This window comes from Arvicanthis niloticus, chromosome 6 (assembly GCF_011762505.2).
Source record: "Arvicanthis niloticus isolate mArvNil1 chromosome 6, mArvNil1.pat.X, whole genome shotgun sequence".
Taxonomy (NCBI): Eukaryota; Metazoa; Chordata; class Mammalia; order Rodentia; family Muridae; genus Arvicanthis; species Arvicanthis niloticus.
The window spans coordinates 3541817-4103820 of record NC_047663.1 but is presented as its reverse complement, the minus strand read 5'-3'; the positions used below and the strand labels follow the sequence as shown (position 1 = coordinate 4103820).

The window sequence follows — 562004 nt, the reverse complement described above, 5'->3', positions numbered from 1 at the left end:
AGGACGTGGGTTCAGTTCCCGGCACCTGTATGGTGTGGTGACTATTTGTACCTTACTCTCAGAGCATCGAATGCCCTCTTCTGACCTCTGCAGGCACCAGACATGCATATAATGCAGACCAACCTTGGAGAAAGGGCTGCCACTCCTGGCCCTGGTTCTCCTCTGTGGGGGTGGGGCCAGAGCTGGAGTGAGGTAAGAGCACTGGATCTGGTCACTCCCCACTGTCAACCCCAAACAGCATCCTCCATCTCTCTGATTCTAGAGGGTAGGGAGAAGAAAGAGGCTCTCTGTACTCTGGTACCCCAGGCTAGTCTCAGAAGACGATCTTGAAGTCCTGGTCCTTTTCTGAGTGTCAGGTTTCAGGCGTTTCCCACTCCTCTCCATTTCTTCAGCACTGGAACATGGTGAACGCTAGGCAAACACTAGTAAATGAGCTACACCCCTTGATAGTGTCTCTCCTGACAGATGGGACATGGCAGTGCTTCCCTGTCAACAAGCGGGAGGTCTGTGGAGAGGTCTTCCAGGCCGGTGGGTCACACACTTGGAGCTATCCCAGCCCAGAGTTGGGGCCTGATTCCATGCAGAGCTGTCTGCCTATCTCTCCCACATCTGAACACACCCAGCAAACGTGTGCTGGGTAGACCCAGTAAACACTGTTCTGGCCAGGAGGAAGTGGCAAGGGTACCTCCCTTACGTTTCTTCCAGGTAAACTGAGGCACGGTGTCTTTGAGTGGAACAGGCATCCTAGTACTTAGGATAAGTCTGCCTAGGGGAAGCTCTACCGTCTCCGGGCCCACCCTGCTTGCCCCATCTCCCCCAGCACGTGGTGTTCTCTCCTCAGCGACAGCTTGAGCAGAGCGGAAGCCCCCCTCTCCCCCCCCCCCAACTCTTCCGGCAGGTTCCTGGAGAGCCAGACGCTCTTCTCAGACACGGGCATCAAAACCGGCCACACGTGCCAAGGAAGTAGACCTGAGCCAACAACAGGCAGCTCTAGAAGCAGTTGTGGGGGAGGGGTCTTGGGCAAGACTTAAGGGAGCTGGAAGCAGCCTCTTGCTGGAGAGGTGGGCATGGGTTTAAGGATCTCTGGGAGGAGATTGTACTAGTGTGACCTGGGATTTCGATCAGCACCGTGATGAACCTCCCCACCCAACCGGGGCATCAGAGTCTTGGCTGCATCAGGCAGGTGGAGTCCATCCTTCTGGCGGGGCTGTTTACGCAGGACATTCCAAGGCTGACAAGATGGTGAGTTAACAGAGTCTGGACCTGCAGACAGGGTGCAGCCCTGCCACAGCTTGACAGCCCCGTGGTGGGAGCACTAGAAGGCATCCCATAGAAGTTTCATTTCTTAATCCGCACTCTTCATTTGGAGCCTGGCTTCTAAGTCTTGGCGTGTTGATGGGGCTTCAGGTACACGGCACAGCAGCACGGGAAAGAGGAGACTCGGCCTCCTCCGTAGGGTAGAGGCTCAGAACCTCTGGGCCTCACACAAATGCTGCAACTCATACTCGGTCAGTTGATTGATGGATCGGCTGACCGACTGGTGGATCCCAAGAAAGAAATAGCTACAGATTTTTTGGCTCTGAGCAAAGCGAGCAACAGAATGTTGGAGAGCAGGCTTCCGTCTTGTGGAGCAAATAACACTCCACATAGGAACAAACCAGGGACCTCGAGACCCAGGCGGGAGTAGAGTTCCACACTATCCACCCTGGTCAGAGACATAGGGAAGACAGGAGAAACAGTGATGAACTTACAGAGCCAGGCGTGGTAAGGTAGGGTCATTTCTTTGTGTGACACTGAATGCCTCTGATCCGAACAGATGCTCACCAAGGCATCCGGGTATTAGGAGCTGGGGGCTGAGGTCAGGTGAAGGTGAAGGTGAAGGCTGGCAGTGACAGCACACCTCTCCCCCAGCCTGAGAACTCTTCTCTCTGTGGCCATGGGAAGGCCTTGGCTACGGCTTGTTAGGTTGTCCTGTCCTATCTATCTTTAAAGAGAGGGGGCTTGGCATCTTCCACAACATGGCGCTTCCCTTCTTCCCCCCCCCCCCCCCCGCATGTATCTCAGAAGCCTGTGAGTGCAGCATTCCATAGTCAACCTGCAGGCAGCCTTGGGTAAGGAATAGCTTCACAGCCTCCAGGGACAATCCTGCCCCCATCCATGTTGGTACAGGGACTTTAGACTGGAAGGGAGGAAGGATGGAGGGAGAGAGAAGTAGACAGAGGGAGGAAGGAAGGGAGGGAGAGAGGGAGGGAGGGAGAGAGGGAGGAAGGGAGGGAGGGAGGGAGGGAGGGAAGGAGGGAGGGAGGGAGGGAGGGTGTCCTGGTAGGGAACAGGAAGCCTTGTGATGCTTGGCCCCAAAGAATTGCCACATCTGAACTATGCTGGATGGGCCAGCATTCCAGAGAAAGGCTGACTTGACAGTGACAGCCCAGCTTCAGCCTGTGCAGGCTGGTGTCATAGGAAAGGACCCTCTAAGACCAGGTCCCTCCTCTCTCTTCCTGGGGCTTTATCCTAAGAAGAAGGCAAAGCCAGGGAACCCTGCCCTCTTCCAAGAAAAGAGAGGGGTCTGGAGAGCAGGCTGCTATAACTTTGGAGTCTTAAAATGTCTCTGGCTTCCCCTCCTCTGGCCCCCCTTCAACCTCCTGGCCCCTGTCTGCCCCCTCCTCTGCCCCCACCCTCTCCCCTACCCCCATCCCTCCTCTGGTCCCCCCCCTCCCTGCCCCCACTGGGCTCTACGGGGGGGACCCTCTAGACCAGTTCAGCGAAGCACTCAGGAATGTAGCTGATGCTAGGAGTGGACGCCCCTGGCTGCTCTCACTTCCTCATGCCCAGGCTATTTCCTCTTGGCCCTGGGCATGTGGTCATGTGCTTTTGCTCATGAGCTGGTTGTGATGAGAACCCTTCGCCCCCTCTGGTCCGCCTTTCCCCAGGAAGCAGCTTCAGCTAGCAGGGAGGGGTGAGGGACCCACAGCTTGCTGCCCAGCTCAGCAGGGGTTGCTTGGGGGGGGTGGTTTCAGGTTCCCTAGCCTGCTAGTCCAGGATGGGAGGCTCAAGAGGCTCGGGTTTCCCCACCTCCGCCACCACCATCCTCTGCTTCCTTTGGTATTGGGGAGTGACAGCCTTTGGCCATGATGTCATTACCTAATCCAAACAGAAGGGAGGCTGGGCTCTGTGGCAAGCTGCAGGCCAGCGCGGAGTGCTGCAGTAAATCTCATGGTAAGGCTGTGTAGAAAACCCACCTCTTGCTTCTCCCAGGTCCTCCTTCCCTTTCTGTACTCCTGACTGGCCTCCCCTCCCTTTCTTCTCCTTTCCGGAGGTGATGTAGCATCCCTGTGACACCACCCCTCAGCCAGGAGTGCATAGGGGCTGTCACCTCTAGATGCTAAGCCAGCCCTATTCTTTCCAGAGGTGGAGGGACCAGGCTTGGGGTGGGTCTCATCCTAGCAAAGCAATGGGGTAGAAGAAGGAGAGCGAGGCTTCTTAGAAAAGGAGGCATGGTGTCCTTCATCTCCTCTGCTGTCTAGAGTTTGGATCCAGCCTCTCCATTTTGCTTCTTCAGCTCAGCTCTTCCTCAGCTACAAAGGGCTGTTCGGCATCAAAGGCAAGAGGAACTACTCTGGACAATGGTACCCACTTGTGCCTGGAGCGTCCGGGGTAGAAATGGGCCTGGTGACTGACCCTGTCATCTGGTTCTGTTCTGGTGTCCTGTGACCCGGGAACACAGGTGGTAACTAGTCATCCTGCCTCCTCAGTTCTCTTCTCTGCTTCTCCTGCTACAGAGTGGTGCCATTATGCTCACAGGTAAAGTCAGGGAAACTCAGGGATGCCAGCACAGGTTCCCTGCTGGGTTCCCTGCAGAGGCAGGAGGATGCTGTGGGCTCTGCCTCGGCACCTGGTCATTTGTGCTATAATTCTGGTGCTGTGGAGAGGCAGGCAATGTCTGGGACATGTCCCTCTAGTCACTCTTGGTGGTCACACCCTGCTCCATTAAACATCCCTTCCCTGTGGAACTTGCTCCTCCAGCACACTCCTCCACCTAGAATCCTGGCCATCTGAACATGATAGACTGTCCCAGTCCCAGAGCTGGGACAGCATGGTAACAGACAGTGGTCTTGATGAGGGATAAAAAGGGACACTGTGCCCAGTGGCCTACCACAGTGGCTTTATTTTAGACTGCTGTGGCTTGTCTCACAGCTGACTTGTTCTCAGGTCTGTCTTCCCACTCCACTGAATATTTCTTTTATTTTGTCTTGTTGAGATAGAGTCCCTAGCTGGCTTGGAACTCACTATGCAAACCAGGCTGGCCTTGAACTCACAGAGATCCAGCTGCCTCCAGAGTCCTGGGATTACAAGTGTGCGCCACCGGGCCAGCCTCTGAGTGAATATCTGTTAAGGCTGTGGCTCGTTTGCTCAGAAACATTTCCTGGGCACACAAGCCGTGTGCCACGGCTGTTCACACACGCCGTGTGCCAAGGCTGTTCAGAAGCTGGGGCTATGGATGGAATAAACGGGATCCCTCCTCTTCTGTGGCACAGACCATCGCTCAGTAGGAAATAAAAGGCAAGGGCTTAGCAGATGGCTCAGTAGGCAGTGTTTGGTGTGTGAATTTGATCTCACGTAGGAGCAGAACACGGTGGCCGTGCCTGCAAGCCTTGCACTGGGGAGGCAGAGTCAGGCTTATCTCTGGGTTGTGTGGCCAGCCAGTCTGCCTGAACCAATAGCTCCAGGTTCAGCGAGAGACTCTGCCTCAAAAAGTAAGGGGGAAAAGTATTGAAGAAGACACCCCAATGTTGACCTCTGACTTACACACACACACACACACACACACACACACACACACACACGTGCACACACACGCACGTGCACGCACACACACACACAATACAGAGTATAACAAGCACCATGCAATGGCGGTGCCCAGAACCTCATGGGGGCCCAAGTGAGGGGATAAGGCTGCTGCCTGGGAGAAATAATGGTTCAGAAGTTAGAGGCAGAGTCCTCCAGATAGCGTGGTAGACACACTTGAAGAGCCAGTGTGCTGAATGTGGAAGGCCAGGGCCCAGGAGCCAGGCTGGCTATGAGGAGGGATGGGGTGGAGCCAGCGGTCAGCAGGGTCTAAGATGAGCCGTGGTGGAGGGAGCCGGCAGCAGCTGTTGGTGGTGACTCACTGCTGAGCAGAAAGATTGGAAACACATGTTCCCTCTGAGAGGCAGGAGTATTCATTACTCAGAGCCGAGGGTTCCTGTTGAACCTGGGTGGGGGTTCAGCTGGCAGCAGGCAGTGGTGAAGCCCTGCTCACTGTCATCACCTGAGGGACCATGACCAGACCATAGGAAGCACTGAGGATCCATTTCTAAAATGATCACCGCAGATCATCAGCCAGTCTGGTTCCCCTGTGTCCATCTGATAGGAAGTTCTTTTGTAGTAAATACCAGATATCATAGTTCCTTTAAAAAAAATGTGTATTTGTATGAGTGTGTGTCTGTACTCCCCTTACTGCCTACCTAGCATGGCTCCTCCCATTGCCTGCTGTGGCTTCTCCCACTTCCCAGAATGGCTCTGCCCCACCTGCATTGTCCTTGTGTGCTTTCCCTGCATGCCCATGGCCTGGTACCACTGTCCCTCCAACTCCACCAGCAACCTTAGCTCAACTCCTTCCTTGCAATTCCTCTCCAAGGCCTGTTCTTCACCTGAGCGTAGCTGGGGATCTGACAGGCCAGCTGCCTGCCCCTTGCCTGGTCCCACAGCTGGCCCCGTGGCTGTGGCCACATCTCCAACAGGTATGCAAAGCCTTAGGGTCTGTGGGATGGGTCTGCACGGGTGGGAGAGGAAAAAGAACAGCATTCTAGAGAGATTACAACGTCCCCTCAGGAGGCCTCCAGGTGGGAAGGAAGACAGTTGTGCCATGACACACTGCCTAGGATACAATAGCCCCCTTGGAATCTTCCAGAATGGAAGAAGCTCTCAAAGCCTGACCCCGGGTGTGTGTGGGGGCGGGGGGGACAGTATACTTTCTAACCCGATGGCCCTGTTCCTGAAGTTTGAGAGAGGTCTGTTCCCAGAGTTCTTGTGCAGCCCCACTCCCAAGACCTCTGATCTCCCCTGCCCTGGTTGAGAGGGAATCCACTGTTCAGAATCCAAACATCGGGCAGCTGCTCCGGGCTGGAGGGTCATCTGGAAGGTGTGTCCTGGCTGCTGCTCTCTTGACAGCTGCCAGGAAAAGTACTGCTTTCAGGTTCTCTGTGAGCTGAGAAGGAAAACAAGAGCGGGAGGGGAAGGGGGACCTGGCTCACAGACTCAAGGATGCAACTGTGACCCTTGGCCTGGTTGGCAGAGGGAGAAACACAACAGGTCTACGTCTGAGACAGCTGGCTTTCCTTACCGTCCTCTCTCTCCTCTGGACCCAGGGCGGCAAGAGCTCTGTCTGACGTTCTGAGGGGCCGTGACAAAAGGCAGTTGCTACTGTGAGCATAGTCCTGAGATGTGGAAACACCAGCGGTGGAGTCACCACAGCCCCAAATTTCCCCATCAAAAATGTCCATCACGACCACACCATTACACCCAGTCAGCAATCAGAAGACAGAGGCAGGTGGATCTCTTTGAGTCTGAGGCAAGGGAAGGCTACATAGTGATACCTTGTCTCAAAAAAAACTCCAAACAAACAACATAACCACAAAGTCCTCAGCTGGAGAGTCGGGGGATGAGAGCACTGGCTGCTCTTGCAGAGGACCTGAATTCAGTTCCCTGTTGGAGATTTGGGTTAATTGTTTGTACTATGTTAATTGGGTTCCCAAAATTACACGGGGAATTTGCACATCTGCGTGTAAGATGCTGAGGGCCCCCGCCCCAGTTGGCTTTGATTGGTATAGTTGCTGGTGACCAATGGCTGGGCAGGGAGACAGAGGCAGGACTTTTAGGATTCCTGGGCAAAAAACAAAGGAGGGAGAGAAAGGAGGATGGGCATGCTAGGAAAGGGATACGAGCCAGGCTTGAAAGCGGCAGAAGAGAAAGCTTACAATCATGTAAGACCCAGGGAGGAGCAGCCCCGGTTCCCCCCACCCCCCAAAATGGGTCTAGGGTAGCAAAGATGAAATCTTTTTAGTAAGTAATAACCCAGGAGTATCGGAGAGGAGGAGTCAGCAACGTGGAAGTGAGGGAGTGGCCCAGCCATTGAGCTGATTAAGGCACATTAAATATAAGGCTGTGCGTGTGAGTGTGTGTATGTGTGTGGTGTGTGTGTGCACATGTGTGTGTGTGAGTGTGTGTATGTGTGTGGTGTGTGTGTGCACATGTGTGTGTGTGAGTGTGTGTATGTGTGTGGTGTGTGTGTGCACATGTGTGTGTGTGAGTGTGTGTATGTGTGTGGTGTGTGTGTACAAGTGTGTGCGCGTGTGTGAGTGTGTGTTTCATTAGAGAATGCACAATATTGGGGTGTTATCGAGGAACTTGTACTGTTGCTGCCAGGGAGATTAGAGCGGGTTAATGAACAGCATCCGTTCCCAGCACCACACAGTGACTCGCAATTACATATAACTCCAGTTCCAGAGGATCTGCCCTCCGCTGACACTGTATGCACATGGTAATTAAACATGCGTGCATGCAAAACACCTATACACGTAAAGACGGAAATAAATGAATCTTTAAAAACTGTCCATCAAATGGTGAACGGATTAGCGTATCCATGTGAGAGACCTGTTATTCAATCATGAGAGTGATGTACTTATGTGTCCCATGAATGAATCTCAAAAATACTAGGCCAAGGCAGATATGATGGTTCACAACCATATTTCCAGTACTCAGGAGGTTGAGGCAGGAGGATTATGGTGTTGAGGCCAGTTCGGCTTATTTAGCAAGACTCTGGGTTCCCTCCCCAATACTACATATAGAACATAGAAGAAAAAAACATGGTTCTGAGTAGAAAAATCCACACAAGAAAGACTCACTAAAGTCCACCCCTGTGGCAGTGGCTGTGGAGAGCTGGGGTGGAAGGGACGGGGTTGGGGACACAGGGGTGAGAGCTAAAGAGTGGATAGTTTCTTTATAAATGACAAAAGTATTCTCAAGTTGATTGGCAGTGTGAGCCTCTGTGAATGTGTAAATCCCAGAACCAGGGGTGGCTCAGTGGTCAAGAGCTAGCGTACAAAGGACTACAGTTCTGTTACCAGATCCCACATGGTGCCTTGCAACCGTCTGTAAAAATCGGGAATCCAGCGACCTCTAGTGGCCTCTGTGGGTACTGCATACATGTGGTGTACATACATACCGGAAGGCAAAACACAAATACACATAAAAATAAATATTCTAAGCCTCTCAACAACGCCACCCCCTCAGGATTATATACTTTAAATGGATTTACTATGCATATGTAAATCATACCTCAGTATCACTATTAAAAAAGAAGAGATTAGCCGGGCAGTCTGGTAATGCACGCCTTTAATCAGGAAGGACATTCAGGATGCAGAGGTGGCTGATCTGTGAGTTTGAGGCTAGCCTGGTCTACATAGTGAGTTCCAGGATAGACAGGGCTACACAGAGAAATCTTGTCTCAAACAAAAACCACAAAGAAGGAGAAGAGGATGGGGGGAAGAAGAAGGGAGAAGGAGGGGAGGGGAAGAGGAAGATGACGTCGTGTCTGGGGATGTCACTCACTTGGCAGAGTGCTCACTTAGCGTGCACAGTCCTGGATTCCATCCCCAGCACTACATAAACAGGACATGGTACAAGTCTGTTATCCCAGCTCTTAGGAGGAACAAAAGTCAGGAGGGTCAGAAGCTAAGGTGATCCTTAGCTACATAACAAGTTCAAGGCAAAATAAGGAGGAAAGAAATGTAAATTGGGCCTTGAAAGCTGAGTTGTTTAAAAGCCAGAGACAAACAGCTGTGCTTGGAAGAATGACAGACAGCTTGCCTAAACTAGGGAGGAGTGGAGCACTGGGGGATGGGCAAGCTGATTGGCTCTGGGGGATGGCCAGGCTGATGGACACCGGTGGACGGGCAGGCTGGGCAGGCTGATGTGCAGAGGCCTCTTCTGAGAAACTGGTGGAAGGCAGAGGAGATGGTGTCAGGAGACACGAGAGCTGGTGGACAAGGGTAGATGCCCACTTCTGGCCTCATCCAGCCAGAGAACAGCGGGAGCAGCTGCAGCATTGGTCAGGGGTTGAGGTGGGTGAGGGAAGACAACACAGAAGCTATGAACCAGATGTGGGAAAAGACAATGGTTCAATGCAGTGCCTCGCAGGGGAGCTGCCTGTAGCACCATGAACCCTACCTAAGAAGACCAGTGTGTCCCCTGTCTCAGCCCTGCCCTCATCCTGGCACCTGGACATTTGTGTCCAGTTCTTGTTCTTCTTCTTAAACAAGTTCCTCAAACACAGAACGTCCTTGGTGTCCTAACGAAGAGGGAGTGAAACAGGACAGGCTTTCCAGCCAACACCACTGCTGCCAGCTCCCCTGGGACAAGAAACCACAGGAACTTTCATTGCTGCTTACACTAGTCCGGCCCCCATGCTGTGGGCTGTGAGCTTGGGGGCTATTCTCTGACTGAATCACTGGGGAGGAGGTGTCAGGATGAGGTAAGAGCTGAGTCTCAGTGCAGTGTCCTACGGTGATGATTCTAGCGCTTGGGAGGTTGAGGCAGGAGGATCAGGAGTCTGTGGTCATCTTGAGCCACAAACTATATAGCCAGCCTGGGCTACATGACATCCAGCCTTCAAACAAATACACAGACCTCCCAGCCCTCTGCCACCTCCAGCTTCTTGCACTCAGCTCCAGAAAGGCAAGGGTTTGCTGGAAGACTGAAAGTTGGCAGTGAAGCTGTCGAGGGAGCGGAGGGAGAATGGCAAAAGACTGAAGGAGTTGATTTGGGAGACATCAGGGCCAGAGGTGAAGGCAGTGGGCAGCCTCTGTGGATGCCATGCACAAGGAAAGGAGAAAATGGAAGAGAAAGCCGTGTGGTGGTGGTGGGGCAGTTCTGAGGGCTACAGCTTCAGTAGATGCTCACAACACCTTCCTGTCTGGCTGTCTGGCTGTCTGGCTGTCAGTCTCTCAGTCTGTCTGTCAGTCTGTCAGTCTGTCAGTCTGTCTTTCTGTCTTTCTGTCCTGTCCTGTCTGTCTGTCTTTCTGTCTTGTCCTGTCTGTCCATCCTGTCTGTGTCCCAGGTAGCACAGCCTGGCTTGGAGCTTCTCATCCTCCTGCCTCTACCTCCTGAGTGCTAGGATTACAGTGTATGCCGCCACTACACCGAGCAGCTGAGAACTTTTACTTTATGTGCACGAGTTGGGTTTGCTTTTCGTTTTTGTTTTGCCTGCATGTATGTATAGCACCACATGCATGCCTGGTGTTCATGGAGGTTACACGAGGTCACTGGGTTCAGTTCCCAGCACCCACATGGTGGGCTTACCACCGTGTGTATCTATGATTGCATGTGGGTGCTGGGGACTGAACTCAAGTCCTCTGCAGGAGCAGCAAGTGTTCTTAACCACCGAGCCTTCTCCTCGTCCCACAAGTAGAAAATTCATCTTGGTTTCTTGAGGCAGGGTCTCACCTATCACAGGCTGGCTTCTCACTATATATCCTATGGTGGTCTCAGGAACTTGATCCTCCTGCCTCAGCCTCCCAAAAACTAGATCAAAGCACATTTTAAAGTATTCATTTTCTGACAAGCAGATTAACTTTTTAAAAAACAGAAAATTGATCTGACAGTACACAGTTCCCAACTGTCCCCTTCCCCAGTGGGTTTCCTGTCACCATTTACCTCTCTCCAGAGTAATATATTTAGTACAAGCGATACTGTATTGACATGTTAGAATCCCTCAGTCTTTCCAAGATGTTCTGTGGACTCTGCCAAGTTGGGAGAACATGGAGTCACTTTGCCAGTGTCTCTCAGAGGCCACCACTGTCCTAAATGTCACCTCTTTGTCTCTACCATTGGTGTTCCTACAGGGTGAATGACATTCGCTCAGACAGGCTGATACCGCCTGGTTTCAGCAGCTGCCATGTGCCACCTTGCTCCAGTAGAGTGCCAGGGGTCCCTCACGGGGCTCCTCAGTATTCTTGTGGGCTGTGGGCTAGCAGGCTATCTCTTCCCTCCCTGCTCAGGGCACTGATGGAATAAAGAATCATAAAGGAAGGCAGGCAGGCAGGCCAAGGTAGAGCGTCAGCTATCTGCTAGTGCACACATCTTCTGTCAGCCCATACCTTAGTCTGCAGCTGTGGAGGGGACAGCATGAGGCCAGCAGTTGGCTGCTGCCTGCACGGCTTTGGAAAACTATTCTCTGCTGCCTGATAACTTACTTACAAACTGACTTGCTGCAGAGGCAATGTCCTCTCTGGCAAGTGAGTACCAAGGAGTCCTGGAAGGGGCCCAAGGTAGAGCTGCTCTCACTGTGTAAGACTGGACAGCTGCGTTGTCTCCCCAGGACATCTAAGAAGTATCACAGGCAGAGCCAGAAGCCCCATTCTGCTCACCTGTCTTGGCAGATGTGGCATCTGTGACCCACTTTCTCTCCTGGAAGTTGGACCCCACAGACCTCCTGTCATTTCTTACTGCTGGCTTCAGCTGCTTGGGGGAAGAGTCTGACTACCCCCAAGGGGAGCACCCAGGACCCCCAGTCCTTCCCAGAGATAAAGGGCTGCTTTCCAGTCAAGGCCAGCTTCCACACAGAGATGGCCCAAGTCCCATGCTAGCACAGTGGCTCATCCAGTAAACACCTGCTGTACAGCATCGTTACCGGAAGCCGTATGAAAAATGATGATGTCATGACGTGTTCCATAATCCAGGGCCTGGTGAGTGGAGACAAGTGGGTCCCTGGGGGCTCACTGGTCAGCCCGCCTAGCCTACTTGGTTAAGTTCCAGGCTAGTGAGAAAGTCTATCTCCCAAAATAATGTGGGCCTCAGGCCTCCATGTACATGTGAATTTGTGTGCATTCATAGATATATGTGTATTTGCAAGTGCACATAACTGCATGCAACCACACACATGCACACACACATACACACAGATGTGCACACACACATATGCACATGAACACACATGTATGCACATGCACACACACATACACACACATACACAGAGTACCTGGGTTCTAAGAAAAGAGCCTCGTGCAGCTTGGTAGTAACTGTGCCAGGGACAGTCTCTGAGAACAAGAAAAGCATCATGGGGCTGGGCATCACCTCCCTTAGGCCCCTCCCCAATGCTGTCCCTGCTTAGAGGGGACCCCTCCCTGCTTCTAGGACTATGGACTCCTTTTACACGGCCTACTGTGATATAGCAAGCCTTCTCAAACACACAGCCCGATGAGCCAGACACCTGCTCTGTCACCTTTCTAAAGGTAATTCTTGTTTTTCTTTTGAGACAGGGTCTCCTGTGTAGTCCTGTCTGTCTTGGAACTTACTATGTAAATCTGGCTGGTCTCAAACTCACAAAAATCCTCCTGCCTCTGCCTCCCAAGTGCTGGGATTAAAGGCTTGAGTCTCCATATCTGCCTAAAAGTAATTTGTATGAAGTAGAAACCAGGCACTGCTAGGTTGGGTTAAACTTTCCGTTTCTTACCAACAATGTCTCCAGTTCTGTTTGTCTAGACCAGGGAGACAGGCCAGGGAAAAGCTGACTGCGTGTCTAAAGCTCTCACATCTGGAGCCATTTCCACATCCCATTTGAAAACCCCCATTGCCCATTCCGAGGAGACAGCTCTGACTGGAATTAGAGGGCAGACACAAGCCCTGCTGAGTGGTCCATGAGGCTGATCCCAGCACTCAGGAGCCTGAGGCAAGAGGACCAAGGACCCCACACTGGGAGGAAAGCAGATGAAGTCTTGTTCTCCACCCCAAGCTCTGAGCGCTGTGACCGGGGTAGCCTTCTCTCCCAAGAGCAGGCAACATAGACAGCCACTGTCCTGGGATGTTTCCAGAACACTCTGGTATTTTTTGAGGTTTTCTTTAGTCCTGCTCAGCAAAGAGCTTGGTGCCAGTGCCCATTGAGGGTGGGGTGGGGAGAGTGTATCTTTGAAAGTTAACTTCAAACAAATAAAAAAGATAGCTGGTAAGAAAGCTGTTTCACTGGATCTGCCCTCCTCTGACTGACCCCACACCACAGCCCACCAGCAGCCATGTCTCGTTCCTCCTAGGACCCAGGAGAAACAGTTTGTGCTGCCCAGGATGGCCTCGAACTCTGGTTCAAGCCATCCTTCTGCCTTGGTCTTCCATGTAGCTGGGACCACAGGTGCACACCCCTCCCTATACCTGGCTCATGTTCTTATCTGGAATCTACCTCCTCACACAACTCAGACTCTTTGGATGAGCTGAGCTATCCTGGTTCCAGAAGTGACCCTGTCCCCTCCGCTGACCTTAGCTTTGGGGATTGCATTGCACCTGTCACCAGAGCTGCTCAGCAGAGAGTGAACACTGGCCATGTCCCTCCTCCAGGTCCCCTACCCACTGAATCAGGCTGGCTTTTGTAGCCACCTTGTCCAACAGAGCATGCAAATGGGGCTGTGTCTTACTAAAATAGGGTTTACTGCTGTGAAGAGACACCATGACCAAGACAACTCTTATAAGGGCAACATTTAATTGGGGCTGGCTTATGGGTTCAGAGGTTTGGTTCACTATCATCAAGGCAGGAACATGGCAGTGTCCAGGCAGGCATGGTACAGGAGGAGCTGAGAGTTCTACATCTTCATCTGAAGGCTGCTAGCAGAATACTGACTTCCAGGCAGCTAGAATGAGGCTCTTAAAGCCCACACCCACAGTGACACACTACTCCAACAGGGCCACACCTTCTAATCCTGCCACTCCCTGGGCCAAGCATATACAGGCTGTGACATCAATATCAGGTCATGAGAATTCAAGTTTTTCTTGCCTGTTCTGTCTCTCCCTCCTCTCATCTCTGTGTTCCTGTCCTTCTCACATTTTTCTTCTTCCTCTTCCTCTTCCTCTTCCTCTTCTTCCATCATGGGCTCAGGACCTCTTTCCTGTTGTCTCCACTGCCTGGCAGGGTGAGGATAGGTAGGTGACTCCCAGCAGAATTTCAGAAAAGGCCCTGGCTAATATAAATTTCTAGACTTAGATTCACGGTCTCTCCACTGTTCTGGAAAAGACAGTACCTAGCAGTCTCTGCCCTCTGATATGGTGCTCTAGGGAAGTCTCCACCCAAGCTGACCACAGTCTCCTCCACCATCCAGCAAGCTTCTAGGTGTTCAGCAAAGCCCTTGCCCATCCATGCAGCTCAGAGTCTTAAAGGACCAGGCCGGCCTCCTTCTTCATTAGCCTTAGGGGCTCTTCTCTCTGATCTTCCCAGGGAGCCCTAAGCCCTGCTGACTTCAGGAAAAGCCATTTCTGGGGAGAAAGTGCCAGGATCTCTACACAGCCAGGGCCAGCTGGCTAGGTAACAACCTTAGTATTCAGTTCTGAGAGCCATGGGTTGGCAGAAGCAGGGAGAGATATTGAACCACCTCTTTTCTTCCTGGACTGAGAAGGCGTTTACTCTCCTCCCAGGAAGCTCAGAGTTGGTCCCTAGAGGCTCATTCCTCAGGAACAGATCTGCCCAGTCAGGATTCCTTCCCGGTGCACGAGTCAACAGCCAGCATCCATCATGGCTGAAGACATCTTCACGTGCTGCTTTGTCTGGGACTCACAACAACCTAGGGGGAGTCCTCCAGAGGGGACCAGCCTCTTCTCCCTAATGTCACATTGCTGAGGGGCAGGGCTCTAGATCCTGGGCGTTTGGTCTTAAAGGCACACACGGAAAGCACCATCTGTGATGGTACATCGGAACTCAGTGGTCCCTCGCTGGTCAGGCAGCAGTTGCAAAGTGATCCAGGGGTGTGGGAAAGGGTGGTCCAGGGTACATCAAAGCTCAACACTGGCTTTTGGGTGCAGATAGCCTTTAGGATTCCTGAGACTTGCATCCTGTAGGTGGGAGTGAGAGCTGCCCAAGGCCTCCCCCGGATGAGTCTCACTGCAGGCTTAGTGTTGTTCCCCCACTCCCCAAGAAAGAAGTGAGAATCGATATAACATCAAGGATGGTGTGTCAGGCCAACTCGGTTACAATTGCCACCCCTCCCCAAGTCTGTTGCCATGGCAACACCACTCCTGTGGTACTCACTCTCACAGGCCCAGAGCCTCCTGTGGTGACTCCCTCATTCTACTTTCAGAGGCTTCTTGCTGAGAAGGGCATGGCCGCTCTAACATGAACCAGTTGTCCAGGATGTCCCAGGCCCACAGGGGACCTAGGAACTAGAGGAACTAGCTACACCATGCTGGTTCTGGCTCCTCCCAGTTCCTGGGTACCGTCCTGACCAGATTGTGCTTTCTCCTTATGGAGTGGTTTCCACAGGAGACACTGTCTCGCCTTGGATGCCTTTTGTCTAGCTCACCCTAGTGTCAAGACCAAGGAGTCTCCAGGATAAGAGCCAAGTCATTTAGAACTGGGAGCTGACTCAAAGACAACCTACAGTTTTCTGAGCTCCCAAACAACTTAGCACTAAGCCACACAGTCAGTCTCTAACAGGGGCTCTGGAAGTCCACGTGTCAGCCCTGCCCCCCACCACCACTCCTCCCAGGGAGGTTCTGCACCACCATCCAAACTCACATTGACAGCTTAGAGCCTGGCTGATGAACGCTGCGGACCAGGACCCTGCTCCCTCAGGACCATTTGCTTCAAGCTGACCCACGCAGTTCCTAATGTCACAGCCGGTTCGAGTTTCTCCATTTGTATATAAACTGAAAGCCATGCTCCATCATAGCAATGTTAGAGATGAAGTCACACAGACTAAATAAGTCCAGGAAAACCACTTGATCATTTCAACAGATGCAGGGTCCCCCTGCAGTGGAGCCTTATGCTAAACACAGAACCCTCACTGGCTCAACTCCCAACATAACCTGGGCGGGGTGGGGTCAGGGTGTGGGGGGGGGGTAGATCAACAGCTGGCAAGAGGGCAAGGTCACTGGATGATCGAGGAGGAAACATGAGGGACCAGAGGAACTCTGGCTGAAGGAGCCTGCTGAAGCCTGGGAGCCAGAGGCCACCCAGGGATGGGGGAGGCCAGCAAACCAGTCAAATGTCTAGAGAGCGTTGCTTCTCGCCAAGCCAGTGGAGTGGGCTCTCTTTGCTAAGACCGGAGTTTGCAAGGCTACCTATGGCTTGCAATGGCTTGAGCTTGACTGATCACCTGCTCTTCCCAGACTGTCTCTGCAGGTGGGATGGCCACTCAGATCCCAGGAACAGACACACTTTAGAAGGCTTGGCCTGGAGCCCAGAGTCTCTATGTGGCATCCCCTGTCAGACCTGTTAAACAAATATGCTGACTTTGGCCACCTCACTCTGAGGTAGCAATGTGACTGTCTCTTGGCCTGTCACTACATCATCAGCACCACCACCTGGAGAGGCAGGTGGCTTTCTGGCACCACCACCAGGAGAGACAGGTGTCACAACATCATCAGCACCACCACCTGGAGAGGCAGGTGGCTTTCTGGCACCACCACCAGGAGAGACAGGTGTCACTACATCATCAGCACCACCACCTGGAGAGGCAGGTGGGAGCTTAGGAGATGTCTTGTCTTGGGACCCAGCTTATAGAGGTAGAGCCTGGTTGGGGGAGGGGACCTTGGAGCCCAGTCCCAACCTGTCCATCCCCTAACTAGAGGAAGGTCTTCTCACTAGCCCCAGCAAACAGTAGGTTTCTGTCACTGTCCCATGCCAGCTGTTAGGATCCTCTTCCTGCTTTTCATCTGTCTTGTCTTCCTCTTCTTCATAGAACCTCTTCAGTCTCCCTGCTTTGGCCCCTTAGACTCTTGGATGATGCTATAACCAACCCCCCCCCCCAACTCACTCAGGGGGCTCTAAATTAATTAAATCCATTTTTGTTTCTTTTGGGAGGTATGCAGTGCCTTGGCACACATGTGCAAGTCAGGAGGTAGCCTGCAAGAGTCAAGAGCGTGTTTGTTCTGGGGCTCAAATTCGGATCGTCAAGCTTGGCAGCAAGCGCCTTTACCTGCTGACCCCACCTGGCCCTACTGTCAATTTCTAAGCTGTCCAAGCAGCAGCTTCCAGATGCTTCTCACAAAGACCATCACAGAAATGGCCAAGCACCTCTGCAAATACGAACTAGGTTCTGTCAAGGATCCTGGGGTGCCACAGGAGCCCAGGGAAGATGGCAGTCTTCAGAACCCCGTGGTCATTCGCAGCTAGCGCACAGATGAGGATACAGCCCTGTTGGAGAATGTGCTGCAGGTCCAGTCACTCTGACACTTTAGCACATGGGACGGTCCCCGGGAACAGGACCCTACTCCCTTTACTGCATCCGCACCTACTGCATCAGGATCCATGACACCAGCATCCACCTCTGTCAGCCAGCTTAGATCAGGAATGCCTATGGGTTGAATGGTATCCTCTCCATGCACCAATGATATTACTAAGTCCTAACTCCCCAGAACTTGTGAGTGTGGCTTTTGAACCCAGAGTCTTTATAATTGTGACAAGGAAGTGTCTTAAAGAGATCACTTGTGTTTTGGGAGGTCCTGGGCATGACTGGTTTCCTGGCAGGAGAAAGGAGAGCTGTCAGTGACACAGACAGATGCTGTCCGAAAGTAGCAGCAGGGAGAGGCATGTCCATATACCACGGGTGTCAGGGGACTCTGGAAACACTGTCCCTCAGAGGCTGTTGATGGAACTGGCCCCAAGACAGTTGAATCTCAGGCTCTGGTCTCTGGAGCCATAAAAAAAAAAAAAAAAAAAAAAAAAAAAAGTGTCCCTGTCATTTTATGACCTACCTTATGGTCTTTGTTTTTCCTAAGCATTGGGGTCAAATACATACCTGAATTCCCATTCCTCCCGAGTCAGCTGGAGACTCAGGTGGGGCAAGGGTGGCTAGTAGGTTGCCAGCTGTCACTGCACAGATGGAGCAGTAAACAGGGTCTTTGCTCTTTCACTCACCTGGACAGCATGAAGATGCTCCAGGGTCTTGGGACCACCCTCTGGACCTTTCCAGCCCCAGCTCACACCTCAGCATGTTTGGTTTTACCCAGAGCACCTTAGGACACTTCCTTCCTCTTGTCTTGGTGAGCACGCCCCGAGGTGGTCTTTGGCAGAATCAGAACTATGTTCCTCTGGTTGAAACCAACTCATGCCCCCTTTCTGCTTCAGGACATGCCAGCTGTGTGTGTCTCTGTCTGGCCCCTGTTAGGCTCAAATGAAGTCTGTCTATTACCCCACTCCCCAGGGTCCCCCATGTAAAGTCACTCACCAGGTCCTCCTGACACCAGCTAGCCACCCTCTGATCTAACTACAGAGCCCACATAAAAAATCCCTGGGGTTTGCTCAGGCACACAGGAGTCCCCATCAGATGTCAGTCTCACACGGCAGGGGTGCTGAACACTCTGAGCTTCCGGTGGCCCCTTCCTCAAATGTAGGATTGTCTGTGATGCTCTCTCAGAAGTCAGGAAAACATGTTATGGCCACTGGCACAAAGGAGACTGTGAAGGGTGACAGATAAACAGCCACAGGGACAAGGACACGGGGAGAAGTCAGGAAGACTCCAGAGGACAGAGCCTCTGGTCTGTGCAGTTCTGAGTGTGCAGCCCTCTCAGCACCAAGATGTGCTCACGGGCCTGGAGGGCCTGTCACTTGGGGACAATTGACTCAGTCTTGGTCTGGCTGCAGTGACTCACCCTGGAGGTCAGGGTACAAAAGGGCTTCCAGGTCTCTGCCAGTAACCACAGTCCCATTCCAAAGCTATCTGGAGGCTACTGAGCCCCCCCTTATTTGTATAAGCTCAGGCAAAGTACAAAGGACCTCAATATGAAAAACAAAACAGGCTCCTCCCATCCCTTCTATGCCGGCACTCTGAAGGCCTTGAGAGGTGTTATGGAGGAAGATTTAACTGTGCCAGCCATGTACCATCTGAACCCCTGTAGACAGATGTAGCCCTCCTTCAGGACCACAGCTCTGCCCAGGGCAGAACTGGAAAGGTTTTTTTCAGAACAGCTGGAGGAGGAGCACACAGGTCGGGTGTGCTGATGAGAGAGGCTTCAGTGAAGACACAGTGCTTCCCCTGTGGTCAACTTGCTCAGTTCTGCTCTGGCGCCCTCCAGTGGCTTCCTTCCAGACCTGCGGATGACACGGCAAACGCTACAGAACTCAGAGGTCTGGGAGGTCCTTCCTGTCCCTCCACTTAGGAGAGTAAGGAGCCGGCCAAAGCTAGAGGCAAGGCGGTGTGAAGGGCAAAGAGATGCAGGGGACTTTAAAAATGTTTATTTCATGTGTAGGTATGCATGGCTATACTGGATGGTTTTGTGTGTCAATTTGACACAAGCTGGAGTTATCACAGAGAAAGGAACCTCCCTTGAGGAAATGCCTCCATGAGATCCAGCTGTGAGGCATTTTCTCAGTTAGTTATCAAGAAAGGACCCAGCCCATTGTGGATGGTGCCATCCCTGGGCTGGTGATCCTGGGTTCTATAAGAAAGCAAGTTGAACAAGCCATGGGGAACAAGCCAGTAAGCAGCACCCTCCATGGCCTCTGCATCAGCTCCTGCTTCCAGGTTCCAGCTCTGCCCAGGTTCCTGACTGCCTTTGGTGATGAAGAGCAGTGTGGAAGTATAAGCTGAATAAACCCTTTCCTCCCCAACTTGCTTCTTGGTCATGATATTTGTGCAGCAATAGAAACCCTGATTAAGACAATGACTGTTTGAGTTTCTGTGCACCACATGTGTTCAGAAACCTTTAGAGGCTAAAGGCATTCAGTTCCCCTGGAATTGGAGTTACAGAGTGTTGTGAGCCATCATGTAGCTGCTGAGATTTGAACCAGGGTCTTTGAAATAGTAATATTCACTCTCAAGCACTGAGCTGTGTCTTCAGGCCCAACCTTGAAGAGGAGAGAGAGAGAGAGAGAGAGAGAGAGAGAGAGAGAGAGAGAGAGAGAGAGAGAGAGAGATATTTCATAGCAAGAGGTGCAAGTACATGTTTAAGAAGGTTACCCAATGAGCCAGGCAGTGGTGGCGCACACCTTTAATCCCAGCACTTGGAGGGAGGCAGAGGCAGGAGGATCTCTGTGAGTTTGAGGCCAGCCTGGTCTACAAAGTGAGTTCTAGGATAGCCAGGGCTACACAGAGAGACCTAAAGTGCACATTTCTGGTTTCTTTGGAAACTTAGTTAGGTTATAATGATGTTTTGCTGGGCCAGACAGGTGAAAGAATGCATGATATTTAAAAATATATAAGCATGACCCCGCAGACAGTGGCCGCTGGAACACTGGCTCACTTTGTTCCACCTTGATATTCTCTGCTGACGACACAGGGGTATTGGTTCGCCTTACATTGCATTGCTGAGCTTCGCTTGCGGTGACTTCACAGAGAAAAATTCACTACAGAACTTCTCTGAGATTCCTGTGGCTTCTTGCTGATTCCTCAGCCTTGGGCCAATTGGCGAACCTTGCAGTTTCTTCTGGATTGAACCGCCCTTGCTTATTCGTGTGTGGTGTCTGCTGAGCAAACTGCAGCTGCTGATTTGTGTTTCGTGTTTGCTAGGACTGGACTAAGAACAGTGAAGATTGGAATCACCACAAGGAACTATCTCTAAATAGGTCTACTTCCACCATGTCCTCATCACCTTTCTTTTCCATTACCTCTGGTGGGTGGTGGGCTAGAGGGGAGGTTAAACCCTTATTAAAGTAGGCTGTGAAAATATATGCCTACAGAGACCATGCCTTGAAAATCCACAGGACAAGAAGGAGAAGGAGGAGGAAGAGGAGGAAGAGGAGGAGAAAGAAGAGAAGGAGGAAGAGGAAGAGGAGGAGGAAGAGGAAGAGGAAGAGGAAGAGGAAGAGGAAGAGGAGGAGGTCCCATTCAAACCTCTTCCCCAGGGAAGTCAGCACAGGTCTACCCCAGACTTCCAAATGGCAAAGACAAGGTGTCCTCCATCCCTGTATTTCAGGGCTCTGCCTAGGGAAGGGAAGGTGTCCTGGGAGGGAACTGAGGTCACCTGTGCATGTACAGGACAGGAGGGTCCCAGAGGTTACTTATTTCCATTTTTGTCTTTTAAGATTTGATTCAAGATTATTTATTTATTCATTTATTTATTTATTTTTGGTTTTTCGAGACAGGGTTTCTCTTTATAGCCCAGGCTGTCCTGGAACTCACTCTGTAGATCAGGCTGGCCTCAAACTCAGAAATCTGCCTGCCTCTGCCTCCCAAGTGCTGGGATTAAAGGCATGCACCACCACTACCTGGCGGATTTTTTTTTAATTGCATTTGAACCAGTGGCTCTATAGATCCCAGGCCCTGGAGAAAAACCTACCTAATAGTAATTACTCTGCTAAGTGGACATAAGTATTTTTTTAAAAATTTGAGACAAGGTCTCTCTAGGCAGCCCTGGCTGTCCCGGTTGGCCTTGAACTCACAGAGAACTACTTGTCTATGCCTCTGAGTGCTAGGATTACAGGTGTGTACTTATCTTTATATCCACATATTAACACCTCTCTCAAACCTCATCAGACAAGCTTCCTTTGCAGTAAATGGCATATAACACAGAGACTCACACTGGTCAACATGTGGAGAATAATGGCACTATGGCAACTTATAAAAAATTTGTTTGGAGCTTATAGATTCAGAGGGCAGGGCAGGCAGGCATGGAACTGGAGTGGCAGCTGAGAGTTTACATCTTGAGACACAAGGAGAAGGCACACTGAATAACATAGGCTTCTGAAACTTCAAAGCCTGCTCCCAGTGACACGCCTCCTCCAACAAGGCCACACCTCCTAATCCTTCCCAAACAGGTCCACTAACTGGGGTCCAAGCATTCCAAAATATGTGCTGATGGGGGGCATTTTCACTAAAAGCACTGTTGAAGTTAGGTCTGGTTCTTCCTCCCAGCCCCATGCTCCCAGAAATAAGATTCAGATTTAAAAGGTATTTATAAACACCTTGGCCATACAGCTAGGCTCTTTTCTGACTAGCTCATAACTTTAAATAACACATTTATTCTAATTACACTATGTTACTTGGCTGGTTACCAATGCTCAGGTACTATGTGTCTGTCTCCTTGCATCTTCCCAGGCCAATCTCTCCCACCTCTCATTATTTCCCAGAATCCTCTCTCTTCCTGCCAGTGTCCCACCTCCTATTTCCTGCCTCAGCTCATTGGCCATATATATTCTGGTCTCAGCAGGGTGTCTGCATCAAGGTGCACAAGACCTAAGAGAGCTCAAGTCAGACAAAATCCCTGCATGAGGAGGAGGAGGGCGCAATGTCCCACCTGTGACTAAGGGACTGGTGGCATCTGATAGCTGCTGGAACAGCCGGTGGCAAGTCAGCTTTCTTTAATGATGTGACTCCAGATAGGCCAGCCACAATCCAGAACGGGCTCCACAAGAGTATTTGGGAAACACAATTGGACTTAATGGGAGGGAGGGAGAACAAAGCCATGTGTGTAGCGAGATAGGAATAGATTTGGGAGGGGTCAGGCAGGGGGGATAAATATGATGAACATATATGAAATTATCACAAAGGAAATGAAAACATTTTTTAATTGCATTTGTTTATTTAGCGTATGTGTGTGCCTACCCTCTACCATTTGGGTCCTGGGGAGGGAACTGAACTCAGGTCCTCAGGCTTAGCAGCAAGCCCCTTTATCCACTGAGCCATCTCTCAAGTCTTGCTTGTTTTCTTTTAACTTCTTATCGCCTTTATATTATGTCATTGTCCTAATCAGGGTTTCTATTGCTGTGATAAAAACCCAAGCCAAAGTCCTGTGGGGAGGAAAAGGGTTACTTGGCTTATTCTTCCACATTGTAGTTCATCACTGAGTTAAGTCAGGACAGGCAGGAGCTGATGCAGGGGCCATGGAGGGGCTGCTCACTAGCTTCCTCTCTGAGGCTTGTTCAGTTTGCTATCTTATAGAACCCTGGGCCACCATCCTGGGGGATGGCTCCACCCACAATGGGCTGGACCCTCCCACATCAATCTCTAATTAGGAAAATGTTCTGCCAGCTTGTTTACAGGTCAATCTTACAGGAAGCATTTTCTCAATTGAGGCTCCCTCTTCTCCAAAGAGTCTAGCTTGTATCAAGTTGACATAAAACTAGCCAGGCAAAACTGTGAACACACATGTTCAAAACAGGGTCTGAAAAATCACTGTTTGGCCGGGTAATTTCGATAAATGTCCTGGGAAGACCTGAAAACGTGCGATCTTCCTGCCTCAGCATTCAGAGTGCAAGCGCCAGCATGCCTGGCTTACGAACAAGGATGACAAGACCTTTCTGAGTGGCCGAATAACACTCCACCTTTGTAGCTGTGTGATGAATTTAGAGCCTCTCCCTGCAGCAGGAGCCTACCAAGAGCCTGTGAACTGAGCAGATGGTCTCCAATATCCCAGGTCAGTGCACCTGTGTGTGTGTGGCAGTGAGTGGGTGGGTTCGTCTAACCTAACCATCTGCAGGCTAAAGGCGCTCAGCTTCCGGGTGTCAAGGGAAAACATTGTAACAATTTACTTTAAGCTTCTTCTTCTTGGTTTGGTTTGGTTTGGTTTGGTTTGGTTTGGTTTGGTTTGGTTTGGTTTTCAAGACAGGTTTCTCTGTGTAGTCCTGGCTGTCCTGGAACTCACTCTGTAGACCAGGCTGGCTTCAAACTCAGAAATCCGCCTGCCTCTGCCTCCCAAGTGCTGGGATTAAAGGCATGTGACACCACTGCCCTGGGTTTACTTTAAGCTTCTTAATAAGCTTTAATTTGGAATTCTGGAACCAGAAATGTTTCATTGTATAAAACCCATGGGATATTCCCGTGGGTTGAATGAGGGGGGTTATAGACAAGGAGGGCTGAGGAAGGCTGATTGGTCAGTACAAAGTTACTGTTAACAGTGTGAATCTAGAACTGGGGTGGGGGGTGGGGGCGGGGGAAAGGCCCCATGTTGAAGGCTTTCTCTCTTATGAGGTAGTTGTATACCGAGGTTGCCAATCCATGGATGAGTTTGTAATGAGGCTTTGAGGTCAACTGGGGTCAAGTGAGGGTGGACTGAAGCCTCTGTGTGGGCTAAATCTACCTTCCCTCCTCTCAGTGTCTTGCTCAAGGCATCTGTCACAATGTTGAAGGGATGGCTGATGTGAATGTACCCCGCACCCCGAGAATGGCTGAAGTTTAAAAATGCTGACAACATGAAGTACTGGTGGAGACATGATTGATGGCTCTCATGGGAGGAGAATGTCCATTAGACGATGCTAAGGGAGTGTCTGGCAAACTCTGCACAAGCTGTTCCAGTTCCATTTCTGTTGTTGTGATAAAACACCTTGACAAAAAGACAATTCAGAGGTGAAAGGGTTTATTTAAGTTCCTAGTTCTAAGCTATAGTTCATCACATGGGGGCATCTAGGCAGGAGCATGCAGCTGGTCACATCAGAGAGGAATGAATGCACAGATGCTCGCTTGCTCATTCTCAGATCAGTTTCTTCACTCCTATTTACTGGCAAGGACTCCTTGCCTAGGGAATGGTGCTGCCCACAGTGGGCTGGGTCTGCCCACAACAATAAACTAACAGATATGCACATGAGCCAACCCAGTGCAAGCAATCCATCATTGAGACTCTTTCCTCAATGATTCTAGATTGCGACCAGTGTGGATGACCTCTTGATCTTGAGAAATGATATCTGGGGTAACCTCTGGCCTACATGAGTGGGAACACACACACACACACACACACACACACAATTCTTGTTGGCCATAAAGGAGGTGGAGAGGGGCATCCACTGCTCAGGATTGAAAGGTGACACTCCCAAGGGATGTCCCAGAGCCTCTAAGCCCCACTGGTCACCCAGCACCCAGAATCTCTCTTCTGCCTGATTCTCATTCTCACTTGTCTTCTGCTGTGAGTGACTGAATATCTACTGATGTCTCTAGAGTCTCTCCATGTATCCATTCTTACAGATGCTGGGCTGTTATCTTTGTTCCTCTGCCCTGACACCGGTTCAAGGGCTTCTGGAGGAACAGCTGGTCGCCATGCCTCTTCCTTCTCCTTACACATGCCCTCCACTCTCTCCTGCTGCTCTTTAGCCTCCGAGTCCAAGCCCAGCAGCCCCTCCTCAGAGATGCCTGTTCTCAGTGGGATCGGGCCTGTGCTCACCAGCTCAATATCCATGGTTGCATCCCACTCTGTTCCTCCATGGTGATCCTGGGCCAGGGCTGGATGTTTGCTTGTTACTGTCAGTCTCCCCGATGGACACAATCTCACTCCCTGTCCCCTGGAACCCAGCTCACTTGCCTTCCAAACACTGGAGGGAGTCAGCAACACCCCTCCATCCCACCCCCACACAGATGAACAAACATAATGAGAAGCACATGTGACTTTAATGATTTCATATTAGTGACTGTGACAACAGGCTATTGCAGTAGGCATAGAAAATCCCACAGGACCTCACGGAACCTGCTTGTGCCTGCAATGGGGGCCCTGAGACACTCAGCCCTGGAGTGAGTGCTGGCTGAAACCTTCTAGTAAATTTTAAAGCTCATAGAGACAGTGGAAGCTGAGGGAAATCTGGAGGCAGGCTGCTGGAGGTGCGTACAAAGAGGCCAGAGACCAAGGGGGCGGGAGGGGGGGCACAGGAATGTCTGAGTCCCCACCACTGAGATGTATGTACCATCTACACCATGTCAGTGGAGTTAGTGAGGTAGAAGGGGCGGATGACCACACGGAAGCTGCTGAAGGCCCCTGAGGCACAGGGAAAGAGGGAGGGAGTCTTAGAACTATTGGTCTCCAGGGCACCAGGAATAGGGGCCTTAGAGCCTTCAAAACTGGTGACATCCACCACACTGTAGCCTCCACAGAGGATCAGGGCTTTGTTCTCATAGCCAATAGTAGGATCGGAGTAGCTGGATGTGGTGAGGCCCAGTACAGGGAGCTCTTCAGAGGTACACGAGAAGCCATAGTTCCAGCAGCTCTGGATGGTGGGGAGGTAATTGGCTGACCAGGAGATCAGCTTGTCCTTGAAGAGGAAGCTGGGGTGTCGTGGGGTCTGGAAAGACTCGTAGCCATAGTATTGGGCTTTTGAACGATAGTCATATCTGTAGCGATTATTGTATCCATATCTTTGTGCCCTCCAGGCGCTGGCCGTCACCAAGCTACTCCAGGTGGAGGAAGTATAAAGGCGGGGCATGTAGCCGTCCTCAGTGAGGTTCAGGCCTCGGTACCTGGCCAGCACGTCTACAGGCACTGTGTGGAACTCTAGGGCCTGCATGGTCTTCCTCTGGAACAGGGCCTGGTGATCTTGGTACAAGGACAGGTTGAACTGCAGCTCAAACAGCTCCTGGGGCAGCATCATGGGGAAGCGGACCTGTTCCACCAGGTGCTCCACATCCTCGCGGGAGGCTTGGGTCGCTGTGCTCCACTGGTCCACTGCCTTCAGCAAAACCAGCTCGCTAGACACGGCCAGCTCGCTCTTGGGGAGGAGAGCCTGGATCAAGGTGGTGGGAACGGCCGACCAGGCCTCAGCCCGTGTCAGAGGTTCGAAGTTCCAGGCCAGGAACTGCACGCACAGATCTTCCAGCACAGAGTCCCCTGTGGCCCGCGCATATGCATAAAGATCCAAGGGTGTGCGGAAAGTGGGGTCCTGGGGGAGGAGGGTGGCAAAAAGCTGTCCACAGTAGTCCTGAAGCTGTCTGGCCCCAAAGGCAGAGGCTAGCTTGTGCAAACACTTGACAGAAGACATGCTGACCTCGATTCTTCGGGAGTAAAAGTACCTGAGGGTGGGAGGGAAGTGAGGCATCTGGAGCCAGCGCTGCCGCACAGGCGTGTGCCTGGCTTTCTGCCCCCAGGCATTGGTCATCCTCAGTCTCACTCATACCAACTGGCAACAACTTTGGGGTGTCAGGCAAACACACCCACAGCCACTTTCTTCCTCCTGTGTGAACACCCTCACCTGAGGGGTTCCCACCATTTCCTGGTCTCTCTGCTGTCACTGTGAGCCTTGGTCAGCAGAGGTCTGGGCATGGGTCCCCTGCTGGGTTCTTGTGGTAACCTCTCTGCTCAAGCATCTACTTGTGGCAGAAATTTCTTGCTCTGTCATTGGACAGGGAAGAGGGAGGCAGAGCTAGGAGTTGGGAGGAGGGAAAAGGGCAAGGAGAGGAAGGAGGAAGCAGAGAGGCAAGATGGGGGCAGATCTTACCCTCGTGTCTCTAGCAATCTCAGGTAGTTATTCATATCAAGGTTAAATAGTTGAGATGACAATTCTAATTGTGTGGGCATCTTGTGTATTGAGTATTTGCTGACATGTAAATCTATTTGGTTAATCTTAAGCATTAAGAGTCTTATTTCTACTGGGAACTGTGATATCTACCTTGAGGATGGCGGTTATTGTCTGGTGATAAGCCTAGCACCATGGGGGTGGCAGAGTTGGCCCAGGGAACATGCCTAGATCCATGGAGGCCACGGAGCTGACCGGCAGAGGCAACAGCCACACCAACATCTCACGGGTCCTGGGCTGGCGCCACTGGCCAGCCTGTGCTGTCATTAGTGTGAGAACTTAGAGCCGACAGCCAGGCGGATGCCACCTTTTCAAATATCTTCTACAGCATCCACTCCCAGTCAGGTGATAATGGCTCCTCAGTCACCTTATTTCTGCCTCCCTGTGGCTTGGAGCCATGTGAGGGGTGGAACCTACTGCCTACTGAGGCCACAGTGACATCCTCTCTCTTTGTGCACAAGTGTTCAAACAGGTCTGAGGTCCCTGCCATTGACTCCAAACAGGAGGCAACTCTCTCCTCTGGCCTGACCCACCCTACACAAGTGGCAATAGACTCTTCATGAAATCACCTCATACGGAGGGCATGGGATAGTAGGATGCTGCCGCGACCTCCCACTGCTGCTGAAGGAGGGAGGGCCAGGAAGAAGATGATCCTCATCCCACTCCAGGTGGTCCCTAAGACTCTAAGGGCCAAGGGAGGCTGAAACGAGTCACTCACAGCAACTGCCTCTCTGTCCTCATGCCTTCCCATGCCTCACTCACCCAGTCTTAAGTTTCAGGGATCAGAGTGGGTACACATCCTTTTCAAGTGAAAAACACTTGTGCAGAGCAGGAAAAGGACCAATGCTAGCAGCAACAAGTGGCTGGAGGGACAGCTAGAGGGTGCATGTGTGCATGACTGCAGAGGGAAGCTGACAGATGGGAGAAGGGGAAGGGAGGGAGAGGAGGAGGGAGAGAGAGAGCAGAGCCCAGACCTCAGGTCACAGATCGGGGCAGGGCACAGAGGTGTAGGAAGGCAGGGATGGCATCTGCCCCCCTCTTACTGTGTCTTAGACACTGACTTCACCAGCAGGACACAGGATCCCTGCCTGCTTTGCACACTAGGCTGGAAACGAACGGTTTTGATCTGGGTTTAATTGCCAGTACTATTCTCATAAATGTCATGTTCCATTATATAAAGCTCCACGTCATAAGAGTGAAAGAGAATACTTTTAATAAATGTTCTGCTTTTAAATCATTGCTTTCAAAATGCAAGTCTGAGAAGTTCTGGGTTGGGGAATCAAAAACTTCGTACAACAGTGCGTGGTGATTTGGAGAGGGTATTTAGAGTTGAATAGTGAAAAATGCATGTGTTTGCATGCACTGATGTGGGTAAGAGTGCATGTGTGCATATCACTTTGTTGTGCATGGGACATGTGTGTGCACATCACTTCAGTGTGCATGGGATGAGTGTGTGCACATCACTTCAGTGTACATGGGATGAGTGTATGCACATCACTTCAGTGTACATGGGATGAGTGTATACACATCACTTCAGTGTGCATGGGATGTGTGTGTGCACATCACTTCAGTGTGCATGGGATGCGTGTGTGCACATCACTTCAGTGTGCATGGGATGCATGTGTGCACATCACTTCAGTGTGCATAGAACACATGTGTGCACATCACTTCAGTGTGCATGGGATGTGTGTGTGTATACACATCACTTCAGTGTGCATGGGATGCATGTGTGCACATCACTTCAGTGTGCATGGGATATGTGTGTGTATACATATCACTTCAGTGTGCATGGGATGCATGTGTGTGAGAATAGAGCAGTGGTTGGATTAAGTATGGTCCCTGCAGGCTCAAATATCCGAATGCTTAGTCACCAGGGAGTAGAACTGTTTGAGAGGATTAGAAGGATTAGGAAGTGTGGCCTTGTTGGAGGGTATGTCACTGGGGGTTTCAAAAGCCCCAGTGGATCAGGATGTAAAGCTCTCAGCTACTGCTCCAGGGCCTGCCTGTGTGCTGCCTGGTCTCTGCCATGATGAGAATGGACTAAACCTCTGAAGCTTAAGCAAGCCCTCAATTAAATGCTTTCATTTGAAGAGTTGGCTTGGTCAGGGTGTCACTTCATAGTGATAGAACAGTGACTAGGACAAGTAGACACATAGGCACATGTAAAAAGTAAGGCTCAGATGAATGCACATGTGTATATGCAAGTGCAGGAAGCGTTTGGATGCATAAGTGGGTGTGTGTACATGTATGTGTGCACATGCATGTGTGCATGCAAAGGTAGTGAGTATTCAGATGTCTAAGTGTTCCATGCTTCCATGCAAGTGCAGGGAGCATTTGGACGTGAATGTGTTCACACCAATGCAGCAACCGTTCAGATGTGTGTCCATGTGATTCTGTAGATAGATGTGAGAACTTGAGACTGTTTGTCTGCAAGGGCAGATGTGTGCGGCATGAAGAAGCATGCATGTGGCTGTGTGATATGCGAGTACATATGTGTGGGTGTTGCATTGCACGTGTGCGTGCCTGAGTGTGTGGGACAGCTCCACCCTGGCATGGTGAATGCTCTAGAGGTAAGAAGGAGCCTGTAGCCCAGGCACTACCAGAGCTGAAGACTTGGCTTACCTGAGGAAGTCTCTGACGACAGCCATGCACTCAGCATCCACTCTCATGATGACGCTGCTGCCCACCACTTGCCACAGGGCCTGGGCCTCGGGGTTCGTGCGCAGGATCAGCGTGTGGGCACAGAGGCTCAGGTCCCCATGCCCCTGCCCTGTCACCTGGATGAACAGGTCACAGCCCTGCTGGCTGTCAAAGATCTGACCCAGCGCATCTGGGAGCTCTCCAGAGAGGTCCAGGATGTGAACGTCCCTGGTATCTGGGACGGACAGAAGCAGGTGCTGTGTGAGGATATGGACTTTGTGGATCATTTTCTCTGTGACTTTAAGTTCCATTTGACCCCCAGGAGTCATGATCCTCATCTGAACCAGACATCCTTGGACCTGGCTCTGCTCGGGGGGGCTTGTGGGAAGATGCAGGAAGGGGCAGGCCTGAAAGGGGGGGGGGGGGGCTGCAGCTGCCTTCTGAACCCCTGCTGTACTCAGAGGCTAGCTCCCTGTACCACACACTCAGGCACTTCCTCTAGAGGAGACGCTGACCCTAAGGCTGTGTTCCTTCACAAACCCTCAGTAACTGCAGAGGCCGTCCTCCTCCACCCAGTGAGCAGTCTGGTAAGTTAGGGTCCCATTGCAAGCCTACATTAAAACTTGAGGGTTCCTAGTCCCAAGGGAACAGACAAGTCCTGAAGAGGCTATGGCATGTCTGGGGCCATTCTCTGACTCCCAAAGCCTAATCTAGAACCCCATACCACATCATGTGTTGCTCTTGAGTTTTACATTTGGAGTGTGTGGACTGGCTCCTGCATCTCCTCACACCACAGCCCCCGTCCCTCCTCGCTTTCCCCCTCCAGTCTCACACTCAAAAGGCTCCCCCAGGTATGAGCCCTCCACCTCAGATCTACTTGTACCCAAATCTGTCTGGCCTTGTGGGATTCAATACCCTCAGGCCTCAGTTCTCCGATTCAGGACAAAGGGGTGTGTCCCAGGATCCCCACCCCAGGAAGAAGCCACAGATGGCAGCCAGGAAGGAAAGCTCCCACTGGGCCTCAGGCACTGGAGATGAAGAGTTGCCATCCAGTCGGGGTTTGGGCACCAGTGTCCTTGAACATAGCCATGGAGAATCACTTCAACTTCATCACACACAGCCTGTGCAGAGGGGTGCTATGCAATCTGTCAGAGCAAGTAATAACCCTTAGACAGCCAACCCTCCAGCACAGTGTCATCTGTACATGGGATACAGTCCTTTACCCATAATCCACTGCCCTGCTCGAGAAGCTTCTCTGACATGGGTAACACAGGGGCTCTCTTGGAGGACGTGGGCTCCCAGCCACATCCAGAGTACCACTTTCAACTGTTTACATGGGCTGCTGGTACAGGCAGGGGCATGGCCACCACTTCCCCTAGATGCTGGGAGGACCAGGGCAGCTTACCATTGGAGCAGACCACGCCTGCATCCTTCTCGTGCCCACAGTGGCTCACCATCCAGCCCAGGGAGCTGCAGTTGGCCAGTGAGGACTCGGTCCCTGTACATTCCACCTCATCCAGCATGATCGGTCCCTGTCCTGTGGGCACAAAAAGAAAGCCAGGGGCCACGCTGGAGGAGAAACCGGACCTTGGGCGGGGACCGGGGCTGCTCGCCAGCACAGAGGGGATGCTGGAGGGACCTCAGCCACACCTGACCCGAAGGCAGCTCCGCCCAGTGCTTGGGTGGCGTTCTCATAGCCCAGGGCCCGGCAGACTACATGGGCATCCAAAAGGTTCCAGAGGTTGTCACACACTGTCCCCCACTGGCCTCTGTAGAAGATCTCCACGCGGCCCTCACTGGCTGAGGCCCCGTTAACCAGACGCATGTCTCCATCTTCTGTGCCTGTCGGGAGAGGGGAAGACAGCTGGGAGGAGGGCTAGCCTGGTTTCATGTCCACTCACTCCTCATGAGCTCAATGTTCTGTGCTCTCTTGTGGGGCAAAGACCACCCCAACTGGGGTGGAGTGGCTTTCTGGAGTTCTCTTGAATCACTTCAAGTGCCTTGTGTGTCTCTCTGTGTGTGTATCTGTATGCACATGTGTGCCATGTGTGCATACGTGTGTGTGTGTGTGTGTGTGTGTGTGTGTGTGTGTGTGTGTGTGTGTGTGTGTGTGTAAGGTCACCCATTGAGAAGGGATGAAAGCTCTGATGACCCCACAGAGGCCAAGGTCTTTCTCTCTCAGCTCTGGGTCTTTTGCTCTAAGAGAGCACCTTGGCTCTCAGCCTAGAGTGAACTAGAAGAGGCTCCTTGCTGGCTCTCTGGAACACTGGCCTGAGAGGGAAGGTGGGCCCTGGGTCCCTACACACAGGCAGAGAGCAGATTCACCTTGGCTTATGATGGGTGATGTCCTGACAACCCAATGCCAACCGTCTCATCCTTGGGGCCTCTGGACTGTCCTCACTCAGCAATTGGACATTGCAATGTTGCTTGTTCCCTCCACAGTGTGGGGCCAAGGGAGCTGTGGGTCCCATTGTAAGAGAGAAGCGAGATGTACAGAGTTGGTCCCAACTCGCACGTGCAATTTCCCCCTCATCCCTACAGCGTCTGCCTAAAGCAGACAATCCTGGACCGGAGACAGTCTGCGTTCAGGCACAGGCAGCCAAGGGAGTCCTGCTCCCTGCTCTCTGGGACTCCCGTCTCTGCCCATGCTCATGGGGCCAGCTGGGTGCTTGAATTGGGGTCACCCATGCTAGAGAAGGATACCCAACTGAGGGTCCAGGATGAGCAAGGCTCTCAGACCCACGATGTAGTATGTGAACTGCTCTCCAGTGACTCCCTGCCATCCTAACCTGTGTCCTGAGACCTCTCACTCCAGGACAGCACAGGCTGTGCTCTCCCTCCTTGCCCCACTGATGAGATGGAAAAAAAAAATCCCTTGACCTCTTCTCCAAGGCCTGCATTGGGTGCAGGGGAGCCCCAGGGGAGCCCCAGGGCCCATACACCACCATCATTTAAAATGACTGATGAGCCACACAGGAAAGAATCCTGAGACAAGGAGTTCTGGAGGATGCCACCTGACTTTTCTGCAAGCTAGAGGGGGACGACTCACAGAACAGGGTATGTAAAACCCAAATGAAAAGGACCTCACCGATCCGTGGAGAACTGCAGACGCACCCCAAATCACTCACGAGAAACACAACTTGATGCAAATTGCAAGAGGTTTACTGGCTAGCCAGGGCTGTCTTTCCTTCAAGCCCGCGCAGGGGCAGCGGAATTCAGCAAAAGAACAAAAGAAGTTTACAGCTTTTAAGGGGGCATCTACAAACCAGGTGGGGGTGGAGTTAGGGAAGGGGGAAGGCTGAGAGTGGAGTTAGGGAAGGGGGAAGGAGGGGGAACAGGTCACTAGGTCATCGATACATTTGATCTCAAATTCCTAAGATGGATGGTGTGTCACTTTATAATTGGCTATTTCGAACTAGTTTCACACTATATATCATGAGCTCCAGTTCAAGGGGGTCAGGCTTATCTCAAACTTTTAGCATCCTGGCACCAACTGTCTCAGGGCTGCTAGTTCAAAGCCCGGCCAAGCTAATCTCGGGCCCATAGCATCCTGACACCATGAATCTTAAGATTTGTTTAGTTAGGGCCATCTGTTCAAATGGTCAGCTAATTTCCTGGGACTGAGGCGACACAGTGTTTGACTTACAGGTTTTTATGTCTTTGCTTTTAAGAGTAGGGTTCAGGGGATCAACTTATGATTTTTCTATCTTTCAGGTACAGTGGCCCTGACTTCTGTCTTGGACCTTTCGGTGAGCAGGACTCACCTTGAGTTCCCGGAATCAGCAAGCACACAGAGAGGAACCACAGGAGAGCCATTGCCTGGCCTAGAAGCCCAACCCTACAGCAGAAGGAACAACAAAGTTATACTGGCAACAGCTCTCCGTAGGAGACTGGAAGTCCCACCATCCCCTGTCCTGTTTGTGGAGGACAGGACAGTGATGTGGGTGATCCTGTTGTGTAAAGCCCAGATGGCTATTTGATGGCTCTCTCTCACATATGCTCTGTAGGAAAACCTTCAGGTCAATAAGAGTCCCCAGATGAGGCAGGTGGGTTGAGGGCTCCTGCCAATGAGGACCCAGGAAATAGATAAGAGGCTATCCGTCAACAGTTGGCCTTATCTTCAGGCAGTAGCCCCCTTTGGGGTGTGCCCCAAAGGCACAAGATATGCCAGTCTGGGAGGGCGTTGAGGATGAGTTGGAACATCAAACCCTCATTAGGAAGTGACAGAGACAGTGCAGAAGGGTCTGTGACTTCATGATATGACCTGGGGATAAGTGGGAGGTGGGTCAGAGTCAACCACCAAGATGCAATACTTAGATTCTTGCCTGTCTGTAGGATGTACCCTACCCAGGCACTGTCCCTCAGGCCCTACAAGGAAGAGGGTAACCCACAGGACAAAGTGCAGAGGCCCTGGTGGGCTCATTCTAGTCCAGCAAGCTTGGGACAGGTAGTGGATGTTGCTATAGAGCTATGTCCTAGGCAGAAGCTGATAACCCCAAATTGTTTGTTACTCAGAACAGGGGCCCAGAGACCAGCAGTAGAGGTACCCCAGGACTAGTAGAAACACCAGGATTGACCCCCACCCCAGCCCTCTCTCACCCACCAACCCCTACCCCTGCCCTCTCCCATCCATCAACCCCCACCCCTGCCCTCTCCCATCCACCAACTCCCACCCCTGTCCTCTCCCATCTACCAAACCCCACCCCAGATATTTTGTACCACAGCAGTATGAGCAAGCCCTCAGTGGTCCAGGATACTTGTAACCATCTTGGCAGGGGTGACAATATTCTAAGACAGACTTGTGTCCTTCCCTTTGGCTATCTGACTACTGAAGGAAGGACTGAACTGGAATTCCCCTAGTAGTCTTGAGAAGGATGTCGCCAGGTAACAGCCAGAGGGGAAGCTTGTCTCCAGGAAATGTCAGGCCACTCTGGGATTTACAGCCCAGGCAAAGGGCAAGCCAGTTAGCTATGCATACCTCTATGTAAACTTCATGTTAATAACCCCTAATGGACTATGGGCCATTAATGGGGGAGGCCACTGGACTCTTCTTGGTGTGGCCACATTAAATGAATCTCTTTTTCTGCTTTTCACTGTTGTGTCTTTAATTCGACCATGGAGGACGGGTGGCTGAGTCTGGCTCTCAGGGGAGCCTTCTGGGCATGAGCTCTGACTGCTGAATCCTGTAACAGTGATGGGCGGGAAGCTTGGCTCTTAGTGCTGTGCACCCTTCCCCCACCCTACTGGTTCCCGTCAGCCTTCTGCACCCAGCCACGCACAGACCCAGAGCAATAAACAACTCGTAAAGTTCCCGCATCCCTCGTGAAAGCTAAAGCTAGAGAGACAACTGGCTAGATCACACAGCTAGTGAGCCCAGGTTAGGCTCTGCTCAGGGATGGTCATCTCCTACCACAAGGACCCTGGCAGAGGCTGAGGGGGCCTGGGAGCCCCACATCCATGTGCTGAGACATCATCCCAGTTTTATCCCCAGGAGGCCTGGGTTCCGGGAAACCTGAGTCCTAGGCAAACTACACTGGGTGTCCACCCCCTCCATTTATTATAAGCTGTGGCCATGGGTTTGTCCATGCTGGGTCAGGAACTTTAGGCCTTGGGAACACTGCAGGGTATGTGGATGTTGCTGTCCACTGGATGACAGAGGCTGTTTCTGCCTGACTCCTTTGTGTGGGAAGATGAGACAACTGCCCATGCTGGCTCATTCAGTACCACTGTGTAGGTAGGGTTAGTCCTGGGTGAGAACCCACAGACCTAGGAAGACTCCAGGAGATGAACTGTAACCCACTAGCCCCCTCAGCTGTTCATTCACCAAACATCCTGCCCAACTGTACAGGGGCCTGCAGGTCTAGGTGCTGCTGTGCTCTGGCCGGCCAGAAATCATGCTGTGTAGAGTGGGGACTCACCTGGGAGCAAGAGTCAAGGCAACTGCTGAAAGTGGTCCTGGAGCCTCCTTGCTGGCTGCAACTAGAAGCTTTCTGTAAACTGTTCAGCGGAGAAAGGCTCCACCATGTGGTTTTCTTCAGCCTCTTAGGAAACGCTTTGTAAACCTCGTCTAGTTTCGATTTCCGGAAAACACATGACGAAGGCTGCTTCTGAGGTTGGCTGTCTGTCGACAAGGCTAATAGCTCTTTGCTTGCTGCTCTGTGGGGCAGATGGCAGGCACCCAAGTGAGCTGATAAAACAACAGTGTTGCGGCTGAACAAATACATGTCCAGGCTAGTCAGGCAGGTGGGGGGGTGGGGGTGGGGGGGGGAGGATGTGCAGCTTAGAAGGTGGTGGAACAGATATATTTCCAGGCTGGCCAGGCAGGCCTGGAGGGCAGCTTGGGGATGGTGGAACAGATACATGTCCAGGCAGGCCAGGAGAGCACCCTGGCAGATGGTAGAAAGATGCTGCAGGTGGGCCTAGGAGCAGCTGGCTCAGGTCAGACGGAGTGTCTATGAGTGTGGATGTGGGCTGTACAATCCTTTCCTGGTCCCGGGGAGGCTGGCTGCGCTTATGCACAATCCTACCCTACCGTGCTCAGAGTGAAGCTATGTGGGCCACAGAGTGGTCCTGAGGGACAGGAATAGAGATAGAAAGGCCCAAATCAGGAAACAGGGCTGGGAGCTAGGCTGGCTTGGTGGTTAAGAGCATGGCCTGCTCTTCCAGGGGACATGAGTTCAATTCCCAGCACCCATGTTGGTTGGCTCAGAACAGCCTGTAACTGAGCTCCAAGGGACCAGACTCTGTAGGCACTCATACCCAAGTGTGCTCATGCATGCACACACATAATAAACATATTTTAAAAATTAAATCTTAAAAGGTTTCTATAATTCCTATAAAGCAGGGGCCATGTTTACTACCTCACGACACTCAACTGTCCTCTTGACCACTATTCAAAAGGTCTGACCCAAATGGCTCAGAAGGCAAAGCCAGGTGACTCCGAATTGGTATAAAATCACCCTGTGCCTTTTCATGTGTATGGTTGAGGAATTTACCTGCTGTGTTTCTGTCCTTAGGTATCTACTTTTTTTCTCCTTTTCTTTCTTTCTTTCTTTCTTTCTTTCTTTCTTTCTTTCTTTCTTTCTCTTTCTTTTTTTTTTTTTTTTGTTAAAGGATTCATTTTAGCCAGGTGGTGGTGGCGCACACCTTTAATCCCAGCACTTGGGAGGCAGAGGCAGGTGGATTTCTGAGTTCGAGGCCAGCCTGATCCACAGAGTGAATTACAGCCAGGGCTATACAGAGAAGCCCTGTCTCAAAAAAAAAAAAAAAAAAAAAAAGGATTCATTTTTATGTGTGTGAGCATTTTGCGCCATATACATGATGTGCATATGGCGGCCAGGGCATTAGGTCGTGAGCCATCATATGGGTGCTGGGAATTACACCTGGGTTCTGCACAAGGAGAATTCTTCATCAGCTGAGCCATCTCTCCAGCACCACCTCCCAAGTGTCTGCTCTGTATTAAAACTTTTATGCCAGTTCTGGTCTGGTAAACCCTTTTATCCTGGGCCTTGAGTTCTTTGTCCCAGGTATGACAACGGGGAGGAAGGCTCCGAGGCCCCAGAGAACCAAACCCAGGCAGTAGCTGGTGAGCAGATGCAGTGGGCTCACATACACACCTGACTCAGGAATACAATCTCTCGACGGCCCCAGTGACTGACCCTCTAGGGTTCAGACCACCACAAGCTCTGCCTGGCTTACACCCATTCCTCTTCTCCCACAAGAAACCCAGGTCTTAGTTTCTACTTGGGGAGTTCTCAGTCAGGGCAGCTCAACCTGGGGTGGCCAGGAGAATTACCTTGTGAAGACACCAATGTCCACATCAGCCTGTGGGAGAGGGGCACTGGTGTTTGAAAGCCTCAGGGAGTTCTGGGCTACAGCTCCTTTGGGTTCAGCAAAAAGCTTGGAGCACCAGAGCTCAGGGGTTGAACACTCAAGGACTGGTTCCCTTGGATGTGAAGTTTCCATTGGCTATGGGGTCGTAGTCCTGGGAAACCCATGCAGAGAGCTACAGGCAGGGATAGGTCTGACTCTGCAGAGATTTCCAAGCTTGTTGAACTGTGGCTTCTGTCATCTTTGGAAGAGAATGTGAGAGGGAGGATGGAGGTGTCCCCTGGAGAAGAGGGGTGGGAGGTTAGCACCTGGACTGCCTGGTGGTTCCAGGAATTAGCAAGTCTCTGGTGCCTCCATCCTGGGTCAGCCCCTTAGTCCACCAGAGCCCAGGGCCTAGGCTTCCACTGGAGGACAGGAAGCCAGGTTACAGAGGCAGGGCTATCACAGGGTGTGCAGTCTGCAGCAGGCCCAGTTGCTCTATGGTTCTCAGCATTCCTAATGCTGTGACCCTTTAATACAGTTCTTCATGTGGTGGTGACCCCGACCATAAAATTTTTTCATTGCTACTTAACTATAATTCTGCTACTGTTGTAAATTACAATGCAAATATCTGTTGTGTAATCTCAAAGGAGTCGTGGCCCACAGGTTGAGAACTACTGGTTTATGTCCATTCCAAAACCAACAGATGGGTGGTCAATGGGCCCAGACATTGTGACACAGGGGGACTTTCCAAGAGGTCAGGTCCCGGGAACATTCAGATCCCTCTAGCCACTCGGTGATGCATGTGATGCATCTGGAGACCTCTGAGGGGTCGAGGGCGGGTGACCCTGCTTCCTCTTCTGTTACCCAGAGCAAGGCACGACAGCCTGGTCATCCTGGTCCTCCCAAACTGTGTTTATCTTTAACCACAGGGGTCTGAGGGTCATAAAGGCCTCTCCAGGGTAATGTCCTGAAGAGGCCAGGGCCACAATGACCTAGAGTAGACCTCAAGTCGCATCCCAACACTGTGCTCAGTGCCAAGGCAGCAGTGAACTGCCAAGACCCCAGTAGAATAGCAGCATCGGAGAGAAGTGTCCAGCTGGGCGGTGGTTGCACACACCTTTAATCCCAGCACTTGGGAAGCAGAGGCAGGTAGATCTCTGTGAGTTTGAGGCCAGGATGGTCTAGAGCGAGTTGTAGGACAGCCAGGGCTACATGAGAAACCCTGTCTCAAAACCTAAATAAGTGCCTGATTCCTGGAAGGCCCGGGGCTACCCTCCTGTCAACTCATCTCTTTTACTCTGCACCTGTGGCTTCCTATGCCTAGCCTTGGAAACCAGGCCCATCCTCCATTTCTCTGGCCACAGAATACATCTCCACTGACGCCCTGAGCAGTGGTTTGGGGATGACCTATCTTCTGCATAGAAAATGGACGACAGAGAAGACACAGAGAGAGACACCTGCATCCTTCCCCTCGCCTACAGACAACTGAGGTGATAGATCACAAGAGACTGGAATTTCCCAGGGATTCTCACACCTGAGAAGGGAACAGCTGAGGCCTGGTGCCGGCTGGAAGAGACACTTGTCTCCTGGAAGGATCCCACATGGTCTAACTTATCAGACTACCTGCCTGAACAGCCCGGGAGCCAGGATGAGGCACAGCCCTGGGTCAGTGATGGGCAGGACCCCGAAGTGGCCTTGGGAGTCACTGCACCTCTATGTGTGCACATGTGTGTACATGTCTGTGTGTGTGGTGTGTGTGAATACATGCATGCATGTGGTATATGGGGTGTATGTGTGTGTTGTGTGTGTGCACGCGCATAAGAGCACAGATGTCACAGGGAGCATATGAAGGTTAAGAGACCAGCTTCTGGGTCGTCACTTCCCTCCTTCCACCATGGGTTCTGAGGTCACTCAGTCTGTCAGGCTTGTGTGGCAGGCACTGCCCACACTGAGCCTCCTTGTTAGCCCAGTCTGGACCTTTTCCTTGTCCCACTGCCTGATGTGGCCACAAACCTTCCTCTGCTTGTCACTATTCCTTATCTTGGCCTTCGGAGGCTGGGATTCCAAGCCTGGCCCACTGTGACTCCTGTGGTCTAGGCTCCGGCACTTCAGGCTCTGTCCTGACTCCAGTAATAGCCAGAGTGGGAAGAGATGGCATAGGACAGAGCCTGCAGGGCTGGAGCTCTCCACATGGCCCTTCCCATCACATCCACACCTGGGAAGCCTGGACGGGGCTTTATTTCCTGGGCCTCGCTTGGAGAGCTGAGGTGCCATTTCAACCCCAAGGCTTGTATCCCACCTGTTCAGACACCCTGGGCAGACCCCTTAGCAACAGCAACACAGACAAGACAGCCACACCTCCGACACTTTATTGTTTACAAAACAAACGAAGAGACACAATCACTGCTCACACTAGGGAAAGGAAGGTGTGTGGACAGCTCCTCAGTGAGGGGCCCAGGTCTCTCTCAACCTCTCTCATCTCATCTTTCAGTTCAGAATCACACAACCTCACCGTTGACAGACCTCAAGGAGGCTTGGCTGAGTTCCCAGCACAAGCACACCAAGACCTCAGACCACAAGTCAGTGACAGCCAGCTGGACTGAGGGTAGCCAAGCCCAGTGACAGTGGCTCTCCTAGCTTCCCGTGGAAGGAGTTTGTGATGTCATCCGGGCCTGGTGCCCACAGCAGTTCCCGAGTCCTGCTCTAAGGGTGTTGCAGGCAGCTAAGTGCTGCTCCCTACAGAACTCCCGCTGAGCCCGCCTGCTGCCTCAGCTCTCTTGGACACACAGACAGACCAGGACAGCAGACAACAGTGAGGCTCCCCTGGAGAGAAGGCTGCTAAACTCCCAGCAGGAGCCACTGAGGGCTGGTCTCTAGTCAGGTGCAGTCCCTCCCTCAGCCACTGCTGAGAGGTGAAAGCATGGCAGCTTCTGGAAGTTGCTAGAAGGCAGAGGCCAAGGATCCTGAGGCCCTTCCTGTAAAAGCTAATGTCGACATTGTGGCTGTGGGGACAATTCCCTCACTCCTGGAAGGAAGATGTGGGAACTCTACCTTCACTGTGTGATGAAGTTTGGTGACTCTGTTCTTCAGGAAAAGAAATTGCTTTAATAAAAATAAGTTAATAATTCAGACTTTTAAACAGCACAAAATCCTCCTTAGGGGAGAAATGACATTATGAACAGCTCGCAAATAATCCTGTGCTAAAGTGACTTCAGAGTGTGGGCAGGTGTCGCCCACGGGGTGGGTCCTCACCCTGACATGTAAACATTCACTTTCCAGGGGTCTGCAGAGTATGGAATGCCAAGGTCACATGGGAGGAAGAGGGGGTCTCTGAGTGCCTGTCTGTCAGACTGTCTTGTGCTCCCAGGGTTAAGCTAGGGTTTAACACCTGGCTGCTTCAAAACCACGTACTGGACAGAGAACTCATGGAAAGGCCAGAGACCAAGGATGAAAGGCATGGCTGGACTCTGAAGGTCAGGGGCTCAAAAGGTACCTGCAGCAGTGATCAATCCCTACCACCAGGTGGCAGTGCAGAGGGAACACGGGTGGGTGGCGAACCTGGGGTTCCTGTGCAGGACCCCTTGCTCCCAGTCTGCAACGCACACCCAGATGGGCCGGGTCTCAGCTCCCTATTCTGGAACTCTCTGGCCAGGCACACAGCTCTTAATTTTAAAAAAAGGAAAAAGCAAACGAGTGGAAGCGCTCCCGGTTTTTATGAAACAGTCCTGGGGTAGCACGGCCACTGGCCCTCGCCCTGCTGCGTGAGTGCGTGCAGGCGTGCGTGTGGTGCTTACTCATCTAGATGAACTCGATCCCTTCGTACTTCACAGTGCCGATCTTGGTCTCTGGAAGCAGGAAGCGGCCGTCCAGCGTGAAGGCCATGACATAAGTGGCAATCCTGCCATTGTCCTCTTCCGACTTGAGAGCCACGATGATCTGGTCATCCGTGTTGGGGATGAACTTGAAGGATGAGAAGCCGTGGGTGGGGACCAGCGTCCCCACTTGCCTCACAGAGATGTCCCTGAAGTCCTGGGCTGCGCTCAGCAGGAGGTTGCTGCCCTTGCGTTCATCCTCCTTCTCGCTGTAGCGCTCGTGGCTGGCCCGACGAGGCAGGAAGAACCAACGCTGCAGTGTGTCGCTCCAGCAGGCGGATTCGTGAATGAGGTAGCCTGAGGTGACAGTATAGACCCACAGTCACCACATGCCCTGCTGACTGGCACAGCCTTCCTCTCAAGTGCCTTGCCACCTGAGGGTGCACTCTGGGGCTTTACTCCATCTTCCCTCTAACCTCTAGCTTAGGGCCAACCATGCAGCACCAAGCCCAGCCAGAGAACTACACTGAGTCTGCAGCGCACTGTGTCCCCACAGGACCTGCGGCCTTCACCAGCTGCGTTTGCTCTTGTTCCCTTGGTGTTCATCACAGGACACATAGAAGGCCAACTAGTCAAAAGAGGAACCCTCCCTTTACCACCTCCGTGTCAGCATGGGAGAGCCTCTGGGCCCTGGCTCCCTGCTGCCCTTTGCCCCACACCTACCTGAGCTTCCTTCAAAGGTCAGACTCCTCAGAGCCCAGGGGATGGCAGCTCAGGCCTACTTATCTCCTCCTCTGCTTATGAGGGGCCCAAGCTAGAACGCTTTTTGTGGATGAGGGGTCATCTGGCAAGGCTAGCAGGGACAGGTACAAATGGCCCACGGGATCCGAGTCGTCGGCACACCTGAGCAAGCTGCTAAAGCACTACAATGGGGGCTCGGAGAGAGAAGCTGCTTACCTGGTGGTCGGATCCCAGCAGCAGCTCGAAGGGCGTTGTAGCTGGACACCCAGTTCTCGTGGTCCACACTGCCCCTGTGGCCTACCACCTTCACCCACTCGGGGTTCTCGTTCATCACCTCTCCTGTCGTGGTGGTCCACTCCTTGCCCAGGCCACCCACATACAGGTGCTCGTCCTTCACAGCAAGCCATTCAGCTTTGAAGCCTGGGGCAACAGGGGGCGAGCCTGAGACACCCTACTCCCCACACCCAGCCTATCTCCTGCCTGTGCTGCTGTCAGCTGTGTCCAAAGTGGCACACAGCCACTTGGATGGCAGAAGTTACCAGCCTTGAGCTTCACTGGACGCCTGGCCTAGCCCTGTGCTGGGTCCCGGGATCCATGTCCTCTCTTCCTCGCCCCTTTTCTTCCAAGAGCCCATCATGCGTGTGACAACCCTAGAACCACACTAGACTGTTCCCAGACTTCCTGTGCTACTTCTCCAGCCACCCCTCAGCTTCCGAGAACTAGCAGCCCCCATCCCACTTCTTGTGTGATGCTAGCAGCCTCAGGAGCTGCGTGTGCTACAGCCAGCTTCCAAGTTCAAGCAGGCTGTGTGGAACTGTCTGTGCCACTGAGGGCGACAGCTGACACCTAACCACAGGGCTACCCAATTCCTGCCTCTACTGGCCAGGGTTTTAGACCATCATCATGTGAAGAGGAAGGCAGAATGACAGGGTCTTCAGGACGAGGCAGTGATTGTTTCCACCTTTGTCTTTATTTCATAGCATTTTTACTTCAAAACTACCTTCAACTAATTGACTTTACACAAGCCTCCTGTCGCAGGCCGGCAATGAAGCCTGCACTGTTTGAGCACATTCTCCTTCCTAACATCCCCAAACATGCTATCCCCAACGTTCCTACAAGCTCCCTAGCCCCTGGGAAACTAGGACTGCAGGAGGATAGCAGCTTCTGACAAACCCTCGAGTGGCCTGCCCTAGAGTGGCTCTGGAGGGACTGGTTTGGTTCCAGGTAGCCCCAGTGACCTCACGAGTCTTCTGACCTGGATGGACAACCATAGCTCAGCAGTGAGCGTCCTATTACTTGTATTCTTCCCATTCAAGGGGAAAAACTGCCCCATACAAGTTTACAATTCTGACGGTTACGGTTATGGGCAGGAAATGGGTGAGCAACAGAGCCGAGGTACTAGGTGGAGACAGCCACTCCCAAGAGCCCCAACCTTGGACAAACACGAAGGACTTTTATCACCCAGGCAGGCCGAGCAGACAGCACAGGGGGGCGATTACTGCAGCCCTCCTTCCACAGCAGGACGTCTGCAATGGCCTCCGGCTTCCTGTGAGGCACAGATCAGATCTGCCAAAGGTAAGGCAGCTCTGTCCCTATCCTGTTGAAGCAGTGAGTCCTACCTCTTACACATGAAGCCAATACCAGATTCTGATCCCAGGAGTGCTCAGCACACAGACCCTTGTACTGGGGAGGCTCAGAGCAAGGCTGGGCAGCAGCAGTTGACCTGTGGTCCCAATCAACTGAGATTAGAACCTGGGATCACAGTGAGCCACTAAGCACCAGCCCTGAAGGCAAGCCACCTGATGGGTGTCCTACTGTATTATCTAAGACACCTCTGAAGACATGACAAGGACGGGGGTCCCAGAAGGGGTGAGAGTGATGATGCACACAGCCTTGGCTCATTCTGAAAAGGGCTTCCCCCTCAGCAGCAGCTCCCAGGGATCAGCTCAGAGTTCTAGACACAGCTTCACGTAAGCCCAGTAAGGCTGTACTGCAGGCTGAGCCGAGTTGAGGGTCACTTGGGTGTGCAGGGTCTTTGACAAGCACTTGGATCACTGTCTGTGCCTGATCTTGAGTGTCACCTTCACTTTGGTGGGAGTCATTATCGCCATGGAAACAAACTTCTGGACATGCAGGTGAGGGAGTTTCTAGATTGTGTTAACTAGGACAGGAAGACCCACCCTGACATAGGTGGCCCCAGGGCATGGGCCAGAGTCCTGGACCAAATGAGAACACAGTGAGCTGAGCGGCAGCCCTCATCTCTGCTTCCTGTGGATGCCTCACACGCCTGCCACTGTGACTACCCATCGACCATGACGAGCCACACCCTCAGACTGAGCCAAAGCAAACCCTTCTTCCCTTGAGCTATTTGTGCCAGAGCAGGAAGCAACAGTGTGGCAGCTGAGCTCAGCCCACAGCGAAGGCTCACTTACCCTTCTCCACGGTTCCATCGCCATCGGAAAGGATCACCCAGGGCACTGCTTTGGTGCCTTCGATCTGGTAGATGACCCCTGTGCGGTCATCCACGGAGTAGAGTTTCCCATTGAAGACTATCAGGTCCGAGAGCTCCATGCCCCGCCCCTTTTCTGCCAGGTGGGACTCCAGGACCCCATGGTCTTTATCCCACTCCACGCTGACCCTGTCCCCGCTGTCCGACAGGGTCAGGTAGCCTTTCTTAAGGTAACTAAACCAAGTGTTTTCCTCCTGGGCCCTGGACCCCATGTCCAAGTCGGCAATGACTGCGATTCGGTACCGAATCCCACCTGTAGTCCTCTGTGGCGGGGAAAGGGGGTAGGTGTCATTGTAATGAGAGGCGCGCTGCTGGCTTAGCCTCCAGTTGTGTGCATTGTGGGTGGGGGGCCTGCCCGATACTGGGGCCTGATGGTGGGAGTACAGCAGCCAGAGGAGGGCAGCACCCACAAAGGACGTCAGAATCACCCGCCAGCGGGGGCGGAAGCGAGGGTCCGTGGCCTTGGTCATGGATGCCAGCACAGGAAGGCCCCCTATACTGATGCGGAGGGAGTGCATAGGCTCATTCCATTCCCGCTGGTCAAAGGGCTGGATGGGCATCAGACTGCACGCTGGACAGGACCTAAGTCAGGAAGAGGAGAGCAGTGAGGGAGCTGTGGAAGACATTACTTCTCCAGTCCTGAGTCACAGGCTCAAGTCAGCCTCAGTCAGGAAAGACAGCTCTTCCTGGCTGAACCCTGACCCCAGCAGGCAGTCAGAGCAGAAGCATCAGTGAGGGCCAAGGCCTGCTGGGAGACACAGTTGCAGATCTGACTCACATGTCAAGTCTTCCCCAGCCACCCTGCTCCCAGGTATGTCAACTCTCACTGTCAGTCCCAGAGTCAACAGTGCTTCTCACATAGCAGCCTGGGGGTCTGGTCAGGTTCTGCAATGTTTCAATACAAAGAGACATGAGGCAGTGTGAACTCGCTGCTGCTGGTTTTGAAGCAGTCCCATGACACGTTTCTATTAACACACGGAGGCACAGGGACTGAGTCTTGCGTGCTGCTCACCTTATGAACTTGGGGCACGGTTCTGGCTTCAGGCCCAAGCTGGGCTCTACATTCTGGCACAGCTACAGGTCCAGAGCACTGGTGGAGGCAGGAATCCCACCGCCTCACCACTCACTGCCTGCCCTGCCTGCTCCTAGCAGACCTCAAAAGCTCACTGCCACAAAGCCTCTGAGCCAATGCTGGCTGTGGTGACGGCGTCTAGCTCCAGAGTGACCTCCCATAAGGTAGAGTCGAAGCTGCTCTCAGCCCCTCCACCCTCTATCTGGATGAAGCATGGCATTTCCCTTATGGGTTGCAAGCCACAGCCACTGTCATTGCCTCAACAAATCCGAGAACATCACATCGGGGGACTTGATGGGCAAGGCTGCCAGGCAGCACCTGGGAAAGGCTTGGGGTCCCAGCAGCTTTGGTTTGTGGGGTGCCCATGTGCTCCAACTACAAGGTTCTGGTGTCGGCAGCTACAGAGATGCTCTGTGCCCATGCTGTAGTCACCAGTCCTGGACGTGCTCAGGTTCTAGTGCCCAGGGTCAGGTCTAAGGAGAAAAGTGGGTACAGGGCCTGCTGCTCACAGCAACGGCAGGAGGGGAAGGCTCTGTGCACACTGGGGCTGCTTGCTATGACCAGTTGGCAGGGTAGCCATCTTTTAGCAATGGCTGCAGAACTGGTCACCCCAAAGTGTCCCCACCCCATGCTGGTGAGGCCTCTCTGGGACTCAGGCTCTGCCTCACACACTCTTCTCTATTGCCACGGCTTCAGAGGCTAGACCTAGGCTATCGGTGCTATATCCTCATCCCGGACACGGTGTCAAGCCCTGCCAAGAGTCAAATAGTGCCACGCTCCAATTCCAACTTCACCTTAGACACTATTTCAAAGCATAAGTCCGAGTTCTCCGACATTACGGTGACTAACCCATTCCTCCTCAGGAATACCTGAGGCTACCACAAACACTACCAGCAAGTCAAAATTCCCATGGAAACCGGAGGCAAAAGGCACAGTTTGGGTGTAAATGTTATACTTCAAACTGTCACAACAGTGCCAAGAAGTGGCTTCAATCCTTTCCTTCCCTGATGGCTCCCCCTTGGCAGGTCTGTCCTAGCTGCAGGATCACCGTTCATTCAAACATGGCAGCAGTCCCCCAGCTCCTCTACGGCTGGTCTCCTGAGAGCCCTGTGCCATCACCCCCAGCCAGCACTACTTGCTATGTAATCATCCATGGCCCCATGGTCCTCCCTCTTGGTCCTAACCATGCGGGTCATCACTTCCAGAGCAAGCCTCACACCATTCCGTTGCCCTAGACACCTGCCCTGCTCTGCATGGCTGCTTCACTCATGTCCAAGGAGTCCTGGGAGACTCCCCCATCTGCTCTCCTTCATTTGGGAGCTTCACCAAGTCAGGGCTTCCTGCTCCAGCTCTGGCACCCAGCGAGGAGCGAGGAGCTAAGAGACAATCAGCACGTACCTGCTGAAGGGTTGTCCGATCAACACCATGGTGAGGTTCCTTTAGTCATCTCAAAGTGCACAGCTCTAGATGAAGCCCCGATAAACAAGCCACTCAGCTGCCCAACATGAGCCACAGGCCCAAAACACATGACTGCTGTATAGAGTGGTAAACACCATGACACTCCATCGTCCTTAGTCTCTGGAACCCTCAAACTTCCCCGTTTAACAAACTCTGCATTCCTTTGAACCACCACACACCTTCACTGTTCAAGTCAGTGACCCATCGGCTTCAAGAAGTTCTGTAGCAGCTAAGGTGGGGGTACAGCCCATACCCCCACAACTCTGTTCAGAAAGAGCTCTATGGGCTATCCCAACAGGCTGAGACTGGTTCCTTGGCCCCTCCCTTGGTTTGCAGGCATCTTGCTCACCTGGCTGGCTCATGTGTGTTCCTGGACTGCCCTCTCAGGGACACCAGACACTCAACTTGTTTCCTGAACAGAGGATGTTGGAGTCTGTGCAGGAGCAGCCTCCCTGCTCCAGTGTCCTGCCCACCGCCTCAAGAACATCACTCCTGCCCATTCCTCTTCCTTCTTCCAGCCCTAGGCCCAGGTGTGCAAGCCTGGGTTATCTGTGCCTCTCCAGACACTGTCCTAGAGTCAGGGAAACTTCTCTGCTGGCCCAGAGGCTAGCACATGCCACATTCTTTACTCTAGGTATCTCTGTAGCCTAGGCACCTCCCCACTGCAAGCCAATTGGTATCTAATAGGCTTCTTGGCAGAACTCTCTCTACACTGAGGGCTGCCCAGGCCCCAGCACCGTCTCAGGAGCATCTACACTCTTCTTTCTCCACAGGCAGGCATCAGTGTAGCTGCTCCTGTCCTCCAACCATGCACCTGTTTCACCTGAACTCCAGACCTTCAGAGTCCAAACTGTTGCTCTGCCATCTAGCAGTCAGAGCCATCACACAATGACTTCCCTTACGTGGGTGTCAGCATCCTTCCCAGACCTGCTGACGACTAAGCCAGATGCAGAGGAGGGGCTGCCTGTCTGCCCTTCTCTCCTACAAGCTCTCCTTACCAGTCACAGCCAGCAGAGTACCTCACTTTGCTTTTCAGCCCAGCCTCTCACAAACCGTAACTTCAGACAAGGACAGCTCTGCAATCCAGAGTCCATGACCCAGACCATGGCACGTGGGCTCCCTGCACCTGAATGCACATGTCCTCTGACCACACAGGGCCATCTGGAACCTCCTGAAAGTGCCTTGACAGTCATTTCACTGTGCAGTCCCTCTCTGGCCATGTGTCTTCACCCAGCAAGTCATCCCTCCTGTGGGAGACTGCTACCGTCCCCCGTCCATGCCAGCTCAGACTTTGAAGGAGTGACTGGAGGCCTCAGGGAGGAGGCTGTCCAGGCAGACCCAAGTGCAATGGTGTTGTTTTCTTTCTCAAAACAGTCTAGTCTTGAACTCAAGACAATCCTCCTGCTTCAGCCTCCTGAGTGCTGAGCTTTCCCGTGTGTTTTCTACAAAAAGCAGAGAGGAGTGAGTGAAAGACAAGGTGACATGACCGCATAGGCAGAGGCGGGAATGTTGATATGGCCCCAAGCCACAGAAAGCCTGCGAAGCAGGGAGGACAAAGGCTGAGTTGTCCCTAGAACCTTTAGAAACATCCTAATTTTGGCCCTCTGGCAAGACAATGGAACCAGGAATTCTAGGTCAGTGACTCGACCTGTGGGTGAGGATGCAGCTACCTCAGGCTACAGTACATGTCATTTTCTATAGCACCTAAGAACAATCCCCCCCCCACACACACACACACAGTGACCCAAGGACCACCTGCACTCAGGTCAGCCCATGCCTCAAGGGAAGAGTTTGGCCAAGAAGACTATCCACAAGCAAAGGAACCACAGGAACCACTGGGGCTCAGGCATTTTTGGTTAAAGCGGGGAAGGTACTATTTCCACAATAGCAGGCTTCTAGAAACTTCTGCCTTCCTTCCAGAAGCCTCAATGAACCTGTCAGATACCCCTCCCCTGGTCTTCCTCTTCTTTGCTAAGAAGAGAGTGCCAAGTCAGCTGCCTTTTCACCTATGTCCTCAACGACCCCCCCCCAGCTGCTTTGTGCTTAAGACTGTGTCTTGTGGCTATAGCTATTGCCAAGGCCACAAGACAGGAGCCCGTGGAAGCAAGGGACAAGATGGACAACAGTCCCGTAGAAGGACAGGGTTGGGCTTGCCTCCTCCTAGTCCCCACAGGAACCCTGAGGTCATTTTGGCGTCCGAATGGTTGTGACAGAAGTAGGCCCACCTGGCCTGAGATATGACCTGTTCTGACCTTAGCTGTAAAGTCAGGGCTCCTTTCAGGCCGGCTAAGGGCGCTGGCCCCAAGCCTGCAGACAGGCTCTCCCCCAAGCTCAGAGGCGCCCTGCAACCGCTCTTGTTCCTGAGCCAGCCCTGCCCCAGTGCTACATGGCACCAGGTACCCTTTCCTCTCCACCCCTCGCCCCTCTTACACAGTGGGTGTTGAAGAGCTAATGACTCTCAGGCGTAAAACAGCAAGGCCATACCTCACTTCTTCATGAGACACAGTAATCCATCTGTCCACCCCAAAGGACATTTCTAGATGACCAGAGGGATCAGCAATACAGAGGAAGTGTTTTTCTCTGTGTACCCGAGAGCTGCCAGAGCTGCTGGCCTAACTGTTAGGAAGAACATGAGCAGAGGGCACCTACCTCCATGGGCACCCTTGGATCTGTACAGCACCTGTGGAACTAGAGTCAAGGTGGCCTGTCTCCTTGTTTCTTCACAAGTGGCCTGTGTGACAGGTGGTGGTTCAAACAGGTTCAAGGCAGTTGACTCCTCCCCTCCAGGATCAAGGAAGGGCAGTTCTTAGGGCTACTCTCTTGCCAACACGCCTCACCCCTGCAGAAAGTCCTCCCACTCCATCCACAGCAGGGTGGACAGGCCTCACATGCCTACTCTGCTCAATTTGAAGCTTGCTTCCTTACCACACGGTACAGCACAAAAGCCATGGCCAGCACCGACTGCAGGGGAAGGAGGAGGCAGCCATTGAGGCTTCCCAGCAGCCTCTGACGGCAGGTCCCTAGGAGGCACAGCCCTGTGTACGGCCACAGCTAGGCACTGCGACATAGAATCTGGCTCCTGGTTTTGTGCGTTTGCCAAGCTCAGCACTCTACCTAAGAATTCCACTCCCCACAGAGACTAGGTGGACAGATAGTCCAGGGAAATGAGGAAGAGAGCCAAAGTGTGCTCTAAGGACTACAGAGGACTACAGAGGACTACAGAGGACTACAGAGGCTACTCCTACCCACAGTCAGATCCTTCCCAGAGCCAAGTGTCACTCCGGGATCTCTGACATCTGCACCACACCCCAGGGTCATACATACACTGAGTCAACCTGTGTACTACTGAGACAGTTGAATTTTTCAGCCCGTTTTTAAATCAGCTACTCAGGGGGACTGTGTTAGTGCTCTGGGGCTGTAACTAATTACTGCAGACATGGCAGCTGAAATATCACACACTATTATTTCCCAGGTGCAGAAGCTGGGGAAGCCCTACTCCCCAGCGTTACCTCACTCCCTGCCTGTGGTCCCTTCCTCCCTGTTTAGACAGCAATACTGACAGCACCAGGGGCTCTTCGCAGTGGTTCCCTCTTGCTCTTCTGCCTCCCTCTTGTGGCTTTAAGGGTCCTGAGGTCAAATCTGGGCAAACCTCTCTGTTTCCCATTGAGATTTTCCCAGCCTTAACTCCCTTTTCTATGCAATGTAGCATACTCACCGGCCAGGGGTGCGGTAGACAAAGGTCTGAGGCTCATTACAATTACTCATTACCAGGCCTTTCCCAGAGCAGGCAGAGAGGCTTCACAATCCTCTCCAGTGTGCATCTGTGGCATCACAACGCTCCTGCTGCTGCTTAGTCTGTATCCCCAGTACCCTGGGAGGGACTTAGCAAAGGAGCTGCCCCCCAGGGAAAAGTGACACCCTAAACACTGGATGCTAGCATGCCTGAAAACCCTGGGGTTTGACAATCCTAGTACAACCGAGACCAGAACTCAGTTCCAGGATGCACAGTTGCACCCTACAGTAAAGCTTACACTGTCCTGGCTTGGGACAAGGCAAGACCCTCAGAACCATTCTGACGGTTCTCAGCTCACACTCATCTGCACTTCACTGCTTACAACTGCTCACTCTCAATGCACAGGAGCTGGCTTGGGCTTCTAATTTCCTGTGGCCCTGTCCACACTAGACACAGGTGAAGCACTTAACAGCTGTACTCACTGAAGAGAGAAACAGGGGGATTCGAGAGAAATGCCTGCCAACAGAACCCTAAAGCCTTTCCATGCAGACTTCTCTAGAATCAGCATTATTATTTTTCCTAGCCAATCTACCTTGTGTTGATGAAAAGTCAATATGAAAATTCTTTACAGTCAGTATACAGGGTTTTAATCCCTTCAGTGTTGGCATTTAAGACAAGCTTTCCAGAAATTCTCAACACTCACTGGCTTCTTAATAGGTATCTTTATGCCTCTCAACAGAGAGGGGAAGGAGTGTGGACAACCATCCACTGTCCTCAAAGAGCAGATGCTAGCACACTAGGACACCTACCTGTACAGCCGCCGTGAAGACAGCCACACTGCCAAGGATGTTCTGAGTCTCAGATAACAGGGTCGCATGTATCTGTGGGACTTCATGGGCACACATGCCAGTCAGATGGGTGACAACGGGACACGTGCCTCTACCACTCTCTAAACCAGTCCCCGGCTACTCAGCAGACACAGAAGATGTCATGCATTCCTGGACACACTGAAGGGACTAAAGGACAATATGGTCACACTACATGGTCCATTCGGCTGCAAAGAGCATTTACCTTTTGATAACACGTCAAATGGAACAAAGAAAGAAAGAAAACACCCAGAATTCTGTCTCTAGCCAAGTGAAGATGCTCTGGGCTCTATGTGACAGATCCCTTATCTTATCCAGAAGGAACTAGACTGTGCTCACGGGTCCCAGCAAGACTGCTAGGCTGAGATCTGGGGAGCAGCTCAAAGGAGGGTCTGTGGCCCAGTCCAGAAGGATGGACCTTAGTCAAGCTCCACAGAGGGGCAGGGAGGAGCTCCCAAGGAAGCTCCTGCAGTACGTGTCCTCCAGTCAGCTTTGGGAGCTTGTAAGATCTGGTCAGCCGGGCCCCACTGACACCACGGGACCAGGTTCCAAGGGCTAAGCTTCGTCAAGTATATAGTCCTGAGGTGGAACCGGGAAATAAAGCTGGTTACTGAGGTGCTTCTGATTGACTGCAGGAAGGTGCTTGGGTTTACTGGAGGCGGATGAATGTCATGAGTGCTAGCGGCAGGAAGCACTGTTAGGGATGGGCCAGGGGATACCAGTCTTCGAGGCTGTGAGAATCCAGCCGAGATTGGGGCTGTATGTACAGAAAGGGACTAGGGGGTGTGCAGAAGGGGCAGGGAGTGTGGAAAGTTGGGATAGTGCACCGTGCTGCCCAGGGGAGGGTCCAATCTTGGATGACAGCGAGAAGAGCCCGGACTGAGCAAGGAGATGGGCGGTATAAGTGGGTCTGTTAGAGAGGTGATCAAGAGCCAGACTGGAGAGGTCCTGCCCAGGCCAAGCAGGGAGGAAGGAAAGGGACTGTCGCTAGGGGCATCTGAAGCACGCTAGTCAGAAGAGGAAGAAGTTTCACACTACTTCTCAGGGGTACAGCACAGCACAATCATCAGAGAGGGGAGGTCTCCCACATTAGCCAGAGGGGAAAGATGTCTGTCTGTCTGGCACCAGTCACAGCCTAGCTGCGGGGGGAGTTTGAGGTGCCTGGGGACAGGCCGGAAGAGTGCGGGTGGCGACAGGCCCCAGGACACAGCGAGGGAGGGCACCCGGCCGCGGGCGCGCCGTCACTCACCCACTGAGAGCCTGGCTCCGGAGCCCGCGGGCTGCCGCCTACCTGCGTAGGGCCGGACAGGGAGGGCGGCCACTTCCGCCCCTCCGCGCGCTCCCGGCAGCCTCTGCTCTGCGCCTGCGCCCCACTCTGGCCGCGCGCTCCCGGCAGCCTCTGCTCTGCACCTGCGTCGCACTCTGTCCCACTCAGCCGCCTGCAGCCACGTCTTCCCGGCAGCCTTTGCTCTGTGTCTCCTCCCACCAGTCTCCGCTCTGCGCTTGCGCGCTGCGCGATGGGCTGCTGGGAATCGTAGTTTTTTCGCTTGGGCTTGTGCTCGCAGTTGAAGCGGAAGTGTCTCGTTCGCCAGCAGAAGCTCCAGGGATCTTTACCTAGAGTTCCACCCCACACACCCCTAATCACTCCCATCCCTACCTTCGTCTCAGGAAATTTAAAAGTTAGGACTCCTCTCTGCCGCCCTAGTTCTCAGACCCACTTCTGAGCTGGTCATAGCCGGTTTCCACAGCCAGGACCAGAAGATGGTGGTGTTCCGTCGCCCACTGCAGTCAACAACCCTTACAAACGGAGGACCCGGATTCCTCTTTTCCCGATCTGCCCAGCCCTGAGCTCTGTGCTGTGTGACAGGCATCTTGGTACCAGTTCAGTCCTAAACAGCGAGAGCGTAGCAGGACTCCTAAAAGGTCCTCATCAGCCATGGATCCAGCGTCAGCCTTCCCTCCTACTTCAGCCACATTTTCGGGTCTCCCAAAAGGCTTCTGGGAAGAAACCGATCGTTGCACAGTGGGGACGAATTCAAAATACGGAAACCTCACACGATGAAAAACAGCCCTTTCTTCCACCCCTTCCTGTTCTATGAGACACACTAACGGTAGAACATGTACTAAATTACGTGTTAAAAAATGAAAATGGCCTGTTCCCGCCTCTGTGCTTGGCTTGGCAGGCAGATCTTGCTTGAATTCTCTGATGTTTCCTGTCAGACCAAACCAAGTCCCACCCAGTCAGCCACCTTTTATTTACTACTGCTTCTCTATTCGGAATATCAGATTGCTCTCAGGATTTTTAAAGCACCCTATCAATCCCCTCTCCTTACACCTCCAACGAGAGGCATGGTCCCGAATACTGTGTTCATCTTTCTCTTGCCTTCCTTTGTGGACAGCGCATAGCTGTGCAGCTCTAATAATATACTGCCCAGTTCATCCCAGTTTAACCTTTATGAAATGATGGCAGAGTCAGTGTTCCAGGGGCAGCTTAATTTTACCAGTTTAGTGGTACAAAATGTCCTTTCCTTGCCTGATTACAGAGCTGTGCATGCGTGTGTGTGCGCGCGCACACACACACACACACACACACACACACACACACACTAATATATTAATATGTTTTGTTTTGACTGAGACAGAGTCTCACTGTGTAGCCTTCCTCAGCCTTCTGAGTGAGAGATTTCAGGTGTGTTCCACCATGATGTCGGTACTTTACACACACACACATACACAAATACACAGAGAGAGAGAGAGAGAGAGAGAGAGAGAGAGAGAGAGAGAGAGAGAGAGAGAGAGAGAGAAAATGCATCTGTGTGGGTTTATATATTCACAGGTGTACATGCATTCCCCTAGAGGTCAGAGGACGACTTTGGCTGTTGTTCCTTGGATGTCACCCATCTTGTTTCTGGATGGCCTGGAACTGGCCAAGTAGATTAGCCTGGCTGGCCAGTGAGCCCCAGCGAGCCCCAGTATCCCCATGCTTCTGCCTCCCTTGCACTGGGATTGCAACACTGCACTTAATCATTTTTGTAACATGATTTCCGGGGGTCAGATTCACCTGTGTGCTTGCAAGGCTATTACTTCCGCAGTTGGGTTTTCCTCTCAGCCCTGTCATATCTTTGAAACCACGTGTGATTCTTTTGTGGCTACGGTAATATCTCTTTAAGAAGAAATCCATCCTTTCCCCATTGCTATTGTGCAATGATAATTTTATCCGAAGGGTGTTTCCATAGACACACAGGTCTGTTTGGGGGCTGCAGGGTTGCACTGATAGACTTTTGTTACTGGCTTCAACACTTCTTTGTCATCATCTCTTTGCAAGCTTCATAAGTTGAATGACATACTCCTGCAACTACCCAGCAACCAACCTTTAGGGTTGTTGAATAGAATTGCTTAGAACCTGTAGAATTAGGAGACCATTGGGGTTTTTACTATATACAGTCTTCTACCCAAGACCATAGGGAAGCTATTAATTCCACCCTAAAATATTCTTTTTGGAATACCTAAAATCTCATATTTCAACAATGCTTCAGGGAATAATTTTGTGTTGTTAGACCACAACTATACAATGTATCTAGGATAAATTTCCAGAAGAAAAAACACTGGCCCAAAGTATGTGTTCATGCAGGAGTGAGCATGTCCTCTAGAGCAGCTAGCCTGTGGAGGAGTCCTCCTAAAGGCCTGCAGTGGCTTCATGCTCAAGCCCAACCAGAAGATCTTCATTCCTCTTTGCATCATGGGAGAAGTCGTCACAGCCTCCATAGGATCAGAAAGGTATGCTGAGCTTCCTCACCCTCATGGGGTAGCCTACACTCCAGTAACAAAATGCAGGTAGCAAGAGAATAGCACGTCACATTTATGAAATCTCTGTTTAAGACGAGAACTTTCGGAGTTGAAGACCCCAAAACCCAGAGAACCTGGGAAAACATGTAACCCAGGCTGTCCTCAAACTAGCTATATATCTGAGCATGACCCAAAACTTCTGATACTCCAGCCTCTACCTTCCAAGTCTCTGAGATTACATATGTGCATCACCATACCTGGTCTATGTGGTGAATGGATGGAGGATAGAACCCAGGGCTTTGCACATGTTCACCAAACATTCTATCAATTGAGCTCCAGCTCCAGCCTGGGAACATTATTTTAATGCTTGGATTTGATGAAGAAGGGACTTCATATATAAACATGATTGGCCAAAGGGGATGTGATCTAATGGGATTAGGCTGAGTGGGAGGATCTGGTGGGAGGACTTAGTGGGAGGATCTAGTGGGAGGTCCTACTGGAAGGATCTACTGAGAGGACCTAGTGGGAGGACCTAGTGGGAGGACCTAGTGGGAGGATCTGGGGGAAGGATCTAGTGGGAGGTCCTACTAGGAGGATCTAGTGGGAGTACCTACTGGGAGGACTCAGTGAGAAAACCTGGTGGGAGGAGCTAGTGGGAGGACCTGGTGGGAGGATCTACTGGGAGGATCTGGTGGGAGGACTTAGTGGAAGGATCTAGTGGGAGGTCCTACTGGAAGAATCTACTGGGAGGACCTGGTGGGAGGATCTAGTGGGAGGATCTGGCAGGAATGTTTGCTTGGTGTCTCCTTGGCCTCTTGTTGCAGCACTGACCAGGTGGGGACAAGACTCCTTCTGGCATGAAGTTCATGTGACATATCACCAAACAAGATGGGTCAGAAGACTTTTAAAAATACGTAACCTTTCTCTTTTAAGAAAGACTTCTAGGGGCTGGAGAGATGGCTCAGTAGTTAAGAGCACTGACTGCTCTTCCAGAGGTTCTGAGTTCAATTCCCAGCAACCACGTGGTGGCTCACAACCATCTGTAATAGGATCTGATGCCCTCTTCTGGTGTATCTGAAGACAGCTACAGTGTACTCATATACATAAAATAAATAATTCTTTTTTTTTGAAAAAAGAAAAACTTCTTCCTTTTATTTTGTGTATAATTATTTTCCCACACACATGTTTACTGTGCGCTTGCTTGGTGTTTATAGAAGTTAGAAGAGGGGGTAGGATCCCATGGAACTGGAGCTACAGATGGCTGAGTCTCCATGTGGGTACTGGGAATTCAACCTGAAAGATTAGCAAGTGCTCTTAACTCCTAGGTTATGGGCTATCTCTCCAGTCCTACAGGAAAAAAAAAACTTTAAAAAGAATGTTTTAGGGGCTGGAGAGTTGGCTCAGCAGTTAAGAGCACTGGCTGCTCTTCCCAAGGCCCTAAGTTCAATTCCCAGTAACCACATGACTTACAACCAACCATCTGTAATGGGATCTGATGCCCTCTTCTGGTGTCTGAAGACAACAACGGTGTACTCACATACACTATAATAAATTAATAAATCTTAAAAAAAAACTTTTTATGCATTGCTTGACAATGTCACACATGTGTACAATGTATCTTGATCATATCCACTTCCGGCTCCCTCTCCTAGTTGGTCCTGCCCGCTGGGAGTTTGACTAACCTTCCTGGCTTGATCCTGTAGGTACCTATAACTGTCATGCCTTATCCAGAAGACAGAAGCTTACGGCACTCCTCCCGTCCTCCACCTCTTCTTCTACAGTTCCCGAGCTTTGCGGTTGAGACAGATGTTCCATCTAGAGCCAAGACCCCAACAGCTACTTAGTATCCGTATTTTGTAGGACAGAGAACTTCTTTGACGGCCAGCTTCTACACAGAGAGGTGGAGGAGCTTCTGTGGTGTTTCTGGATTTCGTGTCTGGATTTCTGGGAGAGGGGTTCTACTTCCTATGGGGAAAGAGGAGTAGAGACAGGAGGGCTGAAGGTTAAGAGAAGTTTTGCTTCTGCGTGCCCCTCCATCCTCATTCATCCCGGAGGACTTTACACCGTGCCTTGAGATATCATGGTCTGTGCCCCAGTACCTTTGCCGCGTTCGGAACAGCTTGGTCCTGGACTAGGGGTAGTAAGGACAAGAGAAAAGGGCAGACACGTAGACACACATACAGAAAAGCTCGTGTCAGCTGGGCTGTGTGCACTCGGATGGAATGGAACCAATAACTACATCAACCCTGGACCTCAAGTATGTTTGTATGTCCAACACAGGAGCCCGTTACCTAGACTCTGTGGGAGGAGTCTGTAGCCTAGCAGTTTCTTGGGAGGAGTCTGTGGGCCAGCGGTCTCTGTGGGAGGAGTCTGTGGGCCAGCAGTCTCTGTGGGAGGAGTCTGTGGGCCAGCGGTCTCTGTGGGAGGAGTCTGTGGGCCAGCGGTCTCTGTGGGAGGAGTCTGTGGGCCAGCGGTCTCTGTGGGAGGAGTCTGTGGGCCAGCGGTCTCTGTGGGAGGAGTCTGTGGGCCAGCGGTCTCTGTGGGAGGAGTCTGTGGGCCATCAGTCTCTGTGGGAGGAGTCTGTGGGCCCGCGGTCTCTGCAGGAGGAAGCAGCGGTTGTTAGTTTCTGTTCCACTAGTCAATCACTTGCTCTTGGACGTCAAGATGGGTCTGGGCCTTGGGGTCCTTGACAACCATGCCCATGACAACGGTGCGCCTTCACTCGGGCCTCCACTCAATCACGGCTTTCTCTGCCCCTTATACACCGCCTTTCAACACATTTTAGTTCCTGTGGCTCTGTATAACATTCTTCACGCCCGCCATCCCTTTCCTCCCAGCTCCTCGTAGTTAAGCGCTTAGGACTGTGCCTTCCACCAGGGGGCGATGTCACTTTATTTATCAGGTAAGATATTACATCAGGTTCATTCGGTGCCTCTGTGTTAACTGACATGTTTTACCAAAACGGAGGGAACCAGTAGAGATAGAGAAACTGAGGCACGAGAAAGTTAAATGACTGAATGAGTGTCAGGAGGCATGTGAACGGCCACGGTACGAGTGTGCTGACCTTGCAGAGGGACAGTCCTTACGCGTGTTTTCTTCCAGCTGTGAGGTCCTGTAGCAGCCATTAAGATACCAATCCTGAACTCCACCTGTCTGGGCTCCCAGAAAACAGGAGGCGCCGGACAGGAGCTATGAACACGGGCCAATGGCCAGGACTGGTCTGGATGCCAGGTTTCCTTTCCCATTTCAGCAACTTCTGTGGATCTCTGAGCGGTTCCCCCATCCCCCTCTTGGCAGTGGAACACCACCCATGGAAGCCTGCCTGTCGTACTACCCTTCAGAATGGAATGCAAAAGTTTGCAAAGCCAGCCTTTGCCTGTGGGATAGCCAGGCAGACCGGCCCAGAATAGCTGGCTTGGCAGAATGTTAGGGCCCCAGTGGGAGAAGTCATGGAGCTGCTAATGACATGCTGTGCTTATCGGGGACCCAGTGTCGCCCTACAGCAGCCCAGGCCTCCCAGCCCTTTCCAACAACCAGAGAACAGCAATGAACAGAAAACCAGAGAACAGGAATGAAGTGACCAGGGAGAAGGAAAGAATTGCCAAACAGGGACTAGGGAGATGGCTCAGCAGGGGGCAAGAGCACCTGCTGGACAAGCATGGGGATTGAGATCTCAAAGGTAATCAGGTGAAGAGTGACCAACATCCATCTCCAGCCTCTACCCATCTGGACACACGCGCACACGCGCGCACACACACACACACACACACACACACACCCCAATGCTCACAGACACAGACAAAAACCACCAGATACACCACATACACACTCGTGCACATATATACACAAAAATAAACAAATAAATATAGCACTACAATGTATCAGGCCACAGAGCATGCCCTCCATGGGAGGCTGCAGGGGATGCTCCATTGTCTCTCGTGTTCTTCTCCCAGGAGCTGCTCTGGTCTGAGGAGAGAGGGCCACTTGGGAATATGGAGGAAGCCTTTGATGCTCGGCCCAGACACCCTTGCGTAGGTTCAGAATCTAGGGAATTCAGGGCGGACATGGCTAACGGCTCACTTTGGAACTTGACAGGGAGACCTGGAGGGGTACTTGGTCTTGACATCTGTCCCATGTTCTCAGGATGATGACCTCTGACTCAGCCTGTGCCGACCCAGGCTCCACTGACCCAGGCTCTGCGTCACCTTGGGCTTCATTTGTTGTGTTGTGTTTCATCATGACCCTTGGCTTAGCCCGGAGGGACAGCTTTAGCTAAGTGGGAAGCACTCAGGTTCTGGTTGCTTGGGGTGCTTGTGGCAGGAATGGAGGGAGACTGGGAAGTCTGCAAAGCATTCCCTGTCTTGCTAAATTTCCTGTCTTTCTTACAGTTTCAAAGCAGAAATGAAATTGACAACAAAGGGCTTTAGGGCCCTACAAGCTGTCCAGCTCGGTGACACATGAACTCTGTTACACTGGTGTGCATTAGCCTTTGCCACCTGGCCCTTGTGAGTCCTCTTTGCCTGTTTGCCTGCTAGGTTGGGTTGTGGGTTGTGATGACACCCCTCAGACACACTCCATCACTATTCCCATATCTTAGAATTCCCCATGCTGCCGGGCGGTGGTGGCGCACGCCTTTAATCCCAGCACTCGAGAGGGAGAGGCAGGCGGGTTTCTGAGTTCGAGGCCAGCCTGGTCTACAGAGTGAGTTCCAGGACAGCCAGGGCTACACAGAGAAACCCTGCCTCGAAAAAAACCAAAAAAAAAAAAAAAAAAAAAAATTCCCCATGCCTCCGAGCCTTCTGACTCAGGCACCATGGGAAGCCCGAGGCTCCCTCTGCTGTATTTAGTACCAAGCTGCTCCTCTCCTAGTCTCTACCTCAAAGAAAATAAACACACCCGCTTTTAGTCTCTTGGGAGGTGTGGGGGCTCAGCCTAAGAGTCTGGAAGAAGAGAGGTTGTACTTCCATACTTGTACTTATCATGGGCACTAACTGTCTACTTCAACCTTCTTATTAATCCTGTGAGAAGCTTTGGGTCATGGTTGCTCATCAAAAATTCCCAAAACACACCAGGTATGGTGGTGCACATATCTAATCCCAGCAATTGGGAGGGTGGGTCAGAAGGATTGGTATTAGCTGAGAGCCAGCCTGGGTTACTGAGTGAGGCTCTGCCACAGAGGAAAAACCAGAGAGAAGAATGGGGAGATGTCTTAACTCGTAAAGTGCTTTCCTTGCAAGTATTAGGACTCAACTTCCAACCCAGAATTCTTGTTTCTTAAAAAAGCGTGGTAACAAGTTAGTAATCTAGGTGCTGGGAAGATGGACACAGGCAGAGAGTTAGGACTTGCTGGCCAGCCAGCCTGGTTTATTTGATTGGTCCCAGAACAGTGAGACTCTGTGGACCAAAATCCAAGGTTTTCCTCTGACTTCTGCATCTATGCTTACACACATGTACATGCACATGTACATACCCTGGAACACACGTGTACACGTACACACGCACACAAATAAGTAATTCTGTTTGTTTGATTACTTACTGAGACAGTGTCTCGCTATGTATCTCTGGCTGGCCTTGAACTTGCTATATAGACCAGGATGGCCTCAAACTCACAGGGTTCCATCTACCTCTGCCTCTCAAAGGCTCGAATGAAAGGTGTTCACCAGCATACCTGGCTAACACACGTGACTGGAAAAGGAAACCACAAACTGAAAAACAGAAGCAAACTAACCAACCCCCACCCCAAATCTCCCAAATACAAAACTACCTGAGTCTTGGTCTCTCCTAAGTTTGACATAAACTTGATAGTACAGTGTGACATGGGCTGTCTTACAACTCCATGACCTTCATTTGTTGCCCTGATGAACAGTCAGGGCTGCTCCAGGACCCCTGGGACATCTCCATCTCACTCTGAGTCCATCTGGCCCAGTTGACTCCAGATTAGAGACACCGGATCCAGCTTTGCTTTGTCCACGAGGCACCAAGCCCATGCGCTTGGAAACCAGTTGGGTTGATGCAAAGCCTCCTGTTGGAATGAGCCAGCTGCAGAGTTGAGCATCATCTAACGTATCTCTAAACATTTCTACTGCTTTTGACATCAGAATTCCATTAGAGAGTGCCGCTTTTCCAATTTCCATCACTAAATCCATCTTGGATGTGCATGTCCTTCTCCTGAGCCACACATCCAGCTCTATGAGTCCCGCTGTTCTGCTCTGAGCCAGGTTTTCACTAAGCAGAGTCTTCTGGGTGGGACCATGACACGAAGCGATTCTTCCCTCACAAGACTTCAAAAACTCTTTGCTGCCCCTGCAGCAGCCTGGGGACGGGGTGGGGTGGGGCAGGGTTAAGGGTCCCTTCTGCTTCTGCTCTCCCTGGCATGTGCATTCCCATCCATGTGCTGGGTGGGAAGCCTCAAGTCATTTACAGGAATGAGGAGAATCTTATCCTTGTGTTTTCTTATATAGATAATCAAGAATGTGATTTTGCTCAGTCTTAGATGTGTGCCAGGACACAGGAACTCTCCTCAGGGCTGCTGGGCTGGGGCAGGTCACGTCTCTGGTTGGAATACATCTACAAATTCTTGACAGGCATCCTTAAGTGCTCTGCCAGGGTACCAGAGGGCCAGTAACGTCTTTCCTTCCCATGGGTTGGCACTTGGATTTGGAATTTCTGGAGAAGCCTGTGGGAATTCACAGGCTTCTGCCTGACGTCAAATCTGCCCTCTTCTCTTTCTGTCCTGGCCCATTCTGGGATTTGATCTCTGCCTCTCTATGCTAAGCCTTGGGAGGAGATGATGGGGGCACTGACTTGTACCCCCTCTCTTCCCCCTTAGATTCCATCAGCCCTTCTTTATGCTGGCACAGCAAAGAGTAGAAAAATGCAGCCTGTTTGTTTTGCCTGGGATATCCCAAACCAGCATCTCCTGCCTAGAGAGAGGAGGGAGGAAAGGAGGGGTGGGAGGAGGAGGAATGGTGGGAAGGGGAGTGGGGAGGGGGAAGGGAAGAGGGAGGGGGGAAGGGAGGAAGCAAAGGAGGGGAGAAGAAGGGGTAAAGGGAGAAAAGGGGGGAGAGGGAGAGAGGGGGAAGGGTGAAGGAGGGGGAGAGAGAAAGGGAGGGGGAGAAGGAGGAGAAGGTGCTCTGAGCCTGGTGTCACTAGGGCAGTTTCATTTCTCAGTTCAAATCTCTCTTTTAGTGTTGTGATAAGATTCCAGAGCAAGCTATCTGACTCAGTGTTTGTGGATGAAGAACAGGAGGGGCCGTTCCGAAGAAGCCTGGGACATGATTCCCACAGGAGGAGACTCACATGTGTAAGATTAAGAAACATCCAAGCATCTGGCCCAGCACCACACTCCAGGAGTCACTGGAGGACCTGGACCTTCTGGAAGCTGCCTGCTCGCCTCTGCCTCGCAGTGTTCTCTAGACTGAACCGAGCAATTGAGCCATCCCCTCCTGAGACATACTTGCAGAAACACACAGCCTGCCATTTTGTTACAAAAGGGTTATGAACACCATCAGTCCCTGGAGTACAAATAGCCCCTATGGAAAGTATCTCAGATGGGATGGCTGCTGGGACTGAGGGTTGCCCACACACCTAAGTCAACGCTCCTACCACCAATTAAGATTCTCAGCCCTTTTTGCAGTTCTCAGTCCTGTGTGGAGTATCCTCAACCCGGGCTCACAGCCACCTCTACATCTGGAAAGACCTCTAGATAAACAGAAGTGTCCACCTCCGGCCCCTCCAAGCCTGTGCCAGCACCCCAGGGCATCCAGAAGTAGGGAGAGCCAGTCAGCCAGCCAGCCGGGCACACACACAGTTAATCCTCAGCGGCTGCTGTTTGGATAGAAAGCGCTAGGAGGCTAGGAGCGTTCTAGGCTCCTCTGAAGCTCACATCTGGCTGGGGTTGGCGCTTTGTATTGGTCTCTCTTTCTTCCTCTCTTCCTCTACTTTTGAGAGGAACCACGTTTCCGCTTCTGGTCAAAGAGACCTTGGAGGCAGCTGAGGAGATAAAGGTGTTGGGTCTGCTGTGGCTTGCACCTCCCCCTTCCCTCCTCCTTAAGTGTTTCCCCCTGGAGACTTTTTTCTCCCTCGGGTTCTCTCTCTCTCTCTCTCTCTCTCTCTCTCTCTCTCTCTCTCTCTCTCTCTCTCTCTCTCTGCTTGACACGTCCGTGCTTCCCCTCTGACCTAGCCTAGAAAAGGCTCAGCCCCTGGGCGATGCTCTAAGAGACAGCTCCCGGAGAGCCCTGAGAGGCGGGAGGATTCGATTGACACAGCCGGCTCAGCTAGAAGGAGGTAGGTGGCCTGGTCATCGGACAAACCGGGAAGGACTCGATGCCTCTGCGCTCCGTCTTCGTCTTCGTGGCTTCATCTGGGTGTCCTAGCATGACTGAGTGGACGCTTTCTCTGGAGTGAGATGTGACGTGGAGCTTATGGCAAGGGGGCAGACAGAGCAGAAGTTTGGGGGACAGCATTGAGCTGTTCTTGCTAATTCCCCCCTTGCACAGACTGGCTGTGCAGAGGCAGCCTATTGGGGCTCCCTGGAGCGTGCAGGGGGCGGGCTCTTTGGTGGATAGGATGCTGACAGGATCAACTGCACATTCTTCTACTGTTTTGTGGGGTGTCTCTCTTTCACCTGGATGCTCTTTAGAGGGTGTGGAAGGAGAAAGAGCATCTCTGTTTCCAGCTCGCACCGACCCTTGCCTGTCCGCATCACCTGAGACAGCTAGGATCCAGGTTTGTCCCATCTGTCAGTGGTCAGCTGGAGACCCAATACTGAACAGGAAGTGTGGACTTTGGCCCCTTCTTCTAACAGTCTCGCTGTTCCTGGAGGGCATCCAGCTTGGGCAGGAAAAAACAAATATCCCTTCTCCATGTGGACCTTCCTAGGAAGTAAAAGAGCTGCCTATGGTGCTAGAAGTAGCCCTGAGCTAGGGCTGCAGACTCTACGATGCCCCAGGACCTTTGCTCAGCCTGTGTCCACCTAGACTCACAAGTCTGAGCATCCTGCTGTAGATGTAACTTACCGGTTAACCTGAGTCCCACCTATTTTAGCCTTGCACCCAGCCAGGCTGCTGCTCCCTGTCCTGGGGAGCTAGACTTCTGGGGGAGCCTCCTCCCATCCACAGTTACTTCTGGCTCCGCCCTTGTCTCTCAGAAGGTGGGAGGGAGCTGCCTCTCTGATTCCTTTCTGCTCCCTCCTTCCCTATTTCTTGGAATGGAGACCACGGAACATGCTTCTCCAGCTTTGACAACAGGGTTAGGGATGTGGTTCAGAAGCAGGGTGTGTAGTGTCTAGCGTATGAAAGGCCGGGGTTGCATCTCTAGTAGTGGAAACAGCAACAACCAAATACCCACTTTGAGTATATTGGCTCAAGACTGTGAGGCAGGAAGGCTGCGGCCAGTCTGAGCCATCCTGAGCCAGATGGGGGCTGATGAGTCTTCTGACAGCCAAGGCTATAGAGTGAGACTCAGTTTCAAAGTAACCAAACGAAAGACACGGAGACTAGCTGTTTCAAAGTAACCAAATGAAAAGAAAAAAACAACCACGGAAAAAAGAAAAACTGAGAAATGTCACTGGGATCCCCCTGGGAGTAAGTGAAGTCCTTAGAAACTGCCCGCCTCTGCTTTTTATAGTGCACCAACCGTGGGCTGCTGTGTGGGAGGAGCTGTGTGGTCTCTACCAGCCCCCCCCCCCCCAGTGCTCACTGGAGAGGAGGGGAACCTGCAGAGGGAAGCAGAAGACTGGGAACAGGGGATCCTCGTGCCTCACGGCTCTGCCTAAAGACCTGCCCCAGGCCCTGCAGCCTACCAGGAAGCTTCCCAGCTAAATCTTCCCTTTCCAGGACTCAACTTGGATTCTCTGCCCAGGCAGGGGACACGGCTTTTTAACCGTCTCATTTACTGCCTAGAAACTCATTCATGTACACTCCCTGCTCAGCCCCTGCTGAGAACTCAAAAGAGGTGTTCTGAGGTTCATGAAGGCCCAGGAGCCCCTTCCCCCAGGAGTGGGCAGGCCCCACCGCTGGCCTGTCTTAGAGAGTGAGGCCTGCTCATTCCTGGCTGTAACCTCCCTATTCAGAGCAACGAGCACAGCATTAATTTTTTTTCTGAACACACTCCTTTCTGTTATTTTTCCTGGTGCCCGCCCCTCCGCAACCCCCCCCCCCCGTAATTAGCATGACTCATAAACCAAGCATTCTGGCATTGAGCTTCATCCATCAAAACAAAGATGAAAAGAATTTCGTAGAAACTATGGGTTCACTCGGGACACCCCTCTCTCACTGTTTCTTACCCACAGCTGAGTCAGGGCCTTTGGTGGGTCACAGTTACTAGGGCTGAGGGTGGCTGAGGCTCTAGGGTTTAGGTGACGCTGAGGTGACAGTCTGAAGCCAGAAGGGCAGGTCAATGTCCACTGGAGGCTGCAGCCTCTGACTGACCACCACCCTCTCTGGACTGGGAACAGCCTGGGCTCCAGCCTTGAAGGACCCAGAAATACTGGAATGTGGGTTGTAGCTCCTAGGGACTGGTATTTTCTCCGGTTGTAGTCACTGAAAATCTGCCTTTCACTAATGTCAAGTGACACATAGTGGCTATCTAGACAGGACTTTGCCACCTCTTTGACTCATTCACAAGGTGCAAGAGACATTCTGGCTTCTCTAGAGAGAAGTTTACTGAAAGCCGGTGAGCCCCACAGGCACTCTGGCGCTGGCTCTGGCTCTCAGGGCCCTGCCCTGGGTCCTTGCCCTGACAGGACCTCTGATGGTGACTGCAGTCTTGGAGGCCTTCAGAAGTGGTTTCTCTTTTCCTCCTTCCCAGGCATGGAGGGACATGCTGGATCCCTACAGGCCTTTTTGGTTTGTGGAGGAACTGGCCTGTACGCAGGGTGAGGCCTCTGAACCTGGAAGGGCACTGTGTCTTAGAATCCTGGTTAAATAGCAATGGTGTGATACCAGTGTGGCCAGCAGTAGCTCTTCCTGTACTAGCTGGTACCCATTGTGAGATACCCACCCTGACCTCACTGCCCCCATCACCACTGACCACTGGGCATCCTAGCCTGTTTCGGAGGCCTTTGCGTATCTACAGTCACCTCCTTGGGCACCTGCCCAGGCACACCATTGGTACTGCATTAAGGCCTCTGTGTCTTACCATCTTCCTGGCTGAGGTAGGAATTTTCCTTGAAATGAGACAGTTGACCAGCAGACAGCCTGCAGGCAGCAAGCCCGAAGCCCAGGCATCAAGGATGAGGGAGGAGCCAGGAGAGGAGAGCAGCGTAGAGAAGCCAAGCTCCTGGTGCCCAGGGCTGGGCCAGACATGCTTCTGGCTGCTGTGGCCACATGTGGTGGAGCACCTCCCATCCTGGGGCTGGAGCTCTTCCCCACCATGGGGCATCTGCTTACCAGCTGCCTGTTGCCCTGGGTACCAAGGGAAGGAGAAGATCCTCCTGGGGGACCGTCCGACCATGGGTGGGCCTGAGGCAGATGCAGGCCAGAAGCCAGGCTGGGTCTGCAACTTCCTTCCTTGCATTACCGGGGCTGGTTCTTCCGACATAGCGTTGTTAGCACCAGGGCCTGAGCCCCTGAAAGCTTCAACAAGCTAGACCAATTACAGGACCAATTACAGGAGCAGGCAGGATAATTTAGTATGGCCACATTGGGAAGAACAAATAAAAGAGGCCCAGTGGCCTCCGAGTCTGTCTCTGGGGTCCCAATGTGAGGTTCAGATGTAAACAGAGACAAAGTATGCAGAGCTAAGCTGTCCTGGCCAGGGCATGGCGGTTCTGCGCACCGCTGACCCTTCATTGCTTCCTTCTCCAAGTAGGAGATGGGGTGGGAGTGGAAATCCCAATTTCACAAGGTCCACTGTCCCAAGAGTCAAAGGGAGAGGCCCACGTGTCTGTCTGGAATATCTTCATTTCTACCAGGATACCGAGCTGGGTTCTGATCACTGAGTTCTTGTGGAAGATGGGGAAATCTGGAAGGTTTTTGGTATCATGGAGCTTCTGAGTCTTTTGATATACAAAGCCTCTCCCTCCAGAGCCTGGGGCCTCTTCTAAAGGAGGTACAGGGTCTGAAGCGCCTGCATGAGAGTTGACCAGCCACAGCTGCTGGGGGAGGGGTGGGGGCTGCTGGAGAGGTGACTAGGCTCAAGTCCTAGAGGCTACTCTGTGTGTGTGTGTGTGTGTGACAGAGACAGAGACATAGAGAGACAGAGACACACACAGAGACAGAGAGACAGAGACACAGAGACACAGAGACACAGAGAGACAGAGACACAGAGACACAGAGACACACAGAGACAGAGATACACAGAGACAGAGATACACAGAGACAGACAGAGAGACAGAGAGACAGAGACTAGGCTAGAGCCCTGGAGGCTGCTGGGGGCTGACTAGGTTAGAGCCCAAGCCTCCTCTACCCTGTGGTCTCCTACAGTCTGCACACGTCCAGAGTGGATCCTCTGGTGCTGTCCATTCATAACTGAGCCCTTCCCTCAGGAAGGATTCTTCATGCCCCTCCTTCTGGCCGATCATTGGGATGTGGCTTTGGGGTCTTGAAATTCTGCATGCACATTAGTTTTTCTTGTTGTTGTTGTTATTAACAGGTTCTTTCCATGTTTGTGGGACTTGCCTGGAACCCAGTATGTTCTCCCAGGCTGGCCTTGAACACCACACAGTCCTTCTGGCTTTGATCTTCCCTGATGACTCAAGGGGCTGGCATTTGGTGTCAGCCTGCCACCACCTCAAAGATTTGTGAACATTGAACCAGGAAAGCCAGTGATGGGTCCTTCCTGGTGCCCATATGATACTCAGCAGTCCTCTGCTGGGTAAATGAAGACCAACGGTCTTCTCACGGGTGGCTGCGTGTGTCCCAGCTGTCACTAAGCAAGCCAATCAGGTGGGCACCCCAAACCATAGCCCGATGTGTGGGAGTGGCCAATGCCCGAGGGAAGGTCAGCATCCTCCTGCCCCAGATACTGCTAACATCGGCCCACTGCCTGGCCCGGGGTGTGTTGCAGGCATTCATAAACAAATGTTTATTAAGGAGTAAAAGGATGTGGGCCTTAGGCTTCAGCAGGAGGATGACGTGTTTCTCAGTGGCTCCGTGTGAGCCACAAACGCTTTACAATCCCTCCCTCCCCACTGCCTGTCAACTTTCCTATGCATAGCCAACTTTCCTGGAATAAACAAAAGGCTCTCTTGGTCCCCAGGGCGGGGCTTATTTTGTCCTCTCTAAGTGGAAAATAATGTGTACTTACTGCAAGGGAAGAGATGGGATTGTTACAGGCAGAAAGAGAGAAACCCAGAGAAACCCAGGTAGGAGCATATCTACAGTGTGGTTCCCAGCTCCGCCCCCCTCCCCCCTCCCACCCCGTGGTGGCTGTTGGGAGCAGCTGGGTGAGTGGGCTTCAGGGTCACTGCTGTGGGTGGGGATGCCACACTTAACCTGTGTTTTCCCTCCTTATGGTTCTAGAAACTTCTGAGCCAATAAATAAGGTACCCTTTTGTGCTAATTGCCGCTGCTGGTGGATCTGTGCTCCTGGACCCCCAGCAGGTTCCCCCTTCTCTCCCTCCTTCATCTCTCCTTCCTCCTCCTTTAGACAGAACCAGTCTTTTCTGGTCAGTACAGCCCCGTACTTCCTGAGGGTTGAGTTTGCCTCTAATCAACAAGCATGGTCTTCGTTTTCCACCCAATTGATTACTGTCATTTATCTGATCTGTCTTTCCGGTGGCCTCTGGAGTTCTTAACTTTGGTGCAGAACTGGATGGAGTCTTAGAAACAGGGGGCTTTCTGAGTGCGGAGAAAGGATTTGGGAAAGGGTAGCTCCAGGCTCTAGCGAGATTCAGAACGCAGGCCATCTTTGATTGCATTTGGGTCTCACTGTGCAAGATTGGGATTGACTGCAGTAAAAATGAACATCGTGTGTGTGTGTGTGTGTGTGGGAGGGTGTGGGGGTGTATGTGTGTGTGATGTGTGTGTGTGTGGGTGTGTGTGTGTGTGGTGTGTGTGTGGTGTGTGTGTGTGTGGTGTGTGTGTGTGGTGTGTGTGTGGTGTGTGTGTGTGTGTGTGTGTGTGGTGTGTGTGTGTGGTGTGTGTGTGTGTGTGTGTGTGGGGGTGTGTGTGTGTGTGGTGTGTGTGTGTGGTGTGTGTGTGTGTGTGTGTGTGTGTGGTGTGTGTGTGTGTGGTGTGTGTGTGTGTGTGTGTGTGGTGTGTGTGTGTGGTGTGTGTGTGTGTGGTGTGTGTGTGTGTGTGGTGTGTGTGTGTGGGGGTGTGTGTGTGTGGTGTGTGTGGGGGGGTGTATGTGTGTGTGTGGTGTGTGTGATGCTGCACTGGTGGGGGGGGTGGGGGAGGTGCTGCAATGGCTGAGTGGCTGCTGATTTTGAGGATTCAAGCTCTGCTCCCAGCACCCACACTGGGCGGCTCACAAACAACTATAACTCTAGCCCAAGGGATTTGGTGCCCTTTACATATACAGCGTGCATGCACACACACCAAAAATAAATATTTTTTTGCCAGATGCCAGAGGGCATAGCAATGAAACAGCTCCCATCTCCCAGGAGTTCATAGTTCCTGGGACCGAGATCAGGATTAGATGCTGAGGCAGAGGCAATAGTGTCAGGTAGGAGTCCAGGAGGCTTGCTAGCTAGGTAAGGCTGCTTCTAAAGACATGGCTGTGGGTGGGCGTGGCAGTTAAGAGGGCCATCCATCTAAAGACCCAGAATGGCTGCAGGTGGCTGAGTGATGGGGGAGGGGAAGTCCACGCTGACACTCAGGATTTAAACACCCCGTTTCCTGACACACCAGATACCCTTGAAGTCAAGAGCCATGCTCCCATTTTAAAGCTGCCTCTGGGAGAGCGGCTGGTGGTAGGCAGGGAGTCCGTGGACCAGCTGGGAAAGCCTTGGTGCAAAACACAAGAGGCACAGACCCCTGGAAGCTTGGCTTAGATGTGGAAGATGAATGGAAAGCGTGGATTCTAGCAGCTTCCCCAGTGATGTCTTTCACCCAGCTGCTAGCCGTAGGGGAAGAAAAAAATGTGGATCGTGGAAACAGGAGGAGGGGATGAGTTCATTGGGGGTATGAGGGTCTCCTGGCAGGGCAGACCAGGGTCACCAAGCAGACATTTGGGGACTCAGATGAAAAGCCTCACTGGCTAAAGGCATAGTCAAGAAAAGCCCAGGCAGCCGGGCCGCCCAGTCTGGTGGCCTCTTTGTCTGGTGAGAAGTGAGAAAACATCTGCCATCAGACCTGAAGTTTTATTGTTTAGTCTTAGCTAATTGAAACAGCCCTGTGTGGCTGGCGTGTTGGGGAGCACAGACTTGGACCTCAGCACCACTACTGGGTGAGAATGGGGTTGGGGTGATGTCAGTTGAAGGCACGACAGGCAGGAAGGGTTTGGAGCCGGAGAGGCTAAGAGCTGAGGAGGCAGCCTGGGAAAGCAACTGTTTTGTGGGGAGACCAGAAGGGTCGATCCATGGGAAGACTTCATAAGCCTATAAACTCAGCGTGGGGGAGCCAAAACAGGATGGTGGTGAATTCAAGGCCAACCTGGGCTATATAACAATTCAAGGTTAACCTGGGCAATATCATAAGAGACTATCTTTCTCCCTCCCTCCCTCCTTCCTTCCCTGTCTCTCTCCCTTCTTCCTTCTCTTTGTCTCTTCCTTCCTTCCTTCCTTCTTTCCTTCCTTCTTTCCTTCCTTCTATAAGGAAGGGTGAACCCAATAGACAGAGTAGACAAGAACCTAGTGCAGAAGAAGTGGTCCAAACTGGTATGTCTTTTGAAGACTTATTTTTATTCTTAAATATATATATGCTACATGTGTGTAGGTGCCCTGGGGCCAAAAGAGCGAACCAGATCCTATGAAGCTGAAGTTATAGGGGTTGTACTGGAAACTGACCTTGGATCTCTGGAAGAGCATGAAGTCCTCTTAACGGCTCGGCTAGCCAATCTCTCCAAGTAGACAGTTTAGTAGACAGTTTAAAGACAGTTTAGTAGACAGTTTAAAGAACTCACACCAGGCATGGTCTCTTATGCCTGCAATCCCAGCACTCAGGAGGGCTGAGGCAGGAGGGTCACCGTGAGACTGAGTCTATGTAGTCAGTGGGTTACAGAATGCAAACCTTTTCTCAAAAGGATAACAACAAAATAAGTAACTAAAGCACCTGGGACATCGCAAAGAACTTGGTTCTGCCGGGGGGTGAGTACGGCGTGAACAGCCTGGGCATGGATAGACAGAAGCAGTGAAATTGACAGTTGCTGGGCAAATCGCACTGCTGCCCTAGTAGCTGCTTGGTAGAGGGCAGTGTTCCCTCTTGCAGACAGCCTCAGGCGGCTCCTGTGAAGTGCTGGGGATATCCAGGCTTGGGCTAACCAGACAAAGGCTAGTTTGTGCTGCTTGCAGAGGGCTGGGCATGTTGGAGCCCAGGCACAGAATCTTCAGGTTCTTTCCTTTCTGGGTCTTGGGAGTAGTCAGCCTCCAGGACAGCATCATTCCTGGTGCCAAAGAAATGGGCCATGGGCCAGGCCACCTGCAGAGTGAAGCCCTGGCACAAGCCCCTGGGGCCTCTTTTCTCTCAGATGGTCTTAAAGCTTCCAGTCAGAGGGAGCTCAGCTGGGAGGTGACCTAAGGACACCTGAGATCTTTGTCCCCTGAAGGATGCAGAGTCCTGCAGGCTGGGCTGGTCAGGTACCTCCAGGCTAGAGGCCTGTCTACCACATGGCAGGGTCTGGACAGACTGAGGCCTGCTTTCTGCTGGGTCTCCTTGAACTGGTGCAGGTGGAGTGGGGGTGGGGGATGCTTTAAGATGGGAGAGCTCCTGGTCTTTCTTCTCATGGTTTTGCCCCAAACAAGATCTCACCTTCCATCCAGAGCCAGAGAGACTCCTTTGCTCATAAGCTGGCTGTCCTGAAGGAAGCCACCTTCTCCATCCGTGGGCTTTAGAGAAAACTCCAAACCTTAAAACGTAAGCTTTCTCCAAGACAGGAACAGGAAAGGATATCCAGGCTCTGGAACACATGTGAGCTCATTCCCCAAAAGGAGTCCTGGCTCCCTAGCTGTCTCCCTTAAGCTTAAGTTGGGGGAAGAGATAGAGTCTCAGACCAGCATGGCTGGCAGGGTCACAGCAAGGAAATCATGTTGAAGAGGTTTCTACAACAAGGCATGAACACGGCTCACGGACCAACTGAAAGTCCCTCTACCACCCTCTTGCTCATCCCAAGTTTGGGTGTTTGACGGATAATGATAACATGGAGAAGCAAGGACCTAGGAGCTGATGTATGCCACGTGCTAAGAAAGGACACAGGACTTTGCACCTCGATGCAGCATGCTCTCTTCCTTGGCTGAATCCTGTGCTCTGTGATCTTCGGTGGTTGAAATCGATTCTACCCAGTGTCAAGTGGAGACTGAGAAATCCCTGGGCTCCCAATGTTTGAGAGGACTTTGGAGGCAAAGGTGGACACATGCCTTGGAAGAACAGTAACGGTGGGTGGTGGCCATGCGGTGCTCAAAGAAAGAGAGTTCTGATGCTATGCTTGCTCAATGTGGCCTGGAGCTTGGAGTGTTAGGTGCAATGTGGTGGGATCCAGTCCTAGGGTGCAGGGTGCTGGGACCCAGTGCTCTCTTCTGCCAAGGCTTCCTGAAACCTGAGTGTGAAGCTTTAGGGTAGTGTCCAAGCCCCAGCAAAGCTGGACAAAGATGCTGGCTTTCCTTGTCTGGGAGGCAGCCAGAGCCCCTGGAAAGCATCTGGTGGGGCCAGTGGCAGGAAGGACAAACGACCTTCAAGGCTCCGAAGGAGGCCTGCTGGTGGGTTAGATGTGCCGGATACAAGGGAGGAAGGAATCTAAATGACTCCCAGATTTCAGGTTGTTTGTTCATGGCTCCTGCTTCCTCCCCCGCTGGCCTCGTTTTAATCTAGAACAGAGTTCCCCCTTGGAACTGGCAGCCATGCCAGACATGTAATGTACTTTCCAATATGGCAGCAATACCGCTATGCACGCAATTGTCTAGAGCTTGGGAGGCGACTGACACTTAGGCATGCCTGGGGAGCAGAACTTTGGATTTCATTTTATTATCTTTTCCTTTTTTGCAAACAGAACCCAGTACCTTGCACCTGTTAGCCAAGTGCTCCACCACGGATCTAAATCCCAAGCCACCTTGAAATAGTCTCACCAAGAAAGCCAGACTAGTCTTAGATTTGAGATGTTTAGGTCGAGGCAATAGCCCATTCCATAAAGTCCTTTCATTAAAAGCATAAAGACAAGAGTTTGGTCAGCAGAACCTGTGTAAATGTGAGCGTGGTGGCCTGCTGGAATTATCTCAGTGATAGGAGGGCAGCCCTCAAAGTCCTGACTCTGTCCCCTCCTAGTGCATTCTGGGATAACAGGTATGTGCCCCATGCTTCATGCTTGGCTTGCGTCTTGTTTTCAATACCACAATGGCCACAGCTTGTGAGAGCAAAGGTCTAGAACTATCCCTGCTCACCGTTCAGCCTCAAGCATTGGTTTGTTTCTCTCCCTGGACTGTATGTCGTGTTCCTGAGATACGGACTACGTTAATTTATGGTTGAATCACCCCCACCGCACCCCTAGTTCTTGCACAATGCCAGGCCAATCTCTGAGCATTCCATAAGCCATGCCTGTGCTAAGTTGCCAACTGAGAGGGCGGCTCCGACTCGCCTTCCAAGGCGCCTGGCTACTCCGGGAGATTACAGGCTTCTTGCCTCTCTGAGCAGCTGCTTGCCCTGTGAGGATTACTAAGAAAACAGTGTTTACAAAATGCTTTTGTCAATGGCACTGAGCTGGGTGAGAAAAAAGGATACCAAGGCCAAACCCACTCAGGCAGCCTGACACACCAGGAGGCCTCGGTGTACACACACACACACACACACACACACACACACAGACGGGCCAGAAACAATAGGGCAGACTTTAAAGGAACATAAGGAAACTGACTTGTGGATGAATACTGTTTTCCGTAAAGGACCCACCACATGAGGTCTGGGAAGGGACAAAAAGTCCCAGCCAGGAAGTGCCCTCACGTGGCCGCCCTCCTCCAGGCCCTGTGAGTTACTCCTCTGCTTTCTTCTGCAAAGGGGGATTCCTGCTTTCTGGGGTGAAGGTTGGGTGGAAGTGGGCGGGGTGGGCTGAGGAAGGATGCTGGAACTTGTCTGTGGGACTTGGAGGAAGACGTAAGATAACGGTTTCCCATGCAAGTCAGCTCTCCTCAACAGAGAACAGGGATGGTTCAGGATGGGGTTGCCCTCAGTGATTGTTGCTGCAGCACAACCCAGAGACAGGCCATTCTGAATGGAAGAGAAAAAGGGAAAAGACATGGCTGCTCCTAGGTGTGGTGGAGGAGAGTTTATTGTAGATAAAGGGAGCATAGTCAGAGGCAGAAACATCTGGGAGCATCCAGAGTGGACATGACCCTGAGCCATGTGAGCAGAGGGGGGGGGCGGAGAGCAGCTACAGACCAAGTGGGGCAGCCTGGGCCAAGAGATTGTTCAAGAGAGTAGACATAAAGACCAGGCAACCAGCCGGGCAGTGGTGGCGCACGCCTTTAATCCCAGCACTTGGGAGGCAGAGGCAGGTGGATTTCTGAGTTTGAGGCCAGCCTGGTCTACAGAGTGAGTTCCAGGACAGCCAGGGCGACACAGAGAAACCCTGTCTCGAAAAACCAGAAAAAAAAAAAAAAGACCAGGCAACCAAAACTGTTGGGTTATTTAGGGAAGGGTGTCGGGGGAAGGGGAGCCCAGCCTCTGGGCTACAAGTAGGCACTGAGGGATGCTGGGAGAGCCCACAGGCAGGTCTGCTTTGAAATGTTTAATAGGCAGCCATATGTGTTTGTCCCCAGTTTGAGATCTAACAAGCATGAGTATGGACTGCTGGAGTGGGGTGGGGATGGGGTGGGGGTGTCACCCCTTGATCAGGATGTCCTACCCTTCTCTGGACCTGTCTTCCTGTGTGGAGCTTCACAGCAGGGAAGCTTCATTCTTTGCGGGGGAGACTCCTCTGTGCTAGGAACAGAGCGGTGATCCGTGGCCAGCTTTGGTTAGGTGTTGGGCAATATTGGTTTTTCCAAAAGTGACTGTAAGAATCGTATCATGATGAGGCTGACTTAGCCTTAACTTTAGTTAAATGATTGCTAAGACCGTATGGGGCAGGGGAGTATTTCAGCCTTGACTTGATTTGAAATTGCAAAAGAGGCTGTGTGTACGTGTGTGTGTGTGTGTGTGTGTGTGTGTGTGTGTGTGTACATGTGTGTGTGTGCTCACCTCACTGCCGTCGGCACAAGCCTTAAGGGCTGTTGCCCATCATGTCACATTTCTAGCCCGGCTCTGGGCACCCTATTTTCTGTCAAACATATTTAAAATTTCCTTTTCTGGATCAGAAAGACACATCAACCCTTGCATGGTGGCCGTAGCCCTGGTTCCTGGCTGGGGGTAATTTTGCCCCTGAGTGGACAGACAGGGCAGTTTCTGGAGTCATTGGTTGTTACAAACTGAGGAGGATGTTAACAACATTTGTGGGTAGAGCCTTGGATCCCACAAAGCACCTTCACATAAACCTGAGGGGATTTTCAGCTTCAGATGTCACAAAGTCAAGACCAAGAACCGATGAGGAAGGACAGCCAAAGGCAGCTTTGTGTCTGCTCCCATTCATATGGCCCCGAAACACACGTGGATTTTGATTGATACATATATCATGTATAGATGTATATATACATACATAATATATTCAGATTAATAGAAAATCTAATTTAAACTAGTATGGTGGTTCATACCTATAGCTGCCAGTACTTAGGAACCTGAAGCAGGAGAAGCAAGAGTTTAAAGCCAACCTGGGCTACACAGTGAGGTGGTAAAATGGCAAACCCAGAGCCAAACAGATCCAAGTTTAAAGAAAGGAAACTTTCCTTTTGCCAGATGCAAGCTTAGCACTTACAGGGGCAGGAGGATAATTATGAAGGTACCAGGGGAAAACAGGAAATACAGAAACAGAGAAATAAACAGATCAGGGAACTTAGCTGGATAAATATTTGTTGAGCACTAATGAAGTCCAGGGTACTGCAGGACACTTGGCTGGGCCAGGGACATCCATGTCTGACAGGGAGAGTCTCGAGGGCCAAGCAAAAGTCTCCGTGGCTGGAGACAACCTGATATATAAAACAACCATGGCGAAGGGTTTTTGCAGGTCAGGGTTGAGGAGCGTCTGGGAGAACGTGACAGAGCATAGCATGAAGCGGGTCTTGTTTGGGCCATTTGCACTGGTTCATCTGAGTTTAACTTGTCTGTGCTCCAGTGCAGTCAGACACCTAGGAGTAGGACCTAAGTCAGCAGTTCCCTCCCTCTGTCTTCTCACTGTGTGTGCTGTGCATATGTGTGCATGTGTGTGCTATGCATGCGTGTGTGTGTGCATGTGCATATGTGTGTGTGCAATGCAGGTGCATGCTGTGTTTGTGTGTGCTGTGCATGTGTGTGCTGTGCATGTGCATGTGCATGCTGTGCACATGTGTGTGCATGTGCATGTGTGTGCTGTGCATGTGTGTGTGTGCTGTGCATGTGTGTGCTGTGCATGTGCATGCTGTGCACATGTGTGTGCATGTGCATACGTGTGCTGTGCATGTGTGTGCTGTGCATGATGCGCATGTGTGTGTGTGCTGTGCATGTGTGTGCTGTGCATGTGCATGCTGTGTACATGTGTGTGCATGTGCATACGTGTGCTGTGCATATGTGTGCTGTGCATGTGTGTGCTGTGCATGTGCATATGTGTGCTGTGCATGTGTGTGCTGTGCATGTGTGTGCTGTGCATGTGTGTGCTGTGCATGTGTGTGCTGTGCGTGATGTGCATGTGTGTGCTGTGCATATGTGTGCTGTGCATGATGTGCATGTGTGTGTGTGCCGTGCATGTGTGTGCTGTGCATGTGTGTGCTGTGCATGATGTGCATGTATGTGTGCTGTGCATGTGCGTGCTGTGCATGTGCATGCTGTGCACATGTGTGTGCATGTGCATACGTGTGCTGTGCATGTGTGTGCTGTGCATGTGCATGTGTGTGCTGTGCATGTGCATGTGTGTGCTGTGCATGTGCGTGCTGTGCATGTGTGTTATGCATGTGTGTGCTGTGCATGTGTGTGCTGTGCATGTGTGTGCTGTGCATGTGCGTGCTGTGCATGTGCGTGCTGTGCATATGTGTGTGTGCTGTGCATGTGCGTGCTGTGCATATGTGTGTGTGCTGTGCATGTGTGTGCTGTGCATGTGCGTGCTGTGCATGTGTGTGCTGTGCATGATGTGCATGTATGTGTGCTATGCATATGTGTGTTATGCATATGTGTGTTATGCATGTGTGTGCTGTGCATATGTGTGTGTGCTGTGCATGTGTGTGCTGTGCATGTGTGTGCTGTGCATATGTGTGCTGTGCATGTGTGTGCTGTGCATGTGCGTGCTGTGCATGTGTGTTATGCATGTGTGTGCTGTGCATGTGTGTGCTGTGCATGTGTGTGCTGTGCATGTGCGTGCTGTGCATGTGCGTGCTGTGCATATGTGTGTGTGCTGTGCATGTGCGTGCTGTGCATATGTGTGTGTGCTGTGCATGTGTGTGCTGTGCATGTGCGTGCTGTGCATGTGTGTGCTGTGCATGATGTGCATGTATGTGTGCTATGCATATGTGTGTTATGCATATGTGTGTTATGCATGTGTGTGCTGTGCATATGTGTGTGTGCTGTGCATGTGTGTGCTGTGCATGTGTGTGCTGTGCATATGTGTGCTGTGCATGTGTGTGCTGTGCATGTGCGTGCTGTGCATATGTGTGTGTGCTGTGCATGTGTGTGCTGTGCTGTGCATATGTGTGCTTGCTGTGCATATGTGTGTGTGCTGTGCATGTGTGTGCTGTGCATGTGCGTGCTGTGCATATGTGTGTGTGCTGTGCATGTGCGTGCTGTGCATGTGTGTGCTGTGCATGTGCATGCTGTGCATATGTGTGTGCTGTGCATGTGTGTGCTGTGCATATGTGTGTGTTGTGCATGTGCGTGCTGTGCATATGTGCGTGCTGTGCATGTGCGTGCTGTGCATGTGCGTGCCGTGCATGTGTGTGCCGTGCATGTGCGTGCCGTGCATGTGTGTGCCGTGCATGTGTGTGCCGTGCATGTGTGTGCCGTGCATGTGTGTGCCGTGCATGTGTGTGCTGTGCATGTGTGTGCTGTGCATATGTGTGTGTGCTGTGCATGTGTGTGCTGTGCATGTTTGTGCTGTGCATGTGTGTGTTATGCATGTGTGTGCTGTGCATGTGTGTGCTGTGCATGTGTGTGCTGTGCATGTGTGTGCTGTGCATATGTGTGCGTGCTGTGCATGTGTGTGCTGTGCATGTATGTGCTGTGCATGTGCGTGCTGTGCTGTGCATGTGTGTGCTGTGCATTTGCATGCTGTGCATGTGTGTGCTGTGCATGTGTGTGCTGTGCATGTGTGTGCTGTGCATATGTGTGCGTGCTGTGCATGTGTGTGCTGTGCATGTGTGTGCTGTGCATGTGCGTGCTGTGCTGTGCATGTGTGTGCTGTGCATGTGCGTGCTGTGCATGTGTGTGCTGTGCATGTGTGTGCTGTGCATGTGTGTGCTGTGCATGTGCGTGCTGTGCATGTGCGTGCTGTGCATGTGCGTGCTGTGCATGTGCGTGCTGTGCATGTGTGTGCTGTGCATGTGTGTGCTGTGCATGTGCGTGCTGTGCATGTGTGTGCTGTGCATGTGTGTGCTGTGCATGTGCGTGCTGTGCATGTGTGTGCTGTGCATGTGTGTGCTGTGCATGTGTGTGCTGTGCATGTGTGTGCTGTGCATGTGCGTGCTGTGCATATGTGTGCGTGCTGTGCATGTGTGTGCTGTGCATGTGTGTGCTGTGCATGTGTGTGCCGTGCATGTGTGTGCCGTGCATGTGTGTGCCGTACATGTGTGTGCCGTGCATGTGTGTGCCGTGCATGTGTGTGCCGTGCATGTGCGTGCTGTGCATGTGCGTGCTGTGCATGTGTGTGCTGTGCATATGTGTGTGTGCTGTGCATGTGTGTGCTGTGCATGTGTGTGCTGTGCATGTGTGTGTTATGCATGTGTGTGCTGTGCGTGTGTGTGCTGTGCATGTGTGTGCTGTGCATATGTGTGTGTGCTGTGCATGTGTGTGCTGTGCATGTGCGTGCTGTGCATGTGCGTGCTGTGCATATGTGTGCTGTGCTGTGCATATGTGTGTGTGCTGTGCATGTGTGTGCTGTGCATGTGCGTGCTGTGCATGTGTGTGCTGTGCATGTGTGTGCTGTGCATGTGCGTGCTGTGCATGTGTGTGCTGTGCATATGTGTGTGTGCTGTGCATGTGTGTGCTGTGCATGTGTGTGTTATGCATGTGTGTGCTGTGCATGTGTGTGCTGTGCATATGTGTGTTATGCATGTGTGTGCTGTGCATGTGTGTGCTGTGCATGTGTGTGCTGTGCATGTGTGTGCTGTGCATGTGCGTGCTGTGCATGTGCGTGCTGTGCATGTGCGTGCTGTGCATGTGTGTGCTGTGCATATGTGTGTGCTGTGCATGTGCGTGCTGTGCATATGTGTGCTGTGCATATGTGTGTGCTGTGCATGTGCGTGCTGTGCATATGTGTGCGTGCTGTGCATGTGTGTGCTGTGCATGTGCGTGCTGTGCATGTGTGTGCTGTGCATGTGCGTGCTGTGCATGTGCGTGCTGTGCATATGTGTGTGTGTGCTGTGCATGTGTGTGCTGTGCATATGTGTGTGTGTGCTGTGCATGTGTGTGCTGTGCATGTGTGTGCTGTGCATGTGCGTGCTGTGCATGTGTGTGCTGTGCATGTGCGTGCTGTGCATGTGTGTGCTGTGCATGTGCGTGCTGTGCATGTGTGTGCTGTGCATGTGCGTGCTGTGCATGTGCGTGCTGTGCACATTCAGAGGTGTGCAGGAACACTTCTGTGAGTGGACATGAGAGTGTGTAGAGGCCAAAGGACAAACTCAGTTGTCCCTCAAGTGCCATCTGCCTTGCTTTTTGAGACAGGGCTCCCCATCGGCTTGGGGTTCGCCAACTTAAGCAAGTCTGGCTGGCCAGTGAGCCCCAGGCATCTGTCTGCTTGTCACCGATGTCATGATCCTGGGACTGTAAGCACAGGCCACCGTAGCTGGCTTTTACGTACTTTTATTTAGTGTGTGGTGGATTCTAGGAGTGGGACTCATGCCTTTGTGCCTGCAAGGCGAGCGCTCAACCGCGGAGAGCTCATCCCAAGCCCCCCTGTTCTCATTTACAAACGGCATACTAATGAATGAATATTGTCTCCCAGAAAGATTGGCCCTGGGATCACACGAGGCCTCGGTGGGATAGAAGTGATTAATGAGGACATGTTCTCATATCTACCCCTACCTCATGGGTCCGGAAAATTAATTGGAAGGATGTACGGAATCTCAGCCGGGTGCCTGGTGCCGCTGCAGGGCCTGTTAACTGCTTATCAGCCCAAACAGGACGTGGGTACTCCTGGCTACGGAGCAGGAATGCAGGGCTGCTGACAGGTGCCAAGGCTTGGGGGCGTGGCTAGGAGGTGGCACGCAAAGTGCTATCGGCAGACCCTTGGCAGCACTGGCGTGTGTTGAAAACACAGTGCCCGGAGGCCCTGCTCTGGTCAGCTGAACGAGAAGCTGAAGTTCACGAGGAGTCCTAGGTTTGAGAAGCCAAAGGCTGGACCATAGACTGAGATGTGTAGCCACAGGGAAAGAGAGGCAGGTTCTGCTTGTCCTAGGCCAGGACCTTAGAGATGACAGGTAGATGGGGCAGAGAATTTAAACAAGCACTTAAGCTCACCACACACTTCGTCTGCACTTTCTTTGGCCAGTGGTGGGGAAACACTGGGATCGGGGAGGGGCTTGAATGACGCACAGTCTCCATATTGGAAGAGATGGGGTCTAGCCTAAGCTTTTGCTTGAAAGCTGGGGGCTGTGAATTGGGATTGAGTTGAATGGATGCATGATGGTGCCTAAATTTAGTGCAAATGGATATTCGCTCAGCGCCGCCTGGTGGCAGAAAACAGCCACTGCCAGTTTCTGCCCACCAGCCCTTCTAGGGAGGGTTAGTTGTCCAGTACTCACCTGGAATTGGTTTTGCTCATTGTCAGGGGTCAGCAGGTGATGGGCTCTCTTTCCTGAGAGGCTGGTGCAGGTGATCCTGTGCTCAATGATTCAGCAGCTCTTGTGGAGGGGTGTGTGTGTGTGTGTGTGTGTGTGTGTGTGTGTGTGTGTGAGAGAGAGAGAGAGAGAGAGAGAGAGAGAGAGAGAGAGAGAGAGAGAGAGAGAGGTTGGGGGGGGGGTGGGCCAGGCAACGTTTGGCTGTTTCTCTGTGGTCCCTTCCTGACCCATGCCCTCTCCTTTTGTTTCGGCAGGAAGATGGGCTCTTGTGGACAGGGATTCATGCTGGGATGCTGCCTGCTGCTGGCTGTCACCTGGGGCCCCGCCCTGAGCCTTGTGCCACGAGTTCAGGAGGAACAACAGGAGTGGGAAGAGGCAGAGGAGCTGCCATCTCCTCTGGATCCTGTGACGAGGTGAGGGACTGAGGTAGCACGCTAACAGGGGCTCTCGATCTGATCAGGTCAAACGTGTGAGGTTTGGACTATTCCAGATGTGGGTTTTTTGAGTTACAAAAAGGCAAAGAGGAAGCTGAGAGGTGGTCCTAGGGAGGTGGATCCTGGAAGTCAGTGACTTGAGCATCTTGTCTGGTTCTGAGGATGGTGGTCCAAGGTAGCTGGTCTACAAGAACTTTACATTTCTGTCATGCCTTTAGCTTGGTCTCCCAAGAATAAGTGCTAGGGCTCTGGGAATGCATGTAGGCAGAAGGCAGGGGCAAGCGGCCTCAAGCAACTTCTTTATAAAATGGTGTTGCAGTCTAGAGGACTTGCTCAGGTTCATTTTCTCTGCCAGTTAAAGAACTAAAAAACAAACAAACAAAAACAGGAAAAAAATCAAGCACAAGTGGCCTCAGAGAAGTCTCAAATGCCACAGACAGCAGCAACAGTTGAAGAAAGGCGTTTGTTGGGGGCGAGGAAACACACACATGCAGCAGACACACAAAGAAAAGACCTTATGCAAAGCGGGGGGGGGGGGGTCTAGTCTCTTCCCAATGGCTGGGATGATTGACTGGCCTGTAACTGTAGGGTACCACGTCCTCATCTGGCCTTGAGCTTATTGAGAGAGCCCAACCACAGAAGCCTGCTGGTTGAGATACCAAGCCTACAAAGCTTTTGTTTTAAGCTGCCAGGCTTTTGTCTCAAGTCAGGAGGGCGAGGAGGAAGCTATCTTGGAAATTCAACACCTTTATTGTGGCCCCTCTCCTTATCTGTCTGCCTACCAGGGAGTTTGTCTAACCCCTAGCCTCTCACTAGGAATGCGTGCTGGTGAGGACGGACCCACAGACCCAGGGTCCCTTGAAAGGTTATAAAGGACTTGAGGGTGTCGTCCCTTGCCTTCATGAGTGTGACTTTCAGGGGTATAAAGGCCTAAGACTGTGGGAAATATTTTGTAGGGTCTTCAAACGAGAGGCTTGTACAAGGCTCCATGCCGACTTAGGGTTTCTTGCCCATTGGTTCAGTTTAATATGCAAGCTTCCAGGCAGAATTTGGGACCAAGACCCCAAGTCCTTTGTTTCTTCTTCCTCTCCTCTGTTTTCATTCAGCAAACATGAAGTAGCCGCTGTCAACCAGGCCATCTCCTGGGTTCTAGAAAAGCATATGGAGGACAGGCATTGGTTCCTAGAAATTCCAAGACCACAGGGAGACAGACACACATGATACAGTTGGGGCTCCAGAGTGGCTGCATCCACAGTACTGTACCAGGGTCCCCCTGGGTGTGGGAGAAAAAGGCAGAATGGTGTAGACTGAGGTAGGCGGGTAGTGCAGGATGGGAGGATGGTTTGGGGTGGTGGGAGCTGGGCCCCGGGCTTGCCTTCACGTCTGTACCCTCAGTGGCATACAGACCCAAGGCTATGGAAGATATTTTGTAGGGAGAGGCATGCACAAGGCCTCGTGTATGGGAAGTTTTAAGCCTGAGCCTGAGGCAGCTGAGTGTGAGGGAAACCCTCTTATGCAGCCTTCATTCTGGAGGGAATAGTGAGTCCTTCAGGAGAGGTTTGTATTCAAGGGATTTCTAGAAGGAACTATGGAGGGAAGCATAGAGAATGCATTGCTGGTGGAGAGACAAACTCTAGGACCGCTGTTCACATGGTGCATTAGAGTTGGTAAGGTCCCAGAATGGTCCTAGGGGTGCTTCCGGTAGGGGTTGACTCCCCAGGACTTGCTGGATATGGAGGGGGAGATCAGGGGGCAGAAGGCTCCATTCTGGTCACCAGAATGTATTGTAAAAAACATTTGGAAACAGTAGGTTTCAGAGTCCAGGAGTCGTTATGAGGCCTTCATTTCTGGACACAAGACACCCATGGAGCCTGTAAAATGGGGGTTAGGGGATGGAGACTTCCTGCACGAGGTCTAAACCTTAGGAGAGAGGTGTGAGTGTCTTTCTCCAGGAACTGGGTTTTTATGTAGTTGGAATCAGGGAATGTGTGGGTCCTGTTCCAGATGGTCTGGGGAGAGATTGGATCAGGGTTAGAGAGGGGCTGACTGGTCTGTGTCCCGCGGAGCCTCTGGGAGGAGAGCAAAGGGCAATGTTGCACATGGCCATGAGGTGGCGGTGTAGAGCCATTACCGTCCTGCTGCAGCCCAGAAGCACCTGGAGAGGAATTGAATGGAGACTTTACAAATGTGTTGCTGGTAGATGTGTTCCAGATCCATAGCCCAGTCCTTTACCACCGAAAGGACCTGGTCTTGAGGGCGTAGTTTCACCATCTAAGCCCTGAGGTCATTGGCATCTGTGTTATCTTTGCTTTGGATATATTACAACTAGTAGTGGGATATGTGTGTGTGGGGTGACTGTCTGCAGTTTGAGTCTCAGAATCCTCCCCCATGCCTATGCTAAACAGAGCTTGCATTTCTAGGGGAAGGGGTAGCAAGGTGAGGCAAGCCATGTGTCCACAGCTGCAGGAGAGAGCTCCCAACACAAACACTTCACAATTCTATATTGGTTTATACCCTCAGGCCTGAAGAAACACGGGAGAAGTATAGCCCCAGCCAGGGGGAGGGCCTCCCCACTTCCCGGTGCTACCGCTGCTGTGACCCCGGCACTCCTGTGTACCAGACAATTCCTCCACCCCAGATCAACATCACCATCCTGAAAGGTGAGAGGCTTCAGAAACGGTTTGGGGGCTGCTTCCCCGAGGCTGCTTTATGCACATGGAGAGGGAGATGTTGCTGGTCAGGGCTGGGCAGGAATAGTGAGTCACCACCATAGAGCAGACGTGGGCGACATCTGTAGGGAAGGAAGACATTTTGATTTTTGAGCTGTGATCCTGCTCCATGAACAGAAGAACCTTAGAGGGTGCTGGGGAGATGGCTCAGTGGGTAAGAGCAGAGCAAGAGGACCTGAGTTCAAATCCTCAGCACCCATGGAAAAGCTAGGTATAGCCACTTGTACCTGTAAACCCTGTAACCAGCATGGGGAGGGGCGGGGGAGGGTAGACTCTAGAGCCAGGCTTTCTGAAGCAGTAAGATTCATCGGGAGAGCTTACACTCGCCAAAAGGTGAGGGGAGGGAAAAGAGGGCACACACATCCTCTCTGGCCTCTCCAAGTGCCCATAGGGTGTGTATACACATATGTCACACATGTACACACACACCACACATACATAAAGAGGGGCCTCAGGGATTCTGCCCATCCCTATTTGCACAGGACTTGTAGACCCCTAAGTTCTTAATTTTGACTCAACACCTTAGGCATTTCTCTGAAATGCTGTGCCTGTCTCTCTAGATAACGTCACACAACCCCAGGGAATGCTTGCAACCTGGGCCCCCTTCCCCCCTACACTGAATCCTGACATCTGCGTTTACTCAGAGTGAGCCCAGGCCTGGCCACAGAGCCTGCCGCGTGTGGACAGACTCATATGTTCCTTTATCTCTGCCAGGACTTTCCAGAAAGAAACAGAGAAAGTGTGTCCTCTGGATGTACACAGGCCCAACTCTTGACAGTGAAAAGGTTATCTTTCGTTGATGCTAATGATGTGAGAAGCCAGACGCCCCCTTGCCCAGGAGCTTCCTGCTAAGGGGTGCCAGAGAGGATGCTGGGATATGGAGTCAGACTGCTGCCCGGGAGGCAGCTGCAGGCTGGCCTGCCTTGGGACTTCACATCTTCTTGTTCTCTCTTAGGTGAGAAAGGTGATCGAGGGGATCGAGGTCTCCAGGGGAAGTATGGCAAAATAGGTTCTACGGGTCCCAGGGGCCATGTCGGCCCCAAAGGGCAGAAGGGGTCCATAGGAGCTCCCGGGAACCACTGCAAGAGCCAGTACGCGGCCTTCTCCGTGGGCCGGAAGAAGGCTTTGCACAGTAACGACTACTTCCAGCCTGTGGTCTTCGACACAGAGTTTGTGAACCTCTACAAACACTTCAATATGTTCACCGGGAAGTTCTATTGCTATGTGCCGGGCATTTACTTCTTCAGCCTCAATGTGCACACTTGGAACCAGAAGGAGACGTACCTGCACATCATGAAGAACGAGGAGGAGGTGGTGATCCTGTACGCGCAGGTGAGCGACCGCAGCATCATGCAGAGTCAGAGCCTGATGCTGGAGCTGCGTGAACAGGACGAGGTATGGGTGCGGCTCTTCAAGGGTGAGCGGGAGAACGCTATTTTCAGTGACGAGTTCGACACCTACATCACCTTCAGTGGCTACCTGGTCAAGCCAGCCTCCGAGCCCTAGCGGACACCCCCTGTGGAGCTTCCACGGACTGCTGACCTTCTCGCCTGGCACCCGGCCTATCCCTGCATTCTACGGACACTGGAGTCCTGCCCCAGGCTGATCCCATCGTCTCTTTCCTCCATCCTGGCTTCCTTGGCCTTGGCTTCTTCAGTTTTGGTTTTTGACATGATGCCCTTGGCCACTGGGAAGCCCAAAGGACCGTGCGGTCCCAGATCTGGCTGCTAGTCTAAGCAGAGAGCTGCTGGCGGATGAAATCATTGGGCGGGGAGCCTGTGAGGATATTGGTGGACCTCCAACTCCTTCTGTGTACACAGCCTTAGACGACCCTGTGCTGTGTTGTCCCACAGGGTGCTCCAGAGCACAGCCCCTGTGTGCTCCCATTTCTGGACCCAAGTAAGCAAATGTCACAAGTTTCTTAGGAACGAAGTAAAGCAGAAAAGAGAAAGAAAGGTGGTGTTAGTTTTGGCTTTTCAGCCAGCTGGAGAGAAAGAGAGAGAGAGAGAGAGAGAGAGTGAGAGAGAGAGAGAGAGAGAGAGAGAGAGAGAAGAGAGGTTTATACTGGGGAAACTGAGGCACAGGAAAAGCATAAATGGCAACAGAGGAGTTGCAGTTTGTGGGTTTGGAAACCACGTCTGACTTAACTCTAGGCTATGTATGAGCTCTCCCGGGGACAGCAGGACTGACCTCCGAGCTCTGTTGACATGCTATAGCCTTGCCCAGGAACTTGTCAGTCCTTCTGAGCCACATTAGTGAAAGGGTTGAGGGAGGGCAGCAAGTGTCCTCTATGGTTGACTCTGGGCTGGTGGCAGCATCCTGCTTGCACCAACTCACAGGATCCTGACAGTGGCTGGGGATCTCAGGGACCTGTGCAGCTTTCTTTATAAGAAATAAAGCGCCTACTATGTCCTAGTACCTCTCTGCTCTGCTCTGCTCCACTTCCCCAGCCACTCCAGAACCCAGGGTGGGTGGGCTCTCTTGCCTGTTGGGGCATCAGTTCCCCATTTCTTTTTCCTGGTGGATTAACTATGGAAGGACCAGGGCTCTGATTTAGGTTCCATCAAACTGCCCCTCGCCATCCCCAGTGTCCTGCTTCCTTCCCAGTTCAGCATCCTGTCTGGGTACTTGATGCATTAACCTGCTAGAGCTGATGTGTCTGATAGACCTGTCCAGCCCCGACACAGCCCTAGCCAGCCTATGGCCATGTGAGAGAGAGAAACTTCCTTTGGATCCCAGAGCTGGGGTAGAGCTCTAAAAATCTACCTATTTCCGGGTCAATCACTAAGAGGTAGAAGAGGAAACAGGAAATGATGCATGTCCCACCCCCAGCTCAGACTCAGGGATGGCTGCAGGCCTGATTCTCTGATTGCAGAGAACCTGTGTTCTTTCCCCATCTCGCCCTATGTGGATCCCCAGGGCTTGGGTCACTGGATATCTGCTTTGTGCCAACTAGGCCTTGCTTGCTGCTTCCTGGTGGCCCTTGGTTAGGATCCCTCTCTTCTCTTTCCGGAGCTCAATGTGTGCATATGCCACCTCTGAAGGGGCTTCTGCTGATCACGCTCTCCAAGCCACTTCCCACGGGTGTGCCTACAGCAGAGGCTGCTGCCTCCTGTGCTCTATCCTGCTCTTTCAAGAAAACATTAAACTTGCCATGGCAATCCACAGCAAGCTGGCGTCTTTGTCTGCTCATTGGATAGAGTGCTCCTTCCCTCCTCCCCATCTAGAGTGCTCCTCCTTCCCTCTTCTCCACCTAGAGTGCTCCTCCTTCTCTCCTCCCCACCTAGAGTGCTCCTCCTTCTCTCCTCCCCATCTAGGGTGCTCCTCCTTCCCTCTTCCCCACCTAGAGTGCTCCTCCTTCTCTCCTCCCCACCTAGAGTGCTCCTCCTTCTCTCCTTCCCACCTAGAGTGCTCCTCCTTCTCTCCTCCCCACCTAAAGTGCTCCTCCTTCTCTCCTCCCCACCTAGAATGCTCCTCCTTCCTTCCTCCCCACCTAGAGTGCTCCTCCTTCCCTCCTCCCCATCTAAAGTGCTCCTCCCTATCTAGAGTGCTTCTTCCCTCCTGTCCATCTAGAGTACTCCTTCTTCCCTCCTCCCCATGTAGAGTGCTCCTTCCCTCCTCCACATCTAGCACCCACCCTTCTGCTTATTAATCCGATGGAGTCCTCAGCTTTATACTCAGGGACCTGCTGGGGCCCACATTGTTGTGGGATCCACTAAGATCCACTCAGGAGACGTTGATCTCCTGAGTATGGAGCATCTAGAGCTGCCCAGTGTGTGGACAGGCATGGAGACTCCCAGACGGTAGGAGTTTGTTCTTCTGCACTGGAGCGTGACCAGCAGGTAGCTCCTGGGCTGGCCTGGAGCTTGGACAACTAAATGACCATCCTGGGGCTGTGTCACAAAGACTCAGAAACCAGGAGGCTGCAAACAGACAAATCTCTTCTCATAGTTCTAGGAGTCAGAGTTCAAAATCCAGATGTGAGCAAGGCAGTTGTCATAGCACTGACTGGGGGACCATGCTTCTCGACATCTGTATCTCCAGACACTCCTTGCCATATCACTTCAGCCTTCCTGTCCTGACTCCACATGACCTAGACACAGCGTGTCTTCCTTTCAAAGACACTTGGAACTTCATTCAGGGTCTCCTTAAATCCAGGACTCACTCTCTCCAGATTTAATGCAAGCACATCTGGTAAAGGGTTCAGAAAATGAACACACTGACAGGTGCCAGAGACCAGGGTGTGTATGTCTCTTTTGGGAATCACAGTGAAGCTTGCTGTGGCAACTCATGGGTTTGGACACTTAACAGTCTCTCTTTGTCCCTGTGGTGAAGGGCAGGCGCTACTTCTTTTCACTACTGGCCAACAAGGTCAGTAGCCACCCCTTCCTTTCCAGCTACCAACAGCTGGCTTGGAAGCTGGAGCCAGCAGCTTGGCAAACAGCTGGCCTTCTGCCTTTGCCTGGTGTTAAAAGCCCATGTGGCCATGCTTGGCCTTGGGATGGGGCCAAAACGGAGCAGGTGGGCACAGGACCCTTTCTTATTAAAAAGCAAGCTCCTTTCTCCACAGTATAAAGGCTGTGGGCAGAGAGGGGCCTTGCAGTCACCTGGACGTGGGCTCTGGGGCTTTTCCCAAAGGGGCCTAAGAAGGAAAGCCTCAGCCTCACTCAAGGGACACTGTCTTGTGACCTGTGAATATTTGATCCACAGCTGGTCCAGCCACCATGGGAAAGAAGGTGGCATTTGCTCTGGTGCCCAAGTGATCCCCATGACGGATGTCATGTAGACCAGGCTGATGTTAAACTCACTATATGATAAGCCTGACCTTGAATTCCTGATCCTCCTGACTCCACGTCCTGAATGCTGGGATTACAGGTGTGCCCCATCATGCCTGACCTTTTCAAATGTTAGCATATATTAATTATAGATAATAAAGAGTTTCCTTATGACATTTGCATACACGAGCACGCTGTATTTTAATCATATGCAGTCCACGGAATCTCTCCTTCCCCCTTTACTCCAGCTAGTTGCCCGTGTATGGGTGCGTGTGACTGTGCATGTGTGTATGTATGTATGTGTCTGCATGTGTGTCTCCCAGTGTGTTTCATTAGGTTTTGTTGCAGGAGCATGGACAACCTATCATTGAATAATTTAGGCCTTTCCCTCAGGCAACTGTGTCTAAGTCCTCAGGGTGTGGGTGTGACAGTTCATCCCAGTTCCAGGGCTGCGTGCCGAAGAGCCCAGTTGTGTACAGGCAGTCACAGCTGCTGAATTCCAGTGTGCAACAGTCATGATGTGACCACAAGTCAGTGCTTTTGCCATTTTATTTATTTGTTCGTCTATCTATCTATCTATCTATCTATCTATCTATCTATCTATCTATCTATCTGCTGTATCCTACTGTGCTGAGATTACAGGCGTGTGCCTCAGTGCCTTCTCTGGTGTCCCTCATGCATATTTTATGCATATGGGTGTTTTGCCTACATGCACATAAATCCAGCACATGTGTGAGTTTCTTTGAAGCCAGGAGATGGTGTCAGAACCCCTGGAACTGGAGTTACAGTTGGTTGTGAGCTGCCAGCATGTGGGTGCTGGGAACTGAACCCAGCTCTTCTCCAGTTTCTCTATGAAACTTTGGCTGTCCTGGAACTCAGTCTGTAGATCAGGCTGGTCTCAAACTCAGAGATTCTCTGCCTCCGGACTGCTGGGACTAAAGGCACATGCCATCACTGAGGGGCTCAGAATAGGTAACTCTTTTAAAGTTAATCCAGGGCTGGAGAGGTGGCTCAGTGGTCAAGCACACTAGCTGCCCTTCCAGAGGTTCTGCGTTCAACTCCCAGCACCCATGTGGTGGCTCACAACCATCTATAGAGGGATCTTGATGCCCTCTTCCGGCATGCAGGTGTACATGCAGCAGAGCACTCAGATATTAAATAAATAAAATAAATTAAAAAAAAATGTTGCTCCAACATCTCCAGAAGCTGGGTGGAGAGACAGCCAATATGTGCTAATGCATTTATGGTTTTTTAAATGATGAAAACATTCTAAAATTGCCAATCATGGTTACACAACACTGACTACGAGGACCCTTAGAACTGTACACTTAGCGTTGCTGAGTTGTGTAACAGAGTGGTCACATTCACACTCACACACGTTAACTTACTCTCTCACACAGCCAGGTTGCCCACTCCTCTCAGTTGAGAGCTAGAGAGGCCTGGCTCTTCTGAGTGACACTCCTCAGCATCCATCCATCCATCCATCCATCCATCCATCCAGACTTGGCTAAGGTAGCATCTGAGTCAGAGCCAGTAAGGTAGGGCAGGAGTTCGAGAGTTGCCCTTCCAAGAACATTACTGAACAAGCAGTTTTCAACATCAAGTATGTGAGATCATTCAAGTTTGAGAGGCTGACAACAGGCCAGGGGAACATTCCAGAGGAACAAGTAATGGAGGACCATGCCTTTCTCTCTCAAATCTCTGCTTTGCTGAGTTGGGATCAGAAAGGCAGGGTGACCTCAAGTGCCCTACCTCAAGAGGTCCCAGTGTCCAGCCTCTCCCAGCACAGGATGGAGTCCAACAGCCCATTTTTCCTGGAACAGCTAGCTGGCGCAGACGAGAGGCTGAACTCAGAGAATCCTACAAATGGGACTGGAAACCGTGTGCTCTAGGGAACCGGGGATGCTCCATCTTGCCAGAGAAGATGTCCTTCTGATTGCTCTGTAAAATGGTTTTTAATAAGATCTATTCATTATTAATATGACCAGGCCAGCTCCCCAATAATGGAGTCAGAGTCCTGTGGATTTATTTAATCGGTTCTTGCACAATTACTGGGGGAATTACCCCTAATCTATCTTTCTATATGTTGAACTGTCTACATCCCCAGCTGTGCTCCCCAAATACTTACTGTTTGTGTCTTCTGGGTTATTTCTACTCCACCAGCCTGTCCTCGGGGGTCATTTTGCTTGGACCTGTGCTCCTGGTACATCATATCTAATGGAGACCCCCTGATCTCTCCATCTTCCTCCTACTTCACCCTTCTTTCTCAAGGTCCTTACCTGAGACCTGGTAACCGAAACCTAGCGTCTTCTAATGACCTCAGTAATTGTCTGTAGCCTCCTTCATTTAACCAATCGGGAGCAAAGTTTACATAGCATCACTTAGTGTAGTGAGGACCTGATTTTAGGGGCCAGGATTTAGCATTTGAATACATAGTAGCTGATGTTAGGGACCAGGATTTGGCATTTGAATACATAGTAGCACCAGACCAACCTCCAACAAAGCTCAACAGAGAAATGTTGCTAAGTTAATATCCACACAGCTGGAAGATCTTGTGCCGGCTAACAACAGGCACAAGAAAGCATCCATGCTCTGCAGACAAGGGGGAGGACACAGTTAAAACAACACACTAGGTACTGTCAGAGAGAAGACAAGATTGTGGCAAAGAGCTGGCGATGACAAGAAGCCAGGCGGAAAATGCTACAAGTGGAAAACCAAATGAAACCAAGAAGTCTGTGGATGGATTTAACCACATGCTGAACAAAGCAGATGAGGAAATCTGTAAAGGGGACAGTGAATCAGAGGACAGTGCTCAGGAACAAGCATGGGAAAGATGGAGGTAGAAACAAAAGAAAGTCGAATGTCTGTGGACCCGGTGGAAAGGACTGAGGGGAAAGATGCCATGAACTTAAAGAGACAGAGTCAGGACCACAGGGCAGACAGAGGCCATGTGCCAGAGGCAGGCCTTCACACAGACTGGTTGATATTGACTGTGGACTTGATTGGAATGAGACTGTCCCAGAAGATTATCAAACCTCTCGTGGGGGGGGGGCAGCGCTGGTTGCTCATCAGGGCTTTGACATGCAATCCACAGATGGGTTTACCATTCAAGTAGACTGTAGCAGGTGTAGGGACTGTCAAAGGGGAGACCTAGTTAGAGGAAGTAGGGTCAAAGGGCTTGCATCTTTGGGGATTTATCTTGTCAAGGTCCCTTCCGGTTATCGCTTATCTACATGTTCTGTCTTGCAGCATGTCAACAGTTCTGCGTTGACACAAGGAACACGGATAAATCTTTCTCCATTTACATATTTTGGCCAGGTTGTTGCAGCAACTACCACAAGTGTAAACTAGACATAGGTAAGGCATGGCCAGAGTGTACGCCTATCTCAAGACAACCTGTCCAGTATCTGTCAAACAATAGACTTGGACATCACTGGTTGGCACAGTACCCTCTGCTGACTGTCTCGGGATTCGGTTTGTTCAATGGGGTAGCCATGACCCCAGGGCTATCTGGACAGTTATGATGAAGATTTGGGAGTTGTGTGGTGTCAAGCAACAGAAAGGTCAGTCTGATGGGGCTGGTTAAACTAAACGGCTCACAAAACAAAGGCAAGTGACTGAAAGTAATCTAGGAAGGGTGTGTGTGTGTGTGTGTGTATGTGTGTGTTGGGGGTGGGGTTGGATATTGGTAAGAGGGGGTAGGTGAAGAGGGTAGCCAGAATGCATTACATACTTATGTAAAATTGTCAAAGAACAATCTCTTTTAAAAAGTGGAGACTTGGAAAGATACTTGGTGATGTCCTCTGCTCTCCACAAGCACATAAACAGACATGCACTTGAGGGGGCATGGGTTGAAAGGGGGAGGGAGGGGGTGGAGAGGGAGGGAGGGTGGAGAACTAGAGAGCTAGCCAGAGGGTGTGTGTGTGTGTGTGGAGAGAGAGAGAAAAAGAGAGAGAGAGAGAGAGAGAGAGAGAGAGAGAGAGAACATCTGCAAATTCACAAAACTTTCAAGCACACACCCTTACCCTCCCCCCCCCAACCCCCATGTGAATAGTGCCTTAGGAAAGGGGAGAAAGGCAGGGACCAGCAGTAAGGGCCTGAGGGTGGTGATGATGTTTGGTGCTGATTTTAGGTGATTATCGCTTGCCTAAATAAATAAATAAGATAACAACAACAACAAAAACTACAGCCTTGGAAAACAGCTTAGAAGTTCCTCAAAATGTTAAATATAGAGTTGACGTGACTCAGAAATCCCCCTTGTAAGCACATACCCCAGAGAAACAAATGAACTGCTTCCACGGGAAGCCTCTCGTGCATGTGATCAGGGAGGCACCACACTGGAGCAAAACAGAAGCCGCAGGCAGGCAGGCACGTGGGGTAAGCATGGGAGAGGTGATTACTTAGCAATGGGGGGTGGGGTGAATTGCCAGTGTGTGCTACAGCAATGAAGGAGCCTCAAATATGCTGAGTGGAAGAAGCCATTGTAGAGGGTCACAGTAGGGCTCCACTTCACATGTGGGGAGTGCAGAGGAGGGAGTCCACAGAGGGGATCATAGGCTGCCTGGGGCTGTGTATACTGGAGAACAACTGGCAGAGAACAGCCACTAAAGGGACTTTGTAAATCGTGGTCATAGCTGCACATGCTATCAACATACTAAATGCCACCGAATTGGGTACTTTTCTGTTTGAGACAGAGTTGAACTGGCCTTGAACTTGCAATGTAGCCTAGGCTGGTGCTGAATTCTAAACCTGTTGCCTCCACCATTCAACGGCTGGGATTACAGGTGTGTGCTCCGGTGCCCAGCTGAATTGTTCATCTTAAATGAACATATTAATATATGTCTCCATGATGTCAGAATGAGACTCTGGGGCTGGAGAGACAGGTCAGTCCGTAAAGCATCTGCAGAGCAAGTGTGAAGACCAGAACTCACATACAAAAGCTGGGCACTGCATCATGTTTGTGATAACAGTGCCAGGAGACAGATAGGAGGCTCCTGGGACTCCCTTGTCAGCTGCAAAACCTACAGCAGAGAGGGACAAGCAGTAGGAAATACAGTAGTCAGAGTCAGTGAAGCCAAAAAGTGAGTCTTTGGAAACACCATCAAAAGGAACAAGCATCTAAGAAGCTGCTCTATGGACAAGAGGGAGGGTTTGGCTCACTGGTGACAGCTGTGGGGGACACTATCACCTCCCAGTGAAGGTCGGAGCAACTGAGTCTGGGGGCTCAGTGGATGACATGCTTGCTGACTGTGTACGTCCACGGGAGGACCAGTCAGGATTCCCAGCACCTGTGCCTACAACTGGGTGTGCCTGTGCACTCCTGTACTCCCAGTGCTGGGACTGATGGGGGCTCAGAGGGTAAACACATCTGCAGTCAAGCCTGACAACCCGATTCAGTCCTTGGGATCCACTTGATGGAAGGAGAGAATGGACTCCCGCAAATTGCCCTCTGACCTCTACGTGTGTGCTGCCGCACTCACACCCAAACACCACATACACCATCTATCTATCTATCTATCTATCTATCTATCTATCTATCATCTATCTGTTTCTTTGTATCTATCATCTATTTGTTTAATATCTATCAATCAGTTTAATATCAATCTATCTATATTCTATCTATCTATCTATCTATCTATCTATCTATCTATCTAACCTTTTTTTTTAAAGAAAGGACGGCATCCCTCCCTGGTGCTGGCTGGCTTCCAACCTGCCTACACTACAGAGAACTCAAGTTTCAATGAAAGACTCTGAATAATGTAGACATACCATAAAAGAGGATTCCTACTGTCCCCTCTCCCTCTGGATGACAGACACATTTGTAGACTTGCATATTACACACACACACACACACACACACACACACACACACTCACACACACACATACCACACCCATGCACCACACACACAATACACACACATACCACACATATACACACAGCACACATACCACACACCACACATACACATACCACACACACACACACACAGAGGATTTTTTTTTCTTTTGAGAAGACATCATTTTAGGGCTAACAAGATGGCTCAGAGCTTGTTGCTGCCAAGCTGGACAATCTGAGTTTGATCCCTGAAACTTAACGGATGGGAGATTCAAACAGACTCCTGCATGCCCTCAGATATCCACTTGTGCACTGTGGTGCCCTCCCTGGAAACACACATATCCCCCCAACCCCCACACATATTCACCACACATTCATTCAGTGAAAGAAAAATCCGACACGGACAGTGGTGCGGTACGTGAAGTTACTGTTCTGTGCGTGGGACTGGCTGCACACGATGGCTGTGGGGGCCGGGGGCGCTGAGAGCTGCCACTGTCCCGATGCGTTTTGTGCATTTGCTGCTTCCATAACCATCTGGGGTTCAGAGCTAAGCTATTTGCAGCCCTGTCACGCCTGTCACCTCTGGCCTAGTTCACACTTCCCTTTCCAAGAGGTCGACTGTGAGGTCTGGTCGTTCTCATCCTGCTCACTCTGAACTCCATGGCTGCTGACCACTAGAAACCCAAGGGCAGCACCAGGGGACATCAGGACATCACCATGTTTCCGTGTGTGTGTGTGTGTGTGTGTGTGTGTGTGTGTGTGTGTGTGTGTGTTTGCTGTAAGCCAGCGCTGCATGGCTCCGGGGAAGTTGTGAGGACACCATAGGGACCAAGTGACATCACAGCCCGCAGACCCCCTCCACTCCTGTCTCCATTTTTCCTCCTCCCCTCTCCCCTTCTTTTTCCCTCTCCTCTCCCATCTATGTCCCTCCCCTCCTTTCCCCCCTTTCCGTACTTTCTCCCCCCTTACACTGACTTCCTGTCTCCTCTCTCTCTCTTCCTTCCCTTCTCCTCCCTGCTCATCCCATCTGTTAGTGAGGCAGCATTGTCTACGGTCTCCCCCCAACCCCATCTGCTTCCTTGTCTCAGGGACCCATAACTGGTGTATTGTCCGATTATTCCATGCTTCTCGTATGGTCTCTGGGTCTCACCTGACCACACAGTTGAGTCACCTGTCCATCCAGCCAGGGCTGCCTGCAAGAGTGGCCACCTTGGCAATGACAAACAGAATGCAGAATTAAACGCATAATCTATAAAACAGCAACTTCTTTTTTTATTGAACACACAGATTCTAGGGGTTTGGAGCTTGGAAAGAACACAAGAATGGAGCTGAAAAAAGTATCATTCCGATTCTATCAATATGGAATATAAATGAACAGTAACATCCCTTCACACCAGTGAGCTTGAGAAGCAGAGATCCCTTAAAAACCCACAACTCCTGATATTAGCGTAGGTTAAAAAAAAAATCTGGATAGTTTTAGAAATATCAAGTGCAAACTACAATTTAAAATATTTCACAAAAGAAATCACTCATCATAGTCTGTCTTTTTTTAAAAAAAGATTTATTTTTATCTTATGTGTAAATGTTTTCCATGCAAGTATGTGCACCATGTTGCATGCAGTACCTGTGAATGCCAGAAGAGGGCGCCAGATTCCCTGGAACTGGAGCTACAGTGATTGTGGTTGCCATGTGCATGCTGGGAACAGAACCAGGTCCCCTGCAAGAGCAGCCAGTGTTTTTTAAGCACCAAGCCATTTCTCTGGCTCCAGTGCAGACTGTTATGTGAATTAGCTTTACCAAGAGGTTACAGAAAAAAAATGATGAACAAATCTTGAACAAGCTATTCCAGAAAAGGGAAAAGGTGATCTTCATGTTTTACTGAAGCAATCCTAAAATATCCCGATTTCAAAGCCTGATGAGTTTTCAAGAAAGGAAAACTGCAGAGCAAACTCAGAGCACTCTTGAACAGCACAGTCGCTCAGAGGAGAGGCACATACCTATGAGATTTCAGACCCGGACCCCAACCTTAACCCAGCAAATACATATACAGGCAATCCCACTGGCCGGCTCTCAGAGACCTAGCAACTGTTATTACATCATCATCTGTGGTTCCTAGGTGCACCAGGTGAGTGCTGAGGATAAAAAGACCCACCAGCCATCTCAGCGCTCTCTCTGTCTCTCTGTCTCTGTCTTTCTCTGTATTCCTTCTCTCTACAGATGCACTCTCTCTTTCTCTGTCTCCCTGTCTATATGGTGATTTTCCCGACCTTGTTCTCTGAGACCAGTGAACCCACCTGAGAACTGCCCTCAATAAACCTTTTATGTTCTCAACTTGGCTTGAATTGGCTTATTCCATCTGAGGAGAAAACCTATCAATACCCTCAGTAAACTGTGCTTATTCTGTGCAGGAAGACCCTTCCTAATGGCTCAGCTGATTAGAACTTCAGTGATTGCGCAGGGGTTGGAATGTTGCAAGTCCAGGGCCTAATCGTTATTTGTCTTAATAGCATTTCTCGCCCATATCTGTGCCTGACCTAACAGCCTGTTACTGACAGCTACAGGAGGGGTCCACCTCTGAGCACGAGCCCACGTATGTCTGATGTTGGTTTGGAGGATGGACAGAGATCATTAAGAAGACTCAATGGTGAGGCAAGGATTGGAACGATAAAGATGAAGCAGCCGTTTATAGGAAGCTATCAGTGGGGAGACATGCAATTTATAGGTGAAGTATTGGAGCTGATAGTTAATGAATGCAGGAAATAAAAATCACTATGTCAGGGCTGGCAAGACAGCTCAGTGGGTAACGTGCTTGTAGCTAAGCCTGGTGACCTGAGTTCAATCCCTGTGTTCCCTGTTGTAGAAGGAGATTGATGCTTGCTAGTTATCCTCTGACATTGACAAAAACACTGTGGCACTTGCGGGCTCACACAGACACATATGTACTATAAACAGTTAAATGCAATCTTTTAAATTAAAAAAGAAACAAGCAAACCACTATACTAGTAGCAGGCAGGAAGTGACATTTAAAAATAGATCCTGGGTTGGTTTTAATTGGTAAGAAACAAACAACTTCTAAAACTCAGTAGCTTGAAGGAGAAACAGTAACAGATTGTTACTGTTCACCACCCTCAGGTTGCTGGGCAGTCACTGGTCCGGCTCCTCACAACTTCTGGTAGCTGGCCAGTCTGCTTCTGGGTGGCCATGATGCCCTTAGGCTGTGACATCAGCCTCAAAGGAAGTTGCTGTCCCAGGATGTCTGTGTCTGTGTTTCTCTGTCCACCTTGTCTTTTGTCCCAGACGTCATTTCTTCATAGAGAGACCTCAGCATGGTGCTGAAGCAGGAGGAGCAGAGACTTTGAGGTTTCTTGAGACCCAGACTCAAATATTATACAGTGGCCACCTCAGCCACAATCTTCTGGCCCAAGTAAGTCACAGGGCCAGCCCAGAGGAGGGCTGGGGAGCAGACTTCACCTGTTGGTGGGGAGAGATGCAGGGAACTTATGGCCACGGCCCATCATCCTTCACAGGAACAGTTTACAGTGTCATAGAGGCAATCTGGCCAGTGGGATCTCTATGCTCTATCTAAACTTATGTTTATACGGCTTTTGTCCTCTGAGGAGCAGACATCAAGACAGTACGGGGTGTGCATGAGGTGAATAAGGCTGGGGTGGGAAGATGAAGGGAGGAAGGGAGCCTGGCAGAGGACATTCAGAGAATGTGGGTTGGGCACTCGAGAGAGGGGGAGGAAGGAGATGGGCCAGCACAGCTCCCAAGGATTCGGCCAGTTACATGGAGATCTTTGGGTTCAAGGTGGACTCCCCATGGTCTCAGATTGGCACCAAGGTGAATCCCAGGAGGCAGCAACCAGCACCCTTGGTCAACTGTTTTCTAGATGCGAGGGATTCAAGCCGTGGCCCACCCCCCACCATTCCATGGAATGTAGCACACTTACAGTCTGTGAAATCCAATTGTGCAAAGATGACACGCCTTCCCAACCTGGGGTTTCGATAACATAAAGGCATCTGTAACAGAATCCCAGTAGAAGCCAGCTGCCCATTCTAACCACTGAGTGAATCCCAGAGAGTCTCAAAGAAGGAGGTCTTTCTAAGTACCACTTTCGAAATAAAGTGAGCAGTTTGTTTACTTTAAAGCTATAACAGAAACACCCCTGGGTTTACTCAGGGATAGAGGAGCAGAGGGGACAGAAAAGAGTATCAGACAGAGGCTTGGGCACCATGGACATTTGCCTCACCAAAGGAGGGGCTGCAGGCAAAAGATGGCCTTTCCAAAGATGAAAAGCCATTCCTCTCTCATTGTACTGGGCTGGGATGTGGCTCAGTGGTAAAGCATCTGTTTAATATATGCATCGAGTTCCTTCTCTGTCTCCAGTACACACGGGGAGGGGGAAGAGACGTTAGCTAAGCATAAAGCAGTGATAACTGTAGCAAATGGGGAGGAATTGTAACTCCAGAAAAGGCAAAAGGTGAAATGGAACCTTTAGGGGCTGACAAGATGGCTCAGTGGGTGAAGGTGTTTGCAGCCGAGAGAGACAATCTGAGTTGAATCTCCGAGACCCACACAGTGGAAGGAGAGAACTGACTCCTGCAGGTTGTTTTCTGACCCCCACACACACACCTTAGCACGCATGTCTGAACACACACACACACACACACACACACACACACACACACACACACCACAAATAACTAAATGTGATTGTAGAAAGAGCAGTGGTCCATATGTTCAGGACTGTGGAGTAGGAAGTGCAAGTACAAAAACCATGTAAGTATGAGTTGTACCTGAAGTGGATGACATGTCATATTATAGTAAAATTAAGGATCTGTCTGTCTGTCTATCTATCTATCTATCTATCTATCTATCTATCATCTCTCTATCACCTATCAATCATCCATCTATTTATCTTTCTATCTATCCATTCATCTATCTATCTATCTATCTATCTATCTATCTATCTATCATCCACCTATCCATCTATCATCTATCTCCCTATCATCTATCCATTCATTCGTCTGTCTATCTATCTATCTATCTATCTATTTATCACTCATCTATCATCTATCTCCCCATCCATTCATCCATCTATCCATCCACCCACCCACCCATCCATCCATCTATTTGTCTATCTGGTATGTGCATGTGTGTCACAATATGTATGGAGGTCAGAGGAGAACTTGGGGAGTTGTTTTTCGTTTTCCACCATGCGGTTTTGGGGATCAAACTCAGGTTGTCAGGCTTGGCAGTTGTGAGCCCTGTCACTGTTGAGCCATCTCACCAGCCCTAGTTAAGAAACTGAACAGAGTTGTTTTATGCTTATGTGTCTGAGTGTATGTGTGCGCACCATTTACATCCAAGCCCATGAGTGGGGTTGAATCCCCTGGAACAGTCAGTGGAGGTCAGGGGATGTGGGGTCACATGGTTGTGAGCCACCATGTGGCTGCTGAGAACAGAACCTATGTCCTCTGGAGTTGCTCCCACATGCTGAGTCATCTCTCCAGTCCTGACAACCAGAGCCTTTTTTGATAGGCTAAGTGGTGAGAAAGCTAGGCTGATTCCACGACAGACTTCAGATGGGCAGTTAAGGAGAGACTAGGCCTAAATCTCTGTTTCCAATAATTGGGCAATTCCATGCAAGTCCAGGCCTCAGAAGCTGCCCTACCACCTGGCCTGAAGCAAAGACAATGGGTCAGCAGCAGTTTCCAGACTTCCTTAGCTACTTCCTCAGTAACAGTTTCCAGACCTCCCCAGCAAGTTTCTATCCCCCACACCCTGGTAATTTGTGGCTTCTCTGTCCTGGTAATGGGAGATCCCAGCATGCTGGACTTCAGCAGAGTAAAACACTCTGCGTTTACCTACTATTTGAGTCCAGGGTATCAATCTTTGGCGAATCATGGACCCTTACAGTGAGAACTAGAAGAGATCATGCAGCTCCCAGAACTTAATTAGAATACCGATGGCTAGTGTGGGGGCAGAGCTGGTGGTCACCCTAGCAGTGAGGATTCCAAGATAGGAGGATTTACTCCCAATTCAAGGCCAGCTTGTGTTACACTGTGAGTTCCAGGCCAGTCTGGGCTACAGAGGACCCTTGTCTTTAAATCAAATCAAACCAAACCAAACCCAGCCTTCTCCGCCTCGTTCACCTTAAGTCAGAGTCAATTAGAAACAGGCCAAAAACAAACTTCCCTTAAACAGGGCAAACAAACTTCCCGTTTGAAACCAGAGGAAGAACAACAAAACAAATCCAAAAAAAAAAAAAAAAAAAAAAAACCTGCAGGCAAGACAATAAAGGCAGAAATTAAAGAAATTAAAAACAAACAAAAAGAGTTTTTCTTTCTTTAAGACTCAACAAGGATGAGGAATCTGCCAACAAAAAGCATCAGGAAAGAAAGAGAAGGAAAGAAAGAAAGAAAAAAAAAGACACAGACACGGGGAATAGTGAGTGCACGCAGGGGCTGGGGTGCTTTTTTTCTTTTTAAATCAAGGATTCAAGAGTATGACCAGGAGCAATTTAATACCCTGCACTTGAAAACCTTGATGAAATGGACACTTTTCAAAGAAAACATCTAGTAAGAAAAGTTGGCTGAGTAAGAAAGAGTGAGATCTAATGTCCTTAACCAAAGGGAAGCTGGAGGTCAGATGCATCTGAAGAGGCAGAGCCTGGTAGTGATGACCCTGCCGTAGGGACAGCTGAGCTGAGCAGGAGATAGCAGGATCACACACATCTGCCCACGTGGAAATCTTGAACCCTGCTCTGTGAGTTATGTGAAGAGCTAAGATGGGTAGCACACACATGTGTTCCTTCATGGATGCAGGAGGCATCAGTAGCTACAGTGTGTAGCAGGCGCTTCCCACCAGGAGAGGGGGAAAAACTTCCTGGCAGAGTCATGGGGGAGCTGCTGTGAGGTGCCTGGGCTGTCCTAAAGATTATGCAATGTGCTGTCAAACTAACAGTTGTTCCAATGTTGCGTCTGTCATGGGAGCAGAAAAGAAGCCCAGCACAGTGTCTCGGAGGCTGTGGAGAAGTTCCTATTAATCCAACACTGAGGGAGGCATCCATGGCCGAGCTCCTTTGGTAGTGATGGGCAGCACACACAAATGTGAGCTGGGTGTAGTGATTCATAGCTTTGATTCCAGCTCTCAGTGTTAGAAGAAAACAAATCTCTATGAGGTGAGGGTAGTCTGGTCAACAGAGTAAGTTCCAGGACAGCCAGAGCTATGTAGTGAGAGACTGTCTCAAAACAAACAAACAAACAAACAAACAAACCAAAAACAAGGCAAAAAACCCCAAACAAAACAACAACGAATGTGGGGCCAGGAAGATGTCTCGGTGGGAAAAAAAAAAAAAAGTTTGCTGAGTGTTCTGGTTTCATTTCTGCTGCTGGGATAAAATATCCTGACATAAACAACTAAGGGAGAAAGGGCCTACAGGTCCAGGCTATAGTCTGCCCATGGCAGAAGGTCAAGATAGGATCTTGTCACATCACACCCAGTCAGAAGCAGAAAATGAAGTCATACATGCTCACTTATTCCCTTGTGCTCAGGTCCATTTCTCCGAGAGTAGTTTGGGACCCCTGACTAGGGAATGGTGCTGCCTACAGTGGACTGTTAATTTAACAACGTCAATTAACTTAAGACAGTGTCCTCCAGACAAGCCCATTCACCAATCTAGTGTAGACAATCCTTCAACAAGACTGTCTTCTCAGGTGATTGTAGGTTGTATCAAGTTGGCAATTAAAGCAGATCACCATACTATACAAGCTTGACAATGAGTTTGGATTCCTAGAACCCATAGATGCTACAGCATGTGTCTGTAATCTCAGCCTTCTTATAGTAAGATGGGAGGCGGAGACAGAATAGGCTCATGAGTTAGCTAGCTGAAGAGTAAGAAGCACATAGCAGCAGGCAACAATGTCAACACTGTTGCAACATGGTGGAAAGAAAGCACAGACTCCAAAAGCTGTCCTCTGCATCGTTACAGTGTGTATTACCTGTGTCTGTGTTTATGCATATTTCAAATATTTTAAAACATCTACCAGCAGCAACTGTCCTATGTTTTCACCATAAAAAGAAAAAAGTGTATGTTCCCAGGCACTATTTTTGTAAAGGTATTCATTTTAACATTTTAAAAGTTACAGTGCTTATAGAGGGTGGTCCTGATGTTAAAGTCTTGTTCCCCAATTGGCTCTTAATTGTCAGTAAAGAAGGCTGGAGGCCAATTGCTGGGCTGATGGTACAGGTGGGACTTCTGGGTCCCAGGAGAAAAAGGCAGAAGCAGGACTTTCTGCTGTTTGAGGGGGGAGCTTGGGCCTGTGGCCAAGGGTGTTTGGGAGGGGCTAGGTGGGACTAGCCACTGAAGTTTACGGCAAGTGGAAAGACGGAGATAATAAATTGATAAGGGTATGCTTTTCCAAGTAGGAGATAATAACACCCAGCAACTGTGGCAAGAGGGCAAGTTGTTAAGTAACAAACTGTGTGTGTCTTTTATCCTGGGATTCAGGGAAGCCAGGTGGGGGACTGGTAACTTGGCCCACTTCCCAGAGCAAAGGCGGTAGAACAAAGGGAATGCAGGTCGGGGCTCCAGAGCGTGGCCAATCCTGGAGCAAACGGCGGTGACATAACACTACACGCTATAAGTGCTGGCTCAGGGACACACACCTGGATCCTCAGCTTCTCCAGAGGCTGAGGTGGAAAGATCACTTGAGCCCAGGTGGTCAAGATCAGCTTGTGTCCACATAGGGAGGCTGCCTCAAAACCACACAACCCGGGTTGTCAGCAAGCGAGTGCCATAGCTCACCTCTGCGGAACTTACATAAACGCTGTGTGGGAATGGCTGTCTGCCTGTAATTCTAGTCTTGGAAGACAAAGAAGGGGGAATCCCCAGAGCATGCTGGCTAGCAGGACTGGCCATATTGATGAGCTCTGGGTTTGATTGAGAAGCCCTGCCTTAATGAATAAGTTGGAAAACAATTGAGGATGATTCTTGCCATTAATCTCAGGGTCTCCACATGCCCACCCACACCCACAGTCATATATGTCCACACACATACAAATATGGACATGCACTCAAACACATACATGCACACCAGACACTCACGCAAATGCAAATATGCACATACATGCACACTCTAATCAACACACACACATACCACACACACTCATATATATACACACGTGCACAAACCACACACATGCACACCACACTCACATATACATACATGTAAATATGCACACACATACACCACACACACATGTAAATTTGAACACCCACACTCATATATGTCCACACACATGCAAATATACACACACACGTGTACCATACATACACACAACACACACTCTTATGTGCACACACACTTGAAAATGGAAAAGAAGTTGATGGCTTGTTATTTATACCAATATACAAATTTACCAATAGATTCATAAGTAGAGTATGAGCTTTTAAAATAATAGCAAAGCTGATGGTGGCCCACATCTTTAATCCCAGAACTCAGGGACAGAGGCAGGCAGATCTCTGTGAGTTCAAGGCCAGCCAGATCTGCAGCGTGAGTTCCAGGACAGGACAGGTTTACACAGTGAGACTCTGTCTCAAAAAACAAAGAACAAAAAATAACAGAGAAAAGGAATAAACTTGAGTTACATAAACCAACAGGCTCAGTTTAGATTTTTCTTATTTTATGTGTGTGAGTATGTTGGCTGTTTGTATGTATGTGTGTGCACGGTGTGCATGTCCCATACCCCTAGAGGTCAGAACTGGAGTTACAGATGGTTGTGAGCTATCATGTAGGTGCTGGGAACCAAACCCAAGAGTTCTGCAAGAGCAAGTGCTCAGCTATCTGTCTCTCCAGCTCCCATAAAGCTCAAGTAAAGTAATATTGCTAGCTAAACCACTAAAACACAGAATAATTTTTACAATGTGACACCATTTTGATAAAGCACAGTGTCATACAAGCACACACGAATGTTTTAAATACATATGAGTATCTTGAAGTGTATTCTAGGATGTCTGCAGGATGCAGGTTAGCCTTGCAATATGGATGGAGTGTTGAGGGGTCTGTAGAGGAGAGGCATGAGTGAGGAGACCTGGCAGAACTTCCCTCTTGACTGCAGTGTCATGAAAGAACACACCTCACTAAAGGAGCAGAGTCTGACAAATGGATCTGTCGAGGTGACATGGTTCTTTTGTGATGTTGGAGATAAACCCAAGGCCCTGCCCTGGGCTGACTTTTCTTTCCAACCACAGATGTTAGCTTTGTGGGACACTAGCAGAGCAGGGGTCTGTAAGGTGGGACCAAGGTGACAGAAGTGTGTGTGTGTGTGTGTGTGTGTGTGTGTGTGTGTAAGGGTGGTGCAAATGCGGGGGGGGGACACATTTTCTGTGGGAGTCAAGGCAGAGGGACTTCCTTATTACATTGGCACAGGAGGACTGGCACAGTTTGTGAAACTCTGATCCTTTGAGATATAGCTGTTTCCTTAAAGCTGCAGAGTGCTGATATGGGGTTTAGCTGGAGGTACTCCATTCTGCACTGGTCAGGCCTTCCGTAATGTTCATTATATAACTGTTTGCGGGTTACAAGAAAACAAGGGGCGTGGGACACAAAGACAGGCATCCCAGGCGGCGTTCCTTCACTGTGGAAGACAGAGCAGGTGGGTTAGTTGAAGGCATGTTGGCTGGAGCATGTCAGGAGCCGTCAACCCCTGGCTGGGCAGGCTGCTGAGCAGGTGCGTAGACACAGGCTCCAGTGGGCAGGGAGCCGGGCCAGGCAGCAGGAGCCGGAGGTCAGCCCTGGCATCTCTCCTGCAGTAAGACGGAGCTGAGTGCCTGGAAAACCGCAGGCAGACTAACAGATGGGAGGGTTTGCTTGTGCCTCAGCTGTTCTGAGGCAGACGCCTGAATGGAGGGACAATGGGATTTATTGCTGACCAAACACAGTAAGAAAGAAGGAGATAAAACATTTTGCAAAAGCAAATAAACAAAAAAGAAAAACAGTTCAAACCAGGGAAAAAACAGCCTTGCAAGGCAGGCTGACGTCCCAAGGTTTCTCTAGTCTCTGTACACTAAGTCACTGTAATCGACTTAGTGGCTTTCTGACCTTAGGAGAGGCAAAGCACACACATGGCCTTTCCACTCTCTGAATGTCATTCAGCAGGTTTAAGGAGGTGCTCTACTGTTATCAGATAGGCTTTGTGCTAGATCCTGTAGCCCAGCTGCAGGTGTTCAGAGCAGATTTGTGGGCTAAGTTACTCTATAGCAATAAAGGCAGTTTAAAAAAAAAAGTGTTGCGTGTGTGTTGTGTGTGTGTGCTATGTGTATTGTGTGTGTTGTATGTATGTGTTGTGTGTGTGTTGTGTGTGTTGTGTGTGTATATTGTGTGTTGTGTGTATTATGTGTTGTGTGTGTGTGTTGTGTGTGTGTGTTAGAGGCTAGAAGTTGACACTCAGTGTCTTCTATTGTATTCCACTTTATCATATCACTTTGTTATTGTTTTATTTTCAGCATCTAAAGCTTTTTTTTTTTAAATCTAATAACAGTAAGATCCAGGGTTAGTTTTTATAGCCACAACCAGCCCTTCAAGAAGCCTCCTGCATGTTTGAGCATCTGGCCCTTAGAGCCAACATAGAATTTGGTGAGGCTGTGAGGGGTTTCTGGGGCCTTGGCCAAAATGCCAGTAGACCTCTCAGTTCTTCTGAGTCCCAGACAGGAGCACAGTGCCACAGATCTTGGAGACTCCAGGGCCAGCTGGTTGAAAGTGAGGATCTTACTGGCAGCTTTGAGGACGTGACTTTGGGCCAGACAACTGTCACATGGTCACCCACAGCTCACACACAGGCAGCTTGGACATGTCATCTGTGACCATTCCCATACAACAGCTGTTTTGTTCTCTCGGCTTTGTCTTTTGAATCATCCAGGACAGGGATGGAGGTGGCCAGCTAGTGCCACTCACAAATAACCTTTTCAACGAAACCTGATCGTACAGCTTGACTAGCAGCTGCAGGTGCATGTCCTGGCTCTGGGACTCCTTGGGCCGAACATTTTTGTTCTTGCTGTGGCAAATGTCAACAACCCTGATGGTGCATCTGCTCGGCCAGGTTCAGAAAAAATTATCTTATTTTTAAATAAGTCCTCATGTGTGTAGGTTCCTGTGGAGACCAGAGGAGGGCATTGAATGCCCTGGAACTAGAATTACAAGCAATTGTGAGCTTCTCCAATGTGGGTGCTGGAAATCAAACTCAGGTCCTCTGCAGGAGCAGCAAGTACTTTATAAAAAAAAAAGATTTATTGATTTTGTACAGTGAGTACATTGACATTGTCTTTAGACAGATCAGAAGAGAATATTGGATCCTGGTACAGATGGTTGTGAGCCACCATGTGGTTGCTGGGAATTGAACTCAGGGCCTCCAGAAGAGCAATCAGTCAGTGTTCCTAACCTCTGAGCCATCCCTCCAGCCCCTCCAGTTATATTTTGAGACAAGGTTTCTCACTCACTGTGGCTATGAGAGGGAGTGAGCCCAGGAATGCCCTGCCTCTCCCTCCCAGCGCTGTGATTACAGTCACTAGACACCACTCCTTTCTCATGGGTGTTGGGGATCTAAACCCCTATCTTTCTACTTTCCCAGCAAACTCTTTCCCCACCCATCCCACCCCTCAGCCCCCTAAATGTATACCTGACTTACAATATTTCAGTTGACTGTGTTTGTCAGGATGAGTTAAGAAACAGATACAGTTAGCCCTAACAGATACAGTTAGATTTGATGGAAACAGTCCCTCCAGGACAGTGTCACTCTTCCGGATCGTCCCATCTCCTCCCCGACCTGCCTTTACTTCCTAGATTTCCCACTGTAGCTGAGACTCTTTTTCAAGCTCCACCTTAAGCTGGTTATAACATCTCTGTGAGATATTCACACCATTTAAGTGGCCGAAGAGGACTCCCTTTGGAAACTTTGTATACTTTAGAAACTTTGTAAACTCTCAAGGCAGGAAAGTAAGTGGCCAGCCCCCTCCTGACTCCCCAGAGCCAGCAGCCAGGTTCCTCCGCCAGACCTCCCTAACTGCCATAACTGTCACAAAGCATCTCCAGCCCCTCAACAGGACCCTCCTTAGATTATGCTAATTTTAGGTGAAAAGTTTGAACAAAAGCCACCAGTCCCTCCATAGGAAAACCCACCAATCCCTGAACTTCCCAGAGAAACCCACCAATCCCTGAGCATGAAAAGCCACCAATTCCTGAACAGGAAAACCCACCAATCCCTGAGTTTCCTCAAGCTCAGGACTTGAAATCCCACCAATCCTCACCCTGGAAATCTCCACCCTAGAAAGCTCCACTTCCCAAAACCCCTATATAAACACTGTGCTTCCTCCAATTCCCTGCTGCTGTCTGCTCTGGGAGGAAGGGTAGGCAGCCATTCCTGGGTTTGTCCCTCCACGCCCTGCACTCTCCAATAAACCTCTTTTATGAGACTTGCTTCCTGATGTGGTTATCATCAGAAGAAGACAAGAAGCAATGAAGGGGAGAAGGGAGAAAGGCAAGAGAAGGAAGGTGGGCTGAGGATACCCTCCCCTGCTGAGCTGCACTGCTTCTGCCAAAGAGGCTTCCTCTCAGAGCTGTGTGGTTCCTGAGCTCCTGTGTCTCAGGGTAGCCTTCCATTCGGACATTGTCCTTCCTCAGAGCTGTGCGGCTCCTGGGCTTCCGAGTCCTAGGACACATTCCCATCTAAGCAGAGAAGTCAACAACCTTTTTCCTTCTTTTGCTGATTAATAAGAAGAGATAATGGCCAGCCCTTGTTGATCTATGAATGGGAACCCCAGTTTTATCTGTTATTAACCACAGCCCTCACCTCAGTGGGGAATAAAAATGTTATTTCTGGAGCCAGATAGGAATGATCACGGACTGGGAACAAATTTAGTTCACTCCAAATTCCATGTCTCAGTGTGGTAGCAGTTTCATGGAGTTTTTGCAGTAACAGAACAAAGGCAGTCACAGATCAAGACATCTTTCAAATACACTGTTGGAAACATGAGGTGCGTACGGCACAATAGAAACATCTGTGCTATGGGTCTCCCGTGCTATATGGTGACATTCTTAGCTCTGGGGTTGGTGGAACCTAGGGGGTCTGTTTGTACATTCCAAAAGATTTACCTATTAGGTCATAGGACATTAGGTTGCAGAGAGGAGGACAGTGGCTGTTCTGGGGCCAAGATAGCTCAGATAATCTGTGATTAGACCCTACATCTGACACATTCGAAACTCTCAATAATCAAAGACGTTCTAACCAGTTAATCGGCTTATAAAATGCAGCACCTTTGCAGGAACTATTGTCCACACACCATCTTAGACTCAGCTACTGTCACAGACACAGGATGTGCTGGGTCCAGCCAAGCACCTTAGCTCCTGGGAAAGCCTGTGTGATGTGGTCCAGGTTGAAAGCTGTGTTCACTCTATGGAAGATCCAGGAGGCTGCTTCTGTCCTACCATCCTGTACCATCTCACAGACTCAGGTGGCTGCCACAGTTCCAACCATCAGATCCTCACACTCGCCTGGCAGCCAGCAGGAAGCAAGGCAAGAGACGTGCAGTGTTTGCCCAGAGCAGTAGACCCCTGGCCTCCCACACCGGCCCTCAATTTTGCTGCTTCTCCTTCTTCTGGTGTTTGGAGCATTGTGGGGGGCTGAGAAGGAAGGGGCAAGACAGAGTTAGACCATGTTATAGGATGCTGTCCTCTGGGCATGACACAGCCATTGTCATCTAAATTGATTCCTCACTCACAAAACCTTCACAAGATGGGCCTAGCACGACGCCCTTGTAGAAGGAGTGGGGAGCGCGTGTGTGTGTGTGTGTGTGTGTGTCCAATCATCACATCCCAAACTGAGAATTCAACAGTTCTTCTTTCCTACTTGTGACTCTATCCTAGACACACAGGTCTCGGGGCGGGGAGAGTGTCTACAGTACAGAGCAGGGAGTTGGGAGGTAGAGGGACGGTGCCCACCTACACGGCTTTCAAGAAAGCTGCATTTGCACCACAAGGCTTCACAGTAGATGACCATGTTTGGGCTTGTGGACAGTAGCCCAAGTGACCTGCTACCTTCTCTGTCCCAGCCCCATGCCGAGCTCCCCTCTCCACTCAGGGTCAGTAGGAAGAGGTGTCCTGCCAACTGTGTCCTGTAGATCTGTGTAACCTGCTCCCCAGTGCCTCTTCCCTGGCCCACTGGCTAGCAGGCAGTGTAACCAGGGCCTATACTCAACCACCTTAGTCACCATCCCCGCCCTTGGCGTTTATGGATGCTTGGGGCCTCATAAAGCTCAAAGCCTGTAAACAGTAATAAAGAGGCCCAGAGAACTTGGCTTGGGCAAGCTGCTGTGAGGCCAGAAGCTGAAAGCTGCAGAGGGGGTATTGGGCTCAGTGAGGAGAAGCCATTTCCTCATTGTCCGGCATGTCTTCTCACCACTCTGAAGATAGACCATCAAGGTTACTGTGACTCCCTTCTGTGTCTAAGTACTGCGGAGGTGCCCTCCAGCAGATGCAGCTTCCTGGGCCCTGCATACTTGAGGAGATGAATTTCCTGCAGAACACAGGCTTGGGAGTGAGAAGAACGAGTTCAGGAGAAAACTATCCATGCTCACTGTGCTGACCATCCTACAGGGGTCTCAGTTGTACAGGACAGATGGAAACAGTTCCTCCAGGACAGTGGTACTGTCCCCCATGCCGCCACCCACCTTTACTCCTGGATTTCCCATTGTAGCTGGTGATAGTATCCCATCGAGCCCCATCTTAAGCTGGTTATAACCCCTTTTTCTTTTGTTCATTAATGAGAAAAGACAATCATCAACCTTTGTTGATCTATGAATGGGATACAAGAGATTCAGTATGGACTACAGGCAACTGCAGAATGCTGAGACCGGAGAACAGTCCCGGGAAGAGCCCCTTCCCAGCTGGTCATCCAATTCCAAATGGCCAGCCCTGAAAATATATACATACAAGTATCATTATAGGGATTTAACAGGTTATGTGTATATATAAATATAAAAATCATGTATATATAAAAATCATGTATATATATGTATATATATGTTTCATATATAAAATATATATGAAATAAAAATCATGAATTTGAGAGAGGTCGGATGAGGTACACAGGAATGATTGAAAGGAAGAAAGGGAAACTGTTGTAATTATATTTTAATTAAAAAAAAAAAAAGCAGACTATGGTAGCATGTGCCTGTAATCCCAGCAATTGGAGATGGGCAGTAAATCCCATCCAGGGATCCAGGGAAGCTAGGCCTCCAGTCTCTAGCTCAGTTCCAGGGCTCATTGCTAGTGTGTACCGACCTGGTGGTCGCTGGCAGATTGCTTCATCTGTCTGGGCTACATCTTGATTTTTTGGAAAAAGATCTTCGTGACTAAGTCTAAATGACATTTTTTTGGGGGGTCTCTTAGAACCTTGGGCTCAGGATCCACGTAGTCCCGCCTTTCTCCCAGACCCCGCCTATCAGGTCCCGCCCCATCTCTCCGGTTATTTAACTCCTGCTCTACACTCAAAACCTGCAGAACGCGTTTTCTACCAGCCGGAACTCGGTGTGAGCCAACCGCGGCATTGCACACTCTCCATTGGCTGAGAGCTACGACAGGGGCAGGCCCAAGCTTGCGATTGGCTGTTGGAGCAGGGTGTCTGGAGGGCTTAGCGGTCTCGGCGGGCGCTGACGGTCATGGAGACCTCGTCGGTGCTGACCCGGGGGTCTGCACGGCAGCGGAGCCCCGCGGCCCCGGAGAAGCAGGCGCAGGACCAGCCGGAGCGGAGGCCGGGGCGGCGGAGGCAGGGGCGGAGGTGCGCACGGCTGGGCTGAGCTCCGGGTCTGGGCTGGGGTGGCCATGCTGCCTGTCCCTGTGCGGTGCGACACTGTCCATTGCTCGCGGACAAACCTGCGTCCCTCCATCCCCGGCCGCAGACAGGCCTCCCGAGCAAGCTAGCAGCTCCCTTGTTCCTAACCTATGACGGACCCTGTCCCAGCCCATCGGGATCCCATTCTGGAAGGCTGGCGCCAAGGCTACTGCACCTTTCTTTGGCCCTATCGATTAGTCAATCCCAAACATAGATGGCTTTCTGTTCGGGTGATATTTGAATTGAATCTTTAGGAACGAGAAGGACTGTGCTGGGTGGACCAGAATGGGCAAAGGCACAAAGGCAGGAGTGGACAGACATACCCCTCTGGTCCAGGGATTCTAGTCCAGAGTTGTAACCCGTGGTCGGTAGGATGCTGGGAAAGGTATCAACGCAGACTTGATGTGTCCCGCTCTGTTTTGAAACCCACAGCAATGAGACAGATGGGCCATTCAGACTTTAGGGTGGTTGCTGGCTGATGGGAAAGGTATTCCTGGGTAGAAGCAATCCTAAGAAGGTCTTTTCCTTCTTACTGGAGGGATATTCAGGTAACAAAGGTGGGCAGGGGCAGACCGGATCGTTTGAGTTCTTTTGGATGCAGCTGAAGGATAAAGACATCAGCCAGAGAGAGCCATCTGGAAGAGGAGTATTCGGGAGTGAAATTTGAAAGAGGGGTGTTTTGCATGGCCTATTGACACAGGCCATTAATTCCAACTCCTTGAGGGAGTGAGGCAGGAGGATCACAAGTTTGAGGCCAACCTGGTGTAGTGAGGCCGCATCTCAAAATAAAAATGGAAGGTCTTGGGATAGATTCAGGGCAGAGCACTTGCCTAGGATGTAGGAAGTCCTGGGTTTGAGCCCCTAGCTCCACAATTAAAAGTTGACATCTCCATTTTGGCCTGCTACTGTCTGGCCGTCCCTGCAGTTCCAAAGGCTCCTCAGTCTGATTGTGGAGGGACAGTGTGATTGATGGCAGAACCTATGGAGGGAGTTCAAATCACTCCTGGTGGCCTCAGGCCGTGGGGGCTTTAGAGAATGCCAGCTTGGATAGCGTCTACAAAAATGGCTACTATAGTGTCTTCTCGCTACTCTTAAAATGATACTTTGAAACATATTAACAAATGAACACTTCCTGATTTTGCTGTACTCAGACTTGGTAACTTCATGAAGCCAAAGTAGTTATTCCTTGTATTATTCAGTTGCTGAAGGAGAGGCCGGGGGCAATGAGTGAGAGTCCCTGCCTGTGTGTGGGCAGAAGACAAAGCCTGGTCCTGCCCTCCCGGGGTCTTCAATTTTGCTAGTACTTGAAGACCATATCCCTTGGCCAGAGAAGGCCTGTGGCTCTAGGAAGTGTTTTTTTTTTTTTTTTTTTTTTTTTGGGTTTGGTCTTTGGTTTTTTCGAGACAGGGTTTCTCTGTTTAGTCCTGGCTGTCCTGGAACTCACTCTGTAGACCAGGCTGGCCTCGAACTCAGAAATCCGCCTGCCTCTGCCTCCCAAGTGCTGGGATTAAAGGCATGCGCCACCACTGCCCGGCTAGGAAGTGTTTTAATGTGGGGTTTTCACCTGTTGGGTGGGACTGTCGAAGCAGGAGCAGGCCCTAGTTGCTAATAAGACGAACCCCGGATCCCCTTTTTCTGGTGCCATGCGTGCCTTTGGTGTATATTTTATAAGCCGTGTCCAGTGATATCTAGCTAGCCATTTGTTTCCAGCCGTTATTTACCTGGGGGGTGGGGGCTGAGAATGTGGCTCGTTGGTAGAGTGTTCACCCCACCATGTGCAGATAGATCCCTAGTTGAGTCACCAGTGTAAATGGGGTACAGTAGAACACCCCTGTAATCCCAGCTCTTAGAAGGTGGAAAGACAAAGATCAGAAGTTCAGTGTCACCCTTGACCACACACTTCCAGACTAGCCTGGGCTACATAAGATCCTGCATCAAGAAACAAAAGCAAATCAATCTTTTAAAACCTACCCTTTGCCCAGGATCAGTGAGGATCAGGAAGAGGAAGCAGTCTTTAGAGATGTGGTCAGTTTCACTCCGGATCCTTTACCAGGTGAGGTGACCAAAGTTCCCGCTAATGTCCCTTCCTGGCCATCGCGGTCCCCACTCCCATCCCTGTCAGAGTCGAAGGGTATGCACGACTCCTCTGATCTCCATTATTCCTTACGGTTCCCTCCATGGACCAGCTAGATATTATGACAAGGATACTACCAGACCTATCAGCTTTTACCTATCGACGCTGGAGGAGCTCCTGGCCTGGACCCCCCTCATGGAGGATGGCTTCAATGTGGCCCTGGAACCTCTGGAGTGTCGCCAGCCCCCACTGAGCAGTCCTAGGCCCCGGACCCTGCTGTGCCATGACATGATGGGCGGTTACCTGGAGGACAGGTGAGGCTCTGTCGCGGCGCTGGTCTTATTACTGGCCATCCCGGGATGGAAGAGGGTGGAGAGGAGTCCTAGAGCCCTGGACGGAGTTATGGAAGCAGGTTCTAGTTTGGCCTCTGACACCTCAGGGAGAGAAACTCAGTCCTAAGTTAAGCTTCCTGTGGCAGAAGCAACATGAAATTGGGTGAGCTCTCATCAGTTTGAGCTGCACAGACAGCTAGTTCCTCAGGCTGCCCCTGAAGAGAATCACCTCCTGACCCAGCAGCCTCAGCCTCATCTGATTTCTCTGTTGTGCTTCCCCTAAGCTCTGTCCTGGTTCAGGCTTCTTGCCTTGGCTTCCTGTGCTCTCTCTCCCCTCACTCTCCCAGCTACCCACAGGCAGCTAGACTGACATTTTTAAACAGTCTTTGGACTGTCTTGGACAGGATGATTGATGGGAAGCTGAGTCAGAGCCAGCTGCCCAGCCTGGGGTGTGGTCAACCGGTAGACCCAGGGACACAGCCCTGAGGGCAGCACTGACCCTGTGCAGGGAGCAGAAGCCAGAGACAGGGCCGTACTCGGCCTCCCTGCTTCATCTGCTCACAGAGGCTGAATGCTGTCTGTGCAGTTCCTGTGCTAACTCCCTGGTCAGTGAATGAGCTTCCCTCCCCAAACCACCGTGATTTATTTTTGAGATTGGGTTTTGCTATGTAGTTTAGTCTGGTGGAGAACTCATTATGTAGCCCAGCTGGCTTCCAGCTCCAATCATGCCACCTCAGGTGCCGCCATGCCCAGCAGGCTCCCGACTGGCTCTTTGTGCGTCTGTGAGTGCACGAGCATTTGTGTGTGTGAATAATAGGGGCCAGAGGTCAGCCTTAGCTATTGTTCCTCAGATGCTGTTTACCCTATGTTAGAGACACACTTCCTCACAGGCCTGGAACTCACCAAGTATGCAAGGCTAGCCTGTCCGTGATTCTCCACCTTCCCCTCCCTGAGATTACAAACACGTTCCACCATATATGGATTTCTAACTTTTTAAAAAATTATTTATTTATTTATTTATTTATTTTTACAAATTTTTAAAAGATTTATTTATTTTATATATTTGAGTTACACTGTAACTGTCTTTAGACACACACCAGAAGAAGGCGTCAAGTCCCATCACAGATGGTTGTGAGCCACCATGTAGTTGCTGGGAATTGAACTCAGGACCTCTGGAAGAGCAGTCAGCGCTCTTAACTGTTGAGCCATCTCTCCAGCCATAATTTTTTTTTTTTTTAAATCCATTCTGGGGCTAGAAGTCATCCAAGGCAAGCATTTTATTGACTGACTTTCACCCCAACTCCTGCTCCTGACCACTCTTGACAGAAGAGCCTCAGATTGTTCCTTCCCTCACTCCTCCCCACAAGGTCTCACACAGCAGGCCTCAGTTAGAGCCAGAGACCAGAACTGAAGGACAATACTTGAGTCAAGTCTAAAACACCAGCGATCATTGCATCCTGATTGATTCTGTGTCCCGGGGCCTGATCATTGCATCCTGATTGATTATGTGTCCTGGGGCCTGACCATTCTGTGTCTCTACCAGGTTCATTCAGGGCTCAGGGGTCCAGAATCCCTACTCCTTCTACCACTGGCAGTACATTGACATCTTTGTGTACTTCAGCCATCACACTGTCACCATCCCCCCGGTGTGCTGGACCAACGCGGCACACAGGCACGGGGTCTGCGTGCTGGGTAAGAGACGGGTGGTTGGTGTACCCATCGGGTGGTCCTGCCATTGAGCAGTAGCAGTGTCTGTGGGTTCGGATGGGTGTCTGCATACTTTTCCAGAGAGGACCAGATAGTACCTGTGTTTTTAGCGTGCGGCCATTGGTCAGGGTGATGGTGATCAGCATAGCAGCAGCTCTAGATGACGGGCAGGCAGACGGGCCTGATCTGTCCTAGGAAAGCAGTCCTCACCTGAGTGGTGGCTGGGTCTGGCCCGAGGCCGTACTTTGCCAACAACTGGGTCAGCTTAGGGCCTCCCCAGCTTTGTTCAGAATCCTCTGTGACCACATCCCAAAGGACCATTGACTGAGTGTCTACGTTTTCCTATAGTCCTGATGTTCAGGAAGCACACTCGTCCCAGCCCTGGGTCAGAGGAGAGCCATCTGTGCAGCCGTTTCTACCTCTTGTCTCACAGGGACCTTTATCACAGAGTGGCAAGAGGGAGGCAGGCTCTGCGAAGCCTTCCTGGCCGGGGATGAGCGCTCCTTCCAGGCAGTGGCCGATCGGCTGGTCCAGATTGCTCAGTTTTTTCGTTTTGATGGCTGGCTCATCAACATCGAGAACTCTCTGAGTGTGAGCGTTTCAGTGGGGTCCTAGTGCCGGTCCCCCTCACCCCTTGCTTTGCAAATTCCTCTTTGCTTGTTTCTCCTGACCCCACTCCTTGTTTCACTCTTGTCCTTTTGCTTGGCCCCTCTTGCCCTGGACCCAGCCCCTATCCTATAGCAGCAAGATCCATTTCTCACATCCCAGTGAGGACCAGCTGTGCTGTCTCTGACTGCAGGGAAAGGAGAGCCCAGCTATTTGATGAGCTCCTCTGGTGTGTCCTCTTTGGCTTCTTTCTCAATGTCCCCACACTGTTTTTTCCTATCCCTGCTTCAGGCTTGTGTGGCTTTTCTGTGGTCACTGCATCTCCTTTCCCCTTTTCCTTATCTTTTCCTGAGTTCTGGGCTATGGTCTTTCTTGTCCAGCAAGGATGGCAAGGTCCTCCTTGATGGCTGTGAGACACGGGGCATTTTTGCTGTGGTTGGCTCTTGTGGCCTCCCCTGTCTTCTATATTGGGTTATTCCTCATGACAACTGTGCCCAGCCTCACAAAGGTCTGATCTCCCTCCCTTTCTCGCAGCCAGCTGCCGTGAAGAACACACCTTTATTTCTCCAGTACCTGATGGCACAGCTCCACCAGCAGGTCCCTGGAGGTCTGGTGTTGTGGTACGACAGCGTGGTACAGAGTGGGCAGCTCAAGTGGCAGGACGAACTGAATGAACAGAACAGGTGAGCATAGGGTGACCGTGAAGAAGGATGAGCTGGCCAGGCCACAGGGCATCCTGTGTGGGCATCCTGTGTGGGACTATTCCACACAGGGCGAAATGCGTCAGGCATGGGCAGCCCCGGTCCCTGGGTGATGTGTGCCCATGAGAATCAGGGGTGCTAACAGTAGCTGGGTGCCCCATCTGGCTGGGCCTGGCCTCAGCCAGTCCTTGCCATCTCTCAGGGTCTTCTTCGACTCCTGTGATGGGTTCTTTACCAACTATAACTGGCGAGAGGATCACCTGCAGCGGATGGTGGCACAGGCCGGGGAGCGCCTGGCTGATGTGTACGTGGGCGTGGATGTGTTTGCTCGGAGCAATGTGATCGGAGGTCGTTTTGAAACCGACAAGGTAGGCGGTGGCCTTCACATCAGGGCTGCTGGTCTGCATGCCCTCTGTGGCCTCTGCCTTGGGGATCTTCCATTCTCACTAGTACCTCAAAGGAAACCAGGGCACCCTGGACCCATCCTGTGTCTCTCCCAGCCACTCCTCTAGTCACACGCAAGGATTCTGTCCCCACTCCTGCATCATTTCCCATAGGCTCCAACTTCCTCCTGGGCCAGGTGCACATGCTTTGGAGCATACTGAGTGACCTTTCATGCCACTCAGCAGACATAGGGGACATACGGGGGGCCATAGTGGGCAGCGGTGAAGCAAGTGGTCTTGGGGAGAGGAGGAGTGGGAGAGGGGAGAGCAGGCTCTGCTCCTCTCTGTCAGTCCTGCTTCTCCCCTGGGTGCAGGGCTCTCAGTCATGAGGAAGCTGTAGATGAATCATTCAATCCAGGGTCCAGGTTTCACTTCTATTGTGATAAAATAACCTTGACAAAATGCAGCAGGAGACACGGGGTCTAATCTCAGGTTACAGTGTCGGTATGTAGGGAAGTGAAGGCAGCTATTGTAGCAGTCAGGACCCATGGGAAATGACACAGGTGCTTGCTTGTTCTCAGCTAGCTTTCTTTGCCTTCCCCGTCTCTCTTTATTTTTGAGACAGGGTCTCTCTTTGTAGACATGGCTGTCCTGGAACTTACTGTGTAGACCAGGCTGGCCTTGATCTCTCTGTCTCTGCCTCCTGGGATTAAAGGTCACCATGCCCAGTTTTTCCTCTTTTATACTGTTCAGGACCTCCTAGCCTAGGGAATGGTACTGCCTACAAATGGCTAGGTTTTCCCTATATCAAACAAGACTAGTATCACACGCAGGCATGCCCGAAGGCAGACCCAGTGCAGACCGTCTCTCACTGAGACTCCCTTCCTAGGTAACTCCATGTGTGTCAAGTTGACAGTTCAAACTAAGCAGCACACAGTGACACGACCCAGGGACTGCAGATTCTCCACCCTCTGTGATTCTAGTAAGGTGATGAGAGGTGTCTGCAAAGAGGAGACAGGGCTTAGAGAGTCACAGTGATGAACTCATACTCCCTGCTCATAGTTGAGTCTGCTCTGCTTTCCTTCACCTGCCTCTCTAACCGTCCTCTAGGTGGCTTGTGAGACACCAGGGATGAAGCCCAAGACCCTCTGCCTGGAGCTGTGAGGAAGAGCTTTTCCTCTTTGGCCCTACTTGAGAGCACCTTGCCTGTGGGCTGGCATCCAGGAAGCCTGTCTGGACTCTGCCCCAGTGTTCAGCATCTCCCTGGTTTCTGTCTCCCCAGTCCCTGGAGCTGATCCGCAAGTATGGCTTCTCCGCGGCACTGTTTGCTCCTGGGTGGGTGTATGAGTGTCTGGAGAAGAGCGACTTCTTTCAGAACCAGGACAAGTGAGTCCCCAAGGGCTTTGCATGGGCTGGTAGGAGAGAGCGCGTCTCTGCTCTCCAGTGGGGTGGTGACTGGGGGACAAGGGGTGTCAAATGAGAACAGAGTGGCCACCCTGGCATCTCCCGGGGAGGATTCTAGAGACCAGTCGGGTAGGCGGGAACAGAAGGCGAGAACTGCTTCCTCCAGATGGCCTCTGGCCTGCCCCTAGCTGCAGACTCCCTGAATGGCCCCTCTTAGAGATTCTCCAACTCCATGCAGGGCTGCAGGGGTGTGTGCTAGCCCCTCACCCTGACTCCTTCTTGCTGTCAGGTTCTGGAGACTGCTGGAGCGCTTCCTGCCCACACACAGTATCTGCTCCCTGCCCTTTGTCACCTCTTTCTGCCTGGGCCTGGGTACTCGAAGAATCTGCTATGGCAAGGTAGGCAGGTCAGGGGCTCTGTGTCTGGTCTCTGCCTAGGATGGGCGGGAGGGGGGCCAAAGGGCGTGTGTAGGAGGGCTGTGTATGGTTGTCTCTACCTCCTCCGTGCTCTCCTGCTGTCTGCCTCTGCAGAGGAGGCCACTGCCCCTGTCCCATTTGCCACATTTCCTCTCTCTTCAGGAGCAGGCAGTGGGGCCCTGGTACCACCCTAGCGCCCAGGAGACACAACCCCTCTTTGGTGAACATAAGCTGGCTGGTGACAGTCGGGGCTGGGTGAAGACACACTGCTGCCTGGCCGATGCCTGGCACGGGGGCAGCTCTCTGCTGCTCCGGGGCCTGATCCCGCCTGAGGTTAACAGTGTAACTGTGAGGTGGGTGAGTGACGGGTGAGGTGTGTAGGTCTCTGTCTTCTGCCCTCCGTGTCCGTAGCTAATTAGGCAGAGGGTCTGCAGGAGCTGAGTGAGGACAGGCGTTAGATCTCAGATGACACACTGCACAGCGCCCCTGTAGCTTTCTGAAGTGTTACCCAGCTGTGACAGCTGAGGGCAGTGCCAGGCAGGAGTCTGAGACCACCCACTGAGTAGTACCTCCCAGCATAAGGCCGCCTTAGATGGTGCCCGGGAAGAAATTACAACCAGGACCTTCCAGTCTACAGCAGTCCGGCCATAGAAATGGCCAAGCCCCAGGAGGGCCAGGTATGGGGCTTTCACCCCCTCACTCCCAGCTAGGCAGGGAGCTCGGCAAGGATTTCTCCCACTTCTCATGGAGTTTCCCTCCTCCAGGCTGTTCTCTTTGCACGTCCCCATGCCACCCAAGGTTTTCCTGTCCATGGTGTACAAGTTTGAAGGCTCAACGGATGTCCAGGTGGCTTTGGAGCTCACAACAGGGGATGCCAGCAGCTGCCATGTGGGTGGCATGTTGGTGTTAAATGGTGAGAAGCTGAGTAACTTCGTGGAAGAGAAGGCCCTGGCTCTGGGCTGGGCTTCTGTGGGCGGAGCTGTTGTGGGCGGGACTGCTGTGGGTAGGTTTCTGTGGGCGGGGCTGCTGTGGGCGGGGCAGGGCAGCTTCCACCTTGGGTGGAATCTGGATTGTGATCATTACCATAGAGATTTGCTAAGCCCAAGCTGTCCTCTGTGACCCTGCTAAGCAGCAGTCTCCTGGGCAGGTGGATACAGGTCTCCTCTCTGGGACACTGAGGTGTTCACATTACTAGGTTGTGGAGATGGGAAGCTGGTAGAAGCCAGGATGAGTGAATCTGGCCAGTAACATACCAACACTCCACATGTCCTCCAAAGCTTTTCCTTTGTGCCCAAGCGTCTGTTCCACTAGGGGTCTTACCTAGATACCCCTCCCCCTACATCCTCACCAGGGGTCTTACCTAGACACCCCTCCCCCCACTGCCCCACCAGGGGTCTTACCTAGACACCTGTTCCCAGCCACATCCTGCCCCTCTTGGGTTTTCTTGCGGAATTCTCCTTTCTGAAGCCCATGTCTTCCAGCAGAAACTGGCTCACGGCACAGCCCCAGACCCCTTCGGGTACCCCCCACCAGGCTGGCTAGATGGGCCAGCAGTTGTGGCCAGCAGCTCAGTGGGGGCTGGATTCAACGGTGAGTTCCTCTCCTGGCAAGTCTCATAAGGCAATGAGCACACATGGGAGAACTTAGAGTCCCCCCCTGAGAAATCCCAGAACAAGAGGGAAGGGGCAGCCTGGGTTTGGCCCTCCAGGATTCCGCAGCAGTAAGACAGACAAGGACACCCCTTGGGGGCCCTACTGTAGTCCTGGGCCCCGTGACCCGGAGTACCCTTGGGGTGCTTCTCCTTCATGGCTAGGGCCCTCGCCCAGCTGGCTTGTGAGCAGCTTGTGTGCTCTTTCAGCTGCTATGAGGTAAACCTTCGTGGGTGCCTGCTCCAGGACCTCTTGGTGAGCTTCTCACGGCCACCAGGCAGCCGGGAAGAGGAGAGCTTCAGTTGTCGTCTTGGAGAGATCCAGGTGTGTTTGGGGGAGTTGGGCTTGCAGAGAGAAGAGATGGATGGGGGAAGTGTCTGGACCCCTTGGGAAGAGGACTGGGTGGAGGAGGGAGGGATGGAGCATTGAGGGGTAGGTGTGAGGGGATGTCCTTTATGTCCTCCCTGGGCATCCAGCCAGGCGAACCTTCTCTCTCCTACCAGGTGGTTGATGCCAACAGCCTTCTGTCCCCTCTGCCCCGGGTGCAGAGTGTCACTGTTTCACAGCTACGCTGGCTTCCTCTGATCACTGGGTCTGAGGGCCTCCCTACCCGGCTCCTCCTCAGCTGTACCCTGCACTGGTCCTACCTGCTACTCCGAGCCCGCTGCTTCCGGATTCACTGCTTGAAACGGACAGGAAGCAGCTCTGTGACAGAGGAGTCCCCAGAGACAGAGAAGCCCGTGTTCCTGGGCCTGGCTTTTGCCAACCAGTACCGTGTGGTGGATTTGGCAGTGGAGGCTGCCAGATTTGGCCAGGATGGTCGTGTGGAGTTCCTGGTAGAGCCTGTCCCCAGGGAAGGTTTTCTGGTGCCTCAGGCCGAATGGGGAAGGGCGGTCCTACTCTACTCTGCCCCTCAATGAGCCCACTCCAGAGCACAGTACCTCCTTGCCTCAAGACTTGAAATTTCTTCTTGGCCAGCCGTCCAAGGCTGCGTGGACTGCTGAGGATAGCCAGGTCCCCAGGAGACAGGGTCTCAAGGTTCTGGCTGTGACCTCAGGAAACTCTGCCCCATGGCAGAATTGCCTAGCACCCACACCTTCTGTAATACTCTCCATGGGATGTGGTTCTCAAGGAAGAAGGAGAAAGTTTGAAGTTTCCTCCAGAAAATTCCATAAAGGCTATTTTTCCTAGGCTGGAAATATGCTTCTGTTGAGCATGGCGGCCATTTATCCCTGTAGCTTTGACAATCAGAGGCGAACTGCCCTGGTGGGAGGAAGGCTCTCTGAAGACTGAGGCAACAGTCGGGGAGGAGTGGAAGTCAGGGAGGCTCATGGGATAGCTGGAACGGTGCTCCCCAGGAGCACCATCAGTGGCACCTGGCACCACATCCCCACCTGTACAAGGTGGGCCAGTCACACTTCAGACTGACTAGCTGTGTGGATGGTGGCCCTGGCAGCTGACTGTCCCAGGGAACCCCAAGTCCCTTGCCTGTGCAGTATCTCCCATAGGCCGCCGGCTATGTGACAGCACAGAGGCATGAGGGTGCCAGCCACCATCTTATGTCCCTCAAGAGGCAGCTAACCCTAGCCTGCTTCCAGGTACAGTGGCACCCTTAGCTGTACTGCAGCCCTGTTGACACTAGGCTGCACAGGAACTTCTTGCTATGTGTCTGGGTCTTGGGTAATGGCACCACCACTCCCCCCTACACACCTCACCCCACTTCCAGTGTTTCATGCTCAGGCCCCAGTAGAGCTCTTTTATCCTTTCTGAGTTCAAAATGTGACACAGCTCTGTGGTCTGACCTGTGGCCCTCATGCTGTGGTATGAGGAGAGACCGAAAGATGGCAGAGCAGCCTGTTGCCATCTTCCTCAGATTCCTGAGTGTGACACAAGGAGGGAGTGCCACTCCTGCCTGTATGGGCTGAGAACTGCCCCACCCCATCCATCTTCCCTGATTTCCTGGGCACCTTGTTCCTCGAGGGAAGTATAAGGGTGAGGACCTAGAACCTGAGATCGGGAACATTCTGCCCGATCTGTTTCTTGTGTGGTTCTACCAGGGTCTCTAGTAAAGCCCAGGCTACTCCTGTGCCCTGGAATGGCTGTGCCAGCCTTGCATGGGGTAGGAGTGGGGAGATGGTGAGGAGAGCACCTGGGGCTATGCTGGTCTTTCTCTGGTGTGTCGTCCAGATTCTGCCCCAAAGCCTCAGCTCTCCCATTCCCAGCCAGGCTCCTGTGTGGCTGGAGTGGAGAGTCAGTGGGGAGCAGGGCAGGTGGCTGGCTCTGGGCCAGGGCAGCATTCCTAAATACCCTGCTTCCCTTGTGGTACCGAGTCTGCTTTTAAAAGTGCTGGTTCCTTCAAATATTTTATGCAGAGAAGGAGAGAAAATTTATAGTGGCAATTATTCTCTCGCAGTCTGGTGAGCAAGCAATTAGAAGGAAGGGGGCTTAGCAGAGCCACGGTGTGAGGCAGAGCCGTGCAACCTCACTTCCCAGGAGCACAGTCCCCAGTCCCGGCAACACTGTCTCCTGCGCAGGAAAATTAATCTGCCGGCATTTAAGCCTAGGCCCCTCTGGTGGATATAATCGCTCGGAAATAAATTATCCAATGTGAAAAATGAGACGTTGAGTCTTGTGTGATCCAGCTCGGAAGCTTTTGGGTTAGACTCTGTCTGGCCCCGTGCAGACCTCAGCCGTTTCCTTCCAGATCCCCTCCGTTACCTTCCTGCCTCCATCAGAAGGAGTGTCCCTTGTCTGTCTCACTGTCCTGGGACTCAAGAGGCTGGCGTTGCAGTGGTCACCTTGAAATGAGTGTAGGGCCACATCTCAGGGCACCCACACCACAATGGCCTCACTCCCTGAACACCGTGGCCTTGGAATACCCAGAATGCCTCAGTTTCTTTAGGTGTGACTTGTTGCAGAAGCCATGGGACTGTTCTGTTCCATTATCCTGTCTTAGATCGGGTGCCAACCTGAGGCCAACTTGAATAAGGGGATCGGAATTCCCTCAGTTACTTGCCCTATTTATTTGGTATATAACTTCCCCATTACCACCTGGCAGGATAAAAACCTGCCTATCTAAGATCGGGGCCCCAAATCCCATTCCTTGGTTGCCCCATCCCCCCTCTGTTTTGAGAGCTGCTGAATCGGAAAGAGTCTTCCTGGTTTGAAGAAAGAAATCTTTATTAACCTTAATAATAATACTGTTAATTTGAATGGTCACACCGTGGAGGCATACAGAATGGTAAGAAAGGAAGCCTGGGACTCGGCTGCAGTCCTGGGAGGGGCTGCGGGAAAAGGGTCCGAAACAGCAGAAGGCAAGGGGCTCTGTACAGAGGACAGAGCCGGAGGCAGGCGCGGGGCTATGTACATCAGGAATAGAAAAGGAGGGTTCCGTTTCCATAGCTTCTGTGGCTGATGCTGGATAGAAAGTGAGGTGATTTCTTTTGAGGTGTCATGAGACAGTGGTGCCGCGTCGGGAGCCTTGGTTTCTGTTAATTTTTTTTTTTAATTTTTTTCATTTATTTTTTTGCTGTTAACCCTACTCCACCTATCCCTGCCTTGCCCAGGGGCTTCTTGATACCTCGTCCTTGTTCCATCCACTGGGCCTGCTGCTTTCCCGTGACTCCCGTACTTTACCTGCTCAGGGAACAAACGGGCTGCAACCCAGCCGGCCTTCCCTCTGGCAGGGCCAGCCCAGACCTTCCCCATCCCTTGTCTTTCCCATGGGTCCTGCTCTGACTGTCACCCTCCAGACCCACAGCACCTTGACTCCCAACCTCGAGGTGAAGCCCAGGGCAGGTGAAGCCCAGGGCTGGCCCATCTCATTCGCTACTCCCCAGCAGAACCAAGCCTACAGAAGGGAGTGGTAAGCAGGGATGGGTCCTAGCAGACAGCTGAGGCTGGCCTTTAAGCCCAGCGCCTCCTTCAGGGAGGCTGCCACGACAAACAACCCTGTGCCCGAGGGCCCACCTGTCCGCGTTCACAGCGTGAGGACTGGGTCCTCGCTGGCTGAGCTTTCTTTGTTCTGTGTAGCCGGAAGCTTTCTCACATAGGGGAGCGGAGCATGGGGGTGCCCCAGAGTTCTGGAGCCGTGTCAGCCCTTTGCATTGGGAGTTGGAACCCAGGGCGGCTGGTTGGATAGCTGACGGCACTGGCAGCAACATTCAATGAGGCCAGGCTGGAGACCTGGGATGAGTGATAAGCCGCTGGCCCCTAACTGCTCCAGACCCTTCAGGGCTCAGCAGGCAATAGCCCAAGTCAGCTGGCTGCTCCTTCTCAGGGGCCTGGTCCACCCTAGGAACCCCCTGTCTGGGGAGCAGCGTGGGAAAGGAAGACTGGATAGATACCGGAGCCCCCCGCCCCACACCCACTGGCCACTTTTCTCCTCCAGGTCTTCCCTAGTGCCTGGCCATGTCCCTACTGCACCGCCAGCCAGGCAAAGCCACTCTCCGGCGCCCCCTGGGGGACGAGCTCCCTCGGTGCGGGTGTACGCCAGACGTGGACTTGGACTTGGTTGGATGCCTCTTGGTTTGGTTGGTATTTTTTGTTGTTGTTGCTTGGATCTTAACATCTTTTTTTGTTTTGTTTTTTGTTTTGTGATTTTTTTTGTTTTTTTGTTTTTGCCCTTCATGGTCCGAGAAGGAGACGGTGGAAGGTTTCACTACAACAGAAACAGAAACGAGGGCTTGCGGTTTCTGAGGGGCGGCTGCAGCATGCGGGGCCACCATGCCTGTGGTCTGGGGTCCGACCTGAAGCCACACCTCCTCCTACACTTGCCCTGAAGCCACACCCCCAAAACCTGCCCATACCCCCACCACAGCTTCTGGGACCACACCACAAGCTAGACCTAGAGTGCACCATCTCATAGCGATGGGCAGGGCTGAGAACGGATGATTTCTGGGCTGGGTAAAGGGCAGAGTATGGTGGAGGAGAGAGAGCAAGACTCTATCCACAACGGGGCTTGATGAGACTTACAGCTTTGGTCACCTTGTGGCCCTGAACCCCCAGAGTGGAGGGATTCACATCTGCTAGTTCTCTAGGGTTTCAGTTTGACTTCAGGTACCAACTGTCATCCTTTCTGGGACTCTAGGCAGTGGAACTAGGTAGGCCCCCACAGAGGCACACACATGCTGAGACTTGGGTAGCTGCAGGGAGGCCAGAGGAAGCTGATACTGTGTCCCCGGCCTGACTGCTGGAACCCTTCCCTCTCCCGGAATGGGCTTCGACAAAAGGTATGTTGGGTCTTGGGGATGGGTGGTGTGGCTCTGTAGGCCAAGAACAAATGCTTAGAGCCATCAGCTCCAGGAGCCTGAGGAGGTGGTCAGGCTCAGGAGGGTCTCCAGGTCCATAGGCAATTGGGGTGACCTTGGAGCAGGGGCATTTGCATGTCTGTAAGGAATCCCAGAGCCAGGATGACCACGGCAGTATTGCACACAGAACAGTGTGCTTGCGACTACTTGGACAGGAAGATCATTAGTAAACTTTAATAGAAACGTTAACTTCGGCTGAGTGGAAGTCCAGAGAGAGGATGTAGCTACTCGTAACATTCCTTGTGAAAGGTGGGTGGAAGTCCCTCCCACTGGGGGATCCCACTGACTAGGCCTGGAACTCCTCTGTCAGTCATCAAACCCGGGGTGGCCAGGCCTGCAGGGGCTGGCTGAGATGGCTCTGAGGGAGGCTTGGCCTGGCACTTCTGGAGCCCCAAGGGCCCATGCTGCCCTGAGGCATGAGCATGGCCCTGGTGGGGCACCTTGCTGTCCCCCCGGCCTGGCTCCCACTGTATGCATACCATACCTGAAGTGGCTTGCACAACAACGTCAAGATAGGAAACCAAGGTTCAGACATACAGGAAAACCAGGGTCAGAGACACACACACCAGCATGGGTGGGGTGGGGAGACCAGCTGGCTGGAGGTAAAAATCTATGGACTTTAGAGTCGCAGAGGGTCAGCTCGCTGGTCGCTGACTGGGAGGGGCGCACTGTCCTCCTGGCGGTTGTGCCTGGTGTTGGGACTGTAGGGTTTGGTTTGGAATAAGCTGTGGTGTGAATGCTGTGAGGGGGGTCTCTTGCTAGTAGGGGGTGAAGCGGCTGTACCCTCCTCGGCAGAGGCTAGCCTGCAACATCAAAGATGAAAAACAGCCAATCAGTACCATCTTTTGGCATTGGGAGGAAAAATCAAAAAGAAAAAAAATAAGGAAAAAAGAAAGAAAGAAAAAGAAATAGCTAAATCCCAACTTCTTTCCCCCAACAGTATTTCTTTGGGAAGAATGGGCTTCAGGTTGTCATGGCAACCGGGGGGGCTAGTCTCTCTGTGGTGATAGTGGTCTTGGGGCTGGGAGGGATGTTTCTCTCTTGCAGACTTTTATATGGTCTCTGTGCCACTTCTTGGGGCTTCTGCTGAACCCACTGTGCCCTCTGGTGGAGGGCAACTAAACGTGATCTCTTCATGCCTGCTGGGTAAGTCAGGACAATCCTGACAGGGTTTCTAGGTTGAAGCTCTGGATCCACTCAAGCCTGAGGCTCACACCTGCTGGTCACAGCGCCTGCCCTGCATCCGAGCCTCCCAGGGCTTCCTAGGTTTGATTCTGTGTCCTGCCAGAGAGGTTTCTGTGGAGTCTCCCATCCCCAGCCCCAGCTTTTGTAGGAAATGGGGGGAAAACAGCAAATACCGAAAGAAAAAGCTGGAGAAGGTCTCCAAAGCATTAAAAATGAAATAAATGGGAAACAAGAGGACTCTGGGAGCCAGCGGCAGCTCTCGGCTAGCGGCTGTCTGGAGGCTGAGCTCTGCAGGCAGGGTGGGCTTCAGGGCCCGCTCCCTGCCCTCTTCCTGTATGGCTGTGGCACCCTCCTAGTTAGAGCCCCTACAGGCCCACTTGGGATGTCTGGGCCTTTCAAAAAATCAACAAAGACAAAAATTCGAAGGGAATAATCAAAACCAAGGGAGGTAGGGAAAAAAAAAATCCATGTTGCCTCTCAGCCCTCTCTCTACTGTCCCCCAAATGTTTTCATCTTTGATGCTGGATGCCAAGCTAAAAACATACAACATCCCTGGGGGTGTAGGTGGCACAGGAAGTAGGTGTTCACTGGACACAGACTGTGGGCACAGAGGGGCCGGGCTATGTTGACATCTGGGCACACACACACATACACACATACACACACACAGACACACCAACCATATCCTCGGTGTCCCAGGGCAGGCTGGGAAGAGGGTTTGGTGAGAGAGAGAGTTGTTGTACTTTAGTTCCCTGCCAAGTGAGAATGGAACCTCAAGGGGGTTAACCTCGGGTACACCACCGGGAGGAATGAGTTACATCTGCCCAAACTGCCAGGCCCCTGGAGCCCCCGCATGGAGGAAAGGCCTTGGCTGATTTCTTTTGCTTTCCTGATACTGCGAATGGAGGAACCTTGACAGGACTGTGGTCATTATGCTTCCCAGAGGTGTGGTCATTATGGAGGTTGGTCCTTCCCTCTCAATAGTTTCTTTCCAAGTCTCCAGAATTAGGCATTGCAGCCTTGTCCTACCCATTACAGGATGGACTGCCTCCTCATTACTCTTGTCCCGCCCATTACAGGATGGACCGCCTCCTCTTTACCCTTGTCCCACCCATTACAGGATGGACCGCCTCCTCATTACTCTTGTCCCGCCCATTACAGGATGGACCGCCTCCTCATTACTCTTGTCCCGCCCATTACAGGATGGACCGCCTCCTCTTTACCCTTGTCCCACCCATTACAGGATGGACCGCCTCCTCATTACCCTTGTCCCGCCCATTACAGGATGGACCGCCTCCTTATTAGCCTTGCCCCGCCCATTACAGGATGGACCGCCTCCTCATTACTGGTCGCTCTTCTTACCATGGTTCCGATGCTGTAGGTTGCTGTGGGGCCGATGGTGTGGTGGTAAGGATCAGCAGCTGCATAGACTCTACCATAACTAGGGAAGAGCGGGGTGGGGGGGTGGGGGTGCAGGAGAGGGGCGGCTGAGGCAGGCACCAGCTGACCAGCCTTCCCAGACAGCCTCCTTCCCACAAGCCCTCTCCTTCCCCATGAGACCCTCTCAGCTGCCTGACCTTTCTTCCTGTTTGGAAGGAAGTTTCTGGAACTTAGCAGACTACCCTTTCATTAGGAGGGCAATGTGTTCTGCTTGGTGACCCAAGGAGGGACTGGTGTTCTTAGCAAGTTCATTTGACTTTGCCAAGACCTAGGGCTAAGAGCTGGGGAAAAGGTTTGAAAGGAGAGAGATGGAAGTGGGGACCAGGAATGTTATGACCCAAGAGTTGGCACTCTGTCCCAGGTGACCTTCTGCTCACTTAATCTGTGCTGTGACAAGTTCTTAGAGGACAGGCCTGGGTTATGTATGCCTTCTACATTTTAGAAGGTGGGGTAACAAACCATACGGAGGCCATGGGTTGGAGGGTCCCACCCACTACTGGAGGGCTCTATCAGCTCCCAGGCCACCAGGGCATATGGACAGGTATGACAACTTTCTGTAGGCAGATCTACTATCTGGCCCGAACAGGAACTCTGAACCTACCAGGCCAAGAGTCTAAGGGAGAAGGCACTAGGCTCAGCCTCCGTTGAGGACTGGCCCCTGAACAAAGCAAGCCAGTACAGACACTTATTTCTGGGCACATTCACAGCTGGTTGGAGGAAGGGCTGGGTGCAGAGGCCAAATGGAGGCGTCCAGTTGCTTTCTTTGTAAGAGGCCTTGAGAACTGGTAAACCCCTGTCTTGAGAATCAGGTGTTAGCTGCTACCTGAGCTAGAAGGAAGTGACCAGTCAGGGGGCGGGGCTCACAGGTTCTTGGATCTCTGAGCTCAGTCTAGATTAGTTTCCCTTCCAGACCCTGCCTTTACCAGACACAGGCGCCCATAGATCCTGCATGGTGGGTCTGGCTTCCTGTCTGTCTGGACCCAACCTCCAAAGAGCCCACCACAACCCCGTGCGGCCTGCTGCTCCTAGCCTGACCCCATGCGGCCTGCTGCTCCTAGCCTGACCCCGTGCGGCCTGCTGCTCCTAGCCTTACCTGTCACTGTAGGCTGCGGCGGCGGCGGCTGCTGGCTGAGCATATCTGTAAGCTGCATAGCCTCCCTGCAGGGGAGGTGGGAAGGAGAGATGGCAGATGGATTTAGTGAGGCTTACTGTTGTTGAAGCAAAGCCAGAGAAACTGGAGAACACCCACCTAGCAGGGCCAGGCCCTTAGGAGGGGCTGCAGGCCTCCTCAGGCCTCCTGGGCTGGATCTTGTACTCCCACCCTGGTATGGGATAGCTTAGGTGGTCCTGGCCTGAGAGGGTCTGAGGGGGAAGTCTGGGGACTTCACTATTCAAGATGAGGTAGGGTTGTCCGTCTGTCTGTCCGTCCCTCCCTTCCTTCCTTCCGTCCGTCCTTCCTTCCTTGCAATCACTTGTAATTTCAGTGCATACTAACTGGTACGAATTGTATCTCTGGCTGCATGCTGGTCCTAGCACATACTAAGTGTCCACAGAACAACCGCATCTTGAATGCTGACAGTCATAGGTAGTCCACCGCTGACCCTGGACACTCTGGAATCCCATGAGGGATAAAGGGGCCCTGGAAGGGATTGGTTCAGATAATGCCTTAGCCTTGGACAGTGGATAGTTAGCTACAGATAGCTGCCCAGGGCCCAGGAATGGCCAGGTTCGTTCTGTGGGATGCTCACCGAGGACTCAGAGCCACAGACAGTGATGTGCACAGTTACAAAGGGAAAGCAAGGCACAGTGCCTCACCCGGAGAGAATGGGTACCCAAGGTCTGTCTCTGGTGTCTCTCAGAGCCTCCACATCAGGCAAGAGTGTTCTCGGATGCTGCTCTTAGTATGATTAGGGGTGGGAGAGGGCCACTCGATATCCCTCATATAACCCCCTGCCACATGGAACAGGATGCTGTACGCTTACAGGGCTCTTGGGACAGCCATTAGCAATGGCCGAGGTAAGGACAGATTACTCAGACTGAGCTGTGCTGGCATCTCTAGAGATGCCATGGGTCTATGTGTACTGGTGCACAAGCACCAAGTCCAAAGGGCAGGAGGACAGAAGGGCGGACGGACTTCTCACAGACACAAACAGAATGCTGGACTTGCCCTTTCCCTCCCCAGGGCTACACTTACATAAATCTCAGCACCATAAAATCCATCCTGATACACGACCCTGGAAGCAAACGGACAAGAGAGTGGTGGGAACGCTGGAGAGGTGGGGTAGGCCGGCTCCGGTGTCTGCTGAGGAGGGAGGGGGCACGGTGCCAGCCCCGCCCACGGGACTGGCATTTTAACAAGCGTTTGCTCCAGTGCCCTGTTTGGTATAACAATAGAGTAACACCCTTGCTGGTCAGCTCCTTTCTCCCAGAACCCAGGGGCCCATCAGCCCTCTCCTGCTATCTTCCCTCCTCCCCCAGGCAGCTGTCCCTGTCAGCAGTAGAGGGCAGGACCCCAGGGAAGGGACCAAAGAGGGCTCCCAGAAGGCACTTGCTGGACCCAAGGGCGCATGACCCATTTAACATTCAGATGCCGTGCTGATGGCCCCACAGAGGCCAGCCAGCCCTGAAGGTGTCCCCCATGCTGGGTTACTGATGATGCAGGCAGATGTAGCGCTGGGTTCTGAGGTCCCCACCATCTGTCCTGCCCTACGGTCCTGGAAGGGCTGTTGAGTCCCCTTAACTGCTCAGGGTTGCTTCCCACACCGCAACCCCTCCCACCCCCTACACCCCCCCCCCCCGCTTTCCTTCAGCCTCCCCTTCCAGGTACTCACGCTCCGTAAGTTGGAATGGGGGGTGGAGGTGGTGCAGCTCGAAATGTATTATACACAGCACGGCCCCGGCCCCTCAGGTGCGCACCCCGGTAGGCGACGGCGGTGCCCGTAGTGGGGTAGGGGAAACTGGTCACTGCAGAAAGGGGCACAAGAGAGTGGGAGACGGGAAGCAAAGAGAGGGCTGGGGCTTACAGCCCCACTTGCCCCACCTACCCCCATCCCACCTGCTCCCATCTGCCCCACCCCCACAATTACCTGCATAGAATTCAGGCCCATAGACTGCTCCTACCACAGGGTTTAGCTTCCAGCCTAGAACAAAAAAAGAACACAACCACTGGCTTCCCACACATATTGCCACCTTTCCTTATGCCTAGGACCTCCAAAGGCAGTAGGTAGCTAGGCCTACAGAGATGGGCAGAGAAGGTGGACCACTGACCTAGGCTCCTCTCCCTATACACCTGCTACTGGGGGAATAGCGGGCATCCCCACTCTGGCCCGTCACCGGGGTTCTTAGGTTCCTCCTGCACGGTGACTTCCCCCAGCTTGCTCCTGGGTATCCTTGTCCTGGGGCATCAGAAACTTGGGGTACAATGGAAAGGGGAAACAACTTGAAAACGTCAGTATCCAAAGCTGGGACAAAGGATTCACTGCTATGGGTTGGTCTTCACCTGCTGCCCTGAGGTTCCTGGGGCTCCCCTCCCTGAGGGGTAGCTCCCACCCTCTGCGCTCTCATCCCAAGTCTTTCTGTAGGGTTGCTGGGGAAGAGGGCAGGAGGTCCATTGGATTGAGGAGAAGAATAGTGACAGGGTCAGCAAGATGGCTCAGTGAGTAAAGGAGCTTGCCACTAAACCCGGTGACCAGAGTTCAAGTCCCTGGACCTACATGGTAAAAGGAGAGAGGCAACTCTTGCAAGTTGTACTCTGGTCTCCACACATACTATGATATGCGCGCACACACACACACACACACACACACACACACACACACACTAAGTAAAATGTTAAAAGAATAATAATGGTGGTTGATAGGTCTTGGGTACCATAAATACTGTAGTCACTCCTGAGGGTCTCATCATGCACCGGGGCAGGTGTTACAACCTCCCCCTTTTACACTTGGGGACAGACTGGTAGTGTGTATGTGTGTGTGTGTGTGTGTGATTGGCTTCTCCTTGGGACTCCAGCTGGACTCTGCACCCCTGCCTGTCCCTTCTTGCAGGTGGGCAGTCCTCTTCCCACTGGGACTTGGGAGCAAAGCCCTGATTCCCTGGGGCCTCCAGAGCTAGAAGCCAGCCCGATTCTAGTGGGCGACATACAGGTCAGATGGTAGCTAGCAAAGGATTGGCTCACCCTCATCATTCACTCGGGTCTCCTCATTTGCATGCATGCTGAGGAGGGACAGAGAGGACCTGAGCCATGGCCAGTCAGCGAGAGGGTGGCAATATACTGTAGCAGATTGTACACGGAAACCCCATAGGAGGGCAGGTAACAGGTGTCACCTACCCTCTACCTACCCTCAGTCCACTAGTTTCCCACCTAAACTGTCTAAACTGGAATCTTCCACATAGCTAAGGTTAGCAGGGAAGAAATATGGAGAAATCTATCCTAAGATCACATCTTCCAGGATAGATCTGAGCTTTGGGGCTGGTCTGGGTCCCACCTTCCCTACGGGAGAGGAGAGTCTGGGGGTGCATCCTGTTTCAGAGGCCCTGGGCACCTTGACCTGTCAGTTCTGGCTGTCTGAGAATGTCCACTTTGTCTGCTGGCTCTGCTTCAGTTGACCCCCACAGGTTTACAGAGACAGCCTGAAGACCCACCTGGAAGGCTATTTGTATCTACTGTAGGTCGGGCACCTGGTAAAAGCTGGTGCGCTTGCTTCCTGCAGTGGGACCCCAAGCCCGCCAATGATGAACTAACTTCAGAGTACTCGGTGTTAAAGCTCTCATGAGCTGATACCCCTCCTGGCCATGCCACAGTGAGCCCAGGCCTGTCCCTCTGAAGCCCTGGAATTCTTGCTTGTCAAACGGAGGCACTGAAGCTCGAGACTTCTAAGGCGGGATGAGCAGAGCTTCCTGCCTCTCTCACTTCCTGACAACAGCCAGCATCAGTACCTCGAGGAGCCAGCCAGGAACAAGGCTGTCTGGGGCTCGGTTTATTCTGTACAAGCACACTCTTCGGCCTCCTGTTCTTCCCAGACAGCGGTGTGACTCGAGTATCTTGAGGGAAGAGTGGGAAGGAGGCTGTAGCCGTGGTGCAGAGCTAGGGACCACTCACGTCCCATGGATCCACAGAAGCCAACAGGTCTCTTCCTGCCAGAGCAGGTCTCCTCAGCATGGGTGGCTGGCCTTGGAGACAGACTTTCTAGTGGATCTCATGACTGTCCACTAGACCCCTATGACCTAGTCCAGGGTCCAGAGATTTGTTTGAGATGCCCGTGGTTCTCATGTAGCAGATGTCCACACTGGCTAGATCACTGTGTCCATTTATTTCAGGCTACAGAATCAGGAGCCTATGACATTTATTTCAGGCACACAATGCAGAGGACCAGATTCAAATTCTCAGGCCACTAGAACACCCAGCTCTTAAAGAAGAGGGCTTTATCAGTTTAATGGGGATGACGATGTACTGGTTGATGGGTGCTTCGGGTCAGCCGTGTCCTCCTCGCTCATGAGGGCTTCCCTTGTAGTGACTACTCCTCGGCCACACCACCTACACATCCCACATCTGGTCCACCTCAAGTCTACCATTTTATCTCCTGTGCTAGTCACCAGCTAGCAGAGGTTAGCTGACATGCTCTAGGGACTCTGCTAAATCCAGGGCACCTTCAAGTTCTCAGAATTTTGAGAACCAAGTCCTTGCAAAAGTGGGGAGAGGAAGCCATTGGCACGCAGTTCTAAGCTGGGACTGGCCAGAGTCCCCATCTGTGCTAGTTACCAGGTTCCCCCAACACACACACACCTTGACACAGTCTGGAGTCATCTGGGAAGAGGGAACCTCGAGTGACAAAATGACCCCATCTCATTAGCCTGCAGGCAAGCCTGCGGTCAAGCCTGCGGGCAAGCTTGAGGGCAAGCCTGTGGGCAAGCCTGTGGGGCATCTTGATTAATGATTGATGGGAATGGCCCAGTCCAATGTGAGTGGTGCCACCCAGGCAGGAGACTGTCCTGGATGGTATGAGAAAGCAGGCTGAGTAAGCCAGGTTGAGCAGGCCAGTGAGCAGCCTTCCTCCATGCCCTCTGTTTCAGTTCCTGCCTTGACTTCCTGCCTTGACTTCTCGAAGTGACAGACTGTGACCGGCCAAATAAACCCTTTCTTCCTCAAGTTGCTCTTGGTCATAGGTATTTATCATAGCGACAGAAAACCCAGCTAATACACCAGATCACCTGATCTCTGTCTGACCATGCACCAGCTCTGCCCCCTGTCCTGTCTCAGACTCTCAACACTAGAGACTCACCCAGCTCTGCATACAGCCTATCTGAGGACAAGGGTAGCTGTGATATGGTCCATCCTGTGCTCCATCCTCCCTCCATGCAGAGGTGGGTCACTGTGTTGTCTATGGATGGTACAACCCTCCCATTACAGAAATTGCTCCCCAGTAGGCTCCAAGAGCCAGACATGGTCCCTGTACACAGCCAGCTACCCTCAGGGAAGACTTGCTCCCACTTGGCAGAGCAGACCCTCACTAGATTCTCTAGAAGTCACCACGAAGGCAGCCATCAGCACTGGCAGACTCAGGCTTCCTGCAGCCAGCAGGTGTGCGTACTCCCAACCATATAGTTCACTCATGGTGTGGGCCAGCTGGGAGCCTCATGGCGTAGCTGACCCTTTTAAAGCTGAAAGGACATGCTTCTTCTCACTGTCAGCGTTTCACTTAACACTGACACCCGTGACCCCAGCCCTGAGTGACCCCAGACCCGAGATGCCCTTAGAAATGGTACTCATCATTACCCAGCCGTAAGCAGTGGATCCAGGGTCTTAAGTAGCCCAGGCTAGCCTTAAACTATGAAACTCTACCTCTACTCTCCATGTGCTGGGGTTACAGGTGTGTACCACCACCAGCCACCAGTTTGTGTGCTGCTGGGGGTTGGAGCGCAGGGCTCTACGTGTGACAGGCAAACACTGTATCAGCTGAGCCATACCTTCATCCCCTAATGTTCCTGTTTTCATGTGAAAAGATTGGGATCTAGAGGGGTCTGGAAGTTTGACTGAGGTCACGGTCCCTCTTCGCCTGTCCTGTGTATGTGTATTGTGGACAAGGACAGCACACCAGACCACAGAGCCCTCTAGTGGCGGCTCTAGTCTCCCAGGAACTCTCCACTGCACTTGCTGCCTGTCTAAATGGCCGCTGAGAGCTGTGGACATTTGGAAAAGCTCAGGGGCTCTGACTGGAGACACCAGCTGTTACGTGGGTGGGGAGGGGTGACCCCAGGTGTCCATCTCAGCTGGCCACTCCTCTCTGACAGGATAGAAGTGGGAAATCTGGGATACCAGGCAGGGACAATGGCTGAGTACCCAGGAAGGCTAGCTTTTTGCTGCCTCAGCTTCCCCAGACTTCTACCCCAGCCCCTGAAGCATGCTGGGAAAGCTTCGGTTCTCACCATTGGCATATGGGTTCCCGGGCTTCTTATTGGTCATGACCCGGGCTGTGGCATTATTGACCTGTCCAGAGATAGAGAGGAAGGGTGAGCATGTCAGTCTCATAGTAGGCCCTCAGCCACCCTGGCTTTACCCCTGGAGTGTGGCCTTTGCAAAGGAAGGCCACCAAGGCTCCTGAGCTGTTTCTAGCTGGGTGTAGGATCCTTGCCCACACTAGTGCTTTCCATGAAGCAGGTCCATTCAGGAGAGCCCAACACTGCTGGTGAGCTGAGGTCCTTTGAGATAGCCCCAGTCTGGCTAGCGGGTGGGGTTCCAGGACATTCTCTTCCAGGTAATGGCTAAGGCCCTCCTATGTGTGTGTCAGACAACTACTCCCACCACCTTGAACAAGCATCTTTTTTCCCAGGGAGGGGTCTCTGACCTCTCTCTGCAGCATGGAACTTAAGGGTGGGGGCCACTGAGGGACAAGATGCATGAGGAAAGCATAAGAAAGACAGACCCGGGGGGCTGAGTCATGTTTTCCAGACATGTGAGGCCTGTCCAGGTTGCCTGGGGTGGGGGACAATGACATAGAAGACAGAGGTGGCCCATATAGGAATGGACCAGGCAGTACCTAAGAGGTCTGGGCCACATGCCTTCTCTATACTGTGTGAGCATGTGTGAGCCCAGAGGCCTGGGCAGTGGGTGGGGTCCTTCAGCTCCTAAGGTTCTAGGCCCCTCTTTAGTTGTTGTCCTTTCTGCTTCAGGCATGCCGGGGAGCCCTGTTCTGGACCCCAAAGCCACACTGAGGAATCAACAAGGAGGAAACGGCAGAAGTGGGAGTATCTGGGTGACTCCCTCAGCTCTGCTCACTGCTAGCTGCACCTCTGCCTCGAGATTCCACAAGGCTGCAGCTGAGGCTGCCCGAGGAGTGGACCCTCTCGGTCAGGGACAGGCAAGGCTGCCCATAGCTCTGGAGACCACCCGGAGATCACATGTTTTCTGGGGCCCCTTGTGTGTGGATAGGGATGGGACTCTTCCATGGGAGGGAGGAGGAGGTCAGAGGCAGAGACCTCAGAGGGAGTCTTAAGCCTCCACCGGCCAGGGTGCTAGGCTCAGCCAAAAGATGCCGGTAGAAAGATGCCCTGCTCCAGTCAGAGGCCTCTGTTGGGCACTTTGTAGGGTAGGCAGCAGCCACCAGGCTGGTGGGGGGCCCAGGGGCGGGGCATGCTGTCCAGGACCTCCCTGCCCTGCTACGCCGCACACTTATCTGAGCACCTCAATTTTCCGGCCCTCTACGATCGTCCCATTCAGCTTCTCCCGGGCTCGGTCAGCATCTGAGCTAGTTTCAAAAGTTACAAACCCAAAACCCTGTGAGCAGAGGAGGACAGACAGGAGAAGACAGGATGAGAAAAGGGAAGGAGAGGTGGGGAAGGGGGCAAAGGGAGGGAGAGAGAAGGGGCAAGTCAGGTGAGTGAAGGACAGCCCCCAGTGTCAGAAGTCTGTCTTGGTGCCAGCACTAGGAGATCGTACTGGGGGGGCAGGGGTGGCTCCAGGCAAGGGCAGCTGGTAGCCCCGCCTGAGACCAGCCCGCACTCACCACGTGGGACACCTCCCAGGAAGACCAAAGAGATGCTGACCTGGCCAGGGGCCGTGCCTGCTACTGTAACCCCACCTTGGGGTTTTGGGTGAGAGGCTGAGGCTGGGCTCCATGGGGGAATAATCTTCCCCACGTTTGCTTTAGGAACCCACGGTGTGTATGTGTGTCTTCCTGGAGAGGGGAGCAGAGCTTATCTTTGCTGGGTGCCCTCCCCATCTACAGATTCTGAAGCCCTCCCAGAAGCCTACTGGCTCTAAGGATGAGTGGTTGGATGGGCTTGGGGACCCAGGCCCAGGGTCGGGGTTTGGGGGGCTCTGGGATGCAAGCAGGAGATCCTGGCAGCTCAAAAGAGGAGAAGCAGCCTGGCAGCAACAATAGACAGCTGGGGGCGGGGGCAGAAGAGCAGGGAGTACAAGCACCCGTGTGGCTCAGGGGTCCTCGGGCGGGCGGGCGGGCGAGCGAGCGAGCGGGCGCGAAGCTCTCCAGGAAGGAAACGCACATTTCACACGTTAGCCTGGCGGGACCTACAGCCGGCGCGCTGTAATGGTGGCGGCCTCTGTGCGGCACCCACCTTGGAGCCCCGCTCGTTAAAAATGATCTCCACGTCTAAAATTTTCCCGAATTGCTGCAGAGACAGAGAGAGGAGGGGTGGAAGACAGGAGAAAGGGGTTATGACAGCGTAGCCTTACCCATTCACTCCCAAGATGCCACCAGGCTCTGGTAAAGAGGACCCCAGGGACGCCCTCCCCTTTTCCTCAGGAGGCTTTTGTCTTTCTTAAGGCGCACGAGTCAGAACACCGGAATCCCCCTGGGCCTTGGCCTTGGGATGAAGGCTCGAGGTTTTAGTGCTATCCTCAATCTATGGCCGCCAGGCCTTTTCCAGAATAGGCGTGTGGAGAGGGAGAGGGTCATGAGTTGGAGCTGGGAAATGGCAGTAGAGATGACAGATCAGGACCCTTGATTTGGAGGAACCTTCAGGACTCTCTGAGATGGGGAGAAGAGTGGAAGCTGGGACCCGGGAGACCAGGGATAGGACTAAGTGGGCGGAGCCGGAAGGGGCGGGGAAGGGAAATGGATCCTGATAAACTGGCTCCTGGGACCCAGTACTGTTTGCCTTCGTGCTGTGGAAAAGGCTTGTGTGTTGGCTCCCAGGCTTCCTGCTGGCACAGAATACCCTGCCAGGCAGAATACATTGTTCTGTCTCTGGCCAATACCTTCAGCCCTCCAGCTAGCCTGTAGCCTCCATGATTAGTCTTGTCTCCCTCAGTGGTCTGCGAGACCTTGAACCTGTGACCCATATCTCCAGCAAGGTCCTTAGCCCGCAGCCTCCTGGGCCAGCAACTGATGAGGGCGCCCCTGATCTTACACATTCTTGAGGTGGGGCAAGAGGGCCTGGAGGGCCAGGTCTGCAGGTTCTGTGAGGAGGGGAGCCCTTTACCACGTCCTAGAACCCAGAAACATGACACTTGGGCTTTGTTAGGACGCTGTGAGTTAAGAGCAGGGTGAGAGCTAAGCCAGTGATTACCTATAGTGTCAGCCACAGGGTGAGCCCAGGCCAGTGGTTACCGTAGTGTCAGCCACTTAAGGCACCCAGGCCCAGAGAGGGTGTGATAACCTCATCATCTGAAGGTTCACTGATCCAGTGAAACCCACCCCAAGATTGGGGGTGTGTGCAATTCTAGAGTCACACGGGGCTACTCAGAGGCACGCTGTATATCCCAGCTGTGTGAGAAAGACCGAGAAGAGGGCTGAGGTTTCCTCGGGGCCTTGTGTGGTAGAAAGGGAGCCAGTGCTAGCAGAGAGGGGAGTTGAGGCAAGGATGGAGTCAGAGAAGGAGCAGAGGCAGGCTGCATGGTTCTCTGTAGTCAGAGCAGGGGCTCAGGGAACTGTAACACATTCCCCCACCCCCAGCCTTCTTCTCCATGGCAGTCCCACCTCCCGAGGACACCAGAACTTGACTTGGTGCTCAGGTCTGAAGCAAGCCTCCAGGGCAGCCTAGCGTGGGGTTGCCCTGACTGGAGCCCAGCCGTGCAAAATCTAGGGCAGCATCCAGAGCACCTGGGAAGGGAACCACTGCCTGCTTGGTTCCAATCAATTGGATTTTCGGGGTGCTCCTCCCCTGGGGAGTCAGGACATCTTGTCAGACACAGGCGAGGCTGAGGCTGTGTAAGGCCAGTAGGCTGGGCTGTCCCTCCAGGTACTTTCTGCTGGGAAGCAGTGATCTGGTCCCAGGTAGGCTGTGGGGGCGGGGTGGGGACTCTGTGGCCCCTTGGGAACAGGCGGCAGGGGAGCAGTGTGCAGATTTCGGTCACAGGACCAGGTGATCACTTGAACCTTAAGAGGCAGACTTCACCAAATCCCTGCTCTCAGCTCGGGTACCCCCTCTGTGAGCCGCTAAGGAGGCCTGGCTGGAGGTCCCCCGGGGAGACTCTGCAGTGATAGGGTGGCGTGCGCACACTCACCCCGAACATTTGCCGCAGGTCAGGGTCCCTGAACCTGAAGGGAATGTTGGAGACGTGCAGTCGTTTGGGCTGCTGCTTCTCCGTGGGGTCGGAAGGGTGGAGCTGCTGGCTGTCTGTCTGTGCTGCCTCATCCGCCTGCTGTGGGAAGGAGACTCGTTGTGAGGTAGTCCTGCAGAATGTGTCCACCCACTGCCTGCACACTGTGTGGGCTCACCCACTTCTTGTAGACTGTGTGGGTCCACTCATCTCCTCCCCCCCCCCAGCTTTCCCCACCAGCGACCCCCAGTAAAAGCTGGGTATACAATTCTCAAGGCTCATATGGCAACCTGAGGCCCCACCTTCAAGCCTTTACTGTCCTGATGATGGACCACATCTCTCCTGCCAGACCAGGGTCTGCTGTCCTTGGCCAGGTCTGCTATGAGCTACCTCAGCATAAATCTCTCTACTGAGTTCCACCCTCAGTGACCTCTTAAGTCCAAAACCACTGCTGCTCTCAAAGAAGTTCTGGGAGTTGGGGCCTTCTGGTGTCAGAAGGGGTTCACAGCCAGCTCATACACCACCAGTCTACCTATCTCTCCACTGACCCCTAAAGCCTTAGCGTCCAGAACAGGAGCTCTGAGGTAGCACACACAGGGAGCAGATGCCCCAGCTCCTGTCCTGGAGTTCCTTCTCACTCTGGTTCCAGTTCTCCCAGAGGGACTGAACTCCCCGGCAAAGCAACACCAGGCCAAGAACGCACGCTCTAATGGCTACGTTCCAATCCCAATGCCCCACGGCCCCTCAGGTTTTGGGGATCAGCTCTCAAATACATCCACTGATCTCTGAGTCTTCCTGGGGGTAGAAGTGGAGGCATCACTGAGTGGCACAGAGGTCAGTGTCGGTGGTTGTGGTTTCCACTGTGGCCTACAGAGCAGAGGCAATGAGGGAGACACAGAGGTTTCTTCCCACAGGCTTCCAGGAAACACTGGTATTCTTGGGCTATTTCAGTCGGTGCTATTCCAGGAGTGATGATGGGCATGGATGTCCTGGAGGCAGGATAGTCAGGAAGGCTGTGCCCAAGGCTAATGTGCCTGTGTCTATGCTCTGGCTGAAAAAAATGGAGCCCAAATGGACAGACTCTGCCAGACCACACTGTGGCTAAATAGCAAGGGATGAGCCTTTGGGTTTCAGTTGGAGCGGGTTTCTGGCCTTCCCTGTTTCCTTTGAGTCCCTTACATTGTAGTGTTCAGCCCAGAGGCCTCTGACCTGGCTTCTGTCAGTAAGTATCCCAGGTGACCAGAACAGAAGGCCCCAATGATGGTTCCCAGAGATCAGGCGGCAGAAGCGGAGGAGCTGGGAGACATACAGAGCTGCAGAGTTTACGTCCAAATGTCCTCTAGAGGCAACTCTGCCTTGTTGCACCGGGAGGTGAATACATGGCACAGCTGTGGACATGGGACCCCTTTCCTCTCCCCCATTCATGTGGACAGCCTGTGTCAGCAGATCAGCCACCTGTGTTTGAACAGTTTCAGTAAATGTGTGTCTTCTGAGCTCCCTTTGTGGTGCTGCAGGTATGACCTGGCCTCCCTAAGTGCTCCTGAGAGGCAGTGGGTGGCTAGAAGCCTCAGGCTTGTTAAACTGTAATTTAATAACACTACTCTATGAGGGTAGCTGGGCTTGGGCAGGAAGACATAGGTTGTAGGAACAGCCACAGTGGGCTGGAGTAGTCTGTTTTGCACCAGGATCACCTCCGTGGGGAAACACAGAACAGCAGGTTGTCTTTGCAGGAGCTGACTGGCTCTCCAGGGGCACAGTGGGGCACCTGGAGGAGCTCTGTCCCCCCAGTTCCACAGCTGTTTTCTCTGCTCTCAGTATTATTGCAGAAAGTGAGTGTCAGCTAGACTCCGAAGGAATGGCTGTGCCCATGGACAAAGACAAACCATCCCAAGCAGCCTGTGATTATTGAGGCCCGCAGCAGGTCCCTCCTTTCCTGTGGGAATCCACATAGCAGGCAGCTGCAGGTGTCTCTACTAATTAAGTCGTCTTCATCTTGGATTGCAGGAATGCAGCCTGTTAGGGGCCTGTAATGTTGGCTTCTGACCAGCAGAGGGAACCAACGAGCAATCCCAGGTGGCCACTCTAGCTCAGGGATTCCTAAGAAAGCTGGCCAGAGAGGGGGCCCCAAGACCATACTACTGAAGCTGGGGTGTCGGAACTTCTTCGTTTCCCCCACACTGCTCAGCAGTGTTCAGAAGCAAGGAAACGTGCTCTGTACCTATAAAATTGTAAGATGCGCTGAGAAACCCCTTAGCATAATTGCAAACCTCTGGCCCCGAGCAGGGCAACTTCTTTCTACCATCTACCACCACAGTGGTGCTGGTGGCCTGGCTGACCCCTCAGTCTGAGAAGAGGATATGTGCCCTGCCCCGTCCAGATCTTTGCTTGCAGTCTTCAGATGTAGAGAAGAAACAGCCACCAGGACCCCTTACGTCCCCCAGGATATTTGTGGGTTTTAGTGTCTCTCCTGTATCTTGGCTTGGTCATCACAGATCTTTTGCTTTCCCATCTCTGCATGTCCAAGGCTGGTGCCAGCTCCTGGGGGCTAAGGCAGCATTGAGAAGTCCGACCTCCTTTGCCTGGGCCTGCCAAGCTCTGCACAGAGGAGTGGGAAGTCACCTGGGTAGGATGGGCAGAGGGGTTCTAGGAGGACCATGGGCGGCAGAAGACCCAGGCTACCCCATTCCTGGTCCAGAGGCAAGCTGGGCTGACGTGGCAGAAGCTAAACTGGCTGTTGGAATTTCACTCTGCAGCCTTTCTCTGGTACTTTTGCTCCCTCGGGTACTGAGGGAAGCCGCTCAGGTGGATAGCCAGTGGGCTTGCAGGGAGGGGCTCTCTGCCTGTGGCCCCAGGGATCAATTTTATTTGAGTTTCTTTCAGAACCCTAGGCTCTGTGTTTCCATTGGATGTTGGTGACACACCATACCTCTGCCAGCTGGCCACACATCAACTAACTGCATTGACTTGTCCCCCATAGGCTGGTGAGCCATCACACTGAAGAACAAACATGGCCGGGTTCAAGGGCCGATACCTTCAACCTTCCCTCTTTCCTTCTCATGCCTACTCTGCTCTACTTTGGGCAGCCAAGGAGCCAGGGACCCAAGGCTTTAGTTACTGATGGGAGAAAGAATACACTTTATGCCTCTGCACCCGGCCACACCTCCTGCCCACCCCTCCTTGGCACTTTCCAAGTGTGCAAATGTTGCGGGATATTTGAACGCCTTGTGAACCCCAAGATTATGAACTGGAAAAACCTTGTCGTGGTGTGGCTCAGCCCTCCCACACACCTTTAATCCAAGGACTCAATAAAGTCAACCCTAGGTTAAGAGGTGGAGCAAGCAACCAGCCAACAGGGAGGGACACTGGGTTGAAGGTAGTATTTAAGAGGGCATGGAGAAGGAGGAGAGCCTTTTCCTTCTGGGACATCCGTCGAGTAGGAAGGTAGGCTGGCTGCTAGCTCTTGGATTAAAGATGCATGCTGGGACTGAGCCGCACCACGACAAGGTTCTCCCAGTTCACAATCTTGGGGTTCACAGTGTGTTCAGACATCCTGCAATGCATCAGTCTCTCCAAGAGCATCTGTGTAAGGACGGGGTGTGAGCTCTCTGGGCTTCCAGTGCTGGCACTCACGTGACCTTGAGTGAAGGCGTGAATGCTTGAGGTGTGTTTCCTCTCTGTATGCTGCAGAGCGTTCTAGCCCTATTGCTGATGGCACACAGCATCCTGTATTGCCTTCAGCCCTGGACAGTAAGAGATGTGAAACTCTGAATCCATGCAGGGGAGCTCCCGACTCTCCAGACTTCCTGCCGGGATCACAGAGGGGGGTGGCTCTTTCAAAAGGAACTTCCAGATCATGGGATACAGAATAGAGGTCTCCTGTGTGACAATGAGGAGTGGTCCCAGGAATGACCAGGGCTGAAAGTCACTGGGATTTGTTAGGGACAAAACTGCTGAAATTGGCCTAAGGACCATTCTGAGGACCCTGGTGGCCAAGGCTTCTGGAAGTAACAGATGGTTGGTGGACTGGGTCCCTCAGGGTCAGACATCTCTCTATTGCTCAATCTTTGGGCACCTCGTTTGGGCAGTGTGTCGGAGGAGGAGTCTTGAGCTGTCAGTGGGGAAGCCTGCTGGATACTGAAGGTTCAGGTCCCATAGAGACCCTGTCCCAAAACAAATAAAACCCTTCTGAGCTAAGATCCAGTACATATGTCTCTAAAGGAATAGGGGACAAGAGGATGCCAGGCAGGTATACCAACTACTGGACCACCTGCTCCCTCCTGTGCATCAGCCTCAGGCCAAGGATAAAGCAGACCTCCTGTCTTGGGGTAGGATCAGCCTTTTAGAGCTGACTTAGCGGTTGCTATCAGTGAGGTATGAGTGTGGATCAGGGCTCCTCAGAGGGAGATCTCTCAGGGGAGAGGGGCTGCTGTGGTGTCTGTGTACATGGGATGGTGGGGAGGGGCAGGAAGATATCAGGGCACTTGGTGGCCGTGTCCTGGAAATCAAGGGAGGTTCTGGGCCAGGTGGGAGAAGCTGGTCTAGACTGGAGCTCTGAGCACAGTCACCTGCTGTCCCTCAATCCTCGGCTCAGGCTGCTTAGGGAGAGGCCCAGAGAAGGCCCGAGTGAGTGGAAAGGATCCCCTAAATGTCCACAAGGACAGGCCGGAGACACCTGACCTGGCCAGCAGGTGCTGGCTTTGCTGCCGGTTAGGCAGTTCCTCTGAGAGGCAGCTCCTCCTGGGGCCAAGCAGCTCCCGGAATCTCAGAGCAGAGCACACCTGTCCTCCACTGAGCTTCTTCCAAGGTAGAAAGCTCTGGGTGCACAGATGCACCCACATCAGAGATCAAGGCTGGTGTTTTGGGGGAGGGGCAGCCCTCAGTGTCCTGCATGTTCCCAGGTTAGGCTAACACATCTGCCCTCACTGTGAAATAGACATGGTTAGACAACCTGATACCGTGACCCAAACACTCCAGTCAAAGAGCAGGACGGTCTGAGCTGTGTGCTCCTCAGGGCTCTGACATTCTCTGGCATAGCCACGTCCCTCAGGAGGCATTTGAGTACCAAGCCTCAAAATTCAGCTTGCTCCAGGGCGCTCCTAGGCAACCAATCCTCTCCCCAGCCCTCAGCTTCCTGACATCTCTGCCTTAGACTAGCAGAACCCAAAGGATGGGGCTGGTCACACCCTCTCTGCGCCACAGAACTGCCTTGGTACCTGGCACTCAGCCTGGGTTATGCAGGGCCGAGAAGTTGACTCAGATACTGGTAGTTGTGTCTGTCTGGCAGCCTCAGGGTGGCCAGAGGCTTCAGTGCTGGTTTCTGCTGTTCAGTTATAAAGCTGCATGTCTCCTCCTTATGTCATCTGTGATAGTGACTTGCTTTTGACCAGGTGAAGAAGCCCCCATGGCTCATGAGAGGACTCTCCAACTCCCCACCACCATTTGTTCATAGAGGTTTGGTCAGATGGGGCTTGTCTGCTGAAGTCTATCAGAGAAGACCTGGGCCACATAGCTATGACTTATGTAGGATCTGTCTGGGGTCACCTCTGGGATCACCTCTGTCTCTCCTGAGCACATAGAGACTGTGGACTTGATGACTTAGAGCCAGACCTCCGGTTCTAATCCAGAGGTTGGCCTTTTCAGTCTGTGGCCCACAAATGAAAGAATCCTGGTGACTGAGAGATGGGGGTCAGAAGTCCTGCATCGGAGTTGAGGTTCTGCTGGCTCTCAGCACGTAGTGTTTGTGTAGGGAGGATGAACATTGATTGGACACAGGATTATGTCAGGCGCAGCCCCAGCCCAGGTACAAGTGGAGCAGACTCTCCACACAGGGTTCACAGGATGGTAGATGATGCCCTGCCTGTGCAGAGGACAGTATTTGGATCTATACAGCATCTGTGGAGGCAGGCTTGATGTGGGGGTAAAGCTAAGGGAGCACAGCTGGAGGGCCCCTGGGGAGACGCCAGGGTGGTGCCACTCTGCCTGGGGTGAGCAGAGCGATCTGGCCTCCTGCCCAGGCCCTGCCAGCCAGCAGCCGGCTGTTGGGATGGAGCCAGCAGGGTTGGGTGGATGAACCCAAAGCCCGAGAGCAACGGAGGGGAAGGCCCACAGGGGATGTAATGGGGAAGAGTCAGAGGAGAAGCCTGAACAGCTATGGCCTGGGAGGGGGGGGCTGCAGGACAGAGCCCGGGAGGGGGGCTGCAGGACAGAGCCCACCCAGGTGGCTGGCTCTGTTTCCCACTCCTTTCTCCGTGAAGAAATCTGAGAAGTGCTGCGCTCAGCACTTTCACCTCCGAGCTGCATTACAACCACGTAATTGAAGCTATCTGATTGGAGGGCAGCCAAGCAGGTAGATTACAAATGATTAGAACTGATAGGAGGGCTTGCAACCCGAGACAGCTCCACAGCCGCCCACACCCAGGGCCCACCGGAGACCCTAGGCGGCCCAAGCCTCTGGCTCTTACGGCCCCTTAGCAGGCCACCAGCAGCCACTGCTACACTTCCTACCTCCCAGATGGGGTGAGTGAGGTCACTACCGGACTCTGTGGTCCTTTCATGGCATCTGCTCACAGAGGGGAACCTTGGTGTCCGATGAGGTGCACCTGATGTCTGGGGCTGGACGTAGGCTCACTGGAGTGAGGATCTCTGGGACAAATGCCCGACAAAGAAGCCTGACCCTGTACCTAGAGGCCCTTTCTAGAAAGTTCTACCCAGCCAGCATGTACTGGGGGCACTCTGCCCTCCAGTCCTGGGCTGGCCTGTGTAGGAAGGGTCTCTTACCGGCACTGTCTGGGTCCCAGCGATGGGTTGTGTGCTGGCCTCGGTGCCTGGCTGCTCAGGATGTGTCTGTGCTGGCGTGTAGAGGGTCATGCCGTGCTCTGGGGGGACAGGGGTCTGGCCGGAGTAGTCCTGTGCGGGATGTGGTGGAGGTGGAGCATATTCGGCTGGGATTCCATTCTGAGGTGGAGGAGGGTACTGGGCAGGGGGGTAGGGCTGGGCCATCGCTTCAGGCGGAGCCGTGGCGTCCTGATTGCCCTGTGGGTGGAGAAAGCAAAGAGCTGGTTAGAACCCCTGTCCCTTCCAGAGCCTTCAAGGATGCTGCTCTTATACTTGAGGCTGCGTGGTTTCCACACACTACTTTCTGTGGCATCTCCTAGGTCCTCCCTGAGAAGAGGCCCAAGCTCAGAGCTGCAGGAGGAGCCAAGATAGAGGTACTGGGAGCCCCTGGTCTGAAGTGGGGCACCCTGGCTGTGACCCACTTGTCAGACATGAGCACACAACTTCAGAATTCTGTTTTCTCACCTAGAGTTTAAAACCAATCGTTTATGAAGAGCGTGCTGACTCAGGTGGAGCTGTAAGAATCAACGTGGACGGACTGATCTCCACACCTGTCACCGGTGTGTACGCCAGCAATACACTGAAGTACTAAAATACAATGTCCACTGAAACCCAGCAATTCCTTGGATATGGATACCCATCTATTCAAGGAGCACCCGGATCCCCTGCTGTCGAGCCTCTTCCCCAGCCAGCCTTTCCTCCAAGGTGGTCCAAGCCTTGGTTTCCCAGTAGAAGGGGTAGCTTCACAGACCACCTTGGCAGGTTGATCACTACAGCAGACAGCTTCTGAGATCTCCCAGACTCCTTCCTGCCCCCTTGAAAGTCTGCTGCCCAGAGAAATGATGAACAACCCTTCATTGCTGACCCCTAACCCCAGCAGGGCCTCCGCAGTGACTCTCCAAGCTGGTGCCTGGGTCCTCAGTGTCAGCATCACCAGGAGCCTGGAACCTGAGGATGCAGGTCTGGCCCCACCCCATGCCTTTTGGGTACTTGTGAGGAAAACTCATTATAGGCAGGAATGCAGCTCAGCCAGGGGCCCTTCCTTCAACAGAGGCTTCCTCAGTCCTGCAGAGCCAGATGCAGGCAAAGCCGGAAAGGGAGGAGACTGGTTTACTCTGTCTGTGCTGCAGACACATCTGAGGCAATGTCCCCTCTGGGCTGGCAGTGCTTTCACTCTTAGTTTGTGTGGCCACAGAGGTCCATTATCTGAGAGGATGGGTGGTATCTTACACTGAAGCAGACCCCCAAGGAGACATCAGCAAGAATTCATGTCCTCGTTGAATGACTCTGATAAGATGAGGAAGTGCCAAGGACAGGGCCAGCCTCCACCCACCTGTGTCCCTCCAACATGGTCGCCTCTGTGGCCTGCAGTATCAGACAGATCACTTAGTAAGAACCTACTTAGAAGCAGCCACAAGGAGGCAGAGGTGGGGGTGGGGGTGGGTTTGCACGACCCTTTCCTGTTTCCTTCTATGGCTGCCCAACCTTTTGGCCAGTTGCATTACAGACCTCTCAGCCTGGCTGCATCCACCTCAGCCTTGGGGTAGCAGGAAAGTGTCAGCCAGTGGAATCCTCTCAAGCATGCTCTCTCTGACCCCATGTGCCTCAATGTCCCACCCTCACTGAGAGAGCCTCTTTCCTCAGAATACACACTGGGCCTTATTCATGGCCGCATACATTACTGGGGTTCATTTACTCTCCCTGTAGCTGCCTTTCTGGCATCTGGGGTAAACCAAGCCTAAACTGGGGCTGGGTTACTGTGGGGAGCAAGAATAGGCCTGCTTCACCAGCTTGCTGAAGGCCACCAGCTGTCCAGATGCTAGATCTACTGTGACGGTGCTCAAAGAGCCTGGCTACCTCATGGCCATCCACAGCAAATGCGAAGAATCTACCTGGTCTGCTACCAACCTTGATTACCTGATCACTAACCGTGTCAGCCTTGCCTTGCTTCATCAGGTCCCCTGTGCTAGCCTCCCTGGAACAGACTCACAGAGCCAATAGTCTCTGGTATTCAAGTCCTTTCCCTCTTCCCCACTTCTCTGTTCTCTTCCCCCACCCCCTCTCCTCTCCCTAATCGAAGCTGCCTGGTTCTTTCCCTGTCTATACAGGAGCTCAAAACTGAGACAGTGTCTAAGTGTTGGAGTGGTATGCCTCACATTGTCTCTTCCTCCTCCTCTTCCTCCTCCTCCTCCTCTTCCTCCTCCTCTTCCTCTTTTTCCTTCTCTTCCTCCTTCCCCCCTCCTCCTTCTCTCTCCCGCCCTCACCCTCCCACAGTTGGAGATTCACATCTATCTCTTTCTCCATAACAGCAAGGGCTAGAAGCCACATTACCCATTGTTACCAGACATCCTGGTGTTCAAAACAGGCAAGTGGCTCATAGATGGAGGTGTTGGAGGGCAGGGGAGAGGTGGGTGTGGCGTGCAGGGGTGGAGAGCACACAGCACCCTTGATAGCCAAGGAAGGAGAGCGGAATAAAACAGGAGACCCAAGGGTGTAGAAGGAGAGGGGGGAGGAGGGAGGGGCCTGTCAGTGGCCTGGCAGACGCCAGGGAGATCAATTCCCCCGTAAATATTTGATGAGAAACTTCAGTAACTGACGAGGGTTCACAGTTCCTCTCCCCACCCATCCTGGGGCTTTGGCAGTGAGTCACTTTGGCTGCCGGGGGTGGGGCTCTGACCTGGGCAGCTTCTTAAAGCCTTTGAGTGGTAAGTGTAGGTAGTTGGGTCTGAAGGCCGCGAGGCACCACAACTCTCCTCAGCATGAGGTGAAAATACAGAGCAGGGTGGTCTCACCCAGGACTCATACAGTGCCATCCATTTATTCTGTATCCTCTGGCCTATGGTACCACAGTGACTGGCTGCAGATGCTAAAACCTTATGCTTGGAGGTGACCAGAGCCACCTGGTAGCTTAGAGGTTCAGGTAGGTATTACCACATCTCCCAGGACCTCAACTCTGTCATTACCATCTCTTCAAGGGTCCTTCCTCCTGAGAGGGCAGCAGTCTACCTGGGACACATCCCTCTCCCTTCCCTGGAGAGTTCAGTCTGAACCAAAGATTCAGTGACAGTGACTACTCTTCTGGTCCACGATTCCCCAGCTAATGCTAATGCTGCCACCATGAATCCAGAACCCAATCTCTTAGGCCAACTCAGTGTTCCTATTCTGCCTCGACTCTCCTGACTTCCTGCTTCTGTTCCAACCCCTACAGTCTGTCCTCTGTAGAGTAAAGCCCTAAGTCCTCAGGGCACCCCGAATCCCTGCTGGTGGCCTTTGTCTCCTGTGTCTCTTCTCTGGCTTATTTTATTCAAATGCCTTGTTGCTCCATGTCCACCCATCCATCTCTTGGCTCTTCCTCCTGTGAAGATGCTCTTCCCTCAGATCCCTGGGGTGGCATCCTCAGTCCTGTGGTCTCACTGAGGCCTTTGTAAATCAGGGTCCCTGACTTGTCACTCACCATTCCTGACCCACACTCTCCTCAGTCTGTGAGCCTGCACCCAGATGTTTATTTAGGGCCACCATCTATCTCCTACCCTATTGGATGTGACATGGTCTCAGGGGAACGGGCACACGCCTGCCTGGCTGCGATGACCCCCCCCCCCCCCCCAGTGTCAGAGTCCCATGTGCCAGAGTCTCCAGAGAGACTATGACAAAGAGGTACCAACGAGGAAAGACCAGATGTGTTTGAGGATGAAGAGGGCTGTCTGTGTACACATGCTCACTCACCAACAGCCCTGGGAAGCGCTCTACAAGACAGGAAGCTCTAGCTTAGGGCCATGAAGCTTGTCCTCAAGGGACTCAGGTTTTGGACGAGCTTCATTGGGGGAAGCCCCCACTCCCACTTTGTAGCACCAGCCCAGCCTACCCGTGCCCCCCATGGCAGGTACCACAGCGGACACTTTTACATATGGATCAAAGTGCATGAGAACGGACAGAGCAGGTGAGGCAGAGCAGGGACCAGTCAGAGACCTGTCACCCACATGGTTCTGAAGACTGGACAGAAGGCTGGCAGGAGTCTGTAGATGACCAGTCAGAGACCTGTCACCCACATGGTTCTGAAGACTGGACAGAAGGCTGGCAGGAGTCTGTAGATGACCAGTCAGAGACCTGTCACCCACATGGTTCTGAAGACTGGACAGAAGGCTGGCAGGAGTCTGTAGGTGAAGAGGGGCAGCCTGTTGTGGTGGTCCCAACTCGTTTCAGCCAGCTGGGAGCATCTTGAATAGCTCCAGGCGAGCAGGCTGAAAACTGGCAGCATCATAGGACTCCCATGGGCTGGGGTTGTCCCAGGGGAGAGGATGTCGTCCCAGGTCAGGCATTTAAAAGCATATTAGGACTGGCTCCCTCAGCTCACACCACAGCACATCCCAGTCTTGACCCAGGGCTTGACATTGGGGTAGACAAATGATACCACCCATGGTGTCTACAACACCTGGATTTGATGATGTAATTTTAAATGAAAAGTAAAAAAATTATTATTGTGTGTGCATGACATGTATATGGGTGTGAATACAGCATGTGTACTGAGGAGAGTTAGTTCTCTCCTCCACCTTCATGTGGATTCAGGGATAAAACCTAGGTCATCAGGTAATTAGGACAAGGGCATTTTACTCTCTGAGCCTTCTTGTCCACTCTCAATGTTTTGAAGTGGTGTGATCTCCACAGCATTTGGGGAGTCCTCCTTGAAGCCCCTATTACAGGGGTTGAGGTGAGTCTGTGCCCTTGAGGGGGGCCCTGGCCCAGGGGTATACTGTTCCAGACAGCATGGTGAGGGTTGGATGGTGGGGAGGTCTCTAGGGAGCCTGTTCTACCCCCTGGCAGGAAGAACTTGGGGTGATTCACCGTGAACAGGCTTGGGTGTGGGAAGGAGGCAGAGATATCATCTCTGCTGCTATGAGATGCCACTCCTCGAATCTGCCTACATCCTTTTCTGCCGGTGCTCGGAAAGGCCGACAGGTTCAGGTGGGACAGCTTGCCCTCGGGTTCTCAGGTGGTCGGGGTGGTAGGGCGGTATGTCTGGGTAGGGTGCTTTCTCCCCTGGCTTCCTCTAGGAAGCTGTCTTGGGCTAGCTCTGTCTTTGATCAAGGACCTAGTCTCCTCTCCCAGAAGTCCCTCTCTGAGTCACCCCCTTCCTGGTTCTAGTCACTGCCTCACTGTCCCTGTGGTTCTTCTACTTGCCCTCACCAGGTAGTGGGTGGGCTACCTGCATTCTTGGGTCCCACTGACACACAATGAGTTGAGAAGGCTCTTCTTGCTTTGAGGTGGGCAGACCTTGTGGCTAACTGCTAATCCCAGAAGCTTGGCCTGGGTATTTGCATTTGGATGGCTGAGCCTTTGAATCTGGATCCCAATCATGACCCATTACTTCCATGGCTGAAAGGCCTTAACTTTTTGGTCCGGAGCTGTGGAATGGGACAGTGACTTGTCCCCCATAAGGCCAGATGAGTGAGAAGATCCTTTCACCTGCAGGGCTCTGTAGCTCAGGAGGCCTGTGGGGTCCGTATTGCTGGCCTAGCGTCCTCAGCCTGTGTCCTGCAGTCTGTATGTGGGGTGCCATGCTGGGGAAGGCGTTCTGGGTATATGTAGGCTGATGGGGTGGACAGAAAGTTGGAGGTCTGACAGCAGCTGGAGCCGCTCCCTGAACGGCCTGGCCACTTGCCTTCTACAGTCCATTGCTGGCTCTCTCTGCTCCCAGGCCCTCCAGGACAATTAAGATAATTGCTCTCGGACTCCTCACCCCTGGAGGGAGGGTGCTGCCTGCCCAAGGTCTGGTGGCCATGCTGTTTGGAGGCAGGGCGAGTGGGCACTGGGCCATTTGTCCCCACTCCTGGCAGTGGAGAGGAAGGAGCTACAGCCTCATCACCAAAGGGCTACACAGGCCATGGTCCTGTGTTACCCATGTCCCCGAGATGGGCCCCTACTGTACGTCTGTGCCTGCATAAACATGGAGCCTTGTAGCCACCCGGTACTCAGTTAATCCTCATGGAGCCTTGAAAGAGTGGACACTGGGGCCAGAGACCAAGGGAGCTCCTCACTCCCAGCCCCTCCCTGTCACACTGGCTGTGGAGTCATGTGTATCTGGAAGTCTGATGAGAAGGAGGGTCTGGGTCCTGGGTCTCATGAGGGAAGCCAGCATGGAATGTCAACTTTGAAAACCCCGGAAAGAGGCCAGGGCAGAGCAGCCTCACCCGGGCAGGTGCTGCCTGCTCCATGAAGGGCCTAACTGGAGGCTCCTGCTCTGAACTTCCTACCCAGACCTTTGCAGAATTTAGGGCCTGTGAGGCGGGCTGGCTGCCCTTGAGTCTAACCTCCAGCAGGTAGGTAGTCTGGGTTCTGATGTGGAGTGACCCAGGAGACGCACTGCTGGATATGTCTGTGACGGTGTTTCCAAGGATATTTAACTGAGCACAGAAGACCCTGGATGTGGGTGACACCTTTCCTTAGGCTGGTCCTGAACTGAATCAAGAGAAAGCGGCCTAAGCATCAACCCTCTCCGCTTCCTGACTGTGGATGCCATGTGACCAACTGCCTCATGTTCTTGCCACCGTGCCTTCCCTGATCCATGGCCACCATGTCACCACGGTGAACTGTGCCCTCAACTGGGAGCCAGACCCTTATAGCCTTAGGCTGATTTCTTGTCAAGCATTTTGTCAAATGTATCAGAAAAATTAACTCATACCAGTGATTTCAGCTTTCTGATCTCCCTCCTTGGAAGCAGGGATGACCCTGCCCCCAGCTCCCTGACACCAACTCCACCTAGAAGGTGCACTTATGTGGGGCTGGAACTACCCCTCTGGACATCAGTTGTTTCTGTACCATTGTCTCTGGCTATAGTTGAGCAAGGTAAATATTCCTTTAGTGTCTAAAGGTGACAGCTGGAGACCCAGCCTAGCCTGTCACCACCAGTGAGGTGGCTTGTCACACCACTCAGACAGCTGAAATTCTCTTCCTATGCATAGATCTATGCATAGACCACCAATTTGTCCTCTGTGGGCTAACCCTCTGACGAGCCGAAGAATCCAGTACAGCATTAACCAGCTTAGTTGTTCCTTGCCCAGACCTAGAAGTTGAATATCGCCCCCTAGTGCCCAGGTGAAGAATTGTAGGTAAATGTAGGTAAATGACGGGCAGGCATTTTGTCCGGATCCTGGATCCACACCTAGCATCTCCAGAATGTGGTGGTAGTGCCTACACTGGGCCCCGACTCTTGCTCTGCACTGAGAGCCATTTCTCTTCTTGTTGCCCACCTGTAGAAGGGAAGGCTCACAGATGCAGTCTGTGAGTATTCAGGGGTCCTGGTTAAGAGCAGATGTTGGCCTTTGGGGGCTGCTGGAGATAAATGTGACAAGGGTCAAGAGAAAAACAGATGCCTAAAGAGGCCAGGATGCAGAAGGAGGTGGTGGGGTAAAGCAGTAGCCAGAGTCTTGGGATGTCATCCTTCTTTTTTTCCCTTCTTCCAATGTGCACAATACAGAATGGTATAATTTAAGAGACAATTTTATCACAGAACGATGAATATGTTGATGCCCAGGTAAGGTGCCTGGCAGCCACTGGCCATCATCCCCAGCAAACCCATGTCAGAGAACTTCCTGTGTACCTGCTGCCACACTGTGGGGTAGACATGGCTCTGGAGAAGCCATGTGGCCACAGGGCTCCAGGCAGAATCAGCAAGATGGGTTGGAATACACACACGGGGAGGGGAGGGTAAGCCTGGTTGCCAGGGGACTTGAGTCCCCCTGTCCCAGGGTCCTAGGAAAAGGGTCTGATCTCATCGGTTTACTTCTCCTCGCTGTTGCTGCGTGTTGCAGGGCTGGCAGTCTTTGGAGCTGGGCACATGCTCAGGAAACATGAAGTAACTGGAGTTATACCACCCAATGGTGGGCCTTCCTGAGGTGGAGGCTGAAGGAAGTGGTAGATTCCTAAACACTGGGACTTCCTGTGTGGCTCTGTGACAGCCGGGTGCTCCTGCATCAGCACCGAGCATCCCTGTGGTGACTCATGCAAGGGTTCGCTGTAAGACAGATGGGGGGTGCTTTCCTACGGATGTGGACGTGAGCCTCATTTAAATAACTGGAAGACTGCAGAGGAGCCAGCAGTGGGTGCCAGGGGTCCTGTGCATCCAGCGCCCAGCTCTGCCTTCAGCTGGAGGTGTCTGATAGAAGGGGATGCAGGAGACCTATCAGGCCACAGCCTGATCTCTCTCTTAGGTTCTTGCCTTCTGCCTCAGTTGCTTCCTCTGCACAGATAAAGGTCACCTCCATGGTTCACAGTCTGTGCCAGTTACTTTTCCAATGGATTACTTCCATCAGACTGCCTGGTGGGCATGTACGGCATGTATGTGAGGTGAGGTGGTTTCTTCTTGTTTTGCATCTTCCGAATTGCTGAAATGTAGGAGGGCCTAGCCTCTCCTGAGCAGGTGGTCCTGGACTGTACAAGGAAGCAGACTGAGGAAGCCAGGAGGGGCATGCTGGTAAGTGGCCTTCCACTTGGTCACTGCTTCAGATTCCCTCAGTGACGGCCAAAGCAATAGGACATGGGTCTTGACTCCATGTTCCAAGTCTCAGGTGGCACTGAATGAGAGGAGGGTCCCACCAGATAGGAGAAGAGGCTCATGAGTTGGGGGAGGGGCACTTGCCCTTCCTTTCCCATCCAGCTCCTCCCAGATGTCCTTTTTTTTAAGGTAAACAAGCCATTAGACCCTCCACAGGCTTCCTTTTCTGGTCTGCAGGTGGCACCTTAAGTTGGGTGTGCAGATGTCCTGCAGGCGGCCATGCCAAAGTGAAGAACTGTTAGCAACAGCCCTGTTTAGTCCCAAGGTACTAGAATTAAAATTTCAGAGTACTGCAAAGTTTCCATCAGAGGTCAAGGACTTTTTCCGGTCTAAGCCCCCAGAATGTTTCAGAACCTCAGCTGTGGAGGATAGAGCTCTGAACCAGGGGAACATGAGCTCAAGGCTTTGTGCTCCCATTAGACTCAGGCACATAGTAGGCGCTCAGGCCCTGCTGAGGATGGCAATGGTCTGTGGTGGCAGCCAGAGGATATAATCCCATGGCTGCCTTTAACCACAGAACAATACTTCGACCTGGCGTTTTCCCATATTAGTAAAGAAACTCAGAGTAGGCAGGGTTGCTTGCCTATACACAGCCAATATCTGGCCAATGTAGGATTTTATTTTATTTATTTATTTATTTTGGTTTACAAGACAGAATTTCTCTGTGTAGCCCTGGCTGTCTTGGAACTCTGTAGACCAGGATGGCCTCGAACTCAGAGATCCGCCTGCCTCTGACTTCTCCAGTGCTGGGATTAAAGGTGTATGTCATCACCACCCAACTCAATTTAGGATTTTAAACCAGGCTTGCTTGACTCTGCCATCTGACTCTACCTGCTAGGTATGGACTCCTGTTCAGATGAGAGTAGGAGGGTGTACCCTCTGCCCTAGTGGCCTCAGGGTTTCTGCTAGGTGGATGTCCTGGTCCAGAATCACTACCGGGATTCTGTGTACCAGGAAGGTAATGTGCTGAGAAACACTTGAGGTGACCTCAGGGGATTGTCACTATAGTGCAGGTCTGTCCACTTCCCTGGTGGGAATGCTTTGGTAGGATTGCCAGTCTATGTCACTCGAGATGCAGCTGGGCACAGATGCCCAGTAGGAGTTTGCCCCTAGGGTAGAGGACCTGCCTCAGGGAACTTTGTGCACCCCTTTTGTTCAGCAGGAGTACAGGGAAGCCAGAGATGAGGTGGTAACACAGTGGGGGGCCTGGGAGCAGGCGTGCAAGGGGTTCATGCAGGAAAAGCCCCAGTGCCACGGCAAGAGTCTCCCCGAATCACATGCTCTTCCTACCTCTCCAGTCTACCCTGTCCCAACAACCCTCTTAGTACTGCGGTCACTAAGTATGCTGGACCCACTGTGAGCCTACTGCTCCACCCAGGGCCCCTTAGGCTTTCTTGCTGGTGTCCCACCCACTAATCTTCTCCTCAAAGACTTTGGAGCCCTGACTCTCAGAGGAGCCCAGTGCAATGAGAGTCTTCCTCTGTCCCTGGAACCGAGGTGGACCTCATGAAGATGACCAGGCCCTAAGCCCAGAGTCTCTCAGCAGATTAATTTGCCAAATGCCCCAGGTCCTGCCACTTGCCACCAGCAAGGAGTCCTGGAGGCTGGGTTCCAAGGTCCCTGCCATCCTCAGTCTGCTAGTGTTCATGTCTGACTCTTCTCTCTTTCTGATTCACAGCCTCTAGGTTTTCCAGGAGGCTGCAGGGCTCTCAGTGCTACGGAGGACACACTGGGTGGGTAATGGGCTGAGACACTCACTGGGTGGGTGGTGGGCTGAGTCACTCACTGGAGGGTGGGTAATGGGCTGAGTACTCTCACTGGGTGGGTGATGGGCTGAATACTCTCACTGGGTGGGTAATGGGCTGAGTTACTCACTGGAGGGTGGGTAATGGGCTGAGTACTCTTACTGGGTGGGTGATGGGCTGAGTACTCTTACTGGGTGGGTGATGGGCTGAGTACTCTCACTGGGTGGGTGATGGGCTGAGGATTCTCACTGGGAGGGTGATGAGTTGAGTACTCTCATCGGGTAGGTGATGGGCTGAGTCACTCACTGGAGGGTGGGTGATGGGCTGAGTATTCTCACTGGGTGGGTAATGAGATGAGTCACTCACTAGGTAGGTGGTGGGCTGAGTACTCTCACTGGGTGGGTGATGGGCTGAGTACTCTCACTGAGTGGGTGATGGGCTGAGTATTCTCACTAGGAGGGTGATGAGCTGAGTACTCTCACTGGGTAGGTGATGGGCTGAGTACTCTCACTCACTGGGTGGATAATGGATCTTCTAGCATATGGAGGCCACAACCTCGCCTCCGTGGAGCCTGGATTCCCACAGTGCCCACTCACACTCACACTTGTCTCCTGACAGTTCCCTGCAGCATGCTGAGTGCTCTGCCTTAGCCTAGGCTTGGCCCTTCTAGCCTTTGCCTCCCTGCTGAGGCTGGCCCTGTGGTGAGCCTTTGTGCCCTGGTTCATTTCCATGTCTGCACGACTTGAGGTCACGGCAGAGTAGGGTATGTGTGCACAGCAGAGAACCCGTGGGGCAGCTTGTTCTATGTGTGCCGCCTGTCATGGTTCTATGTGCACTGTGTATTCCATGTGTGCGGTCCATTGGCCTTGGTGTGCTGCCTGCTGTGTAGGCTCGTGTGTATTGTGAGTTCCCAGGGCTGTGTGTCCTTCGGGCTTGCTGTATTCCTTAGGTTCTGTATGCACTGGGTTTCATGTGGACCTCATGCTCACTGCCAATGCCCTGAACCTGTGTGTCCTGTGCTCCACAGAATAAGTGTGCACCGTCTCTCTGATGCGTGCATCTTCCCTGGCCCTGTGTACCCTTGGGTGCAGAGCACAGGAGGTCTGCTCTGTTTGGGAAACGTCGTCGTTTCTTCTGTTCCCGGCTGCGTCTCGCTCACGAGTATGACCACGAGCATCATGGGTGAGTGTGATCTCAGACCTCAGGGCCTTCCCACCATGCTGCAGTCACCCTGGCTCCCATCTGTCTTCACATTCCCTGGGCTGTAAACCAGGTGTGCCCCCGACCATCCAGGCATTTTACAAATTGGTCCAGAAGCCACAACCTCGCCTCAGTGTCTCATAGACCCGCTTTCTCTCTCCTAACTGTATCTCAGTCTGATTGTTTCTCTTTATAATCTCATGAATTTAATTCTGTAATTTAAGGCCATTCCCAGAGTGGACTGGCATGCTTCATCAGGTGCGAAGGGGGTTCCAGGCATTAAGACACAGTAGGAACTGTTGGCCCTGTCAGAGCCCTTTGCCCAGCTACTGACAGATACCCTGGACGAAGGCTGGCCCCAGAAGAATCCTACCCCAGTACCCACAGCTCCCCAGCCCAGCCTCTTTCTGCTTAGGGCTGGCACAGATCTCAAGCTGAAAAGCCCCGGGCCGAGGGAAGGATTTTCGCACGATTAGGCGGTAATTCCTTCCAAGCTCACGGCATACCAATCACACGGAACGGAGCGCCATAAATCTCTCCCCCAGCCTCACTGTCTTGCCTGGGGAAATGAGCCAGGAGCCAGGAGCCATCCCACTGATGGCTTCTGGGAAAGCGGTGGCTGGAACACACAGGGACAAGGTTTACCCTTGACTGCCAACCAAACCAATGGGGATAAACTGTGCCCCTCCTCTGGGGCCCTGTGGAGCGTGAGGCCACTGGGCTGGGTTGAGAATTGAGGCCTGGGGGGTGGGGTGGGATCTTAGTGGGGGCAGATGGTGGGTGGAGAAATGCTTGGGGTTAGCGAGGGAACCCGGCGACCTGGGCCAGTCCCTAGCGTGGTAAGTAGACTCTGGCACCATTTGCTGTACTTTTAGTAGCACTGCAGGCTTCTGGCCTATAGCTCTTCATGCGTGCATGCCCACAGGTACTGCCGCATGAAGGGGTGCCAGACACTGAGGGGCTTCTCTGGGGACAGGCAAGGCTATGGCCTGCAGGAAATGGTGTCTGTGGCTGGTGTGACAGGCAAAGCTGCCAGCAATACCAGAGCTAGTGGGCAAAGAATTGGGAGCGGGGAGGACGACTGGGCACTCTGTTCCTGTCCCCCAAGAGCGCGCTTGGGGCAGTGGCTGTCCACTCACCTCCAGGAGGTACCAGATTTAGTCAGCACCCACTGGCTTTTCTGCTGGAAGTTAAAAGACTCAAGAGGGGCAACAAAGAAGAAGGAGGGGGGGGGGCAGGAGGTAGCCAAGAAGGTCCCAGCCTTAGTGACAGAGCACTCCTGCTTCCAAGACCTAAGAGAGGTCCTGGGGAGGGCACGGCCCCTTCCCAGACATGATGCCTTCTTCATTGCTGTAGACCAGCGTGCTGGTTCCACAGGAGCCCTGTGCCCTGTTCCCAGTAACTTCCCACTGCTGCTCAAGATGGGGCTTTGTTCCAATTCACATACAGTTTCAGTGATGCTCTGAGGGGCTCCACACCTGGCCTGAGTCACACAGCCGCATGGCAAAGTGGCCAAGGCTAGTGCCCGGGGCCCAAAGGCTGTGCCACACCCACAGGGCTCCTCTTCCTTCAGGACCTACCAATGAGCTAGGGCATGACAGCAGCCAAGGGAAGCAGGGCCCTGCTATGCTCAGAGTGGAGAGGGCCAAGGTTGGGAGATACCTGTGGCCTGCCAGCTGGGGCTGGCGCAGGAAGCAGCAGAGTTTGCAGACATATTGGAGAGGTAGAAAAATGAAAAACCGGAAGGGAGGCATCTCCAAGGAGGCCACAGCCCAGCAGGCCCCCATCCCCACACTGCAGCTCCCACAGGTCACCCTATCCCCATCTGCACTTCAGCTCACTCAGCCAAGCATGGCTTGCTGAGGCCAGCCCTGTCACAGTGACACAGACTGCACAGATTCTCCGCTGAAGTCCCAGGCCTCCTCTTTTCCTCCCCAACATTCTGGAGGCCACCCGGCACCTCCGCTAGGAAGCCCTCCAAGCTCTCACTCCCCACTTTTCATCTCCACCTTGCCTGTTTTCTTCCTTACTCCAGGCTTGCCAGGAAGGTACAGACAGAAGTGAATGTTGGTAGACTGACTAGGGACATCAAACCTGACTCAGGTTGGGAGTGACAAGAATGTCACTGAGCCAAAGCTCCCTCCCTGGAGGGGCGAGTTAGAGGACGAAGTGAAGGTTCAGTTGCTGAGAGGGTTTACTCCACGTGAAAGGGCACAGAAACCACCATGCCTCTGGGTCATGTTCTCCCAAGGTCCCCTGGCAGCTTGCTCTACGCAAGAGATGAGGTCTCTTCCAGGCACAGAGGCACCTCATAGCTGTCCCCTGTGCATCCGTTAGAGAATATTAGCATTATTAATTACCCGTGGTCTCCATTTAGCAAACGGAGCAGGCTGTTCAGCAAGGTGTCCAGGACATGACGTTGGCTAGCGGAGGCACTGCAGGGTACCAGCAGGAGGCGGAGCAAGCAGGACCTACCTAGGAAGCAGCCCACAGTCTGCACCACAGCGCCAGGTCCCTCCCACGGTGCCCTCGGGCTGCCAGCATCCCCCTTCTAGCTACTGTGGGCCGCAGAAGGACACAGAAACAACAATTTGCAAAATGTAATTAGGAAGGGAAATCTCCCTGCAATGAAAATTATGTAATGCATCCCACAGTCAAACACCCACCCGCTGGATTCTGGTGTGAGAAGCTGGGGTCTGTCTGTCCTTTGGGATAATACCCTTAACAGGCTCTTCTTCCCGGGATGAGCAGAGTTGGGGCAGTGTCTCTGGGATGGGAGATGGGCGGAGAGGAGAGGGCACTTATGTACTTAGAAATGTCTACATGTTTTAGCCACACACGTGGGACACTGCTGGGAGACAGAAAGTTCTCCCTTATGCGAGGAGTTCAGATTCTGCTCCCCCAAATCAAGCCTGAAGAACAGTTGCACCTCTTGAGAAGCTCCCAGAAATGCAGACATTCAAGGGCCAGAGCAACACACCCCACCAGACCCATGACCACAGACTGGATGCCGTGGTTGCAAGCCACACGCACTCGAGGTAGGACCTGGACTTTGGGCCCCAGACCCAGCTGAGACTACTCTGAGCTGACAGGGAGGCACTTCCGTGTGGGGCTGAAGGGAAGAAGGGGTATGCTCCCTTCAGCCTGAGAACATTTCTGAACACCAGGTGATAGTGGCTATGAGTGGACGCTCGCATTTCCAGAGCAGAGCGCCAGCCACCTCCACCAAGGCTCACAGAAATGCAGGACCTGCTTTTGAGTCCACTGGGGAGTCCCGGGCACCCCAGCTATCAGGCAGAGCTGGTGGGTCGTGATAGGAAGTTGATTCCCAACTGGTCACGTGGACAGTGAGGGTCTGGATGAGAGATGAGCCGCGAGTAGGCAATTGGCCTCCTGGTCTATCAGTTGGATCGCTGGAGAAGAACCGATTCCTCCCCCAGCCTGTTTCCCATAGGCCTTCTCTGCCTACTCCACTTGGGGAGACTGAGGCAGCATGTGGCCACAGCAGTGTTCACCTTGGGGCTGAATGAGATAAGGATGGGGCAGGTAGGGAAGGAGCCAGGGCCTTCCTAGGTGCTCCGAGCCATAGCTGCCTGTCTTGAGCTGGATGCCCTGCTTTGAGTCCCCAAGACCAAGGGCTCAGAGGCACCTACCCGGTGGGCCTGAGTTCCTCCTCAATAGGTCAGGGTTTCCAGTAGGTGTCTGGGCAGAAAGCTTTCTCCAGGTAACTCTCCCCAACTGGACAGCAGGAACCCAGGGTGCACGCCAGGGTCCCAGCTCCCTTTCAACTCCACCCTGGTGCCCTGCAGGGCTCTTCTCTGCCGGATTCCTTAGTTGTCGGGAAATTATCCTCACACACCTACTTCTGACTCCCTCTCTCCCTTCTCCCGCATCCAGTGTTCCTGTTCTTCTCCCCATGACCAAGGCAGAAGAACTGATACATAGCTAGAGATGCTGCGGCTAGGGTGTGCAGGGGCTGGAGGCCACCCAACTTCCAGGTGGGACAGTGTTACAACCTGCTTGGACCTGGCAGCTTCCAGACAGGGACGCGCTTCTGTTCTTGGTGTCAAACTCAGTCCCTCTGTGGTCTGGGCCCCTTTGCCCCTGCTTTGAATGGCTACCAGCCGAAGTGGAGGCTGTCTCTGCGTCCAGCAAACTCAGATGGGGTCTATATGATGAGTGGCCCATTCCCTGGGATCTGCCTGCTGTCCAGAGCCAAGGCTGAGTCTTTGCCCATCTTGTCCTTCTCAGCATGGGCCTGGCAGTCCTGCAGCATATGGACAGTTGGCAATGCTACCCTCCGCTGGCTCCCTGTGAACTTCTGCAGCTGAGAGCCGTCCAGGCCCAGGAGAGGGTCACGGGGTCACCTCATCCCAGGTTGAGAGCTGACTGAAACCTCGATGGAAAGGAGACTGCAAACCAGTCATGACAACTTTGTGGGCAGTGGCTGGCACATGAGAAGGTAGAGGACAGGGTCTAGTGAGGGCAGGACGAGGCCCCAGGCTGAGAAGACATAATCTCTCCTCTGTCAGGGCGGGACCTGTGCCGAGGACACAGTGCTGCTTTATGTTATGAACCTCCCAGACACTCGAGACCTGGCCCGTCTTGTCTAAGCTTTGCTCACAGGGAGGCAGCCTGGCTGGGTAAAGGGGGAAGAGAAGGTACCTGGAGAACACTGGGACCCTGCTTCACCTCCCATGGGGCAGTACTGTAGGCCAGGAACCCCACAGATTCTGCAAGGGTAACCCACCCTAACCTCAAATAGTCCCCAAGCAGGCAGGTAGAGCAGAGACCCTGGGGAGCCGGGACCTGGCTCTGTCAGGTCTCATCTAGACCAGCTCTGTCCCAGTGAATTGGGCCAGTGGTTCCCATGAGACAGGAGACAACTGCCGTAGGGAAGGTCTGAGCCTTTATGGCCTGGAACCAAGGGGATGAAGCTCTGAATGGCATAGTCGGAGTCTGCAACGACCCTCTGCGTCCATGGCCACGCACTGAGGGCTTATGGTGCTAAGGTGGTAGAAAGGAGGCACCTAGTCAGAGGGAGGAAGGGTGGGATGGGGCTTATTCCCCCTGCCTTTCCTACCTGGATGCCATGCCTGAGCACCTCTACCCTGACCTACTCTCCACCATGACATTCTGCTTCATGACAAGACCCCCCTAGACAACCAGAAACCAAGAGCAAAAATAAACACGAACCTCTTAAAGCTGTTTGTCTTAGGTGTTTGTCAGAGCGACAGGAAGCAGACGAACACACACACTGATAAACAAGGGCCTTCCCTGGAGACTCAGGGTAGCATCTCAGCCACGCGCCTCCGAGCTCTGCAACACCAGACCTCCCTGGGGGTAACAGCCTCTTTCTGTTCTCAGAGGTGCCTGTGCTCTGCTCTGAAGCCCAGTGAGGGCCCACACAAGTTAGACACGCACTTGGGCTCCCACTTGGTCCTCAGGGGAGGGGGAGGGTGGGGCAATCCCCTCAGAAGTACTGACCCCAGTAGTCCTCACATTACACACACACACACACACACACACACACACACACACACACACACCCCACATGCATGCGTGCTCACACACACATACACACAGAGAAACACACACACAACACCCATACATGCATATACAAACACACAAACACATTCACTCACACACAGAGACACATATACACACAACACACATGCACACATACACTCACACACATATGCAGGCACATACGCACGCATGCACACACATGCACACACACTTCCTTGTCTGCACACACTTCAGTGCACCCACACACAGGCCCCTTGCCTGCCCACTATCCAGCAACTTCTAGGTCACGGCCGGCCTGGGCACCTCCTTCCTTCATAGACAAGTCGCAGGCGTCTGGGCCCCCAGCTCAGGAGGCGTGGAGGGAGGCGACAGTTCCTTCCCCGTAGGCGCCTGGCTTGTGGAAGAGGCAAGTGTGGATCTAATCTTCAGCTGATTAAATGTCCCTCATTAATGAGTTTCTTTAATTAATGAAGTTTTGGGGCCTGCTCCACTTGCTTTATCCCAGTCACAGTGCCTCCTCAGCACAAAGCGGGGCCATTTCCTCCCGGGTAATTGAGGGAGCCGCAGCTGTTCCTGCCGACGCTGCACTTTGCTGACTGCGCCTGTCAACTCAGGGCTGACAACTCCATTTTTAAACATTTTCTCTCCAGAAGCCATGCACACATGCGTGCTGGCACACACCGATGAGGGCACACCCCAGACATCCTCACACATGCTCGCCTCAGTCACGCACCAGGTACATGTGTGCTCTTGCCCAAGGGCAGATTATACTAAGAGCCTGTCTTCTCATGGTGAGCAGGCTCCATTCCCGTCTGAGGGCACACACAGGCACAGGCCTCTCTGCAGTACCAACAACAAGTAGTAACAAGAGGTTTACACACCTGTGGTAACTGACATGTCACACTCATAGGATGCATGAATCTACACACATGTAGTCTCTATGTACACTGACTCCTGAGCACAGGTGTGTGCACCACATGTACACACAATGTGAATCTCTTAACGGTCAGCATCATCCCTGAACCCCTGTGCATTCCCACCACGTCAGCCCAACTTGTGCACCCCACTGCAGCCACACATGTGCACGCCACGCGTGTACACCCCTGAGGCTCACGGACATGCATGTACCAGCTCACACCCATTCCCACATGCATATTAACACATATTAACAGTCTTATGTTAATCCTAGGTTAAGACACCAACCATGGTACACACACAGGTCTATATTCAGTTCCCCGGGGCAGTTCAGATACACCACGTGATGTCCCGACCCAGATACACAGCATTGCTTCAAGATAGGGGACCACAAATTAGTGACATTAGCAGGCAGTCCGATCCCAGTAGGAACAGAGCATCCTGTAGAACCCCAACATTCTGGTGATTGGGACCCCAAATGGCCCTGCTTGGTGGCTCCGTATCTCTAGTGGGTGCCACCCTGCTGTGACTGAGAGCTCACTCTCAGCTCTAGGGCCTGGAAGGATGTGTAGTCCTTTTGGTTGGTCACAAGGGACTTTCTGAATGGAAAGCATGCCTTTCCTCCTGGTGACAAGGTGGGTACCAGGAGTCACAGCTGTGAGGTCAAGGAGGAGCACAAGCTGCTGTCCAGAGCTGTCCTGCAAGTGGGCACATGGCAGGGAATCAGACTCTTTAGGACAGGGATGGGCTCAACAGGACCAACAGGAAATAGAGCCCTCAGACAGAGCTGAAATAGGACCCGATGCTACAAGTCAACCATGAGAAGATGCAGCAGTCCGAAGACATCCCTGTCACAATGACAAGAGACAGGCAGCCAGCTAGTGTCTATGTGGACTTCTCACAGACTTTAACTAGGTAAGGTGGGTCTCAGTATCTCCATAGTCCACTGAGGAAACTGAGACCAAGAGCAGACAATCATGTCTCCAAGCTCCGCCCACCCCAACCAAGTGGTGGGTGGTTCTAAGCTCAGCTTGGCCTGCTTCCCAGGCCGCACCCCTCATTCCATGCCCCTTTCAGACTGCTCCTAATAAGAGATCTGCCTCAGGGTCCTGACACCCATCAGCTCCACCTTGTCGGAATCTTCCTGCTTAGCGCCTTCACAGACCCCTGCCTGCCCCCGAGTGGCACATGCAGCTGAAGCCCTCACTTCACAGTTGAGGGAACTCAGCCCGTGAAGAGTCCTGGATCTCCCCCACAGACATACAGCTCGACAGGGCGGACAGAAGCTCATCTCTGTGACTATGGCAAGTCCCTTTCTCTACTCTGAACCAACAGGGGGACCATGGTCAACAGAAGACAAGGCCAGGCCCTGGTGGGCTCAGCAATGACTTGTGGTATCCCTGGACACTCAAAATTTTTAGCCCGAAGGGGCCCATCTATGTCTCCAGATGCTGCCTGGGGACCAGACACACATAGTTAAGTACTGAGTAGCTACTGCATGGGGTGAGCGCCTCCGGCATGCAGGAGCTCTCAGTGATGTTACCTGCAAGCTCAGGCAACATTATAGTCTTTGCTTTTGCAGACCAGGAAACTGGGGCTCAGAGAGATGAACCCGAATTTCACAGGCCTTTCCCCAGACCAGCACTTCTTAAATCATGTGCCACGGAATTCCAGGCTTCTTGGGAGGATTTTTGAGTATTCTAGAAAAGTATCTATGGCCTGGCTGGGGATAATAACCTGGGTTCGGATCCTCAAAACCCACATAAAAGTTGCATGTAGCAGTACAACACGCCTATAATGTTGACACAGGGGAGTGGTGGACACAGGAGGGTCCTGAGGACTTGCTACACAGCCTACTTAGACAAAAAAGTGAGATTCAGATTCAGCAAGGGTCTGGTGGAGTGCAGGGAAAAGACAGCATGCACAGGTGCCTGCATGCGTGAACACACCCTCATGTATATGTACACACACGTACAAAGCAGCAATAAGCCCCCCTCCCCACATGTGTGCACACAAGCATCATGTTCACAGCCAAACTCCCTGCAGAATTGCCTTGTGCTGTCACTATAAACTCTAGATGTATTCTCTTGCTGTACAGAAGTGGGATTACTTTCCTTTTGGCCAAAGGCACGGCAGACATCACCTTGGGACAAGGGATGCCATGCTGGCGAGTAGGCTGGTCCCTTAAAGGGTACCTGGCTGTGGTTGCAAATGGTCCCTATTCAATTATGCTGAAGGCCTTTGCTGGGTGACAAAAAAGCCCAGGCCTTGACTGGCAGTGACTCCTACAAAGAGCTGAGGGCCACAGGACACAGCTGGGGACCAACGTGGATAAAGCTCTGTGCTAGAGGGAAGTCAGCAGAGTAGTGGGTGCAGGTAATGAGGGGTACACTGTGGCTCTCAGCTGTTGTGGATGCAGGCAGACGGGAGGTCATGAGTCCCGGGGGGGGGGGTGGTAGTGCACCTAAGTGGGTGCCCCAAAGTGGGTCAGTATTGCGGACAGTGGACAAGACTGAGTCTTTCTAGAATATTCCAGGAGAATTTTATTCCTTTAGTAAGTATAGTCAGTGGAAACCAGACAAAGCAGAGTGTTGGGCCTGGAAGCTGAGTTGAGGTGAGTTCAGCTGGGTACCAGATGGGGAACTTCATCTACTCTGAAGAAGAAAGAGAGCCACAGGACAGTGAGCAGCAGAGCTGTGATCTGCAGGGAGCTAACTCTGAAACTAACTACATCACAAGAAACCAGGGCAAGATTTCTCTTTTCACGGGCTCAGTGAGGGTGAACAGGGTGCCTGATATCACATAGCAAATCAGCAGTGAGAGGCAGGTGTTTGGGATAGCGCTGGACATTCAGGTGCCCCAAAGTCACAGCCAGAGTCAGGAGGCTCTGAGCCCCAGTCCTAAGTGGCTGAGAATTCCCTAGACAGATGCTGGGGACGAGGTGGTTTCTGAACAGGTAAATTACCCCCAACCCCAGGCAGCTTGCAGACTGGATGTGGCCAGACAGCAGGTATCTAGAAAGGATGTTTTGATACCCATTCTGTATCCGGACACTCCAGAGGGCTCTGGAGAACCAGTCTGGGCTCCCAGACCTCAAAGGAGAAGGAGAAGGACTGGAGAGACCTTGGTGAGAACAGAGTGTTGACCTCCTGGGGCTTCCCAATACCTCTGAGTTTGTGGGATTAAGGAAGGAAAGTCGGGCTGACCTCACCCTATGATGCTCTTTGAAATATAATACAATCTGGATCAAGGGAAATTAAACACTGCCGCTTTTAACTGGGGCCACGCTAAAAAAAAACGCACCCTCGCCATAAATAAAAATACGATTTGCCACCTTGACACTTTGATTTAACAAACACCCCGTGTGTGCCTCATTTGTAATTACTCCATTCCCCGACCGGGCCAGCTTCAGGGCCTCACTATATCATCCATCCCCGGTTGGGCAGTTGGCCCAGGAGCACACAGGGGCCAGCTGTATGGAGAAGGCAGGCCTGTCCAGAGAGGCATATGGGGCTTGAATGTGGCTCATTATGATTGAGATTAAACTGAAAAATCAATTTTTAATTGAATGTATTCTTTGAACAGGCCCCGCTGCCCATCGCTGCACACTAATGGAAGTTTCTACTCTGAGCTGCCCTGCCTTGCATGACAGACCCTCCCCCGCCACTGAGCCCAACAGGGCTGGCTTGCCTAGTAGAGCGCCACCTCCTGGCCTGTAGTGGAACTGCAAGCACTGGTGTTGAATACCAGTCTTGATCTGTGGGTGGAAGGAGCTCGTCAAATGGATGGCCTGACTCGGAAGGAGTAGAAGGGATTCCTCTACTCTGCAAGCCAAGTTCCTACACATCTGCACGTGTTCCCTTCTGTGTTCCACACTGTCCAGACCTTAGACTGAATGTTAATGAGGGAAGCCTGGGGCATTGTGGAGACACTGGGGAAGAAAAGCCTGACCCCTCTGCACTACCCATTTAAGGTAAATGACATTCACCTCCTGGGGCTGGATTCACAGCTGGAATAACAAGAACCTTGATCTCTGTCTCTTACTTACTTTTGTGGTTTGGGGACTTGGACTGAGGGTAAATGCTCTGCCGTTGTTAAGACCAACCCTTTGTCTTCTAACAGAAATAGCATGAGGAGAGGTTCAGTACCCAGGGAGGGGCACCTATAGCCACAAGGTTCCCAGAGACACGATGTCACTTTCATTGCCTGATGGCGGCTGGGCTTCGGACTGCAGAGGCAGGGCTCCTTCCTAGCAGAGGTACCTTTGCTGTGGCCACAGATGACCCATTTAATTCTAAACCGGTGGGACACTGTGCACTGAGCCTCCTCAGGGGTCTGGATTTATGGGATGTTGTCTCCCAGACCTAAGACTCCTGTTAGGACAATGCTGTGCACCTGAGGTACAGGCAGACACTTGGTGGAAAGGTGGCAGGCTTTCCAGAGTCCCCTAGCAAGAGATGCCAACTCACCAAATGCTCCCTCCCACTCTCAGTCTTTGGGGACCCCAACACGATTGTCTTGGTTATGTTGACAGTCACAGAAACAAGACCAGGGCTCGGAGGCCTAAGGCTGTCTCTGCTGGGCAAATCCTATTCTGGGGTCACTGAGTTCCCATGGAGCCATGGTATAAGGCCTGTTATGTGCCCCACACCCATATGGTCCACCCATGGAGGCTCATGGGAGCTTGGATTCAGTGGTGTGGGGTCAGCTACCCATCTGCTATCCCACACAGGCGTCTATGGAGCTGGTACCCTTCCCTCTCTGGGGGGTCTCAAATGTGCCCGTATATTTTTAATCTTCACCCTCTTGAAGATAAAAAATAAATGCCTGGTTCTCATCTTCAGAGTGTCTGCTATCATTGGCTAGAGGGTTGTGTGTGGATGGAGCTCAGAACAGTTCCTCTCTTTTATGTAGGCTCTCACTACATAGCTCTGGCTGTCCTGCAGCTCACTCAGTAGACCACACTGGTCTTGAACTTACAGAGACCCACTTGTTTCTCCTCCTGTGTGCTGGGATTAAAGTGTGCAATGCCACCATGCCCAGAACAGGGGCTCTGAGGAGCTGCATAGGTGACTCAGCTGAGCCAAAGGGAGGAGGAGCTCCTGGTGGGGAATGCCTGCTGCTGCTAGCCCTGGCCTTCTTCCTGCTTCACACTGGTCCTGGATGCCATGAAATGGGGGAGGGTGTCCTATGCTCAGTCTGTTGGTGCCCTCATCAGCTGCTTAGGCTAGCTCTGGCCACCAGATGTCTGTTTAGGTCCCTATAGCTAAGGCCAGCCCTCTCTGGGTCAGCTCTCTTGGTACTTTGCTTAGTGAGCAAACGGCAGTCGTGGCGGATTGATGGCTGTAGCGGTGCCAGCTTGGGCTCCCGGAGGAAGCCGGGTAGCATGCCAGCATCTCCAAGCTAGACACCTATGGGTATCCTATGTCCAAATCTCCAAATGTCCTCTGGGGGGCAATTGCCTGCTGCTAGGCTGAGCGTGCACTTCCCCAGTCCCTGGCCTACTTCCTGTGGACCCAGGCTCATTCTGAGCTGTATGGATTACGCTGGGTTGGTCCGCTACCAACCACAGGCAAGGCATGCTCAGTAAAGGCGAGCTCTCTTTTTCAGAGAGGAACAGTGATTGGCAGCCCCGTAACCAGGCTGGGACAGTTCGAGTCCTCTTGTTCTAGTTAGTGGCATGGATCTAGACCTTCTATGGTGCACTGCCTCCAAGAAAAGCCATTTGGTTTCTAGGGTAGCTGACATGACTTGTGTCTAGCTCAGGAGAAGTTGAGGGGCTGATTTGTCTGGGGTATGAGCTACACAGTGATGGGTGCATCTGCATGAGGACCCTCAAGCCTCAGTCCTACTTGGGGAGACATGCAGCCTCCTGACTCCAGAGCAGAGCCAAGGCCCACCCATGAGCAGGTCCGTCCCTGTGGCGCACATCTAATCTGGCTGCAGGCTGGGATCACTGCATCCACAGTACCTTTGGGAAGAGAGTGTGGCCCTTGGCTTCAGACGTGACACACGGGAATGGAGTGGGTGGGCAGATGCCATAAGCAGAGCTGGGGGGGGAACCTGTCCCTGACACTACGCATGGTGTCCCCTCTGGCTTTAGTGAATCAGTCAGCCTGGGCTGTTCCTGAGTACAGCAGAGGTGGATCCTTCACTCCTGATGTTAACACAAAGACAGGCCTCAGCTGTCCTAGGATCAAGTGTGGCCCAGGTTCCAGGCCCACCGCACTCCCTTGTCTCCAAGGACAGCGTCTGTGTCCAGTGGACACGGGGACACTGATGTCGGCACTGCGCAAGCCAAAGCTGCTCATTCATGTATTGTCTTTATTGATCTCAGAAACACAATGGCTTAAGCCAGTGGCCACAGACAGGCTGCCTTTCACCTATGGGGTGGGTAGAAAGGAGGAGATATTGGGTCTGGGCTACAGGGTGGTATAAGACCTTCCAGAAAGGAAGCAAATTACTTTGTCTTCCTCTGCAGAGGCCTTGGGTACGTTCATGCTTCGCACCAGACTCAAAACATCCCATCTTACAGAAGGGGAAACTAAGGCATACAGAACATGGGCAACTGTCACCCTCCAAGCCTGCAAGTGGCCGCTCATTCTCTCACCTGGCATTCTGACCCTTCAGGGGACACCTGGGTAGGTCTCTGTCATCCCAGGGGAATAAGGAAGCGTGTCCCAGAGAAGGTGGAACCCTCACGTGGAAACTTTGTGGGGGCCTTTCAGCGTAGTCCAGGCAGACAGAGCAAGACCAGGAGGACACCAGCTGTCCACACCCTCCCTCTGGGCCTGCCGCCCTCACACATGTGCGTCCATGTCCCACACCCCAACCCCACCGGCTGTGACAAGACGCCAGCTCGTCCCCGACTCTGACAAGCGCCTTCGATCCAGTCTCTCTCTCAATGCTAATGGCTGTCAACATGAAACAGAGGCTGTGAAGGGGAAGAAAATTACTCCCTGAAAAGGAATTGACTGATCCCCGTCATTTCTCAAGGAATCACTGACCTGTGAATATTTCATTACCCAAAATGCCGCACCATCCATACAAAGCAGCCACCGCCGTGGTGCAGCCCCGTGAGTGCCGTATGAGGTCGCGGTGGGGAGTGGACGTGGTGGGAGAGCGGCTGTGGGGGCAGGTGTGTCCTGTATGGCCAGGGCTCTGGGCTTGCCCAAGATGTGACATGGCCAATATGCCCAACCAGAGCATAGGGAGCCATACTGCTCTGTGTTCCTTGGCCTCTCCTTCCTCCAGGCTGTGCCCAGACTTGCTTCCTCATCCACAGAAGCCCTGGAGAACCAAGAGACAGGTGCCCGGCAGGTGCCAACAGGCATTCGGGGAGCTTCTGGAGTTTGGGGGTGGTGCTGGCTAACACCCCCTGCTGCGTCATGGTTGGAGTTGCCATGTATCTCCTGGGCTCCCTGTGATTCTCCCCGAGTCCTGCTGCCTATACCCAGGATCTCTTGTCCTTGGGTGGGTCCACATCTAGCTGATCCTAGGAGCTCATGCTGTCCTGCCTCCTGCTGCTGTGGTACAGATGACAGCAGAAAAGAGGGTATAATTGACCACCATTGGTCCCACAGCAAAGAGGAGGGTTCAGATCCTGACTCAGCCCTGTCAGGCCCGTCAGCCCTCATGCCCCTATAGCCTGCAGGCCGAGGCATCATCTCTCTGACTTTGACCTTTTGACCCTAAGCCAAAGCTAATGGCGTCTCCCTGCAGGAGACTGAGTATGACACAGAATGGGGTCCAACCTCAGGGGGATCTTGAAGAGTTCACTAAGTAGACGAGCCAGTCAGAAGGATCTATCCCCAGTTCAGATTGCAGAGACAGCAGAGGCAAGAGACAGTCTTCTTCACCAGGCTTCCTCAGGCTCCAGGGGCCCAGGAAGTCCTGAGAATAGAAAGGCTGAGACCAGCCTTCTGGGCTTAGTGGTCTCCTGAAAGCGTCAGGGGGAAAATCTGGGCCTTCTATAGAGACTTCAAAGGGCTGGGCAAGAAATCCATTCAGAAAAACCTAACAATAAAACCGCCTTGCCCTGTGGGGCTTCAGTTGGGTAGATCCAAACCCTGGCTCTGGGGATGTCACCATACAATGCCAGGGCACCCTGAAGCTCAAGACCCCCACCCCACCCCCAGGAAGCCACACCAACCAGCTGCCGGGGAAACATGTGGGCTGCCTTATTGCCTGGTTACATTGGAGCTGGTGTTTCCAAATTAGCCAGCTTTCTGGAAGGTGCTGGGCATTCATCTGGGGATTAGTAGAGCATGGGAGTCGCTGTCTCATGACCCTTCTCTGGCACGGTGCAGCTGCAGGGATCTGGGATGCGTGACCCTGCAGGGTGAAGGAGAGAAAGCCCCCTCCCTGTGCCAGCCCCCATCGACTCCTCATGGTTTTCCTTGTCCAGGAAAGACAAGAAGGCCAGGGCAAGGACTTAGTTAACAGCAGGAGAGACTCGGGTTAGCTTCATGGAAGTGCTTTGAGCAGTGAGGCATACCACTGGGAAACATGGCTTGGGGACATCTGTGGAAAATTCCTCCCTTAGGCTGGCTCCAGAGCTGACAGTTGGAGGAGGGGAGCTAGGTACTCTGAAAGACTAGGGGTGACCTGTGTAGTCACCCAATTCTATTCAAACCTTCTTCTACTGCACCAGACCCTGATCTCTGACTTGGATTGAGATCTACAGCCCCTGGAGACTGGGGCAGGATGGTAGCCACACCTCAGGTGTGGCACACAAGCAGGGGGCAGGAGAGAGGTGGGTTCAGCTTTCTCTCTGGGGACCAGGGGCAGGTATCACAAACTCTCTGTGCCTATCTGGACTCAGATTAAGTGCTAGGATATATGAGGTAGATTTAGTGGAGAAATCCAGAAGGGTCTCCTGGAATAGGAGTCCTTGGGAGAAGGGTAGTCAGGTTGGCACTTCTGGTCACAATAAAGGCAGATGTCTGGTAGTGGTGGCAGGTTGCTGGTCACAGTGGAATATAGCTGCCCCAAATTGTCTTCCCATAGGCATGAGGTACTGGCTGGTGTTTGAGGTGGGCCTACCAGGGTAGGCCAGACCCCATATCAAGGGGTAGAGGGGATGGCTGTATCCTCTAGGCATCAGAGACTCTGACTGAGCCTTGGGGCAGGATATGAAGAAACCTAAGAAGAAATCCAAGAAGAGAGAGAGGACTGAGTTCCTCCCAGGCCAGGGTGGTCAGATGAAGGCCTTGAGCAGGTGAGTGGGGGCCAGCTGGTGTGGCCCAGGCAATAGAAACAATACAGCTATACCCCATCCCCTGACTCCCAAGGTAGGCAAGCTTCAGATCAGTTGTGTCTGCACCCTTTCTGCTGGTGGGCTGCTCCAGCCCCAATGACTATCCTTCTGTACCCCTGCAGCACCCTGGTACCTGTGTTCCCATTTCTCAGAACAAGAGATTGTCAAGTAACTGTCCCTTCCAAGTGGCCCGGCCAGCCTGGCCAGCTCTGAAGACCAGGGATATTAACAGTGCTGCCAGGGATGATGATGATGACTTAGCCATTTCTGGCAAGACTGACAGAGTGAGGTGGCCAGGCTCATCTCTCTGCATCCCTATTTCCCTGGCAATCCACCTTGTCCTGCATCAGCAGTCAGCCCCCAGTCTCGGAGTGGAGATGGGTAGAACCCAGCAGCTCTGAGAAAGAGGAGGGCACCAGAAAAAGCAGCACCTATGGTCTTCCAGGCACCTCCAAGAACAACGCATTTCTAGTAGAATCTTGGTATCTGCCCCTGCACGCGGCAGGGAAAGCAGGGTTGCTCCTAGCTCACAGCAGGAGTCTGTCCTAGCTGCCATCCGGTGCTGAATGACTCTTGGCAGGGCAGGCTACCTGGACACTCAGAACAATGACCACAGTTCTTGGTATGGATTCTAGATTTGACCTCCAGACTGCATTTACACTGGGCATCTGACTCTGGCTGCTACTCGGCCTCCACACTGGGACGGGGAACTGTACAGGCTGCAGGTGGATCAGACAGACTCCCGGGAGAACAACAAAGCCCAATGTCTCCTGGAATAGACACCTAGTGTGCAGGGTTCAAAAAAGCTCTGGGAAGAGGCTGAGGTGAGATGCACAGGCAAGAAGGATTCATCATCCACCGGGCTCAGAGGGGCTGTGGAAGGGGAGCTGAAAAGAAGAGTTGGGGGGGGGTCCTCATAGCCTCCCCTCCATTCCATAGGGAGACAGAGATGGGAAGTCAGGAGAGACAGGAACAATGGGGACCCAAAGACCATGGCCCAAATATAGGGTAGCCCACCTCAGATTGCCTGATGGACAAGAGTCCAGAGAAGAAGGGTTGGAGGAGGGGGTGGACTCCAGAGGGTGCCATCTCTGCAGGCGGGAAGCCAGGTCCAGCTTGCTACAGTGTGACACTCAGAAACACTGATACAGTTCAGCAAACATGGTGCCGCCTTTCAGATAAATCAAAGTGTTGCACCAGGCAGCCACTGAGGAGAAAGAAGCAGCAGGAGCTGCAAAAGCAGGCTGGCTGGCCAAGGGAGCAGGAAGTAGCTTTGTTAGGGAGGCCGCTGTCAGGAGCACCTCTACCCTGCCTGTGGCATCAGCCGCTGAGGGTGTGTATCCTCTGCACTCTGCACAGCAGGACAGACACCGGAGAGCTGGGAGAAGCTGAAGGACCAAAGAGGCAGAGAGGGCACACAGAAGGATGGACAGGCTGCTTGAGAGCGTGGTGGCAGATGCTGCAGAGGGTGTGGCAGCAACAGCACCAAGTGATGACGGGAGCCAGGGATGGAGATGGGGGCACAGTCTGCAGCCGCCACTCGCCACCCGGAGGCTTGGACTGCTCCCACACCAGGGCCTCTCTTCTTTTTCTTCACCGTGGGTGGGCTGGCACCGCTGCAGTACTTTCCTGGAGCTGGGTCAGGAGAGGCCTGCAGGTGTCTGGGGTCCTACACTGTGACTTTCCTTCTGCAGAGCGGAGAGCAGCTCTGTCCACTGCTGCCATCTTGCCTTGCCTTTTACATGACTGGGTCTGGCCCTGCCTCTCTCTGTCATGGGCCTTCCATTATGCAGACTGTTGACCCAAATCCTAGGTTGTCGGGGGTGGGGTGGGGAGGGCAATTAGAGCCAGAGAGGTGAGCATCCAGGTTGGGGTCTTCAGGACAATGGTTGTGTCTAAATTACACGGGTCCTTGGGAAATGACTTTACTTCAAAGCCCAGAGAAGCCAGAAGAGCTGCCTCAGATGCCCAGCAGCCAGAACATCTGGCTCTCATATTTTCTACCCAGTGTGTGCCCTGCAAACTCTTCTTCCTTCCACACTCCTGCCTTCCCCCTTCCAGCTGTCTGTCCTGGGGATTGAACTCCCAGCCTTGCACTTACCAGCACTGTGCCTCTGAGTCCTGTCTCCATACCCGCCTTTCCCGGACGTTTACGTTTTTATTTTGAGACAGGCTCTCGGTGAGTTGCCCATTCTGGTCTTGAATTTGGGACCCTTCTGCCTCAGCCACCCTGGGAGCTAGGATGACAGGTCTGTGGCATCGGGCCTACTCCAACTCTCTGCTTTCCCTTCACCCCCAATCCTGACCTGCTACACACAGTATCACAGTAACACAGGAGAATCAACCAGAAAAGAAAAAGAAGCCCATGCAATTCCATAGCCCAGACTTCAGCACCCAGGCTCCACCTTCACACCGTGGTTCAGACATTTTTACCTGCCTGGGGGACAGGGTGTTACCTGTTGATGCAGGCTAACTCCCCTCTGGCTACACCCCTGCCCAGGCCTGATCCCAGGTTGCATGTCTGCACACAACAGCCACTTCATGTTTCAATGACAGCAGCTGACCTCAGCTGTCCTGGAAAGTCCAGGTTGGCCATGGCTCGTCAGCAGCCAGGAAGATGGGTTAATACACATGTAGACAGGATCTCTTCCACCTGAGCTTCCTTATGATCATTCTGACCCTGAGGGAAAGAAACCTCCAGGCCCCGTCCTGCTCAGCCCTGCTGGTCACATCCCTCCCTCTGTCCTCAGTGCCACCCAGATCACTTGGCCCCAGTTCTGTCTGCCTTAAGCCAGTTAGATGTGCTGTTCCCCATGCCTGCTGCATGGTTCCCTCAGTCTTTCCTTGATCAGCTCCTCACGATCAGCTCCTCAGGGTCCTGCCTAAGAGTCACCCAGGGAGACAGCTCAGTTGGGAAGAATGCTTGCTGTGCAGGCATGAGTACCTGAAAACCACGTGAGAGGCAGACATGGGTCTGTGCTACAGTGCTGGGACAGACAGAGACAGCAGGATTGCGAGGACTCGAGGGCTCGCTGGCTTCTAGCATAGCTGGAGATTCAGGTGAGAGCCTATCTCAGGGAATAAGGTGGAGAGTGATAGAACCCAAACACAGGGGCACATTCCTGTGTGTATAACACACACACACACACACACACACACACACACACACACACACACACACCCCATACACACCCCATACACACACATACCACACACTCATACACACCCCATACTTACACCCCCATTCATACACATATCCCCCATAAACATGCACACATACACCACACACATGCATACCATACACACACCGGTACACACACACCCATACACATACACTATATACACATACACACCCCCACACCTCCCACACATTCCATATACACACATAAACCACACACAGACCACACACACATACACACACCCTATATATATACATACACCATACATATACACCCCATACACACACATGGGCACCACACACACATATCATACACATACATCTCTTTCACACACACTTATACATATGCACATGTACCACACAAATATACATATACACACATATCACACACACACACCACACACACATATTTCACACACATATATCACACACATGCATGCATACGACACACACATACCACACATGCACACACACACCATACCCCCTTCTCTCTCTCACACATACACGCACACATACACACACACACACACACACACACATGCACACACTCACACTGTCCCTTCAGAGGTGTCCTCCCAGACCCCTGTCTGAAGCCAGCATTATCTGCAGCCCCTGTATCTTTATGCTGAAGCTTAACCAGTAAACATCTTAGTTTACTTATCCCTGTGTCCCAGGAGGGGGTGGACATGTTTCTCTTCTTCCTTGCACACCACGATGCCTGGAATGTAGCAGATATTCAATTAACAGGAGGGTAGAGAGGCGGATGGATAGTCAACGGCCTGCATCGAAGGGCTCAAGACTCACTGCGGAGGTCTAGTCTACAGTTCAGCAGAGGAGGCTGCTGCCTCACCGCGGGGCTCCCACTGAGGCTAACTCTGTGTCTCTCAAGCTTGAGCGCACCCTGCCCAACCCCATGTGGCTGGGAGACTGCTGTGGCATAAGCAGGCTGCACCAGGGTCCTAAAAATCCCTGGCACTTGCCGACCTGTTTTAGCTGCTGCGTCCTCCCAGACAGTGGTCAGAGGGGTTCCACAAAGGAGAGGTCTTCCCCTGAGCAAGCATGAGCACTGTGTTGGTGCACACAGAAGCACGTGTAGATGGGCCACCATCTCTATCACGTTCCCAGCTCTCTTGAATATACCCAGTGTCCCTCTGGCTCTAGGATTCCTCCACCTTTAGAGGCCTTAAGTCCAGGGAAAGATGCTGGTGCCATGTCAGGCATCTGAAGGGCTCACAAGGCAGGTGCCAATGGATACCTCTACTTAGAGATACAATACACAGGAGCAGTTCCTGCTTGGGATTTATGGGAAGCAGCTAGCTAGGTATCTGTGTTCCCTACCCTTGTTCTCTACCAGAAAGATAATTTTCTGATCACCCTGTCCATCAAGTGATCCTAAAGGTAGCCCAGAGGCCACCTCACACCTGCCCCTAACCTCAAAGGGCCCTTAAACCTCTCAACACGTGTCTCCTTCCCCCTCTCCTTGGACAGCCTTAGCCAGCAAAAGGTCTAGGCACTGCCAGCTGTTGGGCAGGAAGCCAGTGGGCAGGGAGGGCCAGGGCAGCAGTCTCCACTCCATCAGACGGATACCTCGGAGCGAAGCCAGCATGAAATATTCATGCAGTAAATGGTGCAATTTTGTCTGCATTCAGCCAAGTCCATGTATATTTCAGAGTATTATGGAATGATAATGTTGTACCACAGAGGCAGAGAGACCAGGAGGGCCAGAGCTCAGGGCAGGGGGACACTCGGGATGAAGATGGGAAAGATAGAAAGGAGGGTCATGACCCTCAGGAGGAAGGATAAAGGACAGCCAACAGTCTGAACAGAGTGGGCACAACATGAGGAGACATGGCCAGCTTCAGGATAGGGGACTCCTGGTAGCAGATGGGTCATAGGACCCCTGAAGGCTCCAGAACTGGACAGAAGGCTACCCACCCCATTGTCCCTGGGCACAGGCTTCCTGGATACCTCCTGTCAGCCCAGAAGAGAAGATAGAGATGTCCCTGCCTCTTGCCTGCTTGCTTCTCTTCAGGGGCAGCCACAGCACTTGGGTTTCGGGCCAGTCTTGGTGCGGATTCAGCAGCTTCAGGGACAGAGCAGCAGAGCCCCAGGGGGATTTCCAGCAGGGGCTGTCTAGAGGCCTCAAAGGTGGCTCTGCCCTGGACTTCCTGGGCTCTTATCACTCAGAGGGTGAGCCCTCCACTCAGAGCTAGCGTTGGCCTCTGACCTGATGGCTGAGAATATGGGGAATTATGAGAAATTTCATAGGAGGCTCCTTTGTTAGGCTCTTTCCTGGGGGAGGGGGGACAGAGCCACTTGTGGTACAGAGGTCATCAGTGAAGTAAATTGTATTTTAGTCACTGGCATTGGTGTCAGGCCAGGGCTTCCATTTGGGGGCATCACTGAAGAACCCTAATTATTAGTCACTTCATTTGCTAAGTTGGTGAACGACTTGCTACAGCTCCCCATTCTCAGAGACATTGTCCCTTGAGTATCCATGTGCCAGGAGCCACCAAGAACAGGGGAGCCTTCCCCTGAGCTGCTGGGCTGGTAACCAGATTCCCATGGCAACCCAGGATCCTTCATTTCTACAGCTGGGCAGGTTTAAGTACCATGGTCAGTTCCACCAGCAGAGCAATCTCAGCGGAGGCCAGACTTATTTGTGTAAATAAAGTTTTATGGGAAGGCAGTAGCATGTACATCCTCACGTGTGCTCTAGACTGTCTTGTCTCCTGCGGCAGCAACCTTGCTGAGGAGGTGCGTCAGAGTGGATGGCTTTGAAGTTACACACTGTGCACTGTGGAGCCAGTAGGGAACTGTCTTGTTACCCCAGGGCTAGGCACCAGGGCCTCACCCTGCTTACTGAGATCCTCCGGCTTCTGCCTTCTCTCTGGAGTCCTGAGAACGCAAGGCACTTTGGAGGGAGCAGGGACTCCGTGCCTTTGGCTGGCTGCATCTGCTCCACTGTGGCCACTGGGTGAAAATGAACTTCATCCCTGACAAACCACAGAGCCACAGTGTTGGGTTTGCAGTCTCCTTGGCAGGGATAGAGGCCCCTCTCTCTTCTTCCCATGTGGGTCAGGGAGGGGAAAGAGGGGGCAGGAGGGCGGCTGCATCTTGGAGGGTCCCCAGGAGCCTTGTACAAACTTCCTGGCTTTCTGTTCTTGCTCTGTCCCTCTCAGCCTGTTCTGTCTGTCCCCACACTTTGTGCCTTCTTGGTCTGGCAAACCCGGCACCATCAGCACCTGGGCACTGTCCAGTCTGCAGCTGCCCCCTGCGGTACAGACGCCAAGTGGCTCCTGGCTGATGGCCTTCCTGCTGATGCTTGCCCAACTGACGTCCATCCCTCTGTTGCCAACCCTACTTCTCTAGGCAGAGAGGCCACCAGCGCTTACTGCTCTCTGTTCACCCTTCCCACAAACACTGACTGTAACAGGCCTCTCATGGGGCCAAGTAGGATGTCTCAGGCTTCTGTGGATAGAGGATTCAGAATCTGACCCAGACAGTGAGACTTGGCAGCACACAGGGGCTTGGCATAGAGAGGGTTGGAGTGAGGCTGTGCGGGGCCAGGATGCCTAAGCACCTTTGAGCTGAGCCCTCTGAGCCCAAGCTGGCCCATCTCCCAGCCCAAGGAAGTAACTCTGCAGGAGACTGTCACCCAGAGAATGGTACAGTGTGGCCCTTCCTAGGTCTGTATTGTGCTCAGCTCACTGCTATCCCTGAAAGTCAGAGGCAGCTGGGTGTGACTGGCTCAGCACCTCACACAGCGGTACAATGACATGAAGTAGCCAGACAATTGTTACACTTATTGTTGTCTGTGAAAACTGGAGATGCTGGAGTGGGGGTGGTTTCAACCAGATGGGATGGGAGAGCTGCCTCTGCTGAGCTGGGCCCCGCAAAGGTGCATGCTGAGGCCCCAAACTCAGGCCACTCTGGTGACCCTCATCTCATCTGTCTGTCCTACGAGAGGACAAAAGAAAGAGGCTGGGGTGGTGGTGGTAGTGGTGGGCAGCTCAGTGGGTAACACTGTTTTCTCTGCAAGCATGAGGATCTGAGTTTGAATCCTCAGCATTCATGTAAAAAGCCTGAACACACTTGTGCATGCTCGCGACCCCTGAGCACACTTGCGCATGCTTGCAATCCCAGCAATTGGGTGGGGGGATCAGACATCCCGAGAGCTTGCTGCTGGTTAGCGTGGCTGAAATAGTGAGCATCTGGTTCAGTGAGAGACCCTGTGCTGAAGGGATGAGGCAGAGACATGAGGGCACCTAAAGTCTTCCTCTGGCTTCCACATCTATCCACTGTGTGTACCCGTATAAATCACATATAGAACAGAAAAGTAGGAGGTGCTGATGCTCACAGACAACCTTCCAGGGAACAAGGAGGAGAAGCCTCAGGATGCTGCCTGCGCCATGGCCTCCCACCCCAAGGACATGGACCTTAAACTCCAGTATGTGGCTGTCCAGGATAGATGACACTTGTCTCCTGACCTAGGCAGACCTACATCCTGCATCTCCATCCCCCCACTGTGAAATGAGGATGTCCCTGTGTCCCCTCCCAGTCTGCATGGAGGACAGGTGAAGCACACAGCACGGGAAGTGTGGACAAGGCTGGCCCTCCACTCTTCTCATTACCTTTCCTCACACAGCAGAAGCCTTCAGACCCTGCAGGAGCTCAGCTCTCACACGTATCCAAGCACACCCAGCTGGAGTCACATTGAGATGAAGGAAGAGATAGCCTGGTGTAAATGTCTGAGTGAGGTCAGCAGAGGCGGGCAGCCAAGCTCAGGGCCACTGTTTTCTGGCAGGAAAAATTAGCTATAAATGAATAAAAAGCCCTTAGGCTGGGCAGGGGCAGCGACTTTCAGGGTAGACATACTGTTTGTGGATCCACTTAGGAACTTCTGGGGACCTGGCAGCCACTGGCAAGCCCTACTGCTGCCATGGGGCCTCCGTTAGGCCCCTGAGGTGGGCAGCCAGGCACCAGAGGCAAACACTCTGTAAACAGTACTGACAATGCGAGAGAGAGAGAGAGAGAGAGAGAGAGAGAGAGAGAGAGAGAGAGAGAGAGAGAGAGAGACTCTCCATTTTCCTATTTACAGAGCCTGTAAATAGGCTCTGGGACTCTTGGGCCTACTGAGTTCGCATGGAACCTCTGTAGAGAGAGACATCCCAGGGTGAAGGCTCCTAGGGAGAGTGTAGGCCTGAGCTCACAGAAGCAAGCGGTATCCCAGCGGGAGGCTGTCTGGGAGGCCGGCAGGAGAAGTAAGACTTGGCAGCAGCAGCTGGGGTTTTTGGCGATGAACCTCATAGTCCAGGGTCCCACACGCTGATGTAGACCAACAGGACAGCCAGCATTTCTCAGAGAGCAGGAGCAGCCTCCATGCCCCATGGGTGAGCCTGTTTTGGGCAAATGGAACCCATGCTGAGCTAGCTCAGGCAAAGGCCCTGGCTCTTCACTTCTCTAACATTAAGGCTGACAGCAATTCCACCTGACAAGCTCAGATTCCAAAGCTCTGTATATCCACTCCCTGTTACCCATAGGATGCTGGAAGTCACGGCACGCAGATTAAGGGCACTGGCTTGGAGACCGTGGGCCATTATGTGCCAGGCTGATACATGACTGGAGGGGGTGAAAGAAGGGTAGCAGTGTGGGGTGTGCAGTGAGCTCTCTCTCTCTCTCTCTCTCTCTCTCTCTCTCTCTCTCTCTCTCTCTCTCTCTGTGTGTGTGTGTGTGTGTGTGTGTGTGCAGCTACACGCTAAGGTGCTCACCACACACTCATGCCAAGCTAGCGGCCATTTGCAGCTCAAGGCCACACAACCGAGGTCAATTGAGCATCTCTCTTGAAGGTGGGAGTCTGGGAGGGTTTAGAAGGCTAGGATGCAGATGGCTTTGCTAGACAGCTTGACAGAAAGCAGAGAACACAGAACAGGGCAAGCCAAGATGGGGTGCCTGAACTTCTGCTGATCAAGAGGCAGAGGCAGGTGGGATGAAGCATCACCAGGCCAGCTCTCCTCCTGACTCCCCGAGGACGAACAGGAAGATGGACATGGTGGTCAGGAGCGACAGAAGAGAGGTGGGGTGGGCTACACTGGGGCTGGTCTGCTCGCTGTCAGACCCTCAACTTTGCTCATGGGTGTACGTTTTGACATCGCTACTTGATCCTAAGATTGCTCATGTGTTCATGTGGAGACATGAAGAGGACAGATGGACCAGGAGCGGGTAGAATGAGACCTTTGCTGCCTCCATATGTTTGAAGCGTGGCTGGGGTTACAGGGATACAGATGTGGAGACAGCGGCTGTGCCCAGGCCACCAGGTACTCCTTAGGGGCACACTCATGTCCATGCAGGTAGCGTATGGATTGGCTATTCACATTCACCCCACACATGAGCTGCCTGTCATCCACATGTGCTCATGTCTACACACTCCCAGCCACCACCACACCCCGTCACACCCAAAGAAGAGCTGGCATGATGCCCCAGGGCATGATGGATAAAAAAGCTTCACCCGTGAGGTTTCGAAGATGGAGAAGGCATCTGTCTCCTCATGCTCCATCCCCCCAAACATCCCGGCTAGTGCTTGGGTGATGGTGCCTTTCCTTGAAGCCCAGGGAATTCTCCAGAGACCCACAGCCAGGAAGCAGCCGTGGTTTTCTGGGTGGCTCTCGTGGTGCTCAGGCGTAAAGGGCAGTACATAGAGGCTTCAGCTGTCTTACCTGTCTTGGGTCCACCTCCTGTGCTGAGTCTGAGGCCAGGCCAGGGCAACCAAGGACCCCACACCTATCCAGCCCACCTGTCAATTTTCCAGCAGACACTTGGGTCAGAAAAGTCTCTGAGGAAGAAAGAAGATTCCAGAACAATTGGGAGGGCACCTCCCATTCTTTGTATAGTATCCTGTGGGCAGGGCATACTAGACCAGTAAGCTGTCTCTCTTGGAGTCTACAGGTTAGAGGCACAAGGCCCTCTGCATCGAGCTGAGGCTGTGGTGAGACAGAGAACACACTTACACTGAGGTCACCCTAGCTGGGGGTTTAGGACAGTTCCCAGAATGCTTAGGAGCTACCCAAGGAATGAGAAGGAAAGTGGCCAGCAAAAGTTAGACCACAGAGGCAAGAAGCACAGGAGTCCACAGAACAGGTTGAGAGAGAGAGAGAGAGAGAGAGAGAGAGAGAGAGAGAGAGAGAGAGAGAGAGAGAGAGAGAGGTAACAGAGGGGAAGCCTGTACCTGACTGCCAGCACCCTGTTCGGGAAACCCCAAGCCTGGAGAGACCTCATGGCTTCAGTATGACATCCATCCCATCAGACCCTCCTGGGGAACTGCATCAGGGCTTGAAGGGACCTCACACAGTGTTTCCTCCTACAACCATGGGGGAGGGGTGGTGCCTGAAGGCCCCTTTCTTGCAGCTGATAGCTGAAGTCCTCCTTGCTCTCCCCATTGGCAGCCCTCTCTATGCCACTTCCATTCTTGGGGGGTGGGGGTGGGGGGGACCAGGGTTGCCTGCAACATCAAACCCTGCAGCTGTGGAAGATACCTGTAGGGCCACAGAAGGATTCGAAGGAATCCTTAAAAAACCGTAGATCGGAACACTTACGCCCTCCTACCCCTGTCCCTGCTGGGATCCAGGAACCACGAAGGGGGCAGATCTGCGGCTTAAGCGCTCCCTGTGACCTCTCCTCCCACCAAAGGGGCTGTGCAGCCCAAGCTTTACCTTGCCGAGCCAGACATAATGGGGCATTAGAAGGGAATTGAATTTCCCCTTAATTACAATGGCCCACAGATATTGTTTAATTTGTAATCTGGAGTTAATGTGGTTTTCCTCTCCTGCAATCATGGGCTGCCTGCGCAGGCAGGGTCCCTTCCACATAGACGGGCACCTCATCCTGATCTCCACGTGTCTGTCCCGGCTGGGGTCACACTGAGCTCCGGCCTGCCTCTAGCCCAGCCCACCTCACGGTGACTCTCACGTGTCACATGCACACATGCGTGAACCAGCCTAATAGGCAGGCAGGAGCATAATTTTTTCTCTAATTACATATTCAGCACTTCTGAGAAAATGAGATTTTAGTAATTCAATTGGACTGAGAAGCGGGCTATAATAAAATGAAATTTGTAACAATCGTGCAGTTAAATTAGTTAAATGGAGAGGAAGGAGCTATAGAAAATTGACCCTGCGATCTCCTAAGGACTAATCAGACATTTGAACCGAGTTGTGCTAACAAAGCCCTTGGGTATTGCTGGGTGGTGAGGGTGTATGTGTGTGTGTGTGGGGGGGGAGAGTAGGGCTGGGGGCGGGGCTGGGGGCAGCAGGTGGAGGAGGAGGGAACAGGCTGGCTGGGGCCTGGCAGGAAAGTTGAACCCAGGCCTGTTGGGGAAATGCAGGTGACTGGATAGAAAAAGCCAACCGCCTACTTTACTCTCCAATGGAGTTATTCTTCACAGCATCCCTGGGGTGCCACCTTGAGAGGGACGTCACCTTGAGAGCTCCCTGGCGATGCCAAAGTTGCAGGTTTCCCAGACACAGAGGCTTCCAAGGAAGAGGAGTGAGGTAAATCCTTCCCAGCATGCTCAGGGTGTCTTTTTTTTCTCATCTCACCTGGAGTATCTCCATCTGCACCATGCACCGCTAACCTTGAAATCCCACTGGGAGACCCTGTCCTGCCCTGTTACTGGCATAGTGAACCATCGAGGCTAGCTGACTCTGACCTTGGTGTCAGGGTGGGGAGTTGGAGGGTCAACATAGAAAGATATGTGAATATCTTTCTATTCATAGATATGTGAATGTCTAACCTGGGGGAACTGTGAATCCAGTAAGTGAGGCTCAAGGGATATGCTTCTAGACCAAGCAGGTCCCAGGCTAAAAAATGGAGCTGTTAGGCCCCTTTAAGCCTTTGTTTTGTCTTGCAGAAATGCCACCATTTTGATTTGAATGCTAAAGTGGAGCTCTGAGAAGACAAGGAGGTGATTGAGACCCAGATATTCAATCCCCATGTAGGACCGGGATCCACACTGCCTCAGTGGGGAGAACTCTAAGAAAGACCCCCTGGCCAGGCCCCTGCCTGCCAGCTCCCTGTCCATTTCAGAGTGCTTGCCTCTGTCAAGAGGACCAGATGCAGAACAGGACCCTTGTTGAGCTCCTGCCTGCCAGGTGCCCTGGGCATCTCTGGGCCAGATGGTGTCCAGACAAGGCCGATGGGATCCACTCTTCCTGGGCCTTCCCCCGCCCTTCTGCTGAGCCATGCAAACTAAATGGCTAGCTCCTAGGTGAGCAAGTGGGGGCCCCCTGTCCTGAGGCCTAAGCATTCCGGAAAGTCAGCAAAGCGGCTTCCTGCTCTCCTTGGCGGTAGGGCTGCCTCCATTCGGCAGCTTCAACTGAGACAGTGGGAAGATCAATACAGAAGCTGCAGGTAGGTGTTGGCATCAGGACTCATTCTGTGTCAAGGTTCTGGAAAGAGTGAGATGGGGGCCTGCAGCTAGGGGTAGAGAGAGGGACAGAACAGTCCAGGAAGTTTCTGGACGCTTTAAGAGATCGAAGCAAATCAGGGCAGTGAGAAGGGATCCAGCTGGATCTTGGGGGACTTCAGTCTAGCTTTCAAACACCCCCAGACAGTTGTCAAGGATCAAGACCAAGGCTGTAGGGCCTGTGCACCAGGCTTTTGAGGCTCCTGCACTTTGCCTCTGTGGTCTTAGTAGGAGGTCCTGCAGAATGGGGGGCCTTGGGCACAGGTGGGGAGAGCTAACTTGGTCAACAAAAACAGTACTACAGGCTCTCTTGGGTACAAGGTAGATGTGTGTGTGTGTGTGTGTAAGAGAAAGAGGGAGAAAGAGAGGGAGAGGGAGAGAGAGAGGAAGAGAGAGAGAGAGAGAGAGAGAGAGAGAGAGAGAGAGGAAGGCAAGGGACAGCAGTTAACCCTTGGCAGACTGAGGTTCTAGGAGGCCCCTTCTGAACCGTATGAACCCTACCCAGCAGACTCCGCAGCTGTTTTCTGGTGTTCTTGAATGATTTTTGGGGAGAGCCTCAAAGGGCTAGCATCAGAAAGCACAGGGAACAGATACTGGGGAAGGGAGATTAGGAGGTTCACCCAAAACTTCTCTATGCATCAGGGACCCAGCATCACACACACACACACACACCCCTCTACCCTTAGTGCCAGGAATGAAAGGAACCCCAGAACAGAGTATGCAGAACGAAGACAGGACCACACCCTCATTCCAGGAAAGAAGTGCCCAGAGCCAACCAGCAGAAATGGAGCAGATCAGAGAGGCCAGCGGGGAGGGGCCCAGTCCACCCTCTCTCCCACCAGCTTCTTCCGCCCAGGCTGGAGCGAGCCATTTAAACATTTATTCCTGTTTCATTTTCCAAAAGGGGAGTAGAGAGACAGCAATGGAAAGAGAGAGAGAGAGAGAGGAGGAAAACTCTAAGTTTCTCATTTAAAAGTTAATTAGTCTAATTAGGTCTAATTAAGAGCCCCCACACAAAGCAACTCAGGAACGAATGGCCTGTCTCCTGTCTCCTTCAGTTTTCACTTTAGACTGAACTCCAGGGAAGGGTGGAAAAGACCTGGTAAAGGTGGGTGGGCGATGGGATGTCCTCCCTCGTCAGGGAGATGGCAGGGGCCCCATTGAAACATGGTGGAGGGATGTCCTCTCTCGTGAACCGTTCTGTATTCATTTTCAAACTACCCCCATCTTCTGCCTTCCTGCCCACTGTCCGTCTCCCGGAGGGGTTCTGGCTTCCAGAGTGGGATCCTGGTTCCTTGGGTTCAGGGCTGCTGAACCCTGCTCAAGGGACTGGAGGCTTGTGTACAGGGTCTGTCCTGTCCTTAGATCCTGCGGGATTCCAGAGTTATGTTGATACAGATTATAGGAGGCTAAGTTCCTCTTTGGAGTCCCAGTGCCCACCTGGAATATCTCTAGGGAGGCTGTCTGCATTGGTTGGCAACTTCTATGGGATTTCGTGTGTGTGTGTGTGTGTGTGTGTGTGTGTGTGTGTGTGTGTGTGTGTGTGTCTCCTAGTTGGCCCCATGGGTTCCTTCTGTTTCCCACATAAGTCCCCCTCTCTTAAGCGGAACAAGAGGAATGGGCTTTGTTGAGACAGCTTGCTTTTCCAGCTAACCCACCACTATAAGTTGGGGTGAGGTCAGGAGGTCCTCACAGGGTACCCTGTGTAATCAGTTACCATCTTGGCTGATAACTTAAGGGCTGCTTGTCCAAGAGAGGAGTTTTTGTTCTTTTGCCTGCTGTGGGACTGGTAATGGGGCAGGGATCAGACCTGCTATGGACCACCATGTGTTAGGCTTTCTGATGGGCTCTCCTCTCTCACACTGGCAGAGGGCTGCAGCACACCCTAGGTTTTCAGACAGGGAAACTGAGGCTCCAAGAAGAGGAATGAAATGAACCCAGATGTGCCAGATGCATGCCAAACCGAAGCTTTGCTCTCTCCTGGGTTTCTAGTTTCTCACCGGACATGGGCATGGTAAGCCTTGGCCCCAGGCAGGATGCAGAAGACTCAGCTCTAAGAAGATATTAGGGAAAGAGTATCTCTTCTGAATTCTTGGGGTTCCTGCCTCAGCCATGCCTCCCCTGGGAGTACCCAGGCAGGCCCACGGAACGGTCAGCACTCAGGAAAGGAGGTCAGAGCAGGTGCCAGGGGAGCCCATAACAGCTGCGGGCAGCCCAGGGGTTCTGACTCAGGCAGGCAGAGCCCAACAGAGCAGCAACAGGAATGGCTGGAGGCTTGGTTTCTAAACCAAGATCAAAAGAATTAAGTAGGCTTAGCTCTGAGCCAGGGATGAAGGGCGGCCACCCACAGGGAGCCAGCTGGGGAAAGGGGCAAGAAGGAATCAGGGGATCCCCAGGGAGGGCAGAAGCTTGGGCCAGATAAAGGCTGAGTACCCCAGCATTGAAGTCTGGGAAAGCATGCCACACTCATGTGTGCAAGGGGCATGAGGAAGAGAGGGCTGAACGCTTACTGCCGGCCTGTTCGAGGGGAGCCAGGGCTACCCCAGACCAGAGCTGGTGAATGAATGTTATGCTAGACTTGGGAGACCCAAGAAAAGGGAAGTAGCGAGAAACTTTTGGGGTGAAAATCGTTCTACAAACAGGTTTGCAGAGGCAGAGGTTCAACTCTACTAATTTCTTGTCAATGGATTTGACACCCTCCAGTGGGTAAACTTTAAAACACGAGAGTTACATCTCAATATAGCTGCTGCAGAGAGAAAAGGGAAGAGCCAGAATCCATCGATTCCTCAAGCTCAGACAGCCTCAGGGACTGGCCACACTTGAGTGCAGACTTAGGGCATAAATGCAGTCTTAAGAGAGGTGGGTTTCCTGTATCTCCTTCTTTCCAAGGTCTGCATCTATCTCTGTGGTCCCGTTCTATAACCCCTCAGGTTTGTGGCCACAGAACTGTGTGGCCAGCCTGTGCATAGGAAAGACTCTGTCCAGTTTACAGATGAGAAAGGACTACAGAATTCTCCAGAATCTCTCACCTCTCCTCTTTACCACTTCCTCTAAGTGCTCACAGCCCAGATCAGGGTCTGCCTGAGAGGGAGGGGGCTCTATAGTGTCATCAGATCCTCTCGGTTTCTAAGCCTAGTCCTCTACATTAGTTCTGCAGCTTCTTCAGGCCCAGCTCCACCAGGGCCCAGGCTTCCCTGGGAACCTAGATGACTGAGGGACCACAGGAAGCTGTTCAGGGCAGCGGTAGCTTCCCAGGAGAATATACAGACCCCACTAAGGACTCCAGGGACTTCCAAGGAAGACAGAGGGACAGCATGAGACCCTCTTGCCAAGCAAAAGTTCTTCCTTCTGCTTTATCTGAAGGAGGGCAGGGTCCTGGGAATAGGAGCTGTCCAAGGTAGGGGCATGTGGCCCAGGCCTGCCAGTGCCTGCTTCTACTCTCAAATTAAATCCATTGCTTTTGCCTGAGCGTGAGTCTCAACTGTTAATTTGCCAAATGGAAAAAGTTAAGACAAATCACACATCCCAGAGCCGATATTTTTTTGTGATTTATTTCTCTTCATTTGACAAACTTGGAGCTTAAGATGAGTTCTGTCCAGTGTGACCTGTTTCTGGCTTGGGGGTGGCAGCTCTACCCTTCATCCCCATACTACCAACAAGGAGGTGGTTTTGCTCCCGGAAAGAAACACAAATACATGGTGAAGGCTTGGGGCTGCTGAGCAGGCGTGGGGCCTACAGGACCAGGGTGCTGGGTCTTGCTCTTTCTACCTGGCCACAGTGTCCAGGGAACTGACGACACTCACTGGGGTCCTGGTTGTGGACAGAGGTCACTTTATGTAAGGAGACTCTGCCCTGTGATCTAGGACAGGAACAGGAAACATGGCCTGGCAGACTCTAAGCCAATGGCCTCCTAAGCCAGCTATAGATCACCATCAGCTAGCTTACCTCTCAGCTTGCTCTGTCCTCCTGTGAGGCTTACACATCCTGAGGCGCAGAGCCTAGATGGGCTATGCAAACACCCCTGGGCTGAAATCATGGCAGCTTGAGGCTTGTTTCGATTCTCTCTTTTCAGACAGCTTTGTGGCCATGGTTCAAACACAACCACTGCCGGTACACACCCATTCATCAGTCCACCAGGCCAAGGTACCTTCCTAAAGGCCACAGGGGCCTGGCCCTGCACCTGGAACATAGTTCTGTTTATGGGTCTGGGAGCAACAGGGCTCTACCAAAGGACAGAGGCAACAGTCACTGGCCTGGACTGCAGATGTCAGGGTGAGTGCCCTCTTCCGCTTGGACCCAGGACATATGTTTGATGGCCAGCCACAATAGCCACAATCAGCTTGCCATCTGGGTTTTTCCTTTCTCACGCTCCAAGCAGGGGTAAGGACCGAAAACAGCCTAGCAATAAAGATACCAGGTTGGGGAAAGGTCTTCATAAAGCCAGACTCATTCCCTCTCCAGCCTCACTTGGCCATTGAATACAAGACGGGCCAGCAAATGTCTCCTCAACACCCATCAAAATCAAGAGATCACACCCAGGCCAGGATGGAGAAGCCCTGCTGGCTCCCTGGTCTGCAGTCTCTCTGAGGGAGGGGTCACCCACTGCAGCATTCCAAACGGCATAAGAAAGAGGCCCCCAACAGATGACTTGATTTATAAGAACCACAAAGGATGGGTGCAGCTACTGGGTAGAGTAGTGGGTAGGGGCTGCAGGGTGGGAACTGTGGTTACTGGCACACACGCTTTAGAAGACGTTTAACAATCAGACAGTAAGGATGGCTGCACAGCTGAACGCTACCGAATTGCATGCTGAATATGGGTGCGTTTTATAATATGTGAGTTATTTCCCAATAAAAAAAAAACCACAGATATAAATTATCAAAAGGGAAGGAGAGGAGGATGGGGAGAGAACTAAGCTTGCTGTTTGCCCTCTAGGATACTCTATCCACTGAGCCTGGAGTCTCAACGGGGCTGTGAAAGAAAAACCTGTCCTGACCTTTTGCCCATGCCGACCAGCTGCTTCCAGTATCCTTAGATGTGCAATGGTGGCTTCAGGTACACAGCTATCACACACATGTGCACACACACACAGACCCCCGCACTACACACACACCCCATACACACACCCACCACCCCACAGCATCCAGGCACCCATGTATGGCTGCATAGGTCTTTAGCCATGCAATAGTAGCTTCAGGTACACAGCTATCACACACATGTGCACACACACACAGACCCCCACATTACAAACACACACACACACACACACACACACACACACACACACACACCATCCTATAGTTTTCTGCCCACTCTGGGGTTTCTGTCCTGCTTCCTGGCTTGTGTAAAAGAACTCAGATTCCCCTGTGTATGTGGAGGGGGTACTAGGAAATCTCTCTCTCTCTCTCTCTCTCTCTCTCTCTCTCTCTCTCTCTCTCTCTCTCCATATATTGATGGAGGATGGGGCCCAACTATGTAGTTACTGCTGCCCCACTAACCACACAGCCAGGCACCATTAGAGGCCCTGTGAAAAGAGCAGTAAGCAAAACAGACACACAGTCCCTCCCGTTCAAACGAGGCCTGGGCTAAGCCAGTGAGTTAACCGTACAGTTGGATATCAATAAACTCAATGATGAACCTACAAAGCCTAAGCAAGATAACAGAGGAAAGCCTCGCAGGAGTCAGTCAAGTGTGGGCATCCCCACAGAGCAGCGGACACAGCCACAAGGAGGTAGACGAGATGGTTCATCGAGAACTCTATTTTCTTCTGCAAAGCAGGTCATGCCCCTGCCTTACCACAGACAGCCTGCCCAGCACCCTACCAGTCTCCCTTGATCCACCTTGGAGCTGTCTGCTGTTTTGTTTCCCAGGGGTGCGGGGCTCTACCTGTGACTTCTCTGTACCCAGGAGGTATCACTGGGAGGCTACCTGGCCCCTGGCCTGAGCTCCTGTCCATGTACCTCCCAGACAGGAGCTAGTGAGAGTGAGTTGGGGCACTGGGGCTGGGGTGTAGGAGGCATCACTAAATCCCTAAGAGCAAGAGAGCTGAGCGCTGGTTTTCTTTGCCTGGCTTCCTCACTCACTGGAGCACACTGGTCTTAGAGGAATGATGGATGGAGGCCCAGGAGGGTCACACAGGTCCAAGATGGATGTCTATAGAGATTAGTAGCTAAAGACTTGAAGCTTCTTCCAGAAGGGCTTGTTCACAAGCTGACCAGGCCCTTGCTCTGTTCTAGCCAAATAGGCCAAAGAAGGTGGAGAACGTGTTTGGGGAAAGAGGCCATGACTTGTGAGTGCTCCACTAGGGATGCATGGCCCAGCTTGGACCATGATGGAGCACCCATGCACCATGTGTCAGCACCATCATGAGGGACTGACCATTCCACATCCTCTTCCTCACATGCTACCCGCTAGACATTCCAAGTACACCCGTCCTGTCCCCTTCTGCCCTGTCTACTGGATCAAGCCTTAAGACTCTAAGCCTTTGTCCTGCTGACCCCCAGTTTAGCTTTCCAGCCCCTTTCTAATATGGCTCCCTTAGCTGTGGTTCTGATCCTGGCATCCCTGTCTCAAGGCTCTCTGTGCCTCCCTACGGTGCAAGCTCTCAGCCTAGACTCCAAACACACTCTCGTCAGCAGCGGCTCCTTCCATGACCTCAGGGTTCCCGGCATTCCAGGATCACTCACTGAACTGGGTGGGTTTTATTTCTACAGAAGTTACTCCCTCTGTCTGGGACAGAGCAGCCACAGACTGCGCCCCTTCATCAGCCAGGGCAGCGCACATTCTCAGATGTCTCCTTGGATCCCTGTGGACGGTAAAGCTCATCCTGCTCGTCTGAACCATCCTTGGTGCAGCCACTAGCCTCATGAGGCTGCTGAGGAGTACTGGATATGTGGTTGGTTGGATCTGAGACAGGCAGTGAGTGAAGAATACACCGTGGATTTGAAAGGCTGAGAGTGGAAGGAGAATGCTAAATGTTTCAACCATGTTTATATTGACTCTGCTGCAGCATCAGGACCAGGATCCAGCTGAAGGAAATACATCAGGAGAACACACGTCATTGCGCTCTCTCTCTCTCTCTCTGCTTTTGTGGATATAGCTCTTAGAGAAACCATCAAGCCAGGATTGCCAGGGGTTGGCAGACTTTTTTTTTTTTCTCTATAGCCAGAAGTTGGTCTCAAACTCACAGTGATTCCCCTGCCTCAGCTTCCCAAGTGCTGAGACTGCAGGTGTGAGGCACTATGCCCAGCTGAGATTTTTTTTTTTCTATGAAGGGCTTGGCTACTCGTGATCATTGCAGTGGCTCTGGGGCAGCTCCAGGAGGCTCTGCAGACAGTGTGGAAGCCAACACAGGGCCCGTTACAGACAGTAGCTTGGTCCGTGACCACAGACAAGAAAAGAGTTGACCCTTGGAGCCCATTGTTAGAGCACATGTCCAGATCTTGAAGTGTATTAATTAGCAAAATTTATTTTTTAAAAGGGTGGGAGCTGGGCGGTGGTGGCGCACGCTTTTAGTCCCAGCACGTGGGAGGCAGAGGCAGGCGGATTTCTGAGTTCGAGGCCAGCCTGGTCTACAGAGTGAGTTCCAGGACAGCCAGGGCTATACACAGAAACCCTGTCTCGAAAAACAAGCAACCCGTCCCCCCAAAACAGCAAAACAAAACAAAAGGGTGGGGTATAGGCCAAGTGGAGTAGCCAACCTTTTGTTTACCAAATACAGACATTAAGGAGATAATTAAGCAGCATTTCTCTGTCACTTAACTCAATGGGTATTTCCCTACAAGCCATCATGCAATGCCTTTTGGGGAAAAAAGACTTTACCTATTTCCTTATTTCCCCACAGTGGAAACACAGCTACAGGCTGTCACAGGGAGCTGTCAGCAAAACTAGCTCAGACCAGTCTGAGACAGATGGCCACAGGAGAATCTCAGAGCCCCAGGCTCCTTAGCAGCCGGTCCACTAGGACCCTACTGCATGGTAATTCTGGCACGAAATGTCTGGGGCCCCCAAGGGTCCGCCTAGCCCATAGAACACACTCTATTTCAGCTCCGAGAGTCTCACTATCCAGAAGGCTCTGGGTTTGCCTCGTGGGTTAACCACGAGACCACGGAATAGCTGCACTCTCAAAGAGTGGCCCATTCAAGTGGAAATGTTCTCTGTGTAAAGCTGATGCCAGGTTTCAACAGCTAAATACAAGCACAAGGGTGGAAACTCTCATGGGGAGCGACCGCGAGGAGCCCTGTCTCCTCGTGCTGGGTCACAAAAGCTGGGAGATGTTGGGTTAGGCCTGGCACTGGAAGTCATCTCACCTGCCTTTTCTGTACATGGGTGCTAGATAAGGGAAAGTTCCCAATTGCTTGGCGCTATATTTCTGTGGGCTAGCCTCTGCTAGATTCTTTACCTATCACGGGCAACCAGATACATGGACTGTCTAGGTGGAAGGGCCTATTTCATTTGACATACTTGTGTGTGTATGTCCACACTTGTTCTTGTTTGCGAGTGTGCATATACCACGGCACGGGTGTGCAGAGGTCAGAGGGCAACAACCATCAAGCATTGGTCCTTGCCCTTCTACCGTCTCCTCCCTCATGTCAGCCATACTTGTGGGTCCTGGGAGTTTCCATAGGCTCCTTAGGAATACATTGAGATTACGGATGCACATGGTACTCGACCAGCTTTTGGGAGGGTTCTGGGGATCTGAACTCAAGTTGCAGTGCTTCGCATGGCAAGCACTTTTTACTTACTGAGCCATCTTCCCAGCCCTGACACTGAGACTCCCATTAACCGCCTCCCCCCCCCCCCCCCCCCCCCCCCGGCAATACTTATAGCTGGTCTTCTTAGTCTCCTTCTTCTCGCATGCTGTGCCTTGGTGGAACATTCTCTCCCTGCTGGCTGGACTTACCCAGGTGGGTGGCACTGACCTAACCCCTTCATTTAGGGATGAGGGGGAAGGCCCAAGAAACCCAAGCGGCAGGGTCTTGATTGGCAATATGGACCTATTCCACTACGCTTCGTCTTGCTGCTAGAGATGGGACGAGCCTCCTCCCATGCTCCTTTTAGGTAGTGGTTTCCGAGTGCTGTCCTCAGGGCTCCTTTAAACATGGGCACGGAGCTTTGCACATACCACGTGCCAGTGCACAGTATCCCACTAAGATGAAGGAAGTCACAGAAACGGTACATCAGTCACCCTCAACTCCAAAGTGTCACTGGCTCGGCCACTGACTCCTCACTCAGCTCTTCACATCGGCTTCTGCTGCTTATTTTTCTGGGGGTCCCCTTAGTACAATAGCTGAGAAGTCCCACATCCCAGGTGATAAGGGGAATGCAGAAGAGCACACACACACACACACACACACACACACTTATGTACTTATGCACACACACACTCATGTACTCATGAACACACACTCTCACACACACTAACACACACTCACGTACTTATACACACACACACTTATATACTCATACACACAATCACACCCACTCATGTACTCACACTCATGTACTCATGCATACACACACTCTCTCTCACAATCATATACTTATGCACACATACTCACACACACTCATGCACACACTCATACACACTTATGCCCCCCCCCCCCACCTCTCTCTGGCACAGGGCTTGGCTCAATAAGGCACAGGTAATATTTGGGCATATGAAAGTGTATCTTGGGACAACAGACTCCATTGCCCACCTGTAGCAATGAGGCTGTGTACCCCAGTGACATGCTTCCCTTCCTCACGGCTGCCTCTGAAGGCTCTGGGCCTCAGCTCTGAGCTTCCTGAACCCATAGAGCCTCCCTGTAGCACCATGCTCCACCATGCCACAGAGATCCCACTCTTCCTTCAGCTACTCCTCAGCCTTCCAGCTGCTCCTGGCACACCTGTACCTCTCTGGTCATTTAGTTTTCCTCCCCATCAGCCCGAGAGCTCCTTGCAGGCCGGGATGATCACTGACCTAAGTTCAACTCCACTGGCTTTGCTGAATGGACAGACAGATGTCTGGATGCATATGGGCAAAGGCGACATCACTGGACCTGGAGTACCTGCCCTTCATGGGTCAGCATCCTTGCTTTCCAGAGCAAGGCCTGACACCCTGTTACTAATGGTTTAGGAAAGACACTGTGGGGCCTGGTAAGTCCTAGGAATCCACTATGGTGCCAGCTCTTGGGGGGATGCTATGGGTCCTTCTTCTAGGGTACTCTGGATGTAGGTACCTAGTGAGGCAGCCCTTGTCCCTTCTCAAGTTGTCCCAGAGACTGGCAGAAACCATACCAAGTCTACTCCCTCCTGCTCATCTACCTGTATCCCCACTGCTAGCTTGGATAAGTGTGCTGGGCTCAGATTCATTGTAACTCATTAGCCATGCTTGCCACTGCCACACTAGGTGACACCCTGATAGCATTGCAGGTCTGGACGGGAAGAGAGACCTGAGTTGAGCGCAGGCGTGGGCTAAGGTGTCAGACGGTAAATCTGAGCTTCACAGCTCTCTGGGAAGAGGATGTAACATTCTACCTCAGAGGCTAGAGACACACAGATGCCCCAGCAGGCAAGGGACCATTGGCTGTCTCTCTTTCTCATCTAACCAGGTCTTCACAGTCAAGATGGAGCAGGGAGGTGCATGTTGCCATGGGGACTAGTTTGTGGTGTTGTGCTGTGTCTGTGACTCCAGGAAGGGCAGCTGAGCACTGCTTACTCCAAACTAGACCTGCAGACCTCGAATGGATACAATTCGACGTAGAATGCTGCCCACTGCAATGGCATCTCTTGGCACTTGTCTACCTTTTCTTTGGTCTATTCTTTGAGCTATCCGGAGACTCAAGAGCTGTGGGGATGTAAAGGCCCACCCAGGGACCAGGAGGTGCTCTCAATGGTTACAGGCTTCAGCTCTGCCGCACCTGGAGGGTATATCACTGTCCACAGGTAGATTGAGTCCTACTGTAATCGCAGTTCAGTCTCCTGTTCAAGATTCATCTCCACCCGCCTTTCCTTCCAGAGCTGGACTCGCTCCTCTGGCAGGGTGCAGATGCCAAAGACCACGACCCAGTCGCAGAGATGACAAAACACATCAGATCTGGTCTTGTCAGGTTTGGCCACAGCCTTCTCCCAACAGAAGCTGGTAATCACCTGGTAGCTGTATGGGCCAGACGTAGAGAGGCTGGCTACCGCAGGACGAGGAGGAGGCAGGATGGGAATCTTCTAGGAGCAGAGGAGGAGAGTGTAGAGAAGAAGCAGAGGGAAAATGAGCATAGAAGAGGGGAGAAAGAGAACAGAGAAAGTGGGTGTCGGGAGTGGCCAGAGAGGCTCAGAATCAAGAAAAGCAAAGAGCAAGAGGCGGGGGGGGGGGGGGGCAGGGGGAAGGTACATCAGTCAGGGCTCCAAAACAGGTGCACGGAAAAGGAAGAGGGCAGAAAAAGAGGAAAAGAAGAGTGAAAAGAAGGAGAAGAAGAAGAGGAAGAGGAGGAAGAGGAGGAGGAGGAAGAGAAGAAGAGGAGGAGGAGGAAGAGAAGAAGAGGAGGAGGAGGAAGAGGAGGAGGGAGAGAGGAAGAGGAAGAAGAGGAGGAGGAGAAGGAGGAGAAGGAGGAGGACTCTGTATTCCCTCTAGCCAATGTCCCAGACTTGCTCATGGGACCAGCTGCCCAGATGACAAGGGCTATCTGGATCCCACACTGCCAGGAACTACAGTTGCCTCGCCTGAGGGGCCATCTGCCTCAGGCCTGGTGCTGTCTGACCAGGCCCAGTTGGGCACTAAGGGTTGCAGGCACCTCATTAGAGCTGGACAGAGGCCACTGCCAGTCTCCTTCAAGAGCCACATCCCTGCCCTCTCCCCGGGAACCTGATCGTCCACCTAGAGTCTTTTTCAGCTTGCTGTCCCCAGGATTAGAAGACAGGGTCAGAAAAGCACCTGGACTGGAATCTCATCCTTCACCTCCTCTAAGAATGGTGGCCTGGCCATTTCTGTGTCTCAGTGCCTCGGGGTAGGCAGACTGCTACCCTGACTCATTGTTGGTGCAGCAGTGGGTGTTAATGGAGGGACAAGCTTTCAACCAATGACTGGGACTGTCGTCTTAACGGTGGAATCAGAAAATCCTACAGACTCCATTTAAAGCTAGAAGCCACTTTCCACCCCCTCACTGGCCCATGAGGCCAACCAAGGTGAGCCCCATCCATATAGGACATGGTATAGGAAATGAATTCAAGAGATGCTTTGTGGAACGAGACGTTGTCTCTCACCTCCGGGAAGACGCCCGCCCCGTGGGCACATGGAGGCCCGAGCCTACTCGGATCTGCAGTTTAAATCTTAAACCCTGATCTATTATCAATTTCTCCTTCATTATTGCTTCCAGCTGAGGCAGATCCTATGTCTACTGTGATATTTATCCTAGTCCAGCCAGCCAGAGCCCCCTGCTTTACACCCAGGAAACCCCATGCACCCCACAAAATGAACAGTTACATTCAGGATGCTAAGAGCCTTAGGGAGGCTACTTCCATTTCCCCCAGCTTTGTGCCTCTTTAAGGATCCAGTTGGGGGCAGAGCCTGCCTAGAGACCACAGGAAATTCAAGAAAGAGTTCAGACCACTAGAAGCTCTGGCTGATGTGTCTTCTATGCTGTGCACAGCTGAGAAAGCAGCTGGGAAGGGAGGAAACTTCCTAAATTCTGGTGTTCCTCAGAATGTCAGACAGACTCATCCATGGCTCTGCAGTTTAGGTGCTGGGCCAGCTCTGCTGCTTAACGTGCTACCTACCTGCTCCTTGCCTAAGTTCCACCAGATAGTTAAATGTGTCCATAATGCATGCATACGGTTAGCCTTCAGCAGATTCTGGAACAAGCATGAGCCTATAAGCCATGAAAACCAAGGAAAGACCAACAGAGCTGGTGTGGCCATTGCAGTTACCAGAGGCACTGGGGTAAAGCACCATCGTGATTCTGGATGGCTGTGTCGAGGCCAGGCAGCTAAGACACAGTGCTTCATTCCTATGGATCCCAGGGTTCGAGGATACAGGATCTGGTTAATTTATTTAGGTTATTTAAGTCACAGTATAATTTGGGGGTGTGGCTTCATCAACATGCCAGATCTGAACATCAATGTTTTCTTGAAGGTGTCTTCTCTGTGCCTTCTTTCTCATCCTTTGCTGCAGGGGCCTCACCAGGGACCCACGCTGTATCACTATGAGTGAGCGTGTATCTGGTGGGGTTCCCAGAGTCACACCAAGTCTATGGGTGATATGCTAACACCCCGAGAGCAGAGACTAAACGCCAGGCATGTGTGCAAGGTGTAAAAAGCAGTGTTGTGTTTGCTACGGTAATTAATCCTTATTAAAAATGGCTGTGATTAGCAGTGTTCTTACCTCAGAGCAAAGAGAAGTGGTTATAAGTAAGAACACAGCTGTCTAATGAATCTCAAAACAGGCCCTAGGATCCCCAAGTCCCTCTGTGCAACTTTGGGCTCCGCTCCTGGGGGAACATGCTGTTATCAACAACTCCAGGAAGCTGTCAACCACATACCCCAGGCTGGAAGGAAGCTTCTGGGGGCTGGCAGCATTTGCTGTGGCAATGGAAACTCTCTGGGGTTTCACCTTGACTGAGTATGTACATGCAGTTACGTCAACAGAACTCAGAACCCATCCTTCAGGGTGGTTGGGCCTTCACCTCTCCCTGGATCTCCCAGGCACCCCCTGGCTCCTTCCCCAAACACCTCTCAACCTTTCTGCTGTTTTTCCCCTACCTGAAAAATACACCTTTCTCCCCATGAACAACTTAGCATCTTGGTAATAATTATCGGGTGGCTCGATAAGATTCTCTTTTATAGGACACTGTAGTTTAATAATAAGGCAGTGACTGACAAGATCCCATTTTGTGAGCCTGTTTTTTTTTTTTTTTTTTTTTTTTTTTTCACCTTGTTTCTGGTTTTGCTGGAGGCCATATGGGACCCCATGAGAGGCTGGCTGTTGTTTTGGAGTTTTTCCATCAGATACCCCTTGCCCTCAAAGGTCACTATGATCAACCCAATCGCCTACTGGGGACAATACACCAGGGACCAGAGACTCAGGGTTACTAAGAGGGAACAGCCCCACCCGGGGGGCCATATGCCCAGGACCTTACAGGCAGAGAGAGTCCTGTGGTTATCCTTTATGGGGCTCCTGGTGCAGACTGACAAACAGGGGTGGAAGTCCACTTCCCATGAGCTCCTACCAGAACCAGAACCCAACCCACAGGGAACTACCCTAGTGCTGGGTGAGCCCAAGTCATCCTGGTTAGAATCTAAGTGTCATCACCACTGCGGAGAGGAGACAGACATACGGTAACAGAACCTTGTGGCAGATTACAGAATCGTGTGTCTCTGAGGGGATACGGCCTCCTCATCCTTCCCGCAGCAGGGTCTAGCGGCTCAGAACGCAAGGGTTAATGGTTCTTTAAAGGAACCACCGTTTAAGGTTTTATTCCTAAATTTCCAAGTCGAAAGACTATAGGTTTTGAGAGCTGGCCTGTTTAAAAAAGCTGCATCTTAATGCACCTCCAACTACCTCTCTTGTCTTGCTTGATTTCATGTCTCCTGCTTCTGATGGTAAATGTGCCTGTTTGACTGAACACACCGCTGGCATGTGGCACCCGCGTTCACGTGCAATTGGACCTGCAGCCCCCACAAGGGGGCTGGAGGAGGGGCCTGCTCTCATCTCTAGAAGTCTCGACAGGTGCAATCCAAGGTCCCTCCCTCCTCCTCCCTTCAGGGAAGGCCATCTCACCCCAAAGGTGGTCTGGGACAAACTGGGTCCCAAGCTGAACATCACTATTTGTTTTGTAATGGCCCCGAACCACCAGAACTGTGTGTTCCTAGAAAATGGTGCACCCACAGCAGTCAGGAATGGCAGACAGGTCTAGACCCGTGCCCAGGCACGGGGCTGTCTGTCCCTGCAGAATAACTGCGGATGGGCTAAGGAAATGGGGCTGGGTACAAGCCTGGTGCAGTGGGCATGCAATAGCTGTCCCAAGAGGGATTCTGCTCACACTGACAGCACCTGTAACCGGGGGGGGGGGGGAAGCTCATCTCAAGTCCCCTCGCCTTCCCGATGCTCCCACAGAAAGCCGCAATGACCAGTCAGGGTGTGTTACCAAGCCTTAGAGGACTCTGGCTAGCTATGCTGCAAGCCTTACTGGTGGATTAACCTCCACCCAAAGGGCACGTCTGACCCATTGAGACAACCCTCAAGCTCCAGGCCTTTCTTCATCTCACCTCAGTTCCTGTGTCCTGAGGTGGGGGAATAATGTCTCAAGGAAGACACAGGTGAGTTCTGTGAGGCCTCTTGCCCAAGACAGCACAACCACTAAGCAAGCCATGGAATGGCCTCTAGGCCCTCACTTCAAACCTTTCACATGTCCCCCCTCCCCCATCCTGGGGTCCTGATGCCAGGGGGTGTCCAGGTTATCCGTGCCCACGACAGCTGCTTGTGAGGGGGAGGGGTGATCCTTGCACCTCCAAGTGGTCTCATCTGGCCGACAGAAACACAGGTTGTCTGGCCCCATTACAGAGTCTCCAAAAGGGTGTTCCTGGGAACTCAGAAAGGTTGGAAAGCTGCCCGCCAAGGACCCTCACTGAGCTCTGAATGGTGTAGGGAACTGACCTGTGGGTCTGAGGTTCCCAGAGGCTCTTGTGTTACATCAAGGAAGCCTCAAATGTCACAGGTGGTCCTAGGAAGGTAAGCCCCAGAGCCTAAGGCTCTGGCCATAGGCCACCTTCTGTTCCTAATCACTGTCTAGGCTCCCGTCTCTCCCTCTGCATCGGCCAAGGCGTTTGGTAATCTTTAGCGCAGACAAGGGACCCTGGTACACGGGTGGCCCAAATGCCCAGCAAGCCCAGGGCTGGTTGCCCTGGGTCAGGTTCTGGGGGCCTATCTTTGTCATATCCGTGTTCTCTCTTACACAGCCTTCTGTGGTTCCCTGGAAAGTTCATGGAGGGGCATGACAGATAAGAGTCTTTCCTACCCCCAATGACTAGCCCGAGTCTCTACAAAACCTCCAGTGGAGGCCGAGACATACACCTCTTCATTTCCAGTCGGCTCCGCACCCAGCTGCTGTTTCTTGGTAGCCTGATCCTGACTCTGACCCCAGCCAGCTTCTCCTGTGGGCCCTCTGTCCCCCTGACTCTCTCCTTCATACTACCCCACTTCAGAAGGGGGTCCTATGGGAACCCCCTAACTGGGCTGAGCAAAGGAACAGAGACAGACAACCGGAAGTTCTTAGGATCCCAGGCCTTCCCACCCCCCCACCCCCGCCCCAGAGGCTACCATCCATGTGGGTATACCAGAGGGCTGAGGTGTGAATTCACAACAGGGTAACCCCAAGAGCATGGGAGACTGGCCAGAGGTGTGGGCAGCCGGGGTGGGTGAGATCCGAGTACTGCAGACTCAGGACAGCTGTGGCCAAGCTGGCGCCCAGAACCTTAACCTGGAGGGCCTGGGGGAGCCCAGGGAATCCCCTTTTCCTCCCTAGTGCAGGTCTGGAGCCCCCCCCAATCCTGCACTGATTCCGCATTGGGTGGGATCGCAGGACCCCGCCCCCTGCGCCTCTGGCCAGCTGGCAAGCGGAAGCTGAGACTCTGTGCGCACCTCCCTAGGGGGCATCCTGGGGATGTAGGGGCTCCTAACCGCATGGTTTACTGTCCCCCACAGCCTGCCAGCTTGAGATTCCTGTTCAGCCCAATAGACTGAAAAAGTCCAGCACAAGCCCCCTCCTGAGCCCGAGCTTTAAGGCCTAGCTTCTCTGTCCCACCAGGCAGGTGGCCTGCCTCCCCAGAGGCCCGGCGCGAGGTCCGCGCTGCAGCACAGCCGTGCTCCCTAGCCGCCACCTCCCCGCGGCCCCTGGGCTTGCGCGACGCGGCCGAGGAAGGAGCTTGGCTATCCGTCTCCGAGTCCTCCGCGTCTCGGCACGAAGTTCCCCAAAGTAAGCGGGTGTCCAGATCCCCTACATCCTCCCTTTGGGCTTCCCCCGAGACTCCGCCCGCCGCCCCCTCCCGCGCCTTTGAAAAAGTTGCGAGCGAAGCCCCAAACTACAGCCGGCCCCCCGACCCGGCACCGCGCGCTCCCCGGGAGCCCCCACGCTCCTCTGCCACTCAGGGGCGCAGTTCCCCCAACCCTAGCCCGGGCGCCATGACGTGAGGAGAGCCGCGGGGCCACCAGCGGCGGCGCGGAGGCGGCCAAGTGCGGGGCGTGGGCGGCGGCGCGGGGCGCACGTGCGCGGGACCGGGGGGCGCTCGGGCCGGGGGCGCTTACCTGTTGGAGGTAGAGGAAAGCGGGCGGGCAGGGCACGGAGTGCGGGAGCATGCTGCCGGAGTTGGACAGCAGGAGGCAGCCCGAGTTCGCCATGGAGCACAGCATGGGGCGTCAGGGGGGCGCCCGGCGGCCGAGGCGGCTCTGCGCTCGCTGCGTCCCTCGGTGTGTGCGCGCGCCCTGCCTCCCGGGCGCCCTCCCGGTCTCTCCTCCTCCGGGCCTCCCCTCCCCCGCGTGGCGCTCGTTAGGAGGGAGGCATGGAAAGGGGAGCGGCGCGCCTCTGCCGGGGGCTGCCCCTGTCCGGGGCGGGGAGGCTGGAGAGCGCGCGCGAGAAGATGGAAAGAGGATGGATGCGCTGCGCGAGAGGATGGATGTGGGGAGAGGGGAGCCAGTCACTTTGGAGCCACCGGAGCCCTGTCTGCAAAGAGTGGTGCGTGTGCGTGTGTGAGTGTGCGCGTGTGCGCGCGTGTGTAGCGGTGGGAGGGGGAGTCCCTGGCGTACTCCAACATCAAACGGAGCCCCGCGCTAGGGGGAGAGAACCCGGCCTACAGCACCACCGCGGGTCCGGCACTTAACCCCTCGCCCGCCGTCCTGCGCAGGGCCGCTAGCCCTAGCCCCCTCCCGCAGGCCCTGCGCTCCCCTCCTCGCGCAGCCTCTGCTCCCGGCGGCGGTAGGGTCTGGGACCTGCGTTGGCCCCCGATGGTCTAGGCTGCGGTGGAGAGGACAATCTCTGCGGCCCACCGACCGGAAGACGCTCGTTCTGCCTGCTTCAGAGAAGCGCCTCTCCTGAGGGAGGCCGGCTCCGCGGCGGGGAAGTCGGTGATGTAATGAGGGCATCTACGCAGAGGCTTCCGTGCTGGGAAGGCTTTTCCAGCTGCTCAGTGCCCAGAAGCCCAGCCAGAGACCCCCGCGAGTCTCTCTTGCCCCTCTGCTGGCCTCTAGGCCCCATGAGACACCTCAACTGCCTGCCGCAGGTTTAGGATCCCGTGAATACTTAGTATGGGGGTGGGCGACAGGGAACAGTGGCCATCGGGTACCCTTCCTGCCCCATCGTCAAATGTGCTGAATTTGGTTTGCACAATCCAAGCCTCAGGGATCACAGCACCCACTTCTCGGCTTCAGGCAGTGCTGGGCAGAGGCCTTCATTTGCTCACACTCCTCACACTCCCCACAGCAAGCAGCACTGCAGCCTGCCCGCATACGTCCGCAGCTTTACAGTCGCACATCCGGGCCTGCTCGTCTCACACTCAGTTTTACCAAGACAAGCCACAGGTGAGCCTGGCAGCGAGTGAACTGTCTCCCACTGCCACTGTGAGACGCAGCCCCAGGGGACACGTGCACAGCCTCACAGCCTACTGACACATCCCACCTCCAAGTAGGGGCACAGCCAGGTACCAAGTACAGCGGCTGTGGAATTCAACGGCCTTACCCAGGCTCGCCACTTGGCCTGGTAGTTTCTGTGGGGTCCACCTACATGCTGTGTGATCTCACTGAAGTTGCTTGTTGCCCCTGGGCTTTTCTTTCCACTTGCAGACTTAGAGGTCGGTTGATTATAGCCCCTACTGTGTAACACGTGGAGGACCATACAGAGTGTCAGAAGAGGCACGGATGACTGTGGCATTGCAAAGGAACAGGCAGACAGGATGGCCTCTTGTCAGGCATCTCTGATCCCCCACACTCATAGCTACACACCTTGCAATTGACCTTCTCCTGAGAAGGAAGTGGGCAGTGCAGACTGGGAGGAGGGTAGCCGGGCGGAGGAGAGACTGGAGACAGGCAGCTGGTGCCTCACACTGGTCTCTCCCTTTCTTGCACTTCTCTGGGATGCTTTTGGGGTGACTCAGGCAGAATGTGGGTTATGGACGTTCTGAGGCCACCCTTCCCTTCCGCAGGGGATAGGTCACTGTTTAGGTCTCCCAGGCCTGGATAGTGGCAGTATATTCCCAGCACAAAGCACTTCTGGGTCATGATGCTTCCGGCCACGTCTGTGAGCTGAGACCCTGGCCGGTGCAGTGCCCAGAGTGGGTTTGGCTATTTCAGTGCAATATATACCAGGCCACCTCCTGTTCCCACAGCCTGCTGTTTTACTGTCCTGTTGTACACCTGTCTGTCCTCTCAGGACGCTGACTGAAGTCAGCACTCCCTGCCCAGTTGCTTTCTATAGAGGGAACTTGGGTAGGGCTCACCCAGCGCTCCAGACAGACCACCATTCAGCCAATGTCTGGGGGCTAAGAGCTATTGAGACTAAATCATCTTTCCTGGAGTGAGCACATGGTCTACTGTGGGAACCAAATCGGCAGCCCGACAGCCAAGAACATCAGGCCAGGGAGCCTGTCAGTCTAGATACTGGCCTCCCCCAGCCAGCTCACTAGGTGCAGGCTCACTGGGAGATGTGAAAACAAATTAAAGGAAATCTCCAGAAAGAGTTTGAACAGTGTGATGGTCTGGCTTATTTCTTGGGATGAGGGCTCTGTCTGCTACCTGTCATACGCTCTGCAAGTGTCATGTCACCTCCAAAGCAAGCCAGTTACTGAATTCTACCCATACCATTCTAAAGGGGGGTTGTTGCTGAGTCTCTTGGCCTGCCTGTGCAGGCTGGAATCATTCTCGCATGTATCCAGGGCCCAGCAGTGAGTCACTGCATCAGCCTAGGCCATTCAACCATCTCCATGTCCCCAAGATTTCTGACCACTCTCCCATACTCTAGGGGCCTCATGGACCAGGGTGTGCAGCCCTGAGTAGTGCGTGGGGAAATCCAATCACCACAGCCACTTTCGAGGCTAAGCTGCCCCCACGTTCTCTTGGGTTGAAGGCAGGCTGCGAGCTGGGATGAGCTGTCAATCTAGCGAGAATATTCACTACTTAAAAAAAGATACAGGAAAAAAAATATCCCATTCGCCCTGAATCTGAGAAGAGCCTTGTTAGGGAGGCATGAACTGAGCTGCAATTACTTCTACGCTCCTGGGCACCGCTATAAATATCAGGCAAGGGAGGCACCTCAAAAGGCTTGGGTGGCTCGGCCCTGAGCTCTCCTGGCTCCTTCCTGCCCCCATCCTGTACCAGCTTCCCAAGCAGGGCCTTGCTGACTTCATGTGCTCCTTCTTTCTGCAGTGGGTGACGCATGTGTGTCCCCCTAGCTCTGGACACGTTGTGTCTCTTAGGTGTCTACTTTTGTGAAGTGCCTTTGCCAGTTAGTGTCTGGTGGCATTTTTTTCTCTCTCTCAAGATGGTCTGTGATTTTTAGCAAAAAGGTAGGCCAAGGAGTTCTGTGGCTAAGTGATGGAGAGCCGAGTGTTGCTTGCTGACTCCCCAGTCTTTAAGAATTTCCAAGGATTCCTGTGGTGCCCTGAGGTGGAAAGAGAAAGCCCTGATACACCTGAGACAAGTACTGGGGTTCTAGCTTCTCACTGCCCTGCCTTTTCCTGGTCCCTTCTGAATGCCCAGTCTGACCATCCCAGGCCCTCCTTATACAAAGAGGACAGCATGGAGTTTGGCAGAAGTGTCCCAGTGAGAGGGGTGAGCTCACAATCTCAGGTTGCAACCGTGCTCCGTCTCGCCAAGCCGAGCCGTCATCTAGAAGTAGACTGAGCTCTCATGCACTCTGCAGAGCCAGGTCTTCCTGCCCCAATCCTGGGCTTCCTGGCACAGGCGTGGACATGAGCAGTGAGGAGCAAGGCAGAGTGGCTGGATCTGTCATGGGTCCCCGTGGGGTAGGACAGGATGCTGTAGCTCCGAGCAGGGTGTACAATGAGTTATGGAGCCACCCAAGAAGCCTTTAGTTATGAGACTTCACCTGAGTCCTGAATCACCAGTGGGATGCTTGTCCAGGGAAAATTAACATCCTGATTCTTCACTGAATGGAAAGAGGTTAGAGCCAGGGGAAAGCCGTGAGTTTGGGGCTATCCTTGGCTCCTGGGAGCAGACACCCCAGGGATGTGCCAGGTTGAGAAGTTCCTGAGCTCTTTTTAAAACATAAAAAAATGTCTCTGGTTCCTGAAGTAGGCATTCCCCATAGTGTGGGAGTGCATGTGTGGGTTATATGTGTTTTATTCTGGTAGGTGACTTCCAAGAAGGGCAGAGGAGGCTCTGCAAGGAGAAGAAAGGCATGAGAAGCAAATGCCCTGAGCTGTCCAGCCCAGCCTGGCTGAAGAGGCCACACCGAAGGCATCCAGCAGAGGGCCCACTCACACCAGCTGGAGGTTCCTTTCCCAGAAGGCTTGTGAGGAGGGGCTTCTGGGGGCTCCTCCTTATCTCAGGGCTTCTCTATCTACCTCTGTCAAGGAGTTCAAAGCATTCAGAGGGAAAAGGCTAGGTCCAGTACAGCCTGCTGTGGTCAGCACACACCTATCAGCTCAGTAAGGGGTCCCCTACCTAGAAGACACCATCCCCCTGCCTCAGCAGAGACTGCAGCAAAAGTAAAAACCCGCGTGCAAAGGGAGTTTATTTATCTGTTTAATTAAGAGGCGTTTGCCAGCCACACTGGGCTCCATCCGTCTCACTTACAACCACGTCCCAGCAAAATTAAACATAATAAATACTGGGAGACTGAAAGCAAAGGGCACACTCGAGATATACGGGGAAAGCCAGAAGCTGCACAGGGTTGCAGTTATATGGACATCTTTCTTTTGCAAGTGTCCCTCCCCTCAGGGGCCCAGGAGCCAGAGGACTGTTCCCAGAGAGAGGGCTGCGGGTGCCTCTGTTTTCCAACTCAGCATAGTTACCAAGTTTTCTTTATTGTAAGTGAGCCCCAGGCCTCCTCCCTCCCCTCCCCTGCAGGAGGAGAGTGAGCTCAGCACAGACTATAGAAGTAGCAACCACGTGGCTCAGCACCTCATAGCTTGGTGGGCAAGAGGCCTTGGCAGCGGTAGCTTTGAGCAACTCCTTGAGGCTTCCTGTGGCATCTGGGCCCCAAATGCCTGGATGGGTGGTTGGCAGAACCTGAGCTGAGGTTTGGAAAAAACATAACCCCAAACCTTTGGTCTTGTGTGCTAGCTGTGGTCAAGCCGCCATTCAGAAACTGGCCCCAGGATCTCACAGGAAGAGGAAGAGGAAGAGGAAGCTGGTATGTGGACACATCTTTAGTTCCATTTCGGATCAGAAAGATAGAGCATGCTGTCGGCCAAAACTTCCCCAAGGGCGGCAGCTACAGAAGAGGAGATGGATACCCATCGCTACCGGTGTAGCAAATGGAAACAATACCGTGCTCACACCTGCTTCTGCTCCTTCTCAACTTTTCAGAGTGTCTCACCCCAACCCACCTCCCTTCATTGTCCCAAGTTACATAGGGAAGATGTAAAAAGGCCTTGCTGTATGACACTCTTAGGGGTGGCCCAAGGTCCACACGGCCAGTAAGAGGCAGAGTCCTGCCTGGAAAACCAGACTTCAGGCTCTGGGAATTCACAGAAGCCCTCGGCTCTCCCTTTGACTGAACTATTTGGCATGCGCCCTTCTGCAAATATCTTCATCATTAGCCCTTGGCTCTCTCTCCTTACAGGATCAACCCTCAACCAAATCTGTTAATGGAACAGTCATTTGCAATAGCCCAGGCATCTACTAATTGTGCTGCAGCTCAGGCCGGGCGGTAATTATCTCCAATCTCTGCTTTCTCGTTAGGCGGGAGGTCACAGGAACCCAGTGGGCTGCTGAACCCCACGATGAAGCCGAGAGAAACTGCCATTGGACTGGGTGCCCTTTTGCATCCAGAGCTTCTGGCCTAGCAACTGGGCATCCTTACCCTACTCTGAGCCGTACCCACCACCCTAGACCCTACCTTGCACATGCATGACCTTGGTGTCTTGATGTTAAGACCACAAGTGACCCAAGGAAAAAAAAATCCTGTGGATCATGAAAAACCACATGTCTGCTTGGGCACGAAGACGCCAGCTCAGTGATATGAAATGCCCTGGGATGGCCAGGTTCCTGGTGCAGCTGGGGCTGAGGGCAACTGTGCTAACATCACAACAGGGTCTCTTTTTGCAGGCCGCTGATGTCCAGGACACTGGTGTGAATTGCAGGACCTGGGAAAACCTGTACAATTTATTGACCCCAGAGCTCAGCCTGGGTCAGTCGGGTTGTCCATGGTAACCCCACTGCAGCAAGGATGCTCCAGAGAGCATCTATCTTCTCTGGGATTCTTTATCCCCTCCTCCAGCCTGGAATTGGAGGTGATAGCCAGAGGCACGGGAGACAGAGCTACAAGGGAATTTGGGCCATTACTCAGTCTCTTGCCTTGGCCGGAAGGCGCTGAAGCCTTTCTGGACAGGTGGTGTCTCCTGACTGTTTGCTTGGCATGTTCTGTGGAAGGAGCCCCTGATGCCTCCCTGGGGAGCCCATCCAGGATTTTATCACCATGACTGTCAGGGAAGTATGCCTTGTATCTGAATTTTATTCAGAGGCTGAAGGCCTTGAGGGAGTAATGAGGGGGAGCTGAAGCCACTGCCACCTCCTCTAACTCCCAGAAGAGGGTGGGGGTCAGCCCCCAGGACTTGTAGAGCAAGGCTCTGTGTGGAAGGAAGACCTGAGCAAATGCAACATTAGCAGCACCAAGCAGTGGGCAGGCTTCCTGCCAGGCTGAACACCAAGCACAAGGCTGCAGTTTCGGTTGCTCCAAGGCAGGGGCTGGTGTGAACCATCATCGAGACTGGTGCGAAACTGCCATCGAGTCCCATCGGAATTGCATCAAAGAAGCAAAGCATTTGTGGAGAGGCAGTGAGCAGGTGGGAACGGGTCAGGGCTTCCTCTTTTGCAAGGGTCTGGTGCAGCTCCGCAGAGAGGCGGCCAGGGTCCTCTATGTATTCTGACTCTCTACAAAGCTGACATGGGAGGTCAATGGACTTTCTACCTTGCTGTCAATTAAAAAAGTCTTACTCCATGGAGAAACCAGTGGCTCTCTCTTCACTGTTGAGGGATGGGGAGGCAAAGATGACAGACCTGACCACCATCTCCTAGGCTCCTTGTGCCAAGGATCATGGAGCCTACGTCCCTCCACTGAGCAGATAACAATAAAATAGATGAGGCTTCTTCCTTCAGGCCCAGAACCAGCACTCATTGAGTTCAGAAGCCATACTGTGGCTTCCAGAAGCAGAATGGATGAGACTTGGCACCATGTTCTTCCCTTGCCATCCGTGCCCCCTAAAGCTGGAGCAGCCGCTCATTAAAAGCTCATTAGGAGCCCACGGCACACAAAGGTCCTGGGAGGCAGCAGTGTCCTGCCAAAGCGTGTGGCCCTGGAGAGGCCAGTGCACCGTGTCAGGCAGGCCAAGCCAAGCTGCAGACAGGAGCTGGGTGACGGAGCAGTAACAGGCTAGGTATGAATAGAAGGCTCATAGGAGCTGAGCTTGCCCCGGGACTCAGGGGTAGGTACCATCTCTGCTGGCAGACAGCAAAGAAACAGACAGATACTAACCCACAGACCCACAGACTGTCCTTCCTCCCCTGTAAGGTAACAGGACTTAAATGTGAGCTCCTTCCTGAGGGCCTCAGGGAGAAAGGGCAAGGAGTGTCAGGGTTGGGGCAGGAATAGACAGGACCTGGCCAGCATCAGCCTTGTCAGGCAGCTGAAAACACACACCATGGAAGCTCCGAGGATAGCCACCTGCTCTGTGAGCATGAGATTAGTAGAAAAGGGAACCACAAGTCCAGAAACAACCCTTTGGAGGCCTAATGCCTGCCAGGGAACAGGGCAACTGTCGTGTGCATGGTGGGGTTGTGGGACAGCACTATGTCTTTTGGTTCCCCCTCCATCCTGGGGAAAGGCACCCCTTTTCGGATCTGTGCTAGCCCTGGGGTCCAGTGTTGTTTCGGCACTAACACAATTCCCCAGTGCCAAGGCACGGGGTTTCTGAGAATTCGCTGGCAAGGAGGTTTAGGGAAAGTTGGAACCGGCTTCGAGCCCTGGGCTGCTCTGTGCAGCTCCCCTCCGCAGCTCCAGGCTTTTCCTCTCGCATTAGGTTGGGGGAGCCGTCTGTTCCTTTTCTGACTTCCCCGGGATACTGTGACTTTTGATTTCTGCTTGGTTAATATACAGCCAACAGACACTGTATTTAAGGAGGTTCTAATTCTCTCAGGTCACCAAAGCCGTGAGGAGCCAGCCCCGCAATAGATCAAACACTGGGACCTTCAAATCGCTCCTTGGCCCAATTTTTCATCGCTGCTGCCGTCTGATAACCCAGAAGCCAATCTCCTTCCTTCTCTGGGGCTGGGCTCAGGGGCTGGATGCACATGTCTGTGGCTGAAGCCTTCCTGGCAGCCACATGGCAAGGTGGAAGGACACAGTATTCCAGCCTTGCAAGAGTGAGTCTTCCATCACCAAAGACAGACAGACAGATCCTAGGGTGCCTGGACAGACAGACAGATCCTAGGGTGCCTGCACCCTAGGCTTCCTGGGCCAGGAATGTGCAAAGGAACCTCTCTGGTTGTCAGGAGCTGGGCAGGGGCTGGGCCTAGCGATTGCCACAGTTTACCAGCCACTCAGGAGCTGGCACCATGTGTCTGCTCTTCCTTTCTCTAGAGCCAAGTGGCTTCTTCTCTGACCCACCCTGAGGCCTTCTCTGCCCATCTTTGGTACCCTGGCTGTGCACACCACCACTCCCATTCTTTTGTTTCCAGTTGTCTTCCAGCACCTCCTGGAAGGCTAATAATTGCTCTGCCCAGAACCTGGGGTTTCACTTGGGTGGTGAAGAGCAGGGGCGAAAATGCCCCATGTGAACACTGTTTCTTCGGAAGCATCTTTTACAGACCCAGCCCATATTGCAATTTTGGGAGAGATCACAGAGAAGCACAATGTGGGAAGATTATACTCAGCTTGTAAATTACATCCCAGCTCAGGGTGGGGAATGTGGAAGTTAACCAAGAACCTGGTGCAAAGCAACTCTCTCGAAGAGCAGTCTCCTCAAGGATCAGGCTCTGATCAATTCTCCCTGCCACTGGCTGACCACAGAAATGTCCGCACATAAGCTGAGAGGAGCCTGGCTCTTCTTTCCCAGGTCCAATCCTGACTTCTGTTGTGTACTTGTTTTCTCTCCACCAAGCCACACTGGACTTTCTTCCTTCATCCACTTAAAATATCATCTATAGATTTTCAAATTATTGCTACACTTTCCAAGAGAAGGCCACAGTGGTTAAAAATTAGCAGCAAATTTATAGGAATTCCATATGGCAATTACAGAATTATAATGAAGTGGCTGCCACTTGGCCAAGTGTGGGTAATTGGAAATCCACGCTGGGAGACTAGAATCTTTACAGCATCGGGATTGTATTTTTTGAGAGTAAATGCTGTGGAGGGTCAATGGACCCTTGAGCTGGCCAAGTTCTTCTTCATACAAAAGGATAGCCAGTTCCTTGCCCACTTGGAAGCAATTTAGTGGATGGAGGCCTCATTTCACTGGCACACAGACAGTAGCTTGATGCCCCGGGGGTAGGTGGGTGTTTGGGCCACAGGGATCTTGGGGCTGGCCAGATTTCTCTGGAGAAAGAAGGAAGATGGAAGAAAGAAGGACCATTATCAGCAGAGGAACAAGGCATGTTGCTTGTGACATCAGACCGAAAGCCAAGAAGAGGTGAAGCCCACGTTTCCCCACCCCATGGGCAATAGCATCCTTGAAAAAAAAGCAGAGATTTTTTTTTTAAAGGTGAAGATGTCACAGGCCACCTCTCCATGTTCTTATGATAGCAGCCACGGGCTTCGGGTGCATCTCTGTGTGTCCTCAGGGTTTCAGTGGCTGAGATGGTTTACAAAGAGAAATCTTGGGAGCTGGAGAGATGCCTCAGTACTTAAGATCACCAGCTCCTTTTTTCAGACGACCTGGTTTTGGTTTTCAGAATCTCCACAGTGGCTCACAGCTGCATTTAACTCCAGTCCCAGGCGATCCGATGCCCTCTTCTGACTTCTGTGGGTACTAGGCATGCATGTGGCACACATACACATGCATGCACCCACCCAAGCACATAAGATAAACAATAAATATTTTAAAATGAGAAGTCTTGTTTGGAGAAAAGAGGATTTTCCTGGAAGTCAGGGACAAGCGGCAGACTTCAAGAATGTTCTCTAGGCCCAATGCAGTTCGACACAGGAGCCATTGGCTACTCTAGAAACAGCTCTCAGGGAGGGGTTGGGAGATGTTTCAGCAGGTAATAGGGCTTACTGGGAAAGCCTGAGGTCATGAGTTCAAATCTCCAGACCCCATGTAAAAACCTGGGTTTGGTTGCCTACATGTTTATAACTCTAATGGTGTGGAGGCAGAGACAGGAGGTTCACTGGAGCTATCTGGATGCCAGCCTAGCTCCAGGCTCAGCGAGGGACCCTGTCACAAGGGGGTCAAGTACAGGATGTTAGAGCAGGGCATCAGCATCTTCCTCTGGAATCTGTGAGCATGTATGAGTGTGTGCACTCACACACTCATATGTGCACTCATTCCACACACAACAACAACAACAATCACCACCACCACCACCAAGGGCCATGGTCCATGTGTGGGAAACAGATGCTTTTGTTTGAAGGACTGTCACAAGAAGAGTAAGAACAATGTTTGCATCAGCCACACAAGGCGGCAATAGCATGGAGGCTCTGGGCTGCATCAAGTGCACAACAGAAATGGTTTAAGCACTTTCTTTCTTTCTTTCTTTTTTTCTTTCTTTCCTTCCTTCCTTCCTTCCTTCCTTCCTTCCTTCCTTCCTTCCTTCCTTTCTTTCTTTCTTTCTTTCTTTCTTTCTTTCTTTCTTTCTGCAGTTACTGACAAGTTAAGATGTACCCAGGCTGTTTGTATTGTGCCTCAACAGAGTGACACAGGGCCTCAGTGTGGCCACAGTGCTTCCTTCTCACGCTGTCCCCCTTCGCCAACTCATCTCACCATTACCAATCTCAGTCCGATCCCTGGCTACTTCCACAAGAACTGAGCAGCTGACTGAGTACCTTCTCATAGTGGTGCCTGTGCTGGCAGTGTGCGCCCCAACTCTTTTGACCTCAAATTGCCCAGCCACAGAAGTCTCACTATCTAGATCCATCTCCATCGCTTGGGTTCTGCTTGCTTCTCTCAGTTCTGGTCTTTATGTCTTATCATGATCATGGCAGGGGGACGTGTGTTTGCTAGGGAGGTGTGGCTTTCTGTGAGCATTATCTGTTCCTTCCCAGGACTTCACTGGGATCTAGCACTTGCAAACGGCTGTGCTTTGGGGCTGAGGTTGTGGCGATGTCCCTACCTCTCAGCATTCCAGCAAACAGTGCCCATGTGTGGGTAAGTTCCTCTACATACAGCTCCCAGAGGGGCTTATTGAGTCTCCCTGAGTAGAGTGCGAGGCCCTGCAAACTCTATTCCAGTGCCACAGAGCATGGAATAATTGCCACAATAACAATGCTTTGGGTAAAGAGGATTCCAGGCACCAAGAGCATCTACAGTCTCATTCTATATCCAAGATCCCTCTGGAGGCGAGCGGCATGGTGTGTGTGTGTGTGTGTGTGTGTGTGTGTGTGTGTGTGTGTGTGTGAGAGAGAGAGAGAGAGAGAGAGAGAGAGAGAGAGAGAGATTGATCTTACCATTTTCTTAGTAAAGAATCTTAAATCCTGATCACCTAGGAGCCCCAAGACTTGAGGTTTGGGTTAGCCCAACTCCTACCTGAAGGATAAAGGCAGAGCTGAGCCTAGCCTGTTGGGAAGGCTTAAATGAGGAGCATACACATTCATGCACCCCTGCCTTCCACCACACGCCCACGAGCTCCTCCCAGCATCTTTCATCAGCCAGAAGGGGAGCCACTTCAGCATGGATTCACACCTCTCTCTTTCTAGGACCAGTGTACCTCTGGGCAGGGGTTCTACGCTGATCTCTCCCTCCTGCCTCTGTAAATCAGGACCGCAACACCTCCCTTCATAGCAAGTGCTCATCCACAGACAAAGGCGCTGGCATGCAGTAATGTTCAGTTACTCATGTTAATTAATTCAGCAAATATATATTGAGTGCCTCTCTGTGCCAGGCTTTGTTCTGGGTCCCTCCTCTCTGCAGAGGGCAAATGACACAGCCAATGGACCCTCCTTTTCTTCCACCTGGCCAGACTGAATTCACTCTGTTCATCTTCCAGACCTTGGTATAGATAGTACAGTTAACTCTCAATTATCTATGCAAATGGAGTGGAACATTCCACTGATAATTCGGAAAGAGCAGCGAGTCCACAAATAATTCTTATTTGAATTTGGAATGCACTGTGCTTATTTTTGTGTTGGATTTACCTTCCTAATTACTGTTTGTTCTGGCTTTTGCTCAAACCAGTTTGCACTCTCGGAACCCAGGCTGCTAGGTGGGGAGGGGTGTATCCTAAACACATGCCAGGAAGAATCCAGTCTCAAATCCTATGTCCTACCCAACTCCAGAGCACATGGACAGGAGTGGGCACTGGGGACCTTCATGACAGTCACTCTCATGATTGCTTCAAGCCTTTGCCCAAGTGGGTGGCTGGATATGGGCGGCCAAAGCAGAGGAGAGATGCTGGATTCTAGGGTAAAGGGCAGCATCAGGGCTGGTGTGTAGCCCTGCCTTGGGGCTATTTGATCTCTGTAATTTTGCTTCTTTCCCCATGTCCTTCTGTTTTCCTGTGAGGCTGTGTGGCCGTCATTCTCTGCCCTCTTCTCTCTTGAGTACACCTTCCTGAACCAAACCAGCAAGCAGCTATTTCTTTCCCCAGATATATGGTCTATGAATCAGGGGGTTGGGAGCCCTTGTCTCTCCTCTAGAGCAATGAGCTTCTATGGCCAGAGGCTTGTATCCAGACAGGTCATTCCTTTTATGGAGTGACACCTGATTTTTCCTTGCAGAGCAGAGAGAGACAACAGAGAGAAAATGCCACCCGGCTGGCCTTCCATGTTTGTCAGGATAGGACCTGAAATGCACTAAAACCCCGAGGCCTATGTTCTTCCCCAGCCTGCTCATGCAGGGATCTTCAGGCATGGGAGGGATCCTGCCTTTAGACCAAACAATTGGGGAAACAGCTATTCATGACTGGGCGTATGCTTCTGAAATTCTAAGCACCATGGGGGTACCTCCCCCTGGGTCAGCAGGTGCTAAGGCTGCCATCCTGGAAATGACACTTAGTCATTCTCTACATGGTCCCAGATCATGGTTGCTTCTGAGGAAATCCCTCTACTCTCATGGAAGCTGATGCTTCAGGCCCATGTGCAGACAGCAAGTCATGCCTAGGGAGGGATGCACTGAGGAAAGACTCCCTCCAGCACTTAGCTTCAGTGATGCCAGGCTATGGGGGTAGGTTTACACTCATGACCTTGGTATATGGTTCACACAACCCCGTGAGACAGACATGTATTGGGAAACTCATGTCTCAGAGAAGTAGAAGAACTTTCCAGAACTGGCTGGCTACTATGGCATAATTTTTGGGAGTTTTGGAGACTATCCTGATTTTGAGGTTTCCACTGCCTAATCTACCACTTCCCAGTGGCAGATGACAAAACCTTGTAAAGATGCTGAGCATGCAATGTCACCATCAGCCCACAACAGAGCAGTGAGTCTTTGAACTGAGCTTGTTGTCAGGCAGGGAGGAAGAGGCCTCCAAGACACTGGAGTAGATGTCACATAGAGAAGGAGGCACCACAGTCATAGAATAGGGGACAGGCACACAGAGGGATCTGGCATCTCAGGAGAGGAAACTGGTATCCATGCTGCAACTGAGCCATGGCCACTCTGGGGCCCCAATCTTCCCTAGATCTCCCTCATCCCAGGGCCTTGGCAGAAGGTGGAGAGGTTGACTTAGAAAAGTAAGGATGTCTGGGACCCCTTAGTTCCCCTGCACGTCACCACATAGTGTAAACTTCAGGTCAGAGTGCTCTCTCCAGGCAGGGGAATGAGTTTAACTATGATTTGCGGAAGAGGGAAGGCCAGCCATCTGGATGGCCGGGACCCAACAGTAGCCTTAGAGAATCTAGTGACCAACCTCTGTGGTGGGAACAGATGACCTTCAACAGACTGGGTTTGGTTGAAGTTCAGGAAGTAATTACATGTGCTCATAAATAAGTCTCTAAAGCTTTAATTAAACTGAAATAAAAGTGAAGCTTCAATCTCTCGATCTCATGAGCCACATTTCCGAGGGCCTGATCATCACGTGCAGCTGTGGCTAGTGAGCTGGCTGATGAGAGAAACATTGCCAGGGTTCTAGTATGCAACCCTGCTCCAGAGCTTAGCAAGGAGGCACACACCCTTCCCAGCTGCTGTCCAAGGCCCAACAAAATGACAGATGGACAGAGCAGAGTGCACGAGCCATAAACAAAGTAGCCTCAAGGTTTTGTCCAAGCTGCCAGGATGCAGAGAAGGGGAAGGAAGAATACAATCCCCTGGGAGAACTGTGTGCTCGAAGGTCTACACTCTGACATAGTCACTCCCAGTAAGCAGAACAGTCTTCTGGGAACTCCCAAAGCCCCTGCTCCATTGACTGGCACTGTCCTCATCAGCCATGCCATGTGGCTGCCACATATAACATAAAAAGCAAGAGAAGAAAGGACACAAGACCCACAGACAGAGACAAATTAGAAGCCACCCCAAAACAGAGGGAAGGGCAGGGGTACAAATGAGAGATGGCATTTGGCCAGAAAAAGCTGGGTACTCCATACCAGCTAGCTTCTTGTAGGCTAGGGCAGGGCTGTGGGGGTGGACCTTGGCAGGCTAGGTCTCAAGGTTTTGCAGACCACATCCATGGGGAATCACTGAAGCCAAGAGAGCTTTGCTAGGCTGGCAGAAGCCCATGTCTGAACTCAATCATAAAAACAAAAGAGAACACTGCACACTGGGCAAATCCTTGCTGGGGAAGGAGACAAAACCTAGTGGGAAGAATGACCTAATGGGTGACATCTCCAACCCCTCCTTAGTCTGCAGCCCACTCTGCTAGGTCACATGGAGAGACCAGGGTGAGAGGAAAAACCCTGCCTTCCACCTCCTGCAGCCTGGAGTTTGCTAGGTTAGTGGAACTGGTCATATCATTTCACTCAGGATGAGATCATCCTATCCTGACTCTTCATTGGTTTCAACACACCCTATATTATCCTAATGTTCCCAAGTCCCCCTCCTCTCATCAGCTCCTGACGCATTTACCTTTTAAGCATGACCCCCCCCATCCCCTACAAAAGCAAAAGTGATGTGTAAGATTGGTTTACCCAATTAAATTGCAAACTGAGCTGTGTGGAGGTGTAGAGACAATCTATGCCAACCCATGCTCCTTAGAGTACTTGAAACTGCCAAATGAGACAAGATGAGCCCTTCTTGGCTTTAGATGGGATTCTGGTCACCTTTAACGGGGGATGTGAGGGAGATGCTGCAGGTAGGTGGGTGGAATGGGGACAAGAGAAATAATACGAAGATTCCTACAAAGTACAGAAGTTCTGTGTGTGCACTGTGTGTGCATTTAACACTCCCCACACTGATAATGATCTCAGTGCAGATAGATCTAAGTGGTAAAACACCTACTTGAAAGACAGGTTATTGTTGCTGAACCCACCACCCAAGAAGGCGTGGTTTTTTTTTTTTTTGCTTGCTGTCCATGGTACTGAAACGGCTCAAGGCCGCAGATCCCCAGGGCAGAACGTGCCGGGAAGCTAATGGCGCTGTTCCCGCTGCTGACCAACGCCCCCCCTTGCTGCTGTCCTCGGTTCTGAAAGTGTTTGCCCAGTGGGGCTCACACCCCGACTTTAAGGTGTCCCTTAATCTACTCTCCTTAGAGGGGCACTCTCATAATTTCTGTCCCTATCTCCCTCCACCCTCCCACTCGCCGAGCCCTATGCCATTTTTTATAATTACTATAAACTCTCCTGTCCCCCGGTGTTGGAGGTGGCCTGCCCACCCTCTACACTCTGTTCCAGCTAAGTGTTCTCTGTCCTTCCCACATGCCTCTTTTTTCCATACTCTTATGACACCACTGGGACTGTGGGGGAAAATGATGGGGAGCCTGGGGCAGGCTCAACAAACTTCACTCAAAGTTGCCTCCACCTCTCAGGCTCCTCTCTGCGTCTCCTCCCCTGCAGTAGACAGCCCGAATGCTCCACTTCAAACTGACACCACCACTTCTCCTCTCCCTGCCTCATTCAGAGCTGTCACAGACCCTGGGTGATGACACATGTCTCTAGAAGATCAGTACTCAGTCAGTCCCAGGGGAATGCTCTTGGTCTTCTGGCTGCTCCCTGAAGTAACGACAAGGATTTCCTGGTGTGGGGGTGGAGTGGAGCAGGATCTAGACTGGTAAGGTTCTGGATAAAGAAACTCACACACAGAGGCGGGTGGCTCTTAAGAATTGCTATATTACTCGAAAGGCAGGTTGTTGTTACTGTCCCTGGTGCTGAACCCGCCACCAGGCGGGGCTTTTGACCGCTGTCCATTGTACTAAAACGACTCAAGGCTGCAGATCCCTAGGGCAGAACGTGCTGGGACGCTAATACTATTCAAGAGCCTCTTGTTTCCTGAAACAGGGGAGACACCCGGGAACCAGACTAGGAATGCAGATCCGAGACCACTGTAGAACTGTGTCCAGTAGTCTTCTCTGGTTTTAGGATAAAGGAATCTGTTTATAAGGCCCGCAAAGGCCAGTGTGGTCTACTGACCTGACACTGTCATCCTTCTTCAGGCTTCTAAATCCATTAACAAAAGCTATCCAGCAGTGTGGTCCTTGTCATCACTGCGTCTGTAACTGTTGTCTTAGCTGCAACCTCACAAATTGCTTGGTACCCCAATTTGCCCCTCTTCCCATTCATTGGCCAACCACGATGCCCTCACCTTTCAGGGCTTGTCATGCCCATATCTGTCACTAGTAATGGGCCCTTAGCTGTTCACGTCCTTAAACCTGCAAGAGAAATGTTGGAATTGGGACATAGCCCAGGCTCAGGGGTCCCTAGCTCCAGGGAGACACCAGCCACACCAGAAAAGAAAACCACAAGGAATCTATGATGCATATTCCCAGGGACCAGGGGTCAGAAGGTGAGTGAACCTTGGAGCTGAGGTGGGGAGTCACAGAGGAAGTCTTCACAACTCAGATCGAACATTCTGTGTTACAGAGGAAGCAGTGCATATGGGTCCCTGGGGGCACACCCAGTGGTGGGAAAAACTAGAGATACGGAAGCCACTTCGTGTATTAAAAGCCACCTGGAGTATTAGAGGACGGTTAGGCAAGATGTTTGCCAGGGGACAGAGTCTTGCTTTCAAAAACTTACCTGAGATAGCCCAATTTGAACTCACATGCCCGACACCACCAACATCTGACTCCATGCCAACCTGCCCCTCCACCCCCAGCGTTTGCTGAGGCAGTTGGAGCACACAGGCTAACGGGTCCTCATCTGAACACGTTGTCCCTCACTTTCCATCCTGGAGCTTCAGGACAGGCTACTGAACCTGGGCCAGTGGGTGGTGGTCAGAGTGTATTAAGAACTAATTACTGGTGACACATATAGTTGTCACACCTCCTGGAAGGTAAGAGTATTGTGGCTTTCTGGGCTGTAGCTGGTGGGGCACTGGAAAGGGCAGGTGTGGCACCAACCATTTGGTGGAATTGTGTCAATGGTTTAGAGACACTGTGATGATAAAGATGGTGGAGATGGCTGACTTTGGTTAATGGATTTAGAAATCTGGAGAAAACTAATGACAGTCTCTAGTCAGTGGACCATCCCTGGCAGCCCCAGCTACATTCCCAAAGAAAACCACAAGGCTTACATGATACATACCAGCAAGGACCAGGGACCTTGGGGCTGGGGTGGGAAGAGAGAAGATACAGGTAGAAGAGAGAAATGATTGACATGGGGGAGGGTCTCCCATGACTACGGTCTAGTACTCTGCATCACAAAGGAGCCAGACCACACAGTTGCCTGGAGCAGACTCTGTGAGAGTCCTCTGGGGAGAAGAGATAGAGATGCTGGAGCTGACTTGTGAGAGCATTAAGAGGTCAGGCGGCTTAGATTGGAACAAGAGACCCCCACCCGTGACCACATCCCAGGAGGGTCAGAAGATGTGTCTTTCCTAAGGTGATAAGAAGCACACTGGTGAGGTGCCAAGGCATTAGGTCAGCTCAGCAGTAGATGCTTTCTGAGGGCCAAGGCCTTGCCGCCAGCTGGAGAGCAGCTGCCAGCCAGGGAGAGCAGATCCAGGGCCAGACACCAGGTGGCTTTGTGCAACTCTGAAGGACAGGTGGGGGGGGGGAATAGCTCTGGAGGCAGCAGGAGCCTGAGGTCAGGTCTGTGGCTAACAGAGTGTGCTCTTGCGGAGAACAAGATGCATACGCTGAGGGCAGGGGTTGCCTGATCTGTATAAGGATGGAGGTACCAAGAGCTAGCAAGTTGAGTGTCTGACGCTGCCATCCCAGGGCAAAGATGCAGGGCCTGACTCAGTCCCTGGACAGCCCATTTCTCAGAGACACAGACAGAAGGATAGGTAGATCTCTGCAATGGCTATGTGGTTTTAATGGTAGCTCCTGTCTCTCTCTCTGCAGGACCTGGGTTTATGCCTTCCAGAGAACTGTGTCCAGGGAGAAGAGAGATAAGGTATCAGAGTTTTTGCAGACATTGGGATATGTGACCCAAACTGAAAAACATTCTGGAAAAACTGACAGATCACCACTGCCATTGGCATAGTGGGAGATGGCCACACAGAGGACCCAGGACTCTGATCCAAGTTCATCTGGAGCAGTTCCGGCAGGCTCGTGGACCTACATGAAGGTAGGTAACTGAAGCACTGGGGAGACGCATGGCTTGCCATATCTGAAGTATGAAGAACCAGATGCTTTCTAGAACATTCCTAACGCTGTGACCCCCCAACCATAAAATTATTCCATGACTACCTCATAGCTGTATTTTGCTACTATTATGGATTGTAATGCAAATATCTGCCGTATGACTCCAAAGGGGCTGCAACCTACAGTGTGAGATCCTCTGTCCCAGAACACCTCCTTGACATTGTAAAGGCTGAAACCTCTACTGAGGATGGAACACAAAACTCAGTAACCTCTTTAGATATTGGAGGCAACACACACAAACACAGGGGATACTGCTTTGCCCCGAGATCCATAAAGGCCACCAGTTCTGAGTAGGTCCTAGGGCAAGAGAAGTCTCTTGTGTCAGGTCCCAGACTCAGCGTGCAATGGGAGTTTCCCAGCATGCAATGGGAGTGTCCCAGTGGTGCGGGAGATGATGACATGTCTCAGGCACGTCTTCACAAGACATGGTGAATTTCGGTGGGGACTGAGATGGGCTGACTCCTTACAGGCTCTGATATGCTGGACATGATACATGGGTCCTTTCCTCCTCCTCCTTTCTCCCTTCTTCCTCCCCTTTCCCCTCCCTTCTCTTTATGACTGCAGGAAGAAACTGACAGAGCCTGTCCTCTCTCAGCCCTATGAGGCTGTGGCCATTTTAGTTCAGGAGCAGAGCTGGACCTGCGGCAGGCCCAGCAATGCGTTCTCACGCAGCGGGATAAACAGCCGCTCTCCCACTCTTCCATCATAAGCGTGTCCCCACAGTCCTTCCCAGGGCTCCTGATGCCCTATGTCTTTGACCATACACTAACTCATCCACACTTGACTTGGGTTTCCTCTTTTCCACATCCCCCAGTACCTCTTCCCTTCCAGCCCTCATTTTCCTCTTTGGGGGAAATTCCAGACCACGCATCCAAGACTTAAAACTGGATTTCCTATGCCAAGGGAGAAAAATAGGCCTCCCATGAGCTCACTCTTGTCTGCCTCTCTACTCATATTTATTAACCATCTTGAACATTTCTTGGGTTAAAGGTACTTCTGCTTAATAGCATAATTAGCAGGTACTTCTGAATTTACAAAACAGGCAGAGCTGAGGCTCATCACATGAGCTCCAACCATTTTGTTGGACTTGACGGTCTGCAGTTAACAGGAGCACATACTCCTTCCCACATGGCACTCACTGCTGGTTCTCGGGCCTCAGGTGTCCCTGTATTTAGCATCTGCTCAATGGCCTGGGGTTGGATTTAGGAGCTCAGGCAGATCGATGGTCTGAGTACAGATCTCATTCACTAGTCTAGGGCTGTTCCACCTCCACTCAGGCCTGAGCCTGCATAGAGCATATTTCCTCTCCCAAGTACAACTTGGGTACTTCCTAGGTCATTTCCTGTGGCCAGGGTAGAGCTGAGTCCTCGGGCTGACTGGCTGTAATGTCACCACACTGGTCAGGATCTGAGACAGGACACTGAAACAAAAAGGCTTTCTTCTCAGAATCCCCTGCTCCCTCCCAGACACAGGTGCTGAGCCAGGTTGTCCCTGCTAGAGGGACATCTTCTCAGGTCAGAATTGCCCCATGGGAACTCTTTCCTCAGATTTCCTTTGACTGCCAGGAAGCTCCAAGGAATGCTCCGCCTCCATCCTTGCACCATGTCTGTCCTTGCTCATCCCAATGCCCTCCTGTGTATCCAGCTCAGCTCCTTCCACTGCATCAAGGCTTACCCAAGATGGATAACCACTTCCTGACTTAGTCATATGAAAGGTGATCATTTACCTGATCACACTATGGATCAGCATCATGATCTTGTTTGAAGACATCATAGGCTACAAAGCTGGGGCTGTAAGACCCTCAGCCTTCCCGGGATGGGAGGAAAGTGACTCATCTTTGGATAGGTCTTGGTGTAGCCTCTCTCTCCTTATTCTCCTCTGACTCCATGTTCCATCCCATCTCTCCAGGGACACCTTTGTTTACAGTTGAAAAAACTGCCCAAGACCTCAGTCAGATAACCTTAGCCAGGTGGACGTCACTTGACATAGGCTTTCTAGTTTCTTGCTCTACCACATGAGCCTCCAGCATAGAATGGAGATGCTCTTCCCTTGTGTCCAGATCGCCTTTGGTAAACACATCAAGGTGAACCATCCCAGTCAAGGACCCTGAGGCCCTGACAACCTGGAAGCCGAGTGGATGAGAAAGGAGGTGATGCTGGGTGACCGGCTGGTTTTTCTCCTCTCTCAGGACAATTCCCAGCCTCCAGCTGGTTCCTTCAGGAAATATATTTGAATATTTATTATGCTGTTGGCCTCCTTGTGGAAATGTGGGTACTAATTAGGCAGACCTCAGTAGTCTTAGGTGCAAGCACCTGCCTGGCTGGAGCATGCCCTTCCCTAGCAGAGTGGACACCCTGGGGAGGTGGTAACACCGGAGCCAGGAATATCCCAATGAGTTTCCTCAAGGTCAGGGGCTCTCGGACCCGTGACCCTGACCCCTTCTGGAAGCATCATTGCTTGGCTCCGCTCTCTCCAGCCCTTTATCCTGTCTTGTTTCCTAGTATGACTCAGAGATTGTCCATCTTCAGGGTCCCTTGTGATTTTACTCTAAGGCATGGGCGGGTCTCTCTGTGATCCAGCCCTGTCCAGTCCCTGACGACTGTTTGCACATTGTTGTAACAATTTATGTATCCCTCTTCCTATCGGTCTGTAACCTCCTGCGGACAGGGCTAGACTTTCACTGTGGTCATATCTCCAAGGAGATGCCTGCTGAATCAAACTGAACCCCACTGGAATGTCCAAACTACTCCAGAATGCAATGCCACCTCACTACAGGCTGGCCCCTCTGATTTCCCCACCTGAGGACTTTCTGCTTTCCTCTGCCTCTACCTCCTATTTCTCTTCCTTCAACACTTTCCCCCTCTTACTCCTTTCCCTCCTCCTTCTTTTTCTCTTCCTTACCTCCACCCATCTCTGCCTCCCATGCAAAACTCTTTCATAGTCTCAGTGCCCCACGCAAATCTTTGCATACAGAAAATGTTCAATAAAAACAAGTGGAGACAGAGTCAAGGAGAAGTGCAAAGCTCATACCTGCCACCAAAGATGACAGCCTCCTATCTGTGGGGGGCACCTCAGTGTAGAGACTGGGACAGACTAAGGTGTGTGTGCCTGGCTAAGGGGCCCAGAACACATGAAAAGAGAGTAAGTCTGGGCTCCTCTCAGGGTAACTGAACGGACAGCAACAGGCAAAATTGTGGGATTTAAGAGACTCTCCTCCTCCTCTCCTGTCTGAGGGCTTGTCCCATCTCCTTCTTTTACTCCCCCCTCCTTCTTTGCACAAGTGCTACACCAGTGAGCTATACCCCAGCCCTTATTTAGTGTTTGACAAAGAATCTTATGATATAACTCGGGTTAGCCTTGAATTCTTGATCATCCCACAGCCTCAGCCTCTGGGATGACAGGTGTGCTCCACCACACCCAGCCAGACGATTCTTGTACTAATTAGACACCATTTCTCCAACTTTTCCTAGATAGACCCCTGGCCTCCTCATGCTCACGATACAGTCTCTGCTTTTTTTCTTTCCCCATAGCATGTGTAATTATAAAGTCCTCCTAGCTGTAATCAGCTGTCCTACTTTTGTCTTAATGGTATTCCAGGTACCTTCAGCAGTGTGGTCTCCCACCCTCAGGTCCAGGCCACTGTGTAAGTAGCTTAACTGTTACCTGGCCGCAGGGTGGGTGGCAGATTGCCAGTGTGGTTTCTTCTCCTGCCTTAAATATCTTGATACTTTAAGCGTTCTTCTTCTGAATTAGCTTTTGAACTAACTGTCCCAGGAGTGGGATTATGGAGTCAAAGGGTCGTGATGGTTACAGTTACATTCTGCCAGCATGTCCTTCAAAAAGGTGGGGCTCTGTAGGTACACAGAAGGGTCCACGTGCCTGTCGATTCTATACCTAGTACCTGGGTTGGTGGCATGTTGTGGGCACAGACTGGGACTCAGTCACAGCTTCCCAACACTGTCAGGGTGCCAGTGTCAGAGGCTGCCTCTCCCTTCCCAGAACCCCCATGGTTCAGTCCTGGCCAGCACACAGAGGGTTGTAGAGAGAAGATGGGAAAACAGGGCTCTGGGTAGGCAGAGATCCCTACCATGGGCAGGAGAGGAACAGGGGGTTGAGACCTGGTAGGATGGAGGGGTGGTTCCTCTGTCCTGGGGCGAAACAAAGCCTAAACCACGGTGCTCCTCCCTGCTCTTCTGACCCTGCAAACAAACGCTGGCCCTCCAGAACATCAGCAGGATGTGCCAAGCTGGAACTGCTGACAAGCAAAGGCGGCAGCGGCAGCGATGGAGGCCGGAAGGTAAACAAAACACTCCTTAACCCCAGCTTCCTCCCATAAGAACTTTCCAGATCATAACAAGCTGACCCTTGCTTCGGCGGAGTATCTGGGGCTGGCTACTGGTTCAGCCCAGGGCATGGCGTGTACTTGTTTTGCCTACGGCTCTTAGAGACCTGTCTACCACCTAGCCAACAGCATTGCCTTCCCAGAGTCAGGTCCAAGGGAAGTGGCTGTAAGAGCTCTGACCTAACACAGCCAGGCTCTGGCCTGTTCCTTATTGCCTTTGGCACCTTTGTTGGCCACTCACCTTGTCCCTGGCCTCCAGTAGGGGGGTAGGGGTGGGAGACCTGGTCTCAGGGAGTCTCCCTTTAGGCCCAGGAAGGTCTGAATGGTCCAGGTTTCTACAAGCTGGGCCTCAAAAGACACCTGCCCCCGTTCCCTGATACCCCTTTCTCCGCCAGTCAGGCTGCCTCCGAGGGGACTGACCAACACCAAAGCAATGGGCCCTGCCTCTGCATCCTCACCATGCCAGAGACAAGACTGCAAAGATACCCAGAATGAAGGAACAGGACTCTCTCCAGGACCCAGAGCCCTTTGTGGGATACTTATGCCCATCCCTCCACCTACCAAACCCTGGCATTCCCTTCCCTCCTGCACCTGGCTCCTTGCTCTGTCCTAGCTAAGTCCCCTTCCTGTGGGACCCATGGCCTCTGGCTTTGGGAGTCAAGCCTCACCCCTAGCTAGCTGCTCTGTGATTTTCTGGTCCAATTCCCTCTCCGGACTTGCTCAGTTCCTTCCGTTTGTCCTTAGGTCCAAAGACTGGTTTTCAAAGCCATCTGTTTGTTTTTTTTTTTTTTTTTTTTTTTTTTTTTTTTTTTTTTTTTTTTTTTTTTTTTCATGAGAACCACAGCTCTTCCTTCCCTCCGGGTGTCAGCCATCTTGCCATGGTGGCTTGGGTGGTACAAATCACCAGTTGGAATTACCAGTTGTTTCCCAACTCCAGGTTGTTTCCCTTTGGGGCAGAATGAGAAAAGGAGGTGGTGGGGAGAGGCGGGGTCTGTGAAGATTTCAAAGCAACCAGCTAGAGGCAGCCCCCAGGTGTCCCTGCCACTGTCCTGGGATTCAGAAATGGTGTCACCTCAGCTGGACGGGGCAGGTCTATACTGGTATTTCTTGTAGCTAGGTTCCAGTCGTTCGAACAATGGGTTCTTGCACCCCTGAAATGCCTCATGGGAACTGTCAGGTCCCATCATTGGTGATGTACCTTTAGTCTCCAGAGGTGTCAACCTGCCCCCCCCCAAAAAAAAACCTGTCGCCCTGTTACTCCTGCCAGAGGCTGACAACCAAGAGGCCCCAACCCCTGTGACTAACTGGGCTTTGTGCCTCCCAGGGCCAAACATGGCCACTGGCCTCTCTTTAATCACATGAATGCCAGTCTTGGTTTCCTTTCTACATGCTACTATCTGCCAGAGAGTGCCCACCTCTCCAGAAGTGATCAGGAGGAAAACAGAAACCGTGATGATTTATTGCCGGTGCATGTGAACACTTTTGCTTCAGATTCTAAGCCAATCTCAGCCTTAGTTGTGGAGACCACATGGGAGATCTGGTCCCTTGTTGGACTGACAGGTCCTTGCTTTGGCTGGCGAGAAGGCTGGAGACCAGGGTGGTGGGGAACAAGACTGGCTCTCTCCTGAGAGATGCCAACAGTGAGGGGTGAGACCAGAAGATGCTGCTACTGGCTCCGGTCAGGAGAGGCAGGGCCACATGGGATAGGGTAAGCAGAGGAAGCAAGATGGGGCTGTGTAGCTACCGGAGAAGAGGGGAGGGAGGGGAAATCTAGACCCATGAGGTAGGATTTCCTGATCTCTGTGGGCGGCTGTCAGAGAAGCCCAGGAGATCTGGAGTCAGAGGGAGAAGAAGGGCCCCCGGTACAGTGGCCCCAGGAAACAGCTGCTAAATCTTCATTATCAGGCTTTTAAAATGCAGACAGGATGCTCACATTTAAACGGCTTCCATTACTCCAGGGCAAACTTTTAAAACATAATATTTATAGAGAACCTCGTTCAGGTACCCTGTTTGTTCTTTATCTCTCCCGCAATTACTGCTAATTTGGAGGTGCTTTTATCTGGCATCTCTACCCATTGCCAGCCACTTCTGAAGCTACCTCCTGTCTGCCACCAGAAGAGGGTAGAGGTTATCCATTCCATTCTCTGTCCACAGACAGGACAGGAATGTTGTTCTCTCATGCCAGGGGGTCCACTCGCTATGCCTGGACACATGCTCTCTCACACCTTATGCCAAGTCCTTTCAGTCCCGGGTCTTAGTTCTACAGGGCTCCCTGGCTGTCTGAAATCCCAAGTTCCAGCCTTACCAGAGGCTGAGCAATGTGAAGGCTGGGAGGAGAAGCCTCTGTCTGCTCCAGGCTTCAGCCCCACCAACAGCAAAGCTATCCTGATCCTTGTATGACCATGCCTGGCAGGACGTGACTCTAGGAGGTATCCTGGTCACACAGCAGGCTCAACTACCCTGCCTAACAAAAGGCCACCACCAATACCCAACTTCTTTCTTTCTCCCTACATTTTACAGGCTGCTGCCAAGCCCCACCTCCTTTCTAAACCAATGCTGAAAAGACTAAACCTCCTGCCCTCACAGGTATCCCAGTCGAGTGGTACCCCATATCCACACACCAGAGGCACGTATGGAGACACATAGAACTCGGAAGATGATTGGTTGTGGGCACCAGACACGCTGGAGGTGAGGTGGGAGGGGCGAATGCTCTGGACACAGACTCCTGATACGCATGTCCCACTGCCCTGAGCGGTTATGTGGGTGCTAGAGCTGGAAGTGCTGGCTCTTTTCAGCCTTGCCTTCGCTATTGCCCAATGGTGAAATCAAGCAGGCCCAGACAGACGTAAAGCAGCAGAGCTGACCAGCACAGTGCTCTGCTGTTATCCCTAGGGAGCCAGACGGGAGCCAAGCAAGTACTGGAGACTCAGGATTGAGCCATTGGACCTCACCCTAGAGTGATGGAGGAGGCAGGGGCCATTGGATCTCATCCTAGAGTGATGGAGGAGGCTGGGGCCATTGGATCTCATCCTAGAGTGATGGAGGAGGCTGGGGCCATTGGATATCATCCTAGAGTGTGGAGGAGGCTGGGGCGGCACTTTGAGCAGGTGTAACATCATAGGTACTTGAGCAGGATGGAGCTAGTAGTGTGGGGTCTCCCAGGAGTCCCCTAGTCACTAAGGACTTCAACTTAGCCAGAGGACAATGTGGCTGCCTGGGTGTCTTAGGCATGTGGTCCACTTGAGGACAGGATTTCTACCCCAAGGAATAAAGAGAGGCCACAGAGACTAGAGAACATGTGGTGTCGGTGGGCTGTGGACACCTAGAGAACCTAGGGTGGAGGCGGATTGGTGGAAGGAGAGACAAGGGACAGGGAGAACTCACGGGCACTTAGGCCTGGGCTGAGCCCAGCAAAGTTCCCCCAAGGAGGAAGGCTGGTGTCTCTAGTGGATGAGAGCACAGGTCTCCCAGCTGAATCCGTGTGAGCCAGAAGGCAGAGTGCTACCTCATTGCCAGTCCAGATGTGTTGGTGGAAGCCGTCGTTCCCATTGCACTGAGCATGTCACATGCAGAACATCCTGAGTCCCTGCCTAGGCTTCATGTTGGCACTAATGTCATTTAACAGATGAGCAACCCAAGGCTCAGAGAGGCCTGGTGACTCACTTAATGTCACACAGCTACTGACTGGCAGAGAAAGACCCTTGTTCAACCCCGAGATAAAAGGCAATGACTCACTATCTATACCTAGGCAGCATCACCACTCCAATCTTCTGTCTCTCCTCCTTGGTGGGAGCCTTCCTGCAGGAGACTCCAGGTCTCCAAAGATGGGGATGCTCCCAAAACACGCAGAAGACTCCAATGGAAGACCTTCCTCACAAAGCACCAGGGAGTTTCTGCACCCTCCTGTACCAGGGAACTACCACCGCCATGCTGAGTGAGGTACCACATGCCAGGCACCCTCCAGACATCCATGCCTAGCTATTCAGAGCCTTCACTCATCTTTGCACATGTCACACATAGGGTAGGAATTGTCACATTGTTAACTTTGAAATGGAAACAGCAATGTTTCCCCTGATACTCTTGAAATTTTGCTTCCATTGGGTAGGAAGACATGGTCACCAGGTGACCTGAGCCACAGGGAAGCTAGGGATGGAAGAGCTGGACAGGTGTGGCTGTTATATGCAGCAGCACGTCACGAATACTCTGCTTGGGCTCCATCCTGATTCATTTCATCCATCCATCCATCTATTCATCTGTCCATCCATCCATTCATCCATCTGTCTATCCATCCATCCATCCATCCATCTGTTCATCCATCCATCTGTCCATCCATCTGTCCATTCGTCTGTCTGTCTGTCCAGTCATTCACCCATTCATTCATCCATCCATCTGTCTGTCCACCCATCCATCTGTTCACCCATCATCCATCTTTTTCAGTGTTTGAGTTTCCGGGAGCCCTATCCAAGCAGAGACACAATACGGCACCAGGAATAAAACCTAGTCAAGGTTGTTCAGAGCCCTTGGTGGAGGGAATGGAGGAGTGGTAGTCAGGGGAACTTCCTGAAGGTAGGGAACACCTATGCCAAAGGCCCTATGTCTCCCTGCCTGAGAGCTCTCCCTGAAGGAAGATGGGAGCTGTTAGGATAGAGATGAGAGAGAGAGAGAGAGAGAGAGAGAGAGAGAGAGAGAGAGAGAGAGAGAGAATGAATGAGAATGAATCAGCCTTAATCCTGGAACAGCTCAGACCTTGGGATCTATTGGGTGGGACAAGATCCCTGAGTTGAACAGGGAGGAATCTGGCTCTCATTCACAGTTAGACTGCAGTCAGGTAGACAGAGCTGGGGCAGGAGGGGAGGGAGGGGAGGGGACGAGAGAGGCAGCAGTGGGGAGAAGGAGGGAGCTCCAGCCTGTATGTAGTACAGCATGGGCCAGAGCTGAAGAGCTGGGCTCAGCAAGTCACGGCGACTCCCCAAGAGCTTGTGTCCTGTGAACCTCAGGATAAGGAAAGACTGGTCTTTGGGGACATGGACAACATCTAGGGAGCCAGGTGGGAGAGGTCTGGGAGGTCAGCTGGATAACATGAAGTTGGGGTCCCTAAGGGGTCTGATGGGGAGCAGCAGCACTGGGTGACCTTTCCTACATTGGGTTTGGCTGAGGTTGCCTAGGGAGAGAGGGAAGTGACCGGGTCTTCTACTTTGCAAGGCTCCCAGTGCCAGACTGAGGGTGGAGCCACGTGCAGCAGGAAGCTGAGGAGGGAGACTTTTCCGATCAGGATCCACCCCTTCCTAAAATAGCCTGGACATTTCAGTGAAGGAACACTTAGCATGTTCCCCACCGCCAGGCAGAGGGTATGCAAGGACAGAGAACCCTGGCTGGGGGTGGAGGGTCCTCGTAGTAGCATCCAGTTAAGCCAGACCAGCCTATGAGTCTAAGAGTTAAGGCAACATAGAGCCCTTCTCAGGGTTTCCCCGGCAGCCTGGAGCAGCATCCTGCAAGTGGACCCCAGCCTGAGGGAGATGTGCCCTGTCCCTTCCTCCAAAGCCATGGGAAGGACCTGCCTACTGTCCAGGCACGCTCAGGGCAGGCAGAGGGGAATAGGTCCGTCCTGTCTGCTTGGCTATCGGGTGTCTGAGAATGGCCTTGAAGTGGATAAAGGCTCCCCCCACAAGGGACGTTCTCAGCAGAATTATTGAACTTCATAAGGGTGGGATAACTCCAAGGCCACGGGCACACCCACTGGTGGTGATCCTGCCCCAAGTGAAATGCAGCCGGTGAGGCTTGGTGGAGGGCGGTCCTGGTGTCACCATCTGTGAGGCTGACCACAGCCACAGACTCCTGGGGGAGTCTCAATGGGGGAGCCATTGCTAGGTCCCTCCTGCAGCTGCCATAGCCTCTGCTGATTTGCCACCCCATAATCCTCTCCTTGGCCAAAAGGCACGGGGCCAACCAAGAGAGGAGGAGAGGGTGTATGCTGAGTGAGGTCTCTTCCCTCTCCAGGGCTGACCTCCCAGGTCTCTGGGCTCAGAGAGCTGAGGTGCTGGAGTAGGGCTCAGGAGGCCCCCGTGATTCCTTCTGGATCCCGTTTCCCTACCTGTTTCTGCCGTTCAAAGACAGGAGCAGTACACAGAGTAGAAACGGCTGGCTGGGGTAATGTGAGTGTTCCATCCGAAGCTTAGGATGGGGGTTTGCCCTAGGTCTTCCTTAAGGCCAGGCAAGGGAGGCACCCAGAGATCGGTAGGGTACTGCAACCTACCTCTGTGGGGCACTTCCAGACACTGACCCCGTCAGAGACGCTGGGCTCTGAGGCAGCCAGTGCTTTCTGTCTGGGGATCCTCTGACCCTGGCACCCCTTGCCTGCACTGGGCTTGGTGAGGCTGGAACAGATTATAGGAAGCTTAGCTGGAGAGGCATATAGGACTATACACTCTGTTCTCCCTTATTTCAACCCCAGACCTGCCCTGGAATGGAGAAAGCAACTCAGCCATTCACGCTTGGTACATACCCAAAAATACATCATCATTTTGGAACCCTGGCTCCTGGGGAGGCAGGGAGAAGACCCAACCAGAGGAAGGGTGGTGAGGTAGGTTAGTGGTGGGGGCTCCATCCCTCTCTGGTGCACAGTTTCACTGTCCCCCTGCAGCTGTTTTAGGAAGTCCAGGTCCTGGTCTGTCTTTCTGGTCCCCTCTTCCCTCTCTGCAGCTCAGCCTCATTCTCTGTCCCCAGGCTGTGCAGCTCAGCGTCTGCTCTGGGCTGATTATCAAGTCATTGAAGGTCCTGCCTGGCTTTGCCTATGCTGGTTACTCCTGCCGTCTGGCCCTCTGCTGAGGGCCAGTATGGATCAGCTCCAAGCTTGACACATGGCAGACCCGGGGAAGGGGGCTGGGGTGCTCCCACACCCCACACTCTTGAGGATCTTGAGGATTCTGGGGTGGGGAATATCCAGGAGAAGACTTGTTTGAGGATAGGATGTGTGGGTAAAGGACTGGCTGCTTGTGTTCTGGAGAGCTCTCCTGGTGGAGGCCGTCTGCATGCAGAAGTTACTCCAAACTCTGGGATAAGCTTACCATCACCCTCTAAAAACTGTCTCATGGACGAGCATCTGTGAAGGTGACCAGCACAAGTGTTGCTTTTAAAGGTCTGCACCTTGCACGCACACTGGGAAGACCCAGAGACATGGCTATACATAGCTTGCTCACATGTGCATTAACACAGCCCTTGCATGTGATTCCACGCACACCTTACACACAGTCCCTGCATGTGACTCCATGCACATCAGCATACATGCAGTCTCTTGCATGTGACTCCATATACACCTGCACACACACACGCTCCCTGAACATGGCACCATGCACACCTGTGTACACACAGAACCTGCTGGTGGCTCCATGCATATCATCACAATGTAGTCTTTGCATGGGACTCCATGCATACCTACAAATACACACAGTCCCAGCATGTGGCTTAATGCACATCTTCATACACACAGCACCTGCATATAGTGTCACACACATCTGTACACACACAGTCCCTGCACACGGCTCCATGCACACTGGCATTTGCACAGCATATGCCTGCATATACACATCTGTACAGAGGCATTGATCCCTCCCTCCTGTACTCAGCTGCATACCCGCCCCCCCCCGCCACATTCAGTCTCATAAGCCTTTACATACTTACACTCCACCCCAAACACAAACTAAGATAGGACATACATTGGAGTTAATCCCTAGGGACAGACTACTCCCCCACCAGCCATGGCCAGTGGCAGCGGGACCCTGCACCAGAGCCCTAATATGTGGGCCAGGCAATGCCATTTGCCACAAATTCAATCCACAGCCTTCCAGAATGGTGGTGTCAGAGTGGGGGAGGGTACGTAGCCTTGATCAGAAGGCCAGCGGCTATGAATAAATAATGTTAGGGAGGAGAGATCGGAGGATGCTCCCCTCACTGGGGTCTAGAGAGGAAAGCTCAGGCCTGCCATGACCCCCCTGGACCACAGACACACTCCAAACTCAGCTGCTATGCCGCAGTGCCCCTCCAGCACAGCAATAAAGCACACAGCGTTCTCAATAATTCAGCAGCCAGAGAGGAACGTGGGCAGGAGGATGCACCTCAGCAGAGGGTGGGGTGGGGACACAGCCCTGTGCCCTGCCAGTGCTGTCTGACTCCTGATTTAAAGTGGCAGGCAGATTCTTCCTTTCCCAGCAAGTACCATATGGCAGCCACCGAGGTGTGACCTGCTCTCACAAGCCTGTATCCACCCTGCCCCTCCCCTCCCCTCTCCTCATCTCCCCTTCCCTCCCTTTCCCTCCCCTCCACTCCCCTCCTCTCCCTTCACCTCCCCTCTCCTCCCAGGACAATAGAATTCCTGTGTAGCTCCCACCCTCAGCTGAGGCCTGAGGATGGGAGAGATCTCCTCCTCCCTGTAGTCTGAGCCCTGTACCCACCCTGTACAGCCCTGTTGATTATACCCGAGGCTGAAGGTACTATCCTTTCTCTCCCCAGCCTGCCTGCAGTGTCCCAGGGAAAGTCTCTGGTTTGCTAAGTCCTGTTCTGCTCTGAGAAGCTTTTCTACTCTTAGTCATTCTCCTTGTTGTGAACGGGAGCGTCCACTTCATTTGTATTCTGGGCTGTGAGGCACCCCCACCCCCACCCAGCCCTCAGATATATACTCTAAGTGAGCCCACCGCTCGGCTGATGAGTCTGAACACACCCTATGCACGTCATGTCTTGTCAAAGAAAGCCTGTGTCAGGGTCAGCTACCTGTGCTCACGTGATCATATATGGTGCTTATCTGCACGAAGATGCCCAGAACTGTCAACCATACCCAGGTTGGGGGGGGGGGAATGGTATCTGGTGACACCGACTGGGCTGACTTTCTCACAGTGAGTCTCAGATCTCCCTACAGTATTCACCCAAGCAGGTTTTTTTTTTTTTTTTTTTTTTTTTGACCTGAGAACCAGATTTTACATCTATTCTTATCACGTTTGGCAAAATTTCATCTCTGCTCCTGTAATGCCTACGGAATGTTTACACAATCACTGACATGCATTGAGTCCAGGATGGGGCGGAGAGCAAAGCCCTGCCTCACATGATCAAAGGTACCCCAGGAACCAGGCTGCTGCCACTCAAGCCGCTCAGATCACATCCAGTCTCAGCTCCACGCAGTGCGGTTAAAAGCGGCCATCGGCGAGCCGCTCCAGGCTCTGTGGGATCGACCTGGACTCTCTGAAGTCAGCATCCCTCTCAGACAGCTCTGACGCATGGTGCTTGTCGGGATCCCTTGACACTGATGGCGCTGTGTGTGCTTGGTCAGTCACCTATGCTGCACGCTGCCCCTGTGCCCCAAATCTGCCACGAGAAAGACGGGTATGCTCATGAACTCCAGCCTCTCCCCCGACATTGCAGTGTGGACGGCTTTGCTGTGCCGGTCCAGATGGAACCGGGGTCCTCTGCGGCCAGTGAGTCTGTCTAAGAGACAAAGATCTTCTGTAGTGTTACCAAGGGCAGGAGCTCAGATTCACTGGGTCCTTTTCACAGACTGGCCAGTAGGTATCATAGCACAAGCGCTAATCCTGACTGGGAACCAGTACCACCCAAGCACCCAGGCAGATTAAACTTCCTCTTGGGAGTCATCCTGTACTGGGAGCAGAAGTCAGCAAAGCAGGTGCGAGCTCAGAGACAGGAGGGGGGTCTTTGAGAGGTCAGAGGTTAAGCCCTAGAGGACAGACCAGGTGAATGGAGGGACAGAGAAGGGGAGGGGAGGGTGGGTGAGGAGAGGGGCCATAGGACAATGACAGGGCTTAGGAAGACAGGGAGGGGTGGAAGAATAAGGACAGAGCTGAGTAGACAGGAGAGTGGGTGAGAGGACAGGGGAGGGGGTGAGGGGGCAGGGGAGGGGTGAGGAAACAGGAGGGGTGAGGCCTATGGTGCTTTTGGGACTCGGGCCCTAACTGCGCGCAGCGGCTAGGGTGTGCCTTTTAATGGGTTCTACTTTAGCCCTTCCCAGGCTCTCCTTGGGCACGGTAAGGTGGGAGTCTTCTCCATGACCAGCCTAGGTTGTAGGTACAGATGCCCAAAGCAGAAAGTGGGGGTACTCAGGCAGTCCTCGAACATGCCCTTTGATGTCCCGGTGAGAGAGGAAGCACCCAAGGTGGGGCAGGCTGAGCTCAGTTTGATATCCCTCAACGATGCATGGAGCATGGAGAGCCTGGTACCACAGCACTGACTGGTGAGTGAACACTTTGGCCTCAATCACCGGTCGAGTGACAATGCCCACTATGCAGACCTCCGAGGAACCCAGACAAGACAGTAGACATCTCATAGAAGGCTGCCTGAGCGGGAGGCACAGGGGAGGGGTAGCCTGGCTGGTAGGGGCTCACAACTTCCTGCCTTTCTCTCCTTGGAGCAGGCGGGCAGCTCTGAGAGTGATGTCCTGGTATCCTGCTCTTGCACCATGACCCACCCACAGCTCGACCGGTATCAATTACTCTGCCTGAGCAGAGCGCGCCCTGACAAGCCTAGACTCCAACTGTAATTAATACTCCGGGGAGAACACAGGCTGGTTTTGCAGCCCTCCACACATCTGCACAGCCTTGTCCTGTCCCGCCCCAAATCCTGCCTCTCATGTTACAGCTCCTTCCATGGATGGCACAAACCTTTCAGCTGGGGACCCGCAGGAAGTGTGTGTGTGTGTGTGTGTGTGTCACACACAAGGGACTCTCTCCATGTTCTGTGGTGCAGAACTGTGAAGCGGGAGCTGATTTTCCAACCAGAAGTACCCAAAGTGTATTGCTGATATGGCAGAATGTTGGGTGCTGGGGTCAGGCGCAATCAGAGTTGGAGTTAACCCTTTGCCACCTACTCACCTATTTGGAGATCATTCACTAGAAAAAATTATCTCTGTCTTTGTATGTCTCTGTCTGTCTGTCTTTCTCTTACACACACACACACACACACACACACACACACACACACACACACCACATCTGATATGACTTCCATCAGCAGAAGTCTGGGTAGTGGAGATATCTCTCAAAGGGGCATCGGCCAGAATGCACAGGAAGCCTGAGCCTCCGAATCCTTCTGATCTACCAGCTCCTTCTACATGGCAGGGTGCAGAAACTGCAGCCAAGAAGTCCACAATCACCACTGCTCAGGGACATGCTTGGCATGGAAGAAAGTGTAGCTGAAGGGAGCTGGGCTGACTCCAAGCCCCTAGTTGGCTGGCAATGTTGTGTCCAGAGAAAGAGTCAAGAGGGAAGCTTCAGCTTTACCCACTCAGATGAGGCCAGTGTGGGGGCTGCCTTTGGAGGCTTGGATGCCTAGCCTCCAGTGCATCCTACTCAACCATGTTTATGGGGGAGGGGTGGCTGGGGGTTCGCTGACTGTGGTATTCACTCATTCCCTCTCCTCTCCTCCCCTCTTCCATCTCCTCTCCCCTCCCCTCTCTTCCCTCCTCTCCCCTCCCTTCTCTCCTCTCCTCTGCTCTCCTCTCCCCTCCTAACCCTTCCCCTCCCCTCCCCTCTCCTCTCTTATTCTTCACAGACAAGATTCTCCCATAGAAGACGGTATATGACATGCCTCTTGTGAGGTTATGCATCCCAAGGCTGCAGTGTTCCATTGCTGTCCTCATAGCGAAGAAAGCAGAGGTGTTGGCTTCCACTCTGGGGCCTCAAGCCTCAAGCCCCAAGTGCTCTGAAAGCAACATGGTCTGTCTTTTCAGACAACCCCATTCTTCCTATCCTAGGGGACGTGGAGACCAGGACAGGCATGTGCCTGGCACTCCTGGGTCTGTGCATGTTCACATGCACATGTATGCACCCTCCAAAGGGCCATGTAGTCACGTCACAAGTAGATCCAAGTGTGAGAAGGAAATCTTCCCTTTATAGGCAGAGTAGAGAGACAAGGATGCCTGTCGCCTCCTGCATGAAGTGATACCAACTAACCGTCTCCAGCTATGCAGAGTAAGGAATGGGAGATTCGGGATCCTCACTGTCCTGAGAGAGTTTTAAAACATAGTACAGGGGTCCTGAGTAGAGATTAGCACTTGCACTAGGTTGAGGAAGCAGAGCTGCCTGAAGCTGCAGGACAGGACACTGGCAAAGACAGTACTGGCCAGAGGAGAAGTCCTAGAGACTGGCTTCATCCAGCACCCAACGAAGACTCCCCACGACCACCTGAGAGAGCCCAGCACTCATGTGGGGCAAGAACAGTCGGCTGAGAGGTAAGGCGCTTTATAGTTCCCGAGGCCCTAGTAGCAGGAATGATTAGAACCAGAATCATCTCTGAGCCACAGACAATCTGAGAATAGGAACTGCCGGGTCAAAGGTCAAGGACCAAGGGTCAAGTCATTTTTTAGTCACTTAACTGTACCCAGAACAAGGCTTAGGGATACGTACAGGAATATGCCGCTGGACTCTGATGGTAGTACCCACCTCCCGTTGAGGTAAAACGGACAGCATCCAACGTCTAATTAAAAATTACCAGGTTTGGCGGTAGACAGATGGTTCAGCAGTTATGGGCACAGGCTGCTCTCCCAGAGGTCTTAGGTTTGTCTTGTAGCACCCACATAACAACCTCCAACTGTCTGTAACCCCAGCTCTAGGGGATCTGATCCCCTCTTCTGTCCTTCATGGACACCAGGCACATACATAGTGCATAGACATATGTGCAGGCAAAACACCTATATACAAAAAATAAAATTTATTAAAATAATTGTCAGGTATGAAAAGAGGCAGTGAGTAGCCCCTGAGATGAGGAAAGGTTGGGACTGAGACAAAGATATTAAAACAGGTATTATATACTGTATTCCGTTAGATAATCAGGTAGAGAAGTTATTATAATTTTTTTTAAACAACCCACAGTAACTTCAGTCCTAAAAGCTGTAATACCTGAAAGGTAACAAATATCCTGGATGGACTAGTGACATCAGCAACACCGTGGGGAGAAGGAAGAACAATGTCTCAGAGCCAGATAGGATGGAACGAGCTAAGAGCGTGTTCTTGTGCAGCAAGCAGGTGGAGACCATCGCAGAAATCCAAACTGGCCCATATGCAGAGGAATGCTGATGGTGACCTGCTCAGCTCTAGTCGATACATCTACAACACAACCCTTACATCTAAGGCTCAGGGGACAGAAAGTCTGTTAGAGTCAGAGGACCAGGATGCCGGCTGCCAGACACGAGGCAGGAAATCTGCAGGCATGAAATCGCAACAATGTGGCTAACTAGACAAGACCTGACAACAACCGTGGGCTGGCAAGCCAGCAAGCATGGATGGACCTCTCACAGCACCCCACCCCTAGAAGAAGAGCTACACTCAATTAGTGGAGAGGGAGAGAGGGGGGAGGGAGGAATGGAAGGAGGGAGGGAAGGAGGGGAGGAAGAGAATGAATTAGTCTTCCCCAGGGACAGGCTCCCTAATTGTTTATCCAATATCATGTGGGCAGCCCTAAACACACCGACATACAAGCAACTGTAACTCAGTGGGTCTCCGAAAGGGACAGAGGATAGAAAGGATGAATATTTGAGAGGAAATGGTGAATATGTTTTCAGATTTAACAAGAAATGCAAATGCAGGGCTGGAGGGAGGCCCAGAGGACAAACTGCTTGCTATAGTTACCGATCAACCTCAGGTCACTGCCCAGGACCAAGGTCAAAGGAGAGAGGAGATGCCTCTGCACAGGTGTTGTAGTTTTTACGCCCCCTACCACCATCTCCACACACAATAACAACAAGCAGAATAAAAAAAAAAAATTCAAACCCACAAGCCCAAGAAGCTTTACAAACCAAAGTCCAGGACACCAGGAGAAAAAAGACACTTAAGTAAGTCACAGTAAAAATCACTCTGAACTAGTCATATTGAATATCTTCAAAGCAGCCAGGGAGGGGCAGCAAGATGGCTCAGTGGGTGAAGGTGCTTGATGCTAATCTGATTACCTGAGTTCAACCCCCAGAACCTACATGGCAGAAGGAGGAAGCCAGTTCCCCACAGGTGTTCTCTGATCTCCACATCCAAGCTATGGCATGTGTGCCACCTCACTCCGAAAAAAACAAATAAAAGTAATTAAGGTATTTTAGGGTTGGAGGGATGGCTCAGTGGGTTAGAGAACTTGGTGTTCTTACAGAAGGAAGGACAGTTCAGTTGCCAGCACCTATATTGAGCAGCTCACAGCCACCTGTAACTCTAGCCCCCGGGGATCTGACACCCTCTTCTGGCATCTGAAAGCACCTGAATGCACCTGGCATACACTCTGCATATACATATACACGAAAATAGTATTTTTAAAAGTTATTCAGAGAAGAAAGATACACTATAAGCCGAGGGAATGGTATGGTCGTGGCTCACGGGAACACCCCTCCTCCCCAAGCAGAAGGCCCTGTGGCAGTGAGGAGCAGCAGCCTCGAGTCTGTACTTAGGTACAACAGATGAAACGAAGACTTTTTCAGACACTCAATGGACTTTCTCATAGAGAGTCCCAGAAGAGGAACGGCGGCTGAGGTCTACACTGAGACCATGCAGAATCTGAATACACGACGGTCTTAGTCAGTTTCTATCGCTGTGAAGAGATACCGTGACCACAGCAACTCTTATAAGGAAAATATTCAGATGGGGTTCAGAGGTTTAATCCATTAAGCTCGTGGTGAGAAGCATGGCAGCATGCAGGCAGATGTGGAGAGGCAGGCACGGAGAGGTAGCTGAGAGTTCCACATCTGGATTAGCAGGCAGCAAGAAGAGAAAGACTCTGGGCCTGGTTTGAGCATCTGAAGTCTCAAAGCCCGCCTCCAGTGACACACTTCCTCCAATAAGGCCACGCCTCCTAAGAGTGCCACTTCTTATGAGTCTATAGGGATCATTTTCTTTCCTACCACCCCAGAGTCTCTTCTGTTCACCAAAACCCTGACCACTTAAGCAAAAGCTAACACAGTGAGCATAGAGCTCACTGCAGAGTCTACGGTTACAGAGGCATGGAGGTCCCCGGAAGCCAGAAAGCATCCTGGCGTAAGGTGCTTAGGCTGCTGAGCGATTTGGGTTTAAACTCTGGAAAGCAGACTGCAGAGCACACAGACACACACAATAGACTCCGGAGTGGAAATGCTTGCCGAAAGGGAGGAGCAAGGAGCTTCGTGGAGGAAGCCTAAGCCGAGGTAAGAACGGATCACTGAAGCAACACAAAGGGACACAGCAATGACAAGGAAACGAAGAATAAGCATGAAAATAAAGACAATAGAATAATGGTTTCAAATAAAGTCACACAGATGTTTGAAAGTCAGCCGATGGAACACACTGAGTTAACAAGCCGAGAGAGAAGCCACACTGGGTTACCGCTGTAGGCACGGGGAAGAATGTACAGTATTCCACAATGACAAATCTGGGGCTGGGGGGCTGGAGAGATTCAGAGATTAAGAGCACTGACTGTTCCTGCAGGAGACTCAGGTTCGATTCTCAGCACCTATAGGGTAGCTCTGAGTCCAGTCAGTCCTGGGGGATCTGACCCCTCTTCTGGCTTTCATGGGCACCAGGCACACATACTGTTGCTGCACAGATATATGTGTAGGATATATATAACCTTAAAATCAATTGGCTTAAACAGGTGGTTCAGAGGTCAAAGGGTAAAGGGCATTTTGCTATCAAGCCTCATGACCTGAGTTTAATTCCTGGGATTCACATACTTCAGGGAGAGAAGTGACTCAGTGAGTGGTCAGTCCTCTGAGCTCCATTCACCTGTGTGTCCTAGAATGTACATGCATGCCCTCCACTAGACAAACAAACAACACCACCACCAATAATAAACCTCCAGCAAGTCTGTACGAGGCAGGAAGTAGGAGCGGATATCGAACACTCTGACTAACAGGAGGTTTTAAGACCCAAAGTGACGCAAGCCCGTCAGCTCTCCTTCTGTTCAGACCTACACTGCATCCAGTGTTAAGGACCTCAGACCAGAAAGTGCCATCACTTTCAAATCACAGACCACACCTCCTCCTATATAGAAAGTTACACAGAACCTGTGAGAGGTGACAGGAGCCAGCAGCGAGAGAGTCCAGCAAGGCTGCAGGACACAAGATCAATACATGAAGCACAGAAGAATCTGATCTCTGTGCCGCCACTGCAGCTGCCAGAGCTGAAATGGAAAAAGCCACTGAGGTAGCAAAGAGAAGTAAGACTTGTGGGAGTGGGTCTGCGGGACACACATGGGCGCCAAGGACTGCACTGCTGGGGAGAGACGGAGGACCAGCGTTCCACCTGTGGGGACAGACCCTTGGGTCAGACACAGGGAACTCACTGATGTCAGTGATCCAGGGCGAGCCTGCTTGAAATCCTAGCAGGGTGGGTTTGTTTTTTTTTTTTTAAACAGAATTTACATACTAGCTCTAAAATTCACATGGAAATGTGAAGTGTCTACAATAGTCAATACAACTTTAAAAGTTGTTAGATAGGCTCACACAAGGCCATATTTTTTGCAAATACACAATATCCTTTAAACATAATCCACCCCCCCCCCCATTCCCTGCTACCCTACCACTACATCCCAGTAGGCCACTTTATCTTCTTAATTTACATTTATTTATTATTTATTTACTGCTGGACATGGTGAGGCCAGCTTGGTCTACACAGAGAGTTCTAGGACAACCAAGGCTACATAGTGAGACCCTATCTCAAAAAGTTTTATTTTTGTGTGTGTGTGTGTGTGAATGTGCACGCACAAGTGTGCGTACGTGTGAATGCGTTTGCACGTAGGAGCTCCCGTGGAGGTCAGAGGACAACTTACAGGAGTTGCTTCTCCTAGCACACGGGTCCTGGGGATAGAACACAAGGAGTCAGGCTTGGTGGCAGTGCCTGAGTCCACCGAGCCATCTGACAGGCTCTTCCTTTTGCTTTTCTGGCACCTGAAAACGTATGATTTAATTTCTGTACAAAACCCAGGACTCATGAATAAAAGAAAAAAAGAAAAGAAAAAAAACCATAGCGTATTTACCTTTCAGAGCCTCACTTAATTTACTCAAAGTGATTATTTCCACAACTTTTTTGTTCATTTGCTGAGACAGGGTCTCACTCTATAACTCAGTCTGGATTTGAATATGTTATCCTCCTGCCTCAGCCTCATAGGCACTGAGATTGCAGGGCTGTGCCACCAGGCCTGGTGCCAATACAACTTTGACCAAGATCAAAGAACAGGAACATGACTTGAACTTAGGACATCTTATAAAGCACTGTCCAGCCTGAGAAGCCGGAGCCACAGGAGGAAGGCTCCCTGACTCCATTCTGACTAAAAGCTGATGAGCAGAACTCAGAGTCCACTCCACAGACAACCTGTGTGGCCTGGTGAAGGCCAGCTTCCACAGGGGACTTTTCCTCCTTTGGTAGGATTGACGTAGGAACCAGGGGGATCTTGGGCCAAAATGCAGCCCAGAAGACATTACAAGTTCACCTTAGGAACACATGATGTCCCTGAATCTGATTCAACTGTTTTTGATTCTGACATGCAGACAACATTTAAGGCCTTTGCCACATGCCATCTGCTGAGCTTGAATGCCTGTCGCCTCATGTGGAAATTAATTACTATAGTAACAGTGTCAAGATGTGATTAAACCATAAGGGCTCCACCCTCCTGGGTGGGAGAGAATTAGTAGAATTCTGTAAGGGGGAAGTTGGGGGACTGGGGAGCTGGCTCAGTGGGTGGTATAGTAACTTACAAACAAGAGGACCCAAGTTTGATCCCCTCAGCACCCACATAAAAGCAGGGTGTGGTGGCAACCGACTCTATTCCCTATGTTGGGGAGGCACAGACTTCTGGAGCAAGATGGACAGCCAGACTAGCCAATCACTGAGCACCAGGTTTAATGAGGGACTATCTTAAGAAACAAAGTCAAGAAAGACAGTCCAAGACACTAATGCTGACCTCTGGCCTCCACATGTGCGTTTAGGAATGTGTGTGTCTGAATGTACACATACATACATATGTATAACACACAAACACATCACCAACCCCAAATACAGGGTCAAGTTTCTTCCTTTTCTCTCTTGCCTTTTACATGTTAACACAGCAGTAATTTCCTCACGGGTGTAAGCACCCCAACACTGGATGGTAACCATAACTGTGAACTGCTAAATTTGTCCTTTAAAAAATTTATTTTTATTTTATGTGTCTAAATGTTTGTCTGAAGGTATATATGCATAGCTTGCCTGGTGCCTACAGAGGCCAGCAGAGGGCGCTGGATCTCCTTGAACGGGAGTTGTAAACAATTAGAATTCACCATGTGCATGCTGGGAACTGAACCTGGGTCTTGGGCAAGAACAAGTGCTCTTAACTACTAAGCCATCTCTTCAGCCCCCTCCTCTTTTATGAGACAGGACTTCATGTACCCCAGTTTAGCTTCAAACTCAACAAGCAGCAGAGGATGACCCTGAATTTCTAATTCTCTTGGCTCCATCCCCAAGTCCTAGGACTACGGGTGTGGATCACCATGTGTGGTGTAAGTGCCAGGGATAGACCCCACAGCCACATGCATTGCAGGCAAGTGCTTTGCCTACTGAGCCTCATCCGGGCTTTATCTGTTTTCCTTTTGCATTGTCCAGCACTAGGTATTCTGTGACTGCGGCACCACTGGCTCAGACTCAACCTCAGACCCAAGAGTTCAACAACAGGAAGCCCCGCCCCAGACCCAGGAGCTCGCAAGCAGGAAGCCCCGGCCCCAGGCGCACTAGTGTGTGGTAGAGGGTGGCGTGGGCTGAAAAAAATCACACCTTCTAATTTTGTTCACAACCAATCTTCATCCTTTGGACAGCACCCCTCCCACACTTCCAAGTAAAACTTTTTTTGTAACTCCATGAAGAAGAGGAGTTGCTGGTGGAGGGCGAGCCAAGAAGAGCATCAGGTGATTTAGCCTCTCACAAGGTCCAGTCTCCTAGTGAGGCTTAGCACCTCAAACTGAGCTGGTTTCCATAGTTCCCAGCTCCCTGAGACTAGCTCAGGGAGAGAGTTACAGTGGGATCTAGACTGTGCTGCCCCGGGGATGGGTGGGCACATGCTGAATAACTGGGAGGGGCGGGATGGGGAGTGAATGAGGGGTGGGGCCAGGAAGGACCGGGCATCGGTCTTTGGGCAGGTCGGAGTTGCTTAAGAACAGGCTCCTTGGACCATTGTCCAGCTCTTTTAGGCTTCTCTGCCTTTGAGCCTCCTTCCTCACAAAATTCAAACCTATCTCCCGGGGGACGAGACAGGAGATATCAAAATTTCTCTGCCATCCCCCAATCGTTTCCTCCCTCTAGCCAGTGGGAAACCCCAGCAATTCCTGGCGCTCACCAACCAGCAGTTCCTGAGATGTTCAACATGCTCATATCTGTCAAAAACCATTCAGGAAGAAAAGAGAAAGTCTTTATACCTTTTATTCAGCCAATTTTCCCGGAGGCGCTCTGGGCTCTCTAAGAAAAGAGAAAGAGAAAGCAGAGAGAATTACAATCAGCCTGGCCCTTGTGCATCTGGAAGCTGGTGCTGCTGGCTCCCGGGGGGAGGGGGAGGGAAGGGAGGAAGGGATTGGGGAGGCGGGCGCATCCTCTCCCGGGAGGAGGAAGCCTGCCCAGGTGAGAAGGGTTTCCGCAGCATTTCAAGCTTGGCCGGAAGTCAAGGCATCATTTAACATGCAAAGGGAAACAAGCAGGGGCGTCACCCGCCCTTCCTAAACTTCTGTCTCCCGGGACTCTGGGATGTTTCTGTTTTTCCTTTTCTTTCGTTGCACCCCCGCCCCGCCTCTGCCCTAAGCGATGCTGAGTTTATCCACCAATGCCCACTCTGTGGATGATTAAACAGGATATTGATTCCCAACTTGGGCTTCTATTGCTACAAGGCAACTAGTATGCGTGGTATGAGGAGTATGCCGGTCACTGTCCCTGTGTGAGCGTCTTATGCAAATTAATTCTAATACCTACGAAAGGAAACACAGCTAATACCGCCGCATCCGTGATGTACAAGCAACTATTGCGGGCTTTTTGGAGTTAGGTACAGTTTCTGATAACTTCCATCTGCAGGAATGATTTGGAACTAAAGTCGTGGACTGCACTCATTCACATTACCATCCACGGACCTGTAGCCAAACATTCACAGAGGGAATTTATGGGCTGAGGGGTTCACACCTGTTCTGGTCCCCAACCTTAGCATCTCAGGAGGACACTTGGGAGCTTAGAAACAAGCTGTGTGTGTGTGTGTGCACGCGCCTATATGTGCATGCCTTTATTTATCTGCAAGTGTACACACTGCGAGTTCTTTGCTGCTACGTGTATTTTCCTTGTGTGTTTTTATGAAGACTCAGAATTACCCGTGCACATAGTTTTGGAACACTCGTGATCACAGTCAGGTACACTCATAGCAGTTGGCACCTCGGCTGTTTTCCAAAGCACAATTCAGAGTGCCCACAGTGTCACACTGCCATCTCTACTTCCTGCTTCCAGAATGTTCTCACCTCTTCCAAAAGCCTATTTGTGTGTGTTTTGTTTCTGTTTTAATTTCTATTTATGTGTTTTGGTGTTTTGCCTGCTTGTTTGTATGTACACATGTGTGCAGAGCCCTTGGAGGCCAGAAGAGGGCGTTACGGAACTGGCGTTATGGGTTGTTGTGGGCCACTTGCTCTTCTGCAAACGAAGGAAGTGCTTGGGGCTGAAGAGGAGCCTCTGCTTGTCCAGGGGCCCAGGTCAGTTCCCAGCACCCATCTGTAACTCCAGTTCCAGGGGATCTGGTGTTCTTCTGACCTTCTGAGATATGAGGCATGTGGTGGCTTGGATAGGTTTGCCCCCACAGACTCATGTGTTTGAATGCTTGGCCATAGGGAGTGGCACTATTAGGAGGTGTGGCCTTGTTGGAGGGAGTGTGTCACTGTGTAAGTGGGAGTTGAGGCCTCCTATGCTCAGGTTCCACAGAGCATGGAGGAGAGCCTTCTCCTGGCTGCCTTTGAATCGAAGTGTAGAACTCTCAGCTCCTCCAGCGCCATGCCTGCCTGGATGCTGCCATGCTTCCTGCCTTGATGATAATGGATTGAACCTCTGGAATTGTAAGCCAGCCTCAGTTAAATGATTGCCTTTATAAGAGTTGCCTTGGTTATGGTGTCTCCTCACAACAATGAAACCCTAACTAAAATAAGGCACATATGTGATTGTGTACGTATATGTATAATATGTATATGATGTATATGTATATATTATATATGCAGTCAGACTTCTCATACACACATAATAAAATAAATAATAAAACATTAAAAGGCAGCATGTGTTCTTGTCTACGGAGCCAGCTCTCCAGCCCCTTTAATGTGGATTTTTTTTTTAACTTAGCAGAAATAAGATGAAGTGAAGCACCCCTGGGCTGAAAGGTAGTTGGAATGAGCATCTTTCTTGAGCTCTAGAAAAATCGCCATCATTATCTCTATCCACATTACCATAAAGAGAAGGTGACTGCGGGCATTTATTTTGCATGGGCATGCCTTATCCAGCCCTCTCCACAACCACAGACCGAGGGCCTTTTCTTCCTCTTCCTACTTTTCAAAAGAAAAAACTGAGGTCCAAATCGATATTACACCAGCCCTGTCCTCCACTGTGACCCCACTCCCGCCATGGCCCCGCCCCAAGCACTGTGGCCCCACCCTCAAACACTGTGATCCCACCCCCAAGCACTGTGATCCCACCCCCACTATGGCCCCACCCCCAAGCACTGTGATCCCACCTCCAAGCACTGTGACTCCACCCCAAGCACTGTGGCCCCACCCCAAGCACTGTGACCCCACCCTCAAACACTGTGATCCCACCCCCAAGCACTGTGATCCCACCCCCACTATGGCCCCACCCCCAAGCACTGTGGCTCTATCCCCCAAGCATTGTGACTCCACCCCCAAGCACTGTGGCTCTATCCCCCAAGCATTGTGACTCCACCCCCAAGCACTGTGGCTCTATCCCCCAAACATTGTGACTCCACCCCCAAGCACTGTGGCTCTATCCCCCAAGCATTGTGACTCCACCCCCAAGCACTGTGGCTCTATCCCCCAAGCATTGTGACTCCACCCCCAAGCACTGTGGCCCCACCACAAGCACTGTAACTCTACCCCCACTATGACCTCACCCCCAAACACTGTGGACCTATTCCCCAAGCACTGTGACTCCACCCCAAGCACTGTGACCCCACCCCACTATAGCCCCATCCCCAGGCACTGTGGTTTCACCCCAAAGCCACAGTGGTGTCCACAACCACAAGCACTGCGGCCCCACCTCCAAGCACTGTGACTTCACTCCTAATACTGTGGGGCCCCGCCCCCAAATACTGTGGCCTCTCTTTAGAATGTTGGAAGGAGCACCCTTTTCCATGGGAATCAAGAATGAAAACGGGCTTGGCTGACTCTCTACTGGAGTCTGTAAATCTCCATGGTAACACCTGGCTGTTTCATAAGCAACCCACCTCAGAGTCACAGGCGGGAGGGCTGTGGGCCAAGGGACGGTTGGATTTGAACTAGGCACTGGGAAGGCCATAGCAGAGGAGGTCCACCCAGGTGCCATGGCAAAGGCTGTTTTGGTTCTTGAAGTGTTTTCTGGTTTAAGTGACTCTGTGGAGTAGGTGTGTTAGAAGGCACTTGAAAGACAGCCATCCATGAGATGAATGGATTGAATGGCTCCCACCGATAACGATAGCTGCGTTTTTCAAGTCCCAAGCTAGTCTCAGTGCTGACTGATTTAATTCATAAGGGGACTTGTCCTCCCAACCCAGTATGATTTCCCTCTGTTCACACCAGCCCTGAAGCACAAACATGGCCAGGGAGCTGGGTCTGCAGCCACATCTTGAGAAAAGAAAGGGCCCAGTGCCCCTGCTGGGGCTGTGTGAAGTTAGGACTGACAGGCGAGCTAGGGGTGACAGCCTCCTCTTCCCTGTACCCCCTTCCCTCAGCCAGCATTCCCCCTATACCTGTGCTGATCCCTGGGAGCTCCCCTGACCCTGGGATTGCCCAGAGGGGCAGCATGGTAGAGATGAGCAAGGCAAAGTGGCCGCTGTCCCGGGCCTGACCGTCCAGCTCCCCGCTGTCCCGGGCCTGACCGTCCAGCTCCCCGCTGTCCCGGGCCTGACCGTCCAGCTCCCCGCTGTCCCGGGCCTGACCGTCCAGCTCCCCGCTGTCCTGGGCCTGACCGTCCAGCTCCCTGATGTCCCGGGCCTGACTGCAGAACTGCTAAACATGTCTCATGGCTCTTGCTTAGTCAAAGTAAAATATTTCAAAGCCAACTATTTGGCATATGCATATGGACCCAGGACACCCTGAGAGGCCTGGGCAGGGACCCTTCTGTCTCCCAAAAGCCTCTGCATTTGGAGAGTGGCAGGACTAGAGGGGTAACAGGGAGTCCTGCTGAGCCTAATGCTTGCACCAAATACAGCAGCTGGGTTCATTTTCCTCGTTCCTAGAGATAGCCTGTTTATCTTCTGTCCTTTTGCCAAATCTCCAGAGTCGCAGAATTTCCCATTCTCTCTGGATGCCATGCTGCACAGGCAGGAAGTTGGTCCCTTATAGATCTAGTTTCTGAGTCACACGAGGACACGTCACCCTGGGCTGGGGTCTTGCTGTGTTAGACTGAACGTGGGTTCCACCCTTTCACCACCCTGCTTAGCATATTCCACTTTCTAGCAGGGTTGTATCACTTCAGCCTGCTTGTCTGTCCCACCTGCCTGTTCCTGGGAAGGGAGAGACCAGGATGTAGCCCCATGCACCTCCTTGATCATGTTCCGATGTGTGGACACTAATAAATGACTCAGCCATCCACAAGACTGACAGTTATGGTCATTTTTGCCTCAGTGAATCGGGTCCAAGGGCAGCTGTGAACCCACTGTCCACCAAGTCCCAACAGAGCGAGTCGGAGTCAGCAGGCTTTAGGGTTATACTGACAGACTGTCCCCTGCCAGTGTCTCCAGGTAAATCTGAGGGCTACAGACTTCCAGCTCCCCCTGGGGGAGCCTGGCCAGACAGGAGGCTCCCTGGTGGGCTACCTCTTCAATGAGCTCCGAGTCTTTCCTCTGACCTTTTATCTGCCTCCCCTGCTCATGAGCATGTCCCTCACTGTAGAGGTCACCTCTTAGATGCTCTGGTACAGAGGCTGCTATAGATAGGAGGCAGGAAGTGGATATCTGCTGAGTGAATTACGATGCCTGGGCGGGCAGATGAGTATTTGCCTCTGGAGCCAGAGCCTGTCTCCTATGTTGAATGTGGGATCAGCTACATTCAGAGGAGTGTGCTTTGCCAGTGAGCAGATGCTTCCATAACCTCCCTCTCCACCCAGTCTCCAGTGAGTGCATGCTTCCAGCTCCCCCAACCTCTATCCAGTCTCCAGTGACTATATTCTTCCACCCCCCCCCACATCCATTCAGTCTCCAGTAAGTCCACACTTCCAGCCCCATCCTCCCCATCCAGTCTCCAGGGAACAGATACTTCCAGCTGCCCCCCTTCCAATCCAGTCTCCAGCTTCTGCTTTTTCCCTCCTCTAGGGCTTTTCCTGGAAATAGCCCTGGACACCTGCCCTTTTCTCTATGTCTAACGCCACCTGCAGCACAGAGGCCCCTGGCCAACCAGAGTATTCTTTACCCATAGAGCATTTTGGCTTTTAGAAATGAACCTGGGAGCTGGGCGGTGGTGGCACACGCCTTTAATCCCAGCACTCGGGAGGCAGAGGCAGGCAGATTTCTGAGTTCAAGGCCAGCCTGGTCTACAGAGTGAGTTCCAGGACAGCCAGGGCTACACAGAGAAACCCTGTCTCGAAAAACAAACAAACAAACAAAAAACAGAAAAAGAAAAAGAAAAAAGAAAAAAAAAATAGAAATGAACCTGGGACCTGCTTGCACAACCATCGGAATCAAAGAACATGTCTCTATCAGCAGAACCCGTTTCAGTGTGATCACACGAAGTGACCCACCAGATAAAGGCCCCTGCAAGTTGCAATGTGAAGGATGCCCCCCCAGGCAACTACTTGGCATCTCTGGCACCCTCCTTCCTCCCCAGCTAGGTAGCCACTTGGTGGGTAGAGGGTGGGAGTGTGAAGACCTAGGAGCAGACTAGGTTTGGTATGTCTCCATATCTCCATTGTTTTTCCTGTTAGAATTTCCACATGTGAATTCGAGGGTCATCATTTGACCCACAGGCATGGCTCCCCAGCAAACCCCCCATCAACCTTTGCTTTCAGTTTCTACATGGCCTTAGAGGAACAGCTTGGGCGCCAGCCCCCTTGTTGCACTGGAGCAGAGATACCTGGTACCCTTGGGTGCTGTCCCCTTTGCTGCTCCGAAGTAGATTTACGTGGTACCCTGTGAGTTATTGCAGTTGGCAAGGAGACCCTCCTGCTGGGATGGACCCAGGAGCCTCTACCTTGACTGTCACCAGCTGTTCAACAGGCTTCTCCCTAGTGATCCCAAGCCCTTCTATGTGGACGAGCTGCCTGGAGGCTATAGAAGGCACTTACAACCCTTCTTGTGTGATGCTCTGGATTTTATTAAACGATCCATTTCTGCTTGCTCCCTGAGGGGAACTGGGAGGTGAAGGGAGAAATTTTATAAATAAGAAATTAACCAGGGGTGGCTTAACTACAACTTTGGATGACGGTGATGGGGGACCACGTTGACCCACGGGCCATTTTCTTTTTCTTCCGAGGAGAAATTCACCTGTAGATAGCTGGAAGCAGGTTTGGAGGGGGAAGGGGAGTGGGGAAAGGAGAAATGGGAGGGATGGGAGGGGAAGGAGAGAGAAGAGAGGAGGGGAGGGAGACAGACAGAGTGGGAGGGCATGGGAGGTCCCTCACTTGCGGCCCCGTGCCACTGCTAGGGGGATTGGGAGTCCTTGAAGTTTCTGGCCACCAGAGGCCACCTGGCCACATTGAGCTTCGAGCACCCAGTTGTATATGGGTCTATATAGGAAACTCCTTAGGAGTATCATCCGAGCAGCAGGGGTTTGGGGATCCCAGCCTCCTCTCTCAGGAAGCCTGGTAGGATTCAACAATCCAGTGGTCCCCTAACTCCACATCCATCTCCCTCCAGGTTCCTCCAGGTCCCCGGCTCTCCTAGTGCCGTAAAACTTGAATGGACACTACTATGGAGCTTGTAATAATGGGACGCACAACAGCACTGGCTGATGCCACTCAACACACCCAGGGGCTGTGCCCTTCTGAGACTACACTGTTAATGAAATCATTATGTGGTGGGTACTAGAATCATTTCCAGTTTCTAAGTGACAAATCTGATGCTCAGTCAGGTGAGGCAGCTCGCCCAAGCCCCACAGGCAGTGTAGGCTATGGCTTGGTTTCCTCTTGTCCAGCAGCTCACTCCCTCCGGGCTGTTTGCCCTGTGTGGGTCTTGCCAATATGGAGCCCGCAGCATCAGTTCATATGTGGAGAGAGGCCTACCTTCTCCTGGGACAGATTGTGCATTCGACCTGATCATTACCGACTCCATCTCTGATCACTGCAGGCCTAGGATGTGTATGGTCTCGGTACCCAACACTGCCCACAGCCTTCTTTCTGTTTGCCACAACCTGGGTTGTCTTTACTCTGAGCATCTGAAGACAGCTGGTTCTTCTGCTAGCTTGGACTCTGCAAGGCTTGAGTACTTTAACCAGCAGCTGTTGTATAGGCCGGAGGCTGTCAACTGCTCCTGATGCATATGAGGTTCTATTGGAGGGATGAGGCCAGCTGGCACCTTGTACCCCCATTTCTCTTTTGTATCCACTGAGCCAAACACAAACCTGTGGATGGAAGAGAGCTCGCTGATCCCAGCGGCAGGTGGGTAGCAGCAGAGGGGAGATAACAGTTTCTAAGCTAGACTGTGGATGCTACTGTGGACTGTATCCAGCCCTCACCACCAAGGTCCAGCACTGGGCCATTTCAAGTCTGCAGATGTCCCTTCATCCTTCCACACATGGATGAGATGGATGCCAGCCAGCTATTCTGGACAGGAGAGTGTCTCTTTTACATTTGTGTCTACCCAGAACCCCAGAGTATGACCTTATTTGGAACTGTGGTCTTCGTAGATGTATCTGCCTAGGTTGACATTGACTTGGGGTGAGCTCCACTCTAATGACCGGTGTATTTACAAGACGAGGAGATGGCACAGAAACACTTACACAGACAGGAAGGTGGAGGCAGAGGATTGAGCCATGTGCCTGTGAATGGAGGAAGGGAAGCCAATGCCATCCAGAGAGGCTGGCAGAGTCTAGGAAGGCTCTTCCCCTAGAGCCCTCAAATAAAGCCAGTCTTGCCCAGTCTCGGCTCTAGAATCTGCCTTTCTTTGCAGCTTCTGGGTCTACACCCGAGAAGGAACCCATTTCTGCTATTCAGGCCATCCTGTTTCTGCTCATGCGTCATGGGCAGACACCCCGCCACTCTTCCCTGCAAACTTCCAGGCAACTCCTTTAATGGAAAGCTACATAGGAGCTGTGTCTGATGGAGCAGGGGCTGGGCACCACGGTCGCCATGCCAGCCCAACCCGAGAGCCCCAGGACAATTCCCTCAAGGAGTATTTTGTGGATTTCTTTTCTATTATGGGATAACTCGTGTAATGTTTAGTGTCTTACCCATTTCCGGGTATTTGAAGCCTTGTGCAAGCATTATTATCTATGACTCTTCATCCTTTTAACCTGCTCCACATTAGAGGTTGAATTCCGTTCTCCTCTCCTGGGTCCTGGTAACTTCATTTCTACTTTATAATTACACTTATTTGTTGTGCTGGTAGGTATACACACACACACACACACACACACACACACACACACACACCACACACACGCCTGGGCACACACATAAGAATCAGAAGATAACTTGTCAACTCTTTCCATTTAGCGTGTGCGTCCTGGGATCAAACTCCACAGCCTGAATCCGCCCTCTGATCCTTCTCACGCCCCTCTACTTTCTGTCTGTGCATTTGATAACTCTAGGTCAAAAATTGTATTTTGAATGCAACATGTTCCCTGCATGTTCATATGTTTGAGCGTGTGGTCCAAGCTAGAGGAGTGGTTTTGGGAGTCATGAGATCTTTGGAATACAGGGTCCAGATAACCCTCCCTTCCTTATTTTCTCTAGCCAGTGAACACAGACCACTGGGGCAGGGCTTGCGGGTTATACCCCAGTCCCGCTTCTCATCCCGACTCTGCCCCCTATGTACTAATGTGTGCAGACCTGGAATGGACACTCGATCTGCCACGATGATTGTATCCCCCAGACCAGGAGCCCACATCCCCCGAGGCTGCTTCCATCAGTATTTTGTCCCATGAGAAAAATAACCAGTGCAATCCTGTGTCCAGGGTCATGGAGTAAGCAGTGTGCTCCTGTAACTGGGGTCATAGAGAAACCAGTGCACTCCTGTAACCGGGGTCATAGAGAATTTGTCCTTTTGCATCTGGTGTGTGTCACTACTGATGATCTCCTCAGGGTTCATCATGAGGTAGCAGGTGTCAGGCAGAGTGTCTTCCCTTCTATGGTCAGACAATCTTCCCCACAGTAACAGTGCACTTGGTGAACCCATTCTTCTCTCTAGGACCATCGGGATTTTCAGTTAGTTTTAAGACAATGAGTCTGATAACTGGCCACACTCCCCATTTTGCTTTTCAGATTAATAACTTCAGAAGAGAGGTGAGAGGCTCAAATTTGCTATTCAAAGCCCACTTTAGCCTGATTTTAGAGCCCACTCTTCCAACACTCTGACACTGGTGTCAAGAACTGACTTCACAAGGATACAACAACATGCCACACACAAACAGAAAGAAGGGCATACGAGTTAAAAGCCACCCACAGGGTCAGTGGGTATCACCTTAGGAGAGACGTACTCAGCCCTGCCACCATGCTGTCTAGGCATGCACACAGCTACAATGTGTGTGAGGGATGCAGTCCCCACTCCCAGGGAGTTCACACTGGATCTACAGACACCGCCCTGTCCGCCCTGCAGTTTCTTGGTTCATCTCCTTGTTGGTGTCCGACTGTGCAGAGAACTGATTTCTTTAATGCAGATGGAGGGCTGTGGGGCTGTCTGAGCTTCCTTCCATGGAGCTGGGCTCTGCACACCCAGTGTTCTTTCCCACACTCAGATAAAATAGCTCAACATTGGCCACATCTGGGCAGCTGTCCAGTCTCTACTTGGCAGGCATATCTTGCCTCCTGTCTCTCTTGTTTCTTTTGAAAACACGCCTTTCTTCAAGGTGGAGGACTAGCCAGGACAGTGTCCCCAGCTGATGTTAGGATGTGTGTGTTATGCCACATGCCCTTTGAGTCCCAGATGGCATGCCCTGGGAAGTGCCTTTTTGGTAAGTGGGCTCTACTCATCTCTCATCTTGGGATGGGCACTGTTTAGACCCTGAGCATCTTCACTGGGGAAGATGGAGGAAGGGTTTTATTAATACTAAGGGGAGGGTTTGAAATATAGTCTGGTGGTAGAATGCTTGTTTAGCTTGCCTGAGGTCCTAGGTTGAATTTTTAGCACTACAGACAGACACAGACAGACAGACAGACAGACAGACAAACAAACAAAAAAACCCTAACATAAGACAGACAGCACCTTGCAGCATGCACACCACCAGGGCGTACAAGCTTCTTTGATAAGCATGTTTTGGTATCAATAATTTAGATGTGGCCTTTCTCCTTTGGGAGATTGGGAAAATCTCATTTCCTAAGCAAATCCCCCAATAAACCACCCTATTAACTCCTCTGAGGTGTCTGAAAATCTGTCTCAATTGATGAGCCTATGCAATGAAAGTTGAGAATGGGGCTGGGTGGGGAGAAAGCTGTAGCTACTCTAGAGACTAGGGGAATGGGTGTCAGCCCAGGACTGGGGATGATTCTCAGCTTACTTTGTGTGGGTGCTAAAGGGTGGTCAAGGGAACATGCCCAAGATGTTTGAATTTAAACAACTAGCTCCCCACTGTGGCTGTAGATGAAACTTCCCAGGTATAAAGTTGGGAAGAGACGGAGACTTGGAGTCTGCAACTCCTCCAGCCCTGAGGAAAGGAGGGAGGAGGGGTATCACAGGGCTGGCATGCTGGGCCCATCTCCCTTTAGGTGAAGACTCCATACTGGTCCAGCAGTTCCTTTACCTCCAGGGCTCTTGGGTTATTCATTTGTACAATGGTGTGAGCATGTATGCCTGTGTGTGACTGTGTGTGTGTATGTGTGTGTGTGTGTGTGTGTGCCTATGTGTGTGCCTCTGGGTGTGTGTGTATGAGTGTGAGGCTTGACCACTGGGGAGAGATCAGAGACCTGCTCCTGGATAGAGGATGTACTTTTGATTAGGTTCATCTTGACTAAGGTGTTCACCTAGAGAAGGCAGCCAGGGTCGGCTTTCCATGGCTCTGGGGCCCAGGACAGGAAGCCTGGAGCAAGCCAAAACCTTCTACACTTTCTTCCCTGGCAGTTCCTTATAGTGAGCGCTTCTCTCTCTCTCTCTCTCTCTCTCTCTCTCTCTCTCTCTCTCTCTCTCTCTCTCTGTTAGGAGGAGGTCAGTCTTTAGAGATCACATTTGCATTGAACTTGTTTGCACCATGAGCCCTGTCTTCCAGGAGTGTGACACAAAACTGAGTGGAGGCAACGTCACTTCCATAAGATAGACTACAGCCCGGCCTTAGCTAGTGTCAGTGGATGCTAGGAATCGTGACAGAACCAACAGCAACTGCTGGGCACCAGCCCTGCCCAGGTTTGCATGGCCACTACAGGGCACTTTGCAAATCTTATCCAATTCTGGCGATGCATCAGGCTTTAAGCTCCTGTGAGGAGGGACCAAGTCCCTCCGTGGACATTGGTCTTGAGCACCTGTCTTATGGGGGGATTTTATCAGTAACTTTTCTTGTAGTTGTGACAAAATACAAAGGTGACTTAAAGAAGTCGCAGTTCGAGGGTGTAGTCTGTCGTAACGGGGAGGCCTGAAAGCATGAGCTTGAGGGCGGCTCACATGGCACCCACAGCAGGAAGTGGGTAGGGATGATTCCTGGGGCTTAGCTCATTTCTTATCCAGTTTGGGGTTTCAACCCATGGGGTGGTGCTCACATACTCAGGGTGAGACTTTCTGCCTCATCAACCCCATCTTGTCCCTCATAGACTTGCCGAGACATTTTTCTTCTAGGCTATTCTAGATCCTTGGATGACCATCAACATTAATCACCACAGAGACAGAGGCTGGAGGAGTAGTGTAAGTGACCTGCAAAACAAGCCAGTGTCCAATCTTTAAGCAGGCACACACCTCCGTGCCTTCCTTTCCAGTCTCAGAGCCCAGCAGGCCCAGTGGACAGCCCAAGGCCATTTGGCTACTGCCCATCTTCTACTAGAGGTTTTGTATGTTTCCATAGCCCAAGGAGGGTCTTTGCCAGTGTGGACAGGGCTGCTCCAGTGCGGCTGCCCCCATCAGATCAGCAACACGCTTGCCTCCTCCTGCTGCTGACACAGTACTCCAGAGACACACTCTCCCCCCAAAACCTACCCAGCCCTGCAAATCCATCTCTGAAACTACAGAGGAGCCTGGGGACCAGGGCAGTTTCTGCTGCGGTTGGGTTGCTGGCAGCTACAGCGCTCTCAGATCTCAGAGCTATTGTTTGTGCTTGGGCTGCAGTTTGAGTCATGTGGAGTTGCTGAGCTGCCAGCAAAGTCAGGACCTGCTGTTAACCACTCCTTCTGGTCAGTGCATCCTGGACACTGGGCTCCAGCTCTGCCGCTCCAGCTGCCTTTGCTTTGATGTGTGAGCCTGGCTGCCCCAGAGGGTAGCCCTCCCTGAGCTAGCTTATTCGTAGAGACTCCTAACAGCTAGTCTGGGAGTGTCCTTAACTCTAGTCCAGGATTCCAATATTCCAGGCTGCTGTTCTGTCCTTCCAGGGCCAGGTACTAGATACTTTGAGATAACTGCTGAAGTCAAGAGCCTATGGTTAATATTCAATCTGGCCAATCAAGCTTGTGGTGGTTCACCTGTCCTATCCTTACAAACATAAGGTAGGCTTTCACCTGTGTCTGCCTGTTCCATCTGTCCTCTACACCAACTAGCCTAGTACCTTCCGGTGTAGCTCGTGTTATACTGTGACTATTGAACTCTTCCCACGGTCTATACATCTTACCACATAGAGAAAAACAAAACCCCGACACTCAATCTCCGCCCCACCCCCAACAAGCCTGGAACTGAGGAGAAAACTCAGTCAATAAAGTGCTTGTCTCACAGGCATGAAGGCTGAGGCTGACCCTCAGAATACACATACCTACATGCCATACTCTAAGAGCAAACTTGCTAAAGCAGGGTATGGTGATCTGTGCTTGTAACTTCAGCACTAGGGAGACAGAGACGGGAAGATTCCTGGGGCTTGTTGGCTGTTCAGCTTAGCCTAACTGGTGAGCTCCCGGACAAAAAAACCGGGAGGGGGGGGTTGTTGTATGTATGACATCTTTGAAAATGACATGAGATTAAAAGTGGCCTTCATAAGCTTGCACACACACATGCACATGCACTTAGAGCTGTACTTACAAATATCAACACACATACATACACACACACACAACACACGCACAGTTTTTAAAAGCCTGGTTAGTCTCCCCATAGCTCCCTGCCCCTGCCACCATACCTGCTAGTGTGTCTCCAAGATCATGGCTCCTATAAGACTGTCAGCTTTAAGGGATAGCATTCAGAGCCTCCCTGGGGGCTGAGAACAAGTGAGCTCTTAGTTTAGCTTGGAGCCACTGCAGAGCCACCTTTGAAAAAAAAAACCTAATTCACTTTCAGGATTAACACCTCTGTGCTCATCAATTTCGGGTCTTCTGCAAAGGGTGTCAGAAGTTAGAGGCAAACATGGATTTTTTATCAGACTCAGATCCTGGTGCCCGTCTGCCTGCAACTAACCCACATGGACAAGCAGCTAATTTGCAGACGGTGCCTGGATTGACAGTTCCGTTTATTTAATAACAGATAGCTCCTGTCTCTCAGGCTTCTGCTCATATACAAAGTCTTTGCTGAGACGGAAAACATGATAAATTGTGGATGTGTTTACTCTTACAGCCCAGAGGCCCCGGGGCTAATGGTCAGAACTTCAGATAATAATAACGGAAACAACCTTTTGGGTTGTTCTTTTGGAAAAGTCTCTAATGAGGACAGTTAAGTAAGCAGATAGCGGAGTGTGGGTGGGCAGATTTGCTTTGGTGGCTGTTCAACACTGCATGGGTATTCGCTTCACTGGAAAAGTGTGGGGTGGGATTCATACATCTTGCCTCTTGGTTTTGAAAAAAACCAATAGGGTGGGTACATCCCAGGAAAGGATCCCATACAGGGCTCCCTTAGATTCAGGGTTTAACCCCAGCCCAGCCTCCTTAGCCAGCATCCCTGACTCAGCTCTTCATGGGGGTACATCCTTTGGGTTTGGACAATCAGCTGTGTGCCTAGGTGTCTTAGTGAGGGTTTTACTGCTGTGAACGGACACCATGACCAAGGCAGCTCTTATAAGGACAACATTTAATTGGGCTGGCTTACAGGTTCAGAGGTTCAGTCTATTATCTTTAAGGTGGGAGCATGGCAGCATCCAAACAGGCATGGCACAGGAGCTGAGAGATCTACATCTTCATCTGAAGACTGCTAGAAAAAGACTGGCTTCATGCAGCTAGGATGAGGGTCCTAAAGACCATGCCCACCATGACACACGTACTCCAACAAGGCCACACCTCCTAATAGTGCCACTCCCTGGGGTCAAGCATATACAAACCATCACACTAGGCTTCACTCTGCTCCAAATGTACTTTTTAAGAGCACCTACAGATGAATGTTCAGCTCAGTATTTGGGGACCTCATACCATCTCTAGTCACTGTAGGTCAGTGTGGGGGGCTTTAGCCCCAGCTTTAGTCATTGATTGACTTAGTCACTAGTAATTAAGAACCCCAAGTTCAGAGTCTCTAGTCATACCCACTTCCCACCCCAGTCTCCAGGCCAGGCCACCTACATTGTCCCCCAGGTTCTATCTACCCTCACTTCTTAGCATCTTCTGTGCCTGCCAGCTCCCATCTCTTGCTAGAGTAACAGCATCGGTGGTCTTGATTCTACCTCAGATCCTTGTCTGTCCCCTGCTCAGCAACCATCCATTCCCAGCTCCATACAAACATCTGATAATTCCCATTTGGTCATGTTTCAGATCTTTCTTCTCCCAGCCCCTAGTACCCAACACACCCTCATCACAGAATGATCAGGTGGCCTGAGGGGTGCCCTTGTCTCTCTCTCAGTGCAACCCAAGCCTGGAGCTGTGCTGGCTCCCAGGCACAGCCCTCTGTTTTTGGCTGTCCCACAGCCCACAAACATCACTCTTCCTTCAGTGGCTCTGGCTATCCTTGCCCAAACCCCACAGTCTCTCCTCCAGTGGGCATTTGAGGGATCTGTCCAAAGCCCTCTCTTCATTCCTGTAACTCTCTCCCATGAGATATCTTCAACATGCTGGCATGGATTCCACCCAGCTAGCCATAATGTCTGACTTGGCAGTCCCAACTGGGATTCTCAGGGCCAGGCCCAACTCTCAGATGACTCCAGCTCAATTATGTTCACCTGGGTGCCACAGTCCCAACAGACAAGGTCACAGTTCTGGACTATCACCAAGAATATCGAGTGGATCCGTTTGTCAGCCCACAGAGCCGTCTCTGACCAGACGAGCAGATTGCCAGGATGTTCTTGATCCCTTTGCCCATCATCACCATCGCCCAATCCTGGTTCTTTCAGCCCGACCTCTAGGGTCCATCTGTCAGTGCTCCTGGCCACGGTCTTTCCCTCCAACCTCAGCTGTATCACCTCTTAAGAGCGCCCCCGTGAGATCAGACACCAGCATTGACACATCTGGCCTGTCTTTGCAAGCTAGCAACTATTTGTTCCTTTGGTTGGTGTCTTCCTTCTTCAGTGTCAGGACTCAGAAGCAGCCAGCTGAACTTTCTGAGCCCCCTTTTCCCCCAACAGCATCCATCGTGGAATGACAGAGCTGCATGCACCTGCTGGGCCAGCTACAGGGATCTGTTGGAAGCCCCTCTGTGACAGCAAGGCCTTCTCTCCTCGCCTTTGTTCCTATGACTGAGAGAACACTGATGTGATAGGTGACACTAAGCTGTTTGCCAAGTGCCCTTCGTGTGGCTAGGGACTGGGGTGAACCATGCTGACTGGCTTAGCACAGCCTAAGGAACAACTCATGCCAGAGGGAGCAAAGGCCACCATGTCAGGGACCTCCTAGCCTCAGGTCAGGGCTGGCTTTCCCTCCATGGCTCCCCACGAAGCATGCTTCCCAGTCTGTATTCCTCCCAACCCCCCTTCCCAGGGCCTCAGAGTACAAGGCGTTTGACCCAGCTTCTTGATGACTGTCAGCTGCTCTGCCAGGTCCCTTTGCCCCAGCTCTAACTCCATATGGAGCCTTCGATGTCTACTTTCAAGCCTTTGGAGCTCCCAACTCCTGGATACCCTTTGCTCCCAGTTGGGATGTGGGAGGAGAACCCTTTCTTCTCAGGACTCAGCAACTCTGTCCCCTGTGATTGAAGAGGCATCCCAAGTTTACATGTATGTGGAGAGGGCCATGGCTGCTGGAAAAAAAAAAAAGGGAGTAAGAAAGGGCAGCTTCCATGTCCAGGAAGAGAAAATCCTTTGCTAGCCCTGGAAGCGACAGCCATGTTAGTCTCAGTGCCAACAGGATTAAATGTGGGTGGAATAAAGGCTGCTGGGTATTTGGCCTTATATTGGGGTGTCAAGTCTGTGGTGTCCTGTGGTATGTGGGTGATCAAGTCCCACAGATAGCAGGAGATAATACTGTCCTGGGGTATGAGACAGGGTCAATCTTATCAGTCACCACTGGCTTTGAAGATGAAAAGGGGGGTCCAAACCCAAGGGGCTTGTAGAAGTTGGAGATATCAGGAAGCCACTGTCCCCTAGGATTAGTAGAAGGATAAAGTCTGGCCAGCACCTTGAATAAAGTCCAGTGAGACCCATTACTTCTCTGACTTCTATTGCTGTACACTGTCATAGACCCACTGTGTGTTTGTTATAGCAGCAAGAGGAACCAACCTAGTGCAGTCCTCTCAGAGGACCAGTTGGACCACACAGTCCCATATCTCCCTAGCCCCCTCCCTGCTCCAGGTTTTCATGCTCTGAGAGGTGGAAGTTTGTACCACAGCAGACGGAGCAGAACAGCACCAACCTTTCCCAGCACAAATCCTCCCTATCAGTCCTGGGGTCCCTGTGCACAGAGCCTTGTTCCCTCCCTGCTGAAGTACCCATTCCCGAGCCTGCCCACCATCTATATGTTCTCTTCAGAGCCCTGAAGTTCTGCCAAGTCATCTTTGAGAGGCACTGGTTTTGGGGACACCCTGCCTCTCTCCAGGACTGTCGCCTGAGCAGAGGGTAAGGGCTGAGGACAATCAAGCCTTAACAGTACTCTCTCAGAATACTGACCCAGTAGAAACAGTTAGCCAGAGGTGTCATGTCTGTTCCTGCCCAGAATGCACTGTATCTCACAGACAGGCAAAGCTGGAAGAGCCACCCCCCCCCCCACACACACACACCTCCACCCACCCATGCAGACACACACTGAAAAGCTATGGATTAATTTAACTTTGAATTATAATCACTTACTAAGATTATCCAGAAAGCCTGTGTCCCCACACCTCCCCAGTGAAAAGAGCTTTCTCTTTATCTATTTATACCCAGTATATACATAAGCAGAAACGGAGATTTCTTTATGGACCATTAAAGATTTAATGTTTAATTTATAGCCACTTTCTCTGGCGGGGTGTCCAGGCACAATGTCAACATTTTTAATTAAATGAAGTTTTTTTTTTTTAAATCACACAAAGATATATATATATATATTAAAAGCCACATTTGAACCAGTTAGCGGCAGCCCAAGCTTGCTGGGAAGAGAGGTGCCCCTGGATTCTCAGTCACAGGTCTCCTCAGATTCATGCATACATCGGAGACGATGGCGCAGTAGCGTGATGTGGTGCAGAGGCTTACGGGTGTCACATGTTAAAAACTGTCCTCTGCTCTCTTAACTCTAGAAGGGGTTGGGGTGGGACCATGCACGTGAGGATCAGGGAGAACCTTTGGACAGACAAGCCCATACCGGAGCCTGTCTAAGTGACATGGGTCAGAGTTGGAGCTTCAGAGACCTGTGCCCCTGAATTCTCAGCTGGTGACAATGGCTGCCACTCAGAGATCCCCACCTGCTTCCAAGTCGTCTCAGCATTCCAAAGACTCATTCCCAGACAGGCACTGACAGTCCAGCTGTGAGCAAAAGCTAGCCAGGCTGGTGAGTACCGAGCCAGCCATGGCTGTGTGGGTTACTTCTGCTAGGCCCGAGAGCAATCTGGGATGTCCCAGGGGCTGTCTGGTGCTACCTCTGCTCAATTTCTGTGAATGTGGTGGGCTTGCAAGGTGACAAGCAGTGGTGTTGGTGGCTATGCTCCAACTCCACGCGGCACCAGTAGAAAGCGTGTGTATCCAGAGCTGAGAACAGACTGCCCTTTCTTTGGGACTTGGTGGAGAGGTGTTTTGCTGACTTGCTGTGCCCAGGGCCACCTCTTTGTGACTGTCCCTCAAGCTGACCCTATAGCACCTGACCTCTGACTGACCTTTCCTACTTGTCACCCCCAGCCAGTCTAGTCCTGTTCCAGGACAGGGATTGGGTAGCTGGGTTGCAGTGTAATCCCATGTGAGAGTGAGACAAAGAAAACAGAGCCACTGAGGGAAGAGTCTAGGGGCGATTTTGCCTTGAAGCCATCTCAGTGAGGCCTCCCCCAGCTATCTCACTCTTCAAAGCAGCTTCATGGGACACAGTCCCTGCGGGCCCCATTTTCATTCTGACTTTGTCCCTATCATCTGTACCTAGAGCAGAGCAAGGCCATATTCATTTGAACCCAGAGAAGAAATTAGAATCTGCCCAAAGCCAAGGCCAGCACAAGCCAGTGGCCTTTAATGGGGCACTTCATCTTTCGGGGTGATGGCATTTCCTGGGAAGATGCTGACTCAGCAGCACGTGTCCAGGGCAGTGGGTGGTCAGTAGCCAGTGTCCTCTGCAGCCTCTCCTGCTGACACTTGAGATTCGGGGGCAGCCCCCCTACCCTGCTCCCCCTGCCCCCTGCCCACATATACTGCAGTCTTTCCCAGAGAGGCAGAAGCAGGCGCGGCCCAAGGTGAGGCCCTTCATTCTCCTCAGACACACAAGGACTAGGATTCTGGATCTGGAGATTAGGACCAGCCCAGCTCCTCAGCCAGCAGCATCTCTCCACCATCTTCTGCCTCTTCCAGTCACTTTGCAATCACCTGGTCAGATTCTCTCAGCTGCTTCCAAGATCATGAGCTTCATCTTGCTTTATCTGCCCATCCCCAGCCCTCTGGAGTACCTCCCCCACAACCTTCATTCTTTGTTGAGGTCAGGATACTTCCCCCCTCCCCCCCTCCCTCCCTCCCACCCCAAACCCCTGCCCCCAGCTCCGAGCTCCCCCACAGGGAGGTAAGCACACAGTCTCTGGGGCTTTGATTCCCATAAACCGGCCCTTCATTTCTCATGTGAAGCCACTTTAATTACGAAGCTAAATAACAAGAAGGAAATATTAAAATTAAAAAAAAATCTCTACACAAAGCAAGTTTGCTTGTGCTGGCCACTGCTCTGAGCGCCAAGGCAGAGTGGGGAAGGCACCATGCCACTCACTAAAAGCATGTGTCACTAAATCAATAATTCATTTACTTTAATGAGATAAGTACTTTGAAAACTAATTGTGAACCTGCTCCATTTACTCCGGCCCTTAATGTGAATCGCAGCCGCTGCTTTGGGAAGGAGAGAGTTGAGACGGAAGACATCGACGTTTCTCCTGCTTCGTCTAAGAAACAGAAGGAAGCCCTTCACTCTGGGGCAGGTATCTGGGGGAATGTGGGAGGCCAGTCACTCATCCTCACAGGCAGGATGCAACATGGGGGTCCTTATACCTCACATCACAGCTGGGAGAGTGGGGAGTCAGAAGGAAGCAGAAAACACTGATCATGGACCACTGGCCCTAGGAAATGACTGTCCTGGGGCCTCCAGAGACTCTGATGGTTTGGGGTTGAGCTCCTGCTCAGTGATGCTCCAAGCGGCTCCTCCCCACAGCCCCGAGGCTCAGCAAGAATGCACAACTCTAGAACCAGGAGGCAGAGATGGGTGGCTTAGCTTGGGGAAGTCCTGAAGGTTCTCAGTGTTCTAGTAACTTCCCAGACATATGAAACAGAGCAGGAAGATGCTACACTTAGCATGTGCTCTGGGCATCAGTGACTGTGTGGCTTCTTCACATCTGAGCACGTGTCTCAGTAGAGGCCTGAATTCATCATCTTATCCAGGACTGACTGAAGAGCTGTCAAACCTGAGGCTGAGGGAGAGACATCCAAGGTCTCCTCACAGTCCCTCACTTTGGTTTGGGAGGGACACCTATTGTTTCTGGGATTGAGACAGGATACTTTCTTTCTCTCCCCTTACCTTGCCTCAGACACTAACATGGAGATGAAACTAGAATTGCTTCTTGGCATCTTGGAAGGTACACACAGTTTAGAGACCTTGTCCCTAACATTTCTGGAAATGTAGAAGAAACCACTTTTGCTCCACTGTTCAATGCTGGCCTGGCCCTCTTTGAATCACGGTCCAAGGAAACAGTCCTCAGAGATGGCCCAGTATGAGGAGTGGCATTGAAGTTGAAGCACCAGAAAGCAGCCCGAGAGCTGCAGTCAAGAGTCTGGTAGTCACCTGACACTGACTAGCCCTGGGTCTCATTCACTGCTCCCTGCTGGCTGAGACAGACACCCAGAAGCCACCAGGCTGGTTGCTAAGGACTAGCATTAAGGATCCTGTTGTGTGAGTCAGTGGTTGCCTGCCCTTCTCCCTGGGGTCACCCTCTAAGTGAAACATACTTTCCACAAGCTGGATGGGATCAGGGATAAAAACGACATCTGGGTCAGACCCTTGGACTAAAAGATGTGGCACTCAGCTCAGCGGGGTGAAGTGCTCAGCTGTACCCAGCATGAGATGGGGGCGTGGTACCCAGAGCCACCACACAGTTCAGGAGAGGCTGGCTTCCATCAGAGGTCCCATCTTCTCCTCCACAACTTCCTACCCTGGAGACTCTACCTCAGGACTCTTTTTCCTCTGTGGGAAGGCAGCCCAGCATGGACCAGAATCAAGGTTGCCCTGCTGGGCTTGCCGCCTGAGCTGTGTGAGGGTGTGTTCTGAGGTACCATGTGTGCAGGGACAGCTGCCCAGAGGAGACATTTGCCCATCATGAAGAGCCTCTCCCACTTTCCTGGGAAGTTGACATGGTACAGATTCACCCTCCTGGGAGCCCCAGGGCTGGGGAGAGGCTGGAGGGGTGGGTGTACAGCTGATGACAGATGAGGTGTGATGGGCCAAGGCCGAGGGAGCACCTACACACTCAAAGCCATAAGACACAGGGACACAGCCTGTCTGGGAGCCTGGCAGCCGGCTGTCCTGACTGCACAGATTCAGAATGTTCCTGAGAGACGAGCAACCCTGAGTTTGGATGACTCTGGCAGACATCAGTTACCCAGCTTGGAAGGCTCCAAGCATGTCAGTTCGAGTTCCCCAGGTCTGCCAGGCTGGGGTCAAGGGTTAGTAGGGCTGGTGGCCCAAATAGTCACTTGCTTTAGGAGGAGGGAATGAACCTTCTCAGCTGAGCAGCCCTGAGCCAACCTACAAGAGCTCCAAGGGGCTCATTATTGGGATGAAGGCTGCCAAGCATAGAAGAGGCAGCTTGGAGTGGGAGGAAGTCACAAGATAATCTAGGACCTCAGCTCAACCTGGACCATGGCATCGGAGAGCACAGGTTCTCAGGTGCTGCAGGTGGTACAGCTCCTCACCTATCCATCTCTTGTTATCCCAGAAACAGCAGCCTGAGTGCAGTGCTGGCCCCGGGGAGGATGGAGCTCCACAGCTGGGCTGCAGTAGTGGGAACTGAAGGCAAATCTCCGCCCCGCTCCCAAGATGTGGGGCTCTGAGCCCATGCCTGAGGCTGGCTGCATCTGGGGCTAGCTCCACGGGCAGGGTCCCCTGTAATCACAGGGCACTGTGCCGAGCACATCACTGTGTTCTTGAACATTCAAGCCTCAGGTAGCTTCCAAATGTTAATCTGGGCACTATTCCCATTTTACAAAGGAGGGAACTGAGACCCAGAAGTGTCAACAGTACAAGGGGGGCGTGGACACCAGTGTGTGACCTTGGCACCAGACTCCTAGCTTCTCACTGCCTGGTTGCAGTGGGCAGTGAGGTCTCCAGGGATATGAGGTGTGCAGGTCTCCCAGACACAGTTGAACACTGTTGTGGCTCAGGGAACTTATAGACCATGCATTGCATGTGAGCCACCTGGTCTTACCATCACTGGAGGAAGTGATGGAGCTGGGTTAGGAACCTGCTTTGTTTAGCTCCAATGCCCTTCATACAACCCCCTCCAGTCAATTGTGGGGTTCCCTGCCCTGCTTAAGCTCACTTGCCACTATCTCACCAGATACAAGGTCTAATGTACCTGGCCAACTGTAACTCCTACTTTGGTGGACTTGGTATAGTCTATGGCTTCAGTCTTCACACGCCTGTCTGTCTGTCTGTCTGTCTGTCTGTCTGTCTGTCTGCCTATCTGTCTGTATTTAGTCAACTTGCATCTTGACCACAGTCTCCCCCCACACCTGTTTTTTTTCAGATGGAACCCCAGATGGGACTCTGCTGTTTCCCTAGCAACTTAGAGCTGAGACCCAGGAGAAGGGAGTGTATGTCCTCAGAAGGGCCAAGAGACAGCTGCCAGTGTCCTCAGCTCACTTCTCAGAGGTCCTGACTCTGGTCCTGGCTCTCAGGGTCCTGCTACCTGCTAAGACCAAAGAGAGAATCCTGGGGGCTGGTTCTCTTGTTCAGAGATGCCGGTCATGTGACCATGTGGCTGAAGATACAGCCAGCCTGCCAGGGTGAAGTGGCCAGTGGGAGGCCTGTCCACTTTGTTCACCAATGTGGACGCTCATGTGTGTGTGGAGCCCAAGACAGAATCTGGCACAAAGCAGTCACTCAATAAATATGTTAGAGTCAATAATGACTAAGTAAACACCCATGAAGCCACACCCTCTGGGTTTTTCCTTCTCCTCCTTCCTCCCTCCTTTTCTAGTATCTCTTCCCTTTAATACCTTCCTCTCATTTTTCTTCCCAAGCCCCAGAATCTGGGATTCTCTAATAGAGCATACTACCACTGTGGGTGGGAGTGGCCCTAGAGGCAGAGTTGCTGTTGACCTGTGTATGTGGTCCCCACATATAGATATGTGCACCACAGGCTAGGGGTGGGATAATGGCCAAGCCTGTACCTCCCACGTGCTCCCCAGTGATGAGACTTCTCTGAGCAGAAGCCTCAGTCTATCAAGGAACCTGGATACAAACACTGGGTAGGCAGGAGCCGCTCCCTCTTCTGCTGGCTGCCACAGGGACTTTGAAGAGGAGGATGAAGACCTCCAGTTCCAGACTCCTGCCCCTCTCATGGTCATCAGAGAGGACCTTGTGTTTCTTGGAAAATTTGAAGGGAGCCTGAATGGGGTGGGGAGAACCTCTGGGTCTCAGACAGAGCCAGGCAGTTCTGAGCTGAGGGGTCTTTCTGGTCTAGAAGTGAGATACCTGAACATCCTCAGTGTGCACCCGGCTCTGTCTGTGGTGCCAGCCCTGTCAGAGGCTCAGTGCATCACCAGACCTTGCTTCTGCATGGGCTGCACTGTAAACCAACCAACTATTGGAAGGCTAATGGGGTGAGCGTAATTGTGTGTGTGTATGTGTGTGTGTGTGTGTATGTGAAAATGTGTATGTGCACCTTTGTGTGCATGTGCGCTTGTGTGTATATGTGCACACATGAGTCTGTATGTGAATATGAGTGGGTGTATGCATGGGTGTGTGAGTGAGTATATGAGAATGTGTATGTGCACATGTGAGTGCATGTATGTTTGTGTGTGCACACGTGTGTGTAGGAGTGTACGCCTCTGTGTGTGTGTGTGTGATCTTTGAAGCATCATGATCACTAGGCTAAAGCAGCAGTCAGGCTGAGTCAAACGTACCTCCTTGAAGATTCGGTCCCTTGTGTCCCCTGTGTCTCCCTAGGAACCCAAGACACTTAGGGTAGATTCCCCAGAGTTCTGTAAGTCAAATTAGCCACAGGCAGTCTCAGATGGAGGCTGCAATCGGTAATCAAAAAGATGGAGAGAAAGGGGTTCACCCAGATTCTCTGAGGGACATGGCTGCTTGTCTTGGCTTCTCTGCCCCAGAGCCTGGCAAACTAACACACATTTCTCAGCGACTCCTATCAAGCTGTTCCCTGAAGAACAATTCATGTGAAGATTCTCATCCATCACACTGGGGCAAACTTATTAGGGTCCTGAATTAGGTCAGGCCTCTTTCACTGAGGGCTGTAGGGAAGGTGGGTAGAAGGTGCGGGCTGCAGGGCTTCCCCATGGGGTTACATGGCAGCCTCTGGCTACTATCCCCAACCCTAGAGTCATGCCTTGGGTAGAACACAGGAATAGCCAAGCCCAAACTGACCCTGCTGGACTAATTTCCCCCACTGTATAGACACCACGTACAAGTTTCCTTTACTCCTTTGGGTGTTCTCAGACCAGAGAAGCCCTGTCTTGTTCCTTGGCTACCATCCTCCCCCAGGCCTGGAGTGCCTGCGTCTTTATAGTTAAGAGACCCTAGAAAACTGCATACTCTGCTCCCCTTCTGTCTGTCTGCCAGTGCTATCGGGTCTGCCAGCAGGACTAAGGACCTCCACAGGTGACATGGGGATGCAACCTGAAGAACCCAGGCTGGACCATTCTGGAGGGATGCAGCTGGACTGAGCGGGCTTAGGGCTAACACAGCATTAGATCTCCATGGTCCTATAGCTTGCTGGGAAACCTCTACTCTGTGACTCAGTGGACAATGGCCTGTCCCCTGGCTCTGCCTTATTCTATTATGACCTGCCTGGCTTGGGAAGGCTCATGTCTCCAGAACTCAGGCTGTGAGTGGCTCGCAAAGATTTCTTTCTCATGCCATCACCTGCCTCCTCTTTCCAAGCCTGCCATCTGGAGGGGTGGCACTTGTGAAGAGTCATGTAGATACACACTGGTATTTTGTATGCTTCCTGAGGGTGGGAGTGTTTTTGGGTTGACGCTGTTTGTTCAGGATACTGGACAGGTGCACAGTTTCTGCTGCTGTCGGCACATTCTGTCTGGCTCAGACTTCTACTAGCAGGACGGTGCTCTGCAGGCTGGCCAGCCGCTGTGAGCAGCTGTTGGAAGGGGCAGGAGGTGGAAGGCCACTAACCTGTCACAAGCTGCCTCCTCTGCCCCCTGGGGTGGCCGAGTGAAGTTCACCTAGAAGGCAGACCAAAGCCATCCAATGGCCACACACACTCTGCTCAGACCCAGGGCACCATGAGGCCCAGGGCACTGCTGGTGGTTCTGGGTACTGACCTGCAGAATGGGGCATTGCATAGCAGGGCATGGTGACTGCACCACATTAAGTGTGGAGCTGTATCCCCAAACCACGTGTTCCCAGAACCTGTGCATGGGACCTTCGGGGAAGCAAGGGATTTTGCAGATATGATTAAAATAATGTTCTTAAAAGGAGAACCTCTTGGGTCTCGAGTGAGCCCCAAGTCCGAGGTAGTCATTGTAGGTGATTTCTTCAAGAGAAAGGAGAGATTTGAGACAGAAACAGAGGGAAGAAGGTCGGTGAAGACAAGAACAAGCATGAAGCAAGAGACCACAAGCTATGGACACCTGGAGGCCTGGCCCCACGGACACCTTGACTTCAGACTCTGGGCTTCTAAGACTGTAACTTAAAGTCCTTCTGCTGTAAGCTACCAGCCTCGTGGCTGTCTGTCATGCCCTCTGAGCTGAGGCTCAGTTCTGGACAGATCACTTTCTCTGGGTGCTGTCTGTAGCTCACCACACTGGGTGTCCTAGCAGAGATGGGCCTGGGGTATGAACTGGTGGGTGAGAGCTCCACCACAGTACCAAAGCAGGCTGATGCTGATGACAGGCAGGTCATCCTCAACAGCTGTGCTCAGTGATTGCTAGGTAGTTGCCGGCCTGTTTGGAAGATTCCATCCAGAAGGAGGCGGCACTGAGCTGATTATGAATCAGTGCCCAGCATCTGTGGGCCACTGGTCACCATTGCTCTGGCAACCTCCAGTCTAGGGAAGACAAATCCGAGGCCATTATACAAACAGCACTGACTCCATCCAGAAGATTACCCACGCAGCCCCCGTTTTAAGCTGACTTGTGACCACCACCTGCCAGATGTGGCACTCAGCACTGGGATGTTGTGTAGACACACACAGGCCAAGTCCTAAGGTCACAGTTCAAAGGACAAAGAGACAGAAAAATTAACAACTCCTGTGTACAGATCCCCTCACTGCCCCTCTGCCCACAGCAGAGCAGCCTGTTAAGTTTTTAAACAAAGTAGTTGCTTCCTCCCTGCAGGTGGCTCTGGGTGTCCACAATTATCACTTGCCCTTAGGCAACTGGACAGGAAGGACTTGTTCCTGCAGTGGCACCTGCTGTGTGGGGTGTTGTCCTCCGTCTTCTCTCCCTCCTAGCATCCCTGAGAGGACCCGCTTTCTAGCTTTTGAGAATGCAGGTAGATTATGTCCATGGCCGGCTGGGAGGCTGTCACTTTATTAACTTTTTAGAGTACTCTGGTGGTTAGCGAGCCCGATTTCCTTTTAGACACCGGAGCGGTTTGACCTTATTACCTCCGGGCACAGGCCTGTAATTTCCAGGGTCTCCCCGGCTGATGTAGGCGATTTTCCAATTTCCAGAAAGAGCTTAGTCTCCCAGTGCTCTCGCGATCACCGTCATTTTATACTTTCTAATTCCATTAGGCGAATCCGCTCCCATCCTAGAGATTTACTGGGCTGGGATTTCGCAGGTAAGCTTATGAACTGCGTCCCAAGAGCCGGCGGTCAGGAAAGCTGGCCAAGGCAGGCAGGCTGTGTCCGTCTGAGCTCCAGGTGACTTTGTATGGATGACTTAGGACTGGCTTGGGATGAGGGTCTCTCATAGCTCAAGTCAAGAAGGCTCGTGGCTCAGCATCCAAATGGCTTAGGTAGCAAGAATTTAAACTGGAGTGTCACCAAACACTGCATAAAATCTGTTCCCGCTGTAACCAGCATAGATAGCTAGCTCTCCATGAGGATTGCTTGCCCAATGTCACAGGAGAGCCTGTCTTCTCTGCTCTCCCACGCTCACACCCCAGTGCCCTGAACTAGGTTTCTCTGCCGTCTCCCTAGAGTTCCGACTTCCATTTCAATGTGAGAGGCGTCCAGGTCAGGCCTTTCTTGGCCCTAAGCAGAACCATGATGATAAAGTTATAAGCTTCTTGTATATCCTCTGTCCCAGTTGATGTAAACGGTTAGGATGTGTCTGGTTACCTGCACTATGGATGTTCCAGTCCTTCAGAAGGAAGCATCTTTATCCTCAGGATCTAGCCAGCATCCTGTCTTGCTTTTTCTAGTTTCTGGTTCACTTGCTAGCACCCATCTCCTTTGTCCCTCCAGGTGGGGTCTCTGGTGGGACTTAAGCTCTCAGGGATTTCCTGGGGTGGTCTTACTGGCTTTTGCCATCCCAGAGTGCTGGTTGTGGGCCTGGCATTTGGGCTGGCTGTACTGGTTTGCAGATGCTGGCCCCAGCATGGAGCAGTGAGGCTCTTGATGAATCTCCGAGCACAGAAGAGTTCTTACAAGGCTGCCATCCCATCCGTCTCGACTGCTGCAAGATGGGGCTGGACATGAAGATACGTAGACAGTGTAGGATCAGCTCAGCCTCTGGATTAGGAAGCAACTTCACAACGGATGATTCATCCAACTATGTGTGTATGTATGTATGTATGTATGCATGCATGCATGTATGTATGTATGCTCCTGCCTTGAAGGCATAAGAAGCACAGGACAGAGACTCAGCAGGATGTCCTGCTCAGTGACAGTATGGATGTGGGCTGGTTCTGATGCCCCCTGTAGGGGCAGCCACTGATGCACTACTCAGTCTCCTAGACCGTGACCATGTCTGCCCGGTCTCGCAGAAGAGTGAAGAGAGGTGTCCTCAGGTTCTGTGAGATGTCCCACCAAGCACTTTAACACCAAGGGACATGGGAACCCCTAACAGGTAGACAGTCGATCAGCAGCTATGTGCAGGGTGTCCAACACTGGGAAGTTATGTTCTTCCTCTGTGCCTGCAGAGTCTGCCATCGATGCAGGACAGCTCAGGGCATTAACCAGTTACTTGGGCACAGGCTGCAATCCTGCCCTCTCTGGGCTCGATTTTCCTTCGCTCAGCTTTGTTCAGAGGGTTCTGTTCTTTGCTCAGTCACACCAGCTTCTGGGGCTTGGCCACCTCACTTTTACACGGAGCGGATGTAACCCTTTGCCGTCTCCCTTCCTGTGCATGAGGAGATCATGCGGGCTCATGGCTTCCCTCCTTGAAACTCCATTTGCACCATTTTCTCAGGGGAGGAGACCCTGAGCCACACAGGGATCTGACAGGAGTCTTAGAGTGGAAATCTGCAAGGGCTACCTGGCAGGTGACACTTGGCATCTGACAGGCCCCATCAGGAAAAGGATCTCTCACAGCCAGGCTTCTCCAGGGGTTGGTGCATATCCACTCCTTACACCCTACAAGGCAAGGAATGCCTGTTTCCACCTTCATCTATAGAATTCTACCTGCACACATCGGAAACACCCGCAGCCTCGCTGCAGATCCCCCTTCTCTGGGAAGTTTTAAAGTCACCCCATTTCTCTCCCCTCTGCTTTATCCGTATCTACCTCTTTTCTAGAAAGACTAATAAGTACTTTTTTTTTTTTTTTTTTTTTTGCTTGCTGCCCATTAGTTACTAACAGACTTGAGATCCATCTGTCACAGGTGTGTTGGTGCTCAGGGTTGGCAGGGGTTACAGGTCACCCAGCCAGACCTTGGCCGACACCCAAATTGCCTCTGCAGTGACCTCCGGGATTCTCAGTCCACTTCACCTCACCTCTTATTTCGTGACTGAAAGCTTCCCTTATTAAAAAGTTCTTTGGACCAAACGACTGACTCGGCTCATGACAACCTCCCCGTTGCTCTGAGCGTGGGCTGTGAACCGCAAAGGTCAAGTCCAGCCATGGCGAAAGTCCAGGCAGGGCTGGCTGCCATCTCCACTGCAGCACAGGAGCTTCACTGTCTTCCGCGGCCTCCGTGAAGGCCAGACCTCACTGCCCCCTCTTCATGGGAGCTAAAATCAACCTTCTCTTCGTCATGCAGGCATCTGGCCTTCTGTACCTCCCCACGCTTGAGCCAAGTGACACACGTGTCCTGCACGTGTCTGCATGCTTCTCCCCACAGTCCTTACCACAAGCCCCTGGATGCTGCTGTCCTCTCCCTGTTACACTCTTCTGTTTTTAGCAACTCTCTCCTGTCCCTTCATCTCATGAGGACAGCATGGCTTTAGCTCCGAGTCATCTCCTTGTCCCCTCCTGGCTTCACTCCCTTCCGTCCCCAGTTTTGACTTCACATTGAGTTGAACAGTGATAAGCACCTACGTAAGAAATCATGAAGAGGAAAGTGTTGCTCCAGGCCGCTGTTTCGGAGGCGGGGAGGCTCCGGTGGAGTGGTGGACGTCACAGCAGGTAGGAAGCAGACAGAAAGGCCAAGGCAAGATGGAGCCCCAAGGACACACACCCAGGCATCTGCCTCTTCCAACTCAGCTTTGCCTTTACTGTCCCCACCTTTCAACACGCCACCATGTTATAACTCCATCACGTGATGAGCACACGAGCGAGGCGAGACTCTCGGGGTCTATCAGATGACAATCCCCCAACAAAGGAGACAGTGGGCGGGGCACCTCAGGAACCCCAGCAAGGCTCTTTGTCCTGCTAGGAAGGGAAGTTCAAATGCAGAGATAGATACGCGCGGGCGCGCGCGCGCGCACACACACACACACTACACACACACACTACACACTAACACACATACACACATAATCACAAACCCATACACAGACACTCACACTCTCACCTCCCACATACTCTCTCACACACACTCACACATACACTTACACACTCACATACCCCCACTCACATACTCACATTCTCACACATACTCATACACACTTACACACTCACACACATTCACATGCACACTCTCACTCTCTCACACTCACATACCTACATTCACACATACTCTCACACACTTACAACCACTTTCATGCACACTTACACTCTCACACACTCACACACACTCTCTCACACACACTTACCTACATTCACACACTTAAACACTCATATACCTACATTCACACACACTCACACACACAAATTCACACATTCACACTCACACACATACTCATACACACTCACACTCTCTCATACACACTCATACACACATTTACATATCCATACTCACACACTCATACTCTCACCCCATACTCATTTGCACACTCACCCCCACATTCACAAACACACTCATTCACACATTCACTCACACGCTCATTCACATATACTCATTCACTCACACTCTCACATACACACTCTTACATAATCACACATACTTACACACACTCCCACTCTGACACCCACATTCACACACTCACACACCCACACTCACACACTCATTCATACACTTACACTCTCTCACCCACATTCACTCTCACACACTCACACACACTTGTATGCACTCATTCACACACTCACATGCTCTCACCCTCACATACTCATACACATCCTCACTCACACTCATACACACACTCACACCCATGTGTGATGATAAAGACTGAGACTACAGCAGTGACCAACCATAGGAAGTGAGAAAGCTCCAGGACTCAGCATTGGAACACGGTGGCCTGAGCAAGCACACAGAGAGAAACACAGCAGGACTGTGCCAGGTGCCAATCAAGGCGTGTTTGAGAGACTGCTCTACTGGGCCTCAGGAGGTGGCAGCGCTTAGACACATGAATGCACGCAGAGGTGAACAACAAGTCCATCAAACACACAGCGAGGATGGCCTTGTTCACACTGTCATGACATGCGTGCCCCAAGGTCCCACCCCAGACTCTCTGTGTCCATTCTGTAGACTGTCCAGTGTCAAATGCCAAGATGTCAGGGCTGAGTTCCATTCCTCCCAGACTCCAGAGCGTGGTGCTAACTAGCTTCTAGGTCCCATACAGAATAAAGATCTGCACCTCAACACTCTTCCTGCAACCAGACTCTCCTAAAGGACTCGCTAAGGATGGAGGGTGTCTGGGCTACAATTCCAGAGCTCATATTATCTTAGACCATCCTCCTTCCATCCATTCTATTTGACGTTCTGTCCCTATGGCCAACTCTGGGTAACACTGTGAACCCCTGGATCCTGCCTCCTCACTGAGAATAACGACAACACAAGCCATACGAGTGTGTAGAGCCACTTCAGAAAATGTCAGCTTCAGAGAGGAAGCCTGGGGATGTAAGATTCCCGCCTCCTTCCCAAGAATACTTCTATGAGGGGAGAAAAACCAGCTTCAGCCTCTAGCCGTGAGGGGCGCCTGTGTCAGGTGCTATGCTGGCCTGCTGACTCCAAAACAGCCCCAGGGCCTGGGTAGACAGAACACTTTGTCATGAGAACATGAAGGTTCATAGCTCATAGGACTTGCTGGCGTCACTAGACCAGTAAGGGGAAGGATTCAGAGTGGGCTCGCAGTCTACAATCAGTATCGGCCTTCTGGGTGTGAGCGGCTTCCTTCCTGTTGGAGAGCCACAGCCCAAACATAGGCTCCAAGAATAAGCCAGAAGTGTCCTGGATTGGCAACCACTGCTTAAACCAACTTCACTGTTGGCAGTGGGACCAATGGATGAGAGTGGCACCAGGAAAGGGCCACATGCCACATTTGAGGATGCTCGGGGCCTGGTTATCCTATCTCCAGTGACAGCCTGTTTCTTGGGTAGGTTCAGTCTTGGGTCCCACTGGACGCATGCTCCATTTACGTGGAATCGTATGATAGCAGAAGTAAATCAGACGGTAGCCTTGAGTTCCAGGACTTCCTGTGGACACCAGGGTCGGCAGATGCCCTGGCCCTTTGTATAAGCTGATGTGAGGTTTGTATGGAGTCTGTGCATGACTCCTGTACACTTTAAATCATTTTCTGATTGTATAGGTTGCCAAATGCCATGTAAATGTCACGTCAAAAGGATGTAGGGCCTGTAGGGCTCAGTGGGGAAGGGAACTTTATGTGCAAGTATGAGGGAGGACCTGAGTTCAAATCTACATCTCCTATGCAAAAGGATAGCAGTGGGGGCTGGAGAGACTGCTCAGCAGTAAGGGATGCAGACTGCTTTTGCAGAGGACCTGAGAACTCAGTTCCCAGCTCACAGAGGCCCGTGAGTGATTCCAACTCTAGGAGACCCGATGCCCTCTTCTGGCCTCTGTGGGCACTGCACTGGATACACACACCACCACCACCACTCATACACGCACAGTTAAATGTAAAAATAACATCTTTAAAGAGGGGTTTGGGGGAGGGTCCGTGTGAGGGGAGACTAAGAGGAGGGTGGGGACTGTGATCTGGATGTAACTTGAATAAATAAATTAATGGGAAAATAACATCTCTTTAAAAAACATATCCAGTGTACCTTGTTCATTCCTGTAGCCCTAGCACTGTGTGTGTGTGTGTGTGTGTGTGTGTGTGTGTGTGTGTGTGTGTGTACCACAGACAGGAAGATCCTGAGGGCTTTCTAGTCAAACAACATAGCAGAAATGGCTGGCTTCTAATTCACTGAGAGATGTGCGTCAAGGTAATAAGGCAGATGCGCTAGAGAAAGACACCTGACGTCCAGCTCCTGCTTCCTCATGTGGGTAGAAGGGCTTGCACACTTACACACTCACATGCACAACCTCCACATGTCTGTAGATGCTCAGCCTGTATGCAGTTCCCCAGTCCAAAGTCTCTGTTTGGGTATATTATAGACACATATTGGGGTACACGTTTTCCTCTACCTAGTGTTGTACCCAGCTGCTGGCCTGAGGCCTCATTGCCCTACCCCACGGCTCCCAGGTATCTTTGCCCCAGCCCTCTTCACAGGAAACAGACTTTGCAGTCCTTGGACTGATGGCTTGGGTCACCTCCAGAAAGGTGAAATGGATTCCGGTGGCTGTTTCTTCGTTCAGCTCGCTCTGCTGGCTGCTGCTGACTGCCAGCTTAGAGTCACCCCTGAACTAGGGGAAGAGACAGAAGGAGCCCTGGGCTGAAGGAAACAGGGGTTCACATCCTGCCTCATGCTCTCTTCTCCTGCTGTGCACCCTGCCAACTTCCTTCTCTAGAAGCCTGTCCTCACAGGCAGGGTCTCCTCATTGGCTCGCCTGTTCTTTTCTTTGGTCATACCTCAACACTAGGAACCCCTAGGTGAGTTCTTGCCTTCCGTCTTCAGCCTGCTAAGCCCCAAGGAGTGACACTACCAAGGTCTGAGGTCAACCTGCACTTTGTCACCTTCCATTGCTTGTGAGGGGGAGGGTGGAGTCTGGGAGTCTGTATATACACCACTCTGCCTGAGCCCTGGAGTGGGTAAAGTCTTCCTGAGGGGTGCTTAGCACAAACATGCCCCAGATCAGCCTGCAGCAGCACTAGAGACACCTCCAGGGAAGGTCAGGTGTCACAGGGCCCCCCCAGGGGTTGTTGACCCTGTGCACAAACCTGGTGTCTACCTGACTGGGCACTATATATTCTCAGTGTGTGATGTTTTCCAGATGGAGACTGGAGAGTCCTGGCTGTCAGCTTGCCACTGGTGTGACCTGACCCAAGCCTCTAGGCTGTGTTGCCTCAGTTTCCCCATCTGAGGCATAGGGATAATAGCATCCACTTGACTGAGTAGTTGCAGCCATGATGACAGAATGAGCAATCCCTGTGTGTGCTTGTGTATACATGCCATATATGTATGGGTACACACGTATGTGTGTGTGTCATACATGTGATACATGAAGGCCAGATGACATGTACACATTTTATCATTAAGCACTGTCTACCTTACTTTGACACAGGGTTTTCCCATTGGCCAGCATCTTTGGCTAGGCTGGCAAGTCAGTGAGCCCCAGGGAGCCTCCTGTCCCGCCCTCCCACCCCAGTATAGCAACCATAGGCACCATACCCAGACTTGTATGTGGGTTTGGGGGATCAAACATTTTGCCTTATTAACCTGAGCTCAGCAGGGTGCAAGTGCTTTATCCACCTCCCTACTCTGTGAAAATTTAATTACACAAGAGACCTGTCACTCAGTGAGCACTCCACGAATGAGGATGTTGGGGCTCCCCTCTCCTTACAGCACCCTGGAGGGCCTCCTCTGCAGGTTGAACATGGCGGGTGGTGCCTCTATACATTAAAATGTTAATCTCTCTCCTACCTTTCTCCGGTCCAGACTTTTCCTGATGCTCAGGGAGCCACCATGAGTGGCTAAGTGATATCTGGACACGCCCCCTTCAGGGGACTGGGGACACTGCGGTACAGGTAATTAACAAGGACCTCCCATGTCCTGCTCCTGGTCTGCCTGCCCATCTGCAGATTTACTGCCAACCAGGCCAGAGCCCAAGTCATCTCCTTTTTGTCCTCCCTCTCACCTGAGCCTTCACACCTGTCCTCGTCATCCAGCAGAATGGGGGTGTGGAAGGGGAACCTCTTCTTGCCCTTATCAGCTGTGCCCGGATATCCCTGGGTGCTCCCACCCCACTCTTTTCTTCTCTGATTCTTTCTTTTCCTCCTCTTTCTCCCTGGTCTCTGGCCATGTTTCTTCTCAGTGTGTCAGCTCCCATCTCTGACTTTTTCTGTATTTCCCAAACTCTCTCCTGCCTCCTCGTCTCTGTGTCTGTCTCTGTCTCCCTCCTTACCTCCTTCCCTCTCTCTGTCTCTCCCCATTTTCTCCTAGAGATTCTATTCATCTTGTTCCTGCTGTCCCTGGGCCTTTGTACCAGCTGTCCCTTCATCTGGCAAACTCTGCCCTATGACCTCTCCAGGTCATGTAGCTCCCAGCAAGGCCTTGCAGTCAGATTTGAGGCCTTCCCCATCCCCGAACTATCTTCCACTCAGCCCTCATGCCATCCTGGGACTTCCTCTCTAGGGTCTTACTTGTAAACCAGTTCTCCCTCTACCCCAGATCATCAGTGCCTTGAGCTCAGCGACTGGGCTGAACCCATGTTTCTTCCTCACGCTGCTACGTCCTCATCACATTGACGGAGCAGAAGCTCACTGAGGGTGCCAACTGTCCCCGTGGATCCCCGGGTGTGCTCCTGTGGTGCCCAGCAGTGTTGGCCAAGTGTTGGACTGTGTGTACTTGATTCTGCCAGGCGACTCTCTGTCTTACAATAGAGGCCTGGACTACACCCTCGTCAACACCAGGACATAAATGGTACCTATTTGTGTTTGCTCTAGAAGACAGACAGCACTGTGAGTCAGGCAGGAGCTGCTGTTAACTGAGCCTGGATCAAGACAATAAGAGCTGATTCCTCCACCACAGAACTGTCTCACAGCTCAACTGTTCTACACCTTAACTGAAGGCCAAGATGAACAGGGTGTGGTCCTTTGTGTGCTCAACCACAAGATGCACATTGCCACATGGAAGGCCTTTAAACACAGGACAGTGGGTGAAAGTGCCACAGCCTGAAGTGGATACACACATTGCTCGCCAGTGCCAGGAGTAGAATTTGGGAGATAGGCAGCAATGGTTAAGGTTTCCTTAAGGATGGCAATGGGACTCTAGACCTTCTGCAGTAATGGCTGTGTACCTGGGAGTTCACTGGAGATCACTGCCCTGGGATAATGGTGATAGAGGGCATCTGTCTTAAATGTCTATTCCCATTGCTGTGATAAGACACCCTGAGAAAACCAACTTAAGAAAGAAAGGGGTTAAAGTCAAGTGGGCAGGAACATGAGGTATCTGGTCACATTGCTAGGAAAATGTGTGTTGGGGAGCAGTTTCCTGTGAGATTAAAACCTTCCATTTTGGAAAAAAGTTATCAAGACACAGGATGAATGCTGAAAGGGGAGGTGGTTAAACATTCCATCCTACAGGGAATCTCCTAAAGCTCAGGAAATAAACAACTCAATAGTTTCAGGAAGTCCCTGAAACTAACCAGATTCAATATGCTCCTTTTCTCTAAAAACTTAGAAGCAATAAAGACTACTGAGAGACATCCTCAGAGCAGCTAAGTTGTCTGGTAGAGGCAGAGACCAGCCAAGATTCCTAAGAGGGAGGTGAGTCACCTAGAAGGGAAACTCTCCAATCTGTTTAACTGCCTGCAGGTTGTGAAGTCTGCTCAAAGTTTTCAGGTCTTGTAAATTGTCACCTATGCTAGTGGAGCTTTGGTAATGCAGCTACCTTTAAGTAATTTCTTCTCCTGTAAGTGGCCCAATAAAACTCAATTGTTTATCAAGTTGGACTTTGGTGATATTCACACTTTGGTCTATTGCCAATTCCCTATCTGAGATAAATAGGCATTTCTTCACATCTGTCTAGGAATAATGCTGCATAAGAACATGATAGCCACGACACCATGGAAGCCGACAAGGCTGGTCCGTAAGTCAGAAAGTGGGGAGGGGTATGTCACATAACAAGAAGATAGCCACTACACCATGGAAGCCTGCAAGGCTGGTTACACTGTATCCACAGTCAGGAAGTGGGGAGAGATGAACCCTCACTGCTGTTTTCCACTCACACAGTGTAGGATCCCAGCCAGGGAATGGTGCCACCCACAATATGGGTCTTACTGCCTCAGTTAAAACAATCAAGACAACCCCTCACAGACATGCTCAGGGACTCTAGGGTCTTGTAAGTGGCAGTTAGCGCCAACCACCATGACATGCAGATTAAATTGCCATAACATTATTTTCAAATATTTTGAGATGCTGTGTACCCTGCTTGCCTGTGTGGTCTGTATGTCTTAACACTGGCAGCTTCCATGGGTGTAATGACTTCTGCTTTCTTCCAGAAATGAGGTTGATGTCAGGAAAACTTCCTACCCAGACGTGGACTAATGAGAACAGAGCATCTGCCCATCTAGCTCCTGTGCCTGGAATCTGCATACCTGCCTACCCCACCTAGGCCAGGCTGACGGGACACCACCTTGGTCTCCTATGGGCTCTAGGCATCAAGCCTCATGGCTAGTTGGTAATAAGGATGGCAGGGCTGTTTTTCTTTCTCTCTGAGGCTGTGTGGGCAGCAGGAAGACACAGAGCAGGTTGGGTATCTTGTTTCATCACGGCTGGTGCAGCCACTGGGCCTGTTACTTCTTTGCTCCACCTGATATAGCACACACCTCTCCCTTGCCCATCGCTGGGTCTGGGCTCTGGGTTCTCTCCGCCCTCTATAAGCGCAGCTTGCTTCTGCCCTGTCTGCTTGGTTCTGCCAGAAGCTTTCTGAGAATTCTGTGGTAGGGGGGTTGCCCTGTATCTCCCACTGTAAATACAGATGTGAGTACTACAATTGAGTTTAATATTTAATATAATCGGGTTAATGCACATTCCAAACACCATAAATAATCATTAGCTGAGGGTTCTAATTGTGCTGGTGGGATCTGGCCTCATGACTAATTTAAAGACCAGAAGACATTCCTATACACGGCTCCCTGAAACAGTGTAAATCAGCCCACGGCCCTGTCCTTGCCTCACAGCTGCGGCTCCGCAAGCCAAGAGCCTCCCCAACCCTGGGCTTCTACCCACCTTCTCAGCCAGCTGGCCAAGTGGGGGCTCACGTGCCATGGGGGGCTTGAAGAGACAACCAGGCCAAGGGTCGAGAGCAGACAATGAGGAGGGTGCTTGGAGAGGGCTCTCTACGTGTGAAGGATGCTGGCCTCTGGGATAAGAGCTATCTGTGGATGTCACAGACTTGAGGACTCAGGACATGGCATATGCAGGTCTCAAAGCCACTGATTTCTTGGGGTCTCTGGATGGTGAGGGAAGAGGGCTGTTCAGCAGAGTTGTAGGAGTACACCCCTGAGGGACCTGAGCTTCCTGGGCAGGCGTGGGGACAGTGCTATAATTTCAAATTAGGACACAGTCTGCCAGGATTGTGACATAGGTGAGGAGGAAGCCTGAGGCCACAGCCTAGACTGTGGCTGTACACAGAACCTTAAGCTTCTATGAGTGTGATGAGGTGCCTGGGATGGGAACCCTTGCAGAAAACCTAGGAACTGAATAGGTTGCAGCCAGGGCCTTTCTGCTCTGGTCTTAGAACAACAAGACTCTGTACTTATGTTCTAAGACCCAATGTGCTCCCCAAGATCTGATGTGTTTCCAGGCCCTCAAATCTGACAAGATCCATAGGCTCTGATGTGTTCAAGGCTTGATATATTTGCTCTAAACCAAAACTTTTCTTTCAAAGCCCCGGCACAGAGCTAGCCCCTCTTGGAGGAAGTGTGAAGCAGGAGACTCAGGAAACTAAGACTGTGGGCTGCCCATCCCCAGCAGACACACCCATAGTACAGAAGAGGGGTGGGAAGATTGTAAGGACCAGAAGACCAGGAATCTGCCGTGAACATTGTTATGGAAACTGTACCCATGAACTCTCAGTGAAATGCTTGAACAAGCCTGGCATAATGTCACCACCAGCAGTGGACAGGGAAGCTTCATGTGGCCCCACCCCTAGATGAAGAGCTATAGGTGGTTAGTGGGTAGAGAAAGGGAAAACCAGTCTCCTCCAGGGTTGAAGCTCAACACAGGTTGTCCAATCTCAAATGGTCAGCCCTGGACACATATACATATGAGCAAAGCAAAATGGACTCAGTGGGTTTTTGTTTGTTTGTTTTTGGTTTTCCAGGCAGGGTTTCTCTGTGTAGCCCTGGCTGTCCTGGAACTCATTCTGTAGACTAGGCTGGCCTCGACCTCAGAAATCTGCCTGCCTCTGCCTCTCAAGTGCCGGGATTAAAGGCGTGCGCCACCACTGCCTGGCGACTCAGTGGGTTTTATATATGTGTTTATACATATGTGTTGTGCATGTGTGTTTATACGGATAGCAACAATAATTGAAGAAGAGATTGCTAATTTGGGAGGGGAGATGGGAGGAGTTGGAGGGAAAGAGGGAGGAGTAGGGGTGATACAGAAGCAAAACTCTACACTAAGTCCTCAGAAATAAAACTCTTAAATTAGAGAGAGAGAGAGAGAGAGAGAGAGAGAGAGAGAGAGAGAGAGAGAGCAATGTAGAAAAGTTCTAGGCTCCCGAGAGGTCCCCTCTTGTCACAGAAGCAGTACCAGCTGCCCGTGAGAGAGAACTCTTCCTTGGAGCTGACTGCAAAGTGTGCAGGAAGCTTCAAGGGTGCAGCCTCCTGGGTTGGCCTTTTTGGTGACTGCAGCTATCTTTGAGTCCCTGTGCTCCTATAAGTGACCACAATCGTGAGTTCACACAGCCAGGCGGGTGGAATCATTTTTTTTTTTTTAAAGGCGTGTCCTTAGTTTCTGTGTGGGGTGAATAGAAAACTCACACAATACCCTAAAAGATCCCAGTGCTCCTACGCAAGTTGGCAGACCAAGATAGCAGACTCTCCGGGAGCTCATGGGCCAGCTGGTCTGGTACAGACAATGACTACACGTCAGAGACCCTGCCTCAACAAGGTGGAAAGTGAATAACACCCAGGGTTAACCTCTGACCTCTGCATGTGTGCCCTGACACATGCAGGCAGCCCTGAACTCAGGAACACTCTCTCTCTCTCTCTCTCTCTCTCTCTCTCTCTCTCTCTCTCTCTCTCTCTCTCTCTCTCTCTCCAGAAACAACACCACAAGAAAGAGAAGCTTTCCTCCTGAGCTCAGAGCAGAGGAGTCCTTGCCCCCGATACCTCACTGGAGAGCCAAGGCCCCTGGTACCAAGCTGCTAGCCTTGCCCTGTGTAATGGGATGGCTCAGAAACCCACCATGAGTCACTTACCCCTAGAAGGTAAATTTGAAGCTAGAACCTTCTGCCTGGCTGCTTTATGCAGGTGCCCAGCCCAGCTGGAGTCTGCGGGAACTGGCCTGCCCAGGAGGTGGCGCTAGAGAACAGATAGGCAGCATCCTGCTTGCCTGCTACTGGCCTTTGCTGTTTATTCCACCTGGAGCTCTGCCACCTGCAGCCCTCAGGGCTTGGTGTCACTGGCCTGGTGTGTGGACTCCAGCAGACCTTAGGACAGAGCTGCTGACTCAGCACTCTTTCTTCACCAGACCTGCAGGCTGTGGCCACTTGCCATGATTGGCTCAGCGTCTGCTCAGCTGGAGTGGCTGGGGCAGGTGATGACAGAACAGGACCCGATGGCCATTGGACCTTAGTCATAGAGGAAGAAATGGAAGCCAGGATGGAGGGGCCAACAGACACATGTCCTACAGGTGCAGGGTCACCATCTGTTCCCTTGCTGGGTCCCAGGGAAGGGGAAGGAGTGTTGACAGCCATCCTGGCCAAGGCTCAGACAGTGAGTGGTAGAATGTGTCTACGATCCTGGCTTGCTGAACTTAGCATCATGAGAAAAAGGCTTAATGCACGGGAGACAGGATGGGGCCAATAGGAGGAGCAGACAGACTTGGACAGCAGGGCAGGTACCTCTTCTTCTATAAGGTTGAGTATGTGAGGATAAGAGTCCTAGCACCTAGTGGGTGCTCAGCATGTGAGGCCATAAGTCCTAGCACCTACTGGGTACTCAGCATGTGAGAACATAAGTCCCAGCACCTAGTGGGTGCTCAGCATGTGAGGACATAAGTCCTAGCACCTAGTGGGTGCTCAGCATGTGAGGACATAAGTCCTAGCACCTACTGGGTGTTCAGTATGTGAGGACATAAGTCCTAGCACCTAGTGGGTGCTCAGCATGTGAGGACATAAGTCCTAGCACCTAGTGGGTGTTCAGCATGTGAGGATATAAGTCCCAGCACCTAGTGGGTGTTCAGTATGTGAGGACATAAGTCCTAGCATCTAGTGGGTGTTCAGTATGTGAGGACATAAGTCCTAGCATCTAGTGGGTGTTCAGCATGTGAGGATATAAGTCCTAGTACCTAGTGGGTGTTCAGCATGTGGGGACATGAGTCATAGCCCCTAGTAGGTTCTTAGCATTTACTACCAGAGCTCTGCAGCATGTAGCATAACCTCTCAACCCTCCACACTCACTGTGTCCTAGGACATCTAAGTTGATGCCGTGGTTCCTGTGGGTGGCAGGAACCTCTTTGTTACTGTAGTCAGTGGGTGACAAGTGACCAAGTGTAGGAGGTCATCTACTCTTCAGTCCTAATGATTCATTTGCACCAGTTCCAGCCAGGTTTCCCCTCACTACCCTGCTCTGTCCAGCTAGTCCATGATTAGCAAATGCAGATTCACCACAGCCATTGTCTGGCCCACTCTCTGCAGCCAGCAAGGCACAGACACCATGAAGAGTTTATTCTCTGTCAGCCTAGGGATACAGGGATGACCCTGGCCCTGCCAGCCTACTCCAGCAGAGGACACTCTGCCAGGAAAGAGTGCAGGGCAGTCACCATTGAGAAGTTAGCAAAACAGGCTGGTATCATTCAGGGTTAGCTTCAGAGAGTTTCTGCACCACAGACATCAGTGATGCAGAATGCTGGCTGTGTGTGTGTGTGTCCACATGCGTGTGTGGGAGTGTATGAACATGTGAGTGTGTGTAAGAGTATGTGTGTGCATGTGTGAACATGTGAGTGTATGTATGTGAGAGTGTGTATGTGTGTGTGCCCACGTGCATGTGTGTGCATGTTTATGACTGTGTTTGTGCCCATGTGCAAGTGTGTGCATGTATGAGAGTGTATGTGAACATGTGTGTGTGCATGTGTGTGTAGGGTGGCAGTGGACAGTCCAGCGGAAAGAGCACCATTACCAGGTTCATATGGAAAGATGGAAGCAATGTCTACAATTGTGCACATGCTCTAAGGAAGTCATTGCTTCATACAAACGAAAACACGACAGTTCTATTGGGGTATCTGTGTGAAAAGACTGGGAGATGATACCCGGAAGGTCACAGAGACTGCATGATCATGACACTTGTATGAACAACATGATACCTTACTCTCAGTAGACATCTGTCTTGCTTTAGATACCTCACAAGGCAACTCTGTGTCCATTGCAGGGAGACACACTATGCCTGCCCTGGGCAGCAGAAAGCCTGTGGAATGAGCCTGTCATTGGAGTTACCTCAGCGGGGGGGGGGGGGGGGGGGACAACTGGGCTCAGGTGGATATACATTCACCTGGAGAGCTGCTACATTTTAGTCAGAGCTGTGTTAAAGTTTTCAGGAACATGATGTAGGCTGGGACCAGATGGCGAGGCATGTATCCATTTTCTCTCAGAGGAGCAAGCAAGAAAAAATAGAGTCCACTGGCACCTGGTCCCATGTCAGGGACTACGCAGGAAACTGGGTGGGCTGCCTTGGGGACAAGTCTCCCATGTAGACTGGGACACCGTTTTGTTCTCTCTAATATTTTACTCAGTGCACTCTGGACAGAACCTCCCATAGTTCTGGAGAGGACAACTGCCTCTCAGTGAGTGTGCACAGGATCGAGGGAAAGGACTGCGAGGGAGAGGAAGTCCTCCAGTCTTCGTGCCTCACAGGTTACCTCTGTGGGCAGGTGCCCGCACCATACTTCCTCAGAGCTTTGGAGACAGGCAGATGTGAGTCCAACCCTCGGGCAGACCATCACTGAAGCTGCAGGAACTTTCAAGCCCAAGTCTCTTTGTCCAAAAAACCTTGCAGAAAGGAGGTAGAACCTGGAGTCCCAGTACCCTAAGAGTCACCAGGTACTGGAGTCCCAGTACCTCAGGAGTCACCAGGTACTGGAGTCCCAGTACCCAGCAGTCACCAGGTACTGGTCCTGGGAAACGTCAGTGGGAGCTGGTGAGTGGTTGTCTTGGGCTGGTCTCACGGGCCTCTGGATACTTTGTCAGCGCTCTTCTGGAATGGCTAGGGTGCCTAGCTCAGCTTAAGAACCCATTCAGTGGTGAAATTGGTAGATCCGGCTGGAATTTGTCCCCAACTGTGTGGACACTCAACTGCCTTCCTCAAGGGCTTTTCATGCATCAAAAGGTGTTAAAATCAATACACGGCCTGGAGGCTGATTGTGCTTTTAAGTAAATCTATGCACTTGGGCAGGCTTTCTGTGCGCCAGGCAGTATGGCTTTGGGTGCTCAGAGACCCTAATGAAGGGGGCCGTCACCAGGGAGATAAACACGCTGCCAGGCTGCAAACAGACGTGTCAACACAGGCTCGGCCCATTAATTTGATCATCATTGAGCTGACCCACAGACTTTGCTGAGACAAATATATCTGGAGAGAGAATGCAGAGGGGAGGGGACGCAGGAGAGTTACAGTAGCTCAGTGGTTGCAGGAGATGTGACTGATAATGCTGACCAAATGCCTCGCAGGCTATTACCGACCCCAGAAGCTCTGGAAGGGTTAGCAGAGAAGAGCTTGGAATCCAGGCAGAGGGATGACATATGTAGGCTCCTTTCTGCACATTCAAGCAGAAGGCATATAGAGAATCTACCATGAGGACAGGGGAAGCCAGGGAAGAGGGCGCCTCTCTGTGTCGCCTGAATGAAGCTCAAGGAAACGTCTGTGTCAGAATGTTTCCCCTTCAGGGATTCGCTGATGCGTTTTCTTTTTAGGAAAGTGTTCTTGTCTGTTCCCGGGAAACTTAATTTCATTCAGAATGAAAAATGATGAAGAGAGTGGTTTGGACCTGCAGCTAGTACCCAGCCTGGCTTGGTGAGCTTCACTGATTTAGCTGAAAGCCCAGTGAGGAAGTGACTATCTTCACCAAGGCGGCGGGAAGGTACCATGAGGCAGCCATGGAAGGCTGTTGTGGGACAGAGTGGGCGCAAAGTGGGTTGCTGACTTAAAGGATGTTTGAGGGTCTTGGAGACAGGTCTGAGCAGGTAAGGCCTCTCTGTTCTGATTCAGATTGGATCCCATAGAACCCAAGAATACAGAGCAACCTGCTATCATTCCCTGAGTATCCCGAGAGAACTGGGTCCAACCTGGCACAGTGCCTCTTCCAAGTCTAGCGTGAGTGTCCAGTATTGGTTTAAAATACTGTAGCAGCAGCCAGTGGGCATGCTCGCATGGCCGGCCTGCAGGGACTCACCCAGCCTCTCAGTTCTGCTGGGTGTGAGCATCCACCTCTAAAGTGGTTCATGTTGGAGCCACCTGCCAGGGGATTTTTCTGCACTTGAATTTACATGGAGACCAACACCAGTGGAAAGGAATGAAACAACCAGCTCCATAGGCCAAGAGCCAAAGTGGTTTTGTTTTCCAAGCAGGCCTGATGAGCTTACACTTTCAGAAGTAAAACAAGCCGCAGTCTGGAGAAAACCTGCTAAAATCGTCGGCCTTTTGTTCCACGTGACAGGCACAGCCTCAGTCGGAAGCTTGTCTCCTTCACAGCTCCCTGCTTTGCTTCCAGAACAGATAGAATATATATAAGTTCTCCATGTTGAGATAAATCTACCTCACTTTTGGAATATGGGTTTTGATGTCTAGAGAACAAGTAAAGTTGGTAGCATTACCGATGACAAACTTTCAGAGTCCAGGGCATTGTGGAGGTGGCAGGCAGCCCAGGACTATGGTTCTAAATCTGCTGTCCTGAGAGTCCCTCCCAACAGTGGCCCATGTCCCTGCTGATGGAGCAGTGTGGCTAGAAGCAGTCATGGCTGTAGGCATCCAACTGATTCTCACTGGGGCCACATTTTCACAGCACTGGTCAGAAATGGACAATCTATCAAACACGGGGTTGCCATGGAGACTCGTTTGTAGTGTCTGCGTGCTGTTCGGGGTTTAGGAACTATTTTGGAAGAGTGGGGGAAAACCCCTGGGTTTGTAGTATTTTGTAACTTTCTTAAAAATTATGCTGTGCTGAACACTGTGTCTTTATTTGGGATATAAAAGCATCAAAAAGAAAGCCACTAAAGATGGGTATAGTACATCCCGTGATGGGACAAGAGCCCCTCAGAGGAGCCGAGCCTCCCAGTGGTCCCCAGCAAATGGCCAGAAGTAGGTGTGGAGGTGGGGACTTGCCACTTCCATGATGGCTATCCTCTTGGACTTTGGGCTGGAGAGATGGCCTGTTTTGGGACCCTTGATCTTCTTTCTGCTTTGTCACTGGAAGGCAAGGAAGTCACAGGACATTCTGGAGCTTTGTAAAGCCAGATGTAGTTTCAAACCCCCACATGGGGTTTGTCCAATAAACGTATGCTATTGGACAAGCCTAGACTACTCATCTGTAGACCTGCTTGGGCACTGCTACCCTGCAGAGCTAGGGAGGACAGGGAAGGGAATGTCTGAGGATCCATAGGTTATAAGGTTGGCCAAGAGCAGCCATGTCTTCCTCTGACTCAGCACCTAGCTCTTGAACAGAGACACAGCCAGCCTTGGCATGCATCTCTTCTGTCCCAGCCAAGTGAATGGCTCGAACATCATGAGCAGGCCCCCAGAATCTCCACAGCCCTGTCCTGGCTCCAGACCTTGGTCAGCAGTAAAGCTGACGTGCTGATGCACAGTTCTATATGGATGGTGACAGTGGCACTGGCTGCCATCGTATATTGCCACTAATTTCTGTGACAATCCCAGACTTTGTCTTCATTTCTCACCGTCCTCAGTTAGCAGCGTCTCCACACACTGCCATACATCTTTTTCTGCCCTAAAGCCTCTCCACCAACTAGGTAATACTGTGTAAACAATACTCAAATGCACTGGGGAGGCTGGGTTCTAAAGGCACCTCTCTGGGAGTCTGTGTGGTTTTGTGAAGATCTAGCAATATGCCCAACCAGTCAGTCGCTCCTATGTCTGCTTGGAGAACCGTGCATTCTTATGTAGTGACTTCTGTTTGCATTTGTGAGTACTGGGTTCTGTTCTGTGTAGGACAGACACGCTCCGTGTTTACCCTGCAGAGCTAGGTGCTGAGTCAGAGGAAGACACGGCTGCTCTTGGGCAACCTTATAACCTATGGATCCTCAGACATTCCCTTCCCTGTCATCCCTAGCTCTGTAGGGTAGACACAGGGCGTGTCTGTCCTACACAGAAAACCAATGGGCGAGACAGCTGCTATCGGGAGGTAGTTCCCCTGGAGCTGAGCACCTTAGGGAAACAGCCTCATCTTACCTCTCTGAGCCTTAAGATATCATTAGTGGCTTTGTGGATTGGACTGGATCCAGGGCTATAGTAGTTACCCAGACTGGTAGTAGTAACCTCTTGCTTCTCACCATCAGAGCTTAGATCCCCTGTGTCCTTTTAAGACCAGACCCTCAACAGTCATCCACAGTGCTGTCTGAACAGGAGAGAAACTACGCTTCTGCCCGTGTTTGAGGGGGACCTGTGCTTACTGTTTTCAGGAAGGGTGTGTCTTCACACCCTGTGATGGTTGCTGCTAATGTGCCAGAGTCCACAAATGGCTTCCTGAGAGGGCCGTAGCCCACATGCTTGGCGTTAGCCTTCCTCTGGGAAGATTCCTGGTTTCTAGTTCTTTCTCCCTTGGTCAGAGACAATGAAAGGGTAGGGCTGGAGAGATCAAGCTAGGTAGTCTACAGCATTGGAGAGGAAGATCCAGCAAGGCTGATGGTTGACTGAGGACAAGCAGACTAACCAGCATGACATAAGCACCAGACACCTAAGTCCTCTTCAGTCACCAGCAGAGAGCCAGCTGGACTATGCTATCCATTCTACAGGTACACATCTGACCCCACCCTCTTCTGAGTTCTTCGAGGAGTGTGCAATGCTAGGAACTGCCACCAGGTGGCACCTTTCTTGATCCTAGGAGCCTTGGGGCCACCATGGTGGTGCTGGGATGACTGGGGCAGGCAGAGAGAGTCACATGGATGAAGTCTCCTGTTTGGCAGGCCAATGGCACCTGGGAGGACCAGGCATGTTCTCCATAGGTGCCTCATGGCCTGGAAGCCCTGCCTACTGGAGACAGAGGAACACTTGCGTTTCAGTAGGTTTCTTCTCCCAAAATTTGTCCATCAGACAAATCCTGTGGAGAGGGAAAAGGGTTGGGCCTCCGCATAACCTCTTCCCTCTAGGTTTGCAAAAGAGGGAGGAGGAAAGACGAAGAGGAGGGGAGAAAAGGAGGAGGGAATAACAGTAAGGTGTTGGAGATCCTTGCATTTCAGTATCTTGGCTCAAAAAATGCTGACTGATCTCACAATGTGGATGTTCAGAATCCAGAACATAGGGCAAGCATGTTGGTGAAGTCTCCCAGGATTCCTCTCTATCAGCAAGATTAGCAATGAGAGATGGGTTGGGGAGTGGGGACATATCCCAATGACTATGGAAGGACAGACTCCCTATCTTGGACTTTCTGGCAGACCTCGGCTCATGCTCACTACTCAGGGCCTTCTGGTAGACCTCGGCACATGCTCACTACTCACTGTTGATCAGAATAACTGACTTTTGGGATGCATCCTATGACTTTCTTTTCTTCCTCAGAATCGCCACATTGCAAAAACTGTGAGTCATTTGCACTGGGTGTGGTCTGTGACCAGAATTTAGCTTGAGTATTTAGTCAGATTAGGGTTGGGTGCTGATGGGCCCATAGGGCTTCACTCTCCCCCACTCCAAATAGAACCAGGCAGCCACCAGGCCCCACTTGATTTGCCCTGGTGACCTTGTCCCAGGTGCCTGGTGTCTTTCCTAATATCACTATCACAGCAGACCTTCATGAGCTTTTAATTTAGCTTTGAAGCCCTTTCTCTCCTGTCCTGCCCAACATCTGGCAAATTACCCTCCTTGTTCACAGCCTGTCCCATTTTTGCAAATGTTCATGGAGCATGGCTTGTGTCTACTTTGACACAGGTGTTCCCTGTTCACCAGGTGCCAGGGCCACCAGGAGAGTTGATGGGTAATTATGTCCTGGAAGAGGCAGCAAGCATGTCTGTCTGTCTGTCTGTCTGTCTGTCTGTCTGTCTGTCTGCCTGTGTTTAAAGAAAGCTCTTCCTATACTCCAGCTGTCTTAGACACTCTCCCATCTCTAGATTCAGCTCTTTGCTGGCATGGTGGCACCATAACCTTTCCCCATTCTTTGCCAGGCCCCAGTAGCTGCCTCTAATCCCCCATTCTGGGCACAGTGCTGTCCTGAGTCCCCAGCTCAGAGACATGTTGGACGGCTTCAGTTCCAGCCTCTAGCATGAAGGAGGTTGTTCCCTCCTTCCTGAAGCTCCTGATTCCTTTTCCTGAGGCTCAATACTGTCTCACTAGGGCAGAAATTCCCTTCAGGGGTTCGAAGGTTTTAATGATTGCTTTCCAGCTAGTAGAGCTGTTCTGGGACTTGGGGAGCAGCTGGCAGAAGTAGAGCCACTAGAGTATGCCCTTGGAGGTTTTATAGTTTCTGTTTCTGGTCTGTGCTCTCTGCTTTCTGACAGGAATGACATGAAGCAATGGCCTCACATGGCTGTTGTGAAGGCTGTCACGCCTTTCTCACCATAATGGGTTAAAGTTTCTCTGAAATGGTAAGCCACAGTAAACCTTCCTCCTCTAAGTAGCTTCTGTCAGGTTTTTGTCCAGTAACTGATGCTTTTTCCTGCAGAAGGACTATGGGGAGCCAAAAGTGAGGAGGGGTGAGCATCACAGGTGCTGGGGACTGCTGTGGGATGCCACACCTAGGGTGGGGGAGGGCACACATGAGAGGGGGTTGAAGAAACCCAGACACACTCATCTTCCTAGAACTTCTGTCTCTGAAAAATTATCACAGAATCTGGAACCAACAGCCACCTGCTTTCTTCACGTCCTTTCTTCTACAGGCACAAAGGGCACCTGGCCTCCATCAGGTCCTGTCCAGCCAGCCTCTGCCTGCTCGGGAGTCTCACAAGTTGGTTGTGTTCACATCCCACCAGGGCTGTCCTTAGTGCCCTGACCACCCCTGGCTTAGTTCTCTAAACGGTGCGGACCTGAGGCTAAGACTAGGCACAGGTAGTGTCTCCCAAACCAGACCTTGTTCCCTCCCTGGAGCTGTGTGGATAGCCAGGGCCACTTTTATGAGCAGCAGGCACTGGGACCTTGTCAGCTCTCGGCCTCTGTCAAGAGCTGGCTCTGCCCATGAGAACTGAGGTGAGGTCTTCAAGGAACATCTGTGTATTTTCTGTTTCTTTCAGTCCCCCTAACTTCTCCATGTCCATGTTGGGACATCCCAGAGTCACCCCTTCCTAGGTGTGATTTCAGCCATAGACCAGCCTCCTGGTTCACACCCTACCCCTTCCAGAGTCATCCTTAATGCTGCTTTGAGGGCTCAAAGCCACCTCCAGCTCTTGGCCTCTGGTTCAGAACTTCCCTCAGAAAGTGGTGTATTTTATCTTTATGTGTCAAGATTTATATAAAAGGGGGGATAGTTCAACTCTCAATGTAATGAGTTGGAAGAACAGCTCTCTGGTGGCTTCCTTGGCGATCACGGCATCAATAACATTGATTGCTAAAAATAACTAATGACCCCAGGCAAGGAATAGCCGTGGACTGTTCCAGCTCTGCCTGTGGTGGGGAGGCAGGTACTGAGCTCAATTCACACCAGCTAGCAGGTGGGCTCCCAGAGGAGCTGCGACAGAAGGTGGAGCCAAGCCAAAGTGCCCTTCAGGGTGCCAACAAAAGGAAAAGTGGCTAAGAGAGTGGTCACAAACCAATGTGGCCTGCATCATGTGGGAAGTGAAAGGCCACTAGGGAAGCCTTTTGAAGGAAGCTGGGAGTGTCACATGGTTGACAACAGGCTTGGAAAGGAGAATTCACATGAGCCCAAGGGAGCTTTGGTTGTCCTCATCTGAGAAGTGGGGGTTCATGGTTTATCATATGTTCAGAGAAGCGGAGCATGGTCCCCGTGCAGGCCTGAGCCTCACAGTGTGGGGAAGGAGAGGCTGTTCAGTCAGTCCTGCTTGTATCCAGAATGCATTCTGTGTAGCCAAGGCAGGAACTCCCCAGGCAACCAGCTAGCAGATGGAAGTGGAGGCAGACACAAAGGAGCCTTGCTAAAGACCTTCTGAGGTCAGGCCTGAGAGATAAAATGCAATTTAGAACAAAGGAAGAAGAAAAGGCATGGGCCATATGCATTTCACAGTGATGCTGACAGTTGCCTCTCTGGTCTGATGACAGGTGGGTGGGAATCTGTCTCCATATTTGCAAAACTAATTCTTCCTCTCATGACCTTGGCCCTGGCCACGGTGCCCTGCATGGTGGTGGTCTTCTTCTACCAATAACATAGTAGTATATCTAGGGATTTTCGCTGGCCAGAGGAGCTGGAGGGCTAGCTGCAGGACATCTCAGCTCTCCTGCCTTTCTGAAAAAATTCTCTCATAGCCTCCCTCAGTTCTTCCTATACCTCTTCTGGGATTTCAGGAGCGGGTCAGAGGCTGGGAAGTGAAGGTCCATGAAGAAGCCTGTATTAAGACTAAACAAGAGTCCAGGGGAGATAGCTTAGTCAGCGAGGTGCTACAACTTCAGCTTGGTCCCACAATCAATATAAAAGAGTTGTGTGAAGTGGCACACACTTCAAATCCTAGTGCTGGAGAGACTAGACAAGAGGATCCCTGAAGCTAACTGGAGAGCCAGTCTAACCTACTTGGTTGTCTAGTGAGAGAGACCCTATCTCAAAAAAGGAAAAGCACCAGATGAAATAGAGCTTTGGTCTTCATAAGCCTGAACACACACACACACACACACACACACACACACACACACACACCTGCACATACCTGTACACTGGCACATATGCACACACAGGTGCACACACAGATGCACATACACAATGTCTAAGTACATGGAGAAAAAAATAGCACATTTCACAACTGACTATAAATGCCATCTCTGAGGGCCAGACTGTGACACCTGGAGGCTAAAGCCTCCCCTGTGAAGTCAGTTCTCTCCCTCTCATGTGCCCCAGGGAGGAAGGAGGTTCACACTTATCAGCAGGGTGAAGTGTGGGAGATAAGGAAGTTTCTGAGGCCACCAAGCAGCTGCCCAAGTGGATTTATAATTAAACGGAGCAGGTATTTGTCGTGCTCAGCTTCCGGGGTGGGAATTCACTGACACACCTCACATGTGCTTTTGGTTGGAGATGCTGTCCACCAGGCGAGCTGAGTGGGCCTGATGACCTACTCATGACCCTGTGCCTTTAGTTGACTTTCTGTGCCACACACTCTAGTCTCTTGTGCCATCATTTACAGGATCCATAGAGTGGGAAGCATCCCTTCCCTGGGGACAAAGGACCAGACGAGGGCTTCTCTGAAGACCCTGCTGCTCTTAGGGACTGGAAGCAGGGCGTGAGAGTCATTGTGTTCACAGATCACAGAAAGAACACAGGCCCTGCCACTTTCTCAGGGGCTTCATGGGCTCCTCTGTGCTCAGGAGAAAGAAAGGGAACCCTGCTGGCCCGATATAAGAAACTGGGCCACCATGTGACAATTCCGACACAGAGTTGAACCTTGAATTTCACAATGCCTAGATTGCAGATGTGCTCAGCCTGTACCCTAATGGGATTCTGCAGCTGAGCGCTGGGCCAGCCCACGGGGCTCTGTCTTCATCTCCCCGGCTTCCTCTCCCTCAGATTCTCATGGGTGTTCAATGTGTGAGGGTTGCTGTAAACTCTTGTGAGTCTTTCAATGACTATATATAGCAAGGGTAATTAATACAGGGCTTGCTGAGCCCCAGTGACGACGAGGAGAGCGGGAGGGGAGAGTGGTCTGCCCATCTGCAGCATGGCCCCAGCGTACAGAAAGCACTCCACACACACCACCTGAAAGCAGAAGTAACGGTTTGTAATGCGTCATGTACACTCCACGCCCATGCTTCCACGCCCCACACTGCCCCTGGAAGTGCCCAATGCTGCAGAGGACGCTCGCTGTTCCCTCCTTATAATGAGAGAACAGCAGGATGCCAGCCGCTTAGCAAGATCTTTCTGCCTGCTCCCCTCTGTTCAGTTCTGCCACCAGAGACCTCTGCCCGCTGTATTCTGGTTCCACCAATGCAAAACTACATTTGGGGGAAAATCACCCGCTTCCTTCATGTCAGGGAAAGTAAGGCGCAAGCAGACTTCATTTGGGAGTGTGGCCTTTCTTCAGGGAGTTGGCATTGAATACAGCTCTCCCTAGAGTCTGTGCCCCAGCTTCCCATGCATCCTCTGTCTCCATTAAAATAATCTTCCGTGGCAGGAACGCTAGAGTTTGGGGTCCAGGAAGCACCTCATCATTTAGAATGTCACGCTGTTGATGCTCTGTTCTTCTATTATATATTTCACATTTTTTTCAAAGCCGCTTCAAGTTACTTCTTTTGGGAAAGTTGGCCAGACAAGCTTCGTTATTTAAACTGAGCAGGGGATCAACTGAGGACTCAGAATGGGGGGGGGTTTCAAGTTCACATAGGGGGTCAAGTTCAATGAGAAGGTCAAGTTCCTTTTCTGGGGCTTAGACCAAGTCACTCTTTTTATTTTAGCTAGTCTATTGCTTTGGGGATGTGACAGATGAAGGAAGCTACCTCATAGCGACAGAATGTTGCAGGTCATTAAAGAACCAGAGGTGGGGGGGGGGGGTTACGAGGCCGTCCTAGTTTCAGTCTCAGCACAGCTGTGGCTGCAGAGGGAAAAGATGGGTCTCGAGAGACTCTTTGGCTGTCATGGGGCCCACAGGAACTTGGGAGGCAAGGGCCAGTCTCATACAGTCTTATGCAGCCATTTTCCCATCAGAAGCACATATAGACCACATGCACTGAAGCTCTACATCTGTGGGCAGAGGAGACAGGCTGACCTAACATGCTTTCTAGTCCTTTCCAGTAAATGATTGCCTTTTCCTCAGTTTACCCACCCTCAAAACCATCAGAAGAATGCAAGTCTGGGGCCAGTTTATCAGATTAAACTAGTCATCACTATCTGTATCCAGTTAAGCCTCCGAATAGGTTGTGGCAGCTCCAGGAGACACCTGGCTTCTGAGAGAAGTATCAGAAGAGCAAGGGTTCAGGACCCCGGACAGCACCATGCATCCTGAGATACCTGTTGCAGCCTCACCTACTTCTGTCTCAAGGGGGGCAAACACCCTGGAAAACCAGCTAATGACTAGGAAGGCTCACAGTACTGAGTAGACATCTTCACTCTATCCCAAACCTGACTTTTTGTCCCTTTTTGCTACCCTCTCAATAACTTCCTCAAGTCTGTTTACCAAGGGATGTGCTTAGATTTGGGGACCTTCCCAGAGGCTGCCTGTGGCTTTATCTGGTGGCAGTAGCCAGAGACCATGAACCATGCAGTAGGCAGCTGAGTCCTGACACGCATGTCCTCGCTAAATCCACCACCCTGGAGATGCATCTGGAGTCCATCCTGCCTGCCCACAGCAGATTTTGCAGATCCTGGCAATTGGAGCATGTTAAGGACCAGATATAGCTGTCAGGTCTGATTTCTTAAATCAAGATTTGTTGGGTGGGGATGGCAGGATGGAAATGGGAAAGCTTCGCCCGGAGAGGAGAGGGAGGAAAGACACGGGGTCTGGAGAGGGAGGGAAAACACAGGGCCCGGAGAGGGAGGGGGACACTGGGGCCTGGAGAGGGAGGAGAGACACAGGGCCCTGGACTGTGCATTTTGGGTGAGGGCCAGTTTCTACTCTGTGGGTCCCAGCTCAGGGGAGGGAGGGCCTGTTGGGTGGGCAGCTGAGGAGAGGCAGAGCCAGGCAGCAAACTGCACACTGTAGGGTCCTGATTCAAACAGAATGTGTTGCTTGTGTTTTGTTTAGTTTTCCTCCACCCCAAGTGTTCAGCTGTCTTACACATCACATACGGTTCCTACCCTGTTGAGTCTCGTGCAGCACACTGTCTATTCTACAGAGATCTCCCCTGCCCACAGCACACTGTCCATCCTATAGTGATTCCCCCACCCCTGGAACACACCATCTACCCTATAGAGATTCTCCCAGAGCACGCTGTGCATCTTACAGAGATCTGCCCCCAGTAGCATGCCGTCCATCCTACAGAGATGTGGCAGCAAGTTTCTGTCTGGACACAACACTAGGGTCATCTGTTACCTCCCTGTAGTCTGCTAAGTTTGAGGACAACCCTAGTGTTCATGCATGACATGTGACCTGCGACGTGGCAGTGCTGAGTGCCTTGGCACAGTACAGCAGAGAGGTTACTTGTAAATAGTACATAATTAATGAGATATACTTAATAGATCGCTGTGCAGTCTTTAGCAGTGCAAGACCCTTGACAACAATTTTCTACTTTCAATTACAGTTTTGGGGCATGGGGGGGTCTGAGCAGGGGCTGGAGGAGGGCAGAGGGCAGAGGCAGAATCAGGGCGAATTAGAGATTTTTGTTTCCTGTAAGATCAGTTCATTCCACAGACTGCTGACACCGCAAATCTCACAGTTCAGAATTTATGGTGTTCTCGAGCCCACAGACTCAAAAACACAAAAGAAGTTTCTAGAAAAATAACCTACCATCAGAAAAAATATTGAAATTTTAACCACTCCCCCTCAACACACAGATTCTGATTTTAGTGTTTTCTGGTTTAGAGACAGTATTATTATGTAATAATCACACCGTATGCCCCAGTGCGGTACTTTGGGGAAGACTTTATGTGGTACGTATATGACTTGCATGAGTGTACCAGGAAAGTGCAAGGGCACTGCTGACTTCAGAGGAGGGGTCTTCTGTCTGCCTGCACCCCCTTTTCCACAAGGAGAACCATGCTGGCTCCTTAGGAAACAGCCCAGTGGAAGATTCCAGCCCCAGACAGGGCATGTGCACCTCCTCTCTCCCTCTCTCCCTCCTCCTTTTTTCCCTCCTCCCTCCCTCCTCTTTCTCTGCTCCCTCCACCTCTTCCTCTTTTTCCCTCTTTCTTTTTGCCCTCCGCCTCTTTCCTCCCCTGCAGCTGTTTTTGTTTTTCTCCTTTCCTTGGCCAGTGTCTTGCTTTGTTTGTCTGTCTGCTTAGGGTTCCCAGAACTATGGCCTCCATCCCCAGAGCAGAGGCCTCTCTTCCCCAAGCAGCTAGAAGCAGAGGAGTGGAGTTGCAGGAAGTTCCAAAGGTGAGGGTGATCTCTGTGGGGGGATCGTTCCTTGGTGGATTGAGCCACTAGAGCCATCTTTATAGCATCCCTGGGATCCTTCCTCATCACCCCAGAAATCCCAGGGCCCTGAGGCCAAGCTGAAAGTAGTCACAGAGCAGGGTAGCTGCAGGACAGGATAGAAATTATCCACAGAGGGGATATGAAGCCAGGTCCGAGTCTCTTTTAATTTACAGTTAAGCAAGCAGCCTATAGAACATTGGGGGTTGCCTAGAAGTCAAGCCACTGTAGGAGCAGACAGGAGCAGATAGGGTGACTCCTACCCCTGGAGTAGGAAATGAAGCCTGTGCCTGAAGGAGGTGGGGTGTAGGGGGGTATCTGTGCTCAGCTGTGCTTGCTCTTGAGGCTTTGGAGGTGGGGTACAGGGAGAGGTTGTCACAGGGTAGTTACATAGAAAGTTAGGGTCTGGTGGCCTGATACCCAGTGTGTGCATGCATGCGCACGCACACGCATGCGCGCGCGCGCGTGCGCGCGCACACACACACACACACACACACACACACACACACACACAAGCATGTGCAGAAGCTCACCCTGTGCAATGCAGGAAGGAGCCAGCTCTGTATAAAGGGCAAGAATGCTGGGGACCAACTGTAAGCAAAGATGGGCTTGAGTCGCCTCTCCTAACTGCTCTTTCAAGTGAAGAGAGGCCAGGACTGCTGCATTGCTAGCGTGTCCCTAGGCAAAGGAGCAGGAGGTGGGATTTGGGAGTTGGTTCTTGGGGTAAGGACTTGTGGCTTGAATATCTGAGGGCGGAACCCTTTGTGATGACAAGGGTTTGCACATAGGACACAGAGCAGGCGGGACTCAGTGGTCAATGCCAGCTTTCCCTCAGCACTGAGAAAGCTCGACTGTCACTCAATAGTCATGTCAACCCTCCCCAGAATGAGGTGCATTGGTAGAACAGACCCACACTACCATCCTGTTGAAGAAACCATCTCAGACCTATGCTATCAGAAGTTACCAACTCAGAGCCCAAGGTGCTCATTCATTGCTGATTCCTCTCTTCCTGGCTGCTCCTAAATCCATCACTGTGTGTGCTAAGCATTCAGGGTCAGCCAGGCCATCTCCCCATCCCACTGTCCGTACTCAAGTGCCCTGGGGTAGAGGGAGGGCTGGGAGGATGAGTGGTTCTCCTCAAAGTGGGATCAACTGGAGGCCTGTGGTATGCACACTCACCAAACTCACACCACTGTGATTTGGAGTCAATGGCGGGGACAAACAGAAGTAAGCATGCTGTCCCCATACTGGTAAACAGTATGTCCCCATACTGGTGGCCATATCTATGGGACACATGGTTCAGGCTTACTAGGGGCTCTGGGTGAGGGAGAGACAGACACCTATAACTTGAGACCTATTTTTGGAAGCAGTTACTGTTCATCTCTAGGGCAGCAGAGGCTGCAGAACTCAGGAGCACAGGCTGATGTGTGAGAAGAACCCAGACATAAAAAGCAGTATGTGTTTCAGGGGACCTTCTACAAGGCAGACCTCCAAGGAGGCTCAGCTCTGTGTGCACAGGCTCTGACAGAACTGCCATAGCTGTGGGCCAGTCCTAATGTCAGCACTCTTCCAGGGAGAACTATATTTGGAGCAAATGGTCTTTAAATAGGAGACTGAGTTAAAATGAGGTCAGATGGAGTAGGCTTGACCCAGTGCCATGAGAAGCCATCAAAGCCTGGACACACACTGACACAAGTCACACAAGCACACAAGCAGATGACCAAGGAGAGAGACTTCCGCTCACTCTCAATATCTGCTTAGCAGCCACTTCAAGACTGCACACAGATTTTTATTTATCCAGCCTCAGAGGGAGCCAACCCTGCTGACACCTAGATCTTGGGCTTCTAGCCTGCAAAATGGAGAAAAATAAATGTCTGTCGCTTGAGCCACCCAGGTGGAGAACTCTGTTAAGGCGGCATAAGATATGGATGCAGTCCCCATTCTGCTCAGTGCTGCTGGGGGCAGGGGATAGCTCTGAGATCCAGCAGGGCTGGGAAGAATGAGAAAGGAAACCTCGTTCCAAGGAGAGGACATAAGTCACTGTGCTGATCCGCAGGCCTGGTTTCTAACAAATGTGGCTTTCCTTTCTTTGTAGCAATGAGATAAATGCAGACATCCTGGCGGAAGGGGAGTCTCTGCTCCTATGATAATCTGAAGACAGGGAGAGATGTGAGCCCATAGAACCCACCATGGAAGGAGCAGACAGCAACTGGGCTCTGCCTAAGCTAATAAGGAGATGAAGTCTCTCTCCAAGACCTCAGTGATGACTGTGCTATGGTCAGTTCTCTAGGTGTCTTTCTGGTCGCCAGGCCACCATTACTAGGCTCTGGGAAAAGATACCAAGACTGACAGCCACCAGGATGTACTTAAACAGGCAGATGCTCAGAGACACCGTAAGGCTCTGGCCTTGTTCATCACAAGGCACCCACAAACCAGTTGGTGAGGACAGGCTTGATACAAGGGGGGGAGAGCAGCAATGTGTCTCCCCAGAGAACAAGTTTCCAGATCAGCTGCTTTCAGCAAGTCCAGGTGGATGAATAAAACAAGATTTATGTCTGGCAGCCTTTCTTTTCACAGTTGGGGGCCAGGCAGTTCACATTTATTAGCCGGAGAAGGGATGAAGCAGGGGGGTCCAACCTGCGGCCCACAGACTGTGATAGCGTACATGTTTGTTTTGTGTGGTGCTGTGGTGTGATGTCAGTTATAAACTTCATACCAAAGAATCTCTAGCTGAGGGTGTGGCTCTTCATAAAGCACTTGCCACACAAGTAGGAGGACTGGAGTTCAGATCCTCAGAGCCCACCTAAGTGCTGGGTGGATGTGGTGGTCTAGGTGTAATTTAATTGCTTGGAGGACAGAGTTAGGGTCAGACCTCTGGAGCAAGCTGGCTAGTTAAATTAGCCCTGTTGGTGAACTCTCTCTTCAAAGAGAGACTCTGCCTAAAAGAGTGAGGAGTGACCAAGTGTTGGACCTCCACACACATACTACACATAAATACACACAATACATATAATAAACACAATACACACAGTACACACAATACACATAATACACATAATATACACATAATATACACAATACACACAATAAACAATACATACAATACATACAATACACAGTACACATAATATATACAATATACATAATACACACAATACACATAATACATACAACACACATAGTACACACCATATATAATATATATAATACACACAATACACATACATAATACACATAATCACATAATACACACAATACACATTGCACTTGCACTCACATACTCATGCTGCTACACACACATGCTAAAAGATCTTAATGCTTTAAGTAAGTTTATGATGCTGCATTGATTGGCCGCTGGGCTTCAGATTGACACCACTATTATGGCGGAATATTATCTACCACTAAAAGGGAGAAATCTGACATGCTGCTCACACCACCTGATCTGCTTCCAGAGGATTCTGGAGAAACTGGGCTCTTGGAGGCAGAACATAGGTGATTGCCAGGGCTGGGATGAGGGTAAGACAGGAGTTGGTATAGGGAAAGTTTCACGTCTGTGGAACACAAAGGTTCTGGAGGTGAACCGTGGAGGTTTCCACATGACTGTGGAGGTGACCACATGACAGCGTGAGTTTGTCAACGCTGAAAAAGTCAACTGCCCAGGTTGCTGTGTGGAGAAGGCCACAGGTAAAATAATAATTAAAAAGCCTGTGTCTCCACTGGGTTGCCCTGGACTAAGTAGCTAACGGCAGCCTTCTGGAAAGGTGCCAATGTTTGGTGCTACACATGAGAAACCAAGGCCAGGCGACTAAATAAACTGTCGGGCCAGCATCAAGTCACAAGTTCGCCTTGGTGGTCTCGGCATCCCTCAGGTGCTGGTATGTGGAACAAGAAAGAAAGGCTTCCTGCTGAATTCCGGGCTCCCTGTGCCACAGAGTCACTCTGACTTGCAAAGTACACAGTGACAAGTGGAAAGGGCTGGCGACAGTGGGGGCCACCTTTAAAACAAGCTTGCGCTAAAGATCAATTTGCATTACACCTGAACTGGAGGCTCCACTGGTGTCTATGTGTCAGCTGTAGTGACCTTCACTGAATGGGAGGTTCACGCCTACGCCGCAGGAATTTCAATTCAGCAAATCATGCATAAAACACATATACCCACAACTGAATGTAAACACAGCAGAAACCTGGCGGCTGCCAGCTACAGAGAATGGGGCTCCACAAACGTGCACAGAGACTTCACATGGAGAGAGTCCTCTAGAGATGGGGGTTTCCGTTCTTCTCTGTTTCTACCCTGAGGGCTTTCAGCTGGACTTGGGATTAGATGCTGTTACTGAGATGGTAACATAGTTAAGCACCACCAAATGCAAAGCCCACAGACACTAAGATGTGCATTTGGGATTGGGTGTTTTAGTCAATGGTCTCGTCTGAGGGTTTCCTGTCTTTCTCATTAGATAAGAAGTCACATGGGCTGGGGCCACTGACCTGTCCAGCCACCTCATCAACATCTATTTCCCTTTATCTCTGAGAAAGAAATGACTGCTCCTTCCCTGGGAATAGTTGCCAGGAGCAGACTTCCCGATACACAGATGTGATTAAGAAAGAATTCAATTAACATCCCCTTCAGCTGACTGTGGGGACATGTTGCTAAACACTGGGTTTGAGCACCAGTGTACACATATGTTTGGCCATGTCTACATGCATGTGGTTGTATGTAGCTGTATGTATAGGCCTATGTTTGTACATGTGTATCTGAGAGTGTAAGTATGTGGGCACACATGTAGGCAAGTGAGTGCATGTGTACCTATGTATGCACTTCATGCTTGCACATGCATGTGTGCATGTCAGTGTGTGTGAACACACCCTGCACAAGCATCTTGTGCACTGTGGAAAGACCTCCATGGAGGAAGGAGCAGGCTCTGGAGATGGGTAAAACCACTCTGCGGTGTGCATGAAAGTGGAGTTTACAATGCTTTGTAAGCGTTAATACCCAGAAGTCCAAAGATTTTGAAATGTATACATATTCTCAGACTGCTCCTAATGAGAACAGTCATCTACTAATTTCCTATTTGGAAAAAAAAAGCATCATTTAGTCTTTTAAAATGTGGCACAGAGCTTGGCATTGGTGACACACACCTTTAATCCCAGCACCTGGGAGGCAGAAGCAGGCAGATCTCTGAATTTGAGGCCATCTTGGTCTACAGAGCAAGATCCAGAACAGCCAGGGGTACTCAGAGAAACACTGTCTGGAAAAACAAAGCAAAATATGGCATAGAATTTGGACACTGTTAGTGTCGAACACCTGTCTCTGCACTTCAAAACAGGCTTGGAAGCATTGTCTACAAGATGACACTTCTGGGCAACAAAATAACAGAAGAGACCACCAAGGAGCAGTGAAGTAAAGACAAGATAGAGGGCAGGAATATGTTATCAGGAGATGTCTCAAGAGCTTGGAAAGGGAGAAAGTGCCTAGCCCGGACAGCCGGATAACAGCCTGTGTCGCTTGTCTACATTTTCTAAGAAGAACCTCAGTTATTTCTTTTCTTGCATTGTAGTGAAGACATGTGAAGGGTTAACTTTCTTTTTTTTTTTTTTTTGGATGCAATCACTTTCACTTAAAGAGATGACAGTCCTCAGGGCTGAAGAGATGGCGGCTCAGCAGCTAAAAGCATGGTCTGCTCTTGCAGAAGACGCAGCTTTGGTTCTCATTGCCCATGTAGGCTCATGACCACCGATAACTGCAGCTCAAGGGAAGCTGACTCTTCTGCTCTCTGTAGGCACCTGCACTCATGTGCAAGCACTTAACTACACACACACACACACACACACACACACACACACACACACACTTTAAAAAATTAAAATTAAAAAAGGTTGGGGATGGTCACAATGCCTTTAAATCTAGCACTCAGGAGGCAGAGGCATAGTTAAAGAGGCATAACAAAAAGAAAAGCAATAATTAGGAAAAAAAAGGTCGCAATCGTGTCAGAGGTCTCCAGATTTCTGAACTCAGGGAGGGCTGGTTTAAGGTCATTGTAAGGAGAGAACGAGGGATGTGCATTGGATGCTGACTCTTGGTCACACTCTATAGTTCCTGGGGGTGTGATGTTACTCGGTGACAACCAGGAGTTGCCTACAGTGGAAACCATGTTCTAGAACAAGGTCCTGCCAGCACTCCTACCCACATCTATATGAGAGTTAAATTCCTTACCATGCCTGTGTTTGGGGCAGAGAGTCACTCCACTGCACTGTCCAGAGCCCTTGGTCTCAGGGGGCAGGGGACAGCCCAGCACAGTTCTGCTCTCAGACACTTGTCTGGGGAAGGCGGTAGCTCTGCCAGGACAGGAAGCATCACTCCAGCTGCTTCCCATCAATCAGCTGTCAACTCTTCCCCACTGTTGATTCTGATGGTTCAGACACGTGAGGCAGGAACTAGTATTAGGATCCTGTCAGTGTGTGCTGGGGTCGGGGAAGCTAGACCAGCCCAAGCCCTGCCATTCCAGCCATCATGGGTAGTAGAACCCAGGGAACAGTCTGAGCTTGCCTTTGATTTACTGTTCTTTTTGTTCCCTTGTCGCCCACTGAACTCCACAGAACAGAGACAGATAGGAATCATGAAGACTATCCTGACAATGGAATGAGAAAAGCTGGTTCCTCAGTGCTGCCGTAGGGGTTTGGTTTGGGTTTCAGGAAGCCGAGTTCCTCAGCTGCTCTCTAGGGAATGGCTAGGGTCGATCCTCCTAAGAGGTGTGATCCAGATAGACCCTAGCTAAGGTGGGCATGGTGGCCGGGAGGCATGATTCTTAACACAGGAAGAGGTGTTCAAAATGCCTCCCACGACTGCTTCCTCCTTTCTCTGGCCCTGCTTCCCACCCACTCAGTTCGTGTGGGCCAGGCAAGGCCCAGGGCAGACTGCAAAGCTCTGAGCAAAACAAACTCTTCAAAGGGCAGGGAAGCCCCAGTGAGTCATTTTTCAGACTTTAATTCTACTGAGTGGATCTTAAAAGGCCCTTCTATTTGCTCAGCTTGCATTCCCTCTGCCTGGGGCAAACAGCCTCCCCCCAAGGAGGCAAGACCAATCAGCAGAGAGTGCCAATCTGCCACAGAAGCTGGGGTACAGCCCCATGTAGTGGCTGCATAGGCCAGCAACCGGAAGACACCTGGATCTTACCATCAAGAGTTACCCTCCGAGAGCTCAGCCAGGGCCCCACTTCTTCAAAGTAATCATCTCCACAGCCTGACTTCATTTTCAGGAGCATAGTCTAGAAAGGCTCCAAGTGACACAGCTTCATGCTCTGCCTGTCACTCTCTGACATGGTGCCTTCAGAAGAGGGACTCTGGGATCAGGTATCCCAGGTGTGAGCTCTGCTCTGTCAGTCACGAGCTGGGTGACTGTGACCTTGCTGACCACAGGGAGAGAATCTATGCACACCACAACATGAACAAGACATGGCAAGACACAGATGCAAGACATTCCCTTGACTGGACCACAGGCATGAAGAGATGATACCTCGCTGGGGTAGCCTGTGCTCTATGTACAACACGTTTGACAGGCACACATTCCCAGCTCTTGATGCTCAGCTGGTCACGAGAACTGTTGCAAACAGCACAGCCTTGGGCATGCCTAAATTCAAAGAGTATCTCCCTGGCCCCTGCCCAGCTCCTGGCCCTCTGTTCTCTCCTCACTATTAATTCCAGACCCTCAACCCAACCCAAATTACCCTGACCATAGGAGCAGATAGGACCAGAGCAAGACCTTGCTGAGGCCACCCTATGCAACTTCCTGCATGCCAACACTACTGAACTAGCTAGATGGAAAAAGTGCACCGGGAAGGTTCCCAAGGAAAGATTCCCCTCCTCACAACATCATCCCACGTGAGCTAGCCTCCCCCGGACCCCCAGCACCTGACTCCAAGTTCCATAGACACCTGACACATGTTTGCCACTGTGGGTCCCAAGAGCCACCAACCAGGGCTGGGGTATCAGGGTGGAGAAGGAGGAATGGCCTGGTTTCCCAGGCATCCTCAACTTCCTGGGCCACCACCAGCCATGCCTCTTTGACAGCCTGGGAGAGTCCGTGCCTAGCCCTCTATGGGAACTTTTCTTTGTATTTATTAACCCGCTTTCTCTCCTGGCAATCAGAGCATCGAGGAAACCTGAGCCAGGACTATTCATAGGCCAAGGGCATCCCTGGGGAAAAGAATGAGTTCATAGCCACAGCACAGGTGCCAAGTGTGAGCAGGGTTCCCTGCTGGCCCAAGCCACACTGGGGAGTGCGGCTGGGAACTCCCAGGCTGGGCTGCGTCCATCCTCTGTCCTGTTGTCCAGGCTGGACACTCGGGCAAAGCGTTCTACCACCTGTGCCTGAGACCCAGGCCCTGCTAGGAGCAGAACTGGGGTCACATATTGTGATTCCACCCTAGGTCAGACCTGGTGGGAGCTGGGGAGGAGGAGGGGGAGGGTTTGGCACAGTGACATGGAATATAAATGAGTCTTGTAAACAGAGTTTAATAAAAAGGCAGTGAGGGAATTTATGAGCAACCCAAGGATAATTAAAATTATTTATCTACTTACCTCCCTTGCTGGCTGATCAGTCTATTAATTATCTATTATGCACATGCTGATTTGCATTTCAGTGAGAGGAGGGGTAAGGGCAGGTGAGCAACACAGGGGAGGAGTGGTTTGGATCCATGTGGTGGGGACAGTAGGGACACCACTTTGGGCAGAGTGTGGCTTCCCTCTGTTGACCCCTATTCTCACATTACTTGCTCTCTCCTCATCCACATGGGCTACCCTTGGCTACTGAGAACCAGCTGTGGCAAGGTAGAAAGTGACACATACCTGTGTGCAGAATGGGCTACTCCTTGGACAGGTTCCCGCCAAGGAGGCCTGTGGGCCAGCTCTGGGGAGGCTGGCAGAATGTCCCCTGTTCCTTCTGATGTCACACTGCAATTAAAAAGAAAAACAAGAGAAAGGTATAATTTCCAATCTCCTCCAATACCTGGGAGACATCAGATGCATATAGTAGTCCTGTGTTCTTAGTTTCAGATATCACAGTGCAGTGGGAATTGTGTCTTCTGAATGCTGTGAATGAGGAAAGTGTGTGTGTGTGTCTGTGTGTAACCAGGTGCTTGATGGTCAGCCATGACTCTGGAAGTCGAAGGTGACACCTGCAAGGTGAGAAGATGTTATGGATTGGGAGGGTGCCAGTGGGTCACAACAGGACAGACTGACAAAGAGGACCATCCATGGATGGCCACTCTGACCTGTCTCCCACCAGGGATCCATTCTCCTTCCCAACCTGCACAGTTCTTCTGAGCCTGTGCCTTCAGTGTCCTCCCCGCTGCCGGCCTTTGTTCCCAAGCACTGGGCTCAACCTCAGTGGTAACATCACACCTCAAGGGACTAAGAGACCTATAGCGATGCCTAGCCTAGCCAGGCTACCCTTTCATCTAAACCTGCTAGAACCCCCTCCAGCTAGCCACAGACCCCTCTCACAGTTTACAATGTGGTGCCTCTTGCAATGGCTCTCAGCCAGACATTAAAGTATAGGGAGACAGAGGCCCTGTCTCTCTGTTGGACTGTGTCTGCAGTGGGTAGATACAGGCCTTCTCTGGTCTGTACTTGGTGAATTCTCAATGCCCAACTCAACAGCATTCGGAGAAGGTTCTCATAGATGACTAGCTGTGAGGGCGGCCCCTTTGTGTGGGGTTAGTACCCTTAAGCAGCCTTCTCTCTCCTGCATGTTGTGATCAACTTGATGCAAGGTCTTCCCGTACCTTGAACTTGGATTTCCAGTCTCTGTAGCTTTGGATTTCTATCTATGTAACCATCTGCATCTGCATCAGTGTAACCATCTGCATCTGCATCAGTGTAACCATCTGTAACCATCTGCATCTCACTAGAGCAGTCAAGACCGACATTCCTAAGGTAGCTGCGTATGAGTCAGACACTTGTAAGTGGATTCTGCATAACAAACAACCTCACCCAAATTGTGGACTCTTTTTTGCTCCACCTCTCCTGAGCATTTCTTACCTGGCCTGACAGGGCAGTCTGACCTCAGGGTCCTTAATACTGTCCCTCCTCTAGAGGCTCTTCCCTGAGATCTCAAAATGTTTGACAGGGTCTCCATCCTCATTCAGGTGTCTACTTAGAGAGCCTCTCCGAAGTCTGCCTCTGTCTTGTTTGTCCTCTCATCTCATGACCCATGTCATTAGGTTAGCATCGTCTGTGGAATCATTAGCAAGGACACCGGAAGCTGACAGCTTCCTAACTCACACCAGGTGACCCCAAGTGTTCAGAGCCTAGAATAACACCCACATGCAGCAGCACTCAACACATGGTGAATACATACATGTATACTCATGGACGAACAGCACGGTTGTCTTCAGACTCTGAATGTCCACCTTTAACCTTCACACGCGTGATCACGCATGTGCATATGCATTCCCACAAATGTACCACATACACACACAAAAAGAGGAGTGGGTTGCTTGGCATCTTTGTGCTGCCTTCAAGGCTTCTAATTAAGTTCCTATCCCCAAGGATCCAGGTTCTTCAAAGTCGCCTCATCTCTCCTTCATGATTTCCAGCATCCCACCTCCTTCATACAAGAATCCATGCAAACCTCCATATCCTGGTGCCTGCCAGCCTGCACAGAACCCCTGCTGTGTTCCTGGAGTGGGCTGTCACCAGATCAAGTCTGAAGCCTCTGTGGAGGGATTGTGCTCTGCCATCCTAGACAGAGTGATGAGCCAGCCTCGTGCGGCCTCAGCTTCCACAACCTCATGAAAATTAACAGTCCACATTCATAAAACACAGTGGGGCAGTGTCCTGTCACAGGCACTCACCACCAGGCTCATCTGGTCAGATCTTGGGTCTGTGGAACATTTGATGGTCAGCTTTTCTGTCCACCTGGCAAGTTCCCCACCATGTGCCCCAACATAATTTAGATTTTCTGGACGGATTTGGTCCAGAAAACTGATCTATGATCGGTTTCCTTCATGGGAGATGAACCTCAGGTCTACACCCTGAGGTGGGCATCTGAGAGTGAAGAGGGAGGTGGGTTTGACTTGAGGCTGGGCTGGTAACTCCCACTGAGTCAGACTGCCCTTCTGCACCTTCTCCTGAGAGCTGTCAGATCTATAATCGGTCTGTCTGTCCATCTGGCTGGCTAGTGGCTCCCACTGCTCCTGTTCTGTGCTGAAGCCTCTTCCCGACTGGACTCTCAGATAGGCTGTGTCTGTCAAGAGACTAGAAAAGCCTCTTGCCTGCGTTCCTGCAGGAGTCAGGGGTAGGCTTCAGCAGTGGAAAAAGGAGACTGAAAAAAAAAAAAAACCCACCAAATGTGCTCGATGCTTGGGGATATGGCTTTGCAGTTGTAAGTCTGGAACCCACTGGCCATCCTGACTTTGTGACCTCGGGCAAGGCTGCAATAAGGACATTCAGCCTGAGCTTCCTGACTCCCAAGCCCATCCCCTCAGGACTGGGTGCCCTATGCTGTCTCCAGTCCCTGCTCTGGCCCCAACCCTAATTGCTTCTCAATTGGCAACGCTAATCATTGCAATACAGAGAAGTCACTTCGAATACTCTGTACTGGGGCTCAGATTCTCAGGGCTGTGGGTACCAAGGTGAGGCGGAGCCTCTGGGAATTAGGCATTCCAGGGAAGACCGAAGAGCCAAAGAGGAGGGCCAGGCTGCAAAGGAGGTGGGAAGATTTTTCAAAAAGAAAGCAAGAGGTTGTATGGAACAGAAGGAGAATAGAGTGCATCCTCTTCACGGTAGGCACATGAGTATGCGAGGCACAGTTAGACCCTGCAAAAAAGAGGCACACTCTCTCTGTGTCTAAGTCAGGATTCCAGAACAGCACAGAACACTGTCCCAAGGTGTGTACAGATAGCACACAGCCTGCTCTCAAGTGGCAGGCACCTTCCTGAGATGGGGACACTGGGAGGTGGCAGGTTATCTTAACCCATCTTTCCTACAGAGCACTTTCGGTCAGTCTGGGAAAGCCTTGGCCCCTGTAGGAAGGAGACAAACCCCAGAAGTATCTTAAACTTGTGTACTTGAGATTTTATTGCCCCAATAAACCGTCCTTGCACCCTGGAGGCTTCCCTGGGCAGAGTGTAGGTGAAGACAGGGGAAAGGGGACACTGTTCCATAGCCTCCACCGTGTGACTTGATGACAGCCATCACAGTGGTCCCAGGGGGACATCTCAGCCCAGAACACTGGTGGGTACACCCCAAAACACACAACCTGCACTTTGGTAGAACTTGAGAGTCCACTTGGATGACTTCGTCATCACCTTCCTCTTGCGGGCACTGGCCAGTTGGCTGCAGCCAACTCCCAAGACCCTTTTTCTCCTACTTCTAAAACTCACAGGGTTCTCACATGGCCATAATGGCTGTCACAGGGGTAGGACAGCAGGGTGAGGGAAGGCTGGTGCTGTCCCCAAGGGCCCGCTCAGCATAGTATCAGGCCAGGTGTGTCCAGGAACAGAAACTTCCTGGCCCTGCCGCTGAGCATTAGAGTTTAGTGTGCGGGGTTCCATGTAGGAAGCTTCACTCAGTTATATATCTCCCATCAGCTCAAGACCCATCACTGGATTCTCACCCCAAGACTCCTTGCAGGCCCCTGGAGCTATCCTGTGCTACAGCCCATGTGCTGTCTTGTTTGGATGGAGGGGAATGGATAGAGACCTTCTATAGTTCTCAGAGAGTCGAGGAGGAGGAGGAGGAGGTGGGAGGCAGGTGGGGGTTCTGTCTCTTCCTACTAGAAAGGCAGGACAAGGATTCTGAACATTGGCCACCATGAACCACCAGGAAGCCAGGCCTGCAGTTCTGCAGTTTGTGTCACTTGTCCAGAGCTCTGGCTCCTTCATGGATGTGTGTGTGTTGGGGTGGGCACACAGTGTCTTAGCCTCCTAGCAAGGTCGCTTGTGGCAGTGGCACTTCTGAAACCTGGAGAACAGAGCTTGCTCTCAACTTCCTGAGACCATCACACATGCCTTGACAACAGACCCTGCCCATCCTCCCATACACTGGAGCCATCAGATGCAAAGCTAGGTAACCCTGGACTCTTGGTGTGGGAGTGACTCCAGGTCCCTCAGGGATCTCAGAATCTGGAGATGCTCAGGACCCTAAGATATAGCAGTATCATGTTTGCATAAAACCTATGCACGCTCTCATATGCATACCTGCGTTAATCTTCATTACATTTTATTTATTCTGTGTGGTTGTGGGTATGGATGCGTGTATCACAGCATTTATGTGGAGGTCAGAGGACAACTTTCGGGGGTCAGTTCTCTCCTCCCACAGCGTGGGGCTTGGGAAGCAGACTCAGGTTACTGGGCTTCCGGCAAGCCCCTCACTCACCGAGTCATCTGTTCATCTTCTTCCATACACTTCATATATTTACTTAAAATAGGGTTTCATTTATGCATTTATTTACCCATTTGGTGTATAAGGAGGTGATTCAGTTTCCTGAGAGTGCACAGTAGGGCCAAAGGTGGCCCGAGTGTCTTTGTCTATTGCTCTCTTATACTGAACCTGGAGCTTCTTGGTATTTGGCTAGACTGAATGAAGAGTGGATCCCCGGAATCTTCTTGTCTGCCTCTTCTAGCACTGGGATTACAGGCATGTACCCCCATGTCCAGCTTTTTATGTGGGTGCTGGAGATCTGAATCTGGGTCTTCATTCAGCATAGGCACAACTTTCCCCACTGGGATCTCCTTAGCCCCAACAGACAGACTGTGAGCCCTCACCAGGCTACTTATGGGCAGATGTAATGCTTGTGCATAGCTGAGCTCTGTATTGTTTGGGGACTGGAGGCAAGAAAAAATAAAACAGGCCTGTGCACACTTGGGGTAGACTTTTCCTGACTACTTGAATCTGTGGTTGGTTGAATCCGCAGATGTGAATTTACAGATGGAAAAGCCTGACTCCTCTCCTGGGATTGTTCCTAGAGTCTGTGGTCCTGATTGAACTGGGGTTCAGGGGGTCAGGCCATCATGGAAGGCAGTGAGAAGGTACACCCCTGGGCAACATCTTAGCCATAGATGCTGAGATTTGCAAGGGTGCCACAGGTAACCCGGCCTAAAAGGAAATCCCCAAATGTGTGGTTTGTTCTTTTTCTTTTTTAAAGCCAGGGCCTCGTGTGTCCCAGGTTGGCCTTGAACTTGTTATGCAGCCAACAATGACTCTGAACTTCTGATCCTCCTGCCTCCACCTTCCATGTGCCGAGATCAGTGACGTTATCTTAAATATTACTGTAAATGTTTTCCTAGGACAGTCTGCTTTCTGGAGCGACAGGGAGGCAGATAGGGTAACAGAGTCCCCAGGAGCAGGTAGGACCCCAGAACCTCCCCAAACAGAGGAAACAGCAGAAGGCAGGCAATAGCCCCACTCAGCGAGCTTCTGTCCCTGCTCCTGACTGCACAAATGTGGGCATGGCTGACAGCAGGCAAGTGTCAGTGAGGGCAGAGCAAGCCAGGGCTGTGTACTGGCTGGTTCACATGTTCTGGGCAGTAGTGGCCGGACCTGGCACATTCTGAGACTAGCCACTCACTGCCCGGTGCACAGGGAACCAAGCACCTCGAGTCTCACCGAGCCACATTTTAAAAGAGTAACACATTACAAGAACTGAACAGCTTGTCAGTGAAAGGGTGGGTGGACGACTGCTGCCGGCTTCCAAGGTGGTTTCTGCTGAGCAGCAGGCTGAGACACATCCTCTGGGCTCCCCCCATCCCACTTCACCCAGGACACTAGAGAGTGCTGGGGTGGAGTCTTGGTTGCTTTTCCTTGTCAGACAGAGGTCTTCAAGTTCATGAGAAACCCCAACACTCTTGCAAAGTGACTCTCTACCCTGTGAGAATGGGGTACATGGGTGTGGGTAGAAACATCCTGAGGTTCTTTGCAGAGTGACCTGCCACAGGAGGCTCCCTAGAGGGCCCTGGACCTCCCATCCTTTCTGCAGAACTCCAAGTCTAGGACAACAGGCAGCTGCTGGAAACTCAGTAGTGCCCCCACAGGCAGCAGCCCCAAACCTGCTGGGTCCTTTATGGCTACGTTCAGCATGGGCCACGGCCTGATGTCCATGCGGTCAGCTCTTGCTCTGATCTCACGCAGTTACACTTCCAGTCTTACAAACTCACACACACACACACACACACACACACACACACACACACACACACACACAAAACCCTCGTGATCAGATTCCAGGTCATTACTCAAGGAAAGGGACCCCTCTGTGGTCGACAGCCGCAGTTTCATACCAATTAAAATCAGCCCCGCGTTTCTGCAGGCCGCCGCTGTGCCGCCACCCTGGAGGTCTCCCAGGGCCCATGCTTGCAATGAGCAAGACGCAGGAAATGTTAATGGAGATACTTAAATGGCACGCCGAGGGGATTCTGGTAAATAAGGCCACTCTACGAGGCTGGGGGAGACGTCTCTCGAGCTTACCCTGGAGGGAACTTCAATAAACTGAGATTGGATTGGAAACAATTCACGCCGCAAGGGGCGGGGCTACCGGCAGAGCAGGGAGGGGTCTTCGGAGGAGAAAAGCTATTTCATTTTCTATTAGTTCCTCTTTGCGAGTGTCTTTGCCCCCTGCTGCTGGCTCCTGAACCTGCCAGGGCCTGACAGCACCCACTGAGCAGGCAGGGAGGACCAGGGTGTAATTTGCCAAGTAAAAATGGGAGGGAGTGGAAAGGGACAGGATAGATAAGGGGAGGGGGCTGGAAAAGAGCTGTAGTGGATCCTGGGGGTAGAGCAGGCGAGGAACTTCTCTGAGGATGTCTGGAAGCGGTGAGTAGACACTGTGGGGTACTGTTTAGGGAAGATCAAATGTTTGCTTGTTTCAAATGCTTTTACGGCATTTATTAGTGGGGCAACATATACATGCCATAGCTATATACATGTGGGGGTCAGAGGGCAACTTGCAGGAGCCAGTTCTCTCCTTCTGACAGGTAGGTCAGGTAGGTCCTAGGAATCGAACTCAAGAAATCAGGATGGCGGCAGATGCCTTTCTGGCCCACTTATTTATTTGTTTGTTTTTGTTTGTTTGTTTATAGACATGGCTTGCCACCATGGCCCACGTGTCCTGCCTCAGCTTCCCAGGGGTTGGTATCACAGGTGTGTGTCACCGCACCCAGCTTAGGGAAAGATCAAATGCGACCCAGGAGTCAAACTTGGAGTAAGAGCTCCAAGTTTGCCAGGAGTGTCAGGACCAAGGCTGGTGCAGTTGCAAGTTCTCACTTAGCTCCAAGCACAGATTCTCCAGAGAGACAACATTTCTTCAAGGTTCAAACAGTCTCAGAACAATTTCTCAGCCTCTACTGACTGACCCAAACATAGCAAAGACTTTGCTGAAACATTTCACTTATAGCCAGACATAAAGGCTTTTCTATACATTTCATTTACAGCCAGACATAAGGCTTTACCCTGCATATCACAGCATCACTGATTCTCCTCACAGCCCCCAGGTCATCACTCAGACAAGAACACTCCAAACTGCCACTGGTTCAAGGCCACACAGTCAGCATGAGGCCCAGCTTAAACTGCAGACCCAGGCCATTCATAATCCAAAGTCTGTATGCTTCCCCAACCAGGCCCACATTTGAGATTTGATGCACTTTGCAAGTGGGCAGGCCTGTAAGGAAGCCACGATCAACTCAGCCCTCTGCTTGGTGCACTTGGCTCTGCCCTTTGAACCTCGGAATAAAGATGCTGCCATGCCGTATCAGGCAAAGGCCTCCTCATCAGGTTTGCTGGGATGGCTTTGCCGGGATGAATACACCGGCCTCCGTGACTGTACCAAGTCCTGAGCGGCACCACTACCACGGCACAGAGAGGCACTCGGAGCACCCCTAAACTTCAGCTCCCCTTAATTAAGTAGCTGCTCTCCGGGAACCAGTAGATGCAGAAGGTGCTTGCCACACAGTTAGAACAACCTCTCTTTGATGAAGCCAAGCAACTCTCCTTACCCCTGGGGCCAGCTTCTTGGCAGCAAGGAGCTTATAACTGTGGGCAGACCCTGCTCTGGCTGTGAGCAAGTCCACAAGCATGTCGTCACACATCACCTCTCTCATCTTCCACCGTTAGCTCTGTGGAGACTTTCCTATGAATACAAGTTAAGCTTCGCACTTTGCCTTTTTCGAGAAACGTCTTTTTTTTTTTTTTTTTTTTTTTTTTTTAAAAAAAAACCTCTCTTTCTAAAACAATTGTCACAGGGATTGGGACAAAGTCTTCAGCAGGTCCTTAGCCAGCCCACTTCTAGAGTTGCCTGCCTGCCGCTGGTAAGTTTATGAGTTCTCCTTGCTCCATCTCTGCGCTGTCAGCTGGAGCCCTTTCTGCGACTGAGTCCAATTCCTACCCCTAGTGAAATAAATGCCTTCCAAGCGCGACCGATCCTGAGGCCCCAGGTGCTATTTGCTTAACCAGCGGCCAAGAAGGAACTTGGGACATGGCGGTGAGAAGCGGGCCAGCATGGATCATCAAAACTCCGACACAGAGGAGGCTGCTAATCAACCATTAAAATCCAGGACACAGAACTGCTGAGGGCATGAGCCAGGGAGCCCCACTAAACAAAAACAGCAAACGCTCCATTCTGGGTTTGCAATCAGGGCCTCTGCACTCGGCCTCCGCTCTCCATGAGAACTGAGACGCGGCATGCACCCCAGTGTGGGATGTTTTTGTTGTTTGCCTAATGAGGTTTCATTGGGAGGTTTCATATGAGGAGTCGCTTTGGAACCTGGCCCTGTAAGGAGGGGAGGGTAGGAGTGGGAGCAAGGGAGGGAAGCCACCCACTGGATTTTGGCTTTTCCAGGGAGAATGCAGATTTAATTACAGGCAGGTTGTTGATTTCCAGGTGACCTACTTCCCACATGGCTTCCCCTGCATTTCTTCCCTAACACGAAGTTTTGACATATATGAGGCAGAAAGGAGGAAAAGTCACACAATGTCACCAAAACAGAAAGGGGCTTGCGCTTTGCAGTCCTTGGAGGGGGGAGGGGGAGCAGAAGGCTGAGATGCTGGCTGTGTAGAGAGGCAGAGGCAGCAGGAGAGGATGAACATGGGAAGCCAGTGGCTGAGCTGAGACCCTGCTCAGCTAGGTCCTCTTAGCCGGCCTAGGTGGGGATGGCCCAGGACACACACATGCATACACACACACAGATATACATATATAGTCATACATGTATATACATACCCCCAAATACACTCATGCATACACACACATGCATAATATACTACATGCATGCAGTACATGATACACACATGCACATACCTGTACCTACACATATGCACATGCATGCACACATATATACACACACACACACACATATTCACATGCCTATACACATACACCTCTTGGATCTACTGCTTCTGCTTAGCATGAAGGTCCATCATCAGACCTAGTCAGAGGGCCGCCAGGTAGGCTGGGGTGGCTGGTGATGTCCTGTGTCCAGACAGACCATCTGAGGGGCTTATGGCCCCTGGGCAGTAATGGGCTTTTCAGTGCGGTGGTGGTGGATCACTGGTTATGGGGTGGAGTTGGTTTTGAACTATAGGACTCTGAGGACAGGAAAGGCCCATTCTGCCCTGGGCACTCATGGCCAGAGGCTGGGGTTTAATAGGACCTCGGCTCTGCTTTCAGGACAGAGGGAAGGCATCCCATCCTTGCTTTCTCCTGTTCTCTTGCTTCTATCAGGAGTCTGATATTGCTAACACTTCCCAGCTCCCCATGTTTTTCTTCTCTTGGCAGACCTTCTCTATGTTTGAACAACCTCCCTGCCAAAAAAGTCCTTCCTTGGATCTCTTCAAAGTCCTCCTCAGTGTATATAGTTCTTACCACATCCTGTCCGTGGGCTGAAGCTCAGCTGCTCGCCAGCCTTGGCAGGGTGACCAGGAGAGCCCTGGTCTATTGTAGCATGGCCCATGGCTGCAGCCTTTGCTGCCTGCTCTCCATCCATGCACCTGCCCCTCAAAGCCTCAGAGCAGAAGTCTACCGCACACAGCAAACCTCGACTCAGGGAGCCAGCCAAGGTCTCTCTACTGCAGCCTAAGTCTCACCATCTCTGGGAAGTGGACAGTAATGTCTTCCACCTTCCCGGGAGCCACCAACTCCACACAAGTGACTCAAGCGCATCCTGCTAGGAGCCACATAGGACACTGTGGCAACTGTGCCACAATTGTGGGAAGACTATCAATAGGTGTTCAAAGGTCCCAGGAGAGCAGACCCTGGGGCCAGCACCTACTGCCAAACACTGCCCAAGAACTCGATGCATAGCCTCCGAGAGCTGGAAATTCAAGTTCTATTGTGCTCCAGGACATGATGGAGCCTGGAGGCATGGGTGCCTTGGAACTGTAAGCCCGAGTAAACATTTATTTCATAAGTTGTCTTGGTCACAGTGTTTTATCACAGCCACAGAAAAGTAACTAAGACATGAGGTGAGGCTTGCTCAGGGCAGCGACTTAAGAGCTGAGGATTTGACTGGAGAATCTTGTGTCCTCTATGTACGGCACATGGCATCCTTCAGCGAGAAGGACTCTCGGGGTTAAAATGAGTAAGATGTAAGACGTGAGACTCAACCACCAAGACGGATTCTCAAGAAAGGGCCTGAGAGTCGAGTGGTTTCCCTGGCTCTGGGCTGGGAACCTCTGTGTGTCCACACATGGTTGTTCAGCAGAGAGAAAAACATGGGATCTCTACAGGGTCTGTGATACTCTGGGAACCAGTCACCAGCGCTGTTCCCTCCAGAGTCCTTCGTTAGAAGCCATCTCCCAGCTCCAGTGCTGACTGTGTACCAGGCCAGAGGACTGTATGGGATTGGCAAATCAGCGCTCAGGAGCTGGCCCTCAATGACCATAGCAAAGTACATATGGGTATCAGGTGGAGGAAGGGAGGGAGGAATGCCCACTATGCCCTCTCAAGCTGAGTGCTTCTTCTATAGAGCGCACAGCTGCTGTCAGCCTCACCCTCTGGGCTGTCACTGAGGTCACTACTCCCATCATCACTGTTATGGATGGCAATGCCATTGAAAAACACAGTGGATGCACACAGTAGACTTGCTGCCGCCCCCCGGACATCGAGATGTACTGGGACCATAAAAGTGGACCAGTGGACCTGGAGAGTTCACTTCCTGGGGCTGCAGATGCTGTGTGGAGAGCCCAGGTACATTATAGGTTGGTGTTCTAGGAAGGACCAGGCACTGAGACTCAGCTCCGTGGTGGACTGGGTTTTGAAGCCCATGTTACATCATGGGACAGGTCCAGTGCAGTGTATGTGGGGCAGCGAGAGAGACACAGTTTGCTGACCTTACAGATGCCTTCTTCCCTGGCTTCTCCTAAGTGAAGGCTCCAGACCTCCTTCATGCTCAGTGCTGCCTGGGTTATAGAGGAAGTGGTGGCCCTGCTCCAGAATGGGTACCTCACACTGCTCATTGGTAAGAGACATTCTAGCCACAACTGGTAGCACTCGGAGTGGCGTACCGGTGCAAGCTCAAAGCATAGGTTCATTGCCAGCAGAAACAGGTGGGGCAATCTGAGATCCACTGAACTTACACATTGTAGGGATCAACTCTAGGAGGGAGCTGAATCATCCTAGGGCTTCTGTGGTTTGGGGATGCAGCCTGTGTACAGTGCTGGTGGAGGACACTCACCTGGCTGAGACCTATCCGAAGCCGCATGGCAGGCATACAGCCATTATGTATCTATGTCAGGAGGGATTGCCACCTCTCCCTTTTCTCCAGGAGAAAGTGGCATGAGAAGGAGGAGGAGGGAAGGGGAGGAGGAGAAGGGGGAAGAGGAAAAGAAGGGGGAGGAGGGAAAGGAGCAGGAGGAAGTGGAAGAAGGGGAGTAGGAGGAGAAGGGGGAGGGAAAAGGGAGAGGAGGGGGAGAAGAAAACCATTCACCCATCTGTGGGAGGCCTAGAGGGAGGTGCACTGGGGACTCTGGTCACTTCAGGGAGCAACATCCCTTGCTCTAGGCTCTCAGAAGAACCCACCACACACCTGTGCCACCATGCAGCAGCTGGTGCACTGCAAGTGGGTGCAAGAATTCAGCTGGGTCGCATGCATGTGTATATGTGCGCTCTGCTTGGAGATGTCCCAGGAAGATGCTGGGTTGAATTTTATTTTCAAGGGCTAGTGAATGGCCATGGTGGGTACTGGATCTCCTCCTGGCAATGCTTCTTCTATGAGGGAGGGCATGGGGCTAGCCTCTGGCGTCTTCTAGGCAGTCCCTCTGGTATGCACACAGATAGCTAGGGTTGACAAGTTCTCTTGCAGATGGATCTGCAGGTGCCTAGTCTGTTACCTGCCCCCCAGGCTCTGCTGATTTGGAAACACCCTGCCCCCCAGCTTGGAGTTCACTTGTATGGAAAGAGGTGACAGGAGGAGCAGGAGCCCAAGGAGAGAGAGCTGTAGCCTCCCCCTGCAATGCAGCTACAAGGTACCACCTGGCAGGGCGAATAGCACCTGTAGGAGGCAGATGCTCATTCATCACCCTCAGCCTTCACTCCCTCTGCCCCAGGGCAGGAGGCAGGGGGCTGGAGAGCCATGAAAGCCTGCCCTGAGTCCAGGGCACTGCCACCATCTGATGACTGTCCTCTACCAATGGTCAGTTATAGACCTGTCTCATCAAAGAGCTGCAGGGAGCTTGGCAACTGAGCCCCAACTACACCGAAGCCTTTGGGGATCCTGAAGCAGGAGCCCAGCCCTGGACAGATCCCTCTGTTCCTGTTCCAGGGGCTGGTTCTGATTAGGAGACAGTGGGATGAACAAGAAATAGCTATATGTGAACTCTCCTGTCCCTGTGTCCAGCTTCCCCTGGGAAGCTGACAAGATAGGGAGCGGGTGGGCCAGGCAACCACGAGTACAGAGTCAACAGCTCTATGAGTTAACAGCTCTATGTCTCATCTAGTGGATGAGGACAGCCATCCCTTCAAAAAGAAATGGCTTTAAATGTGGTGGGATTTTACCCTATGACCAGCCAAATGACCCCTTGACCTCTGTATGGAAGAGAAAGGCACTTGGGGAGAAGGGCTTCCTGAAAAAAAAAATCCCCTGAGAGATACCTCTTCCTGTGACATAGCCTTGTTCTCTTACAAAATAAATAAATAAAAAGCACTCTATAATGTAAGTACACGGGGGTAGCTCCTCCCTCTCCTCAGGACTGCGCCCTCCTCCGCTGCCTGTTGGCTTCGAGCGCCAACCTCTTGGATATTTATCGTTCGTCCCCTCTTAAATCATTCCCGACGGCTGATCTGCTCACACTCCATTACAGGGAGAGGCTGCGTGGAGTCGCAGTTCCGTTTAGCTTGCAGAAAAAGATCCTCAGAGGAAAAACCCGCCCGGGAGCTGTCCGGTGCTGAACTCCACATGATGGACGATTATGGACCATCTGCACTTTCAGAGGGGGATAGATTTATGAGCAGGAGAGACAGCTAGGAGAGTGTCCGTTGCCATAACTCACTGCCCTCTTCAGAGATATTCTAATCAGGCACCTTCCCTACGACCCAGAAGCCTATGTTGGGAACTAGCAAGAAGGGAAATCAATTATGTATTTCTAGGCTGTTGTTTCTTATTTCTTTTTTTTTTTTTTTCTCTCCAGAATGCCTGCTGCCTCTCTGGTGCTGAGGGTGAGGCTGGGGTGGGAGCGGTTGGTGGAGGGACCCTTGACCTGGCAAAGCAGATTCCCATCAGCATTTCCTCCTGTCTCTGCTTGCACTGTGACTCTTGATTTCTTACAACTGGTGTGTTGAGAAAAATAAGGGGTGCCGGGATGCTGCAGGATCTCGCTGAGATTTACTGACAGCCTGGGGTGAGGAAAAGAATGCAGTGACATCTGGGGCTTCCTGGCCGCCCTTCACTTAGATTTTTATGTGCCCAGGGGTGGAGAGGGAGCAAATCCCAGGTCAGGAGCTGAGCTAGTGCTCTGCATGCTGGTCCTATGATATGGATGAAACAGAGAGCCCATGGAGCTGCAAGTGAGCCCATGAAGTTGCAAGTGAGCCCATGAAGTTGCAAGTGAAGCGGCAAGTGAGCCCATGAAGCTGCAAGTGAGCCCATGGAGCTGCAGGTGAGCCCATGGAGCTGCAGGTGAGCCCATGGAGCTGCAGGTGAGCCCATGGAGCTGCAGGTGGGCTCATGAAGCTGTAAGAGGGCCCACAGAGCTTCAGGCGTGCAGCCAGGTCTATCTATACCATTTGGCCTGACTGTTGCCCATCAGCTCAGGTAGCCATGCAGACACAGCAGTACCTGCTCTCCACAGAAACACCCACTCCAGCCATCAGACCTCTACACCTCATGACATTACTTCTTCGTGTGTGTGTGTGTGTGTGTGTGTGTGTGTGTGTGTGTGTATGTGTGTATATGTGTATGTATGTATGTATGCTGAAGAGGGTGCCTCGTTCTGCCTAGAACTCATTGATTGGCTAACTATCCAGTGGTCTCCATCCTTAGCAGTCTCTTTCCACAGCTCTAAGGTTACTAATGTGCTCCACCACACCTAACTTTTTATGTGGGTGCTGGAGATCCAAATGCCGGTCTTCAGATTCACACGGAAGAACTTTACTTACTGACTCTCATCTCCCTAACCCTCCTGACATTGCTTCTGGCTTCCCACTCTCAGACATGGCCACAGCATGCAAATGTGAGCGGGGAGGTGGTGGTGGTGGGTCCCCAGGCTCTGTTCCCTAGAAAAAAATCCCTATCGACAAACAGATCTTCCTAGTTTCATAGCATGTCAAGATTTCCAGGTGTTCAGCACTGGCTGCTCTGGACAGAGCCCACTGCAGAGGGCAAAGAGTTTTTAGCTCCACTTTAGAGGTAAGGGCACCAAGACGTACAGAGGTCAAACTGGGATCAAGGCCACACCTTCCAGCTCCTCACTCAGGCCCCTTCTGACCTCAGTGCTTGTTCACCATGTGCTATGCTGTCAGCCTGGAGCTCTTTTCTCCTTAGGGACCAGCTTGGGCTTTCCCTATGCTCTGAGATTCCTTTCTCCCAGCCCCCACTCAGCCCTGTGAACAGACACCCTGCTTAGCCAGAGCAGAGAGGCTCATAATTTATGTCAAAGAAAGCAGAGAACATTCTCTGAAGGGCTTCTTGGCTCCACACTCCTCCATGGGAAGGAATTCACCCAGTTCTTGTAAGCGATTGGACTGATCTAGCTCAAGTTCCAAGACTCCAGTCAAAAATCTTGATATAAGGAAATCCCCCCCCCATTATAGTCTTGGAGGGGGTGTCTCACACTGCCTGACATTAGTGGGATTAGTGCTTGAGAGGACTCTGGGGTTCCAGAGCTTGGAGACCCAGGAAAGCTATTGGCACCAAGCAAGCAGAGTGCAGAAGAGTATCCTGAGACGCTCGCCTTCAGCTTGATGAACGGCCAGTTCTTGCACTTTGAGAAATTAAAACCCTCATGGCTGCCTAGGGATTGAGACTGGGCAGCCAAGGGTTTTAGCTTAGGTCCTGGCAGCCACCTCCCACTGGGAGGGACAAGTGAGCAGAAAACTGCATCCACAGGCTGCCTGAGCAGGCAAGGACTGAGTGGGAGCTGCCAAGGTGAGAAGGGACAGGGAGGAAAGGTGCTTGCCTGCAGGGAGGAGGGGGCAGGATACCCATTTCCCATTTCAGCCTCCCAGCCTGACCCTCCACAGCAGGGCTTCATGTGCATAGTCTCTCTAGAGTTGTGCCCATCAGCTCTGATCTTCCCAGGAGTTTCTCCGGCTCGGGCACAGGAGAATTTCAGGTCTCTATTATTTCCAAGCCAACGCTGCTCTCTGCAGGCAAATTACCCTCCTATCTTCTTAGTATTATTACTTTCATTAGCGTGTGATCTAAAGTGGAGCCCATTACGACCCTTCCCAGGGCTCCCCAGCACAACCCTCTACCATAGCTGAACTCAGACCACAGAGTGGGGGGAGGTGACAAGTGTCTCACCTGAGGCCACTTCTCCAAAAATTGTGGTGACAATTTTTGCTGACAATGTTTGGCAGTCACACCATCAACCCAAATTCCCTCCAAACTTCTTCCACTAAAGCACTGCTAGATAGGTAGCAGCCATCCCAACCTCGCATCCCCTCTTGCTTCTCTGGAGTTTCTCTCCACAACTTGTCACCCATCACATCCATCCTGGATGGACACTGGCCTCTTGTTGTACCATGGAGGATAGAGACTGGAAGGACTGAAGAAACTCCCACCCCCAGATCAGCCAGGAACTGGGCTCCCTACAGTTCTCCCCACATAACAGGCAGCTCCCCCTCTGACAAGCTGCTCTTTTGTCTCAGGTGCTCTCAGAGGCTCTTCCAGGAGCCCAGCTCCTTCTGATACCATTCCAGATCCTGCAGGCCTGATCCCTCCAGCAGACATCACCAGTGTGGAAGGAAAAACCTCAGGATCCAGAAGTATCTCTGTACACACCCAAATCAGAGACAACAAACAGCCCTCTACCCACCAGGGTGAGAGAGACTGCATCTGTCTGTCTGTCTGTCTGTCTGTCTGTCTGTCTTTCATCTCCCTCTATATGGATAAGTTGTTTCCCAAACTCACTGGCACACAAACACCAGAACTCTTGTATGTGAGAAAGCTCATGAATAAATGTGATTGTGTGTGCATACATGTGTCTATGTGTGCAGGCGTGAGTGTGTGCTTGTGTGCACAGCTCTGTGCATGCACACACATGTGTGCCTGTATATGCATGTGAATCTATGAGAGTTCACTGTGACCCCTCCATCTGAGGCCAACCCCACTTTGAGACAGGAACAGCCCTTCTCCTTCTTGCAAGACTCTAACTCACAACAGAGTCTAGCAGCTGACCTCATTGAAGTAAAAAATAAGATAACTTTAGGCAAGGGCTTTTCCCTGGGTTTTTCCCAGGAGCACCCAGAAGCCACTGGGCCCTGCCTGGTTTCTCCTGTTTAGATCCCAGCTGTCTGCCAATCATGTCATCTATCTGGGTTCCCTTTTCACGGTGCATAATCTTTCATGGCTCCATAGGTTCTGTATGTACAAGAACAAGCAGATTTCGTGAACTCCTCACTCATCCTGAGCAGGGTTGGCCAGAACAGTGTCCAACTCCAACTTGCCTTTCTCCTCTCTCTCATTGGTTGGAAAATGAGCCATGAGCCAAGTGGCCACCATGCCGACTGTAGAGCCATGAGGTCATGCGTCAGGTTGTGCCTGTGGGGTCTTCTTAGGCCTGCCGCCCTGCAGCAGCTACTCTCAGCCCTGGCCTCTGAAGTCAGCCTGCACTTTTGCTCCGAGCTCAGCGCCTGACAGCCTGGGTGCACCGTTCACGTCCTCTGACTTTGACTCTTGCTGTCCTGTGGGTCTCTTTGCTGCCGTGCTTTAACCTTGACCTTTGTTTTTCCACTAATATGTGTCACTATCTGACCTGCACACCCACGTCAGCAAACACCAGCTCCACCTCAGCATGGGGTTCCAAGCTAGCCCTGAACAGTGGATGTTCAGTGGATATTTGGATGGGATCCCTGTCTGACATTCCTGGTGGCCCGGCTCACACTTGGAGAGACGCAAGAGCTGTTTCTTGTGTCTGTTTGCTAGAGCACCAAGCCCTGGGCTCCCTGTCTGGCAGGATGCCTACTGCCATTTCTGCCTCCCCTCCCACATTCAGACAGGAAGTCATTTCTAGCTACTTCTACTCTTTTCTTCAGCCCCACCCTCTTCCTTACAGACACTGGCTCTACTGGGGTCTTTCTCTGTCCTTTCTTGTCTCATTGTTCCTTGATCGGACCACGCCATCTACTCTACCCAACATCAAGCCATTTCCTGTTTCCACAGCCTCTGGTAGGTGTTACACTCAAGGTGAGCTTGAGTCTATCTGGCTACGGACTCGGAGACTTCCAGGCTGCGGGGACACCTGGAGCTCCCCATGCCAAGCTCTGTTCAAAGTCATGTGATACATGTCGGCACAGCAGGTCCCAGGCCTCCAAAGAGAGTAGAGTTTCCCAGAAGACATGTACCATGTCAACATCCTGTCCCTTATCATGTCTTTCCATAGGCTGGCCCATAATTGATATGGGTAGCTACTCTCTAGGGTAAGTTTTCTCTGTGTCCTGGCCACCATGGCCGACCTTCAATAACCTGTCTGTCATGGCCAATCTTCAATGGTCTGACCATGACCATTGAATCTTCAACGGCTTGGTAGCCACACGTACTACTTCTCAGTGCGCAGGAAACAACAGTCCCCTGTACCAGTTAAGGTCCCTGGCAGGTATGTCAGGTCAAAGGGTGGGTACCTGCTCACTTGGACCAGTTTTCCTGATGCTCATGAAACCACCAAGGTCCACTGCAGGCTCAGGTGAGACTGAACTGTCAACACAGGACCATTTTCATCTGCCCTGTCTTGCTCTGTGTTCCAGTTCCCACTCAAGTCTAGGTAGGGATGGGAGACTATTTAATGTCTCCACACCTAACCAGTTATCACCCATAGAGCCACACAAAGGCCAGAGAAGCTGCCTCCAGCGCCCTCCCGGTGGTCATTCCTCACCCTCATCTGCTGTCCTGCAGGTGCAATTCTGTCTCCCATTAGAAGTCTCTCCAGGCTCCTAGGCCAGGGGTTGCAGCCTGCAGGGTGGAGTGGGGGCAAGGAGCCATGTGCTGCTGCCGCTTCTTTTCTTTATGCCGCTGAGCAAGGCAGGGAGCAAGCTGAGCACAGCTGGCAAGGAGGTGTTCTGTGATAAATCAATACACTGCCCAGGGTGGGAGACTGAAAGGATAGATAGGGAGCCCCGGGGTGCTGGCAAGATGGCAGCCATGGAACCCACCTGAGCTCCTGAGTCAATAAGGCAGAATGGGGAGAAAGGTGGAGGAGAGGAGGAGTTAGGGAGACACACATGGTGGGGGTGGGAGAAGGGAGGGGGAGAGAGAGGGGGGAGTGAGCCAGAGCAAGGGAGGCGGTGTGCTGTGAACCTTCTCTATGGAAGGCACGGCCCTCAAACACAGCATTACACGCAGAAGATTACCCCCACGGCCTCAGTATGGGCTGCACCCGTCAGAGTTTGGGATATGTTTTCTCCTACAGCATTTTCATCAAAGAACGGGAGGCTGCCCACACTGACTCTGGTGCTGCAGCCTCCCGGGCATCATGCATGGCGAGCGCTTCACTTTCTTTTGTTCCAGAGACACAGAACTGTTTAATTCTCATCCTTAAATCAATACCTGGTGTCATGTCATCTGAAGCCATTATCTTCACTCCAGAAAAAGGGAGAGAGAGAGAGAGAGAGAGAGAGAGAGAGAGAGAGAGAGAGAGAGATTGAGGACAGTCCGAGTAAGAGAGATGCAGCAGAAAGCCTCCTCACTTAGGAGGCTGAAAGAAAACCCTTGCGCTGTTCAGAGCCATTTGACCCTGGCATTGTGCCATTGGTTCAGCAGGTCCCTGCATCTACAGAAGGACTTTGAGGTGAACTACAGGAAGAGGGGGAAGGTCCCCAGGAAACGATATGCCATGATCCCAGAGGGTTGATCTGACAGTAAGCACTCCCCCAAAACCATACAACCCAGCTCATGGATGAGCAGCTGCAAGGATTCCAGTCTACGCACGCATGCATGCATGCATGCACGCACGCATGCACGCACACACATGCACATGCGCACACAGCCTCTCTGGCCCCCAACCCTGGCCCTTTCCTTCCCTCCAGGTGCTTCATGCCCGGCCACCCTCATTCTCCTGACTCCATGTTCCCTCTCTCCTCCAGACACCAAAGCATCCTTTCCTGTGAACCCGAGTCCCTCTCTTCCTGGAGGTTCCCCTCCTGATCACCAGTGGCTCCCGATGGACCATGCATCCTGCCACCCTTTCCTGTTGCTCTCTGCCTGCAGAAATGGTCTTTCCCACTGGCTCCTCTTCTGGGATCCTTACACACACACACACACACACACACACACACACACACACACACACACCACACACACACACACACACACACACACACACACACACACCCCACCACCACCACCACCACCTCCTAAATCACAGTCTAGCTCAGTCCTCTGCCCAGCTGGGGTTTCCATGCTCGGCTGCCCAGCAGGTGCACATGGAGAATGGCTGGGCGGCCTCATGCCTGCCCGATGCTGCTCCTGCTTTACCGTATCCATCCATCACGGCCCTGCCAGGTTCCTGGCATTGCTACACTCCTGAGCTACTTTAGCAGGTTTTTGAGGCCCTCATTACCCTCTGCCTCTTCAAGGCACCTGTGCTGTATCCTTGTGCCTGGAATCTTGAAATAGTGACATCATTGCTCAGCTCTGTGCCTCCTATTAATCTCCTCAGGTTCTACATATAAGCTCTTAACTTAGGAAGAACCTAAGAAGCTCCCCTTGAAGGCACAGTTGTACATGGATGCTACAGTTTGTACCTATTTCTGGAGGCTCTCTGACAGACCAGATGCATCTGTAGAGCCCAGGTCTGCAGAGTCTCCAAAGACGCACCCGGGCTGTTCTGAGATCCCCATGTCTTCTGAATCTCAGCTTCCACATTCTACAAAGTGGGAGCAGTAACAGGCTCTCTCACAGGCGTCTGTGATGATGGATACAGATGGATGTAAAAGCACATGGAGCCTCTCCTAGCCTGGTACACAGCAAACGTGTTTCCTTCCCTACAAGTCCACTCCACGTAGATGCACACAGTGGGCTCTTTTGCCCAACACCAGGACTTGAGCTATCCATCCTGTCAATATAGAATTTCTGCATGGTGACTCTCATTTGTCTTTACAATGTTACCTTCTCACCCACGGCTCGCTGAATTTCAAGGTTCTTGTTCTATCCCTCGGAGGGCTTCTGGGATTATTGACATCACCATAGCTGACCTACTATGGGGCCTCTCCCTGAGTGCATAGGCTCCTAGAGGACAGGGAAGATGGCCCCAGCTCTAAAGCTCTGAAGCTCAGAGACTGCACATTGTGAGTATTCTCTATGGATGACCAAGGGAGTGTCTAGGATGGAGCCAGGGACACGGCTTGTCAATTATTTCACGGTGAGGCAGGGCATTGGGTAGAAGCCATCCTGTGTGTTGGCAGAAGCATGTATCTTCAGGCATGTGCACGTGTGTCTGTATTTCAGGACCATGCCCATGCACCTGCATACTTGAGGTATATGTATTTTTAGCTAGGCATATGTATGTCCACATGTTTTGGATGTATATATGTATAACCATGTATTTTGGTATGCATGCATGTGCCCACATTTTTAAGTGTATGCATATGTTCACATGTTTCAGAGCATTTGTGCATATGTCCACGTGCTTGGGGGGTGCAAATATGTGCACGTATCCACATGTTTTCACCTGTGTCCATGTATCTTTGTGTGTGTGTGTGTCCATGTGTTTCCATATGTGTTTTAGTCCTTTTTATCATGTGTCCATGTGTGTTTCAGGTATGTTTGCATGTTTTCAGGTCTGTGGCTTGCTGCTGTTATTACCATCTTGGGTGGCCCTGATCAAGCCCTGTTCCTGTGCTGCTGTTTCCCTCCTTCCTCCATGCCAAACCCCACGCCCAGGGCACAGAGAGCTGAGCGGTGCGCCTTCACAAGTCAGGACCACATCTAATCCTCCGCCCTGTGTTCCAGGCCCTTCAATAAGCTTCTCCAGGTGCTTCCAGCCTCTGCAGGGAACCTCTGCGCTGTGTCCTTGCCTTGTCTCCTTGCCCACCTTCCCTGTGCTCACCTTCACAGGTCGGGCAGCTCTCAGCCTCAGGCCGCTTGCTAGAGCAAACCCTAGCATCACACAGCCTGTGGCCCATTTCTGCAACTTAGATGTCTCGGTCCGGTGTTGGGTTCCCAGAATTCCCTCCTTTCAGCTTCTCATCCTTATCTTGATCTTTTCTTATAAACAGTAGCTTGCTGTTTCCCACCACTATGGCTCCCCCTGCCTGGTGTTCTGATGACATCTCCTCTACCAGTCTCTCCTAGAGTCCAGATGTCTCACCCGCAGTCTTGCTCTGTGACGACTCCACTTCTTAAACCCCAGAAATGGACTGTGGCAAAGTTCAGGTCTAGTATGTGAGACCAAGCAGGGCAACATGTTCTTGAAGTAGAATCTCCATATGACTCCAGGGCCTGCATCATCCAGTGCCACCTTGGGCTCCCCATTGCATTAGGACTGTCCCCTGTAGCGGGCTGGCAGAGGAGGTGCCCCCCCCCCCAGGTGGCTCCCCGAGGACAAGGGGTGCCTTTGAAGGAGGAGACACACACAGTGAATAACAATGGAGATCCCTCCAGAGTGTAGGGTCTTTTATTGGTGGCTGACAGCCTTCAGGAGGCAATTAAAAGGCGTAATAAAAAAGTGAAGTGCTCATATTTCAAGACTCTTGCACCTTAGGCCTGAGAGCTGCACCCTCCTGCTTCTCCCCAGACCTGCTCCAGGCTAGAACTTCTCCAAGGAAAGACTATGCTTACTTGACAAAGAAGCTGGGACAGAGACAAATCCCTAGGAGCTTCTCTCACATCCCTGGCCCCATGCTCACCCTCAGAACCCTGGCCCCATGCTCACCCTCAGAACCCTGGCAACAGTGCCAACATGTTTCTGCTCTCTCAGGAGTTCACAGTGGAGTGCAAATTTTGTACTCCTTTGTGCATGTTCAAGGATAGCATGCACGGAACAAATAACCAAGATTATGTACACCCCCCCCCCACCACACACACACCTCATTCAGAAAAATAGCCTACCCAGTATGTGTCCCGCACGTTTTTTCCCCATAGACATCTTCCAGTGCCCCAAAGAAATGGGGCTTCTTTCTGATACCCTAGTTACAGCCTACAGTGGTAGTACAAGGGATGCACTGGCCCAGCCTTGTGTGTGGCTGTTGTCTGAGGTTCTGCAGCCCACAGGGGCTCTGTTACAGAGGGAGACAGCCAAGACTCCTCTCTATTTCCAGAGTTTGTGAGGCCCCTACACAACAAAGGCTCCAAGAGGTTATGGTCCTTCCTTACTCCGCTCACTGGAGTCCCTGGATTCCATGTGGCTGCCTGAGAATTTAATGTATGGGAGACTCTTGCTCCATCCACCCTAGTTTCCCATGACCGCCCCTCACGTGGGAAGATGAAATGTATCACCCAGAGCAGAATTGATGAGTTCTTTTCTACCACTGCCTCTGAAGCTAAGGTTGCTAAGTCCCTGACTGGATGAACTTCGGGAGCACGGGAGGAAGAAGGATGAGAAGCTCTTCTCCCTGCACTGGGAAGAAGAGTTCCGACGGCTGCCACTCTCCCTCTCTGCCCTGAAGAGGAATAAGGAGCCAGCATGAGCTGGCTTCCATCCATGCTTCCTACTATAGCTCTTGGGATATTCCAGCTCGGGATGGTACGGTTAGAGTTGGCAGCAGAACTGCTGGTTTAGAGGAAATAGAGTTCTCGTCCCATGAACCCTCGAGCTTCTGGGAACGTACACTCTTTTTCATACCGAGGCTGGACAATCTGTTTGCATGAAAGCTTTCGAAGTGGCTGGGCTGGGGTTGCGGTTTTGAGTGAGCACTGCCTACAGCTGGAGCCCACAGGCCTCTGCGGGGAAGAAGAACATGTGCTGACCTCAAGCCCCTGCGGGAGTTCTGGGAGGCCCCTTAGATCACAGCCTCTGGGCTGCACCTGGAGCTGCCTACTCCTAGGTCTGAGGTTGGGATTGGAGATTTGTTTTTTTTTTTTGAACAAACTTCCGGATGAGCCTGATGCTGCCACTGTAGAAGCCAGGGTTTGAGAAGGAAAGCTCGGCTGGAGGATTCCTCCTACTTCAGCACACCCCGCCCCTGGGCTTTCCGGTGGATCCACCACTTCTTGCATGCTGGGCAAGCACTCCGTCTCGGACCCATGTCCTCAGGCCTCCCTTAACTCTTGTGTGAGCTTAAACAAATCAGCCTTCTGTGGCTCATGTCTTCTGTGTCTGTGAGGTTGGTCTGAACAGGCACGTGAGTCCTTCCCAGGTGCTGCTTCCTCTGGGTCCCAGAGGGCTGAAAAGAGGGAGGAGCTAACACCAGGGATAGGCAGCCAGCCTATTCCAAGTAGAGCCCCATTTGCAGTCCTGGCTCCTGTTGCTGCTAAACTTCTCAGCACTCTGGAATGTTCTAAAGAGCTGGGCAGCCAGTGCCGTCCACAAGCCCTGTTTCCTGGAAACCAATCTGACACATGCTCCTTCCTGGGTAGGGTAGCTTCCCCAGGGCCATGCCCTCAGCATCTGTGTGAGGCCTCAGTGCCACTCCCTCCATTGGAAAATATGACCTCAGTGCATCCTTGTGTGGGGGAAAACTGACAGGTGCTGGGTGACTAAAGGCAAGCCCAGTGTCTGATGCAGACATGACTATCTGCTGCCTCCTGATACAGGCCCGGCACTCAACAACCCTGAGACACAAGCTCTTGCAGTTTTCTGTGACAGCCTGACTTGATTTGATGAATGGAATCCCCCAAAAGAGAAAAAGATGAAAACATCTGTAAGGAACATCTGGATTCTGCTGTGAATCACAACAGCTAATTCCTCAGAGTCAGCATGCTGGGGAGGGCTGGGGAAGGGGCATCCATAAACAACTGCAGAATTCAAATGGGAAGATGCCCCTGGCATCTCTGCTTCCTGCAACACAGTCACTCACAACAGCGAACCCCTGGCTTCAGCTGGGAGGCTGAGCAGCAGGGGACAGCCCCACCTGCCACTAGAGTAATTATAGCCTCTGGGCTTTGTCTAGTGGTTCCCAGAAACGTTATTTGGAGAAAGTGGTCAAGTGTGGGGGTGTGAGGCACATCCACAGAAGCACAGGCAGCACAGGGGTGCAACATGTGTACAGCCATGTTGTGTATGCAACCTGGTTCCTTATACAGGGGTGTGGATGCATATTCATAGTCACACATGTCTGTGGAAGGCATAGTACACAGACATGTGTGTGAACAGTCATACATGCACAGGCACACAGGCATGAACTTACATATATGCAAACATCCACACACGCACATACACACATACAGGCATGGGCTCATGTGTGTGTGAACATATACACATGCCCACACATACAGCCATGGGCTCACATTTGTGTGAACATTCACACATGCACACACAGCCATGGGCTCTTGTGTGTGTGTGTGTGTGTGTGTGTGTGTGTGTGAACATATACACATGCCCACACATACAGCCATGGGACCATGCGTATGTGAACATTCACACATGTACACACAGCCATGGGCTCACATGTGTGCAAAGTCACACATGCATGCATACACAGCTATGGGCTCACATGTCACACATGCAGGTACACATAGCCAGGTTCACGTGTGTGAACACTCACATATGCACCACACTTTCCCACCATTAACAGATCTACCTCACCTCTGCTTGTTCTGTGTAAACTTAGTGACTGGTGCTGTGTGTGCCAAGGGATCAAATTATAAGGACGAGGCAGTAGACTGTACTGTTGGGAGCTGAATTTGGGGGTCTGAAACTTTGCTGAGGCCCAGCTGGCTATCTTATGCCCCATATTAACTGTGTCCTCCGTTAGAGCAAGTTGAGGATCCATCTCTATGCTCAGGAATGCCCCCAGCACGATTCCCATTAATGTATGCAAGGTGCAGGGCCCAGGGTACCTCTCCCTCCATCTCCTGAGTTCTGGGTTCTTTGTGGGAAGGACTGAAGGCCTTTCTGTGCTCACAAATGATAACCCTTAGACTCTACCCCAGGGCATAACCCCAGACATGACCCCCAGGACACAGGAAAACTCTGCTGCTGGCTGCTCCCAGCGCACAGTATCTGTACCCGCTGACCTAGTCTGAGGCAGGTGACATCTTTCCGACCATTTCATTTTATTTTCTATGTGTTTGCAGCACTTTTCTCTCTCACTCCTCTCTCCGGCAGGAAAGTTAAAAATAAAATGTACAAGGAAAATAACTTATCAGATGCTCTCCTAGCCACAGGCCATCAGTTGCACTGTTTAGTTGGGACTTTGGGGGGCTCTATTCTCCACGGGAAGGGGAGTCAGTGGCCCCTCACGATGACTTAATTCTTGCTAGTGTGTGGCAGGCAGATCGTGCTTCTGGGCTGGGCAGGCCTGGAGGACAGATGAGAAAATTACAGATAAAAACCCTGAAGTCTTGAGGCCAATTGGCTGCTTCAGCACTCTGCCTCGCTGCCTCTCCCAGGCTGGTCTCCAGAAGCAGGGCTGTGAAGAGTCTGGACTCCGCCCCACAGAAGGAAAGTGGAAGAGATGTGAGACCTAGTGAGACCTCATAGGACTTTGGGAGATCTCGAGAGACCTCCTGAGACCTTGGAAGGCTTTGGAAGACCTCAGGAGACCTGGCGGTGGCGGGGGAGGTGCGGGCTTCTGGAGATCTTGAGACAGAGGAGGGCTATCCCAGCAGATTTCCTAAGAGGGCTTCCCCCCTCGGTAGGCAGCGCCCCACCCCTCTGAGGTATCCCTCGAAGCTGTCAGCCGCCATCACAGACTGCCAGGAACATGCATCTCCCTAACCTCATTGTGCAGCTCGTGTTTAGGGCTTTTGCTTTATCAGTTTTCATTGTGTGTAATATTCATCACACCAGTTTATTTATGGGGCCCTCTTCAGGAAGTTATTTTTCAGGCCTGGTGAATAAAACATCAGACTTTGCGTCTTGACGGGGTGAGTGTGGAGCCTCTAATGTCAGCCCGGCAAACCACCCTTTACTTTTTCCCAACGACTGCATTTTTAGAGAAATTTATTTGTATTTTGTAGGGCATTTATTGTTGGCTTTTTTTTCTCTCTCCCTCTCTCCTCTGGCTGTTGGGTATTGGTCTGAGGCAAAATTGTTTCTTTCTGATTGAATGAGGAGCCTCCACTCACTGAGAAGTGTGACCTGTTAATCGGGAGACAGAGGACTGGAGTTCTGGGACCTAGAAGAGGAGGTGGGAGCTCCAGGGTGGACAGCATAGGACTCTCTCTCAGGTCTGGGGTCTGACATGTGAGTACATATGTGCCAGAGAAAGGGGCACTCCATCCTGTGAGGAAAGAGAGACCCAGACAAGCCACAGGTGCTGGTGGCTTGTGGGTAAATGTGGGGGGCAGGTTTGCGTCTCAGGGAGATGGCTCAGGGGATAAATGAGCGTGTCTCAACAAAATAAAACAAAACATCACAGGTGTCGGCTTCAAGCAAACTTCAGATGATCAGAGAATCCCTGTCCAGAAAAATGCCTCAGTTTACATAGGCTGCTGTGTCTCAGTCGTCCTGGGGTACATCTGAATGTGGAGTCCTGTATGTGACCCTAAGACTTTTATTGAATAAATAAAAAGGAGGAGAGAGAGAGAGAGGGGGGGGGGAGAGGAGAGGAGAGAGGAGAGAGGAGAAGGAAGGAGGAAGGAGGGGAGGAGGGAGGGATGCTAGTCCTACTACAAGGTACACATCCAGTAGTCACAGAATGAGTGTGCTAAGGTGGCAGCAGCCCATGCCTGTTGCAGCTAAGACATGGAAATCAACTAAGAAGTAGATAAAAAGTCAACTAAGGTTAAATATTTATAAAACAGAGTGCTAGCAGCCACGGGGAACAACAAAGTCCTATGATGTTCAGCAACATGGGTGGACAGGATGCAAGGCCATTTTGCCCACTGAGACGGCTGAGTCCCAGAAGGATAAAGCCACATGTTCTCAGGTACTAAATCTTCACCACGAAGAAGCAGAGTTTAGAATAGAGATGACCAGAGCTTGGGAAGGGCATAGCAAAGAGGGAAAGATGGAGAGAGGGTGGGTGATGGAGACAGTGGAGCCTTGGAGAGGCGAAATAACGAATGCTTCCCATACAATGGGATAACGAGATGTCACACCATTAGTTGTACATTTCAAAATGGCCAGTAGAAAAATCTTGAACTTTTCCAACACCAAGAGATGCTAATGTCTGGGGTGATGGATATGCTGGCTTCTCAAATGATTACTGCGACACTGTGTGTGTGTGTGTTGAAATGCCACACTATCCCATAAACGCATACACTTGTCAATTAAAAGTAAAAATAAATAAACAAACAAGTAGGGGAGGGGAGGGCTGGCAGGGGGGTGCTGGTTGCCTGGATAGCTGAGAACCAGCTCCAAATTTATTACCAGACCTGTCTCAAGGGAATGAAGATGAGATAGAGAGAGGCAGAAATTCAATGTCCTCCTTCGGTCTCCTGATCTCCATACTTAAGCTAATAGGTGTGTGCGTCAGCATTGCATGTGTGTACACATGTATACAACACACACATGCATACTTGCATGCTCTTGTGTGTACACACGCATGCACACACACACACTTTCTGCTTCTTTTTCTTTTCTAGAAATCAAGAAATGATCTTCAAGAACCATTTTTTAGTAGTATTCCCTCTAGAGAGATGGCTCAGCAGTTAAGAACACTGGCTGTTCCTGAGAGAACCCAGGTTCACGTCCCAGAACCAACATGGAGGCTCCCAACCAGTCATCAATCCAGTTCTAGAACGTCTAATGTCTTCTCCTGAGCTCTGAGAACACTGGGGAAGCACACAGTATAGACATGTGCAGTGAGACACCCAGGATCCAGCACTCTGAGCTAAGTGGTGACCCTAGTCACCACAGTGGTCACTCCCTGTGGCTTGGTAAAAGGGCTGAGTGCAAAACCATCTCTTCCCCATGGGAACCCCTGAGGTGCATCCTTACCAACAGCAGGGATGCCTGGCAGTCCCTCCAAAGGGTGGAAAGCGTGCTGTCTAGCTTTCTAGGCACAATCACTACCTGTCCAAGGGCACCTGCCTCTCTCCTTGGATTCTCCAAAAGACCCAGTGCCACTTGGGTTTGCTATACATAAACAAGACAATGACCTCATTACTCCCTATAGTGGTTTGAATAGGTTTGACCCCTATAGACTGTTTGAATGCTTGCCCCACAGGGAGTGATACTAGTATGAGGTGTGTCTTGTTGGAATAGGTGTGGCCTTGGTGGAGGAAGTGTGTCGCTATGGGGGTGGGCTTTGCAAGTCTTCTCCTGACTTTCTTCTGATCGAGATGGAGAACTCTCAGCTCCTCCAGGCCTTGCCTGCCTGTATTCTACTCTGCCTTGCTGATACTGGACTGAACCTCAGAATCTGTAAGCCAGCCACAATTAAATGTTGTCCTTTATAAGGGTTGCCTTGGTCATGGTGTGTCTTCACAGCAATGGAAACCCTAACTGAGCCAATCCCCAAACCCCATCAGGCAAGTGCCACCTGTCCATCTCATATTGAAGAGGAACTTTGGAACACTTGTCCCCCTGGATGGGAGAGGTTAATTAACATTCTTCCATCAGAGGACACTTGCCGGATTAACAGTCAGGGGAGGAAGGGAGAGGCTGATTAACACTCCTCAGACCACATGGAAGGGAGCCCACCTACAGGTGGGGAAGGCCCAGAGCATGTAGACACATTCCGCAGGACGGGCCAACCCTTGCCATCTACATACAGACAAGGGAAGTCCTTGCCACCTCATTTCCTAAAGACCAATCAGTTTAAAAAGTCACATCGTTCTGCCAATCACATTGTGCCTAATGGCTGCTGCCCTAAGGACTGTATTAAAGCTCGCTGAATGAGCAGCATGGGGTTGCCTCTCCTTTTGGGATGCAGGATGGCCCCAGAATGCTGGAACATTAAAATTCCTCTTGTTTTTTGCAGCGATCTCACATGTCCATGTGGTTCTCTTGGCATGGGGGGGGGGGGGCGGCTGTCTCTGGTAAACTAAGACTCTGCTTGCTAGAGTCTTACAGTATCCAACATTAAGAGGTTGAAGACAAACAGATGCTGACCCTGGGAACCTGGACACTGTGGCGTTCTGAGCCACTCCGCAAGGCTTCCACTCAAGGGCTGCTTGGGCAGGGCCATGCATCTAAGCACTGTCCCTCCATGGCTGTGTGGAGGAGTGCAAGGGGTGCTGCAAGGTACCCCAGTTCATCAGCCTGTGCAGCAAAAACACTTGTGTAAGCAGCATTACATTTCTTCTCCAAGACAGTTGGGAGGTTAGTCTAGATTCCGTGGTGAGCCTAGTCAGAGGAAGGCAAGGGTAGGAGCCAGTGCTTGAGTACCAGGACTTTCATACGACCAGGTGAATGCACCCAGAAATCTGGCCTTGACAACTTTCCCTCCATACTTCTGGGACCAGAACCTAATATAGGAATGCAAATATATTGCTAATTTAAAAATATCTCCTTGAATTTAGTTTTCTTTAGCCACCTAACTTGAATCTAGAGTGTCAGGAAGGCCATCAGAGGGCCCTTTATCCCAACATCTTTTGCACAACCTCCAGCCACACGTGAAGTGCAGCAATACCCAGAACAACTGAGTGTCTCTCCGGACACCCACACCTGACCGATGACTACTCTCTTTATGTGCCCTCTTCTTTGTCTAGCCCATAGTCTTTTCCCCACACAAAATGTCCCACACTGTCATCTGTCATTTGTCCTCAAACCCAATCCCATCTTCCAAGCCACGCCACCAAAGCTCTTCCAGAGGTAACCTTTGACACCCCCCTCCCCACTGGACTGCTGAGATCACAGAACCACTGGTCTGTCCCTGTACTTCACTGAGCCCTTCGACTTCTGCCAGAAGGAGTCTCTTATCTTCTGGGACACAGCTCTGATAACGGCCTTTTGGGGCTGACTCCTCTCTGCCTGCCTGACCCTAAAGGCTGGAGTCCCTGGAGGCCACCTCTGGAGGAGGTCAGCTTAGTTGCCCATGTGAGTCGGGTTGGCAGCTGCGCTCTGGTGTAGATGCTGCAGAAACCCTGGATCTTAGGAGTCTCTCCTTAGGTTAAAGGTCACTTTCCTCTCAGAGAGAAGCTGTACTCAGAGAGGACTCCCGGCACACACAGTGATGCCCAGTCATCTGCAGAGAAAGGTTCAAAAACTCTCCTAATGCTAGGGTCTCCATGCCTTCCTTGATTGGCTCCCATGAGCAAGAAGCTTGGTGCTGCCTTAGTGGTAGATAGAATGTGTGTTCATGGCTCCCCATGGGCACTGTAGGAGACATGGCCACCAGTTAGGTATGTATTGAGACTACAAGGTGTGATGTGGCCATGGCACATGGTCTTAGGTGCAAGAAAGGGTTACAGGTGTAGCCTCGGGTGTGAAAATCAGCTGTGGGTGTGTCCAGAGGTGTGGCATGTGGCTACAGGCACTGCGTGTCTCAAAGTCAGTGGTGGCGGCAGCTGGAAAAAGCCACGGCAACCTGACATCCCCTTTCATAATCGTTCTTGGCTGTGCTTGGCCACCTCTGGCCCAACCCAAGCTGTGACCTGTCACTTGATCTGACAGCTCACTCCCTTGGATGGCTTTAGAAGCCCAGGTTAAGCATTGGAACAATCATGGTTCTTCAAACCCAACTTGTCCAGAGCCTGCACCTTTGCCTCTACTTCTTCTTGGAGTCCCAGCTGCTCCTTCTGTTCCTTCATCCAGGAGACGGGATCCTCTAGGAACCTGGCTGCCAACTTCTGGCATGAAGGTCTCCTCTGCTTTGTTTCTCCTGTGTCCAGTTCACAAACAAAGCCAGCAGGTACACCCTGGCTTCCTGTCATCACAGCATCTACAGCTGGCATCCCCTGCCCTGGTGACAACAGGCTTCCAGTCCCTCCCTACCTCTATCACATGGCCACCGACCAGCAGCTAACTCCCACGTGGTCCCTGCATGCTCCCCACTGTGGTACTGTGGCTAATGAAATAAATCGAGGAAACAGAAACCAGTGCCTGCCGTCACCCCATCTCCCCGTTTTCAGGGGCGGGGGGGGGGCATTCGATAAACAACTGCTCACTACAGATACCACCACCACGATGTTCTGTGCAAACACATGGAAGCAAGTGACCAGGGACTGAAACCTCTGAAACATCAGCCCCACCCTCCCTCCAAATCATCCCTCCCTTCAGAGGTTCCGAGAAGAGTTTAGTCACAGAAAAGAGGAACCTAGCTGGCAGAGCAACAGACTTCACACAGGTTGTGTCTGGTGGCACGCAAAGACCATCACCCTATCATAGAGAGCAGTTACGTCTCCACACAGATCTATGTGCTGCCTGTCACACACCCCTCCCCCACCCTGAACACCTCTGTGCTGCTATCACACACCCCTCCCCCACCCCGTCACCACAGGTCCCTCTGCTGGCTCTGTATTTCAGTCGTTTATATTTGGTGTGTTCCATGTTTTGAGAGCTGCTTGGCAGATCGATCCCCTGAGTCCTGGAGTGGGCTCCTCTATGCTACAGGATGATGGTAGAGGGGCTTAGGGACGGATCAGAAGTGAAGACAGGAAGGACCATTCCTGGACAGTGCCTGGCACATTCCTAAGTCTGCTCAGTGACATGGGTAGCCCCAAGACACCTGCTATCCTCACTATTCCCAGATGTGCAGTACCCCCCCCCACGGTGGGGTTAATGTCTGCGTGTCATTACTAATCATCAGTATAATTATTTTTAGTTCTGCAGACGTGCCCCGTGTTTCTGCAAGGTATCCTTGATCCTCTGAAAGTAAAATTAAAGGATGTAATTATCTCATTTCAGAGAGAACTGGGCTTGGTTCATCATCACCTAATGGTCCTCTCCCTCCCCTACATCAGGATTATTAATGGGTGCTCTTGCTAATAGACCACCCCTTTAATGAGGGCTCTTCTCTTCCCACGTCACCCCTTGTGTCTCCAAATGGGATCATTCTGACTCAGGGATTCCATGTCTCTGTCATCTGGAACATTACCCATGATCCACTTCACTTTTTTTTTTTTTTTTTTAAGAGGAAATATTCCAATGATGGGCACAAGGTACCGTCGGGAAAGGAGACGTGATACTCAACCTTCTTGGTCAACTTAATAGGATTTTGGAATCGCCAGGGAAACGCACCAGCCTGTGTGTCTATGAGTTTTGGCTGAGGACGGAAGACTCATTCCAAATGTGAGCAGCAGCATTTCGCCAGCCAGGCTCACAAACAGAATAAAATGAGAAGGTGGGCTGAAAGCCGGTTCAAATAGAAAGCAAAGAGAGGGCTGGAGCACGGCTCAGTTAGCAGAAGGTCTGCCTGGTACACACAAGTTCGAGCCGTCTCCAGGACAGCAGCAAAATGAACCCAAATTACACTGAATTCGGCCGTAGGATTGAGTAAGTGCTTGGAAAACTCGGGTTTCTTCCTGAAATGTTACAGAAGATAAGATTATAATAAACGAACAACACAAGGTGAGAGGACGTGTTGGGAACAATAGCAAAAAGATAGTTTTCACAGCCCCGCACAAAGCATTCAAGGGTCCTCACTGAAGTCTCCATCCCACCCTGCCACTCCTGCCTGAGAGATGCCCAGCCACATCAAAAGAGGCCTTGGCAACTGGCTTGTTGCCTGAGAAGCTCGTGTCTAAAGTGCCCACCCAGAATTCATGATGGAGACATGATAATGATGTCTGGGAAGGGTATGCCTACCCCAGTCATGGCATTGCACTCTGGCCCAGCGCCATGTTGGCTGCAGACCCTCCACAGTTGCTGGTCACAAGTGTCCTGCACAGGTGCAGTGGACACTGCACTACAAATGTACACTTACATTTCCTAAAACTCAAAGACAAGCCAGCTCTCATGTATGTCCTGTGTGTGTGTGTGTGTGTGCATATAAATGTGTGTATGTGTGTATACGTGAGTATATGTAAAGGTGTGTGTTTGTGTGTGTTTATGTGTATAGGTGTGTATGTAGGCATGTGTGTGTATGAGTGTGAAGCGGATGTGTGCATGTAAAGGTGTGTGTTTGCGTGTGTTTATGTGCACATGCTCATGTGTATATGTGTGTTTATAGGTGTATGTATGTGAATATATGTGTGTGAAGGTGTGTATGTCAATGTGTGGTTCAATGTGTGTGTGTGTGTGTGTGTGTGTGTGTGTGTGTGCGTGTGTGCATTAAGATTTGCAGGCAACCCACGCTCACTGTCACAGAAAGAGAATCATGTGAAATTGCTCCAAGTGAGACAAAACACAAATACTAGGTAGGAAAGAAATTGATCCTAGTGTTTAAATAACTAAAAAATTTGTAATTCCACAGGAGCAAAAAGAGAAAAGCTGGAAGGGGAAGTGGTTGATCTCCACTGCTAACCTGATGAAATCACGAATCCTGGAGACACAGGGGCATGCGTGTGTCTGTGAGAGGGATTTTAGATTGCAGGGAAGAGCCATCCTGAGTGTGGGCAGTACCATCCCATCAAGGGGAGTCTCCAACTGAGATGTGAGCTGAGCGCTGGCATTCATGTCTCTGTTTCCTGATGATAGATGCCATGTGAATGGCTGCTTCAGGCTTCTGCTGCTGTGATTTCCCCACCATGATGGACTGCATCCCTGAACTGTGAGCAGAGGAAATCCTTCCTTTTCTAGGTTGCATTTGTCAAGCATTTATCACAACAGCAAAAATACAACAGCTTGCCATCTTCAGAGACTCATGCCTTTAATTTCAGTGCTCAGGAGGGGAGGCAGAGGCAGAAGGGACAGATGCGGGGGAGGGGAATGATGGGGGAGGGGGAGGGATGGGGCAGAGGAATCTCTGTGAGTTGGAGTAGGCAGTTCCAGGCCATAGACCCCCTCTTTCTTTCTTTCTTTCTTTCTTTCTTTCTTTCTTTCTTTCTCTCTTTCTTTCTCTCTTTCTAAGATTTATTTATTTATTTTATGTATACAAGTACACTGTGTCTTCAGACACACTAAAAGAGGTCATCAGATTCCATTAAAGATGATTGTGAGCCACCATGTGGTTACTGGGAATTGAACTCAGGACCTCTGGAAGAGCAGTCAGTGCTCTTAACCACTGAGCCATCTCTCCAGCCCGACCCTGTCTTAAAAGAGAGAAAGAAAACAACAAATACCAAGCCTTTGTTGTGAATTTTAAAACACACAGAGGGAAACACTAAATGCAGCCGGTTCTTTGGCTTTCTTAATTGTTTGTTTTGTTAACTCTCAACTTTCCAAATCAGTAAAAATGTGATCAAGGAATTTTATTTTCATACTGTTGGGTTCCTCTATTTTCTATCTGTATTTTGTTTCACTTATTATTTTTCTTTGTAATGTCCACAGGCTATATCTTAAGCAAGACAGAATTTCATGAGAATGGATGGTCAGGGTGTGTGTGTGTGGGGGGGGGGGTGAGCTAGACACACTCCTCCTAGTGCCTCCCTAAGCAGCCTGCCCACCCCACTTTTACCTTTACCTCTCCCCTACTCCCACAGCCAGGGAGATGCTGCTTCCACCACACACCCCTTTCCCTCACTCCCAGCCCCTCCCCTGTTGCTTCTCTGTGCCCCAGCTCTAGCTACACAACTGTGATCCTTTGAATAGGTTTGGTCCCCATAGACTCCAGTGTTTGAATGCTTGGTTCATGGGGAGTAGCACTGTTAGCTGGAGCATTATTGGAGGAGGTGTGGCCTTGTTGAAGGATGTGCTTCACTCTTCACTGTGTAGCAGGCTTTGAGGTCTCTAAACTCAGGCTCCACCCAATGTGGAATTAGAGCCTCCTCTTAGCTGCCTGGCTTTAGATGAAGATGTAGAACTCTCAGCTCCTTCTCCAGCACCATGCCTGCCTGGATGCCACCATGCTTCCCGACATGATGATAATAGACTGAACCTCTGAAACTGTAAGCCAGCCCTAATTAAATGTTGTCTTTTATAAGAGTTGCCTTAGCCAGGTTGTCTCTTCACAGCAATGAGTGATTAAACCCTAAGATAACAATGTTCCCACCACCCCTTTGGCCATTCAATTATACTTCAGGCTCCCAAGATTCTCATGTGACTCTACTGAACTGTCCACCATTATCAAGGACAAGCTGGGGACCAGGGGAAAAGACTGTCCTTGGCTCTTGTCCCTAGGTATCCCAAAGTGGATACATCAGGTGGCCGGAAGGTAGCACATAGCCTGTGGCCTTGAGCATCTTCCCTCAGCCTGGGAGGGGTGGACACAGCAGTTGCTGTGGCCAGGCTTGCTACTTACTTTCCCAGTTGCTTATCTTGTTGCAACAAAGTAACTGACCAAAGGCAGCTTACGGAACCTGTTCAAATTTACTCCAAAAACATCCCCAGAGGCTGGGCAGGAAGAAGTGACCTGGCTAAATGCCCAAGGCCACACTGCACACCTGAGGCTACCTGAGTTAGCAAATAAAAATGTAAGATGTTGAATTAAATTGTAATTAAAAATTCAAACAAACAATTCAATTCAAGTATATCTTGTAGGCGGCATACTTATGCTAAAACCTACTGATGGCTCTTCTGAATTTCATGGTTATTAGGGTATGTATATTTTATGTAGCAATCCAGTCTTCTGGGAGTCCCCAAATCCCAAAGGACATACTTGGTTGCAGGCCAGGAGCCAACACTGAGGACAGGATGGTGTGTGTTGTGAGAATTTTTTCTCTGAAACACACACACACACACACACACACACACACACACACACACACACACACACACACACACACGTATACTGTATGCAGATAGTCTGGGCCTGACATGAGCTTTTGAAATCTCAAAGCTCACCCCCCCCCATGACATACCTCTTCCAATAATGTCAAACCTACTAATTCTTCACAAACAGTTCCACTCCCTGGTGACTAAGCATGTAAATATGGGAACCTGTGGGGATCATTCCCATTGGAACTGCCACACTGTTGACATTTCCTCATAGAAGAAGGGGGTAGGTATATATACACAATGTCTACCTCATAAGGTCCCAAACCAGAGTTCACTCTAGGGAATTGATGAGGTGTTGGGTTTCTTTACTGAGCACAGGTTGGGGGGGGTCAATGCCAGGAGCATGGGTGTCTCCTGTGTTCTCCTTCCCCAGCCTATACATTCCAGCCTTCTTGAGACACAGAAGTCATGTGCTATTAGGCAGAAGTATATACACATGGCAGGGGAAGCCAGTTGGAAACTCAGATGAGGCTACAATGACCCTCCCCTTCCCCTTCTTCTACGAAAACCGTCAGCAGTGTGGTGGTATGAATGGTCCCCATAGGCTTACAGTTGCTCGCTTAGTCACCAGGGAGTAGAACTGAATGCGAAGATTAGTAGGCTTGACCTTAATGGGAGAGGTATGTCTCTCTCTCTCTCTCTCTCTCTCTCTCTCTCTCTCTCTCTCTCTCTTTCTCTCCGCCCCCCCCGTGTGTGTGTGTGTGTGTGTGTGTGTGTGTCTGTCTGTCTGTCTGTCTGTCTGTCTGTCTGTCTGTCTGTGTCTGTGTGTCTGTCTCCTCTGTCTCCCCCTTCCCATGGGAGATTAGGATGTAAAGCTCTCAGGTACTGCTCCAGCATCACGCCTACCTGCATGCTGCTACGGCCCCTGCCCTGATGATCAAGGACTGATCTTCTGAATATGTAAGCTGGCTCCCAGTCGAATGTTTTCTTTTGTAAGCACCTCTTCACAGCAATAAACAGGGACTAAGATAACAGTTGACAAGCCCCGTGGTAAGTGACTCTTCTAAGGAGGCAGAACTGATCTGATAAGCACGGTGGCTATTTTACCACAGCATATGGGCTCATCCCACTTGCTGGCTTCAGTTATGCACACTGCAGGTGAGTTACATCTTCCCAGCCTAGCCAGCACCTGACGGGGAAAGCAGCACCATAATCCTCAACCTGGATCAAGGCAGGCCACAGCTAGGCTCCTGGCTCCAACAGCTGGCATCTGATCCATCCATCCTTTTTTTTTTTTTTTAGGTTGGTACTCAGTGCTTTCAGTGACTGTGCCCTTCTGATGCCTGCCTGGCCTGGGCGCACCTTAGCTAAGAAGACATTTCAAACACAAAGGGTCTAGTGGGATATAACTTCACTGGGGAATCAAGAGACAGGTTCGAGGACTTGGGAGCTCTAGAGCTCTGAGGATGTGTGGCTTCATTCTTTCTGATAGTGTGTTTATAATTAACTACCCATCCTTCCTGTGAATTTTAAATCAATGCAGACACTGTGGAGAGTAACATCTGGGGAGTAACAGGTTGTGGTTGGTTACACAGTTTCATTTTCTATCATTGAGGCCATGTCAACTTGGTCTGCCATGGTCTTGAGGGTTCCTGCCAGCCTTGGCCAGAATGGAGCCCAATGCCAGCTAATACACTTGTCCTACCTGTCATTTGTATCCCAGGCTCTGGGTGGGCACTGGCTGCATGCTCCCTTCCAGCCCACTCCAGCACCAATTCCCATTGATCTTAAGGTCGGGATCTAGACTAGGGACATGGCTCAGCTAGTGCCTGCTGTGAAGTGTGAGGATCTGATTTTGATTAGCGTACACAATAAAAAATAATCCCAGACTTCAGTTGTCATTTGTAATCCAAGTACTAAAAGAAGTGGAAACAGATGGACCCTAGGCTCACTGGCCAGCTAGCCTGGCCTAAAGGTCAAGCCTCATGTCTCAGTAAGAGACTTGTTGTGATGCTGGATGGATCCTGAAGATCAACACCTAAAAATGAACTCTCGCTCTCTCGCTCTCTCTCTCTCTCTCTCTCTCTCTCTCTCTCTCGCTCTCTCGCTCTCTCTCTCTCTCTCTCCACATGCACACACATGCACAGACACACACACACACACACCAGCCTCTCTCTCTCTCTCTCTCTCTCTCTCTCTCTCTCTCTCTCTCCACATGCACACACATGCACAGACACACACAGAGACACACAAACACACACACACACACACACACACACACACACACACACACACCAGCCTAAGATTAGAATCTGCAAAAGTGTGTGATTACACCGAGTAGTGACTAGATCATTGTTCTTGAGTCTCTGGCCTCACTGGGTGGAAATCCACACGGTCAGTTTCAGGAACAGTAAAATGAGAATGAGCTCTCATGCTGTTGGTGGAGGGGCTCCTGGCTTGGACTCAGAACTCCTATTATAAAATCAAACCTTTAAAACATAGCAAGGAGGAAGCCAGGAGATCTCTCTGCACCATCTGTTAATTTATAGGGCGACTGGTGTCAGCCATTTAGGAAGAGTTCAATTATATGCCAGGCCCCACTCAGGGCTCAGCCTCGGAAGCACAGAAATGTAATCACAAATTTTAATTGAGAAAAATGGCCCTGGATCAGATTCCTTGATTTTTTTTTTTTCCAAAGAAGAAGATTAAATCATGTGGGGGGAGGGGAGAGGCGATATGAGTTTTAAATTAGTTGTAATAAAGTGGAGGTGTGATTGTAAACCGATTTGTGCATTGCTTATCAGGAGTCGTTACTGGGAACGCGTGCGGTGGGTCCGGCGGGTCCTGCTGAATACTGCACTGTTCATGGGAGAATGTCAGCTCACTTTCCCCCAAATGGAAAGAAACTCCAGGGGTCAGCAATGCGTACATCTGGGCTGGGATGTGGCTCGGTTGGTAGAGCACTTTACTAGTGTTCACAAAGCCCCAAGTTCAGTGCCCAGCAGGACATAATACCAGGTACAGTGCTGTACCTTTGGAATTCCAGCCCTCGGAGGCACAGGCAGAAGGATCAGACATTCAGTCATGCGTGGCTACACAGAAAATCTGAGGCCAGCCTGGGCTACATAAGACCCTGTCTCAAACACAAACAAACAAACAAACAAAAACAGACAACCAGAACCCCATCAGAACCCAACGATGACCGACAGCTGTCTGCCCTCTGACCCCTCTCCTTGAGATCTTCAGTGTACACTGGTGTCAGTTTATGGCAGCCTCACCAGTCCTCTGTGTCCTCATGGATGCTTCTTGTTGGTCTGCACAAACCCTCCTGTCAAGCGGGCTGGGCTCAATTAAGCATTGTGCTTACCCACACATGCTGAGGTCTATGTCCCTGGCATGGACCCATGTCCCCGCCATCCTCCCTGTGTCCCCAGATGTCTCTCTGTGTCTCTGAGAGGAGGTCTGAGTGCTCTCAGCAGCTCCCTTGGCCCCGAGCACAGGTAACTCCTGGAGCCTCTGCATAAACACCTGGCTTCTTACCAGCCAAAACTGGCACTGTCTGTGGCTGCTCTGGGGACTTTGCAAGTGGTCTGTGATGGCTCTGTCTCCCCCTCCATCTCACCATATTCTAGAAAGACTTTTCACATCTTCCTCCACCCCTCTCCCTCTGAGTTAAGAGTGTGTGTGTCTGTGGGCCCAACAGCCTGCACTTAGTAATTTGGAAGAACATGGAAGTTGAGGTGTTGCTGGTTCCTGCATTTCATCTTGATTTAGTCATTTTTATATGGCTCGCAAGGCGTATGCAGATTTCCCTGTTTCTTTATTTGTTCATTAAAACTTCAATAAAAGCGTTATAAAAATGTCTTATTTTGGTAGTTAATTGCCATCTCCGTTTTAATATGCAAGTGGTGTCGGCCCTCCCTGAGCTGCTCTGAAGCTCCCTGTAAATAATCCAGCAGCTTTGGATGGATGTTCCCGCCTCCTTTGTGTGTCCTCAGCCATCCAAGCAAAGAACAGCAGGGAACCAGGGCCCCTGCCAGAGGACAGGCTCCATCCTCCTCAGGACTGAGGTTCTTCGCCCATGTTGAGTACTCAGAGAGCTTTCTCTGGCTCTCAGATATTTTCCTATAGTCTGGAAAATGAATCCCCTTCTCCCCGAAGTCAGCACTATCTGCTCACCATCCGTTGAAGAGAGGCCAGGTAGGGCTTTGCTGGGATCCCTGCCCGTGGTCTGACTAGCTCCTGCAGCCTAGAGCAGTGGTCCCAGGAGCCAACCAGGGCCCTGGACTACCAGGCATGGGGAGCGATGGCAGCCAGAAAGCCAGGTATAAGGAGGCTGGATGTGGACAGCCACCTGTGCTGGCCCTGAAGCTGGGCTTGGAGATACTGCCTGCTGACTCAGCTGCTGTGCACAGCAGGCTGAGGAGCCTTTTATGATCTGCATGTGGTGATGTCCAGAGGCTTCTTGGAATGGCTTGAAATACCTGGCACATGAGAGTGGGCCCACTGGCAACCACATCCTATGACTGAAACCTTCTCGGCAGGTCACCTTCCAGGTTCTCAGCAGCACAGCTCTGTGGCTCTCAGAAATAACCAGTAATGGGGTATCACTCATACCCTGGGTAGAACATGGAGTCTCCAGCACAGCTGTGACCCAGGAAGTGATTCCCAGACTATTAGATGCCTGGTGAACTCCCCAAAGATTGACATGCCTTATCTCCTGCTAGAATCCACTAAGGATGGACCCCAGGTGGCCCTAGGGCATTAGAGTTACCTCCGAAGCAAGAGCACCAGTGTCAGACACAGAATAACATGTTGCAGACAGGGTCTCCAGGACTAGGAAGCCAGGGGAGATTGTGAGGAGGGGCATCCACTTGATAGTAAGTAATACAAGAAACACCACCTAGTCTCCTACCAGGAGTCTCTAGAGGATGAACAGCCCCTTCTGAGGTTGGCATATGCAGAAGGAGCCAACCCTTGGCTGACATTTTAGGTGCATATGCAAAAGACCCAGGGAATTCCCACAAGGGCAGACCATGTTGTGACCAGAGAAGTAGCTATTGCCGTATCCAGGGGGCAGGCTGGAGTTTGCCAGATTTTTTCAGAAGATACTGACTGTATATATAGTAATGGAGATATGGTCACTATCTCATCTCACCTGGGCTTGACTTAACTCCTCTCCAGACACCAATGGAATAAGAAGTTGTACCAGGCTACCTCTTCTTCACCCCACCCCCAGCTCATACTCCAGACCCAGGCTCTCCTGGGCTTTTCCTAAAAACCCATGTGTACAGCATGCCCAAGCAAGACTCAGTCACCCTTTCCTGTCCCCTGCTCTCACCTCTGGGGGGCGGGGGGGAGCTCTGCAAACAGCATTCTTTCTCCTAGTCATTCAGCTAAAGATCTGCAAGTCACTAATCGATTTCCCGTTACCAGCAATTCAAACACCAGCAGGGTCACAGGGTCTCCACCGCACCCTGGCACTTCTGAGCTGGAACCCAGAGCAGAAGGGACAGTAGGAAACAGGAGAATGAAATGTTAAGTAAAACCAACAGGACTTGGTACACTGAAGTTTACTGACCTGGGGAGGCTTGTCTTGTGTTTTCCGTGGAGGACCTTAACCACACCCCTCTTTCCCTGAGCACACTTATTCCTTTTTTGGACACATGCATACTCATCTTATCTCTGAAGGAATTTTTAGTCCCTGGGTCCTTTTAACCCCCTTCAAAGCAATCGCACTGGCTCCTGTTACTCTCATTCTGATAGGAACAAACTCATAGCTCCAGCAGAGGTTCAAGGCCACTGTCGCTCCCGGGAAGCAGGCAGAACAACATCCACTTCGAAGGTACGTAAGAGGACAAACTGCATGGGGCTCTACCAGGAGAAGATGAAATAGAGAGCTGCCTGGGCATCGGGAAGCATCAAGAATCGCAAAACGAAACCGTTAAAGAATGAAACTCATTAAATGCTTGTGATAACACTTTATTTTAATGGTACATTTAATTCATACTTAATTCCAGCGGTGCTCTGGCGCGGCCTGGTGCTCCCACACGCACACCATCCCACACGCACGCCAGATAAATGGATTATAGCAAAGCGGGCAGACAATGAGTACCCACCGAAGCCAGCTCAGCAGCAGGTGAAAATGTCTTAACAGAATGTATTTCCCATGTATGAACCAGCGGCACATTTGACAACACCGTCTGCAGAAATAAAGCTAAGAAACAGATCTTCCCCACCCCTGACAACACGGATTAAACAGTTTTACCCTACAGTCTGCTTACGGCTCAGAGCTGAGTTAGAATTCCTTAGATTGTCTGTAAAGGGAGCAGAAGCACTGGGCTGCAGTGCCTGCCAAAGTAAACACACGGAGCTAGGATGAGGGCTGTAGCCTCACCTCCAGGAGCCCTGTCACCATGGAGACGGAAACCTTCTGGGTACCACCTTCTTGCACCAGAGAGTCTCAGCATCTCTGAATGCCACAGTTCTGCACAGCATAACCCTGATCAGGAACAATGTGAGGATGGCAGCATGCAAGGCACTCCCATCTCTCAGTAATACCCCAGAGAGGTTTGGTTGAGCTGCAGGCGGTCCTGCTTGGTTTGAAAAGGAGACAGGCTGAACTATGCTCCTGTGCCATCTTGGTGTGGAAAGCACTGAGGGACAGCTTGAAAGCCCAACAACCCAAGAACTACCCACAAGGCTGATGGACAGGAAGCCTTGTAATGAGTCTGCTGTCCAAGCTGGGACCAGGTACAGCACTTGTCCATCACTCCAGTGGATGTGTCACCCAGCTCAGGTGAGTATGAAGTGCACTGCTCAGCCAGTGCTTCCCTGTTAATAGTGAGAGATCATGGCTCTTCTTTTCCTAAGACCCCTCTCCTCCACTGTTAGAGTATTTATTTGATTTCAGAGGACTGGGTGGGCTCTGGTGGCTAACACCTGCTCTGAAAGGGAGCCATGCTTGTGAAGCATAGAGTGCCAACGTCACAACCCAATCTTTCAAAGTCAGGGTCCCTAGAGCCAGAGAAATCAAAGCATCATGAATAGAGTACCACTCTGCAGCCTGAGCCGTCTGCAGGGGGCAGAGCCTGGCCCTAACATTACAAAGCTTTATTGATGTCTCCCTTGCAAGTAGTCGATACCGGCCTGCCGCACCACCGCCTGGTATCTGCTCAAGTAAAAGAGGACAGATGCAGGGATCCAGCATGACAGAGGAGCTGGCCTGGGCCACCACCCCAGGGACAGCCATGCTCTAGTGGACAGCATGGCTACCCACCCAGATCCATCATGGAGAGGAACTCCACCAAAGCAGTGGAAACTGGACTTGGCTGGATTTCCGTCTGAGCCCTTTCCCTGGGCATTGTGCTTGCAAAAACCATTTGCTTACAAAGTTTAGGGTAAGTTTACTTTAGGGTAAACTTCCCATGACAGGTGAGTGAGAGGGTGTGTAGGCTACACCCTCTGCCTTCTGCCTCCAGAGCTCCCCACAGGCCATCTGAAGTGTCTGATGTTGTGACAACATTACGGCATAACCCTTCCTTTCTTCCTGATTCTGCTGCCTGACAGGCGTAGGCCCAGGCCACCTCTTGTGAAGCAGCTTCCATTAGGAGCTGAACCCTTACAGGGCCCCTTCCTATAACTCTTCCCCTTCTTCTCTCTTCCTCTTCTCCCCCTGTTCCTCTCCTATCTCCTGAGTTTCACCTCCTGCTTAAGCCCTGTTCCTCATTCCTGCGTGTACTTGTCGGCTAGCATGGAAAGAGTTCCACACGAGGGCTCTAGACTGGACAGAGAAGGTTCACACCAAACAGAAGGCAGCACTTTCCCCTGGCGCAGGGCCTAGGCTGTGTTGGTAAAATTTACCCAGCATGCAAAACTCACGTTTCTGCCTTGTGATCTGAGGGAAACGGGTGTTCTTATCTTCCTTGCTCCCCCCACGGAGGGGAAGCAGGACAAATGCTCACGTGGTCGGGTGGGACAAGACACTCACTCTCCTAGGATTTCAGCAGCACCCTAGACTGTTGTGTGCAGCACACGGTGCAGGACTGGCCCACCCAGGGAGACACTCGGCTGTCAGCCATCCCTGTGAAATCAGGCCCTGGTGAGTTGCCAGGGAATATCCGCTGCAGGTGGCTTCCTGCTGCCCGTTGCTGGTACTTACAGACCTGGCTTTCATACAGGGGGAGGAAGAATTACCCACAGTCTCTCTCACACACAGCGCAGGTGTGGAGGCGCCTGGAATTCCTGCAGGAGCGGCTCGGCTCAGCGAGATTAGTCCCCGGTGCAATCTCAGCTCATTTCCTATGAATGAGAAGCGTGGGACAAAGCACACTCTGCCTGTCCTCTGAGGTTCTAGCGATGCTTGCTTTCGGTTTGTTGTTTTTAACTCTTTATTTTTTAGGTTTGTGTTTATGAGCGTTTTGCTCGCTTGTATCTAAGTACCCCGTGGAGGCCGGAAGAGTGTGTCCAGTCCTTGGAATTGGACTCACAGAGAGCTGTGAGGTATCACGTGTGTGCTAGAAACCACTCAGGGCCTCTGCAAGAGCAGCAAGTGTTCTTAACCACTAGGCCATCTCTAATCCTGTATCAGCGCTCTTGAGTAGCATCCCTTTCCCATGCCTGCCTTGGTCTCCAGAACTGTTGGCTCTTCCATAATCAAGGGAAACCACAGAGACGGGAGAGCTCCAGCCTGGCACATCGGAAGAGGGGATTACCCTGCCTGGACTTCACGAAGCACAGCCCCACTGTCCAGTATTCGGACCAGGAAGCAAGCTTTTGGAGTCACACTGCTGTGCCCTGCGTTTCTTTTAGGCTTCTATGTACATCTGCATTGCTGGTGTTTCCTAGTCAACCCCACCTGTGTTTAAAGATGGGAAACAGAGGATGCCAGGATGCTGTGTTTGGGGCGTTTGGGTTCATTTGTACGTGATGTCTGATTCTTGAATTCTGGCTTCATCTCTTATGCAGGATGACCTAGGAGCCCACACACAGGTCACGGAATGAATGGTGCCACTCTGCAGGGATACTTCTGCCTAAGAGACTGCTGGACTGGTCTGACGTGGTTGTGAGCAGCAGCTCACGTGAGCTCTCACATTTCAGCCCAGCTGGTGGCTTCTCAGCCCTGTGCTCAGCAGTCCCCTGCTGGAGTGCTGCCCTTTAAAGTCACAAGGGAATAATAAAATCCTTAGGGTCAAACATGCTCCCATGTATTTCCGAAGTCATCAGATAAACTTCAGCTAAGTAGTTTAAAGGAGCACAGGGCCCATGGAAGTTGGGATACAGCAGTGTCCTGACCGCAGTAGCAACGGCAAGGTGTGCCTTCCTGGTGGTCCAGCTGCACACATGCATGTTCACTTGCATGCTTTCTGTGCATGCTGTCTCACACATACAATGCTTACACTGACATCCATGCACAGCCTCTCCCTGTGAATGCAGAAGTCACATGTTTGGGATAGTGACCCACGGGATGGAAGGAACTAATGCAAGAAAGGAAGATACACCAAAGAGACTGTGCCCCTGATCTGTGTACTAGATAGTTTTATGTCAACTTGACACAAGCTCGAGTTATCAGAAAAGAGCTATCCTCAGTTGAGAAAATTCTTCCGTAAGTCTGGGCTGCGGGTAAGCTGGTGGGGCATTTTTCTTAATTCGTGCTTGAAGGAGGAGGACTCAGCCCATGTGGGTGGTGCTGTCCCTGGACTAGTGGTCCTGGGTTCTATAAGAAAGCAGGCTGAGCAGGACATGGGGAGCAAGTCAGTAAGCAGCACTCCTCCATGGCCTCTGCATCAGCTCCTGCCTCCAGGTTCCTGCCCTGAGTGAGTTCCTGCCCTGACCTCCTTCAGTGACGAGCAGTGCTGTGGAAATGTAAGCCAAATGGACCTTTGCTTTCCCGACTTGCTTTGGTCATGGTGTTTCGTCACCAGCAGAAACCCTAGCTAAGACAATCCTGTCAGACTATTGAAACAATAAACCCCAAGACATTGGAACCCTCAAAGAATCTCATGCTAAGAGAAGGAAAAGGCTGAAGCCTGCTGCCTTTTAGAGCGCTTGCCTCCCTCAGAGAAATTCTGTTCACACAGTGCTGGTCATTTACCAACCATTTATGTAAGCCTTGCCCTCCTGTGAGGACCCTGACTCGAGGACCCTGATGATGGACTTGAGGAATGGCCATTGTCTTCATCCCTCTTCCCAATCCCAATGTGGGGCCACATTGAATACATTTTCTTTTCCTTCTTTAAAAAAAAAAAAACCTATTAATTTGGGCATTTAACTGCTTCTTGTGGATGGATGGCTGAGTTTGGCTTCTTGAGGTACAGACTGTGACCTCAAATTCAGTAACAATGGAACTCAAGATATCGATGGGGAAAAAAACCAGCTGAAATAAGTTACTTAAACAGAGATTTGTCCTGGGTCATTTAAGGGGTACAATCCACCATGGCTGCCGTCATTTAAGGGGTACAATCCACTATGGCTGTCTCCCTTGGATAGGCACCATGGCAGGTTGTATGAGTATGTCCCCAGTAGGCTCCAATGTTTAGATATTGGTCTGCAGTTGGTGACCCTGTTTGGGTAGGTTTAGGAGGTGTGGCCTTGCTGGAGGAGGTATGTCACTGGGGGCAGGCTTTTAAAAAGCTTTACTCCGTTCCCAGTGTGCTCTGTTTCCTAATTTCAGTAAGATGTAAGCTCTCAGCTGCTGCTCCAGGCACCACGTTTCCCTCCACCACCACGGATGCGAAGCCTCTAGTACCATAAGACCAAATAAACTCTCCCTTCTATAAATTGCTTGGTCATGGTGTTTTATCGCAAGCGATGCAGGCCCAGTAGTACTCATGGCAGCTGTGGTAGCAGGGATGTCGGGCTAGTCACCAAGATCTCACTAGATGAGGAAGCAGAGACACTGGGCTGGGAGCAGGGTGGGGCTATGAACCATAAGATCCTTTCCTCCAGCTAGACCCCATTGCTTGAAGGTTCCACAGCCTCCCAAGACAGTGCCATCAGCTGGGAATCGAGTGACCAAACATGGAGTCTGTGGGGAACATGTCCGTTCACCCCTTAAGAAGAGGCTGTCCTGTGAACATGTGGCGAGCAGCACACACACTGGTACTGTGGATTTGGGAGGGTGGCCATCCCAGCATTTCCCTTAGTTAATAGTGGGAAGATGGTGCCACCAAGAATTCTGAGAGTCCCATAAAAGGCAAGATTGACCAGAGGCACCGTAGACCATGTGGATACACCTAGTCCATAGCACATAGCACATGTGTGCAAGACACCATTACTACTGTACTACTGCCCAACCAATGTCCCTCCCCCAGCTCATAAAAGGCTGCCCCTGGGTCCCACAGCTTCCCCATGTCTGATGGCTTCACCTCAGTACCTGTCCCTACAGATGGAAGCTATTTCCTATATATTGAGCCTTCTGTCACCTGAAGCCAGGGGGATGGACATCCCATCCAGCCTAGCCCATCCCCCACCCAAGGAAGCTCCTGGACTTAAGTCCAGCCATACCTTCTTGGTGACTTGCTCCAACCCACAGAGGCAGGGAAGGATGGAAGTGTCCAGATATGTCAGTCCATACCATCTCCTGCCCCAGAGAAAGGAGGCACTTGAGAGGCCTCCCCTCCTCTCTCATGGCCATCACAAAGAACGGAGCAGCCCCGAGCCAGCATGGATGCCCAAGGCCATGGGTGTGGGAGCTGTGTGGTAGATACAGACTGGAGTCTGTTCCTTAGTTGAATGTTTCTAGAACCAATAATGCTGGTAGATGCTGTGTGGGGATGGTTGGGGTATCAGCTCGCAGGCATGAAGATTGACAAGTGTCTTGGTTAGGCTTTTACTGCTGTGAACAGACACCATGACCAAGGTAACTCTTATAAGGACAACATTTAATTGGGGCTGGTTTATAGGTTCAGAAATTCAGTCCAGTATCATCAAGGCGGTAACATGGCAGCATCCAGGCAGGCATGGTACAGGAGGAGCTGAGAGTTCTACATCTTCATATGGAGGTCTCTAAGAGAAGACTGACTTCCAGATAGCTAGAACAAGGGTCTTAAAGCCCATGCCCACAGTGACACACCTACTCCAACAAGGCCACACCTCCTAATAGTGCCACTCCTTGGCCCAAGCATATTCAAACACACTGTGAAGATGTAGTGACAGCTGGGCCAGGAGTCCCACAGGCCAGATCCATTCCCTGGTGCTAGATGACTGCAGTCAGTATTTAGGGACTAGCTTTCATCTGGGACAGGCACTGAGGTGAAACCATCAGACCTGGGGAAGCTGTGGGACCCAGGGGCATCCTTTTATGAGATAGGTGAGAGACATTGGCTAGAGGGGTGGGATAGTGGTAATAGTGCCTTGCACATGGGGAGCCCCTTAATGCCTTTCTCCTTCCAACCAAGCCGTACCTGCTACAGTTCTCCTGCTGCTCAACCGTCTCTTTGACATTGGAATCCATCAACCGATTAAGCCATTGATTAGGTCAGAGTGTTCACGATCTAATGGGCTTTGAACACACCCTGGTTGATGCACCCAGGGGTGCACTTTGACAATCTCCTGGGGAGCCCTCAGTCCTGTCAGGTTGGGAGTCAAGATGGATCACTGTGACAGGCATCTGGCTTGGATTTTGTTGCTTATTTAAAAGAGGAGTTGAGAGTCGGTCACCAGTCAGTCAGAGACAAAGCTTCCAGAGACTCCAGTCACACGGGAAAGGGATTCTCAGTTCGTTTCTGTGTAAATGCACTGGGTGTGGCACTGTAGGCCCTGAACCTCAAGGCTCCTCTCTCATCTCCACAGCCTGTGCACACTCTCACACAGTGACCCAGTCAGCATCTCCCTTAGAAGAGAGGAAGCCAACAGCCCAGCACCCCACCCAACCTACCACAGACTCCAGACTATCCATGTGAGTGGCCACCTGCCTATAACCTCAGATGAAGGCCAGGTTTGTTGGCACCATGCCTTGACTTTATCTCTCCTGATGGTTTGTTTATTCAGTGTTACCAACGGGTCAGGTCAGAGACTCCTGAGGGCCAGTGTCTGAAACTACGAAGCTCTCCCTTCACAAGGCTCCATGTGAGGCCTCTACAACCTGACCCCTGAATCTGCCTGGGTCTCTTAGGTGAGGAAGTTCCATAGGGCATGCCACCTCCTGGTCAAGATTCCCCAAGGGGAGCAGAGCCACTCCTGCCGAGCACGTCGAATGCATGTTTGGGGGGGGCACCCCCCCTACCCTCCAGGCATCTATCTCATTGCCACCTGCCACCTTCCTGGGTCTCCCTACAAATATGTGTTTTGGTTGTGGTAGAGTTGCAAGGTTTGAGTTTGGGGGTGCAGGATGCTCCATGCCCGCACCCCAGTCCTCTGGAAAGAGCCAGCTTTCCTGCAGAAGCAGGGGTTTCTAATAGCTGAGAATTAAGAAAACTCATTAAGTTAATTGCTTGCTGCTGAAGACATGGGCCAGCAAACACAACATGGTCTGAATTGGAGCAAGGAGAAGCGTGCATGCGGCTTCGCCCAGGTGCTCAAGGGAGGGCGAGGGCTCGCACAGCACGTATGTACACGGTGGCGCGCACACACGTGCAGGATTGATTGTCACTGTTGACTGTTTTAACTGTTTCAGTGCACTGCCTGGAGAAACTTCCATACACAGACAGAGGTGTTAGAGAGGTTTACACTGTGTGTAACGGCTGGGGTTCTCCACAGACTTAGTCTTCCACAGCTCACTTAAAACATGGTTTGATTTGAAGAAGCTTTGTTTACTTATGCCATCCTGAGGCTCTCCTGCCTCCTCAGCCCACTGAGCGCACCAGTCCCTTAGTGCCCCACCTTGTATGTCCCTGATCAGCTGGCTCCTTCAATCCATCCCAGCCTCAACACTTCCGCTTACATCACCCCCTCTCCTCACCAGCTCCCAATGACCCTACCCAGGGTCCCCTAGGTTCAGCACTCCATCTCTGGGTCACCAAGGAGCACTTAGAGCAAGATGTCACCCTGGATAACCGGAGTATGGTTCTCTCATTCCTAGGCATTTGGTCTTTTCCCCAGAACACTCAAGAAAGAGTGGAGGGAAGTCGTTTCCCAGACAGTCGGTCAACAAGCATCGATTAAGGATTGACCTGCTGCAGGGCATCGTGGGAGACTGAGGGGGAGGAGAGGAAGCCGATGATAGCTGATGATACCTGACTAAGACCAGCCCTGAGTTCAAGCAGAGCATGGTAACTGTGTACCCCAATAGCTGGTCCAGAGGAACTCTTATGTTGGGGCACAGAGTGCCTTTGGGGGTGTAAAGGAGGCTAACTGGGGACAATCAGAGGTCAAGACACCAGGCTGGGGGAGAGTGACAACCCCAACCCTTTCGCTGCTGTCTGCACCCAGAGTGTAACAGCAGGCTGTGGAAGCCTCCAGTGGTCACCCCAATTTGTGCAGGTAGATGTGGGGACATGGTGTCGTGGCAGAGGCTAAGGGGACTGTAAGAGACACAGAAGACTCCAAGTTGAACTTACTTCTCAGGGTACCCCTCATTAGACTGCAGGGACACCCCTCCATCCTGCCCCATGACAGCTTCCACACTGTCTGAGGTCCCTGTCCCCACCGCTGTATGATATCATGCAAGTTGTTTAACCTTTGTGAAGCCTTTCTCAGCTATGAGTCACGTGAGCTTATCTCTCAGCGTAAAGGTCTACTTACAACAAACAGACCTGGGTCCAGGCCTTGGGACCACCAGCTGACGGTGGCTGAATGAAAAGTGGCTCAGCCTCTGCTCTTTGTCCCAACACTGAGGTGCACACCTCACCTTCCTAAGCGCCTTCTCTGTCCCCTAATCCTGAAGTATTCCTCCGGGGACCAGCCCAGCCCAGCACTGTTTTGGTGGCACACGGCCAGCAGGACACCACTTTCAGTTTCTGGTGTAAGAAATAATAAAACAACAAACAAACAAACAAACAAACAAGAAAGGTCTAGTTTCAAAATGCTGTGAGCCAGCCTAGGTCTGGGTCCAGGTGAACAAAAAACACTGGACTCCTGCTGGGGTCTCCTCGCTTCCCCACCCACTTCCAAGCCGCTAGCCACCTCTACCCACACTAGAAGTTTCAAGTAGGAAATTATTAACAGCCAAGCCTGCCTGTAGATTCGACAAGGTCACGGGCCTGATAAACTCTAAGACGATGTAAAACACGGAGGTGAACCTGAGCACGGTCCTTGTTGAGACATAGACAAACAGAAGCCTCAGGAGGAAAGATAAGACCTGGATGACACGCAAGATTGAATCTCCCGATTACTCAGCCAATGGGGGCGGGGAGGGAGGAAACACATCCTGTGCTCCATTAGTGTGCCCACCATTCTGGGCTGGTGTCTGCTTTCACTACTGTGTCCCTAGTGCTTGTACTAATGAGTGGGGTCACTGTGGTCCCCATGGAGCTCAGGTAGGAAGTGAGAGAGGTTCCTGGGACCCTAGCAGCATGGAGTCTCAGAGTGGCCAGCCAGCAGACCCCAGGTAGGAAAGCATTACCATCAGACACAAGGGTGACTTGAGTGTCCCAGCAGGGCGTTAAATCAAGGGAGCTGCATCCTGGACACTGGGCTTGTACAAGTCTTGCAAGGTGGGAGAGGAACACTTGGCCTCAGCAGGAGGCTCAGATGGTGACAGAAAGCTTCTCTCCTGTCCTTCCATCATGAGACTAGCCGAGCACAGGAAAGTGAGGTAGCCACAGGCTCATTTGACATCCTGGTACCCAATGGCAGCGGGGGGGGGGTGGTCTTTCGGAGCCCCTAAATCATCTTTCCCTCAGTGCCTTCCTCTGAGCTACAGCCCAGGGTTCCTCTTCACACCATTCAGGTAGATGTGTGAGTCTCAAGCCTCTCAGCTGAGCTGCCAACTGAGGCCAGAGGCTCCCGAGGTCTGACTGTCTGAGGAGGCTGCAGGCAGAGTTCTTGACTGACTGCAAGAACTTCATCCAACATTTGCTCTTTCAGAGACTTCACTCAGGACCTAAACCCTGGCTGAGTTTATGTGCATGTGCGTCCAGGCATGTGAATATACACATGGGTGTGCATACAGATATGCCCACTTTCACGCAGACAGACATGGACATGTGCAGACACATGTATGCTGAAATAGAACACACACAGACACACATGCACACAGACCCACAAGTCCACTCCCATGCTCCCCCACGCACATATGTGCTCAGCAAACATTCTCTGCTGACATCCTCTTCGGTGCAGCGATGCCCAGGTCGCAGATGAGACCGTGACTCCCATAGGAGATGGAGCTGGGCTTTGGAAGAACACTGACTTCAGTCTCGGGTGGGTCAACTTTGCTCGTCCAATCAGGATGCTTGGATCAGGCTAAACGGCAATCACACAGAAGGGAAGGGCTGCCACTGCTTAGAGTTGGCTTGATGGAGTATGGGTGTGTGTAGTTCCTCTTGTCTCCCTTCTGCTCCCTCAAAACACCTCAGGAGAAGCAAACACTTCCTTGGGTTCACATCACATATGGATTCCACCTTCCATGCCCTCCCACAAGACGGCAGGATGTATCTCCACCAGGCCCAGGCCTATGAAAAAACTGTGTGTGGAAGGAAGTAAATGCATGTGTATGCATGTATGTATGTGTGCATGTGTGCTTGCTCGTGCATGCGCTTGTGAACGCCAGAGGGCAAAGTCTCTCTTTGAGACAAGGTCGCTTGCTGAACCTAGAGCTCACTGATTGGCTGGGCTAGCTGGCCCGGCTGGCCCGTGAGTTACAGAGATCACTGATTGGCTAGGCTGGCTGCCAGTGAGTCTCATAGCTCACTAATTGGCTGGGCTGACTGCCAGCATCTCTGGAATCTGGATCTCCCCTCTCAGCGTTGAGATTACACGCAGACGCGAAGGTTGATTTCTATGAAAGTGTTAGAGACGTGGGCCCTCAGGCTTCTGCAGTACACACTGTGTCCACAGAATCATCTCTCTAGCCCCATTAAAAAAAATGGAGACCAGAATAAGTTCATAAACTTCTAAGTGGAGGAAAAGTGTTGATATATAATATTAAATTGCTCTATACAAATGTCTGGTAACACCAAGGTGTCAAAAATGACCCCGATTCACAGGTCTACACTCCCAGCCTCCATGAACACAAGAACTTTGAAAGTATCTCTTCCTCAGAAAGCGAGCGTCCCCCTATAGGACTGCAGATCCAGTTCACAGGTCTAAGTGGTTGGGAAGGCAGTGGTGGGGGGGGGGGTCACCCCTTGTGAGTGCTCCAGGAAGAGGGAAGCCCTAAGGGATCCCTCAATGGGGGGGGTCATTGTTAAGTCAGGGGGTCTCCAGGACTGCCCATGCCTATAACCTCTCTCCTCAGAACAAGCAGGTGGAGAGCGTCCTGGCACGGAGCATTAGGAATCTGGTGGTGGCTAGCGGGAGTTCTCAGGGGACTGTGCCTACTCCTTTCGGGGCAGGCAGCGTGGGGCTGGGGGTCCACCAGAAGCTATGTGGGGCCTGGGAGGCTGCTCCTCCTCCGAACCCTCTGTCTTCAGGCCCTTCCGGTCCAGGCTGGGTTGTGGAGCTAGTGTAGCTGTTTGCACAATGACCCCGACTTCTAGGTTGGGTCTAGAAAACATTTACTAATTACTAATTACAGAACATCGATCTCTGCCTTGCCGGGCATAACCCTTGCCCTGCTGGAGCACTGGCAGTAATCTGGAACCTTCCTTGCCATAGCACAGCCTAGGAGGAAAGTGTGAAGGGGTTGAAAAGCGTGTGATGGGGCTCAGGGGGCTTTGTCCAGGCTGCCTGCGCCTCAGAAGGAGCCCTGAAGTCCATGGGGAAGGGGGTGAAGGCTGAGTTGGAGGTGGGGTGGGGGTGGAGGTGAGGGCTGGGGTGGGGGTGGGGCTTGGGATGGGGGCAGGGTGAGGGCTGGGGTGGGGCTTGGGATAGGGACAGGGGTGGGGGCTATGGGGTGGGGGCTATGGGGTGGGGGTTATTTTTAACCTGAGGGAAGCGTTTCAAGGTAACCGATGTCCCCTCTCCGTCTACTTTAGACTGCCACCGTCTCTAGCACAGAATGGCCCTGCCTACTTCCTGGAGCTGTGTCTCTTCCGCCCCTCTGCCATGCAGCTCACTTGCAAAGGTTTTCTGTGGCCTATCTATCTGCACTCCTGTCCCAGTGGTCAACAGTTCTATAGCCTTTCTACTTATCCCCATTCTCATCAGGCTAGCCTCAGGCCAGCAACCTGCCACTCTGCCCTCAGCCCTTCAGGTTTAGCCCCCACAATGTGACCTGGTTCCATGTTCCCAGAAAGCCACCCCATGTCACAAAACCAGATGCCCCCAGATTTAACCTCTTGGAGTCTTTAAGGCCACAGGAATCTGTATCCTTCCAGATTCTTGAAGTGACTTCCCTCTTCTTGGAAAGCCTCTCTGGCCTGCATCTCCCCTGGCAGTCAGCTTCTGTATTCAAATCCTGTCAGTTTGAGGCTCTCTGCTCTCTCACTCTCTCTTACAACCTGTGATAACCCCTTCCTCGGCCATGCCCTGACCTCATTTGTCATAATTTCCATTGATTCTCCAATCCGCACACCTCTCCCCTTCTCAGCCCCACCCCCACCCGACAGTTCCGAACACCGCACCCCGCCCCAGGCTGCCAAGCCCTTCCCCAGCACGAGGGGCAGATCTTATAACAGAAGGGTTTAATTGCATGTCAAAATTAAATCTCTTTTGATGAAGAACAATTCAACTACGGCTCTGCCTAATCAAATTAACAAAGTCTTTTTTGATTTTCAATTATCTTCTTCATAGGAACACTTTATCCGAGGCTCCTGCGATGGCGCCCGACAGGCCACGCATTCTCAATGAGAGTTTCCTCCGGATGCTCTGGACAGGGCTCAATTGGGCTGCTCTCGACCGGCCGGAGGTCTGCACAGAGCCTAGGCCTCCCCAAACTGGAAATGTTAGGGCTCTGAGGAGGGGTGGCTGATGGGGGTAGTAGATTTATCAATGGGAACTTAGAGAGAACCCAGTTGAGACCTGCGGAGCCCCACCACGGCTTTCAACAGGACCAATATCTCCAGCTCTGTCCACGTGCCAGGTACCTGCCTCCCACCCCTGCCACGTTTTAACACCCTTACTGAACATCTGTCTTTCACATCAGCCGCTTAGGCTTCTGACTATGACTATCAACGGGAGTCTCTGCCTTGAGACCAGCAATATCCAACCAGAGCATCATGCAAGACACACATACAATCTGCATTTCCAGAAGCCACATGGAAAGGAAAAAAGGAGCCCTGGCATATGACTGTGAGATCAGCACTCAGGAAGCTGAGACTGGGAGACTGAGAGTTCAAGGTTGGCGTGAGACCCTCCCCAAAATAAAACAAAACAAGACAAAACCAAACAAACACAACTAGTTCAAAACAACTCAACGGTCAGTAAGGGCACTGTGGCTCATCTCAGCGGAGTCTGGGGAAGCAGTGTGCATTTCCTGTGCACAGCCCACTTACTGTAAGGGAGTCTCAGTACCTGTGGGGCTGGTGGCTGCCATTGTGAGGGGACAGGCTAGTGTGTGCTGGAGGTTCAGAGGGGACGGTGTCCGGCTTCCAGTCCCTTCAGCTGTCACAGGCTTGGGGTGCTTGTGACCTGGGTAAACAGGAGGCATTATGTGGATGTGGTCCAACCCGGAAACGGACGCCAGGAGCAGGTGTGGAAGATGGGACCAGGACTAGAGCTGCTCTTCTTTCCTGGCTTCTAACCTCTTAGGTCTTCTGGCAATCAGAAGTCTCTCCCAGGTAGGTCTCGCTCACTTCCTGTCCAGATTTCTCCGGATTTTACTTCTCCCTTCTGAGACTCCAAGGATCCCTTGCCTCTTCTTTTTTCTTCTCTTTCTTTTTGCAGAGCTGAGGGTTGAACCCAGGACACTAGGCATGCTGGGAAAGCACCCCACCTCTGAGCTTTACCTCCTCCCCAGGTTAGCAGGTCATCGTTCCTCTATGTGTCCTGTTTGGACTTTGTCAGTTTGTAAGGCTGTGGCATGGCCAGCAACGCATGCTCCCAAAGAGACCCAGCAAGATCCCAGAAGGGTTCCAGTCACACACAATAGGGATCAACAAAACCAGAGACCTACCTGAGTTTTTAAATATAGATCACTGGATCATCTGGCCACACCTGGCCACATCTGGCTGCACAGACATGGTTCTTTTGAGGCTGTGTGCTATATGCTACCACGAGTGGGTGCAAATGCTGAACAGCAGGCCCACAGTTACCCACTGTAGATAGAAACAGTCACCTAGGTGATAGGCTTTCTCTTGGATCCTGGGAACAGACACCAAGAAAACTCGGCCTTCTGTGTGTATTAGATGTTGTTCTATTGCTGTGACAAAACACCACGACCAAGGACACGTATAAAAGAATGCTTATTTGGGCCTACCATTTCACAGGGTTAAAATTCATGACAGCAAAGCCAAGGCCTGGATGGCAGCAGGAACAGCCAGCCTCAGCGGAAGGCAGAGAGCATGCTGGGAATGATGTGAGTTTTTTGACACCTCGAACGAAGCCCCGACCCAGTGACACACCCAGGGCCACACCTCCTAACCCTTCCCAAACAGTTCCACCAACTGGAGATCGACTATTCAAACATGATTCTCTGGAGGCCGTTATCGTTCACACTCACACACTGTGTCTTGCTGATGTCACCAAGAAATATGACACTGCAAAAAGAGTTGGTCTCTCCCAAGAACACACACAGGTCGGCTGGCACATGTATCTTTCACTACCCTGCTTCCTGGATCCCTCCTTCCTGGGAGCCTGGGCTAGGCCAGCGTGAGCAGAGGCTTCTGTTATGCCACCTTCACACCTGCTGACCTTGGCACGGCACGTGCAAACTCCTGTCAGAAGCCTTGTCCTGGTGGTCTCTGGCAACACCCATTGTATCCGAGTCTTCCCCAGACTACAGGAACCCCCATGTTGCTGGGACACTCCCCTGTAAGCACTGAGTTGGGAGTATTAGAAGCCCAGGGGCAAGTCTTCAGCAGGGGGCTAAGTGTGACTGATCCGAGTGTTTGGAGAAGCCATGTTGGTAGAGACGCTTTACCATCAGGGCTGTGGTGCACATTTCTCTGAGTAACTCAATTACTTTTCATGTGCACACAGGGTTGCACTCTGTGTGGGCTCCATGTCTTGGTCCTCAGCAGATCCCAGGCTACCCTGTCTGCTTACTGTCTGCCATGGAGCAGATGTGTCTTACAGTGGTGGCCCTGGGTCATGGAGTCCCTGACCGTCCATTTCCTTTCCCACCCATCTTCTCGCCAAAGCCCTGGTTGCCCAATTGAGAGAGAGCTGTTGCCTAAGGCAGTCACCTCAAAGGAAGGTGTAGAGACACCATTCCCTGCCCCCTCAGCCACCGCCACAGTGCCAGGTGAAAGGAGCCCTTGGCATACACACTGTTTGATCAAAGGTTGAGGCAGGTTACCAAATCTCGGGTTTTCTTAACCAAGAATTAATTGCTGTTGGTTAAATTTCATTGGTGAGAGGGGTCAGCAGGTAAAGGCTCTGTCACCAAGCCTAACGACCTACGTTTGAGCCTCAAAGCCCACATGGAGGAAGAAGAGAGCTGTCCCCTGACTTCCTACCACAGGTGTGCTCCAGCATGTGCACCCATCAATGGGACACAGTTGCCTGGGGCACCCCTTTCCAGGTGGCTAGCTCCTTCCCAGTCCTGAAAGGTGTTTCTTGGGGTGGGGGAGGGCTAGCATAGCAGCCCAGAGTTTATGGGGGCTTTTTGCACACATCCAGCAAGAAAACACAACCTGTGGTTAGAACATCTGCTTGAAGGTCAGCAAAAGTGAAGATCGGTCACCCAGGGGTGCTGCAGACCCAGGGACTCCGCCCCTCCCTAATCTCCATCCTCAAGGGACACTCAGGTTGCTCTGGGCCTCGCCCTGAGTCCCAGCAGACAGAGACTGGCTTATGAGTCAACTGTGGATGCTGGCCTCCTTGCCTCCTGTTCAGAGGTGTGACATCCTTCTTGTGTGGAGAGTTGGGGGGAATGAGGAGGTCACACAAGGAAGGTGGGGTGAACACCTCCTGTCCAGCAGCTTGGATGACCCCTCTCTATACCCAGAGCAGGACACAGGGATTAAAGTGAGCCTGCTCAGAGTCACACTGAACTCCCATGGCAAAGCAGGGCTTGTCAAGTTCTCCATAGCAACAAGGACAGGCCACCTTGAGAGCAGCTCTTGGGGGGGGGTGTGGTCAAGTCCTGATGGTCCAGGGAGAGGAAGCATTACTTGCAGGGACAATGGGGAGCAGAGAGAGTCTTTGAGCCTCAGGAAATTTTTGCTTGGACTCCAGGTAGGGGGAGAAATGAAAGAGGAGCTCCCAGGGGGTGGCTTTAGCAGGACTGGCTGTGGGTCTGTGGATGGGGGGCATCCACTCACGGGCCATGCAGACACACCCAGCTCTAAGCAGGCTTCTCTGCTTGAAGCGGTGTGGTCCACCTGCCAGGAGTGTTTGTAGCTCCAAAGAGTGTTCATAGAGGAATACCACATAGAGTGCCAGCAGCTGAGACTGTGTGACTCCAAGGTTTGTGTCTGCCCTCAGCTTCACTCCCTCTGTGGAATCTGAAGTCTGGTTTCTGAGCTTGTACAAAAGAATGGAAGGGCAGGGACTCTGCACACTTCCTCCTCAGGCTCACCCTGGGCCTGCCAGTCCCAGGACCAAAAGGACAGCAGCTGGTCAGGCAGGGGACTGGGCCCAGGATGGCTGCAGCCGCACATTCTACACTCTGCTGGCTGCACTGTCAACCACAACCACTAACAGCACGTGGTAGCTTCAAATACTGAGTGTCAGGGTGTCACTTTTCTCTTCTCACCGAGGATGGTGGCAGACGGCCATTCTGGACACATTTTGAGACAGAATAGGAGCTGGCTATGCCCAGTAGCTCCTCAGCTACATCACCAGCATCTCAAGGGAACAAAGCAAGGCCATAGCATGTTCCAGAAACCTATAGCTGATTCACCTTCCCTGGCCCGGAAGCTTTGTACTGGATGAATGCCTTCAGGCCCTTGAATACTCCCCAAGGGCCAGGGATGCCTGCTACACTGGTGCCTGTGCTTCAGACATTAGTTGCTTGCCCCAAATGGAAAAACACGTGGGTAGGTAATGAGACAGGGCTGAGCCTGAGAGCGGAGCTACCCTGAGCCCCGATGGCAGGGGTGGGGGTGGGATTAAGGCCAGTGCCAGGTACAGTGGGCCATACCACAGCATGCAGAAATAATGAAGCGTACAAAGCCCGTGCCAAGTTCTGTATCTACAACCAGCCCCTCAGCAGCTGGGAATGACATGTAAGGTCATTGCAGGAAGAAAGAGAGGGGCTCAAGACACCTGGAAGTAAAGGAAGGATGTCAACAAAACCTCACAGAGACTGCGACCTTGTCCAGTCAGGGCAGGTAGGGCCGTGGTGAACAGGCCTGCTAGCCGTGACACCCGTCTGGAACACAGGTGAGCCACACCATGTCCCTCATCGTGCTGAGTCGTCCCCAGGGAGCTCTCTGCTTATTCCCCCAGGTACACTTTATCATTCCTTGTCACTGACAAAACCCAAAGCGATTCACCTGGCCAGCAGCCAGAGAGAGGCTGAGCTGGGGTCCACACAAGGATCTGTACAAAGTCAGAGCCTGCGATGTTCCCTTGATGAGTGGCAGCCGCCATACCTGGGAGTTGGTGGAGAGAGGACCTGGGGTGTGTCTTCCTCACAAGATCCCTAGAGAGGAGCCCCTCCCCTTCTCCAGGGTCCATCCTCAGTCTGTACCTATCCTGAGGCTTCACTGCTTGCTGCTGCTCTGGGTCCAGCCCTTCCCCCTGACCCAGAACCCCATTTCTCTCCTTAAAAGATGGCCGAGTTCTCTCTACCAATCCTGGCAGGTGAGAGCGCTGCGTTCATCAGCGACATGGCAGAAGCCCACGCTTGACTGTCATCTGCTTGGAAAGAAAGGACATTAGAGCCAGAAGGTGGGCAGGGAGAAGGGAGGGTGGGTGGAAGGGTGGGCAGGCAGGTGGAGGGATGGCTTGGCAGAAGAGAGGGTAGAAGAGAATCCTGATTCTCAAGATTCTTTTTATTATTTTTTGAACTTTCTCTCTCCCCATTCTCAGGCTGAGACCTCTAGTCATTGGGCCACTTCAGTAATAAACTCTGTCCCCATATAAGTTGACACAGTCCACAAAAGTGTCCTGTGTGAACTGTCAGTACTCTCAGCCAGGAACCCACAGGCATAAGTCAGAACACAAGGCAGCAAGCACAATCCAGACACACCGTTAGAACCCCGGAACGCCACCCTGCTCTCCACCAACCACAAGCTTGCCCATACCCTCTGTGCCTCCGACTCAGCTGCAGGGTCACAGCATGACTTCAGGGTCTGGGTGGCAAAGCCAAGGCCTAGAGGGGACGGGCATCTGGGTCCAGTTAGATACAAGTGAGGGGTCGCCAGCCTTCTCATCTGTGGCTGGCATAGCTACCTTTATGCTATGCACTCAGTCAGGTACTGGCCAAGGGTGCCCAGACACTTGAGGGGTAACAGCAGCCACTTGTTAACTTTTACTCCACTGACACACATGCATGCATGTGTATGTGTGTGTGGCTCTATGTGTTTGCAAATATGCACTGTGCCACAAGTCTATGCGTGTATAGTGTGTGTTCATAGGCATGTATATGCATCCCACATGTGTATTGCTATACAGTGTATACACACACATGTGCACCATATGGACAGCTGTGCAGCGTGTGTATTTTGTTCACATACTTTCCTCCATATCGGTGTTCTATGCAATTATGTACACATATGTGTGTGTATACGCCACGTTGTACGTTAAGTGCAGTGTGCATACACACGTACATACATATTCAATGTGCTCTATGCAGTGTGTGTGCACATGTATGCGTATAGACTCAATGTGTGTGTTCTATACAGTAAGCACATATTTGTGTACGTTCTGTACAAGTGTGTGCATACAATACACTGTGTGGTAAGTACGTATACATACTCTTACACACACTGCATACATGACACAATGTGAGCGCAGACATTCATGCATACATACATGTTTGTAAGTGTGTGTGCTTGTGTGTATGTGTTAGTAGGCATCCTGACCACACAGGCTTCTCAGACCCAAGGCTCTCATATAGGTGACAACCAGGGCCTCTGCCATCAGCCGGGCTTAGAATGTCATACTGAGTTCTGACAGGATCCCTCCAGAATCTCCAAAGCATTCAGGTGCAGCCATGGCCAAGTCAGGTTCAAGGTATCAGAGAGTTTCCTAGGTACCTCTTTGGGGATCAGATGGCTCCTAGCTCAGGTGGTAATGCCTCACGCCACAGTGAACCAGTTTCAGCTAGATCCAGCTCTGCCTGTAATCCTTCCTTAGCCACCAAAGCAGAGCACTTTTTAAAAGAGATTTATTTCAGACATTCTTCCCTTCAGACCTGCAGGAATTATGCTGACTGTAAGTACCCTGCCCCTGCTGGCCCGGCAGGTAGGTGAATGCACTCATTCTTGCCTGCAGCTCTGCTGCCCCAGCATGGCCACATGAGGACTGGGATGGCCAGTGTCCTCAGACAAGCCTCATGGCAAATACACAGTGGTAGGTGACCAGCAGCCCCCTCTGGATGGCATCTCCTGCCAGGCGCGCTGCAGCTGCCAGAGCCTCTGCCCAAGCATAGCCTCCAGTGGTCCCCGAACCCTGTTCATAATTTCTCTTCCCACTTATCTGACAGCTGCTGTCACCTGACCTACCTTAATCTCCTTCCAGGCCTCAGGGAGAGCCTTCTCCTGGCTCTTCCCAGCAGCCAGACCCTTTAATCCTTTTAGTTGTGAACCTGTTTGCCTCGCTTCTTGAATTTCAAAGAAGGCCCTGGCCTGGAGTGTGTTGTCCATCTGTGTCTGTACATGGCCCCGTGTCCACACAGACCTGAGGAGACATGGCACCCAGTATCCCCGGCCACCTCTCAAGTAGGCTGGCGTGAAGTTCTGGCAAGGGTTTGCAACCTTGCAAACAGGATGCTTCCCTGGACAGTAAGTGATTTCGCTCCAGTCTGAGAGCCACCATGAGCCTCTCACACGTCCAGTTAGCCTAACTTCCTGCTCCGAGGACGTGTCACCCTGAGGGAGAGACCAGTCTGCCCTTCATTTTGTTCTCAGAGCTGATCCTTGCCTCCTGCTGCCACTGTTTCTACAGCAGCTGGCCCCCCGCCAGCTGACATCCCAATTCCTTCTTGCCTTCTTGAGGTACACAGAACTGGGTTCCTGACCAAGCCTCAGGCTGGTGTTGGGAGAAGAGAGAGGAAGGATTGGGCTCCATGAGCAGAATAATATCCACCCAGAGTGAGGTCAAGAAAGATGCGACAGAGCCAGGGCCACCACCCACGTGGTTGTCACCTGCACTTAGGGCTCCCTGTGCCCTGTCAGCCACATTCCAACTGCCCCTCAGCCCCATGTCTCTCTCAGCTCTTCAACATTGGTTTCACCAGCCACCAGCTGCCTCCTCCAACTCAGGGACCTGCCTCTGGATTCAACTCAAGAACGACACAGGTATCAGCTCACCTAATCTAGAAGTTACCCAGACCCTCACTTTGCATGGAGATCAAAAGACTTCTGCTCGAAATGGAGATGGGCCATGGCTCCAGCCCCTGCTGCTGCTGACCTTTGGGGAAAGAACCAGTCAACCACACAGACAGACGGACAGACAGACAAACAGACACAAGTGGCTGAGAGTGGGTGTGAGAGTCTCTGAAGAGTGTCTGGCTCTCTCCCCTCCTTCCTGTTCCTCCCAGGCAGTGTTAACAACACCACGAGCCTCCGCTCCCCTGACATCCCTCAGCCCCTAGGAAGAACAATGTGAATAAATGTTTTGCAAGAAAATGGAAGAATTGAAATTGGAGATATGGTGGTTTGGGGACCCCAGAGATAAGAAGCCCACACTCACCTACACCAAGCCTGGATTTGTTTCTAATACAGCCCCCGCCCCCTCGGTCCTGTAGGCCCTGCGGTCCCCATTTCGAACTTGAGGTTTCATTGTCGGCTGTGTGTAGATTTTGATCTCCAGCCTATGGCACTGGGTGGGGGTGGGGGGACTCTACACCCTGGGAATCGGCGGATACACACAGCAGCGGATGCGCTCATTAGAGCGTTTAAGAGAGGCCCTGTTAATAAGCATGTCATCGCTCCCTGCTTGCTTCTGAGGGCTCCATCCCAAGGGAGTTGTTGAGACATCCAAGCCACTGGCCTCGGTCCCAGGGTGTCAATCTCGCTGGTATATGTGGTTCACATTTCTGTGGTAGACAGTTTTAGGCTTGGGACCAGGCTTGGGAGCTTCTCGCCTGCATTGCACTCGCTGGTTGGCTCAAGGGTGGGATAGAGCAGCTTCAAAGGAGAGAGAGCAGTGGGGCAGGAGGCCAGCTTTGATCCCGAAGGGCTGAGAACTCATTTCTCTGCGTTACCAGGACACAGCCACATGTAGCCCAGGGGAAAGTGGTTGGTGGTCATTAACGCCTGTGGTAGGGGGAGCTGGTGGCGGCAGGGTGGGATCAGTGAGGGGAGACGTTCATCCAGAGAGTGGCGTGGCCCGTGGACTTCAGGGTTCTATGCCCAGCGGCCTCATCAGTAACATATCCCTCAATCCCTCAGCCTTGGGCTGGTCTCCATTCTGGTAAACTACAGCATTGCATGAGTGATTTTTTAAAGTTCAATTAAAAATAATTTATTATTATTATTTTTTGAGACAGGATCTTACTATGTAGCTTTGTCCCAGAACTCACTTTGTAGCCCAGGTTGACCCCAGACTCAGAGATCTGTTTGTGTCTACCTCCTGAGTGGTAGAATTATAAAGATGTTTGTCTCCACACCAGGCTGCAGGTGGGATTCTTCAAACATCCTTGCCTGGGTTTGTGTGGTCGGGTGGTCTTCCTGTTGTTACTTTCATTGGTCTGTCCTCTCAGCCCCACCTTCCTCCATGCTGGAGGTAGGGACCTACAGAGGCTCTGCAGGGCGCACTTCTCACTCAGCCCACTAGGGGGCAATACTTCCATCATTGCCCTCTTTAACTTGCAAGGGCTAGCTTGGGGTGCACCCAGGCGGTGGGGAGCTACAGGGTGTGTGTGTGTGTGTGTGTGTGTGTGGTGTTAAGAACCCCTTTCCGGGGTTCTCACAGGGAGGCATCTTCCAACTCAGATGCCAGGGTGAGACACCCCTTTTCGAGCATGGAGAGGCATTTTCAGACCTCAGAGTCTCCAGCTAATTCCACTACCTGCTCCCCCTCCCCCTCCTGCTCCGGGTAGGCTCTTCCATGTCCCTTTGGTGATCAGTGGGGTTGTGTGGCCTGTGACTCTTCCACCAGTTTCCACCTTCGTCTCTCAGACTGACTCTGGTTGGTTTCCTGGGACATCAATCTTCAAATCTCCAGCCTCAGTCTTTTACACTGCCTCCAGCCTGACATTCACATTCCCCAGCAAAGCCACTGGGTGGCGCCACAGCGTCCTCCTCTCATTCCCTTACCTCCCGACCCTGAGTAACAAGCTGCCTGGAAGAAATGCCAGAGGGGAAGAACGGAAGCAATTTAGACTTAGCACACCTGGAGTAGGGCTCCAGCTCCTGTGACTGAGGAAACCCTGGAGGTGATTTAACTTCCTCGGGTCTAGTTTCCTCTTATTAATTATGGTGTCACACGTAGACCCCTTGTATCATGTTAAGCTTCAAGTTGATAACCAGACTGCCAAAAAGATAGCCATGCATGGTGCTGCTTTTAATCTGATTCTAATTGACCACACAGTGTGGGCTGACATAGACAGACATGAGTCTATACACATGCCAGTATACCATGCTTAGACACCAGACCCCACGTGACAATCATTATGCAAGTATTTGAGGTGTCACACCGTGCTGTGCATCTCAGATTTCGTGATCTCCAACAGGAACCTGGCCTGACCAGCTAGCTCTAGGCCTTGGATTCCTGAATCAATCGCAGCGCGTTTGCAGCAGTTTGTAGAGGATGACTGCTGCCCCCTGGTGGAAGAACGTTTGCATAGCAGTGCTCCCATCAAGATTGCTGAGGCGCCGGCTTCCCGCTTACTGCCTCTGATTTTCACCTCAGTCCACAGCAGCAGTTGCTGTGCGTTGTGGCAACCCTTGTCAGGACAGGACGGGAATTTGGCCGAGATAAATGGGACGTGAAAACTCCTAGCCTGTCATTTCTCCCAGCCCTGTTAAGAGCAGCTGTCAGCCAGTCAGTGCCCAGTGGGTAGTGGTAGCCGAAGCTTGGCTCAGCAGCTGAAGAAGTTGCAATTCCCACTCTGCACCTTGGTCTTGATCCTGGGCGCGGCATTTAACCCTCAGATCAAATCAAGGCTGCGACCGCTTTTGAAGCAACCGCTGTTCATATTCTTAGCTGAGCCCAGGACCACACTGCTTGAGGGTACCTGGACCCATGAACCAGCTGGTGTTTTGTGGCTAGCAGCCAGGCTAATCTTCCTGTCACTTCTCCTGCTGGGACATAGCGGGACTAACCTTCCCATCCATTTCAGGGCAGGCGCTGTCATGTGACTTGCTTTGGCCAATGACTAGGCAGTGGGCGTGTTCTATTAATGACGGAAGTTTGCAGAACCAGAATGGGGTAAACATTTTCTTCTGACTATCAACTGCCAGGCATTTGCTTTGTGAGCTTGGGCACTGGAGTATGGTCACAGCGGGCCAGACTGAGTCCAGCAATCCACAGTGCAATGAGCCAGATATGAACTTATGCTTATGGTCCTTTGACTTGGAGTTGTTAGTGAGCACAACAGGGAACCTGCTGACGGGCAGGAAGCTTCTCTGAGCAAACCCCAATTCCTCCTCACTAACATAAACTAGTTATATAATGTGAGCCATATCTGATGTGAGCAGCAGAAAAAAATAACAAGTTCAAGGTACTTTCCTGAACACTTAGAATCTCTAAGGAGATGGAATCGTAATCACATGGTAACTGCAAAGGGGACAAGACTGGGGTCACCCCTTTTTCACTCACAATGCCCCCACTTCTACTTCTGTCCAACTTGTTTCTTAGAAGAACAGAGGTGAGTCACGTCCAGAAGGGAAGGAAGCTGAGCCAGCAGTGGGGCTTAGTGAGGCTTGAAGCCTGCGGCTGCGCGGTCCACAGCGCCACCTGGTGGTACTAAGTGGCACAGCCCAGTGCCCAGGCTGTCTGCTGGCGGATGGCAGGGTCAGAACAGCCTCCACGTAGATTATGTGCAGACAGACTCTTCTGCTGGGGCCTGAACACCCGAGAAGAGGACAGAAGGCACTGGGTGGAGGGCCAGCAGGTGGGCAGAGTCAGCATCACTCAGAACTGTAGAACCAGCCTACAGAGCCAGTCTCACTATTACTGAGACAGGAGGTCAGTGCAGAAGGTATCCTCGGACCAAACCTGATTCCATCCCTGGGACAGTGGGTCCCCAAAGCACAAGTGGGAGTCACTGTTTGGAAATCAGATCTTCACTCCTCTTGCTCTACAGGTCCGAACCTTGGTGCTAGGCTGTGGAGGAGGAAGCTGGGGGAAGCACTGCCTGTTTCTGGGCGCACTCCAGGCCTGTGAGGTGGTACACAGACCTCCCAGTGGAAAGAGTAAAAAAAGGAGAAGCACAGGACATATGTCCACAGTACAAGGGTGGCCTGGTCCAAGAGGCCTGGTCAGAGCTTTGGACACACTTGCGATGGTCACTCTTCAAGTCACTTAGCATACATCCAAATGAAACAACCACCCACATGTGCTTTCACTTTCTGCCAGCTCCTCAAAGTGAGCCACACCCCCACCGCTGGGCTGTTCAGAGCACCGTGTCACCACCCACTAAGGCAGTGTGAAGTCAAGGAAGACAAATCAGAGAAAAGCAAGGAGCCAGGAGCTCCATGCTGGTGTTCAGATGAGAGCCTGGGAAGGAACATGGACCACACAGTGCCACACAGGAGTTTGAGGAAGGAGGTAAGATCTTAGCAGGTGCTACAGAGAGAAGACAAAGCTCCAGGGCTGAGAAGGACTTCCTAGAACATCCTCAAGAATCAACATAAGAAATGTTATGGCCACAGACATTCCCTGGGCTGATTGACAGACGAGGCTGTCACGGCAGACCCACGTCTGAGCCTCACACAGGCTCCCTGAACCACACCTTTCCAAAAATTGGAGGATGAGGTTGGCCATTGTCCCTCAAGGGTTGTCACCAGATGTCACATGGCCTTCACCTCAAAGGTGACAATCCTGATCCTGCTCAATGAGTGGAGTCCAAAGTGCCAACCCCTGCCAGCTCAATGACACAGCAACGGTAAATCCCTTGGAAAGTTCCAGAACCAGGCTCTGTGCCCATCCCCAGCTAGTGACTGACAGGAACCAGCTCTGAGAAGCCCTGAGAGAAGCTGAGTCTTGAGTGAACACTGCCAGGCACCCCCTCCCAGAGGGACACTGCTTGGATCTTATTCTTCTTGGAGTGGCTGGATCTGATTGTAGGGTCTGCACATCTGGAGTTGCTGAGCCAAGTGGGGGCAGCAGAGAGCTACTAAGAGCATAGCTGGGGGGAGGGGAGAACAGGGAACTGGAGGTATCCTGGTTAGGTTTTTGTCAACTTGACACAAGCTAAAGTTGTCTAAGAGAACATCAACTGAGGAAATGCCTTATCAGATTAGCATTTTGGGGAATTGGGGAAAACCAAATTAGCATTGGTTGATTTGCAGGGAGGGCCCCGCCCACAGTGGGTGGACCTGTCCCGGGCAGGTGGTCCTGGGGTGTATGAAAATGCAGGCTGAACAAGGCAGTAAGCTGCACCCCTCCACTGGCTCCTGCCTCAGCCCCTGCCTTAAGCTCCTGCCCTGATGTGTCTTCATGATTCTGTAAGAAGAAAGCTGAAATAAACCCTTCCCTCCCCTAGCTGCTTTTGGTCATGGTGTTTATCATGACAACAGAGAACACTTGGGACCATCTGAGGTTAAAGATGGGGAAGAGAAATGAGGAGAGGAGAGGAGAGGAGAGGAGAGGAGAGGAGAGGAGAGGAGAGGAGAGGAGAGGAAGGGAGGGGAGGGGAAAAGAGGAGGAGAGATGAGGGGAGGAGAAGAAGAGAAAGGAGAGGAGATGGGAAAGGAGGGAGAGTGGAGAGGGAACAGGAGGGAAAGAAGGGAGGGGAACAGGAAGGGGTGGACAGGAGGAAGTGAGAGGATGGGAGGAGAGGGGATAAGGGGAGGAGAGGAAGGGAGATGAGGGCGGAGGGAGGAAGGAGGTAGAGTAGAAAGGAAAGAGGAAGGGAAGAAGAGAAGGGGAAGAGGGGAGGAGAGGAGAGGAGAGGAGAGGAGAGGAGAGGAGAGGAGAGGAGAGGAGAGGAGAGGGGATGCTGCCTCTCCGTTCTGGCTCCCCTGGCAACAGCAGGGTACCAATGTATGTAGAACCAAATGGCTAGAGGAGCTGGATTCTGCAGGTGGAAAATATCCCAAGTCTGTGCACTCTGCTTCCCCAGGATGGGATGTGGTGGTGGGCAGAGATCTGGGATACAGAGAGTCCTAGGAAAACATGGGGCCTCCGCCAGGAATGTGGAGAGGCTCTGGCTTGAGAAGATGTCTTGATCCCTAGGAACCACACCTAAGGGACTGGCCAGTTTCTGCTGGAAGAAGCAGCATGTGCCCATGTGCCCACACTTCTTCAGTGCTTCTAGGAACGGCACTTGCTAGAAGCCGGCTGTGTGTCAACCACACGTGTAACTGACCCTGACCAGTAGCTTTATGGAGATGGAGAGGTGTTCTGAGGGCTGTACCCTGTTCCAGGCTCAGTGCCCACACCACAGAGGCCATGGCTTATGGTGGAGGGTAAGGCTCAGCCCTGGCAGGCAGTGAGTACCAGGCACAGCCCTCCCGAGGCTCATTGCTTTCCCATTCCACGAAGGGAGACAGGGAGACAAATGTCCAAAGTCAAAGTAACGACCAATGAACACGCAAAGCCGCAACACCAGACACACAGGAGAACAGACAAAACTTGAGTTCTTGAAAGAGACGTAAGGGCATACTCAAGTTTGAAATCACCGGCCAGAGCCCCCTAAAGGGAAGCTACACACAGCGGCAGTCCCTGAACCCTCTTTTAGGATGACGGTGGGTGACAGGGGGTAACTTCTGAAGTGACAGAGCAAGCAGAAAGGTAAGCACATTTTCTATGGCTGGAGGGTTCGGCAGTATCCCAATCACACCCAACATTTTGGTACCCAGCCCTTGCACATTGGCTGCTTGTGGGCGCCACCAAGTGGTGAGAGATTGGTAATACAGTCTTCAAAGAGGCCAACTCCTACCCCAAGAGGGACAGCAGAGTCAACCTAAAGGAGCGACTCCTTCACACACCATGGGCTCAAACATCAGTCAATCAATCAGTCAATCAATCAATCGATCGACCAATCGATCCATCGACCAACCAGTCAGCCAGTCAGTGAATCAATAATACGACCTTGAGAAGATCCTCAAATGCAAACACCTGATTTCACATTCTGGTGAGTCCCAGCTGAGACTCCGTGTTTGAATGGGAGGTGAGATCACAATTCCCTTGTGTCCTTTAAAGGGGGGCACCCCAACAGACTATTTATTCTAGCTCCCCCATCACAATACCATGCTGAGCCCGCTCCAAGATGGTCTGTGCATTACTCCAAGAGCCCCCACAGGATCCTAGACCACCCCCAGCACACCCCAACAGCTGACCCATGGCAGACAGCATTACAGATGAAGCCAGGCCTGGGTGCTATGGCTTCATACAGCAGACACAGACACAGTCTGCTGACCTCTCCATTATGGACCCCTCCCACTACACTCTGGAACTCCGGGCAGGCTGTGGGAGAAGGGGGACCTAAAGGTGCCTGGATGAGGGGCACACAGCCCAAAGGGCAAACTGCCTATGATGGGTTCTAATGTGTTCCCCTGATGGCCAGACCTTATCTAGAAAGACTTCACAGATGTGTGGTCATTGCCTTATCCATGGGGACATGACCCACAGTGCCCATCAGATGGGGTCATATCCAGGACCCATGGTGGATGACTGAGATACAGTGTAACACTGAACTTGCTACATAGTCGCAAGGTTCTCCTGTTCACGCCTGTGATGACGTTTGATCTACAAATTAATCTCAGTAAGAGATAGTAACCAACAATAAGTAGCTAATAAAAGGGAGCGATTCTAATGGCACATCATAATAAGAATTACTTGGAAATTATGGATGGTTTATTTCTGAAATTTTCCGCTTCATAGTTTCAGACCCGCCATAACCGGAAGTGCGGGAGGGAAGCAGAGGTGGTAAGAGGTGGAAGCAGGTGTGGGAAGCAGAAGCGCTGTTGCCATGAAGCTGAGGCAAGGCTGTGGGATACCCCAGACAGACGCTGGAGCGATGTGTCCACGAGTCAAAGAACACCAAGGAAGGCTGGGAGCCACAGAACCAAAAGGAGCTAGAGGGTTCTCCGGCGGGGGAGGGGCTGCGGATATCGGATATCTCCTTCCTGGCTTTCTGGTTCCAGGCTGTGAGAGAAGCTGAGGGAAGCTACTGCTGTAAGCCTGGAGCTGAGGTCACGGGTGGAAGGGCCACAGGACCCTACAACAGCTCCCCTATGTGTCACACTTACTATGGACTCCAGAAAGCAGTTTGGGGAGCAGAAGCAAATGACCTCTGTGGCTGGGCACCAGGAACCAAAGTGAGACTTCAGGTCCTCAGTGCCTGCTGCCCCGACCCCACCCCAGCCAAGAGGGGGAGGGGCGCCCCAGAGAAGGATGAAGGTGTTCGGGAAGGGCGTCTGCTGGAAGTTGGTTCGCACCTCCTTTGCCAGTATGGAGGGATACAAATGACCTGCTAGCAAACGGAAAACACAGATTCATTACCCCCGATGTGTGATGATGGGTTAATTATTTTTCTAACTGAGGAGAGCCGCCTTCTGACAGCAGCTGGAAATGAATCCTCCACTGTTTTAAGGACTGATTGGCCCAGGACAGGCGAAAAACTGGAAAACCTAATTAAATCGGGAGGCTCGTGAAATAAATGGAGCGGGGAGTTTGTTTGCTTGCAGCTGACAGGGATTAACGAGGAGCGCACTGAGAAAGAAGTGGGAGGGCTTCTGTGATGGGCGTGGCCGGGGAGGTGGAGAAAGGAGGAGCCACATGGCGGTGAGGGTTCCAATGAACAGAAACAGCACTAGGAGGCCCGGGAGCTGCTTAATGGGTTAGGCTTCATCTGGTGCATCATCAACTAAATACCAGAAGCGTGAATCAGGGCAATCAGATGGCAGGTGTTGGCTCCACCAGGCTATGCGGTCTGGCCGTGGAGCACATGTTTAGAGTTAACCACAGGTCAGCAGACACCTGGCCCTGCGATGGTTGGCGTGTGAAAGTCAAAATCGTAACATTGCTCCAGGATGTTTGACCCTGCCACATTCTCAGTAAGAGCTGTTCTCACTGGCCATGCACAGCAGAGAGAGGATAAGGTGGACCTGCTGACCTGGCTGTGGTCCTAAAGGTCTCTCATTTGCTCTGTAGTCTAAAGAACTATCCACCACCAGGATGTCCTCTGGTCCTCCTGCATCACAGAGGGTGCTCATTACTTGCTGAGAGTGATTGCAGCTGGGCCCTCTCCCCTCGGAGCCTGACCACATTCCTCCCTGGAGCTTGGCACAGGCAGTCTGTCTATTACCCATCAGGAAGCAAGATCTCATTCCCCATCTCTGAGAGTAGGCCCTCTGCTCTGGGTTTGCAGGCCCAATTGCTGCCTAGAATTGATGGTTGGCTTACAGCTTGGCAGACCTTCCCAGGACGCTCTCAGCTGGGAAGGCTGCCTCCCTCCTTTAGCAAACTCGAGGATGCCCCAGTGGTGTGTCTATGTTGCACCGCCTGGCTTCTCCTCTGGTCCTGAAACCTAGCCTGGACTCTAGGATGCCCTGCTGGTGGAAACTGAGGTTTTCCCCAACTGACAGAGCAGGGCACAAAGTAGCCAGTCCACACCAGCCTGCTTGCCCACTGCATGTTTCTGGAAAGAGCCCACTGAGGTTTTTTTGTGACTGGTTTCTCACCAGTGCTTTGTGGCAAATGTTTCCTGAGACACAGAGAAGTCACCAGGGTGGATGCCGTATCCCCAGCAGTCCCAGTGGGATACCCTTTCTCTGCTTGCCTGGTCACAGTCAGCTCATCTTCTCTCAAGAGCATTTATCAACTTTGTTTATTATCTTTGATACATGCAAAAGTCAGCTACAGGCACCACACTCTCTGGGGTGCATCAGGCTGCTATTTAGTAACCAGAACTCTGCATTTATTTTCAAACCTTTTATTTTTCTTTTAAGGTAAAAAGTCTACATACTCCCCCACACACACACACACACTCAAACTGACAAGCCCATGCCCCCATGCAGCCTGCACCCCACTGGATGCAGACCTTAACTCCAATCCAGAAGCCCCTTCATTCACTTCCTGGTCTCTATACACCCGACCCCTGCTTTCTGAGTATCCTGTTCTGCATCCCTCTAGAAGTGGAATCATGCCCTCTACATCTGGTTGTGTGTACACAGAGGGTCAGGTCTCAGCTCCCTCTCACATACACTCTTTGCCCATTTGTCATTGTCTTGCACCTCCCCTTAAGAGATAATTCCATGGTTCACTTCTCTGCTGGACATTGGGTGGTTTTCCTCTCTGGGCTTGTACCTATCCATCCACACAAACATCGTTTGGGTTGGATCCACATTAGAAGCGATGTTTTTTTTAACTCCTTTATGGATAGAGCTGGGAAAGAAACCCAGACTCGTGCCTTCTCCCCAGCTGTGCCTACCTCAGGAATGGAGTCAGAGTCAGCACAGGAGCGAAAGCTCCAGGTCCTACCTGCAGCTCTGACTGGGTGTTCCCATTCTGCCCAGGAGAGTCAGCCTCTGAGGTCTGCTACAGCACCCGTACCTGTCTATAGTGGCATCACCCTCCTCCTGGAGCACTGAGGACAGGCCTCTCATCTTCCTCTCATCCTGTCTGTCTGTCTATCTATCTATCTATCTATCTATCCATCATCTATCTAGAATGTATGGTGTGTGTGTGTGTGTGTGTGTGTGTGTGTGTGTGTGTAGGTTCCAGGCATTCGATGCAAGACATCAAGCTTGGCAGTGGCACCTTTTATCCCACTGAGCTATCTTACTAGCTTCCATTCTATCTTCTGATGGTCACTGGACAAACTTCATGGAAGTGTGACTAAGGTCCCACTTACCACATCAGGAACCCACTATTCACTTAAGGAGCTTGCCCTCAAGGGGGAAAGACTGGCATCATGCAGCCATCACTACTATATCCGGGCATAGATGGATACAAAGAGATATAAGCTACTACATGCTCTATGTGTTGGGTGTAAGGAGGGATGTGGGTTTTATGAACTTCCAGGAGGTGGGGCACAGGCCACTCCCCTTCCCTGAGTCAGAGTAGAGTGTATTTATTTGTTTTTAGTAAAAGCAGCTGCAAACCACACAGATGCTGAGTGAACAAGTCAGTCACCCCACTATTGGACAGAGTCTTGAAGATTTGTCCCATTGGTAAATGAAGGTTTCGTTGACGGACCAGGAGGGATGACTGGGGCATGTGCTTCCAGGTGATGAACTCTGGGCCAGCCACATGCTCCCAAAGTCAGTGTTGCCTTCTTCTGCAGAAGCAAGCAATTTGATTGGGGATCCGGGAAGAGACATGATAACTCAGTCAAAATCCCACACTGGGGTTTGTATTCACTGTGGGGAGGAGAGTAGCAAGGGGATCTCTCGGGGAAAATGAACACGGGGGTGGGGGACTTCTTAAAAATTACAGAGGCAGGAGGAGGGAGGAGGAAAAGAGAAGAAAAGAGGGGAAAGGGAAGAGGGAAAGGGAGAGGTCACTCAACATAAACTGGATGCTGATGCCATTCTAGAATTTGGGGGAGAGGGAGGAGAACCTCCCCAGAGCTTGTGAGAGGACCCTGCACTCAGAGGCTTCCCTGGTAAGAAAGGGACAGGGTTCATTCGTTTATGTAACATGACCCAGGCCTGGGCTAGAGGTCAGGATGCAAAGACGAAGCCACACCTTTCCTCCTGGACTCTGGTGGCTCAGGTGACAAGGCACTGCCTGGGTTTGTCACAATGAGGATGCTGTCAGTGTAATGCGTTCCATCCTGTCTCCTTGGAGACCTCAGCAACAGCTGTTTCTGTCTGAGTCCCATTTCCTCACCTATAAGATGAGGGTCCCAGGGCACCACCCCCTAGCCCATGCTAGGATTCACAGAAATGCCTGCTGGGACAGTAGTGGCACACCTGGCCATGACCTACAACACAGCTGTGACTACATAGTCTCTGGCCATAGGAGACCTACCTTGACAGAGGGGGATAGATGACATCACTAGCAATGCAGACACAGAGCCCCATGTGGTTCTGAGATGCGCAGTTGGAGAGGCTGGTCTGTGAAGTCAAAGCATCAGGAAGCTTTTTACACAGAAAATGTTAAGAGCCTCTCAGTCCGGGCAGGCAGTAAGTGGTTGAGGTAACCTGGGCTCAGGTCAAGCTCCAGGGCCACCCAGGGACCCGAGACCCCCACAGATTCAAAGATATCCAGATCATAGGATCTTATGTGGCTCTCCAGGAGGCACTACATCACAGAAGGCATCTATGATAGTCTATTAGTTAGAAGTATGTACCAGCGAGATTCCCAGAGCTTGGTTGAATCAATACCAAATGTATAATAATAATAATAATAATAATAATAATAATAATAATAATAATAATATCACAATTATAAAAACAGGTAAGCCCAAAGCTAATAGAAATATCATAATTTTCCTTGAGTTAGTGGCCTCTCTCAGTAATGAATTCTTCTGTTATTAATGGTTTCATTACTTTTATTTACTGAGGTGAAGTTTGTCTAACACAAAATTAGCCCTTTTCACAGTCCTAAACCCCAGCAGCTATGTAAGAGGGCTCCATTTTTTTTTTTACCACCACAACTTGTTATTTTCTTTTGCTTTTTTTTTTTTAAAAAAAGGGTCTAGTGTATAAATAAATAGACGACCAGCTACTTGTTGGTAGATTTGACCTTCTAGGACCCATTGGCAGTACACAGAAGGAAACTGGCACCATTCCTTTTGTCCACATGGAACATTCTAGGTCAGAGGTAGATTAGGCAACTAGTTATGGGTGTGTCTGAAAACTCAGAGCAGGTGTGATGAGCCTTAGAATTGGCAGTGGGTTTCTAACATGCCAGTAAGGTGGCCAAGTGCCAGGAGCCGTGGTATCAGATAAGGGATGCACACTGGTGACATCAGCATATGGCCTGCTGTGAGGATGTTGTCTGGCTCCTGAGGCCCCCTCACCCCAGCATCTCTGGAATCTGCTGATGGAGCCACACAGCATCATGGGACAGCTGCTGACTATTAATGCCACTAGACAGCCTCCTGGTAATGTCTACAGGAAGTGTAGCTCTTCTCTTTTTCCCTACCTGCCCCTCTCCCCCACTCATTGTCTGTGTCTCTCTGGTTGCCTGCAGGGCCTGACATGCCGCATTCATTCATTCGTTCATTCATCCCTTCATTCATTCATGCAGCCAACAGTCACACGGTTTCCACATGCAAGCCAAGAGGAAGCCCAGCCCTGGGGCCAGTGAAATGTGACATATGGAAATCCGTGTGTATGTGATATGTGTGATATAGATGCATGTGTTTCGTGTATGTGTCCATGTGTGTGAATGTGTGGTGTGCACATGGGTGACTGTACATGCATGTAATTGTGTATAGTGAGATGTATAGGTTTATATGTATGTGTGTGTATATATAAATGATTGCATGGATTATGAATGTGTGTGGCATGTGGCATGTATCTTTTTCATGAATGTCTATGGTAAGCAGGCTGAATGTTTACATATCTCTGAATATGCATGTGTGTGTATGTTAAAGTGCATGTGTGTGAAGGTATGTGCTGCATAGATGTATATGCATATGAAGGCATGCAGTATGTTAAATGTGCATTTGTATGGACACGTGTGGTGCATGTACATGGCTTGACTGTTTACACATATTTCTAGTTCAATCTCTCTACTTCATGCTCATGGTTGAGATGTGAGCTCTCAGCTTCCAGCTCTTCCTACCATGTTGCCAGGTGCTGCCAAGATGGACTCCCATCCCTCTGGAACCATGAGCCAAAATAAATGGTTCTATAAGTCACACTGCTTTATCACAGCAATAGAAGGTAACGAATACAGAAGTGAACATATATGTACATGTATGTTGATGTGTATCTGTGCATGCTGTAAGGATATATGCATTATGAATGTATGTGGCATGTTGCATGTATATTTTGTTTGAACATGTGTTGTGTATTCCTGGCCCAAATGCTTAGACATATGAGAACATGTATGTATGTATGTATAATAATAACAACAACAACAACAATAAAAATAAGCACAATTATAAAAACAGGTAAGCCCAACGCTGATAGAAATATCATAATTTTCCTTGTATTTATGTATTTATATTAATATATATGTGTGACGGTTGTGATGTATGGGACATGTGTATGTGAATATGTGTGTTACATGTGGTTATTTTGTATGGCTGTGTGTGGTCTGTATGCATGGGTTGAATGCAAGCAAATATGTGACTATGTGTGCATAAGCATGTAATGTGCATGAAGGTGCGTGCTGCACTGCTGCATGTTTGTGGGTAGCATGTTTAATACGAACATGTGTTGTATATATTTTGCATAAATTTGTGTGCATCTGGGTGCTTGTCCAAATGCTTACATATATGTGAACATGTACACATGAATTTTAGTGTGATTACGTGTGTGAATGAACTGCCACATGGAGCTATGAGTACATGTGTATAAATATATGTGGTAGATATCTGAGTGTATACTTTGTATGAGTGTGTGTGATATCTATGACAGGCTGAATACATGATATTCATGTGAGCACTAATATAAACATGTATGGGCATGTTACATGGATGTATGAGTGAAGATATACATGCATGTGGAGCATATGCACATGTTGCATGTTTGTGTGTATGTGTATATATGTTATGTGTGTATAAATTTCTGTGGCAAATATATACAGCTTGAACATATGTGTGTACATGGGGCTGTGATAGGTACATATTTGTATGTGCACATGAATATATGTATGTGGTATGTAAGCATATATGAACATGTGGTGTATATACACTCAGATATGTACCACATGTATTTATACATATGGCTATGCAAGTTCACATGTGTAGATGTGTTTTTAATGTGTTATAGGTGCACATGTGATGTTCATGTGTGTGCACACTTGTTGATAAGTATGTGTATGTTACATGTGTGTGCATATATGTGATATGATCCCTGTGACAGTACAGGAGGCCCCATCAGCCCCTCTGTGTATGCACACACATCAGGATCCCATGAGCATTTGAGAACTACCAAAGAGTACAGTGTCTCCCTCAGTCTCTCCTACAAACAAGGAGAGCTAGCCTTTCCCAGAGGCTATGCATGTTTGAAAGGTATGAAGGGAGGCTCGAGTGTGTCGCTGGCACCATGTGAAAGACGTAGACAGAGAACCTAACTGACATGGTGGCCTCCCCACTGAGGAAAGCCACTCTGACCTCCTGGGCAGTCCTGTGTCTGTGAGGGAAGCTGCGTGTGGTTCCGAAGGCTGCACAAGTTCATCTCCTCACAGCGTCCTGAAGGAAGGATGCAGAGCAGATGGCAGACGCTGCAGGCACCCTTACTGGGTGCTGTAGCCAGAGGCTTTCCAGATTCTTGCCTCTTATATGTCTTGATATAATGGGACACAGGGAGGCCTCTGGGTGTAGAGGGACACGGGGAGGTGTGGACATTCAGGCTGTTGCCTGAGTGGCAGGCATGGCTGCTTCAGAACTGTGGGAAGCTACCCAATGCACCTGCTGTCAGGTAGAGGCATCTGGCCAGCAGGCTTTCTTCCAAGTGTGGTTAGTTCAGAGCCAAGGCCAGTGGGAACAAGCACCCCAGTGATGGCTGAGATGCAGTTACAGTGAGAGACACTTTGGTGGGTCCACACCTAGATGAGGGCAGGAATGGATACCAGAAGGCAGCCTGTTAGGCATGGAGGCCTGAGGGCAGGGAGCATGCACACCTGCCCGTCTGGTCTGCACCATCCTTCCGGGACCTGGCCAGCATCCACTCACATTGGCTTCCTCAGGGTGGACTGCTGGTGTCCATCTGCCCCTCTGCCTGTGGCCTGGGCTCTGTGCCCAGACACCCCCACCTGCCTGGCACAGCAGGAGGAAGAGACAATGGGAACTGACCCATGCAGGTGGTATGTGTTTCTATAGAGCAGGTCAATGGGCATGGGGGGCATGGCAGTGAGATTGAAGTCCTAATAAGTCAATATAAAAGACACACAAACCAGATATTTTATTTACAAGGTGTATGCCTAGATCGGGCAGATGTTGGGCTATTCTAACTTATTCCCCAGCTATAAAGCCCCATGTTACTTGCTGCTTCTCCTGGCCATGTAGTTCTGGCTCATCATGGCTTCCTCCTCTTCGTCCATCTTCTCCCCACCTCTCCCTGCCACCTCCTCTCAAACCTACAGTCCCACCTTACTCTCTCACCCCCCAATCACAGACTCTAGCCTTTTATTGACCAGTTACTTTGAGGAGAAGGTTCACAAGGCACCACTTGAGTATGTGAGCATCTGCTCGTTGTCAGAGGCAACCACACCTTGAGGAACCAGTGTTAGCTGTAGGATGCAAGCAGCATCCACCACAGGCTAGGGCTGGACAAGGAGAATGAGGCGGTCCAGGCTGCAGGAAGGAAGCATCCCACAGGTGCATCGGTCTCAGCTTTACAGTTCCCTCAGGTCCTGAAGCCTCACAGAAGGCTTCAGAAGCATCCTGGGGTAGGGACTGAGGCTCTCCAGACGCTAGGGTCCCTTGCCCACCTCAGGGACTTGCAGGCTACATTTTCCAATAAAATGCAAATCAGCAATTGCCTTGCTGAAGAACTAGGGGGAAAAAATCAGTGTAAACAAAATCTCTGTTGCCATGGAGACCATTAAAAATAGACTGCCTGCCCTCCCCCCTTCTTTCTGGGTAACGTGCTGCCGAGTTCCTTCACAACACATTATTATTACTTTTTAATTATGAATAATTCCCCCCTTTCCTTGCAAAGATGGATTAACGTACAGAATCCCCAATGCACGGCCCTGGGAATGGACCCCATTCCTACACGGGCACACGGGTAGGCGCCATGTTTATGCACAGGGTGAAGGGAGATCCATCCGTGCTCATCCCACCTGCTGCCTTCTTTCTCTTGGCCTCATGCCTGTGTGTCAGTTGGTCTGCTGTCTGCCTGTCTGTCTGCCAGCTGCTCCAGTTCAGGTTACAGTCTGGGGAGTGCCAGAGCAAGCCAGGAGAGGGCCTCCAGGGTGACATCATGTGAAAAGATGCAAACCCAGAGCAGAGTGCCCCACCCCAGGGAAATCCCCTAGCATGTCTGCGCAGAGTGGGGTCTTGTGACATGATGCTCAGGCTGGGGACTCATTATCAGCACCTGTGATTTCAGCTCAGGCACCTGCTTTAGCCTGTGGCTAGGAGGAGCCATTTAGCCACAGTCTGACAGTGGGCTGAAGACGGCCAAAGTGGCCCTCAGCTCCTCAAAGGCATGAGTGACGGCCATAGGAGAGGTCACTGTGGTCTAGCCCTTTGTCCCCAGAGGGTTTCCAACCACTGATCTGCCAGCTGCCTTCACACAGGCCTGTGACCCAGCAGACGAACAATGGCTACCAAGCTCAGAAACAGTGACTCCCCCTGCACACATGAGACAACCTCATCCTACCCTTCCAGGGTGTAATTTCATCTCTGAATTCGGAGTCTTCAGGGTTCAAGCGGCTGCCCAGAGACAGACCAACCACCCTCTCTACCGCCTCCACAACAGACATCAGAGCATCATTGTCCCTGAGGCTCCAGCAAAGGCTTCAGACTCCAAGGTGGCCAGCTGAAGTCTAACAAATTGGGGCAAGATCTCCATTGTTTTATACGCAGATATAGTTCTAAAGAACCAAAGCCTGGCACAGACATGCTTGTCAGGGCCTAGAGATATACAAACTGTAGGCTGGGGTCTGAACAGCCCAAGGTCTTCTTGCATTCTTGTGGGGTATCTGGGTCATTGTTGAGTGGAGGGGACCTGTGTGGCCTTGAGGCTGACCCCACCTGTTGTTGACAGGTTCTGTGAGTCCTGGAGCCTGGAACATCTCAGTTCATCATATGTCACCACAAACAACACTAAGGGAAGAAGAGCCTCCGGGTACCACAGTCCCATGTACAAAGTAGTTCTGTTATGACATCAGGCCCCAACACACATGTGAACATGCATATAAGCACACACACAAGAGAAGGGAAGAGAAAGGGGAGGCATTCTGACTATGACGGCATACATACGTCTTAAAGATGTGATGGGTGGAATGACTCCCAGAGATGCCTGAAGGATCTCTCTACAGGGCTCCTAGCTCACAGAAACAGAAAGGAGGAGGAGGAAGGCGGAGGAGGAAGGTAGGGATGGGGGTGGAAGCCAGAGAATCATTTGTTCTGGAACTGGATGGTGACAGTTGGCACTCTAACCCTGGGCACATATGGTACCTTGAACTGAAGACATAACACTAAGCTTTATTATTAAATGTGTTTTACCACAGTTATGAAAAAAAACCCCACATTTGTGTGTGCATGCATGTGGAGGCCAGAGGACAATCTCACGTGTTGCTTCTCAGGACCACCTCCTTGTTTCTGGAGACAGGGTCTCTTACTGGGATCTGGGGCTTGCCTACTAGGGCATGTTGTCTGGCCAGTGAGCCTCTGGGAGCAGTCTGTCTCTGCCTCCCAGGTGCTAGGATTATAAACAGGCACCAGTCACACTCGGCTCTTCACTTGGGCACTCGTGATTAAACTTAGCTCCTCGTGTTTGTGTGTGCAAGCACTGTACAAGCTGAGCCATCTTCTCAACCCCCAAAACATGTTTATAAAAGTGACTGGGACATTGCTGGCCTCATTCAGAGGATATCAGCTGCCAGCTCCTGCCTCCTACACACACACACACACACACACACACACACACACCACCACCACCACCACCACCACCACCACCACCATGCCATGCTATGCCAGACACTGGCCAAGGTCTTTCTGCACTACCGGAAGGCCCCCATCCCCCATATCTCCTCCATCAGAGTCTCCATCAGCAACTTGACAAAGAAAGGCACCTAGGTGATTGTCTCACAGAAGGTGTTCAGATGTTAACACATCAGGCCACCAGGGGTCCACTTCGCACTCTGGTGTGTCCACAGCATCAGCCAACTCAGGCTACCAGGAGGAGTAAGCTACAAGAGGAACCCAGAGACAAGCTGGCCACGGCAGGAAGAGGTGGACAGGGCTGGGCCAATGGCAAACAATGTTTCCCAAGTCTGAGAGGCAAACACCACTCAGCTCAGACCTGCTGTTTAAGGAGGCATTCCTGTCCTAGATACAGAAGAGGGCAGTGCTGTGTGGGGCAAGCAGGGAGGTACAGCTGACTCACTGGGATACGGGCAGCAGCAAATCTGGGACCTCGGCAGGGCTTCGGTGGGGCAGGTTCAAAGGGACCTGCACCCTCCTTCCCTTGCTAACTTGGATCAGGTCATGGCCCAACCACAGATGCATCTTTATTTAATTTACAGCAATTATACTCACTTCCTTCTAGACAAATAGATTTTACAAGCTCTCTGTTAAATGTGGGTAATTATGGCTGCTGGTGTCTTGGGACCGTATGTCCAAGCACCGGAGGAGGAATCTCATCCCAAGTTCTCCTCACGCCGTAAATTAGCAGGGAAACATCCTCATGGCAGCTAAGCAATTACCCACAGTTTCGTTTCCTCTCACGCTGCCTCCCTGCCTGTGTGCTGCCCTCCACGCATGTGCATGTGTGCGTGCAAGTGCATGCGTGCGTGCATGTGCGTGCCCGCCATATGCTGATGTCTGTGGCTCTTCCTCAGAATCGCTTATCTCATCCTTCCCCAACCCCTTAGGCTCGTCCCTGCGTTGAGCTGTCATTCTGCCTATACCTGGAACCGTCCATGGTGATGGCGGCTGTGTATACACCCCACAAAGTGCAAATAGAGCCCTGATCGCCCCCACCACCACAACCCTCCTCCCACAAATAACCACCATCAGAGAGGTTTAAAGAAGGCAGAGAACAGACTGAGAGCTGACAAGACCCATACATGTGCATGTTTTGTGTGGGTGTACGTCAAATAGAAACTTCAAGAAGTGGTTACTGCAGGGCAGGTAACAGCAGACGACCCCCTGCATGTATGCAGCTATGAATGGTGTGTGTGCAAGCATGCATGTATGCATGTATGCATGTGTGTGTACACATGCATCTATGAAGTCCAGAGGCAGTCCACGGGTGGGAGTCCCTGAGGTTCACAAATACAGAAGCAGGGTAGTCTTGGAATGGCTCCTTAACTGCCAGAGCTCAGCGTTGCCTCTCTGTGTGGAGAAAAGACACATTCCGCTGGAGAGCTTTCAGAGCTGCTCAGTGTGAGCCCTGGCTGCCAGGCATCCCGTGTCCCTCCCTCTCAGAGGATCAGGGGAAATCCGAGATGCTTAGCAGGTGTGCCTCCTTTCAGGCAAATCTGATATTTAAAACCCAGAAATTAGCTGGTGAGTCACTTCCCGAAAGGTCCCCTTCATACGGAAGCAGAAGGTTATCTGAGTCCATTTTAAAGACTGTTGTTAAGGAGGTGTGGTGTCTACAAGTCTCTCAGAACATATGGGTAGCACTCAGCCAGCCAGGGACACCCATGAAAACTCTTCCCCACAGGGAGACCCAGAAAGAGACATGAGGGTGGGTCTCTCGGGGAAGGTGCTGGCAGATGATGTCCTAACACAGTGTCAAGGGTCTTCTTAGGCTTTCACTGGGCACGACCATGTCTCGTCTCTCTCTAGCATTCCAAGGGTGTCTCTGTTTGGTGAGTCCCAGGCAAGGCAGACCAGCCCAGGGAACAGAACAGCACTGGGCTCCTCTTTGTCTCCTAGGTTCTGCTCTGTAGGCCAAGGTCATGCTGACTTAGAAGGCAGGGGCTACACATGGAGGAGTTTTTCCTGCATGGAGGGAGAGAGATCAGGCTTCTGCTCTTGCCATGTGGCAGGTCGATGGTCTGCCTGTCTTCATGGGCCTGGAGTCTTGGGCCAGCCACGGAGAGACAACATGATGGGATGGGAACTTTGAGACATATACACAAGGTAACGTGAGGTGGGATTTAAACATGGCTGAAGACTGAGTTTAAGCACGTGAGCTTCCCTGTGTCTTTGTACAGGACCCCAGTAGACCACGGATCCTGCGGCTGGTAGTATCCATGACTGATGTCATCACAAAACGAGAGTCCCAACTCCACGTGGCAGGGGCCTGGGAGCCTCCTCTCTACACTTTGCTGCCATCTCTCGTGTCTTTCCTTTTGGTGAGATCAAATCTGTGCTGTTTCATAAAGGTGACATAACCATGGACAAGATGACTTGCTGAATGTGTGCATATGTGAATGTGTGCATGTGTGAATGTGTGCATGTGTGCATGTGTGAATGTGTGCATGTGTGTATGTGTACATGTGTGCATGTGTGCATGTGTGAATGTGTACATGTGTGAATGTGTACATGTGTGCATGTGTGCATGTGTGAATGTGTGCATGTGTGCATGTGTGAATGTGTGCATGTGTGCATGTGTGCATGTGTGAATGTGTGCATGTGTGCATGTGTGAATGTGTGCATGTGTGTATGTGTACATGTGTACATGTGTGCATGTGTACATGTGTGAATGTGTGCATGTGTGAATGTGTACATGTGTGCATGTGTGAATGTGTGCATGTGTGCATGTGTGAATGTGTGCATGTGTGCATGTGTGCATGTGTGAATGTGTACATGTGTGCATGTGTGCATGTGTACATGTGTGCATGTGTGCATGTGTGAATGTGTGCATGTGTGTATGTGTGCATATATGCATCTGTGCATGTGTGCACAGTCACCTGCCTAGGCTGCTTTCCGGCTACATAGCAATCACCATTTGCTTATGACATCAATAGACCCACCTCGATGACAACCAAGAATTAAGACATGCAATCCCCATACAGGGCCCCTCCATCCTGACCCTGTAGTACATGCTCTCTATCCTAACTACCCGGGGAAGCTTTCCTGGCGAGCCTGCAGAGGCCACCTCATATTCATGTCACTGCCTCCAGGAAGCTCAAGATGCCTCCTGACCATGCCAGCTATACACGGCTCTGTGTAGCAAGCCTGGCCGGACTCCTGCCCCAGGTTTCTTGGCCTGGGCTGTATCCTCTCCATCTGTCCCCTTGCCTCCTTCTGTGGCTGGGGGAGGAACCTCAGGGTAGAGTAGATGTAGGTCTGAACCAGCCTAAGAATCATTATTTATTTCTGAACCACCTATTGTCAAGGTCTGTGTGCACCCCTTACCTGCCTGGGTGCCTGAGTTGGGAACATGGGGTGTAGTGAAGCCCTTATCCCCTCTCTAGTGAGACCATTTGGGGAGGAGCCTCCACATAGGCTAAATGAGGTCTTGAGGCAGGGCCCTCTTCTGAGTGAGAGCCCCTCTCTCCAGTTATTCACAGAAGCAAGGTTATGTGGGGACACAGGGAAGACAGCCATCTGCCACCAGGACTTGACATACGTGCTGCTAATTCCCTTCTTTCTACCTCCAACACGGATCCCGTGCCCACACCTCCGGAACCAGAGATCCAGCTGCCAAGAGGTCAGTCATCCATTGTCGCAAGGCTCCAAGGCACCCGGATCTCACACATTCAAAGTCAAACTTCACCAGCTTCAGTCTTTCCCACAGAAGTGGCGTCTTGCTATCTCTCTGTTTCTCAGGCGTAAGTGCTCGGCTTGGTTCTCGAAGTGAGCGTTCCCACCCACACGCCGTCACCAGGACAGCCTGTCAATCTTACCAGAGTATGTGTCCCGAGTTCCCACACAGTGATCCATCTCGACACCACACCCATCATCATCTCCACCGCAGTGCCCCCTCTGTGTGTGTGTGTGTGTGTGTGTGTGTGTGTGTGTGTCTGCCTCCTGTGCTGCCCTTAACACAGCGGTCTTGAGAGTTCCTTTAAAATGGAAGCTACCCTGTCCATGTCGTCTGATGCTCAAGATCAGGATCCACCCCCTCCCCTACAGTGCTCGCACCTAGCATCTACTCAGTGGGCTGAGATCACCTGCTGAAGTGCAGCCCTTCACTTTACCCAGCCTGATTCGCCCCCATAACACGCACCGCCCTCTAACCCAGCAATGCAGACCTAGTGTTACATAAGGCGCAGAAGTGTCCCACACAGAGGCTCTTACACTCAAGGCTTGGTCTCCAGATGGTGAAGCCATTCTGAGGCAACTGCATCATGAGGAGACTGACTGTGGACAAGCAGATACATAAGTCCATTGTAGAGTGGGCCCTTTGTGGACAAGACCTGGCTGAGGGAAGTGGTCACTGAGGTGAGTATTTTTGGCCCTCCCTTTCCCCTGAGGCAAACCACTCTGCCACGCCTAAGGCAAAGAAAGACAAGAAGCCTGTGGAGTCTTCAAAGACGCTGAAAGCTAAAGTCGGTTTCAAGGAGGGCACCGGCCTGCTGTTTGGTGACTGAAGACATCTTCGGCTTAATTTGCACCTGTTCATCAAGAAAGCCAAGAACAAATCCAGCCTCGGCCAATCTTCTCCTCAGCCTCCCTGACAGACTGCTATTTGGTTTGCCAGAAGCCCATGGGCTCTCGCTGACCCCAGCCTGACAGCTCTCTTGCCTTAACCCTCTGTCACACTGAGCCAGAGTGGCTCCCCACAGCTCCTAGTCCTCAGCACCCGCCCTGTCCTTCTGGCCAGTGCTGACAGCCCTGTGACTTCATCTAAGGGGACTCACATGGGCAGGGTTAGAAGCCCACCTCCCGCCCTTTATACGCTCCCCCATTCTTGGCACAAACCACTGCATGGTTTGCTGGCCTGCCTGCCTCCCCTGCAAAGCAGCCTTCTGCAGAGTTGGGTCTTATTCCTCACTTTCCTGGGGAAATGTCAAGACAGAATCTTCCATTGTGTATCCTTGTGACAGATGGATGGATGAATGAATGAATGACTGGATGAATGGATGGATGAATGAATGAATAAAAATGAGCCTCCCCAGGAAAGGCACAGGGGAAGTCAGAGCCCATCTAAGCTTCCAGAAAGCAGGAGAGGCTCCTCTTCTGTGTACAGATGGACAGAGAGCAATGAGGAGGTCATAGCCAGGAAGCCCCTGCATCCCTCAGCCAAGGCAAGCACTGAGAAGCAGGGACCACCTCCAGGGCCCAACCAGCCCAGCACAGGGCATTCAGCTGCCACCAGCAGGCACCATGCTCCTACTGTGCGTCCTTAAACCCATGTTTGCTGTGTTTGACTACAAAGCCCCCAGCACAACCCATCAAAGGCTACCTTCAGAACTCCAAAGAGGACACCCACTCACGTTAACACACCCATGCATACTCCAACACCTCACGCACACACATGTGTGCATATATGTATACACATACACACCACACACACATAACATACACGACACACACACACACAAACCATTGCTTGTCTCCAACTGTTCCTGCTGCACAGGCAGCTGGCAGGAGGGAGGCCCTGACAGATGGTGCTCAGCCTGAGGTTCTGGCCAACAACTCACCCTGATGTGGCTGCCATGAAATCAGTGTGCCAGGCAAGGTCTCCAGCAGCCGGTGTCTCCCCACCCTCTCCTTCTATTAGGCCAGGTGTCTCAGTCATTTCTGCTCAGTCCTAAGCAAGGTCTTGCTGGGGGACTGGGGCCACGCAGACATGGCCGCCTGCAGGAATATCCCCCGGGTTCCCACTATCCAGCCTCTGTGTTTCTCCTGCCTCCATCATTTCTGCAATCACCCATCACACATGCCTTCTCCTTCCTTTACACTCCTTTCTCCACAGACAAGCTCAGGAGTCAAGTTCCATCTGGGGCCCTGCCAACAGTCAGGAAGACAATAGCATCATCTGAGGTGAGGGCAGAGAGGGGTCTCTACTTACAGCCTCATACACAGAATGAAGCCATAGGGCACAGGCTAACTCTACCACCAGCATCCAGAAGGTTGGTTTCGACTGTGCCATTTGTCTTTGTGTGATGACCACAGTCATACAGCTATTGAGTCACCCACGGGCCTCTTTACTTTTCCACTGTGGTGTTTTAAATGAGAATGGTCCTCATAGGCTTATTTACATATCTGAATGTTTGGTTCCCAGTTGGTGCGCTGTCAAGGAAGGGTTAGGAGGCGTGGCCTTGTTGGAGGAGGTGTGGCCTTGTTGGAGGAGGTGTGGCCTTGTTGGAGGAGGTGTGGCCTTGTTGGAGGAGGTGTGGCCTTGTTGGAGGAAGTGTGCCCCTGGGTGTGGGCTTGGAGATTTCAGAAGCCCACACTAGACCCAATCTCTCTCTCTCTCTCTCTCTCTCTCTCTCTCTCTCATCCCTCAACTTGTGAATCAGATGTAAGCTCACAGCTACCGCGTCAGCGTATGCCTGCCTGCTCACTGCAGGCATAACTGCTCCCCCACTCCCCCCACCATGATGGCCATTGTACTGGCTGGTTTTGTGTGTCAACTTGACACAAGCTGGAGTTATCACAGAGAAAAGCGCTTCCCTTAAGAAAATGCCTCCATGAGATCCAGCTGCAAGGCATTTTCTCAATTAGTGATCAAGGGTGGGAGGGCCCAGCCCATTGTGGGTGGTACCACCCTGGGCTGGTGTCTTGGGTTCTATAAGAAAGCAAGCTGAGCAAGCCAGGGGAAACAAGCCAGTAAGTAGCATCCCTCCATGGCCTCTGCATCAGCTCCTGCTTCCTGACCTGCTTTGAGTTCCAGTCCTGACTTCCTTTGATGATGAACAGCAATGTGGATGTGTAAGCTGAATAAACCCTTCCCTCCCCAACTTGCTTCTTGGTCCTGATGTTTGTGCAAGAATAGAAACTCCAACTAATACAGTCATGGACTTTGAAGCTATAAGGAAGCCTTCAATTAAATGCTTTAGTTTACAAGTTTTCTTGTTCATGGTGTTTCTTCACGGCAATAGAAAAGTAGCTAAGACACTCACCATGGCCGGATCCTGTCTGATAGAGGGTCTCCCTCCTCATCCCTCCTCCTCCATCACCACAGACTCTTACTTAATCAACACAGTTGTGCCACTCATATACCTCTCTGTCTGGCGTGACACACAAGGAAGACAGTATCTGAGATATAATGTATCTTCACCAAAAAGAGGCTTTGTCCCTCCTCCCCAGGCCAGGTAAGAAAATAGGGCAGGTGACATCTTCCATCCTTTCTAGCCCACTCCTAAAACTAAGATGGTGCCTGCTCTTGACCATCCAGAGCTCCCAGCCAGTGCTCACCCTCCACTTCTGTCCCCTCCTGTGCCACCTGCTTCTCAGCTGCTCCCTCACCCCACCACTCATGGTGTCCCTGACATTCCCCCTGACAAGCTGTGTGACCACTGGGCCCTCTCTGTCTGGCGTGACACACAAGGAAGACAGTATCTGAGATATAATGTATCTTCACCAAAAAGAGGCTTTGTCCCTCCTCCCCAGGCCAGGTAAGAAAATAGGGCAGGTGACATCTTCCATCCTTTCTAGCCCACTCCTAAAACTAAGATGGTGCCTGCTCTTGACCATCCAGAGCTCCCAGCCAGTGCTCACCCTCCACTTCTGTCCCCTCCTGTGCCACCTGCTTCTCAGCTGCTCCCTCACCCCACCACTCATGGTGTCCCTGACATTCCCCCTGACAAGCTGTGTGACCACTGGGCACAAGGTCCCAGCACCTTGTCATGGGTGGCTTGTCCGGGATACATACACCATGACCCCAGCCAGGACTTGACACAGCTCTGTTGGGTGGCTGAGAGTCTGGCAGATTTATCCTGTTCTGGGAGGAAGCAAAGGATGTAACTATTCCAGACTGTTCTATAGACCCAGGTCTGGTTAGCTCATACTCTGTCCATAAACCTTCCCTGGGAGCCTGGATCAGGTGACTCCAGAAAGGAAAGTGACACAGTACATGAGCCTGAAGCAGACTGACAGGCCCCCCCAGGAGGCTGCCAGGCCTGGTTTCTCAGCACATACAGCCCACCTGGCTTTAACACCAGGATTTCCACAGCACCACACCCCTGTTAAGAAAGACATCTTGGAGAGACTGGCCGTATGTCAGCTACAGCCAGGCACTGGGAGGCCACAGCATATACCAGAGGAGAGATGGATCTTTTGCAGAAAGCCTTTGGAAACATCTTCCAAGAGAAAAGCCCAGAAGTGAGGTGTGTGTGGAAAATGAAGATTGAAGCCGATCTTGCCTGGAAACCGTGCAACACACCAGGAAACGTGGTCTGTGTCTACACAGGAGTCTTCCCAGCCTGAAGTTTATTTAACTGTTCTTCTGGTGGGGGGAGGGGGGCTGTTTCCATCAGAAAGGTGATTTCTAAACCAAATATACTTTCAAAAATGCCTTTGCTCCTGGAGGGACGTACAGACTCAGAGACCCCACAGCGGGCTCGGCAAATATTGTTTTTCATCTGCCGGCAGACTCTCTCATAAGATCATCGGGCAGGAGGTCAGCCTCTGCCAACAAGCCAACACACGCACTGGGCACTAAACTCAGACTGCCATCTACAGACATCATGAGCTTGTCAATACCCTTCTCCGGACGCATGCCTGCTAGGCACTAAAGACGGGAAACATGTTGATCTGCAGGGCCAGAAAACCGCTTGCTATTTCCTAGGTTTGGTCAGAGGCTCTTTGTCTGGTGCTGAAGGAGCCCAATCCTCAAGCATGCTAGGCAGACAGTCAAAGTGTGGGAACCTAAGTTAGGTCAAGGTTGAGAAGTCAGTGACTGTACACGTTGGCACGTGATTAGAAAATCAGGGTCCAGCTGACCAACTTGAGGAAAACATGCTGGCATCAGGCCTGCATCGTGACTTTGGTCACTGAAGCCATTGCAAAGGCTACATACATCCATGCAGTGTGAACTAGGGTGCTCCTACAGGAGAAGCAGGGTGGATTCTGGGAGCTTCTGGTCACTACACATTTGCCATCCATCCACACCATCCATCGCCCTTGCCTGCTACGCAACTGGCTTTAACCAGTCAAGTTCAGTCCACCACACGTAATCCATTTCACAGGGCTGTGCAGCCATTGCCACCAGCCATCCACAGAACTCTTCCCAGCACCCTGACGTGAAACCCTGTGGCCACTGAACAATCATACTTCCCTCCCCTCCTTGCCCTTCATTCTAGTGTCTGATTCTTAGGGACCACATTTGTGCAGAATCACATAGCATTTGTGGTTTTGTGATTGGCATAATGCCCTCAAGGTTCATCCACACTGTAGAGCATGTCAGGGTTTCCTCCCTTTTAAAGGCAGAGTAATATTCCATTGTGTGGGCATGCCACACTGTCCACTCGTTCAGCTGGGCCTTGATACTTGAGTCACGGATAATGTTGCTATGATGTCACAGATGAAGTTGCTATGAATTTGGGTGTGCAGATATCTTCCCGAGAGCCTTCTCTCACTTCTGCATGGGTACCCAGTCATGGATTACTGGCATAGTAAGTATCCTGTCCTCCCTTCAGGAAACAGGCATCCACATAGGGTTGTATCTGTAAACCAGGCTACAAGGTGCTCAGCTCTCGGAGGAGTTAACGTGTTCATGAGATGCCTGGGGGGTTGGGTAGTCCCTGAATGTCCACTTGCCAATTGGAGGCCTGGGCTCGTTTTTTAATGGTCATTAATGGCCTTTTTATTCGTGTCTAACATGTTCCATTAAAAATTACCTTATTTGTTTGAAGTGGAAATAAAGGACAATTAATTAATTTGTTAATTATTCCCTTCTCCTTCCAGCACACAGGGATATCAAAGGCCCTAGGAAGGGATGTGAAGGAGACAGGCTCCTTTGCTGTCGAGACACCAGGGAGATGCCCTAAGGCAAAGTAGAGCAGCTGGGGTTTGGCTTTCAAAGGAGATGGTCTAATTGGAGCGAGCCTGGAACCTGCATCCCCCCCCCTTCTTAGTCAGGCAGAAGATGCGCCAGAGTGGGAGCCAGGCCCTTAGGCCCCCAGTGGTGGTCAACAAGTACGGAACAAGAGCTGTGCCCAAGACAAGTGCTCGGAGCGGGCTAGCTTTGCTTCTCCCCCGCCCCCACCCCTAGTGCCGACTGCCCACCTCACTCACTCCATCAGCACAATGTCTCCTCCTTCCCTCCTTTGCCAGCCTGGGACCCCAACCTGTCTGAGGGAGCTCCACACACTTAGGGTGGTTCTTTCTGCCTCATTTAATCCTCCCTGGAGACACACCCAGAGGTGTTTCTTTACTTTTTGAGACAGGGGTTCCAGGTCTCAGTGAATTCGAGGCTGGCTTTGAACTCGCTTCATAACAGAGGACGGGCTTGAACTGTCTGTATTCCTGTCTCCACTTCCCAAGTGTCTGAATGGCAAGTATACTCCATTTTAGGAGGTGTTAGGGATTAAACCCAAGGCTCTATACATGCTAAGCAAATGCTTTCCCACAATGAGCTATACCCCGGCCCACCCTAGGTGTTTCTTAATTCAAAAAGATTAGGGTGGAGGAGACCACCAACTTAGCCTGTGTCACCAATGCCAGAAAGACAAGTTGTCTCTGCAGAAAGCACCTTTGGACACTGTTAGTTGGCTTTTTATCACCAAGACATTGCCTGGGGTGATCCACTTACAAGGATGAATGAAGGTTTATCTGGGTACCTCCAGCCCCTTAGCCCTGTGGCAGCAGAGCGTGTCACAGCAGGAGCCCCATGGTGGCTAGGAAGCAAAGAAAGAGACAGAAAGGGGATGAGGTGCTATGTCTGCTTCAGGGGCATGCCTCCTATAACCTAACTTCCTCTCATGAGGCCCCGCCTCCTAAGGGCTCCACCACATCCCAACAGCAGAACAGGCGTGTTACCAGGCCTTTCACATTTCAGACTGTATGCTACAGCAGGCACTCAGGCCTGCTGGGATCAGGGTGTCCAGGTACAAGCACGAAAGCTGTAGGACTGCCCTACTCCCACCTTCTAGGTCTTCCTCCTAGGTCAAAACCCTTGCTTCAGTAACCCGAGTTTAGCTCTTTCCTCAGAAGCAACCATTGTCCCCTCATCCCCAGCACTGGTTTGGTAGGAAACTGAGATGCTATGCTAAGGAGGCATGGTGAGTCCCCCAGTGTCAGCCCCTCATGCCTCTGTGAAGCTGAGAGAAGGATGTCCCCAGGGCATTCTCTTTCCTGGACTCACAAGCCCTTAAACGCAGGTCCAACCAGGCTCCAGTGAGGAGCTATCCCACCAGACGCACAGCTCAAAGCAGTGGGTCCAGCCAGATCAGCTGCCACCCTGATGGCCAGCAGACCTGGATTCAAGATATGGCTGCTCTTGGGCTGGTGAGATGGTTCTGCGTGTGAAGGAGCTTACCATCGAGCCTGACAACCTGAGTTCAGTCCTCAGGACCCGCATGATAAAAGGAGTGGACTGACCTCCAACCTCTGACATCCGACCTCTGACCTCCACAAGTTGTCCTCTGACTTTCACATCCACACTGTGGCCTGCATGTCACTGCCCCTTGCTACATTACACTAAATAAATAAACATGTACAAACAGGACCCAACTGCTCTTGTTAGCCCCTTACTTCCATTACAGTCCCAGTGAGTAATGAGTTAACCGACCCTGAACTGACACTCGTGAGGAGATACATAGTTATGATCCTGGGAGCCACTGACTACACTGTTCCATCCCTTCACCCATTCCTGGCTTATCCTAATGGATTACTTTCACAGACACCTTATCCAGTGTAATTGCTGAAACCTTAGCATTAAACCGAGCCCCAGACATCATACACATATGTCTAAGACACAGACTTTCTCTGTAAGGCATCTTGAATTCTCTTTGTGCTTTGAAACATGAGATGGCCCTTCAGCATTGGGGGCATTGGAAACAGTAAAGCCATCCCCAAAGGGGGGCATAAATTATAAAACGTGTAACAAAAAAAAAAAAAAAAAAAAAAAAACAACCCAGGTTACTTCTCTACAATGCTGTGGAGACAGAAACAGGTAGAGAGAGAGGTAGACTTTACCTAGAAACATACATGTCATGTGACTTACATTCTGTGCTGCTCTGCACATGGGCGTGAATTACCACAAAGATGGATGGTGTTGGCACTGACGTTGGAGCTGAGAAACTTTAACGAGAGAGGCAATTAAAGACAGGACTCGTGGATGAGGAGAGGACGGGAACATTTTAACTCATTAGCCAATAGACTTGTTTGTCACATAGCAAGAACTCTAACTGTTACAAATAACAAGGCCCCTCCAGACCCAGAGCCCCTTAACTTCTGAGCGGGAAAAGTCTATAGCTGTGGAAACCCCAGCGTAGGCTGAACAGTGTGGGAGAAGTTTCAGTCCTCCGTATCCTACAACAACCAAACAACCATCCTTTAGGTCCCAGTATGAAAGAAGGCCCTGGAACCCTCCACAGCCATCTCCTTGCCTGGTGTATTCCAGCAGAATTCCATCTGTGGCTTAGAGCCCAGATGCAAATATATGAAGATGTGTGGCCCCGCCCCCCATCCTCAGGGTGTTACCTTGACAACTACAGGGGACTCCACAGCTGCTCTTCCTGCTTCAGTTCAGACACTGTAAGTGGTGAGTTTAGAACTTGAAAGCAGAGAGCAGGGCCATACCAGGTCTCTGCCAGATCCTCTGTAAGGAAGCAGGGCTGGGCTCCCCCTCAATGCCCCATGACTACAAAACATGGGTACCTCCTACTGAAAGAGAATCCATCGGGGGAAGGCTCTGGGCATAGGACACTCGATAGATAGTAAAGCTCTGTTGATTGGCTAATAGCATGGGCTCAGAAATGGGCACTGACACATTTCCAAGCCCCTATCCATAGGGAGGTGACAGACCTTCCCAGAGCTGGGAGACTGAGGGTGGTGAAGGCTGCAGCCAATCAGACAAACCTTCCTGAAATTGACAGTGACAACACTGTGAGCCTGAGCTCTCGGGACCCATGTGGCTGACCCCAGCTGCCTTTGGTACCATGGTTCTGGCTGAATGACTCTGTACAGGGCCTTGGCCCAGATACGGCTGCCATGCTCAGGGCAGCAGTAAGCCGACTCTCGATGCTCAGACCTCTTGGATGTGCATTTAAGGAAGCTGCATCTGACTAAGGTGCGCTTGCTGGTGATCGAAGTTTCCTTCGCAGAAGTGTGCTAGAGCTGAAGGTGGGGGGGGGGGCGGGCTGGGTATCAGCTGAGCACAGCTAGACTTCTGAGAAACAGGCCAGCATCAGGGAATGGCTGTCACTGCCAATGTTCCAGGCACACTCTTGTAGTACATGAGGTGTACGCGGTCTATCTCAGTCAAAGGGGAGAGCAAAATTGAAATGTCAGGGGCCTAGGTAGTGGGCGTTGGGGGATGAGTGTGCATGGGGAACTGGTCACGCCAGGAAATGCAATGCTAGGGGTTTAATATCTTACAAAATGAAAAGGCATACACACACAAACCCTCAAGGGCCTGCCAGAGGCCATTCTTCCTGGACTCCAGTCACTGGTCCTATGGGTATCTTGTGGGTACCAGTGTATTCTCCAAAAGCTGGACAAGGATTTGTCCTGGTGGTTTTGTCTAGTGGCAGCCCGGGATTGGGATTCTCAAGCCCAAACATACTAGGTTCGTTCCTTCCTTCCTTCCTTCCTTCCTTCCTTCCTTCCTTCCTTCCTTCCTTCCTTCCTTTGTCTGTTTCTATGAGACATGGCCTTGTGTAACCAATGCTGGCCTCATCCTTACTATCTTGCCAAGAATGACTTTGAACTCCTGATCCTCTTGCCTCTACCTCCCACGTTGCTGGGATGAAAGGCAGGAGTCATCATGCCTGACTTTAGGCAGCTGGAATTGTAACTCAGGCCTCACGCCCCAGGGAGTGGTCTCCCCACATCCTCCACCCCATCAGTTCAGAACTGTCCTCACCTCAGTGGCTGTGCTGCCAAAGGTCTCTAAGAAGAGCTCTGAAACCAGGGTCCCAGGTCTCCTCGTAGTTTATCTTTGTGACCCCAGGCTAGTCGCTTCTCTCTTTCTGCCTCAGTTTACCTCTCTATAAAAAGATAGCAATAACTGTATCTGCTTCTGTGGGGGTGTGACAGGCATGAAAGGATCAACAGTGGGAAGGGATAGTTCTCAGCTCCCAGGATGCACCAAGCACGGCCTGGGGGCTCGGCTGGGAGCAAGCACTGCCTGGGGGCTCGGCTGGGAGCTTGCCTGGACCTTTAGCCCCTGACCCTCCTTCCAGTTCTCTCCCACACATGGTGTGTGAGGCCCACCTCACCTCTCCCCTGTTTGTTTACAGGACTCTGCACAGGCAATTCTTGATTACCAGTATGTGGTTTATCTGTGACAGCCTTTAAAGCCCAGCGTCTTCTCTGCCACCTTGCACATCCCCAACCACCTCCTCCCAGGCCCCGGCTCTGTGTACTCAGAGAACGCAAAAAAAACAATTTTAACATTGTTCTAAGCCAAACATAATTAGGAAGGTAAACCACCTCAGCAGCAGCTAAATGGCATAATTCACTCCGCAGCTGAGGTGTGTGCTCATGGGGGGCAGCAGGGGGTCCTGGGAGCTAGAAGCACACAGGAGAATCTGTGCTTCCCCTAGATACCTCATCTGCCCACCCCTTTCTGCAAGCCTGCTATCTGCAGGAGAGCTCGTGCCTTCAAGACATGGCAGAATAGATGCTTCTAGAAACACCAGCAACTAAACAAATATAAAGAGTCAGAAGGGGCAAGGGCTGCCTGAAGGACACCCAGCCCCGTGGGACAGGCAGACTCATTTGGGCTCTTCTGTGGCATATAATGACAGAATGGGGAGCCGGGTTATGCTAAAGCACCCATGTGCAAATGGATAGGTGCATGCAGCTGGGAGAGGGGCATATGACAGAAGAGAGAGAGAGAGCCAGGCAAGAGCACACAGGCCTGGCAGCCGAGGTTAGCATGGGAGTCCAGCCATGTGGCAGGATCCAGGGACACAGGTAACAAAACAGAGCTGGATGCCAGCTGCCGGCTTGACACTGGTGAGCAAGACTCCTACAAAGGGGTTGGGCCTGTGGGCCAGAGAGCAAATGGCGCTGGGACAGGTGGGTTTATGTTAAGAAGGAACCCAGGCTATATCTGAGATACTCTGAGATACTCTAGGGCGAGGATGCGGTAAGCTAGACACACAGAGGGAGCTGACTGTCCAGTCCAAGGAGTAAAATATCCATGTTGAAGTCAGGTACACAAATAGCTTCCTATTGCAAGGGAACAGAGGCTGGGGAGATGGCTCGGTGGATAAAATGCTGGCATTAGGACTAGAGTCCTGATCCCCAGCCTCCACAGAAAATCCCATCGTAGAGCTGTGTGCTGCTACATAACCAACTTGGGGGAAGGTGGGAGATGGAGAAGGCAGATCCCCGGAGCTCACTGGCCAGCTAGACCAACTGTCAGGGTGAGCTCCAGGTTCTTAGAAAGGTGGAGCGAGATGGAGGAAGATGTTTGCTATGAAGCTCCGGTCTCCACACGTCTGTGCATGTGTGCATGTGCAGAATGAGGAAGGAAGGAAAGGGGGATAGAGAGAGAGAGACAGAGAGAGAGAGAGAGACAGAGAGAGAGACACAGAGAGAGAGAGAGACCCAGGGACAGACAGACAGGCAGGCACAGAGACAGACAGAGATAGGCAGAGACAGACAGGCAGACAGAGACAGACAGACACAGAGACAGACAGGCACACAAACAGACGGAGACAGACAGACAGACAGACAGACAGACAGACAGGCACAGAGACAGACAGACAGGCTGACAGACACAGAGACAGACAGGCAGACAGCCAGAGAGAAAGCAGAAAAGCCAATGTGACCTCTGTCCCCATGAGTGGCCTTCCATGATGCCAGTGCCAAGACCTGCCTCAAAGCTGCAGGTTCGTTTTTAAACAAGAGGACCCTTCCCTTACCTAGCCTGTCTCTATTCACTTTGCCCTTAAAAGGAGAGGGCAAAGTTTCCCCTTCTTGCTGTTTCTCCTCTAGGGGAAGTTCTGTCAGAGACCAAGGACCCAAGGGTTGAGTATACACTGAAAACACATAGCATACATTTCCACTGTGCCTCTTGTGTGTATCCAGGCCATCCAGACCCATCTCAATCCCTTGCAGGGGCATTGGCAGCTTGGGGACCCTTCCTTTCCTCAGGAGTCCCCATGGGCAGGCCTACAGAGCGGGGCTGCCTCCTAAACTGAGCTCTCTCTGGACCATGAGTCATCTGCCCTGGGCTCTGGAGGTATCCCAGACGCCCCTTCTAGTCCAGTAGAGGCTAGCTGTGACTGACAGCCACTCATTTCCACGGAAGCTCTTGGCTGCCCTCACGTCCATGACACTTCCAGAGTCACAGAGAGATGACTCCATCAGTCATGATGGAGGGACAGCAGACTGGCTGCCAGCATTGACAGCCAGCCTGCTGTCCCACTGTCTAACACTGACTGGGTTTTTAGGGTGAGGCCTTGGCTTCCTTCTTAGGGGAAGGAAACCCTATTCCTGCCTCCCAGATCCAGAACACCCAGCACAGCGGGTGCCAGGCTTTGCACACACACGCACATGCACACACTGAACACCATGCTAAAAAGTGAAAGGACTCTCTTCCCTGCAAGTAGAAGGCAGGTCTCTGTTCACAGCCACAGCTTGGCTCCATGGCCTACAGACCTGCAGTTTTCTGGCTTTTCTCCCCAGGTGGCTCTCCCACAATACCCTGCTGTTCATGGAAAGATCTAGAAGTTTCTCATCCCCTCTACTTCAGAGTCAGCCGAGGGGCTGCAGCCGGTGTCTCATCCTGGCTCAGACAGGCTCACAGGCATCCGGAACACTCACCCTGAGGTAGTGAGCTGAGCATCTGTGGTCTTCTGACTCCCAGGACATGTGGGTATGGAGGAAAGGAGGCAGAGACAGGGGGTCTCATTTGAGATCCCTTCCTGCTGCCTGGGGCCCCCACTTCCTGCTTTTCTCTTAATGTCGGTGCTCACTGTGCCATCAGTGTGTCCTCCAGAAGGAAGGCCTCCAGCGTGGGAGCAGGGCCTCAGCCTCAGAACTATCTGGGCTCAGCAGCAGTGTGTTCGAGGTGTGACGTCCCAGGCACTCGGGTCTCACTCTGTCCACACGTGGGGCAGGGAGTGAGGGAAATCTTCTTCACCAGCCCCAGCTTCTTTGCCAACTCCCTGGTTCCCATGGTTTTAATTTTACGGTTCACATTTTCCCCCAGCAGAATCCAGGGATGACAAGGTAGAGAGTCTGCCTTGATTAACTGTCCCTCTGGTGCTGAGGCAGGGACCAGCGTGATAAATGGCAGGAATAAAACCGGGAGAGGCGCGTGGCAGGCAATCGGCAGGCCGGGCTGTAAATCCCAGCTCTGATGGGGCCGAGAGGAGCTGGTTATTTCTTGGAGGGGGAGTGGGGATGGGGGCAGAGGCAGCTCACAGGGCTGGGGCCCCAATCCTTTGCGCTGGATATTGTTTAAGTAAGACAGAGCAGAACCGCTCTATCGTGCCATTGATTTTTAATAAAAACAGGTAACACACTGCAAATCTCCCAGCTCTTTCATTTCTCCTCTCCTTCACCCAGATGTCCAGTAACTTCCCCCAAGGGTTCCATCCAATGGGCAGCAGTCATGACTGCTGTGCCTGGCAGGGTCTTGAGAGATTTCCAGAAGGTGTGGGCTGTTTCCTTCCTGTGCACCTACACACATGCACATGTACAAGTGTAGCACGGATACATGTGCACAACAGTGCACACAAATACAGTGCAGACCCACTGAGATGTTGGGACTCACAGTGCATGTGTGTGTGGGTAGGATCGCCTATGTATACACATGTGTTACACATGCTCTGCATGTGTGTGTATGCTTACATGCATGTGCGTACTTATATGTGTGTACATGCACAGACACGCGGTCCCCTGCGTGTGTGAGAGCATGATCACCTATGCACACTCATGTACCACACATGCTCTGCATGTGTGTGCATGCTTACATATGTGTGCACACACAGACACACATGTTCCCCCCTCTGTCAGCCTGGCCAATGGGAGGGACATGCCAGGCCCTGTTCTTGATCCACAACTCCTCTCTGCTGACCTTGACTCTGACACGAATAAGCCTGAACATTGCAGAAGTAACAAAAGGCACGTAGGTGAGGGCAGAAAAACAGGTATGGCATCAGAAGAACGTGAGCAAAAGAGAGAGCTGTGCCCACTTTAGATTCAGAGGCAGCCTGAGCCCCACGCAGCCGAGACGGTGACTCAGGATGAGTAGGGCTGAACGACACCAATGACACCAGTCACCAGAAAGCCAGGCTATCTCAGGCAGGTGCCCATCAGTTCCCCCAGAATTACTGGACCAAGGTGACACTCTGCTAATTCCCGGCTGCAGCGGCCTGCTGCGTGCCTCTTATCACCAGCTAATAACATCCATCTGAACTGAGGAAACAGCCGTGTCCTGTGGTTGTGCCCGGCATCTCCATGGTGCTTGTTTGCGCTTTTGGAAACAGTGCTGCCTACCTTCACATGACTATCCCCATGATGGTAGAGAAGGCTCTGCTCTCATTCCTTGTCTGCAGGGCTCCATCTGCTGTACCTGAGCCTCTGTACCCATGTGGGGGCAGGGCAGATAGCACCATCACCCCTCTACTCCCTCCACCCACCAATGCCCTCTCCAGGTGGCCATTGTTGGCCTTCCCATCAGGCTTTGTCTTAACCAAGGAAACTGTAGCCAAATTTCATAGGGAACTTGAAACATGGCCCCATAACTATTGACCCTGACCATTGAGATAGCAGGATTCTTGCTGATTGAGAGGGGCAACCTAGGTTTGCCTCTGCACTGTTGCTCTGGTTCCCCAATATAACGCTGGGTAAAGCCACTTCACCCTAAACCCCACCCTATGCACACAGCTCTCTACTCTACTCTCAAGCCCATCAGCATAGTGTCAACCCAAACAAGCCACATTGGTCCCCATTACAACACCCAAATCCCTATCTCTGTTCACTGCCCACTGTACACATGGCTCCTGGCAGCCCCAGTCCTCAAGGGGGCTTATACATTCCCTTTAGATTCAGCAGTCCCTGGAGGAAGCAACTGAGACCAAATCAAGACATCACCACTATGCCTTGGTTGGCTGTAGGCTCAGACAGATTGAGTACCCCTCAGGAACCCAGGGGGATAGTACCTCCAGGAACACAGGGAATAGTACCCCCAGGAACACAGGGAATAGTACCCCCAGGAACACAGGGAAATCAACGCCAAAATGAACAATGAAGTAGGGGAGCTTCTGGAAAGAGAAGTCAAGGGGACAAGCTACCAGGAAAGGGAAGCAGAGAGAGCCCAGGCATGGGAGGAGCTGAGCATGTGCTAGGCTGAAAGCCCAGTCCTGTGTGCAGTTCTCACGCAAAGGTCCGGTAGCCTTGAGGTGAATCATTTCCATCTCAGAGCTTTAAGTCTTGTGGTGGCTAGAATCTTCCCTGAGTAAAATAGTCATAAAGGGCAGATGAAGGGGGGAACTGGGTGGGAGACTGTATGGAGAGGGGTTGGGGGTTCAGAATCAGGTGTGGGGAGGGACAGGAGAGATGGCCAGATGGCCATGAGAATGAATGGAAATCTGCAGCTGAAAGGGATGGGAAGGTTGGGGGGGCATCTCCAGGACAGGACAGAGACCTGGGATAAGGGAGGTGCCCAAGAATCAATGAGGGTGACCTTAGCTGTGACTCACAGCACTGGGGATATGGAACCTGAAGAGGCCACTTCCTGTAGCCAGACAGGAACCCCAGAGGAGCAATAGAGACACCAACTCACCCACAAAACTTTCAACCCAAAATTTTCCTGTCTACAAGAAATACAGGGATGGGGGATGGAGCAGAGACTGAGGGAATGGCCAGACGATAACTGGTCCAACTTGAGACTCATCCCATGGGCACGCACCAACCCCTGACAGTATTAATGATACTGTTATGCTTGCAGACAGGAGCCTAGCATGGCTGTGCTACAGAGGCTCCGCCCAGCAGCTGGCTCAGACAGACGCAGAGACTCACAGGCAAACAGTGGATGGAGCTTGGGGACTCTTATGAAAGAATAGGGGAAGGACTGTGGACTCCAAAGGGGGTAGGAACTCCACAGGAAGACCAACAGAGGCAACTAACCTGGACCCTTGGGGGGGGTCTCAGAGACTGAACCACCAACCAAAGAGCCTACATAGGCAGGACTAGGCCTCCTTGTACATATGCAGCAGGTGTGCAGCTTGGTCTTCATATGGGTCCCCAACAATTGGAGCAGGGGCTATCTCAAAACCTGTTGCCTATACAAGGGATATGTTCTAGCTGGGGTGCCTTGTCTGGCCTCAGTAGGAGAGAATGCCCCTAGCCCTGCAGAGATTTGATGTGTCAGGGTGGGAGGGTACCTAGGGGGCCCCCACCTCTCAGAGGAGAAGGGGAGGCAGTGGGGGAAGGATTGTGGGAGGGAGCATCAGGGAGAGGGGCATGGAGCGGGATGTAAATTAAATAAGTAAAAATTTTAAAATGGAAAGAAACAAAAATAATAATAAAATAAGGAATCTTGCATATTCAAAAATAAAAATAAAGAAATAAAATCCTACTCCCCAACAGTACAGCCCACCTCAGGGACATTCATGAAACGTTTAGAGCCCAATCAGGATAACAACGGCTATGCACACATCACCCACCCACTCATCCTTCCTTCACCTGTGACAAGAAATCTAAGCTAACAACCTAAGCTAACCACATCCTGACGTGGAGTCAGTCTACACTGTCAGTTCTGAGCCACATAGTCACAGCCTTCTGCACCTGTGCCTTGGCTCCCCAGATCCCCAAGGCTCTAGGGATGGTGAATCTTGATTGTCATTTTGATTGGATCTGGAATCAACTAAGAGACAAACCTTTGGCATGAGTGAGTGTGAGAATTTCCAGGAAGAAGTCTCCAAGGAGAAACCATCCCCACCTTGGGCAGCGCCACCTGGTGGCAGCCCAGGTATGAAGCGGTCCAATGAAGCAGAGGGGCTGGCTTGCCTGCCTTTGCTCCTCGCCAGCAAGTGTGTTTATCCTGGCTGACATCAGAACTTACTTTCTTCAACCTTCCAATGTGGACTGAAGACCAGCCGTCCTCCAGGAAGCCTCCAGGGCTTCAGCTGAAGCCAGACAGGGGCTGCTGAGGCATGCAGGTTTGGGGGCTGAGCAGCCACCAGGCTGGAGGCTCCAAGACTCCCCCTTTTAACACACAGCACCAGCTCCATCCTTCTAGAAGGTTCTGACTAACATAGAGGCCAAGGCAGCATGCCGCTGCCTACGTGTATTCCTGAACCTTCTTAGCACACCACGGAGGCCCAGCCTCTCCTGGGCCTGGATCTGAGCAGCAGGTTACAAGCCTTTCCAACACACATGTGCACAGCAAGCTCGTCGTGGCACAGCCTCCAGACATACAAACTACACTTTGAGTTCTGATTCCGTAATGCTATTGCTGCCTCCTCTGCCTGCCACTACCCTGGCAGCCTCGGATTCGTAGGTTCAAGATATCTTATATAGAAAGAATCATACATATGGCCCAGGTATCTGGATTCTTCCACTGACATGGAGTCTCCAAGGCCATCCATTCTGTATGGCATCCTGGAGCTTCACTCCCATCTCTAACGATACAATAATCCCACACCTGGTGTGCACAGCTGGCTTATCGGTTGGCAGAGGTTACCTCCACTCTGGGGCTATTGCTACTGGTGATCGTGACTGGATATGTTTTTGTCTGGATGCATCTGCTGGTCTTAGTATGTCAGGGAGAGCATTTTCCTGCCAGGCAGGCTCGCTGCTTGTTCAGTGGACACAAAATGTGTTTCTAAATGACAGTGGCCTCGGGGAGGGATTGATGGGCCTCTGATGTTCAGGGGCCTACAGAGCCCCAGATTCCTGGGATAAAAAGCCTGTTTTTCTCCTGGCACATCAACATATCCTGGAGTGAGGCCCCTTTTTTGGGTTGGGGGGGGGGCAGACGGCCTCTCCAAAGCTGAGAGACTCAGCTCCAGAGCTGCTGACCAGTCTATTAATATAATGATTAGAGCCTCCAGATCCATGTGGCCAGCTGCCCCTATTCTGTCTCTTCACAGGACCTTCCTTCACAGCACCCAGCTGGAACCCACCAAGAGCACACCTGGCCAAGCTCAGCTTATTTCAGCAAACCCAGAGGAGAACATATAGGTGTGAGGTTTGAAGGTGTGTATAAGGGAGCTTTCCAAGGCCCGACTGGACTCTGAGCACGAGGTCAGACTAGCAGGAGAGTGCTTGGCTGGGTGTTGTCTTATTTTTTGCTGAGACCTTCCAACCTTTCTGGGTCTGCATGACAAGTCCCCAAACCACTTGACTTTGTTAGGAAGGGAGGGGGCAAAGGCCAGGATGGGAGGGGCTTAGATGCCCCTGCTGCCATGGCTCTTCCTTCTGGGACACCTGGAGGTGCCTCCTTATTTGGCTATCCCACTGGAGACTCCTAAAGTGGCACTGGATATTGCTAAAGAGCAAATGAACAATCTTCCTGATGGCCTAGCCCTGAGAGGAGCTGGAGAAGAAAACTCCTCAGAGGCCTCTTCGCCTGGACCACCATGGCCATCGGAGCTGGCAGGCACAGTTGATGCTAGCCCGGCTCTCATTTCCAGAAAGCTGTAGAGCCCTCTCCACCCAGGTCAAAGCCAGGACTCTGCTTGATGACTGGGAAGTGGCGACACAATCAGATGGTCCCCTTTAGGGCCACAGTGTTGGGCAGAGCAGAGCAGCGTGCTGTGCCCAGGGCCCCCCACACACCCCTTATCCTCACACTAAGCACAGCTGGGCCCACGTAGTGAGGACTGGGTACCGCCAAATCTAGCCACCCTTCTGGTCTCCGCTCATCCCTCCACGTGGCCTCTGATGTGTGTCCAGCAAACGTGAGTTAGTCAACATTTTAAAACGGTTTGCAGTCTGTAACCCACCTTCAGCTTGGCTCATTTTCTCAGTCTAACTGCAACCTCTGCAAGTGGAAAGACACAAGTTCTCTGTGGACTTCTGAGAGGCCAGTGAGCCATGAGGAGATCAAAATGGTGGCTTTGTTATGGTGGAAAGCTGCACAGACTTCCCACAATGCTCTCACCCCCATGTGTCTCACAAGTCTCCCTTCTCCCTTCCAGCCACCTCCCTGAACTTTGCGTATTACCATTCTTTTGTATTGGAACAAAGTGGGTACCAGGACATATTCCCATTTTACAGAAGAGCCAACTGAGGAATAGAGATCAAGTATGTCTGCAGGTGGAGGACAGAAAACATCAAACTGAAAGCTTTGGACACGTAGGATAAATGAAATCTCTTACAAAGACATGTCCAAGACCTGGTTCTTGGCTGTATTTGGGATAAGGGTCTTGGCAGGTGTTACTTTATTCTTCTATTTTCATGTGTGTACACAGTGTATACTTGAATGTATGTGTGTGTGTGTGTGTGTGTCTGTGTGTCTGTGTGTCTGTGTGTCTGTGTGTCTGTGTTTAGGAGCACATGTATGGAGGTGCACATGGACACATATACATATTGATGCCCAAGGTTGATGTTGGGGATCATCTACTGTTCTCTCTCCTTATTATCTGACACAGGGTCTGTCCATCAAACTCAGAGCTCACCCGTGCCAAACAGTTTTCTTCTTAGTCAGTTTGTTTTGGAGATCTTCTGTCTCCACCTTCCCAGGCTGGAATTACAGGAGGGAGGTCCCATCCACACCCAGGATTTCTGTGGGTCCTGAGGACCCAAACTCCAGTCCTCACGCTTGCTTGTACAACAAGCACTGAGCCATTTGCCCAGCAGCTGTATCTCAGGCAAAAAGATCTCAGAAGATAAAATTGTCCTGTATTAGAGCAGATTCCAAATGAACAATTAGCACTCGAGTAAGAAGCTAGATGTGAGCCGGGCAGTGCTGGTGCACGCCTTTAATCCCAGCACTTGGGAGGCAGAGGCAGGCGGATTTCTGAGTTCGAGGCCAGCCTGGTCTACAGAGTGAGTTCCAGGACAGCCAGGGCTACACAGAGAAACCCTGTCTCGAAAAACAAAAAACAAAACAACAAAAAAAAGAAGATAGAGGTGCCCAGTAAGATGGCTCTGTAAAGGCGGTGGCCACACAAGTCTGACGACCTGAATTCAGTCTCTGGATCAAATCATAGAAAGATAACCAACTCCAAAATTGTGTCCTATGACCTCCACATGTATGTGTTTGCAGTCACACACACTCACACGCAGACACACAACACTCACATGCATACACACATGCATATGCACACACATAATACTCTCACATACACACAAAAATACACACACTCATGTGCACACATAAACATACACACATACTATACACACATGCACACACACATACTCACGCACACGTATGCAGTAGTCTCACACACAATCATATACACACACATTTTGCACACACATATACTATACTCACATACTACACTCTCTCACACACAAAAATATACACACACACTCATGTGCACACACACATACACAACACTCACACACACACTCACAAATACTTTGAATGTGAGCGCCTACAGAAACTCAGCATATGTCCCTCAGCAGATATTGTGTACTGGATGCTTGGTGGGCACAGGGCTCCAGGATACCCTGCACCAGTGTGCACATGTGCGCAGGTGTCACCTAAGCAGTTCTACACAGAGAACAGTGAATGTGACTCATTAAGAGAAGATGCAAGGCTTAAAGTCACATGAGCTGCACCCTTGGGCATTGCTGGCCAGGTCCCCCCAGCCATCTTTCAGTAGGGTCAGCATAGTCCCATTATCTAGCCAGCCTGCTTGTTAATTAATCACTCATTAGACTAATCACAGCTATCTTGCTTCCCACTAGGGGGGAAGATGTTAGCATAGTGGAACGCAGGGCCCAAAAGCAACTGATGGGTCTGTGTGGAGGCAAAAGAATTGTTGCAAAGTGTCTGCTGTTTTTGACAGTGTGGATGCACACACACATGCATGCACCCACACATGCACACATGCACCCACACGTGCACACACATATCCACACACACCCACATCCACACATGCACACACGCATCCACACATGCATGCATCTAAACATGCACACACATCCACATATGCATGCATGCATCTACACATGCACACACACATCCACATGTGCACACACATATCCACACACACATCCACATCCACACATGTATGCATGCATCCACACATCCACATATGCATGCATGCATCCACACGTGCACACACACATTCACACATGTATGCATGCACCCACACATGCACACACACACATCCACACAGGTACACACGCAATGCCACAGAGAGTACGAAAACCAGCCGAATATAACTGCTCAGACCTCAGGGCCTCAGACCTGCCCATGGGTGACCAGGTACTGGGACTCAGCCTCCAACTCCCTCCTGGATGAGAGGCAGGCAGGAAAAGGAAGAGGCAGATCTTTTTCATTTCCAAAGAATTCCTGCTCAGGCTGGGAATCAGGCTTGGCTCAGCCCAGGAGCAACTGTGAACATGGGAAATCTAACAGAGAAAGAGAGGAATCCTGCAAAGGCCATAGAGAACAAAGTTCAACTCCAAGACATTGACCTGATGTCACCATTGGATAGATGCTGGGTTGGTAAATGCAAGATGAATGACTCTCTCTCTCTCTCTCTCTCTCTCTCTCTCTCTCTCACACACACACACACACACACACACACACAAATAAAAAAGTGTGTAAAAGATAAAAAAAAAATCAGAACAGGACCTGGAAAGGTAGCTCAGTCATTAAAGTGCCTACCTAGCAAGTACAACACCCCAGTTCAATCCCAAACACTGCATAAACAGAGGGGTGGGGCCCAAGTTCCCGGCGAGTGTAGGCTTAAGACCCTATAGCATTAAAAAAAATCAGAGGTGAAATAATTGCACTTATTTGCTTGCCTGTTTGTGACAAGGTAGCCTGAACTCGCTATGTAATCATTGGTCTTTGGCGGCAGCACTTGGGAAACAGAAACCAAAGGATCAGAGTTCAAAGTCATCTTTGGCTACACATGGAGTCAGAGGCCAGCCTGGGCCACATGAGACATGAGATTCAACAAAACAGCTGGAATCTAAGGAGATGAGTCTGTGGACTATGAGGCTTGTTTAGCACATGAGATGCTGAGTTCAGATTCTTAGTGCTCCTGTAAAATCTTGGAACCCCCTGGTAACCTGTGATCCCAGCATTAGGAAGTGGTGACAGACAAATACTCAATAGTTATAAGGCCCAAACAGCCAGCTTCATGTTCAGTGAGAGACCCTGCTTCAGGAGAGTAAGGTGGGGGAGGAGAAAGGGGAATAAGGAGAGGGGCAGGGAGTGGAGGGGCATTGACATCTTCCTTGGCTTCTACATGGGTACACACAGAGACACTTGCACACACACACTTACATGTGCGCGCACACACACATACACACACTTACATGCACATACACATGCATGCATGTATGCACACAGAAGCAAACACACATGTACATGCGCACATGCAAACACACACAAAGGAGACCTCAGAGCAGTAACAGATGGAATATTCAAGACCCGCCCACTTCCGGAAACAGCGTGGTACATGCATAGTGTTTTTATGTGTAACAAAGGCTCATTCTAAGTGACCATGTCCAAAAAGACTGACCCTCAGGAGGCAGGGCAGACAGATCCCTGGCTGAAGAGACAAAGGAGGAGGGAAAACCTACTTTTAGAGAAGCGTGTAACAGATTTCGCTAAATCGGGCCAGCAGCCTTCAATTAGAAGCTGGTGGGATGGCGACATCTCTTGAGAACACCAGCTCCCCGTCACCGCCTCCTCAAGGGCCCCACGGCTCACCCAAGGCCGCAGTTTCTCCACAGAAGTTTCGACTTGCCTGCCTCGATTCATTAGGGCTGTTTGCCATCAAAACGCACAATTATTAGGACATAATGATATTTAGGGATATCATTTGGAAGAAATTAAATCTAAACACCTGGGTAGTAATGAGAAAGAAACTACATTAGGAAATTGGGTTTTACATGTTTTATGCTAATTTATTCGGCTCACTCAAGTGTAGTCAACCCTGAACCCCAGGGACTGTCAGTGTGGGTAACAATCTCAGAGGATGATGCTCTGCAAAAAAAAGTTATCACTTTCAGCATGCTCTGAGCCTGGCAGACAAGCACATCAATGTCACAGAGGCATCAAGCCGGGGACAGAAAGAAAGCTGGGGACTTGTGTTCAAACCCTCCCCAGAGACAGGTCTTTTCACCTTGACGGCAATTCAATCCTTCAGCCTGAATCTCGGGGCTCAGCACAACCTGAATCAAAACTGGCAAGAAGGAAAAACACCGTTTACCCGTTGGGGAGGGCCCATGAGCCGTCATGTCATCCTCGTAAGACACGCTCAACTGGGGTATCTGGGAGCACTGCGGCCCCTAGGGTCGTCTCAGCTGTCACTCCTGGATCGTGAGATCTGGGCAGGCTGACTGATCTCCCAAGCTTCTCACTGAATCCTTTGAACAGGGGTGATGATAATGGTACCCACGCCAACAGAAAGTCCATGACAATGACAGCGTCAACATGTGAAGTCTGAGCGTCAGTCTCAGCAGGTAGAAGACATTCACGTGGTACCTCCTTCCTGTGGTCATCTGGCATCAGGACACTGTCCTGAAAACCCCCAGGACACCAAACATCAGCTCTCCCGGGATCTTCTTGGATCCACAGAACAAAGAGGCTGCATATGAGTCCCTTGAGGATAGAGGCCCATTTTAGGGTAAAACCCATCTGGGCACTGAACAGGGTATGATCTAACTGAAATGAAGGCAGGCTTGGTGATGCGGGGCCCTTGGTGAGAGAGGTAGGTCTGGAAGGGAGGAAGGAATTCAGGCATACAAGTGCTTTGTGTGATCCTCTTGGAGACAAGGCTCAGAGTCCTAACACCTAGAAAACTGGGAGCTCAGGTGGACTTGTGGGGTGGGACCATGCTGCCAGCTGCCTTTGCTGGGGGGAGGGGGGGTAAGGCTGCAGCCAAGGCATGTGCCAGGCTGGCTTGGTCGTCTTCTTGGTTGCATGCATCCTTGGAACAGCCACAGCAGCCACTGCCCTGCCCCCAAATCACTCAGGGGGGACAGGTGGTCACTCAGAAGCAGCTGGGGGTTCAACACTGCCCAAGCCAAGGTTGTGGACTCTGTCTTCTCATGGGAGACATCACCTGTCCCCCTTGGTGTCTAGCGCTGAGGTCCTTATCAAGAAGATGAACATGGGGTGGAGAAATGGCTCAGTGGTTAAAAGCACTGATTACTCTTGCAGATCTACGTTTTTATTATCAGCAACCACATAGTGGTTTATAGTCACCTGTAATTCTACTTCCGGTGGATCTGATGCCCTCTTCTGACCTCTATGGGCACCAGACATGCAAGCGAGACATACATACATGCACATAAAATACCAATACACGCGCATTTTTTTTTAAGATGGAAAAGAGCCCTTGAGATCAGCTTGAGGTAAGTACTCTAAAAGAAGCCAGAGATGCCTGGAAACACAGGGAGGAGTGGCTGGAGTCTGGGGGCGGGGATCTGTGGTGAGATAAACTACACAGGGGAGCATGGGACACATTCAGTCAGTCATCAGCTTCTGGCTGGAGGACCTGCCTAGGTAAAGGGGAAAGCCAGTACAGGGAGCAGGGTTGGGTACAGCAGGCTTCCTGTTCCCTGGAGGAGGGACTGCTGCAGCACAGAGCATGTGCCGAGGGTTTAAAGGCCTTTAGATCAAGAAGCCACAGAGGGAACCAGCATGACTTAGCTACCTCATGATCCTGTCACCTGTAGAAGCAATGTGTAACTATGAACCATGCCATGGCTTCATGTCTCTGGATCCCAGGTTTCTTAATGTGCACAGAAAACAAAGCATTTCCATGTGACTCCAGGAAGTAGCTCCACCTCAGGAGGAATACCCAGCATGCTTAACTGGCTTGAGGTCAATGGCTGGATGCTCCAGCAGTCCCACACCCCAGGGCTCAACCCAGAGGCTTGGCTTTCTCCTCACCGCCTCTCTCCCTGGCCTTTCTACATAACCTGGTGTCTCACCTCCAGATGTTTCTTCAGGGGACTCCACTGTTGTTTACAACCTCCAACCCTATTCACACCAGCATTATTGGGATTGGGCCATTCCCTATGGAGGGGTCATCCACCTATTGAATGCTCAGGAGCTGTCAGCCCTCTGATCCAATCCCAGACATTGCATGAGCTTTTAGGGTGTAAGGCAGGCCACAGCTGAGCCTAGCACCAATTCACCCAGGCCTCCCATGGCTTCCTCACTGACTGATGACATGGTTGCTTCTGAGTATTTACCATGAGCTTCAGAGATGCCATTGTTTTAAAGAATCTTCGATGTATACCAAATCAGAGCCTGTGACCACCAGAAAGTTCTCACAGTAACTTGATGCAAGCTCCCCCAGTGTCCTCCTTGCCCATCACAACCTGGCTTTGCCCACACCTGGCCAGTCCCTCTTCAGCCCCTCAGGCCTCACATACAAGCTCTGGAATTCAAAGTCTGGGGATAGGTACTGCTGTGGAAACACAAGCTTGTACTCCACCAGCACAGAGCAGCCTCCAGTGTCCTGTTATTCTTTATCATAGCCCTTGCCTGTCTCCTTAGAGCCTTCCTAACAGCTCACGGAACTGCGTTTTAGACACGGGTCTAAATGTAGCTGTAGATGGTGTAGGTCTGGGCAGTACACAGCCTTCCCTGGCATCCACTGTGGCTCAATTCCCAAGATGCTCAGATATTCAAGTCCCATGTATCAACTGACTCAGTGTTTACAATAGAACTTTCCCAAAACCTACCGTGTCCTTTCTTTAAAAAAAATGACCTGTATGTGTCGTGTGTGTGTGTGTGTGTGTGTGTGTGTGTGTGTGCATGCGTGCATGCAGTTGCACACATGGTCTTGTGTGTTTTCATGCATGTTCATATATGCGTGTACATATATGTATGCATGCAGTTGCACACATGGTCTTGTGTGTTTTCATGCATGTTCATATATGCGTGTACATATATGTATGCATGCAGGTTCACACATGGAGTTTGTGTGTTTGCATGTGTGTTCATGTGTGTGTATATGCATGCAAGTGCACACAAGGTGTTTGTGTGTTTACATGTATGTTCATGAGTGTGTGTATGCATGCAGGTGCACACAAGGGGTATGTATGCTCATGAGTGTGTGTGTGTGTATGAATGCAAGGGCACACGTGAGGTTTGTGTGTTTGCATGTATGTATGTATGTTTGTGTGTGTGTGTGTGTGTGTGTGTGTGTGTGTAACGTCGATATGTCTTTATGTGTAAGAGTAGATCCCTGCCTATAGAATGCTCACAGGTAGGGAGCAGAGACAACCTCAGGTGTTGGTCCTTATCTCCCACCATGCTTTGAGGCAGGGTCTCTTGTTTTCTGCTGTCTTCCAGGCAAGGTGGCCCATGATCTTCCAGGAATTCTCTTGTCTCTCCATCCCATCTCAAAACATGAGCAATGGGATTAAAGTCCACACGTCTCTGGCAAGTGATCTACCTGCTGAGCCACCTCTCTAGACCTTGTACCCTTTGAGTCATTGCTAGGACACTGGTAAGTTCTGGTACAAGGTTGACACTGCACAGAGAGCTGCAGTATCTGTGTGTGTGTGTGTGTGTGTGTGTGTGTGTGTGTGTGTGTGTGTGTGTGTGTGTGAAAAATGTGCTTGTGCTGGACAGTTTTATGTCAACCTGACACAAGCTAAAGTTATCTGAGAAGAGGGAACCTCAACTGAGGAAACGCCTCTGTCAGATTGGGCTTCAGGCAAACCTGTGGAGCATTATCTTAATTAGCGATTGATGAGGGAGGTCCTAGCCCATTATGGGCAGCACCATCCCTAGGCTGGTGGTCCTGGGTCCTATTAGAAAGCAGGCTGAGCAAGCTATGAGGAGCAAACCTGTAAGCAGCACCCTCCATGGCCTCTACATCAGCTCCTGCCTCCAGGTTCCTGCCCTGCTGGAATTCCAGTCCTGACTTCCTTCCATGATGAACAGTGATCTAGAAGTGTAAGCCAACTAAACTATTTCTTTCCCCCCGCCAAGTTGCTTTTGGTCACAGTGTCTCATCACAGCAATAGTAACCCTAACCAACACAACACTTTTCATGGAGTAAGAATGGTGTCATCATTGCACTGTGTTCCATCTTTTCTATCTGTGGTTGGTTGAATTCACTGACATGGGACACAGTACATAACACACTATAGATGGACATAGAGAGATCGCTCAATGTTGTGTGGCCACTGTGTCTCCAGGTGATCTGCCTCCTATGGGTGGGGTCAGACTTACTTCCTGAGTTGGACCCTTGCCATGTTTCTATAATGAGTGGAAGGAGGTAGTCCTCAGCTTCTCAGTGATGGGGGCTACATCACCAGAGTCTACCACACAAAATAAATAGCTGTCCCCTATGTGAGCACTGTGTCTCCTTACTGGGGTATCTGCAGGCAGGAGGGTTTGATATGGCTTAGGACAGCAGGCTGGTCTTTCTAATCTCCACAAATGTCACCAACTTCCAGAGAACTTGTCCAACCAAGACACAAAACCGCTAACTTGCCCAACATCCTGCCCAGCATTTCAGTGGCCCTTCCCACCAAAGTTGCTGCTGGGCCTCTCCACAAAGTTCCCTCTTGCCCCTGGGCAGCAGCAGTATCTACACATGGGCAGCTCCAAAACAAGAGGCATTAAACAGATGCACTGGATCCCAAGGCCAAGAATGATATGGCCACTGGCTTATAGGCAGTGCCGTCCAGAGTGCAGAGACAGTTGGAGCATAGTGAACAGAATGTCATTCTGAAAGCTACGACCACCTAGAGATGTCTGCATGGGATGACACACCCAGAGCCCTCTGGAAGGGAAAGACTGGCTATGGCTACCACAGGACCCTCCAGACACTTGAAAGTGTAGAACATAGTAGGACCTACATTGTCCAGAACAGCATAAGTATCTGAGAACATGTGTCATGGGATGACATCCAGCCATTTCTGCATGGCACCCCAGTGCTGTGCTTTCTGGGTATACTATAGCAGGACACAGGAGGAAGGGCACTACCTTCTCTCTAGGACAGTCAGGGGGCACTTTCACCATTGTCCCTTCCTGAATCTTCCCACCTAGCTCCAACACCCTGAATCCAAAGTCCTACTGTTTTAAAAAAATTCATTATATATGTAAATAAGAGGATCTCCCAGCTGATCTCAGCTATATGGGACATACCAGGAAGCTGGAAGCCTTGAGTGGCAACTCTGGGTGCTTACTACACTTCCCTTCACTCACCCCTCAATGACAGACTTTGTGCTTCTTGGGCAAGCAGTGGTCCTGGGGATCCCAGTGTAGCCAGATGGCACAGATGGGATGGTGGCACATGACAGTGCCCTTCTCTGAATAAGAAATGAATGCTGAGGGGATAAGGTGCCTGACTGAAGGACACCAAGTGAGGACAGGCAACCAGAAAGCTGCTCTGTGTTCCCATGGAGTTTGCATCCACTGGTTCTAGCACCAGAACTTGCCAAGTCCTGCCATGTAGAAGAGACAGGATGACACAGTTCCTGCCCTGGGAGCAAAACAGTGAGTGAGCCTCCACAAGTGTTGACAGTTGTTAGGTGTGAGGCTTGTTTGCATAGTAATGTACATAATTTACTTTATGTGGTTCCTTCTTTGGGAATGCTCTCCCTGCCAAGGTTAATAACTCCATGATAATTAGAAGCAGCATGAGTCTGGGAGGTGAGGGTGTATCTAATATCCTCAGCAAAAATGGTAAATGCTGTGACCATCACAACAACCCTTAAGGCTGTGGGAAAGAACTCTGAAACCATGAATACAAGAATGTATAATTTCTCAATTATGCAAGTATAAGGATGCAATATAAATTATCTGAGGGGCTTCATGGACCTAAAAGAACAGAGGCAGCTGCACTATGAGCCAGCATGTCAGAAAGATATGAAGGAAGATGATTAAGAGATTTAGGGAATGGGGATAGCAAGATGCCACCTGGCTATACTTATTGTTTGTGCTTACAAAAGCAGGCAGATTCCTGAGTTCAAGGTCAGCCTGAAACAGAACTAGTTTAGGCCCAGACTTGGTGGGAATAGTGACCTCAGAGCTGTATCCCACTCAGCTAGCTTATTGTCTGTACTTACAAAGGCAGTTAGAGCTCTGAATTCATTTGCTATGTTAAGAAAATTTACCTGCTGTCTTTTCTAAGAATCAAGGGACTACAGTCATAAAATGCTGATTACTGGGATAATCAAAAGGGAACCTGGGGTGGATGATTGAATTGATATGCAAATAAAAGACTGGGCTTTGGTCTGTAAGAGATAAGCTGTCTGGAGATCTCTGTAGAGCTGTCTGGAGAGCTACCTCAAGCAGAACACAAAGCTCTCAGCTTGTACCCATGACTGACTTCGAGTCATTTCTTTCACCACTTCCAAACACCCCTTCTTCAGGAAGCCCTCTCCAAGCTAAAGCTGCTCCTTGGCAAAAACTCATAGCCTTCTAGACTGCTTTCGACAGAAGCTATATTCACTAAGGCCAAAAATTAAGTCCCTCCACACAGTATTGGATATTGAGATACTTGGTTTTTCAAAGTGATCATCGAGATAATTCTAACAGAGTTGGAAGACAGGAGGATATTTGAGGCTAAAGGTGATAGGATTTATGGTTGTAATCGAATTTCTACACCCCATAACTATATTAGTGGAAGCAGAAATATCCCTAAAAAGACTGGCCTTTTGTAATAGTCAAATGCACATTAAGAAACTGCATGGGTATATTGAATGTGGTATATCCACATAATGGAATATTACTCAGGGTTGAAAAGGGAGGTTATGATACATGTTATAATGTGTTTTTAAAGGCCAGATTAGACTTCATACACGTAAAATGAACAGATGAGGCCAATATACCCAGAGAGAAGGTAGATTGGATCCTGTAGGAGGAGAAAGGGGAAGCTGGAAGGGTAAGGGCAGCTTCTAGAGGTGAATTTGTCTTTTAGGGTAATAAAAATGTTCTGGAACTATAGATAATGGTTATCCAAATGGCACTGTGTCACATACTTTGAATAATTGATGGCTGATTTTTGTCATGTAAAGTTTATCAGGGTTTGATCTTTGGTTTGGTTTTAATTTATTTTTTTTTTTTGAGACTGAGTTTCTCTGTGTAGCCCTGGCTATCCTGGAACTCACTCTGTAGTCCAGGCTGGCCTCAAACTCTGAAATTCACCTGCCTCTGCTGGGACTAAAGGTGTGCACCGCTACTACCTGGCTAGTTTAGCAGTTATTATAAAAAAAAAAAAAAAAAAAAAAAAAAAAAAAAAAAAAAAAAAAAAAAAAACTTGGTCCCTTTACTACCTGAGTTCAGAGACTCATCCATCCACCTTGATTTACAACAAACAACTTCCTAAAGGGTATTTGGTCTGAGGCCTACTCAGCACTCAGCATCAACTCCCTGAATCAGCTTCCTCAGCTGCCCAGAGCCAATCACTGTGCCTGACACTGGCTGAAAGATAGAATCAATGAAGAAAGGAGAAAGAGCGCTAAGTGTTTTACAGTGAAGGCCTCCCACTGCTGCCACACAGTGTGGGCCCTGGTAGATCAATCTCTAGATGGGATGGCCCCACACCCAAGAGTATATGAGCAGTTCACACCCAAGAGTATATGAGCAGCTCACACCCATGTGTATATGGGTAGCTCACACACATGTGTATGTCGACAGCTCACACCTATGTGTATATGGGCAGCCCAAACAAGACTTGATGGGTTATTAAAATGGAAAGGAGGGATTAAAATTAGGAGAGGTGGGGAATGGGGGCAATTTGAGAGGAGTTAGAGAGAGCAGTAGGGTTGTCTGTGATAAAATAAATTGCATGCATGTGATATTGTCAAAAGATTAATAAAAAAATATGTGAAAGAAAGGACTACCTTCCAAGGCATCAGTTCTTCCTGAACCCAGATCAGAGGGGGAAAGGAAGGTGAAGAGGCCATCCCATACAGCCCCTCCTCCACTGAATTTTAAGGGCACATCTGGGTGGGGCCAGACAGTGTCACCTGGACAGTAGTGTCAACTGGACACTGTCTGTATCTACACCCCCAGAATATGTGACTTCTTCCAACTCTACCCCAGAGGCCTCAGAGGGTGAGGATAAAACCTGGAGCCTCCTGGAAGAAGGACATTGGGAATGTTTTCGAGGGCTTATCTTAATTGCATTAATTCACGTGGGAAGATCATGTAGGCAGTGCCATTCCCTGAGTTTGGTGTCCTAGACTGGATGACAGGAGTGAGCAGGCTGAGCCCAACCGTGCATGCTCTAGGTCATTGATTGCTCTCTGCTCGTGACTATAGATGACTAAGCTGCTTCAGGTTTCTGCCTTGACTTCCCCACAGTGATGGCTGTAGCCTGGAACTGTGAGGCAAAGAACCCTTCTTCTTTAAGCTGCCTTTGTCAGGAAACAAAGCTATGACAGACTCGGAATGCAATGGCTGGTTGGTGTCTGTGTAAGAGAAAGAAAGGAGCTGGAACTGTCGGCACACGCCTGGAACTGTGGCCTCAGTTTGCTGGGACAGGCAAGGAGGCCAGTCTTGGCTACAAGGCAATGACCTGTCTCAAAATCCACTGAGAAAAAGCTGGGAGTGGGAGTCTGGGGGATAGGCACAGCCCATCAGGTTGTGTAAGGACAATGCAGACACACTAAGGAAGGAGGCAGCTGCAAGCCAAGGAACACATGGCTGCACTGGGCGGAAGGGCACCCCTCCTTCAAGCCTGCAAAAGAGCCACCCTCACTCTGCTCTTCAGAACTGCAAGACAAGACAGGCCACTGTTTGCAGCCACCAGCATGGTGGAACTTCTGTGGCGGCCCTGGGGTGTAATCCACCTATCTGACACACACCCTGTCTCTCTGCTCTCTAGAAGGTAAGGCCACCAGCCCTCAGCTTCCAGACAGCACACAGTGGGCGATCTATAAATAGCTGTCAGCTGGAATATGATGCCATGGTGAAGCACAGAGGCTGCTGGGAGGAGACTAGGTAGGGCTGCTTCCAAGATTAAAAGCTCTCGTGTGGATACTGAGACTAGGACAGTCAGCACCGAAAGCACTGGGACCCCAGATGTCAGGAGTGGGGTCACCAGGGATAGATCAGTAGGGGTTCACCATTTGAGCAGCATGCCCTTGCTTGGAGACACCCTTGGGTATCATAGCCCGTAGGGTGGGCTGGGTACTGGACCCTCCTACACAGAACCCATGAGAACATAGTTCAGTGTCCTACAGAGCCTAAGACAGCACCAGACAGCAGCAGGACATCCAAGCCTAGATGCGGACAGTGCTGGGGCGGAGAAGAAGAAAGGCAGCTACAAAAGCAAGGCATGAACAAAAGTCGGCGACGACGACGGCATAACAGGAAAGCGGCCCGTGCCTGTGCTCATTTCTGTGTTCCCAAAGGCAAAGGCCAACCCAAGCCACTGGCTTCCGTGTTGACAGCTCACAAAGGTTCTCTTCTATCCAGACATTGGGATATCCGATATCTGCTTCTTTGGGCACTATTTGGGCCTATGTCCAACTCTAGGTAGAGAGGGGGCAGGGACAAGTCCTTCATACCGTGATGCCATTGCCCTGTGCATGGTACCACTACCCCTCCTCCTCCTCCTCCTCCTCCAGCAGCAGCAGCAGCAGCAGCAGCAGCAGCAGCAGCAGCAGCAGCAGCAGCGTCTCCTTGCTGAGCCCTGAGCCCCTGGCAGAGCCTCCAATAGGGAACTTGGTAGCGGCTTTGTTTGACTTGGATCAAAAAATCCAGGTGGGAGGACATAGGGGCCAGGGACTCCAGACATGGGGTCATGTAAGGAGACCTTCTTCCCCCTTCCCACTAAGGGGCTCCAGTCATGTCCTTTCTCTAAGCCACTTCTAACACAGGACAGCAGACAAGCAGCCAGGAAGACACAGGGGGAAAGTGATCAGTGTCCTGGAAGAGGGGGAAAGTGTGTCATGGAAGTCTCCTTCCCTCATTCCAGCACAGAGAGCACAGGTGTAGGGTACGACGATGCCCTGATCCGCTGAGCCAGGAAGTCCGGCACCGTGGAGCATGTCTGAGCTCCGAAGAGGTTGAGGACTGTGTCTCAAAAACAGCAACAACCAAGGACATAGCACAGGCTCACAAGTGTCCCGTAAGCCTGGGGCGGGGTGCTGTGCCTCAGCCCACAGAGGAAGGGTGTCCCTGATAGAAAGATGGGACATCTGTCCCCATGCCTGGAGGATGGGTGACAGGCTCCCCCGCAGACATCTGCCTGTGGAGGAAGGGGCTGCCGGCTAGTTGCTGCCTGCAGACAGTAATGGGGGGGGGGGATAACTATTTTTATAGCAAGCAAACAAACTGTTTTGTTCTAAGAAGCCAAAAAAGAAAGAAAGAAAGAAAGAAAGGAAGGAAGGAAGGAAGGAAGAAAGAAAGAAAGAAAGAAAGAAAGAAAGAAAGAAAGAAAGAAAGAAAAGAAGGAAGGAAGGAAGGAAGAAGGAAGGAAGGAAAGAAAGAAAACACATGAGAAACTGCTTGTGCTGGCTACCGGGAGGGTAATAAAAACTCACCCAGTGGCAACGTGTCAGGCACGCTACAACCAGGCTTTTACCCATTACCCAAGACAGCTGGGAGCAAGGCTGGCCCTGCCCCCGGCCACCAGCCTGGCTGGGCACAGCGATGCCCTGTGCACAAATAATCCCTTCCTCTTTGCAGAAGCCTGGTGAAATCAGATGGCCATGGTCCTGGACCAAGAGCTGGAGAACCTGCCAGTGGCTGAGTAGGACCCAGGGCGTGGCTCCAGCTCTGAGCCCATTCCCACCTGCCATGGGCTTGAGAGGTGGGGTGATCATGAATTCTGGCCTCCTGGGATTAGAAGTCAAGGACTAAAAGCCCTGGCTTGCTTCCCAACCCCACCCCCGATTTCTCTCTCCATCTCCCCCAGCCCTTCCGAGGTCTCGGCCCCTCAACCCTGGCTTCCTAGGCAGCCTCCCTTGCCCTGCATGGGGCTGGCATTTTGCATTCTGTTCAGCTCTCCCTTTGTTCACGGCACACAGAAACCCAGCCTGCTAGTCAGAGCGGAGCTCCATCCCATAATAAACAGCATGAACTATTTATAACCCTGAAAACATCTTTATTATTATTTTTCTTCCCTCCAGAAACAATCTCACACAATCCTGTTAAGTATACACCACCAAGGAATGGCGGGCCTCGGGACGGGGCTGCTTCCCTCCCGGCCCTGCCCAGCCGAGCAGATGGCGGCGTGGGCGGTAGGTACCAGCCTCCTGGCAATCCGAACATCTGTTCCCGTTAGAAAATGCTAATTGCCATCAATCAGGACAGCACCTACCCACATTTACATGCAAGCGCACATGCAAAAAAAAAAAAAATCTAAATTTCTCCCAGCGATGTACTGCATGTTAACTAACCAGAGTAGCCTGAAGGCAGCTGGGCCAAAGGCTGCCACCATGGCTGCCAGAGTTACAGTCCCTACCCAGACTCCAACCATGGCAACGATAATGGAGTCGCTGTGTAGGTAGTCTGGTTACAGGCCCCGTGGATTCTCATCTGCCTGGTCCAGGATGGACACAGAATCATTGATTCATTGCAGTACAGTCCCACCTGTGCAAGGGAGCCTCCCTGGCCTGGTTGTTGCTCTGAGCGCCCACTCCGGGTAGCTTTCCAATTGGATCCAGCTTCTGCCCCATAGGGAAGTGAAGGTCCTGGGGCTCTCTGCCATAACTCCCAGGACTAACCTGACCTGGTGTTTCCACCCAGAGGCCTGGTCTGGAGACACATTGGTGTTCAAGAGACATCAACTGTTCCCGTGGTTGCTGAGACTCTACGCAGTGGGGTCACAGCTCGGGGCCAGCCTTTCCTGGCTAGTGTTTTCTACCTGGTCCTTGTGGCTATCCTTATCCTCTGGTCTCCAGCCAGAGCTTGGACAATCTATCTCATTCTTCCCTGGACACTGTTTGGTAATCACGAGGCTTTCCTAGCCCCTGGTGATGTGAGTTTGTCCTGAAAGCCAGGAACAGCCGTGGGGCTACGTAATCAATCAATCCAGCCCCTCACAGACTGTGGTGGAGAGAAGAGGTGGTAGCCATTCACACTCACCCCTGGGGAGAGGGGATCAGAGCCTCTCACTCCACCCTCAGCTCTCCACAGGACCTCATGCCTCCCAACAACATATGCAGACCAGCTGTTCCACAGCACCCGGAGGGTCACCTCAGCTCCCCATCAACCCTCGGCCTGAGGATGTCATCTGAACCTCAGAGATTGTTCTATTACATAACGAGAAGCCACAAGCCTCCTCACCCCATCTCTCCAAAGGAAAGTGATTTTGTTAATTTTTCTCACAGGTGCCAGGCGCTGTTGCCAACCTGGGTTGCTATGTGGCCTGGTGACTGGCTGTAGGGTAAACTCTTGGGATTGGAAAAAAGGTTTCAGTGGAGAAGCACAGGGTTCCCCTCACCTGACATGAGGGCCACAGTCAGTGAGGAGGGTCTCCTAGGATCACACCTGGCAGGTGATGCCATAGTGGAAGCCAGATGCCCCAGTGGCTCACAGGGAATTTCAGTGGTGGCCTTGCTGTGAACAGCACACTGCTGTCCTTGTGCACACATGGGCCACACATGGGCCACACATGGGCCACACATGGGCCACACATGGGCCACGTGGTGCACAGGATGGTAAGAATCTGTGTAAACAGACTGATGGGCCAGGCTAGGAGGAGGGGAAGGGTGGGAAAGCCCACTCATCTTTGCCAGCTCTCTTTTAAACTGACATCTCTTCTAAGAAGAGATCATTCTTGTAGCAACAAAGTGCACATGGATGTTGGGCATGTGAGAGCTCTAACCATGTACCTACTATCTGTCTCTCTCTGCCATCTTCCCACCGCTGCCTATCATTTACCCGGGACTGTGCCGTGCATCCCAGTGGCAGTGTGTTGTCTGTGGTCAGCAAGCCTGTCCCATCCCCCACTCAGCCTCAGGCCCTATCCCAAGGAGGCGTCCACACTCAGTGGGATGTGGTCCACTGGTTTCTTGCCAGATTCTGGCAGCCAAGGCCTGTTTCCCATGATCCACTTTTAACAATGCTTCTTGTGACTGTAGTTCAGAAGTCAATGCTTTTCTCTAGCAAGGGTAGAGACTTTGAGCAGGGTCTCTGGGACGCTGTCTTTCTCCTTTCCTCTCCTTCCCTCCCCTCCTCTTCTTTCTTTCCTTCCTCTTCTTCCTCTTCCACTCATGTCTCAGCCTCAGTTTCCCTGCCTATCCCCAGCATGGTCATCTTCCCCACCCAGGTTCCTGATGTGAGGACCTGGAGGTTGGTCTATCCTGCAACATCAGGATAGAATGATGGCCCTCCTCCCGGGCTTTCATTTCCCTCTCTGCCATCCCACCTTCGCCGTCTTGTTGTCTGAGTCTGTAGAACTGAAGGAGGACCCAGTGAAGCAGGAGAGACTCCAGCACTAGGAAGCATGAACCTGATCCTTTGGCCTCCTCAGCCTGAGCCCCATAAGAGCTAAGATGAAGAGGGGGTGAAGTTTTAAATATAAGCTCTACAATAGTGATACAAATCAATGGCTTCCAGGCAGATAGATAGAAGGATAGACAAATAGATGCATGTTTGCAGTCACCGGTAAATGATGGATGGATGAGAAAATAGTGGGGAGACAGATAATAGGTATGTGGTTAGATGCAGGGGTAAACAGAGGGGATGATGGATAAATAAATAGATGCATCATCATGGAAAACAGACACATAGCTAAATAGACAGACAGAAAGATAACAGATACATGGACAGATCAATAGTATATATATATACTTGTAATATATATGTATATATACATGCATATTACAAGTGGATGGATATATAGTCAGACAGTCAGATAATGGGTAGGTAGTTGGGTGGATGGATAAATGGGTGAGTGGATAGATGGATAGATAGAAAGATGGATGGATGGATGGATGGGTGAATGGATGGATTGGTAGGTGGGTGGGTGAATGGATGGATGGATGGGTGGATGGATGGATTGGTAGGTAGGTGGGTGAATGGATGGATGGATGGGTGGATGGGTGAATGGATGGATTGGTAGGTGGATGGATGGGTGGATGGGTGGATGGATTGGTAGGTAGGTGGGTGAATGGATGGGTAGATGGGTGGATGGGTGTGTTGATGGATGGGTGGATGGATGGATGGGTGGGTGGGTGGGTAGGAAAGTGAGTAGATATGTAGATGTATGGATGATAGTTAAATGATTGGATGAAGCAGAGGCAGAAAGATAGAGATGGATGAAGATCCGTAAGAGAAAAGGCTCCCTTTCCTCATGTCTGCTTTATCGTTCACTTTAGAGGAAGTGGCCTGGAACTTAGGGCCAACATGGCTGGTGAGCCAAAGGTTCCAGCTCAGATTAACCTCATTAGGCACAAGGCACCTGACACTTGTGCTAGGTTGGCCCTAGTCCAGGATGGCGCCCCTCCTGTTTCTGCAGCACCAGGGACAGTCTCTAACCTGAGGGCTGATGTGCTTCCCTCACCATGCAAGTCACCTCATCCTGCTCAGTGTCTGGCCAGGACTGCTGCACCCCAGCCAGGCCTCACTCTCCTCCCCGCTGTCCTATAACAGACTCCTGGCCTTGCTCTTGGAGCTTCTCACAGGAAAAGGATTAGGGTGGGGGTGGGGCTAGGATCAGAATTAGGATGATTTAGGGTTAAATTAGTGTTGTGATCAGGTTAGGGTTAAGGTCATGTTTAGGTGAAGATTGAGTTAAGATTAGGCTTATGGTTAGGTTAGCACTAGTAGCTCATAGTTAGGGCTAGTTTATTGGTTTAGGCTAGGGTTGGATTAGGGTTAAAGCTATGGGTAGGACTAGGATCTTGTTAGGATCACATTAGGGTTAGAGTTAAGGTTCAGGGTTATAGTTGATCTCCAGTTAGGTTAATCCTAGGTTAAAGTTGGATTGTGTTTGCTATTCAGATTAGGTTCCATTACAGTTAGAATTAGAGTTTGGGTTACTGTGCTAGGTTAGGGTTAGCAAGTAGGGTTAGGGTTAAGGTAGGATTAGATCAGGATTTGAGCTAAATTAATGTTAGGGTTAGGATTAATTCTAGGTTATGGTTAGAGTTTGGTGGTATGGTTAGGTTTGGGCTAGTTTTGGTGTTAGAGTTATGTCAGGGTTGTTTTAGGACTATTTTATGTATAGAACTAGGTGAGGTTACAATTCTGGTTAGGATAGGGTTTTCTATGGTGTTAGTGTTTTGCATAGAAATAGGTTCTGCTCTCATTTAGAGCGATGTTAGAATAGAATTTCCATAGGACTGGGGTCTGGATATGGTAAGGCTATGCTAGCGTTAGAACCATACAGACATCTAGGCTCTGGTTATGGTTAGAGTTAGGTTAAGATTATGGCTATGGGTTGACTATGGCTTGGAGAGACTTAGTGCTAGTTATATTGACCTAGGGTTAGTTTCAGTGTTGCTGTTTGTGTATGTTTAGCTTCTCTCTCTCTCTCTCTCTCTCTCTCTCTCTCTCTCTCTCTCTCTGTCCATCCCTCCCCTCTTTCTGACTCTCTTTCTCTCCTCCCTCTCACCTCTTCCTTCCCCTACACTTCCTCTCTCTCTCCCTCTCCTTCCCCCTCCCCTCTCTCCATCTCTGTCTGTCTCTCTCCCCCTCTTCCCCTCTCCCTTCTCCTCTGGCTCCTCTCTCTGTCTCTCACTCTCCCTTTCCCTCCCTCTTCCCTCCCCCTCTCCCTCCTCATGTCCCTCTTTCTCTCCCTCTCTGTGTCTCCCTTTCCCTCCCCTTCCCCTCCTCTTTGTCTCTCCCTCCCCTTTCACTCTCCCATCTCCTCCCTCCCTCTCCCCCCTCCTCTCCCTCTCTCTCTCTCTCTCTCTCTCTCTCTCTCTCTCTCTCTCTCTCTCTCTTATCCTTAGTCATTGTCTGACTGCTCACTGCTCTCTTGATGCCCTGTAGGCTGTGCTGATCTTACTGCCCAGGTCTCTCTCAACTTCTCTCCACTTCTTCTTCTGTAGGTAGCTGAATCTCATCTCTGAAACATTGTCTCCATGTCCGAGTGTTTCCTGATGGACCCTTCTCCACTTGGAGCAGGTGTTCTGAGCCAGTGCTAGTGTATTCAGGACCCATGATTAAATATGAATGGAGTCTGGTGTGGCCTGGTGTGGGGAGGAAACAGGTCTCCCTTCCTCCTCCAGATTCCATAGGCCCTTGCCCCTGCATGACCTCATGCTTTCTGCGTCCTTGGAGTACTGAGCCCAGCATGGGGGTTCCCACATATCTATGCTCTACAGACCATAGACTTCACAGAAAAGTGTACTTGGCCCACCCTGCATCACCCTAACACTTAGCCCACACTCACAGGAAAATCCCCCTCTTGAGCTGAAAGTCTCCATGAAACTGCAAGCGGCAAGCTCTGTTTTCATCTCACCCGGTTCCCATGGACTCCTTCCTCATCAGTGCACCTCAGTGGATTCCAAGCTGTATCCTTGCCCTACTGGGTATGGAGTGAGCGATGGGACTCATACCAGCAGATACCACAGCTGGTGGGTGAGGTAGGCTTGGAGTGCCTGTGTTCACGTGACTGCTATTCTCTATGGGACTTCTGTAAAATGTCACAGTATCATATATATCCTGGTAAAATGTCATGTGGAGATAGTATTTACATTCTTCCAGTCCAGGCAAGCCTTCGACACATAACTCACATAGTAACTCTCCCATGCAGCCTTACCAAGGGCTTCTCAAACGGAGGTCCCATTTCTCCTCCCATCCTTGGCCCTCGAGGACTGAGGGTGAGGAGGCAGATCACCCACAGGCTAAGAACTGCATTGGTCTAGAGCATTGACTCTAGTTGAATATTTTGTGAGAGAATGCTGTAACATTACAGCCAGCAAAGGCACGCCGTGGGTTCCATGTAAGATGTGCCTGTGTCTTTAAGATAACAAATAAAACATCAAGGAAATGCCATGCTTCCCTTGGCCCCCTTCTGGAAGCAGATGCCCACTTCCCCAGGGGTAGGGCTTTAATATCCCCCCTCTTTGGGAGCCTTCAGTGGGAAAATGCACACCTCCAGCATGGTGCCACGTGCCTCTCCATCATCCAAGACAAGCCATTTAATCTCCTCTCCCCTGTGCACAGCCCATCACGTGCAGTGTGTTTCAGCTCTGAGAGGCACCTACGTGCTCACCACAAAATCACATCACCCGCTTCCGTTATACTCCGTAAAGGGGGAAAACGCAGCAGAACTGAGATCTCAGCCTGTGCCAGCAAAAGTTCTAGGCATCGATGCAAACAAAGTGAAGAGAGCCGAGAGTCCAAGGATGCCTCCGTGATACATGTCAGGAAGGAGGAAGTGCCACCTGGGAACAGGGGCTCCCCGGGACAGCTCAAAGAATAAAGCCAGGATGGTGGCAGATGCCTGCAAACCCAGCACTCAGGAGACTGAGACCCAAGGATTGCCAGGAGTGCAAGTCCAGCCTGGGCTACATAGTGAGAGCCTTCCTCAAGGATAACAAGGTACAAAACAATATAACTACAGAGGCACAGTAGCATCCTTTCAAAGATGATCTTTAGAAGGGCCTTCACGGAGACCTACCATACACACGCAGCTACATTCAGAGAAGCAGAAGCCAGCACCATGACAGACCAAAGGACTGAGGCGGAGGAGGAGGGAGTCAGGACCAGGCAGCTCGATCACACTAAAAGGTCACCGAGTGCCAGCTGTGGCCACCTTCCCACTCCCATGGGCAGCAGAAGACAAAGAGTCAAGAGAACTTGTCATCTATCCCAGGTGCCTAAGCCCAAAGCACACATGTGTGGGGCAAGTGGACCATGCCACCAGACAGAAGATCTGGTAAGGATGAGTGAGCCCAAACCCTGCGAAACTCAGAATTGAGTACGGTAGGCATGAGGCTAGCTTCCTGCCAACCTCTACCTGCTCTGGAACACATAACCACGACACCTCACTGCGAGCATCATGACAGTCAAGTAGGGAAAACACCTGAAGCCCTTTCCCATGCAAACAGCAGCACTACCATCCCAAACTGAGCCAATAGGAAGTGGCTACCCCTGGATCCCACCCTACTCCTCAATGTCTATAAAGTCCCTATACACACGAAATAAAGTAGACAAGTTACTTCACTGAGTATCATCCCAGAGCAACTGTCTTACTGAGCTGTAACACTTCAGGGAAGAGTTTTCTCTTCCAAAGCATTCATTGCTGGACCTTGGACCGGGCTCACACCCTTGCTGTGGTGCCACCATCACTGGCAGCCACCACCCCTGTTGCTGACATTGGTGCTGCCACGGCAGTAGGCAAGACCTGGGATCCTGGCTACCTGCCTATATGAGCTTCCCTTCTGAGAGCTGTAACATTTTGTCTATTTCCGACCAGACCAGAGACCCACAGAATCCTTGGTTCCATGGAGGATTGGCACACATGAGCCTGCTGGGGCTTACCCACACATGCAGCAGTAGCAGTGTGGAAAAGGGATCTCTTTTAAGGCCAGGTGTGGTGATACACACCTATAACCCCTGTCTAGGTGTGGTGGTGCATTCCTATAAACCTTGTACTTGGGGTTGGGCAAGCTGTAGCCAGCCTGGGCTACAGGGCAAAACCTTGACAAAAATGAACCCTGCATGTTAAATATTGAAATAATAGGAGACTCATTATTAGTTGTAAAAAAAAAAAAATACAGCAGCGAATTCTCATGCACCTTCCTGGGATAAACTAAATTATGTTTGAAATTCATACTCTAAGCCAAGTGTGGTGGTGCATGTCTTTAGTGTCAGCACTGAGGAGCTAAAAGCAGGCTATCTTTGAATGTTTGAGGCCAGCTTATAGAGTGAGTTCCAGGCCAGCCAGGGCTATGCACTGAGACTATATCTCAAAAAATGTTAATCTACTAAAGTCCTCAGCCTCAATGTTTAGCTGGTGTATTTGGAAACAGCCTGTGAGAGCTGAAGAGGGTGAGGTTCAGCACCGTGTGGGTCCTGCTCCAATCTGACCACAATTCCCAAGAGATGAGAACAGACAGAACCAGGAGGAAGAACCTGTGAAGTCAGAGAACATGGCTTCCACAGCCTGGGGGGAGACAGAGAACATGGCTTCCACAGTCTGGGGGGAGACAGAGAACATGGCTTCCACAGCCTGAGGGGAGACAGAGAACATGGCTTCCACAGCCTGAGGGGAGGTGGAGAACATGGCTTCCACAGCCTGAGGGGAGGTGGAGAACATGGCTTCCACAGCCTGAGGGGAGGTGGAGAACATGGCTTCCACAGCCTGAGGGGAGGTGGAGAACATGGCTTCCACAGCCTGAGGGGAGACGGAGAACATGGCTTCCACAGCCTGAGGGGAGGTGGAGAACATGGCTTCCACAGCCTGAGGGGAGACAGAGAACATGGCTTCCACAGCCTGAGGGGAGACGGAGAACATGGCTTCCACAGCCTGGGGGGAGGTGGAGAACATGGCTTCCACAGCCCGAGGAAGCTGGGAGCCCAACCCTACCAACACCTTAGTCTCAAGCTCTAAACTGCAAGGAAGTGAATTTGTGGGGCCTGTGTAGGCTGCTTGGCTCAAGGCCTTCCCATAATGCTAAGCACTCGACGACCCCCAACCAGACCTCTATTCGGGACACACCGGTAGCAGCCAAACTTAGGCAAACACCAGCTTTGTGAGCCCTTTCAGATTCTCTGCAGTTGAGGTTTTAGTTCCTGCAGGCAAGGCTAATTTCTTATTAGATTCCACAGAGTTAAGATTCCACTTTTGGTATGTTGTAAAAGAATATAGATGTTGACTGTTATGTTAGTTACAATGTGTGACCTTACCACCACCACCACCACCGCCACCGCCACCACCGCCACCACCGCCACCGCCACCACCGCCACCGCCGCCGCCGCCACCGCCGCCGCCGCCGCCGCCGCCGCCGCCGCCGCCGCCGCCGCCGCCGCCGCCGCCGCCGCCGCCGCCGCCACCACCACCACCACCACCACCGCCACCACCACCATCACAAACACCATAGATCATGTGTTGGGAGCTTTGTCCCCAGTGAGGCAATGTGAGGTGGTGAGCTCTTTAAGAGGTGGATCCTTGTGGGAAATTCTTAGGTCATTGGGGTCCTGACCTTAGAAAAAATTGTGGGCAGCTCTCATAGGAACCTGATTGACATCTTGTAAGTGTGATCTATTGTACAAGATTCCTCTCCCCTCTGACTTCCTGTCTGGACATGTGACCTGTCCCTCCTGTGCACACATCTGCCGCTGTGATATCCGCCAGGTCTTCTTCAGAGCTGGGCTGGTGCCAGTACCATACCCTTAAGCCTCTAGTACTAGATGAATTTCTTGGCTTCATAAAGTCATCCAGTCTCGGGTATTCATCTACAGAAATAGCAAATGCATTAGTGCAGTTTTCTCAAGTGAAGTGTTCAATCTCGGGGCGAGTAGCCATGGCTCACGGGGCCTGTGTGCAGACCTCGCTTTAAGTAGTGTTGATCTGAGCCATCCAGCATTGCACACGATCTGAGTGTCCGTGCTGGAGATCTGAGGTGGAGTTTGACTCTGAATGTTCCAGTGCTCACATTGGCCCGTGGTTCTGTTTTCTCAGAGTCGTGATGTCTAACAAGGCAATGACACCCGCAACCCTCGGAATGACAAACATTCCAGACAAGATGACTGCACTTCACCAGCAGGTAACCTTGAGGAAACCCCAAGCCTTCTGTACTGTTTGAGGGGCTCTGGGCACAGGAGTTCCCCTTGTGGCATGTCAGGGGCATCCTATTTGAATTTTGCTGAACTTGGGTTCAGCTTTGATTGCTCTCAGGTCCTGGCAGGATGGTTACATCATGATTGACACCCAGTGATAACTGCAGGAGGCCATGTCTTGCAAGCTTCCAGCCATAACTCAGCAGCATCGAATGGTGTAAGGTCAAGGATGGAGCTGCTGTCTCAGCAGAGGACAGGGTGACTGTCCCTCTCTTTTGTTTCCTTTTCTACGACACACATGCAGGAGCAAACACATACATGTATGTGTACACATACATATACACACAACATATGCATTTGCACACACAACACATACAAACACACACCCACAACATATTGTCATTACACACACACACACTCAAGCCAAGCTTGTGTTGTCCCTTCCTCTGTGTTCTTTCTTCCTTGGGCATGTGCCAGTCCCTCCTCTTTTAAACACAGGTGCCTTTGCAAGCTCCAGCCCTGAAACACTTGCAAACCATAACAAACCACTTCTTCCCAATTGGTACAAGCCCCACTGATGCTCACTCTCGGAGTGGAATCATGGCTGTCCCTCTAATGCTATGCTATGTCTGTGCAAAAAGACAGGATGGAGGAGATTCTACGCAGCCAGACACAGGGACCTCAGTTGGGTTCCCGTCTGAGAGTCACATCAGTGAGCCTCATGTCTGACTCTCAGATGACATCAATAGGAGAGCCTCAAGACTTCCCATCATGAGCCATCTGACCCTGGAATCATGGGATGTAGACAGACCCACAAAGAACCACTCCTGTCTCTCTGTGCAGGGTGTACCTTTTAGGTCAACAACTTCTGCCCATAAGTGCTGTGTCAGGGCTGTCCAGACCCAGAGTGCTATTCTGTGTTGACTCTATCCTGATAGACCAAGATAGTTGCTCCCGCCTTCTGTAGACAGTGGCTCTCCCTGAAGATGGCTCTTGTCCTAAGGTAGTTCATCATCTCAAGAGAAATTGGGACACATAGGCACAGAGAGGACTGAGACCAGTGTCACTAAGAATGCTTGACTCCCTGTGACTCCAACATGTAAACCTGGCTGCAGCTCGAGGCTCCTACTCCTCCGATCGCCTTTGTCCCCTCTCCCAGTGACATTTATTCTGTCTCCTAGAGCCTTCATGGGCCATCCATGGATTCCTCTGCTATCTACCTCTTAGTCCCAGAGTTTCCACTTCTCCCAGCCCCTACCTCTGACCTCCGTGTCTGCTGGGCCTGCTGTACCCGTAACTCCCAGCACTTATCTGTTCACTCAGAGACTAAAGTCCACTTCCTCCCCCTCCAAGGACCCTTCCTCCCTCTCTTGCTCAGAACCCCTCCCCAACCCCCTCCAAGATGCTCTATTCAGTCCTTTGTGAGGCCTTGCCTGACAGGACCCCTGTTTCTCTCGCCTTGTATGTGCTTGGAATCATGTTATGAACAGGATACTGTGAGAGTTAGATTAAGGTCCAGCTACTTCACTCTTAACTGGCTCTCAAGATGGTTTCAGGCTTAAGCAGACAACTCACTGGATAAAGCCCTTCTTGTGAAGGTATGAGGGTTGGAGTCTGCATCCATAGACTCCACTTAAAGCCAGGCTGATGTGGCAGTCTCCCAGAATTCCATCCCTCAGGAGGCAGAGACAGGGGATCCCTGGAGCAAACTGGCTAGCCCACATGCATGCAAACACACAGATATGCATACATACAACTAGCGACCATGAAGGATACTGGATTGAGAATTATGTTCCCCACAGGCATATTCACATCCTAGCCCCCAATCCTTGTGATAGAACACACATAAAGACAGGAACTTCATAGACACCGTCCGGTTAGGAGGAGTCTGTGCTAGAGAAGGGTCTAAGACATGACAGAGTCCTTAAAGGGTGAAGCAATCGGGCACACAGACAGCACACATGGGGGGAACACAACCATGTCATAGAGAGGCCAGGACGGGAGAGATGCAGACACAAGCCATAAGCACTGTGGCCACCACTACGGGAGCTCAGAAGGGCCCTGGGCATTGATTGCCTCTGCAACTCCTACTCTGGGGTTTCAGAACTCCCGGACAGATCAAGAATAAACATCTCCTGTTTTAAACTGCCCGTGCATGGGTGTGCGCTTGTATGTATGTGTATTTGTATGTTTGCCTGCATATGGGTTAGCCAGCTTGCTCCAGGAATCCCGTCTCTGCCTCCTGAGAGCCAGGATTCTGGGAGACTGATGCAGCCGGAGGACAGTAAGACATGGCCTGGACACAGCCAGCCAACCTTCAGTTTGTGTGGCCACCCTGATGCTCTGGGCCCCACCATAGGACTTACTGTAATCCTGTCCCACCCCTCATAAGGGTTAGCAACAGCCCAGAGACGCCTTCTCCCTCCAGGGTGGGAGTCACACAAGGAGCAGCCTAATAGTTACTAATGCTCTAACACCCTGGCGACTAATGTGCTCTAATTGGGCAACTTCACCCGGGAGTCAAGACCTGGGGAACTCTCTGGGATCCTCTGTGACCTCTGTGACCCTTTCAGCCCCTTCCTAGCTCCACCAAGGGCTCAAAGCCACCAAGGAAAAAGTATTGACCTGGCTTTCTCCTTTTTAAGAAATTTCACAGCAACTCCAACGAGTGGTTTTTATCCTTCAACTAACAAATGCAAGGCCAAGAAAAGGACAAAGGAGATGCTGCAGCCAGGTGGGAGACGATATCATGAGTGCCACCAAGGCCTGTGACATCTGTCTAGAGGCTGGCCTGGCAGCTCCTGGAGCGGACCCAGTACCACTTGCTTAGGAAACATCCTAGAGCCTAGAAGGTTCCAGATGAAGGTTCTCATGGAAAAGACAGCATCTCTGGAGCCCTCTTACCTCCCCTGACATGCCTTGGATGTCAACTGACTGTGAGCTTCCCAGAACTACAGGGAAAGGAAGAGGGCAGTGAGACCAAGCATGGAGCTGGGCTAGCAGGCCTGGGAAGGAGGCATAGGGAAACCTAACTTGAAGGAAGTGGAAGGGAAGAGAAGGGGGAGGAGGGGAAGAGGGAGAAGAGGAAGGAGAAGAAGGGGAAGAGGGAGAGGAGGGGAAAGAGAGGGAGGAGGGAGAGGAGGCAAAAAGAAAGGGAGGAATTGGGAAGACAGAGGAGGAATGGGGAAGATGGAGAAGAAGAGGAGGGAAAGTCGGGAGGAGGCGGCAGGTTGGGAGAAGTGGGTACAAAACCATGGGTGAGCACAGTGCATCCTCAGAGCTCATTCCAGTGAAGTCCCCTAATTAAACCATCTGGTACTGGGCACTAGAGGGGGCCCAGATGAGTGTGTGAGTCCTGCCCAGGAAGCCCTGTGTAGGCCTAATGGGCTCCAAGCCCTCTGCCCAGCAGCAACACACAGTAGGGCAGCAGCACAAAAGGGCAGACTCTGGACAGACAGATAGAAAGGTCTACGTCTAAGTGGCTTCTGATATGGCTGGGTAAAGCCATGATCACACTCCTCCCCACACTCCTCCCCACACTCCTCCCCACACTCCTCCCCACAGTCCTCCCCACACTCCCCCCACACACCAGGAGACCTCAGTAATCGGGGCTGGGGGACAGTCTAACCACTGGAGATTCAGGCAGTCTGTGTACAGCTCAGCCCAAGGTGTCGGCGGCATCCCCTGTGATGGATTCTGGTTTAACAGCTTTTAAAAACAAGCAGAGGAGAGCCAGGCATGATGGATGAGTGCAGGAAGCACGCTCATTCGGAGATGATTTATGGGATGTTGCCTGTCGCGCTCATGGGACGCGGCTCGAGGGTGGGGGCCTTGGAGATGGATGACTTCCAACGTTGAGCACTTGTAGGGTGTCAGCAGCTCAACCACAGACATGCATGCTCCTCCCCAGCCTGCGGGGCCCCAGACTTAGTTGCCTACTGTTCCATATGAGGGGCACAGAAGGCAGGTAGAAGACTTGACTTTCCCTCGGCCCCTGAACGTGAGCAGCTCTCCCCTCTCAAAAAAACATCTGGAGAAGGAACAGCTGGCCATAACCTCTGGTTCCTCCGAGTAACACCCACAATGGATACAAATATGGATGGGAGGACCTAGGAGCTTGGGGATGGCAGAAGGGACGAGGTGAGATGGCACGTCCCCTGTACTGGTGGGTGACAGACGGCTCCTTCCAGCATGTCTGATGGATCGCTGCCCACAGACCAGCCGCTACAACACTTCATTTTGCAGCAGATTAATGCCCACCCGTGTTTTTCATGAAAGGTTGGAATTGGCTGCACAGTAAGATCCAAATTGGCTCCGTATTGAAAGGGGTGAGCTTTTAAGTAAGACCTAAGGACAAGGTCCTGCCCAGAGACAGGAAATGCAGAGGGCAGGGTCCAAGGCAGGAGAAAATCACTTCTTCCCCCATCGTCCCTTGAGCAAGGGCATGGTGACAGTGGTAAAGATCACGCTAAGTGAGCTGCGTGTCAAAGCCATTCCCAGAACGGTGACACAGCTCTGTCCAGGCTGTAGGCTGCAGCAGACTCCTCTGCCCTCAAAACCGCTTAGGAGAATCTCTTCTCCAAAGCGTCAGAGCAGGGGATTCTCACATCCTAGAGGTGGGTTTGACATCACTAGGCATCTAGGCATCGTTCTGCTTTCTCTCTCTCTCTCTCTCTCTCTCTCTCTCTCTCTCTCTCTCTCTCTCTCTCTCTCTCTCTCCAGGAGTCAGCAGCCTGACACGCCTGGCCACTCATCCATGTGCCTGACCTCGTCCTTCAGAGATCTGCCATCTCAGAGCTGCTGAAAAGACCTGCAGATCCTCCCGGCCACATACAGATGGCTGGGACACACCTCTGTGCTATCTTCACCTTGAAGCGTGAAGTTCACACTTCCCTTGCCTTCACCCCATGGGAAGGACAAGACTTAGATATACAGCTGTTAGAGCAACCTTCTAAACTCACCGGGGTCAGAATGAGAGTGTGCTAGACAAAGTACCATGTAAAGGCACGTGGGCCCTGGACATCCCAGGTCTATCCTGGGGACCTGCTGGGCTTTGTGCTTTCAGCTTTAATGACCCCCAAAAGCACCTTGCTGGGGACACTGGTTCTCTGAAGCCCAGGAAGGTGAATCTGGACCAGATGTCAGGAGCTGGGTAGAGTCAACATCCAGCAGTAGGACACGAGAGCTTGCCTGAGGTCAGCTGCAAGACCCAGCCCCTCTGAGGCTCTCAGGAGCCACGAGCCATGATCTCTGAATAACAAGGGGCCACTGAGGGTCTATCCGCATGACTTGGGCTCACTGAGCAGGGCCACCTCAGTCAGCATAGGACAAGAGTCAGCTCAAGCTTGGCCCGACATCTCCAGTCCTAGCCCAGATTGCTCGTCAAGAACATTAATGGCCCTATAGCAGCTCTTGGCTGACCCCAGCATCAGCTTGGACCTCCCTGCCTTGATCTTCACAGAAGGCAGCATTGTCTTCATCTCATCAGGTTTGAGTCACCGTGGAGGAAGGCCCTGACTCAGAACCCTTTAGTGGATTCTGCTGGCTTTAACAGATCCCAACACCCCATCCCCCAAGACCTATGACCACAGCCCAGGGCACTGGGTCCATCTGCACCCTTCCCACTTCCCACTCAGCCATCCAACCGTGACCCTAGCCCACCACACCCATTTTCTACATGCTTTGTCACATCTCTACTTTGGGGCATCAGCATCACAACCCATCTGGAAGGTTCTCTCTCACTTGCTTTCCACACCACCCTGCATGAGCACCAGGTGCCTCTGTTCCCCAGCACTGGTCAGCTCACCATACAGCATCTGTCCACCGAGGCCTTTACACCCTGGACATCACTTATAACACACAGCGGCTTGTTCCCCAGCCCAGCCCACCCCCATTAACTTACAAACTCCCTAAAGACTTTTTCCTGGGCTCACCCGAGCAGCTCGGATGCAGGCAATCCTCCATTTACAATGGGCTGCATCCAATAATCTGACCACCCACTGAGAAATGTGAGGACACATTGACTGTGCCTGACCTGGCAAGTGACATCGCTCACCTACACAGCATGCTGCCTCTCTTTCCCCTCATGACCACGTGGCCAGTCAGAACTGCAACTATCCAATGTCGGCTCATTGCAGACTCGGGAAAAGATCCAAACTCAAAAACCCAAACACAGTGTCTACTGAGGGCTCATCCCTTTCATGCACACTGAAGAGATGGTCATGTGATCAAAGGATGGGCAGCATTGCTGAGTGATATATGGGGAAGTCCATGGACCAGTGAGCCTGGTGTAAGAAGAAAACCCCAGGGGAAGAGAGCTTCTGCCCGTCATGAGGGGATGGTGACCATGCCCCTGGAGAGACATTGACATCATGCAGAATTCTTTCCTACAGACTCTGCAAAGGGCTCTGGAGAAGCCACTCACCTGTGTCCAGTTTTTACTACATGCTTGGCCCTGCAAAAGTTATCACTGGGGAACAGAGAAATTGTTCCTCAAGAAAAGGCACTTGCCACCAAGCTCTGTCCTGAGCTCCCTCCTCAGAACCCACATGATGGGGTTGTTCTAGAAGTTGTCCTCTGACCTCCACACAGCTTAAAGTATTTCCTAGCTGGAAGATGGGGCTCCCCAACTTCCCAGGAAGAAAGCATGAAAGCACAGTCCCCAGGGTCCTCACAATCCTCTATGTGTCACATATCATCAAACTGAGATCACATGTGTTACATTTTCTGGGGGTCTACAAACAGGCCTAGGGAATTATCAAAACTCAGGAGGCCCTGAGCCCTGTAGCTAGTATGGAAAATGAATGAAGTCTTGTATCTGAAACCTCTAAGTATGACACTGACACTGTCAGAACCTGTTGCTCAGTCTGAGGGACAGGGAATCACTCCATCACCTCAGGAGCAAGATGGAAGCTTACTGCTACGTCCTGGCTTGAAGGCAACCTGGACATAAGCTGGAGGATCAGATCCCAGCCTTGGCCACAGATAATTTCATACTGACAACCTGACAGGAACAGGCAACTCAGTCTGCCTACTCTCCTTTCCAGAATAGGTTCCCCAAACCGTGCTGATGAGTGTCAGGACACAGAGAACAAAGTCAACAGCCATGCTTTCCTGGGAGCCTGGGGACTCTCTGTGACTTAATCAACTCATGGAAGCCATGAAGATGCAATGAACTGCAAACATAGGCAGAGTGCACCCTGCCACTGCCCCACAACACCTTCCAGAAGCAGAAGTGGCCTTATTAGAATGATTGTCACCGCAAATTCAGATGCCAAGGAAAGACCAGGGGAGTCTCATGGCCTTACCTGTTGGAGCGCTGTCTGCTTTCCTGTAGCCAGGGGCCCGTGGAGGACCTGTGAGGCTTCCTCAGTATGGAGTATGTGTGCCCAGGCAGAATGGGGTCACAAAAGAGCTCTAGGTTCTCACAGGCAGCTTTTCAACCTGAAGGGAAGGAAAATAAATAAATAAATAAATAAATAAATAAATAAATGCCGTGCCTTGGAAATAATCCCTCCCCTTAATATAAAACAGACACTGGTATGAAGCCAAAGAGAAAGGAGCAGCCACTAGGGTTCAGTCATGTGGTCCCCTCCCCCATCCACTGAGCACTAGGCTCTGCCTGACACCCACCCATCTGCCTGGGCTATTGCCCTTTCCACAGCCCCCCTCCTCTAGCTCCCCAATCCCATAAAGCTGTCCCCCACCTTCTCCCATGGCCCCTTTTAGCCTCAGTCCCTGTCTCCTCCTGCTTAGACTCTAACCTGACATACACAGACACACCCCACAGACACCTTCTCTCTCTCTTTTAGTGGGAGTGGTCAGATCGTGTCCCTATTCTAGCCACAGGGTCAGTCAGCTGGAAGAGACACCCAACACTGCTTTGAAGACCATGGTGAACTCGGCCTTTGAGAGCTCACACTTCACAGGATTTGAGGTCTAAGAAAGTAAGACCAGATGATAGGCACAGAGAGAGCTAAGGTATTCACAGGTGGTCTTTTGGTAAATCTGCCACTGCCTATAGGACTCTTGAGATCTGGAACCTCTCCCCTGTGGCACCCCCTTATCCCTGTACCCAGGGTCTCCAGAATATCACTGTATACACAGGGTAACTCTTCCTGACGCCCATAACCCACCTCTCGCATCCACTGTCACATAGGGTGTGTGCCCTCTGTAATTGCATAGTTTTCTCTCCACTCCAACCTCAGAAATTCTGCACATAGCACTTTTCCAGTAAAACCATCCAAGCTCAGAACACTCAACTAAAATCTTCACCATCCCACACTCGCCCTGGCCCTGCCCCCACCAAAAGCCTCCGTCCATTTTGGTTTCTATGACCAGGTTGGGTGGGAGATAACTCAGCAACCTGTTCTCCACCATGGGGGCTTGTTTCCTTCACTTTGTAGTGTGAAGCACCATCCATCCATCATCCACCACACAGAATATCACAGAACACAGGCTGGAGGCCTGAGGCCCCAGCAACACCCGCTACACCCCACGTAGCCATGCAGCTCCAGCTTTTGTAGACTCGTGGGATTATTACTCTCATATTCCACTCAGGCCATCTCCCCACAATGTCAGAGTGTGGCAGGAGAGGAGCCAGGCCAGGGCTGGCTGAGAGATGGAAAAGAGGAGGTGGGTGCCTACTCTCCGCAGGGTCCCAGGGTCAAGGCCACAGTCTGCTATTCCTGTTGTCTCATATGTGGGGGTAGGAACTGAGTTTTCCTCACCCTCAGAAGCATAGTTATTGTGCCCCACTATGTGCTGAGTGTGCCCCCACTGTGTGCTGTGTGTGCAGACTGTAGTACCATGTCCCCAAATTTGAGCTGGGCAAGCTCATGGTCCAGCTGAGGAATACACACGGCATGGCTAACCCTGACCACTACCTAAAGACGGGTCTGCAAGCATCCTCAGGCCCCTCCTCTCTGCAGCTGCAGGGAGGGCAAGTGGGGAAGTCTGTGTCCCCATGATGTCCCCTATACACGTATGTGCATGTACAAACACACACACACACGCATGTGAACACAGGCTGGCTGTACCTTTTACTCCAGGAACCTGAGGTCACTGAAGTGTGAAGGGTTATAGCTGTCCACTGTTGGCAAAGAACATGACCCCCTCACACACACATTCTACATGGTAAGCAAAAGCCATCATATCGCAAGACTTTGTGCCACTCTCAGCAACTCCTGTGAAGAAAGCCCTGCAGCAAAGCCTACGCCAGACTTTTCCCAAATCTTCCAAAGCTCTACGTGGCTGGGCGGGCTGGGGACACCACTGACGCTTTATAAATTAAATATCACCTGAGAAAGTGGCTTTATTTATAAGATTCCAGATGAGAACCAGAAAGGGTCTGTGTGTGTGTGTGTGTGTTCGTAGTACCAGGGAGGAGTTCTTCATTCTGGATATGGAGGCAGGAGGATCAACACACACACACACACACACACACACACTCACATGCACACACACTCACATGCGCACATGCATGCACATGCTCACACATGTGTGCTTGCACAAACATACGTGTACATTCTCGCAATGCATATACACAGGCACACAGGCGCGCACACACACACACACACACACACACACAGAGGATATGGCACACAGACTAAGGGCCAACAGGAGCGTTTAAGATGCTTGAACACAGAAAGCACAACTCACTGAGCCTCTAACCCAGAGGAAAGCACGACACAGCACGCCATATTTCAGTAGTAAAGATACAGGGATATGCAATATTCCAAGAAAATGAGCCTCCCACCTCCTCCTCCCGTTTTTAAATGGCTCTTGTGAAACTGGCTTCACCCTTCACTCCCCTCGTGCCTTATAGATCCTGTCTCTGGGTTCATTATTCTGATGTGTGGTGGGAGTCTGACAGTGTTACCGCGGCTCCACTTCTTCTAATGCCAGCCTGTTTTAATAATACAGTGTACCTTTTGGTTTGGTGAAATGTGACATTATTCTAGGCACCCAGCGGCAATGGGAAGGGCCTTATGTAATTTATGTGTTCTCTGCGCTGTGTTTAACACTCCCAAAGCGGAGGGCTATAATTTGGGAAGCGATTCTCCCCAAGGTCAGGGGAACAGTTTGTGGAGGGAAGGCTGGGGGCTGTCTGACCTGAGCTCAGTCCGGGAGCTCAGGAGCCTGGGCTATGAGGCTGGACCCAGCAGCAGGAGAACTCTGCACCTTAAATCATAAATGGCCCCGAAAAGAAAAAACAAAAAAGACCCCAGCCCAGCTATGGCCGAGTCACCAAGCTTCTGGGGTTTTAGCAATTTTTAACAAAGTACAGATGTTTGGGTCATGTTTCCTTCCCATTGCCAAAGCCGCCCAGATGTTCACCTTTCAAATTTATCTTTTTTACTTTGTGGGTGGGTGGGAGGGAACTGTGGGTGTACACATGTGTAAAGGTGTGAGCACACATGTGTGTGGCTGGCAGAAGTTGGCAGCAGCTGTCTACCTCACCCATACTCTGGTCACTTATCAAGCAGGCTCTCTTGATGAACCCAGAGCCTGCCAGGTAGGATAAATTGGCTGGTCAGTGAGCCCTGGGAATCTGTCTCCCTAACCAGCCAGGGCTGAGGTTACAGGCAATTACCACGGTGCCCAAGGATGCTGGGTATCTAAAACCAGCTCCTTATGCTTCTATGGTAACATATCGCCTAATGAACTGCCTCTCTGGTCCCCCAGGTCCCTATTTTACAATGACAGGGAGCCTGACATGTCAGTCTGGGTCTACCCTAGGCACACCAAGGAAATGCTGATCCCACATGCTGACCCTTAAAGAAAGCACCACTGTGAGTCTCTCCTATCCTGGGGACAAAGAAACGCCACAGGGACATGTCCCCAAGAAGCTTACAGTAGAGACATAACAGCCAGCCGACTACCACAGTGGAGGTGGACAAGCCTTGAAATGAAGGGATCTTCCTTTGCACCATGTCACACCTAGGGCCTGGCATAAGACAAGTGCTATATCAAGACATTTGAGCAACTGACAGAATAAAATGTCAATGAGAGAGACAGGGAAACCACCACATGCATGGGGGAGGGTGTTCTGGCTTCCCAGATGGAACTGGTGACAGACCCCAGAGGGGGATGGGGGAGAAGGAGGAGGAAAGGAGAAAGGAGAAAGAGAAGGAGGGGGAGTAAAAGGAAGAGAGGAGGAGGAAGAAGAAGAGAAGAAGGAGAAGGAGAGGAGAGGCAGGGCAGAGGAAGAGACAGCAGGTATCAAATGAGAAAGCCACAGGGAAGTGTCTTTCTGGGAATACAGAGATGGGACATCATTGGTATTGGACAAAGCAAAGATGGGGCTTCCATGTGAAATCAGGAATCAGATCATAGCACCTTGAAAGCTACGCCAAGGACTTTATGAAGCCACTTGGAGAATTTTTAAGTGAGAAGCTATGCAGATTCATGTCTTAGGAGTGCATCCTGGTATCTGAGAGGACCCTGTGGACATGTGAAAACAAGCCAGGAATCTCAATCAACTGCTCCAGGCGATCAGATGTGACATGCAGACTTGCTGAAGGGCAAGGTGGAAACCAGGGGACATGGCCAACAGTGTCCAGAAACCAGTAGACATGGGAGTGATACAAAGGGCAGTTTAAGCCACTCCATAGCCTCTCAGTAGAGTTGGGGGGGGGGTGGTTAGGGTGTCAGGGAAGGTTATCTTTGGAAGGGCTCATTGTGTTCTAGAAATGTCTTCCAAATAAAACCTTCCATTTTAGTGTTTTATGGATATGAAATGAAACTCATCCCACAGAGAAGTTCCTTAAGCTCACAAAACAAATAATTCAAGAGCTTCAGGAAGTCCCTGAAACTGAGCAGATTCACCGAATTCCTTCCCTCCCAAGCAGATATAAGCAGTGTATGTCTGACAGACACTCTCACACTAGCTGAACCACACAGAAGAAACAGAGTTCGGCCGATTTACCTGTACCATCTAAACAGCCTGAGAGAGATACTCTCCAACCTGCTGGGGTGCCTTCTGCTTATGCAGTGTACTTCAGGTCTCCAGCTTTCCTGAGCTGTCACCCATGCTATGGGTGGGCTTTGATGTCTCAGCTGTCTTTGATTCAATCCTGTTCCTGTAAGTAACCCCTTACCCATAGTTCTGTAAGCAATAGAATACAATTCACTGCTTTATCAAGTTGGTCTTGATGATAGCCAGATTTTAGTCTGTCGTTGGTTCCCTGTCTAGGGTGAGCAGACAAATGTTCAGGTCTCCCTAGGAATGGTGTACAACAACAGGGCCAAAGTGGGGCCATTGTTGTCTTTATCCCCTTTCCAATGTTAAAAATAACATGTATCCAGCAGGTAGGTAGACAGTGTGCTCCAGGTCAACCTAGTTGCATAGAGACTTTTGCTTTTATTTGCTTGTTTAAATGTTAATATGTTTCAAGGCTGTGAGACTGTTAAGACTGAACAGCCCTGAAGTGACACAGAAGTAGCTGGAAGCAGTTGGGTGCTAAGACTTAAGGTTTAAGGAAGAGACCTCCCTGCTTTGGGGAACATGGTAACCAGCCTCCAGGATGGCTCTGTGACCCCAACTCTCTACCCTCTTTGTCCCCCACCTCCCAGCTGGGTCATCTATGTGTACAAAGGATACATCAGATAAGGCAGCCACGTGTAAGCTCAGGTCGCCACTCTCTCCAGTTCACCAGGCCCTTTGGCAGCTCTTCCAAGAGTCCACATGGGCAGGAGGAGGCTGAGCCACTGCCTTTGTCACAAGCTGTCTTCAGATGCCTCCATCCCAGACACAGTCAGTAAGAAATCTTTGAGATACCTTGAGCTTTTTTTTTTTTTTAAAGCATAAGCTAAGCTGTTTGCAGGTTCTGGAACCCCAAAAACTGAGAGTCAGTAAACGACTGTTGTCTTAAGCTGTTGTGTCTGCAGGTAACCCGCTGTGGGGTGAGAGTTGGCTAAGAGTTTATAGAAAACATGAATGCTGGCTGAAGCTGCAGATGTGCACAGAGCAGCCAGCAAGAAGGTGGGGAATGGAGACGGCAGAGACGATGTACGGTCACAGCTGAGACTCTCTAGGAGCTAGTGGGTGGGGATGTCTTGCACAGAGGAGCAAGGTGCCTCAAAGAGAGGAGAAGACAGAGAAACTCAGAATCCCAGGACAAGGGCATTTCCAAAGAAGGGCACCAGCTGTTGCAAAGGTTAGAGCAACAGCCAGGTACCCTCTCACCCAACAGTGATCTTGTGCCTCTATCAGCTGTGGCCCATTCTCCTTGCTCAGACTTTTTTATAGAGCTCTCCTCTGACAGCTAAGGCAAAGCTATCACCCCCAGGTTTCTTGCTCACTTCTATTGTATTTTGATGTTCTGCATCACTCCACTTGGGCCCGCGAAGGCTGGGGAATTTGGCACTGCAAACACAGTGCCTGATATGGTCTAGGTTCTCAGTGCTTCGGGATGGATCGATGGGTCAGTGGACTGATGGATCAAAGGATGGGTGGGTGTGTGGGTGGGTGGATGTGTGAATAAATCAAAGGTGAGTACATCAATGGTTAGGTGGATAGACCAATGAATGGGTGGGTGAATCAATCATCCTCTCAGTGGATCAAAGGATAGATAGATAGACCAATGTTTCGATGTATAGAGATGGACAGACAGATTGATGGCTAGATGGGTAACTGGAGCAGCAGATCTATGGATTGATAGAAAGACAACAAGCTTAAACTTTACCTAATAGCCCAGGTCAACTGGTGGGCAAGCCATTTCCCTCCTGGAGCTTCACTGCTCTCTCACTCTCTCGCTCTCTCTCTCTCTCTCTCTCTCTCTCTCTCTCTCTCTCTCTCTCTCTCACACACACACACACACACACACACACACACACACACACCACAAACACACACAATGTACACACACTCACATACACACATACATTCACACACTCTCACACAAACTCTCATACACATACTTATACACATACTTATACATACTCACACACATATACACACACTCACACACATACATATACACATAGACTCTCTCACACATGTACACACACTCACATACATTCAGACTCACACACTCATTCTCATATACACATGTATACACACATTTACACATATACCCAAACTCTCATGCACATACATGGACTCACACACATACATATTCACACACATACACAGGCATTTACTCTCATACACACATATACACTCATACACATACACACACTCACATACATGCACATTCACTCACACACACACACACACACACACACACACACACTCTTTTGCTGTAAAGAGAAGCTCAGCTTGGATAGATGAGGATGTGGGGAGGGGGAGAAAACCATGAAGTTGATCCTGACAGGCTCTCACTGTGCTAAAAACAGGCAAGAGTCTGTGGGAAACCCAGGCAACTCCCTACTTCCTTTAGGAATTCAACAGACAGCCTGTGTCCAAATGTACCAGGCAGTGGGAACTAAGAGTGTATCCTGTATGGCACCATGGCAGTGCAGGCTCAGGTGGGGATATGGACAGCCAATGGACATGATAGAACATACAGTCTACATATATACATGCAGTAAGGCCAACCTTACATACAGTAAGGCTGGAAGGCCAACCAGGCTCTACCTGTCCCTGCCTGCAAGGCCCCAGGCACAATGCATAGCTAAGAGATGGGCCTTCCCACCACACAGCTGTCCAGCATCACTCTCTGCTCTCACGTGGGCCAGGCTGGTGAGTGCAGCTCAGAGTACATGCACGCCTTTTGTAGACACATGAGGAAGGGGCTGGGTGCAGTGAACAGCTTTCTGAATGAAGGAGTACCAGAGCTGTGAGCCTACTCATCCATGTGGCCTGCCTGAGCCAAGGAGAGGTCAGGCCCATACAGCTAACCACCTCACTACAGAGCCCCAGCCGGAAGGCCCAATAGGCCCAGAGGAAGCAAACCCTACCTTGCCTTGGAAAGCCATCTTGGCCAGAAGCAGGATCAAGAACTAGCTACGGGCACTTACAGAACTATCATGGACAGGCCAGATAGAAATAGACAGGGGCCAAGGTACCTAGTGAGCAGGAAGTATGTGACTAGGTGGGGTCAGGGAGAGGCTGGAAATGGGGAGGCCCACCCTATTTCTGTGCAGTCGCTGCCTCTGAGCCTTCTTATTCTGAAAATTGAAGGTTAGCATGTTCCTAATATTAACCCCATGCGTGCTTGGTTCCCAGCACCACCATATTCTCTGTGCTTACCAGGGGCTGGCGATGAGGGACTTAGTTGGTCTTATTCTTGGGGGCACAAGTGGGATATGGGACATGGGGGTGGCAGTTCCAGGCCAAGGAAGAGGCACAGAGAATCTGGGTATAGCAACAGAAGAGAGAAGGAAATGGCAGGGGACTCTGGGGTAATAGGGAGGGGTACTTTGTCCTTGGCAAGCTTGAGGGTGGGAGAATAAGAGGGACAAGAAGATGGGGGGGGCAGATGCAAGAGGGTATAGCAAGAGTGGAATTTGGGGTGCAGAAAGGTGCGAGGGGAGGAAGGAGTGGGGGTACCCAGTAGTGAAGACACAAAAAGGTCCTAGGGTGTGGAGAGTGGAGGAGGTGGGGAGAGAGATGTGGCATGAGGGTGGGAGAGGGATATGCTGGAATGTGTGGAGAGCTGGGCTTGAAGACATGGAGCAGGGAGGTGCTCAATCTATAGCGCCTCCCCCCAGAGGTGGATTGTGGGGACCTCATAGGCAGGGCAAAAGTTTGTTTCCACTGTGAGTAGAAGATAGCAGCCTAGGACACTAAGTAGCCTCTTTTGAGACATTGTAACTAGAAGAGATAGTTTCCACAGGGGTTAGAAGATAAGCATGCGCCGGGCGGTGGTGGCGCACGCCTTTAATCCCAGCACTTGGGAGGCAGAGGCAGGAGGATTTCTGTGTTCGAGGCCAGCCTGGTCTACAGAGTGAGTTCCAGGACAGCCAAGGCCATACAGAGAAACCCTGTCTCGAAAAACAAAAAAAAAAAAACAAAAAAAAAAAAAAAAAAAAAAAAAAAAAAAAGAAGAAGAAGATAAGCATGCCAAGACACTAAGTAGCCTCATTGAGATATTGTAACAAGAAGAGATCACCACCTTAACAGATTCTGAACTTTTGAAAACCAAACAGAAATGAGAGTGTGTTCAAGGGAGTCCCCATGGCTGATGACTGATGAGAAGGGTCCCAGGGAGCTCAAAGGAGGAGTTGAAAGCCATCAGACTAGCCACAAACTCTCGAGATGGATAGGCATGAAACTTTCCCCTTGCCCCTCTTTTGGGCCTGGAGTCCCCCAGCTGCCCTGGATCCTCCCCTCAGCTTCTGCCTACAGCCTGACTGTGCTCCCTGGAGGAATTTCTCAACTGCTCCCAACCCAGAGCCTGCTGTCTCTCTATACATAGCCCATTTTTCCAGCATGCACATTAGGGAGCTAGCTTAAGACAGCAGTGTGTTTCAAGAATCATTGCAAGAGACACAGTGACATTTGTAGTGCACACGTGTTCAGAAGAATTCCCAGGCAGGCCTGCTCTGTCCTGCCCTGGAAGAATTCTAGCCAACAGAAGGAAACTCCCAGGTCCCTGAGTAGACATATCTCAGACCCTCTGGGAGGGGAAGGGAATACGACATCTGTCAAGGGAGGAAAAAGGAGAAGCAGCATGTATGAAGATCTTGGGGTAGCATTTGTCATTAAACCCTCTCAGTTAATGACCCTTTTCTTGACACCTGTGCACAGTGGTGCCACAACTGAGCAACACAAGCATCCTCTTGGGTGGCATAAGGTTGTCAAAAAGTGTCAAATGCTTGACTGTCTCCCATGGGACGTTTGAAGACAGTGTTCTCCACATAGAAAGACAAGGACATCTTCCAGGTGACTTGGTTACACCTATACTTGGGGGGGGGGGGGCAATAAACGTCAACACCCTGAGACTGCTGAACCTTCTAATGAAAGAGCCAACCTAGAACTTAATCAGTTCCTCCAGGGAAAGTGGTCATCGACAGCCATATGCAGCATTGAATGTTTGGGTTGAGAGGCATGCCCCAGTGGGTTTTCAAACTGGCACTAGTGGGAAGGCCCCACCAGGCCACCATGAGGCCGGTATCTCTGCTTATCAGCTCCTGAACTGAGGAGATAGGGAAGCAGCATGCATATTTAGGGCAGCACACGCATCCCTGTTTGCCTTGTCTGTGAGTCCAACGCTGGCCTCTCTCTGGTTAGCATCAGCAACAGACAAAGAGCTAAAGGCAAAACATACATAGGATGGGGGTGTTGATAGGATCTCTCTGGTGCGCTCATAGGACACAGCTGTCCCTCTTTCTGGTGGAGCACAAGAGTCTCACCAGAAGCCACCAAGAAACACCTGGACTCTGTCCAAGACCTCCCTAGGTTTGGGGAGATGAGCACAGATCTCCAGAGAACTTTCTCTGGCAGTGACGAGGCCCTGTTCTTATCGTGGCTTTCATGGCACCAACAGCCATTTGGCAGGAGGCTGAAACAGCTGGGTTATAGAGCAGGTAGGGTGGAGATCTGTCGGCTGCATTCCTATCCATTGGATGCCAGGCATGGGTCACAGCCCAGCAGAGAGGATGTCCAAGTCCAGATTGAGTCCGGGTCTGTGTGGTCCTCCACTCTGTCACCTGGAAAGTCCTGTCCTGCTATCTGTCATCCTAGGAACTTTTTCTCTTTCTAGGAACCTTCTGATGTCATTTTAGAACCCAGTATATGAATTTGGGGCCATGGAATTTTCAACGGCATAACGAAGGTCTCGGAAGGTCAACACAGCTCAGTGAGGCTGGCAGCACACATTAAGGTGAGGTGGGGGCAGGGCGTCCTGCAGAGATGACTGATTACGCATTTCTTTTATAGGGTTCAGTTCCTAGTACCCACATCACCTGTCTCACAGCTGCCTGGAACTCCAGCTCCAGGGGATCTGATATGCTTTGACCTCTGGGTACCTGCACTCATGTGCACATACCCACACATAGATACACATGCATATACAATTAAAAATAAAATAAATCTTTTGTGGTGATTTAAATAAAAATGGTCCTGTAGATCCATAGGGAATGGCACTATTAGGAGGTGTGGCCTTGTTGGGGTTGGTGTGGCTTTGTTAGAGGAAGTGTGTTATTGGGGTTGGGGGGGTGTAGGGCTTTGAGAACAAGATACTCAAACCACGCCTAGTGTGGCATTCACTTCTGTTGCCTGTGGGTCAGGATGAATTCTCAACTCTTTTTCCAGCACCATGCCTGCCTGCATGCCACCATGCTTCCCACCATGATGACAATGTACTAAACCTCTGAAACTATAGGCCAACCCCAATGAAATGTTTTCCTGTGTACAAGATGCCTTGGTCATGGTGTCTCTTCACATCAATAAAACCCTAAAACATCCTTACAAAAGATGAGGGTGGAGCTACCAGAGATACTGGTCAACTATCCATATACTCATCTATCCGTGTGCCCATTCATTTACCTGTCCATCCACTGACTACATAGGTGCCCATACATTCATTCAACTACAATCTGTATATCCATTCATCCATTCATCTATCTACTTAGCCACACTATCCAACCACCCACCCATTCACTTACCTGTTCATCCACTCACCAATCTATTAAGCTATGTATCTATTCATCCATGCATGCATGCACCCATCCATCCAAGCATCCATCTACCCATGCATATATCCATGAATGCATCCATGCATACATACATACATACATACATACATACATACATCTATCTATTGGTGCATCCACCCATGCATGCATGCATGCATCCATCCATCCATTCATTCATCCATGAAAACACCCATGCATCCATTCATGTAAACATGCATCTATGCATTCATCCATGTATCCATTCATATATCCATGCATCCATCCATCCATCCATCCATTCATATATCTATCCATGCATCCATTCATATATCTATCCATGCATCCATCCATTCATATATCTATCCATGCACCCATCCATTCATATATCTATTCATGTATCCATCCATTCATGCATCCATCTATTCATGCATCCATCCATGAATCCATTCATTCATGCATCCATCCATTCATGTATCCATCCATCCATCCATGCATCCATCCATCCATCCATCCATCCATCCATCCATCCATCCATCTATCCATCCATGCACTTACCTATTCACTCACTTACCTGTTTGACCATCTACCCATACCTCCAACTACATATCTATCACCCACCTCTCTATTTGTCCATTCATCCACTAACCCATCCTTCCACCTACACGTTTGCCCAACCATATATCCATCCATCTATTTATCTAGTCACATGCCCTCAGTCTACTCATACCTCCATCTACTGATCCCACACACCCTTTCATCTACCCACTAGCCATCTAGCCACCTATACATTCATCTATGAAGTAACCCAAATAAGTGTAATAGATTCTCAGAACCTGGATGGGGACGAGCGGCAAGTGCCACTAAGACTGAACGACAGAGCATCCATACATCTTGGCTTTTGTTAGACAAACTTGGACCAAAGTCTTAGCTCCGCTTTCACTGTACCTGGTTGCTTACTTGTCTCTCAGCATCAGATAGCTTGCCTATAAATTAGGATCACAGTTTTATCGCCGGGTGACTAAGAGAAACACGATCATGTAAATGGAATACTTGGTTTAGTCTCTCATCCATGGTGAACACTCAGTATGAAATGGTCTCTGTGTCTAGATGTTCCCAGCACCATCACCACTGTGGTCACCATCAAGATTCTCCTATGCTCCACCTCACTGTGGAGACAATGGAAACAGACCCTGATTCTCCCTAGTGTCGTGTTCTTTCTGGTGCTATTTTGCAGTATTTCCCCCCAAAGAGCCAAGTCTCTTTGTCTACCCTGTGTGAATCTGGGTTCAGCTGTATAATGTTTTTGGCTAATGAGGCCCCAAACCTGGGCAGAAGCAGCTTTACATGTTTCTGGTTGTTTGTTGCCATGTGGTATAGTGGACGATGACACCGTGCCTGGTACAGAGCCACTAAACTGACTTATAGACCTATAGAGATTTGCCACGGCCTTCTTACCCCAAGTGGCCCACAGACCTGTGAGTGCTCTGTGAGTACCAATCTTGTAGGGAATTTCTATCTAGGATCTACAAAGAACTCAAAGTATCAAACACCAAAATAAATCATCCAGTCAACAAATGAACAGATGTACTGGACAACCATCTCAGAAGAAGTACAAATGGCCAACAAATATATGAAAAACTTTTTCAGCATCCTCAGTCATCGGGGAAATGCAAATTAAAGCTACACTGAGAGTTGTCTCAGCTCAGTCAGATGGTTATCATCAGTAAATCAAAGAGCAGGCACTGGTGAGAATGTTGGGACGGGACTCTTCCATGCAGCAGGTAGGAATGTCCACGAGGCTGCATGGGGCTGCACCAGGCTGCATAAGACTGAATAAGGCTGCACCAGGCTGCATGAGGCTGCATGGGGCTGCACCAGGCTGCATGAGGCTGCATGAGTCTACACCAGGCTGCACCAGGCTGCATGAGGCTGCACCAGGCTGCATGAGGCTACACCAGGCTGCACCAGGCTGCATGAGGCTACACCAGGCTGCATGAGGCTGCATGAGGCTGCATGAGGCTGCATGGGAAAACAGCATGGAACTCACTAGAAGCAAATGAAGAAATGAAAAACTTAAACAGAGAGCCACCGTGTGACATAGCTATACTGCTCCCAGGTGCATGCCCAAAGACTCAACTCAACATTTCCACAGCTACCTGCACACTTGTGTTCCTGGAGGCCAAGACAAGCAAACAGCCTGGATGCCCACCATAGATGAATGGATAAAGAAAACAGTTTGTGTGTGTGTGTGTGTGTGTGTGTGTATACACACACACAAGTATTTCATTGTGTCATGGGGAAAGCAATTACATCCTTTTCAGGAAAATGGGTGGAAACGGAGACCACCACTTAAGCCAAATAAACCAGATTCAGAAAGACAAATAGCGCATGTTTACTTTCATATTCAGAATCCAGGTATTAAAATTAATAGGAATACAAACGTACAAAGAGGGAGGGGACTAGCAGGAGGGGCCCGAGGGACAGGAGCGTGTAATCTGAACAAAGTACATGCTAAACGTTTATGAAAATGCGGCAATTTCATATTACCTATTCTTTTCTACACTATAAAAAAATTCTAAAACAAAATCCATTAAAATGTCCTATTCATATCTTACCAGATTACACATTGCAATAATAGTTTAAACGTGTTGGGTTGAACAGACTACGTCAGCTCTGCAGCACTAACTGTCCTGTAACTCGGAGCTCTGCCTCCCTTAGAAAGCTTTGACGGCAGATCCTGCCAAGCTCCATGCCCCTGCCCTTCAGCCCTGCCTGCTCACAGAAACACCAAGAGGCGTCGTCCCGGTTGGAAAGAGCAACAGCCCTGGCGGGTAGAGTGGTGAGGCTGGGGAATGCAGTGCTTCCGGTGCGGAAACTCTGGTGCTTCCGGTGCCAGCAGAGCTCCTAGCGCCGGTTCGAGAGTGCACCTACACATTTCCTTCTAATTCTAGGGCACGCGCTTGTCAACAGCTCCGGGGAGGGGCTGTTGGGTGAAGCTCTGTGTGGATTGCTGTTAAAAGGAGATTAGGCCTCTGAGGAGGGCGCTGCAGCGGTGCCCCACGGGCACATTAAGGATTCTGAGCAGTGGCTTGCCGTAAATCATTTCCCATTCAGCCCTGCTGCTGAGGGGCTCGAAGGTCGATTTTCCATGGTTATGACAACAAAAACGAAAATTGGGTCAAACTTGAAAGGTATTATCTTCCTCCGAGCTGCTAAATGCACGAGAGTAATGAGGTTGGTTAAGCGATCCACCCTGGCAGCTCCTGAACTACTCTGCCCAGATGCGCTAGGTGAGTGGGTGGGCAAAGGTTGCTCTGCCACGCCTCCGCCTGCCCAGCGGAAGGACCTGCGCTCTTGGCCTTCTGCCACCAGAAACCTCTCTGGCTGCAGAGACAGCGCATCTGCACTCTTAGTCCCTCCTGCCTCTGGGGTTCTCTCAGCTGTGAGAAAACATCTGGATCAGGGCTCTCAGAGACCAGTCACTAGCAGGGCCAGTCTCGCTCTGGGTCCCTCCCAGTTGTCACAAGCTGGATCCTGGAGGAGCTGGGGTGTTGTGTGTGTGGTCTGCTGACAGCCCCACCTACAAAGGGATGCCAGCCTTCGACGGGGCGGGCCCTATGCAAATATCATGGATCTGCCAAGTTCTCCCATCTCCTGACCAATCATCAACTATGTGTGCACAAAGCCTGCCTGGAGTCTCCCAAGCCCAGCTATCGTCAGGCTTTGAGTGGGAAGAAGGTCACACAGTGCTTACAGAATGACCTGTCCTGGCCCTCAGAGTTAGTCTTAGGAACTATGCGGCCTTTGTCACTAGAAAAAGAGACTAGAGAGATTGGAGAGGGGTAGAGAGAAGAGAGGGCGTTCTCCCAGAGCATGTTCCATTTGGAAATTGTATGCGTGTGCCCCGGTGCTCCTTAGACAGGGTCTCGTGCATCCTCAGCTAGCCTTGAACTCACCGCATCAGGAAGGGTCCTTGACCTCATCCTCATGAAAGCTGGGATTGCAGGTGTGTCACCATGCCTGGCCTGTAAATTATGTGACATTCATTAAAAATGGCTGACCTCTGTAGACAGGACACACCTACATCACCCAGCTGTGGGGAAGGAAGGTGTGGGCATAGCCTGGGGCAATTGCCTGTTTCTCCATATGGCCTGAGATGACCCTCACTGTTCACTTCCCAAGCTGAGCTTGATGTGAGGTCAAATGAGAGCCCAGCAGCTCTGCCAGCATGCTCCAACACTGCACTGTGGCTGACCTCTGAACCCCAGGATACTTGCTGAGTCACAAACACCACATACTACATGAGTCTGCTTACACGAGAAACCTAAAGTGGTCTAAAGCCATGGAGAGTCAAAGCTGAGTGGAGGCTCCAGGAGCTGGGGAAGGAGACAGAGCACCTGTGTTTAATGGGGACAATGTTTCAGTTGGGGGGTTGGGGGAGTGAGAATGTTCTCAAGATCAGTTGTAATGGCCACACCACCATGTGTATGAGCTTTTAATGCCACTTCAAACCATCAAGAAGGTCTGTTTAACGGAACAGATTTTACTCCTTTTGTGTTAGGTAGATGCAAAGCGCTGTATAAATGCATGGCCTGTGAGCCCACTAAGAAGGCCGCCTTCCCTGAACACTTCCTTCACAGCCCCTCTGTTCCATACCTTCTGAGTGGTGGAGCAACATAGGCCTTGCTTGTGAGCTGTCCCTTGCGGTTACCCTCATCCCCAGCCTCACCACCCCCATGCCCATCTGTGTGGTCCAGGTCTGCCTTTGTGGAAGGCGTCTGCATTGGTTCCTTTAAAGTTCTGTGTGTCGGCTCAGTCCAGCAGAGCAAAGGCAGAGCCACATCTCAAACATCAACTTCTCAGAGAGCCGCAAATTGGGATTCCAAGATCTGGAGGACAGGCACGCTGGGCTGTGGTGCGGGTTCCTGGCCTGGCTAGCAGCTGACTACCTTCTTGCTGCATGTTCCCAGTGGGGAGCAAGAAAGAGGATGACTCTTCTCATCTGGACGCTAATCCCTTCGGAAGGGCCCTGCCTTCATGGCTTTATCTGACACAAATATCCTCCCAAACACCATCCCACTGGGGGCTGGGCTTCAGTTCACAGCAGAGCCCTGGTCCCTACAGATAGAGCAAGGTGGCAGCCCATGTGCTAGTGGCCAAAGCCTATATAAGTATCTATCCACGGAGCTGCTTAGCAGGTGGAGCCTGGGAACATGGGAGTGACTTTAAATTTTCTGGTGGCCTCACTAGAAACGTTAAAATCTAACAGGGACCATCAATCCTTATGAGCTTTTTTATTGAACACAACGCATTCAAGATGTTTTCCTTCCAACGCGCAATCAATATGAAGACTCTGATGTGAGACTTTATACCCTGCATCCTGCGCTCAGCTCAGTCTCTGGAATCTGGGGTTCCACACGTCAGTCCCGGCTCACCACATTCCTGACACTGTGGTCATCGCCACCATGTTTGACATGCAGGTGAGAGCTGTATCCCGCAGTCCTCACGATGGAGCACACAACCAGGGGGTGACGAGAAGAAGCAGGGAGTAGGAAGGACAGTCCTCTCCCTGGTCGCCTCCCTCAAGCACTGCACACCAAGCCCCTCCACAGGTCAGGAGCTCAGCAGTAGCTCTTGGACCACACAGAACACAAAATCCTCCTTCCATCCAGACTTGAAGTCCAGCAGACCTGACACCGGGGACATCCCATCTGTGACATAGTCAAGGAAAAAGAAGGGTTGGGGGAAAGGAAAGTGGGCCTCTCCCCTTGAGTTCTTATGAATGGAGCACAAGAGAACGTTCCCCAACCCCACACCCCTCCTGCAGCCACCGCAGTTTCGGCTGCCCACACATCTAACTGCTGGTCACTGAAGACAATATAGCACCAACATGTCTGTCAAAATGCAGACAGAGGTTAAGGAAAGAGTGTGAATGGCGGTCATTTGCAGTGCATCCCCCCTCTCTCTGTGGGTATGTGTGTTGGGGTGGGGTGCATGTGTGGAAGTCAGAGGTCACTCTCAGACCTCCTTCCACAAGAGCCACTATTTGTTCACAAAGACAGGGTCTCTTGCTGATTTTGAGCTCATGGCTAGTCTGGCTGGGGGCAGGGGGGTGGAGAGCCCCAGGGATCCTCCTGCCTCTGTCTTCCCTGAGGTTAAAGTGCAAACCACCAGGTCCAGCTGTTTATGTGGGTCTTAAGATCAGGTTCTTATGATGCTGTCAAGCACTTTACAGAGGGAGCCATCGCCCCAGCCTCCATCCCCAGCACATTCTTAGAGGACTCCTCTTCTCCCCTGTCAGGGAGCTGCCGGAAGGACTCTCTTGTGTCAGTAGAGGTCATCTCTGTCCATGAGGGACCCTTCCTTATGACACAGACTATTGTCTATTGTGCAACAAATGACCACAGCTGAGAAGCTGAAGACAGCAGAAACATACTCTGGCACAGCAGGAGGCCACAAGGCCAAAGTCAGTTTCACTGGACCTGCAAGGAGTTGACAGAGCCATGCTCCTTCAGCAGGCTGGAAAGAGGGATTTTCCTACTTCCTCCCACCTCTGGAGGCCTTGGGCATCTCTCAGCCTGTGACTATATCCCTTCAACTTCTGTCTCTGGGGTCACAACAGCTTCTCTTCTGTCAGTCAAATGTCCCTCTGCTTCCCCCTAAATAACACTTGTACTGACTTGCCCAGCGTTCGCGCATCTGGATGGTTCAGGAAGTCTCCATCCAGAGATCCTCACTCACACATGGTAATGTGCACTCTTTCTAGGGACTTAGGTGCAGGTCTCTTCTGGGGCCCACTATTTAACCAGCCACAGCTACGCATCAGAACTGCACACCGGGGCTGAGGAGGTACCTCAGTTTTTAGCGTGCTTGTCCAGCATGCACAAAGCACCAAGTTAGACCTCAGCATAAACTGCACACAGTGGGGCAGGCCTACATAATCCCAGCACCTGACAAGTGGAGGCAGGGGAATCAGAAGTCCAAGATCAACTTTAGCTCCATACTGAATCAAGGCCAGACTGGACAAAACCGAGATCCTGTTTTAAAACGATAAACAAACAATAACAGTAACAACAACAAACTCAAGATGCCTTTGGGTGTGAGATAGGGTAAGGGAGGAAGTGTCAGTAAGTCAGATTTTTTTTTCCCCTCGGGATAATTATGGCCATTTTTCATGAGAAAATTGTTCTTTGGAAGGTATCAACATGACCCTGTGAGGGCCAACCATCTTCAAATGTAAAGAAAGACCCATAGACCACTACCTGAAACCCAGGGGTAGCAGAGAGGCTTGTGGGAAACCTCCAAGTAGGGTGGTGGGGAGAGTAAGACAGGCTTGGTCATCAGGTCCCAGCACCCTGCTCATCAGGGTTGCTGTCATCAACAGGTGAGGGACCGCAGAAGACATTGGCCAGGCCACCTCACCCTTCCCCACAACGTCCCTGTACACACCAGCCCCATCACGGCTGCCAGCACTGGGCGGGTCTCTCTGCCTTCAAGGGCTACAAACCAGAAGTTCCTGAGCATTCAACTCTCAAAGCAACCCTGGCCAACAGGTGCAAGGCCCCAGTCCTCTCTGGAGAAGCCCAGGGTGTGGGTTCCACATTTTCCCTCGGGGACCCCAGTGGGCTCCACTCCATCTGCCCACTACTGTCACCGGGATTCTCCCTCCCCATTTTCCCACCTCCCTTCTTCTCCACTTGTCAAAACTGCCTGCCTGAACAAGAGAGATGACTTGGTTGGTAAAGGGCTTGCTTCACAAGCTGACAACCTGAGTTGGATACCCAGGCCCCAAGGGGAAACAAGGGGCCTTGGGAGGCAGAAACAAACACATCCCTGAGGCTCTCCTACCGATGAGAATTCTGACCAATGAGTAACTGGCAAACCCTAGGCCAGTGAAAGACCCAGTCTCAAAGAAGGTGGACTTGTTCCTGAAGCTGACAAGCAAGGTTGTCTTCTGGCCTTTAAACACATGTACACCTGCACACATGTGTGGCATGCACTCAGGCATGCATATGAACACACATACAGGCATACACACACCCCCCCACACACCACAGGCACACACACACACAGGCACAAATGGGTGCACCTCAGTGAATGCCTGAACTCAGAGAGTACCAAACCCTATATATACTGTTTTATCCTGTACATACAGACCTATGCTAAGATTTAAAAATTAAACGCACTAAGAAATTTGATTTAGGTGGATGGCTGAGCAGGTAAAGGGCTCTTTGTGAACTTTTCAGTCCCCACCTATAAAGCTACACGTGATGGCATCCATTTGTAACCCCAATAGTGGGAGGCAGAGAGTCAGGTCCCAGGGGTTTGCCAACCACCCAGTCTAGCTGAATCAACCACAGACAGCATGCTACACAATCGGTGAGAGGGCCTACTTTAAAACACACGGGGGAGGGGAGATTAAGGAAAATTAAGACATCCAATGTTGACATCTGGGTGTGTGTGTGGGTGCGTGTATACACACACACACACACGCACATGCATATGTGTGCACACAAAGGACAGCAAGGGGAAGATTAACAGTCATAACTAATAGTGAAATAGAACAGTTATAAACATATATTATAAAATTGCTGGTGCTCTATCTTCTCTTGTGATACCGGCAGCCACATCTATCCCGTGATAGTCAGTCTGATCAATCTGATGGCTACTAAATGGCTACTAAGTAAACAACAGTGACTACTAAGTACACAACAATGGCTACTAAGTAGACAACAGGAAGGTAGCACCTACAATGTGGATACTTTAGAAGGGGTTGACTTACACCTTGGGTAGGACAGAGCAGGAGATTTCACCCTATCAAGAGCTCTGTGAAACTTAAAACTTAGGAATTTTCATTTCTGGAATATTCCACTACAGCCACGAGTAGACTCCTGGGTATTGCTGCCATCTGTTAAGTGGTTGAACTCTGTATGGTACCAAGCTCAATGTTTTACCCTCATTCAGTCTATGCCAGAGAGTTGTGTCATTGCTTTGTTTACAGTTTGGGACAGGAAGGCTGAGAGGGAATCATCCAGGTCACACATACTGGGATGTGGTGGAGGGAGGGTACTTGCTGATTCTCACCACCATGCACACCATACCTATAAATTCCAACTTTGAAAGTTCCCAATTTAGCATGGAGATTAAACAAGGAAACACAGATACCTGGGGAAAAGAAGAGAAACTAGAAAAGGAAAAAAAAAAAAAAAAAAAGAAACAGAACCTGCAGGAGCGCTGGCAGAAAAAGAAAAGGCCTGAACATTACTGGGTGGGGCTGCATAGGAGCATAAAGAAAGGTGGCGGCAGAGGCTGAGGTAAGAGGAACCGCAAGGCTGAGGCCAGGGCCCGTTTCCTGCCTGGCTAGATTGAGCACCTTCAGAGGAGGGACGGAGGGTGCAAAGACTCTGCAACTGTCACTTGGCTCCCGTGATCCCCAAATCACGAGCCAGAGGAACACCCAGGAAGATGTGGAGTGGCCATCTGCTTGGGATGCTGGGAAAGCAGATGCTGCTGGGCAGAAAGCTGAGCATGTGACCTCTTCCTTCCAAGCCTGTCCTCAGGTTCCTCACAATTCCCCTCCAAGGATGGGCCACCAAGTAGCCCAAGATCTAGGACCCAAGTGGGGAGAGAAAAGGAGATAGGAGTAAGGTCACACAGAGCCTGGTGAGGAATAAGCTGGGCCGGCCCCTCCTCATGCACTCCACCCTGTGTGTTACGGAGGTTGCAGGGCTCAGTACTTCATCACTTAAGAGAAGGGGAGCACTGAGGTTCAGCCTTCTCCCTATGGACGCTGTCTCTGGGTGACACAGAAGAGGGAGTAGGGGGCAAGAACCTGTTCCTGTGCTGCTAACCCAGAAGCCTAAAAGGGTCTAGAGACCAGTCTTCTACTGATGGCATCGCATCCACAAAGACGTCTGCCTAGGGGTAGCTACGGCTGATGTCATCACTGCCAGACAATCTAAGGGATCCATCCAGGAAATGGCAAAGCTCCGGCATGGACTCTGACACACTTGGGACCACTGTGGGTGGAGTCAGAGGAACCTGGCCAGAGATGAGGCCCTCCTATCTACTGACAGAGGTGACTGCCTCCCCTACAGACCATTAGTGAATACCCACAGTCCATGGATATCCACCTGATCCTGCTGGATTCTTATATTCAGCACCCTCATCTCCTACTTCAGATGGTGGTCCTAGGCCCACTTACATCTTTCATTCTGCATGGATGACCCTAGGTAACCCTGCTAGGATGTACCAGGGACATTAGCACTGGTGTTCCAGCTTCATGGCATCCTTTCGACCTGCCATTTGAAGGAGTTCAGACTGGAAAATCCAGGCTCCCAGCAGCACAATCCTGAGTCAGATACAAGGAAACCATCATGCACTTCAGTCTTGTGGAGCCATCAAGTATAACTTCATCTTCTGGGATGGACTGGAACATTAGGGCTCCATATCTCAGCCTTGGGGGAGGACAGGGGAGGAGGGATAGTCCTACTGGCTGCTTCCCAGCCATCCTGTCCACCTCAGTGGTCAATGTGGACTTGGGACAAACAGAAGGCTTCCCTTCCCAGAGCCAGGAGGCATGCCCCCACCACCGTGCCTCCCATGGCTCTACCGTCTGCACAGGGGAGCTGCAATCATAGTGTTCTCTGAGTAACAGCTTTGAGGCAGCAGCATGACATCACATGACCCAAGACAAGCTACTCACTCCACACCCAACCACAGACCTCACCCATTCTTCAAGGCAGGGAACATGGGGCCTGGCTCTCAGGAGAAACTGGCTATAGTCTACAGCCCCAGGATATCATCAGTGAAATCTTGTCAGAGGTCCAGAGACTCACCAGAGAGGATTGAATACCATTGAATACATAGGGAAAGCCTGGTTCAGTGGACACTGCTCTCTCTGGCCTGGGAATCCCACAGTGTTAACAGGGCCACTGAGCAAAGAGAGGTCCAGTGTCAAGGACACAGGGAGGGATGTGGGTCTCAGAGTCCAAGTTTTCATGGCAGAAGCTCTGTCAGAGGCCTGCAAATGTCCTGACAGGACGAGAAGCATCAGTGGACCCCAGCAACCATTCAAAGGAACAGGGTAGGGGCTGGGAAGGTCCAAGGAAGAAGAAAACAGTGCTACCCATGAGACCCTGTGGGGACTGAGAGGACCTGCCAGGGCACACCCAACAGGAGCAGCTGCTTCGGGCTAGCCTTTTTCTTCAAGGGAACCCCTATGGTACATAGGGGCCTTTGGAGTTCTCAAGTTTTACATGCATTTTATTAATCAATCTCGTGAGACAGCATGGATGCCCTTCCTGCAGGATCTACAAGAGACCCGACCTTTGACCCTTGGGCTTGAAGACAGGGTGTATGCTGCTGAAGGACCTTCATAGGACAGATGCTCAGCCAGGGCAGAGAAGGAACCAGAATGGGTGGCAATACCACCAGCTCCTTCACTGGAGATTTGCCTACAGGAGGCCACTTGGGCCTCACCTCAGGGATGCCTTCCTCTCTCTGTCTACCTTCTTCATCTGTCCTCTGGGGTAGGGAGCCCACTAATCTCAGCTCACTCCCTCCCATTTGAATGAGAATGGCTCCCATAGGCTCACATGTTTGAATACCTAGTTCCCAGTTGGTGGAACTATTTGGAAAGGATTAGGAGGTGTGACCTTATTGGAGGAGGTGTGTCACTTGTGTCTTTGAGGTTTAAAAGACTCCCAGTGTGCCCCTCTCATTCTCTGCCTCATGGTTGGGGATAAAAATGTGAGCCCTCAGCTGTTCCTTTCTTGGCTAGCATAGACTCTAACCCTCTGAAAGTATAAGTTCAATTAAATGCTGCCTTAGTTAGGGTCTTACTGCTGTGAACAGACACCATGACCAAGGCAACTCTTATAAAGGACAACATTTAATTGGGGCTGGCTTACAGGTTCAGAGGTTTAGTCCATTATCATCAAGATGGGAGCATGGCAGCATCCAGGCAGGCAGGGTGCAGGAGGAGCTGAGAGTTCAACATCTTCATCTGAAGGCTACTAGCAGAATACAGGTTTCCAGGCAGCTAGGATGAAGGTCTTAAAGTCCACACAGTAACACACCAACTCCAACAAGGCCACGCCCACTCCAACAAGGCCACACCCTCTATAGTGCCACTCCCTGGGCCAAGCATACACAAACACTTTATTTTGTAAGTCACCCTAATCATGGTGTTCTATCACAATAGAAAAATAAGTACCACACATGGCCATTGCCATTTTAAGTCAGAGCTTAAAAAAATCTTCTGTTCACAAGATCAAGCCCATTAACATGACCTTGTAGGAGCTGGGGAGTCATCAGATCCATCCTTGAAAGTCTAGCCACTGACAAGCTCTTCTGTACCTTTAGCTGTATATAATCCTGTCCCAGCTGTGTGTGGTCCTGGGAGGTCCAAAAGTATACAGGAGGTGACCTGTATACCCTGACCCTCAAGTGGGGTCTGGAAAAGCATCCTGCAGAGTCAGGATGACAGGGGACAGCCCGGGGGTCGGTTAGCAGTGATACACGGCTAACACATGGAAGACTGAACTGAAGAAATGCATTTCAGAATAGGTGGTTCTTAGGGTTATCACTGCTGTGATGACTTGATTTACACGTCCACAAAGGAAGTCAATCAAGACAGGAAACTAGAGACAGGAGCTGACGCAGAGGCCATGGAGGACTCCTGCTTACTGGTTTGCTCCCCAAGGCTTCCTTGGCTTGCTTCCTTATAGTACCCAGGACCTCTGGCCTAGAAATGGCCCTACCCACGGTGGACTGGGCCTTCCCACATCAATCACTAACCACGAAAACGCCCTACATTTGCTTGTCTGCAGCCTGATCCCATGGAGAAATTTTCTGGATTGAGGTTTCCTCTTCTCGGACGACTTTAGCTTGTGTAAAGTTCACATACACTAGCTGCTCAGTGGTGCTCGCTGGGACAAAGAGACGAGTCCTTCCCAAGTCCCCTGTAGGAGAACACAGCTCAGAAAAGCCAAAGACCTCCTCAGGCTCCCAACATGATGATGCCTTCCTTCTCACACAACGATGGGTTTCCATGCTGCACCCCTGCCTGGTGAGCCAGAAACGTCAGGAAACTTCACGAACCTTTCCCTCCATCCTCCATGCAGACATTACATCCTCAAGCGGCTTGCTCATTTTCAGAGCCCGTACCCCACAACCTTGCCATTTGCGGACTGTAGCAGGAGGGGCACTATGCATGTGCGGCCCCTCCGTCTGAGGCATCCATTAACATTCCCCGAGTAAGTTGGGGCTGTAATTACAGCAAGTGATTAACAGGCCTGAGGTAGTCTGTCTCAGAGGGAACAGATTAACAGCCCAGCTTGGGGATGCCTGCTCTCACCTCAGAACCACCCGTGCATCTTAAACAGGGCCCTGTGCCCCTGCTAGCTGGTGATTAATGGGAGGGATGTGGACAGAGGACGTTTCTCTGGCACCTGGCACCGGACTGAGTGCTACCCTTGCTGGTCAGGTACAGAGAAGGGGTAGGGAGGGCAGCCAAGAATTGAGATGTGAACCTAGAAGCCCCAGGTGGGACGCCCATCTGCCTCCCCCCAGGCCAGTATGGACTCCTGATCTCTTACAGCTGCCCAGGAAAAGACGCAGAGGGAGTCGAAATCCCACTCAGTAGCCAAGTGTGCCCCAGGAGTGGGCACTCAGCCTCTGTTCCCCAAATGGTGTGCAAGCCATAGCTAACCCCCTCCGGCCTCCACACTCCGAGATAACACTCAGTATTGTGCTAACAGGCAGAGACTCCTGCCAGGATTGTCATCTCCCAAGATCGGGTGCCAAAGTCAAGAACACTTGCCCAGCTGGCAGAGGGAATGCAGGAGTCTCCAGCTGGGCAGTGACCTCCTGAGATGGGAAGAAGGAGAAAGGAGCGAAGGAGGCATTTGCAAGCAGGCCCACATGCACGCATGGGTATGCGCAGGAGTAGGGGGTGTCAGTGTGAGACGTTACCCATTGATCTACTTTATGGAGAGTCTACTGCATCAATGACTAAGGACACAAAAGCCATTCACGGGAGCCATGGTCCTTCCCACCAGGCTCTCGTCCTTGCAGACACATGCCATCATGAATGCTCACAGGCTCTGTGACAGGGGATACAGGGAAGTCACACCAGTGAGTGTCCACTTAGCCAGTATGGGTTGGGAACAGGGACATGGAGAGTGTCGCAGAGGAGGTGACATCAGACAAACCCCAAAGTCAGGTGCTGACCTGCTAGGCAACAGATGCATGACATCATTAGCTGTGGTCATGGGCACACATCAGGTCATGCCCCATCCTTAGTGGGAACTTGTAATGGCAAAACAGGGCTTGGGATTCCAATCCAGCCCATGCTTCCCCCACCCCCACCCCCACCCCCACTGTGTGGCCCTGTCAGGCTGCTGCTCTCTGGCTAGCTGTAGACCCCTGTGCTCAAATAGTGAGGCATCCTGGAACACGCCCCACAGGCACACACACTTAAGCAGCAGCAGTGTCTGCACCCACAGCTCTTTCTTTTAGATGTGTGTTTCATCTGTGGCTGTCTGCACACTTGTGTCCTAGTGGGGATACCTGGGCTTTTCCAGACCATTTGGTGACTGGCCTTAGGATTTTAGGACTTCCAGTCAAAATGTCAAGCCCAACATGGGCATGTGACCAGTCCCACCAGCCTTCACAGAACATTAAGACTGGTCCATGGTCAGATCTGTAATCTCAGCCGACCTGTCAGTTGTTTTTTCCTAGTATTTCACTTACTGAGAGGGTGACAGGGATGAACCTCTGCCCCTCTGGGTTTGCTTTTAGGGAGTGCTGGTGTGTAAAGTGGGGACCTGGACAGCCAAGCTGTCTGACCTCCAGCCTGAACCAGACCAAGGAATCCATGGGATACAGCGAGAATGAAACCCACATGCCAAAAGCTGCTCACTCTGCTTGGGTCCCCACATCCAGTGCTTCACTCCAGTCTTCCCACTCATGAGTGGGCTGCATCCAGACTCTGCCATAGGACTGTGGACTCCTGCATGTACAAACTCAGATGTTGCTTGTGTGAGCTCACTGAAGGCTTCTGTTGGCCCATCGAGTCCTCGCACAGCCCGATAAGCAGATTCTAGAACCTTCTATTTCAGCCCACACTCTCCAGGAGTGCAAGTGGAAAGGCTGTGTTCGGGCACTGCTGTCTCCCTAATTTCTTGGCTCTCAGGAAGTCCCAGGAAGAGCTGTGTAGCAGCAGTATGGCCCATGTGGCTCTTTTCCTGTGACATGGTTCTTTCAGAAGAACAGAAGACAGACTTTTCAGAGAGTCAGGACACTGCCCCCATTTCTGGTCACACAGCCAATTCCTCTCTTCTCTACCCAGGTGAGGGAGTTCTCTGGACTCTCTAACACAGTCTCAAGGATCCTGAAGTAGGTGCTGGGTCCCACCTATGCCTCTTCAATAGAGAAAGAACTCAACAATGGACCAAGGGATTAAAGATTAAAGAGTGGCTAATGGGGATGCAGAGGTGGCTCAGCAGTTAAAAGCACTGACTGCTCTCCCAGAGGACCCAGGTTCAATTCCTAGCACCCACACGACAGCTTACAACCACCCTAACTCTAGTTCCAGGGGATCAATGTCTTCTTCTGTCCTCTGGTAGCACCAAACACACATGTGGTATATAAACATACATACATACACATATATACATATATACATATATACATACATACATACATACATACACATACATACATATATGCATACATACACATATACATACATACATACTTATATAAATATATAAATACATATATACATACACATACATGCACACACATACATATATACATATATAAATACATATATACATACATATACATACATACACATGCGTATACATACATACTGCACACACATACATATATACATATATAAATACATACATATATACATACATGCATACACATACATACATATACATACACATACATACATGCATACATACATACACACACATACATACTGGCAAAATACCCATATAAATAAAACCATTTTTTGTAAGAAGGGTGACATCTACTCTAGACAAAGGGCAGTGTTTTTTGTCTGTATCAGACAGAATATTTGCCTCACAAAACTCACTGTGAGCCACCATCCTTTCCCCTCAGCTCCCTGCATAGCTGGGATTCTTTGGAATGTGACATGTATAGCCATGATCCAGGGTGCATGGTCCAGGGCCCAGAAAGCCACATGCATCCTCTAAGATGCCCATGAGACCTGTCTAGTGTGAGGTCCCTCCCACTCCATGTCAGGCATCTTCCCTGACTCTGGACCTTCACAGGGGTTATCACCAGAGTCGCAAAGCCCTGCCTGCACAATCGAGTTCCTGCACACAGAGAACATGTGACCAGTGTCCACAGTCATCATTGACCTTATCACACCTTCTCAGTGTCTCTGTTCTGCGTTTCCCCATTCTAGAATATTCTCCGCAAAAAAAAAAAGAAAGAAAGAAAGAAAGAAAAAAAAACCTAACCCCAATTTATTCTTCATTTTCAACTCAATGTCACTGTCATATGGCCACAAAGTCCGAGCTACTCTCCAAAAAGAAGCTGCTGTTCTTGGGGTCTTCCTGCAACACCCAAGGGCTGCTATCTGAGTGTGGCAGACAGGATAGGGAGTTCATGGTCACTGCAGAGGCAGACACTGTCCTTTCTCTCTGCACAGGGCCCAGCACGCTGCCCGGCACACTGAAGGCTTTAGTCCCTGCAGGATGGCATGGCTGAGTCTGTCACTGGTGAGGTCCCTTTATCTTCACCCTTCCAGAAAGCTGCTTCAAGGAGGACTCTCACCTCCAGGACTTAAGTCAAGGTCTCCTCCATTCAACCCACCTGGAGCTGGAGGCTCTATGTGCCCAGAGCCAGGAACATTTCCCCGGGATGTCAGATAAGGAGGAGAAAGGGAGAGGGTAGCCAGCAGAGAGGAGGGCCAGCTGCTGCCCTATCAGACAGCATTCTCTGGGGATGACAGACGTTCAACACCACAAATGAAGAAAAATGGAGTGTCCCCACTGCCTTGAATACTCCCGTTACCTCAGGGCTTAAATAAAAAGCGAGAAGAGACAAGAAGAGTCAGGAAGATGCCTGCAGACTGAGCTCGTGACAAGTCCAAGAACCAGGCCTACTCCTCCATCCTTCCACATCCTTTGCAGGCACCACTCAGCCAGCTGCCCACTCCCAGACACACACACACACACACACACACACACACACACACACACACACACCTGGGAACCTCTGCCCTGGACATAGAGGCTGCACTTTGCTCTCTGGAAAGATCACAGAATCTGGCTGGAGCAAAGCACTGCTTTCCAGAACAGCCTGTTTTAAGACACGGGAAAGATCCAGACTACTGCCAAAGGTCAGAGGCCAGAGGTCATTTGCAGGGGCAGCAAGAAGCCCTCCTCTCATGGTACCCCCAATATCAAAGCTCAGAAACTTGGGTGAAAAGTTACAAGTTATTCAGGAATTCAGACCAGGGGCTTCCTAGGTAGTACTCAGACACACTGAAAGGGTTGTGGGTGAGAAGAGCATCTTTCAGGGGCCACAGAACACTATTCAGACCTGAGGAGAACCAAGTCCTTAACCCAGCACAGCATGAGGGACAGGGGAAGCTGTTCAGTTGGAGAAGCTCAGACACGTGTGAGAGTCTGAAGCCACAGTCCCTGAGGTAGGTCAGATTAGAGAGACAGAGTGGCAGACAGGACCCAAGAAAGGGAGGGAGGATGAGGTCCTGGAACAGGGCCAGGGTTTCAGTCAGGGATGGCAAGGGGGCACTGCAGATGCACAGGGCTGACGGCCGCCATGACAAACCTTAATGCCACTGATTGCACATGATGGTAAATTCCATATGTCTTTTCTGAAGTACTTTGTCTCACAGTCATGAGGACCCCAGTTCAGTCCCCAGTTACCCCATAAAGAGCCAGATGTGGTAATGCATGCCTGTAGTACCTGGAACACCCTGATGAGCCAGTCCAGACTAGTCCGTGAGCCAGCTCCCAGGGAGAGAACCTGTCTCAAAAATCAAGTGGGTGGCTTCTGAGGTTTGATTTCTGAGCTACACACACACCTGCACACACAAAAATGTACACACATGCACATGCATACACATATACACACCACACACACATATACACACCACACACATACACACACACATACTTACACATGCATATACACACACACACCACACACATACATACACACCTCACATACACACACACCACATACACATATACATACACACACACCTCACATACACACACACACACATATATATATATATACATACACACCACACCAAAGAGAAAGAGGGAGAGGCAAGGAAGAAGTGGGAAGGACAGAAGGACAGGACTCAAGGACAGAGAGGTGCTGGGCCTGATCCCACTAGCCGAGCCCCTAAACTTGTCTGTCCCTCAGTGGGAGAAGTTGTATAATACACAGCTCTAAAAATGCCAACAGCAAGGTGCAGAAACCCACCCAGCTACCGAGGCCTCACCCTCAACTTTAGAGAGCGAGGGGGGCTGGAATACCACCAGAGATTTCCACTTCTGAAGATGTGTCCCTTCCACTCTCCTTCCCACACGGGCTTCAGGAGCACTCGACTACATGTGGTTCCCGGCGGCTCACACAGCTTCCTGAAAGCAGCTGGCCCCAGGTCTGACCCAGCATTGATCCTCTGAGAGTAGGCGAGGCTGCCCAGAGCCCCAGACTCCATAATTACATGGAGATAAGACTATCAGGTATAATTAAACAGCGTCCATGGCAGACCACTGGCTGTAGCCAGACCTTGCTCCCCGCTCCCCCCACCCTGCCCCCCGCAATCCTGTCCCCAGGACTACAAAATAAATTATCCTGTGAAGTCTTCAGAGGTTGAACTATGGAAACAATTAAACAGAAATTAAATCTAATTCATTTATACTCTAAGCACAAAGTGGATAATGTGGGTTTTCCCCCTCTCTCTCCTCTTCGCGCCCTGGTGTTGGAGGACTATTACCGGGGATTAATCATGAGGTAACGCAATGAAAGTGATCTATCATGCATTAACGTCCGTGGCCGACTCTACGCCACCGATAACAGCAGCTAGAAAACTTAGAGGTGATTCTGCGCTGGGGAAGTCAGAGAAGGAGGGGTCTGACTGACATCTGTGCAGTACAAAAACCTCTGCTCTCCAGATGTGGCCATGCTGGAAGAAGACGCCCCAGAGGCCAGGCGAGCTGAATGCGGGACTTGCAGGGCTCTGCTTGTCTCCTCCCCGGGGAACGTTAGGCTCGGAGGAAATGCTGCTGGGCAGATGGCCTGGGTGAATAAGCCAGGCCTCAGTGTTCCCAGCTGTAAATTGGGTGGATCCAATACCTGGTTCAAACACCCAAGAGGACCAGATGAGCACACAAACAAGAAAGTGCTTAGGAAGTGACAGCTGGGAGGAGCAGGTTTTTGGTGCACAATTCAGCGAGGCTCGGACCTGCTTTCAAGAGAAACTATCTGAAAGATTGTCTTCCTAGCTAAGAGAGGACATTTCCTCTGAATAAAGGGAGGAGAAGGCTGCCTGACACAAGCGGTGTGTTTTCAGAACACCGTGCTTGGGAAGTACCAAGAGAGGCCTAGGGTTAGTGCCCCCCCACCCAAGTGCCTGAAAAATGCAAAGTCCTCCAAACAGATGCTCTGCAGTTCAACCAAGGTGCCCGGGTGCCAGGAAGCTCAGCTTTGAGTTTGTCATAAAAATAGGGAGGAGCAAAGGCCAGCTCCTGCCAAGCTCTCGGGTGGCAGATGGGACTTGCCAGGAGCCCACAACCCGCACTGCTCCCCAAGGGCCCACACACTGAGCATGGGCCTCCTGTCACCTTTCCAACAGGTGCTCCGGGACAGGGGAAGGCAAAGCCAAGCAAAGCCGTGAGCCAGCAATGTTCTAAGGTCCTCTGATCCCAGAAAGATGCCGACCCCACAGTCCACATGGCTGGGATCCAGCTCACCTTCCTCCACCTGTGCTCAGGGGACACAGACCCAGGGTAAGGAGGGAGAGACAGAGCCAGCCAGCCCCACAGGGAGAGGCCGTCTCAGTCTGCTGGTCCACATTTTTCTCTTCTGTCCGCACTGCGAGGATCCCTAAGGTCATGTGTGGTATCAGGTCAGTTGACTGTGTCCTAGAAGAACACCTCAAGGCCCTTGGAATGTCCTGCCTGGTCGGAGAATCTGCATGTCTGGTACCTCAGGCCACCCCGGTTAATCTGTGCTTCTGTGTGGCCCACAGTCCGGCCCTCCAGCTGGAGGGAAAATCAATGTCAACCCTGGCCATATGACCAATTCCCCCATGCCAAGGCTCATGCAGGGTCCGTGTTGGAGTGCTGAATATATTTTGTCCCACATCACAGGGCAAGTCAGTGCTGCCCACAGGACTCCACATTGACTCCTCATCCCTTCTTTCTCCTTTGCACTAATTTCTAAGGAAGGATCCAAATTTATGTGAGTCCTTTTCCCAGGGCAGACTGTTCTTGTGGGAGTACAATGGCCTCCTAGCAGGTCATCAGAAATGGGTATGGCCGGGACAACTGCTGAAACTCAGTAGTCCATAAAGCACCTCAGATGCCAGCAACTGCAAGAGTTACCTGTGCAATCAAGGAGAGGCGGGTGAAGTCAGCACAGTTTGAAAGCAGGTGGGAAGGCGGGGCGGATGACAGACAGCAAGGGCGGGGGGGGGGGGGGGGAGATGTGCCTGTCAGAGGCAAGAGTTGCAGAGCGTTCACCAAGACCTTCTGTTTCCAGGGGTGACAGGCAGAGTGGGGAGGAGACTACTTCACTAAGGGAGGAGCCTGGAGCCTCAGCCAAGTGCATGCATATGGCAGGTAATAGTTAACAGAGCAAGCATCAGAGGCCCAGCACCATTCCCACATCAGGATGCCCTTGTTACCACACCCTTCCTGCACCACACCCAGCCAACCTCTCTCTACTCTGCCTCGGGCTCAGGGACACAGGCCTGGAATGGCTATCAACCCTGCACTTCAGCCCAGCAACACCGCAGCTTGTACAGCCCGAGCTAAGGCGTACACGCTTCTACTTTGACATTGCCATACACACTCATAAATGTTCACACCCTCACTCACACCCGTGAACACCGTGCATACATTCACACATGTGTACAGACACTTCCACACATGTACACCCACACACATGTTCACACACATCATCAGAAACAATTCCATACACACTCATATAGCCACATAGATAAGCACACACAGACATAGACATGTGTGAACATAAACTTCCTGGAGCTGACAGGCACAGACCGAAGAGTATTCCTTTGACATTCATAGGAGACATGATCCCTGATTGGGAGCAGCTAAAGGCTGCCCAGGGAACACTTGTCCTGAGTGGAGGCCAGAACAATGTCCCAAGAGAGAGGGACCAACTCAGCTCTGCTCTTCTACCCACAGACCAAACCAAGTGTCCAAGCTAGACAGTGCCAGAGAGCAGTGTCCAGTTGCCTCAGTTTATAGGTGGCAGTTATACTGTGAGACTGGAGGAGGCCAGGGATGGGAGGAGATGAAGGGGCTGAAGAAGGTACCCACAAGGTCATGGGTCCTTCAGGGAAGGAGTGTATCTTTGTCCTTGATGTCATATCTGCTCACCGGGTACTGAGACAGATCAGCTGCCTTCACCAGTACCTGACTGAGCAGAGAGTTCTGGGGCCCAAATACCACCCTTTGCACTGCTTTGATGGGAGCCTGTTTATATCAATGGTATTTTGTTCAATATTATTTCAAAAGACAGTCCTCTGTATACACAGAAGTAGCAGCTTGGTATTCTTAGTGGCAGCTCAGCACAGAGACCTTGTTTTTAACTAAGTACGACTTAGGTGGCTAAGAGGTCCAGATAAAGCTGCCTGCAGTTGATACGGGCCTTGGACTTTGTTTCCAGTCTCCATTTGTCTTCGTCCCACCATGGCACCAGCAGAGGGGCTTAGGAACGGTACCCAGGAACCATCTGAACAGGATGATGCAAAGGGACAAGGGAAGCATTCTACCCTCACTGCTCTCTTAGCCTGTGCCCCTCCACCTCCTAGCTCAGGAAAGTACCTGTGTCTCAACCAGGCATGCTCCCAGCTGTGAGTGTCTCAGGAGCAGAGACAGGATCTAAGTATTTAGACAGGAAGAAAGATGGCTGCCTGAGCATCCTGTGGTGGAGAAGGACTCATAGGTCAACAACTCCTGGCCGAGCTGCCTCTGGTCTGTCTCTCCCATGAGGCAGTAGCCAAACGCCATACACAGAAGCAAAAGATAATAAGAAGCCTGATATACAGGCTCAGGGATATACAGCATGAATTCGGTTTGTGCAAGGCCCTGGCTTCTTACCCCACACCAAAGAAAAGCAAGTGGCCCCTCCAGCAAGGACACTTCTGGGCGTACACTTGAAACACCAGGAAACGGGTCTCTGATAGGTATACAGCCTGTTCCTAGCAGCGTCACACACAACAGTCTAACAGCTGGGAACCCGTGCTGATCGGCAAGGGGTGGGGGTTGGGGGGAGATACCTGGATCTGGGTCACTCCAAATGACGAGACATCATTTGACTTTGAAATTTGGAGCTGGGAAATGGTCGGTTGGGTATTAAAAGTCACACAAACCAAGGCATACTACCCCCCAGGGGGAGAGACAAGGCTAGTGACCATCCAGCCTTCTGAGTCCACCAGCATTCCCTAAGCAGAAAGCAGCCCTCACTTGGGAAAGTTTCCTGAAAAGTCCAGCATCCTAACTGACCCCCCAAGTCTTCCTCCCCCCACCCCCCATAACCCCTTTCCAGCCTCAATGCCACAACATGGCTGCCAGGTCTGCTCTGAGGGGCTCAGAGCTTTCCAGGCCTCACGAGAGTCTGAGGCTTGGATCAGGTCCTCCTTCCATGAATTCTTTGTGTTTCCCTTCCAGGTCTCAATATCTCCATTGATAAAAATCAAGAGTTGGGTTAAATGATCACTAAGACCTTTCTGTGATCGCGGCCCAGGATTCCAGAGATTTCTGAATTAATGATCAAGTCTGCCTGTGGATAAGAAATGAGCCGGACAATAGCTCTGCAGCCAGAAATGCCTGGAGAGGTTTGCTGAAGGCACTCAGCCGACCTCAGCCTTTTCCCTAGAGCAGATACACAAAAGCTCTCCCCCAGACCTTGACACAGGCAACCAGTTTTAAGAGCTTTTTACAGATGCCTCTTAATGCAGCCAGCCAAACCTGCTCTCCAGAAACCTGCCATGCTTTTAAGGGGGGAAACTAAGACACACTTGGGCCCCGGCTTTTGGCTACCCTATCAGATGACTTGTCTGAGATTAGCAACAGAGTGGCCATGCCCACCTCCCCGTGCCCATGAACACAGCTGTGAACACTGATCTTCTTCCCCAGCCCTGCCTACAAAAGGCAGGGGGTGCTTGCATTTCCCAGACAAGCCCTAGAACCAGAACAAACCCAAGGATGGGGGAACCTTGTACCCAAAGCAAGCATCTTCACTTAAAGAGAAGGTATTAAAGGACCACGGTCTTCTGCTCCAGGAAAACCAGGCAGATCACTGTGGCCTCATAGCACCTGGACAGCTGACATCTCCAGGTCAGTGCCAAGTGCTTATTAAAGAACAAAGTTTGTTTGTCTGCTGGTTTGAGACAGGGCCTCAAGTAACCTAAGCTTCCTTTGAAATCACTATGTAGCCAAGGATGGCCTTGAACTTTCGATTGTTCTGACTTCACCTCTTGAGTGTTGGGATCACAGGTGTGCACCACCACACACCTGGGTTATAAGATGCTGGGGATGGAACTCAGGGATACTGGCATGCTAGGCAAACACTCTACCAACTGCACCAGATCCCTAGGCCACATGACCGAGATCCTTACACGTGACTCGCCATCAGACCCAGGTGCTCAGCCATGGACACTAAAGGAGACATCCAAGCTTTCTGAGTGTTCTCTTTGGCACTGTGAACTGTGGGATGGATCACTGGGCAAGTGGGGGGCGGGTGACTGAATGGCCCTGTGTACTTCAGGCACCAGGGACAAAACTACCTGTTGATAGCACTGTCATAAACTCATGTTGAGTGTATGAGTTCATTAGAAAGCAACAACCATGAGTCTGCCAAAGTCAGCCAGCAGGAGAGACGTCCTCTCCACCCAGAAGTCCCTTCCCAAGTCACTGCCTAGCCTCCCCAAGTCTCACATGAGTTTTCCAAAAGTGGACAACATTGCCATCCTCACTGCCAAAAAAAAAAAGAAAATCCCCACCTCCAAGAGGGGCTGGGCCCTGGTGACATCAGCTGGCTCCTGCACACTGCTCTCTCTGTCTCTGTCTCACACTCAGGACTCTTCCAGAAGAGCCCATGCCTCTGAAAGGTTTTCTGCAGCCACACTGTGTAAATGGAACTGACACACCCCTCAGGATCCCAGTGTCTGAGAGAACACCTCTGCTACCCCTTGAAAAGCATATCAGAATTCCAGTGGGCCCCGTTATGGCTGGAATGACTTTCCCCGGTTGTTGATCTAACTCCACCTCTTGAAATAACCAGTCAAATGGCAGGGATGTCCCCTCCCTAGGGTGGAAATGGTTGACCAACAGTGTAGAAGAACCACCCCAGGAAAGTGCTTGGACCCACAGGACAGGATCTTCTAGCCTTTTGCATCCTGCTCAGCCTGCCTCTGCTCAAAGCTTGCCTCCATATAGGAACTCTGAGACTCAGGGGGCTTCCGTGTAAGTTCTACCACTACTCCGATTTCCAGTGGTCATTGTGTCCCTCAGCAATGATCCAGAGGACAAAGGTGTTACCACATCCACTCTTGGTATGCTGGACACACCTTCCTAGAGCTTACCCCGCCTGGCAGCCACTTCCTGTTGGCATGAACGCACTTACCGAAGCACAACTTCAGGCAGGCAACAGCCAGTGAGACTTACGAAGGCAGGATAGAAACAGCACCCAGGGATCACAGTTAGTGGACAGCAGCCATGGAGGCAGTCCAGGACTGCCACCCATATATCCTATTACCTTTCCTGTGACGTTAGATCCTACAGAGCTGCCACAGGGCTCTGTCAGCCCCACTGTCGGCCACGAAGAAAGACTGATGGATGTACAGTGGCCTATATAGGGGCCCAGCCCTGTGCATAAGTCTGGTCATAAAACAAAATAGCCCTGACCTCCAGAGAGGTTGGAGCCAAGATTACTGAAGTCAACAGATTGGGGGAGGGGACACAGTTGCCTCGAATAAGCCAGTCCCAGAGGTCAGTTGTGGACAGAACACTCGACTCCATTGTGCTGCCCTGGATGGCCATATAAAGCAGAGTACCCACCCCTGGCTTATCCTGTGCAGAGGAGGCTGTGCAGTCTAGGGTTCACCTTCCGCCTCACCCTGACACTCTACACTGGGGTAGTCAGACTGAGGCCAGGGTGTGGAACAAGGAAGTCCGAGATGCAGGCCAGTCCCTCCCTTCTGTCAGCTCTGCCACCAAGCTGTCTGGTGACCTCAAGACAGAAGACACAGAGGAGATGAAAAACTGACCAACGACCATCCCCGAGATTCCTGGGCTCTACCACTCCTACTGGACCTCACATCTTCTGCCCACACAGCACAAGGCCTAACTTCTCCCCCAGATCCCTGTCTGTACCTGTGTGTGCTGAGACCTCACACTTCCCTCTCTGCCTTTGTCAATTGCCCTTCTGGAAGAGAGGAAAGTGGGGCCTTTGGAAAACACCCAGACTGCGGCTGTCTCCAACAGAAGGTAAACCCTACACACACACACACACACACACACACACAAACACACATACACACACATACACACATACACACATATACACAAATACACACACACACAAAGAGAACAGGATGGGGCTGGCTTCTGCAGCTGTGCACACAGGCATCTCTGTGTGCAGAAAGGCTGCGCTGTAAGCCCCCCCATGCAGCCAGCTCCCCTCTGAGCCCATCCACACAAGCCTGCTTTCTCATTTCTAACCCAGCAGCCAAAAGCAGGCTTCTGTTACCTAACCGCGGCTCAGGTATGTATGTCTTTCTATACCTCGTTCCCTCCACAGAGCTTTCTGAGCCATGGAAACGGCACCTTATGCAGATCAAGGGCTCCTCCATCTGCCTCTGAGAGTCCCCACTTCCCCTTAATAACCTGTTTTAGGGGATGCAGAACATGCAGCAGATGACATGACTTTATTTTTATAAACCCAGTTGGTCCTGGAGCTCTAGCAGACACAATAATAGAAGAACGTGCCTGTTACCGCCTTGCTGAGTCTGCCGACTGCACTACTGAAGTAGCAAGGGAGACGTTCCCTGGTCTCGGAGGGTGACCAGGGTCCCAGCAGATAGGCACACCAGGTCCAACAACTCTCCTTAGTCCCTCCCTGCTTCTGCCTGCGCAGCTCTTGCTATGGGTAAAAGTGTCCCCTAAAAGGCTTAGTCTGAAATCCTAACCCCAAGTCTCTCTGAATGTTACCTTATTTGGCAATGGGGTCTTCAGAGATGGAATTAAGATGTGGTTGCATTAGTGTGTGCTTAATCCAACACAAATGGTGTCCTTACAAGGAGAGGACACAGAGTCTTGCTCAGGATTGAAGGCTGACTTGACTCAAGCAGAGGCTAGGGATATGCTTCAGTGAGACAGGCTGGGCTAAGGGGTGTTGAAGGAGAGTGGGGAAAGGTCTGCTGCACCCTCCCCACTGGCCTGCCCATCTGCAAAGGGCTAAGTAGCAGCCCTGCCCCCACCCCAGCCTCGGGAGCTGTTATGGCTGCCCCACGGCCCAGCAACCATGCCCAGGCAACAGACAAGTAAACAGACAGAAGCACCAGGTGTCTGCCCTGCTACCCCTCCTGGTGTCCTCCAGTGCCCCAAGGACACTTTGATTCTTAAAAGGTCATTTCAGGGGCTGAGGAGATGGCTTATCTGTTAAGAGCTCTGGCTGTTCTTCTAAAGGACCCCGGTTTGATTTCCAGCATCCCCGAGGCTGCTCACCACCAACTGGAACCTCAGTCCCAGGGATCTGACATCTTCTTCAAACACTGTACACACATGATGCATGGACATGCATGCAGGCAGAATACCAATAAACATAAAATAAAATGGTTTTTTAAGCTTCCTTCACCCCCAAACACATCCAGAGCTCTGAACACCATCCATTCAATGTCCCTGGGGCAGCTGTGGTTGTTTATAATTAAAAGGGGGGGAAAAAGCAGGTAGGAGACTAGCTTTCCTTTTGTCTTGACAGGTTGCCACAGTGCGAGCAAGTTTGTTCACCTTCCATCCCTGTGCCCCTCATTACCACTTGAATTTAGGTGGACTTGAGAGCCCAGAGCAAGGTCTGGCATCCTCAGGTGGAATCAAAAGCACAGAGGCAGGAGAATTCCCACTATCATTCCCACCTTTGCAAATGTCCATGGGGGCAGCTGGAGGGCTCACAGGAGAGAATATGGGAGTGGGCCAGAGGAGGAGCCGAAGCTTAAGTAGGCAGCGAGCAGTTCCTCACCAGCGTGGCGCCCAAGGTGAAGGTCCTAAACCAAGGAGGATCTTGGGTCCACCACAGCCTGTCAGAAAGAAAAGAGGCTTCTATGGGGTCCATATGGCCACTTGGTCCAGAACCAGGAAGATAAAACTTCCTACAGGGCAGTGAAGGGAGCCCCAAGGAAGAGTCGATAGTGTCTGAGGTACCCCAAAGAGAATGCTAAGAACATGTTTGTTACATGAGAGGATAAGAGAACAGATATGCACATGGCACGTCACTGAGAGGGTCCCCGAAGGTTCTAACACCCGGGTGAGTGGCTTGCAACCAGAGCCCACTTGAAGCCCTTCTCTCAATAACAAACTCTGGCTCACAGTCAGCCTTGCTCTGGGATTTGGAGCTCTAGGTTGGTGGCCATGTCCCAGGGGAGGGTGGGAATCCTGAGAAGTAACTGGCAGTCCTCCTCTTAGGCACTGTGGCCTGACTATCCATGCTGCCACCTTTGACCGGTGCCACATTACACGCAGGAAACCTGGGTGATGGGACAGGAGATGCCAGATTAGAAGGCAGGCATGATCAGCTCAGAAGACATGCATGGCCTGTGAGCTTGGGCCTCAAGTGTCCCAGCCCAAGATCCCTGAACGCCAACCTTAAATTCATATCTGTAGGGTCAACTGTCTTCCTGCCACCAGAAAACTGAGACCAGCCATGGCTTCCTGTGTGCCCTTAGGGAGCAAAGTGACCACCCAAAAGGCACTCGGCCATCATGGCCGCTGGCTCTCTCACACACCCCTCTGCTCTCTGAGAATAAAAGCACAAAGGTACTCGTCCATCTAAGTGATTGATTTAGTCCATCCCTGCTGGGTCCTAACATACATGAGGGCTAAGTTCCCTGTCAGTGGGCCCGGTCACTGTTCCCAGGTGGCTGGTTGGCAACATTGTAACATTGTAAGCTGTGCTGAGGTCTATCTGTGAAATTCTTTATGAGGGAGCAACTAGCCCTGACAGCCAATGGCCTGCCGGTCAGGTCTTTCAGTCTTTGGTGGCCTATGTAAGCCACAGAGACACATGGATGTCTGTGATGCATTTCAGTGAATTGACCAGAGACTGCAACCTCCACAGGTGTAGGTTTGGGAGCCAGCAGGAGTAAAGGGACTCTTCTACATTGGCCCTGCGTTCTCTAGGCTCGAGACTTGCCACCTAAACTTTTGAGACTACTGCTGGATCCTCAGGAAAGAGCTGGATCCCCTAGTAGCCCCTTCCTGGAAGATATTGCAGAAGCACCTGGCATTTTCATGGCCCTGGGAATCCTACACAGACTGTCTGAGGCCTCCAGCATGGGTGCTCCATCCCTGCCAGCCTCTGCTGGCTGTCTTCAGGTCTTGAGGAAGTGGGTAGCCTAGGAAACAAGTGGAGGCTGTGAAGGTTCCACTGCCATGCTCAGAACCCCAGGCAGCTTGACTCTGAAGCCATCACTTCAGAACGGGCACCCTGTAAATTTAGAATGCGTGATGGCTGACTGCTGTCAGCATTTGAATGAGAAGAGAGACAGAGACAGAGACCACCATACATCACCGTGGCCTACCAACATACTCACAGGAGACAATGACTTTTCCCAAAATAACAAGACACATGGGAGTCTGGGGCCTTGGACCAGCACCAGTCTAGGATTCTTCCCACAAGGACCTTCCCCTTCTCACATCTGCCTAAAAATAACGTCCCTCTCAACACAAACCTATTCCTTCTTCCCAGAACAGAAGCTTCCCAGGAAGCTAGCAGAGACCGGTTCTGTTCCTCCCCAGTCTGGATACATCCTCAAAATCTATGTCCACATAGCTTCTGTAGATCCAATCCTGTTGTCAAGGCTCACCCCTGAGTCAGCACACAGAGGGGCGCCAGGTGAGGTCAAGCCAGCTCACCATACAAGAAGGAACAAAATCCCGCCTACCTAGGGATCTGATGACTCAGCCCTGATCTGCAGTGTTGGCCACAGAGTCCCAGGAAGCCTTCAATACAAATAACCTGGGCAAGGTCTGGAGCTTCCTGGAGCCCTCTATTTAATTGCTTTGAGGCAGGATGCACCAGAGCTGCCCTGATTCCTCTCACAGACCTGCACGGTACCCACAGCATGCAGAGTGGATGAGACAACAGGGATAGATCCTAGCCTGCAATTGCTTGGGAGGAGGTAGAGGCAGAAGCCAAACCTAGCACTTCTGGAGGGAACACCTGAATGTGCAGCCTGTGTCTGTCTACAGTGAGCAGGGCCCTGACAGCAGAGTCAGGGTGGTCCTCAGAAGAGCCACATTTGTAACCGGGACTCTATGTAGAGCCTTGGGTGGCTCTGCCCTGAGGCTAGGGCAGAACTGGAACCAGAATCATGCTATACAAAGGTGTATTCGGTGGTTCGGTACATACAAGAGGGAGGAAGAAGTCTACAAGAAGGGAAGCCAGGCTGGTGGTCTGCAAGGGAGCTGGAAGCTATAGGGATGGAGAGGAGAAAGCAGGGGGCTACAACCAGGAGAGTGGAGAAAAAGGTGACATAAGTCAGTGATGGAGACCCAGGCCTTCAGGGTAAAAAGTGCTAGTGTCATGATAGAGATTGCTGTGGAGACAGGTCAGCCAGGAGCTCTTATGTGTGGCCCCTCTGATAATGTTGGCAAGGGATCATCGGACTGTCACCAGCACAGAACCGTGGGACATAGGCTGTGACTTTTCAAAATGTATGTGTCTGCTGGGGCAATAATTCAGTCAGGGAAGTGTTAACAACATACATGAGATCCTTGCTCCTGTCCACAGAACCATGTTAAAAAAAACAGAACAAGCAAAAAAAGCAAACAAAAAGTCAGGCATGTTGGCCCATCCTTGCAATCCTAGCACTGGGGAGGGAGAGACAGGAGGAGAACTGGGACCCAATGGCCTATCAGACTAACTTAACCGGCGAGTTTCAGGTCTGTCAGAGTCCTTGTTTCAAAATAAAATTGTGTGTGTGTGTGTGTGTGTGTGTGTGTGTGTGTGTGTGCGTGTCTGTGTGTCTGTGTGTGTGTCTGTGTGTGTATATGTATCTGTGTGTGTGTGCATGTGTGTGTCTGTGTGTATGTGTATCTGTGTGTGTGTGCGTGTGCGTGTGCGTGTGCGTGTGTGTGTGTGTGTGTGTGTGTTGAACCGTAATCTAGAAAACAATACCTAAGGTTGACTCTGGTCCCCCACACACTCGTGCAATGCATGCCTGTACACACACACACACACACACACAAGAGGACATGAGCTGTGAGCATTCTGGGGAAGGGTCAGTTCCTACTGAAATGGCTTTGAGCTGAACGGTGTTGGGCGTCTGCCAACACAGCAAGGTCCTGCAGGTGGCCTTTGCTGGTTCAGATGAGTGGATAACACAGTGTTCGCATAGAAGGCGGACAAAGCATGTTTGGCACCAGCTCTCCTTCCCGGCACAGACAAGACACCTCCATGAAATTAGGCATAGTCCTGTGTTCCAGAGACAGAAGTGGGGCTGGAGGCTACTACGCACTCACAGGTGGACAGCTGGCTTTGAACATACCATGCCAGCCCCTCTCTGCCGCACAGCCTCTGTTCGTTATAGGATAAGCCCAGGGTCCCACAGACCAAACTGCCCACCATTCATACCCAGAGATGGATGCTACACCTATGTCATCCTCCTGGGCAGCCTGGTCCAGCCCTCAGAAATCCTCCCCAGGCAACACACAACCCCAGACACACCCAGAAAACCCCAGCCACAATGTACCACACCCAGCCCTATCCTGGCTACGCCCCATCATGCCCATTGGCTGATGACTGAACAAGGGAGAGGTACGGTTCAGGTTGGAGATGAGCACACCTGGACACCTCACCTGTGAGGGAGGGCCCCTATGCTTCCGAGAGCCTCCTTTCTTTTGTCAGATAGGGATGTCTTCAAAAAAAATTATCCTGAATCGTCAACACTAACTCAGTCTGGCACATATCCGGCCCATCCCAGGACACCCAGACCTGAGAAGAAAAAAATAAGAGATCCAGGTGGGCCCCCTAGAGCCCAGAGACCAAACAAGAGGGAGTTTTGTGGCCCAAGAGAGGTAGCCTGGGCCATCTCTGGTCAGGGGTTACAAGCAGCCTTTGGCAAAATCTGGTTCTAATTTTACCCTTATTATAATAGTTATACATATTCACTGCAGAAAGATTTAGAAACTACACATATGCAAAAAGAAGAAAATAAAAATATCCCATAATCCCACTAACCCGAAATAACTTGTGCTAACATTTTGCGCATATATATGCTCCCAGACTTCCCTAGGCATAGGATATGTATTTTTGGTGCCAAGTGGGAGCATACTGTACAACCTATGCTGTAACTTCTCTCCAGTTAACTCCATGTCATTATCAGATCACTAAGTCATCTACAATGTCATCTTGTAACGGCCAAATTAGCCCAAAGACAGCAGAGCACAGTGTGTGTGAGTGTGAGTGTGTGTGAGTGTGTGTGTGTGTTATAAAATTGCCTCCAATTTTATAACACACACACACACACACACACACACTCACACACACACACACACACACAATTGTCTGTAGGCATTAAATATGAGAGTGGGCTTTGTTAAAAACAAACAAACAAACAAACAAAAAACCTTCTCTGTCTTAAGCCCAAACTCTGCAGTGTCACAAAAAAAAAAAAAAAATGTATCTGATTTGAGGACAAAGCTTCCTAAAGCGATTGTCACCCTGAGGTGCTGATCCCACAGCAAGGATGATGTCATCCAAGGTATTTCTGAGGCTTTAAGACTGTGGTGGGTCTCAGCATCAGGGTAGTTCCTGGTGAGAGGCCATGAGTGACAGTCACAGAGAGGTCCCACAAATTAAACATCAGCTCTGCCCAGAGTGAGCTGCACCCCTCAAGTATGGGACAGCTGCTCAGGAGTGGTCTGCAGAACAAGCCCAAAGGCCTAGTCCAGACAGGGACTGAAGCGCACCCAGAGGCTGGCTGGAAATCCAGAAAGGGAATCCTGGACAGAGACAAGTACCGGGAGCCATCACTGGGCCAGGCCCTGATCCACTGGGACTTCACACCAGTGTGTCCAAGAGAAGAATTATGTGCTATATGACATCCCTACCACTGGGAAGCTGTCATTTTCTGCCTTGTTTGACTTTATGTCCCTCTGCGCTTTGGGGAAGGACCCTTAGGAAAATAACAACCTTCGATGGATGTAGCAGAGTGGGGAGCATCTGACCACGCAGACATCAGCCTGTCAAGTGCTCCTGAGGCTGACCAGGGCAGCAGGCCTTGGGGTACAGAAGAACTCCTGGTTTTAGGGGACTGCCACAGGTATATATGACATCCAGATCGACGCCTCTGGACTCACCGTGATGCTTTCTGCCTCAGCCAGTTGAAACAGACACCACGACTGACGAAGCAAACAAAAGCCCCGTGACAGCCATCCAGCTGGCCCATCGATTGAGAATGTCTCTTGGGCATCAGGACCCAGGCTATGCCCCGCCCACTCCAGGGCACAGAGGACTTCAGTAGACCCAGAGCCCCATGCTGTGATGCTCTCTGGATCCAGGGACTTTGACCCAAGCTGACTCCCATCCTCTGCTCCCACTGAGATTCTATTATCTCCTTGGACTCTGTCCAACATGGCAAGACCGAGAAGAAGAGGTCCTGTGTTTCTGGGAATTGGTCCCCATGCAATTCTCTGAAGGGTGTCACACGGAGGCTGCGGCCTTTGGTCTCCCAGCCCCTTCACATTGCCTCCTGTCAGACCAAATAAATCATTCCTCTGCCACCTCCTAGCCTCTCACCTGAATGTCTGCTGCTGTGTCTTCTGAGATAAACTGGGTTCAAGTCCACCTTCATTCAATATAAACTCACGTTAACCTGACTACTTCTGAAAAGACCGTTTCTGAATAATACCCCTCCGTGGGGAGGCTGGGCAGAGACACATAGAGACAAAAGGTGGCCCACAACATCAGGTCTTTCCTGAAAGGATGTTTGGGAAGGATGGCACCCCCCTCTTCTCTTGAACAATGCTGGCCAGCATCAGACTCTGTTTCTGCCCATTCCCTGGGAGACATGTGTCTACTTTCTGCTCTGCAACTTTCCCTCTATCCATGTCTCCTCCCACCTCAAAGTCACAGCCAGGATAGGGAAACCTGAGGACCACAACCCTCACAGGGCATGGCTCCTTGCCCTAGACCAGAACATTCCACGGGCACTTGGGGAAGGTGGGCAAGTGTGGAGGCTATTCTTAGAACAGCATTAGCACCGCCACAAAACACAGGTTCCTGGGTCACATGTTGTTTCTTCAGGTCCAGAAACTTCAGGGTAAGATCAGCAAGCAAAGATAGGCCTGGAGGATCTCGGGCTGTGATTCTGACAAGGTTCCAAAAGCCACTCTCGTGAGCTCAGATCTACGCCCCAAGAGCATCCTATGGCCTTGATCACACTGGCCTGTGACCAACTCCTACCCTGTGTTGAATAAAATAAAATATGACAATTCCCTATGTGTGAAGAGCACCCTGAAATAAATAAGACTCCATAGAAACAGATTATGTGAATAACCACTTCTACAAAAATCCAAGTGGAAAAAAAATGCAAAAGACCCTGAGCGTTCTGAGCATCCCCAGAGCTGGGCGTGTGCAAGTTAAAGGGCGAGGCAGTTTCTATGCTTTGCCTGAGAAATATCCTGCAAAAGTATAATACCTGATGTCAGTAGCTATAGATAGAGGATCCCCCGAAGTGCAGAGACTTCTAAAAATATTCTTGACTTTTTCTAAATAATCCAGGTGTCATTTTAAATTAAATCTTAAGAAATGCAGATATCTTGCCCTGGCAATCTACTTTGGGGATTTTCTCTAAGAAAGCTAAAAGTGCCAGAGAACGCACACACAGAGAAAGCACCGTATATGCGCTGGTTATAAAGAGGGTGCTTCCCACCGGGATGCGGACAGAGGGCCTCACAGTTGGGAAGTTGGATTTGTGGCAGGAGGAAGAGAGACTCTTGATTACAGTCCTGTTATTAAGACTCAGTAAGGCGCACGCGTGACGACGACAAATTCCCGTGATTGAACTTGGTGATGATTAAGGAGTTGTGCCATAACTTGGCCAGTAAAGAGTTTGCTATGCAAGCCCAAAGGCCTGAGTTCAGATCCCTGGCACCACGTGAAAAGCTTGGGTGTAAGCCTAGTGTTGGGGAAGCAGAGACAGAGCCCTAGGGCTTGCTAGCCAGTCAGGCTAGCTGACTTGGCAAGTTCCATGTTCTCTAGTGAGAGGCTCTGACTTGGGGGGTTAGGGTGGAGGATGGAGGGTGGAGGGGTTGAACAGACGGCTCATGGGTCAGGGGCTGCTCTTGTAAAGGACTTGAGTTTGGATCCCCGTGCTACTGAGATCAGGCAACTTTTAACTACCTGTAACTCTGGGGATCTGACATCCGTTTCTAGCCTTCCTGGGCACTTGAGTTCATAGACACAGAGAGAGAGACAGAGACAGAGACAGACACAGACACACACAGAGTAAGCAACTGATGAAAAATGAGCTCTCTCTCTCCCTCTCTCTTTCTCTCTCTCAGACACAGCTGTTTCGGCAAATGGATACACTGATTCCTTTACACTTGAACCTTAGAAAAAAATAACAAAGGTGGTGTTTGTTGTTTTGTTTATGTCCCACGACGTCTGTCAGCTATTGATCAACAACAACAACAAAATCTCTTCATCGCTCATCTGAAGTTTAAGTAGCTCTCTCCCCACTCCCCATACACTCACCCCTAGTCATCCAGTCCCAGGGAAAAGGGCCATGTGGTCCCCACAGCTCTGGTTCCCGCCTGTCTTGTCCTGCTTCTCATGGGTACCCAGTGTGCCCACTGTAACTAGCCTTCTCCTAGCAGGTCAGTTACATCTGTCCTAGAATGTCTAAGCAAATTCTTGTGGGCCTGGTCTGCACACTCCACAGCATTCATGTCCAGCATGGTTATGGTTTAAGCTTTGGGTCTTTCTCATGCTCCGACCCTAGGAATTGACTAAGGAAAGCTCAGGGGCATATACGAGCAAAATGGCTCCTCGTTTCTAAGTGTAGCACTGGCTTGCCTCTTGGGGCTGGGTGGAGTCCCCCACTTCCTTAGCTCGGGTTGTTATCTCATAGCCTTTCCCAGCTGGTGGATGTCCCATCCTCTTCCCCCAGCTCACAGGATGCTGCTCCATCCAGCTCTTGATACCTCACTATTCATCTATAGTTGCTGTGCTTGGACATAGGCCAAGACTGGGGGAAACTGGACTCCAGCGGTGACCTGATGATCTCGGCCAGGGTGAGGCCATCAACCCCTCCAGGTTGTGGTAGGTCAGGTGATGTGTTTCCAGAGGGATGTCTAAGTATTTCTGAGAGTTTCAGGGCTGAGGTGAGCTTACCCTTCCAGCATGTGCCATTGGATGAAATTCGGAACGTCCATGCTCTACACTGCACAGGACACTGTTCTCTCAGGCCCCTCCTCTGGAGGTCCTTGGGACTCCACAGACACGAGAGCCTCCCCTGGAACCGCTGCTTAGCCCACATGCTTGTAGAGTTGGGAAGCCACCTGATGTTAGCTTTTCAGCCCACACTGATCTTTGTCAATTATGCGCCAATATTTGAGCCCTAACCAGCTTTAAATTGAATCAGGACAAAATCATCAGAATAAAAAGAGCCCAAGCCACAGCCTTTCAATTCCAGCACTGGGAAAAAAAGTTATACATTTCATAATGGCCTTCTACCCCATAATGAACAGGAAGAATAAATTAGATTCCAAGCTAAGGGTATATTTATGCAATTTCATTATGTGCCCATGAGCAAGCCTGGTTTTCACCAAGATAAAAATGAATACTCAGAAACACTCACGCTAAATAAATGGAGTGATTTAACAGCTTAACAGGGAGCGTGGAAGAGGAACTGAAGGACAATGTCAAAAATGGAAAAATAAAAATAAGAGACTGGATATACCACCCTGCACCGAGCGCAGAGTGCCTGTGGCGATTAGAGCCAACTGCCTGCGGGTGAGCGGGCGAGCGGGCAGCAGCGAGGCCTGTCCCTTGAGGCAGCTCATCCCTAGTGCTCAGGTAACCCCAGGAACACAGAGGAAATGTGGACTCCCCCTGACAGGAGTCCTGGCATTGGCTCTCTGTGCCCCAGAGGGCGGGCACGAGCCCAGACTCCCCGCCCCAAGCCAGCTGTCCTCTCAAAGACCATGCTGGCAGTCAGGATGTCACTCCTCAGGAGAATGCTTCCAGAAGCTCTTCTCCATTCTGTTTTGCTTCCATTTCTGGGCTTCTGGATGTTGGATGACATTAGCCTTGGAGGTGAAAGTGGACCTTCCTCCCTGGTGTGTCCAGGCGGGCCGGGGTCATGGGGTTTCCTGCGAAGTTTCCCCAGCACCAATTTCAAGAGGCTTCACCTTAGTGTTTCTTTTCATGGAAACAAAACCGTATTCTCTGCTGCCTTCAAACTCAACAGCATCAGCCTTTTCAAGATTTTTATCTTAATTATGTGTACGTGTGTATGGGGGTGGGGTGTGCACAGGTATGTACATATGTGTCAGTACAAGTGCCTATGAGGGCCAGAGGCATCAGATTCCCCCCAACTGCCCCTGCCCCCCGGAAGCTGGAGTTACAGCAGTTGAAAGATGCCCAAAATGGGTGCTGGGGACCAAACCCAGGCCCCCTGCAACAGCAGTACCTGAATTGGAAACTTCTAGTTTCTTTGGAAAGTCAGGTGTATCAAATGATGTTTTGCTGGGGCATACAGGTGAAAAGATATCTTGTTAAAGCAGACACGTGAAAGACTGTTTTCCTGAAGCAGATAGGTAAAAGAATGCTTTGCTACAGCAGACACTGGAAAGGACACTTGATGAAGTAGTATAAATGACCCCACAGACAGTAGGGGACAAGCACTGAGCATTGGCTTGGCTTGCTCCGCTTCGATATTCTTCCCTAACGACACACATGTATTGCTTCACCTTACATATCGTTGTTGAGCTCAACTTGTGACTGAGAGACGCTCACCCAAGAACTGCTCCTGAGGTTCCTATGGCAGCTTGCTGCTTCCGAGGCCTAACCGCAGGTCAGTTGGCTAGCCTGACGGTTCCCTCAGGATTGAACTACAGCTGCTGGCTGGTGCCTGGTGTCTGCCTGCCTAGAGGACTGGTCTGCAGGTGAGTCCTATTTGCTGTTTGCTATGGGACTGAACTGCTGCCCAAGAAGATCGAGCTCACCCCCAAAGAACTATTGCTGAACAGATCCACTTCCCCCATATCTTAATAACTTTTCTCTTCCACTACCTCTGCTGGGTGGTGGGCTAGAGAAGTTGAATGTTTATTAAAAGTAGGCTGCAAAAAATGTACGCCTACAAATACCTGCTCTTAATCCCCGAGCCGTCTCTCCAGCCCCTCTTGGTTTCAAAGCGCCATTTACTGTGCTGTGCTCCAAGCTACAAAGCTGTGAAGGTTGATAAAATAATAGGCCTATTTTTTTTAACAGATGTTTACAAAATGAGTATAATTCTCAAAACCTCCAGTGGTGTCTAACAGGGACGAACTCAAGAGATAAGCGGCCCAGGGAACCCTTGGCAGCTGCTGCCTCACTTCCAGGACACCAGTGCCAGAAATACCAAGGGCTCCATGATATAAGCAGGAGCCACAAAATGGCCACCCGTGGTTGTTTCCCCACCTCCTGGGTGTGGAAACTGAGGCACAAGGGAACCCAGCTTCATGGCAGAAAGTGAGGCTTAGACCAATCTGACCAGGAGAGATTCTGTAATAGCAACACATTTTAGTAATCATTTCTAGTTTCTTTCTTTGTTTCTTTGTTTCTTTCATTATTGGTGTGGAGTTTTTTTAGGGGTGTGGGATGTTATTTTGTTTTGAGATAGAGTCTCATATATCTAGTCTGGCCTTGAACACATCATGAAGCTGAGGACCAATCACACTGAACATCTGAACCCCTGGTCCTCCTGCCTCAGCCTCCCCCCCCCCCATTCCCTATCCCCCCTCAGGCTAATATTACAGGCAAGCGCCACCATGCCTGGCTCTGGCAGCCATCTTTTAAAACATAAAACTTAGATAATGTTCAAAGCAGGGCCAGCAGGAAAAGCCACCAAGTATGATGACCGGAGTTCCACCCTAGAAACAGGTGGACAGAACCAAACCCGAGAACTGTCTGCAGATCTCCACGCATATACCAGGACATGCACATACCCGTTTGCAGACACACACAGTAAATAAACAAAAATGTCAACATTTTTAAATTTTAAATTAAAAAAAAACTTTTAAATGTTTTTTTTAATTAGGTAAAAATAAATAAAATGGGTGAAATTAATCTTAATAATAAACCTCATTTAACCTCATCTGCTTGAACTGTGACTGAGGCAACATAGGTGTAATGTAGCCGATGAACCACTCCTGACCGGTGTGCTCTTCAGCTGAGTGACAACGCTGCTCAGACCAGCCTAGTGCTTCCATGTGCCAATGGCCTCTACCCTGGTCTACAAGGCACAGACGCCTTCAGACCACCCTGCTTCATACGCGTGCCCCAGGAGGCCAGTATGCAACGGCCTGCTGGCAACCACACTGACCGCCAAGATCTTCCTCACTTTCAAGGTTAGAGATTCTCCAAAACCACCCTGCAGCCATTTTGAGCCCACACCCTCTACTCCCCGCTGAACACTTTCTCTGGGAGAGTTCAGGATCAGTCCAGGGGCTTCGAGTTAGACCCAAAAGCCAGTCACCCTCTGAGGACAAAATTCTCCATTAACAGAGAAGCGAAGAGCACAGCAAGGTGCTGGGGTTTCCACAGCTGGTGATGGAGAACCTCTAACCACTAACACAAAAGAATCAAGAACTTCCAGTCAGCTCTACCCTCCCTGCTTACTAAGCAGAGGAGACAAACAAGCCGATGACTACACATCAGGCAGAAAAGAGCAGGTACCGAGAGGACTGCACACTCTGGGCCTGTGCCAGCATCATGGGTGCAGAGCCCATGAAGTCATTAGCACAGATGGCGCTGGCCAGGTATTGGCTACTGCCCAGAAAGTATTCGGAACAACTGGTCAACCTGAAGAGCCACTATCAATGTGGCTGAACAGGGCAAGGAAGGACGTGGGGTGAGCCGGGACAGATGCGACATGCCCCAAGCCACCTGAAGAAGTGGACATCAAGCAGATGACAGGCAGCTGGAGGTCACCAAGAGACTGAGAGACTCAAGAAGCACTACTCTGCTGAGGCACTGCAGGGCAGCCCTCCTGAGTGGTGGGGTGAACATGTGGCCCACGGAGCTCTGCCTATCACACTCTTGGTGACTTGAGTAGCTACAGTGGCTCAAAGCACAGACAGTCACTGTTTCTGTATCACCTGTTCAGGTCTCTCAGTGACCTTGTGGACGAAGCCTCCATATTCATTCGATGGAAAAGTACCAGAAGCTTCTCTGCTTCGGGCACCATGAGGCTCTGACAGCTGGCGCCTCGGCCCCCTCACCGTGTGCCGGCTCCACGGTCATGTGATCACAGTGCCTGTGGAGGGAGGCATCGAGGAAATGCCTCCCCAGTTGGTTGCTGGAGAACTGGTTTGCACAATCAATTCACAAACAGGAGGGAAGCGAAAGGGAAGCAGAGGGTAACCACTCCTCTCATGAGCTTCACCGTGTCTTAGAAGACACCTCCACTGAATACCTGCCCCGCCAGTCCCAGAATCCCACCGCAGCCACTTCCAGACTCCACAGGCTGCACCTGACTGGCATCCTCTCAGCTGGACTGAGGCCAAGACTGCACCCTCGGACTCTGCCGCGGCTCCTCCTCCTCCACCCCTTACATAACCAGGCCTGTCCTCACCCCCACCTTCTAGACATGGGGGTGTAACATCTGCTCGTACTGTTCCTCCAGGAGAGGGCCTTCCCCCACACACCCGCACCCCAAACTCACACACTGCCATCTCCCCCAGAGTGGTGAGGGACAAAAAAATACCATAAAATAAAAACACACTACACCCACGACCTCGTTAATGGGGGGTGGGGGTGGGAAGCTCCTACAAGTGAATCTCTCTCTCTCTCTCTCTCTCTCTCTCTCTCTCTCTCTCTCTCTCTCTCTCCAGTGATGGATCCTAGGAAGCAGGAACACAGAGGGCCGGCACTGCCCGGCCTCTTCATCTCTCAGCCTGGAAGCATCTTTGATATTCTTATTGTTAAATCAGAAGGAAAGGGAGAAGTCTGCTGGAGCACCACGCTGGGGCTCACAAGAGATGAGAAATCAGAACTCAGCTCCAAGAGCCCCTGTCAGGAGAAGCCCCTGCCCCTGCCCCTGCCAATGCCCCTGCCCCTGCCCCTGCCCCTGCCCCTGCCCCTGCCCCTGCCCCTGCCCCTGCCCCTGCCCCTGCCCCTGCCCCTGCCCCTGCCCCTGCCCCTGCCCCTGCCCCTGCCCCTGCCCCTGCCCCTGCCCCTGCCCCTGCCTCCCAACCTCCAAGAGACAACTTTGAGAAAAAGGAAGGCCCCTGCTGGAATTGATTAGCCACACAATAAGTTCCCTGACAGCAGACTACAACCACTCCAGGCACACTCAGCCTCCTGAAGGCCCAGCAAGGTCTGCTGGTGGCCTCACCTAGGGGCAGACACCTGCCACCTTGCTTCTTCCGAGCTGGCCCCATGCTGCCTTTCTTTCTAAATACCTTTCAAAGCCCAGGGGAAAGCCTTTCATCCTTTCCCTAGGGAATGTCTATTGGCTCTGTTATCCAACCCAGCCTCTGGGCAGCACTACTATTCCCCTGAGCCCCTCACCTTACTATGTCCCTTAGCAGATATCTCTCTCTCTCTCTCTCTCTCTCTCTCTCTCTCTCTCTCTCCTTCTCCTCCTCTTCCTCCTCCTCCTTCTTCTTCTCCTTACTACCCTTCTCTCTCCCCCAGCGTGTGTGTGTGTGTGTTGTGTACAAAAGCCATCTTGTCAAACCCATGGACACACCTTACAGGCATGAACAATGAATTGAAAATAAATCCTTTTGGAATGAGCGGGTTTCTTAGGACTGAGATGGGGGTCCAATGAGTGGAAGGCAAAGGCTGTCACCTTGGATCTCCATCTGTCACCACTGCACCCAATACAGCCAATACCATTACTGCCTAGTTTTCTATGCTAACTCTGCTGACCCTGAGAGTTTGAGGAAGACCTGGGCTGGGACCCTTTCCCCAGGAGCCAAGTCCCCAGATGTGTCTTCTTGTCCCTTCTCTTCTTGGAATCAGGACTGAATTCTCTCACCAAGATAATCAGGCACCTGAGCCCAGATGAATGTGTAGCATATTCCAGAGAACTCTGGGGCAGAAAGGAGAGTGATGCTTACTCGGCTCAGTCTGTCTGTCTGCTGTTCACTGCACATAACCAACAGAGGAAGGCCAGAGAGAGAACCAGACGGGATAGAGCAGGCAGGACCACTGCTGCCCCTCTTCCCAGAATATACTCAATGTATGGACTACACACACACATATATATACACTTGCATATATACACATCATGCATACATACACACACACATACATACAGCCCCCCACACACATACACACCACACACAGAGACACATACACACATAGGCACACACACACATACATCATGCATGCATACACATGCATATACACACATCATGCATGCATATACACACACATATGCACATACAGCCCACACACAGACACATACACACATAGGCACAGACACACACACATACACCACACATGTGCATGCATGCATGCATGCATGCATGCCCCCATACACAAACACACAGAGAGACACAGATACATATACACACAGGGATACATATGCACACATACACACAAACACAGAGAGACACAGACACACACACAGGTACAGACACACATACATATACACACAGGCACGCACACTCATATACCACACACACATATACCACACACACAGAGAGAAAGGCACACATGCATACACACACAGGCACAGACACACACACACATATATACACGGGCATACCACACACATACACACACCAGCCTCTGTTCCCCATGGCTCTGTCTGATCCTTCTGAAGTCACACTAATGTCATCTGCCATCCTCCTCCATTAGACCTAGCTATGTCCTGCTTTCTCTGCTCAGAATCCCTGGAAGCCCTACTCTCCCCAAGAACAGCAGAACAGAGCTGCTGCTGCCGCTCTGAGTTCCAGCTCCCTGCAAGCAGGTGACCCTCGGAGCTGCTGTGCTATCTTTACGAAAAAAGGAAGGGGTTGTGCCGCTCTGGGTGCCCCAGATGCCCTCCCTGTAAGAAACCCAGTTCACAGATTTTGTTTCAAAGGCCTCTGACACACACACAGTTCTGAAACAGAGTCCAGTGACTCGATGGCCACAAGGGTGCCCTGTCATCTTCAGCTCTCTCCCTTGCCCATGCAGCCTCAGGGTGGAAGGATCAGCTTGTATGTGTGGCTCCTGAGACTCATCTCCAGAGAGAGGAGAGACCACAACTCTCTCTTGTTCTCCAAAGGGCTCATGTACTTATGATGAGGCCCCCTCTGCACCCCTCAAACCTGCCCACGTTCCCTCTTCAGGAACCCTAGGTACCTGGGATGGTGGACCAAGCCAAGAAGGCTGCCTTGGGAGACCAGAGGGAAACCACACTCATGAAGCACTTATACTCAGGGGCTAGGGAGATGCTCAGTCAGTGAAGCACCTATTACACTGACATAAGACTCAAGTCCAGAGCCCAGTGCACCCCCAACCCAGGGCAAGGATTGCAAGCAAGCTCCACAGCACCCGAGCCACAAGTCTTATTTAAATGCTGATGTTTAAGTCCGTAGATTGTGAGAAGGATGCTGGCACTTAAGTTTCTACCAAGCCCTGTGTGCTGCTGCTGCTGCTGCCTGTCTGGGAGCCATGGATTTCCCATTACAGAAAGAAAAACCAAGGCTTTGTGGATAGCAGAGTAGATGACTCTGTTAAGATGGAGAATGTGATGTTCTGAAAGATCCAGATCCTCACAGACTTGATAATTTGAAGAGGTTAACGCATCGAGCTCTTTAAACAGGAAAGAGTGGGATGTAGGCAGCTGGGGGGTCATTTAGGAAATACACAAGCCAGGAAACGTTGAATAGCAAGCAACTGAATTAACATCTCACGTACCACATGGTGGCCCAGCCTTCTTGACCCCTGCCACGGAGCACTGGAACCCTCACCCCCAGCGCACCCCAGATGTCTACTCTCCGTAAGAACAGCCACATCTATGTATCATTTCCCCAGTTTGACTTCCCAGCTAGGACCCCAGCTCGGTGTGGGTTGGATTTTCTGTCTGATTTGTTTGGTTGTTGCTTTCTTTTCTCTCGCCACTGTGGCTCCAGGGCCAGAACAAGCCCTGAGACTTAGAAAGCAGTCAAGAAATATTTATTGAATGAATGGCTTTAATCTGTGCTTCATCGGGAGTCTCTGCAGGTGGATGAAGCATTCTTCAGGAATGCAGTTGGTTGTCTGTGCCCAATTTACACCGGTCTTCTTGAATTTGATTCTAGGTGTTCCACTTAATTACTGTTGTTACAAACAGGTAGATACATAGATAATAAGTAGATATATATGATGTGATATAGCTAAACAGACATATATATATACATATATGTTACATATAAACAAAGAATAGATACACACATATATATACATACATATCTGATATGTTACATATAAATAGAGAATAGATACATAGAGATATATATAAATGATATGTCATAGATGATATATAGATATAAAGATAGATAATAGATACCTAAATACATAGATATATATATTCATACATGCTAAATTATAGACAAAAAGATAAAAGGATGCATGATGATTACAGGCAGACACACATATATACACACAATAAATTATAGGTAGATGATAGATACAAACTTACATAGTGGGTTACAGATAAAATATATAGATATATATATACACATGCATGGTAATACATACATAGATGCAGAGATACATCTATGTTATGTAAAGGATGTTAGATAGGTACATACATACATACATACATACATACATACATACATAATTAGATTTCTTGGTTTTCTTTTTAGTTTCTCACATTCTCTGGAATTTTCCAACTTCACAGCTGTATCAGGTACCAGAGACTATCACCTCCTCTTTCTCCCCATAGTTCCTCTCACCACTTCTTCCTGGCTGCACTTGCTAGGGTTTCAGGATCCAGGTGAGGCAGTGGTGACAGCCACCATCCTTGATTCAGACTTAATTTTAATGGTTGCACACCCAAGAAAGAGCAAGAGGGCTGGAGAGATGGCTCGGTGGTTAGAGCACTGGCTGCCTTCACAGAGGACCTGGATTCAGTTCCTGGCACCCACATGGCACCTCACAACCATCCCTAACTCCAGTTGCAGAGGATCTGACCCCCTCTTCTGACCTCTGTGGGCACAGATAGTAACATGCTGCACATGCCATACAGACATCCGTGCAGGCAGAAGACTCGGACAAGGGATACGTATAAGCGGACCACGCACAGAGCATTCCTTATTCCTGGAATAAACTCGGCGTGGCCGCGATGGTGATAGAAGGGGCTTTGATGAGAACTATTATCTTAACGCACTGTTTGGATCCCATTTTACAATATTTTATTTAAAATGTTGCATCAATATTCATAAGTGAAGCTGGCCTGTCATTTTATTTTTGCACAGTCTTCAAATTAAAAAAAAATAAAATTATATCTTCTCATTTCTCAAAAATGCCGCGGTCGCTTTTTTTTTTTTTTTTTTTTAGTTAATTAGCAGAAGGGGGACCGGTCTGAGGGGGATGCGTCCGCTGCAGGACTCTCGACCCTCATCCTTTGCCTAAGAAGAACAGTTTAAAGATGTTTCCTCCCACGGGGGCCGGCGTTCCAGTCAGTGGCATGTGACCCCTCAGTTCCCATTCTGTGTCACAGACCGGCGACTCCATCAGACTAGTAACCCCAGCGACACCGTTGCCTTTGGGTGGAGCTGCCTGGAACCCCAAGGATGCAGCCTCACTGACTGAGTAAAAACCCAGCCTAGCAACAGCATTCGTTCTCCTCTGCTTCCTGACCTCGGTGTGGACGCCGCCATGGGCTGGACCATTGACTGTGAGGAGAAACCTCCCTCCCTTTGGTTGCTTCTGTCAAGCACCACGTCCAGCAGGGGGCAAGAAAGCAAAGCTCTCAATCATGATCAATCGATCAATCAATCAATCAATCGGATCTGCCATCCGTTGTTCACCTGCCAACACTCAGAGAGCAACTTTTTAGGCACAGGCTTCTTTCCGTGAGTCATGAACTCCAGCGATGGCTTCTGTTTGTCTGTTTGCTTTGTGTCTTTTCCTAACTTTCTAACCCTGAGCTCATTTGTTTCTATCCTCCCACTCACTGGCCACACCCACCCTCGCCAAGTCCTCCATTAGGGCTTCGTGCCACCGGGAGCTTGGCAAAGGAGGCTTATGCTCGAGGAGGGAGCAGCTGAAGACTCACATCCAGGCGCACACCACGTCTGTCCCCAAACAGCCTATAGCTGCACCGTGCTCCCCTCGCTGACAGTAGAGGCTCAGAGCAAGCTTGGGAGGGAAGCCAAGAATTCACACAGGTCACAGGAGAACGAGTGCTGCTGGCAGCAGTGGGAGGAGAAAGTGGCAGCGGTAAGGATGCTGAAAATAAAGGGGGTGATGGCGACAACAGTGGGGGAGAGTAGAGCAACTGCTGCTGGTGGTGGTGGTCGTCATGGCGGCGGTGGTAGTGATGATGATTATAACAATGGTGATGTATGGTAGTCATGACTGTGATGAGCGATTTCAGCGGTGATTGCGATGGTGACTGTAACGACGTTGGTGGTGGTAGTGACCGTGATAGTGATCGAGATGATTCTGCTGCTGATGTGGTGGTGGAGCTGATGGTGATAGAGGTCGTTTGGACGGAGGTCATGGTGATGATGGAGGTGGATTTGATGGTTCAGGTGATACTGGTGGTGATGGATGCAGGTTGTGATCATGGTAGAGGTAGTTTTGATGGCAATGGTGACATAACGATGATGATGATTGTGCTGGTGATAACAGTAGCAGTGATGAAAGTCATGGGGTGATCGTGGTGGTAATAACACCATGGTTTTGGTAGAGGTGGTAACAGGACAACAGCAGCAGCCTTGCTGCTGACAATGATATCAATGATGACAATGATATCATGTCAGAACACCAACTAGTGTGCCATCACCGGAATCCAATGTCATAGAAGATGAACAAATGTCCCCCGGATGAAAGGAACCGAAACTATGCTCCAACAAAGACCACAAGATGACCAGGAAGCAAAAAAGCCAAGAAGAGTGGGAACAGCCATATGTTGTTCCTCTTACATACACAGCAAGCCAGGGGGCAGCAAGGCCAGCTGACCCCACTGCAGATCCTCTGACCCCATCTGAACACCCGCTCCACACAGGGCGCTGCCTTGGGGACTCTTGAGGCACAAGGAGCAACTTCCCCCCACAGCTCAGCAGCTACTTGACCACACAGAGAGGAGACCCAGGATGGGGTAGATGCTGGTAGCCATTCACGGAGAGACAAGAGGAAATCTACAGCTCAAATTAGCGCCATGAAGTTAACGGCTACTTGAAAGACACATTAATTCAACGTCTTTGCAATTAATGATGAAATAGGAGTTATAAAAAAAAAGACCAGCACAATATTTACTTACAAATGGCTTAGTAAGAAAATATTTAAAAAGAAAGCAACAAAGCAATCAGTCAGGCCTTGGGTATGAGGTGACACCTCCCCGGGAATTGAAGGCAGGAGAGAGTCACTTGGTGAAAATGGAAAGGGGGGCAGGAAGAACCCTCTCAGTGGCTGCTATTCAGTGAGGGCCTCTAGATGCCACAGCAGACACTACAGACTGTTTATACCTGTCCCCAACATTCCTAACAGCCACCAAGGCAAACTGATACCAGCTAGCAAGCATAGGGCCTAGTACTCAAACCCAGGTATACTTCATGCTGGGTCTTCTCCTACGTCACCCAGAAGAGAGAGGGTGGGGGGAGAGAACCATTTCAAACACAAACAAACAGGAATCTAACTGCAACACACCTCCATCTTACAACTACAGCCTATAGAGTGAAGGAACACCCCAGAAGAGTCAACCTCTGAGGGCTCTGGTAACCTAGGTAAAGGTAGACTGGACCAGGTCAGAGCTGCTGATCACCCCGCACTGAAGAGTGCTGCCTAATTAGCACTTGGTGAAGAAGAGTCTGAGGGGCTCTGGAGAGATTTCCCTTGTGAGACTGGACCAGATTGCCCCTGCCATGCCATCACAGGTTGATGGCTGTCACGGTCAAGAGCAGTGTATTAGGCATGATGGGACATCCAGTCCCTCCACGAGAGGCCTCGATCTCTTTATAACCTGAGCTAATGATCCAGAAGGTGATGAATGGGTCTTGGGCAGAACCTGCCTATGACAGGACCCCAACCAGCTGGCAGGCAGGTGCCACAGTCCTGTGCTGGGACAAGGGAGGGACAAGAAACGCTCCAAGTATGTTAAGATTCAGCTTGAAGACAATTTCCAGGTGCTCAAATCTGAGAGAAGCCAGTCTGGAGCAGATATTTCCTGCGTTAAGGTGACCCAAGGAAGCAGATGCAGGATTCATGGGTCATCTGTGAGATCACCCAGCAGAACAGCATGTTCTCCCTAGATGGAACATTTGCTTGGCTGTCTGGGGGCAGGAGAAATACCCCCGAGGAGGTGGGTGTTATATCGACCTGACACGCATCCACCTGAGTGTCCACTTACATGCTGAGAGGCCCTAAAGATGACATCTGGGACATCTGGGCTCACTGAAGGGTTTGGAGAAGAACTGAGAACCCAAGCATAGGAGAAACCGTGTACATGTGACTTCAGCAGAACAGGGTCAACATGGAGCAAGATGCAGGGAAGGACTGAAAAACAGACAGCATGGGTGGTTAAAGACGGGATGGGAGGGCGTTCTAAAGCCAAGCACAAGAGCTTCCAACTGCCCTTGTCAGAGGTAGGACGTTGCCTCCAGCTCCACAGTGCACGATGAGGCTTCCCTGCATGGGTACAGTGCTTGCTGCTCCAGATGAGGAGAAGCACCGGCCCTACACATTTGGAAATTTACTGGAATGGCAGTAGCCACTCACAGCACTAGGGACTAGGTCAGCTGCTTCTTAGCCACATTCCCAACCCCCATGGAATAATGCTGAGGCGCCTTGAGCTTGCTGGGAGAGGGCACACAGTGTATGAGGCAGGGGGCTGAGTCCAGGGCTGCATGGTAAGGAAGATGGCAGAGGGCAGCAGAGAACAGGGATGGGCTATAGAAACCTAGAGGCAGATCCTGCCTCAGGGATGGCAAAGTTCACACAGTAGCCACTCACTGGGTATCATCCGCAAAGAAGTTCTTGGAGCCCCTCACCTTTAGATCCTTAGAAACTGGCTATCTTCTCCTGAGTGTGTAGCCCTTAAATCGGCAGTAACATTCAGATGGCCCTTACTCCCTTCTGGACCAGCTCAGTTGTTATTACTAGAAGAGAGTCCATTGGAGAAGGGGGGGGGGGGGGCCTGTTGTTTGTTTGTTTAGGTGGTTTGTTGATGTTTGTTTTGTCTTGTCTTACTGCTGTCTCTGGAGCCTAAAATAATACTTATCATAAACTATGTACTACTTGATTCATTCAGGATAGATGGGTTTATGAGCAGATGGATGGATAGATGGGTGCGTGGGTGGATGGATGGGTGGATGGGTGGATGGGTGGATGGGTGGATGGGTGGGTGGGTGGGTGGATGGGTGGATGGGTGGGTGGGTGGATGGATGGATGGATGGATGGATGGATGGATGAATGGATGGATGGATGGATAGATGGGTGGGTGGGTGGGTGGGTGGGTGGGTGGGTGGGTGGGTGGGTGGATGGATGGATGGATGAATAGATGAGTGGATGGATAGATGAGTGGATGGATAGATGAGTGGATGGATGGGTAGATGGATGAGTGGATGGATGGGTGGATGGATGGATGGATGGATGGATGGACAGACAAATAGCTGAGTGGGTGGATGGTAGGTAAGTAGATAAATTGATTATAAATGGAAAGCAGGTGGGTGGTTAAAGGTAGATGATCAGATAGATTGGTGGACAGACACATGGACAGATAGATAGGTGAACAGATGGACAGATTGTTGATAGGGAGAGGGATGAAAGGCTGGTGTGTGTGTGTGTGAATGGACAGAGTATGAGTGAGTACATAGAGGGCAGATGAGTGGGTAGGTGAATGGGTTGATGGGTAATGGGTGGATAGGCAGATAAGGGAGTGAGCTGATGGCTGGGTGGTAAATGGTGGATGGGTGATCTAGTGGGTGAGAAAATGGGTAGATAGATGGATGGATAGGTATGGTGATGGGTTGGATGGATGGTAGATAGAAAGATAGATTAATAATAGAGATAGATAGTTGTGAAGATAGATTAATGATAGAAACAGAGAGATTGATAATAGATCGATAGATTAACAATAGATACATAGGTAGTTGGGTTGATACGAAGATAGATTAATAATGATAGATAGATGATAGAAGGGTAGGTAGAAAGATAGATTAGATTAGCAATAGAGAGATAGATGATAGATAGATAATAGATAGATAGATAGATAGATAGATAGATAGATAGATAGATAGATAGATAGGCAGGCAGGCACCCTACTTCTGATGATGGCCCAAGAACTGCCTGGAATGAATACTCTGGTACTTAATCACTGTATTCATGAGGAACAGCGGGTGGCCAATGAGTGGCAGCTATCCATTTGGTCCTGCTACGTCCAGTAATATCAGAGAATGAACACGCCAGTGACTACAGGATGCAGCTCATGCCTCAGAACCAGTTTCTCATCTAACTCAGGTACCAGAAGCCATCACTGCAGCCCAGCCTCACTGGGAAGGGGACACTTGTCAGATACCGTAATTCACATGACCCTGCCATCCAGTGGCACTGCCAGCTCAGCAGGCTGCAGATGTTGACCTGGCTCAGGGCCTAGCACTGCACACACTGCCTGAGAATGTCTCACCCCAGCTATTCATCATCTCAAAAGCCTTGGGTAGTGCAATCAACCCACTTTACAGATCCAGAACTGAGGCTCAGGGGGACGAAATGATTTCCAAGGCCATTCTTGAGATGAATGGGTCCCTGAGGTCCAGCTGACTCTGAACAGACAGGTCTTCCTACAAGACAGGGACAAGTGGTACATCACTATCCCCCCAAAACAAAATCTGTCACCAAAGAGAGATGCCAATAATACCTTAAGCTGTGACAATAATTCTAAGAGAGTAGTCCCCAAATGCTTTAGGGGACTAGAGCATAGGTCAAGATTCCCCTAAGACACAAAGTCTTCTTAGGCCTTCCACCATTAATATATATATATATATATATATATATATATATATATATATATATATATATAATTTCCCTGTGCCTCACCAGGACTTGGTCACATTTCCCCAACACCTCAAAGTGGCCTTGAGGCTGTGATCCAGAGCCAGAAGGGGACACTAGAAAGAAAAAGAGGCCTGAGATGTACAAGAAACTGGTTGGTCAGCCTTGCCCTGTGGCCCCCACATGTATCAGGCCCCTGTCTGTATCAGACACTTCCAGAGGGCAGAGGCAAGCAGAGAATACCAGTATGGATTCAGTGACAGGCAGACAGGGAAGGTCCCCAAAGTCAGGAGTGAGAGGTCAGCCTTAGACCCCACCTAAAAAGGCACTGGACATTCAACTGATCCACCTTAATGATGTCACCATTGCAGCTGATGGCTGGGTGTGTCTATGACAAGCGTCCTATGGTACAGAGTCCCGGAAGCAAACACTTGCCAGCCTGCCGGCTCATCCCTGCTCCTCCCAGGAGAAGGAGACTCATTCCTATCAGACCCTGTGTCCTGGCCACACCTGTACGAGGCAAGGCAGAAGGTGAGGCAAGCATTGATCTGTCTCTGGTCCTGGAGGGAGGAGTCCAGTTCCATGAGTCCTGGGTTAGACATGCAACAGAGTGAATTAATGCATTCCCAGATGCAAACTGGCAGCCACTCGGCAGCCACCAAGTGCTACTGTGGGACCTTACACAAAGACTCGGTCACATAGGTTAGCAAGATTATTAGCGAGATCAACCCCACCCTACCCCCCCCCCCCCCGAAACAGCCAAGATCCTGTCAAATAGACCAGTCCAGTGGCTTAGCAATTCTTTACGTTTTCATGCTATCTTCAAGTAATGGTACAGAGGCCAAGGCTTCCGGAACCCCAGAGTGGGAGGCCTGAGATGGCTGTGCCCTCAGCTTCCTCTCTGTCAGGGTCCACGGAGGAGCCAGGCTTCTGGCTCTTCCTCCTTCACGACCTCCCCCTGAGTACTTGACTCCACTCCTTTTATTCTCCCCCCCCCCTTGAAATTCCAAGTGGGAGGCATGCTGGGCCAAGCTGGATGCTGCAGATTAGATTGCATCTGTCTGGATATAAATAATTTACTGCTGGATGGTCAGGGGGAATTTAATTAGCTCTTGTTCTCCTGTAGAATCAGCCCACCACTGCTAAAACATTTCACTCTGAATTAGCCTGAAAGGGGCCAACAAGGCAAGGCTAATTTTATACACATGACGTCCCCCACAACTTCTGAAAATACACATTGAGCAAGAGACACCACAGGGCCATGACTGGCCACCCCAGTGTCAGGGGCTCTGGGCAAAGTCCAGGGAGAGCCTCAGGGTGCTCTTCTCCTGGCAGCCCCCCTCAGAGGAACAGGATGCCAAATGAAGTGAGTCATGGATGGAGGGAGTGGAGGTGAGGGGGCAGATGAGGAATGTAGGAGGGATCCAGAACAGAGCCCAGGTAAGGATGGAAATTAGAGTTTGGGTGGGGGCCTGGTGAGGACCAGGTGAGGGGCCAGGTGAGGGGCCAGGTGAAAGGGCAGGTGAGGACCAGGTGAGGGGCCAGGTGAAAGGGCAGGTGAGGACCAGGTGAGGGGCCAGGTGAAAGGGCAGGTGAGGACCAGGTGAGGGGCCAGGTGAAAGGGCAGGTGAGGACCAGGTGAGGGGCCAGGTGAAAGGGCAGGTGAGGACCAGGTGAGGGGCCAGGTGAAAGATCAGGCGAGGACCAGGTGAGGGGCCAGGTGAAAGATCAGGTAAGGACCAGGTAAAGGGCCAAGTGAAAGGTCAGATGAGGACCAGGTAAGGGGCCAGGTGAAAGGTCAGGTGAGGGACAAGTGAGGGGCCAGGTGAAAGGTCAGGTGAGGGACAGGTGAGAGCCAAGTAAGGGTCCAGGTAAGAGTCCAGGTGAGGAGCTAAGTAAGGAGCCAGGTAAGGGCCAGGTTAGGATCCAGTGATCCCTCCCAGCATCCAACAGGAGCTTGCCGAGTCCCATGGCTCTTGGCCCTGAGCCGTGTGGCTCTGCTCCATGTCGGCCTCCCACCTGCCTGGTGAAGTCACAGCCAGACTGGGACCTGCAGCCCGCTCACCATCTCTGCTGGCCCCTGTGCAACAGCAGAGGGCAGTGGTGGCGTGGGCAGCCCTTCAGGAACACTGAAGCATGTCTGAGAACAAGCCAACCGGATCAATAGCCCTTAGAAACCACCACAACAGAAAGACATTTAAAATGTGGGCAACGTAGTCAATGGGTCCTTGAAAAAAGATCAAAAACCTCCAAGGAATGTTCAATGAGAAGGGAAAGGGGGACAGGCCTGTGGCTGGGCTTTGAGCAGACTGGCCCTGGGAGACAGCAACCCATGGAGCAGAAGGAGGAACACCACACTTCGGGCTGCAAAGAAAGGGCACTGTGCCAGCACCCACTGCCTACGCCCCTGTTTACACCAGTTCTTCTCTGCTCCTGACCCCCACTCCCAGCCCTCAGCTGTTCCTGACCCTCACTGCCCCAACTCCTGATGCTCTAGATGCCCACTGTCCCGAGCCCCTGGTATCCAGACCCCCATTTCCTCAGCACCTCATTGATCTACATCCCCAATGTAGATCATCCCTTGCTCCTCCTACAAGCTCCAGCCCCCACTACCTCCTGCTGCCCCAGCCCCCACTACCTCCTGCTGCCCCAGCCCCCACTACCCTGACTCCCAGCTGTCCCCACTGTCTTGATTTCCCCCCAACCCCACCCGCCTACCTTTAGTCTGGAAACCTGGGCAGCTACCACTGAGACTATTCAATTGATAGTCTGAGTGGTATAGGACGTCTGAGTCCCTAGAGGGTGCCTGGAAGCCCCTCTGTTGGCATTTCTTGCTGGCAATTTGGGAAAGTGGGTGTGCCATTGTTTAAATTGCTAAGGGTTTGATTACCGGTGAGATCAGCTGCCTTTCCGTGCACAGAGGAGGGCATGCCATGTGCTGTTCTGTATTCTTCCTCCTGGGTTCTGAGGTCAGTTTCCTTTGGAGTCAAGCTGCTCCATTGTTCTGTGGGCTCCTGCTCCAGGCTCATGCCTCTCCAGGCAGCAACCGTGTCTTTCAGTATTGGATTGTCCATCACAGACTGTCACTCACACACTTGTTGGGCAGAGCAGACGACAGAATTGAAGCTGTGTTCTCCCTAGATTCCTGAAACCATTTGCACAGAGAAGGGGGAAACCTGGAATCCTAGGTCTAAGAAAACCACATACCATCAAATAAACATGAACGGACAACCCTGCACCTGTATGCCTAAATTTGTCTCAGTCTCCCATCGTGGTGCTCAGCCCCTGAGCAGAAGGGGAGCCAGGACCCCCTCAAGGTGTGCACGCCAGGGACAGGGGCCTGCATTCAACTGGGCACACTGGTTTCAGGATGCCATCTGACGCAAGAAGCCGACTTCTACCTTCTGCATGGTACATTAGTGGGCTGGTAAAGGACACAGGGCAAACCCAGCCCCAAGGGGGCAAGCCCAGAAGCCATTCTGGTGGACACCAACTAAAGGAAAGGACAACCAAGGAATTCACAACATTTTGTGACAATCGAAGTAATGAAAGAGCCGCCGGGCCTTTCCATCTTCAGAGTCAGCAAAGATAGAGCCTGAGAACAGAAAGCATCCACCAGCCTCAGAGATGATGTGGGTGAGCAGGAAGCCTCCTCGCCTGACAGATAACTCAGTGAAGTGTCCAGAAGCCTTGGGTTGGTGCTCCTGACCCTCAGAGGGCTAGGTCCAGGAACTGACCCTACAGTTCAATCAGGTACAGAACAACTGTCATGAACCGGGAAGCTGACCACCGGCCAGGAAGAACACTGCCACGTGCAACACACAGGATTATGAATTTTCTCAACATCGGCAGGGACTGGCCAGTCTGCAGTTTCTGAAGACAGGGGCTTGGGTGGGTGCTTAATGCTGAGCTGAGGGATGCTCACACACAATACTGAGTGAAGAGAAGACAGCACGCAGACTATATATAAAGATCGTCCTGATTTTATTTTAAAATATGGATTCTTTTTTAAAGACTGGTAGGAAATGTACCAAAATGTTGTCTCCTGGTGGGAAGATTAAGGTTACGGCTGACTCGGGCTCCTGCCTTCATCCTTTTCTGTGCTTTCTCTACTTCTCAGGGAAAAAAAAGAAAATATTTACTATAATCATAAATTCTATAACTGGCAGAGGATAGATCTAGCAGTATTTCTGGCTGGAGAACTCACTTTGGAATCTTGCTTGGCTACTCAAAAGGCCTTTTGAAAGTGGGGCACACAGATCTGAACACAGGACCCTGGTGCAGTCCTTCATGGGGAAGTCCTGTCTTGACTGCTGAGTGATTCCCCTCGTGCAGTGAGGCCACTTCGGCTTGGTGACGGCACTGCCATGTTGCTACCCCAAGCTCGGCTCGCTAATCTACATCCCATCTCTGACATAGGCTTGAAAAGCTCAGCTTACTGCAATGCAAACAAAGCCACCTCTACTCTATTCCCCAAGCTGCACCTTGCTCCATTTAGCCTCACTCTCTGACTGCTGGGATCTATTCAGATCCCAGATGTGATGGTTTGAATATGCTTGACCCAGGGAGTGGCACTCTTAGGAGGTGTGTCCTTGTTGGAAGAAGTGTGTCACTGTTAAGGTGGGCTTTGAGACACACTTCTTCCAACAAGGACAAGAGAAGATTGAATCTCTCAGGCAGCTTCTCTTGTTTGCCTTCAGAACGAGAACTTTCAGTTCCTCCTGCGCTATGCCTGCCTGGAAGCTGCCATGCTTCCCACCATGGTGACAAAGGACTGAACCTCAGAACCTGTAAGCCCCCCTCCCCCCAGTTAAATGTTGTCCTTTATAAGAGTTGCCATGGTCATGGTGTCTCTTCACAGCAATGGAACTGCTAAGACACTGTATCTGAACAACCCCCACTTCTCCAAGCTTTGTGTTACTCCACTAACTCTGCCAACTGTGTCTCTATCCAGTCAGCAGCAGCCACGACGATCAGGAGAGAGATGACAGCCCTGTGGCCCTGTCTCTAGAGACTCCTAATCTGCTTGCTCACCAGCTTCTGTGTTGTGGATGATGAACAGACTCCTATTTGGAATGGTCCCATGCTAAACTCTCTCTGCTGTACCTGGCATGGTCTCCCATCCACTGACAGTGACCAAACCATGTTAGCAACTCCGGCAGGACCCACAGGGGTGGATAAGAAGCTTCAAGGACTCTGGCACCCAAGTGATTGCTATGACAAGCACTGTGGGCCAGAGGAAGAGCTAGGGTTACAGCATACCGAAGCCAAACAGATTCCCAGACCTCACTGTCATGGTGGCACCAAGAATATTGTTCCCCTGTTCCCCCAACGCTGACAGGCAAAGCATTTCTCCTGAGTGGAAGGAAGTAGCCACTGAGGAAGCAGACGAAAGGACCTCAGGGAACCAAGTACCTGAGCCAAGATGCCAGCTAGCCCGTGGTCACACAGGACACCAAAAACAGAGCCCACACTCTTGGCTCTGATGGCCCAGTGCTCATCACCTGCCTGGAGCCCCCTTTCCTTCTGGGAATCCTTGAGAGTCACACCCACAGTGGCAGGTGTTAGAGGTTCTTGTTGTTCCCAGGCTGAATGTATCCTACTGCGTGGAACCACATCCTCCTTCTCCAGTAATCTTTGTGGACACATGGGTCATATCCACTGCTTAGCTCTAGACCAGAACAATCGCTCACAGACAAGGGACATTAGCCCTGGCTTGCACCTCTGCTGCATACTATGGCAGTATAGTTCATTCCACAGTCCACTTGGGGCCGGTTCACTGCTACCAAGGGAGGCTTGTTGCAAGTATCACACATGCACAACACGCTCTGGCAGCCGAGGTCAGCTTAGGATGGAGCTTGGATAGAGAGGCAGACAGATGGACAGTGCATAGATCATGGGTGCGTGGGTGAAGAAATACCCAGTCTGCCTTCTCCTTTCTCCTCACACTGACTGCTGCACATCAGGGCCTTCAAAGCAAGCAAGCCTTCAGTGGCCTCAATGTAGCTCTGTGTCGATGATATGCCCCCAACACTAATGACTGCCACTGGTCCCTAAGCTCTCCTATACCTGCCATCATATCCTTCAGGACACCTAAAGGTCCCATTCCTGAAGCATCTGGCCCCCGTGCACCAAGACGGACCTCTGGTCAGCCTGGCCCTCACCCTCTCTGCCAATGTCTCCACTTGTTTGTCCCTAAGGTTGCCAGCTACTCTCTATCCTATGTCATTTATTTATGTATTGCTGGGACCAAATACCTGACAGCAGTAACTAAAAAGGAAGTAGGCCTCATTTTGGCTCATGGTTTCAGAAGGATGTCCATGAATGGAAGCAGAGGCAATCACCATGGCAGGAAGCAGAAGGGGCAAAACCTTCACAGGTTCTACATTAGTGCCCTCTTTCTGGCAGCTACTCCTTGTGTCTCAAAGGTTCCACAGTGCCACCAACTGGAGACCAAGCATTCATGCACATGAGCCTGCCTGTGGGGGACACTTCACATCCCAACCCTAACGGTGTTGATCAGGCTCTTCCCAGGCCAGGGATGATCAATTGATTGCAGATCCTACCAGAGGCCGTGTTTGTGTCTTCTCTGGCGGTCTGTGCTCCCCTCCTTCTCTCCTCTCTTCTCCTCTGCCTGTCTCTCTCTCTCTCTCTCTCTCTCTCTCTCTCTCTCTCTCTCTCTCTCTCTCTCAGCTTCTCTCTGCTGCCTCAGAATCCAAGATTGAAATTGAAGTGTATCCGAATAATTTTATCAGATCGCATTAAGCCTGGAGCCTTACGTTTGTGATGTAGAGCTTTAATTAAGTTCTCAGGCCCTGATCAGTATCTCGCTGATTCTCACTGGGTCATGTCAAACAAGAGTCGGGCATCAGGGTGCAGCAAATGTGTCCAGGGATAACATATGTGGGAACTTGGCTGCGTGGCATCCAGGCCTCCCTTTCTAGTTCTCAGAACAGAGAAACCCTTGCGATAGGCCCTTCTCCGCTCTCCTCCCAAGCCACCGGTCTCATCCTGCCATCCTGGCTGCCCCAGGAGAAACCCACACATGGAAGTCAAAAGAGTAGGAGCCCCCACCCTGACCGTCAATGAAAGGAGCAAGCCTGGATACCAACAAGGGACATCCTCTGCTCAAGTAGTGCACCCTGCAACCATGGTGCCTGTGTGCAAAGACTCCAACAGGCAGAGGCCATGTACCCACTCTCCAGAGACATCTTGTCATGAAAGCAGCTTGCACAGAGCATCCCTGCCAGAGCCCTTTGTAAGTCTTGTCCATCCATCACATCTGAACACTAACTAAAGGACAAGCTCCATGCCCCATCACTGAGGTACAAAAGAGCCACACGGTCATCCGATCACTGGCAGGGTCAGAAAAATGAGTGTCTACCAAGAGATACTGTGTGAGCTCTACAAGTCTTAGCACAGGAAAAGCTATAATGGGGGAAGGGAAGTGGGGATGGAGGATGAAGAGAAACTGGAAGGGAAGGAGAGACTTTGGGGTTCCTCCCACTGCCTCATGCCAAAGCCTTTGGGCTTTTGTCCTGACGACCAGGTTTGTGCGTGGTCCCTGAGTGTGGTCCTTGGCCAAGTCTTAAGTATCACTCTACTGAAACCCTTGACAAGCCTAGCAACTGCCATCATCATCTTCATTCCACATGTAAGGAAACTAAGGCACTGAGAGGTTATTTGATTATCCCAAAGCCACACAGACACTGGGGGCTACACCACTCAGACTCTGGCCCACTACAGCAGCCTGAGTATGGAAAGCCTCCCTCCCAGCATGCCCATGCCTCGGACTCTGACTGATCATTCTTCCTCCAGCATGACAATAGACATGTCTCTTCCAGTCCTGACTGACCGTGGCCCGGCTGGTTTTATGTCAGCTTGACCCAAGCTAAAGTCATTGGAGAGGAGGGGGCCTCAGTTTGGAAAATGCTGTAAGATCAGGCTGAGTAGACAAGCCTGTAATTAGTGATTATTGTGGGAGGACCCAGCCGTTGTGGCTGAGGTCATCATCCCTGGGCTGCTGGTCCTGGGTTCTGTAACACAACAGGCTGAGTAGGTCACTAGGAACAAGCCAGTGAGCAGCACCCTCCATGGCCCCCGCATCAGCTCCTGCCTCCATGTTCCTGTTCAGTTTGAGTTCCTGCCCTGACTTTCCTTCCTTGGTGGACTACAGTGTAGAAGTATAAACTGAATAAACCCTTTCCTCCCCAACTTGCTCTGGTTATAGTGTTCCATCATACCAATAGTAACCCTGCCAAGGACACACACACACACACACACACACACACACACACACACACACAAGTCCTCAAAGGCACTCTCCCCTGAAGTGGCTCTGCTGTCTGGATGCTCTTTAGGGTTAGGTGCCAGGTCCCCAGCCCAGCCCCTCCTTGTGATATAATCACATCCCCTGTAATATTCCTGAAGCATCTCTAGTTTTAATGGGCATCACGAGTTTTATACACAGCCCCTACATGCCAGGCCACCTAGCTGTGTTCTCATAACTTGTCACCTCCTCGTTCCTTCTATACCTTGGACTGTGGACTTTTGGAGGAGCATGGGCCCACAGGCCACTGATGTCAGCAGACCCCATGACGTCAGGAAAAAGGAGAGACAAAGGCTACTGAAAAGGAGACCTTCCGAGCCCGGCTCAGTAAAGGTAGTTCCCTGCCCAGCCCAGGCAGCATGTCTGGGGTAGGGAGTGCAAGGGCTTTGGATACCATTTGGGGGTTGGGGGGCTCTCTAGCCAAGCACAGGAAGCTAGAGCTCCAAGCATCTCTCTGGGCTGCTGAGAAGAGAGGCCCTTTAAGGCACCTCCCTGGTGGGCTGCCCAGGCACCTGTCTCTTTAACAGGCCTCTCCATCTATCCACAGCTATGGCCACTTGATATGGACGGCCCAAGAACCACATCTGGGCTTCCTTGCATTGACTCAGGCCTTGAGCCTGTATTTGCACTCCTTCCTGTTGAGACGAGTGGTTACTTCCACCCTCCCCTCCTCCTCCAAAATGGCCCTTTCCTCCCCTCCCTTGCATAACCTGCCTCCCTCCCTTTCTGCCCTCCTCTGAGTTTTTTCCTAGTGGATTTGCTGGGCCCAAGCCCTGGGAAATGCCCACTCACAGGAAGTGAGTGTCCCTTTCTTCTCTCTGCCTCAAGAGGCCAGAGGTGGGAAGCAGGGCAGGGAAGAGAGAGTGAGACCCACCCCTCAAGGATGCTGCTTCAACAGAAAGTATAAATCACACAGGAGAATGGTAATGAAAGGGTTAAAAGGAGAAGTGGGAGGGAGTAAGTCTGTGCAGCAGTCCCCTGCAGGTACTCAAGAGCAACATAGAGGGTCCCTGTCTCTTGGGCAGGTCTGCTGAGCTCCCAGATTGTTCTATTGTCCAGGTTCAGGGATCTCACTGAAGGGCCAGAACCTCATTTCACTTTCTGTGTCGATGCTGAGGTCTGGAGGACTGGCCAGTAATTAGCACAGCTAGTGTCTGCTGGAATCCCTGCAGTCTCACAAAACCCCTGCTGCCTGGAGCCACCCCAGTGGGCTAAAGCCCAGGGGATGACAATGTCCACCTGGCATAGAGGGCTTCTGGCTCCTCTAATCCTCCCCCACCTTGCTGGGGCATGACACATGGTGGCGTTGATGGGGGGCTCCTAAGAGTTCCAAACTTAGACCCTGGGGGCCTGATGAGGGCGGAAGGAATTATCCAAGCCTGTCCAACCTAAGCACAATTCGACTGTCAACTTAACAGGATCTCAAATCACCTAGGAGACAAATCTCTGCCTTGATTGAGGAGGGAAGAGCCACCCTCAATGTGGGCGGTACCATCCCTCGAGCTGGGGTAGCACTCTGAATAAAAAACAGAAAGCAAACTGCACATCAGTATCCCTCCCCTTCCCCTTCTCCCTCCCTCCTGACAGTGGGCTTAGTGTGGTGAGTAACCTCTAACTTCTGCAGCCATGACTACCCAGATGACAGACTGCTCCCAAGCCATAAGCCAGAGCAAACCAGCATCCCCTTAACTTGCTTTTTTCAGGGTCTTTTGTAACAGCAACATCTCAATGCACCGAGCCACAGAGCAGTGCTACCCCATGCCACAGAGCAGTGCCACCCCATGCCACGGAGCAGTGCCACCCCATGCCACAGAGCAGTGCCACCCCATGCCATGGAGCAGTGCCACACACTGTGCTCCCTATTCCAGCCATCTCTGTCACTGATTCCACCTCAAAACCTAGGAGTCATTTGGGCAAAAGTAGACATCCAGCTTCCCACGGTTACACCTGAACTCCTAAGAATTAAGCTTCTGGACCTAACTGAGAGCAACATATACACTAGGAACTGTGGGCCTGGGAGGTGGTCCCTAAAATCTAAGGCAGGTCACTGGGCCTCTGCAGACAGGTTAACTGCAGGACCAGGTACCACAAGTGGACCCCAGTATCATCCATGAGGAAGCTGTACTTCCCAGAGGGGAAAGGCAAGAAGCAAGTTCTTCATTTCCACAGACGGGGAGGGCAAGTCATGCAAGAAGTGGAAACCACACCCACAAGGTCCTTGATGTGGATTGTATATGTAAAAATACATTGCCAGACAGAAGACTCAAATTCAAAAGCCACCGAAATTCCACCTGTGGTGGAGGAAGGCTTGTGTTTACAACATCATTCTCTGTACCTTTCCTGAGCCAGTAGACTTAAAGGTGACAATGTATGTTGACAGCTAAGGTCCTACACACGTCTCATAGTTTATCAGTTCTGCCTTGTGACAGAGCTGGCCCCAGATCCCAGAACAGGCTGGCAACCCATGTCCTTCTCTTTAGACCTGGAGAGACGGGAGGAGCTGGGGCAAGACCAGCATCCGTGAGGACTGGGGTGGCATCCATCTGTAGCCCTGACCAATGCCAAGCTACGTTCCCTTGGCACAAGGACGACTCAGGGGTCCCTGTCCACCCGGCGTGGGTAGCAGTACCCACAAGCTCCTAAAAATAAACACCCGGTACCCTGCTGTCCTTCCACCTGGCCCCAGAGCACCCTCGCTTCCTCAGACTACAAGCTGGCTGTCTTCCCAGACGGGCAGGAGGCAGAGCGGGGCCAGCCTGGAATAGATGCAACCCAGACTTGTCCAACAGAAGAAACACTAATCATCCAGGGTTTTGGTGTTCTCTGGAGCAACCACAGAGTCCAGAGACCTGAGGTCTTGTGACAGTCCCAGATATGGGTATTCAAAGGCACCCAAATCTTTAAATAACTCGTGGTCAAGCAGAAATGTGAGGCTGATTTGAGCTCAACACTGAAGAAAATTGTAAGAGAGACAGAGCTTCCATAGTGCCCAGGGCCCTTGAACAGGTAGCCACAAACTGGCTTCTGAGGGCAGGCAAATGAAGGGTGTGTGCACAGGACTCACCCACACACACACACACAGGCTGGTCCCTCCCTCTGGAGACAGGTGCACAGATGAGAACCAGGACATAAAGCCATCGTAGCCATCCTGGGAGCCCCCACTGCCTCAGACCTCCTACAAAGGCACCTTCGACTGAGGTGCACCAAGGGTCCACGGGGTGGGGTAGTGACAAAGTAAAAATAAAAACTTTCTGTTATATACAGCTTTCTCCAGAAAGGCAGGGGCACACAGGGCCACCTCTGTGGTAAAGTATGTTTAGTATGTGAATCATTCCAGAATTCTGCATTCCTTTGAACTCCTTCCTGAGCCCTTCAGTCAAGTACATGTGGGCAGTTACGTAGACTTCAGACTCCATGATCATTTTCTCTTGGACTTGGGTGGACTGAAGTCAGGCTCTATTCCAGACCCAGCCTTCAGCCCTGTGCCTTCTCCATAGCCCTCCTCCAGCTCCCGCCATTTGTTTCTTGCCAACCATCCTGACTTCTGTACAGGTTTCCAGATTTGTATCTTCTTTTTCCTCGGTGGGTTAGGATGATTCTCTGTGCAGCCTTAGATTCTGACAAGGGCAGGGCAGGGGGTTCCCGAGCAACCAGGAACAACAGTCCCTAATCGAGAAAGGGGACAAGAGTAGGCAGCTCTGGGCCAGACCCCAGTGAAGCTGACCATGCAACTGGACACAAAGCTTGGCTCAGTCCTCTTTGAACTACACTGCTTGTGGCTCTGATCCCTAGCCAAGCCCAGGAGCCCACCCACCAGCCTCAAATCCAGGCCACCCTAGGCTGTATGTCAGGACTGACTCCCAGCATGGACTCTCCCTTCCCCCTGTGTATCTCGCGCTCTGTGCGACTTCACAGGTCTTCTCACAAAGAGATGGGGCCTATTTTCTCACTCCTGGTATCAGAGCCACTTCCAAAGTCATAGCTTTAACAGACATGGCTTCCTTCTGCTTTGTGGCGAGGGATCCAGCCACTGAGACATGAACAAACCTGAGTTAGCCTGCTGGAGAAGAAGCCACATGAAGCCAATACCCACTGCCAGTTCAGCCAGCATCAGCCCACCCACACAACTACTCCCAGGTGTGTGAGGAGCTCCACGAAATACTGCCCGCCCGAGTCATCAGAAGTATCAGAAGTCAGGCCTGAAGCAAAAGTAAGGGATCATCACGAGCTACAGTGGTTTGGGGCTTGCTTGTTATACAGCAGTAGCTAACTGGTACACCCTCTCCTACAATGAACAGAGACCTGAAACTTCATCCTGCTCATGGTATTAGCAAAATCCCATGGGGATGTGTGGCGGGACTTCATTCTCTAGGGTTTATAATTGAGTCTCTCAGTGAGGTCTTTGGTTTAATTTTTTTTTCTTTTAACATATTTTCAATCAGAATGAGCAGATGCAGTTCAGAGCACTCCCGCTGAGTTCTCAGAAGCATCCATCCCTGGCTTTCTCCACAGAGGCCCATCCTGTCTGTTGGAGGCCGTGTCCTCACGTAGCTTTTTCAGATGTGAAAAACGGGACATTTTCCCTTCCCCAGCAGCCGGGGCACCCGAGTGTGGGAGAGACACGACGTGGCGGTGGCAGCCGTGGCCATGCCTTTCACGGCTTGGGCTTCGCATCTGTGAGAGGCTGGTGGTTCTTATCTGAATTCTAAGCACAAATAAATGGGACTTATTTAAAAATAACTGGGAAAATTCCATGCTGGAGGGGGAAAAAAAAGCCTTCGCTGCAGCAGATGCAGAAACAGAACAAGATTTTTCCAGACAAGCACAGGGGTGGTCCACCCAAAAACTCCCAAGGTGGGACTCACTGGTGCCTGAAGGCCAAAAGGTAGAAGGCAGAGGCTCAGAACCTCCAGCCCCTTAGACTATCTACTCTCCAGGACAAAAACAAGATACAAAGTGAAGGGACGGGAGCCCAGCTGGCAAGCGCCTGGCCCCGTGGAGCTATTTGGGGCCTTGTGTTTCGGTGAGGCACCCAGGGCCAGCGTGTCCTTCTGATGAGGCACACAGGGCCAGTGCTGCATCTGTGTTCCAGGGGAAACTCCAGGGAGCCACAGACAAGTGAAAATTCACCCTCGCCCGTGTCAGGCTGACCCTGGCTGTGTCCTTGCAGCTGGGGCTCTCTTTAGGAGGAATAGAGCTACAGGGGGACACTCTTGCTTCCTCAAGAGAAGTCCAGACCTTTGAATGTATGACCAAGCCAGTCCAGCTCCAGAGACAGTGGCATTACATCATCCACACTTGACAGAGGCTGTTCAGCAATGCCCCTGGCCCAGCACTACAGAAGTCACCCAGTCAAACAAGGTCCCCACCTGAAGCAGAGGCTCACCCAAAGCTTCCCCTATGCTCAGTGACAGCTGAGGGGGATCACAGGACCCTGCCCAGGTCCACATGGAGGCCAGAGGAGACTGCGTAAGAATACAGGAAGGATCTATGGGAAGAATTTGGCAAATTCACTCGTGAGAACGTTTGAGTCGGGCCTTGAGTCATTTGTAGAAGTTCCCAGGTGGGAGGTGGTCTTGGCCTTTTGAGCATCCAAACCTAGCTCTTAGCTCGCGGTATTGTTCATAAACAAATGATTTTGAACCTTACCGTGGGCAATATCCTGTCACTAAGCTGCAGGCCTCCTGAGGGCATTCTTGGCATCAAATCCCTCCTAACCATGTGAGGAACCCAAACTTGCCTTTGCCTCAGCCAGAAAAATAAATAAATAAACAAATAAACTGATCCTCCCTTGTGCACAGCTCCACTGTGGTTTGAGTCATCCAGGCCAGTGATGGATCAACAAGGCTAAATGGAAAATTCCAGAAGTAACTAATCTGAGTACTGTGAAGAGGATCCCGTCCTGCTCAGTTCTATCCCACCCAGTCCTGGACCCCTTCCTATGTGCAGACCGCCCCTGCTGCGTGAACTGCCCACTCGTTACATCACCACCACCTAGGCTGTGAGATTCATAATGTTTATGTTCAGAAACCCTTCACTTCACTAAAACCTCAAAGCAGGTGAGGGAGATGGCTCAATCCGCAACAGGCGTGTCCCACAAAGTGAAGACCTGGGTTGATCCTAATCACCCATGTAAAAAGACCAGTGTGGTGGCTCACATTTGTAATCCCAGCTCTGGGGATGCAGAGACAGATGGATCCCTCAGAGACGCATGCCAGCCAGTTCAGCTGCCTGAGTTCCAGGTTCAGAAACAGACTTGTCTCGAAAAACAAGATGGATGGTTCCTGAGGATACCTAAGGCTGCACGTGCATGCACACAGGCACACAGGCACACAGGCACACAGGTACACAGGTACACAGGCACACAGGCACACAGGTACACAGGTACAGACACACAGACACACAGGCACACAGACACACAAGCACACAGACACACAGGCACACAGACACACAGGTACACAGGCACACAGGCACACAGGCACACAGGTACAGGCACACAGGCACACAGGCACACAGGCACACAGGTACACAGGCACACAGGTACACAGGCACACAGGCACACAGGCACACAGGCACACAGGCACACAGGCACACAGGTACACAGGTACACAGGCACACAGGCACACAGGTACACAGGTACAGACACACAGACACACAGGCACACAGACACACAGGCACACAAACACACAGGCACACAGACACACAGGTACACAGGCACACAGGCACACAGGCACACAGGTACAGGCACACAGGCACACAGGCACACAGGCACACAGGTACACAGGCACACAGGTACACAGGCACACAGGCACACAGGCACACAGGCACACAGGCACACAGGTACACAGGTACACAGGCACACAGGCACACAGGTACACAGGTACAGACACACAGACACACAGGCACACAGACACACAGGCACACAGGTACACAGGCACACAGGCACACAGGCACACAGGCACACAGACACACAGGTACACAGGCACACAGGCACACAGGCACACAGGTACAGGCACACAGGCACACAGGCACACAGGCACACAGGTACACAGGCACACAGGTACACAGGCACACAGGCACACAGGCACACAGGCACACAGGCACACAGGTACACAGGCACACAGGTACACAGGCACACAGGCACACAGGCACACAGGTACAGGTACACAGGCACACAGGTACACAGGTACAGGTACACAGGTACACAGGTACACAGGCACACAGGTACAGGCACACAGGTACAGACACACAGGCACACAGGCACACAGGCACACAGGCACACAGGCACACAGGCACACAGGCACACAGGCACACAGGCACACAGGTACAGGCACACAGGTACACAGGCACACAGGTACAGGCACACAGGTACACAGGCACACAGGCACACAGGTACACAGGTACAGGCACACAGGCACACAGACACACAGGCACACAGGTACAGGCACACAGGTACACAGGCACACAGGTACAGGCACACAGGTACACAGACACACAGGCACACAGGTACACAGGCACACAGGCACACAGGCACACAGGTACAGGCACACAGGTACACAGGCACACAGGCACACAGGTACACAGGTACAGGCACACAGGCACACAGGCACACAGGCACACAGGTACAGGCACACAGGTACACAGGCACACAGGTACAGGCACACAGGTACACAGACACACAGGCACACAGGTACACAGGCACACAGGCACACAGGCACACAGGTACAGGCACACAGGTACACAGGCACACAGGTACAGGCACACAGGTCCACAGGCACACAGGCACACAGGTACAGGCACACAGGCACACAGGCACACAGGCACACAGGCACACAGGCACACAGGCACACAGGCACACAGGCACACAGGCACACAGGTACAGGCACACAGGCACACAGGCACACAGGTACAGGCACACAGGTACACAGGCAAACAGGCACACAGGTACAGGCACACAGGCACACAGATACACAGGCACACAGGCACACAGGCACACAGGCACACAGGTACACAGGTACAGGCACACAGGTACACAGGCACACAGGCACACAGGCACACAGGCACACAGGCACACAGGTACACAGGCACACAGGCACACAGGCACACAGGTACACAGGTACAGGTACACAGGCACACAGGCACACAGGCACACAGGTACAGGCACACAGGCACACAGGCACACAGGCACACAGGTACACAGGTACAGGCACACAGGTACACAGGCACACAGGCACACAGGCACACAGGCACACAGGTACAGGCACACAGGCACACAGGCACACAGGCACACAGGCACACAGGTACACAGGTACAGGCACACAGGCACACAGGCACACAGGCACACAGGCACACAGGTACACAGGTACAGGCACACAGGCACACAGATACACAGGCACACAGGCACACAGGCACACAGGCACACAGGCACACAGGTACACAGGCACACAGGTACACAGGTACAGGTACACAGGCACACAGGCACACAGGTACAGGCACACAGGCACACAGGCACACAGGCACACAGGTACACAGGTACAGGCACACAGGTACACAGGCACACAGGCACACAGGCACACAGGCACACAGGTACAGGCACACAGGCACACAGGCACACAGGCACACAGGCACACAGGTACACAGGTACAGGCACACAGGCACACAGGCACACAGGCACACAGGCACACAGGTACACAGGTACAGGCACACAGGCACACAGATACACAGGCACACAGGCACACAGGCACACAGGCACACAGGCACACAGGTACACAGGCACACAGGTACACAGGTACAGGCACACAGGCACACAGATACACAGGCACACAGGCACACAGGCACACAGGCACACAGGCACACAGGCACACAGGCACACAGGTACACAGGTACAGGCACACAGGTACACAGGCACACAGGCACACAGGCACACAGGCACACAGGCACACAGGCACACAGGTACAGGCACACAGGTACACAGGCACACAGGCACACAGGCACACAGGCACACAGGTACACAGGTACAGGCACACAGGCACACAGGTCAGGCACACAGGTACACAGGCACACAGGTACACAGGTACAGGCACACAGGTACACAGGCACACAGGCACACAGGCACACAGGCACACAGGCACACAGGCACACAGGCACACAGGCACACAGGTACACAGGTACAGGCACACAGGTACAGGCACACAGGCACACAGGCACACAGGCACACAGGCACACAGGTACACAGGTACAGGCACACAGGTACAGGCACACAGGCACACAGGCACACAGGTACAGGCACACAGGCACACAGGCACACAGGTACAGGCACACAGGCACACAGGCACACAGGCACACAAGTACAGGCACACAGGTACAGGTACACAGGCACACAGGTACACAGGTACAGGCACACAGGCACACAGGCACACAGGTACAGGCACACAGGTACAGGTACACAGGCACACAGGTACACAGGTACAGGCACACAGGTACACAGGCACACAGGCACACAGGCACACAGGCACACAGGCACACAGGTACAGGCACACAGGTACAGGCACACAGGCACACAGGCACACAGGCACACAGGCACACAGGCACACAGGTACACAGGTACAGGCACACAGGTACAGGCACACAGGCACACAGGCACACAGGTACAGGCACACAGGCACACAGGCACACAGGTACAGGCACACAGGCACACAGGCACACAGGCACACAGGTACAGGCACACAGGCACACAGGCACACAGGCACACAGGCACACAGGCACACAGGCACACAGGCACACAGGTACACAGGCACACAGCCACACAGGCACAGAGGCACACAGGCACACAGGTACACAGGCACACAGGCACACAGGCACACAGGCACACAGGCACACAGGCACACAGGCACACAGGTACAAGCACACAGGCACACAGGCACACAGGCACACAGGCACACAGGCACACAGGCACACAGGCACACAGGTACACAGGTACAGGCACACAGGCACACAGGCACACAGGCACACAGGTACACAGGCACACAGGTACACAGACACACAGTCACACAGGCACACAGGTACACAGGTACACAGGTACAGGCACACAGGTACAGGCACACAGGCACACAGGAACACAGGCACACAGGCACACAGGTACACAGGTACAGGCACACAGGTACAGGCACACAGGCACACAGACACACAGGCACACAGGCACACAGGTACACAGGTACACAGGTACAGGCACACAGGTACAGGCACACAGACACACAGGCACACAGGCACACAGGCACACAGGTACACAGGTACACAGGTACACAGGTACAGGCACACAGGTACAGGCACACAGGCACACAGGCACACAGGCACACAGGCACACAGGTACACAGGTACACAGGTACAGGCACACAGGTACACAGGCACACAGGCACACAGGCACACAGGTACACAGGCACACAGGTACACAGGCACACAGGTACAGGCACACAGGCACACAGGTACAGGCACACAGGCACACAGGTACAGGCACACAGGCACACAGGCACACAGGCACACAGGCACACAGGCACACAGGTACACAGGCACACAGGTACAGGCACACAGGCACACAGGTACAGGCACACAGGTACACAGGCACACAGGCACACAGGCACACAGGCACACAGGCACACAGGCACACAGGCACACAGGCACACAGGCACACAGGCACACAGGTACAGGCACACAGGCACACAGGTACAGGCACACAGGCACACAGGCACACAAGTACAGGCACACAGGCACACAGGCACACAGGCACACAGGTACACAGGCACACAGGTACAGGCACACAGGCACACAGGTACAGGCACACAGGTACACATGTACAGGCACACAGGCACACAGGCACACAGGCACACAGGTACACAGGCACACAGGTACACAAGTATAGGCACACAGGCACACAGGCACACAGGCACACAGGTACACAGGCACACAGGCACACAGGTACAGGTACACAGGCACACAGGTACAGGCACACAGGCACACAGGTACAGGCACACAGGTACACAGGTACACAGGCACACAGGCACACAGGTACACAGGTACACAGGTACAGGCACACAGGCACACAGGCACACAGGCACACAGGCACACAGGTACAGGAACACAGGCACACAGGTACAGGCACACATGTACAGGCACACAGGCACACAGGCAAACAGGCACACAGGTACACAGGTACACAGGTACAGGTACACAGGTACAGGCACACAGGCACACAGGTACACAGGCACACAGGCACACAGGCACACAGGCACACAGGCACACAGGCACACAGGCACACAGGCACACAGGTACACAGGTACAGGTACACAGGTACAGGCACACAGGCACACAGGCACACAGGCACACAGGTACACAGGCACACAGGTACACAGGCACACAGGTACAGGCACACAGGTACACAGGCACACAGGCACACAGGCACACAGGCACACAGGCACACAGGCACACAGGTACACAGGTACACAGGTACAGGCACACAGGCACACAGGCACACAGGCACACAGGCACACAGACACACAGGTACACAGGCACACAGGTACAGGTACACAGGTACAGGCACACAGGCACACAGGCACACAGGCACACAGGCACACAGGCACACAGGTACAGGCACACAGGTACACAGGCACACAGGCACACAGGCACACAGGCACACAGGCACACAGGCACACAGGCACACAGGTACACAGGTACACAGGTACAGGCACACAGGCACACAGGCACACAGGCACACAGGCACACAGGCACACAGGCACACAGGCACACAGGCACACAGGTACAGGCACACAGGTACAGGCACACAGGTACACAGGCACACAGGCACACAGGCACACAGGCACACAGGTACACAGGTACACAGGCACACAGGCACACAGGCACACAGGCACACAGGCACACAGGTACAGGCACACAGGTACACAGGCACACAGGCACACAGGCACACAGGCACACAGGCACACAGGCACACAGGTACACAGGCACACAGGTACACAGGTACAGGCACACAGGCACACAGGCACACAGACACACAGACACACAGACACACAGGCCCACAGGCACACAGGTACACAGGCACACAGGCACAGGCACACAGGCACACAGGCACACAGGCACACAGGCACACAGGCACACAGGCACACAGGCACACAGGCACAAGCACCAAAGTCCCAGAGTAGAGATTCCAGCAGTTAGATTATGGTTAGTGTCAAAGTTTTGCCCTTTTTTGACATTGTTCTTCTGACTGTGCCTCACTGAAGTGTCAGGCTGAAAGCTATGTCTGGTAGTGCACATCTGTAACCTGATCTTTAACCCCACCTGTAACCACATTTGTAACCCCACCTATAATCCCATTTATAATACCACCTGTAACCCCACTTATAATCTCACCTGTCATCACATTTATAATACCACCTATAATCCCACTTGTAATCACACTGTAACCCCACCTGTAACCCTACTTACAATCTCACCTGTAACCCTACTCATAATCCCACCTGTTACCCCATATATAATCCCACCTGTAATCCTACCTATACCCACATTTATAACCCCATTTCTAACATCACCTGTAACCCCACCTATAACCCCACTTGTAATCCCACTATAACTCTACCTGTAACCCTACTTATAATCCCACCTGTAACCCCATTTATAATCCCATCTGTAATCGAACCTATACCCCCATTTATAACTCCGTTTGAAACACCTGTAATCCCACCTGTAACTCCACCAGTAATCCCATCTGTAATTCCACCTGTTACTCCACCTGAAATCCTACCTGTAACCCCATCAATAACCCCACCCATAAACCTGCCTGTAATCTGCCTGTAACCCCACCAATAAATCTAGCATTTAGGAGGTGAGGACAGGAAGATTAGAATTTAAGACAAGCCTTGGTTATATAGAAAGTTTGATACCAGCCTGGACTAAATGAGATCCTGTATCAAAAACTCAAAATAATTAAATAAATCAGACTGCATTGTAGGTAGACACACACACAAGTAAAAAAGATATATAGGTTATATCTAGGCCTGTCTGAGACACCCAGACACCTAAGACCCCACCCCACCCCATGACTGAGCGTGGACTATTTGCTCTAGCTGTCAGTTTCTTGCCTACTCCTTCCCTGGCGTTAGACAGGCACCTCGCGACCACTGTGGCTGGCACCCCAAGAAATGAGCTTCAGCTTGTGGAACCTCATGCTGAGCCCCACCTCCTACCACCCTGTCCTGAGCTCTGACCCGTAGCCACCAGCTCAACACCGAAAACCATGGGTCCCAAGGCTCATTCCACAGGGCTGCTCCAGCTCAGAGAAGCTGCTCCTCAACCTTGAGCAGCCTTTACTCTCTCTCCTCTATGTATCTCTGGGTCCCGGGGCGCCCCCTTTTGATAAGGACACATCACACCAACAGCCTCTTTGACTTTTGACACATGCCTCCAAATAAGCTCACACTCGAAGCAACTGGGGTTAGGGCCCCAACCCATCTTTCGGGGAACACTTCAAGTGATTGCCACCCTCTCCTCCTGCCCCAGTGTTCCCCGGCCCCAGTGCCCCAAAGTGCCAGCTCTTCCTGTGTTTCTCGGGGAACCATGGAAGGGAGCTGAGCCCCTAATGTCCCTACACAGAGTCTCCCATTTTCTCTCTTCTCCCTGTCTCCTCTTCCTCCTTCCATCCCCTAATCATTCTGCCCAGCTCTGCTCATCCAGGTTACAGTGCAGAGAAGGAAGGGGAGGAGAGGGAGAGGAGAAGAAGAGGGAAGAAAGAAGGGAGTGGGGGGGGGGAGGCAGGAGGAAGGGACCACATGGACAAGGGGGGAGGGCACACGGTTCCTGGAGGAACAAAGGGCTGGGGCTATGGGAAGCCAAGGGAGATGTGTGGGCTCGGAAGTGCTTTCTGGTCACTTCAGTTTGTCTGGCCCTGGTCCCTCCCCCAAGGCCATGCCTATTCCTGATCCTCAGGACAAGGGCCTTCAGAAAAGGGACCCAGGACAGACACACCCAGGCTCATCACAGACTGTTTAAAAGCAGTGGCAGGGTGAAGGGGGAGGTGAGCTGCCCCCTGGGGGACCGAAGGAGCCTGGAAGTTTGGGAGAACTTAGGTTTGCCCAGGAGGCAAACGAACACCTGCACCAGACTCGCATTTCACACACACAAAATAAGCTTCCAAAATCAGTCATTGCCCCTCAGCTGGAAAAGCACACAGCCGTACCTGACAGACAGCTATGGTCCAGGGTTGTCTACCTCACCGGACCTCCCAGCTAGGATGGGACAGGAGGCCATTCCTTCAGGAAAGAGGGCTGGAGGTCAACGATCCTGGTGAAGGTCACTCTTAACGAGACGCACTGCAGGTGGAGCAGGTATGGGGTTGTCCACCTGTCTCACCAGATGCTCTGTGTCAGGCCCTTAGAGTCCACAGATCCTTTCTAACTAGAAGAGACATAAAGCACCAGGAATATGGGCACAGCCCTAGGAGAAAACGTCTCTCTGCAGACCAGCTCTATCAGAGAGGACGTCAGGGACATGGCCCCCAAACCTCGGGGCCATCTTTAAAAAGCCTCTGGGAGCTCAAGAGAGTAAGTGCCTTGCTAGACCCAGCTAGGCATCCACCCTTCTACAGCACAAACATTCAGTGAGCAGCTTGCATGTGGACCCCCTTCCCTCACAGAAACACATCCCTTCTGATACCTAGGATGGCATCCCTCAAGTGTACCATGCTGCTGGGGCCTGTGGGAACAGGAAGTTGTCCTCTGTCTTTCTTGTTCCAGAAGCAAGGCACCCAGGAAAGATCCCCATGAGTGAAAATCTGGGAGACAACCATAGGCCCTGGGGAGTGAATATCCAGTGACACATACCCCAGAAGCTCAGGTATATCTAGGAACCAGGGCTCGGGAAGTCATTGCTGGAGTGAGCCCATCTTCTCAGAGGCTTCCTCTGGCTTGCCTGGGTACCACAACCAATCTGTCATTGCAGTACCCTTAAGGACAGAAGCATACCAGCTCCAGGACAGTTTCACACTAGACAGAAGCTGTCTGTCGCTACTTTTCACTAGTCTATGTACAACTCACCCAGAGGGCAGAAAAGACCATAGCAGGAAAGACCGTTGCTCCGAGGTTCTGTGGAGGAAAGCGGGTAGCTGTCCTGCATCTCCATGCCTGCCCCTGTCTTCCTGTTTCTCACTGAGGAGTACCTGGAGAGAAGCAGCCACCGCCATGGCACATCTAGAATGTTCTCACAGGTAGGAGCCTAGATGGACTCAAACAGCCAACCTGTCTACCCTTACCCCCTCCTACCCTCAATGCTTCCTGACTCTCACCTACTCTTGCCCACCTCATCTCATTACACCGCTGGTCCCATATTCCACCCCCAAACCCCCCCAACCCCTGCTTACCCTCAGAGTCCCACCCACAGCCGGCTTTGCAAGAGCCACTGCTGGCTAAGTAGGACATGTTGAGATGTGGACCAGTTACAGACACTGGACCTTGGGGTGGCTCTCAGACAACCCACGTGGAGAGTAACAGGAGGTGGGCAGTGCTCAGCGGAGGGGCACAAGGTCCTGAATCAGGGACACTTGAGGAGGACCTTGTGTGTTGGCAGTACAGCTTGACAGGCCCCACACACTGCTGCCCCGCTCCTGGATTAACCAGACTGCACTGCTCCTACCTAAGTGTAGGATGACCCCTGCCTCCCCTGCTAACTGAAGCTTGCTTTCTGCTTCCCCCTCGGCTCTTTTGTTCACACCAGGTCTCCATTGTTTCTGAACACCGGCTTCTTCACGCGTGCGTGTTCGCACATGCGTGTCAAGTTTTATTCCGATCCTTAAATGAGGTCTTGGCTGAGAATCTACCATTCCCCAGTGGCCTCAATCTTGCAAAGATTGCTTTTTTAACGCTGTTAGGCCTTAATTCCAACAGGCTTCTTCTCCATTACCAAACCGGGTCAGTTTGCCCTGACACGGCCAGAAAATCTCCCATCTAGCGGGGAGACGGCCTGGGAGGGAAGGCGCAGGAGCTGGGAAAGCCAAGCTTGGAACCCTCCCTTAATTCGATGAAATTCTGGAATGATCTAATTTCTGGGAGCAAGTGTGTCCTGATTACTGCAGATAACTTCATGATGTGATTCAGTCTCCAGCAAACACTCGTTTTCTTTTCTGTGTCTGGGTTTTCGAGCTTCGGGATGGGGATGACTGGTACACAGACTCTCCCATTGCACCTGGCTGGAGTTCAGATCCCGGACGTGAACAGAAGGTCATCTGTCCTGGCCCGGTGCCTATCCCCCCATGGCAGGTCCGGTCTTGAGGGCCAGGAAAGGAAATTGAGGGAGGACGGCAGTAGCAAGCTCCGGGACATAAACCAGCTCCCTGCGGAACCCCAGGGCTCCAAAGCAGAGCATCTCAGAATGTATCCGTCAACCTTCCTCCTTAGTCAGCAGCTTTGAGTTTCAGGGGACAGAGAGGAAGTATGTGGTGGAGAGAAAAATCTCTGTTCACGTCCCCAGGACCAAAGTCCCCTCTCACACCCCTGCAACACAAAACAATATATACACCACAGAGGTTAGGGGTCATGGCCCTCCAGCCACTGCTTGCCGTTGGGAATAGAAGGGATGGCAGAGCCTAAGCACGGAGACCATGACATCGTAAGAAGATTGCTTAGCCAGTAAAATCTGACTCAAAAGCATGAGGTCCAGAGTTCAAGCCCCATATCCAGTGTAAAATGGCAGGCCTGCTGGCAGGCACCTGTAATCTCAGAACTAGAGAGGTAGAGATCAGAGGATCCCTGGCACTTGATAGCCAGACACTCTAGTCTGACCAGAGAGACCGGGACCAATGACAGATGTTGTATCAAAGGGTGTAGATGGTATCCTATGAGAATGACACCAGAGGTCACCCTCTGACCTCCACATGCATGTGCACACATGTGTACACACATGCACAGACACCACCACACGGTTTTAAAACTGTGAGCACATTAAAGACTAAAAGAAGAGACCTAGAAGCCAAACCATCATTCTAGAAGGTTCTGAGTAGAGCTGTGTAAAGAGCATGATGCGGGCAGCAGGGTCCTAGGGAGGACAGATAGGGAGACAGCCTGTGGGGCCAGCATTTAGTGGGTGAGCCAGTAAATGTTAACTGGGTTTCAGTCAGGTGTCAACCAGGGGCCAACCAGGTCCTCTCATTTACCTGGGGGAGGGGGGGCGAGCTAGTAAATGCTAGCCAGGTGTCGGCCAGGTGTCAAGCAGGTGTCAAGCAGGTGTCAAGCAGGTGTCAAGCAGGTGTTCACCAGGTGCCAGCCAGGCCTTCTCCCACAGGCCAACCTAACAAGCATCTGTGTTAAGCCTCTGACTTGCATCCGTGCTGCTTATCAGCCCCCAGCTTAGAAACCTGCTCAAAGGGCACCTGGAGGGCTTCCTTCCATGTCAATGAGTCTGTGAGGCCTGACAGAGCCTGTCTAGGAGAGCAGTGTGACAGAAGTCAGTGACTTAAATATAAAATGTAAATGAATATGATATCTAGTGTTGGGGCTCTAGAGACCAAAGGCCATGCTTTAAGCTTTCCCCCAAGGAACACTGCGTCCAGTCTCAGGTTCTGATATCTAGAGACCAGAGGGGCAGGCAGTACCAGGTCTTCCCGGGTGACATGAGGAAGGTCTCACATTGCCATCTTCAGTCCACCTTGACAGCCCTCAGAACCACACCAGCACCTCCAGGGTTTCCACAAGCCATTCCCTCTAAGTGTTGATGGTCTGTGAGTTTCACATTTGCCAGAGGGTTTTGCTCACTGTGTCCCTGAAGAGGATGCCAGGCTCTGTAACATCAGCACATGCAATGATATGTCCCACTCCCTCCAGAATAACAACCCCTACTGCTGTCTGGAGGCATCACTCTGGAAGACAGAAACAGCTTCCCCCAAAACAAACAAACAAAATAAACAGATAAACAAAAGATAGCCCAGTGCAACAACCAAGAGGTAAATTCAACTAGACCATACAAATCAATCACAGAGACATGCGGCCTTCCAGAGCCGACCCATCCTGCAGGCCTGGAGATCATCTCCCTCACCTAGGCTCCGAGTGTCCCCAGCTTTCTCACTTGGCATTCGCAGAGCACTATCAGGCCCAAATACAAGATGAATGCAGGACTACACACATTAATCCAAGGTCTGAATGCTAAAGCACAGAGACCATGAAGTCTTCGCTTTCACAGTTGTCTTTCCACAGCTCCCTGTAGAAGCTTCGCTAAGCCCACTGTACAGACAAAGCCAGCATTCTGCCATGCTTTGAACCCCACCCTATGGTGAGCATAATCAAGTGGGCAGACCGTTATGGGAGATGGTGTGCCAACCAAACAGTGGAGGCATGGGCTGGTCCCTCGGTGCACGTAGACTGTGCATCCCAGAAACCTTCTCAGAGGAAGCGCAAAGCCACAGACCCTGGCCTGTGGGTCAGCATCAGCAGCATCTCGAGTCCTGCAAAAGCATAATGGTGAAGACCGACCCGGTAACGGAGACATCAGTAGTACATGTGTAGGCTAAATATAAATATCATTGATGTGTCTGCCATCTTGAATTAGTCATTCAAGTCTTGCACTTCATCACCATCAATAATCATAAGCAAGTCCCTGAAAAAAGGATGGTTGCAGTCAGTCCCAGGGGTGCGTACCTAGAAATTCTGGAAACCTCCCAGAACATTCTCAGCATCATCTTGAGCAATCCAGAGCCCTCTAGAGCAATCTGGAACCCTCCAGAGCAACCCGGAACCCTCCTAGCTCCTCCCTCTCCACCTGCTCCTCATTCTAAACCCAGGAAGGAAAGCCAGCTCACAAACAGACCCGAGAGGCCCTCCTCCTTGTAAGTGTTCCGCTGTTTGGCAACTGACCGTGGCTCCAGGATAATTTATTTAGCCACTCCCAAATTCTTGTGCAGGGATGGCAGTAAAGAAGCTTATATGGAGGGCTGCTCCTGCAGGTCACCTGCCACCTTGCCGCATCTGGCCCCATGGGTAGACTTGAGACCTACTTCCTCTCCAGATCAAAAATCCTAGGAGCTTCCCTACAGACCAGCAGGTGCCATGTCCTTATGGTGGCTTCATCTCCAGGCTCCATGATTCTTATCAGAAGGTCGTAGGGTGCTGTAGCACCAGGCAGGGATCTGGAGTTCACACACACACACACACACACACACACACACACACACACACTCACCCCAGTAGATCCCCCATGAGCCACTGAAATGGGAAGACCAGGGACAAGACATCCCACAGGGCCACTTGCCAGAAAGCCAGATAGGACAGAGTTCAAAGGCCACAAGTGGCCTCATTCAGTCCACAGAATCCCACGAATACTGGCTGTAGACCTTTGAGGGGCTCTGAAGATCCGCCATGGTTCCTGCCTGCTGCTTGCTAACAAGCTAAAGAGACAGGTGCACAAACACCCACCCAATCTGTCGCCTTCCATTTTTCCTCACCAGTGCTGAATTCGGCTCCCAGAAAAGAGTGCTGAGGACAGTCACCCATAAGGAAGGCCCTGTGTGTCCTTCCTACAGATGTCCTACATGGCTACTGCTGTGCACAGCCACAAGTCACTGTAACAAGCGCCTGCCACACACAAGTCCAGACTTTCCCGTTGCTATTGTCATTTGCATAGCGTAATGAACAACTCCCAGGATGCTCCAGGAGAGGCACACAAGACAGCTTGGGCCTCAGTCTCCTACCTGCCAACCATAGAACCAATAAAACCAACTGATTCCATCATAAAATGCTGCCCAATGTCATGGGTGTATAGATTTGCCAAAATGGCGACACAAGAGAGTGCATTTGCCCACCCAGCTTGCTGCTGATGTGTCCCTGCTGAGGAGAAGCAAGGCTGTACCAAGCGGTAACAGGAGCCTGTTGGACCAGTGGCAGCCAAAAGAGCCTCAGGTGTGTGGTAGGAATGAGTGAGGGCTAGCCATTGAGCAGACAAGAGAGATATGATCTTCAGCAAACTTGGGAAAGGCTTTCGGCACCTAGCCCTGCTCAAGGGTCAGAAACAAGAGTTACACCCCAAACCCCTCTGCAGTCCCCCTTGTTATTGTGTGGCCTCAAAGCTCAGCACCAGCCCATAGGGATGGATGAGATGTCCCAGAGTTAATGTGAGTAGGAAGACTAGAAGATGCTTTGCACAGGAGACCCAGGTAAGGCCCTCATTTGTCACCTAAGTCCCCCTACCTGGAATGTGTCCCCTGGCTCCACCTGGTGCGCCCACTATTACATCACCCTGATGAGTGTCCCACACTGGCTGCAACTAAAATGAGCCTTACCCTGTGGTCAACAGGAAACATACTACCCCACCATCACCAAGAAACTCCTGGGCTACAGAGTCCCCAATTCAAAAGTGGCCAGCCACCCAGCCCCTGCAGGGGAGTGGGCAGCCTGACCCCGTGACATGGCACATGGGTGAATACTACCTGTAGCTGGCCTCTTGTCCATTGTGTGTGATATATGATCGTACATAGGAATATGCTCACACAATATAAGTACCCTGGGCTCCCCCACTGAACTTCAGCAGAGAGAACCATAGTAAGATCTCATGCAGGAAGAAGCCAACCCAAAGGGGTCCTGGTTGGCTTCCTGTTCTGCCACAGAAAGGCCTTGTCAGAGAGCACTGTCTCAGCACAGCCACGTAGCAGGCCTGCTGGAGCGAACCAACAGGTGTGGGGTGCCTCGGGTACTACTTCCCCAGCAGGTACAACTGGGCAGAAGCAAGCAGAGCACTGGGGTACAAAGCCAACAGAGACAGCCTCACACAGGCAGGCACGTCCTCCTCCTGTTAAAGGCCTTAACTTAGTTCTCCCGGCTATAATTATTTTAGCGTGGGAGATCACTTCTGTCTCCAGAATCACACACTCCGAGGTCCTGGAAAATCCCCATTCTCTAGTTCCTTCCCTCCGTGCAAGAGCTGCTCAGGAACAGATGAAGGGGGCCTGGATGAAGGGCTTAATTCCCACCCGATGGCTTCCCTCAGAACAAGAGAGACCCGGCCACTGCACAGGCCTTGGAAGTAACCATGGTAACTCAGGGGAGCTTAAAACAGCAAGTTTGTGAGTTTGGGGTTATCCAGTGCTTCAGTGGCTAGGTACCAGCCTTCCTTAAGATAACAGAGCCCCCGAATAACACGTTCGGGAGAACCGAGGGGAAGGTATCCAAGGAACCGCCTCTACCTGCTCCCCACCATGCCTTCAGCAGTGTCTTACCTTGAGCCCAGACACACACACCAAAATAAAAGCAAACAAACAAAACGACAACAGATTCCTGGGCTGGAGATGACGGTCGAGTGTCCGCCCATCGTGCATGAAGCCTTAGGTTCAATACTTAGCAACACATCAACCAGGTTTGGTGGCACATGCTTGTAAGGCTAGGACCTTGAAGGCAGAGGCAGGAGGATCAGAAGTTCAAGGTCATCCTCAGCTACAACTCCAGTTGGAGAGTCGCCTGGTATATCAAACTGTAAAAATAAACAAACAAATAAATAAATAAATCTACATTCATACATACATATATACATATTAAGAGATTCAAGAGGTCACTGAAAGGGTTCAAGTAGGCTGATTGAGGTCAATGTGAGCCTCTGTCCCAGGACCACCCTTCTTTGAGCAGGGGACAACAGTAAGAAGGACACCGTCCCGCCTGTGGCTGGCTATACCTCCCAAGCACACATACATGCAAGCGTGCACACTGCCATCTGTCACCAAGAGAGACTGCCATAACAGGCAGCACTGAAGTAAGACCTTCTCAGTGGCTGCGGTGTCCATGGCTCGGCAATGGCAGGGCCCAGCCCACCCCGTCTGCGCCCTGCACGTTTAGTTTATTACACACTGACTCTGAGGGGACAGAACAGCCTGTGTCATGGCTGCTTTGGTGGCCAAGGCTGGGGCTGTGAAAGAGGAAGGATTTTTTTTTTCTTTCAGGGAAGAAAAATCCTACATGGCCCTCTCAGCCTTTCGGCGCACATAATTGTAGTATCCAAGCTAATGAAAGGCCTGGCCTGCTGGCTGGCTGAATAACCACTAATGCCACAGCCCGGGCCTCACGGGGAGCAGCTCCATCCCCGTGTGGAAATCAGACCACAGTGGGGTGGTGGCGGGAGGGGCGGCAGAGGAGGAGGGAAACACACAGAATAAAGAGCTCTTCCAGGAACGACAAGTCTCCCACGCGGGATCATATTGGTAATTAGCCGGTGGGAGGCCCTCGGAGCGCTGGCATCTCCTCACCACAAAGACAAAGTTTCCTTGAGGAACCTGCCAGCATCTTCAAGGTACTGAAATAACACAGAGAACAAATGAAGAAGAATGGACTGTGGTTTTTGGTGGCTGCTTTAGAAGTCTGGCGGCTGGCGGGCTCTTGGGGGGCCAGACATGCAGAGAGAGGTCAAGGGGGCCCAAGAGGTGAACTCACACATAGACACGCACAATATGATATATGCGCACGTATGTGAGGGCAGAAACACACGAATGATCGTAAACATGCGCGTGTGCCATGCCCCCCCCCACAAGCAGGATGCATGTTCTCACATCTGCACGCACACGCATGTGTGTCCCTTTACACACCTAGCCGTGCATGTACACCCTGGAGTTGTGGCTTCCGCATTGGCCAGATGCAGACAATAAACAGCCTGTAAAGGTGATGCTGGAAATCTCCCCTAAGTCCGCCAGTGTGAACCACATTAGCAAGAAGACACGGGACCTCCAGGCCCCGACTCTGGTAGAGTTCAGAGCACGACAGCTTCCCTCACAGTCTCTTCTGGAATCTTCCATCCCATGCCAAAGGAGGATCCTGCTTAAAGGCCCTGAGGTGCAGTCTGGCAGGGCTGTCTGAGTGGAGGTGACAGATTTATCTCAACCATCCTGCCTCTTAACAGCCTCTCTCTCCTCTGAGCCTGCACAGCTTTAATTGTCCATCAGGCCGGTCAGGGTGGAGTCATAAATCTTTCCTCCCTGCTGCTTGACCTCCAATGGCTGCCCCTCACCAGATCCTACCTGGAGAGCTGGCTTGGAAGCACAGAGAAAAAAAATGGGGATGAGGCATCAGAGGTCACAGACGGGGAGGTCACAGACCAGGGGTTGGGGGGGAACTTAAGGCTGAGTTCTGCTGCTGTGACTTAAGATGCTACAGCGTAACACTGTGGCTGGAGTCTGTCAGGACCTCTGCTTCCAAGGCACTGGCTGGATATGGCTGGTACAATGAACGCCCTTTGAACGCTCCAGGAAAGAACACTGGACCTTGGGACATCCCAGAGTTCCCTTGGCTAGCTGCAAAGCTAAACAGTCTAGAAGGAAAATACTGGCAAAGAAGGTTTCCCTGCGCTCCTCCTGGTATGGTGGGGCCTAACATGATCCAAGGACTTTGCGGTGAGTCTGGAGAGCCATGCTCCTGGAAGCTCAGCTCGCCTCTTTCCCCTCCAACAGCATAGATATCTTCTGTAATTCCAATATACGTTAATGTGTCTCAAAGTGCTGAGCCGTGGATGATTACCCAGACTCCGTTCTCGACTTGATTTCCTAGCACTGATTTAGTTTACAGAAAACCATCCTTGGGGCCTGCGGCTTTCCAAGGTAGGTCTTGTGTGTCCTCTTCGTGGGATTTGAGGGAAACATACCAAGGAATGAGGAGAGATTTGTTCTCTGGAAAACAGGCAGACTGATAAAAGAATGAAAATCAGTCTAAAGGAGGGGCACCTTCAACGTATAAAATCCAATCCCACCGCTTAGTCCTGTCTGTTCTGTGGAGATCTCGATTTCAAAACGGAAGCTCGTCCTAAGGCGTCCCGTGACATCATTGCTCCTGAGGTATGGATGGGGCAGAAAAGCCAAGGCCAACCGTCACACGGCTGTAACTAAACCCGCATTTTCTAATTTAATGCAAACTAGTCTGGAGTCCCTGCCAGGGGATGGAACACAGTCAGAAGAATGCAGAATACATGTTTGTTCTTCTTGACTTAAAAAATAAATTTATCTGTGTATCTGTGCACATGCCTGAGTACGTAAAATCCAAGACACAACTTGAGGCATCCTCCTCTGCAGTGCTGCCCATCGCCTTTGAAGGGGGGTCTTTCATTGCCCTGGACTTCACCAGTTAGGCTAAAATGACTGGCCAGTAAGCCTGAGGGTCCTCCTGTCTCACCTCCCCACTGCTGGGCTTACAGCCACCTGCCATGTAAGATGTCCAGCCTCTTACATGCATCTCAGGGATTTGATCTTGGTACCCCATGCCACACAGCAAGTGCCTTACGAGCTGAGCCACCTCTCCCGCCTCTATTCGTCTTTCCTAAGTGGCCTAGGATGAGGTGCAGCATGAGAAAGAGAAATAGACACTCTGACAGACAGCCCTCTGACGGTCATCTCAGACCCTGTAACCAGAGCTTTAGAGATCAGGGAAAGAACAGTGCCCCACCAACAAACACATCGTCACCGTCCGGCTTTCGTCCCTCTCTTCCGAGCACCACTGAAGGCATGCAGGTGTCTCGGTATCAAGCGAGCTGCCTTGTGGGCTGTCAAGGAGTGTTGATTGCAACACTGTGCCGCTGACAACCATAATTCTCACCTTAAGTTCCTCTGGCTCTTCTCTTTCCTGCTAAGATTCCAAAGTACTTGACTAATGTACCCTCGGCTAGCACCGCCTCGAGGCCCCATTACAGGCCTTTAGAGGGAATGCAAGAGGAAGCTTGAGAGCCCGTGCCCACCCGCAGTGCGCCAACAGCCTGTGTGGGCAACCCCTGTGGGCCTGCTTCCCCCTCGCCTGTCCCTGCATTAGCCACCACCACCCCCCCGACTGAGCTTAATGGTATCTCCTCAGTGAGGGAGAGTCAATATCTCAGAGAAGTAGGCAGGTTCTCTTGTTTATTTCTAATGGGTCTCTCAGAGCTACGCTTTGCTTTTTCATGTGCTGTGTCCCGAGACCCTGAAAACATCTCCATGCTGTGGGTGGGGTGAAGTGGATTCACTCGGCTTGGGAGGAAATGTTTTAGCAGCATCTCACGGGCTCAGGAGTCCAGGATGATGGGGATGGTGGCCATGATATTATCTTTCTCCCAGCTCGCCATGACCAGCGCCCCATCTCAGTAAAAAGCCAAGGCACCTACTTCCTTACCAGCTTCAGATGTGGTTTTCTTGATTCCCGCCAGGAGAGGAGGCATGAGGCACAACCAGAGGACATACTAGGGGACAGGCAGAAGCCTAACCTCTTGGGCATGGTGTCCAGAGTGACCCCTAATGCACAGGCCTTCAGATGGGACCTCATATGACCTGTTCAGCCACAGGGTGCTCTGGAATTGAGCTGCTAGGCTGTAACCTGGAGACACCCACACCCTTAAGTCACCAGAAGAAGGAAGGGTCATCTGGCACCTCCACCTTACCTATACTGTAATGCTGAGCATCCTGTGTGGTCACCTGTGAGGTCACCTGTGAGGTCACCTGTGAGATCACCTGTGCTGTCACCTGTGAGGTCACCTGTGCTGTCACCTGTGAGGTCACCTGTGAGATCACCTGTGCTGTCACCTGTGAGGTCACCTGTGCTGTCACCTGTGAGGTCACCTGTGAGATCACCTGTGAGGTCACCCAGAGCTACTTTAAAACAGCATTATCTTATAATCAGGGAAAATTCTGAAGCTTCTCCTTCATCCCTCATGTGGCCTGGCACATGCTTGTTCCTCTTCCGCCTTCACACAAGCAGGTGCCTCCAGCACAGAGGAAGGTGGGAAAGTCAGTCTACACCAATGGCCCTGCTGCAGGCCAAGTCTCAGCTGAGCACCGCTGGCCTCGGTGATTACCATGAGCGATGTGGTCAGTAATCTTGTGTCCCAGGCTCATGCCAACCAGTCAGGGCCAGATGACTGTCCCTGCACAGACCACAGCACCACCATGCTAGGCTGTGCAAGCCATCTCCCACAGGCTCTGAGGTCTTGAAAAATGTATGTAGTTCATGCCCAACTTTGCTTATTTCAGGGACTGTGTTCTGTTTTTCATGTGTATATGGTGCTCTCATGTGTGCATGTGTGTGTGTGTGTGTGTGTGTGTGTGTGTGTGTGTGTGTGCATGTGTGTAGGGGCACGTGGGGGGGGTGGGGATGCAAATCATGTGTAGGCTGATATCTAGATCATTCTTCCACTTTATTCACTGAGCCAGGGTCTCTCAATCAAACCCAGAGCTCACCAATATGGCTGGTCTCCATAGTCAGTTTGTTCTGAAGATCATCTACCTCGGCCTTCCAAGGCTGGAATTACAGCAGGCTACCATATTCACTCAGAATCTCACATGTGCTCTGGGGGTCTAAACCCTGCTCCTCACACTTGCATAGCGAGTACTTTAACCACTGAGCCATCTCCTCAGCCCAACAGGAGATTCTTTGAGCTGCCTCACCATTCAATCTCAAGGGAAGGGCCATTGGTCAACAGTTCATTATTAAAAGCGAACAGAAAAAAGGGCCAGACTAAGCCTTCAGGAAGGTGGCAGTGGTGGCATGTGGGTTGGGATACTAGAGGAGCCCATCAGGGGCCTCATAGGGGCCTCACGGGGGCCTCACAGGGGCCTCACGGGAACCTCATACACACTGAGATGAAAGCACCATCCTCAGTTTCCTCTCTCACCTTCGATCTCATAGTGATGGCAATTCAGGGTCTGCACGGTGTGTGGCAACCTCCTCTGAACTATGAAGAGGTCACCCTGAGCAACTGGAGGTGTGGTTCCCTGACAGAGGACTTGTCTGGCATATGTAAGGCCATAGCTCCATCCCCAGCACAGCAAATAAGAAGAAGAAGGAAAAGGAGGAGGAAGAGGAGGAGGAGGAAGAGGAGGAGGAGGAAGAGAAGGAGAAAGAGAAGAAGAATAAGGAGGAGGAGGGGGAGAAGGAAGAAGAAGAGGAAGAGGAAGAAGAGGGAGAAGAGGAAGAAGAGGAAGAAGAAGAGGAAGAAGAAGAGGAAGAAGAAGAGGAAGAAGAAGAAGAAGAAGAAGAAGAAGAAGAAGAAGAAGAAGAAGAAGAAGAAGAAGAAGAAGAAGAAGAAGAAGAAGAATGTTTTTTAAGTCATTCTGATGCTTCTCTGATGGGAACAATGTGCACAACCCCTCTCGCTGCTGCAACCATCAACAACAAAATGGGATGAAAGGCAGGCGTCACCTCAATCTAGACCCTGGGGTGTTCCCTGGCACCTAATTCCAAAAAAAAAAAAAAATAGAATTTTTATCAGGTGGTGGTGGTGCACACCTTTAATCCCAGCACTCTGGAGGCAGAGGCACGTGGGTCTGTGGGTTCAAAGCCAGCTTGTTCTACAGAGTGAGTTCCAGCAAACCCAGGACTACACAAAAACATGTCTTGAAAAACAAACAAACAAACAAACAAACAAAAAAGATAGAATTTTCTCTTCTCCCTCTTATCTGAACTTAATAAGGATTTTAAATTATTAAAGTTTAGTGAGAAATTGTTTATTTTTATTATTTTTAACTATATATATGTGTGGGGAGGGCATATGTATATGTCTATGAGTGCCCATGAAGCACAGAAGTGTCTGATATCCCTGGAAATGGAAGTTTAGGCAGGTGTGGGCTGTCTGATGTGAGTTTTGGGAGTTGAACCCAGGTCACCTGCGAGAGCAGAGTCCATTCTTAACTGCTGAGGTATTTCACCAGCCCTAAGAAATCATTTCTAACTGTAAATCTTGTCTCAAACTGAATCCAGCTTTTTTAAATTATTATTTTATGTACATGGATGTTTTTGCCTGTATATGTTTGTGCACCGTATGTATACAGTGCCCTTCGAGGCCAGAAGAGGGCATTGGATCCCCTGGGACTGGAGTTACAGATGGAATGAGCCACCATGTAGGTTCTGGGAATCAAACTCTGGTCCTCTAGAAGATTGGCCAGTGTTCTCTACTGCTGAACCACCCCCATGAATCTGTCCTTTTTAAAAACACATGTAAAGTTTATGACTTTGGGTTTCAGTGAACTTTATAGAGTCTCACCTGAAGAGCAGCCAGGTTGTCTGCCCTCATTCCCCTGCCTAAGAGAAAATGCTTGTGGTTCAAGGCCCATTGCATGAACTTCTGCTTTCCTGGTACCTAAGACTTGCATTTTGAAGACAGTAGGAACAGACACACCTGCTGCCTTCATTTTTTAAGTTGAGACTGGTTACAGGGACAAGGGGACATCAGTGAGCAGAGCCACGGCCCTTGGTGTCTGAACTGCTCACAGACAGAAACCTGAATGGATCTTGGGTCTGCACTCAGCTCTCTCAGGTGCCCAGCAGCAAAGGACCTCGTGTGAGGTCACACATTCGGGTTTGTTGGTTTAGGTGAAGAGAGATTTTAAATCGAGACCAGGTGCCTTAGAGAAAAAGGCACCCAGGGTCCACCTCTGGTACAGAAGGCCTCTGCATAACCTCAATTCCCCATCTCCCACCATATCAAGGGGAACCACAGAGAGATGGAGGTAGCTCCTGTCTGGAAGAAGGCAGTTTCTTTACCTGTAAACAGGACTGGTTTCTTTAAAAAGGTATGTGGTGGCCTTCAATGTGTCATTCCCCATCTGACCACTCGGTCCCCAGTTGGTGGCACTGTTTGGGAAAGTTTAGGAGGTGTACCCTTGTTGGAGGAAGTGTGCCACTGAAGGTAGGTTTCGAGAGTCTAATGACTCCTCTGCTTCCCACTTACATACAGGCCACGATGAACGCCCTCAGCTTCCTGCTCCCCCTCCAGACCTTTGCTCCATCTTCCTGGATCCAGTAATTCCAAATAAACTCATCTTTCTACAAGTTGCCTTTGGCATGTTTGCAGCAGAGATGGCCTACCAGCATGTGAGGTGGTGGCATTCCTGCCTAGGTGTCAAACTAACAGCCAATGGAGACCACACACAGAGAGGAACATGTAGCAAGGAGAGCGGCTCTCCACCGTGCTCCTGTCCCTGAGACCCTGGTGAAAGGTCCCAATCTGTACAATGAGCAAAGCTGTAAGTGGGCAAAACAGCTCTAGAAGTGTGCCTTGGATCCTTCTGCTAGGAATGTGTCCTGGCCTTAGATAAAGGGAACTTGAAGAACTGGGAATGACTCTTCTGTTTCAGGGCCTAACAGAAAACTGAAGACCCCCTCAGTGGGAGTTAGCAGGAGCCTCTCTCTCAGCCAGGGGAGGTAGGAGTTGGCTGTGTATGGTGCAGGAATGGAGACTGGATGCAAGAGAAGGATTTTTTTTCCCATTTCTACCTATAAAGAGGTTTCTGGAGTCCACAGCTCACTTCCAAGAGAGAGAGAGAGAGAGAGAGAGAGAGAGAGAGAGAGAGAGAGAGAGAGAGACTGATGGGGAAACAGCCCAGTTCATTCTTGTTTTCTGCCACCCTCTCTTGTTTGGCCTCTGTGTCAGAGCCTCCCTGCCAAGCAACCAAGAGAGATGGTCAATGGAGGCAGGAGGGTACAGAGAGCCTGCACCTCAGACCTAGAACCAGCAGCAGCCAGATGACATACAGCCAGGGCAGCCAAGAAGCACAAGAGCCTAGGCTCTTCCCATAGAGCCCTGTTTGGCTTTTGCAAAACACAGAGATGAATGCCTCGAGTCTGAAGACTCCATGGACTCGGATCCCGTGAAGACCTTGGCTTTCTTAACACCAGCTGTCAACTTGACATGAACCTAGGGACCCTCGACTGAAAACTGCCCAGATCAGCTTACCCTGTAGGTGTGTGTACAGGACTTTTTCTTACTTGCTAATTGACACAGGAATACCCACAGCCCCACTGTCGGGGTTGCCCCTCAGCGGGCCGTTCTGAGCTTTATAAGAAAGGTAGCTGAGCAAACCAGAGGAAGCAAGCAGCATCCCTCTATGGTCTCTTCTGAGTTCCTGCCTCAACTTGCCTCGATGGTAGACATAATAAATGTAAGATGTAATAACCTCTTCTTCAGACCTCATTGGATCCAAGTTCCATTCCCACAACAGAGAAGTGGACTAGAGAAAAAAAAAAAAAAAAACTCAAAAGCAAATGCCATAGTCCTTTCCCAAGCCTCTTGCTGCCCATCCTGCACAAAGGACCCTTCACCATGGCTCTGAGTTAGTTCAGCCTCCCCCTTTCTCCCTCCCCCTTTCTCTCTCCACATTGCAACCTCTGTGCAGATACAATGTGTGTGTGCACCTGAGCCTGCCCTGGGCTGCCAGAGGCAACATTGTCACATGCAGTAACAGATCTTAATGCTCTTCATTATCGCAAGGCACCTTCTGAGGCATGTTTTGGTGTCAAGTGAGTGTTGGGGAAGCTGTGATAACACAGTAATTTACTAAGAGCACCGCTCTGAAGAGCGTGATTATCGGGTGCATCGGATGGGTCCCCAGGCACCCATGCCAGAGCACTGGTCCTCTAGCGTGGAGCAGGCCCTGCAGCGCACCTAAAAATCACCTCCCTTCCGACACTGGCAGCTAGCTACCCTGACTCTCAGGGGTAGCACGGTGGGGAAACCCCAAAAGCATCCATCCAGCCCAGAAAGCACAAGTTGCTCAGAGAAGAAGACGAAGCAGAACATAAAAATTAAACAAGAGACCCCGCTGCCTCAAATGGCAGCTGACTTCAGAAAGGCAGCAGAAAACAAGATGTTTAGGCTGCCCTGAATGTTTCATGAACCTGTGAAAATGCTGGGCTGCTTCAGGAGAGAATAAGGGGAGGCAGGCAGCTAATCAAAAAGATGTTGATACAAATGGGAGGTGTCTGCGAAGCTGGGGCCCACGCAGGCAGGAAGGCCTGCTGCAGGCGAGGACGTAGGGAGAGGCGGGCTCCCCAGCAGAAACAGCTCCATGAAAGGGGGAAACTTTCTAGATGGTTTCTCCCCCTCACTTGTTCAAAAATAAAAAATTCCTCACCGCACGCACGTCAGCTGCGTGCCAGGCTCCATTTGTCTTTATAACAGAGTATCAGGCAGGAGTGGAGGAGATAAATAAACAGAGAGAGACAACCGACCAAACCTCACGAGCTCACGGACAGACTGGGGGGAGGGAGGGTAAGGGGGAGTTTGAGGTGAGCCTTGTGCCGCAGTCACTCAGAAATAACATTTCAATCTTGACCCATGGACAGATTCACCTCTCCTCACTGCCCCAGATGATCCCCCCCACCCCCAATGGAATCGACACTTCTGGGTATGACAGATGCTCTGCTGGTCCAAGCCTTCCTGTTTAACTCTACAGCTCATCCAGGTCCAAAAGACGGTCTGCACTGTGGGGGAGGGGAGGGCAAATCAACCAGACTCTTGCCCTAAGGAGCAGACAAGTACCAGGATGCCAGATAGAAGGTGGCACAATGGAGGCCAGACCCTGTTGAGCCAGCTTAGCTAAGACCAGGCGCTAAGAATGGCATCTTCTCTGCCTGCCTAGTCCATCCCCACGCATCAAATAGCCCTTCCATCTCTCTTCCGTGGCTGCCACAGGACCACACACTGGGGAATGATGCCCAGGAGACCTCCTTGCGGTAAATACCTCTGCTCTGGCCTGGACCACCCTGACCCTGGTGGCATGGAGACTCCTCCTGTCCCTCCAAGCAGGATGAGGACTAATAACCCCGGGTCTCAGTGTCCATAGGACACAGACAGGCAGAGGTGGCAGAAGAGTGGAACGCAGCAGCTCGGCCCTAGCTCTGTCCTTGGTGCTGCCGCCCTCTGTGCGGCTGCGTGGCGGCCTTTGCTCCTGACCAGCGTCTGGTCCCTGCTGAAGGGCAGTAAATTCACCCAGGCCCGCTGCGACTCTGCCTACCTAAGGTCCTGGGGCCTTTGCAGCGAAGGTGGGGGCGCAGCATTGCTAGAGGCCCGATCTATGGGGACTTTCCTGGACTCTGGGCTCTTCCTATAGACCCAAGACAATCTGATTGCTTGGGCCCCAGGCCTCCAGGAATGATGGTACAGGGTAATTGTCAGGGTTCTCTTTCATTTGCGGGGGGGGGGGGGGGGGGGGCGGTGACGGGAGGGGAGGAAAGGTTGGAAACGTTGATCTGTACCAGAAATCCTCAGGGCTCAGGGCAAACAGCCTGTACGACCTGACCAACCCTCCCCCGGCACGCAGCTGCCTCCCTAGGAGCATCTAATGGGGTCTGATGCGCCCCCTTCAGCTATGCCTCTTCTCCTTAGCCTCCTATGGATTCCCCATCTCCCCCTCTACAGCCCAGCGTCCCCAGAGCTCCAAGCCAGGAAAGGAGGGGTTAAGCGCTGCTTCCCCGAGTGTGCAGTGCGCTTAGCTCCCACGCAGGGAGGCCTCTGGTCCCTGGGGAGGGCGGAGGCGGTAGCTCGATCCTCCCTCCGGGCCCAGGGGAGCTCCCCGCCCTCGGGAGACAGAGGGGCTGGCCCTGAGAAGGCGCCCCCTGCCCCCACGCACCCACCCTACAGCGGCCCTGACCACCTCGCAGCCTCCAGCTCCTCTCTTCTACCAGCAGGCTCCTTCTCTACAACTTTCTCCCTTCCCAGTAGTCGCTCACCTGGAGGGTCTGGTTTTAATTAGTGTAATATCCCCGTTACCAGCGCAGCCTGATTAAGACATCCGCCCCGATCCGCGATGCGCACATAATGAGCTCTTTCTGTCGTAATGTTTGTACTTTTTTTTTCATTATTTTTTTTTTGCAGACCAGTAAAACCAAAGCTGATTTCTGCTGAAAGACCTCATTACCTGAGACCCTACTCCACCAGCCCCGTACCTGCTCTGGACCCCAGACTCCCTGATGCGCACCCGAGGCGTCCCCAGCTTAGCCGGCGTTTGTGACAGAAAATTAACGACCCTGAGCGCACCAGAAGGTACTTCACCTCCAGCTGGAGGGAGGAAGGGACTTGCCCAGAAGAAGAAAGGATCCCTTAGTCCCTGTCCCTTCCACTGTGCGTGTCTCGCACTACAGGCGCCACCGGCATCCTTTTTAAAAGTGACCATTAAATAATTATAGTGCGTCTGAAAAGCAGAATCCAAAGGGGGGAGCGGGGATGTGACTCTGCCATCCTGGACTGTCCTCACCTCGCTGCCCCCACACACACTAGCCGACGTCAGTGGGCTTCGTCAACAGCACACCAACCCCCAACCTCATGTGAGACCCAAGATCCTGGGTCTGTTCCAGCTGTCTGATAGGGTCTCGATGCCCCTCCGTGCTGGTCGCTGCGCCTTGCTCCGGGTACAGACTGGGTGCAGGACCTGGGTGGCCAGGACACTGAAGGGCTGCATGCCAATGGATAGAGGCGAAGCTTCATCAGGGAGCTCCCAAAGGACCGCCGGCCTGAAGCCACCCCTGACACCTCTCTCCTGAAGAGGACAGCCCCGGGCGAACCCCGCTGCCTCCCGGAGCCACTCACTAGTCAGAAAGTTTGGGCTAGGGTTGTGCAGGCCACCTTAGCTAAGCTTTCCAGCCAGGCTGTCCCAGCCCTGTAGCTGTGTTGAAGCGAGCAGTAACCTCCGATCCTCGCTCATGCCTCTGGGAAGACTCGGCCCCGAGCGCCCCCCAGCTCGCCGACTGGAGAGCCCTGAGCGCCACCCGCGCCTGTTTCACGCATGCTGGGGCGCTGCGGGCCCTGGTCCTCCCGAGGGAGCTGGGGAGGACCTCAGCCCTCCCACAACTCCTTGGGGTCATCAGTCCCTCGGTTGGCTCTCCTCCTTCTGGACCCCAGCAGCCCTCCCGAGCCTGGGGGTGGCGAGAGTCGCACGCCGCAGCGCATCAGGGTCACCAACCCTGCTTCTAGCCCGGAGGGTTGGGGCCGCCTCCCTGATGCGCCCCGCGGGCCGGGATCTCCGCGCGCCACGGCTTCCCCCCATCCTGGGAGTTCCCAGAGCCGGGCATTGTGCCGCCGCCACCGCCGCCGCCGCCGCCGCCACGGGCACGCAGCGCGCGGGACTCCCCGTGTCTCCATGGAGCCTGACCCCGGGCCTTCCCATTCACAAAATCTCCCCTCTGGTTTCCCGGCGGAGCTCGGAGCCCCGAGCCGCGACCCCAGGCCCCTCAGAACTCGGGAACCCCAACCCCGCGCGCGGACCCCTGACCCCCAAGGGCGCCACCCCATCCTCGCGCGACCTCAGGTCTGTCCCCAGCCACGCTCCGCAGCCCCGCGTCCTCTCCAGCCCCGCCTCCCACTGCGGGGTCCGTGCGCCCCTCCCCGGGCCGTGCCCACAGTCCCAGCCGGCCCCTCGCGATGGTCGTGACCGAGGTGGAAGCCCAGGGTCTGGCTACTCACGGGTTCAGCGTTCCCCGCGGCAGGTGACGGAGCCCCGGCGGCCATGCCCCGGCTGCATCCCGGCCGCCCAGGCGAGCCGGCGGCAAGGGGCGCGAGAGGCCGGGTTGGAGCGGCGGTGGCGGCCGCGGCGTCTCCGGCGACCACGCGAGCTGCTGAGGCAGGCGCCCGACTGCTGTCCGAGGAGGTTTCCGCTGGTTCCGGAGCAACGGCTCCGTGTCCCCGCTCCGCTTGCCTCGCCGACTCTCTCTCTCTCTCTCTCTCTCTCTCTCTCTCTCTCTCTCTCTCTCTCTCTCTCTCTCTCTCTCTCTCTCTCTGCCACCCCCCCCTCGTTCCTCTGGCTGGCTCGGCTGAAGCGAGAAGGCAGCAGGAGCACGCGGCGGCGGTGGCGGTGGTGGCGGCTGCACGGGCGGAGCGCGCAGCTCGGCGAGGGAGGGAGGGGGGCTCCGGCGGCCGCGCGGCCAGGGAGGGCGGCGGGGCAGGGAGGGCCGCGAGCCAGCTGAATGTGGCCACAGGAACCCTGGAGTCCCAGCTCCAGCCTAGAAGAACAGGGATGTGTATGCGATGAGACTTGCAGGGCACCCTAGAGCTCTGTGGCAGCTGGGTTCCTCCGAGCTCACCACCACCACTGTGGTCTCACCTCCCCTTCCTCCCTCCCTTCTTTTGGGCGATCTCAGTGTAAGTCATCACTAGCGACACTTAGCAGGACCCCTGCACCCTCATTCTGCTGGGATTGGTTCTTCTCCCTCTGCCCAGGGGTCCCTAGAAAGACTTGGTCGCTGAACGGCAGGAATGAATGTCCCCTCCCCCACACCTCTCCAGCTAGTCTGCGGCGCCCGCGCTTACTGGCCGCTGGGGAAGACCCTTAATAGGCCTGGAGTTCCATGCCTTGCCTTCCTGAGAATCACAGGGCAGGCAGGGAGACAGGAGGCCTACCCTGGAACGGGACACAGGGAGGACACTCTTGTCCCTGCTGATAATCCTATGGCCTTAAATATTTCCATCAAAGTCAGTTAGGAGAGCCTAAAATCAGAAGAGTTCCGGCCTCCCCCAACACAGGGAAAGGGAGTCTAGCATGGTCTGAGGTCTGGTGTCTCTAGTCTTGGGAAGGGAAAGGGGCTGCAAGGAAGGCATTGCCTCTAAGCTGTCAAGATGAAACACAGGTATAACAGTGAGGTCAGACCCTGGCATTCGGCTCCAGAGGTGAGCAAAGAGCCTAGTGATTCCCAAAGGCTTGGCTTGGACTGGATCCAACTACTGTTCTATATAAAAGACCAAAATAAAAGACAACCACCACGCAGTGCCTGGACTTGGGGATCTGTACTCTCAAAGAACATTTGCAGGAAAAAAAAAAAAAAAAAAAAAAAAAAAACAGATTAAAAAAAAAAGCCTGATACAGGTTGCTGGATGCTGTTTGTAAAACAATCAGCTTCCTTCTTGCACCTAACTACAGCTTTCAGTCTGAGGCACATACCATGGAGCCCGGGGCTCTCTGGGTAGGAAAACTAGGCAGAGTAGAGAAGAGAGAGAATAAGAATGGCCCTGAGGTACTCACTGGCTCGCTGGGCTGCACAATGCCTTCCCTACAGAGTGAGGACAGACAGCGTCCAGGCTAAGTGGCTGCGCCTGCTCAGGAGCTTTTAATTCTGGTCCTTCGGCCTGTCTGGGCCATTGATCTGTGCCGCCCAGTGGGAATCGCGTGCTTTAGAGCAAGAAAGCAGCCTAGCCCTGCAACTGAATATAAGTGCCTTGTCTCTGTGACAGTCACAAGGGTCCCTGAAATGGCTCCAGCCCCAAATCTGAGATGGCACAGCTCTGTCCCCACAAACCAACTGTTTCTCTCTGTGTGATCTGGTGACCCAAGTTTTCCTGGCATGAGATTGCTGGCTAGGCCCATCGTACCAATCACTAACCTGTCTCACCTTCCTGGGCCAATGGTGACTCCCTTCTGGTTCTTCTCCCCTGAGAGTCCTTTCCCTTTGGTCCAGTTCCTACTGCCCTTCTGATCCTGCTCTTGGAGCCCTCCCAGAGACCAAAGTGTGGTTCCCCATACTGCACTGCACAAGCTGTGAGCTTCAAGTGGAAGGGATAAGGACTGACACACACACACACACACACACACACACACACACACACACACACACACCTCTGGAGGCCATTCCCAGAAAGGTCTGCAGGTGGCACCAAGCCTTCTTCCAGTCTCCAGACAGGTTCCAGCCAAACAGAGCAGTCAGCCACTCGGAAAGCCGAGTGCTAAACTAAAGCAGGCACCTGTAGCCAGGGGCAGCCACATGGCCTATCCAGTAGGTTGTCCCTCAAGAATAGGCCCCAAGGCATATGCCCCATGGGCCCAGAGGACATCAAAGGATCTGCCTAGAAAAGGGTGGCAGAGCCTGTGAATGTATCTCTGTGTTGAGATTAACAAAGATGTTATTTCTAGATGTGTGTGTGTGTGTGTGTGTGTGTGTGTGTGTACACATGAGTGTAAGGCCCTTAGAAGCCAGAAGAGGGAATCAGATTCCCAATGGCTGAAGCTATAGACAGTTAAGAGCCTCCTTACTGGATGCAGGAAACCAAACTCTGGTCCTCTGGAAGAACAAGAAGAGCTCCCAACCACCGAGCCATCTATGAAGCCCCACTTCGTTTTTAAGAATATGAGGATGTAGAACATCCAAGAAAACCTTCCTGCGATAGCAACTAGGAAATAAGCAAAGATACCACTCAAGCCATTACAATACCACAGCTCACCCTCAGAAAGATGCAGAGGCACAAAGAGGGACTCTAAAAGTATTGTGACTGTCAATCTGTCAGGATCTCGACTCTCAGAGGAAACTGGTATCTAAGTGTGACCCTAAAATACATTCCTCATGTTACAGTGACCCCCCAACCATAAAATTATTTCCATTTATTTCCGCTGCCACTTCATAACTGTAATTTTGCTACTGTTATGAGCCATAACATAAAAACCTGATGTGCAGGATGTCGGATGTGCCGCCCCTGTGGGATGGGTCTCCACCCACAGATTAAGACTGCTTTAGAGGGAGTTGAGTTGGGAAGATCCACCCTCACTATGGTTGATACTATTCTATGGGCTGGGGTCCTCGACTCAGTAAAAGAGAGGAAAAGCTGCAGACCGGTACTCATCTCTCTCTGCTTCCTGACTGAGGATGCGATGTGACCAGTCACCTCACACTCCTGAGACCATGCCTTCCCCGCCGTGATGGGCTGCACCCTAAGACTATGAGCCAAACTGAACCCTTTGGGCTGCTTTTTATGTATTCTGTATTAGCACTGAGAAAAGTGATCAATACTGCTTTGACCACTTGATAATAATTTGTGATGTTCCCTCACAAATACCGAGAGGCTGGCAGGGTAGCAGAGAAGACAGCCACGTGTTGTAGACTGTTGGAAAAAAAAAAAAAGGTCTGGAAACAGGCTTAGGAGCTGACCTGAGTCCCACCTGCTGTGGTGAAGGCTAGCACCAGAGTCCGTGTAGGGAGGAAGGCAGAGTCCCAAGTGCCTGGGAGGTCAAGAGCCCCACTCAGCCCACAGCCCAGTTATCCTGATCCTCTAGATCAGGAGCCAGGGCCTGCCCTCAGGACTCTGACCAGCAGTAGGAAGGAACCCTACACCTACCTTTAGGATTCCCAGCCAGAAGAACCAAGACACAAGCCCCACTTAACACTGAAGGTCAGTTCGGCAGGCCTCTCCCCTAACACTGGTAGCCCAGACTGAGCAGAGCTCTAAGCACAGGCTCTGAAAGAGGGAGCCACTAAACAACCTTCCCTGGGGGAGGGGCCAAGGGGGGTCTGGAGGAGACAGCCATTGGGCAGAGAGGAGAAAATATCAGAAGTAGACATATTTAATATCCTCAAAGAGATCAGAGGAGATACTGCAACCAGAACCAGGAGCAGGATGCTATTTTAAGAACATTTAGAGAACAAAAAAGGGCCGGGGAATTAAAAGCATGCGAGCCGAAACAAAAAAACTCAGCAGACTGGTTGGAAGATAAAAGTAAGGGAATGTTCCAGAAGGCAAAGCAAAAGACAAAGAGGGGGGGGATAGAAAAGGAGGAGAAATTAGACGGTGTGCTCATGAGAGCTGGCACCCTCACAAAGGAAAGAGAGAAAGGGGGGACATCGCAAATTATTTAATTCAAGAAATTCTCCACACAATGGATAGGAATTGACCCACGTCAGCGCAGATTCTCACGAATACAAAACACTGAAGATGGAAAGAAAAATAAATCTCAAGCTTCAGGTTCCGTGAAAAACAAGAATGAGCATGGCCCCAGGAGTCTCAAAGGGGCAAGATAACAGATACTGGAGCCTTCAGATGCTGGAGTCTTAACCTTTCTAGTGTCGGTCAGCCATTGCTTGGACTACCCAGATGGCCTGTAAGCCCATCTAATAAATCCCCTCTTAAGAAACATATCCTGCACATCCATTCTATCAATTCTGTTTCTTTAGAGAATCCTGGCTCATACAGAGGCTCTCACCTGAGCCCCAAGTCTTTCCTTCCCGTCTTCTACCCAGCTTCTCCATCAATGAGGAGCAGCTCAAAGGGGTGTGTGACTCCATTTTTACAGGAACCGCCTTGTGTGGCTCAGCTGCTACAGCACTGCCGTAAAAGGAGGAGAACCTGAGTTGCAGTCCCCACGGTGTGGTGGCATGAGGCCGTAATACTAATGCTTGGGTTGGGAACGGTGAGAGACAAATCCCCAGAGCTCACTGGCTGGCCAATCTAGCCAATTGATGAGCTCTAAGTTACATGGGAAACCTTGTCTCAAAAACTAAGGTGGAGAACAGCTGAGTTAACCTCTGGCCTACATACATATAACACACATACACACTCATGCACATACATGCAAATGCACAAACCTAATATGTGCACTTGCATGCATACATGCATACACCCACGCATACATGCACACACATGCTCATTCACATACATACATACATGTTCACTCACAAACACACAGGCCCATGTGCAAACCTTCATACATACATATATGCACACACCCATGTGTGCTTGCACACACACACACACATCCTCCGCCAGCTCCTTTGCTTTCAGGGTCTCCTCTTTGGGTTGTCATTAATGGGGGGGGGGTCCCGTGACCTGTAGGAATGTAATAGTAAAACAACCCACTGACACTCCCACACAGAAACACCAGCAGGCATGCAAAGCTTTACTGTGAGCACAGTGTAGTGGTGCACGCTTGAAATCCCAACACTCGAGAGAAGAGCTGAGGCAGGAGGATCAGGTTCGGGGTCATGTGTTTGAGCTCATCTGAGCACAAGTCAGATGCTCTAACCAGATCACCTAAACCATGCTGTAGCCCCTGGCCACATGGCTGGAGGTGAGACAGAAGGGTATCTATTTCAACAAAAACCCAGCCTCAGTACCCATACCACAGCTGTCCTTGCTCCCCAACCTTCTCACAGATGATGGTGCTCTTTGCCTGAAAGTCTCAGCCTCTCTCCCTCTCTTCCTCTACCTTCCTGCTCCCTCTCAAGTTCTCCTCGGGGACTCTCTCCTTCAACCCCGAGGCCCCTCCTCTTCCATCTCCCCAATTCTAGAAGCCCTAGACAGACAGCCTGAAGACATGACAGGCCTGGCTCTCCCCTCTGGACATTCCTGGCCTGTGCTGCTGTATCCCAAAGTTCTGGCCTTGGATACAAATGGTACCACTTCCACACTACCTCCTGCAACCCACAGAAGTACACTCCCAACCACCCAGCAGCAGCCTGAGGCCCCCTCCTCCAGACACACTTGACACCTGAAGGTAGCTGGCTTTCCTACAGATTCCTCTCCCAGTCCTCCCCAACTCTCTCTCTCTCTCTCTCTCTCTCTCTCTCTCTCTCTCTCTCTCTCTCTCCTCAGGGCTCTGGTTTGGGCTCCTCCATCTGCTTCTCCTGCACACCAGCTTCCTGGTCGAGCAGAGCTCAGGGAAGGCCTGCCAGCTCAGATGTCCCCCCTCACTGATGTCATCTACTCCCCACTGTCACTGGAACAGAAGTCTCCAGGGCTGAATGCATCCACCTCAGAGCAGCCCCTTTGTGTGCCGCAGACAGGGTTCCTCAGCAGCTACAGATGTGGACCCTGCCTCAGATGCTACCAAAGGTTGCTCCAAACGAGGGGAGTACATTGGTGTCAGAAACAAACCTCCTGTCTGATATCTTATTCAAGAACCCCCAGAGGTGGACCCAGTTGCTTTCAGACCTAATATGCAACTTCTCCAAAAGAGGGTAAACCACTGGTAAACTGTCCTGTCTCCCCTCGGATGGATAGAAGATGTCAGAAGTGAACAGGCAGCTCAGGGTTCCAGGCTGTGGCTGGTATGGTTCGCTCTCTGTAGGGGAGCAGCCATGGCCTTGGAAGGAATGAAGGTTTTCTAAGGATCCACTCAACTTTGAAAACCAGAGGATATGGCTGGCTCCAAGAGCCTCCTGGGACAGAGGACGGGATCCCCACAGGGGCTCTGCACACTCCTCTGCAGTCTCTGAAGGCCACTTGCCTCAAGTGGGACACACACCATATCTCCCAGCTCAGCCCATGATTATACAATAATACCCACCCAGAAAACAAATTAAAAATAGGAAAAAATCCATCGGAGCCGTGGGTCTGCTGCGGCAGGGTGGTGTCGGATTGCTAGGCAACCCCAGGCAATCCTGCAGGAAGGAGGTCTGTACGAGCTGCTTGCACAGAAGAAGGGCTCTTGTCCCTTTTGTGTGAATGTACTCAGCCAGATCTGAACAGAAGTCCTGAACAGAGAGGAGGTGCCTGCTCTGGCGGATAGCAGAGCTCACATCCTTCTTTGGACAAATGGATTTTCAGGAAGATGACGGGGAAGAGAGGGGTGGCCGTGTGATGACTAACATCTGGAGCTACACTGGGAAATCAGCCTAATTTCTGCTTCCCGGGGCCCAGGTGTTTGGAACTGTACAGGCAAAACAAACGTCAGGATGCTAATGGCTCTTCCTGGTTCCCAGAATCCTTTCAGCAGGAAGCAGATGTAGGCTAGGTTTGGAAGGCTGGAGAGAGCCAAGGGGGAGGAATGGAAGAGACCCTGGGGGACAGACAGGAAAATGGATCCAGAAAATAATGAGGGCCCACGGCTGGATTTGTGCTCCCAAGAGTGAAATGGAAGCAAGGAGCCCACACGCTTCTTTCAGAGCCCAGCCAAGCCTTAATCTCATTAAAACATTTGTGGATGTAGAAATATTGACTAGAAGCATCAAATGCTTAAAAAGGGGTGGGCAGCATCATAAAAACAGTAGAAATCTTCCATTTGATTTGAAGTTCCACCAAACACTTAGAGGGGGACCCAGGTTTCTGGCTGCTGGGAAGGGGCCCTGCGTGGCCACAGCCAAGTCTCACAAAATCAGCGCCTTAACAGGGAACTGTCCATCAGGCAGGGTGAACTCACACACCTCCCAACCCAGCACGGGGAGGCTGAGGCAGAAGATTTCAAGCCCCAGACCAGCCTGAGCTATTTAGCAAGATCAAAAGCAGTAAGAGATCTGTGGAGATGACTCAGTGGGGAACGCGTAAGAACCAAGTTCAGACCCAAGAAGCCATGTGCAAAAGCTTTCCTCGCCAAGACATTTTTAGTCAATGTTTTGTCAAGGCAACAGAGAAGCAACTAATAGCAACACGTATGCCATACACGGGCACATGTGTGCAGGCACGCACACATACACACACACACACACACAAAGCAGAAACAGAAAACATGTACTTAACAGAGAAGATATCAGCAAGGTCATGCACCCCCAAAGTCTATAGTGGAGACTGTGTCCTCTTCCTGGCTCATCTTAGTTCCTATCACTGTGGTAACTGTATATTGACAGCACTGCTCTAGCCTGTCCATACTCGTCTGGTCATGAAGGAAAGACATGGTTTCAATCATAAAGGCAGATGAGCTTCAAGCAAGTGGACCTGATACCCATGTGATCTCCAACATGCTTAACAGACAGGATTAATGTTTGTTGTTAGGGGATTTATTGTTGTTGTTGTTGTTATAGTTTTAGAGGTTTGTTTGTTTTGAGACAGAATCTCACCATGTAGCCATAGCTGGCCTCAAACTTGCAATGTAGACAAGGCTAACCTCAACTTCACAGAGATCTGTTTCTCCATCGCCTAAGTAGTGGATTTTGAGGCCTGTACCAAATGCGGGCTGGTCTGGATGACTTCGGTGTCAGGTGCTCACCACCTTAGTAGACAGCTCTGTCTGAGGGAAGAGCCCTTCCCCACTGGTGCCTGCCTCTGGGCGGCTGTTTTAGTTTCTTTTTCTGTTGCTGGTTACATTGTATCTATAGTTGGGAAGCAAAAGGAAGCAATAGAGTTGCTCAGCTAGATTTCTCTTTCTTATTCAGTCCCATAGAATGACACTGTCTACATTGCGGGTAGGTCTTCCCAGCAATTAACCCAACCTAAATAATCCCTGGAAGGGTTGCTGGGCGACTAGCCTAATCTATATAACCCCGCACTGATGTGTTCAGAGATTTGTCTCCTCGGTGATTCTAGACTCTATTACATTGAATATTATTAGGCGCCACAAAGCATCACTGCATGCATCTTTCGGTAGGAAGCATCTTCTGGGGTTCTGGAGGATAAGGAAAACAGTGTCCATGGCTCTCTACTGAACCACAGTCCAGGTCACCCACAGGTGTGTGCCCATGTATACACACACATACATACACACAGTCCTACAGATGTTCATACGGACCAGGTCAACCACAGATGTATGCATGTCTGTACACAAGGTCCTGCAGGTGTTCCTAGGCCACCCTGCCCACTCTGCCAGCTAACGTGGAATTGCACTTGATCTCCTGTGTGGACTGAACCTGGCTCCAACCTTTGCACCAGGCAGAGGCTCAGGAAATACAAGACAGGGCTCCCTGCTCACACTCCATTACTGAGAAGTTACAGACTGCCTCACTTTAGGCTGGTTCTTCCAGACAGATAACTCTAAGCACAGGGGTTGAGGGAGGGGCAGCTGCATCTGCTAAATGGAGCCCATCGGTCATCGGAGGGTCTGCTGTTGAGACGAGCTCTCTCACCTCCAGGAACCAGAGTTATTTCTTTGGGCTCAGAGCATCACAGTGTCTCCCAGAGTAAGCAATCCCTGCTTTGTGGACTCAGGGAATGTCATGTGTTTTAAGGGTGTACTGAAAAAAACCAACTGCACAGGTCTACAGGGGACATCTGACATACATCCTCTGAAATCCAAACACACTCCTGGGGCCACCTCAGAAGTTTCCTCCTGCCCTGTGCCTGGCCACCCGTCTGCTTTCTGCCTAATCTGCATAACACAGGTAAGCCTAAATATCTCTGGATTTTATATACATAAAATGGCCGGCACCTGCTGCCCTTCCTGATTTCTGTCACTCAGCACAAGAAGGGTCTATACAGCTGCGTGCTTCAAAGGTGTGCTCCTTTTTCACTGAGGGGTAATGTTCACCGTGTGGATAGGTTATCACTTGCTATACCTGTTTGTGTATATTTTGGTTATTTCATTTCTGGAATTGATATGCAGTTGAGTTGTTTCTAGTTTGGAGGTGATTCAGAGCAACCTGCCGTGAAGATTCATGTGGAC

General features: G+C 51.4%; 5 protein-coding genes and 3 long non-coding RNA genes across 25 annotated transcripts; 3 read left to right on the top strand and 5 right to left on the bottom strand.

The window, feature by feature from the left end:
* Window positions 1–25306: 25306 nt before the first annotated feature.
* Window positions 25307–35946, bottom strand: Lgals3bp (galectin 3 binding protein). 2 transcript variants are annotated; one of them, XM_034507577.2, is made up of 6 exons: window positions 35776–35946; window positions 33622–33695; window positions 31508–31699; window positions 31263–31394; window positions 29840–30092; window positions 25307–26714 (listed from the first exon to the last, which is right to left on the bottom strand). In XM_034507577.2, the coding sequence occupies exons 2-6, from the start codon at window positions 33671–33673 to the stop codon at window positions 25619–25621; spliced, it is 1725 nt and encodes a 574-aa protein (XP_034363468.1). In that variant the 5' UTR covers window positions 33674–33695; window positions 35776–35946; the 3' UTR covers window positions 25307–25618. The 2 variants fall into 2 exon arrangements, with proteins under 2 accessions (XP_034363468.1, XP_076791496.1); XM_076935381.1 differs by lacking the exon at window positions 35776–35946 and adding an exon at window positions 34577–34717.
* Window positions 35947–40022: 4076 nt separating this feature from the next.
* On the bottom strand, window positions 40023–53820 carry Cant1 (calcium activated nucleotidase 1). Of its 5 annotated transcripts, none has more exons than XM_034506729.2 (5): window positions 53110–53820; window positions 51804–51883; window positions 44655–45313; window positions 42439–42642; window positions 40023–41838 (listed from the first exon to the last, which is right to left on the bottom strand). In XM_034506729.2, the coding sequence occupies exons 1-5, from the start codon at window positions 53509–53511 to the stop codon at window positions 41468–41470; spliced, it is 1716 nt and encodes a 571-aa protein (XP_034362620.2). In that variant the 5' UTR covers window positions 53512–53820; the 3' UTR covers window positions 40023–41467. The 5 variants fall into 5 exon arrangements, with proteins under 5 accessions (XP_034362620.2, XP_076791494.1, XP_034362622.1 ...); XM_076935379.1 differs by having other exon boundaries at window positions 51804–52010; window positions 53110–53177; XM_034506731.1 differs by lacking the exon at window positions 51804–51883 and having other exon boundaries at window positions 53152–53332.
* Window positions 53821–55055: 1235 nt separating this feature from the next.
* LOC143442592 (uncharacterized) lies at window positions 55056–57928 on the bottom strand. 2 transcript variants are annotated; one of them, XR_013110867.1, is made up of 3 exons: window positions 57746–57928; window positions 57329–57611; window positions 55056–55670 (listed from the first exon to the last, which is right to left on the bottom strand). It is a non-coding gene; the product is annotated as an uncharacterized LOC143442592 (long non-coding RNA). The 2 variants fall into 2 exon arrangements; XR_013110866.1 differs by lacking the exon at window positions 55056–55670 and having other exon boundaries at window positions 57209–57611.
* Window positions 57929–63514: 5586 nt separating this feature from the next.
* On the top strand, window positions 63515–89907 carry C1qtnf1 (C1q and TNF related 1). Of its 2 annotated transcripts, none has more exons than XM_034507970.2 (4): window positions 63515–63932; window positions 82038–82196; window positions 84738–84877; window positions 85902–89907. In XM_034507970.2, exons 2-4 carry the CDS (start codon window positions 82042–82044, stop codon window positions 86450–86452), a joined length of 846 nt encoding a protein of 281 aa, XP_034363861.1. In that variant the 5' UTR covers window positions 63515–63932; window positions 82038–82041; the 3' UTR covers window positions 86453–89907. The 2 variants fall into 2 exon arrangements, with proteins under 2 accessions (XP_034363861.1, XP_076791493.1); XM_076935378.1 differs by lacking the exon at window positions 63515–63932 and adding an exon at window positions 68898–68952.
* Window positions 89908–112137: 22230 nt separating this feature from the next.
* Engase (endo-beta-N-acetylglucosaminidase) lies at window positions 112138–122920 on the top strand. Of its 3 annotated transcripts, none has more exons than XM_034507831.2 (14): window positions 112138–112395; window positions 114432–114502; window positions 114636–114837; window positions 116399–116547; window positions 116996–117153; window positions 117703–117851; window positions 118072–118237; window positions 119535–119638; window positions 119946–120054; window positions 120235–120425; window positions 120837–120985; window positions 121554–121662; window positions 121931–122045; window positions 122225–122920. In XM_034507831.2, exons 1-14 carry the CDS (start codon window positions 112277–112279, stop codon window positions 122639–122641), a joined length of 2208 nt encoding a protein of 735 aa, XP_034363722.1. In that variant the 5' UTR covers window positions 112138–112276; the 3' UTR covers window positions 122642–122920. The 3 variants fall into 3 exon arrangements, with proteins under 3 accessions (XP_034363722.1, XP_034363723.1, XP_034363725.1); XM_034507832.2 differs by having other exon boundaries at window positions 121557–121662; window positions 122225–122787; XM_034507834.2 differs by having other exon boundaries at window positions 112322–112395; window positions 114640–114837; window positions 122225–122787.
* Window positions 122921–124883: 1963 nt separating this feature from the next.
* On the bottom strand, window positions 124884–552724 carry Rbfox3 (RNA binding fox-1 homolog 3). Of its 9 annotated transcripts, none has more exons than XM_034506986.1 (15): window positions 552404–552724; window positions 447711–447846; window positions 311036–311140; window positions 247575–247614; window positions 147933–148187; window positions 141120–141257; window positions 139229–139282; window positions 138336–138428; window positions 137081–137141; window positions 132742–132795; window positions 132487–132619; window positions 131850–132030; window positions 130749–130813; window positions 129578–129656; window positions 124884–126381 (listed from the first exon to the last, which is right to left on the bottom strand). In XM_034506986.1, the coding sequence occupies exons 5-15, from the start codon at window positions 148152–148154 to the stop codon at window positions 126379–126381; spliced, it is 1083 nt and encodes a 360-aa protein (XP_034362877.1). In that variant the 5' UTR covers window positions 148155–148187; window positions 247575–247614; window positions 311036–311140; window positions 447711–447846; window positions 552404–552724; the 3' UTR covers window positions 124884–126378. The 9 variants fall into 9 exon arrangements, with proteins under 9 accessions (XP_034362877.1, XP_034362880.1, XP_034362875.1 ...); XM_034506989.2 differs by having other exon boundaries at window positions 131850–131889; window positions 552404–552666; XM_034506985.2 differs by lacking the exons at window positions 124884–126381; window positions 552404–552724 and adding an exon at window positions 127646–127833 and having other exon boundaries at window positions 447711–447848.
* LOC143442590 (uncharacterized) lies at window positions 359391–374386 on the top strand. Its single transcript, XR_013110864.1, has 8 exons — window positions 359391–365339; window positions 365530–365618; window positions 366287–367272; window positions 367379–367451; window positions 367921–368009; window positions 370840–370981; window positions 371374–371491; window positions 372958–374386. It is a non-coding gene; the product is annotated as an uncharacterized LOC143442590 (long non-coding RNA).
* On the bottom strand, window positions 366163–367390 carry LOC143442591 (uncharacterized). The gene is made up of 2 exons (XR_013110865.1): window positions 367237–367390; window positions 366163–367123 (listed from the first exon to the last, which is right to left on the bottom strand). It is a non-coding gene; the product is annotated as an uncharacterized LOC143442591 (long non-coding RNA).
* Window positions 552725–562004: the final 9280 nt, after the last annotated feature.

Coding starts and splice junctions, on each gene's coding strand:
- Lgals3bp (XM_034507577.2), bottom strand. CDS start 33,673: ATGGCTCTCCTGTGGTTCCTCTCTGTGTGCTTGCTGATTCCGGGAACT. Junction 31,395..31,507: donor CGGAGCTGCCTTCGGGTCAG/GTGTGGCTGAGG, acceptor TTGTGCCCACAG/GACAGGGACCGATCATGCTG. Junction 26,715..29,839: donor GTCGTCAGAGACTTCCTCAG/GTAAGCCAAGTC, acceptor TCCCACCCTCAG/GTACTTTTACTCCCGAAGAA.
- Cant1 (XM_034506729.2), bottom strand. CDS start 53,511: ATGGGAGTGATTAGGGGTGTGTGGGGTGGAACTCTAGGTAAAGATCCC. Junction 45,314..51,803: donor TCTTCACGGCGGCTGTACAG/GTAGGTGTCCTA, acceptor TTCCTGACTTAG/GTCCTGTCCAGCGTGCAGTC. Junction 41,839..42,438: donor TGCTGGGATCCGACCACCAG/GTAAGCAGCTTC, acceptor CTGTCACCTCAG/GCTACCTCATTCACGAATCC.
- C1qtnf1 (XM_034507970.2), top strand. CDS start 82,042: ATGGGCTCTTGTGGACAGGGATTCATGCTGGGATGCTGCCTGCTGCTG. Junction 82,197..84,737: donor CCTCTGGATCCTGTGACGAG/GTGAGGGACTGA, acceptor TTATACCCTCAG/GCCTGAAGAAACACGGGAGA. Junction 84,878..85,901: donor CAACATCACCATCCTGAAAG/GTGAGAGGCTTC, acceptor GTTCTCTCTTAG/GTGAGAAAGGTGATCGAGGG.
- Engase (XM_034507831.2), top strand. CDS start 112,277: ATGGAGACCTCGTCGGTGCTGACCCGGGGGTCTGCACGGCAGCGGAGC. Junction 114,838..116,398: donor GGCGGTTACCTGGAGGACAG/GTGAGGCTCTGT, acceptor TGTCTCTACCAG/GTTCATTCAGGGCTCAGGGG. Junction 122,046..122,224: donor GTCGTCTTGGAGAGATCCAG/GTGTGTTTGGGG, acceptor CTCTCCTACCAG/GTGGTTGATGCCAACAGCCT.
- Rbfox3 (XM_076935373.1), bottom strand. CDS start 205,200: ATGCTGTGCTCCATGGCGAACTCGGGCTGCCTCCTGCTGTCCAACTCC. Junction 132,620..132,741: donor TGGGCCTGAATTCTATGCAG/GTAATTGTGGGG, acceptor CCCTTTCTGCAG/TGACCAGTTTCCCCTACCCC. Junction 132,031..132,486: donor CCCATTCCAACTTACGGAGC/GTGAGTACCTGG, acceptor TATACCAAACAG/GGCACTGGAGCAAACGCTTG.